This window comes from Marmota flaviventris, chromosome 3 (genome assembly GCF_047511675.1).
Source record: "Marmota flaviventris isolate mMarFla1 chromosome 3, mMarFla1.hap1, whole genome shotgun sequence".
Classification (NCBI taxonomy): domain Eukaryota; kingdom Metazoa; phylum Chordata; class Mammalia; order Rodentia; family Sciuridae; genus Marmota; species Marmota flaviventris.
In genome coordinates, this window is record NC_092500.1 from 25,771,979 (window position 1) to 26,348,694 (window position 576,716).

At 40.9% G+C, this 576,716-nt stretch overlaps 2 protein-coding genes and 2 pseudogenes across 8 annotated transcripts; 3 read left to right on the plus strand and 1 right to left on the minus strand.

Annotated features, from left to right (window-relative positions):
- Nucleotides 1–4,981: 4,981 nt before the first annotated feature.
- LOC114096028 (glyceraldehyde-3-phosphate dehydrogenase-like) lies at nt 4,982–5,949 on the plus strand (annotated as a pseudogene).
- Nucleotides 5,950–82,920: 76,971 nt separating this feature from the next.
- On the plus strand, nt 82,921–206,290 carry Cep83 (centrosomal protein 83). 7 transcript variants are annotated; one of them, XM_027953312.3, is made up of 16 exons: nt 82,921–83,378; nt 131,587–131,857; nt 132,215–132,365; nt 137,326–137,418; nt 139,534–139,665; nt 155,285–155,536; nt 157,533–157,664; nt 168,916–169,030; nt 170,416–170,560; nt 170,674–170,823; nt 181,338–181,413; nt 183,893–184,050; nt 185,930–186,059; nt 201,769–201,872; nt 204,456–204,645; nt 205,626–206,290. In XM_027953312.3, exons 2-16 carry the CDS (start codon nt 131,688–131,690, stop codon nt 205,728–205,730), a joined length of 2,103 nt encoding a protein of 700 aa, XP_027809113.1. In that variant the 5' UTR covers nt 82,921–83,378; nt 131,587–131,687; the 3' UTR covers nt 205,731–206,290. The 7 variants fall into 7 exon arrangements, with proteins under 7 accessions (XP_027809113.1, XP_071465742.1, XP_071465744.1 ...); XM_071609639.1 differs by lacking the exon at nt 82,921–83,378 and adding an exon at nt 118,508–118,526; XM_071609638.1 differs by lacking the exon at nt 82,921–83,378 and adding an exon at nt 120,753–120,813.
- LOC114088787 (U6 spliceosomal RNA) lies at nt 161,917–162,016 on the plus strand (annotated as a pseudogene).
- A 536-nt stretch (nt 206,291–206,826) lies between the features above and the next one.
- Plxnc1 (plexin C1) lies at nt 206,827–351,850 on the minus strand. Its single transcript, XM_027953425.2, has 31 exons — nt 350,789–351,850; nt 332,034–332,174; nt 320,940–321,074; nt 316,757–316,857; nt 296,087–296,201; nt 287,815–287,962; nt 283,720–283,807; nt 281,518–281,620; nt 281,277–281,372; nt 271,547–271,686; nt 268,500–268,679; nt 265,851–265,938; nt 262,291–262,494; nt 261,987–262,172; nt 259,596–259,698; nt 256,760–256,861; nt 256,355–256,458; nt 252,773–252,811; nt 252,390–252,514; nt 251,649–251,847; nt 247,156–247,302; nt 233,586–233,763; nt 230,667–230,770; nt 219,065–219,119; nt 216,657–216,688; nt 216,453–216,560; nt 215,088–215,251; nt 213,141–213,288; nt 210,635–210,775; nt 210,471–210,545; nt 206,827–209,304 (listed from the first exon to the last, which is right to left on the minus strand). Exons 1-31 carry the CDS (start codon nt 351,848–351,850, stop codon nt 209,200–209,202), a joined length of 4,716 nt encoding a protein of 1,571 aa, XP_027809226.2. The 3' UTR covers nt 206,827–209,199.
- Nucleotides 351,851–576,716: the final 224,866 nt, after the last annotated feature.

Here is a 576,716-nt window from a genome sequence, read left to right on the forward strand (position 1 = left end):
ATGTTGATTTCATTTTTAGTTCTTTGAGCAACTGATGTACAGTTTTCCACAGTGCGTGTACCACTTTGTATTCCCATCAGTAGTGCAGAAGTTTCCAATTGATCCACGTCCCTGCCAACCCTTGCTGTCTTTTATGGGTCTTTTTCTTTTTTTAGAAGTCACCATCAGAGTGGGTGTGAAGTAGCCAGCAGTTTTTAAAAAATCTTTAATTCCTTGCCAGTGTTTACAAGTCAGACTTTATGTCTTCTTCTTCTTTTAATCTAGATTTCTAGTTCTTTAAAAAAACAAAACAAAACTGGAGAACTGGGCTGGGGTTATGGCTCAGTGGTAGAGCGCTCACCTCACATGTGGGAGGCGCTGGATTCGATCCCCAGCACCACATAAAAATAAATAAAGGTATTGTGTCCACCTACAACTGAAAAAAAATATTAAAAAAAAATAAAACTGGACAACTCTGGCAGGTCCAGGTCTGTACTCACCTCTGGTGGACAGCTGGCTGGAGCTGAGTAGCAGCTGCCCCTTGGCACAAGGGAGGCCCTGCTCCTTCCAGCCCACCTTGTCACCTCTCTGCACGGAAGGTGAAAACGTGAAAGCAGGCAGGGGACCTGAGAGGGAGCGCGGTGTGGTACTTGTATTGAGTGTGCAAACACTTGTCCTTGCCCCTCCGCGCTTTGCTTCCCGGCCCTGCCCGCATCTGGTCTGGTGATCCCCGCTGAACGGTGGTGACTCCTAGCCATCAGGTACACGGAGACAACAGGTGAGCTGGGCCAGTCAGAGGCAGCTTGAGAAAGGGGGTAGAATTTCACTTCTGCTCTGAAAGAGGATGTCTTCGTCCCCTAGGGCTGCCCTAATCAATGCCACAGACCAGGGCAACAGAAGCCCACTGTCTCCCAGTTCTGGAGGCTCTAAGTCTGAGACCAAGGCCTGTGCAGAGCTGGTGTCCTCTGAGGCCTCTCTGCTTGTACATGGTCTTCCCTCTATTGCAGTCTATTGCCTATTTTTTTTTTTTTTTAACAAGGACACGAGTCACATTGGACTAGGGACACCCCTTATGGCCTCATTTTATCCTAAATACCTCTTGAAAGACCCTCTCTCCAAAGGTAGTCCCATTCTGAGGTACTGGAGGTTGGGATTTCAACCCAGGAATGCTGGGAAGACACAATTCAGCCCACAGCAGATGGACGTGACAAGGGAGGAGAGAGAAGGACGGGGGCTTGTGTTTTGTCATCTGCTAGCCCCTGTGTGAGATTCCTATTACTGTCATAACAAACTGTTACCACATGCCAATTTAAACAACACAAGTTCATTTTCATCCAGTTCTGGATGTTCTAAAATCACATGCTGCAGGGCTGCAATCCCCGAGGCTGGAGGGAGGAGCCCTCTTTTTTTTTTTTTTTTTCTGCTTCTAGCTTCTAGAGGCTCCCGACATGACTCTTGACCTGCTTCCATCACTATGTCCCCTTCTCTGTCTCTGACTCTCCTGCCTCTTTTCTATGACGATCCTTGTGATTACACTGGACTTCCTAGATAATCCAGAATGATTTTCCCATCTCTTTAACCTAATCACATTTGCCAAGTGCCCTGCCCTGTGAGGCAGCATAGTCCCAGATGCATGATTGGAACATGGTGTCTCTGAGGGAGCAGGCAGTTCTACCTACAGCAGTGCCCTGTCCTTCCTCCCTACTGCACTGTGGAAGAACTAGTGGGAGTCATCTGTCAGAGCACCTCACTAGAATGCTTCCTGTGATCCAAGCCAGATCTGTCCTTTGAGGGGTTTCTTTGTAAGTGGAAAAGCAGTGAATTCTGAGTCTGGAGCTGGTGAAGGTCAAGCCTCCTCTAAGGTCAATGTTGTGGTCTGTGCTTGGTGGAGATGGACGCAGAGGTGTGGAGGAGAGGAGAGTTCTGGAAGTGTTCCTGCTGCTGCTTCCAGCTGTTCCCAAGGCCAGCAGTTTGGGAATCAGTATATCCTTTGCTTGTTTCCATCCCTAGAAATCAAAATTGTCCTGACCCACAGAGCTGTTTTGAGTGGGGGCTAGACCTCAGGGAATGTGGAGACAGCAGGAGCAGGAAAGAGTTATCTTGAAGCAGGTGAGCACTCTCCAATCTGAGAGCCTCCCAGGCCCTGGGTGGGCGTCATGTTCATGCAGTTAGGTACAATTTTTAGAAGATACATTAACCCCAGTGAGTAAGACCACATCGATCTCCATTTCAACCTCTGTTAAATTGCTGGCCTCCCCCCTCAACAGGGGACCCAGGCATTTTTGAAAACCAGCTAAAGGGAAATTGAGTTGACTTGTTTAACTTGTATTAAATGGAGAATGTTTATAGGGTTTCTGTTGTTTCATTAGATGGCTGGTTGGCTGGGTGTAGAAATGGCTTTTAGAAATACTCCTTCTGCATGGGCCTACCCAGCCTATGGCATGAAGGTGCAGGGCTGGAGGGTCTTCAGGATATGAAATGTCCCGCAGTGCCCACCCCCAGAAATGTGAGAACAGAGGCGAGTCCAAGGCTGGACTGTTAAAAAAAAAAAAAAAAAAAAAAAAAAAGTTCTCCCAATCATCAGACATGTAAGATTGTAAAATGAGTGATTGATTGGAGTCTTGATTTGTGGTCAAAAACTAAAGTTCTCTCCTGTCAGGAAGAAATTGGGCAAAATTGAATATATCTGAATTCCTGTGGAAACTGATGACAAACCTGTAGGATTAAAGCAAGCAGTGAGTTCAGGCTATGTGTGAAGTTGCAGGCCAAGGGCTGAGGTTGTGGCTCAGTGGTTGAGCGCTCACCTAGCATGGGCGTGGCCCTGGGTTCGATCCTCAGCACTACATAGAAATAAATTAATTAATTAAAAATATTGTATCCAACTACAACTAAAAAAAAAAAAAAGAAATTGCCAAGCTTCCTAAGGTATAGGCCTATGTCTTAGCAAAACATCACCATAACAGGTTGTGAAGCTAAAGTAACTTTTCTACTCTATCAACCCTGCTAGAAAATAGCCTGAAGTCTCTATTTCCTCTGTAGATAATGGTATTTCAAACTTATCATCCCATGAAAAAAACAATCAAAGAGGATGCCCCCAAACAGGAAGGAAAAAGCATCATAGAAGTGCATCAGGCAGTTGAGTTACTTGTCTCTCTGTCTGTTATTTTCCAGCTTTGAAGACTTTGTAACTTGTTATAATATGTTTTCTCATTCTGTTAATTTTTGTTATTTACTTTTGTGTTTATAAATTTATATTCACATTTTTTAAAAGAGTGCCCCATCATGCAGGCCCCATTACCTGGAACTACTCCCAATGTGTAGGCCACATTAAAGAGGTGGGGATGGCCAGCCTCCCTGAACAGCCTGCCCGAGAACTGAGGGTCATGGAAGATAGGTCGAGAGGGAGACAGGTGAGGGATACTGGTGGCCGGGGATGGGGAAGGCCAGATGTGGGGCAGGAGGGCTCATCAGGGTTGACAGTAGATATGCAATGGTTCCTGTCAAGGAAAGTGACATGAGGATATGAAAGAGGGGTGCTCTTCCCATGTGACAGATGTTTTCCTGCAGCTTCAGCCTTCTGTACCTGTAATGAATGGGGAGATGATGAAAGACTAAAGCAGGTGGTACATTCCAGAATCCTGAAAAAGAGTCAGAAATGTGTCACTCCCTGAAACTGCGATTTATCAGTGCCAACATAAATGAATGAGGGTGATCAGAGCTTGGGTGCTTCCCAAATCTCATGAGGGTCTTCAGGAAATAAGGGAAACCTCCATTCATCACGAGTGGAGAGTGTATCCTGAAACCCCATCGGGGAAGCACAAGTTCAAATGTAACTAATAAAAGATGCACTTTCCAAGAACACTGCTCAGTGGATAATGACGTATGACAAAGTGTTTAAAAAGCAAATTAAAAAGTGACAGTCTCAAACACACTCATACACAGATGAATAAATTAGACTAAAAAAGCCATAAGGCAGAAGACACATAATGGTTTTTATCTAAAGACAAATGACACCTAAGGGGAAATATTTGCAACTCGCATCACAGCCAAAAAGTAATTTTCCTAATACATCAGAGTTCCTATAAATTGATTTTTTTTTATAAAAACACTAACCATCTAATAGAAAAAGAGGCAATTCAGAAGAAAGGAAATACAAATGCCTCTTAGATGGAAAGATATTAAACCTTATTCACAATAAGAAAATGAAAAAATAAAATTACGCTGCAATTTCACTTTCAACTATCAGACTGGCAAAGATAAAAGAGAGTTCGGCAAAGACGTGAGGAATCAAGCTCTCTCCTGAATTGTTGGTGGGAACAATAATTCTGTGGGTGCAATTTCTGTGGGGAGCAATTTGGTAATAGCTGTACAGACTGCAAGAGAATATAGCCTGGACTCTTGCAATTTGACTTCTAGGAACTTAATTACATGGCCGCATATGTATGATATGACATATATAAAAGATTATTTGTGGGCTAGGGATTTAGTGAGTTAGAAGAATGACTGCCTAGCAGGCAGGAAGCTATGGGTTTGATCCCCAGCAGCACACACACACAAAATATGTATACATATAAATATGTATATGTGTGTGTACACATACATACATACATATTATTTACAACATATTTCATAACAAAAATGAGAGGATGTCTACCTAGAAAAAATAAATAAATTATATGCATATGTTGGAATATTACTCAGCTGTAGAAAAGAATGAGGAAACTCTATTTTAACTAAACTAAAATGATCTTCAAGATATAAAAGTAAGGCTCTCAGGGCTGGGAATATAGCTCAGTTGGTAGATTGTGTGCCCTGCATGCACAAAGCCCTGGGTTCAATCCCCAGCACCACAAACAAACAAAAAACACCACCATCAACAACAACAACAACAAACAAAAGTGAGGCTCTCTGCTCCTCCATGTTCAACAGACAGCCACATCTTCTTGCTGTGCAGGGCAGGGCCAGCCACATCCCTGACACATAATAATGAAGGCTGGAGTGAATGGAGGCTGCTTTCAACCCTAGCAAAGTGAATATTGTCTCCATCAATGACCCGTATACTGACTTCAACTACCTGGTCTACATGTCCCAGTGATTCCATCCATGGAAAGTTCAATGGCACCCTCAAGGCAGAGAATGGGAAAGTTGTCATCAATGGAAAGTTCATCTCCATCTTCTAGGAGCAAGATCCCGCCAACAGCCAATGATCTGGTGATGCTGGTGCTGAATACGCTGTAGCATCCACTGGCATCTTCACTATCATTGAGAAGGCTAGGACTCATTTGAAGAATGGCACCAAAATGGTCATCATCTCTGCCCCTTCTGCTGGTGTCCCTCATGTTTGTGATGGGTGTGAACCATGAGAAGTATGGCCACCCCCTCAAGATCATCAGCAATGCCTTCTGCACCATCAACTGCTTAGCCCCCCCAGCATCCAAGAGGTCATCCATGACAACTTTGGCATTGTGGAAGGACTCATGACCACCGACCTTGCCATCACTGCCACTCAGAAGACCATGGGTGGCCTCTTTGGGAAACAGTGGCATGATGGTCGTGGGGCTGGCCAGACATCATCCCTGCTTCCACTGACACTGCCAAGGCTGTGCACAAGGTCGTCCCTGAACTGAATGGGGAGCTCCCTGGCATGGCTTACTGTGTGCCCACCCCAACACGTCAGTTGTGGATCTGACCTGTCGCCTGGAAAAAGCTGCCAATCATGGTGACATCAAGAAGGTGGTGAAGCAGGCATTGGAGGGCCCCCTAAGGTCTCTTGGGCTACATGGAGGTTGTCTCCTGTGACTCTTCCATGCTGGGGCTGGCATTGCCCTCAATGACCACTTTGTCAAGCTCATTCCCTGGTATGACAATGAATTTGGCTACAGCAACAAGGTGGCAGATCTCATGGTCCACATGGTCTCCAAGGAATCAGAGCCCCTGGACCACCACCCCAGCAAGAACACAGAGGAATAGCGAGGTCTTCAGCTGCTGGGGAGGCCCTGCTCCTAACTCAGTCCCTCAACATACCAAGAATCTCCCTCCCAATTTCCATCCCAGACCCCTGAAGAAGGGGAGGGGCTTAGGGAGCCCTACTGTCATGTACCATCACTAAAGTCCACTGCACCCAGTATACACACACACACACACACACACACACGAGACAGACTTGGTAACACACACCTGCAACCCCAGCAACTTGGAAGGCTGAGACAGGAGGATTGCCAATTCAAAGCCAGCCTCAGCAACTTAGCAAGACCTTGTCTCAAAATAAAAAATGAAAAGGGCTGGGAATATAGCTTAGTGGTAGAGCACCCCTGGGTTCAGTCCCCAATACAGCAGGAAAAAGAAAAAAAGAAGAAGAAAGCTATAGAGGAAATATAAAGTACTCCACTATTGCTGCTTTAAAAAGAACAATTGGGAGGAGTGTAGCGGTGTGTATGGCTCAGATAAGCAAAACGTATCCACAGGGTCCACCAGAAACACGCTGCACCAGTTGCTTCCTGAGTAAGGCTCTGGGTACCTGGGGCCTGAGGCTGTAAGCAGTAAATGTTCAGCAAATGTTTACTGAGGGCTGGTTTTGTGACAGGCCCAATGGCAGGGGCAGGGGATGCAGGAGTTAATAAAACAGACAAGGTCCTACCTGCATGAAGCTTGTGTCTTAGTCAAGAAAATAGGCAATAAATAGATAAAACGTATGCGTGGACAAGTGATTGTCAAACAGATGGACAGAGTGGGGGAAGGAAGCAAGAAAGAAAGCGGCTAGGTATTTAAAGAAATTTAAAAACAGCAAATAGAGAGAATAAATGTGGGGGAGGGTCTTGTTTTAGCCAGGGTGATGGTCAGGGTAGACTCAAGTCATCCAGATATCTGAGGTAGGAGCACCCAGGGTCCAGTGCAAAGGCCTAATATTTTTTTGTTTTGTTTTGTTTTGAGAAAGAGCGATGGTTTTGTTTTGAGGTGACTGTGGTTCAAGCACAGAGAGAAAAGGGGACAGTGATAGGCATGGAATTATGTTCCTGCATCAAACCCTTCCAGGAGCAGCCCCACCTGCCTGGGCCTGCAGGGGTGGCACCAACCCTTCAGGGATTTCCTCAGAAGACCTGGTTCCTTTTCCAACATGAGGTGTTTGGCCACAACAGGAAAACACCAACCTCCTAACTATAGAGGGTAAATAGGTTGGCACAGTCCGTATTCTGGGGCAATACCTATATTTTTAGCTAATGCTGTATTAACTTCTTTGTGAAATAACCTTCTGAAACAAAGGTAGCTCTTTGATGACGCCGGCTTCACATTCCAAACATAGTGTTTGTCCCCACAAGCCTAAAAGCAGTTCTCTATTCCAGAGACCCTCAATATCTTAGAAGGAAACAGATACAAACTCTTATCCCAATACAGGCTCTTCCTGAGCCTTGTGGGTTCCAGAAGCAGCCGCAGATGAAGCAGCCCTCTGCCATGCTCTTCCGATAGATGGCTGCGTCCCCCGGGACCTCGGTTTCCATGGGGTTGCTATTTCTCTGGATGACATGTGCTGTGTAAACTCTCCAGTCACAACTGGGTCCTGGCTCTTTAAGACAACAAATCCCCAGGGGAAGAGGGTTGAGTCTTGCTTAATTGGACAGTTGGTTGTATCCAGAGAGAAGTGTTTGCAGAGCACATCAAAAGCCAGCCCAGGGACCCACATGTTTGCTCAGTATCCACACAGCAAACAACAAGAGCCTCTCTTGAATGGAGGGGTCAGAAAGGATTTTCCTCAAATCTAGTGAACCTCTGGGGTGATGGCTTATTCAAATGCCAGGGTGGGATGGGGTGCAAGGCCTCCCTTGTCTGGGATGGACACCCGGAGTCTCTTATTTTCATTTTGCTTTCTAGCAACAGAACCAACCCTGGGGAATGGAGGGGGACCTGGACTTGTTTGGAAGTCTGTCTGGAACCAGTGCAGAAGGCCAGCTGTAGGGAGCTGTAGGGAGCGGGGTGAGGGAGGAGGAGGAGGAGGCCCACTAGCTGTGCTGAAAACCAGACCCAGAGCTTTTATGCACATGATTAGTGATGAGCCAGTTGCCTGGCAACAGCAGCCCCTTCCCCCTTCTATCCATACCCCTCAGGCTGCATGTAATGTTTGTGACATTTTTCTTTTCATAGCAGAGACAGGGAGTCACCCCCTTCATTAGGTAAAGACGGTGCCCACTCCCCAGCCCCCCTTACTAGCTTATTGATCAGACTCCTGGTTAGAAATTGTCTCCCCAAAGCATTTAATTATTAATTGCACATTGGACTGATTGCTGTACCAAGAGAATCTACGGATGAGAGTTCATAGAAGTGAAGTGCTTAGCCCAAGACCTGGCACACAGGAAGTGCTGTGAGAATAATTAACGGTATCCCTTCCTTTAGGGAGATTGGATTATAGTGAGACCTATGCCAGGCAGATTTTACTCTTCAAAGAGTATCGCTGTTTTCTCTTCAACTCTCCATCCAAATGCTACAGCAGGAAGAGTTCCCCTCCCCCATGCCTGTAAATCTTTGTTTACATATAGTGAACCCAAGGCCCAGCAAAGTGAAGTGACTTTGTCAACGTCCCATAGCTCTTGACACCAAAACTAGACTGAATCCAAACCTCCTGGTGCTCAATCCCTTTCCACTACACCTCAGAATGTAGTGTGCATGAGAATCCTACCAGGAATCCATCAAAAATGAAGGTTTATGATCCCCCCACCCCTCACCATGCCCCTCACCATTGGTTTCCTAGGGCTGCTGTAACAAATTACCCCAAACTTAGTACCTTATACTAGCAAGTTTATTATCTACAGGGTTAGAGGTCCCAAGTCCTAAAATGGATCTTAAGAACTAAAAGCAAGGTGTTGGTGGCTCGAGTTCCCATGAATGCCAGAGGGGAGGATCTGTTCCTTGCCATTCCCAACTTCTCCAGGCCACCTTCCCCCTGGCTCATGGCCCATCCCTCCAATCTCTACCTCCACCACCACGTCTCTGCCTCTCTTTCCTCCCTTGTAAGGACCCCGGGTCCATTGGACTCACTTGGAGAATCTGGGACAATTTCCCCATCTCAAGAGCCTTTAACTCTGATTTAGGCAGCTGGGTGGAGCCCAGGAACCTGCATCCTGGTATCCTTCCCTCCCTCTGTCAAGCAGACAACCTCTGGACCAGCTAGGAAGCACTGCTGTACCCGTGGGCCACCAGCTTTTTCTTTACAAGACAATGAGGGGACTGACCGGCAGGGAAGGCCATTGCTTCCATTTATTAAGATGCTCAAGGATAGGAAGGTGCTTTTATAGTCCCAGGTTCCACAGCCAAAGTTGGAATGTAAACCCAGGTCCCTGTCTCCACACCTACTGTCTGAGGTCCTCTATTCGACAGCATGCTGTCGCGGAGCCTGCTCCCCTCCTCCTGCAGACAGGAAAACCAGGGCCCAGGATCTGTCAAGTGACCACCCACGGTGCTACTTCCAGGCTCACTCAAGAGACCCCAGAGAGATCATGCATTTCCTTCCCTTTCCCACATGGAGATCTCATCCCTGCCAAGCCGCTGAAAAGCACTTTTCCATGCAGAGTCAGACTGCAGTGCCAGCCTGACTTCAGACACATGGGCCAAAACGATAGCAGAACCCTTTGGTGGGTTGTTCTCAGGGAGCAGAATGACGGAAGACAGGGGCTGGAAGAGATGGGGCGTGGGGGTGACAGGCCCTTTCTGTTCATGTCCCGTGAGGAAAATTTTAAAAACAAAGGAGCCGCTCCATTGCTGGTGCAAAAGTGTGTGACTGAGCACTAGGGGGCAGAGCGTGTCCAGGAATGGGAGTGCAAATGCCACTTGCCTTGGGTTTTAAGGGAGATTTTACCAGCTTCCAGTGTGAAGGGTCATTGCCTTTAGTACAACCTTAGTCAATAGGTTTCTAATTGGGCTATTAATCTAGAAATAAGTGTGACACAGGAACCCCAGAGGGTGGCATGAGAGCGGATGTAACGTGACTAATGAGCACCCCACGAAGGCTTTTTGAAAGGGTCAGCTTTTATCATCTTTGTCCTCCTTTCGTGTGAATTGATGCCCCACCACTACTTGACAGTTTGTCACAGGCAGTGGCTTAACCATTGAGAAACATCAAACAACATTTTAAAGGTTCTCCAGGACATGGTGGGAGCACCAGAAAATGAACAATAGATCTATTTTGTATTTTGTTGCAAATTAATGTGAGTGTACACCCATCAGCCAGTTCAGACTTAGCCTCATTCCCCCTTGGGTACTGTCCCACCTCCTGAGCCGAATGATCAGCAAATGGATCTTGATCATCACAGGCAATGCATGATCCTTTGCTTGGGAATTAACCCCAATAACAGTTGATTCTACCATATGCAAGACAATGACATTTGGACAGATATGAATTCAGCAGTGGCCTACGGATACTCTCCTGTTCAGAATGTCATAAATGAGAATTCCTCAGCCACCAGACACTGGACTTTTCTTTTACAATCTCATTTGATCGTTGTAACAACCTTATAAGATTGATACTATTATTACCCATATGTTGAGGATACTTTAACAATGAGGAGCGAAGAAAGTTGTCCGAGATTACCTAGTGTGGAAATGGCTCACCCAGGCCTCAGACTTAGCCATATGACACCAAAGCCTAGGTACTCTGCTCCTGTCTTCCTGGAATCCTGAGCAAGCTTATCCCAATTGGGAAAACCTGGGCCATGGTTTCTGGCCATTTACCTTTGAATCTGAATGTGGTGCTGATTTGGTGGGTGGTCTTAGAAAAGGGACTCCATTTCTCCATTGGATCTTAAGATCTTACAGTGAGGTAAATGCTTCATAATTCAACAAGTCAAAATAAATGTAATACAACCTTGATGTTAGAGGCATTTGGGCCTAAAGAATCCAGGCTAGTGTATGGAGTCAGGCAGTCACCATCTCTGAGATCTGCAGGGACCTGTCACTGGGGTCAGAAGGAAGTTTCTGTAAGATAGAGATGTAACAGGGTGGTGTGAGGAATTGAGTGGGATTAGTCTCTCAAGCTCTGGGTTGCTAAAAGGTACAGGACGTATCCTCCTTCTCACAGGATGAGTTTGGGGACTGCAGACTTGTCAGAAGAGTCATCTGTTGGGCAAAGGGAGGTATGCGTTGGTGACATGCTACCCAAGGCCATCTGCCGGGAAGCACCTGGAAGAGGAATCCATGTTTCCCAAGGAACCAAGGGAGCTGCCAGGTACTGATGCCAGGGCAGGTCCTATGGCCACTTTGTTAGCCATGGAGGCCCACAGTCTGGCCACAAGCAATCACAAAAGGCCATATTTGACTTTCTCTTTCCTCTTCTTTCCCCAAAGTCAGAGGAGGTGGGCAGGGGGAGGTCAGGATAGGAAAGAAGGAGAGAGTAGGCCATGTCTCCATTCTTACACTCCAAATCTTCTAAAGCCTCTAGTCTAGTCTGGAGGAAGGGAAAAGATTCACACTCAATATAGATTAAAATTTTAAATTGAAGAAAGCCCAATAGAGAGAAATCATTTTAATAACTAAAATGATGAAACCTATAGAATCAGAATGGGGTATATAAAGCTAATGGAGCCCACTCACCAGTGAGAAAGGGAGGTTCCGCAGAGTATAATTGGTAGATTTTATTGGAGGAAAAAAGCACACACCCGTATTTCATCTTTATCCCCCAGAGAACTGACAATCTTCACTAAACCTGTTACTCAAAGAAAAATCAATAAATATTAGATATTCTGCCACAGGTGAAAGACTGCAGCTTGCTGTTTTGTACCACAGTTAGCTCCTCCACATGAGGAATGACTACCTGGCCCTCTAGGACTTTGGTCTGGTAGGTGTGTCGTAGATACCTCAGATAATGGTGGAGAAAGCCCAGAGTGTCTCTTCTTGTCAAGCTTGTATCTTCAACTCTTTCTGGGACTCTCTGGAGTCGCAGATCCATCTAAGTCAGGATGCATCTTCTTAAACACTTTCCTTCTACGTAGAGCCTTCTGCCTTCTAAGAGGTCTAAATTGATCCCCCACCACCAACTGCATCCCTCCTTTGAACCTGAGCTGGAGCCCTGGGCTTCAGAGGGTTATATAGTATGAACTTAAATGACAGACATAATGGTGGTGATCTCACCTCAACCCTCACCATTCCTCCCCTTGACTATTGCTTGGGGCAGCGCAAGAACCCAAGACACATTGGTGTAACAAAGCCAATATTTTAATCCACTCTGTGATCAAGATAGTATCACCAATCCACAGGAAGAGGGGGAAATATTCCATAAATAGAGCTTGAATAATCAGCTAACTAGATGTGGAGAAACAACCAATTAAATTCTCATTTATGCCAGGACATTGAACGCAATGCACCAAACTATAGCACCTTGGTGTCCTGCGTATTTTAAGCTGAAGGAAACTGAATCAGCAACAGTGCAGAAGCAGGAGTGTGTGACACTCCGCCCGCCCCTTCTCCCCTGGAGCAGGCCATAAAACCTAGGAATGTCACTCACTGACCTCCTCCCTCCCTTCACCTTCGAAGACCTTTAAGTGACAGATGTCCTGCCCACACCTGCAAGGGGAGCAATGTCACACAAAGAGGCCAAGAAGAATCTGAACAAACACTAGATTCCTTCTCAGTTTATTGCCATTTGATCCTACACTCTTGTCTTCCCATCACACTTCTGCATAATTTTCCACAAAAAATACACAGATTTCCCCATTTCCTTGGGGCTTCATTTATGAAGGCTCCCATTTCATATAAAACCTGTTTTTGTTAATCTACCTTTTGTTATAGGGATCTCAGCCACAAATCTGGTGACAATTGATGCTACGTTTTCTCTCCTACACTTAACATCCATCATTTTCAGGTGGATGAAAAAGCAAAAGGTCATAGAGGAAAGAATGACAATGTAGAAGAAAACTTAGATGAATATCGATCAGACTTTGGGATTGGGGAAGAACTTTTTTTAAGTATAAAAATAATACATAAGTAACATTAAATGATAAATTTAAATATACAAACATTTTAAATGTATAAAAAATGTAAATATAATCAAAAGGTATGGTAGTAACAGGACCCATTAATCCCCATTGCACCAGTGGACAGGAAGCTAAAAGCCATCATCTGAGTGACGCCATCATCTGAATGACTCCATCCTAGATCAACGGTTCCTGAGCCGTGCTACCAACTGAAACAGATAGATGAGTGACCCAGCTAAGGTCAGCCATGCCTGGCCCAGGTTATCAGATACATATGTTACCCATAGACTTGTAAGTAACAGTAAAAAAAAAAATCATTTAGAACACTGTTCTAAGGTGATTTGCTATACATAATTAGATAATCTATACTGATACAGTTTGGATTTGGAATGTCCCTCAAAGCCTGTGTGGGAAAGGCTCTGTCACTAGCTCAGTACTATTGGGAGGTGGTAGAAAACTTCAAGAGGTAGAGCCTAGTGGGGGGTTTTCCGGTTGTAGAGGGTGTGCCTATGAAGGGAATATTGGGACCCCAGCCTCTTCCTCTTCCTCTCTTTTGCTCCTAGCCATAGGATGAACAAAATTCCTCTGCCCTGTGCTCCCCCCATGATGAGTGCTGCTGCCCCACAGGCCCACAGCATCGGGGCCAATCATGGAGTGAAACCTCGAGGACTGGATGCCAAAAGAAACTTTTCCTCTTCATAAAGTTTATTTCCTCAGTTATTTGTTAGAGTCATAAAAACATAACCAACATGAATAGAAGAGGGAAATGACAAATGAGAACAAACATGGGCAAGAACTGTGAGAGATGAAAATTAAAAAATTAATATGGAATGAGGTCTTATAAATCAATAAGAAAAACACCATCTGCCACAAGAGAAATGAGTAAAGGAGGTAAGCAGATAAGTTAAGAAAGGAAGACAAATGGCAAATAAACTAATGAAAAAGCATTAAGCCTCACAAAAATAGAAGTGTGATCTAAACATTAAACTATCCTTAGATATTTCTACTTATTAAACAACAGCTTCAAAATGTTCAATAATGAGGAGGTGGTGGGCACTGTTACCCAAGGATGAGCTTGGAACTAACATGCCACTTCTGGAAAGTAGTTTAGCAGGACTTAGAAAATGTGTTAGGATCAAGCGCGGTTGGTGTGAAATATTGCATTATTCTTCCTCATCCCTCAGTGCTCCTTGAATTTGTGCTGTTGGCATGATTTTGAATATACTCCATTAGAAGAGGAGTATATTTTCTTCTTATCCCTGTTGTACTTGGCATTGTGGCTGTGCTTGGCCAATGGAATGTTAACAAGTGTGTGCTGCATGCAGAGGTTTAAGCCTCCTCTGGCTTTGGGGATGTTCTGTTTCATTTCTTCTTTCACCATAAGCAGAGCTTCTTCTGTGTGATCCTGCCCCTGAAACCCCAGCTCCAGAATGAATACATAGATTTGGGAAGATGGAAATGGAGAAGCAAAATAGTGATTGGGACTCGCCTAATTTCCCACACAAAAAAATAGTCATAACAAGTAAATATCAAAACCAAAAATCCAGGGACATTTCCAACAAACCAGGTGAGCCAGTATCCCTGTGAACCCTGAAATACAAGTCACTGAAGATAGACCCTAGACAGCCACACCCACCTGCATGGTTTCAGCGTCTGGGCAGGAGAGGGCAGAGGAAAGCAACGGGGTATTTAACAAACCTGGGAACAGGGAAGCCTCAAATGTCCAACAGGCACTCACTGGAAGGCCCAGAAGCTGAAATTGTCTACTCCAGTTAGCAGGTGAGTGCAGGGGCAGGGAGCCTGCAGGAAGGTCTCAGTAGCCTGACACACTGAGTCCCATAGACTCTCATGGGAACCCTGCTAGGTCAGGGCCCTTCCCTGAGGATGCCACCAGGAGTAAAATTAAAACTGGCAGAATAGATTTCACAGAGACAGAGGAAAGAAGATCCAGATAACAGCAGATGAGGTGAGTGTAACCAGGAAATCCTACAAAAAGGAGCTGCTGTTATATTTTGCACTACATGAAACACAACAGAATAGGTACCCATGAAGTTCTAAAATATTACCTGAATAAATACTCATAAATAAGTTTAAGAAAACTAAATTCATATAAAAATGAGCAATAAAAAAATATCAAGGCTACAGTGCTTTTCTAGCATGTGCAAGTCACTGAAGTGTGACAGTACTGGAAAGCTGGGGGAGAATTAAGGTTAAATCTCAAAGTTAAGAACAATAAGAATAAGAAACAGAGGCTGGGGTTGTAGCTCAGTGGTAGAGCACTTGCCTAGCATATGTGAGGCACTAGGTTTGATTCTCAGCACTGCATATAAATAAGTGAATATATAAAGGAACATCAACAACTAAAAAAATTTAAAAAAAGAAGAAACAGAATAATATTACTATAGATAATGAAAGCAGGCCAGAAAGGTTTGCTTTAAAGAAAAAGAAAATCATAATGTTCTATTAAAAACTGCACTAAAAAGAAAAATTTTCAAAACATGAAAGAATATTTTTTTTAAAAGAGAATTAGAAAAGCTCATAAGTGGCAGAACTCAAAAAGGAAAAAAGAAATAAAATAAATGAAAACTGTAATGAACTTGGTGAATAAAAGCACAGTAGATAATGTCTTAAGAGAAATAGAAGTGAAAATAGAAAAAAATATTTAAATCAAAAAGAAAGTAAGCTAGGTGCAGTGGCCACTTGTCATTCCAGTGAATCCCAAGGCTGAGGTAGGAGGACCACAAGTTCACAGCCAGCCTGGGCAACTTAATGGGACACTGCCTCAAAACAAAAAATAAAAAGGGCTGAGGATGAAGCTCAGTGGTAGAGCACCCTGGATTTTAAACCCCAGTATAAAAAAAGAAAGAAAAGAAAAAATTAAGGGGGAAATAAAGGAAGGGTACCCAGGGAAGAAGACTGAGTAAATTATGTTATTTGCATATACAAATATGGCACAACGAATCCCCCATTGTGTATAATTATAATTCATAAATAAGAAATTAAATTTCTAGGTGTGGTGGCAGACATCTTAATCCCAGAAACTGGGAAGGCTGAGGCAGGAGGATTGCAAGTTTGAGACCAGTCTCAGCAAATTAAGATGATCCTCAGCAACTTAGCAAGACTCTTTCTGAATTTTTTTTTAAAAAAGGGGTACTGAGGACTGGGGAGGTAGCTCAGTGGCAGAGGACAGAGATAAAGATTTATACAACTATTAAATAAGTACAGGCAAAGAAGATCCAACATATGAACAACAGAAGTTTCTGAATAAGAAAACCAAAGGGCAGGGTGCAGTGGCACACACCTCTAATATCTCAGCAATTTGGGAGGCTGAGGCAGAGAATCTCAAGTTCAAGGCCAGCCTCAGCAACTTGGCAAGACCCTGTCCCCCGCCACATCCAAAAAAAAAAGGAAGAGAGAGAGAGAAAGTAAAAAAAAGAACTAAACCAAGAGGAATGAATAAATTCTATAATTCAATAAGAACCTTTGAAAGAAAATAGATTTTAAAGTACAAATGGAAAGAGCTCACTATGCATATCAGACTATTAAACCTGAGTTATCAACACCAGACACATTCTGGTAAAATTTCTGGACTTTAAAGAAAAAAAAAAGATTCTTTAGACATCAAGGCATAAACAACATATGGCTTATAAGGAAAGGAAGAGTCCCATTAGACTTTTTGATTATAATACTTCAGGTCAGAAGAAAATAGAATAGCATATTTAGGATACTCAAGGAGCAAGAAAATGTAACATTCAAGTATAAAAGACTTGGGCAGACAGTTGTGGACATGTGAGAACTTAGGGAATACTGTCCCTATAAGTACTTACTGAGCAATCTATTAGTGAGCAAGTCTCAGACAACCAACATAAGTAGAGAGTCTCTAGCATAAGGACTGACAGGGAGCATTAAATAGTTACTTGCAGAAAAAAAAAACTTAGAATAAAAAGGAAGAGAATATGTATGCAATGATTATATGACTAGACAGTGTAGACATAGTACAACTTAAAAATGAGGCAAAATAAGGATGAGAGGCAAGATTTTTAAAAAGTGTTTTCAGTTATTATGGTTGTTGGTGGTTATTCTCTATATTATTTTGAAACTTCTCTGTGTATAATGTAACAAGCATAGGATATTCTATCCTCTCTTGTGTTTTGACAATCAGAACCAGAATTCTTGATGTGAAAAAAAGGATATACAGTTAATATAAAAAAGAAATTTAGGAAAACCTCTGTGAACCTGAATTTGAATTGGAAATATTACTGTGAATTCATAAAGTGTTTTATCTTCAAAAATATATTTCCTAATTCTGCCTATTGAAAAAGCGCAGGAATATTGGTCCCTTTACCCACTAGCATAGAGCACCTCTGGAGCCCAGATGGTGATAATGAAATGCCACTTCTTACTAAAAGAAAAACAGGGCCTTTGGAGAAAGGGCTGATTCCAAATCTGTGTCCAAAAGAGTACAAAATTATCCTAGAACATTTTGTCATACCAGATAGCAAGAAAATGACTCAGAATTCAACTTTAAGAGGTTAGTAATGGTTAAAGATAAGACAATTATAATTTCAAAACAAAAGACTGCAATAGATTATAACACTTCAGTTATATCAATTAATTCGTAATAATAAAAAAATTGGTCTTTTTTGAAGAATAATAATGAATTGATTTATTACCATTGTGCAATTCAATTGAATTAATGGCTCTAGGCCTTGAGAATTAATGACTACTAACATGGTGAAAACCAGATATGACCTATAGAGACTGAGGCTAAGGCTACTCAGTCCTCTAGATCCAGCTGCCCAATTTGCAGGAAATACTGAGGACAATGCAACATGTCAAGTTATACCATGAGTATGCAATCAGCAAGATCCAAATTGTGGGAAATTCTATAGGTCTGAAAAGCCCAAGTTCTTTTTTTTTTGAGACGGGGCCTCACTATGTTGCCGAAGTTGGTCGCAAACTGTGGGGCTCAAGTGATTCTCCTGCCTCAGCCTTCCAAATGCTGGCACAGCAGGTGTGCATTACCTTGCCCAACTACAAGGCCCAAGTTCTTAAACAGATAAATTGTAAGGAAAGAAAGATATAGCAAGAAAAAAAATGTAGATTTAAACTATACATCAAACATTCTAAAAGACCAAATAAACCACAAGGTCTGTGGATGTGGGCATGAATGAATAAGCCATAAACAAATGCAAGGAAGTGATTTCTGTTTTGGGAAGAATGATGATTACTTCTGGAAGAAGTGGAGAGCTGTGATCGAGACAGGGCACGTGGGAGACATCTGTGTTGCTGGCAATGTTCTATTTCTTAAACTGGATAGTAGTTGTAAAAATGTTTATCTTGTAATTCACTAAGATATGCATTTGTTCTGTATTTTTTATATATTTTATTTTAAAAGGACAAGTTAAAACAAAAAAAGAAAACCACTCAGTGCAGATCTGAGCCCAGTCATGGGCAAGTCCAGCTAAACTCAACTTAGATCAGCCAGTCTTTCATTGATGCAAGATGTATATATTGAAAATAAGCCTAATTGTTTTACCTCTGCACAATGAGGTAGTTTGTTACACATCACTGTTGTGCCATTTGCTACCTGATACAGTTGATGATGTATCAGCTATTTCAAACCTCTTCTCCTTTCACTGTTGAATCTAGAGAAGCCAGATATTTGTTTTACTAGCCTCCCAGTTAATGATGGCTATGTGACCTAGGAGTAAGCCCTCAGGGAAATCCTGCTGAGGGTTATGGGAAAGACTTTCTTTCCAAATCAAAAGATAGTATACAGAGAGGTTCTCTCACTATCTGGCTTCATATATCCTGCTTCTCGGAATTTTGCTTGTGTGATAATGTGATGCTTGGAGCCATTTGCCACCATGAAGCAATAAGCACAAGAATGAAAACTCAACATCCTGAGGATATGGAGCAAAAAAATTGAAGAGTTGGATTTCGTTTTTGTGTATGTGTGTGGTACTAGGATTGAACCTGGGGATGCTTTACCATTAAGCTACATCCCCAGACCTTTTTATTTTTTGTTTTGAGACAGGGTCTCACTAAGCTGCTGAGGCTGGCCCCAAATTTTTGATCTCTTGCCTCAGCCTCCCTAGTTTCTGGGTTTATAGGCATGCACCACCACTCCCAACTAGAGTCTGATTTCTTGATTATTTCATCAAATCTCTACCGTCTTTCAGAATTGGGTTATCAAGTCAATTAATATACCATCTATTAATTAACTTTTCTATTACTTGTAACTGACTTTCTATTACTTCCTAACTTAGCTTTTAAAATGTTTATAAGTCTTTAGCCCAGCAAGTATTCTCTGTTCCTTCAATTTAACATAAGAAAATGATCCAAGATAGAATCAAAGAATATTTAATGAGGCATTTTCTAAAAAGAGAAAAATAGAAGACAATCTAAAATTTCAATACAAAAGAACAATTAAATAAGATATCAATAAGATGATAAATTATGCAACCATTGACATATTTGAGCACAATGTTTAAGATTATGGGAAATTTATTCTGTATAATTTTTTAAAAAGTAATATCAAAACTACGGGTGATATCAGAGAAGATAGCAGAGTAAGGACTTCCAAAAATCTTCTCCCAACAACAAAAAAAAAAAAACAATGAGAAAACTAGCAAATTTGTCAGAGTCAACCTGAGAATGTTAATTCAAGAGAAAATGATGGAGCTGGGCATGGGGTGCATGCCTGTAATCACACAGCTTCACAGGAGGCTGAAGCAGGAGGATCACAAGTTCGAGCCTCAGCAACTTAGCAAGGTGCTAGGCAACTTAGTAAGAACCTGTCTCAAAATAAAAAATAAAAATAATGTATCTCAGAGATAAAGCACCTCTGAGTCCAACTCCCAGTACAAGAGAGAGAGAGAGAAAGTGAGCGGGGAAGAGAAAGTGAGGAGGGAGAGAAAGAGAGAGAGAGAGAGAGAGAGAGAGAGATGGATTTCAGTAAAAGATGGTGAGATTTGTGGCATTTCTATTGCCCTATTCTCAGTTCTGCCTTAGACTTGAAAAATCAACATTCCACACTCATATTGTAAATCAGGATCCTGGCAGCCACCAGAGGGGACAGAACAATATTGTGACTCCTTCAAAAGCCCTGCTCCCGGGGAAATGCCATAATGTCACCTGTCTGGTGGTTCCTTGGAAGATCCCACTCATGGGATCTGTCTTTATTTGACTTGGCCCAGGGGTCACTCGATATGAACAGCTTTTCCCCAGGGGCCATTTGTCAAAAATAATCAGAGGCAATTGTTTAATATCACTGTTGCCTTAGGTGGCAGCTAATATCTGTAGAAATAAGAGGTGAACAAAAAAGCTTAAAATGAAAAGCTAGGGAGTGAGATGCCCATAGGGTCTTTAAAAAGCTCCAAAATAATTTTGGGAATCTTGAAAGCAGTGTGCACACATAGAGCTATGCACATGACCAGGGCTGTGTTCATGCTGAGGGAAACCACCGCAGGCTCCCTTGGGGGCTTTGTGCAAGCAGGAGGTGAAGGCTTAGGCAGAGTGAGTGGAAAGCCTATGTGGACAGCATGCCCCAACACACGGAGCCCCGCAGTGAGGACAGGTACACTGATTGGCTCCAGGCATCTAAAGAAACCTCTGACCATTAGTGTAATTGGCCAACCACTAAGCTTCAGCTGCCACATACAACAAAAAAATATAGACTTTACAGAATTAGTTCAGAAAAGTCACTACACACAATGACAGTCACAAGCAGCAATCAGAGGAAAGAGGAAAGTCTGATTTCTAGAGTTATCTCATTCACTTCAAATGTCTGGTTTTAGACTGGGGCTGTAGCTTAGTGGTAGAGCACTTGCCTCACATACGTGAAGACCTGGGTTTGAATCTCAGCACCACATATAAATAAATAAATAAAAATCCATTAATAACTAAAAACATGTTTTAAAAAGTAATAAAATGTCTGATTTTCAACAGCAACAACAAAAAATGAGATAGCAGAACAAAAATAAGTAATTACAGTACTCCTAGGTATATACTTAAGAGAAATGCAAACCTACACAAAAAACATGTACACAAATATTCATTGCAACATTATTTATAGTAGCTAAAAAGTAGGAAAAAAAAGTTTTCAACCACTTGAATGGATAATGAAATGTGTTCTATTCTAACAATAGAATGTTATCCAGCCATAAAAGAGGATGCAGTATAGACAATATAGATGAACTTTGAAAACTGGGCTAAGTCAAAGAAGCCAGACCCCCAAAATGCCATAGATTGTGTAATTCCAAATGAGGATGCTGATCCATATGGGGATGGAGGGAGCATGGGAGGAATGGAAGAACTTTAGATAGGGCAAAAGGGAGGGAGGAGAAGGGAGGGGGTGGGGCGTAGGAAAGACAGTGGAATGAGATGGACATCATTACCCCAAGTGCATGTATGAAGACACGAATGGTGTGACTCTAATTTGTGTACAACCAGAGACATGAAAACTTGTGCTCTATATGTGTACTATGAATTGAAATGCATTCTGCTGTCATATATACCAAATTGGTATAAACGAATAAATTTTTTTAAAAAAGAAAATGTCCAGAATTAGACAAATCCAGCAGTGGTTTCTGGGGCTCTGAGGAGAGAAGAGGAGGAGGAGCAGTTGTGGATGGTATGGGATTTGTGCAGATTGATGACAATATTCTGGGATTAGTAGTGATGGTTGCCCAACTTTGTGCATATACTTAAGACCACTCAATTTTATACTTTTTGAAAAGGGTGAATGTTTTGGTACATGGATAATTAATTTAAAAAACTGTGAGAAGTATGATCCCAACTTTGTTTAAAGTTCTGTATTCAATATAAACCTCATGCAAGTTCTCAAAATCTCCTGACTGCCTTCTTTCTCTCTGTTGACTGGTGCAGCACCCTGAGCCACCTCTTTAGCTCCAGACTCTGTTGAACTGTCTCTAAGACATTGGGTTTGGTTTCCTGTAAGGCCACTGAGAGGCTGTGTGATAGAACTTGAAAGTTGAAGGTTCGTTCCATGTGGGTGGACTTTGATGAGTTGCAAACGAAAGACCGGAAAGAATTAGGCAATACTTCCCTATATTTCCCCAATTTTCTTTGACAACTCTGATGGGCAGTTGAACTTTGCCTGCTTCCCCTAAAAGGTCATACTTGCCAAGTGCAGAGTGACCTCTTATGTCTCTTTGATCTAGCTCAGTGGTAAAGCACTTCTGGGTTTAATCCCCAATACCAAAAAAAAAAAACCCAAAAAACTAAAACCAAAGGAAACTTCCTAATATCAATAGTGGTAACTGCAGAGTGGAATAGTCTTAATTTTCTTCTTTATTTGTTGGTGTTGTACAAGTTTTTGATAATTAACATGTTTTTCACAGTTACAAAAATAAGACAAAAAAAAAAAAATCCAAGCAACTGGGTTCAGCACGCCTCCTCCAAGAAAATTATATTATATTTACTTATCCAGAAATTAGTCACCTAATAGTCTCTTAGTTTACTGTTTTGCAGCCCTTGCTGAGAATAGGTAAAAGCCATCCATTTATTCATTCAACAAATACTTTGTAAGTGTCTACCATATATGCCAGGTACTTTCTAGGAAGCTGAGATCTATCAGTAGGCCAGACAACATGTTCTCAGTTCTCTTTTTTCTTTATTTCTGCCTTTCTTCCTTCACCAGGGATTAATTTCTAATGGGGAAAGTCAAACAACATTTTTCAGTTTGTAATAAGTGCTTTAAAGAATAAAGCTGGGCAGCCCAATGTAGTAGTGCAGGCTGTAATCCAAGCAACTCCAGAAGCTAAGGCAGAAGGATTGCGAGTTCAAGGCCAGCCTGGGCAACTTAGAGACTCTCTCAAAAGTGAAAAATAAAAAAGGGCTGAGGATGTAGCTTGGTGGTAAAGCACCCCAGGTTCACTCTCCAGTACTGGGCAGGCAATATGGGGAGGGCAGATAATAAATTTGGGAAGAGGGATGTGAACAATGGACGAGGTCTACGGGGTACCATTTTAGACTTTTCAGAATTGAGTCCGAACCACAGCTCTAACAGTGACAGTTGACTGGAGACTAAACCAAGTAAAGGAGCTAACCGTGCAGGCTTCTGGGGGTTGGGTGGGAATATTTCAGACAGAAAGAATAACAAATAACATATCTGAGCAGGAGGGTCCATGGTGTGTTTGAGGAATAGGGAGGTCAGTATGGCTGGCACAGAGTGGTAGGAGAGGAAGCCAGAGAGGGGGCAGGGGCCCAAGGATTTAGGGCCTTATAAACCTTGGTAAGGACTTTAGATTTGACCCTGAGATGAGAAACCATTAGAAGTTTTTGTTGGTTTTAAAATTTTGGTAAATACATATAACACAAAAGTTATCATGTTAGTCTTTTTAAGTGTGCAGCTCAGTGGCGTCAGGTACATTTAGAACACCAGTGTCCTGCTCCAGAACTTTTTCATCATCCCAAACCAAAACTCTGACCTCACTGAACAGTAACTCCCTCTCTCTCCCAGTACCACCATTCCACTTTCTGTTTCTGTGAATTTGATTCTTCCAGGTACCTTGTTTAAGGGGGATCATGCAGTGTTTATCTTTTCACGCCTGGCTTATTTCACTTAGTGTTCAAAATTAATGTCTTTGAGGATCATCCGTGTTGTAACATGTGTTGGAATTTCAATGGGCGAATGATATGACTTTACTTAACATTTCAGAAGGACACCTCAGGCTGCTTGGTGGGGAGAGCCTACAGGTGACAAAGGAGAAAGTAAAAAGATCAATGAAAAGGCTGTTGTCATAGTCCAGATGAGAAATGATGGTGGGCTAGATGAGCGTGGTAGTCGTGGAAATGATGGACCTTTCAGAATTGAGATATATTTCTAAGGCAGAGATGACCAAATTCATGGATGGATTGGATGTGAGTTCTGAGAAAGAGTGCAGCCGGGATTATTCAAGGAGTTTAGACAAAAACTGTGTTTTAGGCAGCTGTTTCACTGCTGTGGCCAAAAAGACCCAACAAGAACAAAAGGGAGGAAAAGTTTATTTTGACTCATAGTTTCAGAGGTCTCAGTATCTTAGTCTATAAATAGCTAGCTCCATTCCTGGGGGCTCATGTGAGGCAGAACATCATGGTGGAAGGGTGTGGTGGAGGAAAGCAGGTCAAGGCATGGCCACCAAGAAGCAGAGAGAGAGAGAGAGAGAGAGAGAGAGAGAGAGAGAGAGAGAGAGCTCTCCTTACCATGACAAAATATAAACTTCCAAGGCACACCCCAGTGACCCAATTTCTCCAGCCACATCCTACCTGCCTTCAGTTACCACTCAGTTAGTCCCTATCAGGGGGACTGGGTTAAGGCTCTCCTAACCCAATCATTTCTCCTCTAAACCTTCTTACATTGTCTCACTCATGAGCTTTCTGAGGGCACCTCATATTGAAACCATAACAAACTGGTAGAATGAAATAGTAACTTGTAGAAATGGCCAAGAATATAGATAAAGTAGAAGGTGGTAATTGATGCAGGAGGGTTGAAAACTCAGTTCTGAACTGTCAAGCTTGGATTGATTGTTAGTCATCCAAGTGGAGAAAAACAGTAGCCATACTGGGAGTGGTGGTACACACCTGTAATCCCAGTGGCTCAGGAGGCTGAGGCAGGAGGATCGTGAGTTTAAAGCCAGCCTCTGCAAAAAATCAAGGCACTAAGGAACTCAGTGAGACCCTGTCTCTAAATAAAATACAAAATAGGGCTGGGGGTGTGGATCAGTGGTCTAGTGCCCCTGAGTTCAATCCGTAGTACCCACCCACCCCCAAAAAAACCAGTTACTGGATATATGAATCTAGAATTCAAGCAAGAAGAAAGAAATTAGGGCTTAAGATACAAAGTTGGATATCATAAAAATATAAGAAATATTGCAAGCTCTGGATCTTCCTAAGATTCCCCCAAGACCTGAGTGCAAATGGGGATAAGAGGCTTGAGGATGAAAGTCAAGGGCATGTTGATGCTCACAGGCCAGGAAGATGAAGAAAACCCAACAAAGGAGATTGAGGAGAAAGGACCAGTCCACCAAGAGCAGAAACATGAAAGAGGTGGTGTCCTCGAGGTCTAGGGAAGAGAACAATTCAGGAGGAGAGATCCGCAAAGGAAGGTAAGGATTAGAAGTGTTCACGAGAATCACAATATGGCAGTGTCCTGGGACCTTGTAAAGGGTGATTTCTCATTGCTCTTCCACCTCCCTTGGGGTGGGGGTCATTTCTGGGAACTTTTCTTCATTCTTCTGCAGGAGCTTTGGAGAGCCCTGAAGAGAGTGAGAAATGTCCTAAATCTGGTGAGCACTACTTCTAAGAGTCCTCCCAACCCCTTCCTACTCTGAGCCAGACATGCCCTTGCTGCTGAGGTCCCTGGCTATGTCAAACCTTCATGTCATTTAGCTTCTCCTTAGGCTCTTCTTCTCTCCAATGTTTTCAGGGATTGTCCCTGTGGCCCCCATCCTGCTGCTTAGGGTTTCTCTTTTCTCCTTGTCAAGTTTGACTCTACAAAGACTCTCCATTTATCATGCTCCCTCTCTGTCTTCTTGACCACACTATTTGCATCTATTAATGTTTCTTCCTGTCTTTCCTGCTGACAACATCTCTTTTCATCATTTAAATTGTAGCTTTACATTCATCTCCATTTCCTGCCACCCACTGCCAAACTGGGAGATGTCTATTAGTCATTCCGTAGAAATTCAGAGTGTCAGCTATGCAGAGCAGTGTCATCAGTGCTGCACAGAATACCCATAATTATGACATGGGCTTTGTCTTCCAATTCCACCAAGGTAATTTGAGAAAGAAAAACCTAAACATGTAAAATGAGTAGTAATAGAACTAGACAATAAATCATATTTTCCAAAAAAAAAAAACCCTGCCATCAAGTCGTATTGATGCCAAATGGGAGGCAGGGAAGATGGCATTTGAGCTGGGACATTGAAAGATGAAAAGGGATTGAAATAGTAGAAAGCAAAGGGTAGGCAATCCAGAAGGAAAACACAGAGAAGCCTAGAGGACAAAGATGCCAGGCAAGGTAGGCTTGCTCCAGCCTGTGGGGTGTGGAGCACCAAGTGCAGGGAATTCAGCTGCAGAGGCTCAGTGGTTTTTGAAAAATGTAAAAGCAGTGTTGGGAAGAAGAACTTGCAAGCTTTGGTTGGTATGAGGAATTAGGAGACGGGGACACCAGTGCGACAGCCCAGCTCTGACAAGAGGAGAGCCTGGCCTCTGAGCTGGTGCAGAACCAGAACACCTCTCCCTGAGAGCTCCGGCAGAGCAGTTCTCATTGCCCTAGGTTTGGTCAGGAGCCCATCCCTGAACGGATCTCCATGGCAATGGACATGCGCTGATTTGATTGGCTGGACCCGCCCAAGCCTGCTCTGAAAGATGAAAGGGGGTGGACCCAAAGGAAAAATCAAGACAGTGTCACCAGGAGGGAGAACAGATGCTGGAACAGATGTTCCCTCCTCCAGTCCAGTCCTCCTCGCCACCTTCCACTCACTCTTTCACCTTCCACCCACCTCTCCATGCAAACTGGGCTCACCTCCTAGTTTACAAAACCAAAAGACTTTTTCAGGCCTTATATAATCTGACTTCTCTAGTCATTTGACACGGTTCTACCCTTTAAATATCAGCACTTTCTAAGGTTCAGGTTTCAATATGATCTGTTGTCACTCTCTGCATTTTCTCCTTCCCTGCCTCTCTCAAGAGCCTCGATGTGAGCTGGGGCTGGGGCTCAGTGGTAGAGCGCTTGCCTCACACAGGTGAGGCACTGGGTTCGATCTTCAGCACCACATAAAATAAATAAACAAAATAAAGATATTGTGTCCATGTATAACTAAAACATTTAAAAAAAAAAGAACCTAGTTGCTTTCTTCTCCCATCTATCATGGACATACCTCCATTGTTCCATGTTTTATACTATATTTTGATTATCTGTGCATCAGGGACCATTATGTATCTTTGTATGTGCTTTGGCTCCTGGCACTTGGTGTAGGAGTAGGCTTAATGACTAGATTCAAATGGAATATGCTAGCAACAAGGGTGAATGACGAGACAAAGAAGTTCTGGCTTCAAGTGCAGCCTATGGGAACAGAAAGAGGGAGATCAGTTTTGGAGTAAAGAGAGTGAATTTGGCTTCAGCTGTGTTGTGCCAGGGATGGTGAGGACACCAGACAGAAATGTCCAGTGGAGACAACTGAAGACATTGTGCTAGGAGAAGTCCACTGCACTATACATCACGAGAGCACAAACTTTGACTGTCTTATCTGAGCTTCTGGTACCTGCCACTAAGTAGATGCTCAGATGTTTGTTGAATTATTGAAGGACAGAGAATGACAGATAGAAAGGGTTAAAAGCAAGGCGAGGGCTAGCACTGTGGAGCACACTTTAATCCCAGCTATTTTAGAGGCTGAGGCAGAAGGATCACAAGTCCAAGGCCAACCTGGGCAACTTAGCAAGACACTCAAAAATAAAAGATAAAAAGGACTGAGGATGTGGCTCAGTGGTAAAGCACCCCTGGGTTCAGTCCCCAGTACCAAAAAAAAAAAGAAAAGAAAAAAATATTCCATTGCTTGGCATTAGGCAACCTGCCCCTCCGTGGGCTCCAAGAGAGGCTGAAGAGGCAAACATGGCGTTTTCAGACTCTTAAGGGAAGGTTCTGGGTGCTAAAGGTTTCTCTTTGCTTCACAGAGAGAAGTGAACTTTTAAATGAGGAAGACACTGTATAGAGTTTTTAAAAATACAGACTGACTTTGGAGACATTCTTTCAGGTTCAAAGACCTCATCCCTATTATTTCTTCTCATACGTTAAACAATATGTAAACGACCTGGGAGAAAACCCCTCTCCTCTCCAGACCCTACTGGTCCCATCCTCCTCATCAGCAGCATCGGGGTCTTAGTTCGAATGCTTCAAGCAACACTGTGTTATATGTTCTCCTCTGGGTCAGGGAGAAGGTGGAATTTAAATAACTCCAGTTCAGAGCAGCAGCGCACCATGGGAGATTTGCCAGGTAGGTCAGGCCTGTCTGTTGCCTTAAAAAGGCTTGAAGTCACAGACCTGACATGAAGCTGTAGGAAGCAGAAAGTGACTGGCTTTCTCTCCTCAAAACTGCATCAAGTCAAGTATCATAATAGAAAGTTCACCTTCCTAGTCCTCATCCCAGGCGGCCATTGGGCTGCGAGTCCTGTTCCTTGGAAAACACATTGCTGCTGTGCAAGATGGAGAAAGGTAAGGAGCCCATGATTAAAAAAAAAAAAAAAATTGTAGTTGTAGATGGACACAATACCTTTATTTTATTTATTTTTATGTGGTTTCCGGGATTGAACCCTGTGTCTCATGCACGCTAGGCAAGCGCTCTACCCCTGAGCCACAATCCCAGCCCAGGAGCCCATGATTTCTTAATGCTATATTTATGAACTGAAGAAGTCTGTGATTTTAGTTAGAAAAGGGAAAAGTGCAAGCAGTGGAAGTGACAGGGAAAGCTGCTGGCCTGGCCACGGGTATACAAAAAAGGAAAATGCAAATTAAAACCACAAGGAGATGGCACCTCACACCTGTCAGAATGGCTTCCGTAGAGAAAAAAGATAAGTGATGGTGAGGAGGTGGAGAAAAAGGACCTTTATGCTCGCTTGGTGGAAACATAAATGAGTATAGCCATCATGGAAAGCAGTATGGAGGTTTCTCAAAAAATATAAAGGTAGGCCAGGCATGGTGGCACATTCCTGTAATCCCAGCAGCTGGGGAGGCTAAGGCAGGAGGATCATGAGTTCAAAGCCAGCCTCAGCAATGGCAAGGAACTAAGCAACTCGGTTAGACCCTGTCTCTAAATAAAATACAAAATAGGGCTGAGGATGTGGCTCAGTGGTGGAGTGCCCCTGAGTTCAATCCCTGGTACCAAAAAAAAAAAAAAAAAAAAAAAGTTAAAGATAGAACTTCCATATAATTCATCAATCCCACCAATGAGTATATAGACAGGGAAAATCAAGTCAATATGCTGAAGTGACATCTGCACCCTGTTCATCTGTTCATCGCAGCATTATTCACAATAGTCAAAATATGGAATTAACCTAAGTGTCCATCAGTGGATGAAGAAAATGTGTTATATACACAATAGAGGACTATTTAGCCTTTAAACAGAATGAAATTCTGTCATCTGCTACAACATGGATGGGCCTGGAGGACATCATGTGGAGTGAAAAAAGCAGAGAGACAAATACCACATGATCTCACTTATGTGTGAGTCTAAAAAAGTCAAACTCACAGAAGCAGAGAATAGAACAGGGCCTGGGCTTGGGGGATTGGGAGATGTTGGTGAAAGGATCAAAATAAAACAAAAACCACTGGTAGGGCCAAGACTATGGAGAAGCTACATGAAGACACTACAGGAAAAGGACTTTGACAGACAGGGAAGGGAGAGGCCACGGCCACCAGGTCAGGACTAGGTTGCAATGTGAGGACCACCAGGAAACATTTGCAAAACCCAGACTTCTTATAAAAACAGTTTTGGAGCACAGACTTTGTGCCAGGTGTGTACTGAGCTCTTGACACGTATTATCTCACGTGCCTGGTGGATCCGGGAGCTGAAGCACAGGGAGTGAGTGACTTGCTGGGTCTCTTGGTCATGGAAAGGGGAAGCCAGGGCTATAGAAGGGCCATCTGACTTGGGCAGCAGCCTTGAACTAGTCTGCTAGTGACTCATCACCCAACCATCACCTATCACGAGGGCCAGCTGGCACTTCTGTAGAGAGGTGTCTCCTGGTCCCTTTGTCCCTCTGCTTACTGCATCAAAGGCCAGGAAGGAACCCAGCACCTCCTCCTTCCACACCAGGCAGTGAGCAAGCGCTTTCCCCGTGGCCTGTCCCCGTGGTTGCTCACCCTGGGATTTATGCCTTACTCACATCAAAGACTATTTGAGGCAGAAGTGTTTCATTCCACTCTTGCCTCAACCATGTGAGACTGGCTTTACAAAAGAGGAAACGGAACGTCTGTAACTTGCCTGGGCTCTTACAGCTCAACAGCAGACCCTAATATGGACATCTAGCTAACTGACTCCCAAGTCTCAGCTCTTTCTTCTATGTCACACTTCTTTTCAGTGACAACTTGGGGATCCTTGAGACGATGTTAACCTGCTACTTTCTGTCCAGCTTTCTACATCTGTGCAGGCATCTGATGGATTGGAGTCCCAGTTTCATTTGTGAAGGGGGAGGGGAAGAAATCCTGTTTTGCCTGTTTTTATCTGTGTCACTAGCAGGTTCTCAAAAAGGAGCCGCTGGAAATTTGGGGATAAAGAGAAAAGGAAATTTGCTAACAGATTTCTTTCTTTCTTTCTTTTTCATTTTTAGTTGCAGATGGACACAATAACTTTATTTTATTTATTTATTTTTTTTTAAAGAGAGAGAGAGAGAGAGAGAATTTTTTTTTTTTTTAATATTTATTTTTTAGTTTTCGGCGGACACAACATCTTTGTTTGTATGTGGTGCTGAGGATTGAACCCGGGCTGCACGCATGCCAGGAGAGCGTGCTACCGCTTGAGCCACATCCCCAGCCCACAATAACTTTATTTTGCTTATTTTTTTATTTTTATGTGGTGCAGAGGATCAAACCCAGTGCCTCACACGTGCTAGGCAAGCCCTCTATCTCTGAGCCACAACCCCAGCCCACAGATTGCTTTTTTAAAAAAATATTTATTTATTTATTTAGTTGTAGTTGGACACAATACCTTTTTAAATTTATTTTTATGTGGTACTGAGAGTTGAACCAAGGGCCTCACACATGCTAGGCAAGTGCTCTACCACTGAGCCACCACCCCAGCCCACAGATTGCTTTTTTAAAACCAAGGTGTAGCATATATACAGCAAAGAACATGGAGTGTGCTAACTGCATGATCAGTTTCTACCTGTAGGTACATCTGGTAGCGCTCACCCACATGGAGGTAATGAACACTTCCTGCCTCACGTGCCGTCCCAGTCAACACCCAGTCCACGCTCCTTCCCCAGAGGTAACCGCTATTCTGAATTTTGGGGGGAGACTGTTGGTACTGGGCTTGAACCCAGGGCCTCATGCTTCTAGGCAAATGCTCTACCACAAAGCTACATCCCTAGCCCCACTATTCTGATTTTTATCACTATCAGTTTGTTTTGCCTATTCTTGAATTTCATATAAATAACAATGCCAATTAATACCCTTTTTGCTCATTAGTTTTAAAGTTGAATATACAAAAATCAAACAAGGCAAATAGCTACATTCTCCTCTTCCTCCACAACCCAGCCTCCGGTCCTTGTGGTTAACAGCAGTGACACTGGGTGCGCAGCCTTCTGGTCTCTTTCCTAATGTTTGGCACACTATCAGGAAGAGCGTTTTGCTTTTAGATCCAACTTCTGGCTTTCTTGCCTTTTTTCTAGAGGGAGAGATTTGTCAGCTAATTGTGTTGCCATGTATGTATCCATGTGTCAATGAGTTATTATGGGTTGGATGTGAGGCATCCCCCAAAAGCTCCTGTGTTAATGCAAAAATATTCAGAGGTAAAATGATTAGATTATGAGCGGTTTACCCTAATTGGAATGAACTGACTGGGTGGTACCTATAGGCAGGTTTGACTCTGCTGGAGGGAGTTAGCTCATTGGGGTGTGCCTGTGGAATTATATCTTGTCTTCCCAGCTCCTCTTTCTTTACGTTCTGGCTACCATGAGATGAGCAGCTTCTCTTTGCCACACCCTTTCACCATGATATCCTCCTTCATCTCAGGCTCAGAGCAATAAAGGAGTCAACCACGGACGGAACCTCTGAAACCATGAGCCCAGATAAAATTTCCCTCCTCTAAGTGTTCTTTTTTTTTTTTTTTGGTACTGTGGTGGGGGAGATTTACCACTGAGTCACATCCCCAGTCCTTTATTTTTTTATTTTTATTATTATTATTTTTTTTACTTTTGAGACTCTCACTAAGTTGCTGAGGGCCTCACTATGTTGTTGAGGCTGGCCTTGAACTTGTGATCCTCCTGTCTCAGCCTCCTGTGTTGTTGAGATTACATGTGTAAGCCACTGTCCTGGCTCTCTAAATTGCTCTTGTCAGGTATTTTGGTCACAGCGATTACAAAGCTAACAAACAGGAAATCATTAAAAGCCTCCCTTGGAAAGGGAGAAGGCTGAACTGTTCTGGAATAAAAGGGGGAGTTATTCTAGGGAGGTAGAGGGCACAATAGTTCTTGGTCTACATAGCAATCCCTCATTCTTGACCCCCTTTTTGAAGAGGAGAGCTCTTTTTTTTTATTGGTTGTTCAAAACATTACAAAGCTCATGACATATCATCTTCCATACATTTGATTCAAGTGGGTTATGAACTCCCATTTTTTACCCCAAATACAAGTTGCAGAATCACATCGGTTACACATCCACATTTTTACATAATACCGTATTAATGACTATTGTATTCTGCTACCTTTCCTATCCCCTACTATCCCCCCTCCCCTTCCCTCTCATCTTCCCTCTCTACCCCATCTGCTGTTGTTTAATTCTCTCCCTTGTTTTTTTTTCCCCTTTCCCCTCACAAACTCTTATATGTAATTTTGTGTAACAATGAGGGTCTCCTTCCATTTCCATAGTTTCCCTTCTCTCTCCCTTTCTCTCCCCCCACTCGTCTCTGTTTAATGTTAATCTTTTCCTCATGCTCTTCTTCCCTGTTCTGATCTTAGTTGCTCTCTTTATATCAAAGAAGACATTTGGCATTTGTTTTTTAAGGATTGGCTAGCTTCACTTAGCATAATCTGCTCTAATGCCATCCATTTCCCTGCAAAATCCATGATTTTGTCATTTTTAGTGCTGTGTAATACTTCATTGTGTATAAATGCCACAGTTTTTTAATCCATTCATCTATTGAAGGGCATCTAGGTTGATTCCAAAATCTAGCTATTGTGAATTGTGCTGCTATGATCATTGATGTGGCAGTATCCCTATAGTATGCTCTTTTAAGGTCCTCAGGGAATAGACCGAGAAGGGCGATAGCTGAGTCAAATGGTGGTTCCATTCCCAGCTTTCCCAGGAATCTCCATACTGCTTTCCATATTGGCCGCACCAATTTGCAGTTCCACCAGCAGTGTACAAGTGTACCCTTTTCCCCACATCCTCGCCAGCACTTATTGTTGCTTGACTTCATAATGGCTGCCAATCTTACTGGAGTGAGATGGTATCTTAGGGTGGTTTTGATTTGCATTTCTCTGACTGCTAGAGATGGTGAGCATTTTTTCATGTACTTATTGATTGATTGTATGTCCTCCTCTGAGAAGTGTCTGTTCAGGTCCTTGGCCCATTTGTTGATAGGGTTGTTTGTTATCTTATTGTTTAATTTTTTGAGTTCTTTGTATATTCTGGATATTAGGGCTCTATCTGAAGTGTGAGGAGTAAAAATTTGTTCCCAGGATGTAGGTTCCCTGTTTAAGGAGGAGAGCTCTTACTGGAAACATCAGCCTAGCCAGACACTATTTTCTGGCCAGTACCTAGTACCTGGGAAGGCCATGCTCCTGTCCAGGGGCGAGGAGCTGGGGGTCGAGTGTCCTTTTTACTCTTTTCCCACCTGCTGGCTGGACACAGAGGCCACAGGTCCTGGAGATCCCAGAGCAGGGCAGAGCAGGGGTGGAAGGCTCCAGTAACCCTGTGGAAGGTGGCAGGTTGGTGCACCCTGGTGAGACTGTGACAAAGGTCAGGAACGAGCATTTATTACATTAAGCCACTAACATCCGAGGGTTGAGGTCATACTACTATCCTAAAACACACTTGAAGAAATAAACTCCCAATGACCAGGTGAGACACACTCATGTGCTCCAGGAGGTGTGGGGTATGCACGTGGGAAGATTCCAGGGTTCAGAGGTGAGTACTTGGGGCTCTGGGCCAGATAGGAGTGAGGATGTAGCATCGGAGCCAAACACCTTTTACCTACTTCTGGTGATTACAGATCCAGTGCAAGGGGCGGGGGGACTGCTGGGACCACCTCCTGGTCCTGTAGCCAGCATGTGTCTCCGCAGACACCAGCTGTCCTATAGATAGGCCTCAGCCATCTGGTGCCGGAGATGGTGACACTGAGTCCCCGGTTGACTCCATTTTCACCATGTCTCGTTGTGAGGAGGCAGGGAATTCAGAGAACTTTAATTCAAAGGGCTCCTGTCATTTCAACTGGAGCCGCCTGCCCAGGTGGAACATGAGCTGAGCGCAGAGTCATTTCAGAGAATGGCTCTGCCTTAGCTTTGTGGCTACTACAAAAGCTGGGGGCTTCACCTCACCTCATTTTGAACATAAATTACTCCCAGCTTACTCCCCTGTGGTAGTCATTGCCCTAAAATGGTAGGACTCTGACTCCCAGGCACTCAAAAGCATTAGGGGGACCACTGGAGATTCAGTTGTCTCCCCTTAGCCAGGTTTTGTTTCCATGGTTTCAGTTGCCTATTGTCAACTGTGACCCCAAAACATTAATCTGTTCTGACTCTTTCAAGAGAGAGACTACATTCATGCGACTTTCATTACAATATATCATTTAACTATGATATTTTATTATTATTAATCTCTTATAGTTTATAAATTAAACTTGATCATAGGCACATGTGTATATAAAAACGCATCGTACACGCAGGGCTGGGGCTGAGGTTTCAGGCATCCACTGGGGGTCTTGGAATGTATGCACCCTGAGATTGGCAGGTATTGTACTTGGGGTGACTTTTGGTAAACACAGGCAGCATTTCTGTTGGATATATACCCAAGAGTAGAGTTGCTGTGTTCACTTCAGCTATCATCAAAGAATTTTCCAGATTGGCTGTATGGATTTACCATCCCACCAGCGTTTGAGAGTTCCAGATGCACCACGTCCTCTCTGGCACTTGGTGTTGCTGGATGTTTCATTTTGTTTATTTTAGCCATTGTAGTGGGTGGGCAGTAAAATCCTCCTGCTTTTAATGTGCATATCCTTACTGAGTAATGATGGTAAAGCTGTTTCGTGAGTTTGTTAGTCATTTGGATATCCCCAGCCCTGACTATCATCCACTTCTTAGTTCAATTCAGTTCAGTTCAATTCGACAGTCTCACAAAGCCCCCACCATATGGTGGACCCTGTGCTGGGGCCATGAGGAATGCAAGAGTGAACAAAATGTAGTTCATCATGTACACACACAGCAGCACACACACCAAGAAATGGGTCCCCGGGTATCAACTTGGAAAGATGGTGTGAAATGTTTGTAGAAAACATGAATGCACACACACATATACGTACACATATAATCTCGAATATACGTAAACATTTTTCAGAAGGAAAAACAGAAACTACAATGGCTACTTGTAGCGAAAGAAAACTAAAGAATGGGAGATTGTGGGGTAGGGAGAAAGAGCCTTTCATTGTTCACCATTTTATGCTGACATGCGAGCAATGAAAACAGTTTTTGGTGGGGTATTGGGGATTGAACCCTAGGGCACTTTACCACTGAGCTTTACCCCCAGACATTTTATTTTTATTTTTTGAGACAGGGTCTTGCTAAATTGCTGAGGCTGGCCTCAAACTTGCAATCCTCCTACCTCAGCCTACAGAATTGCTGGAATTACTGCATGTTCCACTGTGCCCAGTGCAATGTAAAACTTTTTAACTAAACTCAAATCTTTTAACCTTTTAAAATCACTGTACAGAAATGTTTAAGAACACAGCTGGGTGTGGTGACGCACACCTGTAATCCCAGTGGCTTGGGAGGCTGAGAGAGGAGGATCACAAGTTCAAAGCTAGCCTCAGCAAAAGCGAGGCACTAAGCAACTCAGTGAGACTCTGTCCCTAAATGAAATACAAAATAGGGCTGGGGAGGTGGCTCCGTGGTCAAGTGCCCCTGAGTTCACTCCCCAGTCCAAAAAAAAAACATGTTTAAGAAAGAAACTTAATATTGCTTCCAGCTACAATATGGTTTTATAGTCCAGTTGGGAGGGATTGTGTGGGGAGTATGGACACAGACTAGAAAATAAGTAATCGCACTACAGTGTGATAACTCCTGTGAAGGGGAGAGTGTGGGATGCGTTGGGAGAGCACACACGGGCTACTTAACTGGTATTTTATTGAAGCGGTGGATTGTTTTGCAATTTCTCAGAAGAGTTCATGTCTAAGCTGAGCCTAAAGGGCCAGTGGGACTTAGTCTGGGAAAGGAAGTGGGACAGGGAAGGATGCTCTTGATGAGGCCACTGAATAGGTCTGAAGCCCGGGAGGTCCATGGGCTCACACCTGAGCAGCTCATGTCGAGGGACAGGGTTATCTGTGGGAGTGGGGAGTGGGGAGCAGCAACAGTAAGCCAGGGCCAGATTTGAAAGGTCTGTAGACTTTGAATGCCTAAGGCTTAAAGAGCGTATTAGCCAGGGTTCTCCAGAGAAACAGAACCAATTCCATATGCATGCAAATGCATCTATATATATCTCTATATCTGAGATTTGTTATGGAAATTGGCTCTCATGGTTATGGAGGCCAAGAAATTCCATGATCTGCTGCTATAAGCCTGTAATGTAACTCCCGTGGGAGCCCAAAGGCTGCGGAGTAGGAGTTGGGGGTGTATATGTAGCTGGTGAAAGTCTAAGAATCGGAATGCCTAAAACCAGGACCTCTGATGTCCCAGGGCAGTCAAAGACAGATGTGCTGGCTCAGGAAAAGAGTGGATTTGCCCTTTCTCCATCATTCTGTTATTCTAGTCCATCACCAATCATATTGGTGAGGATGATCTTTTATTTTTTATTTTTTGGTGGTATTTGAGATTAAACCAAAGGAGATCTATCACTGGGCAGCATCCCCAGCCCTTTTTTTTTTAATTTTTTGAGATAGAGGGTCTCACTAAGTTGCCAAGGCTGGCCTCAAACTTGTAATCCTCCTACCCCAGCCTCTTGAGAGGCCAAGATTACAGTTGTGTGCCACTGCACAGGGTGTGGGTATTCTTTACTCAGTCTACCAGTTCAAATGCTAATCTGTTCTGGACACATCCTCACAGAACATCCAGAAATAATCTTTTCCCACCTATTTGTCCATCCTTTAGCCTAGTTGAGTTGACACATCAAATTGATCATCACAGGGAACGAGTCTAGGGCATTTAAAGAGAATGACAAAAACAGATTTGCATCTTAGTAAGATCACTTAGGTGCAGAAAGTATAGATGTTAGGGGGCCGGGGTTGTAGCTCAGTGGTGGAGTGCTTGCCTAGCATGTGTGAGGCCCTGGGTTTGATTCCCAGCACCGCATAAAAATAAACAAATAAAATAAAGGTACTCAAAAAAAATAGATGTTAGGCTCACAGGCTGCAGGGGACCATAGGGAGTGTGGCTGCCTAGAAAAGGACCTGAACTTTGAAGTCAAAAGCACTTAACCAGCTTCTGTAAATGAGAGAAAATAATACCTTCCTTACAGAATTCCTGGGAAAGTAAAATGAGAAAATGCTTCTAGGGTCAGGAGTGGTGACACACACTTGTAATCCCATAGCTATTCAGGAGGCTGAGGCAGGAGGATTGTGAGTCAGCAACTTAGCAAGGCCTGAAAGCAACCTGTCTCAAAATAAAAAACTCAAAAGGGCTGGGGATGTTGCTCAGAGAGAGAAGAACCCTAGGTTTAATCCCCCCTGCAAAAAAGTTTATAGGCCATTACCACAGTGCCCAATACAGAACAAAACCTTCAATAAGTATGAGATATTATTATGATATCATCCCGAGTCTGCCCACTTCTCGCCATCTCTACTTCTGTGTTTCTAACCCCAGTCACATCTTCTTCCACCTGGAAGCATTAAAGTGGCCTCCTAATAGGTTTGTTGTCCTTGTCCCTATCTTTCTGTTCTTTACACAGCAGCCAGAGTGATTCTTTCAAATGTGATTCAATCATAGACAAAGGCGTCATTGTCCCAGCATGTGAAGAATTACAAAAAGATTGACAACCTAGCGGAAAACTGGGCAAAGAAGATAAATAGACAATTCACAGAAAAGAAATACTAACACCTCTGAAGTGTGTGGCTAATTGTGGAACCTCATTCATGGTAAAGGACATGCAAATTAAGGCCAATTTTTTCACCTATCATATTGGCAAAGACCAAAGAGGTTGATAAGACCCTCTTTGATAATTGCAAATAACATATTGCTAGTGGGATGGTAACTTGTTATAACCTTGGGGAAGGCAATCTGGAAACACCTATCAAAATACAAAAGAACAGTCTTTTTTGCTATTTCATTTAGTATCTTTTTTAAAAATTTGTGACTTTATTTTCAAAAATAAAAAAATCATTTAATGTTATATCAATGAATACAATTATGTTTATCAATTAATGCAGAATTCTCTCTGATTTTACCTAAAAAAAAAAAAATAAGCAAAACGGAAGGTATTTTTTATTTGTTCTTTTAGATATACATGACATGACAGTAGAATGTATTTTGACATATTATACATACATGGAGTATAACTTATTCTAATTAGGATCCCATTCTTGTGTTTGAATATGAGGTGGAGTTAAACGGGTCATGTATTCATATATACACATGGGAAAGTATCTTTTTTATTTTACTTTTTTCTTTGCAGTGCTGAGGATTGAACCCAGGGCTTTATGCATGTTGGGCAAGCTCTTTACCACCGAGTCACATCACCACCCCTATCATTTAATTCCTATGAATGTAACCTATAGCTAAATGTTACTTGTACAAAATATCTGTAAAAAAAATGATTAACTTCAGCAGTGTTTGCAACAGCAGAATATGACTGATCCTCAGCTACCTCTTTGACCTCGTTTCTTGTCACTCTTTTGCCTTGATCACTGAATTCAAGACACTCTGATGGCCTTCCTGTATCTCAAGTGACAAACATTGCCCCTGCCTGAAGGCTACTGTAATTTCTTAGAAAAAACCATGTCTGAAATGCTGTTCCTTCCTCCTAGAATGCTGTTCTTCACACAGTCCGTGATTCAGTCCTTCTCCTCAGCTCTCTGTTCAAATGTCATTTCTGCTGGCTGTGGTAACATATGCCTGTAAGCACCTCCAAGCCCCAAGGCTGAAGTAGGAAGATTGCAAGCAAGTTTAAGGCCAGCTTTGGCAACTCAGCAAGATCCTATGTCAAAATTTAAAAGTCATTTTAAAAAAGGACTGGAGCTATAGCTCAGTGGTAGAGTGCCCCTGAGTTCAACCCCCAGAAAACACACACACACACACACACACACACACACACATCACTTCCTCAAGGAGGCCCCTGCTTCCTCATTTAAGTAGCAGCTTCCCATCACTGTCTATTCCATTATATTGCTCTATCAGTTAGCTTTTGCTATGTAACAGGTTGTATCAAAACCCACAGCTTAAAACAACGAATATTTATTTATTTAACGTTCTAGCCTGGGTTGGCTTGGCTTGGCTGTAGCTGGATAGCATAGATGACCTTATTCTTGAGTGTGGGATGTTAATTGAAACATCGGAAATGGCTGGGACAGCTGGGGACTTGTTCATATGATGGCAGAAGGGCTCTCAGAAACAAAAGAAAGCAAGTCCCATATGTAAGCAATTTTCAGCTCCTACTTATGCCACATTGCTAATTTCACATTGGTTAAAGCATGTCATGAAGTTGAGCCTGAGTCATGTAGGAGGGAAAAACCCAAGGGTGTGAATAGCAAGGCATGATTGGGGTCTGTTCCTGCAACCTCAGACCTCAGGTTCTCTGTGGCACTTATCACTGTGAGACACTGGACCCTGCATTTGCTTGTCTATGAACCGTATTCTTCTACAACAATAGAGAATATTTTATTTACTACCTAAAGAATGTTTTATTTACCTTTTATTTTATCTGTGGGATGTTTTATTTATCATTTATTTCTTTAGCACCTGAAGAAGTGCTTGGCATATACTGGGCACTCAATACCTATTGAATGAATGAATTAATTAATAGGAGTCAGTAAAAGGGCTGTTGCAATAAAAGGGGGAGGGGAGCAAAAGAGGATTGTGGCTGAACTAAGGCAATGAAGGTGCAGATGGACGAAGCGGCCACAGTTGCTGGATCAGGGTGGTATTAAGAGGGAGCATGAGCCAGGTGTGGTGGCACATGCCTGGAGTCCCAGCAACTCACGAGGCCGAGGCCAGCCTCAGCAACTTAGCAAGGCCCCGTCTCAAAATAAAAAATAAAAAGGGCTGGGGATGTGACTCAATGGTTAAGTGATCCTGGCTTCAAGCCCCCGTACCAAAAAAAGAAGAAGAAGTAAAACAAGATTTAGTAATTGACTGAATGGGAGATATAAGGGAGAGATTAAAGTAATACCACATTTCTTACTTGGCCAATTATTTATTGATTACCTTTAAATGCAAGCAACACAACTTTCACTCAAAATGTCTAGGCAAATAGGAAATCTACTGGAAAGACACTGGAGTAGCTTAGATACTTGAAGGGTCGGCCATACAAACCAAATTGGCAAAAGGGAGAGAATGGAACTGGAGCCTAGTAAAACTGGATCTAGTCTAAAATGTGGCAGTGACCACAATTCTCTTCACCATATGTCTTTTTGAGCATTGACTCTGTTTTCTAATTTTTTTCCCCAGCTTTGTAACCAGGGCCAGCCCCTAAGTTTCAAATTGTAGGGAGAACGCTTTTTACTACCTTTAGTTAAAAGGAAATTTTGTGGTATAACCCTTACCTACCCATTCCTCCATCAGCCAACTGATGAAGAGGACAGAGGGGCCCTGGGGTGACAATGCCTCATCCTCCACCCTGGCTGAATGGTCCTGGCCCAGGGCTCTAATCAGCTGTGGGACACATGGACTTGAACTGATCCGAACTTGCACCAGCGTCAAGAACCAGCCAACATTCTTCTTTAATTTTAGCTATACAGATAATCAAGAAATTGTATAGTTCACTTATTTCTCATTACTTTGCATTTCCTTGTGTTTCCACTGAGCCAACTTCCTGGGAGGTGGATCCATCACTTCTAAATTCCATTGGTAACTTTTATCTTTAGTACATCTGTGGTGCCATGTCTTAGGTGTCTCAGTGGCCATCCAGCAATCACAAATTCATCAAATCAACCCTTGGCCTCTCACCTTTCCTGTTCTTAGACCACAATGAGTCAGGGTCATTCTAGCAAAGTCTGACACCAACTCCAAAGTTCAGGGACCCTCAAGACTGCTCTCAGGCCCAATAATTACTTGAAAGCTTTACACTAATGGTTTTAGATATTACAATGAAGGATACAAATTACAATTAACTAAGTCTCAGGAGGCTGAGGTCAGCTGGGCAACTTAGTGAAGTCTTGTCTCAAAAAAAAAGGATTAGGGATGTAGCTTAATGGTAGTGTGCTCCTGGATTCAATCCCCAGTACTTCAGATAGGTAGGTAGGTAGGTAGGTAGGTAGATAGATAAACACATAAGTAAATACTAAGGTAAGAGGTATGCGGAGCAGAGTTCTAAGCCTAAACTTTCAGTTATGTTTTCCCAGTGCAGTTGTGGATGCCCTAACTCCTCCCAGAAATAATGTATGATGATACACATGAGGTGTTGCCAATCAGAAGTGTTTGGTATCTGGAGATTTTATGGGGACTTGATCACATAAACATTATCTGTAAAAAAGAAAACAATTCCTTTATACAGGCAAAACAAATAATAAAGTAAATCAAAAGCAAGATTAGCCTACACTCAATTACTAAGTGATAAGAATGATTGATATATCAGTGTGTGTTCTTATAGACATTTTTCGTTGCTATTTATATACATAATAGGTTAGGAATTTCATAAATAAAATCCTATTCCTATTAACTGGTTTTGGGACACGTAGTGTTTTTAAATTGCTTTAATTAAAGATTGACTAGATACAAAATATTTATGAAGTAAACCAAAAACAAACCAACAAACAAAACCCACACATTTACAACCAAACACCTCTTACTTTACCAAGTTTATGAAAACACTCCCCTATGAGGCCTCTCTTTGGCTCTGTCCTTCTCAGGAAGTAAGCACTGTCCTCACTTTCTCTATCTTACCTTTCTTTTAGTTTTATCGCATGTATTTGTTTCCCCAAACAATATATGAATTAGTTCTGCCTGTTTTTGAATCTCATACTGAGAAACTGATGTGACTCCATTTTTAAAAATAAATAATAGCAGCTTCTACCTCAAGGCCTGTCCTAAGGAAGGGGGTGTGACCCTTGTCCTTGGAAAAACCCACATAGCCTTTCTAGGCACATACCCACTCTGCTGAGTTGTTTGTCTGTAAATAACAGGAGAGATCTGGGGCGCCAGATATCCCTGACTCAGTCAGGCTAGGTGAGGACCCATAGCAACCCCCCCTAGCAACCTCCAATCAGCATGAGACAGTGAAAATACCTGGGATGCCAGATGACCCCCCAGTAGTTTATGGTGGTTGATAACACGTACACCCCTCGTGGCCTAAACCAATCAGTTCAAAGGAACCCCCCCCCCTTATACTAACCAATCACCCCTACCCAACTTGTTTCCGCCAGTGAATGTGCTAATGAATGTTAAGAGTTGTTGTTTGATTTTCCCAGGGTATGGAATGATTTGCTGTGTGATGTTGTGACGCATAGAGTATCCCCCCAAAACCTATAAAATCTCACTGAACAAAGGACCGGGACTCCTCCCTGGGACCGCTGCATCGGGAACAGTTGTGAGTCCAGGCTCGAGCTTGCAATACAGACTCTTGTGTGCTTGCATCGGATTTGGCTCCTGGAGGTCTACTGGGGTCCCACGAATCTGGCATAACAATACAAATGGAATTGTATGAAAGGAAAAAACCTTTCTTCTCTGTGCTCCTAAGTTCAATGGCTGAACCTGTGAATCAGGCTGATAAAAGACATAGTAAGAGAAAAACAAAGTTCTGGTCACAGACTTCACACAGGAGTTTCATTAAGCAATGAGACTTGAGGATGAGTCTAGATGACTGAGACTTATATACCATCTTATGCTAAACAAAGGAAGAGTGGTTTGGGCTTCTGGGAGGGGGAGACAATTTAAGGGAAAGTGAAGAAAGGAAATGTATGGTGATAAGGGTTCTCTTATTGTGAAGATAAGAGTCAGTGATAAAACTTGTAGCTCACTTACTGGTAAGGAGACACCTTTTTCAAACAGTGAATTTCCTTTATAAATGAATATTTGCTTTATAAAAGGGGAATTTTATACTGAATTTAGGTGGTGAAGGGGAGATAAGAGCTTGACCTATGCCTGCTGTTTCTCAATTGCTTTTAGCTCAAAATAATACATATGCTAAAGAAGCACTTTTGGGGGTGACATATTCTGGATGACTTCCAGTCATACTCTGTAGATCATTCTGCAACCCGTTTTTTTTTCCTCACAACATGACATTTCTGAGATTTTTACCAATTTTGACCCCAAACTGGGTCCTTTTTCCCTCTTGGAATTATGCGACCAATAAATGAGACCAAGTTTCTCTTGAGCAGTGAAAAAAGGTTTATACCTGGCCAAGAATAAGAGAAGCATAAAATGGTCTTGGAAATCAACTTCTCAACCTGTGGAGTTTGGGGAAGTAATAGACTTAGGAGAAATGAAATGAGGGGAGACGTGGGTAATAAAGGGGAGAACTATTCACGTCTTGTCCGGGCTGAGATTTTCTGGGAATTTGTGCGCCATCTCTTTTCACTCCTTTTATGGTTCTTTCTTGTCGTTGCCATGGCAACTGTCAACTGTCATGGTACAAGGGGTGTGTCATTCAGCATGCAGATGAGATCATAATGAAGTCAGAGGTTTTCTGGCACTCACTCGGGCTGCCATCTTAGATATCAATGGTTTTGGCTAGGCCACCGAAAGAGGGACTCCTAGCCTTCAGATATTCAGTCTTCAAAGATAAACAAGGTTAGGTTGGGGTCAAAAGTCAAGGAGGTCACTGTAGGCAGTACACTGAGTAACACGATCATCCACGTCTATGTGTGTAGCTAGAATTCATTCATTTTCACCGCTGGGTTTGTTGTATTGTCAATGGATAATTGGGGCTATTTCTGCTTTCTTGGTCTTAAAAACAATGTGGATATAAACACATGTGTAAGGATTTCTCTTGAATATATGCCCAGGAATAGAACTGTTAGGTCATGAGACATGCATATCCTCAGCCCTATCAGATAATGCCAATTTCTTTTCCCCAAAGTGGTTGTGCCAGCTTACATTCTTATTAACAGTTTCTATGTGTTCCGGTGGCTTTACATTCCCATTGACACTTAACATTTTGTTTGTGTATTATGTAATACCATGCTGTTCAAGTAAAATTTTAATCTTGTGCTAGGTTTTGCCAAATCGGTCCTCAAAAAGATTTTACCAACTTATACTCCTGCTTAAGGTATAGGAACATCCGTTTCTTTGCACCCTAGTCAATATTAAAAATTTTTATGTTTAAATATTTGCCAACCTTAATTTTAATATTTTCCAAATGACTAACCAAAGAGTGATCTAATTTTAATTTCTATTCTTTGCTTACTAGAGAAATTATATAGCTTTAATGTTTTTGGTGTCTATATTTCTTCTTACATAAAATGTTGTTTATATAAAATTGTGGTGTTTGTAGATTCAAGGCCAGAGGCGTAAAAGTAGCAGAGCATTGAGTAATGAAAACTTTTTATACAGAGTAGAGAGGAATGGATCTATGTAGAAGAAAAGATGAAATGAACTCTGAAGATTTCATTATTTCAATTTTACTAAGGCTCTTTCACTCCAATAATTGAAAGACCAGTGCAGATATAATATTAGATTTTGACAGAGTATCAAATTAAATTGTTTTCTTTGTATGAAACTTAGAAATCATACAGTACAGAATTAGAAAGATGTTTAAAAATAGCATTTACATGATTGGATTTAATATGAGTGCATCTACAAATAACCACACTGGATGGGTCCATTGTCTCTAGTCAGTATCTTTATTTTTTCTTTTATTTTATGTCTTATAATGAAAAAAACTAAAACGGCAGGAAGATAAATCATCTTTGCAAGGTCACAGCAAATCAATATGAAGGTCAAGAGTAAAAATTAATTTTCAGCCTGTCATTATGGCCCAAACTCTCCAAACCCCCTGCAATTTTTTTTTTTACTTATTAGGAATTTAAGTGTTTCAAAGATGAAAGCCTTCAGCTGAAGAATTGTTAGTTAAAATACAAAACAAAAACATTAGCATTTCGAGTTTCTAGGGTGTTGAAAGCTAAGTGTTTTAATGCTAAAATCCTTGACATTTAAAAGGTTCAGGAGCCAAGACTACTGAAAGCCAACTAACATGCAAATTACAACAATTTATTTCTCTCAGACCTTGGCATGCTTCTTTTGGGTGCCAGAAGTAGAGTGAGATATTTGAGATTCAAGCCCTTGGAAACTTTTATAATTTGGAAGTATATTCCTTGTGGGAAAATATCCCTGCAATGTTTTTCCGTCCCCTGGGAACTGACTGAACTTCACAGCCAACTTGGGGGTCAATGTGGAGCAATCAACTGTGAGAAACAGCTATTAATTTGCTCAGGTTAGCTTTTGCGCTCCAGCGTCAGGTTTGGGTCATCCTGTGTCCTTCTTCCTAAGTTACTTTAGGTACAATTTTATTGCCAATAACTGAAGATTTGAGGTTGAGAGGCAATGGGTTTTTATGTTTGTCAATTCAAACCTCAAAGTTCACATTTTAGAACAGCAACATTCTTTGCTTGAAATGAACTACTTAATTTCCAGCACCTTGGAATGGTAGGGAAGGATTTGATGGAGAATATGTTGAGTTCTTCTTTCAAGGAATTTAGTCCTCACTGTTGAGGTAGTGAAAGCTGAGCCTTACAGTTCTTTTTTTATCTTCCACCCCCAAAGTTGAAAGAACCTGTGGGAGAAAGATGTTGGTGTTGATTGTGAACATTTCCCATTCCGTTTTCACAGTGTATCTCCTTCACCCCCATCCTAAACCAGGATTTGGGGGGTTCGGGCATCATTCTAGAATTAGAACAAAATAACAAAGCTGGAAACCATTTCAAAAAACTAAAAATCATGTAAGAGAAGAAATTTTTTTTTTCACTCATTGCTTGGCTTGTGACTGAGCACCCCCCAAAAAAACCCAGACAGATTAACAAGAGAGATGCATAAAATGTATTCGATATAAGTCCCCCCCACCTCCCGGTGCTGGAGATCGAACCCATGGTCTCACACATGCTTGGCAAGCACTCTAAGGTACACCCACCCCTAGCCCTTCAATATAAGTTTTATGTGACTCAGCTGTCCTCAGAAATCAAAACCCAAAGGAACAGGGACACTGTGGTTTGTTTTGTTTTGTACTGGGGGGTTGAACCCAGGGGTGCTCTACTGCTGAAATATATATCTCCAGTCCTTTTAATTTTTAGACAGGGTCCCACTAATTTGCCCAGGCTGGCCAGGTGCTCGTGATCCCCCTTCCTCAGCCTCCTAGATCACTGGGATTACAGGTGTGGGCCGCAGCTGACTAATGCCTGTGTATTTTTATGTGCAGGAATGATGTAGAATGGCCACTGTGGAGGAAAACAGCTGGACTAAAGGATATGATCTAATGGGGAAAATTTAGCAAGTCCTGTTCAGATTCTTCTGTGTCCCTGGGTCTCCAGAGAAGGACATTTCTTTACTCTGGGGATCAGGCGGGCATCTCTGGAATGAAGGTTTTATGGCCTGCTTTCAGAGAGAAGATGTAGAGGAAGGTGAGAGTAGCCTTCCTACTTTTGCTGTTTTCTCAAATGTAAAGGTGCCATATTTTGGGAATAGAGTTAACTTTCTTCCATCACGAAGGATGGAGTTAAAAAGAAGTATTGGAGTTGGGTGCAGTGGTGCATGCCTGTAAATCCCAGCAGCTCGGGAGGCTGAGGCAGGAGGATCACTAGTTCAAAGCCAGCCTCAGGAAAAGCTAAGCAACTCAGTGAGACCCTGTACAAAATAGGGCTGGTGGAGTTGCTCAGTGGTTGAGTGCCCCTGAGTTCAATCCCTAGTACCAACCCCAAAATGGTAAGATAGACTGAGAGCCTCAACCAGTGGCAACTCTAGGTAAGGCAACCTCTAAAGTAGATGATATTGAGCTGAATCAGCTAGGAAGATGAGCTGAGGAGAGTTTGAGAAATTTGATACCATTCTTACTGCAAAATCCAAATGCAAACAAAACATCCTGGTGTGTTTGACAGAAAGAAAGAATATGGTGGCTTAAGCAGAATGATGGAAGGGAACAATTGTAGCAGCCCAGAGCAGGAAGCAGGAAGTAGATCATGCAAAGCCTTCTAGGTGATAGAAGTTCAAATTGTATCCTAAGAGTGATGGGGAGTCATTGGAGTCTTTAAGTCTAGCATGATCTGACTTAACCTTTCAAAAAACTCACTCTGGCTACACTTTGGAGGGTAGAAAAGGGGCTTGGTTAGAAAGTCACTGGTGTTATGGGTCCAGGAAAAGGTGATAGCCCTTTCATGGATAAATCTAACATGGCTTGTTTAAACATTAGCAATAGGGGGTGAAGGAAGGGAGAAATCACATGATTCTTCAGGATTTGGGCTTGACCATTTGGGTTAGACAGTGCTGACATTTACTGAGACAGGGAAGATGGAAGGATAGAACCGTTTTAGCTTTATTACCATTGAAATACGTATTAAAAATTTAAGTATCAAGCAAGCATTCATGTACAGGCATCTGGAGTGCATGTGAGGTGTTTGGGCAGGAGCTATACATTTGAGAATTATCAGCACAGGGAAGGTATTTAAAGCCCTAGGAAAGGAAGACATCATCTGGAAGGAGAAGACTGCAAGGGCTAGGCATTTACAGATCAGGCAAAACCAACACTGCCAGCAGTGTTTGGTCAGTAATGCAAGAGGAAATCCAGAAAAGCAGAGAATGTTTTAAGAAGTGCTCAGTTGTATTGAAGGCTGAGAGGATGAGCACTTACTGTGTGACTGAATGAATTACTTCGTCTATACTCAATTTCTTCATCTGTAAAATTCATACAAAAATAGTACCACACTTATATAGTGTTGTTGTGAGTATTAAAAAACATAATGTATGTGGTGTTTTATGTGCCTCGCATGTATAAGTGATAAATGGCAGCTATTATTAGTCTATTGCTGTTGAGTTCTGAAATATATAAGGGGAAATATAAATATGTCAGGGGAGAAAGTATACACATTTACAGGAAAAGTTCTGAATAACAGATATCCAATTTTATCACATCCTGCAAATCATTCTTTAATGTTCCTTTTAGTCTTTGTGTCTTTTTAGTTCTTCTGGAGTCAGGTCTTAAGATATGAGAATTCCTTCCTCTCTGGATAGTCAAAAGTTGCTATGACAACTGGCTGGAAATGAAAGTCCTCTGCTTTATTTATTTATCTGAGGGTGATGGTGCTACAGGAAAAGGGAAATGCGACTGCCACAAATGTTGCCTCACAGAGGGGCCGTGTTCTTTCCCATCCTGTCAGTGTCCTTTATTTATATATAATATACCTTCTTTTTCCACAAAATATTTGAAGTTATTAACACACATAGAAGTTGAGGCAGCTAAAAGAAAAAAAATCAGGTGATTAAGTACTATTTGAAAAAGTAATATGTATCAAGAAAAGCATAACCCAACAGAATTATTAACATTGTGCAATAAATTTAACTTCTGAGTATTTTAGAACAAGAAAAACACGAAAACATGATGGTTTAAAGATTTCTTAAAAGCCAGTATGAGATTACTGGCAGTTTCATTAGGAGAGAGAAACTTTTGAACTGTTTGCACAATGGGGATACATTCTGAAAAATTCATCCTAAAGCAATTTTGTTGTACGAACATCAAGAGTATGTTTATGCAAACCTAGATGCTTTTGCTTTCTATATACCTAGGCTACCTGGGAGTGCCATTGAGTTTGCAGCCGGTCCTTAACAAAGGACATATATGCATATATATTATGCACCACATGCATACCACTTTACAGTTTACAGAGCATTGCTTTACAGAAGGACTGAAGGTGATATTTATCTTTTTTTTTTTGCCTCAATCATGTGAACCCAGACAGAGAACTTGAATCACAATTTTTTTTTTCTTTTGATACTAGGAATTGAACCCAGGGACACTCTAGCACTGAGTTCTAGCCCCAGTCCTTTTGAGGCAAGGTTTAACCAAGTTGCCCAGGCTGGCCTTGAACTTGTGATCCTCCTGCCTCAGCTTCCTGAGTCACTAGGATTACAATCATGGGCTACTGTGCCCAGCATATACTTTTTTTGTTTTGTTTTGGTTTTTTTGGTACAAAGGATTGAGCCCAGGGTGTTTTACCACTGAGCTACTTCCTTAGTCCTTTTTATTTTTAATTTTGTGACAGTGTCTTGTTAAATTGCTGAGGCTGGCCTTGAATTTGTGATCCTCAGCTTCCTGAGTTGCTGAGATTACAGGCGTGTGTCACTGTACCCAGCTTTTTTTTTTCTCAAATACAGAAAATATTTTTTTATTGATAGTCACAACATATATACATATCATTAATCTTTTTAAAAAACATTTTTTAGATGTCAACGAACATTTATTTATTTATTTATTTATGGTGCTGAGAATTGAACCTAGTGCCTCACACATGCTAGGCAAGTGCTGTACCACTGAGCCACAATCCCAGCCCCATACCATTAATTTTTCATTTCCAAAATCCTGCTATTTTTAATACACCAAAAGGCAACTTCCTTAATCACAATTTTTGCAGAATCTTATCAAATATAACATTAAAAATGTTTTGTATTATATGGTTTAATTCAACTGGATTCTCATAACTAATTCTGTGCTCAGACTGTTATGACACATTGTTTTGGTCAAAGAATATGAAGAAAACCTGGCCCCACAGATGTGTAAATGGAAAAGGTGGGTATTTTTAATGGCCTTTTCAGATAACTGTGCATGTTCTTCTTTGTGCTATACCAGTAGTAGAAGTTTTAAAAACTTTGTTGCAATGTGGAATATGAAACCATAAACCATATCATATTCTATTACATTAAAATCAATTTGTATAACTTTACCTTTGAATGGCTCCTCATCCATGCATGACTATGTAACATTTTGCTGTGTTCTTTTGGAAAATACTGGCTCACAGAGTTCTGCAGATACCCCAACTACTGTCACATTTCATTGTATTACATCAAAAAATTGCATTCATGGGTTGGGGATGTAACTTAATGGTACAGCACTTGCCTAGCATGTATGAGGCTCTGGATTTGATCCTAGGCACAGCAATCAGTAAACAAACACATTCATGCATATCACTGCCAATCTTACCACAAAAGTCTTTAAATATTCATTTGTATCCAGCTCATGGTAGTGGGTACAAGTTTTCCAAATTTTTATTTTCTGTCACTGGGAACAAATATTTTCAAAGGTGTGTGTGTGTGTGTGTGTGTGTGTGTCTAGAACTGGGGATTGAATTCAGGGGCACTCTACCAATGATCTATATCACTCCCTCCCTTTTTTTCTTTTTTTTTAAACTTTGTGACAGGGTCTCACTAAATTGCTGGGACTGACCTTGCAACTCTCCAGAGTAGCTGGAATCGCATTCATGTGTCACTGTGCCTGGTCTGGTGTTTTTTTTTGTTTGTTTGTTTGTTTGTTTGTTTTTTGTTTTTGAAATGACTGGATGACTTTTTTTAAAGATTTTTTTAAATTTTATTTTAATTAGGTATTTTTGACAGCAGAATGCATTTTGATTCATTGTACACAATTACAGCACAACTTTTTATTTCTCTGGTTGTACACAATGTAATGTTGCACCATATGTGCAGTCCTACATGTACCTAGGGTAATAATGTCCATCTCATTCCACCATCTTTTGTGCCCCCATACCCCCTTACCTTCTCTCCCTCCCCTTTGCCCAATTAAAGTTCCTCCATTTTTCCTATGCCCCCCTCCCCATTATGAACCAGCATCCACTTATCAGAGAGAACATTTGGCCTTTGGTTTTTTTGGGATTGGCTTGACTTTTTGAGGAAATACCTCCCAAATGCCCCAAACCAAATAACCACTGTCTTGTCAGTACTCTTTCAAATAAAAATGATGTTCTATAAAGAAAACGATTAGTTTAACTACACAAAAGCTTTTCCTTGAGACACCATTGTATTAAGAATATACACCAGAAGTGCTTTATATTCTCAAGGAGTGTCTCCAGATCAGCAGCATTAGTATAGCAGGGAACTTGTTAACAATGTAAACTCTCCTGTCCCACTCAGACCCACTGACTCAGAAGCCATGACTCAGGTGAGGGGAGGCAGTATTCTGTGTCTGACCTCTAGATAATTCTTTTAAATCTGAGAACTGCTGTTTCTGAGTTAAAGCAGTGATTCTCGGTCTTGGTTACAGAATCACCTGGAGAGATTAAACTCCCCAATACTTAATTACTCTTCATCAATTAAGTCAGAATCTCTGAGTGGGACCCAGGCATCAGTAATTTTTAAAGTTCTTCTGATGATTCCAAAGTGTAGCCATTGCCTTAGGCCATTTTCTTAAACAATTCTCTGTTCTGTTCATGTCTGGTACAGGATAGTTGGGTATTGAAAATGGGGCTATCTGACAAATTCCTGCAGTGCTAATAACCACTGCTTTGAGGTGGATAAACATCAATTGTGTTTTCAGAACCATTTTTCCATACTGAGTAGTCAGGAAATTCTAAGTGGTAAACTAGGAGAACACCAAATACTTCTGATTAGTCATGCCCGCTCCCCCACCCCTGGTTTTTTAGCAAAATGATATTGGCAGGTCCAGTAAGGTCCCTGCTTTGATTATCAGTGAAGCTTCCTCTTCAGCCACCAGAGCTTGCTGTTCTCCACGGCCTTCATTTTTTCATAGACTGTCTCCAGTTAGCAGTTTTCACCCTTCACATTTTATAATAATATTTTTATTACCCTATTACTACCCTCAAATGCAATACATATATAATGCAACCTATTTACATATATCAGTTTAAAAATCAATATGTAGCTAGTCATAGTGGTGCATGCCTGTAATCCCAGCTATTCAGGAGACTGAAGCAGAAGGAATGCAAGTTCCAGGCCAGCCTCACCAACTTAGTGAGACCCCATCTCAAAATAAAAAGGACTAAGGATGTCTCAATGGTAAAACACACTGGGTGCAACCCTCAATACCAAATAAAAAAAAAATCAATGTAGTCCTCTTCCTATTATAAAGAATAGAAGAATGAGATTATAATAATATATATGGCAAAATGTAGATGCTTGAGAACACCAGACAATGAAGTTGTTAGAGGTTAGCATATGAATTTTATTAAAAATTTATTATGAAAAAATTCAAACATATACTAGAGATAATAATAAAATGGACTACATGGTTTCCTCAGTGCCCAGGTTCAATAATTATCAATTATTAATACCAGTATTTTTCACTTGTACCAATACTTCTTAAAAGGTGGCATCAGTGTCACCTTGGAAGATTATTAGAAATATAATCCGTTAGCTGTATCCCCGACATGGGATCAGAATCTCTGAGTTAGAACCCAAGTACCTGTTTTTGTTTTTTTCTCTTTACAATGCTAGGGATTAAACCCAGGGTGCTCTACCACTAAACTACATCACCAGTTCTTTTAAATTTTTATTTTGACAGGGTATGTTAATCAGTTTTGCATCTCTATGATCAAAATACCTGACCAGAACAACTTAGAAGAAAAAGTTTATTTGAGGCCCATGGGTTCAGAGGACACAATTCTTAGATGACGGACTCCATTGCTCTGTGCCAAAGATGAGGCAGAACATCATAGTGAAAGGGCCCAGAGAGAAAAGCTGCTCAACTAATGGTGGGATCAGGAATAAGAGGGAGAGGGATGGAGGAGCCATGTCCCTAGTGACCCACCTCCTCCAGCCCCCTGCCTATAGTACTTACTTAGTCAGGCCGTTCAAACAAGGGTGGATTGATTAGGTTACAGTTCTCATAATCTCTGAAATATTCCTGCATTAACACAGGAGTTGGGGGGACATCTCATATTCCAAACCATAACACAGGATCTCCCTAAATTACTCAGGCTGGCCTTGAATTTGCAATCATTCTGCCTCAGCTTCCTGAGTCTCTGAGATTATAGGTATGTGCCACCACACCCAGCTAGGAATCTATTTTAATAATCTCTCCAGCTGATTTGCTGAAGTCTAAGAGCCACTTTGTATGTACATGTGTATATTTACACACACATACATGTAACATCTCTACCTTTTCAGATTTTTTTAAAGCTAGTCCCAGACAGCACCCATATAATTTAAAAAATTATCACATATTATGTCACCTAAGGAAAACTGAATTATATAATTCTTTAATATCATCACATATCCAGAGTTAAAATTGTCTCAAATTTTCATAATTTTTTTCAGTGCTGATGGTTGAACCCAGGGCCTTGTATATTGCTAGGGGAGTGCTCTACACTGAGCTATATCCCCAGTCCTCTTTTTAAGACAGAGTCTCACTAAATTCCTGAGTTTGGCAATCCTATAACTTCAGCTTCCCAAGTAGCTGGGTTTATAGGTGTATGTCACCATTTGTTATCATTTATACATATATATGTATTGATTAACTGAGTTATTTATTAGTTTCACACATTCAGGATTTTGCTAATTGTGCCCCTGTGTGTCATTTTGTCATATTCCTCTTTTCTCTATATTTATTGTAATTTGGTTCTTAGTTCTACAGCCTTGATCTATCAGGTTTGATTTTGGCAGGGGCAGGAATAGTTCATAGCTAGAACTACTTCTTTCCCATTTCATCCCAGTTAGGTGTCTGGCTCTTTTGTTTTCTGCTGTTAAGGTTGATTAATGGGTACAAGTGTTGGTAGCATGATCATCCTGGATTGAAGTTTCCCAGTCAGTCTTTGTGCCATGTATACATTGCAATAATCCTAATCTTTCCCAAAGGACATAGGGCACTTACCTAGGCAAGACATTTATTCTGGGGGAAAGGAAATACCTACTCACTTCAAGGAGCTTTTAGACTTAGGGTCTGAATCAACTGTGATAACTAGAGAACCCAAACCTCCTCATGGTCTTGCTGTAGAGTTGGGGATTGCAGGATCAGGTAACAGGCACAGCGAAAGTCTGTTTTACAGTGAATTCACTGAGTCTGCAGATCCACTTGTTGATCACTTCCCTGGTCGCTGAGTAAATAATTACAGAGACATCCTTGGTAGTTGAAGTATTGTGAAGTACTCAGGCTGTTGGATAAGAGCTATCACAGTAAGAAAGTCTGACTGTAAGCCCTTGAAATTGTCTCCTATCCCAGTAAAGATAGAAAATAAAAAATATAGTGTTACAAGGGAGATGGTGATAAGTAGTATCACTCTAGGTCCTACAAAGTGAATGCAGGTTGCCACAGCAAGTTTAACCAAGTAGTCCCAATTGAAGCTGTGCTGGACATGCTACCATGCTATGAAAGATTTAAATTTTTTTTTAGTTGGTAGATGAACACAATACCTTTACTTATTTTTTTAAAAAATAGTTTTTAGTTGTTGATGGACCTTTTACTTATTTTTTAAAAAAATATTTTTTAGTTATTGATGGACCTTTATTTTATTTATTTGTGATGCCTCATGCATACTAGGCAAGCACTCTATTATTGAGCCACAACCCCAGCCGCACTATTAAAGATTAATCAGGCTTCTGAAACACGTTTTGTGGACACTGATGTGGTAAATACATTCCTTTTTATTTCAATCAGAAATGAGAATAAGAAGTTTACATTCATGTGGAAAAGAATATTTATTTTCAGTTTTGTCCAAGGACTATGTTAACTTCTTCAATCTCTTTGCAATAAAGTCTGAGAGACCTGGATTGTCTGGACATCCTACAGAACAGCACTGTGATATATCAGTAATGTGCTGATGGGGCAGAATGAGAAAGGGCAGCTTGTATGGCAGAGGCCTTGGTAAGACACATAGATCCAGAAGGTATAAGGTAAAATCTGGAAAGATCCAAGAATCTGACACTTCTGTAAAGTTTTAGTGGTCTAGTAGTCAGTGGCATGTGAAGACAACCTCTCTTTTGTAAAAGACAAACTTTTGCATATTGCATCTCCTACTATAATGAAGCAAGATGTCTAATGGGCCTCTTTGGGCTCTGGAAGCAACAAATTCCACACGTGGGAATATTCCTCTAGCTCATATCCTGGGAGACATGGAGGGATGTATGCTCCAAGTGCAACCAGGAGCAGCAAAGGGCACTGCAGCAGTCAGTGTGGAGTTTACAGCAAGTCTCAATGGGAGATCAGAATATAGGACTCTGGAGTCTAGGAGAAAGGCCACGCCATCTGCAGCACAGGGTTTTACTCCTTTCAAGAAACAGATCCTCATACGGTATTAGACCCTCATAGAGACAGAAAGCTTGACTGTGGGTTAAAGGTTATCATGTGTCTAAAAGTGTCCATCATGAGCTCAGTCATAAAGTTCATGGGCCCAGCATAATACAGAAATGATGCATTCAAAATCAAACACCAGAAGGACAAGAGGGTTTGAGTAAGCTGCATGAATTAACTAGTAGCACAGACCCCTCTATATTTCTCATGATGGTGGCATCTGCACCCCTTCCTCAGGCTGCACATGCCATAGGAGGAGAAGAAAAAAGGTCAAACTTGATTATTAATGGATTGGTTTGGTATATGAGTGGAAAGTATACATTAAGGGGTCACCCTGAAAGGCAGCTTAGAGGAAAAATCTTCCTCATAGGCAACTTTATGTGGAAGGAGAAGTGACTTGGTACTGAGAATCTGTACAGATTCCTTGGCAATGTTAGTGGCCTGGCCGGCTAGTCAGGATCCTGAAGGAAAAGATGAAGGTTAGAGAAAAAGAGGTCTGAATACAGGCATGTGGATGTACATAAGAGAGTGAGCACAAAGGGTGAAGATTTTTGTTATCTCATGCTTATTCTGACCATAAAGAACCATCACTAATGAAAGAGAAACTGAAAAAATCAAATAGATAAAAGAATTCTACCAGTTAATGTTAGCCAAGCTTTGTCATGGCCCATTCCAAAATGGCACATAAATGGAATGGCCATGTTTGCAGAGATGGAGGCAACACATGAATAAAACAGCATGAGTTCCCACTGACCAAGGCCAATCTTATAGCTACTTCTGCCTTTCAAAGTCTAATTTGCTAGCAGCAGAGACCGACATTGCATCCCTGATATGGCTTTAATACTTGAGAGATAAATTAGCCACTTGATGTTAATTCAGTAACATGGATTCCCGATTCCCGAAGTGGCTTGTGGTTCAATCTCATAGGGATACTTATTCTGGGTATGACTTTTTGTCTGAAGGGCCTCAGCCCATACCATTATCCAGGGGCTTAAAGAAGGACTCAGACATAGGCATGGGATCCAATTCAACATAGCATCCAAACAGGTGAGCCACTTCATAGTAAAGGTAGTAGTGTGAGCTCATGATCAAGGGATCTATTGGGTGTGCTTTCCAGAGCAGCCAGCCTGATAGATCACTGGGAAGCCTACTGAAGGTGCCTCTGAATATTTTGCCAACAGTGAAGTGTCATCCTTTAGGATGCAGCATACACAATAAATCAGAGATCTAGGTATGGTCCTGGACTGGGACCAAAAGCAGGGGAAGCAGAAGTGGTCCCCACTTAACATCACTCCTACTGACTCATTAGGGCATGTATTCTTACAACTCTATTCCTATTCTTACAACTCTGGGCTTTGAAGGTTTAGAAGTCCTAGCTTCCAAAGCGGATGCTTTTTTTTTTTTTTTTTTTTTTTTTTTGCTAAGGGTCTCATTGAACTATAAGCTATAGCTATTTGAGCACTTTGGACTTTTCATGTCCAGGTACCAGCAGGCAAGAAGAGGAGTTCCCATCTTGGCAGGGTAACTGATCAATAAGGAGTAAAAGGACTGCTTTCACACAATGGGTGAGGAAAAATGTATGTGAACTTGAGAGCCTTTTGATACTTAATTGTAACTATGGAAGGACATGTACAGCAATCCCAGAGTGAGATGCATGTCATTTCTAATAAATATACTTTCTAATCAGGAAATTAAGGATTTGGGTTACACCCAGGTAAACTACTAAGACCTGTGGCAAAGATAGCTGAAGGAGAGTAGAATTTGAAGTGGGCAATGGAGGGAGAGGGGGATAAGTAGTAGTTGCAGTCCTGAGACCAACTGAGTGACAAGGGCTATAATTTGTCCCAATAATCACCTTCTTCTAGTTGTATCTCAAGAAGAGAGGTTCAGAGGAATTATAGAGGAGCTGTTCCTATTCAAGAAAGAACCTGCTGCAAAGACCAGAAAAGAAACATAGGATTGAAAAACGATGAAAAAGTATAGATGCAAATATTTTAAGGTAACAGAAATATCAGGAAATGATACTTATGAAGAAGATGAAGCAGATGACGAAGATGAAGGAAATAAAAAGGAATCCTTTGACAAAATGTCTCCAACAGCAATTTAAAATGGCATTGGTTCACATCCAAAAAAATTAAGATGCAAAATAAAAATAATGCTATGAAAATGCCTCAAAGCTGGCCTATTGAGAAACAGCTACTGGCTAAGTAAATTAATTAGTTAGTGAAGCATTTGTTAATGGTGATGAGAAGATTTTCCAAGAGAAAAGTGTGAAAAACTCTGCCTATAACTCAGGCAAGGGGTTCCAGACCATCTACTAAAAAATATGGTTAGCTGTGATGTTAAAACTGTGAACATGAATTAAACTGATAATGAAGTGGGACCTTAAAAATCTGAACAAGACACCAATAGGGGTGGTAAGAGCACTGATACTGTAGGCCAGGTTGAGACACTTCTGTACATTCTAATGTTCTCCTTCCTGAAAACCATAAGCAAAGTATACCCAAAGTTTACAAAAGCTATTGAAGTCAAAAGAAAAAAAAACTGTTTCAACTCGATAAAAAATGTGAATACTTCTGCAGCCTGGGAACTGCAGCTCATCTTGTTTTCCATGCTGGATTTCAACTCCCAGCTTCATCTCCCAAAACTTATTTCTGTATCCAACTTTTAACCTGTTAAAAAAAAAAAAAAAGAAAAAGGAAAAGATAAAAAGGGAAAAAATCAAAATAGCCACCTTGTCAAATCTCAGATATTCTTGTTTATATTATCTTGTTCTCCTGCTTTACAAGCAAAGGTTTCTCTGAATACAGTGTCATTTTTTAATTTTGTTTACTTATTTTATGTGATGCTGAGGATCGAACCCAGGGTGTCACACATGCGAGGCAAGCACTCTACCACTGAGCCACACCCCAGCCCTATAGTGTCATTTTTGAGAGAGATATGAACGAAGGGAGAGCAGAGTGTGTGGGGAGACTGGGAATGGAAGAGACCACCCCAACTGCTGTGACCATAGTTAGCTGACAGTCTTTCAGTGCCATGCTTAGTGGGATTCACCATAGCATTTACCCTACAGCTGTACCCTCCCGGAACCACTCTCCACCAATGGCTAAACACAGCAGTAGTTACTGGAGCAGACAGACTATGCCTGTCTAAATTGGGACCCTCTCAAAATGGTCAGTCTTTTTTCCGAGGCTCTTTATCAGTTTGGCCAAGACTTACTCAAAGCTGTACTATATATAGCCTAAGACTCTTCCAATCTAATTTTCTTCCTCTTCTCATGACGTGGGTGTCTACATCATAGTCTGAAGACTCTCCCTACCTACTGATTCTTCTCCCCTCTAAAAAAATTGTCCCCCAATCAATATTTTGCATACATAATTCTGCCTTTGCATACATTGTCTGAGCTTCTTTCAGTATTAGGATCTGACTAAAGTCCTGTGTATTGCAGGATGTCTGCCATTCCTGGAATCTTCCATAAATATTGGTACTACTGGTCCCCAACCTTGAGGCAAATAATGACATCTCCAAAGATTTCTAAAATGCTTCTATTAAGAATCATTCACTTGGGGCTGGGGCTGGGGCTCATCAGTAGAGTGCTCGCCTAGCATGTGCGAGGTGCTGGGTTCAATCCTTAGCACCACATAAAAATAAATAAATAAAAATAAAGATTAAAAAAAGAAAAGAATCATTCACTTAAAGCATAATCATCAAGATCACAAAATTTAGAGTTGGAAGAGATCGTACAGATCAAAAGATGCTAAGAGCCAAGTATATGATGCATGGCATTTTTGGTTGAAAGGTGACACCAGCTAGCCATTGAGATGATATGATTATGTTAAGATTTGCATTCATATGGATATTGGACTCCTGCTGTTCACCTAGGCCGGCTACGGGACTCCTGGAGAGTTCCCATTGGTTGGGGAAGTACAGTAGGAGGGAGTTCCGGAGGAGGAGCTCTCTCTGCGGTTCCGAGAGGAGGCCGCGTGGGTGGAGAAAATCTTCCCGGGCGCGTACCGGACATTGGCGGCAGTTTAAAAAAATAATAAAGTTTGTTCCTGCTTGAGTGGCTCGTGATTTTGTGCCCAGCCAGACTGCGGCAACTGGTGTCCCGCACGGGGAATGGCTGAAGCTTGGAGGTGAGTAAAATTGCTCGCCCCTGAGGGAAGGCAACAAAATGGGTGACCATTTCAAAAAACAATGTGTTCTCGTTTTGATTTATCTTGTTTTTGTTTCAAGCTGCCTATCCCTAGAATTTTCTCAGGCAAACTGGGAAAAATGGTTGGCTCAAGGTTTGAAGTTGTTCGGCCCTGAGAAAGAGAAAATTGATACAACTATTCTTTGTTCGGTTTTTGTTTCATTCTGTTTCGGTTTTGTTTTATGCTATCTTATTGGGTTGCGTTACCTTTATAGTAGATTAGAAACTAGTAAAAAACAAACCGAAAGACTGTTAAGTAAATTGTTAGAGGTCCAGACTATGGTAGAAAACATGTTAGGTCAAGCGAAAGAGAAGGTCTCTCAAGCTAGTCAGACAGAGGAAGATTTGAAGAAAGAAAGCTTAGAGGAAAAACAACCATCAGGCGGGGAATTACAACAGGAGGCTGCTACTAACCCCGTTCTATCACCAGAGGGCGTAATTCAACCAACAGCTCCATCTACAGCTGAGCGGCCCTCAACTCCCATAGTTGATGGACGGAATCCTGAGGCAGGACCCCAAAGATTAGCATGCCCTGTACTTGAGCAGGCAGGAGGGCAACGAATTCACCGTGCTTTAGATTTCAAAACAGTGAAGCAATTAAAGGAGGCTGTAACAACCTACGGGCCACAAGCACCCTTCACTGTGAGCATGGTCGAATCCATTACCAACTTAGACATGACGCCAGCAGATTGGGCTAACATGTATCGATCTGTGCTAAATGGAGGACAATATTTGTTACGGAAGGTTGCCAATGAGGAATTTTGCATGGAAACAGCTAGGCGAAATGCAGCAGCCGGTTACTCTCAAAGAAATCTAGATATGTTATTAGGAAAAGGACCTTATGAGGGTCAACGGCAACAAATTGAATATGATCCTGGCGTATATGCACAAATTGCTGTAGATGCAATTAAGGCATGGAAAACTTTACAGGGGCATGGAGATTTACAAGGACAATTATCTAAGGTAATACAAGGAGCTAATGAACCTTACGCTGAATTTGTAGATAGGCTTATTCAGACAGCATCTAGAGTATTTGGAGATACAGAACAGGCAATGCCATTTATAAAACAACTGGCTTATGACCAAGCAAATCGTTGCTGCAGAGAGGTCATCAGACCATGGAAACATGAAGATTTAAACACATATATTAAATTATGTAGAGACATTAATGAACAAGGGCAAGTCTTAGCAGCAGTACAACAGGCTTTAGATGCCAGGCCAAAAACATGCTATAATTGTGATCAAACAGGACATTTTAAAAGGAGTTGCCCCATAGGAGGAGGGTTTAACAAGGCTAGGTATCAAAGGAATAGAATACCGGGTATTTGCCCACGATGCCGTAGAGGGAAACATTGGGCTAATGAATGCCGTTCTCAAACCACCATAGAAGGTATTCCGTTATCAAAAAACAGACAAGGACCAAGTGTTTACCCACGATATCGTGGAGAAAGACATCAGGCTCCATTGCCAAAAAACGGACTGGAGGGCCCAATGCTCCGGGGCCCAAAACCACAAATATACGGGGCAGTGGAGGAACCCAGCAACACCATCAAGGTAGTGCCCAGGACGCATTATCCATTAAATCCCTCATCAGACAAACTAGAGGGAGCGCAGGGTTGGACATCTGCGCCTCTGCCAGAGCAGTACTAACTCCAGAGATGGGAGTTCAAATCATTCCCACAGGAGTAAAAGGACCTCTTCCCCAAGGAACAGTAGGCTTATTATTGGGACGCAGTTCTTCAACACTAAAAGGACTTATGATAAGTCCTGGGGTAATTGATCCCGATTATGAAGGTGAAATAAAAATTATAGCTAGTTCTCCAAGAGGTATATCAGTAATTTCACCAGGAGATAGAATAGCACAGTTATTAATAATACCCAGCCTACATGATAAATTTTCCAGTCGTACTGTAGAAAGAGGTTCCAGGGGATTAGGCTCCACAGGTGTAGATTGGGCTATGCTGTCTTTAAATCTAGATTCTCGCCCAATGCTAAAACTAAATATTCAAGGACATGACTTTAATGGGCTACTTGATACAGGTGCAGACCTTAGCATCATATCTCATCAAGAATGGCCGAAACATTGGCCATTACAACAAGCCACTCAAACGCTTCGAGGCCTAGGAGTGGCAACTAATCCCCATAGAAGTGCAATGGTATTAGATTGGAAGGATCCTGAAGGATGTGAAGGAACTATACAGCCCTATGTATTGGATCATCTTCCTATAAATTTATGGGGACGAGATGTCCTAGATCAATTAGGTTTGACATTAACAAATAACATCAATCCTAATGTGCCCACTACTAGGGCTAGACAAGGCTTTAGGAAAGAAGAAAGATTAAGAGAACAAGAACAAGGTATGACAGCACCAATTCAAATAGATCAAAAAACAAATAGACATGGATTGGGTTTTCAGAAAGGGCCACTGAGACAATCAAAATTACTTGGAAATCAGAAAGACCAGTGTGGGTTCCTCAGTGGCCCCTGACTAAAGAAAAGATACAAATAGCCCATGACCTGGTCAAACAACAATTAGCGGAGGTTCATATACAACCTTCCGTATCTCCCCATAATACTCCCATTTTTGTCATTAAAAAGAAATCTGGTAAATGGAGATTATTACAAGATTTAAGAGCCATTAATAATGAGATGGTTATTATGGGACCTGCTCAATCAGGGATTCCCCAATTGTCTGCTTTACCAAAAACCTGGTATGTTTTAGCTATAGATATTAAAGATTGTTTTTTTTTCAATTCCAATTCATCCCGAGGATAGTCCACATTTTGCATTTACTATCCCTGCACTAAATCATGAAGGTCCTGATCAGAGATATGAATAGAAAGTACTCCCTCAAGGGATGGCTAATAGTCCAACTATGTGTCAAATTTATGTTAACAAAGCAATCCAGCCACTTAGAAATCAAAATCCTGAACTACAAATATTTCACTATATGGATGATGTGTTATTGGCACATAAAGATAAAAACACATTGCTAGAATGTTATGCCACACTTACAAATTTATTAAAAAATTATAATCTAGAGATAGCAATAGATAAAGTACAATTAAATCTTCCAATTAATTATTTAGGGGTTTTATTATCCTCAACCATGATCCATCCACCCAAAATTCAAATACGAGTAGATCAACTCAAATCACTTAATGACTTTCAAAAGTTATTAGGAGACATAAATTGGATAAGGCCTTATCTAGGCATACCAACAGGAGAGTTGGGACCTTTATTTGATATTCTAAAAGGTCCATCAGATCCAAATTCACCCCGCATGTTGACATACCTAACCATATTTGGCAGATGGACGTCACACACTTGCCAGAATTTGGAAAATTAAAATATTTACATTTTACAGTTGATACTTCTTCCGGATTTCTGATGGGCTCCCTTCATGCCGGAGAAAAAAACTAAAGATGTTATAGCTCATTGCTTACAAAATTTTGCCACTGTGGGCGTTCCAAAACAGTTAAAAACCGATAATGGTCCTGGTTATACGTCCACCTCTTTTAAACAATTTTGCTCATCATTTGGCATTACTCACATAACAGGAATTCCATACAATCCACAAGGACAAGGCATAGTTGAAAGAGCTCATCAAACTATTAAAACGTACTTATTAAAACAAAAGGAGGGAATTGGAAAGGGGTATATATCCCCCAAAGATAAACTTAAAATAACCCTTTTTACTCTAAACTTTTTAAATTTGGATTCATCAGGGCTTAGTGCTGCGGAAAGACATTTGTATCCAAAAAATGTACATAAGCCTAAGGTACTTTGGAAAGATATTCTAACAGGACAATGGAAAGGTCCTGACCCAGTGATAGTCTGGAGTCGGGGCTCTGTTTGTGTTTTTCCACAGGAAGAACAGCAGCCGATTTGGATTCCAGAGAGACTAACTAAAACAATTTCTACAGACCAAAAGGAAGATGATTCGACTCAAATCCATAACAGCTGATATCCAGATCTCCAGCTTGGCTATTCTTACATCTGCGACAGTGATTAACCAGGTTGTTTTTTTCAATATCTATTTTATTATTGCTTTTTCCCACATCATAAAGTTCTATTTTATTTTTGAGCTCATACAGACCTAGGTTAACGTTTTTTCTGATCAGTTTTATTTTTTGACTGTGGAGTTTTTGAACATTGCAATGGAGATTTCACCTAGGTAAAGCTACAAGGCCTTTACTATTGTCTTATGTGTTATATGTTACGTGTGCACACTTCTGTTTTGTGTTGTATGTCTGTATGTGCGTATGTCCATATATCACATATGAGGAGCGCTCATGCACATGGATCCAAAAAAATTTTTTTTTTTATTATTCACGTGATTTTAATAGTTTAATTTAATTTGGGTAAACAGCTGTTGAGGATTGTTTTAATATATGAACAAATAGAAGGTTAACAGATCTGTTTGTTTACTTTCACCTTTCCTTTTCATTATATTTAATAATTCTGTTCAGGATAATGTAAATTGTTCTAAATATTGTTTTCTTAGTACCTGTTGAAATGTTACATTTTTTTTTTTAGCATCATTGTCAAAATTCCTATTTTCATCCCAGTGCCGGTGAAGACAAAGATAAAACCAAACTACAACTTCTTCGAGAGTTATCACAACAAACCGTGTAAACTGATACATCAATGATTTATAACTCAACAAGTAATGCTCAATCAATGAGTCGATTTATTTTGGAAGGATATGGACATATTGATAGATTCCTCTGCTTTGAACTGCTTACAGAACTTGCCTGGACTATGTATCACTTGTATGCTTTGTGATCTATTTGTTGATGCAGCGAATTATGGTAGTGCTAGCGTATCTTTGCTGATGTGTCACCAGTGATGCAATTTTTCCTAGGAGCCGTTAATTGACTTGGTGTCATGACATTTCTGTATCCTCCTCCCTTCTACTAGTGATGGTCTAATTTTGGGGGCCAATAGAGGTGAGGTAAAAAACCTCACCCCCCCACCGGCACCAAGGCCAAATTTGGGGGCCAACAGAGGTGAGGCAAAAAACCTCACCCCCCCCCCACTGGTACATAGGCCTATCCACAAGTATGGCTATATGCTGGACCGGTAGTCAGTGACGGGTATGATCCAATTGCAGTGGTATCAACCTAAGACAGGAGGCTGACGCCTAAAAGTCAGTTTTCCGATGACGGGTAAGAACCATATGTTGAATTGGACAAACCTAACAGGCACGGTCCCTAGCCAGATTGCTTGTTACTTAAACAGAAGGGGGGAGATGCTAAGAGCCAAGTATATGATGCATGGCATTTTTGGTCGAAAGGTGACGCCAGCTAGCCATTGAGATGATATGATTATGTTAAGATTTGCATTCATATGGATATTGGACTCCTGCTGTTCACCTAGGCCGGCTACGGGACTCCTGGAGAGTTCCCATTGGTTGGGGAAGTACAATAGGAGGGAGTTCCGAGAGGAGGCCGCGTGGGTGGAGAAAATCTTCCCGGGCGCGTACCGGACATTGGCGGCAGTTTCAAAAAATAATAAAGTTTGTTCCTGCTTGAGTGGCTCGTGATTTTGTGCCCAGCCAGACTGCGGCAAAAAAATGTTCAGAAAAAGTTTAATGACTTCCTTCATTTCTCTCTTCTCTTTCTTCCAGCCCTTCACTTTCTACTCATCCTCTAATCTTTGCTGGGTATGGTGGAGCATGCTTATGATCCCAGCTACTTAGAAGGATGAGGCAAGAGGATCACAAGTTTAAGGTCAGTCTGGGCCACTTAGCATGACCCTGTCTTAAAATTTAAAAAGGGCTGGGAATGTAGCTCAGTGGCAGAGCACCCCTGAATTCATTACCTGGTATCAAACATAAAACAAACAAAAAGTAAAAAAACAACAAAAATATAATTCTTGCACCTCAACTGAAATTAATACAATTTGAACAGGTTATGAACATCAAAGAGATTGTACAGCCTCAGGATTTGGAGAAAAATTTAGGATCACCTTCTGAAAGTGAAACTAGAAAAAAAATCAGCCTAAAGTAGATAAAATTAGCCCCTGCATAAACAACCTACCCTTTTAATTGGCTCTGAACATAGTTTTTTGATTAGTTTGCTTTCCAAATTTTCCATCATGTCATGAAGATACATTCTCAGGAAGACCCTTCTCTGAAAGTGGAGGTCCTGTAGACTAAGCAGTAGTAAGTAACATTATCTAAGAAAGAACGAAAAATTTTAGTTGTTAGTGTAGCAGTGATCATTTTCACTTTTAATTAAACAAATATTCATTTACTACATGTGTTGTCTGCCTACTATGTGCCAAGCATTTTAAGCAGCAGCACAGGGCAAACTATGTTAAGTGGGACATGATCTTTTCTAAGAACTTATTGTCTGGAGCATGCAGTTTAAGGGAGAGATATTATCCCAAAAGGGATAAAAACTGGCTTTGGTGGTGGTAGAGGAACCCCTTAGATATTTCAATGGCTAGTGGCCCTCCAAAGAGCCACAGAGGAACAGATATACAGTCTATCTGTAGTTTAAGATTTCATGGGCATGTGACAGGGGATATAATTAGGAAAAATATCTAAAATGGCTCCTGAGGGGGTCAATTATGAAAATTGTCAAGTTGAGAAATTTGGTCTAGAGGAGAAAAAAATGAAAGAGAACAGGAGGGAAAAGTGGAATGATGAAAGAAAAATGGGAAAAGAGGAGTGAAAGATGAGAAGGTATGTTAAATTTCAAGAGCCATATCCATGACATATAAATTCTTTTCCTTGACGTTCTGAAACACAAGTTTATTCCTCTTATATTATTTCTAGCTATGATAACAAAGTATTAAATCTGAAAAGCAATACTGGATTGCCTGCTCTTTATTAAAATAATTCTTATATCCTAGCCAGGCACAGTGGCTCATGACTGTAAACCTAGTCACTCCTGAAGCTGAGGTGGGATGATGGCAAGTTCAAGGCCAGCCTGGGCACCTTAGCAAAATCCCTATATTAAAATAAAAAATAAAAAGGGCTGGGGATGTAGAGTGCCACTAGGTCAATCTTCAGTACTAAATAACCAACCAACCAATATATATCCTAAAACAAAAACATTGTTTCTTGCTCAAATACTCCAAATGTCCTCACTTTTTGTTATATATAAAATTTAAACTTTAAAAAATATTTTTAGTTGTAGATGGACACCTCTATTTTATTTATTTATTTTTATGTGGTTCTGAGGATTGAACCCAGTGAGGCAAGTGCTCTACCACTGAGCCACAACCCCAGCCCCCAAATTTAAACTTTTAAAACAATGTCCTTATTGAATTTCTCAATACCTCATTTTTCCACTTACCTGCAATGTGAATTTTGTTAGACTGACAATATGGAATACTTAACTTTTGGGTTTCTAAAAATATTTATTTTTAAGTTTTAGGTGGACACAATATCTTTATTTTACATTTATGTGGTGCTGAGGATTGAACCCAGTGCCTCATGCATGCTAGGCGATCACTCTACCACTGAGCCACAACCCTAGCCCCTTGGGGGTTTTTTTTGGTACCAGGGATTGAACTCAGGGGCACTTGACCACTCCATGTCCCCAACCCTATTTTGTATTTTATTTAGAGACAGGGTCTCACTGAGTTGCTTAGCATCTTGCTTTTGCTGAGGCTGGCTTTGAACTTGGGATGCTCATGCCTCAGCCTTCTGAGCCTCCGGGATTATATGCCTGTGCCACCGCGCCCAGTGATGTCATAGTAGACCAACTCATTGATTATTGTTTGAGCACTTTTTAAGCTTTTCTGCAGTTCACATTTATTCCTTAGGATAATATAAGGTTGTTCCTCCATATCCATAGGACTTCCCTATGGGTACCACAATCTGTGGAGGTTCAAGTCCCTTGTACAAAATGGTGTAGTATGTACATAAGACCTATGCATATCCTTTAAAATCATACACACTTTATTACTATAGTTTGGATCTTAAATGCCTACCTCTAAGATCTATGTGTTAAAGGTTTGCTCCCCAGCATGGTGCTTTTGGGAGGTGATGGATACTTTAAGGAGTGAGCCTAGTAGGTCATCTTTAGGTCATTGGGAGGAGGATTCCTTTGAAGGGAATAGTGTAACCCCAGCCCCTTCTTCTTCCCAACTATACGATGAGCAGTTTTGCTTCACCATGCACTCCCCTCCACAATGTATTGCCTACCACAGGCCCAAAAGTAACAGGGCCAACTGATCATGGGCAAAAATCTCCAAAACTGGGAGCCAAAATAAACCTTTTCTTTTTATGAGTTAAGACTATCTCAGGTATCTGTTTATGGTGACAGAAAGCTGAGCAAAACATTTATAATAACTAATACAATGTAAATATTGTTATATTATCCTATTTAAGCAATGACAAGATGCTTGTATATGTTTTTACAGACACAATATTTTTCTGAATATCGTCCTTTTCCCAGTTGGTTGAATTCATGGATATGAAACCCCAAGAGATAGAAACCATGGATATGGAAAGCAGACTGTACTTCTTTTTGCCGAATCTGTACATACCAAACAACTTTCTGATAACTAGTCAGATTTCTTGGTATGTTGATATCAGGAAGGGAGTGACTTTGCTAGCAATCATTAGTATTTCAGTGAATGGAAAGGTATAATTTCTACCAGTGCTTTTAAATATATATTTTACTGTGGTATAATTAATACAGAATGAAATACACATTATCTTAAATGTTCGTTTGATGAGTTTTGACAACTGTATTATACTGTATAACCACCACTTGAAACAATATACAGAACCTTTCCATCATTAAGATCCCTTGGACTTATCTTGCTGTCTCTTGTAATCACTTAAGTTTCTAACACTTAAGTTTCTAACACCTTAGTATTGTCTTAGATTTCATATAAATAAAATTGTATAGTATGTACTCTGTTGTGCCCAGCTTCTTGTTTATCAAAATATTTGTGAAATTTATCCATGTTGTCAGGTATATTGGCAGTTTGCTGCTTTTTATTGCTGAGTTGTTTTCCATTGTATGAAATATATAATAAGTTTTACATTTTATCTGTTTCTGTTCATGTGTATTTAGGTTATAACATTTTTGGTTATTATGAATAAGGTTGCTCTAAACATTCTGTGTATGAGTTGTGTGCAAGTGTGTACCTGTATTTTCACTTCTCTTGGTTAACTGAGATTTAATGAATCATGAATAGGGAAATGAATGTTCAGCTATAAAAAAAAATTGCCAAGCAGTTTTATAAAGTATTTTACACTTACATGAGTAACTTACAAGTTTTAGCTGCTTAACATCTTCACTTGTATTTGGATTATAAAACTTTTTGATTTTAGCTCCTTGGAATGTATGGAATGGAATATATTGTGGCTTGAACTTGCATTCCTTTGATGATTCAAACTATCAAGCAAGCCCCCCTATTGTTTTATTGTATTAAATTATGTGTATACATAATACAAAATTATTATTATGGGGAATCCAGGATGTGCTACCACTCCACTTAACACATCTCCAGTCCTTTTTATTTTTTATTTTGAGATATGGTCTCATTAACTAGCCAAAGCTTGAACTTGTGATCCTCCTGCCTTAGCTTCCTGAGTCTCTGGGATTACAGGCATGTGCCACCAAGGCCCGTAATTTTGTATTATTTATACACATAATATAAAATTTATCTCAACCATTTTTGGGTGTATAGTTCAGGGGTATTAAATACATTCATAATGTTGTGCTGTCATCACCATCATCCATCTCCAGGATTCTTTTCATCCTATAAAGCTTAACTCTGTTAAGGAATAACTCCCCATTTCCCCTTTTCCCCAGTCTCTGGCAACTACCATTCTTCTGTCTCTGTGGTTTTGACTACTCTAGGTAGCTCACGTAAGTGGGATCATACAGGATTTGTCATTTTATGACTGGATTTATTTTATGTAAAATAGTGTCCTCAAGTTCCATCTGTGTCAAAATTTCCTTCCTTTGTAAGGCTGAATAGTACTCTATTGAATGTAGATAGCACATTTTGCTTCTTCATTCATGCAAGGTTAATAGACAATGGACTGCTTCCATGGTTTAGGAATTTTGAATAATGCTGCTATGAATATAGGTGTACAAAAATTTGAGACCATACTTTCAATTATTTGGGGTATATACCCGCAATTGGAATTGGTAGATTATATGGTAATTTTATTTTTAGTTTTTTGAGAAGCTACCATACTGTTTTCTTTGGTGGTTGTATCATTTTACATTCTCACCAACAATGTATAAGGATTTCAATTTCTCCACATCCTCACCAACATTTATTATTTTTAATGCCATTCTAATGACTTTGAGGTAGTATCTTACTGTAGTTTTGATTGCATTTCCCTATATTAGTGACACTGAGCATATGTTCAGGTGCTTATTAGCCATTTGTATGTCTTCTTTGGAGAAAAGCCTATTAAACTTTTTTCAGTCTTATTATATTGGTTTCTTGTTGTTGAGTTTCAGTTCTCTAATTTTTCTGGATATTAATTCCTTATCAGTAATGTGATCTGCAAATACTTTTTCTAATTCTGTGGGTTATCTTTTTCTCTATTGATGGCATCTTTTCTAAAAATATTTTTCTCTTGGTTGTTGATAGATCTTTAATTTATTTATATGTGGTGCTAAGAATCGAACCCAGTGCCTCACACATGCAAGGCAAGTGCGCTACCACTGAGCCACAGTCCCAGCCCAATGAAGGTATCTTTTGATGCACAAAATTTATTTATTTGAGGTACTGGGGAACCAAGGGCTTGTGCTAGCACTCCACACATCCCCAGCTCTTTTTTATTTTCAGATAACTAGTTGAAGCTTGAATTGTGATCCTCCTGCTTCAGCTTCCTGAGTCTCTGGGATTACAGGCATGTGCCACCATGCTCAGCTGATGCACAAAATTTGCTGGGTACAGAGCTACACACCTGCAATCTGATTAACTTGGGAGGTTGAGACAGAAAGATCGAAATTTGGAGGCCAATCTGGGTGAGTCAGCAAGATCCTGGCTCAAAATTAAAGAGCTGGGAGTATACCTCAGTGGACAATGTTTACCTAGAACGTGCAAGGCCCTGGGTTCAATCCCCAATACTACCTAAATAAATATTTCTATTTTTTCTTTTGTTGCCTATGCCTTTGATGTAATAATCAAGAGATAACTGCTAAATCCAATGCCATGAAGTCTTTGTCCTATGTTTTCTTCTAAGAGCTTTATCTCTTAGTTCTTTGATCTATTTTGAGTTAAATTTTATACAAGATGTTAGGTAAGGGCCAAATTTTTCTTATGTATATGCAGATCCAGTTTTTCTAGCACTATTTGTTTAAAAGACTGTTCTTTCTCCATTGAATGGTTTTGGCATCTTATCAAAAATCATTTGGCCACCTATGGGAGGGTATATTTCTAGATATCTAGTCCATTGGTTTATATATCCATTGGTCTATATATAGCTTCATATAAACTTTGAAATTAGGATATATGAGTCTTCCAGCTTTGTTCTTTTTCAATATTCTTTCCTTGAAATTTCATATGGATTTTAGGATGAGTTTTCTATTTCTGCAGAAAATACTGGGATTTTAATAGGAATTGCACTAAATCTGTAGATTGCTTTGGACAGTATTGACATCTTAATAATATGTCTTCCAATCCATGAACATGGGATGTGCTTCCATTTACAGATGGTGCTCACTTTATAAAGGGATTATTTCCTGATAAACCCACTATAAATTGAGCCAGGCAGAGTGGCACATGCTTATAATCCCAGCCATTTGGGAAGCTTATGCAGGAGGATCACAAATTCAAGGACTATCTCCATCAACTAAATGAGATTCTGTCTCAAAATGTAGAATTGAAAAAGGGCTGGGGATTTAGCACAATTGAAAAAGGGCTGGGGATTTAGCACAGTGGGAAAGTGTCCTTGGGTTCAATCTCCAGAACTGCAAAACAAAAACCAACACATCAAAAAACAAAACAAGGGGCTGGGGATGTGGCTCAAGTGGTGGCGCGCTTGCCTAGCATGTGTGAGGCACTGGGTTCGATTCTCAGCACCACATAAAAATAAAATAAAGATATTGTGTCCACCTAAAACTAAAAAATAAATATTAAAAAAACCAAAAATAAACAAGAAAACCAAAACAAAGTATCCATTGTAAGTTGAAAAGTAACATAACACATCACTCCTAATCTTTACATCATCTAGCCTTAAATGTTTGAAGACCTCTTAAATTAGCCTACAATTGGAAAAAATTATCCAACACAAAGTCTATTTTTTAATGCTGAATTCATTGACTGGGTTGAATATCTCATGTAAGTTATTGAATGCTGTACTAAAAATGAAAAACAGAATTGTTGTATGGGTAATCATCACTAACATACACAGCTGAAAGTACACCAGCATTTGGTGTTTAAAGCATTGAACTAAAATTAATTGTTGGATGATGGGATTGCTACAGTGACAGGGTCATCAGTTTCTTCCTATGATGAGGCTTAAAAATAGGTGGTATTAGGCATTGGGGCATTGACTCTTGGTTATAGTGTAGCAGGCAGTGTTTTCTTTAGAAAGATATCAAGTTTTGACTGCAAAGTTTGTTTCTTCTTTTCATAAATATATTTCTCTATAGAAAAAATGGGCATTCTGAATTGGTCTGTCAGCTCTTAGATGAATCTCTTGAAACTGACATTCGTTTCTTTTAACATCTGTACTACACTAAGGATATCAGAAAATGCCTCAGTTTTGGCCTCATGTTTCTTTGCTATTAACTTTCTTGATGTTTCAGATATAACTTCTTTCTCTGCCTTAACTTTTAAATTTTTTTTTCTTTCTCCAGTTTAGTCAGCTCCTCATTGCAAATTTCTTCAATGTCAATGTCAACAAACTCTTCTATCATCTTCCAATGTTGAATTCTAGCTGTTTCCCAAGCACTAATATCTACTATTTCATCAACAGCAAAATCTTTGTTAAAACCTATAGATGTTCATGACTTCAAACCTTTCTTCCAAATGCCATTCATGCACTGCTATGACTTATTCCAAGCTGTAGCAATGTTTTGGATAGCATTTAGAATGTTAAAAACCTTTCCAAAATTCTTGGAGCATTGAGCCAGATTCAGTCACTTCACGGCCTGTGAAAACATTTGGTATAAATAGTATGCTTTGAACACAGCTATTGTGCCTTGGTCCACTGGCTGAATGAGTTCAGCTGTGTTCTGCAAATACACACCCTCTGAATCAGGATGCATATCACCAAAGTACTTTGGATGCCCTTGAGCACTGTGTAAAATTGGAAGAATCTTGAATATAGGATGTTGTTTTTCCTATAATATTCACTTGCCTATTAATATAACAGTTCAAAAAACAGTCTTCAAACAATGCTGATGTCATCCAGATTTTCTTGTTGTGGTGATAATAAATGGGAAGTGGTAAACTAGAAAAAGTACTAATTTGAACCCTGTAAAAATCTCACCCCAAAGCAGCATTATATGATCTTTTACTCTTGATCAACGTACGTACATTCTAGCATAAACAATCAGAGCAAGCTTGTTTCATTGACATTAATGATTTGTACTTCTTTTTTGTTGTGGTACTGGAAATTGAACTTAGAGGGTGAGCTACATAACCAGCACTTTTTATTTTTTGAGACAGGCTCTAATCTGCCCAGGCTGGCCTCAAACTTGCTATCTCTCCTGCTTCACTCATAGTAGCTGGTATTACAAGCATGCACTATTGTACTCTGCTCTGGCAGATACATCTTATCCACAATTATCCTATGTAGCACTTCCTTAAAAGCTTTGGTGCCTTCAGCACTGGCAGTTGCTATCTGAAGATCTTCACATTATGAGAATTATGACACCTTTTGAAGAGCTGGAATCATTCATAACTTGCTACAAACATTTTCATGTATGTAGGATCATTGGCACAGACTTTCAGTGTATCAAAATAACTTTTTGCCTTAGTTTCAATCATCAGTAGGGTAAGTGGTATGCACTTTTGTATCTGGTCTTACATCCACATCATAAGTAATATTTTCATTTCTTGAATAGACCCAGCTCTCTTTTCTTTATGATTGAATTTAACCCATGCTGATGATTTTACTGCATCACTCGTTTGCTTCTTATCCTTTAAGATGGCTAAGACTGTCAGTTGCAAAAGTCAATTCATGTGTGATGGCCATGACTAGCTTACTGCCTTAATGCTGGGCAGCTATCTTGATTTTCATCTCAAGTGTTATTGCCTTCCTTTTCTTACCATAAGGAGACACAGAAGAGCATTTTGCAGACATGATGGTATGCAAAAACACAAAATTAAAAAAATTCTGGCAACACAGTATATTATGGAGTATGTTATTTACCATCACAATTTCATGACCTATTGGGCTGTGGCTTGCTGCTGCTGCCCAACATCATGAAATATGCCCCATATATTGCTTGCCCAGGAAAAGATTAAAATTTAATTTCTACTAAATGTGTATCATTTAAATGTCATTGTAGCCATAAGATCATGAACTTTCATAAGGTTGGGGACTGCCTGTATTAATGTTTAATTTTTTTGACAATATTTCATAGTTTGCATTCTACCAGTCTTTCACTTAGTTGGTTAAATCCCAAGTGGTTTTTTTGGATGGACTGAATAAATTTTTTTTAAATATTTGTTTTTATGCCATTGTAAACAGATTTTTTTCAATGCTGCAAATCAAATCCAAAGTTTTGTATGCTGGGCAAGTGCTCTATCATTAAGTTACATCTCCAGCCCACAGTAATTGGTTTGGAATTTTCTTTTCATAATGTTGTTAGTGTATAGAAATGCAAGTTTTTTTTATAGACTTTGTAACCTTCCCCTTTGCTGGATTCACTTAGTTCTAACAGCTTTGTGGAATCATGTCATTTGCAAAGAGATATGAATATTTTTTAATGTCTATGATCCATTTATGTATATTTCAAAATGGAGTTTTCATTTTTTATTTGTTCTAATTAGTTATACATAACAGCAGAATGCACTTTGATTTATTGTACACAAATGGTGCACAACTTTTCACTCCTCTGGTTGTACATGATGTAGAGTCACACCAGTCATGCAATCATATATATACCTAGAGATCTTTCCTGCCCCCATGTCTCCTCCCCTCCCTCCCCCCCAATTCAAAGTTCCTCCATTCTTCCCTTCCCTTGCTCTCCCCCCATTATGGATCAGCATCCACAATTCAGAGAAAACATTTGGTGTTTGTTTTTTTGATTGGCTTATTTTACTTAGCATGATATTCTACAACTTCATCCATTTACCTACAAATGCCATAATAAAATGCCATTTTCTTCTATTTTAATGCTGAGTAATATTCCCTTGTGTATATATACCCCAGTTTCTTTATCCATTCATCTATTGAAGGGCATTTAGGTTGGTTCCACAGTTCAGTTATTGTTAACTGAGCTGCTGTAAACATTGATGTGGCTGCATCACTGTAGTATGCTGTTTTTAAGTCCTCTGGGTATAGACCCAGGAGTGGGATAGATGGGTGAAATGGGGGCTCCATTCCAAATTTTTTAAGGAATCTCCTTACAGCTTTTCAGAGTGGTTGCATCAATTTGCAGACCCACCAATAATGTATGAGTGTACCTTTTCCCCCACATCCTCGCCAATACTTATTGTGGCTTGTATTCTTGATAATTGGCATTCTGACTGGAGTGAGATGAAAGATTAGTTTTGATTTGCATTTCTCTAATTACTAGAGATGTTGAACATTTCTTTCATATATTTGTTGATCAGTTGTATATCTTCTTCTGAGAAGTGTCTGTTCAGTTCCTTAGCCCATTTATTGATTGGGTTTTTTGTTTTTATCATGTTAAGTTTTTTGAGTTCTTGTATATCCTGGAGATTAGTGCTCTATCTGATATGTATGTGGTATAAGATTTTCTCTCATCTCTAGGCTCTCTCTTTACCTCATTATTTCTTTTGCTGAAAAGAAGCTTTTTGGTTTGAATCCATCCCGTTTATTGATTCTTGATTTTATTTCTTGCACTTGTTAAGGAAGAAGTCAAGTCCTAATCCTACATGATGAAGATTTGGGCCTACTTTTACTGCTATTAGGCACAGGGTCTCTGGTCCAATTCCCAGGTCCTTGATCCATTTTGAGTTTTGTGCATGGTGAGACATAAGGGTTTAATTTCATTTTGCTGCATATTGATTTCCAGTTTTCCCAGCACCATTTTCTCCAATATATATTTTTGGTGTCTTTGTCTAGTAAGAAATAACTGGCTTAGTCTGTGTCCTCTATTCTGTACCTTTGGTCTACATGTCTATTTTGGTGTCAATACCATACTGTTTGTTACGATAGCTCAGTATAATTTACAATCTGGTATTGTGATGTCTCCTGCTTTTCTTGCTAAGGATTGCTTTGGCTATTCTGGCTCTTATTTTTCCAAGTGAATTTCATGATTGCTTTTTCTATTTCTACACAGAATGTCTTTGGGATTTTATTTGGAGTTGCATTAAATCTGTATAGTGCTTTTGGTAGTATGGCCATTTTGACAATATTAATTCTTCCTATCCAAGAACATGGGAGATCCTTCCATTTTCTAAGGTCTTCTTCAATTTCTTTCTTTAGTGGGTAGAGGTCTTTCACCTCTTTACTTAAATTGATTCCCAAGTATTTTTATTATTTTTGAGGCTATTGTGAATGGGATAGTTTTTATGATTTCTCTTTCAGAGGATTCATCATTGCTGCATAGAAGTGCATTTTATTTATGTATATTGAATTTTTTTTTTTTTTTGGTACTGGCGATTGAACTCAGGAACACTCACCCACTGAGCCACATCCCCAGCCCTGTTTTTATTTTATTTTTTTAAATTTAGAGATAGGTTCTCACTGAGTTGCTTAGCACCTCGCTATTACTGAGGCTAGCTTTGAACTCAACGATCCTCCTGTTCTCAGCCTCTCGAGCCACTGGGATTACAGGTGTGTGCCACGGAGACTGGGTGTATTGATTTTATATACTGCTATTTTGCTGAATTTATTAATTCTAGTTTTCTGGTGGAATTTTTTTTGGATGGTCTAAATACAGAATCCTGTCATAGGCAAATAGTGATAAGTTTGAGTTCTTTTTCCTAGTTGTATCCCTTTAATTTCTTTCACCTATTTAATTGCTCTGGCTAGAGTTTCAAGGTCTATGTTGAATAGAAGTTATGAGAGAGGGCATAACTTTCATATTCCAGTTTTTAGAGGGACTGCTTTTAATTTTTCTCCATTTAAAATGATGTTGGCCTTGGGCTTAGCATAGATAGCTTTTATAATGTTGAGGTATGTTCCTATTATCCCTAGTTTTCTAGTGTTTTGAACATGAAAGGGTGCTGTATTTTTCAAATGCTTCATATTTCTGTTATTAACTTAAATGAGTTAAATACTAACAACAATTTTCATTATTCTCTTGGAGTTCTTCGTATATTCTGAATAGAAGTCCTCTGACAGATAAAAGTGTGGAGAATATTTCTGTCTGTGGTAATTTTTGAAGTGCAGAAACTTTGATTTTGATGAAGTCCTGTCAATGTTTTCTTTAATGGTTAAGTGTCTTTTGTCCAAGAAATATTTTCCTACTCCAAGGTTATGATGATACTCTGTTTTTTTCTAGAAGTTTTATAGATCTGGGATTTATGTTAGGTCTTGGAGCCATCTTGAATTCTTTTCTGTGTATGGAGGAAAAGGGATTGAAGCTCTTTTCTCCTTTTTAAAGTAGATATCTGGTTGTTTCAGAAATATTTGTTAATTTTTTTTCTTATTGAATTGCTTTACTGCCTTAATAAAAAAGTGACTGTCTAGGTATGGATCTGTTTCTAGGCTGTATTTTGTTCCATTTACTTATTAGTCTAACCTTATACAAATAACATTTTTGATTACTGAAACTTCATAAGTCTTGAAAAAAGGTAGTATATGTTTTCCAACTTTGTTCTTTTTCTTAGAAATTATTTGGGCTATTTCAGATCCTTAAGGTTTTTACATACTTTAGCATTGTGTATGTCTTCAAAAAATTTTGCTAGCTTCTTGTTTCTTTTTTAATAGTAACTAGGTTGAATCTATAAATTTATTTAGGAAGAACAGACAGCCTAATGATACTGAGTTTTTCCATCCTTAAGTATAACATATTTGTCCATTTATCTGTCTTAGCTGTTTTATGGTTGTTAATGCAGAGGTTTTGCACATTTTAAAATTTTGTTCCTAGGTTTCTGATGATTTTGGATGTCATAAAGAGTTGTTTACGATCTCACTTTCCTATTTTTTGTTGCTAGTATATAGAATTGATTTTGCTAATATCGAGCCTGTGTCCTACAACTTGCTAAGTCAACTTACTTGTTTTAGTAGCTTTTTTATATATTCCATTGACTTTTAGATGTACACAATCATTCTGTATATAGTTTTACTTCTTCCAAATTTTTTGAGATAGTTTCCATAAAATTTACTTTTTTAAAAATATTTTTTGGTTAGACACAATACTTTTATTTTGTTTATTTATTTTTACGTGGTGTTGACGATTGAACTCAGGGCCTCGTGCATGCTAGGTGAGTGCTCCACTGCTGAGCCACAACCCAAGCCCAAAATTTACTCTTAAAAGTATATAATTCAGTGACTTTTAGTATATTCACAATATTGTGCAATCATCACTATATAATTCCAGAATATTTCTATCACTCTAAATATAAACCCACTTATTAGCAGTCACTCCTATTTCCCCAGTCCCCAGCCCCTGAAAATCACCAGTCAACTTTCTTTGCCTTTGGATTTACTTATATTGGGTATTTCAAACAAATGCAATCATATGACTTTTACTTAGCATATAATGTTGTAGCATGGAGCAGTACTTCATTCCTTTTAATGGCTGAATACTATTCCATGATATGGATATGCCACATTTTATTTATTCATTGGTTAGTTGATAGGCCTTTGTGCTGTTTCTACTGATTATCACAAATAATGCTATGAACATATATATAAATTTTTGAGTGAACATGTTTTTAAGTTCACAAGGATATATATCAAGGAATGAATTTTTGGGTCATATGGCAATGCTGTTTAATCTCTTAAAGAACTGCAAAACTATTCTCATAGATGTTGCATCATTCTACATTCCCACCACCAGGATATGAGGATTCCAATTTCTTCACATCCTTACTAATACTTGTTATTGTCTCTTTGATTATAGACAACATAGTAAAGTGATACCAATCCCCCCTCCCCTCAAGTACCTTCTGCATGCTAGGCAAGCACTCTATCACAAAGTCACATTCTCAAAATAATTTTGAGATGGGGGTCTAGTTAGGCTGCCAAGGCTGTCCTTGAACTTGTGATCCTCCTGTCATAGCCTACTGATTTGCTGGGATCACAGACATACACCAATGTGCCTGACCTTGTGATTCAAAACCTAAGGACTTAGTGATGTTGAGTATATCTTCATGTGTCATTTATATATCTACTTTGTGGTGATATATATGGGATCAATGGTGTGCACCTAGTGTTCTTCGAAGTACAGAATTTTTTTAGACCAGGAGTTGAATCCAGGGGTGCTTAATCACTGAGCCACATCCCCCTTTTTTGAGACAGGGTCTCGCTAAGTTTCTTAGGGCCTCACCAAGTTCCTGAGGCTGTCTGAACTTGTGATCCTCCTGCCTCAGTCTCCCTCCTGAGTCACTGGACTTATAGGCATGTGCTACTGTGCCCAGCTGAAACACAAAATTTTTAAATTTTGATCAAGTGCAACTTATTTTTTCTCTTTGGTGGTTTTTGCTTTTAGGATCACATCTAAGAAACTCTCGAGTAATTCAAGTCATGAAAATTTATGGTTATGTTTTTTTTCCTATGAGTTTTATAGTTTTGGCTTTTGTTTGAATCTTTGATTCTTAAAAATATTTGTAAATGGTGTGAAGCAGGGTTCGAACTTCTTTCTTTTCCTTTTGGATATCCAGTTTCCCCAGCACCATTTGTTGAAGACTATACTTTCCCCTGTTGAACTGGCTCAGAACTTTTTGTTCAAAGTCACTGACCATACACAGAAAATTTAATTCCTGTATTCTCAATTATATTTCATTGACTTATGCTTCTGTCTTTATGCCAGTATAGTACCATCAGTCATGATAGCTTTGTAGCAAATTTTGAAATCAGAAAGTGTTAAATCTTTCCAAACTTTTTCTTATTTTACTGCATAGATGAGGGCCCTCCAATATCCTTAGAAGTGGTGAGAGCAGGTTTTTTTTTTTTTTTTTTTTTTTAAGACATGCTCTTGCGATGTTGCCTAGGCTTGTCTCCAACCCATGGGCTCAAGTGATCCTCCTACCTCAGCCTTGTGTTGAGACTAAGGGTATACACCCCATACCTGGCTCAGAAGTATTTAATGTTGTTCCTGATCTCAGGAGAAAGGATTTGCTATTTCACCATTAAGTTTTTCAAAGATTTTCATTATCTGATACAGAAAGTTTCCTTCCGTTCCTGGCTTGCAAAGATTTTTTAATGTTAATGGATTTTGAATTTTGTCAAATGCTTTTTCTGCATTTGAGACCATCATTTTGTTTACTCTCTGATTAATGTGGTAAATCAAGTTGATTTTTTCAATGTTAAAGTTCACTCTCCTTGGTCAGAATTCCTTTGATGTTGTAAGGTTCAGTTTGTGAATATTTTAAGAATTTAAAAATCTATGTTCATGAGGGTCATTGGTCTGTAATTCTCTTGTAAAATGTTGTCAAATCTTGGTATTAGGATTATACTGGTCTCATGTGAGTTAAGGGGTTTCTTACTGTTCTGCTTTCTGAAACAGTATAGGATTGGTACTCTGTATTACTTAAATGTCTGGGGGGAAAATGGCGAGGCTGATTGTGTTGGTGCATGCCTATAATCTCAGTGAATAGGAAAGCTGAGATAAGAGGGTGGGAAGTTTAAGGCCAGCCTCAGCAATTTAGGGATGACCTAAGCAACTTAGTGAGGCCCTGACTCAAAAAATAAAAACGGCTAGGAATGTAGCTCATTGGGTAAGTGTCCCTGGGTCAATCCCTACTACCAAAAAAAAAAAAAAAAAAAAAAAAAAAAAAAAAAAAAGTGAAGACTCAGATTCCCACATTACCTACCTGCAGTAAGTTGACTCTCCTTTCTCTGGCACATCTTTTTGTAAAAATGATAAATTATTATTTAATAAACTCTTCAAACAGGGTAGAAAAGTCCAAAGATAAAAACTTGCATTTTTGACTGACATCCTTTCAGACTGCTGCCTCAGGTACCACTAGGAATTTAACAACAAATGAGTGCCCTACCACTAGCTACGTCCCCAGCTTTTTTATTGTGAGATACAGATTTGCCCAGGTTGGCCTTAGACAACTTGTGATCCTCCTAATTGTCCAAGTTGCTGGGATTACAGTATGCATGCATCATAATTTTCTTAATTAGCACCCTAATGATGTTATTTATATTGCCCTTAGAGACATTTATTATTAAAAAAAGGTAGCAAAAATATCTCTGTGAATCTCTTCTTTTTCTTGGTGTAACTGCCTTATGAAATAAGACTTCTGGGGCAAAGGCTAATGCATGTCAGTTTCGGTAAATAAGGTTGTAGCAATTTCATCTGTACATCAATAGTGTAGGATGGGAACTGTATTCCTACATATCAATACTGATAGGCTAAAAAAAAAAAAAAAATCTGTTTAGGGGCTGGGGATGTAGCTCATTGGCAGAACACTTGCATAGCCTGCATAAGGCCCTGAGTTTGATCTTCAGGATGGAGAAAAAAAATGTTTGGAAGTTGGACATCTTTGATGACTGGATTTTTTTTTTTTTTTTTTTTGGCTTAAGAATGTCCTATTGCTATCTCTTGCCAATTTTTAAATTAGGGTTTTAAGTCTTTTTTTTTTTTTTTTTTTTCCTGGTACTCAGGATTAAACTCAGGGGTGTTCTATAACAGAGCTACACTGCCAGCAGGACACCCCTACCACCTTTTTAAATTTTGAGACAGAGTCTCCCTAAGTTGCAAAGCTGGCCTCTGTGTTCCTCTAGCCTCAGCCTCCTGATTCACTGAGATTGGGAGTGTGAACACTGTACCTGGCTTTAAGTTTTAATTGATTTTCTACGAGCTCTTTCTGTTTTTCTTCTTTTTGGAAATGACAATTTATTTTCCCTTGGTTCACTGTTTTCAAATTTATAGATTACAATCTTCGTGTATTTAAATTTATTTTTTCAATTTTATAATTCCTAGTTTTTATTTCATACTTGGAGAAGGCCTAACCTCAAGATTACAAAAACATTCACCTTGATTTGCTTGTTTTTACAGTATTCTTTAAATCTTTGATTCATTAAGTATTTATTCTGGTGTAAGAAATTAGATACATGTAAAGGTTCTCTTCAATGCCTACTGTTTCTTGATTTCTTTTCTCACTGGCCCATGATTTGTAATGTATAGTTTACTGGTTACTACTAAGAGTTATGGAGTTGTCTGATTCCAACATTTATAACTAATGGTTTTGATAATTGTATTTATCTTAAGAGTTGGGACTAAGAAATAACATAATATGAAAAAGCACTCCAGCTCTTGATACATAAGTGCTCAGCACAATACATATACACCAATTTACTTCTGAATCCTCCTGTTCATGGATGTATCTTCCGTATCTCATTTATATAATCCATCCTTTTAACACTGTCATTTCTCATGGCCACTTTTTCTCGTTTCAACAAAAATATCACTTTTCAGTTGCCTTTCTAATCACAACTAGAACCTGAATATATTAATCTTGCAGGTAATAATTAGCTGTGCTTCACAAAGTAGTGAGAACCAAAATCCAAACTCTAAGGTACTGAACACGTGGGAAAGAAAGGGTGCTTATTTCTTTCCCTGTTTTGAAAGGATGGAAGAAGCCTGTCTTATTTCAGCCCTTGGGTTACAAACAGTATTCTCAAACGGTGGTACCCTTTCAACTTCCAAGCCTACTTTACAGCCTGAAGGTAAGTAGATCACCCTAGGGCAACTACTCTGAGATTCGAGGCAGGAGGTGAGGGGTCGGGGAGGATTCCCTCCTGGGTCTTTGGTCCTGACCTGAGAGTTCCCTCGAGGCCCGCTGGGCCCACTCCCAGCTCGAGGGTGATGCCCCACGGCAGACGTCGTGGGCAGACGACTTCTTGAGCTCGCAAACGTGCACGCAGGCAGGACAGCAGGCGGGCTTGGCGGGCAGAGTAGCGGCAGGACTCCCATCCCTGCCCTCAGGAAGCCCAGAAAGAGCGGGCAGAGTAACGAAAGGCGCGCGCGGAGGAACCACCCCAAAGACGCCGCAACGGGCGGACCCAGGGGGCCCGGCTTCCCGCTCCAACGTCGCGCGTCACTCTGGCTCCTTGAAACAAGAGCCCCGGCGCTTGGCTTGCCCTTCCCTTGGGCTCCGGAGAATTTCTGTGGCCACCCCAGCCCCACTATGACCGCCGTTCCCGCCGCAGACACCTCGGCTCCCGGGGCGGTTGGTCCGCCTCCTCCCTCTAACCGCTCCGGCCGTGGCTGGCGCGCGCGGCGTCGGTGACGTCCACGTAGGGGCGGGACTTCCGGCTTAGCCCGCCGCGGGGTCTCGGGACCGGGTCGGCCCCTTGGTGCTGGGGGAGCGTCGGGCGTCCGGCCCAGGCGGCGAGTTGGCCGCACCTCGGCGCTGGGTCTGGCCCGGCACCTTGAGGGACCCTGTCCGCCGAGGAGGAGCGGGGGCTCTTTGCGGCCGCCCTCTCCGGTCTCGTGGCTCTACCGGGAGACCTCATATTTCCCCAGGGTCTCAAGCTTGAGACTCCTCGGTCCTCCTGCACCTTTTTTTGCTGCCTGCGGCGTGAGCGGCCGCTGAGACTCGCCAGACGTGGCGGGCGGGGCGGACACCCCTGCTGTAGGACTCTGTCCCTCAGCCTCAATGCCTCCGCGAACAAAGTTGAGTGGGTGTGGGTGGTTGGAGCTGTGGAGGTGTCCTCCGGGGGCGAGTGCGGCCAGAACACCCGTCACGGTTAAGTTTCCTGCGCGCACGTTGCAAGGACCGTGTGAGAGTATGGTACGTAAAGTCTCTTTCTAGGGACCGTGTCTCATTCATATTTTGGAATACTCTCCCCGCCCCCCGCCAGATTGCCCTTCATCTCCCTCCCTTTGTGTTACTTGGTTATAAAGTAATTGGACCACGTGTTAGAAAAGCGAGACGTGTTCTGTAGCCAATTAAGTGCACACACAATTATGGAGCTCTTTGATGCACTCCGTCATGGTCTGGCATCTTCAGTATAATTTGTGATGAAAAAGCTATGGTACCATTTTTCTTGGCTTTGAAGACAAGGATGTCTGCGAATGCTATTGGGGTAATGTCCAACATGTTAGTGTATTTTGGGCTCCAATGGATACTTTGATAAATCTTTAGTGTCCAAGTTTTGACAGAATAAATGGACACTTTGCTCTTAAAAACATCCATTGATAAATACTTTAAAAGCTTTTGGTCATATTACTTGTAAGGATTAAGCTGTTTCAAATAATTTCAAAGAAGTCTAGGATAAGGAGAAACTTGTTTTGAATTTTTCATATATGATACATTCATAATTTGTTCAGACTGTGAGTGAGTACACAGTACTTTAGGTCTAAAACTGAGTTGCTTCTGTTACCAAGCAACAAAATTGTAAACAAATCTAATATTCAACTAGGACATATTAAATGTTTCTTTCCTGCAATTATGTGGGTTCATAATTATTTAAATTCATGGGTTTAGCCTACGTAGTTATGGTTAATAACTGACTTTTTGTATTCAGGTTTGATTTGAAACATTTTGTTTAGAATCATTGAAATGTTTTAAATTTCAGTGTTGCACAGGAGTCTTCTGAAAGTTGAAAGTGATTTTTATTTGCTTTTTGTTTATCATAGATTATTATGATGGATAGTCCTGTTATTTTGAGTATTTTCTAGTTGAGGTGTGCTGACTATATTTAGGACTATTTTCAAATAACAGCATGGTAGCAATTTAGAGTAACCTACAGCATTTGGGTGATTTAAATATTGATTATTTACAAGTACTTTTTAAGTCTTGATCTAGCATGTAACCTCACTCTCCACTCATTGAACCCCTAATTATATAATTTATATGACAAACTAAGTTCTCAGCAGGTTTTTTTTTTTTTTTTTTTTGGTACCAGGGATTGAACCCAGGGGTACTTAACCATTGAGCCACGTCCCCAGCCCTTTTTTATATTTTATTTAGAGACAGGGTCTTGGTAAATTGCTTAGAGCCTCATTGATTTCCTGTGGCAGCTTTGAATTCAGATCCTTCTGCCTCAGCCTCTTGACCTTCTGGGAGGATGCCTGCCTAACCAAGTTTTCAGAACTTTTAAAATGATCCTTTCAATGCAGTAGCCTTTCAAGTAAATATGTGAGGAGATTTGAGATTGGGACAAATGACCTCTTTGAAACTGAATTGTTACTAATGGGGAGTAGGAACTTCCAAGTGTACTTAATACCCTTGGTATTGCTAAAATCTATAGACTTCATTTTAGTGTCCTCCCTACCTCCCTTATGCTGATGTTGAAATAATATTCAGAAGTTAGGCAAGACAAAGAAGAAAAAAATCAAGAATAATTCATGTTGTGTAATAAAGTTATTAGTAATTAGAAATCAGAATTATGGAACTATGTCATTAGAAAGGTCTAATTCAAGAAGCTTAGAAGAATTAATTCTTCTTTTTTATACTGGACATTGAACCCCAGGCGCTTAACTGCTGAGCCATGTCCCCGGCCCTTTAAATTTTTTGTTTTGAGATGGGATCTTACTAAATTGTTTAGGGCCTTGCTAAGTTTTTGAGGCTGGTCTTGAACTTGTGATCTTCCTGAGCCACTGGGATTATAGATGTATGCCACCGGGCTGGGCCAGAAGAATGATTGTTAACAGATTAGTGAATTGTCAAAAATTTGCTCCTCAGACACTGTCTCTTTGCATAAAGTAAATTAATTTGGTTTTAATGTTGTTATATGTAATGTATTAGGCTTAGTAAGTAATTTTCTTACCTTGTTTAACCTGTGTGTACTTCTAGAGAATGTGTATATATGTATCCATGTAAAAAGGTTTTACTAATTGAAATTCTTACTTGAATTCTTAATTTTCTCACCTGTCATTCCAAGCTTATATTCTTGATTTCTTTCTTTCTTTCTTAAAATCTTAATTTCTATACGGTTCAATTCCATTATGACCTCTAAAATCTTATATTTTTTGGGTGGGGAGGGTTTACCACTGAGCAACATCCCTAGACTGTTTTTATATTTTAAGACAGGACCTTGCTAAGTTATTAAGGATGTCCTCAAACTTGTAATCCTTCTGCCTCAGCATCCTGAGTTTCTGAGTATGCTACCTGCCTGGCTGTAATACACATTTGTGAGTCATGCTTATTTGATACTTTGTTACATTACTTTGTCTTGCCTTCCTAACTAGATTCTGAGCTATTTAAGGGCAAAACACCAAATTTCAGTAAGCTATATCCTTAGTTTCTTCCAAATAGAGACTGCTAAATAAATGTTTCCCAAAGATGATGAATATGTATTTCTATGCTTACCCCATTCTATAGCATAGGGGAAGTAAGAACATTGTTTAGAGAGGGTAGTAACTAACTTATGAAAAACAACAGTAAGCTATAAGAAAGGGGATTAAAAAGTGGGGGTTTATTGAAATCAAAGGGAAAGGCTCTGTTCCTAGAAAGTGTGCATATTTGAGAATTTCCCATGATAGTACCAGCAGGAGGGATTCCCTCAGGCATACTGGCACTTCTCCCATGTGGGTTATCGAATTTGATCAGTTTCCTTATTCTTCTTTAATTTGGTTTTTCCTTCAGCTTTCCTCTCGTACCCGCCTTCCATCCTCTTTCCCCATTTCCCTATTTTATTCCTTTCCATCCTACTTTTTTTTTTTTTTGAAGGGGGGATACTTGGGATTGAACCCAGTGGTGCTTAACAAATGAGCCACATCCCCAGACCCCTTCCCCGCTTTTTAAATTTTTTTTTTTTTTAAGAGACCCTTGCTAAGTTGCTGAGGCTGAATTTGAACTCAGAATCCTCCTGCCTCATCCTCCTGAGCTGCTGTCCATCCTACTTTTTGACCTGGTCAAGACTAAACATTTGTTAGTGCTTTCATCTGGCCCTCATAAATTAGCAGTTCTCTGAAATATATCTATATCTATCTCCATCTATCCATCCTCCATCAGTACTGCCCTCTGGTTCATGAAAAAAATAACTGTCAAGACCAGTAATATTTCTTGTAAGTTTGAGCTGTAATTCAGTATGAAAGAAATTAAAGTCCAGAATGTCCAGTTATTTGCTTTCTGTATATTGTGACTTCAAAGTGCTTTTGGATTAAATTCAAGGTTAGGAGGAACCTAAACCTGCTTTTTTCATTTTGGAAAGAACTTGTCATCCTTAAAGTAGGTCTTTGAAATTTCCAGGTAATTTGTATAATCTTGCCATAAATCTGTATCTGATGCTTATAACAAAGAGTTACTTCGGTTGCAAATATAAAAAATTGAAATTGAGTCTTAATATTTTAAAATCTTGGTTTGATTCAGTTTTTTTTTTTTTTTTTTGAGTTTGCCAGTCTAGTTTCTGAGTTGTTGCCCAGTAACACAATTGCAGTATACATAGCAACCATTGGAAACAGTGGCTCTGGGACTATGGGGCTTTTCCTTATGTTGTTGCAGTGCTTATCTCTAGTGTTCTTATTTAATCTTGTTACCTGAATCACATTTTGGTTTAAGCAGGTATTTTAGAGATTTTTAAAAAGCATAAAATATATGTTCTTAACTTTTATGGAATGTTGACAAGTGATAACTTTTTTTAAAAATTATTTTTTAGTTGTAGTTGGACACAATATCTTTATTTTTAATGTGGTGCTGAGGATTGAATCCAGGGCCTCGCACGTGCTCTACCGCTGAGCCACTACTCCAGCCCCGACAAATGATAAATTTTTGCACATTGTTTTTCACAAAGAAATGTGTGATAAATATGTATTGAATTGAATTATAGTGTATGTGAAGGACATGTGAAAAGACTATATCAACTAAAAATTATTCTATTCTGGGCAGAAAAACTATTAAGTAAAAATTAACATCACACTTCTCTACAACTGATATAGCCAGCTGGAATGGATGAAATTGAAATGAACTTTTTTGTATTACTTCTGGAACTTCTGGGAAAGCTATATCAGTAAGCATAATTGAATAGGCACTGGGATTTTGTGGGAAGAGAGTTGTGATTCAGGAGATGAAGCCTTGACTGGATGAGTCACTTAACCTTTCTTGGCCTATTTTTCCTATTTGAAAAAATAAAGACTTATTTAAGAAATTGTACGCTTCCAATTATTTTAGTGCTTATTATGTATCTTGCACTGTGCTGGGCACTGGGGGGATTGAGAGTAAGACTTAATGCTGTTTCAAATGCCTTCTCCACTGGGAGAAATGGATAAAGTAACTTGTAATAGAATGTGATAAATGTTCTGAGGATAACTGAGAATATATTCTGGGTTAAGTAGGAAGGATACTTGACCTAGAATTGCAGCTGAGGAATGTTAATTAGAATTAGTACATATAATTTGAGCATATTTAGAGAAGTATTCAACCTGACCTGACGAGAATTAGGGAAAACTAGGGAGAGAAAATGTGTTGGAATTGGAGAGACAGAATCAGGAGTTATCAGCAACAGTCATAATTGAGATCCTAGATGTAGATGACATTCCTAGGGATAGTGTGTAAAATCAGAAAAAAGTGAGTATCAAGTTGTAATGGGTAGATGGAGAAAGAGTAAGGAGGAAAACCAAGGTCAGGTCTTGGAAGCCAAGAGAAGTATGCATATTTCATTTAGTTTATTGATTGAAATTGTTCAAGAAACTTTGTGTAGCACTATCAGTGTAAGCATATCCATAGAAAAGTCTTCTACAGAGATCTGAACTTGAAAATAGATTAAGTCTTTGATTAGCGGTATAAAGGGAAAGAGTATGTACTTTGGAACTTGAATTTTGAAGTCAAAGACTAGAATTTTGGCTATGTAGTTTACTAGCTATTTGACTTTTCAGATAGGATAATTAGTTTTTTGGTCATCATTGTCTTCATGTGTAAAATGACAGAAAACCTTTCTGCAGAGTCATATAGATTCAAAAAAGGTAAGTAGAAATGATTGACTCAGTTATAGTGGGCTGTTTACTGATTTTTCACCCAGTTCACTGTTATAGTTTTCCTGAACTACACACCCTTCTCTTCTTCCCCTTCTCTACCCCTGATCATATTACTTTATCCTTTAAGATCTACTGCCTTTTGTTTGATACCTTCTTACATGAATGATATCGCAAGTTTCCTATAATGGAATGAATGTTGTTCTTGTATCCCTCAGAATTCTCAACTTTTTTTTTTTTTCCGCAGTGCTAGGGATTGAATCTGGGGCCTTACTCATGACAGGGGAATGCTCTGCCACTGAGTTACACTCCTAGTCACCCTTCCTCCACTTTTTAAAAAGATTTGAGGCAGATTCTTGCTCAGGCTGGCCTCAGTCTTGTGATTCTGCTGGCCTCCTGAACAGCTGGTATTATAGGTGTGTCACTTTGTCTTGTTAAAAAAAAAAAAAAAAACAGATACAAAACAACAAAAAAAACCCTTGTAAACTAAGGTTGATAATGATGTTTCCTCTTTTGTTCTTGAGTTTGATATTTTTATCTTTTATTTTCCTGATCAACCTCACTAAGGGTTAATTTTGATGACCTTTCAAAAAACCAACTTTTTCTTTTTTCCCCCTATTTTTGTGTTTTCTAATTCATTGATTTTTACTTTATTAATGATATTTTTCTTTCTGCTTGCTTTGAGTTACTGTGCTCTTTTTTCTCTAGTTTCTATATGGAAGCTTATATTATTGACATGAAACCTTTCATATTATACAGTTGTTTAAAACTATAAATTTTCTTCTGAAACTTGGTTTAGTTGCATTTTGCATATTTTGATTTGTTATGTTTTGTACTCATTCGATTCACACTATTTTATTTTTTGCTTAAATTTATTTATTTTCTGTTTCTTTTTAAATTTCAAGTAGGTATATACGATAGCAGAATGTATTTTGATTCATTGTACATAATTGCAGCACAATTTATATTTCTTTTTTTAAACTATATTTTAAAAACTTTCTTGTGATTTTTTTTCTTTGATCCAATAATTATTTAGAAGCTCATTGTTGAATTTACTAGTAATTGAGGTGTTACTAGATTTCTTTCTGTTGAAGACCACTATTTTATGATTTCAAACTCTTGTATTTACTAAACTTATTTTGAGGTCTGGAATATAGTTTGTCCTGGAGACTGTTTTATGTGTGTTTGAAAAGGTGTGTATTTTGCAGTTTCTGAGGGGCATGTTCTGTCATTTATATCATGTTGATTGATGAGGTCAATGGAGTCCTATATTGCAGATTTTCTGTCTTCTCCCGTCATTTATTGTAGACTTCAACTATTTTTGTTGAATTGTCTGTATCTCTTGTTTCATGAATTTTGGGGTTCTGTTGTTAGATTCATAAAAACACATACAACTCTATCTTTCTGATGTAGTGATCTATTTTTCATTATGAAATGTCCTTCTTTGTCTTAAGTAATATTTCTGGTCTTCCATTCTGTTTTCTCATTTTGGTATATGCACTCTAGCTTCCTGTTACTGTTTGGTGTGTGTGTGTATGTGTGTGTGTTTGTGTGTTTCCCTTATTGTGTTTCTTTTAACCTATTTACATCTTTGAATTATAGATGTCTCTCATAGACAGCACATAGTTGGGTTTTGTTTTTCTGATCCAATGTAACATTCTCTGTCTTTTGAATGTGGTGGTTAGTTCATTCACATTTGATGTCATTGTTGATATTGTGGACTTAACATCTGTCATTTTCTATTTCTCATTTTTCCCCTGTGCCTCTTTTTTTTTTTCTTTCTCCCAATACAAGGACAAGGAACTTTATATGAAATAGTTAATAAATCAGCAGGCAAGTTTCCTGGGGCAAGTGACTTTCTGAAGAAAAGGAGAAAAGAATTCCTCTATTTCACACAAAACAAAGATAAATTTCAGGAGAATTAAGAACCATACATGATAATTTGCCGCAGTCTGGCTTGGCACAATTCACGAGCCACTTGTCAAGCAGAAACAAACTTTATTTTTAGAACACACACGCCACACCACAGGAGCTCTTCAGGAATTCCCTCAGAGCCCAACTGCCACCATCGGCTTCCCCCACTCCTCCCGCTCTTGAGGCCAATTGGCTGGGTTGCGTGGGCGGAGCCCAAAGAGTCCCCCAATGAGCAGCTCTGCGGTCTGAAAGGGCAGGGAAACAGCCCAATGAGCATCATCGCAGAGGAGCCAATCAGCTGGAAGTTTGCTGGGGCCGCTTCGGCTGTGGCTCTCAAAATCTCCCCCTCTCTGTTTAATTAAACAACTAGCATGTGGCTTAGGGACCGTGCCTGCCTTAGGTTGTCCAATACTACATATGGTTCTTACCCGTCATCCGATGGGCTGACCTCAAGGCGTCAGCCTCCTGTCTTAGGTTGGTACCATTGCAATTGGATCTTACCCGTCATTGACTACCGCCCAGCATACAGCCACACCTGTGGATAGGCCTTTGTACTAGTGGGGAGGTGAGGTTCTTTGCCTCACCTCTGTTGGCCCCCAAATTTTAGCTGAACGACCATCACAAGCAGAAGGGAGGAGGATACACCAAGCCAATTGACAGCTCCTTTTGGAAAAATTGTACCACCGATGACACCATCAGCAAAAATACCCTGGCACTACCACAAGTCGCTGCACCAACAGATAGTTCCCAGTGCATACAAGTGATACATAGTCGAGGCAAGTTCTGCAAGCAGTTCAGTGATAGCTATTGCAGAAGCTGTAGTTTGGTTTTATCTTTGTCTTCACTGGCACTGGGATGAAGATAGGAATTCTGGCAATAATGGCTAAAGAAAAAATTATGTAACATTCCAGCAGGCACTAAAAGAAAACAATTTTCTGAACAATTTACATTATCCTGAACAGAATTATTAAATATAATGAAAAAGAAAGGTGAAAGTAAACAAACAGATCTGTTAACCTCCTTTTTTGTTCACATATTAAAACAATCCTCAACAGCTGTTTACCCAATTTAAATTAAACCATTTAAATCATGTGAATAAGAAAAAAAAAATATTTGGATCCATTTTTTTCATGAGCACTCGTCATATATGATATATGGACATATGCACATACAAACATACAACACAAAACACAAGTGTGTACATGTAATATAATACATACAACACATAACATAATAGTAAAGGCCTTGTAACTTTTTACAGGTGAAATCTCCATTGCAATGTTTAAAAACTCCATAGTCAAAAAATAGAACTGATCAGCAAAACATTAATCTAGGTCTGTATGAGCTCAAAAATCAAAATAGAACTTCATGATGTGGGAAAGGGCAATCATTAATAAATAAATAAATAAATAAATAAATAATAAATGAATAAATAAAGCATCCTGGTTCCATTAGCCTCCAGGTGTGGGAGAACCACTGTCGCAGATGTAAGGATAGCCAAACTGGAGTTCTGGATATCAGCTGTTATGGATTTGAGCCAAATCATCTTCTTTTTGGTCTATAGAAATCGCTTTAGTTAGTCTCTCTGGAATCCAAATCGGCTGCTGTTCTCCCTGTGGAAACACACAAACAGACCTCCGACTCCAGACAATCACTGGGTCAGGACCTTTCCATTGTTCTGTTAGAATATCCTTCCAAAGTACCTTGGGCTTATGTACGTTTTTTGGACACATATGCCTTTCCACAGCACTAAGCCCTGATGAATCCAAATTTAAAAAGTTTAGAGTAAAAAGGGTTATTTTAAGTTTATCTTTGGGGGATATATACCCCTTCCCAATTCCCTCTTTTTGCTTTAATAAGTACATTTTAATAGTTTGATGAGCTCTTTCAACTATGCCTTGTCCCTGTGGATTGTATGGGATTCCTGTTATATGAGTAATGCCAAATGATGAGCAAAATTGTTTAAAAGAGGTAGAAATATAGCCAGGACCATTATCTGTTTTTAACTGTTTTGGAACGCCTACAGTGGCAAAATTTTGTAAGCAATGAGCTATAATATCTTTAATTTCTTTCTTTCTCTTGCCTAATTGCTCTGGCTAGAGTTTCAAGGACTTTTGTTGAATACTAGTGGTGAAAGTGGGCATATTTGTCTTGTTCCTGTTCTTAAAGGAAATGCTTTAATTTTTTTCTCCATTCAGAATGATGTTGGCCTTGGTTTTTGCATATATAGCCTTTAAAATGTTATTCCTTCTATTTCTAGTGTTTTAAAGATGAATGGATGCTGTACTTTGTCCAATGCTTTCTCTGCACCTGATCATGTGATCATGTGATTCTTGTCTAAGAAAAGTATATTTATGTGGTGAATTGCATTTATTTCCGTATGTTGAACCAGCTTTTCATTCCTGGGGTAAAACCTACTTGATATGTTGCACTATCTTTTTAATGTGCTTTTGTATGCGTTTGCCAATATCTCATTAAAAATTTTTGTGTCTATATTCATCAAGGATATAGGTCTAAAGTTTCCTTTCCTTGATGTGTCTTTGTGTGGTTTTGATATCAAGTTGATACTGGTTTTGTAGAATTGAGTTTGACAAATTTCCCCCCTTTTCTATTTCAAGGAATAATTTGAGGAGGATTGGTATTAGTTAGTTCTCCTTAATGGTCTGGTAGAACTAGACTGAGAATTTGTCTGGTCCTGGGCTTTTCTTTGTTGGAAGGCTTTTGATGGCTGTTTTAATTTCATTACTTAAAATTTAAATTTTCTGTGTTCTCGTGGCTCAATTTGGGTAGATTATGTGTGTCTAGGAATTTGTTCATATCCTCAGGATTTTCTAGCTTATTGGAGTATACATTTTCAAAACAGTTTCTGATGATCATCTGGATTTCAGGATCTGTGGCAGTATTTCCTATTTCATCTCAGATTTTGATAATTTGAGTTTTTTCCCTCTTTTGGTTAGCTTGGCTAAAGGTTTATCAATTTCGTTTATTCCTTCAAAAAACCAACCTTGTTTTGTTGATCTTTTGTATTTTTTTTAATCTCAATATTTGTCTCTGATTTTAATTATTTCCTGACTTCTGCTAGTTTTGGTGTTAGTTGGTTCTTTTTTTTTTTTTTCCCCTAGTGTCTTAAGATATGATGTTAGATTGTTTATTTGGTATCTTTCTATTTTTTTAATGTATGGGCTCAATGCTATGAACTTTCTTCTTAGAACTGCCTTCATACTGTCCCAGAAATTTTGATATTTTGTATAATTTTTCTCATTTACTTCTAAGTATTTTTTTTTATTTCTCCCCTGATTTCTTCTGCTACCCATTCATTATTCAAAAGCGTATTATTTAATCTCCAGGTGTTAACATGGTTTCTATTTTTTTATCTTAACTTTGATTGCTAATTTTATTCTGTTATGATCTGATAGAATGCAAGATATTATCTCTTTCTTGGTATTTGCTTTGTGACCTAAAATATGATCATATTTTAGAAAATGTTCCGTGTTGCTGAGAAGAAATTGAATTCAGTCATTGCTGGATGAAATATTCTATAGATGTCTGTTAGGTCCATATTATTAATTGTATTTTAGTTCTGTGCAATCTTAGTTTTTGTTTGGATGATCTATCCAGTGCTGAGAGAAGTTTGCTAAAGTCATCCAGTATTATTGTGGTCTATTTGGTTCTTAATATCAAGAAGGGTTGGTTTTTTTTTTTGATGTGAGTAGATGCTCCATTGTTTGGGACATAAATATTTATGATCATTATATCTTGTTGATGGATGATTCCCTTAAGCAATATGAAATGACCTTCTTTGTCTTTACTGATTAATTTTGACTTGAAGTCCACCTTGTAATAGTAACCCCTGCTTGTTTATGAAATCCATGTGAATGATGTATATTTTTTCCCATCCTTTTAGTCTGTGGATGTCTTTGCCTGTGAAGTGTGTCTCTTGTAGACAGCAGATTGTTGGGTCTTGTTTTTTAATTCAATCTGCCAACCTATGTCTTTTGAATAGAGTTTAGACCGTTTATATTCAGTGTTGTTATTGATAGATGATTTTTTTAAAAAAAATATTTATTTATTTATTTTTTTCGGCAGACACAACATCTTTGTTAGTATGTGGTGCTGAGGGTCGAACCCGGGCTGCACGCATTCTAGGCGAGCGCACTACCGCTTGAGCCACATCCCCAGCCCTTGATAGATGATTTTTGTTTCCTGACATTTTGATTTATTTCTAGTGTTTAAATTGGACTTGATTCTCCAATTTTGATTCTGTGCTCCAAGTATTCTAGTATAATTTTTTTCCTATGCAGGTTTTCATTTTTCATAAAATATTTTATGAGTACGTTTTGTAGTGCAGGGTTTCTAGTAATGAATTCTTTTAGCTTTTGTTTATCATGGAAGGTTTTTATTTCATCTTCAATTCTGAAGCTTAATTTTGCTAGGTATAGTTTTCTTAGTTGGCATCCATTTTCTTTCAGAACTTGGCATATATTATTTCAAGCCCTCCTAGCTTTTAGGGTCTGGGTTGAGAAATCAGTTGAAATTGGATTGGGTTACCTTTAAATGTGACTAGTTGTTTTACTCTTGTAGCTCTTAAAATTCTATTGTTATTCAGTGTGTTAGGCATTTTCATCATAATGTGTTTTGGAATAATCTATTGTGATTTTGTGTATTTGGAGTTCTGTATATCTCTTGTTTTGAATTTTCATTTCATTTAAGGTTTGGAAAATTTTCGGATATTTCATTGAATAGCTGTACATTCATATAGTTTTTTACTTCAGAGCCTTCCTCTATCCCAATGTATCTTAAATTTGGCTTTTTAATGTTGTATCAGATTTCTTGAATATTCTGTTCATGGTCTCTTGATATCTTTTCTTTACAGTCCACTTTATTTTCAAGATTATATACTTTGTATTTGACACCTGAAAACCAGTTTTCAAAGTGGTCTAATCTATTGATGCTTTCCCTTGAACATTAAATTTGTTTATTGATTCCTTCATTTTGAGGATTTTTGTTTGGTTCTTTTTCTGAATTTCTGTTTCTGTTGAAGTGATCTTTCATATCCTGTATTTTCTCTCTGATTTCACTCTTTACGTTTAAGTATGAACTTTCTTAAGTCCTTTACTAACATTTCCTCTTCTCTGGTGTCAGGGAAGTCTGGGGATGTAGCTCAAAGGCAGAGAGTCTCTGGGTTTAATCCCCACTTACCTCGCTTGTATCTCCTCTGTGCGTGTGTATAGCTCTGTTGGATGTGTGGGTGGCTTGTGCTTGATCTATCTCTGGTGCCCATTCTTACAGTTTGTTCAACCTGGGCTGATGAACAGTTTATCATACCCCGAAGTAGCCTTTACTTCAAACTTTGTAAAATTTCCAGCTCTTCTATCAATTTGTTGCTTGCTCCACAGAGACCTGTGATTTCAGGCTAAACGAACCACTATCCCTTTCTGTTCACATGCCATGAAGCTCTCCACTTTAAGTCATAATGCACTGAAATGGTTTTTTGGCTATTTTTGAGGAGAGGACTTGTTGACCTAACTCTGTCATGCTGGAAGTAGGAGTTCCCTTCTTTGGTTTATGTTAGAATTTTTCTCCCTTGGAGGAAGATATTTATACTTGTTTTTTATTACTCTTAATCTTTTGCATAGTGTTAGGTATTTATTTGTCACTCCAAGGGTCCTTATTGAGTTAGATTTCCTGATTTTCCTCAAGCATCAAATTAAAAGGGCTTTGTATTTTCTAGAATTTTATATAAATGCAGTCATATAACTTTGTACTGCTTTTTGTCTGGAGTCTTTTACTCTGCATAGTTATTTGGACATTTATTCATGTGCATTCTTTTTATTGCTGAGTAATATGGCATTGTGTAGATGTACCACACTTTGTTTATCCATTCATCTCTTGATGGACTTGTATTTGTGTTGCAAAAAAAAAAAAAAGCTGTTATGAACATTTGTTCATATGATAGATCTATGTAGATATATGCTTTCATTTCTCATGAGCAAGTACCTATAGATACAATAGCCTGATTTTATGGTAAATCGATGGGTAATTTTTAAGAAACTATAACAGTGATTTCCAAAATGATTGTACCATTTTATATTCCAATCAATAGTGTATAAATATTTCAGTTCTGCATTCTAGACAATACTTGGTATGATTATACCAAGTTTATCCATTCTAATAGGCGTATAGTGATATCTTAAGGCATTTATATATTTGTTGAGGTTGTAGTGCTGGTGATCAAACCTTGGGCTTTGCCCTTGTTATAGTTCAGTTTCTACCACTCAGTGTGGTTTTAATTTGCATTTCTCTAATGGTATTTAACATCTTTTCAAGGGTTTATTTAATTGTCTTTGGTGAATATTTCAATTTTTTTGCCCGTTTTTTAAATATTGGATTTTTTAATATTTATTTTTTAGTTGTAGTTGGACACAATACCTTTATTTCACTTATTTATTTTTATGTGGTGCTGAGGATTGAACCCAGGGTCTCGCATGTGCGAGGCAAGCACTCTCCCACTGAGCCACAACCCCAGCCCTAAAAATTGGGGTTTTTAAACAATCTCTTCCTTACCTCCTTCTTTTCCCTCTTCACCTCACCCTCCCTCTCCTTCGCCTGCTGGGAGAAATTAATATAACAATATTGAGTTTTATGATCCACAAATATGGTTGTTCTTGCTTGATCAGTAGCCTCTTTTTCCCCAATGAAAAAAGACCTTACAGACAAGGAACTAACCCTAGCCCTAATCCTAATCTGGCATTTAGGACATACTGAATGGTATGGTTTGGATACATGATGTGTTCCCCAAATATCTCATACATGAGATAATGCAGGGAAGCTTAGAAGTGAAATGAGTAGATTATGAGACATGTAATCTAATCAGTGGATCAGTCAATTTGAATGGTTTAACTGGGTGGTAACTGTACAGGTACTAACAGTGTAGTAACTATGGCTAGCGGAAGTAGCACACTGCAAAACACACTGCAAGTATGTTTTTGGGCATTATATTTTCCTCTGATCTCTTGTACCCTTCTTTCTTATTGCCCTAAAACTGAACAGCTTTCCTCCACCAAGCCTTTCTGCTGGGTTGTTCTGCTTAACCTTGGGTGCAGAGCAATGGAGTTGACTGTCCATAGCCTGAACCTCTGAAACTGTGAGCCCAAAATAAACTTTTCCTCCTCTAAGTTGTTTTGTCAAGTATTTTGGTCAGAGTGACAAAAATGGTGATTAACATGCAATAAGTTGAATAATGAAGAATATCCCTAAGCATAATTGTGTATATCTCTGATTAATTTCTTAGGATTAATTCCTAAGAATATGGAATTGCTAGGTCAAAGGATATGTTCATTTTAGAAGTCTGGTTATCAGGCTGACCCCCAGAATTTATTTTTTGAGGTAGTAGTTTCTTGATGGCTAGCTATCATAAAGCATATATGGTTAGTTGTGAAGCAGTGTTCCAGGTGACATTATTCCCCAAACTGTCTATGGAATTGCATTATAAACCTATAACAAACCTATAGAAAAGTTTTATATCACAGTAATTTCATGGATCACTTTTTTTTTTCCTCACAAACAGGGTTGACTGTATTGGGAGATAGATGACCAAAAAAAGTAGATTATTGTTTTTCCTTTGAAGGAGTCATAGTTTCATTGGAAAGATAGGTTGTGTAGTTAAAAAGCTACTAGAGGACAAAATTGAAGATGTGAGAGAAATAGAATGTCTGAGAAAAGCAGGAGGAGGGCAGAAAACTATGTAGCACAAAGGAAAACCTATTCTTTATATTCACTTTCATAATGTCTGAAATTCTGAAAATAGTTTCATGATTCTTCAGCTTATAGGGTTTTTGGTTTGACTTAGATCTTCATCTTTGGGTTAATTGAAAAGATGTAAGAAAATAATTCGGTTTGTCATAACTGTGTGGACAAAGTTGTAAAGGCAAGAATCAACTTGTAGGGCTGGGGATGTGGCTCAAGCGGTAGCGTGCTTGCCTGGCATGCGTGCCGCCCAGGTTCAATCCTCAGCACCACATACAAACAAAGATGTTGTGTCCGCCGAAAACTAAAAAATAAATATTAAAAAATTCTCTCTCTCTCTCTCTCAAAAAAAAAAAAAAAAAGAATCAACTTGTATTAGAGAACTGTAAAGTAAACTGAATTGACTTTAACAAAGAGGTCCACATGGGACAATAAAATGACTTGTTTTCATTTGTATAGAGAACTGTTTAATGCAGAATGTGAATTTTGTGGAGAAATTTAGATTTGATCAGGAAGCAATAGAAAAGGTTATATTAGTAGTTAAAATGGTGATAACAATAAGAGAAAGATTGCCTTGTGAATATTTGTAGGCCATGGAGGAAAGGGCAAAGACTAAAAAATCTGGGACACTATTGTAGGAAGCTTCTATTAAAGCCTTTATTAAAATTAAATGTAAAATATTTGAGTTTTGACACTAGAGCTTGATGGTTTTAGACATGGAAAAGAATGGTTTAAATCAACAGATAAAGAATCAGCAGAATTAATAATCTGTTACAAATGGGAGTTGGGAATGAGTTATGTACTAAGAAACAAGAGAAAAATAGTGGTAATTAACTTTTTTTTAAAGTATTTTTCTAGTTGTAGGTAGACACACAATATCTTTATTTATTTTTATATGGTGCTGAGGATCGAACCCAATGCCTCGTACATGCAAGGCAAGTGCTCTACCACTGAGCCCTAGCCCCAGCCCCAGCCCTGGTAATTAACTTTTTTTAAGGAAGCAGGTAGAAAATCTTTTGTTTCAGGCTAGGGGTGTATCTCAGTGGTAGAGTGCTTGCCTAGCACATGTGAGGCACTGGGTTTGATCCTCAGCACCACATTGAAGTAAATAAATAAAATAAACATTGGGGCTGGGGCTAGGGCTCAGTGGTAGAGCGCTTGCCTCATGTGTGAGGCACTAGGTTCCATCCTCAACACCACATAAAAATAATAAATGTGTATGTGTGTGTGTGTGTATGTGTGTGTATAAATTCTTATTAAGTAAACATTGGGTCCATCTACAAGAAAAAATGAAAAATTTAAAAGAAAATTTTTTGTTTTAATTTAATGAGCTTAATGTGTTCATGTAAGGGAGAAAAAGTATTCTTTTCCTCATCCATTTTTTTTTTGGGGGGGGGGCGTTTACCAGGGATTGAACTCAGGGGCATTCGACCATTGAGCCATATGCACAGCCTTATTTTGTATTTTATTTAGAGACAAGGTCTCACTGAGTTCCTTAGCTCCTCGCTTTTGCTGAGACTGGCTTTGAACTTGCCATCTTTCTGCTTTAGCCTTCTGAGCCACCACACCTGACTCCCCATAATTTATTGGTTCATAGTTGAACCCATGAAAGATAGATTATCAAGAGAAAAGCATACAAATTTATTTTAATGAAAGTTTTACATGACTTGGAAACCTTTAGAAATGAGGATCCAAGAAACAGGGAAGCCCATTTAATCTTATACAGTCATGCAGAGGTACCACTGGGGGGAAAAGGGTATGAACTGAAACTGGTGCCACTTCGAAAGGCCTGTTTGCTCAGATTTTTCTTGGTGTCTCTGTCATACTTTTCTCCAGATATAGAAAGGACCCCTCTGGAATGAGGGCCATTAAAGGAAGGTCAGATAAATCTTTTTAGGGGAGACTGCTTCTGGGGATAATGGTGGTAAAGGACAGAAGAGCTTGCTTATATATAGGGTAGGGTGTCATTAAACCCCATTATTGAGCTTTTGTTGAAGGACTTGTGAGTAGAACTTGAGTTATGAGCTAAGAGAGAGGTTTGTAATTAGGGTGTAAATTTGTGTGCCACTCAGATAGAAGTAGTAAATAAAGCTTTGAGAGGGGCAATTTGACTTTTCTACAGAGATGCATCAATGGACCAGAGACTTCTTAGGATAAGTACGAGAAAGGGAACAAGTAAGGGAGAGTGAAAAGGAACAGAAGGGAGACTGAAAAGGAACAGAGAAATGGGAAGTGATTGTGATATTGTTGATGCTAATACAAAAATTGAATCATTAATTTTTCTTTTTTTTTCTAGTATTTATATAGTTTAGTAAACACAGTAAATCCTTGATGAAATTATTCATTTGGCAAGAAAGAAGTAATGACATTGTTACTTTATTTTCATAGTTTATAAACCATGAGTCAGTATTCTCATGTGATAGAATTTCTGATGTTAATAAATTTTGCACTGGATTATAAAAATTATTTTGCATCATTTAAAAAAAGCTTACTTTATTAATTTTGGTTCAAGTTGAGGGAATGTAGTATATTTTATATTCACTGTTCATAAGCTACTTTTGATTACCTAAGATTGTGACTTTTTTTTTGGCACTAGGGATTGAACTCCAGGGCACTTAACCACTGTGCTATATCCCCAGCCCTTTTAATTAAAAAAAAATTTTGAGACAGGGTTGCTGAGTTGCTTATTAGGGCCTAGTAAGTTGCTAAGGCTGGCTTTGAACTTTCAATCCTCCTGCCTCAGCCTTCTGAGTCGCTGGGATTACAGGTGTGCTCCATAGCTCCTAGCAGTTGTAACATTTTTTGAGGTTTGATTTTTTGAGGTTAAATTCTCCAAATGGATTGTTGTACCTTGTCGTACCACCTCCTTACTGTGTTCTGGTCTTTTCTATTTTCTAAACTAGTTTTCTTGTATCTCTGTTGTAAGCATATTTTCCAAGATAATTTATATAATTTGAAAACTCTTACCACAAGGTGTCATTGTAACCTATAAAAAGAATTTCCATGTAAACATGTGCAACTCAATTGTACAATTTTTACATTTCCTTGTGTTTTAAAATGTCTTTTTCTGTTTCATATTTGTTTTTTATTTTTTAGTTATCTCTTAAGATATAGCGTGTGCTTTGTTAAAGGAAAAAAATAAAAGTAGCTCATGTTCTTGAATTCTCATATTTTTGCACAAACATATGCTTTCCACCCACAAATTTCTTGAGAGTATGTTGCTATAGAGATGATTTGTTTGAAGGAAAGAATGAGGAGGAGTAGCAGCAGGTGGACATTTAAGGAACAAACTCCTTATTTTATGTCTTTGTTCCTGACAGAACCAGCTTTAGTTTATCCCTCTGCTTATGAAGTCTCTATGGAAGAAAAGTGGATATTCTAAGTCTTTTACTGTGATGGCATTTACACTTTATTAAGATGTATTTGCAAAGTTGCTGTGTTTTGATTTTTCATTCTTTTTTTTTTATTTTTTGTAGTTGTAGATGGACGGAATGACTTTATTTTATTTATTTTTATGTGGTGCTAAGGATCAAACCCAGTGTCTCACACATGCTAGGCAAGTGCTCTACCAATGAGCTACAACCCCAGCCCTGATTTTTCATTCTTATGGAAGATCAGTGCTTGAAGTAATTGTAATCTTTGAAACATTTCTTCCACTTTAACTGGATTCCATTTTTGTGTTTTGTGGTTTTTTGGTCTTGATTTCCTGGTTGGCCTTTTAACTAGTAACATTAAGATAGTTTTTGGTGGGGAGAAGGGTATCAATATTTATTAACTCTTGCCTCCAAATACAAGACTATTCCTTCTAGACTGCCTGTTGTGCTACTGGCTTAATTCAGGCCCTTATCATTACTTTTCTGGATGTTTGATCTCCTTTTCTCCTCTTGGATAACGTTGTTATTTTTCTGAGTACAAATGTAATCCCACCGTGTATTGTCCTCCTTTCATCCAAGTCTTAAAATCTTTCATTGGCTTCCTAATACCAAAGAACTAACTCTAGTCTTCTGTACATGGCCTTCAAGGCCCTTTGGCTCTCCAGGCTCCCCCTTAGTGGTGGTCTTCCTTACCATCTCAATGCTTTTGTACTTGATGATTCTTCCTTGCATCTCCTTCTTGGCTTTAGCTTTATCTTTGTGAAGTTTTCCCTGAAAACAACTTCTATACAATCAGGACTTTCTTTTCTCTTCCCCTATACTACTTGTAAATATATTATAGCATCTTTACTTTAAAACTTTCTGAATTTATTTTTTTGAAAGTGTAACGAGAAATGTTAAAAAAATTTTAACAATCTAAAAGTGATTTAATTGTATATTTTCTCTTATCCTTGTTCAGTCAGCAGTTGGTGTTTAACATTTGTATTCATAATGAAATACCTGAGATAATTATAATGAGAAAAAGTTTACTGTGTCACAGTTTTGGAGGTTCTAGTCCAAGATATAGGCAGACCTATATCTATCACTGCTGGGTATGCCAGATGATGATAATGGGAAGCTTGTGCTTACCTCATGGCTGGGAAGCAAGAGAGAGAGGAGGAACTGGACCTCACAATCCCTATAGTTGGCATGCCCCCAGTTACTTAAGGACTCCCACAAGGCCCCTCTTCCTGTAGGTTCACGGAACCTCCCAGTAGTGCTATGCCTTGGAGAACAAGCCTTTAACACATGGATCTGTGGGGGACATTCAGCATCTAAACTGTAGCAACATATATTTTCCACTGACCACTGTGAACTCTGTGTGGACAAAAATTTTCTTTTATGTATATCTGTATCCCTATGCCCAGAAGTGTGTCTGATATAATAGGCACAGCCTGTGCTGTGAATATGTGCAGACCTTTCATTGCTGAGGAGAAGTCCGCTTGACTTGATGGTACGTGTATTTCTTTATATCCCTCAAAATCATCTTATTGTAATTAGACCACTCAGTAGTATGGTTGAATGTCAATAAATACCTATTGTTTAATTTTTGCTTTTTAAAAATGTCAAATGATTTTAAAATTAACCTGTCTGGAGGATGAGTTTTTAATATCTCATTTCTGACTGTGAGAAATTTTACAATTTCTTTCTGACAGTTTCTAAAAGATGAAAAGGAGAATGCTTGTGTAAACTGTTGAAAAATAATTTTTTCTTATAAAGTTTTGAGACCAAGGTATATATCTTATGGAAATGAAATTAAATCAGAATTTATTTAAAAATCATTTTCAGGATGTGTTGTTGGGTCCATAGACAGTCTTTTGTGTATTAGGAGCCATATGGTAGGTAGCCTTTTCTATTTCAGGAGAAAGATGTGACTGTGAGCAAAACAGACTGCAGCTCACACAAAGGTACTAAGTGCTCATAAGTCTCCATGTTATATGAAATAGAGTCTGTACTAAGAAATGTTAAAATGAATTTGAAGTATGGTGTGGGCAAAAATCATCTTTGCTTTCATTGTTCATAATTTATTACAGCTGAGCATTTGAGATTGACTGGTTACTGTATCCTACTTTATAGAATTCTTTTATGGAAATTAAGCTGGGCAGAGGCAAACTGTAAGATTATAAGAATAGAATAACATTTTAATTCAGAATGCTTTGTGGTTGATTGCTAACCACTCTAACACATATCTTCTTCCTTTCTTCTTTCCTTGCCTTCTCTTGTTTTTTTTTTCTTTTTTTCTTTCCCCCTGAATCACAATTATGGGCCCTGGCACCTTACCAGGGCTTTGAAGGGTCTGCTCCCAGCTGCACTTCAGGTTTTGGCAGGGTGTCAAGATGTGACTATTTCTTGTAGGTAAGACATCCAGGGATGGCCATCCAAAAGCCTGTTGGATGTCTATTGTGGGATTCTCTGGATTTTGAAGAAATTAATTTCTAATATCTTGTTTGTAAGTAAAATAAATGCCTGAGGTAGGCTATCTCTAGATGTCTAATATTGTTTTTAAAGAACAACATTCACTGTAGGGGCATGTAGTATTTAAAACATTGTTTTGAAATGTTCAAAGGCATAGCATGTGCTTTTTAATGAAACGTGTTTTGGAAGCTTTCCATGAGCATCAACAGCTGTGCCTTTTGAATATTTTGAATTACCATACTTTTGGGCAAACATTCTACCAATAATATCTTAAGAAATTCTGCCTGAGAAGAAGAAAAAGTCATATATAGGTCTGTAGAGTTCTGACCAGTCAAAAGAAGTGGTAGGAGGGACATGTGGGTATAATTATGTGATTATAATAGTTACAAAGAAAGGAAGAGGAAGTGCTAATCTTTTTTTTTTTTTTTTTTTTTTGGTGGGTACCGGGGATTGAACTCAGGGGCACTTGACCACTGAGCCACATCCCCAGCCCTGTTTTGTATTTTATTTAGAGATAGGGTCTCACTAAGTTGCTTTGCACCTCGCCATTGCTGAGGCTGGCTTTGAACTCAAGATCTTCCTGTCTCAGCCTCCTAAACCGCTGTGATTACAGGCATGCACCACCACGCCCTGCTGTGCTAATCTTTTTAAAGCTGCCTTTCAGATACTAGCCCAATAAGTGCTCAGTGATTGAGGCTGACCAAGATGTTTAATTTCTTTTTACTGTTTATGGTTTGAATTATGAATTGAACTTTTAAAAATTAGCATTATGCCTATTTGTGTGATAAACTCTGCACAGTAGGAATTGTTTCTTTTGTGTATTTTGAGTGTCTAAGACATGTCTTAGATGCCTTGTAACTGATAGCTAGCTATATATTAACTAGTTGAAATTAGAGAAGACTGACTATGTGGCACTTTAAATTGTGGTACAAATTTTGAATTTGGGCAAAATTTTTTATGAATAAATAGAAGAGAAAGCTAGTAATCTAAGGTTTGTATAAAAAATACTGTGCTTAAAAAAAACAAAATTTTAATCTCTCAGTTTTAGACATTGGACATTTGAAATCAAGTTGTTGGCAGGGACATATTTATTCCAACTGCTCTAGGGAAGAATCTTTTTGTTGCTTTTTCCAGCTTCTTGTAACTCCAGGCATTTCTTGTTTCATGACTGCCTTCTCTTTTTCAATCTCAAAATGGCCCCTCCTTCTCTCTCCCTTGGTTACTTCTGTTTACATTTATGGCCCACCCCTATTATCTAGGGAAAGCTCAGCCTCTTATGTTTGGGAAGTGACGTGTTTTTTTTTTGGCGGGGGGGGGGGGGGGGCTAACATTTGGCTCCCTACAGTCTGGAAGCCTTGGCTTCTAAATAAAGATGAGCAAAATGAATTGATGTTAATATGGCCTTAGAATGGTGATCATTTTATTTGTTCTGTTGATATTTTTGAGCTCAGTACATGCTTGTAGTTGTTTCAGGTGTTGGGATTATAAAGATGAGTAGATATATGTTGATATGGAGGGAGTTGTACTAAATGTATTACATATATAAAATGTAAGAAGATGAAAATTGGACTCCAAGGCACATGCCTGTAATTCCAGTGCCTCAGGAAGCTGAGGCAGGAGGATCAAAAGTTCAAAGGTAGTCTCAACAATTTCAAGGCCTAAGCAACTTGGCAAGACCCTGTCTCAAAATAAATAATAATTTTTAAAAAAGAAGATGGCTGGGGATGTGGTTCAGTGATTAAACACCTCTGGGTTCAATCCCTGGTACTTAAAAAAAAAAAAAAAAAGAAAGAAAGAAAGAAAATTATATATGTTTGAGTGAATCTGTCCTTCATGGAGGAATGGAGGAAGCAAGGCATTATTGAATAGTGAATTTTTTTTTTTTTTGAGGTAGAGCCTTGCAATATGGCCTAGGCTGGTCTCGAACTCCTGGACTCAAGTGATTCTCCTGCCTCAGCTAGCTAGCAGTGGTTAGTGCAGTGAGAAATTTTAAACTCTTTCGTCCTAATATATAAATAGCTTTCTTCCATTTTACAATTCACAAACTAAATACTCTTTACTGTGATAGTTCTTAATGCAAAGATCCTTTCTAGATTAAGAGCTGTGATTGACTATTCAATATGCAAAGATGTATTTAGGGAATATGCAGATTAAAATTATGAGGTCTGGGGTTATGGCTCAGCGGTAGAGTGCCTGTCTAGCATGCCTGTAGCACTGGGTTCAATCCTCAGCACCACATAGAAATAAATAAATAAATAAATAAATAAATAAATAAATAAATAAAATAAAGGTGTCCATCTACAACTAAAAACAAACAAAAACAAACCTACAATGAGATACAATTATATACCTCTTGAAATGGTTAAAAATCAGATTTGCAGCACCAATTGTTGGCAAAAATGTGAATCAAGGGCTGGGATTGTAGCTCAGTGGTGGAGTGCTTGGCTAGCATGTAATGAGGCACTGGATTCAATCTTAGCACCACATAAAATAATTAAAAGTATTTTGGCCATCTACAACTAAAATATTTAAAAAATGTGAATCAACTATAACTCATATTTTGTTGGTTAGAATGGAAACTGGTACAGGCATTTTGGAAAAATAATTGTCAACTTTTTTAGTATAAATTTAAACATATACCATGACCTGAAATTCCACATTTACTTATTCACTACTCCTCCCAAACTGAAAACATTTCCACAGAATCTCTTGTACAAGAATGTTCAGGGGCTGCAGGATTGTGGCTCAGCGGTAGAGTGCTCATCTAGCATGTGTGAGGCCCTGGGTTCAATCCTTAGCACCACATAAAAATAAATAAGTAAAATAAAGATGATATTTAAAAAAAGAATGTTCATAATGTCTGAATTGATTAGAAATAACTAACTATCCATGAGCAGGAAAATAGATTAAAAAGAGTAGTATATTTCTGCAGTAATACACAAAAACTAATAGAGAACAAAGGGGAACTTTCTAAGGTGATGAAATGTTTTTTATCTTGATGAAATTGAGGCTTTCTTGGGTTCTTCGTTAGTGAACTCAAGGAATTGTATAGTTAAAATCTGTGCATTTCATTTTATGCAGATTTTACCTTAGAAGGGACTGGAAACAAATGAACTGAAGAGAACTGATAGGATAAATGACTTTTTTTCTTAATGTCACTATAAATCCATTTAATGTCTGAAACTGTGAAAGCCATACAACCATGAGAAAAGCTAAGATAAACGAGATTTGTTGGAAGAATAATGAAAAAGACCAGAGACCTTGATGATGACCCCAATTTTTAAATCACTATGTCTCCTCAGTCCTGATTTTTCTTGGAATTATAATACACGTACAGAAAAGTACACAAAAATGATACACTTGGGCTAGGGTTGTGGCCCAGTGGTAGAACGCTCGCCTCGCACATGTGAGACCCTGGATTCGATCCTCAGCACCACACACAAAAAAATAAAAATAAACAAAATGATACACTTGAGTAATTTATAAAGCAAATTACAAAGCATACTTCCATGGGGGGGGGGGGGAACAACAAAAGTCAAGAAGTAGAACATTGGCAGCCTTTCTCAGGCAATAATTTCCTGCTATTAATGAAAATCACTTTATGAGGCAGAGGTACCTTGGTTCTTGTCGTCTTCATAGTAAGATTTCAATTGGGAGACACAGATCAAATAGAGTAAACAGGCACAAAAAGTTTATTTAACAGAAGTTTGTGAAAGTACACCCTAGAAAACATGGAGTGGGCTGTATCTTCTGTGTTGTGGGGTTTTATGTCCTATTTGTGAACTTCCCACACTGTGAATTTTTCATTTGGTTTGGTTTACAGCCATTTCCTGCCTAATTTAGTGCACTTGTGCCAATTTTGCCATGTTGGAAAATTTACTAGCATGGATTATACTCAGTTTTTTCTTATTGACAGGGAACTGTCAAGAAGTTGATCCCTGGACTGTATATCAGCCTGCCAGGTAGCACCTAGGTGTAAAGCCTGAATTTCCTACTCATAGCAGTTTTGCAGTCTAAACATACTTAAGCTGTACCCCTAATACTGGAATTTTACCCCTTTTTAATTTTATATGTTTGGAGTAATTTAGTATTCTTTTATGTTTGGGGTTCTTTCAGTTCAATGTGTTTGATGGTCTATATAGAGAATATCTGCAGCTTATTTTCACTGTGACATAGTCCAGTTCTATCATACCACTGTTTCTTCAAGTGTTGATGAACATGTTTCTAGGTTCCACTTGAAAGAAGTGGAATGAACAGTACCATACAAATCTTTTGGTGTACTTGTAGTTTAGTTGGGTATATTCTAAGGAGAGGAATTGCTGAGTCATAATACATGCATTTCTTTAACTGGGTAGATAATGCTAGTTTTTTCCAAAGTAGATATGCTAATTTACAATCTGTTGCTTCTTATCTTCTCCAAACTTTCTATTATCAATCTTTGTTTTTCTCATCATAATTTTTATTTTCTAAAGCGTTCCTCCACATTAGTAAGTGAAAAGGCAGTAGAAAAAAATGGAGCAAAAGGCTCAAATAGACATTTTGCAAAGGAGGATATCTAAGTGGCCAGTAAACAAAGAGAAAGTGTTCAAGCTCATTATTTATCAGGGAATTGCCTTTCAGTCTTTTGAGTATACTCTTTTCTCTCTCAGTATATTTACCTAATCTGGATATTTCATAACTGGAATTATACTCTGATGACAGGAATTTTATTTAGCTCTAAAGGTTCGTGAGCATCAGTTCCTTTTTTCCTTTTTGCAGTCCTGGGGATTGAATCCAGAGAGCATCATCACACATGCTAGGTAAATGCTCTAACCCTGAACTATATTCCCCACTTATCCCTATCCTTTATAAAATTTTGAGATAGCTTTTTTTTTTTTTTTTTTTTTAGTTTCAGCTAAATCTTTTATTTTTTTTATTATTAGTTGTTCAAAACATTACAAAGTTCTTGACATATCATATTTCATACATTTGATTCAAGCGGATTATGAACTCCCATTTTTACCCTATATACATATTGCAGATTCACATCGGTTACACATCCAATTTTTAACTACTGCCATACTAGTGTATGTTGTATTCTGCTGCCTTTCCTATCCTCTACTATCCCCCCTCCCCTCCCCTTCCCTCCCCTCCCCTCCCCTCCCATCTTCTCTCCCTACCCCATCTACTGTAATTCATTTCTCTCTCTTGTTTTTTTTCCCCTTTCCCCTCACTTCCTCTTATATGTAATTTTGTATAACAATGAGGGTTTCCTTCCTTTACCATGCAATTTCCCTTCTCTCTCTCTCTTTCCCTCCCCCCTCTCATCCCTGTTTAATGGTGATCTTCTTCTCATGCTCTTCCTCTCTATTCTGTTCTTAGTTGCTCTCCTTATATCAAAGAAGACATTTGGCATTTATTTTTAAGGGATTGGCTAGCTTCACTTAGCATAATCTGCTCTAGTGCCATCCATTTCCCTGCAAATTCCATGATTTTGTCATCTTTTAGTGCAGAGTAATACTCCATTGTGTATAAATGCCACATTTTTTTTTTTTTTATCCATTCATCTATTGAAGGGCATCTAGGTTGGTTCCACAGTCTAGCTATTGTGAATTGTGCTGCTATGAACATTGTTGTAGCAGTGACCCTATAGTACGCTCTTTTAAGGTCTTTAGGGAATAGTCCAAGAAGGGGAATAGCTGGGTCAAATGGTGGTTCCATTCCCAGGTTTCCCAGGAATCTCCATACTGCTTTCCAAATTGGCCACACCAATTTGCAGTCCCACCAGCAATGTACAAGTGTACCCTTTTCCCCACATCCTCGCCAGCACTTGTTGTTGTTTGACTTCATAATGGCTGGCAATCTTACTAGAGTGAGATGGTATCTTAGGGTGGTTTTGATTTGCATTTCTCTGACTGCTAGAGATGGTGAGCATTTTTTCATGTACTTGTTGATTGATTGTATGTCCTCCTCTGAGAAGTGTTTGTTCAGGTCCTTGGCCCATTTGTTGATTGGGTTATTTGTTATCTTATTGTTTAATTTTTTGAGTTCTTTGTATACTCTGGATATTAGGGCTCTATCTGAAGTGTGAGGAGTAAAAATTTGTTCCCAAGATGTAGGCTCCCTATTTACCTCTCTTATTGTTTCTCTTGCTGAGAAAAAACTTTTTAGTTTAAGTAAGTCCCATTTGTTGATTCTTGTTATTAACTCTTGTGCTATGGGTGTCCTATTAATAAATTTGGAGCCCGACCCCACAATATGTAGATCAGAGCCAATTTTTTCTTCTATCAGACGCAGAGTCTCTGATTTGATATCAAGCTCCTTGATCCATTTTGAGTTAACTTTTGTGCATGGCGAGAGAAGGGGATTCAGTTTCATTTTGTTGCATATGGATTTCCAGTTTTCCCAGCACCATTTGTTGAAGATGCTATCCTTCCTCCATTGCATGCTTTTAGCCCCTTTATCAAATATAAGATAGTTGTAACTTTGTGGATTAGTCTCTGTGTCCTCTATTCTGTACCATTGGTCCACCCGCCTGTTTTGGTACCAGTACCATGCTGTTTTTGTTACTATTGCTCTGTAGTATAATTTGAAATCTGGTATCGCTATACCGCCTGATTCACACTTCCTGCTTAGAGTTGCTTTTGCTATTCTGGGTCTTTTATTTTTCCATATGAATTTCATGATTGCTTTCTCTATTTCTACAAGAAATGTCGTTGGGATTTTGATTGGCATTGCATTGAACCTATAGAGAACTTTTGGTAATATCGCCATTTTGATGATGTTAGTTCTGCCTATCCATGAACAGGGTATATTTTTCCATCTTCTAAGATCTTCTTCTATTTCTCTCTTTAGGGTTCTGTAGTTTTCATTGTATAAATTTTTCACCTCTTTTGTTAGGTTGATTCCCAAGTATTTTATTTTATTTTTTTGAGGATATTGTGAATGGGGTGTTTTTCCTCATTTCCATTTCAGAAGTTTTGTCGCTGATATACAAGAATGCCTTTGATTTATTCGTGTTGATTTTATATCCTGCCACTTTTCCGAATTCATTTATTAGCTCTAGTAGTTTCTTTGTAGACCCTTTTGGGTCTACTAGTTATAAGATCATGTCATCCGCAAATATTGATAATTTAAGTTTTTCTTTTCCTATTTTTATGCCTTTAATTTCTTTCATCTGTCTAATTGCTCTGGCCAGTGTTTCGAGGACTATATTGAATAGAAGTGGTGATAGAGGGCATCCCTGTCTTGTTCCAGATTTTAGAGGGAATGCCTTCAATTTTTCTCCATTCAGAATGATGCTAGCCTGAGGCTTAGCATAGATAGCTTTTACAATGTTGAGGTAAGTTCCTGTTATCCCTAGTTTTTCTAGTGTTTTGAACATAAAGGGATGCTGTACTTAGTCGAATGCTTTTTCTGCGTCTATCGAGATGATCATATGGTTCTTATCTTTAAGTCTATTGATGTGGTGAATAACATTTATTGATTTTTGTATATTGATCCATCCTTGCATCCCAGGGATGAATCCTACTTGATCATGGTGCACAATTTTTTTGATGTGTTTTTGTATCCAATTCGCCAGAATTTTATTGAGGATTTTTGCATCTAGGTTCATTAGAGATATTGGTCTGTAATTTTCTTTCTTTGAGGTGTCTTTGTCTGGTTTCGGAATCAGGGTGATGTTAGCCTCATAGAATGAATTTGGAAGAGCTCCCTTTTTTTCTATTTCCTGAAATAACTTGAAAAGTATTGGTATTAATTCTTCTTTAAAGGTTTTGTAAAACTCCGCTGTATACCCATCCGGTCCTGGGCTTTTCTTGGTTGGTAGTCCTTTGATTGCTTCTTCTATTTCATCCATTGATATTGGTCTGTTCAAATTGTGTGTATCCTCCTGATTCAGTCTGGGCAAATACTATGACTTAAGAAATTTATCAATGTCTTCACTATCTTCTATTTTATTGGAATATAGGGTTTCAAAATAATTTCTAATTGTCTTCTGTATTTCTGTAGCATCTGTTGTGATATTTCCTTTTTCATCCTGTATGTTAGTAATTTGAGTTCTCTCTCTTCTTCTCTTCGTTAGCATGGCTAAGGGTCTGTTGATCTTATTTATTTTTTCAAAGAACCAACTTTTAGTTTTGTCAATTTTTTCAATAGTTTCTTTTGTTTCAATTTCGTTGATTTCCGCTCTGATTTTAATTATTTCTTGCCTTCTCCTATATTTGCTGTTGTTTTGTTCTTCCTTTTCTAGGGCTTTGAGATGAAGTGTGAGCTCATTTATTTGTTGGTTTTTTCGTTTTTTGAGGAATGACCTCCAGGCAATGAATTTCCCTCTTAAAACTGCTTTCATTGTGTCCCATAGATTCCGATATGTTGTGTCTGTATTTTCATTTGTCTCTAAGAATTTTTTGATTTCCTCCTTTATGTCTTCTGTAACCCATTGATCATTCAGTAATATATTGTTCACTTTCCATGAGATGTATGATTTTTCCTTCATTCTTTTATCGTTGATTTCCAGTTTCATTCCATTATGATCAGATAAAATGCATGGTATTATCTCCACCCGTTTTTATTTACTGAGGGTTGCCCTATGGCATAATATATGGTGTATTTTTGAGAAGGATCCATGTGCTACTGACAAAAAAGTATATCCACTTGATGATGGTTGATATATTCTATATATGTCAGTTAAGTCTAGGTTATTGATTGTGATATTGAGTTCTATAGTTTCTTTATTCAACTTTTGTTTGGAGGATCTGTCCAATGGTGAGAGAGGAGTGTTGAAATCACCCATAATTATTGTGTTGTGATCTATTTGATTCTTGAACTTGAGGAGAGTTTGTTTTATGAACGTCGCAGCACCATTATTTGGTGCATAAATATTGATAATTGTTATGTCTTGTTGGTGAATGGTTCCTTTTAACAGTATATAATGTCCTTCCTTATCCCTTTTGATTAACTTAGTCTTGAAGTCGATTTTATTCGATATGAGGATGGCCACCCCTGCTTGCTTACGACGACTGTGTGCATTGTATGTTTTTTTCCCAACCTTTCACCTTCAGCCTGTGTATGTCTTTTCCAATCAAATTTGTCTCCTGGAGGCAGCATATTGTTGGATTTGTTTTTTTAATCCATGTTACCAGCCTATGTCGCTTTATTGGTGAGTTTAAGCCATTTACGTTTAGAGTTACTATTGATATATGATTTGTACTTCCAGCCATGTTTGATTATTTATCTTTTTTTTTTTTTTAATTTGGTTTGTTTCTCCATGATTAGCTTTCCCCCTGCTCTCTGGCTTACTGAGGTACTTCCCACTGTTGGTTTTGGTTATTGTTTTTCATTTCTTCCTCGTGTAGTGTTTTGTTCAAGATGCTTTGCAATGCTGGTTTTCTGGCTGCAAATTCTTTTAACTTTTGTTTATCATGAAAGATTTTTATTTCGTTGTTGTACCTGAAGCGTAATTTTGCTGGATACAAAATCCTTGGTTGGCATCCATTGTCTTTCAGAGTTTGAAATACGTTGTTCCAGGATCTTCTCGCTTTCAGCGTCTGTGATGAAAAATCCGTTGTTAACCTTATGGGTTTACCCCTGAATGTAATCTGCCTCCTTTCTCTTGTAGCTTTTAATATTTTCTCTTTGTTCTGTATATTGGATATCTTCATAACAATGTGTCTTGGCATTGGTCTACTGTGATTTTGTATATTCGGTGTCCTGTATGCATCTACAATTTGTACATCCATTTCCTTTTTTATGTCTGGAAAGTTTTCTATAATTATTTCATTCAACAGGTTGTTCATTCCATTGGTTTGAACCTCTATACCTTCCTCTATCCTGATGACTCTTAAGTTTAGTTTTTTTATGTTATCCCATATCTCTTGGATGTTTTTCTCATGATTTTTTTACCAGCCTTCCTGAGTTGGCTAGACTCTTTTCAAGATGATATATTTTGTCTTCATTATCTGATGTTCTGGCTTCTACTTGCTCCACTCTGTTAGTGATACTCTCATTTGAGTTTTTAATTTGGTTTATAGTTTCCTCCATTTCTAAAATTATTGTTTGATTTTTTTTATAATCTCTATCTCCTGATAAAGATGCTTATTTGCTTCTTTTATTTGCTTGTGCATTTCATTTTTCAATGAGTTCTTTCATTGTTTGAATTTGCTGTCTCATATCCTCTTTAAGATTCCATTCTATCTGTCTAAGGTATTCCTTGCATTCTTTATTTGACCATTTTTCTGATGCCTCTAGGTCCTCCTGTATATTTAGGCTGTCCTGCATTGTTTGTACTCCTTTTCTTCCTTGCTTTTTCATGCTGCTTATGTTACTTCTTGCTCTGTATGACTGCTGAGTTACTGTTTACTCCTATAAATTTATTTAGTTTTGTGTGTCTCTGCGGTCTCTCTTTTGTGATGGGAGACTATGAGTAGAGATGATGGGTTTTGTTGCACTTTAGTGTAGATTCATTCGTTTCCTAAACTGTGTACGGATTCTGATGGCATATAGCGGTCTGCGGTTTGGTCTTGGGACTTATATTTAGGTCGAATGATGTGATGGTATTGAGGTTGGTATCTCTTGGCAACCTTGGAAGGTTGCTCTACTGATGAGGGATATTAACAGAAGAATGGTCTGGAGTATTTGGGGGAAGTTAAGGTCTTGGTAACACTATATAACGTCTCAGAACATTGACCTATACATATTTCGTAAATTACACATAAACAGCGTAGTATTGCTTGGGAGGAAAGGTATTAGAAGGGAAGGGAAGAAGTCACTAAAGAGAATGAGAGTAAACAGATAGAATTGAAGGAAAGGGGAATAAGGAATCTGAAAAGAAATGAAAAGACAAAAGAAAAAAATAGAAAATAAAAAAAGAAAGAATTAAAAAAAATTAAAAAAAAGTGAAAATAAAAAATAAAAAATACAAAAAATATTTTAAAAAATTAAAAAAGAAAAAAAAATTAAAATTAAAAAAAAAATTTTTAAATGCAGTCTTAGAGTTCGATTAACTTCTCTTCCAGTAGGTGGAGCTGTGCCCACTGGGCCAAGCTTCTCCTCTCAGTGCGCGGGAACCAATCACTGTGCAGCAGCTCCTCCTCCCCGACTGGGCGGGTCTCCACTCCTGAGTGCCTTGTGCCATTTCTTGTGTCTAGTCACCTCGCCACTGGCCCCGTTCATAGGTGACGGCTCACCACAATACTGGTTACGCGCCAGGTCTGCTGCTCACGGGAGCCCTTTTTTCTTGAACGACTGGGCACACACTCCCTGCTTGCCAATCCCTCAGCCCCTAAGGTTGTGGAGCTTGGGGCTGATAGCCCTCAGCGTATTTTGCTTGCCCTCTGGTAGCCACGCCCCCGGGAGCTGGTGCAAGAGACCTCAGTTGTCTGCGCTGGTGGGAGCGGTTGGGGGGGGGTGTCCCGCGCCGCGGGTCCCACGCCACTCCTGAATCCCTCGGTCTGACTATCACGCTCTCAGGAGAGCTGGGAGGGGCCCTTGAGGTTTCCCCGCTGTGTGTGTGTGTGGGGGGGGCTAGGGGGTTACACTCCTGTCGCCGTTGGTTTCAGTGAAGTTATCTCCTCCTCTGCATTCTGATGACATCAGTTCTCTGCCATGTTGGTATCCCATGCTAATGGCAGCATTTCGTTCCCTTTGCTGGGTGACCAAAGCAACGGGTGGTTCCTGACCGGCCCTCCCAAGCCCGGTCTCAATCCTGTTGCCACTGCCTATGAAGGCTCAGTTGGTATTTACCTCCACAGGATTCGGCAGGACCAGGACCGACAAGCAGTTTTCGCGGGTTTGTTTAGCACTGCGCCAGAGCAGTTTGTCTGTGAGACGCAGGCGAATGGGACCCTGAATTCGGCCGCTACGGGCTCGGTGTGTGTTCTGAGAGGAGCAGGCTATTCGCCCCAGATCCACGTTAGCTCAGCAATGCCTAGTGATCTTGAGCAAACAGCATTTAGACGATTTAAGACTCCCTATGCCCGCGTAGCTGGAGAGGTCGGAGACTTGATACCTCCGTGCCCGCTGCCATGTTCGAGATAGCCTTCTTGTAATCCTCTTGTTTCAGCCTCCTGAGCCACTAGGTTTACAGGTGTACGCCACCATGTCTCTCTTTTTTCATTGAATTAAAAATGTTTATTCACAGTATGATTTGTGGTTTTCTGTTGAAACCTGCAAGTGTGGGGTATTGTGTTATAAAATGGTTGAACCTAATTAAGCTTTCTGTTTTAATGGAGGTTTTCACCCTGCTCTGGCAGGGGAAAAGGAGAAATCCTACCTCATTATTATCAGATGGGATAGAAGTCCAGGTTTCCCAACTGGCCTCTGTTGACACCTAAGTTGGGGGGTGTTTTCATCATTTTTCTGGGTAACTTGGAGCTCTGGTTGCCTATTGTGATCTCCCTCCACTCATGCCCTGATGAAGGTAGACTTATTGTCACTGAGATAATGGTGCCTGTCTTAACTTTCCACTTCTGTGGCCGAACTTGTGCAGGTTGAGAGGTAGGTGCTCTTTCTTACTTCTAGTGGGGGCGAAAGTTCAGGTTTCTGGTGTGTCCTTTGCTGACATTGCAGGTACATGGCACTTCATAGTGCTCAATGAACATGAAAGTTCTCACTGTCTACTTGGTCCTCTGTACACTTCCCTCCAGATTATTGGGATACTTTGTTGTAGCCCGGCAGGGGTCAAGGCCTGGCCTCCTTACTTGGTCTTTGCTTCTGCCAATAGGGGTAGAGCTGTGTAGTTTTCTTTTCTTTTTCTGTAGTACTGGATAGAGTAGAATGTAGTTGTCTAAATTTTTTTTCTATCTTGCTACAAGGCTTCCCCTTCCTTGTACCTTTAACCATAGAGCAAAGTTTATTGTTTTTTTCCTGAAAACCAGCTTCTTTAGCTCCAAGTTGAGATACGTGGGAAACGAAGTTATGGATCTGAGCACTGTGTTTATTCTTACACCGTGAGGTTTTTAGCTGGACTGCCTGTCCATTTGATAATCTTCTTATGTAAATATATAACCTAGGACTTTGGGTTGTATTATTGGGTGAAATAGGGAAATACACAAATAACTACTCTATTTTCCTAGAAGGTGAAGTCTTTAAGTTTTAATATGTAGTATCAATTTTCATTTAGTTGTGGATATTTTCTACTTTCTCTTGGGACCTTTTCTTCAATTCACATTTAGAAATGTATTGTTTACTTTGTAAAGATACATAGCTTTTTAGTTATCTTTATGTATTGAGTTTTGGTTTAGTTGCATTGTAGTTAGTGAACACATTCTGTACAATTGGTTTTTTTAAACACTTATTTTTTATTTATTCATTTTTATGTGGTGCTGAGAATTGAACCCCGGGCCTCGCATGTGCTAGGCAAGCGCTCTACCACTGAACTACAACCCCAGCCCCCACATTCTGTACAATTCTGATCTTTTAACAGTTATTGAAGATTTTAAGATCCAGCTTGTGTTCCTTATTTATAGTGTTGTATATATGCTTCTGAGGAATATATATTGTATAGTTATTTGGTACAGTTTCTTATATGTCATTTAGTCAGGATGGTTAATTTCATTGTTTAAATTGTATGTGTACTTACTGTTTTATCTTATTTGCTTTTTATATTAGCTACCAAGAGTAGTGGCTAGATTCTCACCCTATACTTGTGAATTTATTGTAGTTCAAACAATGTATATAGTTAGTGGCTGTACTAAGTGTATGTAAATTTAAAATTATCAGTTCTTTCTGGTGCATTAAACCTTTATTATTAAAACGACTTTTGTCACCTTTAGTAGTGTTTTTTTTTTTTTTTGCCTTAAAATCTTTTATCTGATGCTAATATAGCTCTACCATCTGTCTTTTGATTAGTGTTTATGGTATATTTTTCCTTGAACCCTTCCTTACCCCTTATGTCTTAAGTATAAAAAACTCCTATAAAAGAGTACATATTGGGGCTGGGGTTATGGCTCAGCGGTAGCACACTTGCCTGGCATGTGTGAGGCACTGGGTTCGATTCTTAGTACCACATATAAATAAGGTAAAATTCTATCAACAACTAAAAAAAAATTTAAAAAAGAGTATATATTATCAAGCTTTGTTTTTTCCTTTAAATTTATCTTTTATTTGAGGTATTTATTCTGTGTATATTAATGCAATTACTGATGTTTGTTTAAATCTACTGTATTACTGTGTCTTATTTTCCTGTTGTTTTAAGTTCCTTCTTGTTATGGTTTAGATATAAGTTGTATCCCAAAAGCTCAATTCAAGAAAGTTCAGAGGTGAAATGATTGGGTTATGAGAGCCTTAACCTAATCAGTGCATTAATACACTGTTAGGGATTACCTGGGCAGTAACTGTAGGCATGTAGGATGTGGCTGGAGGAGATAGGTCACTGGGTTGTGGCTTTTGGGTATATATTTTATTTTGTCCCTGGTGAGCAGAATCCTTTCTCTGCTTCCTGATTGTTAGGTCCTGAGCTGCTTTCCTTTGCCACATCTTTCTGCCATGATGTTTTGCATCACCTCTGTCTGACCCAGAGCAATGGAGCCAGTTGTCTGTGGACTGAGACCTCTGAAACTGTGAGCCCCAGATACACTTTACCTCTTATAAAATTGTTATTGTCAGGTATTTTGGTCACAGCAGTGAAAAAGCTGACTAAAATTATATTTCTTCCTTCTTGTTTTAGATCATTGGTTCTCAACAGACGGTGGGGATGATAGGTCACTTATGGTAACATGTGGAGACATTTTGACTTTCACAACAACTAGGGAGAGTGGTGTTACAGGCATCTTGTTGTTGAATATCTTAGGATGCACAAGACAGCCCTACAGCAAAGAATTATATTCTTTAAAATGCCAATTGTGCTGAGATTGAGAAACCTGCCTTGATTAATTCTATTTTTCTCTAACCTTTAGCATGTTTAATGGTTATCCTAGAGAAGGATTTGGCAGATGTTTATTATTAAGAATAAAAAGATAGTAAATATTTTAGACACTAGATCATCTGTAGTTCCTGTCATGTACTCTTTTTTCCCTTCTTTCTAACGCTCCCTTTTAATAGACTTATTATTTTTTAAAGCAGTTTTAGCTTCACAATAAAATTGAATGGAAAGTACAAATAATTCCTGTATAACCTGTCTCTACATATGCACAGCTTCCCCTGATATCAGTATTCTACACTAGAGTATTACATTGGTTATAGTTTGAATCTGGAATGTCCCCTAAAAACTTTTGTGTGGAAGGTTTGGTCTCCAGTTACTCTCTTTCCCTTTCTCCCTCCCTTATTTTTAAACCACCCCCACCCCCGCTTTTCTGGCTGCCATGGGGTAAGCAGCTTTTTTCTGCCATGCACTTCTGACATGATGTCCTGCCTTACCACAAGCCCAGAAACAATGGAGCTAAGTGACCATGGACTGAAACTGTGAGCCAAAAAAAACTTTTTTCCTTTTAGATTCATTTTTCTTGAGTTTATTGTCACAACAATGGAATGCTAACAAACACAATTGGTTATAATTGGTAGGATTAGATTGACATATTATTATTGACCAAAGTTCATAATTTACATTAGGGTTCACTTTTGGTGTCATGTGTGCTGTGGGTTTCAACAATCGTGTTTAGGCATGTATCTGCCATTATGTCATACAGTATAGTTTCACTACCCTAAAAATCCTTTGTGCTCCACCAATTTATCCTTCCCTTCCTCCCTTTCTCTCTTATAACTTCTGATTTTTAAAAATTGTTTCTGTAATTTTCTTTTTTTTAGAATATCATATAGTTCGACTCTTACTATATCTAGCTTTTCAGGCTGGCTTTCTTACTTAGTAATATGCATTTAAAGTTCCTCCATGTCTATTCATGAATCTATAGTTTATTCCTTTTTAGTGCTGAATATTTTATTGCATGGATTCACCATAGTTTATCAATTCACCTATAGAGGGACAAAAACTTCCCAGTTTTTGCAATTAGACTGAATATTTTATTGCATGGATGTACCATAGTTTTTCAATTCACCTATAGAGGGACAAAAACTTCCCAGTTTTTGCAGTTAGAATTAAAGTTGTTATAAAATTGTATGCAGGTTTTCATGTGTATATATGTTTTCAGTTCATATCAGTTCATTCAGCCTAAATTCCTAGGAACATGATTGCTAGGTCTTGTAATATGAGAGTGTTTAATTTTGTAAGAAACTGCCAAACTGTCTTCCAAAGTGACTGTTACCATTTTACATTTTCAATAGTAATGAACAAATTCCTCTTGCTCTGCATCTTTTTTTTTTTTTAATAATGTTTTTTAGTTGTAGATGGATTTTTAGGTAGTGCCAGGGATCAAACCCAGTGCCTCATGCATGCTAGGCAAGCACTCTACTAATGAGCCACAACCCTGGCCCCTTGCTCCACATCTTCATCAACATTTGGTGTTGCCAGTGTTTTCAATTTTTCCCATTCTAAGAGCTTTGTCTGTGGTGTTAGTTTACAATTCTCTAATGACATATAATGTTGAGCGTCTTTTCAAACTATGATTATTTACCACCTGCATTTGTTCTTTGGTGAAGTTTTGGTTCAGGTCTTGCCCATTTTAAAATTTTGAAAAAAATTCATTTATTATTATTATTTTTTTTTTTTATTTTTTTAAATTTTTTATTGTTGGCTGTTCAAAACATTACATAGTACTTGATATATCATATTTCACAATATTATTTTTTATTTCTTACGTTTTCTAGGGATTGAATCCAGGGGCACTCTGCCGCTGAGCTACATTCCCATCCCTTTTTATTTTTTATTCTGTGACAGAGTCTTGCTAAGTTGCTGAGACTGACTTTGAATTTACAATCCTCCTGCCTTAGCCTCCCAAGTTACTGGGATTACAGGTGCGTTCCACCAAACCTGGTGAGTTTTAAATTTTCTTCAGTGTTGAATTTTACGAATTCTTTGTTTATTTTGGATAATAGTCCTTTATCAGATGCATCTTTTGCAAATAATTTCTCCTAGTCTGTGGCTTGTCTTATTTTTTTGGTTGTATCTTTCACAGAGCAAAAGTTTTTCACGTTCGTGGATCATGTGAATCTGTTTCTGGATTCTCACCTGTTCCTTTGATCTATATGGGATGAACTGACATCTTAATAATATTGAGTCTTCCTATCCATGAACATGGAATATCTCCATTTATTTACTTCTGATTTCTTTCATCAGAATTTTATATGTGTGTGTGTGTGTGTCTAAATGGTTTGTTTTTAATTTCAAATTCTGTTGTTCATTGTTGATATATAGGAAAGTGATTGATTGACTTCAGTATATTAACCTTGAATACCGCAGTTGTGCTGTAATGCTTATTAGTTGCAGGAGTTTTCTTCTTTTGTCTTTTTCTTCACTTATTTATTTTTGTCATTTTTCTTCAGATTTTCTATATGGAAGATGATGTCATCTGTGAAAAATACACTCACATTTCATTCTTCCTCATCTCTGTGCTTTTTATTGCTTATTGCATTAGCTAGGACTTCCAGAATGATGTAGAAAAGCAGTAATGAGGGAGGATATCCTTACCTTATTTCTGATATTAGTGGGGAAGCTTTGATTGTCTCACTTGTTAAATGATAGCTGTAGGTTTTTTTGTAATTGTTATTTATCATGTTGAGAAAGTTCTCCTCTATTCCTACTTTTCTGATGATTTTTATTACATGTGGATATTGGATTTTGTCACATACTTTTTGTGTGTTTGATATGATCACATGAGTTAATCTGTTGATGTAATGGATTGCATTAATTGATTTTTAAATGTGGAACTGACTTTGCATACCTGGGATAAATCCTGCTTAGTTGTGGTGAATAATTTTTTTTATACATTATTGGGTTTGGTTTGCTACTATTTTGTTAAGAATTTTTTGTGTTTGTTTTCATGAGTGATACTGGTCTATAGATTTCTTGTACCTTTTCCTGATTTTGGTGTTAGGGTCATACTGCTGTTGTAGAATGAGTTCAGAAGCATCCCCTTTTCTATATTCTGAAAAGGATAATGGAGTTGGTATAATTCCTTCCAAAATCTTTGGTAAATTTATTGGCAAGCCCATCTGGGCTTGGTGCTTTCTGTTTTAAATGGTTATTAATTATTGACTCAGTTTCTTTAACATATATAGACTTAGTTTGTCTATTTTTTCTTCTGTAAGTTTTTGCATATTGTCTTTCAAATAAATGGTCCATTTTATTTAATTACTAAATTTGTAGTCATGGAATTATTCATTGTATTTCTTTCTTTTTTTTTTTTAAGAGATTTTTGGGGGCCCTGGGTGGAATGTTATGGTTTGAATTATGTGATGTCTCCCTAAAGTTCATGTGTAAGTTGATGCAAGAATGTTCAGAGGTTAGGTGATTAGGTTATGAGAGCTCTAACCTAATTCATGAGGTTAGGTTGCTCATGGATTAACCGGGTAGGTAACTGTAGGCAGGTAGGGTGTGACTGGAAGAAGTAGGTCAGTGTGCCTTTTAGGTTTTATATTTTGTCCCTGGTGCCTAGAGCTGTCTCTGCTGCCTGCCTGCCTTGTCCTGAGCAGCTTTCCTTCACCACACCCTTATGTCATGGTGTTCTGCCTTACCTTTGCCCAGGAGCTATGGAATCATCCTACCATTGATTGAACCTCTAAAACCATGAGCCAAAATAAAGCCTTCCTCCTTTTAAGAAAACCAAACCAAACAAAAATTATGGGATTTCTAGTGATGTCTCCTCTAATTTCTAACATTAATAATTTGTGTTCTTTCCTTTTTTCTTAGCCAAGCTAGAATTCTATCTTTTTGAAGAATCAGCTCCAGGTTTCATTGGTTTTTTTTTTTTTCTCTGTTGACTTCCTTTTCTCAGTTTATAATATAATTTTCATCATTTTTCTTTTGTATTTGACGTTAATATGCTTTTCTTCTGTTCTTAGACTTTGCTTTTCTTTTTCTAGCTTCCTAAGAGACTTAGATGATTAATTTTGATTATTTTATTCAAAACTTAAATTCCTCTCTTAAACGCTGTTTTCACTGCATCCCACAAATTTGATAAGTTGTGTATTCATTTAGTTAAAATACTCTAAAATATCTCTTGTAATTTTTTCTTTGACCTGTGTGTTTTTTAGAAGCATATTGCTTAATCTCCAATTATTTTCAGATTTCCAGGTATCTTTTTGTTGTTGATGGTTAGTATAATTCCATTGTGTTCTTAGAATCAAAACTGTATGATTACCATTTTTAAAAAATTGTGTTTTATGGCCTAGAATGTGTTCTGTTTTAGTGAATGTTCCATGTATGCTTGAGAAGAATATATCTTCCATTGTTGTTGGAGAAATAGTCTGTAAATGTCCATTTTATTAAGTTGGATGGTGGTATTGTTTAGTTTCACTGAGTAATTGCAGATATTTTGCCTAATGAATTTGTCCATTTCTTTTTTTTTTTTTTAAAGATAGTGTTTTTAATTTTGTTTTTTTAGTTGTAGATGGACATAATATCAAACCCAGTGCTCCACCTCTGAGCCACAACCCTAGCCCCAAATTTGTTCATTTCTAACTGGTATTGTTGAAGTATAAAACTATTAATAGTGGATTAATCTATTCATCCTTGCAGCTCTGTCAGTTTTTGCCTCGTGATGCTATGTTGTTAGGCAGTATTTCTCTTATCCCTAAGACTTTCCTTGCTCTGAAGTATTTTCTGTTCAAAAAAAAAAAATTTTTTTTTTTTTTTTTTTAAGTACTGGAGATTGAACCCAGGGTCTTATCCATGCTAGGCAAGTGCTCTACCACTGAATCTCCAGCCCTTTATATATATATATATATATATATATATATATATATATATATATATATATATAGAAAGGGTTTGGCTAAATTACCTAGGTTGGCCTTGAATTTTGATCCTTCTGCCTTAGCCTCTTGAGTGACTGGGATTATAGACATGTGTCATTGCACTCAGCTCAAAATTGTCTAAATTGGCTTGTGTTGCTATAAGAAAAATATTATATAGACTGGGTGGCTTATACACAAGAGAGATTTATTTCTCATTGTTCTGAAGGCTGGGAAGTCTAAGATTAAGATTTTGGCAAACCTTGATGGTGAGTGTCTGGTGAATGCCTATCTACTGGTTCATAAGTAGTTATCTTTTTTTATTGTCTTCTCATACATCAGGAGGGCCAGGGGAACTTTCTTAGGACTCTTTCATAAGGGCAATAATCCTGTAATGAAGTTTCAGTCCCCATGACTTAATCACCCCCACATAGACCTCACCTTCTAATAGTGTTATTTTGATGCTAAGCCTTCAGCATATAAACTTGGGAGGTATATAGGTGATGAGCCCATTGCTTTCTTCCTTTCCTTTTTCTTCCCCTTTCTTCCATTTCTTTCCCTTCACCCAGGGGCTTACACATGCTAGGCAAGGATTCCTCAGTCCTTTATAAAATTTTATTTTGGTACAGGGTCTTGCTGAGTTGCCTAGGCTGGCCTCAAACTCAGGATCCTCCTGCTTCAACTTCCTGAGTATCTGGAATTACAGAAATGCACAACCAAGTCTGACTGCTGCTGATATATCTTTGTCTATTTAGTTTTAGTACATGTGTGTCTTTATATTTAAAGTGGGTTTCCTGTAGACAGCATGTACTTAGTTGGGTCCTATTATCATTATTATTACTACTTTGTTTTTCTTAGTGTGTTACAGTTTTACATGATTGTGGGGTTCACTTTGACATTCACGAATGTATATAAGATAATTTGCTCCATTTCAATCCCCAGTACTGCACTTGACCCCCATTCCTCTAATTTATTGTTATTCCTATTTATTTAGTTTTTAAATTAGTAAATAAAAGTGGAATTAATTTTGATATAGTCATACAGGCACATAGAATAATTTGGTCAGTTTTATTCTACAGTTGCAGTTAGTTTCTCCCCTTTGCCATCCTTCTTTGCTTCCCACAACCTCCTTCCTCCACTCCAGTTTTCCTGTATATTTTCATGAGATTTGTGCCCCCTTTAAAAAAAATCCTAATTTCTCTCTAGCTTTTACACATGAGAAAACATTCTACACTTGACTTTCTGAGTCTGTCTTATTTCACTTAGCGTGATGTTCTCCACTTGAATCCATTTATCAGAAAATGACATAATTTCATTCTTCATGATTGAGTAAAATTGCACCACCTTTTCTTTATCCATTCATCTATTCACAAGCATCTAGGCTGGTTCTATAACTTGGCTTTTATGAATAGCTATAAACATTGGTATGCACGTATTACTATAGCGTGCCGATATTAGTTCTTTTGGATAAATACTAAGGAGTGGGATAGCTAGGTCTTGTGTTTGCTCCACTCTGCAATCTCTTTCTTTAATTTAGTATATTGAGACCATTGACATTTAAAGCAATTATTGACATAGCTGAATTAATGTTGCCACATTTGCCACCGTTTTCAGTTGGTTGTCCTTATACTTTGTTAGTGTTTTTCTTCTATTTCATGCCTATACATATATGCTGTGTGTGTGTGTTTATAGGCTTATACACACACACAACACACACATACAACCATGATACAAAAGAAAGGAGGAATAAGGATTATTTTGTTAAGGTACTTATGTAGTATAGTAAGTGACAACAATGATAAAAGGCATAAGAGGGAAGAATTCAAATTATTTTGTTGGTAAGGTCCTTATGTTATATACTTTCATAAGTTGTAGTTAGAAGGGAAGTGTTCTGTAAGTTGTATGATTAGATCTTAGTCTTTTGGGGAACCTTTGCTCCTTGACTGTGAACTTTATTAGTGACTTTCAATTTGCACATACTCTCCCTTAAGTGAGAGAGGCTAATAAGAAGGTGCTAGATTTGAGAATTTCTGCTTCTGCAGGTTACTTAGGTTCTGTTTAAACCCCAGCAGATCAGGCTGTAGTTAAACAGTATCTCTTGAGGGAAGAAATAATGTTAAGATCAGAATGTTCTAAAGATTTCAAATAGTTGTATTTCCCTTCCCTTTTCTATGAGGAGGCTTTTCTCTGTTATTCATTGTGAGAACCTGGTTAGCTTCAGGAAATAAAATTTAAAAAAGTGTGGGAGCACATGTAACTGGCTACCTGTGTAGTTTTTTAACTCTTGAGAATTGACTACAGTGACCTTTCAGCATTTGGTCAGTTATAGTTTAGGTTTTCCTACCCCTGCCTGGGAAGATTTTAGCTTGTGTGTTTCTGCCTTAATATGTTGTTGTGATTTTCTATATTAGCCTGTCAGTCTCTCCAGTTTTGGAGGTATTAGTTTGTCTTGTGACCTCATCTCTTTTTGGATCTAAGAGAGTTGTTGCCAGGCACAGTGGCACATGCCTATAAACCCAGAGGTAGGGGAGGCTTAGGCAGGAGGACTGCAAGTTCAAAGCCAGCCTCAGCAACTTAGGCCCTAAAGCAACCTAGTGAGGCCCTGTCTCAAAATAATAACTATAAAAAAAGGGCTGGGGATGTGGCTCAGTGATAAAGTGCTTCTAGGTTTAATTCCTGATCCCAAAATTAAACAAATTAATAAAAACAGATGAGTTGTTGATTTTTCAGTTTGCTCAGTTTTCTTTTTGTTTGGATGGGGTGGCAATCTTTAAGCCTCCTCTTACATGCAGACTGAAACTAGAAATTGGAGAATTTTTTTTTTTTTTTTAAATCAAGAATGGGTGATATGGGGGCTGGAGTTGTGGCTCAGTGGTAGAGCACTCACCTAGCATGTGTGAAGCCCTAGGTTCTATCCTTAGCACCACATGAAAAATAAAGGTACTATGTCCATCTATAACAGGAAGGAAGGAAGGGAGGAAGGGAGGGGTGATATGCCCTTTCCTCTGACTGGCAGCATGGAGACTATACAATGCCTAGAGGTGCTGTAAAAGATGTAAGTTTGTGGGAGTTTTTCAGAGCTCTAGCAGCCTTCCTTAAAAGGTCCAGGAAGTTGAAAATCTCTGAAAGGGTGGATGTGGTCAAGCAAGCCAAGCATAAAGAGCTTGTACCCTTTGGTGAGAACTTGTTCTGCTTGTGAACTGCTTTCATGGTGGAGCACCTGTATCCCCACGGGGATGCTGGAGCTGGTTCTCATGACTAAGATCTGTAAGAGATATCAGAGAAATGGTATCATGCCCAACTTCGTCAGCAAAGTCTCTGAGAGTGCAGCTGGCTAGGTCCTCCAAGCTCTTGGGAGACTGAAAATGGTAGAAAAAGACCAAGATGGGGGTTGCAGACTGACACTCCAGAAACAGATCTGCACAAAATCACCAGATAGGTGACAGCTACCAACAAGAATCATTAGAACAAATGATGTTGGATTTTTTTAAAAAGCAATCTGAGGCCTAGTCTAATATCTTTCTTCGTAATTGCCCTTACTCCTAAGAGGCAGGTCTTAAAGTTTCTAGCCCAAACAAATGGTGTTTACCAGGGCTTTCCCACTCACTGCTGTTTCTCGGTGTTTGTTTGAATTTGAAGGCTGTCAGAAGTTATTCAGTTTCCTATTTACCTGCTTTGGATCTGGCAGGTGCCTCCAAATACCAAACCAGTTTCATTTTTTTGTATCTTCATTCTTTCCTGGCCCATCTCAGTAAATATTTACTCTTGTTTTCCAGTACCTGCAAGCAGATGTGTAAAATATATATTCAGCTTTTCTTATTGTCCTGAGTGGGAGACTTAAATCAAATTGTCTAATCCTCTGTTGTTAGAAGATTTTCTCTAGATTTTTTGGTATGAGAGAGAGTACATTTTTCATAGTATTCAAGATAATTGAGTTAAATTTTTTGTGTTGTCTGCTGAAAACCTCCTTATAATTAGTATAGAAAATAGTTATTTCTTTGTAACCCTGAATATAGAATGGCTGAACTACTTTTCAAAGCCAGAAAAAGAATTTTCTTTGAGACCGTTTTATCTGACACTAGATATCTATTTGGAGGACTAATGTGAATATTTCCCAAGATTACCATTGAGTAATTGATGAATACCCAAACTGGAGAACTGAAAATGTTGTATGTAGTTTTTTGTACATAATATTTAACAGGTTCAGAATTAATTCTGACTTAGGTAAGATTTGCACAAATATGCGAATAGTTTTCTGTAATTCTTAAGTGTCCATAGAAGACAAAATTTGGAAACAGTCTGTTGGCAAATATAGCCCAGGGCCTCATACCTTTTGAATCAGAAAGTTCTTTCTATGTACCTGTTATATTTAAAGCTATTCATATTTAGTCATCCTAGAAATAGAGAACAGTTAATGACTATAGCCCATGTTTGGTCTATTGTTATAGTGTAGTGTTCACAACCCCCAAAAAATATGCTTAAACAAAAGTATGATGTGAATATTTGTTCTGGGGTAGTAAATGGGCCCTTTTACCTGGATATTTTTGGCAGATGGTAGCAAATGAGACTGAAGGTAGATTGGGGCTAATTGTGTAGGACCCTAATAGGTTAGAATGTTTTGACTTTTTCTCAGGAGCTTTTGAGTGAGAGTGAGAAGGTGGATACGAATTTTTTGTATATTAACTTAGTAATACTTTGTCATTTAGTCTGGAGAAGCAAAATATACTGAAAGCAGGGATTACAAAAAGTTCTTAATAGTCAGTAGTGATGGTGTACACTTGTGATCCCAGCTGTTCTGGAGGCTGAGGCAGGAGGATCGCAAATTCAAGGCCAGCCTGGGCAAGACCCTGTCTCAAAATGAAATTTTAAAAAGGACAGTGGTAAATGCTTGCTTAGTTTGTGAGAGGCCCTGGGTTCAATCCCCAATACTGTAAAACAAACAAAAGCTCTAGTAAGGTAAGAAAAGTCTGATTTTTTTATAGTAAAAAGGAATGACAAGAAAGGGGTGCACTTTACATTTTAAAGTTGAGTATTGATGTTTATACATAAAAACTTAAGAGAGTAAAGCAGAGAAGGTTCTCAGGTTGTAAGTATGGATTAAAGGTAGCATAATATGGGTATCAATACCAGAAGCTGGTAAGTCAGAGGTTGAAGGTAGATTGAAAACAAGAATGATGAATTTGAGTAATAAGAGTTGTTAATTTTATAACATTATGTAAGGGACTATTCAATAAACATGAGATTATTTTGGAAATGTGTTGATTTGATCATCTGAGCAATTTTTTATGATTATTAAAATGTAAATTTTAATAATCATATTATTAAAAGATATGGGCACATATCTTTTAATAATAAAGATAGTGGGCACAATATCTTTATTTCATTCATTTATTTTATGTGGTGCCTGGGATTGAACCCAGTGTCCACACATGTGAGGCAAGTGCTTCATCACTAAGCCACAATCCTGGCCTCTTCATCACTAAGCCACAATGCTGGCCCCTTAAAATGTATATTTAATAATAAAAAGCTATATGTTGTATTGTGAGTAGGGAGTACTACAATATTGCTTCAGAATTTGCTGCTATTGTTGGTGCATATTATTATTATTATTATTATTTTAAAGTATTTTTTAGTTGTAGATAGACACCTTTATTTTATTTATTTATTTTTATGTGTTGTTGAGGATTGAACCCAGTGTCTCACATGTGCTAGGCAAGCACTTTACCACTGAACCACAACCCCAGTCCTATTTGGCTCTTTTGTGTATATGTAAACATATCTGTGTGTATTATTCATATTATTTTCTTTGTTATGCAGTGAGGAAGATCTAACTTATCATTTTTAGTTTGTAATTCAGATAGATTACTTTATCCATGGATATTCTGATTTTTCATTTTTTAAAAATTAAAAATAACATTGTAAAAGAGTATTGTGTATTATCTTTGGTACTTTGTTCAACTATTTTTATAGAATAAATCCCTAGAATTAGGCAAGAGGAAGGAAGCAGATTTATCATTTTAATACCAGTAACTTTCTAGAAAGATTAGTATTGAGTCTTGTGTACATGTGTGCAAATTAATAATGTGATTTTTTATTTTTAGACATGTGTTTGAGTGGGGGACCTTCAAGTAATGTGTGATAGTATATTCCCCTTTGGTGGTCATTAAAATTAATGTACAGGAAGGCCATGGAATTTTAGGCATTGTTTCTACATACTTTTGGCATGGAAAATATAACCCATATTTTAGTTCATTGGGAAACTATAACCCAATACCATTGGCTGGTGGTTTTAAGAGTAGAAATTTATTTCTTACAGTTCCAAAGACTATGAAGTCCCAAAGATCAGGGTGCCAGCAGATTTGGTGTCTAATGAGGCCTCACTTCTTGGTTTGCAGATAGCTGTCATAAGTCCTCAAATGGTGGAGATAGCAAGCTGTAGTTCCGTTTTTCTTTTCTTTTTCTTGTTACTGGGATTTGAACCTAGGGATGCTTTACCACTGAGCTATATCCCCAGCCCTTTTTATTTATTTATTTTTTTGAGACAGGGTCTTGCTAAATTGTGAAGGGTAGCCTCAAACTTGGGATCCTCCTGTCTCAGCCCCTCAAGCCTCTGAGATCACAGGGGCTGTGTCACCAGCCTGGCTCTAGTTTTTCTCTTTTCTTATTAGAACACTACCCATCATAAGGCTCTACCCTCAAGACCTTATGTAAACCTAATTACTTCCCAAAGAACCCTAGCTTCTAATATTGTCACATTGGAGATTAGGGCTTTAACATTTGAATCTGTGTAGGACAAGATATACAGTCTAAGGCAAGGACTATATATATATATTTAATAGGAACTAGAATTAGAGATGAGGTTAGTAATTAAGGGATATGCTATCAGGAAAATATATATTTCCATGTCTATATAATATTTTATATATATATATATATATATATATATATATATATATATATATATATGAAATGAATGATTAATGATGTTGATTATAGAACTACACTTTTCTTAGTTATTTATAATAAGAACACTTTTTCATCATTTTTAAGTCTAATGTAGTAAACACATGGTTACTATCATAAAGAAGCTGGGACACGCTCAGTGGTGGAGAACTTGCCTAGCATGCTTGAAGCTCAGGTTTCAATCCCCAGCACTGAAAAAGAAAAACAGAAAACCTTCATACTACTGGGTCAGTGCTTTTGGGGGTAGGTGAAGTGATTTAATTTCCTCCTCTTAGCACAGTACATAACACCTAGGAACTGATTAATATTTATGTGTTGATTGATTTCTGATCTGAATCCGCAGCCTGAATGCAGTTTGTGTTGTGTCAAAGAGCCTTTATAGCATTAAACACAGATATTGTCACTTGTAGACAGAGTCTTTGATTCTCCCCAGTCACTTAGCAAGTTCCAGATAGTTTTCCCTCTGACTTAGGAATATGCATTTTGTGCTAGTATCCACCCTTGAAGTTTAGCCCAATGGTTTCAGGAAACATGACTCTGGTTTGTGAATTTAGGAGTACCTAAACTGGAAAAGTCCATAGTTCTGATATAGTTAGGTTACTGCTAGAAGATCAGACTCTCAAAGTTGAAGACACAAGGTAAATTACTTAAATTTAGAGATGGGTATTATAGATAGCCAAAGAATCTTTGTGTGGAAGTAAAGAAAACATGATTACACTTTATTCTTGTACTTTATTTTGTGAACAATTGAAAAATTTGAAAACTGGGTTTTGTTATAAAAACGATAAGGAAAATAATAAATGACAAAAGAAAAGTAAAACCAAATGAAGTTCAAATTCACTGATCACTAACCAAAGTTATTTCTCTGTGCAGGTATAATTTGGTTTCCTGAGATTCTGTCTTAGCAAGAAAGAAGTGGGAAATACTCTTCAAAAAAGAACTAAAATCACAGTAAAGCCACAATTTATTATTATATGGTTGTCAGCTTATTTACCAATATGGACACTTTTCCCAACATTTTTCCAACTGGTGGAGACACTGGACTAAATTCTGAATCTGAGTTCCAAAAAATGTTAATTGATGAAAGGTTACGATGTGACCATCATAAAACTAATTATCAGACTCTCAAAGTTGAACACACAAGGTAAATTACTTAAATTTAGAGGTGGGTATCATGAGATTGTTAAAAAAGTTATTGGCTAAATGTTTGCTCTGGAACTGTAGTATAATTTTATTATTTTGCAGTGTATTCATTCAACACTTTCAATGTAGTAAAATTTTACTTTAAAATTACTTTGTTCAAAGCAATGATATTAAGTGGGTTGGGTTTATAAAATCTTATTTTCAAAATAGCAAGACATAGAATTACCCAGGTGGCTAAATATCTTTTTCCCTCTGATTATAAAGTTGCGTTCGGATACTACAGTGTTAATAAAGTAATGCAGTTAGAGAACAAAGGACATACTTAAAATTGAATTTTTTTAATGTTTTTTTAAATCAGATTGCAGGGTGAGTACATAAAATCACAAAATGAACTCAAGCGCTTGTTAAATGAAAAGGAAACAAACCAGGAAAAATTCCAGCTACTGCTTGAAGAGCTAAAAGGGGAATTAGTAGAGAAAACTAAAGATTTAGAAGAAATAAAACTGCAGGTAAGAAAATATATTTGAGTTTGTATAAAACTAGTCAGATAGGGGAAGTAAGTAGTTTTGATAAATGTGTTAAATTGCATCTTTTTCATTTTTATTTTTGGCAGTACTGGGAGGTCAAACCTAGGGACTTGTACATGCTAGGGAAGTATGCTCTACCAATGAGCTCTGCATCTCCAGCTCTGTCTCTTTATCTTTAGTGATTTTTTTCTTTGCTATATTTCCAGCTGCTATAATTTAATCTTCTTTTATATTCTATTATGTGTTCTAGAATATTAGCTATCATGAAAGGGAAACCATGAAACAAACTTATGTAAATTAGTACTATATTACCTACTCTGAAATATTTCAACATTCAGAATAATTAGGGAAAAGGCCAGTTTGAGTTGATTAAAATTCAGAATTAAAGAATTTCTTTCAAAAGATGTTACTAGTTTTTGTGTGTTTATTACAACTGAAACTAAAGTAAAAATGATTGATGGTTATTTTTTATCATTTTGTTACTGGGGATTGAAACCCCCAGAGGTGCTTACCCGTTGAGCCACATCCCCAGCCCTTTTTATTTATTTTTTATTTTGAGACAGAGTCTTTCTAAATTGCTGAGAGCCTCGCTAAGGTGCTGAAGTTGGTTTTGAGCTTGTAGCCCTCCTGCCTCATCCTCCCGAGGTTGCTGGGATTATAGATGTGCACTATTGAGCCTTATTTGATAGTTATTTTTAAGGAGTTTCTTAAAAGAGATTGTAAAAACAATATGTATGCACAATTTATGTGCACATTGTAATGGGTTTTTGAAGTAAAAGACAATTGATACAAAAATACTAAACTACTGTTTCTTGGGTATTTTTTACACTGGTCATTTTTCATGTGCCTCCAAACTAAAAAAAGGCTTAGTAGTCAAGCTTACCAGTCAAGCTTAGTAGCTTTTTTGTTTTTTAATATTTATTTTTTTAAGTGTAGATGGATACAACACAATGTTTTTTTTTTTATGTGGTTCTGAGAATCGAACCCGGGGCCCGCCCGTGCCAGGGGAGCACTCTACCTCTGAGCCACAATCCCAACCCAAGCTTAGTAGTTTTAAATTAATCAAATATGAATGAATGATATTTTCCTGTATCTCTTTACTTTCTGAATAGCATCAGCAAACAATGGTATGAATAATAAGATTATTAATACCAAAGTCATAAGTTCATAGAGTAAGAAGGTAATTTTTTAAGTTATCTAATCTGGCATGTCATCCAGCATAGATTTCCTTGACAGCAGCCTTAGCAGTTTATCATTCAGAATCTTCAAGTCTTCTGCTGTTGGGAATACCACTAAGGTTTGGTTTGGGGAAGGAGAATGCTTGGGCTGGAATCTACACCATGATCAGCTTCATTTCTAGATATATTTGGAACATTTAAACAAAGTAAAAACCTCAGAGATGTGAGTGAAAGGGGGCAATGTAAATATAAGCCAGTAGAATCAGTGAATTAATTTGTTTTATGAATATTCAGAGGCTCAATTTAGCTATTTGCTTTAAGGGATGCTTGCAATTTGTGCAAATTATAAGTGAAGAAAACTTCAACAGTAAGATCATTAAGAAATATTTCAGTGAAAATTTATGAAAGGTGATTATCTTAAAAATAATCATGTATTATCTAATTGCAAAAAATGCCTTGTCCAAGATTTAATGTTGTCACTGACTTTTATAGAAAATAAATTGAAAAGAAATTTATTTAAAGAGCATTTCTGCATAGTGAATGGGAATAATCATACCAAGCTCATAGGATAATTGTAAAGATCCAATAAGAGATTGCATAGAAGGTTGCCACTACTGTGCTTTGATGTAGTTAGTGATCAATATGTGTTAGCTATTATTGTTACAGGCTGAATATTTCTTTTCTGCAATGCGTGGAACCAAAAGTATTTCAGATTTTGGAGTTTTAAAATTTTTTCAGTTATTTGCATTGACTTCACTGGATGAGCATTCCTAGTCTGTAAATCTGAAATCCCAAATCCGGAATTCTTTGAACATCTTGGAGCATTTCAGATTTTACATTTTTGAATTAGGAATACTTAACTAGTATGTTGTTATTGTGTGCTAAAGGCAAAATCTTTTTCTAACACGAGAAATCATTGATATGTATTTGTTTAAAACTAAAAAAAGTTACCATAAATGTATATGTTGTTTTTGTGCCAGGCCATCAAAAATGTATAACCCATGTTTTCCTATTTTGTTTTGGTTACTAAGATGCTCATATCAAAATTTATTACTTAGTTTCACTACTTAATATATTAAGAATTTTTGGCACAGTATTTGCCCTCTTAAATGAAAAAATACTTTGAAAACATTTTTTGTTACTATTTGGCCACTTTATGTTACTATTACTGCAGGTGTTGGAGTATTAAAGATTTGTTTATGTAGGTAATGATACCTAGGTTATAAGACAAGTAGTTGCAATGCTTCTTTGAAAGTCTTAAATATGGGAGAGTTTCTCCTAAAATAAAATGGAGAAAATCCTATAATGTCTTTGGTTTGTGTATGTTTGGGTCTGGGCAAAGAAGAGATTTTTATTATGTGCTTAATTTTAATGATTCTAGGAATATATAAAAAAATCTTAGAGATTCTTTATTAGAGACCTCAAGGATCAGAAGACTTCTAAACCTTTGTTTGCTATTAGGTGATCTAGGCCAGTGCTGCACATCACTGTAAAATTTAAAGCACTGTTTCCAAGAGGTATCTATGACATAATTAAACATGTTTAAGGAGCTATATGGGTATTGCATAGCTGCATCGCTGCACAGGGTAGCGAGCACAGGTCAGCTAACTTTCTGCTTACTTTGCCCTGTGCCTTCTACAAATTGTCAGCAAAGTTTGCAGGAGATCATTTGCCTCCACAGGACAAACCCCTTCTTACTGTTTGTTTTATATTTGTTCCATGTATTCTTTGTTTCCCTTTTCATGTTTTATTTAATCTTTTTTTGTTGCTTATGACTCTACTCTCTTTGCTGGCTTATTGGCATCAGCTGTTTGTGTTGCTTTAAATATTGCATTAGCCTTAACATATACCATCTTTTACTTTAGGATTTATAAAATATAATTTATCTCTGCCAATCCCAACCATAAACCCCATACTAGATTATTATTTTTGTTTAAAATGCCATTATCTTTAAAACAGTTTTAAATAATAATAAAAATCATATATTTACCCATGTAGTTGTGGATTTCAGTGCTTTTCATTTCTTCATATATCCATATTTCCATCTAGTACTTTAAAAAATTTTTTTCCTGTGTTTTAAGGACTTTAACATTTCTTACAGCAGTGTGGCTCTGCTGGTGAGAATATTTTTCAGCTTTTTATTTTTATGTTTTTACATCAGAAAAGGGTTTTGTGTGTGTGTGTGTGTGTGTGTGTGTATGTGTGTGTGTGTGTTTGCATGCGTGCGCACGCTGAGAATTGAACTCAGGGATATATAACCACTGAACCACATTCCCAGCCCTTTTTTGTATAATATTTAGAGACAGGATCTCACTGAGTTGCTTAGCACCTTGTTGCTGAGGCTGGCTTTGAACTCACGATCCTCCTACTTCAGCCTCTCAAGCTGGGATTACAGGTGTGCACCACTGCACCTGGCTGAAAAAGTTTGTTTTATAAATTTTCACTGAATATTATATTCTAAGTTAACAGATTTTTTCCCTCCAGTATCTTAAAGATGTTACTCTATTGTCCTCTCATTATGTTGTTTCACTGTTCTTTAGTTTGGTTTGTACCTAAGCTTTGGCTTCCTTCTTCCTTTGGTGCATCATTCTTTCTATCCAAAATATCTTTTTTCTTTGTCTTTACCTGTTGGGTAAAGCTTCCATTGCCTACTTTATTTGTATGTATGAGGTATTTTTCATTTCAGAATTTGATTACTTAGGGAAAAAAAATGAGCTTCAGGTGGGTCTTTGTGATCTTTAGAAAGTTATTTAGATTTTAGGGTGCCTCATTGAAGCTACATAGTGGGATTGTTGTGGGGCTTAAATAAATTAATGCAGGTAAGATGCTTAGAGTAGTGTGGTATGTACATTATAGTACATTGCACAATGCTTTTGGTTTAGTGGACTTTAATAGTAAAATGTAATATTTTAAGTAAAATGTATGGAATATTGATAATTAAATAAAGTAAATTGAGCATTTTCATTTTCATAGAAATTTACATAACTCCAGGCTAGATTTTTTTTTTTTTTGGTGGTTCTGGGGATTGACCCCATGGCCTCATGCATGTTAGGCAAGTGCTCTCACACTGAGCTACGACATCCCCAGTCCTAGATTAATTTTATAACCAGTATTTGGGCATTCATGAAGTAATAATTGAGTGATTTCTATGTAGTAGGCATTGGTGGGAAGTGTCTGCAAATACAGTGAGGAATAGACAAACTGTGTTTGCTTATATGAACTTTATATAAATATTTAATCATTCATCGAAATATGAGTTTTATAAGAGTATGAGAGAGGAGAGCCTAAATTAGTTTTGCTGGTCAGAAAAAAAATTAGCTGTTTCTGACTGAAAGTAAGTCTGAAGAATTCTCTTGGTATAATAAAGTTTTATACCTTTATTAAGTTTATATATGTTAATTATTAATAGCTATTATAATTCAATTATTATAATAATTTATTAAATTATGCCATAAGCCTTTGTATCCAAACCAAGCCTTAGTTGCCAACATGGTTGTTCTTAATAATTACAGTATTAATCAGTGATTGTCTTTACCTCATATTAATGAAATTTTTGACATCTGGGAGAACCTTAAATTGAGATTCTAAAAGTATTTTTTTCAAATAATGGTTCTATTTATGCAGTGATTGTGGTAAAATAGCTGCATTTTGAAAATATCTATGAATTGAATTCCATTGCCATAATTAGAAGGAGAGACTTGAAATTTGGAGAATTCTTTCAGTATTTGTAATTTCATATTTGTAATTCTCTCTCTACATATTAGGTTTTAACACCACAAAAATTGGAATTGTTAAGAGCCCAAATACAACAGGAATTAGAAACTCCAATGAGAGAACGTTTACGGAATCTGGATGAAGTAAGTAATTATGTAGATGAACTATTCATTTATCTTCATGTGATTATGAAAGTTGATGAAAAGCATCCTTCCTTTACTCAAAATCTCTTCAGTGGCTCCCCTTTAAAGAGTCCATATTGTGGCCTCTAAGGCTTCACAGGATTGCAGTGCATTATTTCTCTGGCCTCGTTTCCTCCATCCTAATTGGCCTCTTGATGTTTCTTTGGCACTCTAAAAGTGGTGAAGTTCAAGAGCCATTGCTGTAGCATTATTTCTGCTTTGAATATTCATCCTCCAGATTTATCTTGGCTAACTTCTTCATCTCTTGCAAGTCTCTGTTTAAAATGTTACTTTTGTCACTGAGGCCTACTTGACTTCCCCCTCATCTTTCCCCATTTAATATTGCAATCTGCTTTCCCCATCACTACTTAAATCTTTGGATCCCCCTTACCTTGCTGTATTTTTAATCTTTTCTCAAGTACCTTCTACCTTCTAACATGCTAACTGATTTATTTATTGTGCTTATTTTCTGTTAGCACCTTTAGAATGGAAGTTGCACAAGAGGAAGAACTTCTGTATTTATTTTGTTCATTATTTCAAGTTCCTAGAATAGTTCGTGACATACAGTATATAGGTGCTCAATTAGTTTTTTTCCCCAATGAAGGAATGCATTTCATGCACTTAAGAAAGGAAAATATTTGTTAGTTGTCCTTCAGGTTGAGACCGGTCTCCTTTTATAAAGTATTGGTATGATGTGATTAAATGTTTAATAAAAGGAAGAGGAAAAGACTACAGATATTAAGTAGATTTGGTACTGTGCTAGACATTTTGTACTATACCTTTTTAAACAAATATATTTAGGCCTTATATGTACAAATGATCATTGTCCCCTTTCAAGTGTACCCCTTTGGGAGATTATAGTCTAGTGATATACCATTACATGGAATGGTCATGGAATCCTCTTTTATAATGGTTTATTGGCTTGATACTATGATCTTTTGAATATATTGCTAGTGGCAGTATTCTGGTTTGAGAATAGACTTAATTTTTGGAAATGAAATCACTCAAACTTAAGGTAGTTGATAAAGTAAAAAGAGGTTTTTAAAATCAAAACAAATTATCTCTAATATTATGAAACCCATTTTCTTGGCTTGTCAACTGGCTTAGGAACCTTTCAACTAAAGATGTACAGTGATAAAAACAAAAACAAAAAATTTACAGCAAGGCTGATTGATATTTCGAGAGATATTTTCCCTCATTACCTAGTTTCTTAATACTTCTTGAAATAATGTCTCTTGCATCTTTCTGCTATTTTGCCTGTTTCTTGTTAAGTTTTTATTTTTTTGTTTCTTTTTTAATTTATAAATGACAGCGGAATGCATTACAATTCTTATTACACATCTAGAGCACAATTTTTCATACCTCTGGTTGTATTCACAGTATATTCACACCAATTCATGCTTTCATACATGTACTTTGGATAATAATGACCATCACATTCCACCATCATTTCTAATCCCATTCCCCTTCCCTTCCCCTCCAACCCCTCTGCCCTATCTAGAGTTCCAGCTGTTATAGGTGGTTAGGAAGCAGGATTGGAGCCCCCTGGGGAATTGTATGTGTTTCTGGTGAGTGGGAGACAGTCCTACAAATATCCTTCAGGGTGGTGCAGTGAGTAGAGCTATCATTCTAATATTTGTTTGCACCTTAAGGTACTCTACTAAATATTCTGTTCTTTTATCTACTTTGAGTTCATCTTGCCTAAATTTTAGAGGAGTATCTTATACTTTAAAAAATCTAGCTATATTTTGAAAGGTGTGTTGCATTCTTAAACATTATTTATTAAGCCCAGAGGTCACACCTTTTTCATGCTGTACATTTTTTATTATAATGAGGATCAGTGAAGAAACAACATTAATTAAATGATAATTGTTTTCATTGGTACCTTCTCAGTAATTCTGTCTGTAGGATGCTTAGGAGGACTTTTCTAAGTTTCATTTGTATTCCTATTAATTTCGTTTTTTTACTTTCAGAATGGCTACCGATATACTATGTAGTTTTATTTCTAAAAGTGATTTTTTGGACTGAGTACAAATTTCACTTTTAAATTTGTTATAAATTGCAATCTTATTTTAGGAAGTGGAGAAGTATAGAGCTGAATATAATAAGCTTCGCTATGAACATACATTTCTCAAGTCAGAATTTGAACACCAGAAAGAAGAATTTGCACGCATTTCAGAAGAGGAAAAAATAAAATATGAATCAGAGGTAAGTAATTGATTATACTAGTTTATTCAAAATTTCTCTAGTCAATAAAATTTTATGATTACGTATTTTTGTATATCTCGAATTAGAGTTGATTGCATGATTATGTTTTAATAATTAATGATGAAGTATTTGTAATGGTTTTCATTTACTCTCTAACAACACTTTTCTTGTGAATGTTCTGTTTTGGCTGTTTGATTTTTAAAATTTCTTTGCTCTTTAATTTTTCTCTGCCAATTGAGATAAACACTTTGGGGATTTCCATACTATATAGTCTCTTGTCTCTCATAGCCATGGACATAAATTTCTAGTTTATGTGATAAATATAGATTATGTGATTCCTTGTTTAGCAGTGTCCCCTCTACTTCTTGAACCAAACTACTGCCTGGGGAGCTCTAGCTGTCAGTCATAGCACCTTGTTTCCATTGATATAAACAAAGAGATTTTACCTTCATGTATGCCCACCACCTGCAGAAAGTATACTTTCTTCTTTCTGACATCTGCAGCTGCAAAATTTTCTCTCTGCTACCTACAGCATGCACTCCTATTCCATCTTCATTTCTTTTGCCAGCTTTTCTACTCATTTTCAGGTTTGTCTCCTAGTTTTACTAAAAATGGGGATTCTGTTTTTCATTCCTCATGTTACTTTCAGATGCTTTTTCAAGAGGGAAGGAGAGAAATACCAATTTTCTTCTGCACATTCATAAAAAGAACTTGTTGGGCTGGGGTTGTGGCTTAGTGGTAGAGCACTTGCCTAGCAAGTGTGAGGCACTGGGTTTGATTCTCAGCACCACATTAAAAAAATAAATAAATAAAAGCAAATAACTTGTTGTCTGTAGGTAGGTTATACATTTCTTTGTAGAAACATTTGTATTTTATATTTTTATATTAATTTTATTTGGAATTAAAAGTTAAAATATTATTCCTTCTTTTACCAATTATTATTTATAATGTTCTAGGCATCTAATAAAAACTAACTTAAATAAATAAATAAATATATGTGTATACATATGTGTGTGTGTGTGTGTATAATGTTGTAGATAGACACAATACCTCTATTTTGTTTACTTATTTTTATGTGGTACTGAGGATCCAAGCCAGTGCCTCATATGTACTAGGCAATAATAAAAACTAAAACTGTGCCTTTGTAATTAGGCTGACTTATTCTTTTTTTTTTTTTGTTATTGTTCTTTTTAGTTATACATGAAAATAGAATGTATTTTGACATATCTTACATACTTCCCATTCTTGTGGCTGTATATGACATGGAGTTACACTGGTGGTGTATTCATATATGAACATAGGAAAGTTATGTCCAATTCATTCTACTGTCTTTCCCATTCTTGTTTCTTTTCCCATCCTTCCCCTCCATTCCTCGCTGTTCAGTCCAGTCTAGTGAACCACCCTGCCCCAGCCTATTTTGGGTCAGCATCTGCATATCATAGGGTCCTTTGGGTTTTTGGGGATTGACTTATTTAATTTAGCAGATAGTCTCAAGTTCCAGCCATTTACCAGCAAATACCATAATTTCATTTTTCTTTATGATTGAATAATATTCCATTATGTACATGAATCACATTTTCTTTATCCATTCATCTGTTGAAGGGCACCTAAGTTGGTTCCATAGCTTAGCTATTGTGAATTGAGCTACTATGAACACTGATGTGGCTGCATCACTATAGTATGCTGATTTTAAATCCTTTGGATATATGCTGAGGAGTTGGATAACTGGATCAAATGGTGGTTCCATTCCAAGTTTTCGGAGAAATCTCCATACTTATTTGCAGAGTGGTTGCACCAATTTGCAGTCCCACCAGCAATGCATGAGTGTACCTTTCCCCCTATATTCTCACCAACATTTATTGTTACTTGTATTCTTGATAACTGCCATTCTGACTAGAATGAGATGAAATCTCAGTGTAATTTTAATTAGCATTTCTCTAATTTCTAGGGATGTTGAACAGTTTTTCATATATTTGTTGACCATTCTTATTTCTTCTCTGAAGTGTCTAGTACCCTTACCCATGTATTGATTGGGTTACTTGTTTTTTGGTGTTTTTAGTTCTTTATATATGCTGGAGATTAGTGCTCTGACGTGTAGGTGGCAAATATTTTTTCCATTCGATAGGGTCTCTCTTCATGTTCTTGATTGTTTGTTGTGAAGAAGCTTTTTTAGTTTGATAAAATCTCATTTCTTTATTTATTTAGTTTTTAAATTTATTTTTTAGTTGTAGGTGGACACAATACCTTTTTATTTTTTATTTATGTGGTGCTGAGGATGGAACCCAGAGCCTCACGCATGCAAGACAGTGCTCTGTAGCTGAGCCCCAGCCCCAGCTCCTTATTTTATTTTAATACATATGGATTTCCAGTTTTCCCAGCACCATTTGTTGAAGAGGCTATCTTTTCTCCAATGTATGTTTATGGTGCCTTTGTCAAGTATTAGATAACTTTATTTATGTGGGTTTGTCTCTGTGTCTTCTATTCTGTCTTCATACCTGTTTTGATGCCAATACCGTGCCCTCTTTGTTACTACAGCTCTATAATATAATTTAAGGTCTGGTATTGTGATGCCTCCTGCTTCACTTTTCTCGGTGAGGATTGTTTTGGCTATTCTGGGCCTCTTATTTTTCTAAATGAATTTTATGCCTGCTTTTTCTATTTTTATAAGAATAGGCTGACTTATTCTTACCAGTGAGCAAACTGTTACATGATTATTCTATATTAGAAGCTATCTGAACTGTGAATCATTTGAGTCCATCAGCATGATAGTACCAGAATACTATAAATATTTATATTTTTTGTGTTAAAAAATTCTTTACAACTTTATGTGCTTTATTATGCATTTATTATATTGCTTCTATCATAAGAGTCAGTGAGATGGAGTAGAGCTGTCTTTTTTTCATCCATTTAAAATATATTTTTAAAAAATATATGTGTATATTTTAGTGGGAGATAGACAAAATACCTCTATTTTATTTACTTATTTTTATGTGGTGCTGAAGATCCAAGCCAGTGCCTCACATGTACTAGGTGAGCACTATACCGCTGAGTCACAACCCTAGTCCCTTTTCATCCATTTTATCTTATGATTTACTTATTTATTTATTCATTCATTTATTCTAATTAGGTATATATGATAGCAGAATGCATTTTGACTCATTGTACACAATTGCGGCACAACTTTTCATTTCTCTGGTTGTATACAATGTAAACATTGCACCATATGTGCAGTCCTACATGTACTTATTCTACCATCGTCCCTTCCCTATTCCCCCTCCCTTTGTCCAATCAAAGTTCCTCCATTTTCCAATGAGCTCCCTCTTTGCCCCCATTATGGATCAGCATCGACTTATCAGAGAGAATATTTGGCCTTTGGTTTTTGGGATTGGCTTACTTGGCATAGCATGATATTCTTCAACTCCATCCATTTTACCTGTAAATGCCATAATTTTTTTCTCTTTTAATGCTGAGTAATATTCCATTGAAGAGGCACGACTTAAATGAATTGTCCAAATTCTCACACAAAGTTAGCAGTTAGGTTAATGATAGAACTCGAAAATCCCAACTTAGGTATCTCAACCCCAAACCTAGAGTTTTTAACTTTGAAATGAACCATGATTTGAAGGTTCACTCTGATCAAAAGCCTGCCAACAATTGCAATTTTTTTAAGTGCTCTGTTGACTTACAGTATCTGTAATTATAAAGGTTTTGAATTTGTTAGTATTGTTGACTTAATGGAACTCCATATAAAATTTTTCTTGTGGAAAATAAAAATGATAAAGATTTCTTGCCTAAAATGAAGATTTAGCATATTAAGAGTGACTGTTGAAGTTCCATACTATGATCCTTTATTTAGACTTTGTATTTAAACAAATTAAATGATGAATCTGGTAATGTTTATTTGTATTTTCCAGTATCTCAGTTTTGTTGTTTCTTTTTAAAAAATAAAACTTATATCAGAAATCTAATGACAAATCTATTTTTCACCCATTAAATACGAAATGATTTTCAGAGTTTAACATTTTATTGAAAAAAAAATTTTAATTATTATTTTTATTTTTGAGGAATGCTGGGAGTTAAACCTCTCGACTATTAAAAAATTTTAAGGGTGAGTGGTGTCATTAACTTTTATAATTGGTGTATCTTCTGATAATAATCTGAAGATAAACTGCTAGCTAAGAAGTCATAATTAGTAGAATGTATAAAAGTAAGACTTTCTGATAAACTGGGTTTTTTTCCCTCTTCTACTTGCCAGTTGATTATTAAGGAACAATATTATTAAGTAAATACTTGGGGATTTACTTTCATTTTATCACTTATCTTTATACTCTAGTTTCTATACACAAACACAGAAAAAGCTGGTGAGGTACTTGTGTATATGTCATGAAGCCCCAAATGTAATTTCAAAGATAGTTTATAGTAATAGCAAATATAGTTTCAAAGTAGAATCTACTCTTGTCACCTTCCCATTTTACAATTTAAACTAGTGTTAAATATACAAATTCATGTAATAAAGTGCAAACATACCTTGTTTTATTACACTTTGCTTTATTACATTTCACAATTCTTACTTTTTTTTATTGATTGAAGGATTTTGGCAGCTTTATATTGAGCAAATCTGTAGGCACCATTTTTCCAAAAGCATGTCCTCACTTCATTATTTTGTGTCAGATTTTGGTAATTCTCACAGTATTTCCAACTTTGTTATTATCTGTTATGGTGATCTGGGACAAGTGATCTTTGCTGTACTGTGGGTAATTGTTTTGGAATGCTGTGAACTTGTCCCACAAATGTGTATTCTGACTGTGCCACAGACTGGCTGTTCCCCTGTATCTCTCTCTCTCCTTGGGTTTTCCTGTACCTTGAGACATAACAATTATAAAATTAGACTAATTAATAACCTCACAGTGTCCTCTTGGTATTCAAGTGAAAGAAAGAGTCACATATCTTTCACTTGAAACAAAATCTAGAAAATTTTTTTAAATTAAATTTTCTGATTCTGGGGACTGAGCCCAGGGCTGCTTTATCACTGAGCTAATTCCCCAGCCCATCCCCCTACCTCTCATTAAATTGCTGAGTGTCTTGCTAAGTTGTTGAGGCTGGCCTCAAATTTGTGATTCTCCTACTTCAACCTCTTGTGATTACAGATGTGTACAACCACACCAGGCAATTAACTGAATATTTTAAGCCCACTGTTGAGACATACTGCTCAGAAAAAAGGATTTCTTTCCAAAAATGACTGCTCATTGACAATGCACTTTGTTACCCAAGAGCTCTGATTGTATATATACAACAAAATTAATGTTGTTTTCGTCCCTGCTAACACAGTATTCATTCTGGAGCTCAAGGACCAAGAAGTAACTTAGTTTCAGCTTTCAAGTCTTAAATTATTTAAAAGATAAAATTCTAGCCAGATGTGGTGGTGTAAGCCTATAATCCCAGCAAATCTGGAAGCTGAGGTGAGAGGTTCTCAAGTTTGAGACCATCCTTGGCAACTTGAGATCCTTTCTCAAAATAAAAAGATAGACTGGGATCTAGTGCCCCTGGGTTCAATCCCTTGTACCACATAAATATAGAAAAAGATTTCCTGTAAGTAGTGAGTGATTTTTTCTGGTGGATCTGGGCAGAGTAAATTTAAAACCTTCTGGGGAAAGGATTCACCATTTCAGTGCATTAATAACATCAGTGATTCATGGGAGGTCATCAGAATATCATTAACAAGTGTTTGGGAAACCTTGAGAAGCTCATGACTTAAGTGGATGAAGCAACTGTAGATGTGATGGAATCAGCAAGAGAACTAGGATTAAAAGTAGAGCCTGAAGGTGTGATTGAGTTTTTTTTTGTAGTCTCATGATGAAGTTTTAATCAGTGAGGAATTACTTATGATGGATGAGCAAAGAAAGTGATTTCTTGAAATGGAATCTACTCCTGGTGATGATCCTGTGAACAATGTTGAAATGACAAGAATTGACAATATTATATAAACTTAAGAAAGCAACAGCAAGGTTTGAGAGGATTGATTTCAGTGAAAGGAGTTTTTCTGTGTGTAAAGTGTGGCCAATTTCATTATTGTCTCATTTTAACAAATGGCCACAGCCCTCAACATTTAGTTACTGTCACCTTACTGGTCAGCACCTATCATCAAGGCAAGACCCTACCAGCAAAACAATTATGACTTAATGAAGGCTCAGATGATTGTTAGCATTTTTAGCAATAAGGTTTTTTTCCCCATTAAGATATATACGTTGTTTTTTTAAAAAGATATAATGCTAGTATACATGTTATAGACCATAGTGTAGTGGGAACATAACTTGTGCAACCTCTGGGAAACCAGGATATTCATGTGACTTGCTTTATTGGGATGATTTACTTTGGTGGTCTAGAACTCAGCCCATCTTAAGGTTTGCCTCTAATGGATTTTCTTGTATAAATCAAGGGCTCATACAATACTTGTGTATTGTATGTGTATTATTGTATAAAAATAACTGAATAGTCTTTAGTGTGTTGGTTGTTATCAGAATTCTTTAGAAGTTTTTAAGTTTTTTTTTGAGAGGGACTCCAGGAATTGGCTTGTCCCTTTTCTAAGTTAAAAAAATATGAAATAATACATGAAAAGATGCATTTGGCTGTAAGAACATATTAAGTCTGAGACTTCATACATTGAAATGCTAAAGTTGCATGGATGATTGTTATTCAAAAGTAAAACTACTGTGTTTTCATTATGTTATTAGGATTCTAATTTTATAGTATTCTGAAAGTAGTAATGAAGAATAAGCAATACAGTTGGCCTAGGTGATTGTATTGGTAGACTGAGTGTAAGATCAAGAGTAGTAATTCAGTGAGGGAAGTATTAAAAACTCAGGGCAGAGAGGCAAGGAGCATTAAATCATTTGAAAAGCCAGCAAAGTGACAATATATAGCAACAAATTGCTGACATTCTTTTATCATGCTATTTAAATTGAGTTCTTCCTTGACAAAGGAAGTTCTGTGTATGTATGTAAAATGTCAGGTGAGAAGCCAACATTCCTGTAGCAAAAAGAAATATGTTCCTGAATATGGGAGTGCTTTATTTTCTTCTTCTTACAGCATGGTTGCACAGAATTGATAATGTGCTTCTGGTTCTGGTCTTTATCCTCACATACACCAGTAGACATTATAAAATCTCTCAAAATAATTTCTTTCCTCATAGGTTCTGAAGTTCTAATTGGTAGTCCTGCCTTAGTACCAGATGGTTCCTTTGTCTAAAATATTCCAAGTTCTCTGACTTCTTAAGATTACTCTGAATCACATCAAACTTGACAGAAGTCTTCCAAATTAAAATGAAATTGCCCCCAAAGTGGGAATTCTTTGGGATTGATTTTGGCAGCCTTTTAGAAGGCCTTTGTGAAATTTTACTTATTAAAGACTTTTGGTCTAGCATGAAGTTTAGAATGTTTCAAAGCCCAAACTTTTTACATGTAAAATTTTCAAATGTTTAAAATGTTCATTTATTGTGACCGTGGGAACAGATGACTTCCATTTGCATCAGTGTTCTCATCTGTAAATGGTATCAGTATCTATCTCATAGAGTTGTGAAGATTTTATAAATTAAAATGAAAAAAGTACTTAGATAAGTATCTAGCACACAGTAGATACTCTTAAGGAGTTCGAGGGCATTTCTTATTACAGTGTGTGCCCTCCCCATCATCGTCTTGCTTCTAGCATTCAGATTGCTTGATTTTCAGGTTCTCTTTCCCTGAATTTTAAAAAAAAATATATTTTTTACTAGTTGTTGTATTCATCTTTCTTTTACTACTTCCATTCTTAACAGTAAGTCTCATGGCCTGAGTAAGGCATTTGTTTTGTTATCCTTACTCTCTATTGTTCAGTCAGGATAGAATTCTTTTAAAGACATTGAATATCACACAATGATATTTAATGTTTCTAAAACTATCCTGGGGGCATGTGTAGGGTTTTTTTTTTGTTGTTGTTTTTTGTTTTGTTTTGTTTTTTGGTATTTGGAATTAAACAAAGGTTCTTTACTGCTGAGCCCCGGCCCAAGTCTTCTTTATTTTTTATTTTGAGGACAGGTCTTACAAAGTTGCTTAGGGCCTCGATAGGTTGCTGAGGCTGGCCTTGAATGTGTGATCCTTCTGCCTCAGCCTTTTAAATTGCTGGGATTACAGGTGTGTGCCAGGTGTGTGCCACTGTGCATGGCTACACGTATGTAGTTTTAAGAACTGCTTTCCCCCATGACTATGTTTCTCTTACTAGGAGAAACATTTTAATAGAAGGGAAGGAGATGTTGACTTCTCAAATGAAATTAAAATATAACTTTGATGGCTGGGTTGTGGCTCAGCAGTGGAGCGCTTGGCTAGCCCTGGGTTCGATCCTCAGCACCACATAAAAATAAATAAATAACTAAAAAAAAATATATATATATATATATATATATATATCTTTGAACATGTAATTTAAATGAGGACTTCTTAGTATAAATAAATAATAATTTTTTAAAGATATAAGGATGTGGTGGCACACATCTCTAATCCCAGTGATTCAGGAGGCTGCAGCAAGATGATCTCAAAATCAAGAAGGCTAGCTTAGCAGTTGAGCAAAAGCCTATCTAAAAATAAAAATTTGAATGAACTGAGGATGTAGCCCAGTGTGGAGTCCCTCTGTGTTCAATTCCTGGTACTGCCAGGAAAAAGAAAAAATATCAACAACAAAAAAACAACTCCACCATTAATTTAGAAAAAAATCAATTATAGCACATAAAAGGAAAAAGGGAAACAACATAATGAATCATTTTATTGGTTTTTTTAAGGAATATAAAAAGTTAATGTAGTGATTTTAAAAACTGAGATTTGAGAACTTGAAATTTCATGTGCAAAAGGTTTGCCATAATGCCTGACTCAGTTAATGCTATTACTTCCTTTAGTGCCTGACAGTATTAATCATCGTACTAATTAATATACTCCATTGAATTCTGTCAATTAGATAATTGTTGTTCCCACTTTTATAAAGAGGGAATACAGAAGCACTAAGAAATTGGTCCAGAGTCACAATAGCTAGGGTGACAGAACCAGTATTTAAATCTAGATAGTCTGGGGATTTCTATTTGTGGTCCTGATGGCATAATGTAGACTGGATTTACTTTAAGTATCTAATTAAAAGTGGAAAGCAATGTAAGAAACAATGGTTTTTCAGACATTGGAAAATAGGCAGCACAGGGCAGTAATCTCCAAGAGAAAGAAAACAAATGAGGTAAACTTTAGTTGACCTGGCTTATGTTCTAGAAGGACTTTACAGCCATTGTGTTGAGGGAAAAACCCAAATTGAGTCCCATGGTCTTTGAATTGAAGAGTTGGAGTTCAGTATTCAAGAGGCCAAGGCAAACAGATTTTGAAGGGGAGAATATTGGGAGAAATCTGAAATTCTGCAGATAGTAACTCTTGAGACTTAAGTTGAGTACTGATTAGTGTGCATGTGTGTGAGAAAACTACAGAGGCCAGAGAATTGAAAACAGTGTAGAAGGAACAAGCCCTCAATTTCTTATGGTACTGGGTAAAATGTGTGTTTCCATCAGCCAGTGTAAAGACACTCTAATGCATGGCACATTGTATAAGCTGTAGACATAAGGCTATTCTGCTTCTGCCTAATAGGTATACATGCAAGATTTGAAAGAATCAAAATGTTTCTAAGTATCTTGTTGGGCATGGTGGTACATATCTATAATCCCAGCTACTTGGGAGGTCCAGGCAGGAAGATAGCAAGTTCCAGGCCAGCCTGGTCAAATTAATGAGACTGTGTCTCAAAATAAAAAGGATGGGATGTAGTTCAGAAGTAGAGCATTTGCCTAGTATGTTTGAGGCCCCAGGTTCAATTCCCAGTCCCACCAGAAAAATTAAAAGTTTCTAAGTAGCTTAACTATATCCCCAAACAAAGATCGAAAAGTCTATCAAGGAAAACAAAGAGCCCAGCACTGACAGAAACAAACACAAAAATCACTGGGCAACTAGTAATTAGGTTCCCTGGTGAATTGTGCCAGACATTTAAGATAGAATTTATGCCAGTTCTCTATAATGTCTTCTAGAAAATAGTGCCAGAAGGAATATCTTCTAATTCATTCTGTTGAGGTCAGCATTATCCTATTATCAAAAGGGATTCCCACCTGTTTAATAACAAGGGCTCCCACTGTCTGTCACGATGTCTCTGGAGATCATTTGGGCAGCCTGGGTTTCCTCCCTCAACTAGCGTAATGTCTAAGAAAAGTTGTCTGAACAGAAAGAAAATGATTAAAGAAGGAACCTCAAAATGTTAGAATGAAAAGACACGGTAAAAAAGCTATGGGTATATGTAATAGACTTCAGCCTGCCTCATGGGTTTTCTAAATTTTGTTTTAATGGTTGAATTAAAAATTACAACACAGTCTCATGTGGTTCTATGGGGAAGAAATATTTAACACAAGTTTCACTGAGAGAGCAAAGTAAAAGAAGTAAAGTAAACTAAAATAAGTTATGTATGTATATGTAATATAATACCTAGAGCAACTTCTAAGGAAGCTATTAAGGAGATACATTCAAAACAGATAAATTAAATGGTATCCTGAAAAATGTTTAACCAGGAAGATAGGGAAAAGAAAACAGAAACTGTAGAGAAGAAATAGAAAATATGACAACATTTTGTTGTGATAAATGTAAATGGCTTAAAAACACAAATTTAGAGTAGCTTAAAAAAATGACCCAACTCTATGTAGTCTACAGAAAGCTCCAAATATAGCAATATAGGTAGTCTGTAAGTAGATCTAGAAAAAGATATGATGTAACTACCAATTAACAGGAGGCAGGAATTAGTATGTTAATATCAGAGTATTATATTCAGAACAAAGAAAATATATTTGTCATTATATATTGTAAGCCAGTGAGGGCAAAGGGAGGTAAAATTTCTGCATATCACTCAAACTAATAAAGTGAACCCAATTTTATATGGATTCCTTCATTTCCACAGTGTAATTATATATAATGACAAATAGGTCTGTCCAACTAGAAGTCAGAATATATACCAAACAGTTGCACGATATGTGAAACAAAAATTAAAAACTAAAAAGAGACAAGTCTACGTTATAATTGATAACTTTACAGCCATCACAACAATTTATAGGAAATTAGAAATAAGGGAGAATGTAGAAAAAAATAACATTATCAACCAACAGAATCAAATTAACATTTATAGAACATTCCACCCAACAAGAGCATCCAAGTGTATTCTTTTAAAATGCCCACTGAATGTAAGATAGTATTCTCAGCTATCAAATAAACCTCAACAAACTTATAAGACTTGAAATTATACAGTGAGTTTTCTGACCACAATGCAAAGTAGAAATGAATAATGGAAAACTAATAGGGAAGTCTTTAAACACTTAGAAATGAAGTGACATATTCAAATGATTTGTGAAAGAAAAAGGAAATTTTAATGCAGCACATTTTGTGACATTACATTTCAAAAACCATATTGACTGAAAATGAAAGTGTAACATATAAAATTTTGGGGGACAAGACAAAGCAATATGAGAGGAAAATTAATAGCACTAAATGACTGAATTAGGAAAAGGGATATAGCAAGTCAATAATCTGATCTCCCACTTCAAGAATCTGTAAGAAGTTTATCAAAAATAAAACCAAAGCAAACTGAAGGAAGGAAATAATAAAAATAAGAACAGAAATCAATAAAAGTGAAAACAAACAAAAAAGAATCAAAAGCTGGTTCTTTAAAAAGATTAATAAAATAGAAAAACCTCTAGGAAGACTGCCCCCCCAAAAAGGCAAGATACAAATTATCCCTGTCAAGAATGAAACATAGTATCGTTCACGATCTTGCAGACATTAAAAGGAATAAGATAATCCTACAAATGATTTTACTGATATAAATTTGATAATGTAGATGAATTGGTACCCAGTAAGAAGTAATTTGAAAAAGGCCTATAACTGGTTTAAGGTAATTAAATTTATGTGCGTGTGTGTGTGATTATTTATTTATTTATTTTGGGTGCTGGGAAATCTAAGCCAGGGCCTTATGCATGCTAAGGGTGGGCTTTTCTAATGAGGTATACCTCCAGTTCCTTTGAATTTATAATTTTAAAAATTCCCAGAGGTCTGGGAATATAGCTGAGTGGTAGAGCACTTTCCTAGCATGGGCAAGTCCCTGGTTCAATCCCCAGTACTACAAAAGTAAACTAACAGACCCAGAAAGAATGATTTCGTTGGATAATTCTGCTAAGTGTTTAAAGAAAAACTAAAACTGGGGATGGGGCTGTAGCTCAGTGGTAAAGTGCTTGCCTTGCATGTGTGAGGCATGGGTTTGATCCTCAGCACCACGTGAAAATAAATAAACATACTGTTTCTTCATCTACAACTAAATAAATATTTAAAAAAAGAAAAGAAAGAAAAACCAAAACCAATTCTACACAATGTTTTCTAGAAAACAGAAGAAGACAGATGTTACCACTGGAGGAAACTAAGTGAAGGGTACACGGGATCACTAATACCTTCAGTATTTCCTTACATGTGAACCTATTGTTTATCTGAATAGAAAAGGTTGAATTAAAAGAGTAACAGAGGTGAGAAGATATTTTGTGTAGAACAAATATAAGAATGTTAACATTTTCATTTTGAAAATAGTAAAAGCCAGAAGAAAGTATATCAATATGCATTTATTATATTTTAAATACTGAAAGATAAAGAATGCTAGGCAGTTTGATTCCAGAGCCTGTATGTTTATCCATTTCTCTGTGCTACATCATAAGGGTAATAAAAACAAAGATGCGGCAATTAGATGCACTACTGTTCTCTCTGTATGCCTCAGGGCAGTAGAGTGATGCTACCAACCTATGAAAAGGAAACTAACCACTCTTTTTAGTCTCTCTCTGATTGCTTCTGATCGCTTCCTATCCATTTCCTGTACTTAAACAACTTTTGGAAAAGTAAAATTGGTTGATACATTGTCTTATCTGTCAAGCAAGTTGTTACAAGTAAAGGAATGTAGGCAACTGCAACATAGGCAGATTTGGATAAATATCATAGAAGAGAAATTCAGAGAAAGCCTTTTGGAAATTTAGAGAAAGATTTGAGAGCACAACAAATAGATGACATCAAGGAAAATGACATGAATCTGATTAAGAGTGGAAGCAAAGGAAAGAGGTGAGGATGTGTCCAAGATCTGTAGTGAGATGATGACACAGATTGGTGTCATGGCAGTGATTTAATAGAATAGGTTCTGCCAGTGCAGAGGTTTTGTGTTTGCTTTTCTGCTAGGTTGTATCCTTATTAGCTAAAACAGTGTCTGGTACATACTAAGACTCAGTAAATATTTATCATGTGAATGAATAAGTAAATACAGCAGTTAGAAGGCAGTGATCACCAGTTTTGGTTAAGAGTGATTTGATAGTGAATTCCATTTTGGGAATTATAAATGTGGAATCTAATCACAACTCTGCCATTATCTAGCTGTCTTCTAGTCTTACTGCTGCACCAGTCACTTCAGCTATGACACTCAAAACTTGTGGAGAAAACAATATAGGATGTGTGCTGGTTGAGAACTTTAACTTTGTGATCCTATTTCTAAAATAAGGGCTACAAGAAAAATTAGTGTTACTATTGATTTTATTGTAGAGTGCTTAATTTTGTGGTTGATCAGTTAAGGGGCACCATTGCCTGAATCTAGGTTATATTTAATTCCTATTCTAAATGAGCTGACATACCTCTAATAATAGCATATACTGTATTTGGAGCTGGGTTTGTAGCTCAAAGATAGAGAGCATTCACCGATGTGCATAAGGCCCTGGGTTCATCCTCCAGCATAGCCAAACAAAACAAAAAACCCCTTGTGTTTGAGTTACCCCATGCAAAAGCTAAATAGCATTTTAAAGATCATCCAGCCCAAGCCCTTCATTTAAACTGAGAACAGAATAAAAATATGACTTGCATAGTCACACAGCTATCTGAAGAAAAAAATGGAGGAAAAAAGTAGTCAAGGACCAAACCCTGAGGGTAATGGTTACATGTTGACATGTTTTCAATAATTATAAAGTGGTATTATTTATGATTTTGAATTTAAAGCATGGGAAGAAAAATAAGAGAGAAACACTAATGAGTTGGTTTTTGAGGGGTTAGCTCTGAATGCTACAGGTACTAGGTAAAATTTTATTTTCTGGGAAAACCAAACAAAACATCTGCCTACTGGATATAGCTCTACCTTTATTTTCCCTCAACATCTTTTAATTCAGCATGTCCCAAATCAAACTTGCAGTCACTACAAGGTAAAACTAAAAAGGATCTTAAGAGTTGTCTGTAGTTGTCTTAAGAGTTGTCATTTTGCAGATGAAGATCCAGTCCTTGGGATGGAGATCTCTTACTTCTTAGACACATTGATAACTCTGTAAGCAACCAATTAGTTGTCTCGGACCATTTTTGCCTAGATCCTAGAGTATTCCTTTAGTGTCCTTTTGGCTTAGAGTGAGCCTTCACAGTTCATCCTGGCTAATAGCCTCTGGTCTTGTTTTGTTTTGTTTTGGTGGTGCTGAGGATTGAACCCATGGCCTTGTGCATGCAAGGCAAGCACTTTGTCAACTGAGCTAAATCCCTGGTCCTCTAGACTTGTTTAGAGCAGCAGATTACATTTTTTTTTTTTTAAAACAGCTGAGTTCTCTGCTCATGTTGAATCATATGAGGCAACCCAGTATATGAAAAGAGTAGTTGATACGGCTGGGGTTGTAGCTCAGTAGTAGAGTATTTGCCTACCATGTATAGGATCTAGGTTAGATCCTCAGTGCTGCAAAAACAAACAAAACCCCTGATGGTTAACAACAGAGATTTGATGGTGATTGAGATGTAGATAGTTGGAGAGATCACGAAATGGAAAGAATGTGTTCTATCCTGATTGCTTGGTCCTTGATCTCCAGAGATGAGGAGGCTCTAAAATGTCAGACATTAAGAAGCCACTTAAAATCCACTGATTTGTAGACCCAAGGGGTCTAGCAATTGTTGAGTGACAAGATCACTATTATGTCTGCTCTACAAGTTCTTATGTGACTTTAATTCATATCCTGGAGTAACAGAATTAAGAAGTAAGCCATCATTACAACTAGGATTTAAATAAACTCTCAACTATTATTTTAAAACTTTCATTGATCACATTTGTATTTATTTATACAGAAAGCAGCTTTTGTGTGAATTAATTGTACTAATATTGACATAACCTAAGAATTACTGTCTTGAACCTTAGGAATAGTCAGTACACAAACCCCTATCATGTGACTTTTAAAACACTTGACATGTTTTCAATAATTATAAAGTAGTATTATTTATAATTTTGAATTTTAGTCAGCAACTGATTAAGCCCTATACTAGCATCCTGGGAGGAAAGAGGAAAAATAGGACAAAGTCCTTGCCCTCAAATTTGAGTCATGCTGAGTACAGAATGAAGAACGTGACATTTTAGGTTTTTTTTCTTTTAACTTCATTTCTCCACCTGAGTTTCACATTGTGCAGTTTTTAATTTTAATTTACTGCCTTATAAAGCATGTTCATGACTGAAAATTCAATAATTTAAGCTTGTATGCTTTCTTTCAAATTATTATTAGATTGCAAGACTGGAGAAAGATAAAGAAGAACTACATAACCAGCTGTTTAGCGTTGATCTTACAAGAGACACCAAACGAATGGAGCAACTTGTACGAGAAAAGGTCCATTTGTCTCAGAAATTAAAAGGTTTAGAGACTGAAGTAGCAGAATTAAGGGCTGAAAAAGAGAATTCTGGTGCTCAGATAGAAAATGTCCAAAGAATACAGGTGCGACAGTTGGCTGAGATGCAGGCTACAGTTAGGTCTCTGGAGGTAAGGTTTTAATTGCTTCCCGGTAGAGTATGGCATAGTTTTTAAAAGTGCAGTTGACAAGCCTTTGAGTTTTACAGCATAAATGTGTGCTCACCAGTCTAATGCTGACGCATTTGTGGAATCCCAAGAGTATGTGTTCTTTCTGTAAAGAATAAAGCTATTGATTCATAAGCAATAGCTGTGCTGCCACATTTACAAAGGGATATTTATTCTTGGGGAGTATAACACCTATTTGAAATGACATAACTCTTATAATGCCACAGAATAGAATATGCAAAGTCTCCCCAAATTTATTCAACTTTCTCAAGGCTAAAATCATCTCAAACCAGAAAGAAAAATTTCTTTTGAGTTTATAAATTCCTTACCCTGGAATTTGAAATCTTAAGATCATAATTCTTATTCGAGCAGAATACCATACTTGCATATCTTAAGACAGCTCTGGCCAGAGTAATAAAATTTAACTTGTCTACTAATATATATAAGCCTTTACTAAATTATTTCTTAGTTCATTAGAGAAAGAAGTGTTGGCAGTCATTTGGTACTTTTGGAGGTATTACCTTATGAAAACTCTTGGTTTCCATCATATTCAGACACTCTTACTTCTCCTAGTATTAGATGTCGGAAGTGTAGCAAAGATATAATTTAACATTTTGATATAACTTGTACAGTCCCAGTGTTCCTCCCCTTTGGAATAGTTGTGAAATGATTTGGGTTGGAGGGAAATTATCAGATACCTAGTTTGCAGTTAAAAATCCAATATCTAAATCGAAAATGGTGATTCCCCTGACCCCACCCTCTCCCCCCAACAGCCAGCAAGCTGTTACAAGGAGTACATTGTTATATTTAGAAGTCACTTTTGGTTTTTGGATAAAGCCTCTGTCAGTATTTGCTGGTCTCCTGAATTAAGGCTATCAGTATTATTGGACTTAGACATGAGGCAGTTCAGAGTGAAATTATTTATGTTGCCATTCTTCTTCTTTAACATATTTACACAGTGACAGAATTAAGTAGGACAATTGCATTTGAATGTAGTAGATGGTCCCAGTATGAATCTTTTCATCAAGGTCATCAATGAAATGAGTATTTTCAGAGCAAGTTGAATGATGACAAAAGATGGATTCTTTGGTGACATTTTCAGAAGAACCTGTGTTTAATTTTATTTGTCAGGTGAAATGAAAATGAGCACATGATAAACATTTCTTACTTCAGCTTTCTTGGCTGTCATTGTAACCAGAACGTATAATTTTGTATTTGAAGAAAACTTTTTTCTGAATTATTTGTTGACCACAATCTTTATCATATTTAGCACACCTATGAAATGAGATGTTTTAAGACCAACGCTTACCCTTTAAATACCAAACATTTTTATTTTTTTGAACAGAAATAATTTTAAAACCTTTTAGTTTTCCTTCCCTAATAAGAGAGAACTTTAAGTATTTAACAAGAAGAATTTTGCCAACTTATAAACTTCAAGAATTATGTGATGAGGTCAAGAACTTTTTTGCTCATGCCTCAAAAGTTTCAGATTAGCTGAGGATTTTACTACTTGTCCCTTCTTCTCTTTAAAAAAAAAAAAAAAAACTGTTGATTTTGAATTTTGAATTTTCACATCTTACTGCTGTCAGTGAGCTTTTTCTTCTACCTTTTAATATGCTTTTTTCATAACCACTTTGGTCTTGAACCCCCGCCCCCAAATGTTTGTAAATTATGTTAGCTTTCAGAGTAAATGGGTATCAAATGAGTGCCATAAGTACTTTCTCTCCTGAAGGAAGTTTATACCTTTTTATACTTTATATTTTTGTTGCTTATTTCCTGAAGCAAAACCTTTTATTTCACTTCTACCAATCTGAGAAAACTCTTGTTACTTTGGAACATGTTACAGTTGAGGTTTTGAACAATTTTTTGTATGATTATACATGAATTGTAAATAATGATTATCTCATTTTGATATGCTAAACATTGTGGACAATTTTAAAATATTTTGTTTTAATGAAAGGCTGAAAAACAGTCAGCTAAGCTACAGGCTGAACGTTTGGAAAAAGAGCTACAATCAAGCAATGAACAAAATACTTTTTTAACCAGTAAATTGCATAAAGCTGACCGAGAAATAAATACATTGACCAGTAAGGTAAGTTGGCTTTTGTTTTTGTTTCACTCTTTAGAATGTCTGAGACTATATAATGATTTAGAGTTTCCTTGTTTGTTTGTTTGCTTTTTTCTATATTGGGGGTTGAACTTAGGGCCCCATGCATGCCAGGCAAATGTTCTACCACTGAGCTTTATCCTCCCATCCCTTATTTATTTATTTATTTTTTTAAATTTTGAGACAGGGTCTTGCTAAGTTGCTCATGGTGGCCTTGAATTTGTGATTCTCCTTCTTCAACCTCTCAGTTTTAACTGGGCTTACAGTGTGTACCACTGAGCCTGCTAGAAATTTTGTTTGTAATAATTTTGTTTGTTCTCTGTTAATGTATTAAATAATGTCAATAATGTATGTAAATAATGTTTTTTCTCTATATTTTAATCTTTTTTTCATCATACCATTGACCTAAGATGTAAGTCATCTTATGCTTCTATTTCATTAAGCTTTTTGCTGCACAATTACAAAGAAATTTTGTGTTTAGATGTTTATATGTTGAAACGATTTTTATCCTGTCATTCTACCTTCATACAGAATCTGACCAGTTCTTAAACCTCTACTGTGATTACTCTAGTCCAAACCATGAATTGCCCTATGCTCAGTTTTTATGCTAGCTTCCTAATTGCTGTCTTGCTACCCATGCAGATCTTTGTGTGATCTGGCTCCTGCACTCTTTTTCCACAGCCATCAGCATCCATTTTCTTCCCTGTTTACTTTACTTCTGCCTCACTGGCCTTCATGCTGTTCTTTGAAGATGCTCACTTCTACTCAGGGCCCTCATGCTTATGTGCCTGACATAGTCTCACCTCACATATCTACATACTTTCTTCTTCTTCTTTTTCAGAAGTCACTTGAGAATCTTTTCTCATATTTACTTTGTAAAACAAATGTATCTTCCGTCCCGCCCCCCCCCCACTTATTCTCTCATCTTCCTAACTTGCTTTATTTTTTATTCATAGTTCTTAATACCATATGACATATTTACTGTTTTTAAAATCTCTTCTGCTACTTTCTCTCTGAAACTTGAGTATTTTTCTTTAAAATGGAGTACCTACCATAAAAAAGTTGTGGCAAAAATTAAATGAAATATTATGAATAAAACACTTAGCCTAAGATCTAGCAAATAGTCTCTGAATTATTAATGGTTATTATTAGCTGTTGGTTTATTTCTAAGAACTTGGAAATAAGATTGGTTTCTCAGTCAGTGAAATCATTGTATTTTCCGTAAGGACAGAGTTACATAAAGTCACCTTAAAAAACAAAATAGCTTTATCAACTAAAAGGCACGCTGTGTAGCCTGATAAACATGTATAAATTTAAAGGAATAATGTTTTCATTATAAATTGGCCAACGAATCTCTTGAGTAGATTCAAGGGAGGTGTATGTAACTGAAATAAAGAGTTTTAGTCAGCTGATTTTAAGTATTCTGGTCCCATTGAAAAGATTAAGAAGAATTAACAGTCTGTTTTAACCTGTGGCCATGAAATAGTACATTCATCTCGATCTTTTTGTTCTTATCACCAAGCAACCTTTTGGCTGTTACTTGACTTCCCATATTATTTTGTCTACTGAGAATGTCTTAGTTCTTCAGACTTGAGTATTCTAGTTGCTATTATACTTTCTTATAAACTGGCATTCTCGTTTTATATATTACTCTTTATGTGCTTTATTAATGTAAGTCTAACTTAAGCAGTTTTGGGATTTCTTTGTTTTGTTTTTTAAAAATGTGCTGACAGATTTCGATTTCTGTGCCTGAAGGGCTAAAATTGTAATTTTAGATGGATTGGATGCCACCCTTGGGAGATAATCTACACAGTTTTTCCCATGATAAACATATACACTTCTTCACTTGCAGATTATGTGTCTAATGACTGACTCTTCTACTTTTTGGTGAATCTCTGTACAGTTTACAAAGTAGTTTTATAGCCAGTATTTCATTTAAATTATTAGATTATAGCTGACACTACAAAAAACAAGTGAAAATTGTGCAAATAAGATTTTTACTTGTCTAAATATTTTAATTTCAAGTATAGTCTTCTAGATTATAGTTTGAAATTTACTATCATTTTGGAGCAGATAATAAAGTTCAGTGGAAAAGTTCATGGGCTTTGAATCAAATGAAATGTGATTTTGAATCCTGACTCATGTACTTTATATACTAACTTTCCAATTTGCTTAACTTTTTTAAAAAACATTTATTTTTTTAGTTTTTTAGGTGGACACTAAATCTTTATTTTATTTTTATGTGGTGCTGAAGATCGATCCCAATGCTTCATGAATGTTAAATGAAAACTCTACCACTGAGCCACAAGCCCAGCCCCTCCAGTTTGCTTAACTTTTAAATGGGATAATAACTGTTTCTTACTGGATTATTGTGAAAATTAAAGATAATATTCAATGCAATAAATAGTACATGGTGATAAACATGTTACTATCAATGATTGTGTATTAGTGATATCCTTAAATAAGAAAATACCGTGAAGAATATAGAATTCTGAGCCCATGGGCTAGTTCTGTTCCTCTGTCAATAACTTTGTGTAACTTTAGGCAAGTTACTTGGTATCATTTGGGATCCAATTTCCTCATAGGTGAAATGAAGCATTATTTCTGCTGATCCTTAAGAATCCTTCTAGCTTATTGTGATTGTGTAGATCCTACTAGAAAATAAATTTGATTTCTTTCTGGTTAACTATAAGTGGACTTCATACATTCAGCAGATATATCCTGAATGCCTACAATAATAGAGTACATACAAAAATAGGGGTAACACACAGAGAAGTAAATTTAGATTATTTGGATTTGTCTCAAGTTTTCTTTCAATTTCTATATAAATTATTTTCAATTTTGTAAAATAATATTGAGTATCCAGTATTTGCTACATATCATTCTGGACCTAAGGAGCCAGACTGGACTGCGGGAATCACCAGAACTATATGTGTAGCAACAGGATGTTAGATATGCTGGACTTCTACTGTAGCTTCTAACTCTTTTGGGTCACTTTTCTTGCAGCACGTTTTACCTGAGCTTGCTGGCTCACCTGTGTGCTGACCCTGGTTGTCTTCTCTTTTCTGTATATATACCCTCCTCTATAGCTCTTTCATTATAGAGTTAAGAGCATAGATGATTGCTCCTTCTTTGTTGAAGGAAGAACAGCAGTTTTAGTATAGTATTATTTATTTTGCTGTGCTTGTTTATTAACACATATTGCTAAGAGTTGCCTGTCTTTAAAAGTACATTTGCATTATTTTGCATATAAATGGAGTTTTAAATACATCCTTCAAATTTAGACAAAGTAAGTTTCCTTTGAAATTTTATGTAAAACGATTTCATGGAAGAATAAATTTTAAAATAATATTTCAAACATGACTATCACAGTTTTCTTTGCAACTTGAAATTTTCATCAACATTTTGCACTTGTAGCAAATGGTTGTTTGCAATGCAAAAGAACACCTGGGGTGTGTTTGTCAAAGTTATTCAAATTTGTAAATGTTAGGTTTTAAAACAGAATTATGTCAGTGTCTTAGATTAAAAGGTGTTAACATACATGGCCTGAAAATGATGACCTTAAAGATATTTCACATTCAGTGAAGTAAATGCATCTAGTTATCTCATTAGGTTTTTGATCTTGGAACTTCAATAAGATAGTTTTAAGGGAACCATCCTATGGTCATGCTTATTAGCCAAGTTAACTCAAACCTATTGCTTGATATCCTGTCCAATGTTCTTTCAGTTTCAATAAGTTTAGTTGAGAATGTTTTCTTATTTCAGCAAATCTCAGGGTGAAATGAATAAGAAATAGGTGTTTATTTCATAATTCTTCCTGAAGCTACCATGAAATGAACTAACGCTCTATGAAATAAGATGGCTCTAATTTTCCACCTCATATTAAAGGTAGCTTTTATGTGGTTTATAATGAACTGCTGTGTCATTCTTAACCTTTTACAGTTAGTATATAATAGCAAGTTATAATCACATTTGTCACAGTGATTGTATATTCATGGTAATTGTATTTTTTTAAATTTTTAAGCATTTATAACTTAAATTGTCCATGAAAATTATAATATAGTAAGACCCAATCACAGTGTCTTTAAATATTAGAATAAATATAATTAACTGCTTTCATGTAATTATGAGACTTGCTTTTAATAGAAAAGAGCTTCAAATCTGAGATTTAAAAATGTAAAACTGATATCAGCATAGGTAGCCATTTTACCTTCACTTAAAAGTGGTCAATGTGTGTGCTCACTTATCCGTGCATGTACTAAAATTGGAATGCTGCAGAGATTATCATGGCCCCTGCACAAGGAGGACACACAAATTCTAAAGTGTTCCATATTTTAAAGATGTAACAATGAACTTAGAAAATACAGGAAGTGAAAGATATTTCAATATAGAGATTCTGAAAAAGAACCAAACAAATTTTGAAAATTAAAGAATTGATAACTTCAGTGGAAAGCATCACCAATAGATTAAATGGCTTTGAAAACAGATTTTCAGGCCTTAGAGACAAAATATATTATCTTGAAAATAAAAAAAGATGTTGCTGGGCATGGTGGGTCACGCCTGTAGTTCCAGTAGCTCGGGAGGTTGAGACAGGAGGATCAAGAGTTAAAAGCCAGATTTAGCAACTTAGTGAGGTGCTGAGCAACTCAGTGAGACTCTGTCTCTAAATAAAATATATAAAAGGGCTGGGGATGTGGCTCAGTGGTTGTGTGCCTCTGCGTTCAATCCCCCTTACTAAAAAAAAGAAAAAAAAGAAAGAAAAAGTTAAGAGACTATGACCAGAATATTCAAGAAATCTGGAGTAATGTTCAGAGACCAAATCTAAGAATCATTGATGTAGACAAAGACACTGAAGTGCAAACTAAAGGAATGCACAACCTATTCAATGAAATAATATTGGAGAAATTTCCAGACCTTAGTAACGAGATGGAAATTCAAATATAAGAGACATTTAGGACCCCAAATAAGCAAGACCAAAAAAGATCCTAAGAAACATTATAATTAAAATTCCTGTTACAGAATAAGAATTTTTAAAGCCACAAGAGAAAATCAGCAGGTCACATTATTAGTAAGCCAAATAAGATTTCAGTCAATTTCTCAGCCCAGATCCTAAAAGCCAGGACAACTTGGAATAGTATATATGAAGTCATAAAAGAAAACAGGTGTCAATAAAGATTACCATATCCAGCAAAACTGTCCTTCAGAATCGAAGTGAAATAAAAACCTTCCAGGACAAGCAGAATCCAAAAGAATTTATAATCACTAAAGCTTCACTATACAACAAACTCAATGAACTATTTGATGAAGAATAAATGAGGAATAAAAACGAGAGTGAGCATAGGGATGAATCTCATTAGAATAGTCAAAGGAGAATCAAGTCTGAATTAAGCATTAAAAATAAAATGGCAGGAAATAAAAATCTTCTCTGTAATAATACTGAATGTAAATGGTCTAAATTCTCCTATCAAAAGACATACCTTGGCAAAATGGATTAAAAAAAGAAGACCCGACAATATATTGTTTACAAGAGATTCAACTTAACATGCAAAGACATCCATTGGCAGAAGGGAGAGGATGGAAAAGGATAGACCATGAAATTGGAGACCAAAAGCCAACTGAATTAGCTACTCTCATATAAGACAAAGTAGATTTTAAGCCAGTATTAATCAGAAGAGACAAAAGAAGGGCACTGTATGCTGGTTAATGGAATCATCCAACAATAAGATAAAATGGTTGTAAATATTTGGGCCCCAAACATCAATGGACCTACATACATAAAACAAACTGTTCTCGATATAAAGAATCAAATAGACTGCAATACAATAATGCTGGGTGATTTTACCACACTTCTCTTACCATTAGTTAGATCATCCATACAAAAACTAAGACTCTTCAGAATTAAAAAATACCATTATTCAAATAGACCAAACAGACATCTATAGAATATTTCACCCACTTCTCAGCAGCATGTGGAACTTTCTCTAAAATAGATCATATTTAGTAAATACAAAAAAAAGAGATAATGCCTTGATTTCTATCAGATTATAATAGAATGAAATTAGAAATCAGTAAGAAAAAACATCATTTTAATACCAGAAGATTACATAATATACTTTAAAAAAATGTTTTTAGTTGTAGATGGACACAATAACTTTTTAAAATTTATTTATTTTTATGTGATGCTAAGGATCGAACCCAGTGCCTCATACATGCTACGCAAGTGTTCTACTGTTGAGCTACAACCTTAGCCCACATGATACATTTTGAAGGAATAATGGATCATAGAAAGAAATCAGGAGAAATAAAAAAATTCTTAGAAACAAATTGTTTTGGGGCTGGCGTCTTCCGAGAAACTGAGGCAATTCAAAGACCCTCTTTCAAGCCCAGATTTCTTGCAGCCAAGTCAGATTTCAGACATGTCACTCAGAGTAACAGGAATGAATTTATTGAAGGGATAGGAAAAGGGAAAGGGTATACTCTCAAGGGAGAGTGTGGGTCCTCTCAGAAAGGAGAGGGACAATGTATCTTTCCTGCACTCTGGTTTTATTGGAGATCCCAAAGATTCCTGCCCAGGTCCACATCTTGACTTTTTACTGACAACAGGGTGACATCAGACTTCAAAGTCCCCACTGCCATGGCAACTCTGTCACCTTGGCCCATGCTGACTGATTCTAATTGGAATCTTAATCATTTTTACAGGTTTTATGGTTAGGAAGAATTATCCTTATCTTTTGGGATCTGGTCTGTGAAAAGGATTACAAATATCTTTCCCTTCAAAGTAACTTGGGTTTCTCTTATCAGCGTTATTTCCTGCCTGCATGTCCTTGCAGATTACAGGTAGTTTGCTGAGGAACCTGACCTGTCCTGTCTGCTTAGGCCAGGCAGGCTGAGATACATTGCTTTTAAGCAAAGAAAGTTTGTGGGGGTCCGCATAGTGGGTCCATTTTATAGAATTATTCTCTTAACCTTGTGTTCCCAACAGCCTCATCTGTCTATCCTCTAACAAAATGAGAATAGAGATGCAATGTATCAAAATCTCTGGGACAGTAGGTAAGAAGTTTTAAGTGGAAAGTTTATAGTCTTTAGTTTCTACATTTAAAAAATAGATTTTATTCTCTATTTATTGATGAGTAATATTCCATTGTATATGTATACCACATTTTCTTTATCCATTCATCTACTGAAGGGCATCTAGGTTGGTTCCACAGTTTAGCTATTGTGAATTGTGCTGCTATAAACATTGATGTGTCTGTGTCCCTGTATTACGCTGTTTTTAAGTCATTTGGGTATAGACTGGGGAGAGGGATAGCTGGGTCAAATGGGGGTTCCATTCCCAGCTTTCCAAGGAACTCCCATACTGCTTACCATACTGGCTGCAACAATTTGCAGTCCTACCAGCAAGGTATGAGTATGTCTCTTCCCTCACATCCTCACCAACATTTATTATTGTTTTTGTTCTTAATAGCTGCCATTCTGGCTGGAGTGAGATGAAATCTTAAGAGTAGTTTTGATTTGCATTTCTCTAATTGCTAGAGATGTTGAACATTTTTTCATATATTTGTTGATTGATTGTATATCATTTTCTGAGAGGTGTCTGTTAAGTGGATGGAGTTGGAGAATATAATGCTTAGTGAAGTTAGCCAATCTCCAAAAACCAAATGCCAAATGTTTTCTCTGATGTAAGGAGGCTGATTCATAATGGAATTGGGAGGGGGAGTATGGGAGGATTATACGAACTCTAGATAGGGAAAAGGGTTGAAAGGGGAAGGGGACATGGGGGTAAAAAAGATGGTTGAATGAGATGGATATCATTACATGTATGAAGACACGAATGATGTGAATACTTTGTATACAACAGAGATATGAAAAATTGTGCTCAGTATGTGTAATAGGAATGTGTAATGCATTCTGCTGTCATATATAACAAAGTAGAAAAAAAATAGAACCAGAAAAAAAAAAAGAACCATTTAATAATCTGATGTTATACCCAAGGCCCTAGAACAATAAACTATTTCCAAAGAACAATAAACTATTTCCAAAATCAATAGAAGAGAAGAAATAAGATCAAAGTTGAAATTATTGAAATTGATGTAACCAAGAGTTGGTTCTTCAAAAAGATAAACAAAATTGATAGATAAACCCTTAGCCAAACTAACCAAAAGAGAGAAGACCCAAATCAGAAAAATTACAGTTGAAATAGGAGATATTACCACATTTCTGAAAGAAATCCAGAGGGTCATTAGTTTATTTTGAAAATGTATACTCCAGTAAGCTGAAAAATCAAGAAGATATTGAAAAATTACCAGACACATATGATCTACCCAAAATGAATCATGATGATAATAGAAAATTTTGCAACTACTATAAAATGTCGGCTCAACACTCTCACATATTGGTGCAGGCACTGACTTCCTTAACAAGACCGACCCCTACAGTACGAGAAGTAAAACTGAGAATCAAAAGTGGGCCAGTATCAAATTAAAAAGCTTCTGTACCACAGAGGAAATGAGCCCACAGAATGGGAGATCTTTGCCAGCTGCTCCTCCATCAAGGGATTAATGTCCAGAATATATAAAGAATTTTAAAAACTTAATACCACAAAACCAAATAATCCAGTTAATAATGGACAAAATAAACAGATACTTCTCAAAGAAATAAAATGGCCAACAAATACATGAAAAATATTCAACATCACTAGTAATCAGAGAAATGCAAATCAAACCTACACCAAGATTTTATCTCCAGTCAAAATTGCAATCATCAAGAATACAAATTATAATAAATACTGGTGAAGATGTGGGGAGAATAGGTACATTCATGAACATTGTTGTATAAATTCATACAACCACTCCAGAAAGCAGTGTGGAGATGCCTCAAAAAATAGGAATAGAACCCCTATATGACCCATCTATCCCATTCATCAGTATATATCCAAAGAACTAAAATCAGCATGCTATAGAGATATAGGTACATCATTTGTTTATAGCAGTGTATCTCAGAATAGTCAAGTTAAGGAACCAACCCAGGTGCCCATCAACACATGCTGGTAAATGAATGGAAATGGAGAATATGCTAAATAAAATGAGTGAGATTCAGAAATTTCATCATCAAATGTTTTCTCTCATATGCAGAAGCTAGACCAAAATAAGGTGGGGAGGTGGGTGGAAGTGAGGAATCTTATGAAAATAGGAGAGAGTTCACTGGAGCAGAGGAAGGGGATTGAAGGGAAGTGGGGAGGGATAGACGATGAAAGGAATTGTAGAATGAAATTGGCCAAATTATGCTATGCATATGTATGAATATACCATAGTTTTATGTGTGTCTATAAAACACTAATTTAAAAAAACTGAATTAATGGAAGGAATGCCAGTAGAGAAAGGGAACAGGGGGATGGATGGAGGAGGGGAGAAAAATGGGAAGTACTGGAAACCTAAGTGAAGCAAAGTATATTCCACATTTGTATTATGTATAGCTATAATGCACTAATAAAAAATGCATACAAGATAATTTGAAAGGCTCTATTATTGTGATTAGTGGTATGAAGGCAGTATGATACTTGGTTTTTATTTATTTTCTTCAGGTATGGATTTTGCGTGAAACCTATCCCTTTTAGTATTTTCAGGACCTTTCATAGATGGAATTCCTTCCAATAAAGACACTTCTGTTTCTTATCCTTTTCTTTTTGGCTCTAGAGCCTCTTCCAGATTTGTATCTAATTCCCAACTTTTTATTGTAGGGTTTTATTGCATTCATAAGTAAATTGTCCTTGACCTTCCTTTTCTTACCATCTCACATTTTATATATTTGACTTTTATGTATTTGTAGTTTTCTACTTTGATCTCACAGTTTACTTATTAGTATAATAATATTGATTTATCTAAATTTTATATCTGTGTTAAATTCTAACACCACTATTCCTAATTTTAGAAATGCCTTAAAAGGTAGAGGCTACAGAAACTGTTAATAGTGCAGATGATTGGAAAGAGAAATATTATTGTTGTACTCCAGCTTCTAAAATAGTGCCTGACACATAAACAGTTGTTCAGTAAAAATTTGTTGAATGAATGAATGAATGAATGTTTGTGAAGATTAATTATTTAGAAAGTGTCAACAATTATTCATATTGAGCTGAGGCTTTAAAATATTTAGATTTTGGGAGTCTGGAGCTCTAGTCCCTGGGGATAAAATAAAGATAGAACACTTGCCTAGCACACATGAGGCCCTGGGTTTTATACGCAGTACCACAAATAAGAAATAACTAAAAAGAAAGAAAATTTTGATAATATAGGATTATAGTAGATGTGTATGATTTATACTGGTTTCTGCCCACTATTTAGTCACCGAATTCAAATGTTTTTTTGCCCCTTTTATCAGTTTCTTGCCTCTTGTTTACGTTCAGTTTTTTAATCTAAGACATTTGCAATTAGAGTTTACCATTCTAAAACAAAGTTACTTATGCTGCTTTCAGTAGCCAACAGAATAAACAGCCCTTTTGTATGACATATGAAGTTTATTCGCTGTCACTCACAAAAAACCTGCCTCCCTCTGCTCTGTATGTCACATCTTGTTTTTAGAGTAGATTACTTGGTGTCATACCTATTTCACAGTTTATATTTTATTCCTTCCACCTGGAAGGCCTTATTTCTCCTTAATGTTTTTTTTTTTTTTTTTTAAATATTCAGTTTTTAGTTGTAGTTGGACACAATACCTTTATTTTATTTATTTATATGTGGTGCTGTGGATCGAACCCAGGGCCTTGCATGTGCTAGGCGAATGCTCCACCACTGAGCCACAACCCCAGCCCCTCCTTAATGCTTTTTTAAAAAAACATTTTTTTAGTAGTAGTTTTATTTACATGCAGTGCTGAGAATGGAACCCAGTGCCTCACATGCTTAAGCAAGCGCTCTACCATTGAGCCACAACCCCAGTCCTCCAATACTTTTTAAAAGGAAGTTTGATGTATGTGGTTAAACTTTTTAAGGCACATGTCCTGATTTATGTCCAGGTGACCCCACCCAGATACTTTTAAAGAAATGCTCACTTTCAGTAGGAAAAACAGTGTTCTTGTCTCCTCATTACAAATAGTATTCAGGTATGGAATACCTTTCTTCCTGGATGGTACTTGCACTCTATATTAATCTGCTGCCAATTTTTTTTTCATTTACACTTGCTTTTTGGTGAGTACTAAATGGGAATAAAATGACCAATAATAACTTCAATTTCTAATTATCAACAGGTAAAAGAACTTAAACATTCAAACAAACTAGAAATAACAGACATCAAACTGGAGGCAGCAAGAGCTAAAAGTGAGCTAGAAAGAGAAAAGAATAAGATTCAAAGTGAATTGGATGGTAATATATGATTCCCCATGCTTTTTACTAGTTTTTCAGACATGAACTCAAATTGTTAATATAGATAAACCTTAATGATTATTTCTAGATTCTCAGATTAATTGGATTTCAACCTTTAAAAGATATGGAATGTTATTGCATGTATGTTGACTGTTCATTCTTTGACCTGACTTTAAAAAAAAAAATCGATCATGTGTTGGTATAAGTTATTTGATTAATGTATAAACTAAATAAAACTTTGAAAATGGGATTCTATCTTTCCTGGGTTTATAATTTTAAATCTATTTTGTCATATTATTTTCCGAGGGCATTATAAGTCTAAGACCATAAGGAAGAAAGTTCTAATCCTGGATTTTTAATTTTTTATTTTTTCTAAACACTAGGTCAGTTATTGAAGCCTAGTTCAATGTAGTCTTGTTCTTATGGTCCATTCTAATATTCACATGACTCATCAGGATTTCTCAGAATTTGTATGGCTTCTAATTTTTTTTTCTTTTTCTTTTTTAGTTGTAAATGGACACAATACCTTTATTTATTTATTTTTATGTGGTGCTGAGAATTGAACCCAGTGCCTCACACGTGCTAGGCAAGCACTCTACCACTGAGTTACAACCCCAGCCGTGGCTTCTAATCTTAGATTTTTCAAATAAGCTGCCCTTGGGGTGTAACTGTGCTTGAGTTGGTCTGTAATTTCAGATGGAGGTTAGATTGAATGCCTATTCTCATTATTAGTTTCTATGTAATTTTGACTTGTGATTTTCCTCATTTAAACTAAATTTTCTTAAAAATTTAGATTTGGGGATTCTGGTTTTACTTTGAATTAGATATGAATTTGCTTCAGTTATTCCATGTATAAATATTGTCTGTTCATCAAGAGGAAGATTTGAAATTCATTGGACAAACTTGAAACTTTCCTTGTTTTTTATATTTCTGCTAGACTCTAGCAATTTTGCTGTAATCTTAGGTTTGAAGGACTTTGTGACTTTTATTTGCTCTGTTTTCAGCCATTTTGTTATGATGCTGTCTTAGGGTTAGTTTACAGAAGTCCTTCAGAGGTGAAGTAACCAAGTGTCTCTGTATATCACACAGGTTGATGATATTTCTAGGTTTAAAAATTCAAGTGAATAAATGTTTATTTACCCTTTTGAAAGTTTTTTTTTTGTATGTATGCATGTGTTAAATGAAGTAATGGCAGAGAATTAACTCTGAGTTTTAGTCTGTTTCATTCTTATTTTTAGAAAGTGTATCAGTGGCTTAAGGATCTTTGAGAATGTATATCCAGAGAGACTTTCTAATTCTTTTACTCACTTATGAAGGCTGTTAATTGTGATTTTTCATCATCGAAATATTAACTATAGTATATTTTTCTCTTTGAAAAATAATAGGATTACAGTCAGACAATGAAATCCTCAAATCAGCTGTTGAATATCACAAAGTGCTATTAGTAGAAAAGGATCGTGAATTAATACGTAAAGTACAAGCTGCCAAGGAAGAAGGTTATCAAAAACTCGTAGTATTACAAGGTGAAAAGTAAGTGCTTAATTACCTTAGTTTGTATTAAATCTTCTTGCACATGGAAACATTTTACTGTAGCATCATCTTTATTGTAGTTCTTGTAACATAATTATCATCTGTTGTTTTAGGCTAGAACTTGAGAACAGATTAGCAGATTTGGAGAAAATGAAATTGGAACATGATGTCTGGAGGCAATCTGAAAAGGATCAGTGTGAAGAGAAATTGCGGGCATCACAGATGGCAGAAGAATCGGCCAGAAGGGAACTTCAGAGTATCAGGTTATGTATACATGTATATTTTTAATTTTTAATTTTGAAATAGTTTCAGAGATAACAAAATGAGGTAAAAATGGCCCAGAGATTTCCCATGCACACTTCACCTTGATTCCCCAAGTATTAACATCTTATATAACCATGATACAGGGGTCAAAACAAATTAACAATATAATCCAGAAATCAAATGTTAGTATTATCAAAAATGTTGGCTTTATTTAAATTTTACCAGTTGTTTCTTTGTGTCTTTTATCTGGTTCAGAATCAATTCCACACATTGCCTTTATGTAATTTCCTTTAATCTGGAACACATTAACACTTTAGTAGAGTGCTTGTTAGTATTTTACACATTGTCTCTCAATTTGGGTTTGTAATACACTTTTAATTTTTTTTAGTTGTAGATGGACAGAATAACTTTATCTATCTATCTATCTATTTATTTTTATGTGGTGCTGAGGATTGAACTCAGTGCCTCACATGTGTGAGGCAAGCACTCTACTACTGAGCTATACCCCCAACCCCTTGTAATACATTGTTTATGAATAAATTCAGGTTATGTATTTTAAATCAAAATTGCACCAAAGTCATGTATCCTCAGTGCACGTATAAGGAAGTTTTTGATTTGTCTTCTTTACTGATTATGTTCACCTTGACCATGTAGTTATCATAGTGTCTGTCAGATTTTTCTTCGATATAATTAGTGTTTTTCCCCTCTGTAATATATAATCATAAGATTTCTTATATAATTTTTTGAGACTATTTAAATATTCTCATTGTACTTTCTCATCAAACATTATTTTATTAATTTTAGCATCCTAACATTACTTTAATATCTGCTAAAGAAGTTACAAATATGAAGAGAGAAAGTCTAGAATAAACTCCATGGTGTTGGGGCAGAATTGGAAATATCAATGTAAATTCATGATTATTAATATATATACATATAGAAAAATAAAGAAATGGATGTAATGTGACTTGGGCATACATATATAAATCTCATCAGTTCACTGAAAGGGCCTAGAAGCAAAGTTTCTCTAGTACCAACAAGCACTCTTATTAGATTAGCTGAGATTTCATTTTCCTATGCCAGCCTCCAATATAAAAATAGCCTTAGAGAAATGGCTAGTAATAGGGCTAGAGAAAAGAAAGTAAAAGGGAAACCTAGAATATCCTGTGATATCAGACAATAAGGAGAACCTCAAAAGATGAGATTATATCAAAAGGACATAGAATTCAACTTGAAAAAGTCTCCAATTGCCAATTATGTAACCCATAGAAGAAAATAAGAATCTATTAGTCCATACTAGTATAGATATAATATTTAGAGGAGAAGGGAGAAGCTCTTCCTTTCAAATTCCAACTAATAAATGTAGAAAGAATGATGAAAATAGGAAAATCACAATTTAGCAGATACTAAAGTAATGTTTTCTTTATGGTATAATATATCAAGACCACAACTAGGATAAGACAAAATGAATAGCCCAGGATGTAAAATTTAAGGAGTCATTCACTTCCGTGTTCCAGTGTTACACTTATAGGATCCAGGTAACAAGGACTTATATTTTCCACTTGGACCTTCCAGTGTCTGGTGGGTTATTAAAAGCAGGATAAAAAACTTGACACTTCTGCCTCCATTTTGCATTTATCTGTTTTGCTCTGAGTCACCTTGGATTCCAGGAACAACATGTCTAATACATAAACATCTTGTATGAGTATAAACTATCCCTTGGGGCAATAGCAGCTTTCTTATCTGTTATGAGCAGGGTCCCCTTTTCTGAGTCCTGAGATAACGATTAACCACAGTTTGATGAAGATTGTTTGACTGTTCCTATATCTGGACCCCCTTGTCTGTATAATTGGAAGCTTATGTCAGTAACACCGTAGACAGAGGTAAGGAAGTAGGTCTCCTTGTCTTCCTGGTATAGCTATAATGATTAAAGCTCCTTTCTTGCACTTGCCATTGCTCTTTCAGTGTGGTTTTTGGTGCAAGTGGCTGGATCTCATTTGCTGGTATTACTAGAGTCAGGCCTCTGGTACAGGATTCTGTTAACAGTGTCAGAGTATCTCAAATTTCATACTCTTGAGCATTTCACTTGCCTTGATCATATACTATAGTCTTATTGCTATAGTATATGATCAATTTTTATGAGTGTTACATAGCATATGGAAAGAAAGAGTATAGTAGGTTATGTTACATCCTGACAGATAAGTTGAAAATGTCTTTAATATACCTAATAACAGGGCTGGGGTTGTGGCTTAATAGTAGAGTGCTCACCTAGCACACGTGAGGCACTGGGTTTGATCTTCAGCACCACATCAAAATTAAAGGAAGATATTATGTCCACCTACAACTAAAAAATAAATATCTAAAAATATATATACCTAATAACCATACACTGCAAAGTATTAGTTTGTTTACCCTTGTGATCCCATGGCAAACTAGGACCTATAGCTTGCTGCCCCTGAGCAAACATTGTGAGAAAGTATCTTTCATTATATATTGCTAGGCTGGGAAAAGATCAAAATTCAAAATTTAAAGTACAGGTTCTACAGATTGCATATAGCTTTCACACCATTGTGAAATTGAAAAATTCTAAGTTCAAATCATTTTAATAACAGGAACCAACTGTTATTATTTCCATTTGCTTGGTATAACTTTGTCCTCTGTTTCTAAATTTTCTGAATCATTTTGTTTTTTAAATATGTATTTTCTATATAGCATATAGTCTGGTCTTGCTTTGTGAGCCAAATGGGAGATTTTTTTTTTTTATTTTAATGGGTGAGTTAAGACCATTTATATGCAGTGAACACTTGCTGGGATTTGATATCCCTTACAACCCCCTGCATTTTTACTTATATAGTTGTTTTGAAATTTGGGCATTTTCTGTCTTCCATTTATGCTAAGGGGTGGTTCTGTATGACTTTATTTGTTTTCCTATCTTTTCTGAATTATTTTTGTAAAATAAATGGATAATAGAGCTAGAGCATCTGTCCTTATTTTTAGTACCTTCTCTTTATCTTTTAATTCTAAAATCTTAATGACTTTGCTAATTATATAAATTAGAGTAACTGTCATGAGCCATCCATGGGCTGTATATGGACTGTGTTGTGCATAGTAGCCTCAAAAGGGGATAAGTCTGGAATTGGGAACTTCCCGTGACACCCGCCACAGGGATTGACCACCTGATGCAAGTGAACTTCCCTCTCAAGCTCGGCCAAAGATCCCACCCAGTACTTGAGTGTGACCTGAGAAGATGACAATCAACCTGCTGACTAGTAGACATCAAGCATGACTCTGCCCTTGAAACCTTATTCCTGCCTTTCCTGTACCCCCCTTAAATAAACCACCAGAGCCATATTTTCTTTGTTTAGTTACAGAGACCATATGGATTAGATCTATCAGAGGCTTCACATTTGTAAATATATTTCTGAATATTTGTGTTTTATTATTCACTAATTATTTGAGACTTAAGTTTTAAGGTGGCTTCCATTCTCCCTGGCAGGAAGAACTCCCCAATGAGACGCTGGCCATTGTCCCTATTAAGTGATTTTTAAAAATCATACTTATTAAGTTGTTGGTTATATTTTGAGGCAAATTTCTTGATCCACATTACTTAAGAAAGAACCGCTTCAGGCAGTGGTGTATCTATTACTTATGTTGGGTTTAATGCGAATCGTTGTTGGCTTCCATTCTAGAATCATAAATCTGTAATGGATTTGAGAGTTAATCTTGCCTACCCCTTCACTTTTAGGTAGGTATATTATTTAACTATTCAGGACAGATCGTTTTTAAATTTCCACCCTCCCCAAGAACCCCACTCTAATATTTTACCTCATCATGGTTGCACAATTTGGCCATTTAGAATCATTTCTGTTTCTTCTGCTTTGCATTTCTGTTGCTATAGTGATATAATGTTCAGCATTTTGTCATTGCTTGAAAACAATAGTGGACTTTATTCTTTTGTTTTTTTGGCTTTTAAAAATGTAGCTGGGTGTGGTAGTGAACAAGTATAATCCTAACCTCTTGAGAAACTGACATAGGAGAATTGCAAGTTTGATGCCAACTGGAAAATTTAGGGAGACAGTTTAAAATAAACAAAGGCCTGGAGATATATAGCTAAGTGACAAGGTGCTTGCCTAACGTGCGAGACCTTGGGTTCGATCCCCAGTATTGCCCCTTGGCCAAAATATATGTATATGTAAAACAGCTTTCATTCCTTAACTTTTCTTTAATATGGTATTTTCTGTTAGTCACTTTGATAATTTATCTTTGATTCCTTTTCATTTTCTACAGATCATTTATACATATAATATGTAAATGATCCCCAACATAAGGACATAGTAACCAATATAAAATCTAGCAGTAGTAATTTACAAGATTTGCCTGAGTTTAAAAATTAAAAAATTCTACAATCATGGTGTTTCTTCCATAGTAGTTCTGATTTGATTATTTATAAATCATTCATTAAAATAATCATAATAGCTGGGCATGGTGGTGCACACCTGTAATCCCAGCAATTTGGAGGGGGAGGCAGGAGGATTGCAGGTTTAAGGGTAGCCTCAGAAATTTAGCAAGACCTCATCTACTTAGCAAGACCCTGTCTAAAAATAAAAAGGACTGGGGGTGTGGCTCAGTGGAAAAGCACACCTGGGTTCAATTTCTAGTGCCAAAGTATTAATCATAATTGTATCACTTGGAGTCTGATTGGTCAGAGACTGTGAACCAAAGATCTTGCTAAGGAAATGAAAAGTATAAATAATATGAAGCAGGAGTATCCTTTTACTCATAATTAACGATATCTATGATAAGTAGATATTCTAAAGCAATGATTAACATATTAGTTATATACTAGTCTTTTGTTTACCTAAGTGGTTTCTTCACCATTAGCCTATTATAATAATTTATTATAAAAATAATAAATTTATTTTTACAAAAATATTTTGTATTTCATAAGGATGCTTCACTGTACTTTTTTTTCATTTTGTGAAGTTTGTAAATTTACCTATAAAATAACAATGCAAAAATTATAACAATTTAAATATTAACAAAGTATGAAGTCAAATTTTGGTAATGGTAGCAATCCTACTCCAACTAATGTAAGCAAATAAAGGGACTTTATTGGCTGACATAGATTGTAGAAAGGACAGGAATTGTGCTGTTCTTTTGGACACTTGGATCTGGAACTCAAATGTGACCAGAGTGCCTTCTTCCCTTCTTCTTCCTTCTCCTCCTTTCTTCTATTTGTCTCTGATGTGTGCTTTTTTCCTACTATTTCCTTGTGAGGCTAAGCCAGTATATTGAGACCAAAGAACACATTATTACTTGCTTTGTTAGCTTTGCTTCGTTGTGACCAAAATACCCGACAGAAACAACTTAGAGGATGGTAATTTTATTTTGGTTCATGGTTGTAGTCCATGGTCCAACTCCACTGGATGTGAGGAAAAAGATCATGGCTGAAAGGCATAGTGGAGGAAAGCTGCTCAGTTCATGGCAGCTGGAAAGGGGAGAGAGATAACATCTAAGAGGCCTGGGAGAAGATAAACCTACTTGGACCTACTTCCTCTAATTAGGACCCACTTCCTCTAACTAGGACCCACTTCCCAATAGTACATCCAGCTATCAGTGATACTTGATGGATAGTGGATCTTGAGGACTCTGACCTAATCAGCAGTCTCCATCCCATTTGACACTTGTTGTATTGGGGACCATGCTTCCAATACAGGAGTCTTGGAGGGCATTCCAGACCCAAACCATAACACTTAATCAACTCAAGTAACCTATCACTGTGACAAAGGGAATCAGGCACCCTGGCTCAGCCAGATTATATGCCTGTTTGTGGTGGTGGGGAGGAGGCAGTAGGTGATTTGCAGTTTGATATCAGAAGTAGAGAGGAGGTGTTTAGGGGAAATAATAGCAATAATCATCCAAGGGAAAGAGAACTTGATCATTTAAGAAATCCTGTAGAAAATGCCTCTTAATTTACCTTTTGTATGACTTAAAGCCAGCACACACTATTTCATTTGAGGCATTCTAATTTTTCTTAAGAATCTTTTAAACATTTTTATTTCATCAGTTTGAATTTTTTTTCTGCCTATAGTGGATATTTATTTGCCCCCTTTCTTTTAAAAAAAATCATTTAATATGTCCTCCTATTTCTACACTATCTTGATGAGGATTTTGTTGTATGTCATTTAAATAGGGAGCAGGAGACTTACAGTTGGCCATCTAGACAAGTTTTCTCCTAAAATTTGAACTATAAAATAAGTGATAGAAGTAGCTATGTGATAGCATATGAAGGACCAGGTGATTCTTGTTTCACATATGTGCCAGTGATTCCTATCCATTACTGTATTCTGCTTATGGTACTCTTGTTTTGTTTTGATTCAGTGGGCTCCTGTTTTTCTAAGACAGTCTCTTTTTTTTTTTTTTTTTTGGAAATAATAGCCAGTTTCCAGCGCTTACAAGCAGGAAACTTATTTTCAGAAGATTGTTAGAAGAAGGCAACTGCCATTCTTAAGAGACTTGATCTAGGAATCTGTGACAATAGATTATTACAAATATGACTTCTCTCCCTTGCCATATTGTGTTGTTTCCCCTTGATAAGGGAGACTAGCATCAAATAAAGGCAAGATGTTACACTAGAGCCTTCACTGCTCAATAGGATATTGGGAGCTGCCCTGGATGCAGACGCCTATTTAAGCCCTGATGCACCAGGTTCTGAACAATTATTGTCCTCAGTCTGGCATGGTAGTGCCAGGTTGTAGTAACTTGGGTGTTACCCCAGCTCGGATAACAAGGCATGGCTCCAGGAGTAAGAGTCACCTGCTGGGGTTGAGATACTCTCACCTGTTCCTTTGTAATCCTACCCCTTTGCCTTTTTGGGGATAGAATGTTCCATGGAACCTCCCCTTGTGTGTCCCCCATATAAGAATAAAGAATTCCAGTGGCTAGCTCTCTTTCCATGGACCCTTAAGGTTGGAGAGCTGTCTCGGATTTTGAAAAGGTACTTCTGTTTGTTTACGCGCTTTCTTTGTCGTTTTCTTAAGTTATTGGAATAGTCAGATTTTTGTGAACCCAGCATTAGGTCGTCAGCTAGGATAGATGGTGATAATAGGGTATCGCTAGGCACATATAATTATTTAAATTTAAGTTAATTAAAATTTTAAGAGATTAAAAATTAACTTCCTTAGTCATGCTAGCTACATTTAAAAGGTACTATAGAAATACGTAGTTAGTGTCATATTGAAAAGTGCAGATTATAGAACATTTCCACCATTGCAGAAAGCTTTATCAGACAGCATTGTTGGACTGTTAAGGGTAGGGATTCTATCTTTGTTATTTACCAATGAATCTATAACACTTAAAACTGGGCTCAGCATTCATAGGCTCTCATTAAATATCTGTTGAATGGTGAAAAAGCACTATCAGCTGCATGCCAGGATTATCACAGTTGACTATACTTTGAAGGAGCTTGAAATAGTTCCATCCTATTCCAAAGTTTCTAGGTAAAATCTCCCATAGATTTATTCTCTTTTAATTTGGCCCTCCATTCTACCTCCTATTTCTTTTCCATAATTATTTTTAAAGTACAGTGTACATACCTTATCATTTCTTACTCCCCAAACTACTCATCCTTTATTTTCTGATTTCTCCCCACCACTTCCTCAGTAGAAGCTCTCCTTTAATAGCAGCCTCTGTTGTAGCCTTCAGAATCCTTATTGTGCTATCAAGAAATGTTTTGTGATTCAACTTTTTTTTTTTTTTAATGAAACCTCACTGAATCTGATTTTCTCCTAATGGCATGTATCCCAGAATCCCTTTTAAGTAGAAATTATTTTTCTTCATGCAACAAAGAACTACAAGGGTCATCAGCATTTATAAACCTTACTCTTGCTTTCAGATGATTATTTGACTAACCATGGTTAAAATGTTTTTCTTTTGATATTTGTTGCTTCTCGGTTGTCCCTGTCTTTTTTCTTTGCCGTTTACTGATCTACTGGATATTCCTCAATAATCTCTGAGGTCTTTGCTATCTGTCTCAACTTTTCTCTATTTTTCTATCTTGCCATCTTTCTTAGTGTCTGCACATTTGTTTTGTTGGGCTATTCAACCCTTAGACTTACAGTTTATCATAGCTTCATGCTAGCATTCTTTAAGTTTACTCTATTTTATGTTTGTTTATCTACTAGAACCATTTACTTCAAAGGCATAAATATCTTTCTCTTTCCCAGTTCATTCTCACTGAAGATACTGAAACAGGTAGTCCTCATGCTTTTTTTTTTTTTTTCCATTCAGTTTATTAATCTGGCTCTCTTGCCTCCTTTTAGTTTAGAAACTGCAGCTCAATTGTGTTCCCATTTGTATATAAGCAAAGGCTATTAGATATGAATTCTTTCACCTTCTTGCTACCTTAGAATTTCAATATCTTTATCTCTTTTTATTCTCACTTCCCTTTCCATTATACTAAAAATATTCTTTCCCCTTTACTTCCAAGTGAGCCATTTCATTAATCCATTTCCATTGTTTTCTTTGAGGTCTTGCTCCATCATTTACTCCTCTTCATCTTTATTTTATCTTTAATTTCTCCATTTGAAGACTGTTACTTTGCTTTCAAGGACTGGTTATAATTGCATCTCTTTTAAACAGCCCTAACTGATCCCTTACCTGAGTTTTATTTCTTGTTGATTGACCAGCTATATCCAAATTCTTGACCTGGACTCAACAGTCTTCTGTCTTCATCATGATTTTGTAGAAAATAACTCTTATAAACTCAGTAACCTTAAAGCACCTTGTTAATAACATTCAGGAATATTTAATGAGGAAATGCCCCCAAAGTTTGAGAACAATAGCATAGCTAGAATTATGAAATAAGAAGGTTATTGGTACTGACAAAGGAACAAGAGGGGCTGCGGATGTGGCTCAATCGGTAGCGCGCTCGCCTGGCATGCATGCGGCCCAGGTTCGATCCTCAGCACCACATACAAACAAAGATGTTGTGTCCGCCGAAAATTAAAAAATAAATATTAAAAAAAAATTCTCTCTCTCTCTCTCTCTCTCTTAAAAAAAAGGAACAAGAGGAAGAGCAGGACTAACCATCTCTTTAGACTCGTTTTGGGCATTTATATGTAAATATATCAAAAGTAGTTGGTCATATTTTCAAGATTCTTTCATGTTCTATCTGTCTTACTAATTCAGGATTTGAGTTGATTCATGTAGTCTTTCAGCAGATATTGAAATCATACTGTATTCAATGCATAGCCCTAGGCTTTTTTCTTTTTTCTTTTTTTTTGTATCAGGAATTGAATCCAGGGGTGCTTAACCACTGAGCCGCATCCCAAGCCCTTCTTATTAATTAATTAATTAATTTATTTATTTATTTTTAAATTTTGAGACAGAGTCTCATTAAGTTTTCTTAGGTCCTCACCCTCCAGAGCCACTAGGTAGTGCCCAGCTACCAGTAGACTCTAAAGGGTGTTATGGTCCCAATTCTGATTGGGCAGATCAGATGTGCTGCTAAAGTTAAGTTATAAATGACTACGGCCAAATGAATTATATTTGAAAGGAATTTTTAAAAGGAGAAGGTTGAGGGGCCCAGCCTACCAAACCTAATTAGCATAAAGTTTTCTCTACAACATTGGTCATTTGGTCACCAGAAGGTTATGATTGAGCATGTATCATTTGCTTAGAAGAGAATGCAGTATTGGTCCTCTTCAAATGTCCATTTGTTTTGGATAAAAAACTCATTAGATATTTTATAGAATTCAGTATGGTGATCTTCATTAGATAATTTTCTTTTAAATCTGTTAGCCCTGGAATAAAGTAGCAGTGTTTCTGATAGCATTGATAAATTATAGAACTTTTAAGTTGTATGGATCTGAGGTAGCTTTTCCTAAACTGAACTACTTTTTTCTGATGACTTGACAACACATTCTACACTTTTCCACTGAAGGCCAGTTGTTCAGGCTGTTCTCTATGTTTATTAAAATCTTACTAATCAGATTTTGTCTCCCTGTAGTATTCCCTGGTACCTTTGGACAAACTTGATATCTCATCCTTACTATACTCATAGTTTTCCACTGCAAAAGAAGTAATCTGTGTTTAAATTTTAGTAATATGTAAACACTGCCTAGCTGCCTGGAATCTATGATTGAATCTATTACTTTTGTTTTTTATTTTTTATTTTTTGGTATCAGGGATTGAATCCAGGGGTGCTTAACCACTGAGCTACATCCCCATCCTTTTTTAAATATATATATTTTAATTAGGGACAGGGTCTCGCTGAATTGCTCAGGGCCTCAATAAATTGCTGAGGCTGGCTTTGAACTCAGGAGCCTCTTGCCTCAGCCTCTTAGCTGCTGGGATTATAGGTGTGTGCTACCTCCCTGGCTTTGGATCTACCACTTTGCATAACACAACACCTGGTATCAAACAGGCATTCGATATAATTTATTGTCTAATTCAGTGAAATAATAAACTGTATGTGGATGTGTAATGTCTTTTGATGGGTTGTGGTTTTTAGGTTAAAACTTCAACAACAAATTGTGAATATTGAAAATGCAGAGAAAGAAAAAAGTGAAAATTCTGATCTGAAACAGGTATGATTTGTAGTAAACATTTTGCTTTTATTTATTGATTTATTTTGTTATGGTACTAGAAATTAAATCCAAGGGTGCTCTTACCACTGAGTTACATCCCTAATTCTTTTTATTTTTTATTTTGAGACAAGGCATCACTAATTTGTTGAGGGTCTCACTAAGTTGCTGAGACTTCCCTCAAATTTGTAGTTCTCCTGCAAGTCTCTGGGATTACAGGAGTGTGCCCCACCCCTACTCCATGCCTTGCTTGCTTTTTTTTTTTTTTTTAGGTGCTTCTTTAAGTTGTTGTTTTGCATAATTATTGGAATTTTGCATATCACATTTATGATAATCTAATTAGCACAGTCCACAATATTGATGTTGATGTGTAAAGATAAAGTGTTTCAGCTTCTCTGTTGTAATTGAATAAGCTTATTTTCTGACTGCTGGGTTTTTTTTATATATTTGCATGCTGTAGCTCATAACAATTCTTTTAAAAATCAGGAAGACATTATTTTGATATCTGGAATTTTAAAAATTGCTTAGAAAGATTATTCATTTTTAAGTTAATTGAATAATTGGTTTGTAACTTTGTATTTAATCCATAAAGTACTTCTTGCTATTTCCCTATGAAATATAAGTCGTATTTATATGGAAAGAAATGTGTATTTTAATTAAATGTATTTGGGTTCAGGAAAAAGATTATATATGGTTGGGCAAAACATGGGAGAGTATTCTCTTCCAAATTCCATTTTATTTTTTGTTAAAAAAAAAACTTTTTCCTACTGATTATGAAATAGTGAGTATTCTACTTTTAAGGTTTATCTTGCCTATTAGCTGGTACTGCTTTGCATGTGCAGTTACAGCTTCTGAGCCTCAACTTGGAGGGCATAACGTTTGATTCTCCAAGAGAGAAGTTATGTAGTATCCTTGGCATTGGGGTTTCTGTCATCCTACAATATATGGAGGTATTAAGTTCTTTGAAGTTTGCTTATTTATGTAACTATGACATAGATGTAATGTTTGCCACTCCTGTTAAAAAAGTAAAAACTTCCACATGAAGGTATTCATTCCAGAATATAATCTGAGACATACCATTTTACTTTATTCTGCTAACAAATTGCTCTATGGACATACATAATCCTATCTTACTTGACTTTGCTGCCATTGGAAAGTAATAGGATTGTTACCCATTTAATTTATTGCATAAAAAGAATCTTATTTCTTTTAACTCTTAAATCTCAGGATGGGTTCTTTTGATCCCTGTCTCTTGATTATTTGCTCTAAAGTATCTCAGAGAATGGCTAAGAGAGGTAAATCGGAAAAAAAAGAAAAATGAGAATTTCTTTATTTTATTGGCAAAATGGCATGTGGATAGATATGACTATCCCAAGTGAAAACTATTAAATATAACTTAGAAGCAGTTTGAGTTTTTCTAGCCTGTTCGTTATGTCATTATCCACTTTTCTTGAGGAAAAATATTCCCAGGTGAAGGTAAATTAGGATGGAATAAAGGCCTTGGGTGACATTATGTGATTTGAAATGTGGCTCTAGAGGCCAAGGAATCCCTAACCATTCATTAGATTTCTCAGATCTTCCTTCTGCTTAACACTGGGCATGTAGAATAATTGGAAATCATTTTAAAACAAGGTGAGAACAACCCTTCCTATGTTTACTCAACAATTCTTGACTGCTCAGAGAGCAAGCCTCCTACAAGGGTAGTATGTGGGAAGGGGGAACAACTAGTTTCCCAGTTGACTTGTTTTTTTTTTTGTTTGTTTGTTTGTTTTGTGGGGCTGGGGATGTGGCTCAAGCGGTAGCGCGCTCGCCTGGCATGCGTGCGGCCCGGGTTCGATCCTCAGCACCACATACAAACAAAGATGTTGTGTCCGCCGAAAACTAAAAAATAAATATTAAAAAAAAAAATTCTCTCTCTCTCTCTCCCTCCCTCCCTCCCTCTCTCACTCTATCTTTAAAAAAAAATTGTTTTGTTTTTTAAATTTTTATTTTTAGGTATAGATGGACACAACACAATGCCTTTAATGCCTTTATTTTTATGTGGTGCTGAGGATTGAACCCAGATCCAGCCCCTGCTAGGCGAGCGCTCTACTGCTGAGCCACAATCCCAGCCCAGTTGACTTGTTTTTAAAGTTGGTTCTTTTCCTAGAAGGCTAGGGAAAAACTAGAGTCAAAGGAGACTTTACATTCTCTTTTTTCCTTGTTCTTCTTGCTAACCCTTCTTCCCACTTGTGCTTTGTTTATTGTGGGAACAAAATGAGGAACTCAGTGACTAGGGAATATATGGTTAGTGGTAGTCTCTAATTATAGTAAGAAATTATCCTAACTGCTGCTATTTATTATTTCATTTAAGGGGCATCTTTGACTGCATACCAGCTGGGTGGGACATTTGTGATGGTGAAATGCTTAGTATCCTCCACTTTTCAGACCTTACTGCATTTGCTTAGTGGCCATATGTTTCACTTTTTTGTTTTCTTTTAAGCAAATCAGTAGCTTGCAGATCCAGGTGACCTCACTGGCACAGTCAGAGAATGACTTGCTGAATTCAAACCAAATGCTGAAGGAAATGGTGGAGAGATTAAAACAAGAATGCCGAAATTTAAGAAGCCAAGCTGAAAAAGTGCAAGTAGAAGTTGAAAAGTAGAGTTTGCTCTTTTTTTTTTTTTTTTTTTTAATGTACAAACTATTTTTTTTCTTTTTGGCATATAATACGTAGTTATTTCAGTGATAATTAATTCCAATGTTGAATGTGTTTGTATTTAGTTATAAGTACCTTTTGGTAGTGTACATTTGTCTTAGGTAACATACTCTGTAAATTGAGCTTTATAGATTTTTTAATTATTTAGAAGAAAATTTTAAAATCCTTCCTGAGCACAGTATTCTGAAAACTCTTGAAAGAAATGATCCTCTTATTTTTTGAGCAAACCAAAACAGTTAAATAACCAAAGAACAGATGAGTTGATTGTGGGGTTGTTATTTTTGTGTGTTCTCAAAACTTCTTAGTATTAGAACTAGTTTTGGATTTTCCCTCTGAAAAGCTAATTTATTTGTTTATATTTTTTGACCTTGAAATTTGTTAATAGTAGTGTAGTAGACAGGGGAAAATTATTTTGGTTGTATTCAAGACTTTATGTTCTTTGGAACATTTTAATATGTGGTAGAATAGACCTGGGGAATGTGACTCAGTGGTAGCGCACATACCCAGCATGCACAAATCCCTAGGTTTGATCCCCATGAAAGTAATGAGTGAGTAGGTGGGTCGGTAGGATAAAATATTATAGTACTTTGTATTTGCTTTGTCTTTATAACAAAAACATGTTATTATAGATGTTTATTTCTATCTATAAAACATTATTTTTTTTCAGATTTGTTCTTCTAAAGTCAGTCTTACCAAGTAAAGCTTCTATTTTCCTTCAGTTTTTCTGTTCTTTCATATTTTAAGGCTCATCCAAGGTTTCATATATCAGGTTGAATTTCAGGAAAAGGAAGTAAGAAAGGTGCATGTCCATATGTGTTATAACATTCCTGAGGGTCTATTTTTCTTTTATTTAAAAAAAAAAAAATAGAAATTGGTGTCTTGAAATTCTCAAGTGTTTGTAATGAGCTTAAGAACCCTAATGACAAGCATAACTAGCAAATTTAAGTAATTTATTGTTGTTTTCTGGGTGTTATTCATAGGACAGTTGTAGAAGAAAATAACTGGACTACAGATGAATAGAGTATAATTTTAGTCCTGACTAGCATACTTAAAATCTGTATGACCTTAGACAAGTAATCTTACTTATCATGGTTTATTATTTCTTATTTGTATTACTTATAAAAGGATATTAAAAATCATATAAAGGATAAAGAATAGCTTTAGGAGTACAAATTTTAATTATGTTACCTTAAACTGTCATTGGTTTGAATTTTACTGTATCCAGAAAACACACCACACAAAGACTTGATTCCAGGCTGATTTTTTTGGTACTGGGGATTGAACTTCGGGACACTCAACTACTGAGCCACATCCCCAGCCGATTTTGTATTTTATTAGAGACAGGGTCTCATTGAGTTGCTTAGTGCCTTACTATTGCTGAGGCTGGCTTTGAACCCAGGATCCTCCTGTCTCAGCTTCCCAACCTGCTGGGATTACAGGCGTGTGCCAGTGTGACCAGCTCTAGGCTGATTTTTACAAGCTTCATTAGGTCCATTTTTTATTACTTGGTGGTCTTTGTAGTTTAGACCTGGTTATCAGGCATTTGTCCTGCCATTAATTAGATATGAGTTCTTACATCAGTTAATCACCTACTGTAAACCTAGTTCCTCATATATAAAAAAGACATGACAAGTACTTAATTAGAAGTACAGTGACTGATTTGTAAGAAATGCTCTGTGATGTTAATGTTAGCAAATGTGTGACCAAATAGTAGTGCCTGTAGTTAGAAAAGTAGGGATATAATCAGGCAGGTAATACCTATTTAACCTTAAGCATTTATATTAACTTCCATGTTTTTGCATACATTTATTTTTCTGACAGGACATTGGAAGAAAAACAAATACTGTGGTTGGAAGAAAAGCATAAGCTTCATGCACGTATCACAGACAGAGAAGAAAAGTATAATCAAGCTAAAGAGAAACTACAGCGTGCTGCCATTGCTCAGAAGAAGGCAGGTGGTTCTTATTAAAATGATTTCTATAGAGTAAAACAACTATTTTAGAGTAAAATGTAAAATTAAAGCTGAGATTTTAGTGACATGTTTAATTTGATATTTAAATATTACATTTCACTGTCAACCTTGCAGAGGTAAAATGGGAAAATCTAAACCATCCAGCAGGTTTACTTGTGAATTTTGTTTGAGCTGACAGGTATTTTCCCACAGAGATGGTATTTTTTTAAATCAGTAAAACCTTCCAGGCCAATCCATACAAGTCTTAATTCAACTCATTCTCCTTTAAAGTTATAATGTGATTAGGCTTGTTTCACCTATGCCTAACTAATATCTATAATACTGCTTCTGTGGTTAAAAGCCTTTTTTGTTTCCAACTCAAAAATTAGGGGCAAGTATCTTCATGCCCTAGTTGTAGGGCCTAGGACTCTTCATAATTTCTAAAACAGCTACACTGTTTCCACTTTGATCCTTTTAAAAATTTTACCTCTGCAGGCATACTTTTCTCTAGAAACTAAAAGGCTTTCTTTTTTGGAAATAGTCTAGGGTATCCTGAAAATCATGTAGCCAGGTATTTTCATATAAGTCAGTGGTTTATATCGTTTTTCTACTTCAGTAAACCCAAGGAATGTAGCAGTTTCCATCAGTAACAGTGACTCATTGGCAGTGATTTAGCAGTTGTTTTTAACAGAGTCTGGCTGTGAGGAGGGACAGGGTAGTGGATGTACATGTGTGTGTTTAATGTTTCCACTTAATAAGTTCTCTTTTTAGAAATGTTGGTTATGAGGAGGAGAATAACTGAGATGAGAGAAAGATAATCCTAGGTGTACTAGTATCATAATAGCTGTGTTTTTTGGAAAAGTTAATTGTTCAGATTTGAATAAGAGGAAATAACTAGATCATTATATTCCGATTTGGAAGTCCAGGACACTGTTCCTAGCAATCATTTTGTTATTGGGGTAAATGTCAAATGTGATTGACAGTTGGAGTGATAAATGAGTAGTCACTACTTCACTGTCCCAGCTACTGATATTTTCTCCTTCCATAATGCTAAAAGTAGTAAAACATTGAGATTAGAAAAACATTTTTTATTTTACAAGAATCCCAATGTTTTGTATCCTTTATGCCACTTTTATTGCCTTTTGTCCATGTAAGTACTGAAAAGCATGTGGGTGTTAGGATTTCAATACTTTTTTTAATGACTTGTGACAGTCTCAGAAATTCTACTTACACTTCCTTGCACTGTGAAACCTAGGCACATCTGAAGCTAAATTTCAGCCAGAAAATTCTAGAAGTAATAGGAGCTGGTTTTCCCCCTACACACACAGATAAACTTTCATGTTGAAGTTTTAGGGATAAGTGTCTTAGAAATCAAATGCTAATTATTGTGGTTTAGTTTGATTAACTTCTTTTGGAGCAAAAGTGATATCCAGTGTTAAAAGAGATCAGACACTGATCAGATTAAGGAAATTTACTAGGATTGCCATGGGGCACTGGGATACATTTGAAATTCGTGATTGTTCATTAAAGGTGAGACTAGTCAGCACAGTTCTGTGTGTGCCACTTAAGTTTAGCTTCATGGGTGCAGGCATGTAGCATGAACTGCATTTTGCCCAGGTCAAAGTTTTTCATGCAAGTTTGAGGAAGAATTAGATTCAGATCAAGGTAATAAGGATGTCTACAAAAACAAATTTATTATAATGGTAAAGTTTTAAGGTAGTCATTGGCTCTTTCAGTCAATATATGTTGAGTTTTTGTTTTTATTGTATTTGAGCTTAATTCCTGGCAGATAGTAAGTGATTAGTAAATAGTTTGCTTTTATAATGGAGATTGAAAAGATTACTAACAGTAGTCTAGGAACCTGGCTTTTGGAAGTTCATCTCCAGATTTGTCTCAGGAGGCAAATTTCAGAGTCTATACTATAAGTTGATAATATGATGCCATATTAATCTTACACCAATGCTTTTTAGTCACCATTCCTCAGCATTTGGGTAAATTCACATCCGTATATTTTTACAGAATAATAAAGCCCAGTCCTGGTCTTAGCTTCTCTAGAATGGCTTCTGTCATGGTTTTATACTTAAAGACTAGAATTTCTTACAGAAATCCCTATCTTTGTATATTACCTATAGTTACTATAGGGCCTGATTAAATTTACCTGTTTGATGTGTATATTCAATGTATATATACTTGATTAAGATTTGATGGCAAGTAAAATTATTTATTCGACTACAGTTTAAATAATCAACTGAAGAAATACAATTAGATTTAAGATTGTGTATTTATGTGATCATACAGTAATGAGATTATAAGCATTTCTACCTTTAAAATATCTGCTATTGGGCTGGGGTTGTGGCTTGGTGGTAGAGTGCTTGTCTAGCATGTGTGAGGCACTGGGTTCAGTTCTCAGCACCACATATAAATAAATAAATAAATAAAATAAAGGTCCATCAACATCTTTAAAAAAACTTTTTAAAAACCCCTGCTATTTATAGTAACAAAAATGGCCTGGTATTGGCACAAAAATAGGCATGTAGACCAATGGTACAGAATAGAGGACACAGAGACAAACCCATATAAATACGATATGTCATACTAGACAAAGGTGCCAAAAACATTCACTAGAGAAAAGATAGCCTAAAGTGATGCTGGAAAAACTGGAAATCCATATGTATTAAACTGAAATTAAACCTCTATCTCTCACCTTGCACAAAAATCAACTCAAAGTGGATCAAAGACTTAGGCACTAGAACAGAGACCCTGTGCCTAATAGAAGAAAAATAGGCCCAAATCTTCACCATGTTGGCCTAGGATCTGACTGTTTTAACAAGACTACTAAGCTCAAGAAGTAAAATCAAGAATCAGTAAATGGGATGGATTCAAATTAAAAAGCTTTTTCTCAGCAAAAGAAACAATCAATAATGTGAGGAGACAGCCTACAAATTGGGAGAAAATTTTTACCACATCCACCTCCAATAAAGCATTAATCTCTAGGATATAAAAAGAACTCCAAAAACTTTACACCAAAAAATTAATAATAATAACCAATAATTAATAATCATATTATTAATTATTGGTTATTATTAATAATTAATAACCAATTAATCAATAAATGGGCTAAAGAATTGAACAGACACTTCACAGAAGAAGAAATATAATTGATCAACAAATATATGAAAAAATATTGAACATCTCTAGCAATTAGAGAAATGCAAATCAAAACTATGCTAAAATTTCATCTTATTCCTGTCAGAATGTCAATCATCAAGAAGACAGGCAACAATAAATGTTGATGAGGATGTGGTGAAAAAGGTACACTAACACATTGCTGGTGGGACTGCAAATTGGTGCAACCACTATGGAAAGCAGTATGGAGATACCTCAGAAAATTGGGAATGGAACCACAATTTGACTCAGCTATCTCGCTCTCGGTTTATATCCCAAGGACTTAAAATCAGCATACTATAGTAATGAAGCTCTGTCAATGTTTATAGCAGCTCAATTCACAATAGCTAGACTATGGAACCAACCAACCTAGGTGTTCTTCAATAGATGAATGGATAAAGAAAATGTGGTGTATATATTCAATGGAATATTACTCAGCTTTAAAGAAGAATGAAATTATTTATGCCAGTAAATGAATGGAGTTAGAGAATATCATGCTAAGTGAAATAAGCCAATCTCAAAAAACCAAAGGCTGAATGTTTTCTCTAACATGCGGATGCTAATTCACAATTAGGCAGGGGGAACTAGGGAAGAATAGCATTACTTTAGATTAGGTAGAGGGGAGAGAAGGGGATGTGGGGATAGGAAAGATAGCAGAATGAAACAGGCATTTTTACTTTACATATATATGTGACTGCCTGACCAATATGATTATACATGTACACTCAGAAAAGTGAGAAATTATATCTCACTGTGAATGACATTTCAAAGTACATAAATGCATTCTGCTGTCATGTATAGCTAATTAAAACAAATTTTAAAATCTGCTATTTAACTAAAATACCTAAGAAAAGCATATGCTTTTGTAAATGACAGACTAGGAAATATGTAGATCAGCTTTCTCCATGTGCTGTGGTTTGAATATTTGTGAACCCCGCCCCACCATCCCTATTCATCTGATGAAATTCTAACCCTCAAGTTGATGGTAATAGGAGGTATGGATCTTTAGGGGTGGTTAGATCAACAAAGACAAGGACAGAGCCCTAATGAGTGTATGTAACACTGTCTTGCCCTTTTACCATGTGAGGACTGAGTGAGAAGGCACCATGTTGTGATGAATCACCTTGATCTTGGATTTCCCAACCTTTGGAACTTGGAGAAATCAACTTCTATTATTTATAAACTACCTAAGTTCTAAGGCATTTTGTTATAGCAGCTCAAATGAACCCCATGACAATAAGGAGAATTTGAGAGAGTATTTTAAAAAATATCTCCATGAAGGTCTCAGAGAGCTAACAAGTCCATGAAAGATTAGGAGGCCAAGATCCCTAGCAGTAAGGGACCTAGAGAAGTGAGCATGGCATTTGTAGTTGCTTTTCCTTTAGGGTAAATTGTCAGTTCCAGAAGAGACAACTAGAAGCTGAGCAAAGCTTTGACAACTTCATAGGGCTTGGGAAACAAAAATTGGAATTCAGAAACAGCCACAAAGCAGAGATCAGGTAAATCCACTTGTGTTTTGGGTTAGAATCCTGAAAGAATTTGTCATTGGACTAAGGGTGATCTGAAAATAACTGGGTCCTTGCAATTACTAAAGCAAAGCTTCAGATAATCTCATTCCTTATAATTAGATTATTTATTAATAGTTTATACTGCTAACAGCCTGCCTGCCCAAAACAAATGAGTCTACTTTAAGGGAAAATAACATTGTAGGTTTGAAAAATTATTTCCTCAATTTTTTAAATGTATAATTCCCAGCTCTACAAAAAATAAGCAGACATACCTAGAACAGCCAAAATCCAAAACATTGACTATATCAAATACTGGTAACGATATAGAACATAAGGAACTCTGATTCTGGTGGGAATGCAAACTGGTACTGCCACATTAGAAGACATTTGATAGTTGTTTGTAAAGTTACCATATGATCTAGCAATCCATTCCAAGGTATTTACTCAAATGAATTGAAAAGCTAAGTCCACACACAAAAAAAACTACACACAAATATTTAGAACAGCTTTATGTTGGTACTTGGAAAAAACCAATATATCCTTTAGCAAATGGATGGATAAAACTGTGGTATATCCAAATAAGGTGACATTATTCACCAGTAAAAAGAAATGAATCAGCCAGGTGTGGTGGCACATGCCTGTAAATCCCAACAACTCAGGAAACTGATGCAGGAAGATCACAAGTTCAAAGCCAGCCTCAGCAAAAAGCGAGGTGCTAAGCAACTCAGTGAGACCCTGTTTCCTAAATAAAATTAAAAATAGGGCTGGGGATGTGGCTCAGTGGTTGAGTGCCCCTTAGTTCAATGCCTAGTACCAAAAAGAAAAAAAGAATCAACCACACAAAGACATGGAAGAAACTTAAATGTATTGCTAAATAAAGAAACTAGTCTAAAAAAACTACATACTGCATTTTCAACTATGACATTCTGGATATGACAAAACTATGGAGATAACAGAAAAGTCAGTGCTTACAGGGGATCAGTGGTGGAGGAGAGGACGAATAGACAGAGCCCTGGAATTTTTAAGGCTGTGTGATACTATAATGATGGAAATATGAAATTGTACAAAATCCATAGACCTGTACAACAGAAAGAATGAACCCTAATGCAAAGTATAGTGTATCAGTATTGGTTCATCAGTTTAACAAATGTACAACAATTCAAGATGTTAATAGTGGAAATTGGATGGGGAAGAAAATATATGGAAGTTCTCTACTTTGTTTATTTTTTCTGTAACCTAAAACTGCTCTAAGAAATGGTCTGCTAATTAGAAACAACAGTAACAAAACAGGCATGTGAGGAAATAACATCAAAAACCAAAAGAATAACCAATATAAATGGACCCCTACTGGGAATACAGGTAATGGAGTGTTTAGATGCAGACTTTAACCATGTAGCACTTGCTCAGAAATAACAGCTTGAGAATTATATCAGAAAACTGGGAAACAGCGGGCACAGTGGTTCATGTCTATAATCCCAGTGACTTGGGAGGCCGAGACAGGAAGATCACAAGTTCAAGGCCAGCCTCAGCAACTTGGTGAGACCCTTTCTCAAAAAAAAAAGGGGGAGGGGCTGGAATGTGGCTTAGTGGTAAAGTGCCCCTGAGTTAGATCCCTAGTGCCAAAACAGAAAGAAAGAAAACAGGAGAACATTTAATAAAGGCAAGTTTAGAACTAAAAAAACACAATAATGGAATTATTAGTTCTGTGGATAGATTTAGATTTAACATAGTCATCATTAGCATCTTCAAAATACAAGCAGAAAATCAGTGAAAGAAACACCAAATGTGGGAAAGTGAAAATTCAAGGGCTGGTTTTTGAAAAAATCGATGAAACTGATAAAGCCTTAACAAAACTGGTTCTCATCAAACAACCCATGAGATAGATTAGATAGATAAATACAACTGAAGATCATTAATGAAAGGGGGGATACTGCTACATATGTTATAAATATTAAAATCAAAAGCATATTATAAAATAATTATACTAATTAATTATGCAGTTTAGATGAATACAGTCATTGAAGAACATTGTAATAAACCTAATATGAGAAGATTAGAAAATCCAAGGGGTCTTATATCTGTGAAAGAGGTAGAACCCTTAATTAAAAATCTTCTACTAATAAAATACCTCATTTGGCTTTATTGATAAATTCTTCCAAATATTTAAGGAAGAAATAATACCAATCTTAACAAGAATTTTCCCAGAAAATAGAAAAGTAGGAAAAACATCCCCATGTATTTTATGAGGTTGAGACCTGATACAATCATAAGAAAACTTATAAACATAGATGTAAAAATTTAAACATTAGAAAATTGAATCCTGTTATACATTTAAATTATGATAAATCATGAACCTCTAGAGTTTGTCTCAGAGATAAAACTGGCTTAACATGTAAGATCAGAGTAATTCAAGACTAACAAAAAGAAAGAGAACTATTGTGACCATCTTAATATATATACGGAAAAGTAATTTCACAAAATTAATGTATAAAAAAATTTATCAAATTAAGAATAGAAAGGAATTCTCACTCTGATAAATGGTGTCTATAAAAATCGTGCTGCTGATTAATATTGACCAAATATTGAATGCTTTCCTCCATTCACCCAAGTTCAGGAACAAGACAAGTTAGGTCTGTTATCACCATTTTGTTCACTGTTTTGTTGGAGGTCCTACTTAGTGTAATGAAGCAAGGGTGGGGGAAAAATGATATAATGATTATATAGGAGGAACTAAAATTGTTATTCACAAATAACATGATTGTATATGCATAAAAGGTAAATCTATCAATAAAGTATTAAAATAGGAATTTTTAAAATTGTTGGATACAAGATCAAGTAACATCAGTTATCTTTATATACTTAACAGAAAATAATATTTAGGTGGGATACAGTAGCACACACATGTAATCCCAGCACCTTGGTAGGCTGAGGCAGAAGCATTGCAAGTTTGAAGCCAGTCTCAGCAATGTTAACAAGATCCTGTTTCAAAATTAAAAAGTACTGGAGATGTAGCTCAGTGGTAAAGCATCTGGTTTCAATCCTCAGTATCAAAAAAATAAAATTAAATTAACATTTAGGGGCTGGGATTGTGGCTCAGCAGGAGAGCACCCACCTACTGTGTGAGGCCCTGGGTTTCATCCTCAGTGCTGCATAAAAAATAGATAAATATAATAAAGGTATTGGGCAAATCAGCACCTCTGCAGATCTGCAGAACTCCAGACTACTCTCCGCTCCCACGTAGGTCACCTGACTGTGTTCTAGCCACAGCACAAGGACATCCCAGCTCCCCCCACCTCACCAGACACCCCAATGCTGGAAACAGACCAACTCCATCTTGGAAAACCTTTCTTGCCATTTGTTGGTGGGAAGGGCTATCATCGGGGATCTACGATTGAACAGGTACCTGGTTTCCAACTCCCCTGCCCCTCAGCTTCGATAAGTTGGCACAGTGACTGTACAGCACAAAAACTGCTCTCCGTTGAACAGGAACGCAGTGTGACCAGGGCGCTGCCCACCTTGGTGCAAGCCAAGAGGTCCTGCAGTTGAGACCTGATAAGCAAGGGTCTAAAAACATGGAGCAACTCAGACCAAGATTAGGGAAGCCCCAGGCAGGAGAGGAGGATGATACTGGGGGCTCAAGTCTTCTCACACTGGTTACTTACACCACCCTGAGAGCAGAGACTCAAGCTTAGAATAGACAACTCCACCTACTGGAAGAGAGGAGAAAGAAATGGAATTCTAAGAGGTTTTTTTTTTTTTTTTCCCCCTTCCTTTTTATCCTTTTTCTTTCTCCTGTACCCTTCTGTCCTCTGGCCCTCACAACCCCAACATATGTGAAACTAAGGACTTTGCATGAAATAGAACTTTGAGAAATGAGTCTAATATAGAGGAATTACATAAGCCTCCCCGTTTTTTCACTCTTTTTTTTTCTCTTTTCTTTTTTTCTTCCTCCCTTTTTTCCTCTTTCAACCTCCCAATTTTATTATTTTTACTTCTTATAATTTTCTAAATACATATATGTGTTTGTTTTTATGTACTCTACTGTCCTGCCACATACTTGTCTACCCTAAATTACCTCCTGTCTATTCCCCTGATACTAACCCTCTTCATTAGAGTTCTCCTCCAAATTTCCTAAGTTATATTAACCCCATGCCCTCACATCTTTCCCCCTTACCATAGCATCCTACGCCCAGCCCCCAGTTCTCTGTCTGCCACCAGAAACTGTACATCTTTTATGTACAGATAAATATAATAAAGGTATTGGGCAAATACCTTTTTCATACAGAGTATGAAACCTCTGATATATTTTAAATAGTAATTGAATCCAACATTTCTGGACATTGAGACTAACTATAAATGTCTTAATAACAATAATTTGTTCATAGGTGATGTATCGTTGAAATTGGGATCTGTAAACATTGTCCTTCTCCACAAAGGAGGGATCTTGGAACCATACAAGAGCACTAAAAATCTATAGAGTAAAAACAATAACACACCAGTTCCACAAGTTGCTGGAAAGAAACAAACCAAGCAACATGAAAGGACAAGGGAAGAAAGTACCACAAACAATTCAAGACAATACATCATTAGAAGAATTAACAGTTACAGTAGAAAAGAGGACAGAGAAAGATTTCAGAATATACATGACTAAAATGTTTTGGAATCTCAAAGAAGACATTAGAGAACAAATACAGGCAGTGAAAGATCACTTTGACGATGAACTACATAAACAAATCCAAGAAGCAAAAGGTCACCTCTACAGGGAGATAGAGGTTATACAAAAAAACCAAATAGAAATCCTTGAAATGAAAGAAATAATAAACCAAATTAAAAACTCAAATGAGAGCATCACCAGCAAAGTAGACAACTTAGAAGATAGGACATCAGACAACAAAGACAAATCATATCACTTGAAAACAACATAGACAGCACAGCAAACATGAGCAGAAAACATGAGTAGAACATTCAAGAAATATGGGGCAGCATAAAAAGACCAAATTTAAGAGCTATTGGGATAGAGGAAGGCCTAGAGGTCCAAACCAAAGGAATGAGCCATCTGTTCAATGAAATAATATCAGAAAACTTTCCATATATGAAGAATGAAACAGAAATCCAAATCCAAGAAGCCTACAGGATGCCAAATGTGCAAAATAACAGCAGATCCATACCAAGACACATAATAATGTAAATGCCCAAAATACAGAATAAGGAGAGAATTTTAACAGCCAAAAGAGAAAGGAATCAGATTGCTTATAGGGGTAAACCAATTGGGATAACATTAGATTTTTTCAACACAGACCTTGAAAGCTAGAAGATCCTGGAACAACATATTTCAAACTCTGAAAGATAATGGGTTCCAGCCAAAAATCTTGTATCCAGCAAAACTAAGCTTCAGATTTGAAGATGAAATAAAACCTTTCCATGATAAATAAAAGTTAAAAGAATTTACAGCTAGAAAACCAGCACTACAAAACATCCTTGGCAAAATATTTTATGAAGAGGAAATGAAAAACCAACAGAGGGAGGTAGTACACTAAAAGAAAAGCTAATCAAAGAGGAAAACCAAGTCAAATTAAATAACAAAAATAAACAAATATGGCTGGAAATACAAACCATATCTCAATAGTAACCTTAAATGTTAATAGCTTAAACTCACCAATCAAAAGACATAGGCTAGCAAATTTGATTTTAAAAAAAGATCCAATAATATCCTGCCTACAGGAGACTCATTTGATAGGAAAAGATATAGACAGACTGAAAGTGAGAGGTTGGGAAAAATCATACCACTCACATGTACTGCGGAAGCAATTAGGGGTTTCCATACTCTCATCAAATAAAATAGACTTCAAGCCAAAATTAATCAAAAGGGATAAAGATGGACATTACATACTGCTCAAGGGAACCATACACCAACAAGACATCACAATCATAAATATATATGCCCCAAACAATGGTGCAACTATGTACATCAGACAAATTCTTCTCAAGTTCAAGAGTCAGATTGACCACAACACAATAATCCTGAGTGACTTTAATACACCTCTCTCACCACTGGACAACTCTTCCAAACAAAAGTTGAATAAAGGAACTATAGAGCTCAATAACACAATTAATAACTTAGACTTAACTGACGTATATAGAATATATCAACTGGCATCAAGCGGACACATTTTCTTCTCAGCAGCACATGGATCCTTCTCAAAAATAGACAATAGACTATGTCACAGGGCAACTCTTAGCAAATATAAAGGAGTAGGGATACTACCATGCATTTTATCAGATCATAATGGAATGAAATTGGAAATCAACGACAAAATAAAGAGTAAAATATCTGTATTACATGGAGGCTGAACAATATGCTACTGAATGAACAATGGGTTACAGAAGACATCAAGGAGGAGATTAAAAAATTATTAGAGGTAAATGAGAACACAGATAGAACATAACGAAATCTCTGGGACACTATGAAATCAGTACTAAGGAAAATTCATTGCATGGAGTTCATTCCTTAAAAGAAGAAAAAGTCAACAAATTAAAAGAACAAAAGAAAAAGAAGAACAAATCAGCAGAAAAAGCAATAGAAGGAAAAAAAAAGCAATAGAAGGCAAGAAATAATTAAAATCAGAGCTGAAATCAATGAAATCAAAACAATTGAAAAAATTGACCAAACTAAAAGTTTGTTCTTTGAAAAAATAAATAAAATTGACAGACCCTTAGCCATGCTAATGAAGAGAAGGAGAGAGAGAGAACTCAAATTACCAAGCATAGGTAATGAAAAAGGCAATATCACAACAGACACTACAGAAATACAGAAGATAATTAGAAATTATTTTGAAATCTTATACTTTAATAAAATAGAAGACAGTGAAGGCATCGATAAATTCCTTAAGTCATTTGATCAGCCCAGATTGAGTCAGGAAGATATACACAACTTAAACAGACCAATATCAAGTTAGGAAATAGAAGAAGCCATCAAAAGACTACCAACCAAGAAAACCCCAGGTCTGGATGGATACACAGCTGAGTTCTACAGAACTAAAACTAAAAGCAGAACTAATACCAATACTCCTTAAATTATTTCATTAAATAGAAAAAGAGGGAACACTTCCAAACTCATTCTATGAGGTTAATATCACCCTGATTCTAAAACCAGACAAAGGCACTTCAAAGAAAGAAAACTATAGACCAATATCTCTAATGAACATACATGCAAAAATTCTCAATAAAATTCTGGCAAATCGAATACAAAAACATATCAAAAAGATTGTGCACCATGATCAAGTATGGTTCATCCCAGTGATGCAAGGTTGGTTCAGCATACGGAAATCAATAAATGTAATTCATCACATCAGTAGACTTAAAGATAAGAATCATATGATCATCTCAATAGACACAAAAAAGCATTCAACAAAGTACAGCATCCCTTTATGTTCAAAACACTAGAAAAACTAGGGATAACAGGAATATATCTCAACATTGTAAAAGGGTATCTACACAAAGCCTCAGGCCAACATCATTCTAAATGGAGAAAAATTGAAGGCATTCCCTCTAAAATCTGGAACAAGACAGGGATGCCCCCTTTCACCACTTCTACTCAACATAGTTCTTGAAACACTGGCCAGAGCAATTAGACTGATGAAAGAAATTAAAGGGATAAGTATAGGAAAAGAAGAATTAAAACTAGCACTATTTGCTGACAATATGATTCTATACCTAGAAGACCCAAAAAACTCCACCAGAAAACTTCTAAAACTAGTAAATGAATTCAGCAAAGTAGGATATAAAATGAACACCCATAAGTCAAAGTCATTTCTATATGTCAGTGACAGATCCTCTGAGAAGGAAATGAGGAAAACTACCCCATTCACAATATCCTCAAAAAAAAAAAAAAAAAAGATACTTGGGAATCAGCAAAAGAGGTAAAAGATCTATACAATGAAAACTACAGAACCCTAAAGAGAGAAATCAAAGAAGACCTTAGAAGATGGAACGATCTACCTTGCTCATGGATAGGCAGAATTAATATTGTCAAAATGGCCATACTACCAAAAGCACTATACAGGTTTAATGCAATTCTGATCAAAATCCCAATGGCATTCCTCATAGAAATAGAAAAAGCAATCATGAAATTCATCTGGAAAAATCAGAAACCCAGAATAGCTAAAGCAATTCTAAGCAGGAAGAGTGAACAAGGTGGTATCGCTATACCAGACTTTAAACTATACTACAGAGCAATAGTAACAAAAACAGCATGGTATTGGCACCAAAACAGGCTAGTAGACCAATGCTAACTGAAGTTAGGCAATCCCAAAAAAACAAATGCCAATTGTTTTCTCTGATGTAAGGAAGGTGACTCATAGGTACAGAATAGAGGACACAGAGACTAACCCACAAAATTACAATTATCTTATATTAGACAAAGGTGCCAAAAACATGCACTTGAGAAAAGATAGCATCTTCAACAAATGGTGCTGGGAAAACTGGAAATCTGTATGCAACAAAATGAAATTAAACCCCTATCTCTCACCATGCAGAAAACTTAACTCAAAATGGATCAAGGACCTAGGAATTAAGCCAGATTTCTGCATCTAATAGAAGAAAATGTAGGCCCTACTTTTCATCATGTGGGATGAGGCCCCAACTTCCTTAATAAGACTCCTATAGCGCAAGAATTAAAATCAAGAATCAATAAATGCAATGGATTCAAACTAAAAAGTTTTTTCTCAGCAAAAGAAACAATCTGTGAGGTGAGCAGAGAGCTTACATCCTGGGAGCAAATTTTTACCACTCACGCATCACATAGAGCACTAATCTTTAGGGTATATAAAGAACTCAAAAAGCTAAACACCGAAAAAACAAATAACCCAATCAACAAATGGGCCAAGGATCTGAACAGACACTTCTCAGAAGAGGATATACAATCAATCAACAAATATATGAAAAAATGCTCATCATCTCTAGCAATCAGAGACATGCAAATCAAAACTACTCTAAGATATCATCTCACTCCAGTCAGAATGGCAGCTATTATGAAGACAAACAACAAGTGTTGGCAAGGATGTGGGTAAAAAGGTACAGTCATACATTGCTGGTGGGACTGCAAATTGGAGCAGGCAATTTGGAAAGCAGTATGGAGATTCCTTGGAAGTCTGGGAATGGAACCCCACCATTTGACCCAGCTATTCCTCTCCCTGGTCTATACCCAAAGGACTTAAAAACAGCATATTACAGGGACATAGCCACATCAGTGTTTATAGCAGCAGCACAATTCACAATAGCTAAACTGTGGAGCCAACCTAGATGTCCTTTAGTGGATGAATGGATTAAAAAATGTGGCATATATACACAATGGAATTTTACTCAGCACTAAGAAAGAACAAAATCATCCATTTGCAGATAAATGGATGGTGTTGGAGAAGATAATGCTAACTGAAGTTAGGCAATCCCCCAAAAACAAATGCCAAATGTTTTCTCTGATGTAAGGAAGGTGACTCATAGGTGGGGTAGTGAGGGGGAGAACATGAGAGGATTAGATTAATTCTAGATAGGGAAGAGGGGTGGGAGAGAAAGGGAGGGGCCAGGGGATTAGCAAGGATGGTGGAATGTGATGGACATCATTATACAAAGTACATGTATGAAGACTTGAATTGGGTGTCAACATACTTTATATACAAACAGAGATACGAAAAATTGTGGTATATATGTGTATTAAGAATTGTAATTCAAAAAGAAAGTACATGTATAAAAGCATAAATTGGCGTGAACATACTTTATGTACAGAGATACGAAAAACTGTACTCTATACGTGTAATAAGAATTGTAATTCATTCCACTGTTGTCGTGTATTAAAAAAAATAATAAAATCAATTTAAAAAAGGAATGAGAACTTTGACCTCTAAAAGAAAATAAATAAAATAATTCATGAAATTAAATATATAAATAAAGATGTTGTGTTCAATATAATAATTTTTAAAAATTTAAATGCTATTCACAATAAGAAAAAAAATACCTATAACCAAATACCTAAGAATAAATATAATGAAACATGGATGTATCCAACTTATGTATTTAAAAAATACGGATATTGCTTAGAAAAATTAATGAGTGCTTAAAAGAGAAAACTATACCATGTTCATGATTTTATCTATATATTGTATCTATAAATTAAATGAATCCTAGCCAAAATCCCAGCAAGTCTCTGTAGAAATTAGGAAGTAGATTCTAAAGTTTACATTAGAATATGAAGGAGAATAACCAAGGTAATCTTAAAGGACAATAAGTCTAGAGGACTTGCTTTCAGTACTTTGATCAAGTATTAATTAACACCTACTAACTGCAGCAATTCAGACAATGTGGTATTGGCATAAGTGTAGATAAGTAGACAAATGGAACAGAATAGATTCTAGAAATAGACAAGTGAATGGACACACGATGTGCTACCATTATATATTGAAATTTTATAATGTTTGCTTTTAGAAACTTCACTTTGTATATTGTAAAGTTAATTTTTTCTTTTAAATAATTATTTGGAATGGCAGACTTTTAAACTGAGATGGCATTCATATTCTATCTTGGCTTTTTCTAATCCTTTAATTTTGGTAGTAATTTATCAGTTACAAACATGCGTTTAATTTTCAGTTTTGTTTCGGTTCTTTTAAACAAGTCTTCTGGGACAATATAGAGCAATGAACATTCTTTTGCAGAAGATGGGCAGCCTCACTAGAAAAATTTGACTCTTTTTTCTCCTTAGATTTTTTATTTGCAGCAATTTAGTTATTGATACCAATTTTCTGATTTGGTATTCATAATAATTCTATAATTTGTCACTTTGAGGATATGCGGTAGCATTGTGGTTTATTATCTTTGCAATTTTCAGTAAGAGCTATATGCACTAATTTTTGTTCCTAGTGTTCACTAAAACATTCATCTCTACATTTAAAAGAAAAAAATTGGAATGTAAAATATTCACTATATAGTTTTCTTCAATAGTAAATTATGTAATAACATACTTATTAATCTGTTTTCCTCTTTTCTAGAGAAAATCTCTTCATGAAAACAAATTGAGGAGATTGCAAGAGAAAGTAGAAGTCTTGGAGGCAAAGAAAGAAGAATTAGAAACAGAAAATCAGGTGTTAAATAGGTAATATGTGTGTGTATATATATACATATATACACACACCATGTAGTTATTTTGATGTCATAGAACTTTGTTTCTGAGAACATACTGTGTTTTCTTTTAAAATATATATTTAAAAAGATATGTAAAACTATTTGATATCCATGAATGCATTACCTTTTATTTTTCTTTTGGACTGACTTTTCCTTTAAACCAGAAAGTTTCAGTGCCAGGTGTTTGAATTATGGTTAAGATTGACATAAAAGGTTAGTCACTGGCTTTGGTATAGTAACTGGCTTTGATATCTAGGAGTGGTGTGAATTCTCAGGAATTCTAGGAGTATGTGAATATCTAGGAGTGTGTGAATTCTGCTAAGCTAACAAAACAATTGTGGCTATTGTATAGGTCTGAAAATCATGGCCATGGCTTTGAATCAAAGGTCAGTTTTTGGTTTCCTAGGGTGGAGAAATATTACTGGGCTATTGCTTCTGATTTTGTAGACACATCCAAGCATAGCTAATAATCAGCATCCTTAGCATTTTTTGGACAGATAAGATTTACTTTACTGGATTGGCATTAGTGGTATTATATTGATTTGGTATTGTATTTAATTCAAGATAATAAAAAAATATTCTGAATTCAGCTAAGTAGTGGTAGCTTTCAGTACTTTAATCAAGTATTAGATTTTTTGTAATGGAAATTGCCTGTAATATCATGCAGTGATGTTTTGTGATATGTGCTGGTGTTCTTTGTTGTAATTTTTAACATAAGGTGAACAACACCACAGTTGGTGATTACTCAAGGTTTCCAGATTGTGGAATTCATGCCAACTTTGTAATACTTTGTTTCAAAGTAGGAAGCCACTAAATTCAACTTCCTACCTCCTTCACAACCATTAATATTGAAGTATTATCAGTTTAAGATTGGACAGCTGTGGTTCAGATCATCTATTCTTTTTGGTACTAGTATTATTTTTTGGTACTAGTGATTGGACCCAAGGTTGTTTTACCTCTGATCTATATCCCCAACCCTTTTTGAAATTTGAGGCAGGGCTTCACTAAGTTTCTGAGACTGGCCTTGAACTTGTGATCTTCCTACTTCAGCCTCCCGAGTTGCTGGGGTAATAGGCATGTGCCACCGTGACTGGCTGATTCAGGACTTGGAGTGGTTTTGAAGCTTTATTTGATTGAACTGGTGTGATTCATAAGGAGTGTCATGTCCAAAAAGATGATAATAATCTGTGGAGACCTAAAAAGTTAGATTTTTTTCCCTCTTATCATTTTTTTTTTTAAGTTAGGTTGCTTCACCTTTATAATTACTATAGAAGATAGGGAAAAGCAGTGTTTTGCCTTGTCTCACTCATGTAGTCAACATAACACTCTTGACACCAGGTGTATGGAGGTTTTTCCCTTATACTAGTCATTTAACTCTCCAATGGACATCAGTTGGATGGCCTATAATTCAATTCTGACATTATCACGTTGAATCCCCACTGGTTGACAGGTTGACTGTTTCCACTGCAGATGCCAATTACAAATCCCAGGCTGTGACCTATGCTTCTGATGGACAAGCTATAGATCGATATTCCCATGACCCTATTCTTGGGTTTCATTAATTTGCTAGAGCAGTTCCCAGACCTTAGAAATGCTTTACTTACACTTACCATTTATTATAAAGGATTTTACAAAGGATACAGATGAACAACCAGAAGGAAGAGTATGGGGGAGAGGCATAAGCTTTCATGCCCTGTGTAGGTGCACCAGCCTCTAAGGCACCTCCATGTTCAGCAACCCAGAAGTTCTCCAAACTCTTGCTATTTTGGGTTATTTTATGGCAGCTTCATTATGTGGACATGATTATTTACATTATTAGTCATTGATAATTAATTCAACCTTTAGCTTCTTTCTCTTTCCTGTGGTAAAGGTGAGTTGGAGCTTCAATTTCCAACTCTTGAACTAAGTCTTAATCTTTCTCATTTCCTGCTTTCATTCTGAAGCATTCTAGGATCCCCAGCCACCAATCATCTCATTATCATAAAAAAGATGCTGTTTTCAGTTCAAGATTCCAAGGGTTTTTAAGGAGCAATGTGCCAAGAGGACTCAGGGATAAACACTAAACACACACACACACACATATTTTATATTTTTATATTTGTGTGTATATCTGTTAATAATATACCTACATTTTAAAAATTAGGTTGAACTATATGTAATTATTTATATTTGGCCATATTTCACCTAAAAGATGCCAATTTCATAAATTTATCCCTCCTATACTATGAGGTATTTTTGTGGTTTAAAGAATTTCCTTTTTAGTCTCATTATTGATCAGTAGCAGGGGATTGAGGAGACTGTGGAAATGAAGGTAAAAAAAGTCTCAGAATGTTTTAAATCTTTGATTAATTGGCAAATAAAATCTTAAAATTAGTGCTAGTAAATATATATAATTAAGATGTCATGTTTATATTTCTAGGTAAGTAGATGTTTATATATTATATACAGATAAATCATAGTTTAGAAATTCTTCTGTTCCAGTTTATATTATGAATTATACTATTTTTCAATAATGTATAACTATTAAAAAACACTTTCTTTTGTTCTATTTAAGACAAAATGTTCCATTTGAAGAATATACAAGGCTTCAAAAAAGACTAAAAGATATACAGAGACGACATAATGAATTTCGAAGTCTAATTTTGGTTCCTAACATGCCTCCAACAGCATCTGTCAATCCTGTTAGCATGCAGTCATCAGCCATGGTTCCAGGCATGGAACTGTCCTTTCCTCCACATATGCAGGTATGAACATTTATTTTAGGAGAAGAGAAAGTCAAACATGTCTATAATGTGTAAACAGAGATAAAACTTATTCACAAAAAATGGCATATCCATTTAAGGCCACTGTTAACTTTTCTTCTTTCATTTATCATAGAAGTGTGCTGAAAAGTAGACTTGAATGTGTTCCATCCCTTTAAAATGATGGTGTTGGGAGTAAAATCTCCTATTGAGCAATAGATAGGAGACTTGATAAATGAGTCTTTGGGCTAGAGTTTGTAGCTCGTTCATTCACTACTACTGAGCATTTACTAATGCAGTGCACTCTGCATCTTCTATACATTTTAACATTAATGAAAAAAACTTTGAGGCAGGTATTATTATTCTCAAATCACAGGTGAAGTACCTGAGTCATAGAAGTGGAATGACTTGCCTAAGGTCATAGCTTAATAAAAAAGTTAAGTTTTAAACCTAAATCCTGTGATTCCAAAACCTGGGCTACTTCTGCTATGTCAGGCCCCTGAGATATTGAAGGAATCAAATTGATTAGCTGGTTTTCAGAAGATGGACATTTAATAAGTAATTATGTTTTATATTGTAAGCATGGAAGATTTTAGCCACTGAACTGAATCTCAGACCAAGTGCTTTGTTTATAATAAACAGCTGTTAAAACCAGTCTCATTTGAAAGTTGCCATGTAAATATTCCTGGCCTTGTCTTAGTGTTTCTAATTTCCTCCCTAGTGAATTTTACACCTAGCAAAGAATAGGCTGTGGGTTTTGCTTAAGGGTAGAGCCTGAGGCAGGAGAGAAGCAGTAGTTAATATACTGTTTCACCCATAGTAGTCTGTTTTTAGACTGCTAAAGTGGACATCATTTCCCTGCCAGGTTGTTGCGGGCCTATATAAGAAAGGCAGGCAAGGCTACTGTCCAGCAGGGACTTTTTTTATTTTAATTTTTTTTCCTGACAGTTTCTTTCACTGTGCTTTCCTACATCATTTTTAAGGAGGAACAGCATCAAAGGGAACTCTCGCTACTTCGCAAAAGACTGGAAGAACTAGAAACAACACAAAGAAAACAACTAGAAGAACTAGGATCTCCTGGGGAATGATGTTCTTGGATAAAAGGCAGATCAAAAGGGGTGAAATAAAGAGACTCAATAAAGCATGCAGTTTTAATGTACATGGCATTGATATACTTTATTACTGTTTGCCAAAATACTTAAATGTGCCTCTAGAAAAGGTATCAGCTACATGCTGCATTGCATGATATTCAGATTTTCCGATTATACTGATGACTAATAAAGCATTAAAAGAAAGTTTCAGAGATATTTTACAATATATAATATCTGAATATAAAAATAAATAATAAATAGGGAATCAAGTTTTAAAATTTTCACTTCTAAATTTTTTTGGCATTTTGCCTGAAATGTACCCATCTTGAATTCTTTTTTTTCATCTCTGAGGTGCTTGACAATAAGAACGTCAGTAAACTGCTTTACTAATATACAAGAGTTATAGTTTTTGGAAAAAAGATGACAATTTAAAGGTACATTTTAAAAATCTTTAAAGGTATCTAAATACATATGTTTATTTCAAAAGGCTACCTTTTCTAAAAGCTGTGTACACATAATTTATTAAAGAGCTTAATAAATATTTTTCTACCTAAGTATATTGTTTTGTGTTTGTGTTTAATTTTTTGATCTTAGAGTGTATGTTTAGCAGTTTAGAAGACTTCACTGATTTTGGCTTTGTTGAGTTGGAATCAGTAGATAATTAAATCCTGTGGCTGTTTAAAAAGGCTGTTGATCACATAACTTGAACCCAGTGGGATCTCTCTAGAAGTATTATTATTTAACTTTGTTTCCCATTATTTTGGATCAAATCAAATAATTATGTTTTATTTGTGTGTCCCTAAGTATGTCATTATTTACCTTGTTTTTCACCATGCATCCTTTGGAAGCTTTCTTATGTAACATCTTTTCAAGGAATTCTTCTGGAGTAAATTCATGTCAACAAGGCAAAGCTCAACTCTGCCAAACTAAATGGAGAATTCATTATCCAGAAGTCTTCACAGTCAAAAATCTATGATGATAGTGGAGGATAGGAATGTAATTGAGCAACCCTTAGCATCATTTAGCAAGAAATTTAAGTTTGCTTGTAACTAGAAAATTTAGGAGGAAAAAAAAAAGCCAAAACAGTCCATAATTACATCAAAATGTTTATTTTTGGATATAGACATTTAAAACATTCATCTCCAAGAACAGCTTCAATCAGGTATACAATAAGAAATAGACTTTAAATCCTAATATGGAAAAGATAACAGAATTAATTTTTTAAATGCTGCTGTAGACACTAGTGTTAGAAAAAAAAAGTTTATAAATGAATTGTTTTGCACCAAAAAATATGCAAAGAAACTTAAAAATATTGTTTGCCATTTGTTTCTCTAGTTGCTGTTTAATGTAGACCCAGTGACTGATTGTCTTCAGCACACATCTGATTTGGCCATTTACTGCATTTGGCTAATGTGATCCAAAATGTGATCTAGATAGTGCTCTTCACTGGTGGATTGACAAACACGCTACATACATTAGTGAATCTTCACACCACCTCAGTGAGGTAGGTTAGAAATATTATACAGAAATCGAGGCACAAAGAGGTAAGTGACTTGCCCAAAGTTTCTAACAGCACAGTACCTGGAAGAGGAGGTAACTCTCCACACAGGACTCATGTGCCAGAGCTGGACAGGAACATCCTCGTGTAGCATTTAGTAAGTACTTAGATAAATAAAGCTGTCGCTGATCCTTTGAGTTTTCTGTACCCTGGAGAAGGGAAGTCTTTTGGGCAACTCTCCTACCCTTGGCTCTCAACTCTTACAGTTCTCTTATGAATGCCTTCACCTCTTTGAAGACTGTAGCAGCTTTGGATGGGGACCAGACCTCTCACCTTTAGACCTACAAGTAATCTATTTGGTAGTATTTTTGAGATGTGTCCATTGGACAGACAGTGGTCAAAAGTGATAGGATTGGGAATGTGTGTATCAGGGCAGTAACTGCTTATTTCTCTTAACTGTTTGATGAGGTGTCACCTCTCACAGTTTACCAGATATTAAGGAGCAAATATGAGTTGCGTTTTCCTAATGAATTTACGTTTCAATCCTGATGTTCCATACAGTGTTGGTAAATGGGTTTAAGGAATGTGGGATCAGTGGTTTATTTGCTACTTGAAAAAATTTCTATCCTAGATTAGGGATTTGGAGCACCAAGGGTAAAAGGTGCCTGCCACAAGGAAAGCTTGAGAGTTGCCAATTAACACTTTTTTTTTTTCTGATTTAATAGAAGGAAAACACAGTGGTATTAAAATTGGTCATGAGCAGCAAAAATTCAGGAATAAAAAACTCAGCAATAAAAAGACTACAATATAACTGGAAAGGGAATTGTTTAAAAAGAAAGGCATGAATAAAATGGGTATTTTAAATTCTTTCTCCTGTAAGGAATACTTTCAAAAAGTACATAGTAAGACTAAGATACCAAGTTGTATACTAATATTTTTCAGGCCTTGGGCCTCAAATATATATATTTATATATAATACTCCAGTGTGAACAACAGTTTGATGAAATGCAAAATGTATCTTTTTTTTTTAATCACACACAAGTATTTATAACCACAGGGTTCACCAGAAATCTAAAGCAAGGAGACACTAGTATAGAAATGTAGGATTAGAGGAGTGACTTACACTTCCACAGATAGTTCTGATCAAGGTTTTTCAACAGAAATAAACAACTTTTTCATTTATATAATACCCAACATGTCCACTATCAAATACATTTAGTATGAAAAGATAAAAAAGGAACATACATTAGGACACAGTGGGTAAAATGCTGTTGCATTTCAGTAAAGCCCACTCACTCTCCTTGCTTTAGAGCTCCTTGATGCAATGGAGGTGAGTTCGGTGGAGTGCAGTTGGTGACCGCTGAAAAACACGAGCCCTTTCAACAATGCTGCAACACTGTTAGTTTTTGGTTTAAACACACACACACACTCACAAATGCTAAGTGTACACACTACCAAATTCTGCGGTCAGCTTTTCCAAGAACTACTAGGGAAAGTTTCAATGCTGCAAATCCTCGAGGTTGCCCTAACACCCCCACCTTGTTTCCAAATGACTCATTTCACATTTTGTTTTGAGTATCCCTTTTCTGCAGAGGTGCAGTGTAGTCACAAGTGCTACATAGCTGTAGTTTTCCAACAAAACCACTTAGATAACATTGTGCTTAAGTGGAGACTGTAATTACAATACTGACACTTGCTTACTGGCCCTGTATTCTCTGTAAACAAGGAGGCTGTTTGCAACAACCACTTCGACTCTATTTACAGAAGGGTTCCCACGGTATACACACAGGCACAGTGGTTGATATGCTTTCTAAAAGCTGTGCATGTGCCTTGGTCTCTTGAAAAGACAGTGCTGAAAGTGGAACCCATGTGCAAACTTAAAAATTAACGACACAGAGTAGCTCAAGCAGCCATTTTGCTCCCAAGTCGTCTGAAGAACTTTGCCAGGTTAAGCCAAGCCCAGAGTGCTTACATCCACTTGCATTTCTTCTTTTCATCAAATAAGACTTTTACATGCAAGAGTTGTTTCTGAGCTTCTTCCAGCCCTCGTTCTCTTTCTAGTTTATTTAGAATCTGTTGACAATTAGAACAGTTATTTTAGATATTATGGTTTTAGCATTACAATTCTTTTTTTTTTTGTTTTTGCATTCCTGATGCTGTGAGTGGGTAAAATCTGTATGAAACAGATGCCAACATTTTCTTCGATCATTTACATACTCACTTTGCAAGTTGTTTTGCTAAGTCATTATCACAGGATCAACAACACTTTGGCTTAAAATAGAAGCCCACAAGAAAATACCAACTATTTGCTTACAAATATGGGGCCAGACTTCCCAGGCCCTACTTTATGCATTATATCACAGCCATTCCAAGCACAGCAAGCATTCCTGGGCAGCCAACATGCAGGCAAGTATTTCTTCTTAAATGCAGCAGGCAGGGGCATCCTAGTCTGAGAGGAAAACTTCCCTCCCGTACCTCCCCTCCTGGGCAGCCTAGTCCCTCCTCTCCCTCCCCTCCCCAGTGCGTCCCTTCTCACCCCTAACCCCTGGAATAAGAGGGATGCTTATCATGTTTAAGGAACTCATTGCCTCTACCCTACCTTAGCGCTTCACTTGATCTTCAAGTAGCAAATGGAATTGGTGAGCTATTCTCACCAGTGACATGGATAGCCTGTCCCAGCATGACTGAGTGGGGGGGAATCAGGGAAGGGGGAATTAACATTTATTTGGAAACAACGCATCCAGATTAAGGAGAACTAATCATAAAGGAGAATGGTAGTTCATTACTAATGGTTGTAAAAAGCCTGAATTAAAACATTTGTTATTGAAATAGTTGCTTAAGTTAGAAATATGTCATAATTTCCTACAACTATTGAATATAGAATCTAGACGATTTAACAGGCTTAGCTTTCGTTTTTAGCAGACTACAATCAAGCTTAAGCTGGCCCCATTTACAGGGCCACAAATTACTCATTAAAGTTAGCTTGAGTCAGTGTGGCTGTAGGCCCCATGAACTCAAATGTAAATTCAGGCTGGTCCAAATGTGGGCAGCGTGATCTATCAGAGGGGCAGCCGTGTGCAGGGTCTGGCTTGGTGCCAGGATCCCCCATCTCAGGCAGGCTTCCTGGCCTCCCTTTCTGGCTGTTTGGGATGCCAGAACTGTCCTGAGACCCACAGAATGCTATAACCAAATCCTTGTGGCTGATTCATAGCTTTAAAAGATGTTAAATAAAATCTTACCTCATCAAAATATTTTACGATGTATTTGTAGATTTCTGTCAAGGCCACTTCTTCATTAAATTCATTTTCGTGTTTCTAAAACAAAGAAAGTCTTGTTGAGAGACTCTGAAATGAGTTTTTTAAAAAGGAACCAAATACAAGCCTATTTCTGTTTCTAATGCTACCTTAGATTCCTGAGTTAAGAATTCTTCCATTTCTAAAGGTGACAATGGAGGCAAATCCCTGATTGCTTTGTAATAAGATTTTACTTCCTCTTTGTAGGTCGGGATATCCTTGGCATAGAGCAGTTTATTAGTTGGTGCTTCCTGAAAAAAAAAAAAGAATTCACCACCGAAAGAGTAAAAAAACATGGGGAACTTGTAAAAACGGTACAGTGTAGCTGCACCCCAACCACCAACCAGTATTACACCTAACAAGGCTTCATGCAGGAGGCCTCACTAAATGTTGACTGAGTGACTGACTGCCATCTAGATAGTTCTGGTGAGTCACTGTTATTTTCAGGCGTATTAAATGCTAATATATTCTGCCTTCCTCTCATAAAAGAACTAAAATTATTATTTTTGCATGATTTTGAGTTACTGTAACAATGGAACTTATTTCAATCATAGTTCATTACTAATGGTCGTAAAAAGCCTGAATTAAAAACATTTGCTCTCATCCTCACCCACCAGTGAATTTTGGCATTTATAAAAGACTTGATTGTAGGTCTGATTGAGCCCTTTATATAACTCTAAAACTGGAAAGTAATTGGTGGTGGCAGATTTTCCAGCTTGTCCCTCATTTCATTAGGTTATAAAGATCTTCCAATTCCCTCAAGGAAGTGCATGGTTATTGGTATTAGTGGCCCTGATGACTGATTTTGCAAAGGTTCCTGGGCAGTTTGAATGGTTGTATGTAATTATAATGGTGAGAATATTTAAAAATGAGATAAGTGAAGATTTTAAGGAGTCATGATTTTTCACAAAATGTAAAATTCTACTCAGGGAAGATAGGTGAGTTAAATGATAGGGGTTATGTCCCAAAGATTTTTATAAAGTCCAATGGTTAAATCAATGGTTGGATGAATCATTGTGAAAGATGCATTGACTGAGATATTTCTGAGGTGTTCTTATCAAGTTTAAGTGGAATGATCAAACCGCAATGATCATTCATTAATTCAGTGACTATTTAGGCAGGCACTGAAAGTGTAGAGATGACCTGACTTTGAGAAGCTTACAATCTAGTTGAGAGAACAAATTTACAGTGAGTAATTTATCAGTAATTAGCACACTGTAAAGAACATTTACTATAAACAAGCATTTAAGTGTCTTTTAGGGTGCTGCCTGCTAAGTTGAACTTTATTAGTGGAATAAAGAGGCACAGAGGAACATGCCTCAGGAAAGGTTCACTGATCAGAGTCTTCTACGATTTCTGGCACACATCAGGAAATCATTTTTGTGAATGAATGAATGAGTAGGATTTTACCAGACAGAGGGGTTGTGAGACAGGAAAGACTTGAGCAAAGAAGGGTGGAAACAAGTTCCTAGTATGTGTGGAAAAGTTAAAACATGGAGCATGCCAGAAAATGAGGCCAGAAAAGACGCCTGAAGCCAAGCAGGAAGGGCCATGCAGCACTGTGAAGACTTCCCCTGGTAAGTCATGGAAACATTTTCAATTTCCTAAGCAGGATGCTGGCAAGTTCAGATTTATATTTTACAAAGATAACATGAGACAGTGGAACAAGGTTGTTTAGAGAGGCGGGGTGGACAGCAAGGGCATTGAACACTCATCAGGAGGCAGTTATCCCAGTGGAGAGGGGATGAAGGGGCAGGTGCTGTAGAGAAGAGAGTGGACAGGGTGGAAGGAGGAAGAGTCAAAGATGATACAGAGGATTGCTCCTCGAGAGATCAGGCAACTCAACAGTGAAAACAGGGTCTTTTTGCAGAAAGAGTGGTGACAAAATTGAAATTATGACGAGGGATCTGAGATACCCGTGAAACATCAATCACCGTTCATTCCAGGTACTCTGAAAATCCTACCAAAGAGCCACTTCTCACCGTTCAAAGATTTTCTGAAATCCATTAGATACAGATATTGCTTGGCTTAATATATTTTGGAGTGCTCGGAAAGGACTAAAACATCTCTTTCAAAGTTTGCTCTGTTTTTTTTTTTTTTAAATCTTTGCTTTCTTCGGCCTTTTGATCAACAAAGAAAGCCATAGGAAAGCAATATTCATGCTTTGATTATAAACTGACAAACTAATATTGTTAGAAATCTTGGGTAAATTTTTCTTCCCCATAAGCCATTTGTTATATTAGAATAGACTTCTGAAAAATATACTCAGATGTAATTAACTTGAGCAAATATTAATAGTTTCATACTCTGGATTAGTAGTTTATCAGTGCCCATCAAGTGTTTTTCTAGGAGACAAAGTATTTGCTTGATGGTAAAGTTTTTCAGAGGCACAATTCTATAATAAAATGGGGCTAATTATTTTGGTTTTCACTTTAGAAACAATTAGATCAAAAGTAAATGTGATAAATTTTAAAGAAAAGCAAATTTATAATGACCAAGATTGACTTTTCTTTTCAGCTGGTATAATTTAGATCCACTACTTATTACTTGAATGTTTACAAAACAGAGTGCTTCCAACTTGGGAGCATGTTCAAGAAACCGGAAGCTGGGCCTTACCTTCCCTAGTTGCTGCTCCGTGAGAGAAAAGGCATCCATGAATGCCTGAGCAATCACTGACAAACAACCATCTATGTGTGGTGTCTTCTTAATGTCAAAGACAAACTGAGGGTTCTTCAGGATGTTTACCCAGAAGCGAAGAGGAAGGCTGTTCAAAGAGAGAATAATCTCTTCTCAAATACGGCCATTCATGGGAGGCCAGTGTTCTCTTTATCAATTTATAAACTGGTGTTTACATCCTTAATGAAGTACACAAATCTGCTTAGACACACAAGGCAGTGTCACTCAGAACAAGAAAGGGTTAAGCCGACTGCTACTGAAAGGCAGACCAGAGGAGTCTGAAAGTGGTCAGGGACTGGACAAGATTTTTCTCCATATAATTCTTGATTATATTAGATGATAGTCACCAGTAAAAACCTCTCACTCAGATCTCCTGGACCTGACATCCTCTCTGTGACACTCTGGTCTAAGCCACCACCGACTCTCACCTGGATTATTTGCTTATCACCTCGTGTACTGCAGTGGACATACTTGACTTGCTGTCTGCACCTTTTCAGAATGTAAGCTCTGGGAGGACATGGGTTGGTTGTCTCTTTTGTTCATAACTGTCCTCCATCACCCAATAGTGTTTGGCACATTGTTAGTATCAAAGTAAGTAGGTGAATATGAACTTGGGGATCATTTCAGAGTCCTTCCATGATCTCCATTTCAACGATGGCCTTGCTTACTACCTCCACGGCGCATGGCTGCTGGTGCAGTCATAGCTTTCCTAACCTGGTTGCTTCCCTGCTCAGAGGCCACAATATTCACTATGCAATGGTGACCTGCAGGACCTATGCTGGGTGTGGGAGGAATGAGACCTGGGAGCAAGAAGCTAGGACACAGGAATGGAATGAGCCAGAGGAGAGCTGGAACAGACCTGGATTAATGAAAAAAGATTGAACCTACAACTCTGGGACTTTTACAACTGTTTAAAATGACTCGGCTGACGGTGCTCAGAGGGGCTTGAGCTTGTATGGGAAGTTCTATCACTTAACTCTGAGTCTTATTTAATTCTAGCACACAGTATTTCTAATAGAGGTAATGAGCCGTGTTTCTTCTCTGAGAAGACACTAGAATATATCTGGATGCCCTATCTTTTCTTCAGTTAAAATACAAACAACAACAACAATAACAAAAAACAATGTGAACCTTTGTTATTTCATTTAACAGATACACCTTCAGCACCTCCTCTGTGGGGAGAGATGGGTTGCTGCCAGGCTTAGGGCAAGGAGCGAAAAGACCTCCTTCAGCCCTAAATGGAATGCACATTACAATCAATAACTAATTCTCATGTTATCTGAGTACTGCATTTGACAAAAGCATGAATTTCTATACACTGATAGCCTGAAATTTGCCAAGTAATTGATTATTTTAGGAACCAGTAAAAGTTTCCTCTAATGGAAAAACAGTATGGTAAAACCACAACATATTAATTTTTCATCCTTTGCTGGTCTAACATTCTAAACAGCCTCTTTCATGCATTAAAGATAACTTTATTTTATCCTAAAGAACAGGATTCCTGGCATAGAAACAGTTTCATGCATTGTTTAAAAATAGAAAATAGCAGCCAGGTGTGGTGACACATGCCTATAATCTCCGTGGCTTGGGAGGTTGAGGCAGGAGGTTTGAGGCTAGCCTCAGCAATTTAGCAAGATCCTAATCAACTTAGTTAGACTCTGACTCAAAATAAAAAGGGCTGGGGGTGGCTGCATAGGTAAATGCCCCTCGGTGCAATCCCTCATCCCCCACAAAAAGAAGCAAGAAACTACTTTGATGCCATAGCTTACCAAGCCCAAAGATTCTGATAAGAGATAAATAAATCCTTCTGTAACTATCTCTGCCCTCCTTTTAGTTAATATTCTGTCCTAGATTCTTGGAAATGTCAATAATCACCTACATTCCCACCTGTTTGTTTTCCAAATATGTACGACATCAGGATCTGTGATTTTTTTATTTTCAGCCTGGGCATCCAAGAAGTCAAAAAAGTATTTTATAGCAAATGGGGCTCTGCTGTTGGGTAAACTCCAAATGCTTCTGAAAAGTTTTTCAAGCACAGAATGAATTGCCACCTGAAAGAGAGCGTGAGGTTTGGGAAATTAAAAAATATGGTAGTGGTCTTGAAAACATTAGAAAACCAAATCTAGGTTCAGGGAAAATGATGTGCCAACCAGAGAAAAACAAGCTGAGAAGGAAAATGTAAAACTGTCAAATGAGGCCAACACTCACAGTTTGGGACAAAGGTCCTGGGAGTCTTTGCCCAGGTTTAGATTTGGCTGGTAAGCCTCTTGCTCTTAGCAACATTGTTTAGTCAACAGAGAGGAGATGGTGGCAATCTCTAGGAGTGGAAGGGCTGTCAGCTGTAGGGCTGTATACATAAACCAAGAAGCCACGGAGGCTTTGCTTTTATTAATTATGTTTAGCCTGGAAAACTCAAGCAATGTTGCTCTGTTTCCAGATTTTTTCCTGCTGCCTGTATTTTCATCATAGGGTTTATTGTGTACTTTCCAAAGCATTTGAGTATATTATAGAAAAGCAAATAGGCTGCGCTCTCTGGGGAAGCTGAGAAAATCAAGAGGCTCAGGCTGTCCTCTGCCCACTAAACAAATCTCCTAAACTCTAAGCAGATTCCCTGCCATCCATAATCTGAAGCAAGCATGCCCAGCAAGTCACTAGGGCCAGGTGTAGATAGTAGCATTTATATTGCTAGTCAATCCAGGGAGAAAAAAAGAAAAATCACCACCGACTTGTGTTAATGTCACTAAGAGCCTGATGAAGTAAAATTTGCTCCTGATCTGGTATTCTGGTGGCTTCCCCATGTGACACTTATATGTGAACAGAATTTCTAATTTTAAAATGAAAAAACCTGGTAAGATTTTACCAGGTTTATAGCCACTGACACCCTCCCTCCTTCATTTTATTTGCAATTCGAAGAAGGAAGTTTATTGCTTATCTCTAATAACAAGTAAACAAAAAGGAATAATTATGCTGTCAACCTAAAAAATAACAATAGTGAAATGGTGGGTAAGGAACTGGGAACAATATTAAAATCCCTGATTGAAGACTTACAGTAGAAATTTGTAAAGTGCTGTTATCCTTGCAGTTTATAAAAAGAAGAAGGAGATGGGAAATATTTACAATTTAAACTTTCATTTTGCTTTGCTAGAAGGCACAAGGGATTTGTAACATTTTCACACTTCAGTGGAAATTAAGTCAAACACATCATACACCCCCAAGGTAGCCGTAAAAGCTCTCCCAGAACAGTAAGTGTACCTTGGTCGACAGCAGCTTTGTCAGATACATTTCTTTTACTTTGAACTTGTGTTTCCCTCGATGTCTCTTTCCTTGCACATCTTGGAATGCTTCTGAATCTGGTAAAATCTAGAGGGAAGACGGAGTAGAAGTGTTACCTGAAGAGACCATTTGTGCCACAGAAGACCTGTGATTCAGCAATGAGCAGAGAAAGCCTGAACTCACCAAATGGCAGTGGTCATCCGAGTACTCCACATCTGAGTGCCAGAGAGAGGGAGAGAAAATAATTCATTAAGAAAAACAAACAAATAAACACCCCAGGCCTAGTTAGCCTTCTCAAGATAAGCCCCACATGTGCTGGAAACCAAGAGCTCCTCCTTGTTGCCTTTCCCATGCTGCACCTTAAGATCTTAAGAACAGTGTAAATGCAGGATGAGTGGGGACTAGAGCAGAAAGCAGGTTCCCTGTCCCTGGAAATGTGGAAACAGGCTGAGTGTCCATTTGCTGGGACAGGGCAGGAGGGGCTCAAGCCTTGTTATATTTCATTTAACAAATATACCTGCAGCACCTCCTCTGTGGGGAGAGAGGGGTTGCTGCAAGGCTTAGGGCAAGGAGCAAGAGGACCTCCTTCAGCCCTAAATGGAATGCACATTACAATCCATGAGAGTCATGAAACTACTAATTGCACAATTAATTACAATGGTGGTAAGGATTATATGAGAACTATAAGCCAAGGAAGTAACTAACAAGGCACCCATCTAAGTCTGGGAGTTTTCTTTAAGGAAGGGATGTTGAAGCTGAACTCAAGAGTTAGCCAAGTAAGTGGCCAAGACCCCAGGATGGAAACGAGTGTGCTCCTCCTAGGACCTGAAAGAAGGGCAAGGAGGTGGCAAGGCAAGAGTGGCATAGAGCAAGGACATTCTCCAGGGAAATCAAAATTGTGGTCAGAAAAGATAAAGGGAAGGGAAGATGGGTATTAAGGCATTGGATTTTTTTTTTCCTTTTTCTTTTTTTGTCTTGAAGATGAGAGAGACCAGGACATCTGAAATGCTGATGGGGAAAAAAAGCAGTGATGGCGAGGGAAAGCAGTCAATTAAAAAGCAACCACTGGATCACTGACTAGAGAAGAGCCCAGTGATGCAGGAATGCTCAGAAGGCTGAAGAAGATGGAGAGTTGTGACCATCAAACTGGCCTTGGGAGGGGGAGGAAGGAGCAGCAGTGGGCAGGTGCAGTAGGTAGGCAGGTTTGGTGCTGGATGTTGAGTTCTCGTTTCAGTTTTCTCTGTGCAGGATGAAATCATCTGCCGACAGTCGGGAATGCTATGTGGTCAGGGCTCTGAGGCAAGGTTGATTTTGGGGACAGAGCTCTAGGGAAACTCAGTGGTGGTAGGCCGTGTGGAGACTGGTCAAGCTTACTACCATGTGTGTAAGTGACCCCAGCAGCTGTTGAGTGAGTTTCTTTTACAACTGTACGCTGTAGGCTCAGAAAAGGCTAAATCTGGGTTCACCAAAGCTGGGACTTTGACAGAGGGGCTTCTGACAGAGCAGAGGGGCAGGGCCTTGGAGTTTTAGCAGAATAGTAATCAAAGTGATGGCTTTCAGTGGGATTGGATAGGGAGGAAGCAGAGACTGACTATCTGGAGTCCCAGAAAGAGATCCAGACCTAAGATTGTACTATTCAATCCCCAGATGACAGGCTCTTCAGATGACCCAGTCTTTGAGGCTTAAAAAAACCAGCTTTCCCCCTTTTCACAACTTAAGGACACCCTCCTCTTTATGCCACAGTGACAGCCACTCTCCAAACAGCACCACTGTAGCTTAATAAAGTAGTGGAGGGTGGGAGTCTCTCAAGGAGTATCCTGAAAGCTACCAAATATTCATCAGGAGCCCTGCAGCACTGACTGGTTGCTGGAAACTACTAGTTTCAGAAAACTAAAAGTCTGAAGTCCCTCCTTCCAGCAGTATGGGTGAGAAGGTGCCTGCTAGGGAGAGGTCCAGAACCCTCTGAGGGCTGAGGACAGGCCTTCTTTGCTCAGGTTAACTGCTCTGGAGGCAAACCCAAAACAGGACCTAGGGACTTTCTCAAGGTATTACCACAGTATTTTTCTGCTCTGAGGATGTCAGAAGAGGACTTTGGACATTGGCCTGTTGACCTTTCCCTAAAAGCTCCCTCTTGAGTTTCTACTTTCCTGAGAAGTTTGCAAGGTGCTATCACACTGGATTCTCCTACTGGACTATCTTGTTTGTTCAGCTCTTGCTGGGCTGGGGGTTATCTGCAAGTTTTCCTCTCAGTTTGCCAAGAGGACCTCATTGCTATCTCTCATCCTACTGTGCTGTTGGAAAAGACCTATAAGGGCTGAGATTCTACCCTGAGTTTAGAGCCATTAAGAGGCAGCAACTTCCTTTATACTGGGCTGTCTGGGCCAACCACAGTTTACAGTTTCCTTTCCTGCTTCTTGCAGGGCCCTTATTCTTAGGACTAGAAATAGATCGAAATGGCTTTTCTCAGCTTTCAGAGAATTATGTAGCAACAACTCTATCTCAGCTTTGTGACAATATGTCTGAGAGAGGCAGAAACCAATACTTTATAAAGCTGGGTGAGAACAAAAGGTTAACAATATTATATTGGTTACCTGAAGTAAAATTTGCTATCTTCTTAAAGACTTTTATAGTGGATCCATTTGATATCTGAAAGCAAAGATAAAAAATATATGAGTTTTCAAAATTTAATGTATTTCTCAACTTCACTCAGGAATTAGATGGCTGGATGGTTCTTACATTCCCTCACTTATTAAATCAAATATTTATCAAGAACTGCTATGTCCTGGGCACTGTGCTCGGGCTGGGGCTATCTAGAATGACAAGGCACTGTCTCTGCCCTCAAGGAACTCATGGTCCTTTGGAGGCGACAGACAGATAGTGAGGTAAGGAAAGTGCCCAGAAGGTGGAGGCCAGGACGCTGTGGCACAAATGGCCACTCCCCAACTTCTCAGAGGTCAAGGGGCCTGGGTCAGTTTTGTTTTTTGAGGCTCCTACTTGTTATGGGTTGAAATATTTGTGTCTCTTCCAAATTCTTCTAAATCCTAACATGATGGTATTAGGAGGTGGGCCTTTGGGGAGGTGATAAAGTCATGTGGGTGGACCCTCAGGAGTGGAAGTAGTGCCCTTATAAGAAGAAACACCAGAGATTGCTCTCTGCTCTATTATGTGAGGATACAGTGAGAAAGAGAGTCCTCTGTGAACCAGGAAGAGGGCTTTCACCAGACTCTGGACCCACTAGTATCCTGATTGTGGACTTCAAGGTACCAGAATTGTGAGAAATAAATGTTCGTTGTTTAAGCTATCCAGTGGATGGTATTCTGCTAGAGCAGCCTGAACTAAGACAACTAGTATATTAAGAAATGAAGAAATACCAAAACAGGTTCTCAAAAACTGGCATATAAAGCTGGGTGTCTACTCTACGACAGAGCAGTTTCACATGTAGGTCTATATTTCAACAAACTAAGTAAATATTCTGATAGTAAACTATTTGTAACTGCCCCATATTGGAAATAACCTGAATACCCATCAACATTAGGATGAATAAATAAGTTGGAGTATTTTCTTGATTATAAAACAATGAAAAGGAGCTAACTACTGCTACATGTCACATGGGCAGATTTTACAACCATAATGTTGAGCAAAATAAGTCTGACAGGAAAGAAAGCATACTGTACAGTTCCATTATATAAAGCTAAAAAGCAACTCAGTCAAACTATGATATTAGATACTGGAGAAGAAAGTGGGGCTAGTGATCAGGAAGGGACAGGAGAGGGTTTCTGTTTCTTGACCTGGGTGCTAACTACAGGATGTACTCATTTAGTGAGAATTCATTCAGCAGAACCAATGACTTGATCTTTTTGGTAGGTTGTAGTGTTTTTTTTTTTTTAAGGATAAAAGTTATAAGAATTGCACATACTTTTTAACGAAAACTTGGCAAGTCTAACACAGGAGAGTGCTTATCATTGACTGCTAGGTATGTAGTTAATTGAATGTTCATCTAAGAACTCTACCTGAGTGACCACCACCCATATCCTGGCAGGAGCATTTCAAAGTCTTGAGAACGGCATCCATCACCTCTTCCCAGGCAACAACCACCCACCCTCATCCAGACGTCGTCATTTCTCCAACTTCCATCACATTGACGAGTTCTGCCTATTCTGTGCTTCATAGAAGGGGAATCATACAAAATGGACACTAGCATTGGGCTTCTGAGGGTAAACGTAAGGTCTGTGATGTTAAGCCACATTGTTGTGTCTGCCAGTAGTCCATCCTTTTTTATTCCTGTGTTCATTGCACAAATATGCTACAAAAAATTGCCAAACAATAAAGCATACATGCTGTGATGTGGCTGAACTTCAAAACACGCGAAGTGAAAGAAGCCAAGTCTCAAAGGACCACATGTTGTATGATCTCATATACATGAAATGCTCAGAATAGGCAATTTACACCCACAGCAAGTAGACTACTCACTGCCTAAAGCAGGGAGGGGAGGAAATATCAGAACGGCAGCTATTATGAAGACAACAATAAGTGTTGGCAAGGATGTAAGGAAAAAGGCACACTCATTCACTGCTGGTGGTACTGCAAACTGGTAGCCCATATGGAAAGCAGTATGGAGATTTTTTTGGAAATTGGGAATGGAACCACCATTTGACCCAGCTATCCCTCTCCCCAGTCTATACCCAAACGACTTAAAAACAGCGTAATACAGGGACACAGACACATCAATGTTTATAGCAGCACAATTCACAATAGCTACACTGTGGAACCAACCTAGATGCCCTTCAGTAGATGAATGGATAAAAAAGAAATGTGGCATATATACACAATTGAATAAAAAGAGAATAAAATCATGGCATTTGCAGGAAAATGGATGGAGTTAGAGAAGATATTGCTAAGTAAAGTTAGCCAATTTCAAATAACCAAATGCAAATGTTTTCTTTGATATAAGGAGGCTGATTCATAGTGGGATAGGGAGAAGGAGCATCAGAGGAATAGACGAACTCTAGATAGGGCAGAGGGGTTGGAGGGGAAGGGAAGGGGTGTGGGGTTAGAAATGATGGTGGAATGTGATGATCATTATTATCCAAAGTACATGTATGAAGACATGAATTAGTGTGAATATACTTTGTATACAACCAGAGAAATGAAAAAATGTGCTCTATACTTTTTCTTAAAGTTATAGGTGGACACAGTATCTTTATTTTATTTTATGTAGTGCTGAGGATTGAACCCAGTGTCTCACGCATGCTAGGTAAGCGCTCTACCTCTGAGCCACAATCCCAGCCCCTGTGCTCTATATTGTAATAAGAATTGTAATGCATTCTGCTGTCATACATAATTAAAAAATTAGTTAGTTAATTTAAAAAAATGACTATACTTAAATGAGACCAGAAGAATTCGAACTATACCATATTTACTTTAATAGAACCATCTTTGATGTAAAAATTTTATATCTGGACTGGGGATGTGGCTCAAGCAGTAGCTTGCTCGCCTGGCATGTGTGCGGCCCGGGTTCGATCCTCAGCACCACATACAAACAAAGATGTTGTGTCCAACGAAAACTGAAAAATAAATATTAAAAAATTCTCTCTCTCTCACACTCACTCTCTCTTTAAAAAAATTTTATATCTAACACAAGAATTTATTTCTGAAATAATCTAAAGGACTTTATTATAAAAACTATTTCATTTAAAACATGTTCCTGTCACATGGGCTCCAAGAATGGATTCTAAGAATGTTTATTCTCTCTTTAAAAAGAAAAATTATTGAATTACCTCTAAACTAAAGCCCTTTACTAATAAACACTACTGTTAAAAAGTTCTTATAGCTGTTGGGCATGATGGCACATGCCTATAATCTCAGCAGCTTGGGAGGCTGAGACAGGAGGATCACATGTTTGAGACCAGTCTCGGCAACTTAGCAAGGTCCTAGGTGAGAACTTGTTTCAAAACAAAAAATAAAAAGGGCTGGGATGTAGCACAGTGGTAAAGCACCCCAGGATTCAATCCCCAGTACAAAAAGAAAACAATTCTCACAGCTATATAATATGATATCATTACTTAAACTTCAAGGAAATAGAGAAAAAATGGCTAACATCCCTTTATGTTATTAAATACTAGTTATTGGGTTGCCTTCCAGTGTCTTTTTCACATTAAATAGTTATGTTTAAAAAAAAAAGAGCAAATGCTAATGAAAACAGGGCTTCCTCTCGGGCTGATGACAATGTTCTAAAAGTAGATGGTGTCACTTTGCACGACTCTGTAAATTTATCTAGAGCCACTGGATTCTACACTATGAACAGGTGGGCTTTAAGGTATATAAATTATAACTTAGTAGACCTGTTAAGAAATTGCCACAGATTTTAAATGTATACATTGGTAAATACTTTGACCTTACTATCATGCTCATGCTGTGCCTAGGTAAAGCCTGTTTTGGAGATGAAGTCAAACGTCCTCACCTGAAACCTTCTGGGACTATGAAGCCCAGGGCCAAGTGGCCCTCTAGTGCCCTGATGGGTCCTGGGAAACAGCCAGGTATAGAAGTGACCTTCAGGGATGGAGAGACGAATGCTAAGATCCTAAGGGCAAATTTGGCTCCTTGTTTAAGTTGTTTTGAGGGAGGGGCTGGTCCCCAATAGTATAAGATGAAGTGGATGAAGAGGAGGTGGGTCAGGGAATACAGCTCCCCACCTTGGTTCTGGGATCATGGCAGGGAAGCTTATGTCCTTTCTGAACATTATCAGCCAAGCGATGTGTCCTTCCACTGAAGCTCCAAGGCTGTTCTAAACTCTAATGCCTGGCCTTCCCCAGTTTTGGGGGGAAAAGAAAAACAAGAAGCTGGTCATTTCTCTTCTAGCCTGCTGCACATTGGTTATCAAAAAGTACAAGCCTCCCTCACAAGCTCCTAAGGATTAAACCTAATCTCCTTCAGGTCACACCCACGGAGAGAGGAGCAGAGAAAGAGCCAGCTCTTTAGGGGGCCCAAAACAGCTGTCCAGCCAGCTGTGTCCAGCCAGCCCCTGAGTGATGCTAGAAGTCTCCAACTGCTGGCGTTCGAGACATCTCGAGGGAGGAGGGCTGGCTGGGTGAGCAGGCTCTTCAAAGTGTCACCAGTGGGGAATCCGAAGTCTTGGTGAGCTCTCTGACTCTGCTATTATTACCAAACATCCTCTCCTTTCCCTTGAGCCATTCCTTGTCCCCTGGCTGATTTTTCAGTTCTCCTCCATATTTGATGCAATTCAGGTCAATGCCGTGTGCAGGCCCCCCTCAGACATCCTCACACACGGTGCTTAAGGGGCTGTTTGAACATAGTTACAAAATTCCTCCCCACGAGGAGCTGGCTATGCTCTGTTTCTAAGCCAATAAATATCTTTTTATAAAAGGAATCCGGTGATTCATTCTGGGTAATTGTCAAAGAATGAATCCCGAACGGATCCTGTTGAGTGTTGAGCCAATACTCGGCTACTGTCAGACGCTTTGTTTTGCCAAAAGCGAGCCCCCTCACTCTATAATCACAAACGCCAGGGACGGGCCTCCCATCAGCAGCGCTGCCAGAAGTTCAACTGTCCTTTCAAGAGCTGGCAACGTCTTGCTGCTGGCACTGTGCTCAGGCATTAAGATAGTGTAGACACAGCTTGTACCAAGGAAATTTTACTCTGAAATTATCTTCCAAGAGCCAGTGTAAAAGCATTTTATTAGTGGATGAGTTGTGTGTGTGTGAGAGCGAATTTCGTTCACAGCTGCTCTGGGGCTGGAACGTTTCCACCCCATGTGACGCTTTAACTCTATTATAAGAACAGAAAAATCATTTACAGATGTTTGTGGGGGGCGAAAGGTTTCCGCTTCCTATTTTGCACAAGTCAGCTGTTGCTGAGTTAAGGACAGAAGTGCTTTTTGAAAAGTGCTTCAGAATCGGAAGGGTTAAAATTGTGATGCTGTTTGTTCGGTCCTAGGAGCTCCACATGCTTCCTTAAGGGTGACTCATTTAATCGTCCCATCCTCCTGTGAGGCAGGGAGCATTCTCTAGGCTCCTACTTTTAGAGGATGAAAACCAAATTAAATCAGGGAAAGATTGTTGTCGCTTGATGGATCTGCAGCAGGATTGCTTCTCCCACCCAGAGCAGAATGGGTGCCCTCGGTAATTTCAAGTTAAATTCTTCCCAGTTTCACAGTCTTCCAGGATTCACAGTGACTACAAGGCTACCCTCTGATGATGCCAGCCTGAGGCAGGACACAGCAGACATGACTGTAGATACCCCTCGTCGGAATTAGAAGTCAGGACCACACAGGGAAGAAAAGGATCCTGTAAATAATTTAAAGTCACTCCTAAAATGTGCACGAGCATGAGATTTTTTTTTTTTTAAATTGTTTGTGAAAGATGAGGTTTCAGAGAAGCAGAGTTAGAAGTTGAGGACCTACACTTTTTTTTTTGAGAGAGAGAGAGAAAGAAAGAGACTTTTTTAATATTTATTTTTTAGTTTTCGGTGGACACAACATCTTTATTTTACTTTTATGTGGTGCTGAGGATCGAACCCAGCGCCCCGTGCATGCCAGGCGAGCGCACTACTACTTGAGCCACATCCCCACCCAATGAGATTTCTTGATGTCAAGGGTTATCTGTAGGGCCTAAGTTGGAGATTATCCCATAAAAACAGATTTTCTAGAAATATAAGGTTGCACTTATATTTAACCTTATAAAACTGTCATTTCTATGGACCAAGACACTCAGCTATTGGCAATTTCATATGGTTCAGCCTAAGAGAAATAATGGAATTATAACTGTGGGTTTTATGGAAAATGATGAATATGATCTGAATATTATGATAATTTTTCCTATTGGAAGAAAAAAAATGCTAAAGACACAAAAATCAATATAAATTACCTTGTGGGAGCCCTTACTGGTCTCTTTCATTACTGAAGCCACCTTTCTGTCAAAATGGTATTATCTGAAAACAGAATTCCATTCCACGAGCATTGTCACAGCAGCCACCTGCCAACATTGTTCTCTCCCCGTCAATACTGTCCCCCTCACTGATGCTCCAAGGCTGGAGGCAGATGAAAAGGGAGTGTTTTTTTTCTTGGGGCCAGAGGGACCTTGCACAGTCCTTCAGCACATTTGAAAGGGGTTGTTGGAAGATTCTCCACAGACACATCCACTCACACAGAGAGAACAGAGCTCCAAGGGATTCTTGAAACTAGAGGAAAGACCCAGAGAGCTCCTGCTTCTCCATTGTTGACTTGAAATTAACCCTGGGCCCAGGAGCAAACTCCCTTCGGGGTCTGTGAGAGAGAACCCTCAGTTCTTCCTTCCTCAGGGAGTTGGGCCTCCAAGTGTGTGTGAAATTGGGAACTGAAGTGCTCTGGGTATGTTGGTGGGGTTGGTACTGCTGGCCTCCCTCGGATGAAGGTGACTGCCATCTTCAAGGACAGCTAGTCACAAGGGATGTTAAAGTGGGATCAGAAACAAGGAAGCATTTTATAACCCACAGCCATGAGATTCATCATAAGATCTTAAGAGAAGTTGCCCTTTGAGTTTAATGTCAGAGGATATAACTACCAGGGTATCTATGTCATTCATCAGGCCCAGCTCTCTATCCAGGCTGCTTAGAGGTTGGGAACAGGAGGCTTGGCTCTGGGTAAGTTTATTCCTCTGGCCCCGAGGAGAGCCACAGTTTCTACAGTGATTCATTTTTCATCTGCATTCAGCCTTGGGGCATCAGTGAGAGGAGCTGTGTGACCTTGGCCAAGTTTCTTCACTTCTCTGGGCTTCTGAGTGGGAATAATGGCGTATTCATCTCACGGGGCACAAAAGAGGATGAGAGGAGTTGCTGTTGGTAAAAGCCTTTAGAACCATGCCCAGCATGGCAGCAGTGTGGCCTGTGCTCTCCATGTAAACAAGCACCTCAAGGCATTCATGCTGCGAAAGACCTGCAGAAGTGGCTCATCCTTTCATTTTAGGATCACAGATGACACCCGACCAAAAGGACCTCTAACCTTCCCTAAGCGACACTTTGGGACATTCCTAGGAGCTTTAAATATCTTTTGAATGGCAGGAGTGGCCTTGGCAGTGACCCTTTCTGCATTGCCAACACTTGGGGTGAGCAACAGTCTTCAACCACACAAGATTCATCATCTTTTCTGCCTCCCCAAACCTTGCATTATCAGAAAAAGAGGTGCAATCTGTAGAGGAAACTTCCTGCCCCCCAAAATACCTTCCCTGCACCCTTGATACCACCCCCCGGCAGAGTGTGGGTGCAATGACACAGCACAGCAAGAGTCACACAGGGCTCAGGGGAGAGGAAAGAAGCCTGGACTGCAGAGAAATTGGTCACCTGGGCCAGCAGCCCGTGCCACTGATCCCACCTGCTCCAGAACAGCGTGGTCCCCTTCACAGTCAAGCCCACAGAGCTGAAGCCGGTTACAGAGGCACTTAAGGAAAAGCTTAATTATAGGGAGAAAGCCGCCTCCGCCTTAATGTGTTTGGAAAGACACCAGCTCACTTAACCCCTTGTCTGTCCGAGACTGAAGGAGACTGGAGCAGAAATCACTCTCCCCTGTGTTCATCTGATGGAAAACAGGGGAGGGCGGGGGACAAACAGCTCCAACCTAAAAGAACAGGGTGGTTGTGAACACTGATGAAGCCAGTGTGTGTCCACGGTGCTGGGCACTGGCAGCCACTGCTGTCATCATGCAATGCCAGAATTGGCTTGTGTGCCATCCTGTAGGTATCTGGGGGCTGCATCTGGTCCACGGAGATGCTATATTTTTGCAGATCCCTCAGATCCCTCTAGAAACCTGTTCTTCAAATATACAAAGAGCCAGTCATCCTGGGGAGACCTGCTCCACTCTATTCTCCCCAAGGGCAGAACAAGGCAAGAAGAACAGGGCTCCAGCTCCAACAGCAGGGACTTTGTTTAGATAGGAGGAGGAACTGGCCGTCAGTAAAGATTAACTTTAAAACCGAACTAATTTGGACTAATTGGAGGGAGGTGAGTCTGAATCACTTAAAACTCTGAATTAGACCCTATTTTTAAATGAAATATAGTTTTTTGCTTTCAAGCACTTACAGTGACTCAAACTAGGGCGCTTTAGTAAATGAATAAGAGTGATAATTAGCATCTTGTCTCTTTGGAGGGAAAAGCGAGTGCTGGAGGAGAAATTTTTTCTTTCATGAAAGGGCAGAAGCAAACTTCAGCCCAGCCCTGTCGAATTATTCCCAATTTTGAATCTGCAGAGGCACTACAACATCAAGCACAGGTCGAGGCAGCTGAGGGTGGCAGAGGCTTTGCTTAGACCAGTCTTTAGAACACAGGGCTTTGGAAATGGCCCAGGCTCAGAGAGCACAGCTGATGACCTCCCCAGTTTCCTTCAAGCTCTCTGCATCTATTTGCCTTATGGCTCAGCTTTTTAAACATAAGGAGAAGCCTTTAAGCCCTCATGTCCTAGTCTCTTGTCATTTATTACCACCATGCAGTGACGCTGGGCTATGAGGCCAATAAATCATTGGGACGGGAAGTGACTACTGGCCGGATTAATTTCATTATCATCCTTAAGCAGATAGGTGTCTAGCACAGCCGATGTCTCTGTGAAGAGGGATGCTCCATCTCCCCTGACAGGCCCTCCCTGTGCCTCTCGGACAGCTGTGGTACCTCTGTTTTCCCCGCTGGAGTGACCTATCCTGCCTTTCCCTACTAAAGACACCGAGTGGCCACCTCTCTGAGAGGCCCACTCTGTGTTGCACAGGTGCACGGAGTGGGGAGGCTTAGCTGAGCAAGGCAGGCATTCTAGCCAGGAGTATCAAAGGGAGGTACTGGTGGCTCCACCCCTTCCTGATGTCTAGAAAAGCTTGCCACCCAGACACAGGGAGAGGAGGAGATGGCCTGCAGGTCTGGAACTCAGAGCTTCACAGCGGTGCCATAATAAGCCCCTCCCTGGCCACTTTCACCCAGCAGGGCAGTGCCTCCCACTTGACCCTCCCTCTGCCCACCGATGCCTGTATTCCTGAGTCCAGCCAGGCATACTATTAGATAGCTGCATGGGAGCTGGGCAAGGTGGCCCATGTCTTTAATCCCAGTAACTTGGGAGGCTGAGGCAGGAGGATTGCAAGTTTGAGGTCAGCCTGGACAATTTAGTAAGATCCCATTTCAAAATAAAAACATAAATAGCTCTGGGCACACAGCTCAGTGATAGAGTGCTTGCCTACAGTGTTTGAAGTCCCACATTCAATGCCTAGTTCTAAAAAGATAGATAAATATATAAAGCTTTCTGGGGAGTCTTACAAAACCCCAAAGCTAACGACTGCTCTTGGAAAGATGACTCCAAGGCCAGGAAGCCCAGGCTGCAGAGGACTGAGCTTGGGAGCAGGCTGTGACTCCGCAGCTTCCTCTGTGAGGTCTTCTCCAGCAAAGCCAGGGGGGCAGTACTGGCTCAGGTGTCACCATGGCAACCATTTCTAAACTGAGTCTGAGACCTGCTCAGCCATAGAGCCCAAGGATGGGTGTTCTCTCTTCCTGGCTGCTGTCCAGAAACCTTGGCTCTAGAATAGTCTCAGCTTCTGGCTGGCTGAGGGCAGAGCAAAGGCCTGCCTAGCGTGGGCCCATCTCCCTGGGATTTCTGAGCCGTGAAACACAGCTCTAAGCTATCTGTGGAAAAGCACCTGCTACTCCTGAGTGTCAACCTCGACCCCTCCCTGACTTCATCTCCCTCCCAGGTGGCTTGTAGCATCCACCTCCTGAGCCCCTCAGAATCCATTCCCCAGGGCGTCTCCACAGCACTGCATTACTGTGGACAGCCCCATCCCTTATCTGAAATTCTGCCACAGCTTCCAGCGGGGCTCCCTATTTCCAGCTTTGCAGCTCTTCTGTGCATACCCCATGCCCACCACAATCACTTTCTGAAACACAAGTCTCCCCTGCTAAAGGCCCTCTCCTGCGATCTGCTGTCCTTGGGTAAAATGCAAACTCCTAAGAGGCTGAACAGGCCTGAAGGATCTGCATTTCCCCTTCTCAGCACCCCCCTCCGACTTCTCTGGCCTTTCTCTGGAGAAGCAGTTAATGGCTAAATAACAGGCCTGAGCCTCAGTGTACCCATCTATAAGCAATGGGACCGACCCCATAGGACTGCCGTAAGATGGAATGAGCCGAAATAAAGGTTAATGCTGAAGTCAGCACCTGGTCCAGAATAAGCATTCCCTAAGCCCCGATATTATCAGCTCTTACTGCCACCCAGAACCCTCCTACCATTTCGACCAGTCCAAAGTTGTCTCTTGAATACACACGCGGTCTCTTGTCTGATGGATGTGCTGGCACCCTATCTCAGTGTGGACCTGGTCTTCGCACCTCTCCTGTGCATTCCCAGCTCTTAGCACATAACAGACACTCAACAAAGACGTGGCTAATGCTGCTGAACAAATCCCAGTATCCAGTGTGTTCAGGAACTTTTCCTGCCTCCTTGCCATGCACAGGCTTCTCTGGCACTCACGTCTTGGGAGAGTCACGTACTCCCTCAGCCTTCACCCAGCAGAACGGTCAAGGGCTAAAGGAAGTACCACTGCATATTGCAAACACACAGAAAGTTGATAACTTCTTTAGAATAAGGGCCAGACACAAAAGGATTCAAGGTCTGCTGTGAACACCATGGAGTGAGGTGAGGTCTGGGGCTTTCACAGGCTCTGTTGGCATCAATACACTTGGCATGTGGCCGTCACGTGTGTGTGACAGCTATCCTCTGGCTTTCCTAGGAACACACTTTGCAAGGCCAGACCATCTCATCAGGCCAGAACTTCCCATCTAAACTGCAGGACGGTGTGATCAGGCAGACCTCCAAGTGTACCACGAGGGACAGCAGCAATTCCTGGGCTCCTCTGAATGAGCAACCAAGGAAAACTTCTGTCCCAGAAACCAGCAATCTGCCAACTATTCCAGAAAGTAAGTGGGAGTCCTGGTTTTTTTTTTTTTTTTTTTTAAAGATTGATGTGATTTTTTTTTAATACCTTTATTTTATTTACTTATTTTTATGTGGTGCTGAGGATCGAACCCAGCGTCTCGCACATGCTAGGCGAGTGCTCTACTGCTGAGCCACAGCCTCAGCCCCTTCTTTTTTTTTTTTTTTGAAGAATTTACCTGGTACTGGAGGTCATCCAATTCAGCTGAGTTAAGAAGAAGTAAATGTCGAGGTCAAGTCTCATTCTTACCTCATAGTGGCCGATGGTATTCAGCTTGGTTATTCCATCTTCAAGAATCACAGAGGAACTGTCAATATCCAGAAGTTCTTTTTGTCGTGTGCCTACTTGAAGCTCTGAAAAAGGAAAGGGGGAGTCATTTTGTTCCATTTTAAAATCATGATGAAAAATTTAAATGTGGTGCTGGGGTTGTGGCTCAGTGGTAGAGCACTTGCCCTGCGTGCATGAGGCACTGGGTTGGATCCACAGCACCACATAAAAATAAACATATAAAATACAGGTATTATGTCCATCTACAACTAAAAAGAATTAATAAAAAAAATTTAAATGCTCTCTTGCTATTTTCACACGTATATTTCAAAAATAAAATTTGAATGAAGTGGTAAAGCTTTGAAGATGTGGAGACACATCAGCCAGACTGGCAGCCTGAGCTTTGTTTTGTTTCTGGTTTGTGTTCAGGGCTCTGACATTTCAGTCTGCTTCTCCCTGAAGCTTTCACGCTGAGGCTAAGCCTGGAAGTAAAGCCACTGAAGACACAACCAGGCATCCTCCAAGGGTCTAAGTGCTTCAGAAAATTTCCAATATTCACACACATATGAACACATTTTCACCAACAAAGGTGCAATATGAACTCTCTGCAGGTTCTTGCAGGGGAGGTGCTGTGCAGCCACCAGCAAAACAGGGTGCAAACTCCCCGAAGGGTGACCAGCTTGTGCCTGGAGGTCAGAATGTGGCCACTAATGTGGTGGTGTTGTTTTTTTTAAATTTCCTGAACCTGCAGTGTTTTATGAATTATTATGTTAACATCAATTTAATTTCCACATTTAAATATTAGGAAATTAAACAAAAAAATGTGGACTCCTGATTTCTCCTTTTAAAAATCAGGGACTGCTAGGCATGGTGGCACATGCCTATAATCCCAGGGCAGAAAGATCTCAAGTTCAAGGACAGCAACCTAATGAGAGACTCTCAGCAACTTAGTGAGACTCTGTTTCAAAATTAAAAAAAAAAAGAAGAAGAAGAAGAACTGGGGAGACAATTCAGTGGTAAGCAACTCTGGGTTAAATCCCCAGTCCCCCCCACCAAAAACAAAAACAAACAACAACAACAAAAAAAAAAACTGGTGCTCAGGAGGAGCCAACAGCTCCTATTGTCCAGGGGCTGCTGGAACTGAAGGGACACTGAAGGGATAGAGAAAAGGGATTGAGGGAGAGAGCTACATGACATCTGGAGGTGCAACTGAGTGATACAACTTGCCTGGCTCATGTGAGGCCCTGGGTTTAATCTCCAGCACTGAAGAAAAAATTAATTTTTTTAAAAAATCAGGTAATCATCAGGTAACACTGACCCTGCAGCCTGCATGGCAATCCTTGGCTGAAGCCAAGTGGCTCTCTCTTAGAAGGCAAGTCCTTTCCCAAGTCAGACCCCACTATTTCCTACTGCGCTGGGTGTGACATTCCTATTTACATACTTCCTGCCCCTTTGGGCATCTCTCTCTGAGCCTCTACTGAAAGAGGTCTGCGCATCCCAGAAAGGATTGGGTTTCAGTACAATTTATGGCTGATTTCTAAGGCTTTGCCTCAGTTTGCTGAGACTATCCTTGGAGGTAGTTTGGAAGAACAGCAGGGATGCAGAAGTGCGACATGGCCTCTAGGCTGTGTCCCCGCTTATCAGCATACAATGTAATGCCACCAGCTTGTTTTTGCCCCTGCCTTCCTACTTTAGGAGGTAAGGGGATGCCTGGTTGAAAAAAAACCCAGGAAAAGTGGGAAGACGCCACCGTCACTACCACGGGGCTCATTAGTGGCAGTCCTGAGGCTGTTTTCCCTGTGGTTGTTGGGCTGGGTGTGCCCATGTCCTAAGTGGTCAGAGCCATACATTTGCAAGACACATATTCAAGGTGAGGGAGCTGATGGTCTGATTAGGCCATGGTTTCCTGGCTGAGGCTCCCCTTTTACCCAGTCTGTAAGCAAGTAAGTTGAAACTATCTTTGAGCTGCCCAGCAGTCTATCCAATGGAAGGAAAAAGAAAAGCAGTAGAGAAAGGTGGCCCAACACCCTGTTTTCTTTGAAGCAGGTTGAGCAGTCACTGCACATTTGCAGGGTCTCCCAGAGACTTCCCAGACCCCGCCTCAAGGCTCTTCTCTAGCAGGTTTGATTGGAGGGGGAAGATTTTAATTGCCTGCTTAGTTGAGGCCTACAACTGCATGTGGAGGGGAGATGAACCTTGTTACGCTGTCTGTCACTGCACGATTTTGCTGCTTTCCTGTCCCATTATCTGCTCTACAACCCCCCAGCGATCTCCCAGGAGGCCTGCACAAAGCTCAACTCTTAAAATGTTGATGAACATTTGAGGGGAGTGGAGCCCTGTTAGCCTGCTCACGCATATGCTCTCCTTTGCAGTATACCAGAGAGCCCGCAAATGAATTCATAGCAGATGCTGCTGTGGGTTGGGGGAGGATGGAGAAGATACTTAATGCAGCCTGCGATTAGCACAGAGAGGAAGATGACCTTTCCGGCATGCTGGAGTTAACACTCAGCGGCTGAGACACCCGCTAATGACATGCTCGGTATCACAACAAACAAATCAAATGCCAATGTGAAATGCAACACACACGGAGGGCACGGGGTTTACACCTCTTTGTACTTCCTGATGCAAGGTGGTTCCATTTGGTCTCAGGGTCAGCAATCTCATGAATCTGATTTACAAACACAATATTTAAAAAAACAGCATCCCAGAAGGATTCTGCTGGCTAGGCAGAGTCACAATGCTGGTGAGAGAATGAAGTAGTCCCCTGGCCCCCCAGACATGCCCTCTGGGGACAAACTGGCCACGTAAGCTTTGCCAAACAGAAGCTACAGGGCAGGAAGAGAGCAAAGGCAAGGCGGGCACTCATCAGGGGATCAGGACGGAGTTCCCACAGCGCCTTACCAAGACCAATCTCGTTGAGCTGGAGTCCATAAGGAGAGCCGTTTTTGCTCAAGAACGCTTGGAAAATCTTTTCTTTGGCTTGGCCTATGGTATCGCAGTCAAGGACGTTGACTGAAATATTCCGACAGACATCTGCACTCTCGTTTTCTGGGATTTTTTCAAAGACGACATTTAATGCCTGCAAGAATACAAACAGGTTTCCAAGTCTATTAGATAATTGCGATCTGAAAGGCATTCATAAAAGACACAAGCTTCAGCGAGCCCTACTAATACCTCTGACAGCACATTAGCAAACACCGTAGCGCATTATACTACTTTAATCTTTTCTCCATAATCCATTCTTTTCAGGGATAATGGAAAGGAAAACAGAAAGTTAAAACTCTCATTATAGAGCAAGCATTGAATAAATAGATCTGGGAGGAAAAAATACATACACATAAATATTCCAAAAATGGCGATTTCTAATTTCATCCTCAAAAAAAAAAAAATTGGAAAGTTCCCACAGTAAATGAGGGCAGACTGGTGATTATCTTTTTTATTAACAAGAACCACAGAGTCCCACAAGTAAAGTTCCGGGTGACAGGAAAGGTTACGAGGTCCCCGTATTGATCACACCAAAGAGGTCAATTCTTAATATGCATCATTAATTATGGTAGCATTCATCTCCCCTCCACTTCAACACCTTCAGTCAGACGTGTCTGAGCCCTCATTAAAATACTGAGATTCCCCACCCTGTACTATTATTCCTGCATTAATTACATTTCAGTGCCATTACTTTGTCATTTAATTCTCCCAGTGCAGCGAAACCTCAAAATCAGACTAATGGGGGAAGGAAGGCTTGTGTGTGGGAACAGAATGGAGGGCTGTCTCACAAGGCATCTGAAAGCAAGTTCAAGTTGACTTTGGTGAACGGGATCCAGGGGAGGGCCGGGAGCTGCGTCAGTAGCGTGACACAGTTTAGGTTCCCGGGCACCTTGGTGATCATGGAGACAGAGGGTACAAAATGCACAATTATTTCATGGATTTGGGCCTGGGTTAATGAAGGACTATAAAATGATCCAATAATGGGAATGGGAAGAAATTACGGGGCATGAGGATCTTTGGGATCACCTCAACTTTGAATAATAGTACCTGCCCCTTGAGTGCTGTTAGGAGATTAAGTGAGATGATGCACTCTGGAGTTGCTGGGAAGGAGGACACTGGCAGCAGTGACTTATCAAGTCGATGCCATGGTCTGCTGTCCTTGTCACAGTGTGCCCTCATCGGGAAACAGAGGCTCCCTCCACACTGACCAGCAGGACTCAAACTACATGCTCAGCGTCTCTGTCACGGTGAGGAGGAAGGTGCCAGCCATTTATCCCTGACTTCAGTTCCCGCCCACCCCTCACCAGCTGGGTAACCCTCTGTAGTTCGGCTTCTCAGCTGAAAAGTGGGAATAACTGTGACCGACTCCTGAGGGTTCTGTGACAGTGAACCCACCAAGCCCCATAGCATTTAAAACCATAACTGGTGACGGGTGACTGGCACTGGGAGATGCGACGTGCAGACCACCCATGTGGACAGGAGGCCTGTCACTTGGCTCCTCTGCCCCTCAGGATGGGGGCAGGGCACAATAGCTCTGAGGCCACCAATTCCATCACGGAGGCCTCTTCCCTTGTGACAGATTCACCTCCAGAAGGTGCCACCTCTACGTCCAATCTCCTTGTGGGATAGGATTTCAACACAGGAACAACTGAAGAGCAGACGTGCCCCTGAGAACCACCAGCATGGCAGAGGCCTCACGTCCCCATCAGTGGTCCTTAAGTCACATCTCCCAGGTGCTAAGCCAATTCTCAGGGGCTTACAAGGATGAAGAGGGAGAAGGCAAATCCTCCAGATATCAGGCTCTCACCAGTCACGGGATTTGACACTGCTTGACCTTGGACTTCTCAGCCTCCAGAAAGGTGAAAAGCACATTTCTGATGTTTATGAGCCACCCTGTTTGTGACTTAAAAACCTGTCCCTACCATCCTGTTTATAATTACCCAAGAGGAAACCTGGGTCCAGTTCTGGCCCAGGGACTAAGGCTCAGTGTGAGTGGACCCTGAACTCAGTCTGGGCTATGCAGGGCTCCACACTTGGGCAGAGGGGCTCTGGCCGGCTCTCAGAGAACATAGTTTCTGGGTCAGTCATAGACCAGCAAAGGGTTCACTACTTCTCAGTTCACAAACAAACAAAACTCTAGACGAGGAGAAGCTGGGCAGGGGGAACACTACTGGGCAGACTGTCCAGAAGGATCTAATGAGGTGAAGCCTCACACCCACATCCTGTCCCTCATCTTCCTTTTTTTTTTTAACAATATTTATTGTGGCCAAAACCTCTGCCAAATACATTTCAAGACATACACTTTCATTTTCCTTTCTTTCTTTATTCTTTTGGTGCTGGGAGCAAACCCAGAGCCTTGAGCATGCTAAGCTTGCCTTCCATCTCTGAGCTACACCCCAGGGCAGACCTCTTTGAATCCTCCCAGCGACCTAGCAAGGATCCCTCATTTGAGAGTGAGAATAGCGAGGCCCAGAAGGACTAAGTAACTTGCTCCAGGAAACCCAGTAAGTGACAGAGCCAGGAAGCAAGCCTGATGTGCCTAACTATAGAGTTGGTGCCACCATCCTACCCTGGGCTAAGGTGTTGACTCTTCTTGCACCCTGGCCCTTGCTCCTCCGGGGCCCAGCAACTGCCTGGGAACCCTCCCGTCTGAGACCTGGCTGTGGGCAGCGTGCTGGGCTGGAGTCCCACACACATGGCTGCAGAATGCACATAAGCACCAGGCCTGAGGCTACGTCCACACCCGACCTGGCATCTCCATCGGGGGTATCCCAGGGTGGCAGTGAGCGCTCGTCCACAGGGGCTTCCAAGATAGAGATGAATGGAAGCACCTTTTAATCAGAGCCCTACGATCCCGGCTCAGGTAATAGTTTTATAGGTATTTGTGAAATAACAATCTGTTACTACCTAACGGGCTCTATTGTCTTTAACAAAAACACCTCTTTATAGGCAATAAATGTTCTTAAAAAATAACCATGAGGGGAAAAAAATTCCTAACTGAATGTAAAATAATGTAAATCTCCCACTGCCTCCACAGCTAGATGGGTGGAAAAGAGGTAAAATGGCATTTTAGAGAGTCCACAGGGAATTCTGAGAGCAAAGCCAGACACAAATTGATTTGTATTCATTTTTATGCTGCTGACACTTAGTGCTCAAACAGCAGTTTCCTAAAATGTGCATTTAGGGGCTCTCAGGTCGCCGAGCCTCTTGACGCCTCCACCTGCAGCTGGGAAAACCCACTCTGGGCCTTCCTTCGCTGGCAGGAGGAGGTGGCCTTCAGCCTCTGGGCCCCTAGGGAGCACTTCCCAGTGGGAGCGCCTCCTCCAGCTCCTCCCCCATCAAACCCACTGGCCTAGAACCTTCTCCCAGTCCCTGGTGTCAGGTTTGCAGGCCCTTGAGACCTTAACGCACACTTGGCGTTTGCTCTGGGACCATTCACGATAGGTTTGGGAGGCAGCTAGGAGAGAATACTCAGCCACCAGGCACCTCCAGCAGCTGAGTAAGTCGGGCAGGGTGGGAGGGCTGGCCGAGCACCTACCTCCACAGCCCACAGCCCGTTCTCTGCTCCCTCCCAGCCCCTGGAGTGTAGGCAAGCCACTAACTTCTCTAGTCTTAAAATTCTCATCATTCTTATCTGGAAGGAGTGATAGGATCAATAAATAATGACAGTGGTGAATGTGATCATTACACACCTGTGATCCCAGCAACTCGGGAGGCTGAGGCTGGAGGATCACAAGTTCAAAGCCAGCCTCAGCAACTTAGTGAGGCCCTAAGCAATTGAGCAAGAACCTATCTCAAAATAAAATATAAAAAGAGGGCTGCGGAGCTGGGGTTGTGGCTCAGTGGCAGAGTGCTCACCTCACACATGCGAGACCCTGGGTTTGATCCTCAGCACCACATAAAAATAAATAAATAAAATAAAGGTGCTGTGTCCAACTACAACTAAAAAATAAATATTAAAAAAAGAGAGAGGGCTGGGGAGCTGGGGTTGTGGCTCACTGGTAGAGCATTTGCCTAGCATGTGTGAGGCACTGGGTTTAATCCTCAGCACCACATAAAAATAAATTAATTAAACAAAGATATTGTGTCCATCTACAACTAGAATTTAAAAAAAAAATTTTTTTTTAATTTTTTAAATAAAAAGGGCTGGGGTTGTGGCTCAATGGTTAAGCACCCCCAGGGTTCAGTCCATAGTACCAAAAAAAATAATAATTAATAATAATACTGATAGTGGTGACACAAACGAAGGAGTGCTTGGTGTGTGCTGAGCACTGTTTAAGACAGGGAGTGTGTGTACGTTAGTATGTATTAATTAACCTCAGGACAATCTTGAGGTGGACTCAGCTATTATTCTCATTTTGCAGGCGACAGACCCATGCACAGAGAGGTTAAATAAATTGCACAAGGTCCCCCAGCAAGAGAACCAGGCACTGGAGCTCCGTGTTCTTAAATAAACACCTGGTGATTCTGCCTTTCAAAATACGAGAAGGTTTTATGAAAGTAAGTGTGGTGCAAATCAATAGGGTGGTGACTCATTTTTAATACCCATCAAGGGCTTAAGTGCTCTAAAATGTACACTGGCCTTTTCCCCAGGAAGGTGCCACTCTGTTGAGAGAAGCTGCTCTGGGTCTCCCTACTTCCTCTGCATGAAAGTATCAGCAAAGCTGAGGTGACACAAAGGTTGACTGTCAACCAACAGGCATCGCTCCTCCTCTGCTAATAAAAGCCAGGTATCCACAGCTGGGGCCCCAGCTAGACCAGGAAGCCATAGTGTCAACTCCCTTTTCTCCTCCACCAGCAGCTGGTCATGTGTCCAAGCTCCTCAGCCAACAACAGGTAAAAGGAAAAGTTTTCTACTCAAACAAAAGGGATGAGTAGTGCTCAGGGCTATGGCAGCCATCTTGTGAGCAGGAGGGCAGGCTCAAGAGGAAGGGCAGTGGCCCAGAGCATTGATGTGATGCATGAGGCAGCATGTGGACTGGCCTTAAGCAGCAGACTGTCTGAGCGCAGCCCCGCATCCTTACTATTTCAGGCGTCATTTGACCTATTTTCTCTCACAGCTGAATGTACCCAAACCAACAGCACTCACTTTGTCCATGCTGAGGTTGACAAATTCATTCACACACACCTACTTATTTTGCACCTATTGTGTGCAGGGCATGACAGCAGGAAGCTGAGTCTGGCACTCTTCCTGCCTGGTGAGTCCTAACAGATGAGAACTGTGAGGTGGACACAACCAATCCTGCCAGGGAGACCGTGGTAGGGATGGACAGGGTGTTTCAGGGGTTCTGATGAGACAGGGCAAAGGACAGGTAGCTGATTATCAAAGGAAAGGAAATGGGTAGATAGCACGTCCCCATCAACCAGTTGCTAACACCTGGGGTGGGGGAGAATTACACTTTCCAACCCAAGCAATCACCCCTTGGGGCTACAAAGGAAACCCAAAATCTATATAAAGGGGCAGGACACACCCACTCCCACGGGTACCAGCTAAAAGGGCCCATCCTCTCTGGAGAAATCTCTCTCTCTCTCTCTCTCTCCCCCCTTCTGTCTCTTAAATCAAATTCACTTTCTACCCTTGCCTTGGTTCTGCTGGGTGTTTAATCTTCAACACTGGGGAACAAGGACACCAGCCTGTTTTTCCAAGATTGGTATCATGGAGAGCTATCACCTCCAGCTTGGAGCAGGTATTCCAAGGGACAGAACTTGGGAAGGCTGCATGGAAGAGTGATTGGGATTGGGTCTTCAGAACCTCTCCAGAAGGAGGTGTCTGGACACGGAGACACCTGGCTATCAGATTCAGTCTCTAACTTGGGCTACCAGGTCAGGAAGCCTAGAGAAAGAATCCCACTCCTTTGGGGTGGAAGAGAGGGCCAGGCTTGCTGTCCCCAAACCACCACCTGCCATCTGAGGGAGAAGTCCTATAGAGGCAAAAATAAGGGCGAAGGAGAGAATGCTGCTCCGAATTTCTAGTAATGATAGCCGACACTTGTTGAACACTCATCACACACTGGGAACGAATCTGCTGACTTCTTGTACCTCACAACTTTATGAAGTGGGTAATATTATTAGCTCATTTAACAGATGGAGAAACTGAGACACAGTGAGGTCTAGAAACTTGATCAAGATCATAGAGCTGGTGGGGGCACAAGGAAGACATGTCCAGACTCTCAGCTGCAAAGATGGAAGGCCAATCAAGGTGCCCACCTTCCCTGGGCAGCAGAACCCTGCCAGAGGTTCTCAGTCAGTGCTACCAGAGGAGACAGGCTGGACACCTGGGAGAGGAGGCTGGACCCCCTGTGGTTCAGGTGACACCCATGGACAATTTTGCAGAATTTATGATCGTTTTCCTGTCTCTGCTGCTGTCTGTGGCCATGTGACCAAGTCCTGGCCAATGACAATACGTGGATGTGTTATGTGGCAGCTCTTGGGAAACTTCCCTAAAAGACAGCTGGTGACCGTCTGTCCCCTTTTCTCAGCTGTGCTTAGGTCCTGCTGTGGAAATGTGGAAGGAGGCTGGGAAGCAGGTGCCTTGGACCACGAGGCAAACTGGTTCACAGAAGTGGGTGGGGCCATGAAGTTATCCAGAAGGGAACCACCACCGAGGACTGCCACCCGCAACCACACGTGAGAGAAACCAGCTTCCCTGTGGCTCAAGCCTCAGGCCGCTCACTCTCGGCTCTGTGCAGCTGGACTGCACCCAGTGAGGGACCAGGCCAGGCACCCAGGAGTTATTAGAAGGGCAAGGCCATCTGGGAAGTGCTCGGCCAGGGACACTGGAAGGGCACGTCCCAAACCAGCCTCTTCTGGGTACCTGTTCAGGGTGATCATTCTTCTTGCTTGTCCACATCTGTCCAGCCAGCCACGATCTGCCACTGGTTGTAAATGCCCAGCCACGGGAGTTACACGTAACATTTTAAATAACATAGACACAGGCATTTAAGAAATGTTTTCCACCACGGTGGAGCAGGCTAATCAATTCCCAGCATCACCCGTCATCAATAACTAACCAACCAAAAGGAAAGCGGAAGGGACACTTCTGCTTGGTGTACCTTACAGGTGACAAGAAAAACAGGCTGGGTGGCTGAACATGTTCTATATATTCTTTTCTGATCTCATAACAGCTATACAGGGTGGGGTTTCATCATTGATTGTTTACTGATGAGAAAACCAACAGAGAGAAACGTAGGTGGTTTCCCCAAGGTCACACAGACATGTGGCCTGTGCCAGATTCAGACCCAGGACTGCAATATGCCAAGCCCCACCCACCTCTTTGGCCCCAGCCCCTGGGCACTTGGACCTATGACCACATGCCTATCTCGTGAGTGGTCTCCCCCCATGGTCCCTAATACCTCCCAGCAGTTCTGGGTATTGAGGAAACAGAGAAAATAAGGCTGCAGGAGCCCAGAGGCTGAATCTGAGGTGGAGTGACATTTTCCTGGGGGGAGAATGACCCGGTTGCTTTACTGGTTCTTCTACCTCATTCTTGGTGAGGAAGGGCGGGGAAGCCGATGTGTATTTGCCAGAATGCCTTATAATACCCAGAAAGTAATTGTCAAAGAATTTATTACAAACCAGCAACTTCATCGTAAAAGGTCTTAGAGCAATAATTGCTTTCATTAAATAAAACCTATAAAATATATTTCTAATTTCATTCCAGGGCCAAATGAAAGTCAAGAGAAAAAGGTCTGATTCTTATACCAAACTCAGAAAAGTCTCTTAAGATTTTCCAAGCTGGCATCAGTGGCCCTGGGACATCCTGGCTATCAACCCCTTAAAAACTGGGTCTACCCAACCCCCTTCCTTACTCAACACTCCTTCTCCTCTCCCCACCAAAGACAGACAGGCCACAACTCCCTGGATCCAATATTCTGCTCCCCTGACATCATAAGTGGGCATGGGGGTGAAAGGGGGCCCTTTTCCATGTCAAAGAAACAAGTTAGAGAAAAACTCCTCACATTTAAGTTTCTCTTACTAATTTTTCTGTTATTTGCAAGCATTATGTACATCCTAGAATGAAGCAGAACTGATTTAGCTAAAAATAATTGATTTTGATATTTTCTGTTTTTTCTTTGCAGAGAGCTCCATAAGTTTCATTTCCATTGCTGTGTCCCCAGAAGGAAGGCAAAGAGACCAAGGCCTTTGGGATGGGTGGGATGGAGGATTCTACTTTTTATTATGTCAAGTCCTAGATTAAGGGCCTATGCACTTTCTGCAAAGGGCCAGATAGTTAATATTTAAAGCTTAGAGGCTCATGTGGTCTCTGTTGCAACTACTCAACTCTGTCACTGTAGCAGGAGAGCAGTCATAGATAATAAGGAAATGAATGGGCATGACTGTGTTCCAATAAAACTTTATTTAATAATCAGGAGACCACATTTGGCCCCAGGCTGTTGTTTGCTGATTCCTGCTATAGATAACAGTATCTTCCAAGGGAAGACTGACTTATATGCCTAAAAGACAAATCTAGAAAATGCTTTTTACCTCCATCATCATTTGTGATAAAAGTTACCATTCTCTGAATCGTATAAATATAAACAAAGATTCTAATAATGAAATAATAGAATCACAATGGAGCCACAGAGAAGAAAATTAAATACTTTTGTACTTAGATAACTAAATTATTTTCTAATTCCAAGATTACAGATGTGAGAAGAAAGAATATGGAGAGGAAAGCCATTTAAAGCACCCATTTAAAGTTAATTTTTCATTTTCCACGGCTTGCCATCAACTAGGGAATGACTTACCTAACATGATTATAAAAAATGGTTTCACTCTTTGATCAGGAAGCTCAGAACACTAACTATGAAGTTAGTAATGGTTTCAGTATTATTGCAAGTCATAATGGAAATGATATGCAGTATGGTAGAAAGAAAAAGAAAAAAAAATCTCAAGAATTGTTAATTAACTTCACTGTTTCTCCACAAATGCTAGGAGTATTAAAAACAAGATTTCTGAAGTGCAAACATCAGGATTTAATGAACAATGGGATGTAATTGAAGTAACAGAGAATGACTTAATCGGGACAGTGGGTTGTTTAATTACGGGGATAATGGATCTTCTGCAAGGACAATCTAAATGGAACAGAAGGAGCTGGAGTGAAGAAGCCCATAGATGACACTCCTGCTTGAGGTGGCCAGAGCTGTTATATATGAAATATTTCATTAAACATGATTGTCCCAAAATGGTAACCGCTGGGGAAAAAGACAGGATTGGTGTGGGCCAGCATAAACTTTCAATAAATCATAATGGAGGCACTAAGATTTGTGCAGGTGGGTACCTGTGCTTTCTCAAGAATTTCTAATAACCTTTTTTTTTTAAGAATTTTTTAAATAACTTTATTTATTTATGTGGTGCTGAGGATCGAACCCAGTGAATGCCTTACCCATGCTAGGCAAGTGCTCTGTCACTGAGCCCCAGCCCCAAGAATTTCTAATAATCTTAAAGACGTTCTTATAGATATGAGAATGAGTGCAATAATATGTTTGTCAGAACCCTGTTTCCCAGGGTGCCAAGATGCTATCTCTCCGGTACAGCAGACTGGCAAGCTCATTTCCTGGGTTTAAGAGTTCAAAAAACCATTGCTCGCTTAACTTTGATTACAAGTCAACCTCCTCTTGCTAATTCAGCACGCCTGCTACGAGTTATTGGTTTTTCTCATCTCCTCTTGAAAGTGAAGCAAATGTCCTTTCTCCCATGTGGGTACATGTTCCTGGAACTGAGATCCTCAAGCTTTTGCTAGCTCCTCCAGAGTTGCATGTGATCTGTAATGAAATCATGCTCGACACAGGGCAGGGGAGGAAGGGCCTGAGAGGCACCATGACAAAATCTAGTGGGGCTATAATTTTGCAGTGGGAGAAAAACAGCAGAGCAACAGGACTTGTTCCTATTCTCCTTGTCTGAACCTAAATTCCTGGATATTAAAGGAAGACTAGGGTCCTGTGTGCAGACAAGCCTTCCCCAGCTGCTAGCCCTGGGAGCAAGCTGATCTTAGGGTGGTTGGCCTCACTGGGCTTGCCTGGGGCACCCGGATAGCCAGTAGCTCTTGGTATAAGAGGAACAGTAGCTTTACGGCTTTTGGCTCCGACTGAGGAAAGACAGGAGTTTTCCACCCAGGACGTAAGGAACAAAGCATGACTTTCCAGGGCACATTTGTTAGTATAATGATTTCACGTATAAGAAGTTGGCAGGATGGCTTTATGTTCTAGAAAACACCCCACACCTCAGGGAGAACACATCCTAATCTTAGAGGTGTGAAACCTAACTTTTAGGTTGTTATACGAGATGCTGTGTTTCTGAGCATGTAGTCGAATGGGGGTTCGGGGCTTGTTCTCAAAAGTGTCCCTGCTATGGCACCAGGCTCTGTCATTTCAAGTTGCTCATATAGCTGTTCTCCATTTTTTCTCTGACTTTCCTTTCCTTGAAAGAATCTCTCTCTCTCTCTCTCTCTCTCTCTCTCTCTCTCTCTCTCTCTCACACACACACACACACACACACACACACAATGAGTTTGTTCACCACACCTTGTTTTCAATTACATAAACCACCTCTGGCAAATTTAGCAAAGCAAGACTTTAAAACCATTGGGTGTATAGCTTGGGAGGGGGGGAGAAGTGAAGTGGGAAATGGAAGGGGAGGGAGGAAGGAAGAAAATTAGAAATATGATGGTTCAGGCTGGGGGAACTTGCCTGAAAGGAAATGAAAAACCTTAAATTTTTTATATTGACCTTCTGCTAACGTTTTGTCACAAGAGCTTAGATGGGATCATGTGCCCTCTCTTGGGCTTCTAGTATAATCACCCACCATGAAAGAGACATTGGGACAGGTCCAATAAAAGAGATTTAAAAACCATTCTTACAGGAAAGGCCCCTAGAAACAAGTGGCCCGCCCTCTTTTCCAGTCTCAACTAACCACCCGTATATCTGAATTTGAAGAGGAAGCAATGTAGATTTAATTTTCCATTCACCTTTTCCCCTGGGGCTGTGAGAGGGAAAAAAAAAAAGAAAGAAAAAATTTTTTTAAGAGTCAACATGAATTTCTTCAACATCAAGTAACGTTTTGATGAGTTGAGTGCTAACAAATCAGAAACACATGGTCTTAATTGACTGTGAAATAAATAATATTTCAAAATGAAAGGCAGAAGAAGCATTCAGATGTGAAGCATTAAAAAGGACTCAAACCTCAAAAGTTGCTTCAGGCATCTGACTTCTTCCCCCAGTACCCCCCTTCCTTCCCTCTTCTTCCTGTCAAGTTTCAATGTTTTCATGAAAGTGAAATACTGCTGGGTTCCCCCACCTCCATTCACATGTAAACAGTTCTCTTTGGGGACCCTCTTGGTCTGTTTTCTGTTGTTATAACAAATGTCAGCCTCACCAGAGGCTGGGTGGTTTATGAAGGAAAGACGCTAAAGTAGCTCACAGTTTTGGATGTCCAAGAGCATAGTGCCAGCATCTACCGGCTTCTGGTGAGGGTCAAGGGCTGCTCACCAAGAGGGAGAAGAAAGCAGCCCAGAAAGCCACCCATGATAATGACCCACTCCCACGGGACTACCTCCACCCCACTCATGGCCTACTTAGCTCTGAAGGCCCTGGCAGCTAGCAGTACCCTTATGCTTCAATTTCAATGTGAGTTTGGTGGCAACAAACCATATCCAAGCTATCACAGACAACTAAGGGCTTCTGAAAACGTTTCAAAGTAAAAGCATGAGCATCTTCTAGGTTAGGACAAAGAGCCTGGGTTTGCAGACAAAACCAGGATCAACAAGAGTCCTCAGGCCCTGATACAAAGCTAGTCTTTTGTTCTCCACACTGGTCACATGTCAGAATTATCTGAAGATATTAAAAATATATCCATTCCTGGGCCCAATCTCCAATCCTGATGGAAGGTCCAGGCACTTCTAGATTTAATCTGTGTTTCTGACATGTTGAATGAGACCTGGATTAAGATGAATAAAGTTCTACAGAGCACTTATATGTCTGGTGATATTCTAAGTGCCTTATACAACGAGACTCTCTTAATCCCCATAATGGCCCCATGTGATAGGCAGGTGCCATGACTGTTATGTTTGTCTTGCACATGGGGAGACTGAGGCACAAAGAGGTTTGAGACTTGCCCAGTGTCACATAGGTAGCCAGTGGCAGGATTCAAACCCGCCTGCTTCTTAACCTCTATAACACTAGTTCTCAACGCAACATTGCAACATCAGGTAGCTCATTAGAAATGCAGGTTCCCGGGCCACATTCTAGACCCACTGAAGCAGAGACTCTGGGGTGATAACCAGCTCTAATAAGCTCTCTCGGTGAGCATGATGCATGGTAAAGTTTGAGAACCCCTGCATTCTCTCTCAGATGCAGATTGTGGACTTCTAGCTCTGCATCCCACCTCTCAGATGGCAGTGGAGCAGGGTGCCATCTTTAATGGAGGAATAAGCTACATCTGGTGCAATGGAACTAGCTGATCTATGGACTCCTTGCCCACCAGAGCACATAACCATCGCCCAGTTCTTAACAGTGTGGTGCCTTCTCCAATTAGGGAGTGAATTCTTCCAGGATGACAGCACAGGATTCCATCCAGAGTGAAGCCACAGGAGCCTCAGCTCCTTAGCGAGCAATGCCCAAACCCCAACGTAATCTTTTCCTCCCTTTCCACTAAAGGAGATGGTAAAGAAGCCAAGTCTCCATAAAGCCAAAGATCAAACCAAAACACAGCAATCTCGTTCCCAAGACAACATTAACAGAAAAGCTTAAAAATTCTTAAGTCATTGTGCAGATAGTTCCCTCACGGGGCTCCCTCTCTGAAATTCTTGAATGTGACCCCGCTTGGTCTCTCTCCTATAGGAAGGATAGCAGGTGGGTGGAGTGGGAATGGGTTAAAAGGAAGTTCTCTGAAGGGTAAAACCCTCGGCAGCCAGGCAGTCATCCTCCTGCAGTGATTTACAGCGTCCCTCTAAAAATATCTATGAGATCACAGTACATTAAGTGCATGACACCAAACATTTGTAACTAATCCATGAAAATAAAGTAAGGGCGTCATGTTGCATGGGGAACGCAGTGGAATTTGTCTTGTGTTATCGTTCTAAAATAAGACGGCCTCAATTTGGTTGAAATATATCTTCACACATTGTCTTCCCAGAGCAGAGCCATTTGAGAAATTCTGATTGCAATTATAAGTGCTGAATAGGGAGTACTTTGCATTTCCTTTGATGATGCTGAAAGCTATAAGCAATCCTGATATTAAAATCTTTGGAAATTGATGAGTACCCCAGGCATCATTACAATGCTTTCTCACCCAATCCGAGTAATTAGAATCTATTATGTGAACACGTGTTAATATTTTATCAACTACTGCTTTGAATTAACTAAACGTATGAGGCTGCCTGTCATAAAGGGTGTCAGTTCATTTTAAGTGACCCACCCCCCTTCCACCCCCACCCTGTTTCCCAGCCAGGACTTCTGAGTCTGGATACAGTGCTTTATGGCAAACATACCACAGTACTGAATTCGGGAACTTGCCACAGCAGCCAGTCTTCATTAAGGGTGTACAGCGCTTTGCAAGTGATTACGTCTACCGGACCCTTGTTGATTTTCTGGTTCAGAGTCGTCACCAGCAAATAGAATGGTTCTCCAACAGTCTCCTTGGAAAAGATGCAAAAGCAACAGTTAGTTTTCCGCGGAAGCCACTGTACTTTCCAAAGAATTAAAGTTTCAATTTATGGCAATACGACAAGAGACAGGAGGCAGTGTTTTCTAACAATCAACATGAAACTCCCAAGAAAATACATATTGCTTCACTTGGGATTGAGAGCAAAACCCAGGAAACCGCCTCCTCTCCTTCCCCGGTGCATATGCGCGTTTGCGCATGCATGCATCCATTTGCACCAGCACACCCCTGTAATTCTGTTTCCTTGAGTTTAAGTGCATACATGGTAGACCATGCTCACCTGTGGGTTACTGCCAAGGAACAGTCAGTAGACGCTGAGATTAACCTGTGTTTACATTTTTATTTAACTGCTTTTAGCAAACCAAAAATAAATGACATTTTAAAAAATGCACAATAATTAGCCTTGGTAATAAGGATGAATATATGAACATTAATACATTTGCCAAGGAGGGTTTTTTATGATTTTTTTTTTTTTTTTTTTTTTTGTGTGTGTGAACAGCTTTTCACGAGGGCACTGACTTCAGTTAAACTGTCTGCAGCCTTGTCTCTTCCCAATGTGCCAGGCCTGTCCCTGGCTGTCCCAGGACACCTCCTCACAATCCCATCCAGGCACCTATGCTTGTACTGAGCCACAGAGGTAGTCTGGGTTATTCCTTTCCCTGGACCACAAGCCAATTCATTTCCTCTAAGACTTTGCCCAAACGCTCAGCCCTGTCCTGATGGTTTCTGATTCCAAACTTCTGCCACATGCTCTTTTTCCTGGATGGGGAGCTGCCTCCTCCAGGCTGTTACTAAAATACCTCAAACAGGTAGCTACTCTCTGTTGGGAAGGACTCTGAGCAGCTCATGCCAGAGGCAGTGTGTTCTGCTTCCACAGCATCCTCCCAAGGCATGTAGCCCTAGGTCAGCTAGAGAGTGTTTGCTAAATAATAAACCTTCTATGATCCACTGATAGTCAGCTGATACATGGGGGAGGAAGAACGCTGACAGGGCCAGGAAGTCAAAGTGCCTTAGAGAAGATAAAAAGCAGCCACGTGGCTATGGCTGGAAGCACCAGTTTACAAAAGTCAAGTTTTAGAGCCATCATGCCCAGTTTTCAAACGATCCCACTGACTTTCACATGCTTTCTCTTGAACAGGTAAATTACCTATGAGCTCTTTTAAGTCTCCTGGGGACACCCCACCCATCCTATCCCTTCCTTTATCCTTAACTGCAAGCACATTTGCCCTTCCCAGCCCTGGGGCTTCCTCTTGCCCCTTCTGCCACTGTCCTCCTCCCATGTCCCACCCTCCACTGGGCTCCCTTCACCCCCTCTGTCTCCCCTACTGAAACAACCTTGAGTTGCTTCTTCAGTGCAGGGAAGAGATGGAATGTTTCCAAGGCGGGGAGGCCAGTGGGACCGAATATGATCTCTAACGCTCATGAGAAACTTCCTTTATTTGGTGGTTCACAAATTCACTGTTTTCTGCTCTTTCTCCCCACCCCCTTGGGTAATGTCCTGACCACAAACCCAGAGCCAAACTTCTCTCTTCCTCCAGAGCAGATCAGAGATGGGGCTGAGCACCTCTGTGCAGGGGAAAAGGCATGCCCATAGAGACTGGATGGGGCGGGGGGGGGGGGGGGGCCGGGTCTCCTGGACTGTGTGAAGGGACAGCTACTGACTCCAGGGTCCTCTGGTCAGGATTCTTCAGACTAACCACACTGAGTTAGTGACATCTGGGATTACGCTGCTGCCCACATTCAAGGTTCTAAACCTGGCTAGTCATCACCAGAATCCCTTGGGGCACTAGTAGAAATTCAGATGCCTGGGCCCTCTGGGCCCCTCATTAGTAGTCTGGGTTATTCCTTTCCCTGGACCACAAGCCAATTCATTTCCTCTAAGACTTTGCCCAAACACTCAGCTCCTCTCCTTTCTGGAGAGGAGGCACAGGCATCCATAGTTTTCAAACCTTTCCAGGGGTAGGGTGGGGGATTCTGATGCGTGGTCAGTTTAGGGAACCAGAGGGCCATGAGGCTTCTTTCTCACCACAGAACACAAGGTCTAGGTGAATCACACCTGCTGGGGACTGACTCCCCTCCCACAGGGGCTAGGCTTAGGTACTCCAGCAGAACAGGGCTGACCCTCTTCTCAGCACACAGTGGGGTGGCTAAGAGGTCTAGCTTCTGATGCTGTTCCACACCAACAGCAGGACCCGGAGAGAGTGCCACCTCTTCTGTGTGCCTCATTTGTCCCAAATGCAACATGATCAGAGGGGCACTTGCCTCACAGGACTGTGAGGGGATTACATGAGAAAAAGTGAGAAAAGCTCTATGATGCTTGGCACGCTAATAAATGGCAGCCACCAATTGTTTTCCCCACCAGTCCTTAGCGTTTTGGAGGAGGAAATTACCTAGCACTGGTGGAGCTAGTGCTGCCCACTAGACATCTGTGGAGCCGGGTGGGATGCCCAGGGCCATCAATGGCCCACAGTCCCCTGGCACCTGGTTGAGATGGCTCCGCAGCCCCCCCGCCCCCCCAAGGAATTATTCCACTGAAAGCGAAAGTATCAAGTATCACCGACTGGCTGGATGCCACTTCCTCTGGGGAGCTGAGCCTCCCACTCAACACCCAAGTGCTCCCCGCACACTCTTGAATCAGCACCGAGAAATCCTGACCCAGAATGCTTTGCTCAAAGGGGCCGCTTGGGCTGGAAGCCCAGATTTTCTGAATACCTCACCCCTTTCAAGCCCCAAAGCAGCCTTTGAGAGCGCAGAGTAAGCATCACAAGATCCCAGAAGACAGCGCTGGAGGGGAATTTAGGGAATTTAAAACCAATGACCACACCCCTCTTGGGGTGCAGAGAAAAGGGATGCCCGGATGGAAAGAGCTGGTCCAGTGGCACCCCGCTAGCCTCTCTGCTTCTAACAAGACCCCAAGTCCACTGCTTTCTGCTCCTTCAGGGGTTCTCAAATATGGGCACACAGGATTACCCTGAGGAGCTTATGAAAAGCAGGGATTACTGGGCCAGCCCATGAGCCCTGGGTTTAGCAGGACTGTGGGGGGCAGGAGATGCCCTCTGAAGACCAAGACCAGGGAACTGGGCGAGAGGCTCCCAGCCTCTGATCAGCAGCAGTTTTGGCTGAAATGAGAATAGTGGGAAGCAAAAAATATTCACACCCAAAATAACCACTTGACACCTCCCCAAAGCATATGATGATTTATACCAAGTAAACAGAAAAGAAGGCAGATTTCATTAATCTTAATAAACGGGCATTGCCTCAGGAGAAGAAGGAGTCGGTAAAAAAAATTTTTAAAAAATTGTGCATCTACTCTAAGATTGCATTAAACATTAAACTAAGCACAGTCTATTTAAAGTGCTGCTTTTGGATCTAAACTTAAGTAGCACTGTTAAAACCTGTGGCATAGCAGTGTATCTTATTCAGAGTTTAATTAGATTTTGAAACTAGCTGCAAATACACAATTATGCAGTTTTTCTAGAACCTGGATGACTGGTAAAATTAAAGAAGGATAAGAACCTTCTGTACTGGGGTCCTCAGAGGGCCAAAGAAAGATTGAGTTCAAGGCATACCTTTATTTTCATATTAATATTTTATAATAATAATGGCCAGCATTTATGGAATGCTTGCTCAGTACTAAGGGATTGCATACATCTTCTCATCTGTGCTTCAAAACAGTCCCAAAATAGTCATCTTTTCTCCAATTCTACTGGCTACACAACAAATAAGTGGTAAAGTCTAGATTCAGATCAAGCCCACCAGCCCACTGTACTAACCATGGAATCTATGGAAAGTTTGCTTGTGAAAAGATTTTCAGATTCAATTAAATTGCAACCACGTTCAGTCAATCACTCCAAGACAGTGAACTCTAGAGGGAGGAGGCTCTTTGGGGACTTCTTTAACCTGGAATGGCTGGTAAGAATCGACTGTCATTAGCTCATGGTGTATTGGTAGGTAATGGTACTTCTAAAATGCTTCAGAGGATCTGAAGACAGTGTTTTTGTCAATGCCTGAATTATTTCCTCTTCCCAGTACATTATCTTAAATGGGCAGGCGGGGCCCTGGGTGTTAAAGCTGGGAAGGTGAGCTCACTTGGATAATCTTACCTGAGAAAATCCTAAATGAATCACAATTGCACAGGCCAGTTACAGAGAAAGTGATTTTTTTCCCCCTCTGTCTGCTCCCAGTAAGGACCAGGATTGAATGTGGTTAAACGCTGACACTATGGTGCATTCAGGACTTTCTCAGGCAAAGACATCAGTATCTACTAAAAATAACTGCCTATTGTCTTACCTCTGACACTGCTGAGGATACGGCACTTACCCGAAGAAAACCAGAAAGGCAGACGGACATCCAATTTGTGAGAAGTTTTTCAACCACCGACTCTGTGCGCCTTAGCATGAGTTTGGGCTGCATGTTACTGGACTGTTCCATCAAGTCCCTGGTCAGCACCTCCAGGATGCTGGTCAGGTAGACCAGCTTGGTTTGCAGAGCAATGGTTAAGAAGGAGGCAAACAGACACCTGTTTAAAAACAGAGCCTCCATTAACCACCAGTTGCTAGCTTGGGTGGACACTCATAGTGGCTTCCAAGGATGCTTACTGGGCAAGGGGGTGCTTCTTCTCGGGCGCTTTAGTGTTTTCATATGTAGTTTCTGACCACTACTATCTTTCTGTCATAAAACCAACTTTAGGACATTTTCTGTGTTTTTAGCCCTTAAACTAGAGTGGTATCAAGAAGTGAATCCTTTCCCAAATGTTTAGTTTTTTTTTTTTTTTTAATTAAAAATAATACTTCTGCTTTTCTGATTGAGAATTTGTTTTCTCAGTGTAGGGGTTTTTCAGGGTTTGGGAGGGGGTTGTTGTGTGCATGTGTGTCTTCAAAATAAAATCTGTGTTGGGTTGGTGTGATGGCACTGCAGACACCCTGGCTGCTAAGGGCTCCCACAGAAGGCCTCTGGAAGAGTGTATCCAGGTTCAGAAGTGGTTTGGAAGTGAAATAAGGGGCTCAGGTTTTATCATCTCTGCTTAAGGGGCTTTCAAAATAGAAAAGAATTGACTAATACCTGTCCTTTACTGAGAAGTTCTTCTGCTTTTCTAGTGTATGGATGACAGTCACCAGGAAACTTTTATTACAGATCAGGGCATCCAAAGCTGTGAGACTTTCATTCTTGTCATTGGCATCTCTATTCTGGAAAAAAAAAAAAAAACAAAGAAAAAAAAACACCAAAGAATATAATATAATATAATAATATACTCGAACGTTTAAAGTTAGAAAGTAGATTCCACAATGGGTTTTCCAAGACAATGAATTATTTAATATTGAATTCATGATCCAAAAAACCCACAATAAAAATTCAAAGCAATAATAATGGAGATGATAATGTTGATGATAACACTATGAAAGTCAGGCAGTCACTGGGCTAAAAATGAAAACTTAGAGACTTACATGCATATCTTCGGTGAAGATGTGTGTGAAGCCACCTGACTGAGAGGAAGGAGACACTTTTATTATTCATAACATCCAAAGGAAATGAATAGTGTATTTTTGTTATAATACCCAAGTCCGTTTTAATAAAGTAGAGACGCTATTTGCTAATCTGAAGAGCCCCCGGGCATATGCTTGCTACATAACCTCTAATACATAATAAATAATTATTATTCAGCTCTCAAGAAACACCAAAGAATCTGAAAGCCTCTACGAAGAGTAACAGTCATTGCATGTGAGTCCCATTTTTTGGTGGATGAAAGTATCATCTTGCATTTTGAAAGAATGGACTCGAAAGTTAAAGAAGTGGTGTTTGAAGAAGATTATGCAAATGTCAGACCACTCCTCAAGCATTTACCTTCCAAGGATACACACTAAATTATGCCGGTAAATTTTCACAGGTCTAAGCTAAGTAGCATCTACTGTCTGGGTACACACTGTCACTGGGAAGGGGGTAGGAGGGGTGTTAAAAGTGTAGCTACTGGAGCCAAACTACCTGGTTTTATCTCATACAGGTCGCATGACTTTGGACAAGTTACTTAACCTCTCTGCACTTGAGTTTCCTCATATGTAAAATGGGGACGATCATGGCTCCCACCTTGCTGGCTTAGCGTGGAAATGAAATGATCGAGTTCCTGCAATCCATGTCAGCTAGTGACATGTCCTCTGAAATCCCGAATTTGGCAAACTAGGTGATGATGCTGTTATCCCACTGGTTTTGAAAAATATTTTTATGTACTATGCTACAGAGCTCCTAAACATAAACTTTTGAGTTTTTAAAAATGTATCATAAATCTTAGTGCAATTAATAATTAAAATTTAAAAGCATGCTGAGTATCACTTTAAATGAATCAACTTAATGGAACATAAACTCAAACATTCAGTTTTCTTTTTCTTCTCTCTCCCACTCCCTGTGGTCATACTTTCCTCAGAAAAAAAGGGGGGAGGAAAAAGCAAGAAGCAATACCAAAAACTAAACCATAACAACAACAACAAAAAAAAGAACCTATCCTGGATTTCATTTTCTAGTCTCTACTGTTTTCCTGTTGAATCAATTTCACATAAATGGGCAGTTTAAACAGGTTGACTCTTTAAAAAAATTTTTTTTTATTTAGTGTTTGGTACCAGGGATTAAACCCAGGAGCATTAACCACTGAGCCACATCCCCAGCCCTTTTTATTTTGATTTAAGAGACAAGGTCTCACTAAGTTGCTAAGGGCCTTGCTAAGTTGCTGTGGCTGACTTTAAACTCTCTCTCGATCCTCCTGCCTCAGCCTCCCAAGCTGCTAGGATTATTGGCGTGGGCCACTATGCTCGGCTAATCAGGTTGACTCCTGACCTTAGATAGGGAAATGCCACCCTGGCTGGCTGCATTCTAGGCCTTCCTCCTTCCATTGGGATTCCCCTTTTTCCAGGAGGGTAGAGCTTCTGCATACCCTCATTTCTTCCCCTATTTTTGGCAAATCAAAGAAGAGTTGCTATGAGAAGCAAGGCAATCAAAGCCAAAAACAACAGGCAGGGCAAAGAACCAGGGGGCAGGTGAGCTGTGGCTGCCTGGGCACCTGTTTCCCTTGCGTTCTGCCTACTGCTGTCTGTAGGTGTCAATCAGTCAAGTCCTTCCAACACCCAAGCTCCAGGCCTAGGGGATTTGGCTCCTGATCAATCAGCAAAGCGCCTAATTAATATGAGGACTTATCTGCAGCCTGGGGTGCATTTCAAGTGGCGTTATCCTAATATAATGTTTCCCTGTTCTCTCTCTCCTTTCTTAATTATTATAAATTCAATTTTGACTCAGGTTTTCTTGATACGGTTGTGACAAATTAATGCTTGTTTCTCCCATGTCCTCTCTTTTAATGATCCTTCTGACTTCAATTTTTATGGTTTTTCCCAGGTGCCTTTCAAGATTACACATAATTTGGAGTTAAATCAGTTGGCCCTTTTCAACTATTTCTCGTCTCCGAAGTAATGCAGCACTGTTGCTGGGATTTTTTCTTTTCTTTTTTGAGACACTCAGCTTGTAACAGTGTTCCTTTACCCTGGTCACTCCGTCTTGCTCTTGATTACTGAATTTAGAAGATAGGAAGATTTCTTTTTTTGGGCCACAGATTATTCTATTTAGCACTCAAGGGCAATCATTAACTGTAAAAGGCCACACAGTACTCCTGTTGATGGTCGAAATCTCTGTTATTTTATTGCTATTAAATTCTTAATGGGGATCTCAGATTGCTGGGAAATCGGACTCAAGTTGCAACCTTTGCTGAGGCCCTGCGAAGTCATCTATCTGATTCAGGGACTTGAACTCCCCTGCCTGAGCAGAGTACTGCCATAGAAATGGATGAGGCAGCAAATGGCAAATCTTGGTGCCCAGTCATCTTGGAGGATAAGTTAAAAAAAAAAATACAAGTACAAAAAGTTGAAATCTTATTTATAGCCTTCTTGATTTACAGTACTAAGGGTTGGCTCCAAAAACATGTGGGTGTTTTATGGAGGTATCCCAACCTCCAGACACAGCATCGCACATCATGGTGTCCACTTCTAGAATTATGGAGAAGCTGGAAACTGCTTACTGCATGTGTCTGGGTTTCTGAACTCTAGGCTTCTAGCCAAATGTAGCTGACAAACTTCTGGTAAGGTGATACAAACTCTCCTTTGACCTGGAGAGATTTCTGGCTTTGCTTAGAAGTCTAGACTGAAACATGAGTGCTGACAGGTTCCAGAGGTTGGGTCTCTGTGGTTGGGTCACCAGTTCCGGACCAGAAAATAAAAGCAAGATGGCGGAACTGGGGCATCCAGACGTGGAGGTGATGATACAGAGGATGAGTGAGGACCTCGCCAAAGTCTTGGGAGGGTAAATGAAGAAGGCTGAGTGAGTGGGTGAGGAAATGGAGGTGTCTGAACAGAGGTGAGACCCAAAACCCAAAAGGCTAAGTAGACTACTCTTCTGAGTTCTACAACAATTAATCATTTCGTGTTGCTGTTTCTACTAAACAAGGATAATACAAATGGGTCAGCTGAAGAAAAACTGCCCAAGAAAAGCATAAACATTGCTAAAATGCCTGTTATCCACAACCCAAACTCCATCCACGTCTGCTTTTCTTTCTTTTGGCTGAGCGTACTCCTCACTTCCAATTGAGAAGTAATAGTGAATAATCTAGTAGCTGCAATGTAAGTCAAGCAGATAAACACAACAAATTGGCCAGCCCACAATTTATTGATTTCTAAATGAATTAGCTCACTTCCCTGCTACCAATTCAGTGCTAAACTGGTAGTAAAATAAAGCAAAAAAAAAAAAAAAAAAAAAATCATCCCTTTGAACTTCCAGCCCTACTAGGTTTTTGTTCCTGGACAAAGACTAATCACCAGTGACCCATCACTGCTTTTGACCCTGATCAATGCAATTAATAATTATCTGCCTTCCTGCTCTGCTCCAACTTAAGCCTAGATTTTTGAACCAAGTGTATTATCTACAGCTGCCTTGGAAAAGCAAACACCTTCATTATTATTCAAGACTCAACCTTAGGAATATGATCAATGCTTCTTTACCTCAGGGAAGAAAGTTCTCAGAGCAAAATGTTTGTAGTCAAGGAAGGGAACAGTTCCAAAACTATCAACCACATCCAATTTATCCATCTGCAGCTCAGCAAAGCCTGCAAAACAGAATCCCAAGAGTAATATTTTAACTCCACAAACAATGGATAAGATCTTCTGCTGTTTTGTCTAACACAGAGTATGACCTTGGTTTTCATTAAAGAAGAAACAATAGATAATTACTTGGTTGGCTGCAGAGAAGAGCTAAAATAAAACACAAAGCCAGGCCCAGGCCCTGCTGTTCTCTGGTCTTCTATTACACAAACAGTTCTCACTACTGCGGCCATCGCCGTGTAAGGGTGAAAATTAAAATACGAGTAAAATAGGCTTGTTTTTCTACAAATAAAATTTTGGACTCACCATCGCGGATCTCCTTCCGGAGTTCGCTTTCCAGAAGCTCCAGCTGTTGACTTTGTTTGCGACTTAGTTCCTTTGATTTCTGCCTGGTCACCCCTACGGCCGCTGGGGAGACAGAGGTGCTGCATCAGGCAGACGTGCAGACGTGTACATTTAAAAGAACAAAACCGAAAAGGAGGAAAAGAATCAGGGGTGGAGAGATGGAGAGAGGAAAACTAGAAAAGAGCATTTAAGAGCTGGATGATATAAGGAAGATTTCCCAGGGAGAGGTCACTGTCAAGAGGAAGATGCTACAGAAAGAAAAAAAAAATCCACTCATTTTAAAAGTGAAAACTAAATCAAATAACCTTCGCTTGTAACCAAAGATCCCAGCTGGCTGAAAAGTAATGAAACAGGCCACGTTTCCCTACAGCCACAGGCCACTGATATTGTTCCATTCTTTTTTCAATGTTTCTAAACATCCCTGGAGAAATAACAGTTGTGAGGCAAATGCAGAAAGAAACCACAGATCCTCCGTTGGCTACATAAGCCAAACTTGCATTGCTCTAATGGGGTGACATAATGGGGAAGCCATAGGACCCCCCCCCCCAAATCTAAACATTGCTTCTTTCTCTGCCCCATCTTGCTTCTGACCCTGCTGTGGAGGAAGTAAGCAGAATGGATTCAGTGCTTTGGTTCAGGTCCCTGCTCTGTCATTTGCTAACTGTGTGACCTTGGATAAGTTCCTTAGGATCTCTGTGTCTGGTTGCTTTATCTGTAAGAGTGCCGCCTTATAGTGATGGATAAGATCCTGTTGACAGGATCATAAGAAATAACTCACCGAAAAACATTTAGAACTGAATCTTTAAGGAGAATGAGTACTCAACAAACTGTCAACTCTCATTATTGTTCTAGAAAAAGTTTCTCCTCATTTAACAGAAATTACAAAATAAAAGGGCTCTGCTACCTATAGGTATAAATGGTACCGGAAGGGACTGCAGCACAGAGGTCGCAGCCCTAACCAAGACATGCACTGTGCGTCTCCAAGATAGGGCTGAGTATGTAGGGACCCTCAAACTTACTGGGCCACAGAACCCCTTTCCAGGACTGTGGCTTGGTTCCTCAGGCTGCACTTTGAGCAACACTGACTCAGGCATGCAAAGGGCGTTAGCGGGCCACATCCATAGGTCATAGAACCTTTCATGGCAAAACCTATGGGTTCTGAGATGGCAGGCCTGGGCAGGGTGCGTTTAGTGTGTCTGCTTGTGACAGAATGGAGGGACTGAAAGTATACTTACTCAAACTGCTGGTGACAACGTGCTCTCTGGAATGTGGAAGAGGGGATGAGCACTGTGAAGGGCTTTGCAGACACAAACAGAGCAATGTGCCACAGTGAGCCTACTTCACCTTAAAGAACAGAAACAACGTCTACAAATGGAGCACAGGGAGTAGGATGGAGAGCCACACAGAGCTCAGAGAATCACTGAGCTGACGTGACTCTCCGCTGAGGCTAGTATGTGTATGAGGTTGCTTAAGAACAGAGGAATCTCAAAGCAGAGGCCAGCATTTGGACTTTACAAGTGACCTTCTTAGCTGAAGCTAACACAGCCAAGACTTTATGAAAATATCAAGCCCAATTTGAGATTCTAGGTAGATGACGGAGCTGGGCAACTTGGGGAGAACATAAAAGATACCTGAATTAATCAACAGGACAAAAGGGGATCTCTGAAAAGTAAATGCATTCCATTAGGCCTATTAATCAAACACACCCCTCTCTCCTTCACTGGACTGGGAACTATTCAAGGCAAAGGACAAGGCTGTAACTCATCTCTCCAGCCAGAGATTTGCACAGTTAGCAGCAACATAACAGAGACTCAGTAGAAAACAAGGTGAATGGATGCAGAGATGAATGAATGAACAAATGAACAAGGGAGGTAGGGAGTAGATACCAGGAAAACTTCAGCAACTGCCTCTACTAGCCTACAATATTAGAAAGGCAATGCTTGTGTTGCATCGACAAATAGGAAGTACTCCATCAGTAGGTGAGAAGACCTCTTCTAAAAAGGAATGAAAAGCATCTCAGAACCAGAGGTCACAAACTCAATGGCAACAGGGAGCAGGTCCACGGGTGGGGTGAGTGATCTCTGGGGAGATGACAAGACTGTGGTAAAACCAGGGAGCTCGTGTCCTCTCTCCAGGGGGCGCCCCTACAAAGCTCTAGTGAACTCCTGCCAGAAACCTACGGGCTCCAGTGATTCAGCTCTTTCAAACTTCCAAGAAAAAACTTTAAATAATTTAAAAATATTGTCAACTTCTTTCAAGTTTTAAAAGATTCTGTGTAGCCCAACAAAACACACCCTGGGCCCAATTCAGCCAGGGGACTGTCACCACGGGAGCCCTGTGTTCACAGGAACCTTGGAACATTGCAAAAGATGATGGAGCACACTTGGCAAAGTCTAGCTCTGTCAGGAAAAGCAGGGCTGGGTAGGGGTAGTCTTTGGTAGAGGGAGAAGGCAGGACGAGGTGACCAAATCCTGGGAATCCATAGTCCCTGAAAATGCTGAAGGAATAACGTAGATGGACATTTTCCCATCAGAAGTCAAAGGACGGCAGAAGCAAAGTGGATCATATGTCTTAAATACCAAGACACCATCTTTTATTAATGAAGCATCCTTAAAAATATATATATCTTTCCAAAGCCCTCTATGTGCGCCTATCAATCCCATCCCCAAATTTTGATTTGGGTTTTCACCCGTTAACACTTAATTGAAGCAAACAGATCCTAAAAGCTGGAAGTCTGCCTGCCTGACGAGAAGCCCCGGGGAATAATCTCTCTGACAAAATTAAACAGGACACTTACCAAAAATGACAATCACCAGCAAGACGGGGAGCACAATCAGAAAATACCAAGTGGAAGGGACAGACTCCTGCTCCACATAAAGCTCCAAGTTTCCCAGTCTGACCTATTGGGACAGAGAGTGTCGTTAGGGCCCAAGGGACTTGAGCATCATACCTGTGTACGTCATTTGTCCCCCAAGTTGTGTCCCCCGAGATACAAAAAGAAGCAGTGAGTGAGGTAGGATTCTGAGTTCAAATCCCACCCCGGGGAGAGATTAGCGAAGTGTCCTTGGGCAAATCAAGAACATCTACTGTGCCTCCGTTTCCTGATGCGTCAGCTGAGGTGTGAAGACTAGACCTGTGGCCTTCAAACTCTGGCCCTCGTTGCCCTGAGAGCCATAAATTGCAGGAGTGGCCCAATAAAGAGGCAGAAGCCCCCCTGCCTTTTATTCTATGAAGGCAACTGGACTTCATTCTTTCTACGCCTCTGCTCCTTGGTGGGTTGATTTTGAATAAGGCATCTTATGGTGAAAACCAGTTTGACGATGCCGACCGGACCGTCCCTGAGAGCTTTCTCCAGCTTTAGCTATTTTGTGGGTGGGGTGGGGAGAGGGTAATGAAAATTTCATAAAACTTGAAAAGGGAAAAACTGTTCTCTATCCTTCTTTCTCTGTAGGTGTGCACAGACGCATTAAGACACAGTTCCATGCTTAGAACCGTGGTTGCTCCTGTGGAGACACCGAGCAAAGAGGAGGGGTGGATTCTGGACCAGCCAGCCCAGGTTCTCCCTCCCAGCCCAACTAGCTGCAGGATCTTGAGTTAGTTACCAACTAGTCCTCAGTCTCCTCATCTCTGAAATGGGATGCTCTGCTGGGCTGTTGGGGGCTAAATGCACTCTACCCTTTTAGTACATTGGCTCATGGTACCCCTGCTCAAAACTCAAAGCCGCTTTCCAGAGCTCCAAAGCCAAGCCCTTGCCATGGCCCACAAGGTCCTAAAGATCTCCCGCTCTCCCTGTTAACGCTCTAACCTCCTGAGAGAGCTCCCCCTTGCTCCCTCCACTCCAACCACACTGATGCTCAAATACACTGCAGGCTGCGGCCTCCGGCCCTTTGCAGCTGTAGTGGCCTCTGCCCAGGACACACCAGCTCAGCTCACTGAGGGCTAGCTCTCTCTCCTCCCCCGGGGGCTCTTGCTCAGATGTCACCTTTCAGGTAAATGCTGCCTTCTTCTGTCCACCACTGGACACTCCCCGCCTCCGCTTCAATTCCCCTTACTTCATCTTCCTCCCTAATGTTTGCCCCCACCCACCACATTTCTAACTTTTTCTCTGAGCTATGTGTCTCTTTACGTAAGTGCCATAAGGACAGGTTTGAGGTTTTTGCTACTATGTCCCCATCACAGTGTAGACACTCGGACTGTGTTGTGAATGGGGAGGAACATTAGCATCACTCCTTCCAGCCACCATGAAGGTGGGAAGGCCTGTGTCCAGCTGGTGTCTATTTATAGTTATTGTTACCCACTTAACCAGATGAATGAAGGGAAGCACAGGGAAGTCAAATGACTTACCTATGGACACACAGCTCTTAACTGATGCAGCTGGGATGTTTTTGCCTTCCAATCTCATATGTTCATTTTCTTGTCCTGTATCCAATTATTTATGACTATAGATCATAAAGATATTTTTTTTTTGGCAGTGCTGGGGATGGAACTGGAATTCGGAGCCTTGCACATGCTAAGCAAGTGCTCTCCCATGGAGATGACATCCCCATTTCCATAAAGCATTTTTTTCATATAGACTTTGCAGACCCTCAAATGTGGCATATGTTAGAAAGGGTGACTTCTAATATGTTTCCCTTCTCAGAGGTCCCACATCTTAATTGTGGGACACAAATACACACTGAAGTGATAGATCCCAAATATCTGTGAAAAGAAGGATCCCAGGAAGCATGACTTCATGGGGAAGGAAGTGGCTTGTGACCCATAGGTTACCAGGTCTCCCTCAGACTCTGATGTTACTCTGGGTGTGCAGAAAAGGCCCTTGTTTGGGGTTATTGCTCAGACATGTCACCTCCACATTTGGGAAAAGAATGACAGCTCATTTGTCAGTGGGTCTGGAGATTCTGCTCGCAGATGCTATGGTCTAAATGTATGGCTAGAACAAAAGCTATCAAGACTCATTAGTATTATACACAATGGTGTGTTCAATGCTTTGACATTCAAACAGGAAAACTGGTGGATTGTGCCAGCTATTTTGGAAAAATTATGCTTGGGCTTGTGGTACCAGCTTTGTTTGTTCTATTTAAAGTGACGATCTAAAGATTCATGAAAGATTCCATTCTGGCCCCCAGGTTAGCCACTGAGCTACCAAAACTCAGGTAAAGATAGCAGGTGGCACTGTCAGGTGACTCACACGGACTTTCTTGGAAGAAGTGGCGATGCTGTTGGCGTTCCTGATGTTTTGAATTTTGCAAAGGATGGTGGTGAGATCTTGGTTTCTGGTAATATTTTCAAAACTGCAATTTAATTGCTTATTTTCCCCATGGAAGAGTGTAATTTCAATGTCTTTCTTGGAAATGTTGAAGTTGTCGTTTTCTTTCTGTGAAAAAAAAAAAAACAAAGATGAAGAAATTAGGACACACGTGGAAAGTCGCAGCACAGCACACCTATACAGCCTGGGCGTGGGAGCATCCCATCCGGAGAGCAGAGAAACATACTTGAATTTTTACTTCCAGTTCTGTGTCAATCTCAGATTCGACTCGATACCCTGTAAATCTGGGGTCCTCGAGATACTGCAAGGTTCCACAGTCCAAGTAGGTGTCTTGTACTCTCAGCTTCACAGCAACATTCGTACGCGCTTTTGAACTCTTTAAGCTGGGGGCCAGAAACATGCAGAAAGTCGCCATACAATGTTCAGAGACCTGGGAGAGAAGCAAAGAGCAACTTAATAACCTAAGGTCCCCAGCTCTGGTCTCTAAGAGCTAAGTGACCCAGGCAACCAAACTTCTTGCAACTTCTGTTTTCCTGTCTGTCTAATGGGGGTAGCAACACCATGTACCTCAGAGGATAAAGTGAATCCTAAATTAAATCAAATGAGATAAGGTCTCATTCAATTAAAGGAGGGGTACATTGGAAAAGATTACACACACACAAAAATGCTTAGGATGCCGTCTTGCACATGGTTAGCACTCAACACATTATTATTTTTTTAAAGATATAGATAGATAGATGGATATAGAATATAGACATATTTAGTTGTAGTTGTACACAATACCTTTATTTTATTTGTTTATTTTTTTGTGGTGCTGAGGATCAAACCTAGCACCTCGCAAGTGCTAGGCGAGTGCCCTACTGCTGAACCACAACCCAGCCTCTCAACACATTATTACTAAACCTGTGATAATGAAAGCTGTCAGAAGGTTATGCAATGGCAAGATAGGCTCTGTAGAGGCTGATGCAGTCTCCAGAAAGGGGAAGACGTTGGCCCAAAGGGCTTAACTGTCTTTTGAAGGAGTCCAGCTAAGTCCCCAGAAATTTCTGGAAGAACAGAGCACAGAGCACAGCCCCTGGCTAGAGCCAGCTCCTGATCTGATTGCGGTGGGCTGAGTCACTCTTTGTTGGGGAGCCTCCTCCAGATCATTAGCAGAAGTCGGTAACCACAAGGAGGAGGAGAAGGCTGCTTGCAGGAGAGACGGAGGACGGGAGAAAATAAAAGTCAAAAAAGAAAAAAAGGACCCCAATAAGTGAAGAAGGAACAACTGGAAACTATGCAGAAAAAATGGGGCCCGATGGACAGGTTGATTGAAAACAGCAGCAACGACATAAATACATTGTCATTTTTGGGTGTTCAGAGAGGAAGGGGAAGCTGATAAATGTTTAAAGAACAACTGAGGCTCAGGAAAAGAAAGCTCTCAGGGTGGGGAAACTAGCTGCCTCTTGGCTTTCGCTGATGCTGAAGCGTGAAGGGCAGGACGAGGTACATTTGAGGCTGGCATTTGGACAAGAAACCTCCCTCCCACCTTACAGTTTATGGAATGACCCCGTCTCACTTTTCTATCACCTTTGTGTGATAAGATGAAACCACTGAACCCACCTCCTCAGCAGGCTTGGCCCCAAGCAGGTTGGCTTTTTACTGCCTTCTGGAAAGTTCTCCAACCACGGGGTCACCCAGCCTCGCTGTTCTAAAGACCCCACATGTTCATACCAGTGACCAACTCCAACAGTGCTCTTTTTCAAGCCATTTCTCAGTCACCTTCCTGGCTAACCTATTTTCTTTCCCAACTTCGAGTGGAGCTGTTCTTCCAGACTCTATCCGAGGAGCTCCTTCCTCCATCCTGGGTGCTCTTGCTCCCATGCTGTTGTCCCCACCCTGCTTCAATGCTAAGGGAAGCTGGGCCTCTCTCGTGTCACCATGGCCAGCCCACTGACCCATCCCACGGATGACAGCCAGCGGAGAGCCCAGCCAGAGCTGCTCACGTTTCAGACGCAGGGGGATCCCGCAGGAGCATCTCCGTCAGTCTCCCACCCTTTTTTCAGTTCCTGCCTCTCTGTCCTCTGCACCATTGCCAAATAGTGACTTCAGTGTACTCAAGTCACTTGCTGCTCCAGGACCTTCAAAAGCTCTCCATGGCCGCAAAATTAATGGCAGGGTTTTCAGTGTGACACTTTCTTGCATGAACTCAATATGGTTTCCCAGCCATCCTCCTTGCTCATCCCTGACCCATCCACTGGATTCCAGCTAAACAGGCCTGAGCCACAGTCCCATCCAGAGCAGGTGAGGATCTTTGTACCAAGAATTGAACCCAGGAGTGCTTAACCACTGAGCCACATCCCCATCCTTTTTATGTTCTATTTTGAGACAAGGTCTCACTAAGTTGCTTAGGGTCTCGCTAAGTTGCTGAGGCAGGCCTTGAACTTGTGATCCTCCTGCCTCAAGTTGCTGAGATTACAGGCCCAGCTCTGCAGCAGTCTTAATTCCATCCGTATGTAATTTTTCTTTCAATGAGACACATAGTGTCTTCTTGGACTATATAGGGTCTCTGAGATGGAAGGGAATTGAGCACCTAGCACTCATTATCACCTTGTGATGACGACAACTTTCAATCCCAGCATAGATTTGCCATGTCCCTCCATGAAAGCAGTATGTTTGTCTCATCTTTTGTTTATGCACCCTGAAAAACATTTTGCCTACAGTGGGTGATCAATAAATTGTGCCTGATTTGGGAACAGCATTTGGAAAGGAGAGCATCCACTAGCATGCTTAGACCATGCCTCTGGTTAGACAGTCAGTCAAGCAACTGGAAGTGTTTGTATCACGGACACATGACCCATGTGTGAGGCTTGGAACTGGCTCTGAAGCATGTCTAGACGTGCTTAGGATGAATCAGGAGGCCCTGTAGCTAGGCCTGAGCCACACTGGGCCCAAGTAGAGACAAAGTCTGTCATCACCCTAAGCGGTCAGATGGGGCCCAGAGAGGCTGTTCCCCTTATATCTCTCATCAAAGAGAGAAAAGGGGAAGAGAGAAGGGGAAGAACATTGAGGAAGCGCTTAGAAATACAATTGAAGTCCCCAACCTGTATCTAAAGTCCCTTATTTCCTTCCTTGTTCTTGACCTCGGCAGCCTCCATCTAGAGATTCTGAGAGAACCCTGATGCTCTGATGGGAGAACTGAGCAGTGGGTGGGGACCCAACCTGCCCTACAGTTTCCACCGTGAGAGCAGAGCGAAGGGTCCAGAGGAGACCAGGGCAGGAGAAGAAGCATGTGACAGGATTCCTGGGACCTTAGCAAGTCTCCCGCCTCTTTGAACTTCAGCTCTCTGTGCAAGGGGAACACCTCCACCTACCCTGCCCAGAAATGCCATCCTTCACATCACACCTCAACCATGCACAGAACATTTTCACACTTATTCATAAGCATTGTCTCATTAAAGTGACTTGCCACAAATCACACAAGCAGCAAACGGCAGGCCTTGTCATACCAAGTTCATTTCCCGAAATGCTTAACTATTAGTGTGAGGTCTTGTTATTTCTGGTATAGCTCAGATAGCATGTATCATGCAATAGGAAAAAAAATTTTCTAAAAATAGGTAAATTTTAAAAGTTTATAGAACCAAAGACACAGAAATAAAGAATACTCCTCAACAAAGCTTAGAGTCATGAAAACAAACTCATTATTGGAAATACTGAATAGTTATTCACTTGGACTAAAAAGTTTAAAAAAAAAAAAGAAAATAAGAAAAGAAAATAACTATTGTGACAAAGCAGTAGAAGACTTACATTTATGTTTCCTTTTAGTTCATGTGAAATGATTAAGTTGTCAATGACATCAAAATTTCTGCCCACAATCGTTATATTTTGACCACCACTGGAAGGAAAGAAGCAACAGGTTGTTGGCATGGATGAACAAAACTGTTGATTGAGTCACATTTAATAATAAACTCAGTAATGTCAGGGAGAAAATTATTTAAATTTTTTAAAAAATTTTGAGACAGGGTCTCACTAAGTGGCTGAGGCTGGCCTTGAACTTGTGACTCCCCTGCCTCAACCTCCCAAATTACTAGGATTTCAGGCATGTGCCCCAGGGCCCAGCTTAGAAAAGTAATTTAATTTCAAATGCAAAACAACTTTAAGAGTCTTTGAGTTTATTAGCGACAAATTCATGGTTTTAAAGACACATTAAAAAAAATCCAGGTCAGATGCTATTTTAATTCTAGGAAAATGCCCAAATTTCTTAATAGAATTTGAATTTGTTGTGCCATTTCACCATGTATAATCAGATCATCAGCTGTACCTTGAAAAGGTTTCAACTGAAGAGAATTTTGTTTGATTGCTATTTAATCTATATGAAGACTCTTCAATCTGACAATTTTCAAAATCAAACTCCCAACCTACCAATTATATTTTATTTAGGGAAACAGGGAATACTTAGGATAAGGTAAAATTATAAACAACATTAAAAAGTATAAATTCCAATATTTGGGAAACCATATAAATAACCATATAAGGGGAGGCTATATTTATCTCGGCAAAACCAAGCCCAACTGACCTCATGTATTCTCGGTGCATCATTAGATATAAACCAAGTGGTCACTGGGCGTGAAATAAACAGCTGGCGTCCCCATTCTCATGGGTCACCAGACACTCATTCTAGGGGACAGGAGCCTGTGTATGTCAGGTCCAACAGCCGGCTGAAGCCCTGATGATGAGACCAGGGGGTGGACAACAGCAGGCCAAGTTGTGTAGGGCAGAGAGGAGACACTGGGCCCCAAGCCCTCCAGCTGCAAGGGGGCAGGGCTGAGCTGGCCTCCTGCCAACCTATCATGATTACTAGAACACCAATCCCAGCATCGTCATCTGCTGATGGCCAGACTGCAGAGCCCCATTTTTGCTCAAAGCACAAAGACTCAGAGCAACCAAGACACACAGGCTAAGAACGTCACAGGTGATGGGACAGTGAGAAACCCCCCTACTCATTGCAAAGCAGAGTACTGTGGAGGCTTGGTACAACATCCTTGGCCACACTACCTGGTAGTCAGGCCATGTTGCTGGAACTCTCTCCGTGCCTTGGTTCACGCTCTACCAAAGGGATGACCCATAAAGGTCTCTCAGGCTTGTGGTGAGGACTAACCAGGTTGGTAGGTGGGATTCACCAAGCACATGCAAGTGCCACTTGCACATCTGCTTCTATACACAGGACGGAAGCAGTCTCAGAGCTGGGGAGTCCCATGCAACAGCCTTGGCTTTGAAGCTTTAATGTCCTTATACCACTGAAGTGGGCCAAATTGTGCCCTTGTCCTAAACCCCAGTACCTCAGATGTGACTATATTTGGAGATTACTGGGAAGGACCCTAATCCAATTTGCCTAATGAAGAGGAGATTAGGACTCAGACACAGAGGGAAAAGCGTGGTGAAGGCCCAGGGAAAAGCCACCAGGGAGACGCCTCAGAAGAGCCAAGCCTGCCAGCACCTCCACCTCAGAAGTCCAGCTCAAGAACTGGAAGGAAATGGATTTCTCTTCTGGTTTGTTTTTTTGGTTTTTGCAGTACTGGGTATTAAACCAAGGGCCTCATGCACTTGCTAGTCAAGTGCTCAACTGAGCTACATCTCCAGCCCTATGGAAATAGATTTCTGTTGTGTAAGCCATCCCCAGTCTGCCATACTTTGTATGGCAGCCTCACAAACTAATACAGCCACCTCTCACTTAATCTTAAATAAGAACATCAGAGGTGAATTTTTTCCCTTTCTTTTCCTTTCTCCCAAAGCTTAGTGAGCCCCTAGTTTCATCTAGAGAATACTTTGAAAATTAGCTTCACGCTGTGTCAGATGAAGAAAGTCTCTTTAAAGTTATATTCCAAAATCTGAATGTGAATTTAAATTCAGCTAGGGAGAGAATTTTTTCCCCCTCCTTAATATATTGGATTCATCTGGAAGAATTTATTTTGGAATTTCCATCTCTCACTTAGTGAGTATCTTTGAAAGGTACATACTGCTTTTCCTTTCCAGAGCAATAGCTCCCAATTTTCACTCAAAGCATTCAAAACAGCTGACTCTAACAGTTATAAAATGAAAGATGTAGGAAAGGAACATTTTATCATGAGCAGGAGTGACACATCACAAAGAAGGTCACTTATCGGTAGCAGAAACCTAGCCTAAGAATAGTTGCTGTGGTTCAACAAACATTTGAGCTGTGAGTTTCCTGGCAGCCATGGCTAAGAGCACAACAGGATGTGCTTAAAGCACTCATGTGACAGTGGGAACAACCTGATTGCCAGGTACACAAGTTTCTAGGAGTAAATCCTAGAAGGAACTCTGTGAGAGGAAAAAAGATGTGGCTACTCTTTCTGAATATATTTGCATGACATCCATGATCTCTATGCATATGACCCATAAGCAGAAGGAGACGAACATCATGAATCTAGACTATACCTCATCCAGGTGGTAGCAGGAAATATGAAGGAACAGTGAGGCAGGGCAATGTAGGATAGAGCTCCCACAGGAGAGCAGTTCCCACCATCAAACTGGATACACACATCCTTCATCTCTTTTCGGCTCGATGGGAGAGAGAATTTCATATGGGTGTCATTTAGCACATGGCTAACCTGTATCCTAGAAAGGGGCAGAAAAGAACTCTTACATGACACAGACACTGACCACAGCTGATAGCCCAAGGTGACAGCATATGAATTGCGCTTGAACTACAACACCGTACCAATCATCAGAACAGCTGCAGACAACTAGTGATTCATCAAAGGCCGCTTGCCCAGTTGGGGTATGATCTGGGGTTCTGGGGCTAGGTTCCTCTTTTGTGTATGCGTGTGTGTGTGTGTGTTCATTTTTGTCTTTTTATTTGTATTTCGCTTAGAAGTGGAGAAGGAAGGGGAAGTAACTATTGCCCTCCAAAAGCCCCAATAGAAAGTGGAACATGCGATGGGTATTGCATTATCTTAAGAAACCATGGTTAACTTTGTGGAGTATGGTATCAACATTACTCTTGTCTGTTAGAGATAGAGACCCAGTATCTATGAGCGAGGGGATATGGTGTCTGGGATGTGCTTTTAAGAAACTCCAGCTGCTACACTCACCCACCTCCCCCAGGAGAAAGTAGATGAGATAGATGAATGGAAACTGGAAAAATGTTGATAATTTTTGAAACTTTGTAAAGAGGTTCATTACACCCCTTTCTCTTGTAATCTTGTACATGTCTGAACATTTTCATAATAAAAAAGTTTTTCAAAAAATGAAAACAAAAGAAGCCCCAGTCAAGCACTGGGAGGGCAAAACCCAACACCAGACAGAGGGAATCAGCAGAGAGCCTAAACTGAGCCCAGGAGTTTCAAGGTCACTCTGCATCAGGGCTAAGCTACCCCCTTGGTAGCCTCTGGACTGGGAATTGGCTGGGACTGTTCTGGGTGCTTTTGACATCCAGCAGGAGCTGTCCTTGATGCCCTTCAGGAGTCAAAGCAAAGCCTTCTACAACATTCCCTCTGTAACCTCAGCCTCCTACGATGACCATCTAGAACACACTTTAAGACTGATCTGTGTCTGAATAATGCTTAGTTGAACTAAGTAATAGGAGAGTCTATTAATTACTACTTAAAGGATGCATGTTTATTAACTTCAACACTATTAATAAACCTTCTGAGAAAGCAAATTGAAAAACACCATTTAAGTCAGTTGGTACTTACCCTACCTCAAACATTCTATACATAGCAAAGCTCTAGGAAATTCACTGTCAAATGGCCGATCATTAAAATCCAAACTTGTTTATCAATTTTGGAAGTAGAGAGGTGGAAATGTAGGTCATTCCACTGCTACCCTGATATTTTTCTCTTCAAAATAACTGCACATTTAAAAAAATACTATATTAAAGGAGTTTGGGATTAGCATGGGCTCAGGTATAGGATTAACTGGGTATTATGTCGGCTGCTCATGAACTTGGGTTCGCCACACAGATGTGGTTACTGAAATGCTACACACAGAAAGGTCTCTTAGTCATTTAATTTAATAACTGCAGTAATTCAAGACACACTCAGAATGGAAATGAGAGCATAAAGAATCAGAAACGGGTAATACTCTGAAAACGACTTATTTTCCAGTGAAGCTGATTGCCTTTCAGTGAACACACAGGTGTCTAACTTCACAGATTTCACTCTACAAAATGAAAGATTTTCATGGCAAGGTATTTAGCCGGGATAAATGGCACGAGAACACCCAGGTTGCATAGATACGGCCTCTAATGTGTGCTTGATCGCTCAGGTACAGCGCACAAGCCGCCGATGAGCAGCTCTTCTGGTCAGGATCGTAGATATTCCAGATTGACTGCTACGAGGGGAAGGGGGCGGCAGTGATGTGCAGCAAATGAATTAAAACAGAAAATGCAGTAAATAAGCATGGCAGATTAGAATGCTGTACAAATCTGTTTTAGCAGTTAGAAACCAAAACATCATGCTCCAGCAGATTGTCTTGACTGTATTTCCATGACGAAAAAAACCCAGTATTATACTTCATGTAGATGGCAACATCTTTTGCTCCAAATTAGCCCAAACTTACAAAAACTAACAAGCAGAAAACTCAAATTATCTGTTATGTTATTATTATTATATTTCTCTTTTTTTCCCCTCCTGGTGTGTGGGGGTAACAATTTGATCAAGGACATCAGTGAGCAACTGAACTTTTTTCTCAAAATTTCACTGATAGGATGAGTTAGGGGGAAAGAAGTCCTAGAAATCATGACATTCAAGTGACACACTAATCAGATATTTATGTTTGGGTGTTTTGTTCTTTTTTTAAATCACTAATGTATGTATTAGTGATTTAATTGTATGAAGTTAAAATCAAACCAGAAAATAGAAAGAGGTTATAAACAATGACATGTCCATACAAAATGAATTTGAAATTTTCTTTCTTTGAACCTTGGGGAACATTCTGGAAGAGGTGCTTCATAAAATTCTGTCCAATTCCAAGGTAGGCAGCTAATTTTTCAAGTGCATCATTTTAATAACAATATTTGCTAAACTTTATACTTGTTTTTTTCTTTTTCTTTAAAAATTTGTTTTTAATTGTAGATGGACATGATACCTTTCCTTTATTTATTTATTTTTATGTGGTGCTGAGGATCGAACCTAGTATCTCGCATGTGCTAGGCAAGTGCTCTACCACTCAGCTAGCTACAACTCCAGCCCCCATACTTGATTTTCTTAATGAAAATTAATTGGGGCTCCAAATAGGCAATATCTTGAAATAATTATATACGGAAATTTTGAGGGGAGGTGACATGGGACACATTTTTTCACAATGAACTTCAAACTTACTGTTAAAATTATTTTACTTATTGGAATTATGTCGAATGCGAGGACTAATTGGCTCACGGTAGTGTATGGAATTGACTATAGAAAGGTTCCAATCACACTGATTCTCTTGCACTGGTTTTAGCTTTATATTACCAAGGATCAATTACTAGTATTTCAACTCACACATCCTTATCACAAGTGCTGGTTCCTTTCAGGATCATGGTGATATTTGATGCCCGGGTAAAGTTGGCTCCTGTAACGATCACGTTACTTTTCCCCAATGTCGATATTTTCTGTGGCTCGATGGCCTTAATGTAGAAGACCTATTGGAAATAAAAGATGAAAACATAAGATCAAAGCGAAGAAATGGCATCGTTCCAAAAAAATCTGTTGATGTGCTGCAGTTCGAAAAAAAATCACTGGGAAATTACAACATTTTGCAAACACAAGCAGACAGTGTTTAATGAAATCAATGAATTCAAGGAAGAGCGCTGCAGATTCGTGTCTCTCAACATGCGACAGCATGAGGTCAAACCAATTAGTCTTTGTCTCACAAGACAGTTGAAAATACAGTTGAAGAGTCTGACATTCTGTCTGAAGAGAGATATCATTCGAGTTTAGGAAATGCTCGCTGCCTCATGGCCTCTGGAGGCTCCAATGTAGGCAAAATGCAGGAAAAGAAAAGGAGTTCATTGACTGGAGGCCAACAACAGACTAGTCACTACACTGAAATAAATGTCGTTCCAGATAAATTTAACTCCCTGGAAAGTAGTTTGCATTTTTTTTGTTTGTTTGTTTGTTTCAGTTATGTTACTTGAATCAAGAAACATACCACAGGCGGGAGGAAAAAAAACAAGAAATTCACCAGTTCAGCCCCCTACTACACCTACTACCAATGATGCGTACACCCTGGTGGCCATTTCTTCTCTAGGATTTGCAGATACGACCATCTCTTCCCATGCTAACCAGTTACAGGCTTTATCAAGCCTACAATCAAGGATGTGTCTGTCCCCTGGAGTCTCTCATGTAGGCATGGGCCCTGTTACTCCTCCACTTTCAATGTCTAATCAAAATCTCCTAAAAAAAAAACACCCAAAAAACAAAAAACAAAGCCCTTTATCTGATGGCAAGAATCATTTTTCCTTTTCAAGACCAAACAATGTCTTTTACTTTTCTCCTACAAATGCTAATGTCCTTCATTTTGGTCATTTTGTTGGTCTTGTGTAGACCATAGCTAGCAGGTGTGTGTTCTTCAACAGTATGGAGACCAAGAAAGGACATAAGATTCTAAAATTCTGGTCAATATAAGGGACAGCAGATCTCAGCATGAGTGGACTTCATACTCATACTCTTCTTATTTGAAAATGACCCTCTGGTCCAGAGATGCAAAACCATGTGACATGTGGCTGATGGCTTGTAAGTGCTGAGAACGTCCACTTAGGTGATAAAGTTCATCAGGAAGATACTGGAATCACAGGGAGAGCTTGCATGATGTCCAACACCTGATTCTTGAGGCAACTGAGAGAATCTGCTCTGCTGCTCTGTGTGTCTAATATTCATGGGGCTGGCCTTGCCAGCTGCCAGGGTGGCCCATCCTGCTGAAATGGACCTTCTCTCCTTCTGCTTATCTGGAAATGCAGGTGCTCTATGGTAGAGCGGTCACCATCTCTCATGATCACTATGGATTGGCTTTGCAGATTGAGGTAAATTCATCATTAATGTCATCACTGCAATGATGTACCGTGACAGGGAATTGATTTCGGTGGCAGAATTTATCTTAATCACTTTGTAAAGGACTTTAGCCCATATTTATTGAATCACTACGGGTCTGAAAGGGTCACTTTAATTATTCTGTTATACTTGACTGCATTTTATGGGAGAAATTATCTGCTAGAGTGGTACTTGGGATGGGGGGATTAGCAATGATTTCAAGATAAATCCCTTGCAAATGTCAAGTGTGTGTTGTATAGCAAAGGGCTTACTCTGTACTCTTACGTGGTGACAGCTAAGTGAACAAGTATTTATTGAGCACCTATAGGGTCCTTAGGACAGCATGAGATCTGGCAGGGGGTGACATGATGTATATTTGTACTAGATTGGGAGCCAGCAAATGACAGCCTATAAGCAAACTCCTGTTTGCTACCTGTTTTTGTATGGTCCATGGAAAAATGTCAGAAGGAGAAGGATATTTCATGACCTATGAAAACACATGAAATTCAAATTTCATTGTCCATAAATACCTGTCTAGGTATTGTCTCTGGCTGTTTTCACATTACAGCAGCAGGACTGAGTGGCTTCAACAGAGACTACACAGCCTGAAAGACTGAAGTATTTAATCTCTGGTTCATTGTAGAAAAAAATTTTGCTCTTGAGGAGTCCACTGTCTTCTTAGGAAAGCAAGACATATATTTTTTTTTAAATGTAAACTTCCCTGCAGATGACATTTACATCCAAGTTCACTATGATTCTCAGGTTGCTTTTCTTTCTACTGGCCCTCTCTGCTTCCTCTGTTTATACCAAGGATGTCTGCAGAAGCACAAATTGCAAACATGCCAAGTACCTGCTACTTCTCTCCTCTCTGTAGAGGAGAAGGATGGCCTTATATCTAATGAACAAAAAAGGATTTTTTAAAAAGGGAGTTATATTTTGTTCCTTAAATGGCTCTACAAACAGCATCATAAGACCTGCCACGTTGTCTCATTAACTTTTTATTTCCCCTTGAGTAGAGACAGCCTTGCTACTTCAAAAGGATTTCATTTTAAAGCCTTATTGTTTGGAGAAGTTTCCACTGGCCATGAAGGATAAAATCCAGCCCTGGCCTATCTTGTGAAAGCAGATGCTTGCAGTCTGCTTTCAAAGAGGGTCAGATTAGCTGTCCTTTGCTGTGACAACTTCTCCTAATCTTAATAAGTGGCCTAGAGAGCTACCAAGAAAAACCACCTAAATAAATGTATAGGTTTACATGAAAATGTAATAACGATAATGAAAAGATAGAGCAGTTATATGGCTGTACTACTTGGCTATAACAATCAGAAAAAGAACATTTTCTAAATTTGGTGATAAAGATTTTTTTTTTTAAATCCAGGAAAGACAAAAACAAAAACAAACAAACAACAACAAAGAATGATCTCCCTACGAATGTTTCAGACATTTGATATTTGGATCTGTTTTTTTTTTTTTTTATCAAGAGTTAATTCACAGCCTCATGTGGAGGAGCCATCTCCAGAAGGGGTTAATTTAAAAGCACAACTGAGCTGGATACAAAGGGAATTTCTCCAGCTCTCCAGTGAGCTCCCTCCCTCACCCCACTCCAAAGATTTCCATAGATCAAGTCAAAATCCCATTGCTCGGCATGTCACAGCCCAATGCAGTCTTGTAATTAACCTCAGAATAGTTCACTTCCTGTCAGTTACGTTTTAAAGACTTAAGAGTTATTTTTAAATGGCAACACAACTGTAAATTATTTAATAAAATACTATGAGCTCTGGTCTCTCATGAGTTGAAATCCCTCCCTGTTTTATGTAAGAACGCACACTGGAAACTGGTTAATTAGGTGATACGAAGAATACCCAATTATTTTTATTTTTTTTTTCAAAAACCAAGTCATTATAAGATATTGGAAATAGCACAACCACTAGGAAACAGTTATCTTTGAAAAGGTCTAAGAGGATTACTCCTGACAGTAAGAGTACCTTTTGTGAAGTCTGACGTCAACACAATTCAAATTACCGTGACATTAATGGAGAAAATACCGCTATGATTGAAAAGAATATTAGAAAGAGGTGCATTAGGAAGGCTCGGTTTATTAAGACCAAATTGTACTCTATTAATCTGTTAAAAGAAAAAAAAACTGAATATAGCAAAGCTCTCTATAGGCCTGGACCTGAATCAACACTTGGTAAAACGTCTCTCAGATTTTCACTCATGAAATTAGTTCAAACAGGACAGGATAAAAAGTCACATGGATTTAAAACCAGCTGGAAATCTGAAACCAAAGGACATAAGAGAGATGAAAGATGGCATAACTAATTAAAAGAAAGTGTCCTGTAGGGCCCTATAGGGGTGAGTATTTGGTTCAGAATTATTTAACATCTTTATTAATAACTGAGAAGAGGACAATTTATATAAAAATATATAAATTGAGCAGAGTGGTGGTCAGCATTGGAGATGGTAAAGTATAAAAGGAGATGGGAAATTGAAAGGAAATAGCAAAATACACTTCCACCAAAGAAATAATGGAGAGTTCAATGTAACAAAAAATGGGATGGGCTCCTCCCTCTCGCCCCCAGGCAAATGCCCCTTCCCAGGAGCTCTTGATACTTGCCCCAGGGAACTTGAGGTGTAACTTCCAGTTGGTCCTGGGAACGGTCAATAATTAGCAATAGGGTGGGGGGGGGCGGGGAATGACAGCGATGGACATGGAAACTTCCAGAGAGACAGTGACAGATGTGTGCTCTGTGTTGAGAGAGCAAGACTCGCTTCTCTGACCTGGGAACTCAAAGGCAAAGCTGACATGGCCCACAGTATGGCTGCCCAGGCCACTCCCTGAATTACTCCTGGCCATTGACCCTTCTGAGTATGGCTACTCAGAACAGTCCTGGGTGGTCAGAACTCCAGGGCCAGCCAGGGCAATTCTTTCCCTGATTCCAACTTACACTAGCCACTCAAATCTACCCTTCTGCCAAGATGCCACAGGAACGTGAGATTCTTGCTGCTCCATGCTCCTTCTTTCCCTATCTTGGAGAAGATGCCTGGCTTTTCCTGGGTCTGACTCCTTCCCCCCAAGCCACACCCCAGTCTACCTGTCTTCTCCTGCGTCTTGGATGCTAATAAGCTACCCTCAGCCTGGACCTCAGGTGGAGGTCTTGGTCCTACTCCATATCTGTGGCCCAGATGGGCAGGTTTTGACAGACTAAGGCCTAGAGAAACCGATATTAGATACCTCCCTCCAAGATGCATTATAAACTACTACGTGGTTTAACATTTATTTCTAGTCAACATAGGTCACATAATATAGGCCAATGACTAAACTGTGAACCCTTGAGTCAAATGGCCTGGATTCAAATCTCTTATCTACCATTTGCAACTTATTTTTATAAATCAAAATTTCCCTGTGCATAAAATGAGGAAAATACGTCCGTTGTGAAGCTTAAATAAAGAGACACTCTGAGCTCAGAAGGCACAGGGTTCAACAAAAGTCAGTCCATTCTGGTATTCTTTCTATTAACTTCTTCTGTTGTGCATTTTCAACTTGTTCATGAAAAGGAATATCACTTCCTCCAGAAGTGTACAATGTAAGCTCCATTGTACACACATTTTGACTATCTGTCTGCTTGGCACACAACAGTTGCTCAACAAACACACTGTTGAATGATTGATTAAATGAAGAATTGGGAGTGAATCCTACAGCACCTAGCACAGTGCTAGGTCCACAGAAGTTATTCAAAAAGGCGTATGCTGAATTTAATTTCACTTCTCAAGATAAATGAAAAAAAAATCCATTTGGATTATCTATGAGAAATTAAAATGCACATTTCAAAGTGATGGAGGAAGAGAAGAGGAGGTACAGGAAGAGAAAGAAAGAAGAACAATTTGAATCTAAATTCCTCGAGGGCAGGAGACGTGGTTTATGTCTGCCACGGAGTGATAAGCATATTGTGCAGAATAACAAACATTAGAATGACGTTGTATCATAGATTGTCACAACCTTTCCTTGAAAGCAGGAAAGGATGGGCAGCCGAACTGCCCTCAGCAGGTGAGAGCAACAGATACAAGACGGTTAGGAAATAGAGAAGTGGTGGGGGAGGGCTACAGGTTTTACCTATTAAATAGGAAACAAAAAAACAAGAGGCGGGGCTGGTTTTTGTAGCTAAAAGCACTCCTGATCCTGGGCCAGGATCTTTTCTGAATGTAGGCCACTCCGCATACAGCTCATGTTTCTGGATCAGGGCATGGGGGTGCACCTTAGGGTCACAGGAGTGTAAGGTCAACTGGTCCAGCCAACTGAACCAGAAAACCTACCTCCCAAGGACCACATCCTTGAATGAGCAAACTCTTAATTAAAAACAAAAAGAAAATGTCTCGATAGCATTCCTTTGCCACTGAAGCATAAAGTCAAAACTCCTGAGGGCCAGCCATGTAAGGTGCTATATGTGTAGGCTCCAGGGTCATTTCAACTTTGTGGGCTACACTCTCATTTCCCATATCCTCTATTTCAGCTAAACTAAATTACTGAGGGTTTTTTGGTAATGAGTGGTCTGGAATTTTCTGGCCTCCTATTGCACTTCTGCTTAAGCTGGTTTCTCTGGTAAGAATACCTGCTCTTCTGTCTCCATGTGTCTGGATGCTTCTCGTCTCTCAATGGTCAGCTGAAATGCCATCTCCATCAATCAATCTATCCATCAATCAAAGGCTTAACCAACCGCACTGATTGTGTTTAACTGTCAGGCACTGGGCAGGAGGGACTAAGACACAGCCCCGGGCACAGCAAGGCTTTCTGGGTTTAACTCAGTTCAGGTACTACCCCCATATTAACATTTTTTTCTCTCTTATTGTTGCATAGATACTCATGGATAAGATTCTTGAGATTGACAGCCAGAGAGGTGCCTGAATCATTAGTATCTTCCATGTGTGTATCCATGGAGCTCAGTATAACAGCATCTAATAGATGCTCGGTAAGTACCTGCAGTAACAATCACCCATGCTCTGGTCGTGAAGCCTAGGGCAGTGTCCGTATGCTTCCCAGTGCCTGGCACACAGGAAGCACACACTACACATGTGATGTGGGCGGGGGTGTAAAAGGAATGCTCTCCGTGGCTTCTCTGCTGGGAAGAGTTGCAAGGGATGGGGTGCTCCATTCAAGACTGGCATGTGGACCCCAAGTGGGAATCATGATGCTACACATTCAGCATGAAAATGTGTTTCCCAGAGCATAAAATATCCCTCCTTTGACAAGCCACACTCCACTCCCTATCAACCCAAATTGAGATTCTGCTCTGAGTCATGTATTTAAAGAAAACATTTTGGTATCAACGAAATATCTTTTTCCAAACTTAGAAGGGTAATCCATAGAGAAACATCGAAGGCAGATCCAGACTATCGCTGATTTTCAGTATTCTCTCTTAGTGACCCCACTTCTTTTAACCATACAGTGTAAAAGTTGAGGTGGTGCAGGAAGGCAGGACACAAGAAGCCAAGATGCAGTGACCACATTGTATTTTTCTTTTCGTGTTGCTTGGGGATTGAACCCAGGGCCTTGAGCATGCGAAGCAAGCACTCTACCAACTGAGCTATATTCCCAGCCCCCACACTGTTTTTTTCTTACGATAAGTTTTATGGAATATTACTCTGCACTAAAAAATGACAAAATCATGGAATTTGCAGGGAAATGGATGGCACTAGAGCAGATTATGCTAAGTGAAGCTAGCCATCCCTAAAAAACAAATGCCAAATGTCATCTTTGATATAAGGAGAGCAACTAAGAACAGAATAGGGAGGAAGAGCATGAGAAGAAGATCACCATTAAACAGGGACGAGAGGGGGGAGGGAAAGACAGAGAGAAGGGAAATTGCATGGTAAAGGAAGGAGACCCTCATTGTTATACAAAATTACATATAAGAGGAAGTGAGGGGAAAGGGGAAAAAAACAAGAGAGAGAAATGAATTACAGTAGATGAGGTAGAGAGAGAAGATGGGAGGGGAGGGGAGGGGAGGGAGGATAGTAGAGGATAGGAAAGGCAGCAGAATACAACATACACTAGTATGGCAGTATGTAAAAAAAGTGGATGTGTAACCGATGTGAATCTGCAACATATATACGGGGTAAAAATGGGAGTTCATAATCTGCTTGAATCAAATGTATGAAATATGATATGTCAAGAGCTTTGTAATGTTTTGAACAACTAATAATAAAAAAAATTAAAAAAAAAGCTATTGCTTGAACCATTACTCAATAATACAAAGAAATGAATTATTGATACATAAAAGAACTTGGATGAATTTCCACAGAATTATACTACCCCATTAGTAGGTGCCATTTTTGTTTTTTATGTACCGGCTGAAAATAAATTTAATTTTTTAAAAAGTCAAGTGCTGAGGAGGTAGTTTGGTGGTAGAGTGCTTGGCTAGTGTGGTTCCATCCCCAGTCAATCTCCCAGTGGGTACATCTAGATGATCCCATTAAATAATATTCTTCAAATGACAAAAATTATTCAGCCACCTAAAAAATTATCAAGGATATTATGTTAAGTGAAATAAGTCATACAAAAAGAAAAATACTAGCTGGGTGTGGTGGTGCATGCCTATAATCCCAGGGCCTTAGGAGGCTGAAGCAGGAGGATTACAAGTTCAAAGCCAGAATCAGCAACTTAGCGAGGCCATAAGCTACTTAGTGAGACCCTGTCTCAAAATAAAGTATATATATAAAAAAAGAGCTGGGGATGTTGCTCAGTGTTTAAGGGCCCCTGGGTTCAATCCATGGTAACCAAAGAAAAAGACAAATGCTGCCTGATTCTACTCATACGAGGAATTCACAGTAGTTGAATTTATAAAAAGAAAATGGAAAGTTGGATACTAGAGGCCTGGGTACAAGGGATCCTGGTACAAGGCCTGGTGCTTGGTAATAAGTATAGAGTTTTGCAAGATGGGAAGTGTTCTAGAGACTGGTTGCATATGCTGTGAGTGTACTTAACACTGCTGAATTGCACACTTTAAAAACAGTAAAGATGATGAATTTTATGTTATGTGTATTTTGCCGAAATTAAAAACAACCATGGTAAAATCTGATTTAAAACAAAAAAGCCACTATCTGATTGATTCAACTCCCTGTCACTATGTCTTAGTTTTACAAACCAATGGGAAGAGAAAAGTAGCCCATGACTTAATTAAACCTCAAAGACCTTTAGAGTGCAGACACTGGCACACCACGCTTTTCTAAGGCTTTAATTAACTGTAGGCTCCATTTTGATTCACGTTCCCTCTGCCTGTTACTTAATTCAACTAAAGTTACTATCAACTTTTCAGTAATGATTAAAAATGTGCTACTTATTTATATTGGCACTTGACCTTAAGTAGCTGCAAATGGATAAGTCAAAGCCACAGATTAGTCATGAAATAGAAACTGAGCCTTTCTTGTTTTTCTAATGCTGTTATTTTTCATTAGTCTGCTCCCGCCAGACTCCAAGGTTAATGAGAGCAGAACTTGTACTCTTTTGTTTGTTTGTTTGTTTTTACCACATATAGATGCTCCATGATCTGTGGACAGAGGGAAGCCTGAAGGGGGCCATGCCCTAAGCAGAGCCACGTATGTTCTGCCCAGAAATATTCACATGGTCACATCCCCTCTTAAAACATGACAGGCACATTGAGCTTGCTGACTAACTGCAAAGAAAGCAAGAGGAATTTCCAAGGAAATTTCATGAAAAATATCAACACTTTTGAAAGGGGAGGGAAATACATGGTCTATGACAAGTCTGTTTTGGTACCATCAACTATTGGTTTGGGCACCTCTGCAAACTGAAAAACAAAAACAACTTAGTTTGTGTACTTTGCACAGACCTATCCACACACAGGATGCCCAGAAAGGCCATCCTAAGGATTACTTCAAATGGAGGTCCCCTCAGGCTGTGTGCTATCAAGTGAGCCACAGAGTCACCTTTAAAATTTTACTTCTATTGGAACAACATCATTTTTCATAATTACAGAGTTTTAATTTCTTTTATGTGATTGTTCAGCCTTTGATGTATTGAGCCAATTAACTGAAACTTGGTTAAAAACTAAAGGGGGAAAAAAGGGAATTTTGGTAGTAAGTAAAATGGAACTTTAAAAAAAAATTTTTAAGGAACCCAAAGTAGTAGGAGTTGTCCTTGTCATCAAAAGGGAATTTTTCCATTATCAACACCAAAATAGAGTCTGACCTGTAAACCCTGGTTGGTTCTGTTGCTCTTATTCTCCTTGAATCTTCCTCCTCCAGGGTTCTTGGGTGGTTTCTCAATGGCAACTGGACAGAGTTCCTGAAATGGAGAAGAAAATCCCTTCAATGTCTTGAGTGGGTGGGAGATTCAAAGTGTGAAACAAACACAAAAACCAGAGTGGGACTAGGTGGATACAAACAGGTATTTTTAGTTAAACCTTGTAATATCAAAAATGTCACTTTACCTGGTTGCTCTGATAATCAGAAGGGTCACAAGCTGTGAAGGGGTGGATACACCTTCTCGCACTGTTACACCAAGCACAGCCAGTTCCAATACATTTGGAGCATCTGGCAACATGGAAAACCAACTTAATTCCTAGATTTTTAGGAAAAGGTTCACATCCTAAAATTTCTCTCTGTGATGTAGTGTGCAAACATTTAAAAGAATTAAAAAAAAATTGTTGGAATGACTGGGGTGAATAGGAGGAGAGAGGACAGTCCTTTGAGGCTAGGCATAGAGTAGGACTTTGTGCCCTGCTCTGGGAGGCCTTCAGGGTTGACAGGCATCATCATACCTGCAGAAATGTTGCCATGGAAACCTGAAGTTGGGGTCACCTGCTGGTCCATAAATAATAGGAACCACTGAATCTGTTTCTGAATCCATTTCTGCTATTTGTCTACACTCAGGTGAGTCCCCCTGGAGATGGGCCTCTCCCTGCTATCACCTCCCCCAGATCAGCCAACCTTCATTCCCTCAGGCAGCCAAGCTGCCAACTGCCCAGAAGATGTAAGACACAAAGAGTTACCTGGCAGGCAGAGGGACTAGGGTGCTGGTGTTTGTTTTATAATCAAATTAAGGAAGAATTGTGTCTTCTAATCAAATAATCTATCATGCATGAAAAACCCCTGCAGGACTTGAAAAGCAAACATTAGAATAATCAGAGTTACAGAAGAAATGATTAAAAAAAAAAAAATGGGACTCCTTTGGAAATGTGGCCAAGGAAGGCCAGAGGAAGCGTCGGCAGGAGACAGCAAGGGTGCCTATTGCAGGGCGCAGGGACTCAGACTGTATTTTATATGCTTTCTAAAGGAAGATTCTGACCTAGAGAAACTGCAGTTTCCCTGTGGGGAGAAAGCCCAGGCTCCCCTTGGTGTTCAGCTGTCTCTTTAGTGAGCCGGGAGCAGGTCTGTGATTTGTCTGCTTCTCTGACCCTGCAGGCAGGATTACCTTACAAGTGCTTTCCTGGCAGGAAGCAGTTACCTGCAGGAAGGGCTCTCACCTCTGATGGGAGGATCTAGTGTGAGGTCTGGTCCTCGGTGACCAAGTTGTGGGACCTGGGCCAGTTGCTGCCTTTCATCTGCTCTCTAAACCTGCACATCGGGGAGCTACAGTATTTTTAAACTCTTTGAGCCATAAAATTCTATTTAATTCTCCCCCCATTCTCCTATTTTCTGGACTTCTGAGGCTTATCAGAATTTGTATTTTTTCTTCCCTAAATTAATGCTATTTCTTAGAAATCACAGATCCTGGCCTATGTCATCTCCTTTCATAGTGCCTCCTCAGTAAAAGATAAGGTCTAAAGCAGCCTTCCAAGTCGGTTTTAAGTATGGAATCATCTTCAGCAAAGAAATAATGGTTCCTGGGCCAGGTAGAAAGGAGTTCATATTTGGTACTCAGAGAGTTAGTTGTCAATCATCCTGCACAGCCAGCTATAGACTCACACTGATAACATGGCTTCCACTGTTCCCTTAGGGACCTCCAGCCTGACTTCCAGCTAGAGGGACAGGACTCTGAGAAGCATATTTCCTCTATGTCTTCTTTGCTTTAGAAGCTAGGTATAAGGTGTGGCCCTAATTCAAGGGGTTTCTAGCTAAAAGGGGCCGAGAGTGGTTTCTAGCTAAAAGGGGCCGAGAGTGATAAAAAGAGGGCAGAAGATTGGGAGTGTAGCTCAGGGGTACAGTGCAAGGTGCAGGGTTCCAGGTGGCACCTGGAAAAGAAAAGAAGAGAAAGAAAAGAAAAAGAAAGGGAAAGAAAAGAATAGAAGAGGGTAGAATGAATATGTTCTTTGGGCAAAAGAGACTTCACTGTGTGTCCTTGACAGGCCTTCCTGTTCTGCCTAAATTCCCAGAAACGTCCTGATCAGGAGAGGACCTAGCAGTGCCCTCTGTACTTCCTTCAAGTGTCCCCTGGGCCTAGGAAATAACATTTCCCTGTTGATAAGAGTGCTTAGCCCGTGTTCTCTCCTCGGCTGCCCCAATTTCCTTGTTAGGGCTTGAATGAGTGAGCCGACCCATTAGCTCAGTGGCTCTCCCAGCTCCCGTTAGGCCATGCTCCAAAAGGCACTTTGGGAAGTTCTACTCCACAGAAGAGTTCTTTAGGAAATTGTGGAGTAAAGCAAATAAATTAAAACCATGAGAGAATATTTACATTTCAAATAAAATCTTACTCTCTTAATGATGAGCAGTTGGTTAAGTTGAATCGCTTTGATAAAATCCAAGAAGGGAAGGAGAATGTCACGTTGACCATTAAGACATCTGGAGCAAAGGGAGGGAAAAGTCATTTACCATGGATTCCTGCCACAGTCAAGCAGAAGCTGTAAATGCCAAAAAAAAAAAAAAAAAAAAAAAAAAATTCCCTTCTCCGCCGAGAGGCCACGGGTGTGCCAGCTGTTCACCAACATTGCAATCAGTATGTGCTCCGTCCCCAGGGGCCGTTCACGTCAGGCAGCCACAGAGCACAGCACCAGGCTCCAAACAGACGAACCCAACTCTAGCTTCAAGCCCCCCATGGATAATCACTAGGAAAAAGCCATTTTACAGCCCATTTACATCTCAAACTCTCCCTGGGATCACTATCTCAGCTTGTAATTGGCCAAGGCATAAGAATAAAACAAGTCACCGAGCAAGAAGTGCCTAGAATATGAAAAGCAGCACATTAGAGAGGAAATCCTGCACCTTTGGAAAAATCCACACTTGACAAATATTTACCTAACAAATTTGAGAGTGTGGTTTCTAGGGGTGGGAAACCATGATCTTCTTAGAGTCAACTGTCACCAAATCTATGATGAAAGTTTTCTTACTTGCTTTTAAAAACTTATCCATGGGTTTGAAAACCCCTAAAGAATAAAATCAATAGGATAAAAATTGCTAAGTCAGCGTTAGAGAAGTGTATTGTTTCCCGTATCTCTTTAAACATCGATATTCTACCCAAGGTCCTGATTCCCAGTCCCAGCTGTCTATTAGAATCAATTGAGAAAATTTTTTAATGAAAATATAGATTTCAGGGCCATGCTACAAGATATTCTGATTTTGCAGGTCTGGTGTGGTCTAGGAATCTTTGGGTTGCAGTGCTCCCCAGTAAGGATTGTATAAGCTGCAGCCCAGAGTAGCACCTGGGCTCGTCCAGGGGCCAGTGAAGATAAGGAAGTATTAATACTTTTTTCCTTATATGAATGATTGAAGACTAGGAGATGGTACTTGTTAAATTAAAGTCTTAGAAAAATGAGAAGTTGGCCTGACTTTGTTGGCAGCCCTAATTTTCTCATTGAAATTTTATCAGTGTGTGGTTCCCAAAGTCTAAGAACTCTTATTTTCAGGTGCTTCTCTACAGCAGTAAGATTTGCTCTGATAGCCAGAACTGCACATAACATTCTGCTCACATAAAGTGGGCTTATGTGAAATGATAATCTTCTGTTCTAGAGACAAGGAGGTTTGGAGGGCTGGCCTGACCTCTCAGCAGGAGCCTCTGAACAGACACTTGATGCATGTTAGTGGAATGAGCACATGAACACTGAGCACTGAGGGACTCCCAGACCAAACACATTTCCAAGGAATTGACAGGTGTCCAGTGACGATGGCTGCAGGATCTCTACTTTGCTGAGCATCAACTACACATAAAACATTGTAAATATCCCAAGGAAATGCATATTCATTATCTCTGAAAGCATTTACAGTTAAAATTCTGGAAGAAGTAAAATACATTAGGTGAAAAAACCCAGCAATAACAACACAGACTAGGAAATACCATGATAATGGTTCGCGTTCCATATAGTACCTGGGTACCCAGATGCCTGCGGAGGACCAAGGGGATTCTGGAGGTGGGACGGTCATAGCAGAATCTGACAAGGCTGTTAGGGAGAGGAGACTTTCCCACAGTGTTTCAAAGTGGGAGGGAAATAGGAATTAGTGAAAAGAATGAGGCCACAGAGGCTCAAAGTGGCCATGGACCAAGTTTTGGCAATCACTTCTGGCTGACTGAGTACAAGAGGTGGGAAATGAATTTATTTGCCTGTGCAAAATTATGAAAGACCTTGAGCTGATGTGGCGACCCATGCCTGTAATCCCAGCTACCCAGAAGGCTAAAGCAGGAGAATTCCAAGTTTAAGGTCAGCCTGGGAAATTTAGAGAGACCTTGTCTCAAAAAAAAAAAAAAAAGGTATGAAGATGTAGTTGAGTGGTACAGCACCCCTGGGTTCAATCCCCAGTACTGATTAAAAAAAAAAAAAAATCAGGAAAGGGCAAAGAAGCTGATGAAGGCTCTAAAAGGGACTGAGCCCCATAAGTCAATCTCAGTACTTGAGAAGCATCTTTTATGGGTAAGCAAGACCTGCATTTTAGTGACCAAAATTAACCAGTAGTTATCGTGAAGGCTACATAGGGTGGACAAAGTGGGAAACTGGGCTCATTTTTCCAAGCAATTCAGACCCAAATAGCCATTCTGAGACCAGAGGGTAAGAGGCATTTTTAAGCTCAGGTCTCTGGCCTGGTGCATTAAACTTCCTTTTGAGGGGTGAAGGATCAATCAGGTGCCAAGGTCAAATGTGGATGTGTCCTTGAAGTTCAGGTATTGGAACCTGATACCTAGAGATAATATCATGAGTGGGGTGGGGGGAGCTTTGGGAAGTGATTAAATCATGAGGGCTCTCCCTCCTGAATGGGATTAGTGTTCTCATAAAAGAGGTTTGAGGCAGCTCCCTTGCCCCTTCTGCCACATGAGAACTCAGCAAGGAGGCATCATGCACGAAGCCGAGAATGAGCCCTCACTAGGTACAGAATTTGCAGGTGTCTTGATCTTGGACTCTCCAGCCTCCAGAACTGTAAGCAATAAACTTCTATTATCTATAAAAGACACAGTCTCAGGTATTTTGTTATAGCAGCCTGAATGGAAGTAAGATGTTGGGTAACTCCAGCTCTTGCCCCACAACTCGCTCAGTTCATGTTATGATCAGCACCCACTCTAGGAGGCCTCCACCATGAACCTACCTCTACTTCCAGCCTGTCTCATCTGAAGAGACTCTGAATCCTGCACCGAGCCTCCTGACATTCTCTGGAATTTATCCACTTCTCTCCATCTGCATCGTCCCTACGACGGCTCTCACACTCTGTCTCACCTGGACTGCGGCAGTATTTTCCTGCTGGCTGATCTTTTGGAACTCAGGCCTTCCGTCTGTCCCTCCTCCGGTCCATTCCCCACCTCTGGCCATCCATTCATTCATTCAACAAAAATTTATTGATTGATTGTAAATGGCTAATTTGTACTAGACATTGTTCTAAGCACAGCAGTGAAGATGTCCTCTCGAGGTCTCTATGCCCACAGGGGTTCCATTCCAGCAGGACAGATAGATGATGTACAACTGAACCTTTCTGCAACATAAATCTGACTGTGCCAGCCTTCAGTTCAGATCTTTCTGTCTCCTCACAGCTCCCAGGATAGAGTCCAAAGATCAGAAGATCCTCCACGGTCCCTTGGCTGCCTTCTTTGGTATTATTTTCCACCTGAACCTACCCCACTTGCCCTACCCATGTGGAAACCTTTTTTGGTTCTTCAAACACAGCTTTTGCTCTCCTTATGGGTATTATACCAGTTAGTCTCTGCCTGGAACACTCTTCCCACTGGTCTTCCTGGCTCAACTCTGTTCATCTTCCAGTCTTATTTATCACTTCTTCCAGGAAGCCTTCCAGACCACACATCCCCAGCCCCAAGTCCAGTTTGGTGCCCTTTCCCTATGCCTCCCATGGGACTCCAGGTTCCCTGCAATTATATACAGCATTGTAATTAACTGCTTATTCATCCCCGACCAATGGGTTACAAACGCCATGAGATAGATCCAGCTGGGTGTCCCTAGGACTTAGCACAATGCCTCACACACAGGCAGATGCTAAAAAAAAAAATGCTTCCTGTATGAATGAATGAATGAGAATAAATGAACTTAAACTGATAGAACATTGGCTGCCATGTTTTCTCATCTTACCGAGGACATTCCCTGCTTTTCAGATCTGAATTATCTGAGCCATTTGGGTAGAGCCAGCCCAGTGGTGTCTGGCTGTGCTACACTCTCCAGTCATCTGATAGGGGGTCCTAGAACAACCCAGTGAGGTGCAGACCCAGGTGGGAGCCAGTGGGGGGGAGAGAGTGAGCAACAGTGAAGGAGCTATTCAGATTCCGTCCTTTACCTTGCAATCTGAATTCCTCAGGCAATCTGAATTCAGGAGGTTCCCTTGCTTTGGTGACTTCATAACAAAACCCAGTAGAGTCCACATACCTCTGTAGATGGGTCTGGTGGGGATGTTACAGGTGCAGGTCCTGTTTAACTGACTTTTCCCCTGGCAGAGCACCCTGCTGGTATCCACGTTCCTCACCGTACAATCTGAGTTTTTTGGAGAGAAGCTGCCCACCATAGTCACTGTGGTCTGCGTGGGTAAGAAAATACAGGAAACAAGTGACCACTTTTGATCATCATCAACCATCTTAGAGTTTGATGTTACTCAACCTTTGAACCACCATAGGAAGGAGGGTGACTCAAGAGAGCTGTTAGGAAAGAGCTGTTTCATTGGTACCCTGTTGGCTCTTTTGTGAATCACATATTCCCATTCTTAACTATAGTTCCACTGTGTGTGTGTGTGTATTTTTCTTATCAATTCTGAAAAGCTCTCCACGTAGTTGTAGATATTCATCCTTATCTGTCAAATTTCTGATACATCTTTTCTCCTAATCTACTGGCTGCCTTGTAATTTTTTGTTTGTGGAATCTTTCGCCCTTGCATTATGTATCTTTATATAATCAGATGCCGGGTTTCTTGTCTTAGCCTACAAAACGCTGCCCAAACTCTAGCCTATAGAGAAGTATAAAATAGCTCCATTTTCTTTATTGTTTTCTTTTTTAAACTTATATCGTTAATCCATCTGGAATTTATGTCTATATATAATGCGAGATAAGAGTCCAATTTTATTATTATCCAGATGGTTAATCAGCTCTGTCATAACCATTTACTAAAAAAAAAAAAAAAAATCCAACAACTCCTTTTCCCACTGAACTGAAATACCACTTTTGCTATATATTATATTACCATATATTTGGGATTTACTTCTAAACTCTGCTCAGTTCTAAAAACCTTTTCATCTACTTCTATTCCAATGTCAATCAACTTTTTACTACTGTGGCTTTAAATATATTTAACATCTGATAAGGTGATTCTCTACTTATTTATATTTATTTTCATAGGATTTCCTAGACATATGAGCTTTAAAGTAATTTTATCCAAAGAGGGTGGGGAGACTGAGTATAACTGAAATTACACTAAATGAACTAAATATATACATTCATTTAAGAAAAATGTGTATCTTTATGTTATTAAGTATTCCTACTGAAACACACAACTTTATTTTTATTTCTTTTTGACCCAGGGTTTATTTAAGAGGGTGCGCTTTGAGCTCCCACCTTTTTACTGCTTACTGTGAATGCTATAATAGTTAAAGAAGGGAGCCTGTGAAATCCACTTTTAAGATGAGTTAAGGTTTGGTCTGTGGTCAGACTATGCTATGAGATCTAAAGGGAGGGAGTGTTTTGTGTGTGTGTACGTGTGTATACAGGCCCACGTGTGTGCACCCATGCATGTGTGAACGTGTGCACTGGGGACACAGAAAGAAAATCTTGAAAATTCAAAGTCATAAAGCAAATTCTCCCAAATGAATTATCTAAAAGAAAAGGATGACCAATTCTGTTTAGAAGGAAAATTAAAGGGACACCAACAGTGGATATGTTTGGCATCAGGTGCATAAAGAGCACCTGGTTGGAAACTGGGAAGGTGGGAGGGGAGGAAGAGGTGACCCTGCAACCCAGGATGAAGAGTAATGCTTTGCAAACCTGGAAGGGGTTTACCTTTTGTTATATTTTTGACCTCTGCCTGGACTCCCTGCATAACCACCAGAGCCTCTGTGTGGTCCTCTAACAAACTTGCTAAATCTATGCTAGTTTCTGGAGCTCACTCCCATCTTTCCATTTGCAAAAAAATCCTGGTTTGGGGTCATAGAGTCATGCTGGAAGAGAGCAACTCCTTTCAGTTCAACTTTACCAGGACTGAAGTTAAACCAATTCTAGGGAACTTAAGCATAGGAACAAACTCCAAAGCACTCCACTAGCTCATCGTCAACAGGTGTTTGAACTCCCATTCATCTGACTTCTTCAAACCCACAACATTTATATCTGCATCCCACATCTCGGCTCATGACCACATATGATTCTGTATACATACAGATCTTAAATTGATTCCTTGCTTAAATATTAGAACAAGTGTATCATATCCTATTTTACCAACTCTTTGAATTTTTCAAAATTTACTTCCATTTCCAACATACATCGTTTTTTATATAACTGAAATCATTCTACTTTGTTAAATATTTACATTAATATTTATAAAAACTTATCAAGATCCTACTATGTGCCAGCTGCTGCACAAGGTACTGAACATATTGGTGAGCCTAATAGCTATAGTCCTTGCCCTCAAAGAACCTATGGACTAGTTAAATGTGGTCATTCCACAAGAGTGGGAATGGAAGCCTGGACATTCCCTTAGAGTAGAACTGAAGGGCCACATGGTACCAGGAGATCATCAAGAGATGACAGAATCCTGGGCAAGGGGGGTGCAGTGGAAATGGAAAGAACTGGACAGATTCTGGGAACTTTTAAGAGGGAGCATGGGAAAGACTAGAGTAGGGATGTGGATCAGGAAGATCAAATGGATGAATGGAGGTACCAGGGGGACCATATACTGGGTTGGGACAGATATGTTCTTTGAGTGGAAGATTGAGATTTCAATCTTAGAGGCCTTCAATTCAAGATATTTATGTGATCCTCAAGAGGATGTGTCAAGTTGGATATGAATGAGCCAAGGAGCCATCTGGGTTGGAGACAAAGGAGATATGAACATAGATGATATATAAGGCCATAGAGTGGATAAGATTGTCTATAGAGAGGAAGAGCCATAACTGGACTTTGCACAGGTCCCTGATTTAGAGTCAAGGAGAGAAGGAGCCAGAAATGGAGGCTGAGGCTATTTCTTGAAATAAGCTGGAAAAAGAGGGAGTGAGGACACAATGGGTCAGATGGGATGCAGAGATGGTTGGAGCGTCAGCTGGCTTCATCCATGAAGCCAAGGAACTCTTTGCTCCTAAATTCTACCAGGTTGATAAAGCACCTTCTTTTACTTCACTATTCTCCTTATTGTGAACAGTTTGGTTTTCTCCAAGTTTCTAATTCTATAAATGTTATTGAAATAGCATTTTCATGCTTAGGATTTTTCTTCTTTCAAGTTAATTCTTCAGGATTCTACACCTGGAATTAGTGCTTCAAACAGAATGAATATATTTATGACTTTTGAAGCGCACTGCTGCCAAATTGCTTTCCAAAAAGGTTGTGCTAATTGGCATCACCAACAGTGGGTGTTAGCATAACTTATTATTGCTTTAATTTGTATTTATTTTATAACTAGTGAGGTTGAACATATTTCCATATTTGTATCTACTTCTCTGAATCTCTCCTCTTGTGACAATATACGTTTTCCCCCACTTACTTTTTGGTGTATTGATGTTTTTCTTAATTTTTCCTAGCTTTATTATCTTGCAATTAATATTTTTTTCGGTGGCAAATATTTTCCTGAAATGTGTGCTTCAGTTAACTCAGTTTTCTTTATATAGATTTTGTTAAAAAGGAATCAAGTTTATGAGTATTTTTCTTTTGTTATTAAGTACTAGATTGCTTCAGAGCTAAGAAAATTATCATACTTTCAAATTATCTGATGTTCAGTTCCTTTTTTTGTTAGTTCTTCTATGAGTTATCTTTTTATAAATTCCTTAATCAGCCTACAATTTATTTTTTTATATTTAATGTAACATATGAATTAAATTATGCTTCCAGAGTAAAAGCAATTATTTCGACACTTTCTATAAAGTAATTCTCTTTTTCTATATTTTTATTGGTGCATTATAGTTGTATATAGTGGTGGAATGTGTTGTTACATACTCATACATGCACACAATATAACAATATAATCTGGCCAATATCATTTCCCAGGATTTCCCTTTTCCTCCCCTCTGGTCCCTTTCCTCTACTTCTATAAAATAATTATTTTGCCTTCTCTTGTTTTACAATATCTGATCTTTAAAATTCTTACATTTATTTATGAGCTACATTCTATACCACTATTTTTAAATCAGAACATGGATTGTTCTGACTTTAAATAATATACTACATATAATATATCATGCAATATGTATGCACAACATATATGTTTACAATCTCATAGGGAATGGTCTCAACTAAATAAGCTTCTTTTTCCAAAATGTATTTCCAAAATGAATATCTTTATTATATTCTTGATCAGTTCATATTATTCCAGATGAATATTATGTTAATTTTAAGAAAATGCCTACTCATATTTCACTAGGATTCTGAAATATTGAAAATAATATCAGAAAAAATGACATTTTATGATATTGCTCCACTAGAAAAGAGAATGTTTATGAATATATTCAAGACATTTTTCATATGTTCCAAAAAAATGTTTTACTTATGATAATTTATTTATTTATTTACTTACTTATTTAGGCTACCGGGGAATGAACTCAGGGGCACTCAACCATTGAGCTACATTTCCAGCCCTATTTTGTATTTTATTTAGAGACAGGATCTCACTGAGTTGCTTAGTGCCTCGCTGTTGCTGAGGTTGGCTTTAAACTTGAGATCCTCCTGCCTCAGCCACCTGAGCACTGGGATTATAGGCATGCACTACTGTGCCCAGCATGATTATATTTTAAATGGATAAGTTTCCATAATGATGGATTATAAATAGCCTCAATAGACAATGTTCTGCTATCTAATTACTATTATAAAGAATGGCTTAAGATTCTGCAAAACACTATTTTTGATAGCTGTCCCCAATATGTATCTCCTAGCAAAAATAATTTTAAAATAAAGGATATGTACAATGCTCTTTAAATTTATGCCTGAATATTCTATTGTTTTCATGAGTGGGACTTTTTATTAATTGAAGTTAAAAGTTTGTTTTACCCCCTAGTATGGTTTTGATATTTGAGTATTTATTAAACAGTTGGCACCTCATTTAAATTTTATTCATTTGAATAATTTTTAAAATTTACATATTTAGGTTTTGAAGGTATCAAGCACTTAAGATTAGCAAATACTATTTTTCTATATTGCATTGCAGTAATTATTTCTCTTATTTGTTTCTTGTAATATGATTGAACAGAACTTTTAAAGCAATGTTGGTAGTATTGGTAATGATGGAATTTTTTGTTTCAGTTCAGATTAGTAAAAGAGTATTTCTAGTGTCTCTCCTTTACCAACCATGTTGTTTTGTGAGAAATACTTTTATTGCATCTTTTTTTATATCTTTATTAGTACAAATCATTTTTATTGAATTTTAACATCTCTTTACAAAATGCAGACATAACTGCTGAAATGGATCATGTCATACATACCTTTTTGCATTTGTGTGGGTGAGGTTTTCATTTGTTTTCTTTTTTTACGTGTCTCTGCCTTCCCTCCCTACCACATCAGTCATTCTACCAGGGGAGCCTGGGCTATAACGGTGTAGGAATTCTTTCATACTTTTCTATATGTGCAAACAATCATATAGAGACATGTATAAACACATATAGGGACTTTTTTAGATCAATATCAGATCATGCTATGCAAACCTGTCTGCATCTTGCTGTTTTTACTCAACAAAACCTCAGAGAAAATCCCTCCTACACTAACCGAAATTGCTCTGAATATTTCTTTTTAATGTGGATTCCATGGTGAGGATGAGGATATACTATTTTCTAGTTGCTTTATGCAAAGAAACAAAGCTTCTTGTGAACAGAGGTTTTGCATTATATGAAGATTTTTCTGTACCTACAAAGGTGCTAGAATGTCCTCCTGGTATATCATGAGCAGTTAGTAAATTCTCTGAATTGAGCTCATAGATGGAAGCAGGGTCCACCTCAGACTGCCATCTCGGTAGGTCATAGAATTTGTATTATTTAAACAAAGAGCTGAGACTTTCAGGTAAGTCACTAATGGCCATAAGGGCAGAAAATATCTTGCAATAATGTGATCAAGAGATGGAATCATGGGCTGCGGATATAGCTCAGGTGGTAGAGTGCTTGCCTCACACGCACAAAACCCTGAGTTCAATCCCCAGCAGCACATACACACACACAAAAACCAAACCAAACCAACCCAACAAAAAACAACAGAGAGAGAGAGAGAGAGAGAGAGAGAGAGAGAGAGAGAGAGAGAGAGAATCTGATGCCTTTTCAACCTTATTAAAAGAATCAGTCCAGAGCTGGGGTGCAGTTCATAGTGTGGTGCTTCCCTGGCATGTGTGAGGCTCTGGGTTTAATCCCCAGCACCAGGGATTAGTTTCCATAACGATGAAAGTTGCTATGCTGGTTTAAAAAAAAAAACTTTACTCAAATTACTAAATTCTTCTCTTCTTCACCTGCAGAGTAGTGGTGAGCTGGTGAGGGGAAGTGCTTTGGGGGAAGATGATGAGGATCAGGAAAGAAAGCTCTAGTGGTTGTTTGGGTGCTAAGTGTTTTTTTGAAACATCCCAGGCTAGATATAAATGGTTAGTTTATACCAGGGAACCACAGATAGGTAAGCAAATTACATAAACAGCACTGACCGACTACTTCTTCCCACTACACTGGACTGAAGTGTTGCCCTTAACGTTTTTTTAATGACAAAAGAAAAAATTCTTGCAAACTCTTAATCACTTATCAGAGGCCTGAGTATATTCCAGGATCATATTTTTTTCTACCATTCTCTGTTAGCACCAAAGTTAGCTGTTTTTCAGATTAATAAGAGAAATAAAATTTGACTATACCTACATGAGAATACCTAAGAGTGTGTGTGTGTGTGTGTGTGTGTGTGTGTGTGTGTGCGCGCGCGCGCGCGTGCATGCATTTTGATTCCATGGAATGAACCTAGGGGCACTTTACTACTGAGCTACATCCCCAGTCCTTTTTATTTTTTATTTTTGAGACAGAGTCTCACTAAGTTGCTTAGGATCTTGCTAAGTTGCTTGAGGCTTGTTTTGAACTTGCAATCCTCCTACCTCAGCCTCCCAAGTTGCTGGGATTACAGGCGTGCACCACTGCATCTGGTTACCAGAGCATCTTTTATACTAAATTTATTTATCTTTGACTCGGGGCAGGGAGAGCTCATAGGAAGGCCCTGGCCCAAGACAACAGAAAGTGACAACAACCAAATAACTTTAAATCCATGAGTTCTGATCAGTTATGACTTGAAAGCTTGATTCTTTTATTATTTATCACTCATTAAATGTTCTGGCTCCCCTTGATTAAATGTTAAATCATCTTAAGTGGTATGGTTCTTGCTATTTGAAATGGCAAAGTGTAAGGGAAAAGGGAAAGTGGCCCATTTCCTTGTTAATGTGACATTCAAATAAAACACATCGGTGCAACAGACAGGTCAACTGGCTGCTGATGGGGACTCTGGACAATTATTCATAACACAAGAGCCATAATTAGGGAGAAAATGTCTCCTTGCAGCACCACTGAGATTGCTGGGGAGGAATTCCATTCTCCCACAGGGCAGGGCTGGTATGTGCATCAGAAAATGCTTGAATATGCTCATCGCTTTTTTTCTTGCATCCCAGGACGGGAGCCCTGGCTTTCCAAGGGACCTTGCTTGCAACAGTCCCTGCCCATATTGGTTCTCTCTCCATCTCTATGACATTGCTTGAGGCCATGTTGATAGGAGAGTTGCTAGGAGAAGCCTGGACACATTAGGATGAGGAACCGCAGAGCAAAGCTAAATTCTACAGTGCAGCCACTTGTAAGGAATCTTGTGGACCATAAGTCTGAACTTAATTTCTCTATGCTTTAAAGTTGAGATGTAATTCTACTACATTGAAAATCCATCTTTATGCAGGGCTTGGTGGTGCACAGCTGTGACCCCAGAGACTGGAAGACTGAGGCAGGAAGATCTCAAGTTCAAGGTTAGCCTGGGCAACGTATTGAGACTCTGTCTTAAAATAAAAAAAGAAAGGACAAGTGGTGCATGCCTATAATCCCAGTGACTCTGGAGGCTGAGGCAGGAGGATTGCGAGTTCAAAGCCAGCCTCAACAATTCAGTGAGCACTTAGCAATTCAACAAGAACTGCCCAGTGGTTAAGTGCCCCTAGGTTCAATTCCCTACATCTCTTCCCCTCACCTCCCAATAAAGAAGTCTATCTTTTCTTTACATTCAGTTACAGAAGGTCATCTTTATGTAGCTCCTCAAGATGACACGCTCCATGTGAGCAGGACCATGAAGTGACCTGGTTACTTCTATACTCCTAGCACCTTGCAGAGTGGTGGCATCTGGCAGACACTAAGAATTCACAGATAAAATGAATGGACTCATATTTCATTAATAGATATTTTAAGCTCAGAAGGAAGTTAGCATCTCTTATGCAAAATGAGGCAATACTATAGAAGTAAAGAAATTAAAATCTTTCCTCTTACCTTATCTCTGCTGCTTCGAATTATCTGAATTTTAGGACATTTTTTAGCTCCATAGGAAACATCCAGCCAGTTTTCTGACTGCCCTGAATTGACACAATCTTCTTGAAAAGTACACCTAAAACAAACAAAAAAGACACATCAAGACAGCACCCCCATACATGCATTAGTTACAACTTTCTCATACTTGGCTTCAGTACAAAATGCTTTGTACAGTGGATTATTGATTTAAGCGAGAATAGGAACATGATGCTAAAATCATGAAAAGCAACAAGAAAACAGTGTTTTTCCCCCCCATCATGTCTAGGAGTAGAGAACAAATGTCGACAACACGTTGAACTTAGACTCCTGAGCCATCTCTCAAGTTGACATTGCCAAATACATCCAAAGCACATCCATTCTCAGATTCTGAAATAAAGAGTTCCTTTTTAGAAATACCTATCAAAGAGAAGCCCGAGAAAGGGTTTGCACATTGTATAAATTTTAGCTTTGCAGTTCATTCCCAGAATGTCTCCCTATTCAACTTATTGGGCAATTTGTGCTGTGTTTAGGAAAAAAAAACAACAATAAAGCTACTATTTTGTGCTTTGTAGGATGATAATTAAATAAAAATATTTCAAGGGCAGAGTCTGCCCAAGAATTTGATAAGACATTGCACAACCATCTGCTACATAACATTTGTTTAGACAGATACCAAGTTATCTTAAAAGATATGGGTGAAACATTTTTCAGGGCCACTTTTCCAGGTCAACCTCAGACGATGACCCAAAGAAGTCTCAAGTGAGGCCACGGCCAACTACTTTGATACACAGATGCTCAGAAGCTGAGAAGGGAGATCACTCGCTTGCCTGGTGTGTAGGTCACTGTAGGTCACACTAGCTTGGGGAAAATCTCTATCTCACCAGATGGGCCACCAACCCAGCAATGAGAATGAACAGCGAATGCCATCTTGTCTTCAAGTGGCAGAGATATTCCACTGAAAAGTATCAAATAAACAATAACACATTTCTGATGTGTAATCCACCTCAAGGTCAAAGGTTAAAATGAAGAGCTGGTGAACCAAGGACAGGGAGTTTTGTTCTTTTCTGAACCACTGAGCTACACTTTCAGTCTCTTTTCTTCTTACATTTTTTGAGACAGAGTCTTACTAAGTTGCTTAGGGCCTCGCTAAATTGCTGAGGCTGGCCTTGAACTTGCAATCTTCCTGCCTCAGCTTCCCAAATCGCTGGAATTATAGGTGTGGGCCACCAAACCCAGCTGGAAGTTTTCAAAGAAACTAACACATGAGTGGTGAGACCAAAAAGCAACCAAAGGATGACTATATTCATTTCTGGGAAATTCTTGAGTGGATCTGAAGGGAATGAGGCTCAGATGGGCCAAAGAGTGTATCTGACTTCAAAATAATTTTATTTCTTCTTCTTCCTCTTCTCTCTCTCTGATTCTTAAAAATTTAGGCTTCGTTGCTTCAGGTTTGAGCTCTGAGCTAATTTGAATATGGCAAAAATAGAACAGGAAGTCAGTGAGTTTCACTAAACATCACACTTGAGCACAGTAGGTTAGAATGTCGTCTTCTGACATTTTGGGGAACCCCACTCCCAGGAGCACATCTGTGTCCCAATTCCCCCTACCTCTGGGTTGGTTCCTACTCCAACATCATTACCAAAAGGGATTTTCATTAGCAGTTCTCCAAAGCCATAAATTTATCTGACCCTTGATGGCTTGCTCGTCCGTCACGGACATTAAGTTCAAATTAAACCGTCTCTCAATGTCAGGGAGAGTTTGCAGCACAGGAACGAGGTACTGCTGCATTGAAACAGAATGACGAGGCGGCTTCCTTATTTGTGTCTAAAAGAGATCATGACTATCAAAAAACTCCCTGCCTCTCATGGGCACTCTGGTTTGTAGATGGCTCTTCCTCTACCTCTAAGGAAGAAAAAACAACAACCAAAAAAAAAAGACAAAAAACCCCCTAAAGCTAATTCTAGAGAGAATGGAGTGCAAATATTTTTTTGTAGGCTCTTAATGCTGCCTGGGAGTCAAGGCCTAAGGCTGCCAAAAAAACAAGTGTAAAATATTTCATACAAATAGTGCTGCGATTTGCCAATTTGTAGGCAGGAAACTGTAGTGCCACTGAGTTATCACTCCGTTTTCTGAACTCCTATAGCAATTCTGGTCGGAACCACACGTTTTGGTATTTAATCATATGCTGCCTCGAATTACAACTTAACTATTTCATATGTCTATGTCATCTCTTCCAAAGTAGGGCACTTAGCTCCCCAAAGGAAGGGTGAAAACCTTTTCTATTTCCTCATCAGATCCCTCAGGGTCTGGCAGCATGATATGCAAATACTAGAGTTTCAATAAATATTTTTGAATGAGTGGAGGAAATATGAAATCTCTATAGGTCCTTTCAATTGGTGATTCTTTTTTTTTATGTCTAGAGTTTTGATTTATATCTGACTCCCCTTTATGGTAAAAGGAGTATGTTTAACATCAGCTAAAAGTTTGAATCTGAGAATCAGATTATTTTTAAATATTTTTTTAGTTGTCAATGGACCTTCATTTATGTATATATGGTGCTGAGAGTCAAATCCAGTGCCTTACCCATACTAGGCAAGAACACTATCACTGAGCTACAACCCCAGCCCTGGTTTATTTTATTTTAATATTTATTTTCTAGTTGTAGTTGGACATAATACCTTTATTTTATTTATTTATTTTTATGTGGTGCTGAGAATGCAACCCAGGGCCTCCTCGCATGTGCTAGGCAAGTGCTCTACCGCTAAGCCACAACCCAAGCCCTATTTTTTTTTTAATATAAAGATAAAGGGGAAGGCTGGGATTGCAGTTCAATGGTAGAGCACTTGCCTTGCACATGTGAGGGCATGGGTTCGATCCTCAGCATCACATAAAAATAAAAAGAATAAAGGTATTGTGTCCATCTACAACTGAAAAACAACCTATTAAAAAAATAAAGGGAAAAGAATAGATAATGAACCTTTCATATCCAATTTTGTAAAACAAAATCTAACCATGCTAAGTACCTAAATATAAATTCCTTATTTACATAAAAAAGGATGCCTCTGAGATTTCTAAATGCCCATTCCTTGCCTCTTACCAGTTTGAAAAAATTAAAAATTGAAAAGCAAAGCAAACCATGACACCAAGAATGTATAACCAGATGGTCAACCAACAACAGCATCTTATTACTCCTCAAACACTGCAGATTGTAAAGTCTTCACGACAGCACGTTCCCCACACGTTCACATTTCTTGAGGAGGGAGAGCAGATCTTATAGCTCCCACGTTTTAGTAAACAAGCCCCCAAGTACTTTGAAATAATTCCTTTCGAAAGCTATCACTCTCAGTCCCGCATATCCACAAATGCAATGGTCAGGCACATAAACTCTGAAGCCACTGCCCAAAGACAATTAAATTCTCATTGTCAGACATGACTCTTGGTGAGGCTGAGCCCTCGGTGAGGCACTCTCAGATGGGCTGATTTCTCCACTGGCTTCCTTTCAATTTCTTTAGGCCCTGGATAGGACGGAAATTGGATTCGGAGTAGCATGGGTAGGTTTTGGGAAAAAAATGGTGGAGATATATTTGTTTTCTTTGCTTATGCTATTACTTTTGCCCTAACCTCTCCTGAGGATCTGTCTTTTTATGCTTTGTGTTGCTATAACAGAATACCTGAGATGGTGTAATTTATAAAGAATAGAGATTTATTTCTTGCAGTTCTGGAGGCTGGGAAGTTCAAGGTCAAGACTCCTAGATCTGGTAATAGCCTTCTTGCTCTATCACCCCATGGCAGAATATGGGAGGGTGAGAGAGAGTGAGGGCAAGAGATTGAAATCATAGCCTCAAGTCCTTTACTTTTGTAAGTGACATTGATCCATTCATCAAGGTACCAACTCCCAATATTGTTGCACTGGGGTTTCAGTTTCCACATGCTTTCGTGGGAGCACATTCTAACTAGAATGTTCTACATCTAGCCTCCCCAATCTACAACCTTCTCACATGCAAAAGACATTCATTCCATGCCAATAACCCCTAATTCTTAACTCATTCCAGCACCAATTTAAAAGTCTTAAGTCCAGAGTCTCATCTAAATCAAATATGGGTGAGACCCAAGGAATAATTCATCTTAAGGCAGACTCCTCTCCAGCCATGAGCCTGTGAAATTAAATAAGTTACATGCCTCTAAAAGATTCCAAAACAGCGATGAGACAGGCTTAAGACAGACATGACAACTAGGCTTTTTTGAATCTGCTCTTCCAAATATTTCCAGCCTCTACCCATGACCCAGTTCCAAAGCCATTCCCATGTGTTCAGACATTTGTTACGGACAACAGCCCTCCAGGGGTGCTCCACCACTGAGCTACACCCCCAGTCCTTTTGATTTTATATTTTGAGACATAGTCTTGCTAAATTGCTGAGGCGGGCCTCAAACTCATTATCCTCCTGCCTCAGCCTCCGGAGTACGTGGGATTACAGGCATGTCCCACCACATCTGGCTGTCTTAGTTCATTCTGTGCTTTTACAACAGAATTCCAGGTAACACTGGGTAATTTGTACAAAACAGAGATTTCTTTCTTATAGTTCTGGAGCTTGGGAAGTCCAAAGTTGAGGGGGGCTGCAGCTGGCAAGGACCTTCTTACTGCATCATCCCATGGTGGAAGGTGGAAGGGCAAGAGAGGGAAGGGTGAAGATCAAACTCCAGCCTCAGTCCCATCGTGAGGGGGGAGTCGTCATACCTAGTGCCTCCCATGAGGCCCCACCCCCAACACAGTTGCACTGGAGTTTAAGTTTCCAACACACATTTTGTGGGATATATTTAAGTCATAGCAGGATCTCTCCAAAAGCCCTAGGATTCCACTGGATATTTTATTTTTCTAGTTCCTATTTCTGGCTAGATCTCATGCTGACATGATAAGAGTCAATAAGTAGACATGAGCCCATTTCCAAACTAAAAAAGAGAACCTGCCTAAATGCAAAGAAAAGATCACCCGAAGAAATGCCAAACAAACAAAACTTAATTTAGAAACAAAAAAGCTTTCACCTGGTAAAAAAATACTTCATGGGGAAATAAGCGCATGAAACTATTTAAGCAGGGCTGTCCCTACAACTAGTTGGCTATAAAATCTGCTGTGGAGATCAATTTATTCAAAATAATGATAGTTTGATATTATCACTCAACTATAAAAGGACATGAATCTTCCCCTCCCCCATTCCTAACTCAGAAAAAAAGCATGTTCCAAACACATACAGGTCCCAGATGATGGTCATGGAGGTTCCAGGCCCTTGTTTCTATGTTTGCTGTGTGAAAATCAGAGAGTATTTTCATACAGTGAATTTGTCTCCTGTGTACGTGGAAATCTGTGACTCGTAATATCCCTAACTACCCCACCAAACAATGGCACCGAGGGAATTTTTCTCTATAACTGGCACTGTCCTGACTATTTACAATTAGTTCTCAAATAACATAAGAACAGAGGCTCAGAGACATACTGTAACATGCCCAGGTCACTCAACTGTCACACTGCACAAGTTTGACTTCAGAACCACATACTTGGCCACCGGGCTGCCTGGCTTCCTATGAACCCTGACCACCATTTAATCAAATTAGAGATAATCAGAGTTCCCACTGGCTTCCTGTAACTGGAGGGTGGGGCTTGGCTAGGAAGAGATAGGGATGGAGGGGCCACAGGACCAGAGAATAGAGAAGGGGAGACAAACCTCCAGGAATGAAGAGGGTGGCAAGGATCTGGGAGGGAAACCCAGAGGCAAGGATTCTAAGAGGCTTTAAATTTCCATCCATCACTGGTAACACAAAACATCCAGCTAGAGGTTAAAATTCCAGGCAGCCCCAGACTTATAAATCCATTGTGCTCCAAAAAAGAGATTGCTGGTAAACCATCTGTTTACAATATGGAATATATTTTCCCCCATAGAAATAATGTTATAAACAGTGATTAGGTTTCCAGGTTAGGCCACAAAACCTATTTATCCATAATGTAGCTTCAATACTATATATTTGCAATAAAAGAATAGCAGAAAACAACGAGTTTGCAGTCATCTGCATTATATAGCAGTTTTTCCTCTTCTTTACTTATTTGTGTTTCTGCTCAGCTGGTAGTCTGGGAACGGTGCCCAGCTGGATCGACTTTTAAATTTATTATTACTGTATTGTATTTATACGGCATTTCTATTTTTTAATGGGCATGGCTTAAATTATTAATTGTTTTCATGCCAACAAAAAAGGACAGGGAGACCCACCTTGGAAAGGGGCTGAAGCTCCAGGCAGGTGAAATGCCCATGAGCTGGGCTTGGGGGACCTTGAGAATCTGACTCTATTAGGCTAGAATCTCTCAGTAAAAATTTACCACTTACTCAACCTTGAAATAGAAACTCTGAACTCAGAAATGTAACTTCTACTTCCTGCCACTAGAATTCCATCAGCATCCTCTAATCCAATTGTTCACCAGGAGCAGACGGTCCCTGAAGGAATCTGATAACTAAACATCAGGTAATTGGCTTGAATGTGGGGGTGAGTGTGACCTGTTCCGAAGATTCTTCACCGATATAACATCAGAAAACTTTTAATGAGAAAACCATCCAGCTTCTCCCTCTTGCAGGGAATGGGGTCCACGCTGGTGGATGGTTTCGCTACGAGAGCATTCCAAGGTCTTTTGCTAAGTGATTTGAAACAGATGTCTGCATCTTTAGGAAAGGGAGGAATCAGGTGGCCTCTAAAATTGGGGGACTTCTCATTACAATTGCCAATCTACGAGATGAAGAAACCAAATTCCACAGAATGAAAGAGAACAGGAAGTCACTGTGACAAACTAAACTCTGAATTAAAGGTCCCCAGAATCAGGAAAGGGGAATGCCAAAATACAAGACCAAAATAACTTGCTAGGAGAGCTGAAAAATTGGATCTTCATCGCTGGAACCGTAAGTCAGTCTACATGATACAATTATGCTAATAACAAAGACAATTTAAGAGATTTTTTTTTAAAGCAGAAACATCTAACACTCCACGCAATGTCTTTTCACATGATTTTATTCATTTATTCTTCACAACAAACCTATGAAGTAGCTACTGTAATTGTCCCTGCTTTACAGATAGGGGAAACTGAGGCATAGGAAGATCCATATTGCTCTCCTGAGGTCACAGAGTTAGTAAAGGGAAAAGTTGAGAAAAAAACCCAGGCATTGCAGTTTCCAAGTCCATGTTCTTATCTACCCCATATTGCCTCTTGCAATAAATAACATCGTCTGAGTCCTTCAGCCTTAGTATGTTTTGTACCGCTATGACAGAATGCCACAAACTGGGTAATCTACAAAGAACAATTTTATTTCTTACAGTTCTAGAGATGTGGGTCCACACCTGTCAAAACCCTTCTTGCTGTATTATCCCATGGTGGAAGGTGGAAGGGCAAGAGACAGCACACTTGTGCAAGAGAGCAAGAACTTGAACTCTCAGTCTCAAGCCTTTGACCACTGACATCCATTCACTTGGGAAGGTGGAGCCCTTCTGACCTAAGCACCTCCCCTTAGGCTCCACCCACAACACTATTGTGCTGGGAATGGAGTTGCCAGCACATTGTTTTTGGGCCATGCAAAACTGCAAAAAATTAAATAAGTTTCTCTGCTGCAGGTCTCCTGGGAGGCTTAACTATGCCCTGTGATTTTGCAAAGCAAGAATGAGGCACCATCTTCAAACTCTTATGGAGGGTTGTTTTGAGGAAGTAAAATTTCTAGTCATACACATTAGGAAACACTGCCCAATTTTGTTTAATGAGCATCAGTCCATGTGACAGGACAAGTTTGAAAACTTGGTGCTTTTTTTTTTTTTGGCTAATTGAGTTGGGTAACTCTCATACCCAACTGATCATGGCTTGTTAATTCTAAGCATCTATCCTCTGCATTCCATCTCATCCATTACCTCCCTGGGCTCCACAGGAGTCACCCAAGGCCTCTCATCTTCCAGCCTCCAGTGCCTCTAATCAGTCTCCACTCCCACCATATAATCCTCAAGCACACAGCTAATCATATCACCCCATGCTTAGCAATCTCCAGTGGCACCCTTGGCTTGCACCAAACCCCTTACCTATGAGACTTTCACGCCTCAGAGTCACAACAAACCTATGAAGTAGCTACTAAACCTTCCTCTGTTTACCCCAGTATGCTCTGGCCCCTGCCTTCCTTTGCAAACTCACCTCTGGGAAATAGTGGACTGATGAGTCTGCCTCGTTGCCTAGATAGAAAACCCCTAAACACACGGATCTCTGATATCTACACACTACCAGGCAGAGAGCAGGCATTTGATAAACACTGCAGTGCAAACATGTCAGACCTTCCAAGCATGTGACGCTCCCACTGCCTGGAATTCCCGAGGGCTGCAATACTTGTGTGAAACCACATTCCTTGTTCAAGGGCCAGTTCAGTGTCACCTCCCTTGTCATATCTTCCCAGTCTCCAGGCATGCTCCCAAGTAGACACAGCACATTCATTAGAAGACTGCCTGTGTCTCTGACTGGCCTCCAACCCCTCCCAAGGAGAGGCCTTACATTTTTCACCTTGGCATGCCCCTGCCAAGGTTCAGCACCTCACCTGGCATTTACCCAACAAATATTTACTGTGTGCCCACCTGATGCCAAACACTACACTAGGCACCAGGGACACGTGATATGTATAAGCCAGTTAAGGTCTCTTTCCTCAAGAGTTTACAATTACATTCTAGGGAAGCACACAGACAAAACCCAAATAAGCTGACTATCACTTTAATTTCAAATTGAGGTAAGTCTTCTACAGAAACCAAAAAATGTAGTAGGAAGGAACCTAATTTAGACAGATTGGTCAAGAAACATTGCATTTCAGCTCAGAGGTCAAGGGTGAAACCCATGTAGTCACAGCAAGAGGGGTGAGAAGAGCATTCCAAACAGAAGGAACAGCATGTGCAAAGCCTCTGAGCTCATGTACACACAGTGTCTTCAAGGAACCGATGAAACAGATCAGCCCGGATAGAACCTAGTGAAGGCAGGAGAGATTGGTCCCACCACTTACAAGCTGGTGACCTTGAATAAGCCAAGTGTCCTCTCAGTGTCTCAGGTCCTTCATCTGCAGAAATGCAAATAATAGTCTCCACCTTCTGGAGTTATTATAACGAGTCAGTAAATGCTACTAGTCGTTATTGTAATAAGGGCAAGTGAAACAGAGAATTTAAAGTAACAATTTGGAAGACATAAGCCCAACAATACAGAATGGTAACGACAAGAAAGGGACTTGAGTGGTAAGGTTGGCCAGATGCCCATCTGTCTTTTCTGTGCACAAGGCAGACACAGCTCAAGGATTCTTGGGAGACTCTTAATCACAGTGCTCCTTCCTCCCAGGACTAAGGAGTTCTTTGGGGTCTCCTCGTGGGCCAAACAGCAGCACTCAGGGCACTCATTTGTTGCCTGGCTGCTTCCCACATCTAACCTCTGAGCGTCTCCAGGGCAGAACTGCATTCATCTTTGTTTCCCCCAGAGCCTAGTACAGGGCCTGGCCCACGACTGGTATTCAACAAAGGTTAGCTGAATTGGATTAAGAACTAAATTTTAAAGTGACTAAATTCCTGTCCATGTCTCCACGATACTGGCAGAAGTTGTTTCATTGATTTGTGTTCACTGGGTTGGCCTGTTAACTGGTGTGGTAGAAAAACCAGCCTTTGTCTTGAAACTTGGAGCTATTTAGCAAACATAGACTGAAACACTCACACAAAAGGGATTTGTGGCCTTCGCCCCATGTGGTTCTTTAGTGGGTGATGAGTATACTAAAACTTGGCATTTTTTTGTTTCCAAATGCAGACCATGAACAGAAGAACTTAGAGGAGGCATTTAGGAAAAACAGGCAGCATGGAAATAAATATGGGAAAATAAAGCCTCTTGAATCAGGAAAGTCTGGGTTCCCAGCCATTTTCCCATATGCTCCCTGCGTCCCTGGGGGCACGCTCCTCAGGCTTTGTGGGCCTTGGTCTCCCTAGCATGGAACAGGGAACAGTGACATCACAACCCCCTCCTCCTCAATGCAGTATCGAATCCCCCCTTGGCCTTTCAGAAATGGTGTACACTCCACGCAGCAGAATCCAAACATCCAAACATGACAAAATGTTACAAAAGCAAAAACCGAGACCCACAGGTAGACTCCCAAAATGCAGACCTGAACATTGTGCTCAACATGGAGGAGCTGCTGGGAACAGGGTAAACACTAGATCACAGGACGAGTGGAAACCTCTGAGAAATTTTTTAAAAAACCAATCAATATATACTTATGAAAGTGCCTACTGTCTGAGATAAGGTCATTTCAAAAAAAAATCTATTCCATTAAAACATGAATTTACTAACCGGGGTATTCTTAACAGTGCTTGTTGGAAGTCAGAGAGCATCAATTAAAGAGATGGTGCAGATATGGACTGGGGTTTGGATGCTCAGGTCTGAGGACCTCCGTTGCCAGTTCTACCAAAGAACAACAGCAAAAGAGCCAAACTGGCTTTGGAACAAGGTGAGCGTTCTCCCAGTGTCAGACATTCCCTTTGGATGCCTACTTTGCAATAAGTAGGATACATCCCAGCCCCTCTAATGGTTAATGAAGACCTGGGGGGACCTAGGTTGACCCCAGTGCTAGAAGTTCCCCCAAACTCCTTGCAGCATTCACAGTAACCCAGATGCATGGGTTCAGCCTGTGCCAGGGTAATTCAGTAGTGCCCCAAGGCCGGAATAGCATGCTCCTCTTTGCTCCCCACTGCTTCCACCCCACAGACAGTTGTCCTAGTTGCTTCTACACAATTAGTTGGCACAATGGGGTCCTCATACAAGAAGGAGGGGCTGTCCCCAAATCCCATTATTATTATTACCGCTGTCATTAGAGCTGCACTGGACCATAAAGAAGTGTCACTGCACAGACTTCAAGGCTGAGATCTGCACAAGGACGCATCCCAGACTGGAGAGAAAGGAGGAACAGAGGTACACGGAGGATGACCTTCTGTCCCCAACTACCCTCCTGGCCACTCAGCTGAATATTGCTGCCACCTTTCAAGTGGAAGAGCTCCACAGTGGAAGGAATGTGCTCCTTCAGGTCTTGGCTCAGATGTCCCCTTCCCCATCAGGCCTCCCTGAGCCCTCTGTGTAAAATCGTTGCCCACCCGGCTCCAGCCAGTGCTGCCTGTTCTCTTTCTTGGCTCTCTTGCCTTCATTAGCACCGACTGTCATCTGATATGTTCTTTATTGATTTTTGCAGTGCCCATCGTCCCAAATAAATGCCCACTCAGGATCTCAGAATGTCACCTTATTTGGAAACAGGGTCTTTTGTAGATATAATTAGTAAAGGACCTCAAGACGACTTTGGGCGCACAATGACGGCCGCCTTTCTAAGAAAGGAGAGAAAGATCTGGACCTTCACAGGGGATAAGGTCATGAGACCAAGGCAGAGATGGAGTCATCCTGCTATGGCCGAGCCACAGGAAGCTGGGAGAGGTGAGGACAGATCCTCCCCTGGACCCTCCTTGGTCCTGTGGACACTCTGATTTCAGACTTCTGACCTCCAGAACTGTGAGAGATAACTTTGTATTGTTTCAAGCCACCAACTCCGTGACAACTTGTTTTGGCAACCCCAGGGAGCCAGAACACCGGATAAGAATGACCACAGTGAATTTTGGTCTGTGTTGTTCACTGTGGGTGCTCAGAATCTTGTGTGCAGGACACGATCTGACCCCATCCTAGGTGCTCAATAAAATCTGTTAAATGAATGTATAGATGCTTAAAGCTCCAAGGAATAGAGGCCTCTGCAACCCAAGGAGGCCCTGAATTCCACTTTTTTAGGTCCATCACTAATCATGAAAGGTCATTTGGGCCTTTTGCTCCAGGCTCTCTCGTCTCCTCCATCTGCCATGAAGGATGATGTCTTTCTTGCTGCTTCTTCCCTTTCTTACACTGGGAATTGGAGCTGGGCCCAGACTTGAATCCTAGTTCCACTACTTGTTTAACCTCTGGTAGGTGAATAATGACCCCCCAAAGACGTCCCCATCCTAATCCCTGCGCCCTGGGGCCATGCTACCTTATGTGGGAAAGGCATTTGGCAATTGACAGTGGGAATTTGGGGTCATCTCTGTGGCCCAAAATCACAAGGAGCCTTATAAGAGGAGGAAGGAGAGTGAGTCAGAGAAGATGTGAGGGCGGATGGTCCAGGCCAGGAGGGATCTGCAGATGCCTGGAAGATGCAGGAAGCGCCTCAGAGCCAAGGAGTGCAGCTGGCTCCTATAAACTGGAAAAGGCAAGGACACGGGTTCTCTCCACAGCCTCCAGAAGAAACACAGTCTTTGGCTTTAGTCCAGTGAAGTCCCTTTCAGACTTGTGACCTCTAGAAGTTCAAGGCAAGAGCTTCACACCATTGAAGTCACCAAGTAGGTAGTGATCCATTACAGCAGCAGAAGGGAACCAAGCACAGCCTGAGCCTGTTTACCACCTGCAAAGCCCGATGGCAACGGTGCTGGCTTCAGGGGTACCAGGAGTACCAGGGGTACCAGGGTACTGTGCTCAAGGCAGGCCCTCGGTGTTGGGGGCACTGCAACTGCCCTCTGAAGCATGATGGGCTACCTGCCAGCCTTTTTTATGGAGGACCCCCCAGCAGTCCTCTCTGTGGCCCACAGCCCACCTTTCACAATGGCAGAACAGACTCACTAGGGCTTCAGAAGAACAAAACCGGCCGGGCACGGTGGCACACGCCTGTGATCCCAATGGCTCCAGAGCCTGAGGCAGGAGGATCACGAGTTCAAAGCCAGCCTCAGCAAAAGCAAGGCACTAAGCAACTCAGTGAGACTCTGTCTCTAAATAAAATACAAAATAGGGCTGAGGATGTGGCTCAGAGTGCCCCTGAGTTGAGTTCCGTCCCTTGTACCAAAACCAAACCAAAACAAACAAACAAAAAACCCCACAAGCACCGTGCACCATGGAGAGTCAAATTTTAGGGCAACGGCAGCCCTGGTGGGGAGGGTCCACTCACAGCTAGTGATTGGCTCTGAGGGGCTCCAGGAGGGAGAATCTCTTAGAGACCTCAAGACAGGAGGGCAAGGCCAGGGGCTGGAATGTATCCACAGCAACCATCAACACGGGGAAACACCCAGATCTCCATTTCCTCTCCCCTGTGTAAATCCCTCTGCCACCCTGGACCCTTCAGCAAGTCTGACGGGCAGATGATCGTCCAGTCTGTGGGGAGGCCAGTTGAGGAATGATCCCTTTCACAGTTTCACACGTGCAACAGCCCAGCAGTAGCTGATGACCTCAAAAAAGTTACCAGGGGCTGCCTGGGTCCTCCCACTATCACCATGGAAGAAACAGGTAGTAGAATGGGGGGGGGGGTGCGGTAATGTCAATTGATACCAGTAATCAAGGGGGGCATCCAGATACCTCATAATTAGCCTGCCCAGAGGCTTTTTCTCCACCTTGTGCAGGGGTGAGGCATTGAGAGATGGGACAATAAAGGCAAGAGTGGCCACAGGGCCCATTTTCTGAAGAGGATCCATCCTTGAACCCACTGTGTGACTAAAACCAAAGTAAGCTGAACCCTATGGTGGCGTTGGGAGATGGGGAGATGCATGAAATTTGGAGAATTGGCCTCCAGTAGAAGACTCAGGAAGAGATGTGAGATAAACCCAATCTTTTACAAAGTTCAGTGGAGGGAAGCAATCCCTCAAGGATGGGGCTCCAGTTTATCTTCTGCATTGCCACCCAAGATAATATTTTGAAGACACAATTTTTTTTTAAAGATACAGCCCTTTGCCCAACACCCACTAACAAGTTCCAGCACAGACTAATAAAGTCTAAACTCGGGGGCCCCTCACATCCTGGTCCCACCCAGCAGCCTCATCTCCTTCCTTCCTTCCTTCTAGAACCTGTGTCCTGGGGACAAAATCCAACCCGCCACTCCCTAAACAGACCTCTTGCTGGGCTGGTTCTTCTGTCTGAAGGGCCTTCATGGAAGCATGCCCTCTTCTCTTGGTGAAAGTCTATTCAGGCTTCAAGGCCCAATGTTTAAGGCCACCTCCTCTCTGAAGTCTTTCCCAACCTTGGGGACAACTAATGGACCTCCTGTGGCTTCCCTCATAGATAATGTCACTTTTAGTGCTGACTGAGAAGCAGGCACTGTGGCTGAGACTTCAAGCACACTATCTGATTTCGCCCTCTCAGCAGCCCTCTGGGGCAGATGCTATCACGATCCCTCCTTCATAGATGAGGAGATTCAGCACAGAGAAGATAGGAGGCTTGCAGGTTGCCCCGAGGCCGGACTCCACTCTGAGGACAGGCTCTCTTCAAGTTCTACTTGCTCTGCTGTACGGCTCCTGTTGCCAGTGTGGAAATTTGTGCCCCGTGTGTTGTGCATCCCAAATGGGCTACTCTTCCTACTTCCTACTTGGTAAGTGACATCTCTGTCCCTGTGGTCACACAAGCCAGACACCTGCACTCCTTCCCCTGTGAGCTCCACACTCAGGTCTCTGACACCTCTCAGAAGCCCCTCCCCACCAACCTTGGGTGCCCATCCTTTAGACTGTAACCTAGGGCCTCATCCAGTGCTTGGGACTCAGGAAGAATCGGGTGTGTGGTTGGGTATCACTTTATTTTCTTTGTGAGGTCTTGGATCAAGGAAGAGAGAATACATCTTCCAGAAAAACTGTGGCCACCTTGGCATTTTATTTTTCATTTTATGGCCCTGTTTTCAGAGTGTCAGACTCAAGGGGGAATTTAGTTAATCTCCGAGTCCCGTCAGCGCTGTCTTCCAAATAGCTCCTGAATCTACCCACTTCTTCCCACCACCACACTATCACCCTGAGTCGACCCCCGGACTCCTCCTGGTCTACACCCAGATGCTAACTGATCTGCGGTGCCTGGTGACATCCAAGACCATTCTGTACCCCAGGTTCTAAGACACGGCCCATCTGTTCACTCTTCTAAAGTGATCCCTGCAGAGGCTCCCCGTGGTCCTTCCAACAAAATGCACAAGACCCTTCCTCACCTCCCCGACTTACCAGCCCCCTCATCTCCCAACACTCCTGTTCTGTGTGCTCATCCACGCTGAGCTCCGGGGCAGGCTCTCTCGGTGCTCCTGGCCTTCATCCAGACTTTCCCAGCTAGCTGCCCTGCCCTCTCATTACCTAGCTTCGGTGTCCCTTCCTTGGGGGAGCCCTCCCTGACCTTTCAAACTTAGATGTTCTTTATGCACCCCCATGAAATCCTAGGCTTCCTATTATACCAGCCCTTATTATACTGTTTCATTCATCTCTTTTACTTGCTGATAGATTGGATTATGGTTCCCAATTCTTCAATCCCTCCTGTATCAAGATTACACATCCATCCTGCCCTTTGCCGGTCATTTTGCAACATATCCTGCTAGGGGAGGTCCAGTGTATTTCCCTACTCCACTGATATTGGACTTGGCTACGGGGGTTGCTTTAGCCGTGGAATATCAGTAAACATGCTGTGAGCAGAAGCTGTGAGTGGGTTAGATACTTTATCTTGGTGTCTTGTGCTTCTGCTGTCTGATTCTGTGGTCAGAATTAGAGACATACAAGGCAGACCTGAATGCTATCTTCATCTTGACAGAGACCCCATGTTCCTCCCCACAGCTGACAGGTAGACCCATGAGCAAGAAAAAGAAATGTAAATAAATTCATTCTTATAAGCCACTAAGAATTTGGGGAGTTGTTTGTTACATGGCATTACTGAAGCAGAAACCTGACTGATACACTTATCTATATCCTGCACTAGATTACAAGCTCTATATAGAGAAGAAAGAACTGTATTTCCAGCTTTGAGCACAGGATTTAGCACATTGTAGTTGCTTAATAAATGTTCGTGATTGGATATATGATTAAGTGAACAATCAGGCCATTGACAGGTCTGTCTCTCCAGCTAGAATTGAATTCCTTAAAGCCAAGAATGGCATCCGATTTCTCTCAACAGTACCTAGCTATCTCACTTCCCACATTGGGCTCTTGGTAAGTATTCAACAAATATTTGTTGAAATTAAATAAATTGAATTTTGTGGGCTGGCTTGGGAATCAATTCTTAATTTATGACATTGTTTCTATGGGAAAATGCACTCTGCGTGCCAAACAAACTTGCAAATGAACTTTTGGAACCTCACCCGATCATTGGTTCAGGATTGCCAGTTTTGTGGAAATCCATAACTGAACACATGTGCTATGCTTTGCAATATGGGAGAAACTGAGAAACTGCTTCCAAACCCAAGATATTCAGCCTGCAAAAATTCACTTTCCACCCACACGCACAAATTCAGCACAGGTTGGATTTGAGGTTCCAACAATAAAATACTAGACTTTTTAGAGCTCATTGTTTACCTAATTGCTTTTTATCTTGCTTATACTGGGTGCCTATTCTTAACACTGGATCAAAAGGAAGTTAAGATGGTTTTCTAGCCCCCCCATCCACTTTCTAGACATGTATACAAGAAAGTTCAACCTTCTCAACAGAGAAAATAAATTATTTTTCTAAATAAATCTGTGACATTTAAAATAAACACAGCTCTACAGTTATAAGAAAACATCCCCCTTTAGAATTCCTAAGTTTGAATGGTACTGGGAGCTTAATATGAGTCACAGATCTGAGGCTTAGTTTCATTTCATCTTGGGCCAGAACCAAGTGATCTGACGTGGCTGTGAAGGGCCACCATCACTCCATGATTTCAGAATAGTTTCTAATACTTAAGGCACAGGGCTCAAACTGCCATTGGCTCAATCGACCAATCACTCAATCTACTTCACTCATTTAACATGTTTTGTGAGCACATTATGCTACATTATACATTATGCTACATTATATACACAATGTATTATGTATACATATACATTATATACATATACATAATGTAGCATAAAGGGAGAGGCAGAGAAATACCTTTCAACAAAGGGAGAGGTAGAGAAATAGGGCCAGTCGGGTGAGGTGGTGCACATCTGTAATCCTAGCAATTCGGGAGGCTGATGCAGGAGGATCGCAAGTTCAAGGCCAGCCTGGACAACTTAGTGAGACCCTGTCCCAAAATAAGAAAATTAAAAGGGCTAGGGATGTCGCTCAGCACCCTTGGTTTAAATCCCCAGTACCACAATAAACAAAAAGACAAATAAATAAATGAGAAAGAGAGAGAAAGAAAGAAAAGAAGATCACAGTGATGGGCCATGGGAAAAAATAAAAGCAATGTATGTAAAGGGAGGCTACTTAAGATTGGGTAGTCAGGGGAAGACAGATGTGTGTTCTAGGATCAGGTAGTCAAAAAAGAGCCAGCCATGGCAAAACCTGGAGGAAGAACATTCTAGAATGAGGAAACAGGAAGTCCAAAGGTTCTGGGGCAGGAACATGCTTGGCATATTTGTAGTTCCAAAAGCAAGTCAATGTGGCCAGGGTAGAGTGACAGAAGGAGGGAGTGGCAGGAGAGGTCAGAGAAGCAATGAAAGACCAGATCACATGAAGCCTTGTCTGAAGTGAGGGAGCTGAACTGAGCCCGAAAATGCAAAGCCAGGGGTGGTTATTAAGCTGGGGAGTGACACTTGGGTTTTAAAAGAGCTGCTCTTCTTGGAGAGAACTGGGACAGGGCAGGGGCAGCAGGAAGCAGTCTTTTCCAGAAGCTGCAACTCCAGAACAGCCCACATGCTTCAACTTCTTCTCTGACGTCTCCTTTCACCTTTGGATCTTACTCAAAAGCAGCTCTCCCCTGAGGACCCAGCTTCCCTATCCCCTCGGGGGCTGGCTGCTTCCTCTCCCTTGTGGAGGGTGTCCCACTTGAGTCTCACTGCCTATTCTCTCTTTCTAGCCCACCCCCAGCCTCAAAGCCCTGCCAGCAGACTCCACCCCACACCACTCCTTGTGGTTCCCATCCACAGACCACCCCCTCCGGGGCCACTTCCCTCATTCCTTGACTACTTAGCTCTTGGCTCTCTTCAATACTGTTCCCACCCTCCTTCCAATGACTGCAATTTTCCCAGAGGGGACTGATCCATAGAACACTTAGTGGTGACCCTTTCAGATCCTTGACCCCTCTCTGCCAATGATCTCATCTTTAACCCTACTTCGGTGACACAGCCTTCTTCTAGATCTTGTCATTACCAATGACTGCATCCCACCATGACCTCAACCTTGAGCCCCCCACTGTCTAGCCCCTACTTTATTTCTAGTTCTTCAACCACAGTCTCCAATGCCTCTCACTTCCTTTGGCCCCAGTGCATCCATCTCCCCTCCTCAGCATCAGGGTCAATATCCATCTCAACATCAGCATCCATGCGTTACATGTTCCCTCATATGTTGGCCCCATGCCTCTGGCTCCACTTCAAAGGCAAGACCACTAATGAATGTCAAGGGGGCTCTAATGCTGCCAAGCAACCATGCTATATTTCCCTACTCTGTTCTCTGCCCCATTTTCTGTTTCACTCCCTTTTCCTCTTTCCTCAAACCTCCAGAGCCTCATCCCCCACTTTGCCGTCACTGGTCTAAAGTCACTGAAGATGACATAAGCAATGTGAAGACAATGCACTTGCTTCTGCGCATTCCTGTACCTAGGCTCAGCGCCTCACCTCCCCTCCCATCACCAAGGATGAACTGTCCATGGTGCTGTCTGAGGCTGACCTCCCTGCAGCACCCGAGGTCATATGACCTCCCTCCTGCAACATTCTACTGGAATTACCCCAACAGTGCAAAAATGTACTCTTAGTTCATGTATCTTTAAAACTCTCCGAATTCCACAATCTCCTCTAGCTTCTCCATTTTTTTTTTCCTGGTACCTGTCCCACTAAAGTTCCTCTAAGGAGTTGTCCCTGCTCTCGGCCTTCTTTTCTTCCCATTTTCTTTCATAGCTTTAGTATCTCCCCAAACACAGACTTTTGTCACAGTCACCAACCATCACCTGGTACGTACAATAGGCCAATTCTCCCGGGGACCTCTTGGCAGGGTCTGGCACAGTAGATGGCTCCCTCCTCCTTCTCCTGGGCTTGCAGAGACCACTCCTTTCCATTTCTCCTGTTCTCTTTCTGTCTGCTCCCTCCTCATTTCCTTTTCTGTTTCCCTTCTTTTACCCAATCCCTAAACATTGCCGAACCTCCATGCTCAGTTCTCGAACTTCTCTCCCCAATCTACACTCCCTTGCGGGTCTGCTCTTCAGGCATCTGTAACCACCATTTTTCATACCACCAACTACCAAATTCCTGTCACCAGCTTGGACACCCCCATCAGCCCCAGACCTGAGTTTGTCCAACAAATAGTCACTATCTTACATGTGGTTTTTTAATCCCCACCACCATCACCAGCATCACCGAATTATCTGCTGCATGGAGCTCTACAGATACAGAAAGGCCCCCTAAATGGAATGGATCTAAAAGATTATGGCAAGACTGCTTCAGTCTTGTGTGGAATGATAAAATGCTGGCCATGATCCGTTAATTTCTTAAACTCTAGTCTTGGGCAAACGACGAGAAGAAAAGGTTCCTACCCAATTACAATTATTCATGAGAATTTTCCTGGGCTGCTTCTTTTGTCTGCCAGTGACTCTTGACAGAAACAGCCCGGTAAAGGAGCTATAGCAAAAGGGGAGGGCGGTCACTTGTCTGGTGGCTGCTTGGATTGTGACTTCCTCCATGAACTCTTAATTAATTCCATCCCCATATTTTTAGTTTCTTCCCTGAACCGCTAGCTTACATGATCTTCCCCTCTCTCCCTTCATTTCTCTTGGCTTCCTCCTCCATCATCTCCCCAATTTGCTTCCTGGGCCTCTTCTCTCTCCCCAGCTGCCCCCTTGTTCAGCCCTCAGCATCTCTCCACCTGCTTGACTCTTTCTTATCCCTTTTCACCTTTCAAAACGGAAAGCACCAAACTGACAGACACTGTTATACGTTTTATTCCCCCCCCCTTTCCTGCATGAGCTGCAGCTAAGGCTCTCTCCCTCTTGCTTCTATAGCAAGCGCGGAGTACTGGGTTGCCATGGCAACAGCGGATCCAACCAGGCTGGTCCCAGGGACGCTAAGAACTGCCATGGCGAGGAAGCCGCTCCAAGTCGCCCCTGAGCCTAGATGGGTCGTGTACATCGTAATTCAAGACCAGGCTGGGCAGATTCTGCCTGGAGACTAAGATTGTACATCAGGCCCACGGCTGTATGGTGCACGAGGAGACAACGCCATCAATAATAAAGCTTCCACGGGATGCACAGAATACATGACATGATGAGGATTCATTTGAAAATTTTCAAACATCCCTATTCTTTTATCTTCTCCAAGGGAGAACCTTTTGCCTCTCTCTCTCTCCCCCTCCCTCCCTCTCGAGTCTCGGGGAACTCTCTAGAAAGTAAGAGCTGATCTGCCTGCTCTGGCTTCTCCCTCATGATGCTGCACACCCTCTCCCTCTTCCCTCCCCCCCTTCCAATTCAGTGGCCGGGAGTGGCCCAGGGCAAATGGCTTGGTAGCACTGACATGGCTGAAAGCATCTTCTGGGATTAATGAGGGTTGCACCATGAAATTTCAGTTCTGGAAGAGATCTGTCCCCCCAGGTTACTGGAACGGATGGTTAAAGTAGGGCAACAAGTGTCCTGCTGAATAACACTCTTGAAAAGGCACCTTAGGGAGAAAGAATTCAGGAAATACCTTTGTAGCAAATGGCACCAACCGCAGTGGGGGTCTGCTGCTGTTAAGCACTCTGAACAGGATTTATGTTTACTGCAGTTTGCAACACGAATTCTCCTCACCTAAAAATAAAGATGACAGTGGTTCAGGTGGAATTATAAGCAACACCAAAAAAAAAAAGAAAAGAAACCCCAACCCTATAACACCTTATCTGATGAAAGCTACAAGAGTATATTTATCAACTTGAACTCTGAATGTCTCCACAGTGGTATCAGGCGACAGGTCTCAAGTTCTAGGATAGGATGCAGTTGTGTAAAAATCACCTGGGGAGCTTTTGAAAGTATGTACGGTGAGCCCTCTGCATCTGCAGATTCCTCATCCACGATTCTCAGATTGGAAATATATGGGAAAAAAAAATGTGTCTGAATGGGGCGTGGTGGCACGTGCCTGTAATCCCAGCAGCCCTAAGCAACTTAGAAACTGTCTCAAAACAAACAAAAAAATGTTTAAAAAGGGCTGGGGATGTGACTCAGTGGTTAAGCACCCCCAGGTTCAATCTCCAGTTCCACCTTTTCCCCCAAAATGTGTCTGTATGTGTTCAGTACAATTTTTCTCATAATTATTCACTAAATAATACAGTATAATATCTATTTGCATAAGATTGACATTATATTAGGCATTGTAAGCAATCTAAAGATGATAAAGTATATGGAAGAATGTGCGCAGGTTATATGCAAGTTCTATACAACAGACTTGAGTAGTCGTGAATTTTGGTATCCCAGACAGTTCCTGGAACAAATCCCTGGAAGACACGGAGGGATGACTAATTCCCAGACTTCCCTGCCACTGAGATTCTCACCCGTCTGAGGATGGAGCCTAGAAATTTGTGTTGAGCTCTTCCAAGTGAACCTGGCCTGTGTCTGGGTTCCTGAAGGGCTAATGATGATTTCCACAGGAATAACGGAATCAGATCACCTGGTTTTCATTCAGGAACAGTCAGTGTGTGATTGATGGCATTTTGGAAATAAGCATTTGGGAACAGCAACTGGCTCTGCCCCAGAGGATCAGCATGATGATGGATATGGAAATGTGGAGGTCAAGATCAGGCCTCCCTCCTCCCTGACACAGATAGCTCCATCACTGCAGCTCCCACCCTCTCCACTGGAGGTGGAAATAAAAGAAAGAGGGAAGTATTCAAAGTACTTCTCTGCCCCTAAAGCTGTGTCTCCTGTTGTCAGGACACAGGTGCCCTCAGAGTGGCCTATACTGGGCAGACCTAGGCAGCTGAGATACCTTGTCAGAGTCTCAGAGCACCTGAACGTCCCATGGCACATTTTTGAAGTCAAATACTACAGTAAGTAGTAAGGAAACTTGTGGAGCTCATTTTTCTGGGAGGCTGTCCATGCTGAACTTATAAGTAACTACCCAAGATTAGAGAAATGAAGAGTTCTAGAAGGGGTTCACAAGGGAAACGGAATATCCTGAGGAGGCTCTCTCAGTAGCAGGGTGACTTCTTGGAGGACAGCTACACCCTTCCATTTCCTGGTGCCCACCCGGCTGACAGATGCAGCCCTCCGTGTCTGAGCCAGAATGAACCAGAATACAGATATTTCCTTGTCGCTCACAAACATCTTTTAATTCTGAGGGGCTCTACTAAGTGTCATGTAACTGCCTCCAACCTTGCTTCCTCATCTGTAAAATGGTGATGGTACAACCTACTTTGTGAGGTTACCACAGACACTGTCTGGTGATACTAAATAAAATGCATCATAAATATTGGCTATGGATATTATGTAAAAAAGGATTCTATTGACAAATTCGAAATCATAGACTAAAAAGTTAAATAGGTTTCCTTAGCACAGGCTTCTGAGATCCTTAACTACGCTGAGCACCATGGGGGTACAGGAGAGTGAGTGACAGCCGATCACAGGACCACTTCCGCTCAGAACATTCAGTGGAATATGAACCTCCTGAATGTTCTTTGAGAACGACCACTCAGTGCATTTAAGTACACAAATAAAGCTCTATGTAAAAGACAGTACACTGTAAATATTGTATTGTACCTGCTCTCTAACTTAGCAACACTCTATTAGTGACTACTCCACATCAATGCATGTATCTCCACTGGATTGTGTTTAATGGACATATATTATACCACTTTATGGATTTACCATGGCTTATTGATTTAGCTGTATTCCTGAAAGTCTAGAAAAGGACATTGCTTGGGTTCTGTCTCTCTAGGGGTTACATTTGCTCAACCGGAGTCAATCATTAAGACCTCGAGCAGTAACCCTAAATGAAGAACATTGGAATCATCAGTTTGGATGCACAGATGAAAACTCGCCAGGACTTAAGACTTGAAGTGACCAGAATCTAGAACTCTTTACCTTCCAGAAAGTGAGGCCCTGTCAACTACTGGTGGCATCTAGAAACTACTGGTTTCCATCTAGAATCCTGAGTCCTGGGGTTCTGTTACTGTCCATGAGGGTGGCAGTGGGGATTTATGAGTCATCTGCAATATTTCAAAAAGCTAAATGGAAAAACACACACGGACTAAGCCAGAACTCTGATGTCTTTGCTTCGGGGGTTGGAATTTTATCAGCTCTGTGTGGTGGCACAGCGAGTTCTCTGGCTGGCAGTTTTGAGATGCCCTGGATAAATAAAGCCCAGGAATGGAAATGGTTACTTAATATACACAGTTTGTTGAATAGACAAAAATCTTTCAGATATGGGATCCCCAGGAAGAAGCATAGAAAGAGGTGTTTGAATGGTGGGTGGCACAAGCTGCCACAGAAGACTGTAGTGAAGAACTGGTTTGCAATGTGGTTAGTTGCATTTATGAATACACCCAATGGAACTGGCTTTGGAGTTTGAAATGTGGCTGTCTCCATGTGGCCATTTTGACAACATGACTTTCCATGTGCAAAGAACAATAGGTCATTTTGGGGGCTAGGATGTGGCTCAAGCGGTAGCGTGCTCGCCTGGCATGCGTGCGGCCCGGGTTCGATCCTCAGCACCACATACAAAGATGTTGTGTCCGCCGATAACTAAAAAATAAATATTAAAATTCTCTCTCTCTCTCTCCCTCTCACTCTCTCTTTAAAAAAAAAAAAAACAATAGGTCATTTTGAAGAATACCAGAAACTATTGAAGTGTTGGTGCACCTACTGTGACTTCAAAAGGTATGTGTAGACCTCTATCTCCCTAAAATGATTGAAAGAAAACAAAATGGAAAATGGGGGTGTGTTGAGTTCATCAGCTATAACCATTAGGCAATTATTTAAGTCTCCTTGATCTTCTCTGTACTTTTCAAAAGGCCATAGGTTGAAAAGATCATGTCAGAACCACAGACTTGGAATTTGACCTCCTTTATCATGGGCTTTAGGAACAAGGCAGAGTTTGAATTCTAGCCCCATAAAAGACTAACATATAAACATATCCTTGAGCTAATTATTTAACCCCTCCAAGTTTTAGATTCTTCATATACAGAATAATGGAATTAAAAATCTCGTTCAATTACAAACACACTTCATTAGCACTCTTTATTCTATTTTGGGTGTGTACACAACTCTAAGCATCTAGAGAGAGACAGTACAAAGAACAGTGTCTAGCACAGACTCAATAGGGATGTAATAAAAATTAGTTTCCTCTCCCCTTCCCTGGGTGAAAGGATTCTGTAAAGATGCAGAAAATGTTTAAAAGGTATTATTTTTATTTTAGTGAGCACAAGCAAGAAAAACTAACACAGCCAGATAAATTAAGGGAAGGAGGGTGAGTGCCATATATTTCCTGGTTCATGAATGTGTATGAGACTGTGGCCTGATATTAACCCCATACTCCAAAGCCAGTCCCATTGGGTATATTCATAAATGCATCTAACCGTTCAGTGCCCACACAATAAATGTGTAAATTCAGTTACCTTGCTGATTATGCGCCCATTTGCAAGCATACCCTCCTCTGAAAAACTTGGCACTGGAAATATAGCCAATAATAAAATTGTCTAAATAGGTAATATTTCTTGCTTACTTACTGACAGTCGGTAAGGTTTTTAATTCCAAGCCTGTGAACCACGGCGGGTCCTCTCGAAGCCTGCAGCAGTGTTTAAACTCAATAGTTGAAAGTAAAAGCTATGCCACTAGATAATGACATCAATTAAATAATTTTTATTCAGAAGTCAGAAGCAATAACTTGTATTTCGGCCTACCTCTTTTCCGGCTGTTAGGTAGATGTAGATGTTCTTCCTGGGATCCGGAACGAGTTTATAGAAAACAGGTGTCTCTTCTTTAATTTCATAGATAACCTCCGGACAATTTGAAGTCAAATTCTCACCAAGAATAACCTTTTTTTTTTTTTGTAAAAAAAAAAAAGAAAAAGAAAAAGACAATTTCTATTAGGCATTTGGAAGATTAGGGTGTAAAACCTATAGCTTAATTCTCAAACCACAGTCTTCTTACCCACTATGCATGCTGGGTAAGGTACTACCTTCCTGCATCATCCCCAGTGGTCTTGGTCTTCAGTAAAGCTGGCAGTAACAAGAACAGCATATCTACAACGTCACCCCAAACTAACAAACGAAAAAAGTCACTCTTCAATGTCAGATCAGCATTCTCACATGTGGAAACTTGTCCACAATTTCTGAGCACATGGACCTATCATAAGCCATGTGTGACAGTTTCATAAATATTGTGCCAAGAGTAAGCTTGAAACTAAAGGCAGCAGCTCCTTAATATATGTTTGCATGGGTAGCTGATTTTCCTACATGATGCTACCCAGTCATGCATTTTAAAGTAACACAGATAACTTAGCAGGTATAGATGAGTAGATGTGTTTACATACAAAACATAAACAAGTGTGAGTCAGCATTCAGTGGCTACAAAGTTGGACACCTGAGCTTCACTCATCTTTAGTCCACAAACATCTAGTGAACACCCATCGTGTAAAAAGCACGTTCCAGGGTGTTTGGAAAATGGCAGCTAATGAAATGGGGCAGGGGGAGTCATCCTGCCTTCAGAACTTACCTTCACATGTGTGTGTGTGAGCACGCATGTGTGTAAGGGAGTGGCAGCAGACAATTAACAATGAAAGAGTAAACTATAAGCATACAGAAGGTGGGAATGGACTAGGTTACAATGAAGTGGGGAAAGGAGCTCAGGGTAGGTCTTATGGAAAAGGTGACATTTCATGATAAACTTGCAAGAGGTAAAGGAGAGGGTCATTCCGTTGTCTAGATCAAACATGTTTTTAAAAGAGGCCCCGCCAGTGCAAAGGCCCTAAATGGAAGGAGGCCGGGGTGGCTTGAGTGGAATGAGGTGGAGAGGAGTGAGTGGTGAGTAGTGAGGTCAAGGGGTGGATACTATGGAGTCTTGTAGGTCTATGTAAAGATTTTGCCTTTTGCTCTAGGTGGGAGGGAGGAAGCCATAGTAGGGCTTTAATCAGAGGCGCAACATGGTGAGAAGTCAGGGTCTGAAACGTGCGTCAGAAGACCAATTGGAAGAGCATTATCATAATCCCAGAGAAATATAGCGGTAGTTTGGTTTTGGGTTTACATCCTGGTTTTACCCTGTAAGTATCTGTGCTACTTTGAACTAGTAACTTACTTAACATCCCTGGGCCTCAATCTCCTTGTTTCTAATGGGACTGATGATGCCTTCCTTACTATTAGTATTCTCGTCAGCTTTTTCGCTGCTGTGACTAAAAGAACCCAACCAGCAGGACAGTAGAGGAGGAAGTTTATTTGGGGGCTCATGGTGAGGCAGCAGGCTCCATTCCTTGGGGTTCAAGGTGAGGCAGAACATCATGGCAGAGTGTGGCAGAGGGAAGAAGTTCATATGATGATCAGAAAGCAGAGAGAGAGAGAGACTCTTTCCAGATACAAAATATATACCCCATAGCCAAGTCCCCAGTGAACTACTTCCTCCAGCCACACCCTACCTGCCTCAAGCTACCACTCAGTTAATCCTACCCGGGATTAATACACTGGTTAGGTTAAGGATATAACACAATCACTTCTCCTCCAAACCTTGCACTGTCTCACACCTGAGCTTTTTGGGGACACCTCTTTTATTATAAAAGAGATTTTATAAGAGTCAAATAAGAAGGATGAAAGATGCTTAGTACATCATCAATACTCAATAGATGATAATTTGTTACCAGATTGCAGGCTCCTCTTGGGTAGGGACCATGTCTTAATCATCTATCCCTTCACTTGATACATACTGTGAAAAATGAAAGTATCATCATTCTGCCAGACAGAACACATCTGGATATATTATATATATTTACACTTCTACCACTGTGGGTACATGGCTTGGGAAAAAAAAATGGCACCTGAGATTGTTTACAGAGAAAGTTACTTTTAATGACAAAGCTACATCTATGGATCAATGCAATACCTATAGGTAAATATCTTGATGGCAACTAGGTATCTGCTGTATAGTTGCAGACTTCTTATCAGCTGGGCATGTGAAACATCTCCCTGTACTTGTTTCTGAGACTGGATTTGTCCTGTGATCAGTAATTTCATTCGATCATGTGCTTAGGTCAAGCCAGTGCGACTAATCCAATGGACCGCTCACCAAATTCAGTAGCAGCTCTGCAAGAGTCAATGTACCAAATATATTAAATATGACTTTAAAAAAATCTCTTCCTTAAACAGATACAGTTATGTCCCAAGGCAAGTAGGAAAGGTCTGTGCTTCATTTTTAAATGACTCTATAGTTGCATGATTTAATACACTAGCCACTAAGCACATATGGCTATCTAAATTAAATTAAAAATTCAACTGCTGAGTCACACTAGCCATATTCCAAGTGCTCACTAGCCACATCTGAATGGAACCATGGGGTGGACAGGCACCCACCAAGGTGTAGGCTTGCCAGGACTTGCCATCTCTGATTCATAAATCGAATACTCTGCTTGCATTCCAACAGCTAATTTGGTTCTGGAAAGTAGTTATTTAGAAGAGGAAAACTAGGAAGTCCTTTTTTTTTTTTTTAATAAAGAAAAGATTGGTAGAATTATTCCCAAGTAAGGCTTAAAAGAGGCTGCTGCCCTGGTACCTTCAGATTCATTCCATCAAAAGCATCATTCAACAGCATAATCTATGCTCCATTCTTGCCAATAAAGGGGAAATGGAGTCCAATCAAACCTCTAGGTCTCACTCCCACTTAGCACTAGGGATAGAATGAGTTGAAGAACAAGCTAAATGACACCATGAGGAAGCAGAAAGCCAAACTCACAGCGCAAGATTGGTAGGATACAGAACCTGTTTTTTTAGCAATAAAACTAAGGGAGGAAGCTGCTTTGCTAAGAAACCTGGACCACCAAATATGGCTCAGACATCAATTTGAATAAAAGAATTTAAAATACATTTTTGAGTCAATTGTGAAAATTTGTTTATATGAACTGGATGACAGATAATCCTAAGGAATTACCAATAATTTTGTCAATTGTAAGAATGGCATTATGATTACAGTTATCTAAGAAAGTGACCATAATTTTTTAGAGATGTGTGATGAAATACAGTGAGATAAAATAAATGACAAGAGTCTGGCATTTGCTTTAAAATAAGAAAGAAAATTTAAAAAATAATACAAAACAGCACCACTTGTCCATTTTCAGTGGATTAGGAGCACTGAGGGTTTTTTTTTTTGGGGGGGGGTCATTTAATTTACTCTTTTAGCATGGTTAATATAGACGGGGGTGGTTGATTTTTTTTTAACTTGATACCTTGGAGATGAGGCACCAGCATGCTTCTAGAACCCTGAATTAGAGCAGGGAAGCATTTCTTTCTCACTTTGGTTTTTAAGTTACCCACCAGTTTCCTGAACAAACTATTTGGCAAGACCTGCACTGAAGCCTGTCCTGCTAAGTACAGAAGCAGTACACTGTCACACGTGGTATAAGTGGGACCCTTCTGGAAGGCAATCTGGCATTGTGTGTCAAAATTATAAAGCACGTTGCCTTGGACCCTGCAGCCCCTCATATATGCGAAATCTCATATGTTCATTGCAGAATCATGTGTTAGAAACAAGACTGAAACTATCTAAATGTCCAGCAACTGGGAATTGGCTAAATAAACTGTACTATAAACAGTGGACTACCATTCAGCTGTCAAAATAATTAGAAGGTTCTTTATGTAAAATATATTATGTTTAACATATTAGATATGCATATATGTAAATACAAATAGATATATACACACATATATTGTATGTGTGTTTAACACGTTTCATAAAAGAGGGGGAGGGGAAAGAATCTCTTCTCCTTTTTGCTTGTAGACATCACCTCTCCCTGAAAAGGTACCCATGAAACTACCATCACTGGTCACCTTGGAAGTTAGGAGCGAGTGACTTTCACTGTATACTTTCTGTTGCGTTTGACTTTTGAACAATGTCAATGTCTTACCTTAAGAAATAAAAACATAAAATTTCAATTAAAAAAAAACGTTTGAGGGAGAGTGGGTCAAATTGCTTTTCTTCTTGCTAGATTATGCTAAGAATGAGCTTCATCACTCTGGGGACAGGACAAGAGGAAATTTTCATCTTCGTCCCAAGGGTCTAAAAGGTGCTAACAGGAAAGGTGTGGGCCGTGCTGCCAGGGACAGGTCAGGCTTCTGTTAGCATCATCTCCCACCCAGCCCGGCCCAGCCCAGCCCAGCCCAGGGCACCAATGGAACACTTGGACTTTCTAACTGTTAAGATTCACGAGCACATCAACAGAGAGAAGGAGGCCAAGACTGTTGAACAAGGGAGACATTCCTCCGTTAGCCTGGTTTAGCCACGGGCTTGGAAAAAGGATGATCAGTAAAGTGGTACAGGCAGGAACCGTGAGTCACAGGAACCTAAAATGGGTTGAATTTTGCATAAGAGAAAGCTCATCCAATCCACACAGACTCCCCAGGCACGATGTGGATTTTTATTTATTGCTTGCAGCACACGACCTTAATATAGATCTAATCTGAAGTCACTCTGAGCCTCCTCCATATATATTCTTACATCCTCCTTCGTCCTTCAAACATCACCTCCTCTGAGAAGCTTTCCCTGATCGCCTCTCTACTGTGCCCTGTTGTCACTCTCTAGCCCTCACGCTGTATCTTCTGAGCATTGATCTCTATCTGAAATGACCTTTATCACTAGATAATTAATTGACTTGTTTTCCATCTTTTTCTCCCCCCCACCCAGGAGAGTGGGGGCCTTGTCTATTTTGCTCACCTTTGTACCCTCTGTACCCAGGACAGTGCCTGGCATGGAAAAGATGCCCAATAAATATTTATTCAATGAGAAGCTAGTCTATTAGCATTCAAGATTTTATAAGGCTTTTCACATTCTTTCAGCCAAAGCCTGCGTAGAAAACAAATTTTCCCCAATGGAGAATTTCAGTTCATGTCAACATATTGTTTCTGTTGACATCTTCCTGAAGCCTCATGGTAGGCTATTAACTAGCCCTGGGATTTTTGTTGCATACAAAAATCTCCCAAGGATGCTGCTGAAATTAAATGGAAACTTCCACACCAGGCAGTGGCAGGACAGCTCAGCACCACTCATGGGAAGGTGAGGAAGACGAGCACGGAGAAAAATTAAACAAAAGACTGCTTCTTTCTTCCTTTAGGATTTCCATGAGATGAGAATGCCTTGGGTGTTTGGAAACCTAAAACATTTTAGGCCAAATTTCTTCTCCTGTGCCTCATTTTGTGAAGCTAACAGTCGAAGGGCAAACAAACCCATTCTCTCATTTAATTATTTATTTATTTTACCATACAATAAATTTCTAAGAAATGCTGGGAAGGAGATCTAAACCCACAGCAGGCACACCCACGCACGCTCACGCACACGCACACACACACACTCACACATGTGCACGCACCGGAAAAAGCAAGCTGATTATCTAATAATGTTCAATGTGTCTTCGTTGTTTAGGAATAATAACGATAAAATATAAAGATTAAAGCAAAATCCTTTTTTGTCTCCAATCTACTTATTTCAACCTAAGTAGTAAAGTAAGAGAAGCACACAGCCTGAACCCCAAGTTATAGGTTTGTGGGCTACCTGGGAGAAACTTGTTGCACTTTGGAGCGCCCCTGCTCCAAATGGAGTGGGGGTGAAATTGAAATAAGCTTCATAGGGCATTCTAAACAGCCAGCCATCATCTCCCCTCTTGGCCACCCCCACTTCCGGTTCCAGGTCCTGGCCTGGTTCCCCCAAGGTCTCTTTTTCCTTATGTTTACATTTTGTGGGAGTATAAACAGAGCTTTTCCTTACAAAACATTCTATTTTTGTATTTTCTATTATTTGAAAACTTTAATAACTAGAGTCAAGGTAGATTCTTCAGGTATTTCATAGTTTGGCTTTGGGAAGAACTTTCTTGGAACTGGTTAAATTTTTTTTCTATTGGTTCTTTTCAGTCATCCGTGACAGTAGAGTCCATTTTGATATAATCATACAAGCATGGACTATATCTTCTTCTAATTAGGACTCCAGTCTTGTGGATGTAGGAACTGGTTAAATTTTACTCCATGGTTTGGAAAAATAAAATCCACTTGTGGAAGCTGAGTTTTGAGGACCACACAGGTAGCCAGTCCTGACAGTACATACCCCTCTGCTAGATATGGTAATATGGCAGGACATAACTTCCTGCAGCCTAGACCCTATCTCAATAGCAAGGACACTAGGGACACAACAGTCTCTTTTCTCTGGGGCCAATCAAAAATCAACTTGAACACAGAAGTCCTAGCTGTCCTCAAAACAAGCCCACTGGGGAAAGCGGAGGTCCTAATGGGAGACCAGAGCCTCCCAGGAGCCACTTGAAGCCCTGAGGGTTAGTACTCAGCTGCCAGAAGGCTGTCCCCAAATAAAACTAAAACCACAGAGCCATGGCCCGGCTTCTCAGGAAACCTCAAACACCTGCATCTTGGGATTAGTCCAGATACCCCAGAATTAGAAAAAAAAATGTTTAAAAGCAGTTCTAGAAACTCCACCAAGCTCTACAGACTACATTTTAACTGTTAAAGCAGTTGAGTTGGGGGAATACTAGCTTGAACTGTGGACAGACTGTGTCAGTTCAATTCACCTTGAGCAAACTACCAACCTCCCTAAGTCTTAGTTTTTCCATTTAAAAACTGGGACTGGTCACAGTACTGACTCGCAAGGAGAACCAAGTTAACCCATGTAGAGGCTGGTTGTAATGCCTGGCACAGAGTAAAAGCTCAAAAACATTAGGTATTATTATTCCTCACTGGCCGCCTGCTTATCTTTTATGCTTACAAGAAAGGTTAATGGGCATGAATAAAGTTACAAATTTCCGATTTCATGCATATTCCCTTATTACTTATTTTACCACCTGGAAAAGCTCAACGTATTCCATTCTGCCCTTGAGATAAGGACAATATTCTCTATGCAACAGAATCCAGCCCAAAGGAATCCAAACCACACAACAGGCAGTAACCCCAACCTGGAGAAAGATAGCTATGTGTTTCTAGAATGGAGTACCCTGAATTCCCAAAGACTGTGTATTCCCAAAGGCTGAGTCCAGACTGGCCATACGTTTCAGCTGATTTCACCAGAGAAGCTGACAACTGAAAGAATTATTGCATGCAACCATCTTCAGACAGGAAGTAAAATGGGGAAGTGTCGAGGGAGCTGGTAGTGGGGGTAGCGATGGACCTAACTGGCCTGGTGACCCTGAGGTTCACCTGCTGATATAGGGGGCAGGACCCTTAAGTTCTAAATTCCTTCAATTTCTCTAAAACCTTATAAAGGGATTTAGGAAGCAAGGCAGGAGAGCAGTGAAGGCATTAGCATACCATGAAGTCTTTAGCTTTTCCATGGATCCTCACTAACATCTTACCTTTGCAGGTGGTGCCATCTCCCTTGGAAAAATGCTCGTCTTTAAAGACACTTCAAAAGTGCTCCAGCATCTCAGCTGAAGTTCAAAATGATGTTTCCACATAATAGAACATGATACAGCTATTTAAAAATACTGTTTACAAAGGGTTTGCAGTAGCATTTTAATATAAGCTTCTTCCCTCATTAACTGAAGAAAAGAAGGATGCAAAATTGGATAGAGTCTGACCTCAACTATGTAAAAAAAGAACCCAAAATGCTGACAGCGGTTGCCTCTACATGACGCAATTAAGGATAATTTTTTCTTTGCCTTCCTCTCATCCCCTGCTACTCTGCAACTTTCTACGTGAGTATACAGTACTTTCGTAGGAGGAAAAATTATTTAAATAACGTGAGGTTTAAAATGGCACCGAATTTTTATATTAAAACTCCATGAGGTTTGCAGAGATTGAAGATTTGGGTTTTTATTGGTGGTGGCTGGTGCTGCTGCTTCCTGCCTCTCCTCCAGCCAGGCATATACCACAGTGCCTGGCGTAAGTCCGACTGCCATTGACTCTTGATCACTCCGAAACTGATGAGTCAGGCTGTGGGTGATCCAAGCCCTCTTTCTTCTCCTCCTCCCACTGTCTGTGCTGGGCTGCGTTTTGTTTTCTACCGCTCATTAGTACCTCCACGCTCTGGCTTGGAAGCCAAGCTTGTGTCTATCAATGCTCGTCTTTTCTAACAGTTCTGGTGACAAGTCTGGCAAGGGAGAAGCGCACAGCTTCTGAATGAAGGGATTTGGGGATTATCTGTGGCTTTCAAATCATCTGCACAATCCCAGGCCTTTGGGTCTCTGGGTAATTTCAGGAGTTGCATCCAAGAATCTGCACATAGGATACAGGAGGGAGTCTTAGGAATTACGGGGCTGTCCTAGGGATCCTGAAGGGCCAAGCCAGCTCAAATTCGTCACTGGCAACCTCCTCCTGAGGGGCAGAAGAAGAGGGAATCGTCCTGAGAGAAACTCTCTTGGGGGGATGTGTTAATTCCCAAGAAGGAGCCCCGCCAGTGAGGAGGTCCCTCCGTCACATGGTCTGCCTTCTAGTCTGGCTGGGATTCCTCTCTGAGCCTCTAGGAACCCTGACTCACCCCAGGAGCATCGGGATCCATGTCCACATGCTTCCTAGTTGTCCCCAGACCCTTCAAAGAGATATGGCCAGAGCTTTGGGCAGAGATTGCAAAGTCTGTGTAGCATAGGGGATATCAGTGCAGTCTCTGAAGTCAATACAGCTTCAAATCTCCACTCTGCCTCATGTGACCTGGGCCAATCACCAAATGTCTCTGGGCCTTGATTCCTTCATCTGTAAAATGGGAATATCTGACCTACCTCCTAGGGTAGGTCTGGAGCAGACTGAATTGTCAGTAGATGTGGAGTGACCTGACCTATTGGAAGTGCTGTGTAAATATCAGTCCCCAAAACAAACAAGAGCCAACCTGCCCTTGTTATCTGAACCCTTGAAACAAGGCTACAAATGTGGCCAGGCAGATCCCAAGGCCACTGAGACTTCCTTCGCCAGCTTAACGCTGCAGTTCAGTCCCACACTCTGGTGGCACGACACGACTAAAGAGTGGCCAGCTGCACATGGCCAGAGGGGTGAACAGACAGGACAGGAGAAACCAGGCCGTCCCACGGGGGAACTATTTATAGCCCAGTGTTCCTTCACCTCCACTTCACCATGTAACAGTTCGGCTGGCTCAGCTTGGGGGAAACTCTGTTCTTGTCAAAACACGCGTCAGAAATATCCCAAATCTGAAGACATAATTGGTGAGGAGGCCCAGGAAGGATTGATGGAAACTTCTTCTGCCAGGCTAATGGGCCCAATCTGCCTGACCAGGTGAGTGTCCAGACATCAGGGACAAGGGCAGGATGACTGATTGGTATTCACCTTTCCCCAGGAAACAAAGCCAACCCAACGGCAAAGATGATCAATGTATATTTTAAAAGAATGTGTATACAAACAAACTCCCTCCCATATGTTACTGGGTCTCCTCCAAAGGAAACAGATTAAATCAAATGCCTACCAGGCACTCGGCACTGTCTCAGGCTGTGGGAATCCATGGCCCTTTCTCAGGAAGCTTAAATGCAAGTTGGGAAGGCAAGATAAACATGAGAGGAAAGGTTGGGTATCAAAGCAAGATATACGTAATGAGCCAGAAGAAGAGTGGTGCCTATCATGGGTCTTTCAGGAGAGGAGAGAAAACTCACTCCAAGCTTAGACATCATCAAAGAGAAGGAGATGGGGTTTGAACCCTACCAAAACAGAAATATAGAAATAGAGGAACAGAAAGAAAGCATTCCAGGCTGGGGGTAGTATGATCAAAAGTGTGGCAACAGGACTACATGAATCACATTTGGAGAACAGCAAATAAACAAGTTTGGCTAGAGCAGGGGATACATGTGCAGAAGACAGAGAGACTGCCAAAAAAAAAAAAAAAGAATGGGTTTTTCTAGGGTGTCTAGTATAATCTTATTTTACAGATGAGGAAATGGAGGCTCAGCAGGGTTAAATGATTCACATAAAGTCACACAGCTAGTTAACAGTGGGAAATGTGCTGGGAAAACAGATCTGTCAGTATTCAATTAAGAATCTGAGCTGAGAGTCAGCTGATTGACTGCAGAGAGGCCAAGGAAGTATCATCACTCTAGAGTGACCAAAACAGCACAGTTTCCAACCATGAATGCTGTTGGAGGCCGTGGGAGGTGCTCAATAAGGGCTTGCTGATGACATTGATAAGTGATCACTGGATAATTTCAGAGAAGTCCTCCAGTATCTCTGATTTGATCCTCTCCTCAAAATCTCGTCTTGACTGGGGTGTATCAGTGGGAAAAAAAAAATAGTCCTGTCACATGAAAGTCAAGGGGAGTCTCAAAGAATTTCAGCTCTCTAACCTCTCTGCAGAGCATGGTACAAAGGGCAGAAAACAAACCCCCTCTGTGGGTGGCGAGTGGGCTGGAAGGAACACCTGTTTTTTTCTTCTTTCAAGCCCTGTAATCTCTCTTCTCTTTGAAGTTGTGAGAAATCAGGTGCTTTGTTCATTTCCAATGTAAAGGAGACGGGACTGAAAGGTTAAATGTCTCAGGAAGGTGACTCAGGGATGGGGACCGGGCAGAACCCAGTCACCTCACCCAGCAGCACAGGAGTAAGGAAGAGAAACTGGCTGGTTCTTGTAGTTCAAGGTGGCTGGTGCTTCATTACATGCTGGGGGGCAGGAAGGAAGGGGTCACGATATGCACATTTCCAGAATTTCCCCCAGGCCATTTCTAGGGTTCTCCAGGGGTTGACCAAACAACTGGTTGATATGGTCTCAAGTTCTAACTCAGGAGCATAAATAAGAAATACAAAATGCAAACAACAACCACCCCGCAAAAATGGATTGCTATTAAAATCAGACATTTCAAGGAGGCACAGAAAACCAACCTTCAGTAACTGGCCATCTCCAGTCCCCAAGAATAAAATAGTCCTGTTCATTACCACGGTGCCATAAACAGAGGTCAGGTCGGAATGGATCAAGGTGGATGATGCAATTGGCTGAACTCTTTCAGGTTTATCCCCTTCTTTCTGAACACATATACAAACGCACAAAGAGAGAGAGAAAAAAAAATAATTTCTTTTAATAGTAATACTTCTCATTATACAAACAAAATGTCATGCATGACCTCTTAGGAAGGACCCCACTCTGGACTCCAAATACATTTTCCCCAACAAGATCCCCAAGTGCAGACGTCATCCCCTTTATAGGTGAAATCACCATGCTTGCCCAACCCACAGAAAGCGATTTGTTTACTATGTATTAACATGTATTGATCGCCAGCAGCGAGCTAGCCATCCATTTAACACTCGCCCAGCTGATGTATGAAGCCGAGTTCTACTTTATTGCCAAAAGAGAGCCCACTGCTAAATCGGGAGGGAGACCATCCTACACTTGGCTGTTTGCAGTAGCCTGCCGCAATTCATTTTAGCAAGGCATTGGCTTCCGTGACGTTAAACACAAACATTTCCCAAGATGCGACTCAGAGGATCCTATTGGGTGGGATGGCAGAGAGGAGGGATTTTGGATGGACAAGAAAAGTGCTCTGGGAAGCCCAAAGACAAGGTAACCAATTCAGAGGGCAAAGAGGCCAAGATGCCACCGTGGACGATGGGCGAGACACAACCACAGGGCTTAAGAGGAACCCCAGTAATAGGGCTGGACCCGGAGCTGATGCTTTTAAAGAGGAAACGAAAAAGCCAAACTCCTAACCCGAAAGCATTTAAATTGTCTGAGGCTTTGAGCGCATGTAATCATATGCTTGCTCCTGATCATTAAATAAAGCCCCTCTTTAAACCCAGAGCAGAGAGAGTGCCGACCAAAATGTCTTTTTCCTTTTTGTTTAAAAGGAATGAAGTGCCTCATGCTGCTTCCTGCCTTCAACGACAGGAAACTGAGTTTGTTACACAAATCTCTGGAAGATAGGGAGCTAGAAAGAGCCAGTGCCGTCTGTAGCTACTGAACACAGTGTGATAGCACACTTTATCTGCCAGAGCTGGGTTCCCAACTGCACGAAGGTTTTCAAAGGCACATTTCTGTTTCAGCCAATGAAGAACCTGCAAACTTGAGCTAAGCAGACCAGCAACTCCTGAAATGGCCCTGTTTGGGGAGCAGGGAGGTAGGTGGGCAGGGGTAGACTAAGTCTTATTAACTTCATTATATTATTGCCGACAGTGTTTATGTCTTTCAATTTATGTCTTATTAAATATTCATTATTTTTAAACCCACCAAGTTTCATTACCATCTAAACTAAATGGATTCATGGACTAAATTGATTTCTGAAGCCTTTTAAGTGCTGTCGTTATTTCTTTGTTGAAGTTGCGCTGTGAGGAATAGATAAGCTAGCCGGGATCTCTCCAATGCCCTGATCACTTTTCAAGGAAAAGATGTCATAACCTTAGAGAAAGTGGCTTATTTGCATAAAATATTCTATAGCGAATTCAGTTTAAGAAGATTTTTGGAAAAGCCCATTAGAGATTTTTTTTCTCTTCCTGTTAACAGATAGCACTTTTTCAAGCTGCAGGAAAGATGAGGAACTGTCCTGTTAAAATTGAAGTGAAGGGAAAAAAAAAATCTCTGTGGGTCTAAGGATTGGAACAATAGGTCACTGTTTAGATAAGGAAGCCTCGTGACTATGAGCAGAAGAAGAAAAATCAGATGACCTTTACATTAAAAAAAATAAAACCACATCACACATCTTGCTTTAAAAGAAAACCAGAATTGTTCAAATGTAAGATCCGCTGACCACCGCTATTATTTTTATTAAATATTTGAGTATCGCACAGAGGCTAACTCAGTGAATTGGACTTCTAGAATGTCTGGGTTTCCAGAATGTTCCACTGTCTTTGACTGGAGCACTCCATTCCCTGTCATCTCATAACACAGAGAGTAGAGCCTGTGGCTTCTGGATTGTTCACAAGGACCAAATGGGACACTGTACTCAAGTGTTTGTACTCTGGTATACAGTAGATGCTTCATAACATACCTACTCTAGTTAGCAAGAATAATGATGTCATGGGTGGCCTTTGCTAAGGTGGCATGGGCATCCTGTTTGTGAAAGGCTGGCTTCAAATGACAGAGGCATCTCAAAAACTGATGGGGGACAAGGAAAAAAAAATGGCTCCAAATTGCCATCACCCCTGTTCTATTGTCCTTCCCTGACTTCTGACTGGTTCTCAGCAATTGTATTTTTTCAAATTAAGTCCTAGATCAATAGCATAGGTATGGAGTACAACCATTAAATCCATGTTCCCAAACTTGAGAGGCTAATGATATAGAAAACCTCCCGGGAATCGTTTGCATTTGAGTGTGGTTCATATTTATGGGTGATGGGCAATGACCTAACCCTGTTGGGAGTTGTTTTTCTCAACTGTCTGATAAGGCTAATGGGCCTGATTGGTAGGGTACTTATGAAAAAGAGGAAATAAATGATAGTAGTCAAAATACTATCAATAAGACCAACTAACATGTATCAATACTTTCTTGGTGCCACCCCTTGCATTGTGTTTTATCATCTTACCCAGTAGGGGCAGTATATGTAGTGTGCCAGATGGCCTGGGTTTGAATCCTGGCTCTGTTCCTTTCTAGATAAGTAATTCATGCTCATTAGTTAACCTCTCTGTCACTCAGTTTCCTCCTTTATACAATAGGAGTGATGATAATAGCATCCATTTGTTTTGCGCACCAAAGGAGTAAAGTTCAGAAGGGTGTCTGGCACATGGCAACACACAATCCATACTTGCTATCATTTCCTTATTTAAAAAACACAAACACCGTGGCCGTTATTCCCACCTTCATTGCTGAAAGAACCCTAATTTTGTTTAGACAGTAATAAACCTAAGCATGTCAGAAATCAAGCCAAATAGCAACTCCATTTTCTATTGTCAGATACTTGCTTTCCTACCCCACAGAGCTAAGTGTGGCCAGTTCTGGTGTCCTAGTTCTGGGCTATGAGGTGTAAGATGTCCACAGGAGGGACTTTTGGGAATAGCTACTTTCTCCATAGGAGAAGGCTGTTGAGGAGAGCCTAAGTGCCATCTTATCTCACTTCCTCCCCTGGAATACAGTAGCTCCAGGCAATCATGTGCAGATTGGCGGCAGCCATTTTGCTTCCATGAAATTCAAGATGGCAGATGAAATTAACAGGCTAAGCCTGGTGAAGGGGAAAGACAAGAGACCCTAGGTTCTTGAGGACACCACTGTGCCACAGACCTCCAACCTTTAAACTTTTTGTAAGTTAACAACAGGTACCATGGTTTAAACCACTGATGACTGTGTTTTCTGTTACCTGGAACCAAAAGCAAGAGTCACTATCTAAGAAATGAGAATCATGACTTGTTGGACCAGACACTAGGCCAGCCTGGAGGACCATAGCCATGGTCAGGATTTTGTAGCCAATTATAAGAGAGCCTGGAAGGAAATAGGAAAGAGGAGGCTTGGGCCTCATGAAAACCCAAGGGACTGCTCTGGCTGAATGGAAATGGATTCTTTTGTGTTGGAAACACACAGAAATGGACAGGTCCCTGTGAATGGAGAAAGGAGCCCTCTGAATGGCTTTCTTATGCTCATTTCAGCAAATGAAAACAAAAGAGAGACAGGCTTCAGAGAAGCCTTCTCACAAAAATGAAGTTAATACCTAGGGAGCCACACAGAAAAAGGGGGGAAATAGTGCAGCCGGCCCCCTGTGTCCAGAAATTATTCTTACTCTTTTTTTTTTTCCAGCCTATTTTCTATCTTGCCCTTCTCTCCCCTTAGGGCATAATGGCTAATGTTGCTCTCAGCCTATTCTGTCTAGTTTATTATGTGTAATTTATTTCTGAATCCCAGCCTCTGCTTGTTCGTCTGTGTGTAACAAGGTTAATGCCGTGTAATGATGCTTTTGCCAGTTCTGCCTTTCATGACAAAATCCAATCTTGATTTAGCTCTAAACCTTGTCTCCCCTTTGGGCTTTCTTGGTTCCCTCAGAGTTGTCATTCTGCCTCTTGCCTTCCTGCCATGTCTAACCATAAAGGCACGCCCACACTTAGCCCGCTCTGAGGGAAAACTTTTCTCAGCTAGAGGAAAAGAACTATCTTGTCTCTAGTGATGTTTGGGCTGAAGGAGTGGAGCTCTGGGTCACCAAGACTACACACCAAGGAGTGTGCTGGTGCACATGTGTGCACACACACCTGTGTGTACTCACATGTGTGCATGCATGTACCTGTGTACACACATGTGTGCCTTGTGTGCATGCCCACATGTGTGCACACGCATCTGTGCATGTGTGCATGCATGTGTATATATTGTGTATGCATATGTGAAGGTATGCATGCGTATGCACATGTATACTTGTGTGCACACGTGAGCATGCGTGTAAGTGTGCATGTGTGTATGTGTGCATACATATGTATGTGTGTACTTGTGTGCATGCGTGTTCGTGTAAGTGTGTGTGCATGTGTGTACATATGCGTGAGTGCCTTGTGTGTTGTATGTGTGCACGTGTACATGTGTACGTATGTGCATATGCACATGTGTATATATACAGGGAGCAGTGATTGTGTCATGAGGACAGCTTGACCTTCCTGCAGCTCCTTTGCACTATTTTCCATTGACAATAACACTCTCCTGTTGTGCACTGCACAACTCTAGAGGGCACCAGTTGCATACTCAATGTTTACTCAAACATTGAGCAACGCTGCGGCCCTGCTCCATCGTGTGACAGATGGACAGACTCGGGAGGTGCAGGTCAGGTGTTCACAGCCACACTGCTGCTCTTGTGGCAACGCCCAGAGAAAATGTGCAAAACGCAGGGCCTCTGTGTCAGGAGCCCAGCGAGAGGCAGGCATTTTACCTCCCGAGGTATTAAAAGGACTGGTGTATGTTGGTTTTTCCTTATAAGGACAAGGGCAAATACCAACTGGGTTCTTATTAATTTCTTACACATTGATAAAATGCTTCTCTTGGGCAGTTAATTCTGCTCTGTTCCCATGGGACGCACATGTTTTTTAAGCGGTTTCTCCATTGTTTGCTATTCCTGACTCACACAGGGGTCCACCTGCAGTTAGGAAAACCCTGACAAAGCCCTGCACCCAAGTTCTGGCCCCTGCTCTGGCTCTTATAGGAGGCCATCAATATGGGCCAGTGAAGTCCCCAAATGAACCTCAGTGACCACATCTGTAAAACGGATGTGGTAATATCACATGCCCTGCCTGTCCACATTATTTCGAGGCTCCAGTGAAATCCTGTGTGTGAAAATAATTAGCAAATGACCTTCCTCAATCCAGGGAAACCGAATGAACAATTATTCACCCAAGTTAGCGACTTGATTAGCCATTAAGACTCCTTTCTCTATTCTTCTGGAGCACACAACATTGATCGGGTTCTGACTAAGTTTATGGCATCTCTCTGCTCCTCTGTGGGATGAATTTACATGGGGGGACTCAAAGGATCAAAAGAAAACATTCAAAGTTTGCAGGAGGAACGAGGCAAGGACAGCAGTTCAGGGACACCCTGGGCAGCCCTACCAGGCAGCAGAGTGCTGCAGGTTGCGTTTCTCACCCTCCCACCTGCTCCTGCACCCCCTCCTCCTCCCCAGGGCTCCAGTGACCTCCCGCCTGCCAGTCCCACGCACCCTTGAAGTAACCATCCAGGATTTGTATCCTTCCTCCTCCTTGCTTCACACCCCACATCTAAATCTCCCTCCCCTCCCTACAGTTAATTTCAATTAAAAGACAACTTGAGAGGCTGCGGTTATGGCTCAGCGGTAGTGCCAGGCGCTAGGTTTGATCCTCAGCACCACATAAAAATAATAAATAAATAAATAAAATAAAGGTATTGTGAAGCAGGACCCTGTCCACAAAATGCCAATAGGGCCCCCAGCATTTTGGCTACCCAAAGCCCCTCCCCGACCTTTCCAAATAGCCATGTCATGGTGCCCTGGTGAGAACCACTGGGAACCATGACATGGCTTCTGTGTTGCTGAAAAATAGTTGTCCAGACTCATCTCCCCACCAGCGCTGCTCCTCTCTGGTCTTCCTCACCCACTTCTCTCTTCCATCACTCCCCCTGTCCAGTATGTGAAAAACCTTGGACAAATTTCCCAGCAATCTCAGGGGCTCTACCCAGCCCACGCCTCCATCACCCCCCTGATGATCTACAGCAGAGTCTCCTGGCCTCTCCCTCACAGCTACCATCTATTCACCATCCAGTAGCAGGGTGATCTTTTAAAACAGAAAATCACTCATGTGGCTCCCTTGCCGGGACTTCTTCCCTGTCTTCCCAGCACACTTTGAATTAAACGTATATTCCTCCCCAGGCCCTACCCAGCTGCTCCCCCACCACTTCTTCAAACTCATTCTTTGCCACTCTTCTCCTCCTTCATCTGTTTCGGGTCCCATGGTGGCTTTCTTTCAGGAACACGTGTCTTCAACATATTACCGAGTTTCTGCTTCAGGGCCTTTAAACCTCCTCCTCCCATCCCGCCTCCCCTTCACTCCCTCACGGGCTGTTTTTCCCCCCAACCTTTCAGATTTCAAGTTAATCTTCCCCTACTTGTGGATGTCGAGCATAGCTCTCCCCGTCCCTACGCCGGTTGCTTATTCTGAGCCATTGCACTCCACTTATTTCCTTCAAAATACTTATTATATTTACAGTTTTAAATTTTTAATTTAGTGTCTATTTTCCAATGGACTGTAAGGTCTACAAGAGTATCTTACTCTACACTCTGAATGTGGCATTCACCAGCATCTGGCATGCAGTAGGTTGTCAATAAATGTTTATTGAATGAATAAAAAAATACATGGATCAATGTTTGAATACTTTCAGTCAATATCTCTTCAGACAATAGGGGATGTTGCTAAGTAGAGCCTAATCATTATAGAATTCTTTAATTGAGCCAAGATTTGTCCCTTGTAAACACTGGGCCTTGGATCTGCCTTGGGGAGCAATAGAGAGCTGCCCCACACCTGTTACCATGTATCCTGGCCTTTTCTATATTTTCTTTTTTAAGAAGTTGTGATTTTTTAAAAAAAGTATTCTTTAGTTGTCATTGGGCCTTTATTTCATTTATTGATATGTGGTGCTGAGAATCAAACCCAGTGCCTCACACATGCTAGGCAAGCGCTCTACCACTGAGCCAAACCCCAGCCCCTTCTCTATATTTTCTATAGTTCATCTATAGTTCATCAACAGCTGGTAAGAGTTTCTGCATCTGTCTCCTTCTCTGTCCATAGACAGTCTACAGACACAGTAGACTTAAAAATGTGGGTCTAAGGAGTAAACAAAGCACTTGACATGTGCTCTGACCAAAGCAAAGAATAACAGGACTATTCTTTCCCATGATTAGAATAATAATTGTATGAACATGGCCTAGCATTGTTTTAACTCCTTAAAATAAAAATTGCTGATGATAGCATGGAAGAGTAGGAAAAAAAGCAAGAGATTTAGAATACACAATACGTGGGTTCAAGCTCCCGCTCCATCAGACAGTCACGCAGTCTCTCGGAGTTTTCTCTGTCTGTCTGTCCATCTGTCCATCCATCCATTATTCATGGAGCACTTGCTGTTGGCCAAGTGCTTGATCTATAAAATACCATGGGAATAAACCCTCTCTTGTCAGAATGAGCCAAGTGGGCTCTGAAACAAAACAAGACACTTTGCATTGCACGTCCTGGTTTCTGAACACTTGATAGCCGGGAGGAATGGTCAGGGCAGGGGCGCCATCATTTACACCGTTTAGGGGCAGAATTCAGGGACTCCATGAAACAGGATGAAAAAAAAAAAAACAATTGGGGGCCTTGGTTGTGGCTCAGTGGTATGGTGCTTGCCTAGCATGTGTGAGGCATTGGGTTCGATTCTCAGCACTGGATATAAAATTAAAAAAAAGTTAAAGGTCCATGGACAACTTAAAAAAAATATTTTCAAGGAAATCTTTATTTTAGCAAGCTCTAACTGAAATGTAGCATCTCCTTTAATTCTGGATTCAGGCCACAGAAGTATTAACTAAACCTGTGACTTTGTCACCAAAAGAAATCAGATATTTTCATATCGCTTTCTAGTTGCTGTAGATATCTCAAAATATCTTTCAAGTTCATCTCTACTTTGAAATTAGGATAGTTACTGCGGCTAGATCTTGCTGGTGCATGTGTTAAGACACATTAACTATATCTCAGATTTTCAAAAAGAATTATGTATCTGCATATGAATATAATTGGTTTACGTTGCAATCATTTAAAAAAATTTTTTTTTATGCATTGAAAACATTCTGAAAAAGGCTCGATGGGCCTCCTCAGAGTTAGGAAGAGAAGCACCCGAAGCCCAAGAGTCTGATGCTAGATGACACCCACTGACCCACTGTTACCAGCTGCTCTGGGTGACCCCCTCCTCTTGCCTCAGAGAAGCAAGGGTCAGCACTTGGAGTCCAATTTTTAAAAGGGGTCACCGATGGAGAAAGGAGCCTAAGGAGGACGCTAAGGAGCAATGATCAGGAACAGCTGGTGTGTTAGATAAGTGCTTCTTCAGCCCGGCTGGGGGAGGAGGAGGAGGACAGGAATCCCTCCTCACTGGTAGGGAAGCCACCAGGAAATCTCCTCCCTTGCCTGGCTTCTACTCTTCCTATAAACACAGCTCCAGGGCTGGAGCCTCCTGGAAGCGCTCACCTCACAGTTCTGTAATCACTGCCTTTTGCAGTAGATGATGAGCACTTTCTTCCCAGTTCTGTGATCATTTGCTCCTCAGCATGTGTGTTAGGCTATGGATGCCTGGAAGATGAGCTGACCTAGCCACTCCCCTTGCTGTGGTCTGAATGGGACCCCAAAAATCCATGTGTTGGAAATGTAACGTTAATGGCATCTGATGGCAGGAACTTCGGGAGGTAATTAGGTTTAGACGAGTTTGTGAGGGTAGGGCCCCCACCATGGCCTTACTGCACGCTTGCTCCGTAACTCCCCGTGTCATGCGCTCTGCCCTGCTGTGGGTACAGCAGGAAAGCCCTTGCCAGGTGCCAAGCAGATGCCGCACCATGCTCTTGGACTACCTGCCTCGAGAACCAACAGCCAAATTAGCATGCATTCTTTATAAATTACCTGGTTTCAGGTTTTTCTTTTTTCCCCCATAGCAACAGAGACCACACTAAGATAGCACTCAAGGTACATATAACTCAAATGGAGCTGTGTGCGCCCCCAACAGAGCCTGATACACTCCAGGCTTTAGGGAGCAGATACCCCCCGCCCAACGTGCCCATGTCCATGGCCAACTTCTGACTTAGAAGTTCTTCCTGGGCGTCCCAAAGGCACCAATCAACAATTACACTCCCCCCCTTTTTTTTTTTGCTTATTCTTTTTTTTCATTATTAGTTGTTCAAAACCTTACAAAGCTCTTAACATATCATATTTCATACATTTGATTCAAGCAGATTATGAACTCCCATTTTTACCCCATATACATATTGCAGATTCATATCGGTTCCACATCCACTGTTTTACATATTGCCAAACTAGTGTCTGTTGTATTCTGCTGCCCTTCCTATTCTCTACTATCCCCCCTCCCCTCCCCTCCCCTCTCCTCCCAACTTCTCTCTCTACCCCATCTACTGTAATTCATTTCTCTCTCTTGTTTTTTTCCCCTTTCCCCTCACTTCCTCTTATATGTAATTTTGTATAACAATGAGGGTCTCCTTCCTTTACCATGCAATTTCCCTTCTCTCTTTCCCTACCCCCTCTCGACCCTGTTTTAATGTGTCACCAACACTTCTCAACACTGTCTTAAAAAGCGATTTCACTTCTTCCCTCCTCTCCACCGACACGGTCACTCCTGGGTCAGGTGTTCGATATCCCCCCATTGGATTATGGCAAATACACAGAACCCATCTGTGTCCCTCTGTACTAGGACTCTGTCACCACTCTTGACCAAAGTGACATTATTTCTTGCCTGGACTACGGCAAAGAGCCTTCTGCGGGCTCCCCTGCTTCCTCTGCAGCCCATCTCTCATCCATTCCCCACAGGGCAGCCATTACTTAGGAACTCAAATCCAATCATTTCGCTTCCCTTCAAAGGCTCTCCTATGCTTTGAGAATAAAATCTAATCTTCTTCCCATAGCCTAAGGGGCCTGCAGGACCCTGCTACCATTTCCTTCTCCTGGGCCGTCCCCTAGTTCTTTCCATTTACTTTCTCCCTGTCCCCAACCACGTGGACCTTTTGCTCTTCAGACTGACCAAGTTGTCCCTGGAACCTGTCCTTGGTCACTCCAGCTCTCCAAGGGGAAGCCTGCCACTGTCCATTCTCATCTTCCTGGAGTCCACTTGACGTCCTTAGAGAGCACTGTCCCCAACACCCCACCTCAAATAGCTCTTTTATCACCTGTTTAGTGACATGCCTCAAGTTTCCTTCTTTGTAAAACATTAGTAACATGTTTCCCCACTTGGAAAGTGATGATGAGAATTAAGTGAGTTAGAATTGGGAAAGTATATAGTATGTAAATATATATCTAGTATATAATAAATTTCAGCTCTCATTATATGAATATCTATTTATTTGCTACATGCATATTGTTTGCCCTATTTCCTGCTGATATAAATATTTCCACACTCTGCTGGCCACAGAATAGAAACTTGAGAAATTATTTGTTTCATCCAATGACTGTCCTTCAAATCAGCTGCTTTGCCTCTAGTCTCATCTCATCCACTTCTGAGTTTTCTTTCTAGAACACTCTCCGATTGTGTACACTAATGACCCTGCCGTTATCCTCCAGTGGCTACAGCTAGGGTTTTCACATCCTGCTCAGCAGAAGTTCCTTTGAGATGCCTTGGGGACAGGCATGAGCGGAAGTGGGCCAAGCTGTAGGTCTGGGAACCTTTCAATGACCTGCTTCACTAAGAGCCCCCAGCATTTGTAACAGACTCACCCAGGACAACAGGTTATTAATGATTTGTTATTCTTTTGTACCAATGGAGCTTTTGTTACCATCCTCTGAGGTGCTGGGTATTAAACCTAGGAGCACTTTAGCACTAAGCTACATCCCCAACCTTTTTACTTTATTTTGAGATGAGGTCTCATTCAGTTGCCCAAGGCTGGCTTTGAACTTGTGATTCTCCCACTTTAGCCTCCAGAGTAGCTGGGATGACAGGCATATGCCAGGTATTTATTTTCAAGGCAAGGTTTGGAAAGTCAGAAGGTGACTGACCATTGGGATCAAATCTAACCACCTTGGCCCGTCTCATTAAGCCTGTTGCCATCTGGACCTGCATGCTCATTTGTGGATGCTCCTCAGCCAGGGGGAGCAGCCTGTGGCTCATAAGCTTATTCAACATCCCGTTTGTGTGCGCGCCGGGCCCGCTCTCCAGACTCCCTTCTCTGCCTTCTCCACTTAGCTTCAAGACACAGCTCAAGCGTCACTTCTCTGGAGCCTCCCAGGTCCTGCCAGGGAGAGGGTGACACCCCTTCTGGAAGTTTCCAGGGCATCTTTCTGTTAAATGTCTCCTACTGTATCCGACCCTGTGTGAAGGTTTGTTTTCTTCTCGCTCTTTCCACGATAGCAGGAGTCAGCAAATCACCACCTGTGGGCCAAATCTGGCCTGCTGCCTGATTTCGGAATGGCCCATGTGCTAAGAATAGTGTTTAGATTTTTAAATGGTTGGGGAAAAAAGAGAAAAAAGAATAATTCATGACAAGTGAAACTTATAAGGAATTCAGGTTTTGGTGTCCATAAAGTTTTATTGGAACACAGCCCTGCAGGTTCATTGATGGATCCTCTATGACTGTATTCACAGCACCACAAGGGAGCTCAGAAATTGTGACAAAGGTCATATAAGGTTCATAAAGACTAAAATATTGATGATTAAACTCTTCATAGGAAAGTTTGCTGACGCCTGCATTGGCTAGAGCCTTGAGAAAGAAATAGGATCAAATTCCCCCAATAACTTCTCTGAGAAAAATGCTACATGTAACTATCACATAAACAGTCAAACCTATATGAACACCAACTATAGGATCTGTGAATGTAGGTCACAGTTTTATTTATTTTTGTGACCATATAAAAATTAGCACTTCATCAAAATAGAACAATATCACTAGAAAAGCTATGAGAGCATTTAATAAAAAACCAACCAACCGTCAGTTGTGGTGGCGCACACCTGTAATCCCAATGGCTCAGTAGGCTGAGGCAGGAGGATGGTGACTTCAAAGCCAGCCTCAGCAAAAGCGAAGGGCTAAGCAACTCAGTGAGATCCTGTCTCTAAATAAAATGTAAGAAAGGGCTGGGGATGAGGCTCAGTGGTTTAGTGCCCCTGAGTTCAATCCCCAGTACCCAAAACAAAACAAAAAAACCAACCAACCAACCAACCAACCTACTATTACTGTGCTCCTGTTCCAATGAACAGACTATGATATATACAAATTGTCCCCAAGGTGACTCTGTGATTTCTCATCTTCCTCATCTAGAAGCCAACACGTTTGAGAAAGAAGTGGTCACCAAGAAACTTTAAGGCAGGCAGAGATGATGCCTCAGTATTGTGGTCAAAATGTTGGTCATGGTCTGGCTCTTCCATCACAGTGCTTGCTGGGGACCCTCATGTGTTTGTCCCCATTCTTCTGATTAGATTAGAGGTTGGTACCTGTCTCAAGAGCAGCAAATACCTACTCTGAACAAGGGTTCATCATCTGGTGTGAAAAGCTAAGCTGAACCCAATTCTCTCTCTTTCCTAATAATTTGCACTAAGTCATACAGAAAGCCGTTGCCAGTAGTAGCCAAAGCAAAAGGAGAAAGTCTGTCTATTAAGATGCAGACTGGGGACAAAGGCAGGCTGAGCCACATGCAGGTGGAGGCAGACTCTTAAGGAAGCAGGGGAGCCACTTGGAGCAGGACAGAGAGAAGTGCTCGTGCTGAGTCATGTTAAGGTGAAGCCTTGGAATGGGCATCAATCATTTCCTGATGCTGGGTTCCCTGGAGCTGCCTTGAATTCAGAAGCACCCTCCAGCTCCATATCAAGGAGCCCCATTCATTACTATTACTAATTGTGATAGTCAGTGCCTATGATAGCATTTACTATGGGCCAAGTGTGGCTAATTCTTCATGTATTAATTTATACATCCAGACAATAACCCAAGAAGCAAATAGGATCCTACTTACAGGTCAAACTGAGGCACAGAAAGGTTAAATAATTTTCCCAGGGCTACACAGTTGGTAAGCGCTGGTCCCAGCTGACCTGGCTCTAGAGACTGTGCATGTGACCATTACACAGGACTGCTCCTTTTCCTAGATTATCATGTAATTCCACATTTCTGTCCATGAAATCCTTTATCTTCTTGTTTGAGCTTATTCAAGTAGAACTTCACAACCTACTGTACCTGGGTAGGCTAGCAACTGATATCAGGGTTGATGCTATGAAGAAAAGACCCCAGAGGAAATGTTTAGAGTGTGGAATTGGTTTGGGTGCACAACAGAGAAGAAGATTCTAGAAATTCCTACCCATGCTGGAATAAAATGCAAGTAAACTGTTGTTATGCAAGAATGAAAAAGATGATTAAACTCTGACTTATAGATTTTTGAGACTCAGATTATAAACTCACGAATAGTAAGGCTTTAGAAGGCTTTCTATCTGTTGCCATTGAGTAACTGGGAGGGAATAAGGAATACAGGGGTCATGAAATGAGTAGGGTTCCTTTTATGGCCCTAAATAAAATGCAATGGGGAAAAAAAAAACAGGATAAGTTCCCCATCCCAGGGGGATCCCATTCTCATTTGGAATACAAGGAAAATGGTTTTCTCTTACCACAGTGGTTCTCCAATCTGAGCACGAATTCAAATCTTGTTAAACCACTGAGAGAATCTTGTTCAAACTTTTTGTTTAAACAGTTGTTAAAGCTCCCTACCCCCAGAGTCTCTAGTTAAGTAAGTCGGATGTAGGGCACAAGAATTGACATCTCCAGCAAATTCCTAGATGATATCCATGATGCTGGTCCAGAGACCACACTTTAAGAACCTCTACCCTATAGCATAAAGCCCTTTCCTCTCATATTTGAGAGGCACAATTGTGCCCATTATTAACCACTGAAAACCCAGTTACCCTGGGTTTCTGTGGTCAGAGCTGACTTCCAGATTAGCAACACCAGCAGCCTAGCTGTTCCAATGAGCAGGGATATAAGAGCCAGAATCCCAGAGGATGCCATATTCCCTAGGACTAGGGAAGAAAAGGACTTTGGAGCATCAGAAATTAAGAAAAAAGACAATGGTTGAGGGTTAAGGAAATGAAAGGTGGCCAGGCTCAGGAAGGTATTGCTGCTAACTATAGAAAACCTCTCTTTCTCTAAGATCCTTCATTTATACATTCAACAGATATTTCTTAAGCCCTGACTACATGCCAGACACTATGTATGGGGTTCAATAGAGAAGACCCTCTGAGGTCATTTATACTGAGTGCAAAGAACACCAACACTGACTAGAAGGTGACGGATGGGAAAGTACAAACCCTCCCAGAGCCAGAACTTCAGGTGGTCACAGCTGCAAACAGTGACCTTGGCAGTGGTCTATGTGTACATCCACAAACAGCTGGTCTTATCATAGCCGTTACAGGGGCCTCACCTGCTCCCTGCAGGGTAGACCAACACTCAAACTCAGTCTCTGAGGACAGACAGCCCATGGCAGTGGTTAAAAGCTCAGGTCCTAGAACTAGACCCCCCCAGGTTCCAAATCCTCTGCTGTTTACCAGCTACAGAACCTAACCAAGCTCTCTGGGTCTCAATTTTCTCATCCATAATCATCATAATAGCTACACTCCTTGCCTCATACGGTGACTGAAAATCAACAGAAAATAAGGCATGTAAATTGCTCTGCACAAAACCTGGCCATAATAACCATTCAGTGCGTTGTAGCTATGATTGCTTTTTCCCTCTTTCTAAGTGGGTGCTGTGGTCGCAGTTGTCCTTTTTGAATCTATCCCTGCATATCAGATGTGTGTGTGTGTGTGTGTGTGTGTGTGTGAAGGTAAAAACTCCCCATCTAGTCTACAGACGGCAAATGGCTCAACAGAATCATAACAGAAGCAGAAGAGGAGTCAACATCGTGGGAAGTTTGTGGATTTTGAGGCCCACAGGTCACGAGGCTGGGTGGAACCGAGATACCACTTCTACACACGGCAGTTGGATGTGTCTGGGGCTGCATGTGAATGCTCTGTGGTTGTATGCATGATACTCAAATGATATCAGCCTTTAGAATGATGTGTGTGGAAGAAGGGGGGACACTCCCACCAGCAAGGGTTGGAATGAACTAGAGGAGTCAGTCCTGAGGACCAAACTACAAGAAAACAGATCACCCTCAGTGTCTACAGAGAGGTAGCTACCATGTTTAAACCACAAGCATCCTCAGGGCCAACAGAGCAGCAACAGTCAGAATAGCTTGGAACAATCTATCTTCCCAAACTTGAATACAAACACTTCTCTGAGGGTCGCATTGGTGTAGTCATCAGGAGTATTTGTCTCTACAGGGTCTGTAGGAATCACCTGACTTGGCACATTTGGGGACTGCGGTGAACCTGCTGTAGTTGTAAAAGTGCATTCAAAGTTGGTGGCAAGATAGAATAAGAAACGTCCATGTGTGCAAGCCTCTAACTTGTTGCACAAGCACCTTGGAAATTAATCCTTAGCAGTAAAGGTTAAAGGGGAGACGCAACCAACAGGAGGACAGGAAATAAGAAGAGAACCAAGTCAGGCTTGGTGGCGCACTCCTGTAATCCCAGCAACTTCAGCAACTCGGGAGGCTGAGGCAGGAACAATGTAAGCCTCAGCAACTTAGTGAGGCCCTAGGCAACTCAGCCAGACTGTGTCTCAAAATAAAAAAATTAAAAGAGTGTGAGATATTTCTCAGCAGTAAAGTGCCCCATACTCCTCCACCCAAAAAAGAAGAGAACCAATCAAGAGATAGGAAAACAACCCATTCAGTTCTGTCCCTATCCACGTTTGAATGAAGATGGAAAATATAGGTGCAGCTAGGAGGAGAGGCAGAGGCAAGCAAACCCAGCTGCTGTGCCTTGCTGCCTGTGGATTACTGGTAAAATGACTGTGTTTGCTCTAAAGGAATCACTGTTGGAATCTATGGAGGCTCCCTCTAGAGTGTTTCAGGTCTGACTCCTGCTTTTTTTGTTTGTTTGTTTTGTCACCTATAATTCAGCATGTCTCTCAAAAACACATTCAAGTCCTGAAAATAAAATGCAGAACAAATGTAACCAAATGACATCATTCTTCTGAGTGACATCTGAGGGCACATGGATCCCATGACCCCATTAAACAGGGTTGTAACCTACTATTGTCCCTTCAGGGGCAAAACTGGAGGCACCCAGCACAGAGCATTGCTTCTGCTAGCAGGTATCAAACAAATATTTGTTGAATTAAGTATCTTATCTGCCTAGTTAATAGGTTAGAAGACTATCAGCCCTTTTATCAAAACTACCACCTTTATTTTCATTCAAACTCCTCTTAAAATTCAATTCCATTAAGGCTTTTTAAATGCATACTAGCAGCAAGGAATTTACTTAAATGAAAAAAGAAAAAAAAAAAAAAAGCAAAACTCGAAGCTCCCACCTGTGCAGCCATGACATGCTATTGTTCCAACCAGAGTATATTATTTAACTTGGATGACAAGCTCAGGGGGTAGAGACCCCATCTTTCAGAATACACAGCTCTGAGCTCACTGGGAGTTCTCGATAAATAACAGCAGTGAGAAATGCAGTGAAGGGACCTGTTTTCATTATTTATTTTTCCCATTCCAGATTTTTGGCAGCATATGTTTATCCCTTGCTTGATTTCCAAGGGGCAACTCTCTCTCAGGAGCTCCCCTGAAGATGGATAAGCAGCTCTGCGATTTTCCCTGCCCCTCCCCATTCCCATCCCAGCACAAGTAGAAACACAGGATGGAGCCAAAATGTGGATTCTGAGTGCATTCGGGATGCTGCTGGGTTTGGAAGGAAACCGAGTCCTCCAGGACCCAATAGGTAGATGCAGTCAAGAGAAATGTTTTGGTTCCACATGTCGACACAGCTGTCAGATGGCAAAGCTTGGACTTCCACCATTATTACCTGCTGTGGGCCTCTGAGTCGTCTTGTCATTAACCCCAGAGACTAAGTATACCTAAAGCTTGACACAAAGTAATATTTGGGGGTGGGGTGGGGTACTTTCAAGACTTTTGACAGAGAAATGAAGGCAAGGATTTTGCCAAACTTGAACCATTTGAGTATAAAGGTGTATAAAGAGAGCTATTAAATATTAAATGATAACATGTATAGCAAGACTAAGTCATTTAGGGAGCAATGTGTGCTATTTATATGTTTTTAAAAACTATTCCTATGATGAAGATGTTATGTGCCTGTCCCAGCTGACAGGCAGAAAGGAAGAAACAAGTGAGCGATCTAAGGAGTCTTCCTTCCTGGACACTGGGGCTAATATTTGATAAGATGTGCATTTGCAGAGAATCGGGTGGGTGGGGGTGTCCTTCTAGACACATATTAACACACCTTAGGGCCACTGCTCCCCTGTGCCCTGTTGGTAACAACAATTGCACCCGCACAACACATTTTCCAAGTGGAGACTTCTCTCTGACTCATTTTATACCCATACAATGGCAACACCTGTAGCCGTTAATTTCTGCTCTTTGATTTCTGTCCAGTTATAAAGGAGGCTCTCAGCAGGCTCCCCTCTCAGGAGCCATATGTGGAGTCGATGTGCCAGCAGCCTTGGAAGGGAAACGGCCTCCGGAGAAGTGCACAATGGCTCCATAATCCCCATCCACTGGACCCTCTTGAACTGCTGCTTTATTATCCAGTCAAAGAACTGCCAATCTCAAGATTCAAGCCGTGGCCGCCCTGGGAGCCCTGGGGAAACCTGCCTCGTTTGCCTGCTTCAGGCACAGCCCAGGGGTGGTGCCAATGAGCCCCGCAATGTAGTCCAGCAATCGGGAGCCCAGGGACTGCCCGTAGCACCCCAACACTTTCCCTTGCTCTCCCCTCCAGGGTGAGGCTTTTTACCCACAAAGCCACCTCCTGCCTCCCCAGTGTCTCCCGCAGCTGGAGACCACAGCAACCCTCAACCCAGCCACAGCCCCGCCCCCTTGCGCAGGGTCGTGCTGGGGGTGCTGTGAGCGGCTTTCTCAGGCTCGCATTTATTTACCCGGGTTGAACAGGCTCCCAACTCTTCAGACCTCATCGTCTGGGTTGCGGAAGGGGGCTGAGTGGGGGCACAAAGGCTGGGGTGTGGCAGCGAGCCCTTTAGGTTCAATGGCTTCTCTGCTGAGGGCACTGTTTGGTAACTGTATTGACCAAGAGAGTCAAACCCACATGCCTGCTGCGACTGCACAGCAGAGATGAGTCTGGGGAAGCAATTAGGGAAAGGGGGCTGCGTGGGGGAGACTCGGGCTCAAACAAGCGTCCACAATTGAGAGAAGGATAGCAGTGGGATGCAGTTAGTAGAGTTTGGAGCCCAACTCCAATCCTGCCCACCCCCTTTGTACACTCTCCCTCTGGGGACCCCAGGCTGTGCCTTAGAGTAGCCTGAGGTCTCAGGGAGTGTGCTCCTAAGACCTGATAAATGTCACCCGGATCTTTCCCTCCCCCGCTTTCCCGCGGTGCCTCGGCGGTGGCTCCCCGGCTGCATCGCTCCCAGCCTGGCCCCGGGAGCAGGACTTACGCAGTTGGGAAGGATCAACTCGAAGTCCCAGCTGCAGCTCTTGGCGCGCGCCTGGATCTCACTCATCCTGAAGAGGCAGAGCGCTGTGGTGGCGGGGGAGCGCCTCTCCTGGCCCTCTCCTGTGGCCGCGCTGAACACGCCCGCCCAGACGTCCAGGGCCTCCACCAGACTAGAGGAGAGGAGCAGCCGGCGGCCGTCGGGGTGCCCGTGGCCGCAGTCCAGGGCCGCCTGGCCCTGGAACAGCACCTCGGAGCTCTGCGCGATGCGCGCCATGCTGGGCCAGCCGGTGGCGGCGCCGCTCGTGTAGTTGTAGGGGTAGTAGGGGAAGTAGACGCTACCGTTCCAGAGAAAGGCATCCACGAAGTGCAGACTGCCCGCCCCCTCGCGCAGCTTGAGGCGGCCCATTTCCTCGGTGGCCAGGCTGCGCCCCTCGGTGTTCTTGAGCGCAATGGCTGTGGCGCGATCGGATGCTGCGGGGTTGCAGCGGTTGGCTGTCTCCGGCTCCGGCAGCACATAGGTGGCGGCCACCGCCAGGTACCAGCGGTTGCTGCTGTTTGCGCGATACACCACGCCGGCCGTCGAGCCCTGCGGGTGACAGGACACCACCTCGGTGCCGTTGCGCAGAGAGCTGCGGCTCAGGTTGCCCAGGGGCCTCACCTCGCAGGCGCCCCTGTCGAAGGTCCAGCCGGTGAGCAGCAGCCCTCCGGGGTCGGACTCCCCCTCGCGGTAGGGCAGCAGCAGCTTGCTGAAGCTGCTCCCGGGCCGGGGCCGCTCGGGGGGCGCCAACGAGACGGGCTCCGTGCAGTTGCCCGCTTGGTCCCGGTACAGGCGCGAGAGCCTGCGCTCCAGGCTGTAGTCCAGCTGGTCCAGGCAGCTGCCGCTCGCCACGAACACGCCGTCCTTCCGGCTCACCGCGATGGCTCCGATGGCTTGCTCCGACCGCCACACGGACTCCTCCGCGCCCCGGGCGGGCGCCGCCAGCACCAGCAGATAGGCGAGCAGGGGCAGCGGCGCTGCAGGGCGCAGGGGGCGCGGCGGCGCCTTCCTCCGGGAGACCTCCATGGGGCTGGGGGGGCCGCCCCCGGGCAGGGCGCGCGGCGGCGACCGCGGCTCAGGCGCGCGGCGACGGAGACGCGGGCGGCGGCGGTGGCGGCTCCTGCGCGCGCTCGGGCTCCCGCGGCCGCCCCATCCCCGTGGCTCGCCCGGAAAGGAGAGCGGGGAGGACGGCGCGCGGCGGGCTCGCTCCGGCAGCCTGTGCAGCGGCGGCGGCGGCGGCGGCAAGCCCTGCGCGCTCCGGCAACGCTTCCTCCTCGCCCTCCTTCTCCGGAGTTCCTCTGTGCAGCGCTGGCGCTCGCGGGGAGGCGCGGAGGGGAAGGGAGGGGACGGGCGGAGGGGAGCGAGGCGGGCGGGGAGGGCTGGAGAGGTTGGGTGCGCTTGTGCGTTTCACTTTCCCATTGTGAAAGTGGGATGCAACTGGCCCCCTTCCTCATCCTCTTCCCCTCCGCCCTCCGCCTCCTGCCCGCCCGCCCGCCCTCCCTCCACGCCCATCTCCCCTCCCCTCTTGATTCGGTGAGATAGGGAGGAGGGAGGTCTCGTAATTTGGGTTACTGTGTAGGTGGCCTCTTTCATCTATTCATAACAAAGCTGAGCCGCCCTGCCGCTGCCGCCGCGGCCGCCACCATCGCCCCTTGGCTCGCCCGGGGCTCCCAGGGCGCGCTAACCGCGCACGGAGCGGGCTCCCGCGCTCGTCCGCCTGCGGGGCTGCTCCAACGCCCGGGTTTTGTTTACGAGAGCAGCTGGGGGGATACGCCAGGCGCGGGGAGCAGGGAACCGGGACCTAGGGTCGAAGGGGTTGCGGCGGAGGCCCAGGGCTCGGACTAAGGGGAGGCTGCGAGGGCGGCTGACAGGTGTGGAACCGCGGGAGCGAGGCCCCGGGGAGGCGCGCGGCAGACACGGTCAAGCCAGTAGCTGGAGGGAACAAGGCGCCCCTGTGACAGGGGGTGGGTTTCCCCAGGGTCAGGGGAATGAGGTAGAGGGGGAAAGCAGGCGCCACACACTCTTTTTCTGGACAATCCCTGGGGCCAGGGCCTGAGCTCCCATATTTGAAAAGGTTCTCAAATCTCCCTTGGCAACGGAGTCCCAGGCTTTCAAACCTAGCACTTAGAAAGTTCTGCTCACTATCTAACCCTAATGATCACGACTAACATTTATTGAGCACTTATTGCGTGCTGGGCGCTGTTCTAAATGCACCATGTGGATTAAGACTCATTTAATATAACAACCGTATTAATTAGTGACTGTTATTGTTCCTACTTAGCAATGGAGGCGATTGATCATGGAGAGATTATGGAACTTGTCAGGCTCCTACTGCTAGTGAACATCAGAATCGAGATTTGAATCCATATCTAGTTCCAGATCCTCTAACACAAGCCTTGCTAGTCAAGTGCCACCTGTGGCCAATACAATAACCCTCCGACATCATTCTTTGCGGTGAGACTGGAAAGTTCCTCAAATCAAATGCAACAACGGATGTCATCCTACCCAGCCAACCGTCTAATTTTAGAGCCAGTTACTCTTGTGTCCCTAGAGGCTCTCCCTCTGACCCTGAAGTCTGGCCACCTCACCCAGGGAGCTACTATCAGCTGCGTTGCCCCCAAGCCACCAGCAATTTATGGAAAACAGCAAATCATTGTGCACAGGGAAGTAGGTTCATGATTTCTCAGAGGTCTTCCCAGAGGGTGCCCAAATACCCCCCAGCATCCTGAGGCAGCTGCCCTTACAGTCCGGCAGGTGGGGAAAGGGTTAGGAATTCTGTGGGTCCTCAGGACACCATCCGTGTTCCTTCCCAGGCTTTTCCCGTGGTCAGGGGCTCCAGGGAGAGCAACTGATTTTTGTTGCCTTTTATTCCTGCCCTCCAAGTCCCTGAGCTCTTCAAGGACTCTTTGAGAGGGAGGGAGAGGTCAGGAAGGGGAAAGGTTTCCTCAGAGGCCGAGTCTTGCGCAAGGAGGAGCTGTTGAAGGTTTGCATTTCTAGGACAAATACCTCAAGTTCTCTCCACTGCTAGTGGGCAAGATGCTTGGGTTTTTGCCCTAGAGGCCCGTTGAGGGCTTATATTAGGGCTGGGGGTGTTGCTCAGTGGTAGAGCACTTTCCCAGCGTGCATCAGTCCGCCCATTCAATCCCCAGCACCCCACCCCCCAAAAGGAAAAGATCACTTCATCAGTGGCTCTCAAATGCTGAATTTAGAGTGGTCGTCTTTCTGCTCATGAGCCTCTCGTTTGAGTTAGTGATCTAAGGTCATGCTGTTGGGGATGGTGGTTGGAGTGCTGGTGGAGGAAGAAGGTTCCCAGGTTAATCCCAGGAGATCTTAGGCAAGGCAAACCAGATGGTTTACCTGCTCCAAAACAATCAGGCCGTACTCCCCCATTCCCCACCTGCCTGGGATGTCTGAAGAATTTTTGCACTGCTGAAAACACAAAAGTGGATCTAGAAAACCTCTGCCTCAGCTCACAGACCCCTGAGCAGCTTAGTAGGGGATTTGTGTGCTGGTCTTTTGACAGTTGTCCCTGTGAGTGATGAACACAATCGGTTTTCCTGTCTTCATGGATGGGCTGTGGCAGTGTTGTTATGTGCTGAGAAGCAGCGTTCAGTTCCATTCTGGAGATAGTTTTACTTCACTGGTAACCAAGTCATTTCTCTAAGTCCCGTGGAGTTGGTACAATCAGTCGCAGACCATCTCGGGAGCTATTTGGATTAGACATACGCTATGGTGCGGCATTTTGATCACTACTCAATTCATTGCTGCCTCATTTTGAAAAAGAAACAACATCTTAAAAATACTACCAGCAAGAAGTAAAAATGGCTTTGATGGCTACAGTTTCTCCTCATTCTAAGAGACCATAAGCCCCACTCTTGCAAGCAGCCTTCTTTTTCCTTCCGTTTAATTGTATGCAGACTCCTACAGTGAAAGAAAATCAGAATCCGTGCTTACTTTTTGGCATGAAAAATGTAGGCAACTAGGAAGCCTGGAAATGCATTCTTTGCTGATTCTTCCTCATTTTGCACAAACACGGTTGCCCCTTCCCAATTTTCTTGTGTACTAAAGCTCCACCTTCAGGACACAAGTTCACATTTGAAAAGTGTGGGAAATCTGATCGACTGAAATAAATATTTAGGCATGTGCGTTCTATATCTCTTTGATCACTTTCCCTTGGACACTGCCATCTGGCCCGAGGGTGCATGTCCCATCAGTGATGAAGCTTCCCTCTTCAACTGGCCGAGCTCGTCTTGTTGGGTGTCACATCACATCTCAGAACTCCTTGTAACACAACTGGCTGAAACCCAAACAAAAGAAGATGGTGCAGATTTATCCTCCAGACAGAGGCCTGCTACCACGGAAACAGGCCGTGCAGACTGATTCGAGCAGTTTTATTTGCAGCGTTCACTAGATAGGCAAGTCTTCATAATGAGAAAATATCAACTCCCCCAGGCACCAAAGGCAATCTAGGTTAACCAGGCCATCCACAATCACACTCATTTCTGCTGGACAGGACTTTATAGATTCAGTGGTTTCCTGCTGAGACTCGAGACATTAAGAACTATTCTGGAAGCAATTGGTCACAATCACAAGATGGTTATCATTGGTGGTTCACTTTTCTGTTGGACTTTTTTTTTTTTTTAATCTGGCCATAGTCCTTAGGGCTGATTGGGCTGGCAAAGATTAAAACAAACAAACAAACAAACAAACAAAAACGAAGAATTTAGTTCTGATGGTCAACAAATTCTGTCTATACCTTGTCTATGTAGGTGCCACCCCCCCACCCCGCCCCGCCAGAGTTTGGGAAATACTACCCAATGGGTTGAAGTGTATCCATGTCATCCTAGGATTTAAGACAGGCCTCTCCCCTCCTCAGCTTTGTTCATATCTATGTGGCTTTCCACATTCAGGACCTTATCAAAGCTGATGAACCCCTTTTGGTGACTAGACAGTAAAAAGCAATGAGCCAGCCTCCTCTGTAGTCTGCTGAGGAGTAGATAGTTGAAAGGAGATAAGAGGAAGCATTGTTTAAAAAGTTTGAATTGATGCTGAGAGACAAGTTGGACACAGTTCAGTCTACATGAGAAGTCATTCCAATGCAACATGGAGATGTGACTGCAGGGACTCTGTGCCTCATCCTCTGTCCACTCAACATGGCCCCAGATGGTTATGGTGTCCTCATGATGGGTGATAGTGCCCTGGTGTCTTTGGTTAAATTGAGGAAGAGTCAGTGGTGGTCCTTCAGTCGGTGGAACTGGGTTCACCCCTGACACTCCAGGTGTCATCTTCCCCTACATCATGACTTGGAGGTTCCTGGACATTCACCAGCAGAGTTTCAATTACAGATGAGAGAATGCAATGGGACATACCTGAGAACAACTTTTTTTTTTCTTCAATATGAGGGATTGAATCCAGGGGCTTGAACCCAGGATTGAACCCACTGAGCTACATCCCCAGTGATACAGGGTCTCAGTAAATCACCCTGGCTGGGCTCAGACTTGGATCCTCCTACCTCAGCTTCCTGAGTCACTGGGATTATAGGTGTGCGCCACCACACCCGGCCTGGAAACAATCTTTATTTGAGATCCAACCAACGACTTTCCTTAAACTCCATTATAGACTTCACTCAGGTCTAGGAATTGATGAGCTCTTATCTAGGGGAAGAATATGAAATATCAGATTTTCCAGAGACTTCAGAGTCTAGGACATTACCCCAGCCCTCAGAACCCCACTTCTCAGGTGGTATCCTCAGTGTCGTGAAATCTCTCTTGACATTTACTAAAACCATTGGTGGTTAAGAATCTGAGACCGCTCCTGCTTGACAATAAAACCTGGTAAGTCATCAGGTCTCAGTGTTTTCCAGATGGGTTGGACCCCACCCTGCAGGAAGTAGGCAAACTCATCAGTTAATTACTTCTTCAGCTTTGGGGAATCTCTGTAACTTTCAAAAGATTGAAAAAAATCAATCTTTTCTCTGATTTTGATGAGATTCAAGTCTGTCCCTGTTTGTATTTTTCTTGCTTGAAACAAAAAGCCAAAAGGGCATTAAAGATTAGGCAGAAAATGCTGATCCATCTTTCATACACCATCATTCCCATGTCTCTGCTCAGCCATCACATCTCTGAGACTCCCCATCAGCGTAATCCTAGGGCCTGAGTCCCCTGATAACTGGCAGCTTGGCACAAACCCATTCAAAGAGACGAGCTGCCAGAAAGCAGGATTTTATATTAATAATAACTCAAACTCTTCAAATGAATAGCAGAAGATAAGATTAACAGGCAGATAACTCCACAGTCACTTGTACTTCCGCTTCCTTGAGATTCTGGTGGGGAGATGTTGAGCTGACAATAAGGTAGCTGGACTTTTGCAGCAAGCAGCCTGCCCAGCTGATGTGGCTTCTTACTCTAATGCCCTTGCCCTGCCTAGAAAATATACCCACCAAGGTGGGGAGTTCTGAGAGTGGACAGTTGCTATTGGCCAGCTTGGCTTGCAGTGCCAGGGTGAGGGCAGCCCCTCTCAACACCCACCCTGGATTGGCACTGAGAACAAGCTGATCCAAACAGCATCTTTTGCACTCACTCAGCCCTGTGCACAGACTCCAAAGCCCACGAAAGAGTGAGCCATTGACCTCACTTTTCTGTTCTTTTTTTTTAAAGCACTTTATTGAGGTATGATGAACATACAAATGTATAGAACTTCCTGAGTTTGCAGATAAGTATACATCTATGAACCCATCAGCACAATCTGTTCATCTCCATTGCTACTTGATCCTTCCTACTTCTCCCTTCTCCTCCATCAGTGCTGGATAATCTCTGTTTCTCCCTATGGACCATCTTTCTACTCTTCCCATCCTGCTCAAGCCCCTTCCAGAAAGTGTGACATTGGTGGACATCACCCTTGCCTTTTCCACTCAACCAAGGGAGCCTCCGTAGGAGATCCAGGGGCTCGTAGCTAGGAAGACCTTCAGACATTTGTTGCCCTGGTCCTCTCCCTGCTGGTCTCTACACGGGCCATGGCGTGCCCCTCTCAAAGGCCACAGGTCCTGTGGGCAGTCCTCTTTCACAGCTACAGCTTTAGCCTCTTCTGGGTTTAACCACCGCTCCCTCCATCTGCTCCTCATGCCATGGCTTTCAGGGGCTCCTGTGGTGCTACTCTTTGTAGGTCTCCAGCCGCCACTCCTCAGCCGTGGTCCCCCTCACCGATCTGTCTATTTGTCACTTATTTCCTGCCAGAAGCATAACAAACCAACCCACTTCCAAGAAGTGACCCAAGATGACATTAACGACTGGACATTTTGTTCCTCCATCATGAAAGCCTACCAGACAAAACGGAACTCCTTGAATCCCAGAGGCTTGGTGCTTCCAGATCTGGTCATGGAAAAAGATCCACTTTTTATTCCATGTGGCTTCTCCTAAACTAAATTCAACCCATGGATATGAACTCATGGAAACCCTACTGGGTAGGATTATTTTTTTCCCCCAGTTAAAACATAAAACTAAAAGAACGTTAAAAGTGAATGTGAACTGCTGGGGGCACAGGGTGCAGAAGGTGGTGGGGCGGGGGCTGGTTATGATCTCTAAAATACTGCTGAATGTTTGAAGTATATTTTCAAACAAGATTCAAAACCGAACAGGCTGCTTTTTCCTTTTTAGACATTTCTCCTTAAGTCTGAGCTCCAGTGGTCCCTTCAATAAAGTCTAGAAATTCCATTTATATTCGTTATTACCAAAACAGGATTATGAAGAGTTTGCCATTACTTCCTCACCTCCGGACCTCACCCCTTCCCACCCCCCACTAATATTTAAAAGATAAATTGGATATTCTTGGTTCCTTCATTGCTCCTGGGATACTTATGTAGTAGAAATAGAAACCATCTTAAGTTCTAAAGATGTTACTTTTTTAGAGGGCACTTTAGTTTTTACCGCGCTATGACTTCTGCGCTTTAATCATCTGAACCGGCCCATTTGAAACACGACTCCCTTCATTTATTGGACATTTTTAATGGTGATTAAATATTTACGCTATCAAAGGCCTTTTTTCCCCCATCATGAAAGCTGCAAATTTGGAACATTCAGGAGCTTTAATTCTGGGGAAAAGCACACTTACATTCATAGTCAGATAGTCAGGGGTGTATTTCCTAGTCTTTTTGATGTGGCGGGGTGACAGGATGGGGACAGTTGGGATGATGGTGAAAGGACAGATGGGCTCTCTGAGGGGTGGGATGCTGGTGAACTGGATTTCTTGCAGTCAGTACTGGGGTCCAAGCTGGGCTGAGGCCAATGAGCAGGACTGGGTTGAAGGAAGGTGTCCTGTGGTTATCCTGCAGGACCTCTGGAGGCTCACCCACCTGGGACCTACAACTCACAGACCTGGGCTGCCACATGCTTCCTTCCCAAGTAGATGAGGTGTGCATCCCCAGCCCTCACGATCCCTTATGTGCCTACCTGCTTCTACCTCAGTGATGTAACCTTGGGAAGTGCAATGTCATGGCTAAGCTCTCGGGCTCCAGAGTGGGCCACAGTGAAGTGTTAAACTTGCCCAAGGATACCAGGCCAAGGGGAGCAAGAGGGACAAACCCAGCCTACCCTCTGCTCACCAACCCCTGCACCCTGGCATGGGGCTGACTGTGCCCAAAGGAAGACGTGCTTTTTTCTTTGTACCAAGACTCTACAGGTCAGCCGTGGCCCTAGTCAGACCAGGTTCCAGATGCTGTGCCATCACTTGGTAACTGGGGAGCCCTGGGTTTTCTGAGCCAGCATGTATCTCATGGGGTTTGCATGCATATTCAGTGAAATATTATGTGAAAATACTTGATAAATAATAACATTTTTATTACCATTATTTGATACCAGGACTCTAATGCTAAGTCACTATATTAGTTAGAACTTCCCTAACGAAGTACTGGATTTGATGGCATAAAGACAGAAGTTTATTTCCTCCCACTTCTGTAGGCTACAGGTCCAAGATCATGCTGTAGGCAGGGTTAGTTTCTTTTGAGGGCTCTCTCCTCTTTCCTCTGTATTTTCTCGTGATATCGTTTATCTTTTTAGGTACAGGTCTTTTCAGCTAAACTCTCAGCCTCTGAACAGGCTTTGTGTTATTAAGAATTAAGGTCTTGAGATCATTTGATTAAGGATAGAAGGATATTCAAAAACATTGGCGGGGACTGGGCACAGTGGTGCATGCTTATAATCCCAGCGGCTTAGAAGGCTGAGGCAGGAGGATCGTGAGTTCAAGGCCAGCCTCAGCAATTTAGCAAGGACTTAAGCAATTTAGCAAGATCCTGTCTCTAAATAAAACATAAAAAGGACTGGGGATGTGGTTCAGTGGTTAAGTGCCCCTGGGTTTAATCCCTAGTACCAAAAACAAATGAACAACAATAACAACAACAACGAAAAAAAAAAAAAACCAAAAAACAAAACATTGCTGGCTATTTATGAATGAGTAATATTTTTTTTTTCTTTTGTGGTACTGGGGATCAAACCCAGGGCCTTATGCATGTGAGGCAAGCACTCTACCAAGGGAGCTATGTCCCTAGCCCTGTTTGTGAGTGAGAGTGACCAAACTAAACACAAAACCGAGACCACAAAACCTGGTTGATGAAAACATGTTTTATCTACTTCCAGAGAAACCCAGAGTTGACGACTCAAAGGTCTATAGGAGGGGGTGCAGTTAGCATGAAGTCACAGGAAGGGGGGGCCTCAAAGAAAAAGGAGTTAAAAGTATGGTAATGTCCTTGAGGCCAACATTCACCTGATCATTTTGTCACTAAATAGACTGAGTAGAAGCAACAAAACAGTCCATGCGACAGGTTGGATAGAGGGCCCTCTGGCTGGTAGGGAAGGTTCCCTGACCCCAGCACACGAAGCCTGAGATTTGGGCCATCAATTGATCCCACTGGAACAGACTCCAGTCCCACAACTGTCCCAGCTACATACTTGTTCAGCACCTAAGACTTATTCCCCTCTCTTGCTTCTAACCATCACTGTTGTTGAAAACAAGAAACACGCATTAAGAGACTTCCATCTGTAGGGCTAAGAGCTAGGGATATGATCTCTACCATCTTCCAGTGGGGTGTTCACATTTCTTTAACCAAGCCAGCCCTTTCAGCCTCCATTTCCTAGTATTTGCTGTACTCTTCACCTAAAATATCCTTCTCTACTTTGCAAACTCTTACTTATCTGTCAAGGCAGAGTTCAGAAGCTCCTTTATCCTGGGAATCTTTCTTGAAATTGTACCTGAAGCTCCCTACTAGACTATAAGCTTGTGAAAAAAAATAGGAGCCAAGGGCTAGCTTATTTTTTCTGGCCCCAGAACATAACAGGGCCTAGTGTGTAGCAAGAGTCCGTCCCCTCATCCCACGGTGATGATGAGTGTCTCTTCTATTCTAGGATCTGTTCCAGCACCATATTCAACCTTAACTGTTGAATTTGTTGAACCGAATGGATTCTTCCACTTGGTTATGAATTCCTTCCTCTGAACCCGAGTGGTACTTGTAATTTGCATCGTACTATGCAATCGCTGTGTGTGTGGCTCTTCTACTTCACTGTAATTTCTCAGAGGTCAGGGATGGTGTCTTACTCAGTTTATCTCTATAATTCCATTTTTATGAGGAAACAAAGTTTTTTGTGCCTCAAACTTTGTGCTCACTTGCTTGCTTCTTTTGCCAATACTTCTTGAGACCCCACCCTATGCCAGGTGTGTCGAGGGCTGAGGGCTGAGCAATGAGCAATGATGGTCCTGTCCTTGTGCAGCTTATTGGCCTTCCTCCGAGTAGTACTCAGTAGACACTGGTCGAACTGCATGGGGAAGACTGGAAATGCCTCAGAGGCAGATGACATTCTTTAAGGTACCCATGGCTCCAAATGCAATGACTTGGCATGTGCACAATACATATTTATGATTTCATGAGTTGATTATCTTTGCAGAGAAGAGAATAGAAAGGGAAAAAAGCAACAGTCACACACACACACACACACACACATACAAAGTATTGACAATATGGAGGAAACAACATCTGAATGCAAGTCTGAGCATTGCATTTGGATTATTTGTTAATACAGCACCTTTCAAACTTTGTTTGAAAATGGCTTTGTGTTGAAAAAGGAAGAGTCTTATACTGTAATTATATTAGACAAGCTTATAATAATTATAATAATTATCAACTGAGTGCCAATAATACTTTAAGAACTCCGCTGAGCATAAAGATCACACTAGTGTCTAACAGGTATTTAAAATTAAGCTCTTTAAAATTGGAAGGGCACAGATTCAGAATTTTCTATTTTATAATGAGCAAAGATTCTGACAAATAATTATCTTCCTTTTCCTGGTAGAAACTTACGTTTATAATAAAAACTTTCGCCAAGATGGTTGGTGGGTCCCTTCTAAGTCCACTGAAAATTTTAGTGATTTATTTGCTTTGATATACCTTGAAGGATATTCTCTCACCTGTTTGAAAAATAGGACAACCTGCCAGGTCTCTGAGCCCTTACAGAGTGGAGGACATACATACCCAACAGACAAGCAAGTTTTCTTGTGTGCAGGTAGCCCAATCTTTGATGCACACTAGGACTCCCCCTAGTGGATGTAAAAGGTACTTGTGAGAAAAAGCATACTACCTGAAGGGAGTTGGTGGCTACCATGGTTTACAAGGCTTCATTCCTCCCTAGCATCTGTTCCTGAAAGTTGGAAGTATGTCACCAATTAATAAAGGTTTGATTAGCACTCCTTTTTTCTATCTGGCATCCATAGTAATTACAGTGTCTCCCTGCAGGCTTGCAAATGCAGCATGAAATTACAGTCAGCCTTAGAACACAGCAATAAAACGAACGCTCTTTAAAACAACACCACTCAATTTCCGTAAGACACTCCCCAAATCACATTCTCATCTGTAACTATTTTGTTCCAAATGGATGTGGTACTGTCATCCAAATCATGAAAAAGATTGGCTCTTTTTAGAGAATCTATTAATATCTATGTCAGTGGTGGTCAGCTACTGAAAAAAAAAATGTGCCTTTGTATATTGTCCAAATCAGATTTCTGGGTGTTAGTCTTTTGTCATGTCTTTTGACAGATTCCCATTACTTACCACATTTAGTGTCTGTGAGTTCATTCCACACACACTTGTTGCTCATAGGAGCAGTACTAGGTGCTAGATGGTGGGGGACAGAGGAAACGAAATGAATCAGACACACATCTTGGCTTCTGAAAAGCTGATAATTGATTCTGACATGTCAACTTTCTGTCTCCCTTCCTCCTCCTGTTTTCAAAAATGTTGATGTTTAGGCGACCATGGTAACTATGTTTCTCTGCCCAGAAAGCTTTACTGTCTCTATTCTTCTGCTAATAGAACCTGTACCCCTCCTCCCAACCAGATGTGGGCACATGACCTAGGTCTGGCCAATCCAAGTGCCCCACATCTGCTAACGGTGTTTGGCTTAAGTATAGGTCATGTGATCCAGCAAAGCCAATCAGGATGCTTTTTCCAGGGATTGTCATATGGGTGGTGTTACCAGGGTGGCTTATCTGGGGCTGCCAGTGACTGTTCTCTGCCTAGTAGAAAAGTTCTCTCTAAAGTAGGCAACAATGAGGCCAGTGCTTAACACAGAACCAAAAGAGACAGACAGACAGATACACTATACACACAGAGTCTAAGGCCACAGGGACTAAGTCCTAGTCCCAGTCTTTTGACTTGAGCCCCTCACTCTGTTTTTGACACCCTCTTATTGCTGCTGTATTCTCCCTGGCCAATGCCAACAATGCCCAGGGATTCCACCATTGATTGCCTGCTGATGTCTCTGAAGTCCTTCCAGCAGTGATGTCGGGACTGGATCTGTATGTCTAAATGTCTGCTGGTCATCTCTCTGGGACATTCCCATTCACTTCAAAGCAATGTTCTTCCACCCCTTCCCATGTGTTCCAGTCTCCTTGGATGACACTATAAGCCAGAAGGTTCAAACCACCCTGGACACTTCCCTTGCTCCTGATGTCTTATCACCAAGAAGCCCACAGATTTGTAGCTTGGGCTTGTTTTCTCACATCCCAGATCTCATTCTCACTCCCTAGTCCAGCCTCTCTTTATTTTATAACTAGGCTGTTTGAGGTGAGACTGGTAATTCTTGCCCCAAGGTTCACTGACCGTCTTCTCCAATCTAGGATTTGCGCTGACCTTTCATTCTCTTCTAAAATGGACACCAGATCAGATGATTTCCTGTTAAAAATCCTTCAATGATGTCCCATTGTTTCCCAACTTTCTTATGTTATGACTCCATCATGGTCCCACTCTGAATAATGACACTCTCCTGCACCCAGACGGAGCCACTAACTGTTGGAGGTGACCAGCCTGGGGGTCTCAGTCTGCCAAGCTGAGCCCCGCAGCCCCAGGGTGGAGAGGGCAGGGCAGTATTTCATCACACCAGATGGCACACTGGTTGGGAAGCTCTGGCTTAGCACACAGAGCTCACACTCCTTAGCTTGATATCTAACATCCCCGCTGGGCTACCTTTGCAACGTAGTGGTTTCCTTCTTTCATGTCTGCATGCAAATGAGCTCTGGGTTGAGCAAGTTGGAGAGTAGCTACATGGGGTCAGCAAACCCGAACCCTGAGGAATCTATTGGCATAGATTGATACCCCTGGGGACTCTGGCTACTTAGTTCTGTCCTAAGAAGGTCAATGATGGGTTTCTATGGAAAAATCACAAAGAAAACGAGATAAAGAGAGTTTGCTTTTTTATTGCTCAGACCTTCCTTAATAGAGCAGGGCAGTAGGAGCTGGAAGGTATACTTAACCAAAGGCATACAGGACATTTGCATTATCTTGGGATCTAGTGACAGAGAGAGGCACTGAGTCAGAGAGGACTTTCTCCCTGTCTTTACATCACAGGGGACATTCAGAGAAAGATAGGGGCTGCATTCTCAAAGATGTTTCCCTGGGAACATCCTAAACTGACTGGAGAGATTGAGGGAGGAAGGCGTGGGGTCTTAAAGTTATGCTTGGGGATAATCAACCAGTAAAACTCGGGGCTATCGATTGGTACCACCCCATTGGTTCTCACTAGAGGGAACTGTGAAAAATAGCTTAAGAAGCAACATGGGTCAATTATGATACATTTGGCAACAAGGAAATCTAAGCATTTATAGCATAGGCAAGTAGGGGTTAAGTTTCTTTCTTCCACAAGGAGGAGGCCAGTTGCTAGTGTTGGTTGCTATTCAGTGTTACTATCCAAGAGCCCTGCAGGCTCCGATTATCTTTCTGCTGTCGCAAGATAGCTGCCACAGCTGCAAACATCATATTACTTTTCGAGACAAGATGGGGAAGACTTTCTCCTACCAAGACTGTCTTTTCATGTCCAAAAGGAAAACTTGTGCAGACTACCCTTATATCTCATTGAAGAGAACATGGTCAGATGCCTCCATAGCAAATAAAGGGAAAAGGAATGACCGTTATTGGCTTATGACTGGCTCATGAGCCTAGGTCTGGGTGAGGAGCTTGATTTTCTTGGTATCAGTCCAGATGCCAAAGTAGGGTTTAGTTATCAGGGAAGGAAGGCAGGGAAGAAAGGATTAATGTGTGCATAAAGAGCTCTATGTACTGCTCCAACTCCCCCCCCCCCCCCCGCATTACTGGGGATTAAACTCAGGGGCACTCTACCACACTGACATATCCTTGACCTTTTCTATTTTGTGATAGGGCCTCACTAAGATGCTGAGGCTGGTCTCAAACTTGCAATCCTCCTGCCTCAGCCTCCCAAGTCACTGGGACAACAGGTGTGCACCACTGTACCCAGCTACTTCTCCAATTCTTAAAGATTTGTGGCTTTCTGATTCTAGAAGGTCTCTACCTCCCTCTTGCCATTGGCTGAGTTCTATCCATCCTTGGAATTCCCCTGTGGCATCTTCTCTGACCTGCATTCTCCAGAACCGGCCAACCCTTCCTTGGAGTCACCAGCATGTCTGGTCACATTCCTGTCTTTGCCCTCATTCTCTTCCATGGCTGTATTTATTTGGTATCCCTATGCCCTGGAATGCTTGGAAGGAAGTGGTTACATTATATTCATCTTTGTGTCTACTGTCAGGCAGGCTTGGCACATAGTAAGTGTTCAGTGTTTGTGGAAGAGATGTTACATAAACAAATCCAAGATAGAAAATGATCATGTTTGCTCCCGCATCTTTAAGCATGAAGGCCTCTAAATATGCCCGGTAGACAGCTATTCAGTCCAGCCACACCTGTTTACAGAGGATCCATTGTCTGCCAAGCACCAGGGGCAACAAAAGAGAAGGATAATATGGTTCCGTGGGATGAACGTTTGCACTGCGAAGATAACTAACAATACAAAATAGCATCTGATAAGTGTCTCATTAGAGTTCCAGGAGTGCAGTGACAGGGAGGAGACAGAAGACACAGGGACACGGATGGAATGGTAATTAAAAGCCACAGGTAGCCCAAATCTTAATTTAATCAACACGTTCAACCTCCGCCCATCGCCGACTTCTTCAGGGATAGAGGAAAAAAATGATCAGATTGGAATGTCATTTCCTCGGGTGCCCTGCCTATCTGTCAGTGCACCTGTGACCTAGTCGTAGAAGAGGGAAAACCAGGGAGAAAAAGGGACCTTGATAATTCATAGCTTAGTCAGCTCCCAAAGAGCTGAAAGCTGATGCCATCCTAACCAGCCATTTGAAGATCAAATGATTCCATATTTCACAACTGGACTGGGGTGGAGGTTCTTGTTCAGGTGTGTTATTGGAGAAGATGTAACTAAAACCAAGGGGAAGGCGCTGAAAGGCACTAAGTGGGTACAGTTTTAGGCCCTTCCGTGCATCCAGCTACGCGTTTGCCCTGGGATGATACTGAAAGTTTCCAAAACAATGGGGACACACCAAGGGCCTCCGGTGGGGGAACTTAACATGGGAAGGAGGGACTGTGACAGTCTGCAGCTATTTATGAACTCTCCACAGGATGTTTCAAAATGCATAAAATAGAATATATAAGATTGAAAAGGAAGACCACTAGGTTGGAGAGTAACTACAGAAGAGGTTTTTTGAAAATGACCACACTTCCTCAGTGACTCCTTCAGTATCTGTGATCTCTTCTGACAAAAAGTCACAGGTGTCGCTATTACCATTCCAGATTATTGCCTGCATTTCCCGTTGAAGGATATGTTCAATTTCAATTAATGGTAAGAGAAAATAAAGATGTGTTTTACCATCCAAGTTCACAGAGCCGGGTTGACAGCTGCTGTTCTGAGGTCCCTCTAGCACACGGCGACCAGGTTGAGAAGCAGGTCGGCCTGTGCTTCCTGGCCCTCAACGGGCCCAGGTCCAGGATATCCTGTCCCGCCTACTCAAGTATGTCACAGCTTACCTTCTGCTCCTTGAAAAAAATATCTTAGGAAACAGGTTCAACAACAGGAAGAGAGAAAGAGCCCCATCAGGCTGAGGGTCTGATAAGACCTTTCCTAGGTTCTTTCCCATGAACCCTCCGTGTCCTGCGCTTCTCTAATCTGGTCATACTGTGTCTTCTGCGTTAGAAGAGGCTGATCTTTGACATCCTCTTGGGGTGTTGCTGCCTCATAAGATGCAAATATTTCATAGAGAAGAAATGATTCAAGATGAGGAAATTCAAACTCCCCACCTGGGAAGCTGTCAGCTCATTGCCCGTAGTCGCTCTCTAGAAATAGACAAGAGACACAGTGAGGCTTTTCAGAAAGGAGAATTTTATTCCCATTAAAATCCAAATAAGAAACTCCTGTAAATTTTTATTTTAAAAACAAACAGATACAAAATTGTAATCATAAGTGACAGGGCCAGTTGCTCAGGGGGCGTGATCTATAGTTCCCCATCCTATTTACTGTAGTTCTTACCTAAGTGAGAAGTCGGGCGGGGGGGGGGGGGGGGGGTCCCCGCACTGTTGGGAAGGCAGATCAGTATTTTATTGTTGCAAGAACTGAGTTCCCTGTCAACTTAGAAATAAGCATGCCAGGCACTAATTCCCCTTCAACAATTATGGTACTGTATTCAGTGTGTCTTTAAAGATTAGCTTCCACACCTGGACATGTTTTTAAAAAAAGTATAAAATCTATTTGACAATAGAAAAAACATCTACATCTAAATGCTAAGTAATTAGAAATGTACCAGGTTATTTTTGGAAAAAAAATGTCTCAAATTAGATTCATAAGAGCAACAAATTCCAAAATATGGAGTTGTCACAGCTTCATATTAAAAGGCTTTTGACCGGTGACACTCATTTAGAAAACAAAAGAATAAAATTCAGAACACACCTTCTGGGTAGTTTTCCACTTGACTGTAAATCATATTTTTCTCAATCAGCATTTGCTTACTTGACTGTCAATCAAATTTTCCAAAATATATCCTTGTATTTCAATTCTTGGATGAGCATAGCACCTGTCCTGTTCTATGACATCTATTCCTGTGTTTTTTTTCTCTCTTGATTTGGAATTTCTGGAACAGGTCTTGGCATCTCCAGGGTCATGCTGGGCAATTACTAGGTTCTCAATAAACTAAATGAAATGGAATTCAAAGAAGTGTTGCTGGCTAGGGAAGATACAACAAATGACTTTTTTTTTCTATTAAAACTGATCAGCAGTGTTCAAAGTTTTTCACCAGTAATATGAAAAGTAAATTGAAAAGAAAAACAGGGCTGGGGTTGTGGCTCAGTGGTAGAGCGCTCGCCTCGCAAGTGAGAGACCCTGGATTCAATCCTCAGCAGCACATAAAAAAATAAAGATATTGTGTCCATGTATAACTAAAAAAAAATTTTAAAAATAAGGCTTTAAACTTTGTAAATTACATAGAAGAGTCTAGGAAAAAGGTCTAAATGGGCAATGGAAAGATGAGAAGTTAAGAAAATCAAGTCTTCCAGAAACCTGAAGATGCTCAAGGTGCTGTTGATGCATAAATCACAAAATTTAATATGATAGTGACCTTCAATGCATATTGACTTGTGCAGTTTCCTCATCTGTAAAATGGAGGCAAGAGCAGCCCCTCTGTCTTGGGTGGTTGTGGGAACTACATGCATGAGCCCTCTCGACACACTGAATGAAGCCCCTGGTGACAGCGGGAGTCAGTCACCGTGGATGTCACACAGGGTGCTCAGGGCTTCTCACGTAGCTAGTGTGAATAACAGAGGAAGCAGGGGGAAGGGGCAGGAGGTAGAAACTCCCATCCTAGAGTTTTCAGTTCACAGCCTTTGCATGTCTTTCTGCTGCAGGGGACAAGTGTCCCCAGCTCTTCCTGAGGCAGGCTTCCTCTCATCTCATAGGTCTCAGCTTCCACACCTTGCTCAGATGCACCTTCCCAACTCCCACAGAATGGCTTCCCATGTTCTTCCCTCTTTGGCACGGTACTCTTTACCCTTAGAGCATTTAATACTGTGCATACCACCATATGCAATTGTCTGCTCAGCTCAGGAGTATCTCCACCATGGGACTGTTCCCTCCAAAGAGGCAAGAATGGGTTGTGTTCGCTGATTAGCTTCAAGTCCTAGCAAAGTGTCCGGCACATACCACGTGCTCCGTGAACAAAAGGGTACCTCTTATCATCTATGGAATGAAGCAGTGTACAGAGGTTCCCGTTATAGACAAGGTTACTTCCAGCCAGCTTGGCAGCCACATGGTCCACAAGTCACTTGCCTTTCAAAAGCCCACCAGCATTTTGAAAAGTGGCCCTGTCCCCTCACACTGGACTCTAACTGTATGTCTCTGAAGATTCTTCTAGAATCCCAGGGTTTGTGTGTTTTACCTTCAGAGTCTTTTAAAACAGCCTTGTATCTCCACAGACTTCCTCTTTTTGATCAGGCTTACAAAGAAGGGGAGAGCAATGGAGGGGGGAAGTTACCCTGAGAACAGCTGGGGTGTGAAGAGAGGGGGAAAAGAGAAAGCTGAGAGTTCATCATGCTTCTACTAAGTCTTCTTTTTGAGACTTCCTGGGGAGGCAGGAAGTACATCCTTAGGTCTCAAAGTTTGGGGGGTAATCAATAGTACCCTAACATCCTCAGGGGGTTTGGACACTCAGGGTAAGATGAAGGAGTGGCCTGTGTGTTTAAAGTTCAAGGCCAGGGGTGGAGGACAAAGTAGTCCCAGAGCAGATCTCCTGGGGTTGGTTAGAAGGGGCACAAGCTGAGCTGAGGCAGGAGGACAAGGAGCAAGAGGAGGTCAAGTTCTGTTCTTTCAGAAAAAACTTGCATTTACAGTAGGTGGGTGTGTGGCAGCAGTCAGGTCCCAAGATGTTCCCAGCTGGGGCCTGCCTGCTGGTCAGCAGCTCCCTCCTACCCTGATGCATAAGCTCTCATGCTGAAAATTCACAAAAGTAGGGCAGGCGTCTCCTATCTTTCTATCTTATGGAACAGGAGACAGGCTGGTGGTGGGGGGGCTAGGAAACAGGCTGGGAGGGGGGCAGCGCGTGGGAAAAACTAGACAGCTTGCTTGACTTTTCTGTGATCGGCAGCAGAACACATGGAGCCAGCTCTGGAAGGGGAGAGGCTTCTGGGAAGGGCAAGCCTTGCTGTGGCTCACTCTGTCCTCACTCCGGCAGGAGGAGACTTTTCTCCAGGCCAGAAAGGACCAGGGAAGAGATGAGTGGGCAGGAACAACAACAAAAAAAAAACTGCCTGCAGCTAACCCAAATTGTACCTGTGTCTAAATTACAAAAGGACATGGCCACTCCTTCTTCAAGACACTTTGCTTGCACGTGTTGGAAAAGAATTGTTATAACTTTTTTGGGAGTAAGACACATTGCTGCTATCAGCCCAAACTGTCATCACAAATACTACAAATCAGTTGTTCAGATGTGGTGTCTTTGTGCAATGCTCAACTTGCACAACTGTATTGGGTGGCCCTTTCAGAAATCCAAAGTTGTAATGTGCTTTAATGGCATCCAACCTGTGGCCTATCAGCAAGATGAAGAAGTGATTTCTGGGGTCCCTTTCAGGCAGTGTCTTTATTCATAAAGAATTTCCACTGGAGCTCTTGGTGGGGATTGTGATTTTTCATAGTTTGGTCACTCAAATGCATGTTAATATTTGTGACCAGCTCCCCAGAGGCACCCATCCATCTCTTAGGACAATGCTCTGGGCAGTGTTTTTAAACATTTGGTTAAAATGTAGATGACTTAGCCCCAACCCAAATTGGCTGGGATAGGATTCTTATGTCTATTTGAGATAGTAATTTTGGAGGAACAAAAGTCTGAGATTGTCTAAAGGGAAGAAATTTGAATTTGCTTCATAACAAGCCTGAAATAGTTGTATCAGAGTCATCAAAAGCTTAACTTCCTCGCTCCAGTATCCTTATCAATCCTTTGCAAAAATCACGATACTTAATGCATTTATTTTTCTGCCGTGGCCAATTTGAGATGCACTGAATGGATGAAATGTAATTAACAGAAATGAAACAGATCTGTATGTCAGAGAGGCAAAACCATTAAGCTTCAAAAGAAAGACTTAGCAGCATCTTGGTGTATTTGTGTAACTCTAACTTGTAGATGACCAGTTCTCCTTAGCAGCCAAATTCTGAGCCTTTAACTAGCATGGGTATGTGTGTATGTGTGTGTGTGTGTGTGTGTGTGTTGCTTGAAATTAAATGTTCCTACATCACATGGCTTTGGGGACCTCCAGTTCCAGCTCTGAGATAACTGTATGTACTTCTACCTCCTGATCATGACTGGGGCCTTCTAAGCCCACAGACCTCGAACAGATCAGACTGAAATGAATATCTTAAAATTCCTGGGGGATCTGACCAGTTATTTTGGAAATAAATCTAGCTGCCTGCACGCAAGCTTCCATTTGTCCAGAATTACCTAGCTCCTGGAAGCTGCCCACACCATTACACTTGAGTTAAACTATTTTGAGCTCCACCCACACGCTACCCATTTTTAGCACGGTGGGACGGAGGCAAGCAGACCATGTGCACCCATGTGGAAATGTCACCCAGTGACTGAATCCTGCTCGCAGGTGGGGCCCTGCTGATGGTCACCGCTCCCTCCTGCTGTAAACACAACAGTTACTTTTCTAAATTCTTTCACAAAGGCTCTCAGGCTGAACGCTCTCAGAAGTTGGCGGGCATCTCGTCTCTCTCCCCTTTATGGAGAGGGAAGCAGGATGAGGGAGGCCAGAGTGTGGGGAAGTCAGGAACCAGAGGTGGGTGGGTCTCTTGATTCCTGGTCCAAGGTTCTGTGCGCCTCAACATCTTCCGCGTGGAATTCTCTGGGGGAGCTTTTAAAGGTTGCAGATGTCCAGACCCAACTGCAGCTTCTCAAAGGATGGAAACCAGAATATGTAAAGAAGTCCCAATGATTTGAGTCTCAAGGACCCTCAGCTTCATGGAGGACTCAGAAAAAAATAAGATGAGAGTGGATTCAATGGAGGCAGAAGGGAAGCCTGGCGGGTTCGATTCCTGGAGAGCACTGGAGGGCCACCTGCGCACCATAGAAGAGAGTACCTCTGTGTGTGCACAGCGCAGCGCGCTGTTGGGAGGGGATAGACGCAGTAAAGAGAGCTTTGGAAGGCAGATGCCACCTAAATTCACCAGACTCACTGCAGCTTCTACAACACCAGAGAGTGAAATGATACCCGGCATATTCAAAATGGCTCTTTGCAGGTCTGAAAGTCCAGAGCCTCATTTACATCATGGTCCATCTGTTGGGGTGATGGTGGCCCCTCTCTTCTGTCATTTTCCCTTTCTAATCAGGGCTGTTTCAAATACTCTATTGGTGAGGAGTCAGCAGTCAGGGCACCTGGTTTTTGTCCCAGCTCTGCCATTATCTGTGATGTGATTCTATTAGCTAAACCAAACTTTGGTTTTCTCCATCTTTGAAATGGGACTGTAATTCTTGCTCTGTTTGCTCTTCATGCAGGGCGCACTGTGTGGCTCTATCTATGCACACACACAAGTGGCGTATGGTGCCCTATTACCCTAACTAGGAATGGCACTATTGGACTCGTTACTTCCAAATGGCTTTTCTGAATTAGTTTCTGAGTTCCAAGTATCATTAAATACCTTCCCCCCCCCACCCCCCGCCCCCATGGTGTCCTAATCTTTTAACCATTCCTGCTGAAATAATGGTAGAGAAGCATCCCCTGCCCCTCCTCCCTAACCACCCAAACCAGCACACTCTGGAGAGTTAAGAAGGGAGAGTGAATCAGGGGACTCCGGCCAAGAGGAGAGATTGGGAGGAGGAGCCTGGGAGTAGATCAGTTTCAGAATGAGGAGAAGGTCTTGAGGGATAGGCAGAGAGGCCAGGCCTGTGCAGTCCAGCACCATTGGCCACCTGGAGCCACTTAAATTAGTTAAAATGAAATACAATGTACAATTCAGTTCCTGGTCACACCAGTCACATTTCAAATGCTCACTACCCACATAGTGCAAATGGCTGCCATATTGGTCAATGATGAAAGAGAACGTTGCTATCATTGTAGAAAGTTCTTCTGGACAGGCTGCTCTAGATCTTCTTAGGGAGGGACAGGGTGCTTTCCCATGACATATCCACATTTCAGCCAGAGGGCAGCCCTGTGACACCTGTGCACCTGCAGGCCAGATGAGCTAGGCTGCTTCACCAAGGACTCTCAGCTGCTGTCCATCACTGCCCACCCCCCACCGACTCAGCCCAGAGGGAGACTAGGAATCATCCTGGGAGTCACTCTCCAGGAAAAGCTTGAGTATGAAAGCTCAGAAAGAGACTTACAGCAGCAGATAGGCTGGTGATTTCCCCCAGGGACCCTTGAGTCAGCCAGGGTCAAATGGAAAACTGTTAAAATGAAGGGAGCTTTAAGTCCACGGGAGCTTGCTTTCTTGTCTTTGTCCTTGGGGACACTGGCTGACCTCGCCAGCTGCTGTCACGCCTGAATCTCTAAGGACTTGCTTATTCAGACTGGGTGGGAAGAGAAGCATCAGGGTCTCCAAGGTCAGAGGTGGGCAAGACCTTGGAGCCCATCAAGTCCTGCCCCTTCTTGGGAAGTGACTGGACCGAGTTGGTTATTTACTACACTTAGGTCTTTCTTGGAAGGTAGCATCGGCCAGTAGAGAGCTTCAGAGGGTGAGGGTTCTCCTTCCCCAAACCTCAGGTCCTTAGGAGCCAAGTTCTGCTACAGTTGCAGGTCTAGATTCATAGCGTAGCTATACAGGTGGACGCTAGCCTCTGCCCACCTGGACAGAAGGTCTCTAGGGGCAGGTTTCTGTGTCTCCACCGGCATCATGAATTAGAATCCTCTAAGCCAATGACCAGAAACTGTGGAACAACCAAGCATCAGGTGCTGTCCCCAGGGCATGGGTGTTAGGGAGGCTTGATTCTTATCATATTTATCCTGGGTTCGTCTGTGTGTGGCAGGGGTGGAGGGTGTGGGTCTCTGAACCATTTCAGCCAATCCACACATCCTGACTCTCTTTAATGAGACTCATTTTGTAACATGCAGCATGCTGATTAAGAAGTCATTAATTTCAAGAACAAAAAACAACGCTGATATTCAATTTGCAAATTAAGAAACCATTGGCCTTCTGTGGAGATACCCACAGCGGAAGGACTTGTTGCAGCCTCTGGGACTGGCCTCCTCCAGGAAGTACGTTCCTGGGGAGCCCTTGGCTGAGGCATCACATCACCCCTGTTTGGCTGAAATCCTTAAATGGAAGTTGCAGAACCACGGCATGTGTTAGGACGATGTAGATAGAGCAAACTCAAGAGGATTAAAATCACACAGAGATAGAACTGAACACATCCCGCCTCTTCTGAACCCTGGATTGGTTTCCTGGGTCTCCATCCCAGCCTGTGTGCCCTCTAACACGGTCGGTGGCAATTCACATCCCCTTGGGCATCTTTTCCTGAAAGCTTCCGCCAGCTTCCTCTGGCTTCTGCTCTCCTGATCTTAAGTTCAGGACCTTCCTCCTCACTCGGGTACCTTTCAAAATCTCAGTGGTCTCTGACTCTTTGAGAAATTGGTTTTTGTAGACTGAATGTGGAATACTTGATTCTTTGTTTTCTGTAAGACTCTATTTAAACAATTGTCTTTTTTTTTTTTTTGCCTAATTTAACTTCATTCTTACACTTAAATAATTGTCATATTGTGTTTGCTTAATTATATCTCAAATTCCATATCAAGTAGGGATAGGAAACTTTCTTCTTCTCCTTCTTCTTCCCAGTGCTGGGGATAGAAGCCAGAGCCCTGCACATGCTAAGCAAATGCTCTACTACTGCGTGACACCCCCAGCCTGGTAGGAAACTTCTTGAAAGGGAAGGACATTTTTTTTTCTTTCTCTTTTTTTCCTTTTTATATTCCCAGGGCTTAATGAAATGGCTGGCACTTATTTGCCAGCATTAAATGGTTGCTGAATAAAAGGAATGTGGTGCAGAGTTTTTTTTATACTCGTGGAGGTTCACAGAATAGAAGACTGGTTCTCACATAATAAGTCACATTTTTTAACAACTGCTGCTAAGTGCTTTATAAAATCACTCCATCTTTGAAATAGATACAACTATCCCCATTTTACAGATGAGGAAACTGAGGTGCAGGGACGTTAAATGACTTGCCAACATCACATAGCCAGGAAACGAGAGGACCAGGATTTGAAGTGAGACATTGTAGCTTCAAAATATGTTTCTGTTCCCTTGCACAGTGCTCTTCCTTATGATGTGGTAAGTGTGTGTGGGGGTGGGGGGATGGACTCTTTAGCCCTCCCTCACATTCTATACCAAAACAACCCATTAAGTGGTTTCAAATGATCTGCTGGTCAAATGGTTAAAAGGCAATAAATAGTTGACCTGAGAATTATCAGGGAGTTTGGGCCACCGTTCAGTCATAGAGGGCCATAGGAACCAGGGGGGTCAAGACAGGGGTCCCGCTCTTGTAGTCATTCCCTGGAGGCTTTTATGTGTTTGTGAATGTGTGTGTCTGGGTCGGGAGGGATTTCTGGGGAAGTAAGAAAAAAGAGGAGGCTGAGAAGAAGGGGAAGAGGAACTGCAAAGAGGAACCTTCCTTCTGCCCTCTGACTCCAGGGCAGGCCCAGTCCCAGCCCTGCATGAGTAGGGCCTTGTGCCTGGGCCCCGCGGTCACCCAGTTATTGCCATGCAGGTCCAGAACTAAGACTTTTAAAAGAGAACTAAGAAAGCTGCATTTTGGTGTGACATTTCCCGATCTTAACAACAAAACACCTGGCTCTTCTGCTGGAGGCAAAGTCTACTATCAGTTGGAGAACTCGGATCTAAGACTAGAATGCTCCAGGATTTAGAATGGTGAACATTTATTGATGATCTAGAATTAAATGCCAATTCATTTTCATCTAAGTTATTGCAAAGAACCAACTGAATTTTCTTGTTCTTTCCCGGGGGCCAAGTTGGATTTATTGCAGAATTTCTGCTTCTATCTTCCAAACATCATATATCCATATACCATTTCACTGTTATTTTTTTTAATCACATTTACATAGCATGCAGATCATGATTTACTTAGTCCTTTTCCCTTTACCAGTTCTCTGTGAACTCACTTTTTAAAGCTTGGGCTGCCATCGCCAATCATAAAATCATGGGCTAGTACCAGACACAGTTTTCTCAAAGTGCATTAAAATAAATAGATAACCAATTGAATTAATATCGCTCATTCCATCCTCCACTTAGACTCATTCCCTGGTAAATACACTTCTCATCAGCGGGAAGCACAGTCATTCTGAAAGGGACTCTTCCATCAAGGCTAAGATAGAAGAGCAGAAAGAGGCATGATTGTGCTGGGTTGGGAGGGAGGAGGAGCCACATTAGAGACAAATTCTATTCCACTTGATAAGAAATATGGGGATTTTATAGTTCAACTGCTAAAGACATGCTGAGGTTTTATTAAAGAGCTCTCCCACCCCCACTATTGGTTTAGAAAAATCTCTTCCTATCTCCCATATTTCATTTGCCTGTTATCTCCCTACTACTAAAAACAATTTGCATGAAAACAATCACTCTTTGCTCACAGGAGTCCTTGGCTCCTGCTGGTTTCTTGCTTGCTCAGGCTGATGCTTTGTCTGTGGTTTAATCATAACCCCCTGCTTAGGGTTCAGTTAGGAGCTAGCAAGCCAGGGGAGCCAGGCTTCAGACCATGGGGAGGTGGCGTTTCTCATCTGGAATCCTTGCGGGCCAATTCCCAGGGAAGAAACTCCTTGGAAATGTACCCAAGGGCCAGAAATGAAATAAAGCAGGCAGGGAGGTGAGGATTGGATTTTATAAAATAAATGGTACAAAGAGCTTTTCTCTCCAGGGTAATAGAAATTGGGAGTTTGGAGTAGCTGACAGGAAAGAGTCCTTGTTCTGAGCATCTTGCCTTGGGCAGAAATGACAAATGGACATTCACCAGGGTTTAGTCCTTAGCATTCTTAGTGGTGATATCAAGATGTGCTGGCTGGTGCTTACCCTGCCGACATTGGCAGGAGAGCATTTTTGAAATTATTTCCCAGGAGTGATGAGAGCTGTTCTTTTTCTACTTTGTTTTTTAAGCCATTTTTTTTTTAAGTTATAAAAGCACTTCTTCAGGACTGAGACCATATTTGTATTCTGCCTACCACTGCATTGCTAGCCTCGCATGTATTAAGTGTCTGCATATTAGTTCAATTAAATCAACTCATTTAAATTAAAAATTAAATCAATTCACACATTTGGGAGAAAATGACTTAGGTTGAAAAAGGAGATAAAAATCTCCAATAATGCCACCAACAAAGAGAGACTGTTGTTCATATTTTGGTGAAGTTGATTCTAGTCTTTTTCTTTGACTATTCGCTTTCCAGGTGAAAGTGAGACCGTGCCATATGATGATTTTCGTATTCTGCTTTTTAAAATTAATGTTATACCATGAAACATTTCCAAGACCATTAGTTTGAAGAAACTTCACTGTTGATTACCGCCTGACAGTCCAACATGTGTGTGTACTGTGGCTTACGTAACTAGCACCACACCTGGCATTCGGGATACTTCCAAGTTCTCATCTGAGACTCAGAACAATAAATACTCATCACATTCACGTTCTGCTTCTAGGCGGCAGGCTTTGCATCCGACACCAGGGCAGAGAGGGAGGTGAGCTCTAAGTTACTGCCCATAGCAAAGGGGCGATAGCCTGGGTGGGTAGAAGCCATCAGAGGTAAGAGGAGAGCCAGGACCCAGCAGCTCTTAGACTCCAAGGAAGAGGGGGGTGAAAGTAGGCAAGTGTCAAAGGTCACAGAGAAGCCCTGGGTCTATGACTGCAACTGTGCTCAGGCCCCAGGCCTTCTTCCAGGTCCTCTAGTGGGGTCCTGCCCCACCTTGCTGCAGAGACTTTGCAGATGCTGTTCCTGCTGCCTGGACCCCATCCTCTGATGTAAGGCTCCTCATCTTCCAGCTCCTTAGCTCAACCCTTACATCTCATTACTGACTTCCCCTTTATGATACGCTTTCAAAATTGCTGCTCTTCTTTGTAAACAAGTTGTATTTATTTCTCCAATCCTTGATTATTGCAAGGAAGTCTTGCATATAATTAAAAATACATTGAATGAATGAACGAAGGTGTGGGGCTGAAAAAGCTTTGCTTCTTTATAAAGATATGATAGCTGTAAACTATAGAAGAAAAAAGAATCAGGAGAGGGGTTTCAGCACATTTTCCCCTCTAATACTTCCCTGTCCCCAAGGAGAAGAATTTTTCTGGCTAGGTATCTGGGTACACAGGGCCAGGCCAGGAATGAAACTCGTGAACTTGGCATTATCAGGAGCTCCAGCGTGGCTCCTTGTCACAGGGCAACAATAGAAAAAGGATGGAAGGTGGTGAGTGCCTCTTGTTGTACCCTAGTTGCTTACTGTCACGGGAGAAGCAGGGCTAGGACATCTTCACATGTGGCAGGCAGCCAGAGGGAGTCGGGAGTGGAGGGAGACCTGTTAGAGCCACAGATGAAATGACTGTATGAGAATTCAGGGGCTTGTCTGGCAGTGATACCGTCAGCCATGGAAGAATCCATTTCTAATAGCTCCTTCTTATACATTATTCATGAAAGCAGGAAGACAGGGCCGATAACATCAGAATGATGCCGCTGTCCAGCAAATCTAATGACGGTAGCTTGAGGGCATTTTAACTCGCATGGAAAAAAAATTATATTTGCCAATTTGGGGTCCAGGAGGCTTCGAAAGCTAACTCGAACTTGAAGAGCAGGTGAGAGTTTCCTTGAGAAAAAGCTGTCCCCCCCATAACATCTGGATCTCTGTGGCTCTTCCCACCCTCTTGTTTCTCAGCATCTAATGGAGGAATTAATGCTGCTCTCTGGTTAAATAGCTCTAGGTTTTCAAATCCATCTCTATTTTCATACCTGCCAGTCAAGAGGCAGGAATAAGAAATAGGACTTTTGTGGATTTCGATATAAATTATTAGCTTCTAATCTCTTCAAGCCTAAGGGACAGTGCTTTTTTAAGAAGGGAGAGTATTCTGCTGCTACTGAAATCTGATGTTTTCCCTCCAGTTTCTGATTCATTACAACCGCAAGACTCATTCCATCCTAAACCGGCTTCCGATGTGCTGTCAAAAAGCCAGGAGGTCAATTTGTTAAAAGAAGCAAGAGAAAATCTTCAGGGGAGGCAATGCCAGTTATCCCAGGGGCAGCGGCCAGGAGACAGAGAAGACAGCTCACTCCAGTTCTTAATTTGCTACTTACTTTGCAATTCTTAATGTGTTATCGTCTGACTGTGTAGAATGTTCTGGTTTCTTAAATATTGGTTGATACATTCAACAACATTCATCCATCCATCCCTCAGTATGGAGGAGATATGACTTGGGCCTCTAATCCCAATGGCTCTGGAGGCTGAAGCAGGAGGATCATGAGTTCAAAGCCAGCCTCAGCAATGGTGAGGTACTGAGCAACTCAGTGAGACCTTGTCTCTAAATAAAATACAAGACAGGGCGGGGATGTGGCTCAGAGGTCAAGTGCCCCTGAGTTCAATTCCCACCAAAAAAAAAAAAAGTACCCCTAAGAGCAGGTGTGGTGGTGCATGCATATAATCCTAATGACTCAGGATACTGAGGCAGGAGGATTGCAAGTTCAAGGCCAGCCTTGGGCAACTTAGTGAGAATTTATCTCAAAAATAAACAAATAAATACATAAAAAGGGCTGGAGATAGTTCAGTGGTAGAGTGCCCCTGGGCTCAATCCCCAGTATCAGAAAAAAAAAAAAGAAAAGAAAAAGAAAAAAAGAGCATGAATTGAAGATTACAGTCCATAGACAAGAGAATAGGTCTGCCAGGGTGGAAGAAATCAATCTGAATAGCATGAGCAGAGACAAGGACAATTAACACAGTCCCTCATCCAACCTGTCCCCCCAACTGGGTGGTCAGATTTTTGAGGCCAACTAGGACAGCTGAGCAGTCCTGTAATTAACTAGGTCCATCATGGTCATGAGAAAAGGCCATGGAATTTCACAAACCATCCCCAGCATGAGATGAATACAGATGATGAAAAATAGACAGCACTTTGGAAGATGTTAAATTTTTTTTATTGTTTTAAAGTTGTATTTTTCCTTTCTTGTTTTTTTTTAATATGTGTTTTTTGTAGTTGTAGTTGGACACAATAACTTTATTTATTTATTTTTATGTGGATCAAACCCAGGGCCTTGCATGTGCAAGGCGAGCACTCTACCGCTGAGCCACAACCCCAGCCCTGCATTTTTCTTTTTAAAATAAATTTATTTATTTGTTTTAATTAGGTATTTAATTAGGTATAGACAGCAGAATGTATTTTGATTCATTGTACACAATTGCAGCACAACTTTTCATTTCTCTGGTTGTACACAATGTAGCGTCACACAATATGTGCAGTCATACACGTACCTAGGGTTATTATGTCCATCACATTCCGCCATCTTTCCTACCCCCAGGCCCCTCCCACTCCCTTCCCCACCTTTGCCCAATCAAAGTTCTTCCATTTTTCCCATGGCCCCCCATTATGGATCAGCATCCATTTATCATAGAGAACATTCAACCTTTGGTTTTTTGAGATTGGCTTATTTCGCTTAGCAAGATATTCTCCAACTCCATGTATTTATTTGCAAATGCCATAATTTTATTTTCTTTTAATGCTGAGTAATATTCCATTGTGTATATATACCACATTTTTTTTTTTATCCATTCTTCTATTGAAGGGCATCTAGGTTGCTTTCACAGTTTAGCTATTGTGAATTGAGCTGCTATAAATGTTCATGTTGCTATGTCGCTATAGTACACTGATTTTAAGTCCTTTGGGTATAGACGGAGGAGTGGGATAGCTGGGTCAAATGGTGGTTCCATTCCATGCTTTCTAAGGAATCTCTATATTGCTTTCCAAAGTGTTTGCATCAATTTGCAGTCCCACCAGCAATGTATGAGTGTGCCTTTTCCCTACATCCTCACCAACACTTAATGTTGTTTGTGTTCCTGATAATTGCCATATTTTAATTAAGCAGAAACAGAGGATAAAATGACAGTTTTTAGGCAGGAGGTTGAGATTAAGATGAATGCACATGAATTTCTCAGTATTTTCTAAGCACTTCCTACTTTGTCCCCAAGTACCTCAACACCTACTCTATGTCAGAGGGTTGTAAGAACGATAATGTGGGGCTGGGGTTGTGGCTTAGTAGTAGAGAACTTGCCTAGCATGTGTGAGGGTCTGGATTCATCTTCAGCACCACATAAAAATACATAAATGAAATAAAGTTATTATGTCCAAAAAAAAATTAATGATAATATGAAAGCCAAGCTTGTTTATACTCCATCTTAGAGATTTTAGTATTTTAACTACAAAACCATTTCTCCTTCTAGAAAAGAGGTTCACCAAGTTAAAAAGCCTAGGATTGCCAGGTACAGAGGTGAACACCTGTAATCCCAGCAACTCAGGAGACTGAGGCAGGAAGATCCCAAGTTCCAGACCAGCCAAGGCAATTTAGCAAGATGGTCAGCAACTTGTTGAGACCCTGTCTCAAAATAAAAAAAATAAAAAAATAAAAATGTCAGTGGCAGAGCATCCCTGGGTTTGACTCCCCCAGTACTGCAAAAGAAAAATAAAAACTTGTAAAACTAAAAAATGAACCAGCCCGTGGGACCTGCCTTTAGATTACAACCTCAGTGGACAGATGGACACATGTTTGAGTTATTGCCCAAAGCACGTGTTGGGAGAGGAAATGACAGGAGGATTGTCCTCAGATAATCAAGTTATTTAAATAATCATGTATTCTATTTTCATCTGTATTATATAAACATAACTAGACCTTCCAACCTGTAACTCCATGGACATTGCCAGTGAAACTGTTGAAGTTAATTCATTTATTTGTTTTTGATGTTTATTATATCTAGTGCTTTATATTAAGTGACATTGTTTTACTTCAGATGACATTTAGAGCTTATTTAAGTGACCTTCAGATTTGCAAGATGCTCTGGAAAGTATTGAGGGACTTGGAAGAGAAATTGCTTTCAGCATTTTTACTGAGTAGATTACATATCTCTCTCAAATTGAGACTTCAATCCATCAGGTGTTTCACCAAAATTTTGAAATACTAATTTGAAAGTTTTCTGAAGATATAATTTTTAGCTTTTTAAAATTTTATTGGTTTAGCTATACATGAAGTAGAATCCACTCTGATATAATTTATACAAGCATGGTATATATCGTATTCTAATTAGGACCCCAGTCTTGTGGATGTATATGATATTGAGATACACTGTGGTGCATTCATATATGTACATAGGAAAGTTACATCAGATTCATTCCTCTGTCTTTCCTTTTGCTAACCACCCTCCCTTCCCTTCATTCCCCTTTGTCTAATCCTCCAAACTTCTATTCTACCCCCCAACATTGTGGGTTAGCTTCCACATATCAGAAAAAAAAATTGGCCTTTTGGTTTTTTTAGAATTGGCTTATTTCACTAAGCATGATAGTCTCCAGATCCATCCATTTACTGGAAAATGTCATAAAGTCTTTCTTTATGGCTGAGTGATATTCCATTGTGTATATATACCACACTTTCTTTATCCATTCATCTGTTGAAGGGTACTGAGTTTGGCTCCATAGCTGAGCTATTATGAATTGAGCTGCTATAAACATGGATGTGGCTGTGTCCCTATAGTATGCTGATTTTAAGTCCTTTGGGTATAAACCAAGGATTGGGATAGCTGGGTCAAATGGTGGTTCCATTTTAAGTTTTCTCAGGAATCTCCACACTGCCTTCCATAGTGGTTGCTCCAATTTGCAGTCCCACCAACAATGTATGAGTGTACCCTTTCCCTACATCTTCATCAACATTTATTGTTATTTGTATTTTTGATAATTGCCACTTCTGGCTGGAGTGAGATGAAATCTCAATGTAGTTTTAATTTGCATTTCTCTAATTGCTAGAGATATTGAACATATTTTCATATATTTACTGACCATTCATATTTCTTCTTTTGAGAAGTGTCTGTTTAGTTTCTTTGCCTATTTATTGATAGGGTTATTATTATTATTATTATTATTATTATTATTTTGGTGTTAAGTTTTTTGAGTGCTTTGTATATTCTGGAAATTAATGCCCTATTTGAAGTGCAGGTGGCAAAGATTTTCTCCCATTCTGCAGGCTCTCTCATGAAGTTGATTTTAAGAAACTATTAATAATAGGCCAAGTGCTGTTGAGATGTGGCAAAATCATGAATTTAGTAAACAATAATAAAAATACTAGCCAGCACTTACAGAGTACTTTGAATGGGCCACATCTTTTTTGTACATTAGCATAATTTTTACAACTCCTGTGGGATGCCATTATCATTCCTATTTTGCCAACAAAGAACTGAGCCCAGAGAGTTTAAGTAACTTGCCTAAGGGCACACAGGTGCTGGATTTGAATCAGACCGATGGCTTCCTTCTGTGTGCATGCTTGAAGGTCCTAGGTTTGGGGTTACAGGGAGCCAAGGGCCAACCAGCAGTGAGAGGAACAAGTTCCAGAAGGTCCAAGGTGGAGGTGATGCTTGAAGCAGCTCTGAAAAGATGCGCAGGTGATTTCCAAATGGACAAAGGGCGAGGATGCTTCAGATGAAGGGGTAGAGGACACAGGGGCATGGTGTGATGTAATGGGAGCCGAGTGGTTAGGGGGACTGCAGGAAGGGAAGTTGCAGGTGGGATGGCCCAGGGAACTCTGCATAGGAAATCAAACAGGACCCATGTTACTAAAGGCCTGGGACCTGGCTGGGTTCATCCTACGGGACATGGATTAGGTTTCTACTCTGAAAAGATCCCTTGATGGCCATGTGGGGGGCTGGCCACTTGGGGGGAGGGGCTGGATGACAGGGAGAAGACTGGAAGGTGCCTTTCTTCTCTAACTTGCTCAGGAAGTAGAAACTTAATAGGTCAGAAGGGGCATTTGCCACCGTGGCCACCTCCACTGAGGGGAGCCATTTGTCTGGCACCTACCTCCCTATTCCTTCTCCCACACTGTGCAAAGCTCTGGCCTCCCTACCACAAGCTGCAGCCTCTCTGCTGAGTCCAGGGTCCCCGGAGCTGCACCTTGCTCCTCACCAGCTTTTCTTTCCTACTCTCCATGGGGGGCTGAGGCAGCCTGCCCAACCCCTGGGACAGTCTGAATGTGCCTCTGCAGATCAATCTCCCACAGCAAGGTCCCAGATCTGGCTGGGGGTGATGGCGGTGGTTGGGGGACCAGCGGGAGGGAGATGCAGGAAGCCAGAGTTCAGCCTGTCTCCTTACTGTATCATCCACCCATTAGTCACTAGTTCCTGGTCTGATTTTGTCCAGATCCTGGACTGGAAGCACACGACTGATTCATAAGAGTAGCCATTCATCTTCACTATGACCCCAGGAGCTGTGACTATCCCCATTTGTACAGGGGAAACAGGCTGGAAGAGCTTAAACAATTTGCTGGAGGTCACAGCAGGTGAAGGACAAACCCAGGATTCAAACAGATGTCTTCTCACATTAAAAAAAAAAAAGCAACCCAAACCATATTCTAGATAGTTAAGCTGGTCTTCTAAAGTCTCTAGTACCCTAGTATAATAACAGCTAGAAACTGCAAAGTGTAAAGACACATTCTCTCTGCATAGCTTTTGATGTGCAACTAAAGCCTTACAAATGAAATAATCGTGTGAATGATGAGATTATAATTATGGCAGAGGGGGTGGCTGCCTATTTGGATAGACTTAAACACTTTAAAGAACTCCCTGTTAACACTGGCCAATTTGTTTTTTCTCCCTTGGTTCTTCTTTGAATTTCAATGAATTTTTCATCAACTTATTAATTAGTACAAACCTTGGATTGCACTTTGTAATTAAGGTCTTATGTGTTTCTCCAGATCTTACCTTTGAGTTCAATGTTAATTTTTCAAAGAGAAAAATTAGGAATTTGACAACTGACTTCCTTCTTGGCAACAGAATATACATTCTGCCTGTCAAAAAAGATTGAGTGGCTGAGTTCCTAAGATAGGGAGTGATAGATTATTCATCATATGAAATTGCACACTCATTTGCCCAATATCATAATCAATTGCTGACAGCAGTTTTCCTGAAAACCTATTTGTGAAATGCACTTGGTAGTCGAGTCACTGAACATTTACTCAGATTTCTTGACTTGTCATTAGTCTTTGTAAGTTTCCTTTAGTCCAAGTCCTGATTTGCTTAACTTTTCTTTTCCCTTCCATTTTTTTTTTTTTGGTACTGGGGATTGAACCCAAGGGTACTTTGCCACTAAGCTATACCCACCTAGCCCTTTTTATTTATTTATTTACTTTGAGACAATCTTTTTAAGTTGCCCAGGCTGGCCTCAAACGTGTGATCCTCCTACCTCAGCCTCCTGAGTAGTTGGGATTACAGGCATGTGCCACCACACCCAGCTAGTTTGCTCAAACATCTGTTAATTTCAGAGTTACCAAAGAAATACAGTTATGTTGTATGAGTGCATTTTTCCATAGTAATATTAATAGTTCCTACCACATGCTCTTGGGAGCTATTTCTCTGTGCATCTCTCGTACTTTTGCACATCTTGTGAAAAGGGGCATGGACTACATGTGTCCTGGATTATCTTTTCAAAGATGTTTGTGAGCAAACAGCCTTAGAAGCATGATAGTGTTTCCTTTGGAAGAAAAGGTAGATATGTTCACTGCCCATTTAAAAAGATGTAGGTTCCCTAAGCTCAGGGTTCCCCTTCCGTGACATAGCTGCCTGTCTGGTGTGTACAGTATGTTTCTGCATCACTCTGGGGATTGAGCTCAGAGAACTGGCACAAGTACTGTTACCCTGGCTACTGTTGCTGCTGCAAGTGATGAAGCCTTTTGCCTCTGACCAGGTGTTATCCACCAGCACCTATGAAAGAGGGGCAGGCTGACTGGCAAGCAGGGTAAAAATCTCAGACCTTTCATGGTTTTGGGCATATGCGTGGCACTGTTAAAGATATCTAGATATCTGAATCTTTCTCCTCCTGTCCATCTGATGAGGCTGGTGTTAATATTATCCTCATCTTACAGACGAGGAAACTTGGCACAGAGACCGTATCCAAGTGGGTGCTGGAGCCAGGATTTGGAACAGGTATTGTGGTTTCTACTTCTCTGCTCATTTCCCCTCTCTCCTGAGCAGATGGCCCTCGGAGCCCACCTTAGCTGCTTTACCTCACTTTAAAAATGAGGTACTGCTTCTACATGTGTGTTTAATGCTGCTGCTTCCAAAGTTCCAGAATGCTCCTGTGCATCACCTCACCAACACTGTAGAGCAGAACTCCTGGGTGGCTGTCTCTGTGGTCCATGGGGGCTTTGGGTGCCTCTTCACTGGGACTGGTTCAGGCTGCGAGTGCGGACGAGGTATTCTTGTTCACTCTTATAGCTTCCACTGAGGGGACAGGGAGGAAAGGGGAGCTACCGTAGGTAGAGTGGCAGGTGGGGCCTTTGGAGGAGGTGCCATTTGAGCCAAGACCTTAGTGCATGATAGATTTGCTGAGTGCCAACTGTATGCAGTGTTACAGCTCTGGGGATAATGCAGTTAACAAAGGCAAGCATTCCACTGAGAGAGAGGCAACAGACAAACAGAGAAGTAAAACCTAGGGTGTGACCACAGTGGGCAATGCTAAGGGCAGGAGTGGGAGCCCTGGTCGTGGAGCAAGGGTGGAGATCAAGGAAGATCTCTTTAGGTGACACTTGAGCACCCTCTTCAGTGAAGATGACAAGGATAAGAGTGTTGACCTTGGAGGGAACACCAAGGGCAAAGCCTGATATCTTGGATGAGCTGCACCAGGACCAGTGGAGCTGGAGCAGAACTAGCAAGAGAGGGGTAAGATCAGGAAGGGTCTTACGTGACCTCCTTGTATTGTCAAGGATCTGGGCTCATCTTTCCATGTGAGATGGGATGTAATCAGAGGATTCTCAACAGAAAAATGCCATTATCTGACTTATAAATCATCATCATTATCATCATCATCATCATCATCACAGCTGCCATGTGTCAGGGCTGGCCCCTGTGGGCGCTCTCAGGGCGTGTTCTTAGGCGGGCGTGATTATTGTTCCCAGGGTACAGATGAGCCAACCGAGGCCGGGAATCATTGAGGTGCTTTCCCCAAAGTCATATGATTCCTCACCAGAGGATTCTTGTTCTTTAATCCCAGGTGGGCCTTCCATACTGTTTGGTGACCCTTTGGCCTGCTGGCCCTCAACGTTTCTAGGACTAGGTCCCCACAGAGATGAACCCCTGTCTTTATTCCTCCTTTCCCTTCTTGCCTCATGAGTCTTGCTTCCTGCTTTTGAACCTGTCTGCAGCCTTGGCTTCTGGCATCTGTGCTCGTCTTTCTCTGAGAGTCTCACCACTACCTTCCCTCGCCGTGCAGACCAGGTTCACAGGCACGTGGCCGCCTGCCCTGCACAGCCATGGTGTTGGCTTTGTGTCTAGGGGAAGGGCTGTGAACCTCTCTACCTCCTGCCTCACGTCTCCCCTATTCTCTACAGCCAAATCCCTGAAGAGTAACCCCCATTTCCTGTCTCCCACGTATTCCCAGGCTACCGTCTGGCCTGCTCCTCCTCAGACCCTGACGTGAGCCCTGCTGATGGCACCATGCACCTGCTGGTAGCTAAGTACTGGGATGTGCTCGACTGTCTCCATTTGGATTGCTCTAAGGCTGTGGACACTGCTGGCAGCTACCTCCTTGGTCCCCTTTCCATCTAAGACCCAGCCCACCTTTCTTTCTTCCTTCTTCTTCTTCTTTTATTTTTGGGTGGTGGTGGGGTACCAGAGATTGAACCCAGGGGCACTTAACCACTGAGCCACATCCCCAGTCCTTTTTATTTCTTATTTTGAGAGAAGGTCTCGCTAAGTTGCTTAGGGCCTTGCTAAGTGGCTGAGGCTGGCTTTGAACTTGCAATCCTCCTGCCTCAGCCTCCCGAGTCACTGGGATTACAGGTGTGTGCACCACGCCCCCCAGCCCAACCCACCTTTCTGATGACTCCTTTTCAGTAGTTAAGACTCCTACCCCAACACTGGCACATTTTAGGTTCTACTCTTCACATCATCCAATGACTTCACGTACTCATAGACATTTAAAATTGTATTTCCAGCCCCAACACATCTCCCGAAATTTAGCCTTTCTGCCTACATAGCTTTCCACCTGGATGCCCCACAGATCCCTGGACTCCTGTGTCAATGGACCTATCCCACTCGCCTCCCCCCAGTGATCCCAGCCCATGCTCTGCCCCCTGCCTCCACTCTTCCTGTCTGATTAGCTATTCTCTCCTGTAGATTCTACTGCCCCAAAGTTGGCCACACCTCTTCCCCGTTCTCCCTGCCAATGCCCTGCTTTATTCCATCAGCCACTTTTGACTAACTTCTGCAAGGACCCAGTTGTAGCTGGCTTCTCTCTTGCTTGCTGGTTCTCATAAAGATCATTTTAGAAGCTCCATGGAAGTGCAGAATCCCAGGCGGCCCCACCCCAGAGAGTCTGATTTGGGAAGCCCAAGGTTGGGGCCAGGTATCTGAATTTAGAAAAAAACTCCCCAGGTGATTCCAGTGCAGGTGACCCCAGAACACTCCGTCAAAAACCACATTACTTAGCCTTTCCTTATTCCAGTCCTGTCTCCACATGATGAATAACTGCAGCTATCACTACCTAATGGTTTTGAATGCTTTAATACACTCCAAGATCATGAACTTGCTATGTGCACATAGCCCACTATCACAGCTCTGCTAATACTTTCCCCTTTTACCCTTGAGAAAAACGAGGTACAGAGAGCTATTAACTAGCCCAAGGGCCAGTCTTTGACCTGGAGCCAAATTTTCGACCATGGGTTTTACCATCTCATTTGCTCCCACAGTCCAGCTGTCCTAAATGCCGAGGTCTCCGGATGCTCCTTGCTTCTTTCCTGGTTCCTCCCTCTTTCAAATGACTACCTGGATTAGCTTTCTGTGACTTAATAAATTATAAAGACAGTGGTTCCCATATATTGGTTCATAGTCTTGTAGATCAGAAGTCTGGGCAGGGCTTGATTGGTCTTCTGTTCATGGTCGCACAAAGCTAAACTGGAAGTGTCAGTGGGACTTTGTTCTCCCATGGAGCTCACTGGCTATTGGCAGAGTTCAGAATTCTTACAGCTGCAGGACTGAAGTCCTGTTTCTTTGCTGATGGTCAGGCAGAGGTCATTCCCTGCTTGTTAGAGGCTGCCTACATCCCTTGCCATATGGCCCCATTCATCTCTATAGCCAGCAAAGGAAAATCTTGCCTAGGATGAGTACTTTTCACTCTTCAAATTTTTGCCAGGAAAAGCCCACTCTTCTTTAAATGGTCACCTGATTAGGCAAGGCCCACGTAGAATAATCTCCAGATTGTAAAATCAACTGTTTGAGAAACCTTAATTACATCTGCCAATTCTCTTGAGAATAGCAACCTAAATTGGTTTGAGTAGCTAGGAGAAGGTGTGTGTATCTTGAGGGCTGAGAATTTCTTGGGGGTCATCTTGTTCTGTCTATTATACCATGTAAACTTCAAAACTCTGCTCAAAGGTGACTGCTTTTCTCCATGTTTCTGGGCAGAGTTAGGTCATTCCTTGTACCCACAGTATGGAGTACACACCCATTATAGTTGTCCAATGTGGTATAGTAGTATTTTCGGTCCATTGCGCTCCAGCCAGGCTGTGAGGTTCTGGAACACAGAAGCCTGGGACATCTTTGTGTCCCTAACACTTAATACATATTTGTTGCTTGAGAGTGAGTGATGTGCCCCAGCAGGCTCTCCAGACAAGAACACTTCCAACAGAGTTACATCCATCTCCTGAAAGGGCTGTTGACAGCTAACAGCACGTGCCTCCCTGGAAGTTTGGGGAAATGTCAGCTATACCCTGGGCCCCAAGTCTTCTAGCAGAGAGTCCCCCAAGCGCAGGCAGGTAACGCTCCTGAAAGCCCTGGTGAGTGCAGCATTGCCGTGATGGTGAGGCGGCGGGACCACTAGGTGTCACTCAAGATTCAATAAAGAGAACCAGGTCCTCAGAAGGCTGTTTGCGCCTTTCTTGGCCAGCGAGGAGGCTGGCTAGACTGTTCCCACCCACTGTTTTCAGGGGTTGACATTCCCACACCACCCTCTCTTCTGCAACTCTCCTCGCTGACACACTTTGGGTCTAAAATAGGACAACAGAGTCAGGGCCACTAGGGTTGGTGCCACCTGACTATCGATCGCCCTCTGCATCCCCTCACAGGAGTGGGGTGCTCTTGCAAGGCCAGGCACAGAGCCCTACTCCAGCCCTCAAGTGGATCCAAGCGTCACTCCCTACCTTCTGACAGTCCCGGAGTTGGGGAGTGGGTGGGTCCTGATTCTTAAAGGATGCTCTAGTTGGTTCTGGGGCCCCAGCATCAGTCCAGGATGGGTAGGGTGACAGGGTCAAAAGAGGGTTCTGAGGATAATCTCAAACAATATCTTTTCTTGGGACTTTAGGGATGGGGAAAATGATGGGGGTGGGGATGCTTCCGACTGCCCAGGACCAGGGAGATCAGCATCTGCAATTAACCACAGTCCCTTTCCTCATGTCAGGGGGATGTTCAGAGCTGAAGGAGAGGGGGGACAGAAAGTGCTTGTGAGGAACATCTCCTTGACAGGACTTCAAGTCGATTTTCCTGCATCTTTCCCTCTGGAAGAAAGGGATGTCTATCAGCGAGGTTCCCAACCAACTAGGGGACAGGCTGTGTGCAGACGCATTTCCCCTCACCCCCGGCAGAGGGCGCCCATCCCCTGCGCCAGCTCCCTGCTGGGCACGTAGTCTCCAGTTTAGCCCTGGGCCCTGCCCCAGGCAGGCTGGGCCTCCAGCCTGGAATGGGCAGCGGGAGCTGGGATAATTCCAAAGTCACTTCTGTCCGACCTTTAATACAATCTGAATGACCAGCTCCTTTACCCCAAGCTGATTTACTGCTCCTTTTTATTTTCTTAAATGAATATTAAAATTCATTTGCATTCCTAGAGCTCCTGGTAACAGAGAAGCTTCCCTGTTAGATGAGAAAGCAGCTAAAAATCGGGCTCAGGATGCAGAGTCCTCCCTGGGCTCCTCCACAAAGCGAATACTCTATCAGTATAATGATTTCCTTTAAAACTTGCAAAGCGGCTTTTCTATGTAAAGCTTGACGGCTTCTATTCATCTCTTTCCTGTTTGCATGAAAAGTTTCATTCATCCATTTATTTGTTCAACCCACATTTTTGGGGAGCTCTCTCTGTGTGTCAGGTATCTGGGTGAAAATGGCAGAATTGGTTCCTGATTTTGGTGGAGCTAATGGTCTAGTAGGGAAGACACATTGAATAAATGCTTTCAGGCCACATGAGTTGGTTAGGCCTGAGATGAGTGGTAAAAAGGAAAAGTGGAGATAAAGGATAAGCACTAGATAAAGTCCTCACCTGGATCTCAGGTGTGACTGCCCTCTGGAATCTTCTCTGTGGCCCTTTACACTCCTGGGCTGAGGGCCATTTGGCAAGGCATTAGCCATTTTGCATGATTGAAATTCACATTACCAATCTCTTCTGAGGCCTGATGCTAACAAAGTCAGAAAAGGACAAGAACAGCTCTGGGTGCCGCATCCTCTTCTTCTTCAGTGTTTACTGACCACCTAGTAATGGGGCTCGGTGTTCAGTGCTAAGTATGCAAACAGGACAGGAGACACAGAAAGAGCATCAAGCCAAAGGCCAAGGGTGGTACAAACTGATGGAGTGCAGTGTCTGAGATTTTATGAACCGCTAAAAATGAGACTTACTTAGGATTGGGTCCAGTTAATTGGAGATCTAGTATATCCGTGGATTAAATGAGATATAGAAGAGAAATTTGTCTCCACTATTACAGTCTGGAGTCCCACAGAATAAGAGGAAGGTGACACTGAGCCCTCTGTGCCCTTTCTTGAACTATTCCCAAAAGAAGAAACTGGAGACTCACATCATTTTTCCCTCTACACCTGCTGCCCGAGTATTCTTTGAAATTTATAATTCAGATCATTATCCTGCTTATCATCTTCCTGTGGCTTCCCATACTGGCCAGAGTCCCTCCCACAGCTTACAACGTCCTGCCTGCAGTGGCCACCTGTTCTCAGCTCAGAATATTCTGGCCACAACCTTCAGCCTGCTTTCTGCTCCTTGAACACACCATGCTTTTCCTAAATCAATACCATTTCTGCCTGCACCACCTCGGGGTAGCTCCTTCAATGGCTCTCTCATCTCCGCCCGAGGCCTCAGCTCATGTCACCTCCTCAGAGTGTCCCTCCCTCCTTATACACTGGTGGGGCTTATCCCTGCCTGAAGCGACCTTTCTTAATCTGTCTGTTTACTAGGCGTCAGTGTGTAGCTTCCTTGAATATTGGGACCTCCTCTGTCTCCCTCACTTCAGTAGCCCCCATGACCTGAAGGAAAGATCCCCGGAGCTTCTGTATAGATACATGAGAAATGACCTGAATAGAAAAGAAGGAGAAATTGATCTGGATTCTATCAAAGACAGGCTTGCTCACTGTTTGGGTTGGAGCTTCTCACTGACTAGCTAATCTAGGATGGCAGTAATGCTGGCATTTCCACACAGATAAGCCACGGTCAACCCTTGCAGCCTGCTCCAGCCCACACCTACCATCAACTGAGTCTGAGAAGAAGGCTTTTCCTAGCTGAGTGGGAGACTTGTTCTCTCACTTGCCTGCATCTGCTTCATTGCAAACGGATGCCCCAACGTGGGTCTTGGTTGGGAAATGTGGAGATGATCTCTGGGAACAAAAGGCATCTTTTTCAGGAGGCCAGCACAATCACTGCTCTGTGGGTGCTAGGTGGACATTTAGAGAACCACCTAATTAAGCTGGGTTTGACTTAGCTGTGGAGAGGTCTTCCTTTCTTGTTCCTTCTGGGCAGCATTCCTGTGTGATCACAGAAAACGTCCCAGGCTGCACAGGGAAGAGGGGCTGAAGGCTCTGTGGTGCTGAAAGAAATTAGTCTCCATCAGTGAAAAGACTTTAGGTTGCAGACTGTAAAAATTTAAAATGTCCAAGGAATATTGTATGTCCTTGTCTTTTAAAAATATATCTGAAACAACCCCAAATACCCACCATCAAATGCATGATTAGTCAAACTATGTTTTACACATGCAAGGGAATATTATCTAGCCTTAAAAAGGAATGAGGTTTGGATAGGTGCTACACTGTGAATGTTTTTTTGCAGATGTCAAGCTAAGCAAAACAGTTTGGACCAAAAGGACAAGATTCCACTTAATTGAGGTTCCTAAACAGTCATCTTCATGGAGATGGAAAGTGAACTCTGAACTCTAACAGAAAGAGGGGGAGGAGTGGGAAGTTATTGTATAATGGGCACAATATTTTAGATGGGGATGTTGCAGAAGCTCTGGACATGGTAGTGATGGTTGTTGCTCTAAATTCCTCATACAAGTGGAATCTTGTAGTGTTTGTCCTTTCGTGTCTGGCTTAGTTCTTTTAACACGTCTTCAAGGTTTATCTGCATTACAGCATGTGTCAGACTTTCCTTTCTTTTAAAGTCTGAGTAATAATCTATTGTGTTGTGGGATCAAAGGGATTTTCCCCTCTTCTCTCTCAAGGTTTGCTGGAATCAACTGAGAAAGATTAAATAGGAAGGCACACAGATTTATTTATGTACAAAAGAAGAATCACTAGTGTGGGGTCACCCCCAACCCAATATCATTCAGAAGCTAAAAGGGATATATATATATATATATCCATATCCCTTTTTCTAGATATAGAAGGGGAAAGAATGGGGAATGTAGATAATTGTGAGGGGCTGGAAATGATGAGTGGAGGGAAGGAATGATCACTGGAGATAGATTAGCTGGTAAAAAGATTTTCTTTGGAACTTGAATGAGCCCAGGGGACAATCTGCCCAGGTGTATTTACAATCCTCTGTCTTCTTTCCTGAGATAAATGATGGGGTTAGAGATTTGTAGTCTGATCTCAATGCAGATAACGCAAGTTCAGAGAATCTCTTCCTACATGGGAGTGGACAGAAGAAATAGAAACTTTTCCTTTAGGGCAAACACTCAGCATGCCACAAAATGCCCTAATTTTTGGACATCGTTCCCAATCATCAGTCCCAGTAGTTAAGTATATGCTGCATTTTGTTTATCCGTCCACATTGATGGGCACTTGGTTTGCTCCCACCTTTTGGCCATTGTGAATAATGCTGCTATGGATGAGTGTGTAAATATCTAGGTGTCTACTTTCAATTTGGGGGGGTCTATATCCAGAAGCGGAATTTCTGGATCAACTGGTAATTCTATTTTCAGTTTTTTGAAGGCCTCTTCCTGAATGCTGTTTTTCATAGTGGCTGCACCATTTAAAATTCCCACCAGCAGTGTTTAAGTGTTCCAATTTCTCTGTATCCTGACACCTGTTATTTTCGTTCTTCTTTTTTCTTTTTTTGGTACTAGTGATTGAACTCAGGGCACTTTACCACTGACCTATATCCCCAGTCCCTTCTATTTTTAATTTTGAGATAAAAATGGGTCTTGCTAAATTGCTGAAACTGGCCTTGAACTTGCAATCCTCCGACTTCAGCCTCCCAAATAGCTGGGATTCAGACATATGTCACTGTGCTCAACTATTTTCTGTTTTTTTTTTTTTTGTAATAGCTATTCTAATTTGGTGAGGTGGTATCTCATTGTCATTTGATTTGCATTTTTATAATATAGTGATGTTGAACATCTTTTCATGAGCTTATGGCCATTCATATCTCCTCTTTGAAGAAAAGTCTATTCCATTAAAATGGTGAATTTTATGTTATGTGCATTTTACCGCAATAAAAATCCCTAAATCTAGAAAAATGTTTCTTTTACTTGTCACCATTTTCCCGAAATTGTAGCTGAATTGGTTCCTAAATGTATGCTATAAACTTGTTTACTTGAGAGCATGAGTTGGCTTCACAGAAATCTCAGGAAAAGGTGTGTGTGTGTGCATGTGCAGTGTGAGTTTGGGAGGGATCTAGGTTATAACCATGTGTCTAAAATGAACAAGTAAAATAAAGATGTTAAAAACTGAGGTGGAGAAGAGGTCATCTAACTGCTTGCTTTTCTCTCTATTTCTTCTACTTGCAGATTTTGGAAAAAAATAGCAAATGTCCTATTTCAAAAAATCCAGCATCTAAGCTGGAAGTATACCTAATGCTTGTTTTGCACTTTTAACACTAAGTTTTGAGTGCAAAACTTGAAAGGTGAGCTTACCAGCATTTGTCTCTTATTTGATTGCCAAGTGAAATTTACTCATTCATTTCAGAGATATTTATGAGTATATGATGGGTCAGGCACTGGGGACAAAAAAAGAAAAAGAGTTAAACATAACCTCTCACATTCCTACAAGCAGGATTGGCTACAAATTTGTAGGGCTCAGTACAAAATGAAAATGCAGGGTCTATTAGGGAAGCATTTAAGAATTTATGAAGAATTATCAATGCAACAAGAGAGCATTAAGTCAAGCACAGGGTCCTTCTAAGTGTGGGAGTCGGGGACAGGGTCATTAGGCCACACAAAGGGTAGAATCAGTTTGTTGGCAGCCTTGGGAGAGGTGGGCCCTGAGTAATGGGACTCATAGAATTTATCCAAAGGCTGCTCATTGTCATGCTTATATGGCAGTTGCCCCTTATCTGCAGGGATATGATCCAAGACCCCAGTGAATGCATGAAACCACAAACAGTACCCATTCCTATATATCTACTTGTTTTTTCTTCTATACAAATATATGTATGATAAAGTATCATAAAAAGGAAACAGTTGATAGCTTATCTTTGACATTTCTAAATTGCTAACATCACTTGTCCTACACTTTGGGCCATTGTTAAGTAAAATAAGGATTACTTGAACATAAGTCCTGTGGTACTATGATAGTTGGTCTGATAACTGAGAGGGCAACTAAGTGGTTGATGGTGGGTAGCATATACACTATGGATACAGTGGACAAATGGATGATTCACATTCCCTGCAAGACAGAGTGAGATTTCTGATGCTCTCAGAATGGTATTCAACATATATTCATTAAAATAGTTCACATTTGATTCTGAAGTAAAATGTGGGTATGACAAGGATGATGACTTATTGTAGGAGAAGGATGACAATGGTTTTATCTATATGTTCTAGGCACTGAATTAGGTGTCAGTTTAACTCTCATAAGTAAACTTGTAAAATAGGGAGTTTTGTTTGTATTTTAGGGATGAGGATATGAGACTCATAGAGTGTTATGGTTTGATATGAGGTGTCCCCCAAAAGCTCCTGTGTTAATACAGTAATATTCAAAGGTGAAATGATAAGATTATGAGAGCTGTAACCTAGTCAGTCCATCCTAGCTTAAATGACTGGGTAGTAACTGTGGGGACATGGGGCATGGCTAGAGGAGGTGGGTCACTGGGGATGTCCAGTGGAAGGGTGCATCTTCCCTTGGGCCCTTCTCCTTCCCCTTCCGCCTGTCTGCTTCCTGACTCCCATGAACAGAGAAGCTCTCTCCAACAATGGAACTGGCCCACCACGGACTGAATCTCTGGAACTGTGAGCCCAAATAAACCTTTTCTACTCTAAGCTGTTTTGTCAGGTAGTTTGATCACAGTGAGGCAAAGCTGCCTGACACAGAGAGATTAAGGAACTTGCTGAAGATCACACAGGTAGTCAGGGACAGACTTGGGATTCAAACCAAATCCCAAAGCCCTTGAGATTTCTGCTAAGTTGCTAGACCCTATCTGGCCCCTGCTTCTTACAGACATCTCTGAATCCTAATATCTGACAAAAAGTAGAAACTGTTTTCAAAATTAATTAGCACAGGTTTTCTATCTTGATGTCATTCTGGGAGTGGGTATTATAATTTCTGAGTATAAAATATAAACTATCTGGAAAGATAACATTTCACTGTGCACAATGCTAGTGGTGCCTATTTTGATGCCAAATCAATTCCATGACAATTTACTGAGCAACTATTAAGTGTGAGGCACTATGCCAGGTGCTGCAGATTATACAAAATTAATAGAGAAACTGTCCTCAAAGAGAAGGGCAAGGGGGATCCAAGATGGCGGGCCAGAGGGAGGCAGCATTCTGTGTCACTCATGAACTAGGACTCACGTAGTGAGAATACTGCTTCTCTGTGAGCAATATTCCTGCTCCCATGCAGGAATCATGGCCACCATGCCTGTCCAGGGCTCCAGGCCTTAGCGTTAGAGTAGGTCTCCCAACTATTCTCCCACACAGTACTACTGGATACCATAGTAGGACCACTGGCATCAGCACCCACAAAGAACTTTTGGCCACCCACCCAAGCAGAAATTACGGACACTGCTCCCACACAGGACACCTGGCAGCTTCCCACAAGTACAAACTCTAGCTGTCACCCTCATGTAGACCCCCATCTACCAACGTGGGGCTCCCCCAGCCACCACCATCTTGGGACACTGCAGCACCGGAGATGGTCCCCTACGCGCAGTGGCCTGCCTGCACCTGGGAACCTCACACAGGTTCTGAAGTCATCCAACAGCCCCACACTGCATGCCACAGAGCTCGTCTCTGAACTCCGTGTCCAACGCCACAGCCTGGCTCCCCGCACCTGATCTGATACCCCATTGTTGAAAGCAGGTACCTCCATCTTGAGCCACCTTCATCACCATCTTCAGTGGGGGGCAACTCCCAGTTTGGAACTCTGGCTGGCCAGGTACCCAGTACAGGTACCCAGGTACTCCCCCGTCTCCTCAGTAGCTGCTACCTGGCACAGTGACACTCTGGTTACCTTCACCATCCTGAGGGTGGAGATACCAGCTAACAACAGATGACCCCATCTACTGAATGAGAAAGGAAGTAGGAAAGATACCCATCTCCAACCAAAACAATACCTGTTTCTTCATTTAAGATTCCCCCCCCTCTCCCTCTCTGTTCTTCTGCCTACACATCCCCAACATATGTGAAACCAAGTACTTTGCATGAATTAGGATTTTGAGGACTGGGACATCTGAATAGTATATTACAGCTGTGTTGTATATTCTTTTTTTTTCTTTTTCTTTTTTCCCACCAATTTCTACTATTTTAACACTTTTTTCTCTCTCCTAATATATATGTGTGTTTGTTTTATGTACTCTACTGTCTTCCCACGTACTTATCTACCCAAAATTACTTCCCCTCCCTTCTGCTACTAATCTCTTTAGATTTCTCTTTCACACTTCCTAAGATATAACAACTCTATACCCTCACCTCCGACCTCCTCAGCATATCATCCTACTACTCACCCCCCATTCTTTGTCCACCATCAGAAACTGTAAGCCCTTTTACAAACCTACTGAGTATATTGTAGATAATAATTGAATTCACCATTTCTGTACATTGTGTACAGAACCAAATTGTAAACATCTTAATAGCAAACATTTGTTTTTAAGGTGTATATTATTTATATTGGGATCTGTTAACATTGTCTTTCATCTCAGAGAAGAGGTATTGGATCCCTACAGGGGCACTATAAGCCTATAGGGTAAAAACAGTAATGCCTCGGATCCACAGTACTAGAAGGGAAGACACACAAGCAACATGAAAAGACAAGGGAATAAAGTGCCCCAAACAAATCAAGATACCACATTATTAGAACCCATGGCCAGCACAGCAGAAAAGTTCAAGATGAACATAATTAAAATATTCTGTGAATTAAAGTGTGATATAAGAGAGCAAATACAGGTAGCGGAAGATAATTTTGACAATGAGCTACATAAACAAATACAGGAAGCAAAAGATTACTTTAATAGGGAGAAAGAGTTTCTAAAAAAAAAAAAAACTAAACAGAAATCCTTGAAATGAAAGAAACAATAAACCAAACTAAAAGTTCAGTTGAAAGCCTCACCAATAAATTAGACCACTTGGAAGACAGGACATCAGACAATGAAGACAAAATATATAATCTTGAAAAGAATGTAGACCACACAGTGAAAATGGTAAGAAACCATGAGCAGAACATTCAAGAAATATGGGATAGCATGAAAAGACCAAATTTTAGAGTTATTGGGATAGAAGTAGACATAGAGTTCCAAACCAAAGGAATGAGCAATTTATTCAATGAAATAATATCAGAAAATTTCCCAAGCATGAAGAATGAATTGGGAAACCAAATTCAGGAGGCTTACAGGATGCCAAATGTACAAAATCACAACAGATCCACACCAAGGCACATTATAATGAAAATGCCTAGCATACAGAATAATGAGAGAATATTAAAAGCCACAAGAGAATAGAATCAGATTACATATAGGGGGAAACCAATTAGATTACGTGCAGATTTTTCAACCTAGACCCTGAAAGCTAGAAGATCCTGGAACAACAAATATCAAGCTCTGAAAGAAAATGGAGCAAATTTTTACCACTTACACATCAGATAGAGCACTAATCTCCAGGGTACATAAAGAAGTCAAAAGGCTAAACACCAAAAAGACAAATAACTCAATCAATAAATGGGCCAAGGAACTGAACACACTTCTCAGAAGGTGATATACAATCAATCAACAAATATATGAAAAAATGTTCAACATCTCTAGCACTTAGAGAAATGCAAATCAAAACTACTCAAAGATCTTATCTCATTCCAGCCAGAATGGCAGCTATTAAGAATACAAACAACAATAAATGTTGGCGAAGATGTGGGGGGAAGGTACACTCATATATTGCTGGTGGGACTTCAAATTGGTGCAGAATCCTTGGAAAACTGGGAATGGAACCACCATTTGACCCATCTATCCCACTCCTCGATTTACATACAAAGGACTTAAAAACAGCATACTACAGGGACACAGCCACATCAATGTTTATTGCAGCACAATTCACAATAGCTAAACTGTGGAACCAATCTAGATGCCCTTCAATAGATAAATGGATAAAGAAATTGTGGCATATATACACAATGGAATATTTCTAAGCAACAAAAGAGAATAAAATCATGGCATTTGCAGGTAAATGGATGGAGTTGGAAAATATAATACTAAGTGAAATTTTTCTATCCCAAAAAACCAAATGCCAAATGTTTTCTCTGATATAAGGAGGCTGATTCATAGTGGGGTTGGGAAGGGGAGCAAGGGAGGATTAGACGAACTCTAGATAGGGCAAAGGGGTGGGAGGGGAAGAGAGGGGGCATCGGGGTAGGAAAGACAGTGGAATGAGATGGATGTCATTACCCTAAGTACAGGTATGAAGACAGGAATGGTGTGAGTATACTTTGTATACAACTAGAGATATGAAAAATTGGGCTCTATATGTGTAATATGAACTGTAATGCATTCTGCTGTCATCTATAACAAATAAGAATTTTAAAAAAGAGTGGGCTGGAGTTATAGCTCAGTGGTAGAACACTTGCCTTGCAAATGAGGGGCATTGGGTTTAATACTAGTACCACATAAAAATAAATAAAGGTGTTGAGTCCATATACAACTAAAAAAAATTGAGAGAGAGAGAGAGAGAGAGAGAGAGAGAGAGAGAGAGAGAGAGAGAAGATAAGCACAGAGGACAGAAATCAGAACAAAAATGGTGTGTCCATATAGACACCCAAAGAAAGTGTATTTGCCTGGAAGGATTAGGGTAGACTTCCTGAGAAATTTACATGGAAGGATTAGGGTAGACTTCCTGAGAAATTTACAACTGGACTTAAATGCTGGCAGGATTCTGATATGAGAAGGGCTGGTGCCATCCATGAAGGAGCAAGGAGAGGTAGTATGGTGTGTGTTTATAGAAAGTTAAGTGCTAGAAAGCAGGCAAAGCTTAGAAATGTAAATCAGGTCCACTTCATGGAGGGCCCTGGTCTGGGTGTTATAGACTGGATCTTCAATGTTCTCCACTCATTCGTTGGGCAATGCAGGAATGTTGTACCCTCATCCGTGGATTAATTGCTTGTGAAATGATGATGAGAGTTGTACCCTCATCAGTAGATTAATCCATTCTACTGAGTGGACTACTTACTGGGTGATAACTATAGGCAGGTAGGGTGTGGCTGGAGGAGGTGGGTCACTGGGGACGTACCCTTGGACTCTATCTGTCCGTGGTTCCTTGCTTTCTCTCTACTTTCAGGATGCTATAAGGCGAGCAGCTTTCCTCCACCACACCCTTCCACCATGATGTTCCGCTTCCTCTCAGACCCAAAGCAATGGAGTCAGCTGACCACTGACTGAATCTCTGAAACTGTGAGCCCCAAATAAACTTTTCTTCCTCTAAGTGGTTCTTGTCAGGTAGTTTGGTCACAGTGATAAAGAACTGACTAATACACTGGGACACTTGTACTCAATTCCCAAGGAGAGACCCTGAAAGGTTTTAACCAGAGACAAATATGATTAAAACTGGGTGCTAGAGACTGAAGCTGGTAGTCATAGGAGGGATAGCTGGGGGTCGAGAGCTGAGAAGGAAGATCCAGGTAAAGGACAGTGATGGCTTGAACTTGGGTGGAATGAGAAAATGTTTTAGAGACCTTGAAAACATTTATTTTCCCTGCCAGGCACAATGGTACATGCATATAGTTTCCACTACTCAGGAGGCTGAGGCAGGAGAACTTCACTTCAAGTCCAGCCTCGGCAACTTAGTGAGACCCTGTCTCAAAATAAAAAGTGCTGGGGCTGAAGCTCAGTGGCAGAGTTCTCCTGGGTTTAACACTCAGTACCAAAGTAATTAAAACGATGATTGTGTGTGTGTGTGTGTGTGTGTGTGTGTGAAGTGCTAGCACATTGGAAAACACCACTTTGACCAGGAAATCATGGGGAGCCCAGAATGCTGTAATTTTGACCTTGCCTAATCTGCTAATACATTCTGAAGTCTGGGGACCATGTAGCTGTGTCTATAGCAAATGAAAGCAAAGTGAGCCATCTGCTACCTCCAAGAACAGAAAATGCAACATGTCTAGGGAATGTAATGCTTCAAAATATTAGCCTGTGCTTCAGGCTGTGCCATGCTCTCAGTACAGGGGATGCAGAGAAACACCCACTGGGCACCAGCTGGTGGACACGGACAGAAGAGATTTGAATTAGTAGGTGCTAACGGCTCCCAGCTATTCAGTCCAAAAGACAAAGCCAGTCAGGTTCTTGGTGCATGAAAGGAGACTCAGGGCAGCTGCGAGATAAAGCCAGTGTGGCTGAGGTCCAGATTGGCTTTTCTTCTTACCATTTCCACCCGGGCTTCTAAGCCACCTCTAGGTCTAGAGGATTCTTTCTCTTGCTCTTTTCCAGTCCAGTGGGGGGGGGGGGGACTTGTTTGCTCCCCCTCATAAGCCCTGTGGAAGAGGATTGTGAAGAAGAGTCTGGGAAGGACAGTTTGAGTCATGCTCTCCAGTCTTCCTTGGAAAAACGGACACAGTGAAGCTGCCCGGCTTAGCACTGGCCACCTGCCCCCATACTCTCCTCTCCACTCAGCCAGGTGCTTGTCTTGTGACCTCATGTGGCACAGCTGCGATTCATGCAGTAGTGAGAAGGGGCTTCTCTTAGCCTTGGATCCAAGCCAGGTCTTTGACCCAGCATTCTCAGCCATCATGTCATCTGTAGAAACCTTAATCTGTGTGCATAATTTCTCAATTGATTCAGACTCCAGATGGGAGGAGACATAAGATTCATCAACACCCTCAGATCCCCAGTGCTGTGGAGAAATCCACGACGCTAAATGCCAAGTGTAAGTGGCAGTAACACTTTCCTTGTTTGCCTTGAGTTGCTTTTAAAGAATGAGCTCAGAATTTGTCACCGAGAGCACGCCTGTTATTGCCCCCGACAAAGTTCTCCAGCAGAGCAGGAGTATAGCAGGTAGGAAGGACTGAGAGGTCTGAATGTCTGCAACGGGAAAGTCCTGATGGACTTGAGCCAGGTTCATTCTGCTCTGGAGGACACACTGGCCTCCTGTCTTGAGAAGGAGACAGCACTTTGGCCCCTAGGTAAGCCGTGGTCCAGCCCCTGTCTGTTCTTGTCTATTACACTGGGCCACCCATGACAGGGGCACTCGTGATCTGAGAAAACCCTTCCCCTTTCCTGAGGTGACATAGAGCATGTATAGAGTTTTATTTTTACCTGAGTGAATGAGCTGGCTGAAGGGCATGAATATGTCACCTTCCTGTGCAGAGATGTCTGGCAGAGTCAGAGCCCTTAGCTGTCATGGACGATGCATGAATCACAGAGTGCCAAGAGCTCACAGGGGAGTCTGAGGGGACCTCTAAGGATGGCATTTCCAATCTAGAGCCAAAACTGCTAAATCCTTCTATTTCTCCCTGTACAAAATTGCTGGTCCTTCCATGATGTGACAGTATAGGAGGAGGTGAGGAAATAAAGATTGGAAAAATATTGCAGTGAGGTGACCCAGATCATAGTTTAAAAGAAAAACAAAAATTAAAGCACTGACTAACTCAGCGACTCGGCACTTCCTAAATTAACCTTTTCAAAAACTCAGTTTTCCTTCTCTGTAAAACGGGAATAGTAATATCTATACCTCAATTGCTTTATATTTAGAATTAAATGAATAACACAGCCAAGTCCTTACTACAATGTCTAGCAAACAGAGCTCAGTAATTGTTCATTTTTATTATTGCTTCCATAAAAAATGCTTTATCCCTTTTCTTTGCTAATACCCATAACTAATAAGTCTAAGTGCTTATTATCGGTCAGGCACTATGCTGAGCCACAGCACTGCAGAAGTCCTATGTATCAGAGTTGAAGGAGGGGCTCTGGAACTGTGGTCTAACAGCTGCATTGCCTTTATGCAAACTATATGTTCATTTGGGGGTACTTTCCCAGGGAAGATGATAGATATTAAGAGTTCTGAGATTCTTCACAGCTAACATGTCAATCTTATGACAACCTTAAAGTGGAAATGTAGAGTTGTATGAGTTAGGTTAACATTAGCGGTTTTAACACATTCCCAAAGCTGGGTGCATTAATGGCACAGTTTATTTCTTGCTCACTTTAGTCTTTTCTGAGTCATCTTGGGTGGGGACCCAGGCTCCTTCTAACTCCTGCCTCTGCCCTCCTCTAGTCTCCACCACGACCCGCCCAGACGAGACAAACTGGGTTTAAACAGTCTGGCTGCAACATTAAGCTAAGAAGAAGGTGGCGAAAAATCACACAACACAGAAAGTAGTACCCAGAAAACAGGGCAGGATGGCTCTTTGACCTTAAGAGTCAAGCTTCCATGCAGGAAAGAGAGAGCGCTGGAAAGAGAGCTTGAACCCACATTTGGTTTATTTTATAACAGGGGACATCAAAGGCAGGGATAAGGTTTCAAGGGCGGAGACTTGCTTTGTGATGGCTGGTGGTCACCAGATTGATTGACATCTTGGCAGGACATACCCATCTCAGGTGTTGTGTGGGATCTTAGGCAGAGCTAGAGGGGGAGGTTCATGTGCATCAGGCGATCAATCCCTGAAGGGTTGCTACAGGGAGTTCACAATGCCAGCCAGACCTATCCCCTCATTTGGCTACTATGTGCTACATCCACACACACAGCCCATGGATGGCTCATGACACTCCAGGTCTTCAGAATCCTCTCCTCTGAGCTGTATGTTGGAGAAAAGGTGGTGGGGGAGTTACCACCCCATCTTGCAACAGAGGCATTGCTTTCACTCGTGTGCCACTGGTAAGTAAGTCCCATGGGCTGCAAGGACCTGAGACATACCCAGAGCATGGACAGGTGGTCAGCCACAAGAGCTCTTCCAGACAGTTGGAAAAAGCCAGGCTCAACTGATGTATTTAAGAGCAGAAGGAACAGGGTTGACAGTGAGCTTTGCATTCTTCATGATTAATCCAAACCACCTCTGCCACTGGTCACTAATTATGGGAGAAAGCGGAATAAGGCATTAGGAGAAAAGTGTTCCATGGACTTATCTGCTCTTGGATCCCACTTACGTCTGCCAGGTTTTCAGTTGAACCCCCAGGAGGCAGCAAAATGGAAGTGCAGAGCCCCATAGTCTGGTAAAGGAGTCTCGTCTGTGCATCTCTGTGTGGCAAGCCCATTTATGCTGACTCTGCCAGAGAGGTAAGGGGTTCCATTTTCAAGTGGCTGTAGGAAGTGGTCTGATGCTTCCTTTATGATGCTTTTGTGTTCCAGTGTTCAGCTCCCATAGAAGATGCGGGGATGTGCCTCCGGCTCCCCTTTTTAGGACTAGTGCATTCTTGCACAACTGCTAGGTGTTGGCCATTGTTGAATCTCAGCTGCATTCTTTCTGGATAATTGTCCCTGGACAGTAGGATCTTCTCCCTGAGAGATTCTTAGGAGCTTATGTTCCTCTTCCCCTCTCAGGGCTGGTCTGTATCAGAGACTGAAAGATACAGAGGGGTAAAGCTGATTGCCTGAGGGAAGACACTTCCTCAGTGCTGTCCATGCTTCAGAACTCCCCGTGGGACCAGGCTGATCTCACACTCTATCTTCTCTTCTTTTATCAACTTTCCTAACTTCCTTACATTCTTCTGAAATCTCTCCTGTGAGAATATCAATCTCACAGGTTCTATTCCTGGGAAATCAGCTCTGAGACAGTCCCCTACATATTTTTCTCCTACATGCCACCCTCTGTCCTTGGGGGACATAGGAAGTAGCTGATCACTCTTACAACTCTCTAAATTTGGACACGGGCCTGCTTCTTTCCCACCTTCTCCAACTGAACACCTGTACCTCCATTAATCACTGCTTATAATGTCAACAGTACTGCCCAGGACACAGGAGTCTAGAATTGAACTTACTCAGCAAGAATTGGGTAATGAAAGCATTCTCCTCTGGTGCATCTCTACTACAAGTGACCATAACAAAGACATATGTTTTATGATTTCAAAGTACTTTTCCACTTTATGTCATTTAGCTGTCATCACTTTGTGGGAGGAAACTTGAGTAAATACAACTGGAGTGGGTTTCTTCAGTTCACGAAGTAAAGCGAAAGGCATAACTAGTGTAGCAAAGACTACAAAGAGTGTTTCTGACCTCCAGGCTGGCTTGTGACCTTCATCCCTGCCATGATCTATGACCTTCTTGAAGGGATCATCTGTATCAGTAATGGACTGTATTTGGCTGACAGTAAGAGAGGCCCCAGATGGTGGTTTGAACACCCAAGATTTTATTCTTTCACAGCAAAAGAAGGTCAGGAAGGGAAATCCTGGGTTTGGTGGTTGCTTCTATCATCAGAGACTTTGACTTTTTTTCCCACTGTCTGGGCTGTGACCCTGTTTTCTTGGCCCAATATAGTTGCTGGAGCTCTGACCATTAAGGTGAGTTCCAGGCAGTGAGATGGAAGAAGGAAAGAAGAGATGACTGTTCCCTCCTTGTAAGGAGCCTTCTTAGAAGTCTCATTCAACATTCTGTGCCTATCTTTTGGCCAGACATGTGGCCACACTGAGGGGATAATAAAGTTTAAATTTCAGAGTCATTCATTTATTAGCAGTTCTTCCAAATGTTTATAGCTAATTTTGTGTATTTAATTTTGTGTTATTTTAAATCATCTTCAGGAACAATTTATTGAGCCATTACTATGTACAAATTACTCTCCTGAGTATAGAAAGTTGGCTAAAAGCAGGAATGGATGTAGATTAGAATCCCCAGGGGTTTGTGGCACAGTTCTAGGAAGTCGTATGCCTCTTTGGGCAGATGAGTCAAATTTCATCAGCCCTCTGCTCTCACCCTGATCCCTGGGGAGGAGACTTGGTATTGTCAAGAGGGTGTAGTGTGTATACAGAGGCAAAAATAAAAAAGGTGGGAATCACTGATCTAGGAGGGTATGTCATCTGTAGTTGGTACATTTTAGAAAATATGCACATTCCATTTATTTGTTTGTGGTTGTGTCATATTTATTTCTGAAAAGGAAAAAAAATCAGCACCTTTTCACCATAATCCAAAAAAGTATAAAATTTCCAAGTGAAAGTTCAGAAGAGAGAACCTAATTGAAAAAGAACCCTGTGGTTTAATACAAGACAGTGTTGAGATTCTTGGTCATCTCAGTTAAAAAGATGGTTACAGAGGTCCAACTCTGTGGCTGTTCAGTGGGAGAGATATGGCAGTTAGAAACAAGTGCTTTCCTTAACATGGAACTGATGGGATTTATGTGGCAGTTTTGTTTTAGGGGATTAAACCATAAAACACATGATGCATAATAATAGTTTTGCAGAAAGCATGGAGGTGGTTTTCCAATAGTTCTTTCTTTCTTTTTTTTGACATCAGGAAGCAGGGCTTTATTCTGCAATATGGAGGAAACATGCTTTGCCCACCTGTCTCAGACATAAATCATTACCACTCAGGAACTGACCAGCAATGCCCCTTGTGGACCTCTTGCAGGGTTCTAAAGACAAACCAGAGCCTGAAAATTCTTTCTTCCCCTAAACACACCCAGATCATTATTTACAGAATTCACTTTTATACTGGTAACAAAAATTATACTAAAAATTTATCACTAACTTTATTATATTTTTTCCTTCTTTTAAATTTCTTTGCTAAAGTGGCAGGATATAAAATCAACACGCATAAATCAAAGGCATTCCTGTATATCAGCGACAAATCCTCTGAAATGGAAATGAGGACAACCACTCCATTCACAATATCTTCAAAAAAAATAAAATACTTGGGAATCAACCTAACAAAAGAGGTGAAAGACTTATACAATGAAAACTACAGAACCCTAAAGAGAGAAATAGAAGAAGATCTTAGAAGATGGAAAAATATACCCTGTTCATGGATAGGCAGAACTAACATCATCAAAATGGCGATATTACCAAAAGTTCTCTATAGGTTTAATGCAATGCCAATCAAAATCCCAACGGCATTTCTTGTAGAAATAGAGAAAGCAATCATGAAATTCATATGGAAAAATAAAAGACCCAGAATAGCAAAAACAATGCTAAGCAGGAAGTGTGAATCAGGCGGTATAGCGATACCAGACTTCAAACTATACTACAGAGCAATAGTAACAAAAACAGCATGGTACTGGTACCAAAACAGGCGGGTGGACCAATGGTACAGAATAGAGGACACAGAAACCAATCCACAAAACTACAACTATCTTATATTTGATAAAGGGGCTAAAAGCATGCAATGGAGGAAGGATAGCATCTTCAACAAATGGTGCTGGGAAAACTGGAAATCCATATGCAACAAAATGAAACTGAATCCCTTTCTCTCGCCATGCACAAAAGTGAATTCAAAATGGATCAAGGAGCTTGATATCAAATCAGAGACACGCCGTCTGATAGAAGAAAAAGTTGGCTATGATCTACATACTGTGGGGTCGGGCTCCAAATTCCTCAATAGGACACCCATAGCACAAAAGTTAATAACTAGAATCAACAAATGGGACTTACTCAAACTAAAAAGTTTTTTCTCAGCAAAAGAAACAATAAGAGAGGTAAATAGAGAGCCTACATCCTGGGAACAAATCTTTACTCCTCACACTTCAGATAGAGCCCTAATATCCAGAGTATACAAAGAACTCAAAAAATTAGACAATAAGAGAACAAACAACCTAATCAACAAATGGGCCAAGGACCTGAACAGACACTTCTCAGAGGAGGACATACAATCAATCAACAAGTACATGAAAAAATGCTCACCATCTCTAGCAGTCAGAGAAATGCAAATCAAAACCACCCTAAGATACCATCTCACTCCAGTTAGATTGGCAGCCATTATGAAGTCAAAGAACAACAAGTGCTGGCGAGGATGTGGGGAAAAGGGTACACTTGTACATTGCTGGTGGGACTGCAAATTGGTGCAGCCAATTTGGAAAGCAGTATGGAGATTTCTTGGAAAGCTGGGAATGGAGCCACCATTTGACCCAGCTATTCCCCTTCTCGGTCTATTCCCTAAAGACCTGAAAAGAGCATGCTACAGGGACACTGCTACATCAATGTTCATAGCAGCACAATTCACAATAGCAAGACTGTGGAACCAACCTAGATGCCCTTCAATAGATGAATGGATAAAAAAAATGTGGCATTTATACACAATGGAGTATTACTCTGCATTAAAAAATGACAAAATCATAGAATTTACAGGGAAATGGATGGCATTAGAGCAGATTATGCTAAGTGAAGCTAGCCAATCCCTAAAAAACAAATGCCAACTGTCTTCTTTGATATAAGGAGAGTAACTAAGAACAGAGTAGGGTCGAAGAGCATGAGAAGAAGATTAACATTAAACAGGGATGAGAGGTGGGAGGTAAAGGGAGAGAGAAGGGAAATTGCATGGAAATGGAAGGAGACCCTCAGAGTTATACAAAAGTACATACAAGAGGAAGTGAGGGGAAAGGGAAAAATAATACAAGGGGGACAAATGAATGTCAGTAGAGGGGGCAGAGAGAGAAGAGGGGAGGGGAGGGGAGGGGAGGGGGGATAGTAGAGGATAGGAAAGGCAGCAGAACACAACAGACACTAGTATGGCAATATGTAAATCAATGGATGTGTAACTGATGTGATTCTGCAATCTGTATATGGGGTAAAAATGGGAGCTCATAACCCACTTGAATCAAAGTGTGAAATATGATATATCAAGAACTATGTAATGTTTTGAACAGCCAACAATAAAAAATAAATAAATAAATAAATAAATAAATTTCTTTGCTAAATATCTTCACTGTCCTGGTGACTTCTGCTTCCTATTTTCTTGGTGTACCTGTGTCCTTCTCCTTCTTTAGGTTTTTTGCACATCTCTTGGCACCTCGAATGACTCTCTGCTCAGACTTACTCTCCAGTCTAGGCTGCATATGCCTGGCTTTCTGGACCTCAGACACCTGAAGTCTGAATTTGCAGTTGCTCCTTTCTCTTCCTGGTTCCTCGTGGGGACTGCCACGATTTCTCCCTCACGCCCTCCTCTGCTGTGTGAGGCTGGGAAATCTGATTCCGTCTTCCAGATCTCAAGCCAGTCCTTATTATGGTTTGGATCTAGAACCTCCAGAGGCTTGTGTCCTTAAAGACGTGGTCCCCAATGCAGCAATGTCCAGGGCTGGGGCTTTGGGGAAATGATAGGATCCTGAGGGCTGTTACCTCTTACTGGATTAATAATTAGAATGGACTGCTGGGGGTTACCTGTACACAGGTGAGGCATGGTTGAAGGAAGCAGGTCACTGGGGGTGTGACCTTGGTGACTATGTCTTGTCTCTGGCTCCTCCCTCTCAGTCTTACTCCCTGCTTCCTGGCTGCTGTGAGCTAAGTACTTTTCCTTCACCATGCCCTTGCGCTGTGATGTTCTGCCTCAGCTTGGGCCCAGAGCAATGGAGCCAGCTGACCGTGGACTGAACCTCTAAAACTTTGAGCTAAATAAACCATTCTTTCTTTAAGTTATGTCAGATATTCTGGCCACAGCAAGGAAAAGCTGACTAACACAGTCTGGGAAGAGTCTAGAATCAAATTTTTAGATACCATATTTTTCTGGATTTAAGGCACCCGTGATAATAGTTACACCACCATTTTATGGATCAATAAAAAAGGGAAAACAGTGCCAAGTAAATTGAGACTTTCCGCAGACTGTGAGCTGCATTCTAATTTAAGGGATGTTAAAATGCAAAAAGCACATCTTAGTACCAGTGATATATGGTGACCATTCAATGAAGACATTTCAGAAAGGAGATAAAGCAGTACATTACGGAATGTAAGCTTTCTTCTGACATAAGAACACAGGGATAGAATTTAAAGAATGTTCATTTGAGATGTTGGCTAACTAGGAGGAAAGTTTTAGCATCATAGAAGGAAAAAAAATGTAGTTCTGTTAGTCTTTGCAGATGTCCTTCATTAGCTTAAGGTGAGATTGTATTAGTCAGGTGATACAGCACATAGATCTCATGAGGTAAATCAGGCAGGTGGATTTGCTTAGTTTTATATATATATGCATACATATATGAATTGGCTCACATAGGGTTAGGAAGGCAAAAATGATCTGGAAGCTGGGGGGCCAGGAAAGTTGGTGGTATAATTTAGTCCAAGGCAAAAGGCCTGAGAAGGGTGTGTTGGGAAGCACTGGACTGAGTCTCAAGGCCCAAGAACCAGGAATGCTGATGTCCAGGGGCAGGAGAAGATGGATTTCTTGGCTCAAGAGTGAATTCACTCTTCCTCCACCTTTGGTTCTATTCTATCCTTCAACCGATTGTATGATGTCCCATCACCTTGGTGAGGGTCATTTGCTTTACTCAGTCCACCAATTCGATGCTAATCTCTCCAGAAACCTTTTCACAGAAACACCCAGAATAATGTTGCACCAGCTATGTGGGCATTCCTTAGTCCTGTCAAGTTAACAGGTGAACTTAACCGCCACGGAGGTCATACTGGATCAGGTATCGAGCTGCTGACAACATGCTCGATAATAGCTCCTTATAACAGGGATCATCACATTTAAGTGCCTTGGGGAACCAGATGGTGAAAAAGTGAGTTGAACAGAGTGAGCATAATAGACTGTTGTCTTTAGAAGAGAGAGAGACACACAGAGAGACAGAAGCATAGGAAGAGGAGGGTGTGTGAAGATAGAGGCCAAGATTGGAAAGAGGCAGCAATAAACCAGGGAAATGACAAGGACTGTCAGAAGCTACAAGAAGATAGGAGGCCAGGAAGGATTCTCCCTGAGGGACTTCAAAGGTAACAAGACCTTGATGACATCTTGATTTCAGAATCTCAGCTCCTAGAACTGTGGGAGAATCAATTTTTATATCTTACGCCATCTGGGTTTGTCATATAGTTAACGAGCTGCTGGCGACAGTTTGGACAACTGTGGACCACACACACACACACACACACACAGTGGGTCTTATCAGATTGTCATAGAACTGAAAAGTTCCTATCTTCTGGTAATTTTTGCTGTACCTTTACTATGTTTAGATATGTTGAGATACCCAAGTGTCTACCATTGTGTTACGGCTGCCTGCAGTATTCAGCGTGGTAACATGCTGAACAGGTCTGTAGTCCAGGAGCAATAGGCTCTACCAGGTACGTAGCCTTGGTGTGGAGTCGGCTGTACCATCCAGGTTTGTGTACGTGCACTAGATAATGTCTGTATAACACAACAAAACTGCCTAATGATGCACTTCTCAGAACACATCCCACCATTAAAAAAACTCATGACTCTTCTTGGTTCCAATAGCCCCAGGAAACAAATACAGGGTTCAAAAGAGAACCTTCATGGTAATTAAGGTTTGGAAATAAGCTCTCTGAGAATCTAACTTTCAAAAACAAGAGAAAAACACTTCTTACTCTCATGTCCAAACATAAAGTGGTTTTCATAAAGCAAGGAAAGTAGCTGCTATTTTCTATGTCTACTCTAGAAAGAATGAGAAGGGGCTGCCTGGGGGCTTCCCTTTGGGGTTCTGACTCTGTTAGCTACTGGGCTTCAAGCAAGCATCGTCACCATCTAGTGCTTTAAGTCTTCTCAGCCGTTTCATGAGTGATTGGACCAGATGTAAGATGTCACCTAGCTCTAAAATGATACTATTCTTGGTTTATATATGGTAAGAGAAAAACTTGCTGGCCAGTATAGATTTCAGTGTTGGAAGAGATCATCCAATAATGTTATGGATTTTCTTGTAACTAGTTGTGAGCACTACTGATCTCATAGCTGCAGACGGGGAGCTGATAACCTGCTCGATAATAGCTCCTTAAAACAGGAATCGTCACATTTAACTGCCTTGGGGAACCAGATAGTAACACAAGTGTGTTGAACAGAGCAAGCGTAATAGTCTAGGTAATGGTGGCTGTGGCAGAGACTGGCTGTGACAAAATAGGGAGTGGTGGGGACTCTCTTTGAGCAAGAGAGTGCCTCGGCCCTTCAAGGAAGCCATTGTTGCTCAGCTCTTCCCAGGTGTTTCAAAAAGGAATGTGGGCCCAGGAGGCGAAATATTCTGATTTTTCAAGGGAAGCCAGGATTTTAATGTGAAGTCTTCCAATTTCTAAACATGTTAGCACCTGCTCTAAAATTTAAAATAATCCCTCTGGACAAACAAAACACGTCTATTGATTTGATGTGGTCCCTCAAGTTCCAATTTGCACATTTGGCATTGATGCCTTAGATCAATATTTACTAGTATTACTAAAGGGCTTAATGAAATACCTAGACATCTTAATATCTTTTGCTTGTTTATGTGAGAAAAAGAAAGTCTTAGAACACATCACATTATTTTTATCTTGTGGTTAAGGAACCCAAAAGCAGAAAGCAGAACTTAGGTTTTCTGTTCTACCTGGTATTCTTTTCCTCGTTTTTTTTTTTTTTTTTTTTTTTTTTTTTGTGGTGGTGGTAGTGGGGAGGTATATCAGGGATTGAATCTAGGGGTGCTAAACCACTGAGCCACACCCCTATCCCCATCCCTTTTCATTTTTTAAAATTTTGAGACAGGGTCTTGCTAAGTTGCCCAGGCTGGCCTTGAGCTTGGGATCCTCCTGTCTCAGCTTCCCAAGTCACTGGGATTATAGATGTGCACCACCAAGCCTGGCTCTGTCAGCTCTTCTGATATTCCCACTAATGAGAAGGTGCACAGCAAGTCTATTTGCACTGACATGTCTACGTGCATTGGATTCAGGTATTAGAAGCTGACAAAGGCATGAATATTATCTTAAGAGAAATGGTAGGCTGTATCTGAGTCTTGTTATGCACAGAAAAAGAAAATGGGAGATTTGGTGTCAGTTCAAGTTGTCTTATAATTGTAGGACACGGTTGAAATTTATAAGGCCCCAAAGAATACAGAAGTAGAAAAGGCAATATGGAATGGCAATTGGAAAACTACCAGAAAATCAAAAGGGAAAATATCAGAAAGGGATTCCGGAGGCGATTGTGTATGGTTATCATTCCTCACAGATGAGGGTATCTATTGTTTCATTCATTTGCTTAATAATGACTGTTTTAGCACTGCTGTATTCCAGGCAGTATGTAAGCAACAAAGAGATAATAATTAGCAAGACAGACATGATTGCTTTTCTTCCAGGGCTTCCTTTCTATAGGTGAGATAGATGAGTAAACTAACTATAAATACAGACTTAATGTCCGAACCTGAAAGATGAACTGGCCTCTAGCCCCTCACCTGCAAATGTTTGACCATCTGCCATCTTGTTTACCTTGTCATATTCTGTTTCTCAGTGGAAATACTAGCAGTGTGCATCTTACTCCTCTCCTTAGAATGTACACCTTCATTTGAGGAAGATGTGGTGCTAAGAATGGCATCTTAAAAATTAGCATAACCCGAGGGGAAGCAAGAAGACCTGGCTTCTTATCTTGTCTCTGCTACTTAATAGCTGCATGAACTTCTGAACCTTGGCTCCTTTTCTTTGACTCTAAGTCTATCGTTTATAACTGTTAGGATGAGCTCATATATATGACAGTGCATTATGACCTAGAGAGTCCCCTATAAATGGTAATATTATTATTACGAATTCCATGCTTCTAAAATATTTTGAAAGTATATGTTGGATGAAAAGAGTGAATCCTAATATAAACTATCAATGATGTTTAATAATAATATATCAACATCAGTTCATCAATTAAAAGAAATGGATCACATTCAGACATAAAAGATGTGAATAACAGAGGAAACTGTGTGAGTGGGTGAAGAAGAGGAGTCAATATAACTACTTTCTTCTCGTTTTTATTCTGTAAACTTAAAGTTACTTTAAAAAATACTCTTAATTTTAAAAAAAGGATTAAAAGGGTTTTCTAGTGTTACAATCTTAAATCTATAATCTGCAAAATAGTGTATTTTATTAAATAAATTGAACTTCTCTACTTTGTCAATCTGCTAAGAATAGCTTTCATTCCGACAGACCAGAAACGAGCTTTGGCCCCGCCCCCTGAGCCGTCATAAATCACCCATCAGTGGAGTTGGGATGGGCGTGGTTTCCTAACCTGACCAACCCAATGTCTCACCTTTTGTCACTTGACATGGAAACATCTGAATTTCACTGTAAACTCACTTGCCTAGTCAGGATGGCCAGTACTCGAGAATTTGTTTTTCTCCTGTCTAGTCCTGTTCCTGTCTTCAAAATATGCACAACACCATTTAAAACAGGGCAGTTTAATACTTCTTTCTCTCTCTCTCTCTCTCTTCTCCCACCCCCCCCCTTGAGAGTAGAGAAGTCTTGCTCTTCCAACACAGGGGAAGGTTGGTAAGAAGGGAGAGCTTGTTTTTAGTATTCCCCTTAGGATATTGGTTGCAATGGTTTTTCTTTTTTGAAATATTTTGATAGCATTTTCCCAATTCTTCCAACTATTGAGATGACCTAATAAAAAAGAGGTTACTGTGTAAGGCTGAGTCTCAGTTCTCTGAAATGAACTTTCTCCTGAATCCAGGCACAGGCAAAGAAAGTAAGATGGAACCATACTTGTTTCTGGGCTGGGGATTGAACCCAGGGCCTCACATATGCCAAACATGTGCTCTGCCATGAGCTCCACCCTCAGCCCCCAGGGCCTCTTTCTGACTCTTCAATCTCATACAGCTGGGTTAGTCAGCTTTTCAGCACTGTGACCAAGATATTCAACAAAGACAACTTGGGGAGGAACAGTTTATTTTGGCATGTGGTTTCAGAGGTTCTGTCCACGGTGGGCCACCTCTGTCATTCTGGGCCCAAGGTGAGGTAGAACATTATGGTGGAAGCGCTGCTCCACTCCTGGCAGCCAGGAAGCAGATAGAGGGAGACAGGGAAAGGACCACAGGGGCAGATGCACCCTTCCAGGGTTCAGTGACCCACTTTCTCCATTCACACCCCACCTGCCTACAGTTACCACCCAGTTATTCCATTCCAACTAGGAAGAACTGATTAGGTTACAGCCCTCACATCTAACCATTTCACCTCTGAATGTTCCTGCATCAGCATGGGAGATTTTGGGGGAAACCTCACATCTAAATCATAACAAGAGATAATTCTCAGTATTTGCAGTAGTTACGCTTGATGAAGTCACCGTGAACAATGAAAAACTGAATATTGAACCATTGCTCCAAGGAAAATCCAGTATTTTCCTGTGAGCTTCTAGTCCCAACATTTTCATCAACCAATCAACATATAACCCTGTTTTATGTGTTTCTACTTAAGGAAACCTTATTTAATATATATCTTTGATTCATTAAATTGAACTTGCAACCAACGTTACTATATCTTAAGTCTGAACAAAGCTTACCGAACACACACATTTTCTCTATAAGATACAACACAGCCTACTTGAGCTTAGGAACACTAGATAGCACTTCAGCACTATGCTTGGGGACAATTTTAAGCAGTGACTAACAAAAGCACAAAAATGCAAAACAAAAATGTGGCACTGGATATACTATACAAGGACCCTTGTTTACAGCATGAGAACTGAGATGAGGGCAGAACAAGGCTTTCTTCCACCTCAGCTGGGGGACACGTGCACTGGGAGACTCGAAATTTTCACCACCCTGAGCATGTCTCGAATGACTATGAATATTGATTTACAGGTGACAATTACATTTTAGAAAGGAAGGGCATTTGCAAATATGCAATCTGTGAACATTATGGACCAACTATACTTTTAATCCTTCGTTTCCCTCCATTAGCAACAGTTTAATATTCACAAGTCTTTATCATCAAGACCCTCATGATATTTACTCAGTTTCCCAAACTAGGGCAGTAAGTCAGATTAGAAATATTAAAGGTATGAGAAATTTAAGAAATAAAGACAAGATACAGAGATAAGTGAAAAGCAGGGGCATGTTGGAATGATCCAGCTCTGCTGGAGACTGGATCTAACAACAAAATGGAGCCTGCGTGCTTTATTTAAATGGGTATGAACACCAATGGGATTCAGAGTGAAGGACTTCCTAAGGAATACAGGAAGAAGATGGCAAAGACAATTTGGTTGGGACTTGGCAGGTCATGCCCACCTCCTCTCCTTCTGCATTTGAAGCTAGGGCTGTCTGAGCCAATGAGCCATCTCAGATCAGTGGACTTTCACCAAGAGTTTTCAGAAAAGTAACCTCCTGGTCTTGAGATGGCTCAAACAAACCCATAATTCATTTATGAGCCCTAATACATTATATTAAAAAACCAAACAAAAGATCTTCTTCCTCCAATTGCAGTCTTCTCTCTCTGGTTCTTCTCTCAAAGTTCTTGCAAGAGAAGGATCTACCTTGCTCTTCCTGCAAGACACCACACCACACTACGAATGGGAGACACCACATGACACAGATCACCGGAGAGGTTCCACTTTATTACAAAAGGCTGTGTGTTTATATAGATCTAAGAAGAGTTCGCAGGGCTGAGGTAGATAATGGGTCGCTCGTTTATTGGCAAGCTCTTCCATATGTCAGTTCCGGAGCCCAAGAAGTTAATTCTTATTGGGGCTAAGGCTTCCCACCAGCAGGATTTGAACATTGGCGCTGATGGGAACGTTTCGTGCCAGTGAAAGAAAAAAGAGGAGAAAGAGGGTCGTTAGGCGCCACGTTGGGGTTTTTCTCTGGGGTGATGCTGCCGTTATATGTTTTCCCAACATTCTTCCCTTTTTGTTTTCTTAGGAATTGGGGCGTCGTTGGTCAGATCTGGCTGCTTCCGGCTGTGCAGGGGCAGCGTAGGGCCTAGAAGGGGAAGTGTAGGAATGTTCGGGGGGGCAGGTCTGGGGATATCATGGCAACCAGAAATAAAACCCAGTGGCTATAGACAGCTACTTCCATAGGGATGAAGTCTATGAAAGTTCCCTGAAACCAGAAGTCGTCGATGGCATTGAACCAGTCCTGGATGGAGGAGATTGTTGGTATCAGCCACTGGTCCTGTAACAGAGACTCTAGGAAATACTGGAAGCGTTGCCTTGACATGGCATCACCAGCACCTGAAGAAGATCAGAGCGAACAAAAACAGGATGAAGATAAAAATTAAAGCAAATGTCAGTTTTTGGCAGAAGTTCCATGTTGGGGGACTGACAGAGAAGAGGCCAAGGGCCATGAGGAGGCTTAAAAGGACATAAAGGCTCAAGAATCCAGGATGGCAGATTAAGAGGTTCTCTGGGCTTGTTGTCTCCCACTGTCCGATGTCCGTTGCATTCCATCGTGCCTGGTAGTGAGCTTCAGCAATGAGTGAGCTGTTCTCTTGAAGATGTTGGGGGTTCATTGGTTATCAGAGCTGGTAGTACCTAAGCAGAAGCTGGTTGAAAGTTTGGTTAGAGATCTTCCGTAATTGGCCCTGTAGGAAGTGAAGCAGACAGGGCAGGAACAGACACATCAGGAAAAGGAGACATATGGGCCCTAAAAGAGGCAACAGCCATGATTGGCAGTGGGCTAAAAAGAAGGTGGCAAATGGGTTTTGGTTTGGTGGATTTTTCAAAGAGGTAGCCAAGTCGGTGAGCTTGACTACATTAGTTTCCACAAGGCCTGATTCATTGATGTAGTAACAGCATTCTTCCCTCAAGAAAAGACAGGTTCCACCTTTTTCGGCTGTGAGTAAGTCTATAGCTCATTGATTTTGAAGAGTAACTTGAGCCAAGGATGTGACCTGCCTTTGTAAAGATGCTAGAGATTCTGCCATAGAAGTGAGCACTTGTTCAAGTTTAGAATTTAAGTCCTGTACAGCCCATAAGGAGTGTCCTAGAGCTCCACCAGAAATTCCTGCTCCCGACGCAGATGCAGCCAGTGAGAGACCCACCAGTATTAGAAGGAAAGCAGCCCGCTTATTCCGCACTGGGGGAGACAAGAAGGCCTGCACTTCAGCTGGGGTATAGAGAGTCAGTTGCAGGACAAGTGTCACCAGTATACATGGGGTAGAGGTGTTGGTGAATAAGATAGTGATGAGAGAACCATTACACCAGAAGAATGAGTCAGATGGTGCATAGAGGGTGAAGTTAAAGGTGATGTTAAAGTGGCAAAACTTTGACTGGGAGACACTCAAGCCCAAGAGGCAGCGCCGGGGAATCACAGTATGGTTAGACTCCTCGGGCTCCCATAATGGAGTGTCGGGTGGAAGGGTTCTGAGAGAACGGCAGGCAGATGGAGTGGAGAAATTTGAGAGGTCAGAAGCCGAGAAGTTCAAGGGAACCGCTGCAAGCAAAGGTCGAGTCAGAGAGGCGCATAAGTAGCAATCAGTTGGTGTAATGGCAGGGAGGGTTAGATTTAAGAAGGTTACAGTTTCAGTAAGTAGTCGTAGCCATGAATGCTGTGGTGAACTCCCGACATTAGGCTCATATGGATCCTGTATGGAGTCTAACAACTGCTTTTCAGAATGCTTTATGTCTGTAGAGATTATAGCTACTGAGGGCTGGGAGGGTTGAAGCTCTTGGGAGATGGAGATGGAGCCACAGGGGGTGGGAGAGGATATGTCACAGTAGAAGGAAGCATTTACCCTAGAGGTCCAGCATGGATGGTTAGGGTCAGTGATAGCCAATTGATAGCCCCCCGAGATCAATCTGAAATTTCCAACGCAGGAATCCCCGATGCATGCACGTGGGTTATGAACGTTGCATGACCAGTAGGGGCACCCCCCATAGGTTTCGGGCCACCATTTGCAGTAATCCTCTGTCTGATCATATAAGAAGCAAAGGTAAGGCCTAGCAGCTGTTTTTAAAAGTTCAGAATTCTGGGAGGAGAGGGGAAGGAAGACAGATGCATTACATCCTATAGGGGCGCAATCAACCAAAGAAACTAGGCGAGTGTAACGAGTGCTGCCTTGGACATATGTCTCTCTGACTTTGAATCTCCAAGTATAAGAGGAGGACGATGATGTCCCCGGGAGAAGGGTGATGACTGTGAAAATACCAATTAGAAGAGTGGGAGTCATGGTGGAGTATGGGCGGTTACGCGAGACAGGTGAAGCTTTAGAGGATAGTTAGGATGTGGAGAACAGGAGTAAAGGGGAGGTCTAGGAGGTGACTCTTGAGGTTCCTCTGGGGTAGTCTTGTCATCAGCAGGTGGGGCAGCCTCCTGGTGATATGGCTTCAACAGGATTCCTCAGTTTGATCTGCTATGAAGCATAGCATTGTTGAACATAAGTGGGATGAGGTGGCCCAGTTGAATCCAGTAACATTAAGGGCCCGATTACAGCCAGTAAAAGGGCAATTGCCTTGACCCATAAACTGAGAGTGGGTGGTGTCATCCTGTTGCCTTGTCGCTTGGATGTAGAAGCTCCATCTGTGGGTTGGGATAGAAGCTTGAGAGAGATTAATGATTAGTAATAGGAGAGGGTTGGTGAGAAACTTTGAGCTTGGTGGGCCCCAGCATGGTGGAAATATGACTGTATGGGGTCCTATCCGGCGAGGTTTCAACGACTGAAAATGTAGCTCTCGAAGTAAGACTGCATCACCCGGTTAAAGAGGGTCCAATTTAGTTCCCGATTGTGCTGGAACAGATGCTGGTAACAGATGGTGCAGGAAGACACTGGTCTGCGTGTTCTTCTTATATAGAAGCATGAGATAGGGCAGGTAGGACACAAGGGGAGGAGGAGTGACAGGAAAGTTTTAGTTGATTAAGAAAGGCATCCATAGAACAGCTCAAAGGGGCTAAGGCCTGAGGGGGCTCTAGTGGTTGCCCGAATTTGGGTGAGGGCCAATGGCAAAAGATTGGTCCAGGACAGTCTGAGTTAAATAGCAAGTTTAGTGAGATGATCCTTGAGAATGCCATTAGGCCTCTCAACCTTACCCAAGGATTGGGGTCAGTGGGGGATGTGGGGCCTCCAAGTGCTATTAAGGCCTTTGGAAACTAGTTAAACAATCTGAGAAGTGAAGGCTGGACTGTTGTCTGACTGAATGGAGGCAGAAAGTTCAAACCTAGGAATGATCTGCTCATTGAGGATGGAGGCGACAGTGTCAGCAGTTCCGATGGTGTCAGCAGTTTTCCTGGAGGTAGGGAAGGCTTCTATCCAACTGTAAGATAGTGCTATCCCCAAATTACAAACAGTTAAATCCTGTGTCAAGGCCTGACCAAAGTGGTAGGGACTGTCCCTGAGGCCTTGGGGTAGGCCTATCCATGTCAGCTGTTGAAACCTAAAGAATGTAGGGTCTTCCCATGTGAAGGCAAAGAGGTAATAAGAGTCAGGATGCAGAGGCCCTGTAGAGAAATCAGCTTTAAGATCCAGGACAGTAAAGTGAATGGTCAAAGGGGGATATGAGAAAGAAAAGCATGAGGGTTGGAAACCACAGAGTGGATGGGAATAACTGCCTCATTAATTAGGTGGAGTTCCTGGACTAAGTGATAGGCTCCTGAGGGTTTGCGCACCAGAAATATAGGAGTATTACAGGGGGAGTCAGTAAGGATTAGGAGTCCCTGGGCCAGCAACCGGTCTATAATGGACTTAAATCCCTCCCTATGGGTTTTGGAGATAGGAAATTGGGAACACAATGAAGTTTAGTTTGGTGTTTCAGCTGGGTATGGACTGGCTTGTGGTGGGAGGCTATAACCATCATGGAGATGTCAGAGAGGGTAAGAATTAGAGGCAGAAGAAGATGGGTGGTGGTATTCTTGGGGTGTAATTGGAGGGTGGCTCCTAAATAACTGGAGAACATCTCTGCCTAGGAGAGGAACTGACAGGATGGAATGACCAGAAGAGTGAGTGAATGGGTGTCCCTCCAGGGCACAGGCCAGCTTTACAGTTCTGTTTGGGGAAAATGGTTTGTTATTAATCCCTATAACTGAGACCTGGGAAGAAAACAGAGGCCTAGAATGGGCAGGCAAGACAGAATAGGTAGCCCCCGTGTCCACAAGGAAGGTTATGGACGTACCCACTGCCTGGAGCATTACCCTAGGCTCGGAGAGGGCTGAGGGAGTCTTTTAATCTGGGCTTCTTCAGTCTTCTGCAAATCCCAAAAGTTCAGGAGAAGGGACTGCCTGACTGGTCATACCCCTGCGTAGAGGCGCTGAGGAAGGGCCAGCCAGGGTCAGTCAATCTTCCAATGTCCTGTCTGCTTACAGGTGGGGCATGGCCTGGAAGGAGGCCATGGGTTTGGGCATTGGCGAGCCCAGTGACCTTCGCATCCATATGTGAGGCAAGCCTCTGGTGGAGAGGAAGGCTGGTTCCCCTCTGAAACTTTTGCTGGAGATGTAGGCCTCAGGGCTGCTGTCAAGGCCTGAGTTTGGGGTGTTACCTTTTTCTACAATGGAGCCTGCTTTAAAGGCCATTTTTACCAGATCTCAGATAGGGGTCTGAGAGTCCTCCTCAGCTCATTTGAGCTTTTCTAATATCATGAGCAGATTGAGTAATGAAATGGGTTGCTAACACTGTAGCCCTGATGGGAGACTCAAGATCTAGCTTAGTGTATTTGGTTAGGGCCTCTGTAAGGCGGTTGAGAAATAAGGATGGATTTTCATCAGGGTTCTGGGTAATGTCCTTCAGTTTATCAAAGTTAACTACCTTATTAGAAACTGCTTGCATGCAGTCCCAGTTAGGTTCAGTTATGGGACGTGCACTCGGACTATCCCTTCAGCACCAGCTACTTCCCTGAGAGGACAAAGGAACTGTGAGTTATCTGATAAGAGGGATCAGTTGGACTGGGTGTGGGCACTGACAGGAGAAGAGAGGCGTGAGTAGGGGGAGGGAAAGGGCTTATCAGTAGAAGAGGTGAGCAGAGTGGGGCGGGGGAGGCTCGGAGGGATCCGGAGATCCCACCCATTGCAGCCAGGTGGGACCCATCCTGCCTGCCCGTTGGAACCGGGTGGCAAAGGGAGGCACTCGCGAGTTGGGGGCTCACGCAAAAGCTGCCATGGCGCAATGAAGGTGAAGGACGGTGGCTCACCCGCCGGCTGAGGTGGATCCCGAGGCCTCTCCAGGCCTCCAAGGGCGCACTACCGGCCTGTTTCGCCTGCCGTAACAGGAAGGTGGAGCACCAGTGCATGTGTCTGGTGGCCAGGCAGACTGGAAGTGCGCAGACAGGGCCATGGGTGGTGGTGGCGGCGGTGGACAGGAAGAAGAGGGAGGGGAGGGGGATATCTCCGCGGAGGAAGAGGAGGGGGAGTACGCAGACAGGACCGAGGGCAGTGGCTGCAGCAGGAAGAGGGAGGGGACACGGATGCGGTACCACTGGGAGGGAGAGCAGACATGAAGAGGGGAGGGAAGTGCGCAGAGGAAAGATCGGGAGCAGAGAGCAGAAGGCAGGACGGGGAGACCTGGGAACCTCTTTCTACCCTTTCAGGTGCTGGCAATAGTTAAAAAGGTCCCGGAGGAGATTTGGATCTAACGAGCTTTCTGGAGGCCAATGATTGTCATTATCTAGCGGATATGTGGGCCAATCTTGGGTACAGAATCTGATAAGAATTTTGGGCTTGAGATCCGGGGAAAGAGAGAGAGTAGCCAAATTCTTAAGGAGACACTTGAGTGGTGAGTTTTCAGGTATAGACGAGGAGGTACCTATAGTTAGTAGAAGAAGGGACAGCAAAGGGAGAAAAAGAATTAACCCGGGCCGTAGGAGCTTCCTGGAAGCATAGAGCAGATGGAGGATCACATGGGCGTCCCTGAAGTGACCAGTCCACTGCAAGTAGGCACAGAGGACACAGCTCAGTCGTCAATGATGAAGTGCAGTCTGTGTGACCCTGTAAGGTCGAGGCCACGGGCAACCTGACGTCAGGAAAATTTTTCCACCAGAACAAGAGAGAGTCAAGGAAGGAAGGGACAGAGCTTCAGCAGGACGCAGCTCCGGGCCGGAAGTTCACTCCGGGCTGAACACAGCTCCGGTGGGGCGCGGCTCCAGCGGGACGCAGCTCCCGCAGGACGCAGCTCTGATGGGATGCAGCTTCCGCGGAGGAGGAAGAGACCAGGGAGCCTCTCTCGTGTAAACCCAGAAGCCTCATGCCCCAAAGGGAAGCGGGTCGCCAGAGGGTCCACTGCGACCAGTGAAGGTCTTAGTGGGGTGCATTCCCTCCTCCCTACTGGGCGTCAGGAGCGTGCCGGATGATCACAGTCGCGTCCCCTGCTTCTAGCCCGAAGGGAGTTGGCGAGGTGGGGAGGGGGAACTTACCTAAACTCGATCAGTGGTGAGTGCAGGGAGCCAGCACCCCAAAAGACAGACAAGGGTGAAATGTGTCGTTGGTGATGGTGGTGGTAGAGCACACCGTCTCCTGGGTTTTCGGCACCACTGTAAGACACCACACCACACTACGAATGGGAGACACCACACGACACAGATCACTGGAGAGGTTCCACTTTATTACAAAAGGCTGTGTGTTTATATAGATCTAAGGAGAGTTGCAGGGCTGAGGTAGATAACGTTTCGCGCCAGTGAAAGAAAAAAGAGGAGAAAGAGGGTCGTTAGGTGCTCTGGGGTGCTGCTGCCGTTATATGTTTTCCCAACACTTCCCACCTGCCTATCTTCTGCTTCTTGCCCAGGCCCATCAGGCTCTTCCACCCCTTCACTCGCTCTTGCTGGAGTTGATGATGGCTTTCCTTCCTTATGCCAAGTCCTACTCCTTGTCTCCTTTGACCTCAGCCAGGTGTTCAGTACCATGGACCTCTCCTTCCATTGACACACTCTTCCTAGACACCTGGGACACCACACTCCCCTGGGCCTTCTCCTGGAGAGTTAACCTAAGTCTCCTTGTTGGACTGTCCATGCTTCCTCTGTCTGCCCCGAGATCTTTGGCCATCTTCTCTTTCTTCTCTTCTCTCTCCCTGGATGATCTTGTTTGCTCCCATTTTTTGAAGTAAACCAACCAAGGGCCAATGCCCCTCAGATCTCAAGTCTTCATCTTGCATCCAGACTTAGGTCTAACTGCTCACTACACATCAGCACTTGAAGGTCCCACAGCCTTCAATGTGACCACATCAATGCATGACAGATGAGCAAACCACCTGCCTCTCAAACTGCTGTTTCCTATATTTCCTGACTTAATGAATGGCACCACCATTTGCCTAAGCCAGAAACCTAGAAATGAGGGTTTCTTTCCCCCTTCCTTTTCTCCCACCCACCACAGTGTCTGCAGCTCTATTACCTTGATATCTTTCAGTCCCTGTGGCTGATCACTCCCACTGTTGCTACCTTGGTGCCATCGTCCATTATATTTCACTAGAATTACTCCAGTGGTTTCTCAGCCTTTCTGACCTTCATCTTGTCCCTCCCCAATTATTCCAAAAAGTGATTTTTCTGAAGTTCAAATCTTATTACAGAAGTGTCCTGCTTAAAGCCTTTCACCAGCTCCTCATTGTCCAGAAGCTAAAATCCGAGCTCTTTTCAAGGTATTTAAGTCACTCTGTTATGGGAATGACACCTAGACCTCCAGCCAAAACTCCCACCCCCTCCTTTCCAGGCCTGGCCCCATGGTCATGCTCATCTTGATTCTGTAGTTCCATGAAAATGCTGTTTACTGTTGATCTCCAGCCTTCAGAGAGCTGGTCCTCTCTAAACCTCTGCACATCCCTATCTCTTCACCTGGGAAAGAACTCAGCCAGTTGAGGTGTCAATGTCCTCCATGATGCCCCCTCTCACTGTGTACATATTCATCCTGCCCCACCCACCCTGACGGCAGGTCATAACTCACTGTCTTGTGATAGAAGTCTACCATGTCTTTTCCACCACTAGACTGGGCACTCCCAGTCTAGACAGAGAACAGATCTGGTTTATCTTTAGGTTCCCAGCTCCTAGAGGAGTGCTTGGTACATAATAGGCACTCAACATATATTGGCTGTGAGCAAGTGACTGTATCTGGCTCCTGTTTTGAACTACCTTCTCTTGCGGTTAAAACAATTCAAGGATATTCAAGATTATAATCTTCTAAGTGGATGGCTTTCTCACCTAGCCTCACATATCCCTCCCCCACAAAACAAACAAACAAAAAACCATGATTGGATTGTTACTAGCTAACTTATTGAGCACTTGATCTTGGTTCAGGCACTTTATTGTAACTTTTGCAGGCTTAAATCACTTAATTCTCATGACAACCCTTTATGCAGATGTTCCAGATGAGGAAGCTGAAGAACTGAGTAATTTGTTCAAGGTCATAAGTCTCATGAGTAATAGACAGCGCATTAATATTCAACCAAAACTAAATAGATAGAAACCCATGTTTTTTCTTGGGAGATCTTAAGAACTTGAAATTGCCCATAAGCTCAGAAATTGACCTTCTGGCTTGTATTTGAACTGTGATGAAATGCAGGGAAACTTGTATTTCTGAGCCCTTTAGCTATCTCAAAAACTCCCATTCTTTTTTAAAAAATTTCTCTGTGTGAGCTGGGGCTGTAGCTCAGTGGCCATGTGGGTGAAGCCTTGCATGTGTGAGGCACTGGGTTTGATCCTCAGAGCCACATAAAAAATAAACAAATAAATAAAGATATTGTGTCCATCTACAACTAAAAAAATTTTTTTTAAATTTATCTGTGTAAATTGTTACAATGAGATGCTGAGTTTCTGGGGAACAGACCCCAAAGTGCTGGGGATAGGATGAGATATTTAGAGCAGACAGGTGCAAATATCCCCCAAGTCCATCTGGCTAAGAATTCCTGCTGTTCTGCTCTCTTGCACTAGCCTCTGCCAATTTGCTTTCCATTCACCTCAGTCATTTGTCCTGCAGAGATGAATTTGGGCACAGCTAGAGGTCTCTCTTTTTTTCTTACAATGTAGTACATCTCCCCACTTTTTGCCCTACCTATTCTGACCCACAGATGCTATGCAGGGGAATCTAAGGTTCCCAGGAGATCCTCATCTATGAACTTATAGTAGGCCCCATTTATTGAGAAATTACTTTTGTCACAATAATTGCATATGGTTATTGCATTTAGTCCTCACAACTACCCTATTGAAGGAGGTATGCCTGGTATGCCTATCCCATTTTAGAGGCGAGGAAACCAACCCTCAGTCAAGTGAAATGCATTGTATTACGTCTGTATTAGCTTTTATTGGTGCTATAACAAATTCGTTACAGCAGCAATAAAAACTAATACAGACGTGGGGCTGGGGATGTGGCTCAAGCAGTAGCGTGCTCGCCTGGCATGCGTGCGGCCTGGGTTCGATCCTCAGCACCACATACAAACAAAGATGTTGTGTCTGCCGAAAACTAAAAAATAAATATTAGAAATTCTCTCTCTCTCTCTCTCTCACACTCTCTTAAAAAAAAAAAAAAAAGAGCTAATACAGACGTAATACAATGCATTTCACTTGCATTGTATTATATAACACAATACAAATTTATTCTTCTAAATCTGAGATCAAAATTCCAAAATCAGTCTTACTGGGATAACATCAAGGGGTTGGCAGGGCTATTCTTTCTAGAGCATCTAGGGGAGGATCTGCTTCTTTTGTATTTTTTAGCTTTTAGAGGCTACTGTGTTCCTTGGATCCTTTCCTCACACCATTTCCAACCTCTCCTTCCATCATCACAGCTCCTTCTATAACTGTCACTCCCTTATAAGGACCTTTGTGTTAGGATAATCTCCCCATCTCAGGATCTTTAACTATCCCATCTGCAAAAACCCCCTTTTTATGTAAAACCTTAAATAAATATTTAAGGTTCCAGGGATTAGGACATGAAGCTCATTGGGGGGTCATTGTTCTCTCTACCATATCACAAAGCACAACTGTAACATTCCACTATGATGCTTATATCCTTCAAAAGTGATTTTTCTTTAGTGAACACCTCCAGCCTTTCTCTCCACTAAATGCAAGCCCCAGGTTTGGGAGGGACTGCCATTTCTTCTGACTACAGAGAGAATTTTTAATACTGACTTCAAGTTTGAATCACCAGGGAAACTTCTAAAACCTGACTAAGCCAGGATCTACCTCGGATCAATTAAAATCAGAGTCTCTGTAGGTAGGGCTTGAACATGGCAGGTTAGACAGCTAACAGCTGTCCTTCACTATAAAAGTACCTGAGATAATAAGACAAAAGGTTTTTTTGGGCTCACAGCTTTTGAGGTTTCAGTCTCTGGTCATTTGGCCTTGTTGATTTTGCCTGTGTCATGACAGGACAGCATGGCAGGAGCATGTGGCAGAGGAAGCTGTTCACCTTGTAGCAACCAGGAAGCAAAGAGAGAAGAGAACAACATCCCACAATCCTCTTTGGGGGCCCCTGTCCAGTTACCTAACTTCCTTCCACTAGGCCACACCTCTTAAAGGTTCCACCACCTCCCAATAGGACAATAGGCTGGGTGGGGCCTAAGCATTTAATGCATGGCCATTTAAGGGCACTTATCTAAACCTGAACAGAGTGGATAAGGTGGCTATTATAAGCAGTTAGTTTTGAGACACACTATGTTAGAGAGAACTGGCTGTCAACCCCTTAGAACATGAAGCTATATGGGTCTAATAAGAAAAGATTAACTATAAAGACGAATGACAAGAAAATGAACTTTGAAAGTCATCTGTCCCTGAATTAGAAATCTTGCTTGTGTTACTTCTTAGTTGCATGACTTAGGGAAAATTCCTTGACTTCTTTGGACTAAGGTTTTGTGTGTGTGTGTATTTTTTCCCCCAGATAATAGCTCCCAAGGGTTGTGCAATAACAGACCATGAATGAAAAGTCCTTAGCTCTATGCTGATAGGTCCCCAACAGAGGGCAGTGCAGCCTTCTCTGCCACCCACCCCTACCCTTGAGAACAGAGGTTGCCCAGCCTCTCCTAATAATAGAATTCCCTTGGCTCTAATTTTCCAGCTCAGAGAAGATTGAATTTGCTTACTTCTTGGTTATGTCTGACTTCTGCTTCCTTCTCAAGTGTTTTTCCACATCTCCAATCCTGGTGTCTTTTCACACCTTTTGATGGTGCTCGGTTCAGCCAGCAGAGCTGATATTTTCAGCCGGCTTTCAGAAGGTCAGCATGTTATTGGAGTTTCTTGGTGGCTGCCAAGCAATCAAGCTATAAACCTGAAAAAAGTGAGTTTCCTCCCATAGAAGGAAATCGTTTATACTATGTGGCTGGAGATGGAGAGCTGAGAATTTTCCTTTGGACTGAGGATACGACAAGAAGTCTAAAACATGGATGTGGTGGAGAAATGTTTTTAGTGGAAAGAGTTCCCAGGGTTGGAAGGAACTGGCCAGGATCCTTCCCATTACCGATTGCCAGTGTTGATAGTGCTTGGGGCTTCTCTCTCTCCCCCACCCTTCGTTTCTTCTGATTCTTGAAGGCATTCGGAAGGGCAAAGTGATGGAGATGATTCAGCAATTGGAACAGAGTGCAGTTGGCTCAGCCGGCTCTGCCCCGACTGCTGGGCCAGGTTAATAGTGTTAATGGAAAGTGTTCCCATTGAACGAGGGAGCAGGGCTCTGGCAAGGTCACTTTCCATCAGGGATTGCCAAAGCTGATGTCATTGGGAACTTTCATTTTGCTTTCTCCCTCTTTTTGAGGTGCAGAATGATGGAATAATCCCACTGTCTTGTTTTGCCAAAGCTTGTTTCTCATCATGCATTCAGGTGTATCTTGTTTTTTCACTAAGTAGATGGTATTACCTAATTCTTTTTTTTTTTTTTTAAAGATTTCCATGTCCTGGTCCATGCTAATGAGTCAGCAGGCATTTAGTAGTCACCCCCTGTGGCTCCTCCACAGGCTAAGTAGTGAGGTGGACTAACCAAGGACATCTAGCCATGGTGCCCACCATGGGATTGAGTTGGGATGTAAAAGCCACATGAACAGAATAACAATGATGATTCTTAGAAGCTCTCAGAATAACAGGAGTCTCCTGAGGTCTTGGGTGGACTGGGAAGAGAGCATGGAGGAGGTGAACCATGAGGGGAGTTGGGTAGGAAGAGGAGGACATTCCAGATGAGGAGACAAGATGGGAGGGGCACGCAGGGAGTCCAGGGAAACAGTAAAAACAAAAATAATAACATAAACTGTCTGGGAATCCTGGCTCCTAGATATCAAGATAACCTTAGTACAGGCACATAGTCCAGCCCTTTCTTGAGGACTCTGTGTCTTCCACGTGAAGGGGTGTGACCCTCCCACAGTCACTCCAGGCTGAAGGTTTTGCAGGAAACATCTCTTCCAACTCAGGGACCAATAAAATGCCCAATGATAGGGCAGCCAAGTGCCATCTTTTTGTGCTGCGGGGCCTCCTTAGAATCCCCCTGCCTCCCTCTTCTGTCCACGTTCAACTGGTTCCAAATGGTCTCCAGAGCATCTGCGTGTGCACAAGTCTTGTCTCCTGAGTGGCTGGAGAAATGCCCATCTGAAAAGTCTGGGATTGGGTGACCAGCTGGTGGCCCTATTATCTGGGTTAAAGAGATTGCAGGCTGAAGGGTTAGGAACTCCCACTTCCCATCTGGATGTAGAAACATCTGAATCTTGCTGAGTCAATGTGCAAAATCAGAGCTTCCGGCCTGCTTTCAACCAAGACAGGCTGTCCTCTGGGCACGGGCCCAGCCTGATGAGATCAATATTGCAGGTGTGATTGCTGATTTGGCTCTAGTGTGTCCTGAGATTCGTGGCACTCAGTGACGTGCCTAGAAAAACCAATGCTGTGTGTTCTGAGGGCATAGAAAACCTATGGGAAGAACACTGGACGTTCATCTTTAGGAAAAACGACTCCACATTGCAGAAGGGATGCATGTACAAACTCACATTGTCTATTTAAATTCTGATAGCTGGCTTTACCGAACTATTTTTTTTTTTCATGGAATGCAATTTATCACTCGTAGGGAAGATTCAAATGTGACAGAAGAGGCAGATCCTTCATTTGTATTATAGATTTGTACCTATCTGAATGCCAAGAGTCTAGAGGCACTTAAATAATTATCCTTCATCCGTTTTTTATTTGATTAAATTTAGTTCCTGAATCAGTGGCCCCAAACTTTATTGTACTTAAGAATTTCTTGGTTGGGTAGGAGATTGGATTGAGATTAGGGAAGACTGCAGTGTTTTAAGCAATCCCAGGTGATCCTAAGGAAAGATGTTCACCAACCACACTCTGGGATACAGTGGAAGATGACTGGAATTATGGCTTGTGCATTTGAACTTAAGGAATATCTTAATTCATGACCTGTGACACCTTGTATGCACATTCTTTCTTTAGTTTTATCCTCGTGATAACTCTACAAGATCAGGTGCAGATGTTGTTATTCTTGTTTTATGTCCAAAGACTTGGTACTTCAGAGAGGTGGTGATTTGTTCTTCACAGCTAGTAGCTAGTCCAGTGTCCAGACTCCTAGTGCAGTGCTCTTTCTGGTAGGCCTTGCACACTTGTCCTCTCCTCCCTACCTCCTCATCTTTCTTTGATCTCATTCTCCCCTCACTTTCTCTGCTTCAGTCCACTGAAGTCCCAGACACATTTCTACCTCAGGGCCTTTTCACTTACTATAGCTGCTACCCAAGACACCCTCCCACTCACCCAACCCTTCATTCTCCATGTCTTTGTCCAAATATCTCCTTTTCAGAGAGGCCTTCTTAGATCACCCCCTTTAAAACTGCATCCCCTCCACCATCCCCCCATTTTATTTGTCTGTGTCTCACATATATGTCTGATATATGTATCTGTATGGTATAACTCTATAATCATATATATATATATATTTGTTTATATCCTACAAGGTTTTTAAAATCGTGGCAAAATACGTAAAATTTACCTTCTTAACCTTTTTAAGTGCATAGTCTGTAGTATAAAGTAGATTCACATATTGGACAACCATTACCACCATCCATCTCCAGAACTCGTCACTCCACAGAACTAAAACTCTGCACCATAGAACAATAACATCCCCCTCTCCAGCCTCTGGCAGCCACCGTTCTTCTTTCTGTGAATCTTCCTATCCATATAAGTGGAATCATACAGTATTTTTGTAATTGGCTCATTTGACTTCTCATGCTGTCCTTGAGGCTCACCGGGGCTGTAGCACGGGTCGGAATTTCTTTTCTTCTCGAGGCTGAATGTCGGGCCTGGCGATGTCTGCACATACCACATTTTTCTCATCTGTTCATGCACTGATGGACACTCCGGTTGCTTCTACCTCTTGGCTACTGTGAATGCGGCTGCTGCTGTAAACAAGGGTGTACCAGGGTTTCTTCAAGATCCTGCCTTCGGCTCTTTGGGGGATATTTCCAGACGTGGAATGCTGAGCATATGGTAACTCTATTTTTAGTTTTTGAGGAACTGCCTTGCTGATTTCTGCAGCAGTTGTACCATTGGACGATCCTACTAACAGTGCCCAAGGGTTCCAATTTCTCCACATCCTCGCTTATTTTGTTTTTTCTTTAAGCAGTCATTCTAACAAATGTGAGGTAATGTCTCATTGTGGTTTCAATTTGCATTTTGCTAATGATTCCTGATGTGGAGTGCCTTTTTTGTGTGCTTGGGGGCATTTGCATATCTCCTCTGGAGAATCGTCAAGTCCTTTTTCTATTATAAATTGGCTTGTTTGGTTGGTTGCATTGCTATGGTGGAGTTGCAGGAGTTATTCGTATATGCTGTATCAGGTCTAATTTTTAAAAGGTATTATTCATCTGTAGCTATTTCTCTTATAGAATGTCAACCGTTTAAATAGGAGATCTCTGCTTATATTGTTCTCTGCGGTATGCTATGGCTAGGCGCCTACTGATTGCCCACTCTATCGGTTGAATGAATGATGGAAGGAAGGTACTGAGATGCAGGAGGTGATTAAAAACAATGTGAAAGTGTCTTTATTCTTATTTTATGAGTTAAGTAGGCCAGTGCAACAAGAAAAGTATAGAAAAAGTGTACTGAAAAAACTTGGCTATGCTCAGTAAAAGTGAAGAAACACATACTCTACCACACAAGGCCACTCCTACATCTTATTAGAAATGCAGGCTTATAGCATCAGGCTCTATGATCAAACGGCTCACGGCAGGATTGTTTGCAATTGCCCCAACATGGAAATGGTCCAAATGTCTGTCAAGGGAAGACAGGACCAGTCCTGTGTCATGCCACAGCAGGTGAGCATGTCAAGGACCTGATATTAACAGAGGAGTAGGCGTAGAAAAATACAATTGCACAATCCCACTCATATGAAATTCAAAACCAGAAGACATTTAAATATGTTGTCTGAGCATGCATAATAAGGTAATAATCCTATTTTTAAAAAGAGTAAGGAAATGAATACCATGACATTGAGGACAAGGGTGACTGCTGGGTAGAGAGGCTGTGATGGCCAGGAAGGGGACACGAGGGTGTGCAGGGGCTTGGGGGCTTCGATGGGCTTCTTTCTTTCACTGTGGGCCCATGCTTGTGCATGTTTCTCTATGTTCCACAATTGAAAAATCAGAAAATAAAAAAGAATTGAATTTTCACTTCATAGGAAGCACACAACACAGCTGCCCCGTCAGCCAGGGATGTGGCTGAGTTTTGAAAGGTCCCAGAGGCAGAATGTGGCCAACTCAAGACTTGGGATCAAGAGAGCAGACGCATTTCGGGCACTGACAATGGAGGAAGCTGGTGCCAGAGCCTAGCGGTGCGGGGAGAGGACCTCAGAACAGCACAAGCTACAGGGCACAGCCCCTGAATCTGGCCTGCCCTCTCCTCCATTCTTGGGGTCTCCCCTGGCCCTCATCTCTCACAGACCCTCTTCCACAGAATGTCTGCTGGCCACTGCAGGCTTCACTATGGACATTTCTTTAAGTTCTGTGCTCAGGGATGAGCTAATGTCACCTCAGCTTGTGCTGTGGCATTAGTGACTGGCCAGATGGCCCCTGTCTCCTCCAAGGTAACACTCGTAGCATATAGGGGACCATGGCGACTTGGTATTGTGTGGCCAAAGAATAGCTCTCTCACATTCCTTTTCTCACAGAATCGACCATCCCACTCCCCCAGGCCACCCTGTGTAATTCTGTCTCACATAAAACCCTAACCTTAACATTAACATTTCAGAGGAAGAAATAGATGGTAGCAACAGTAGAACAGACCTAGGAAATCGCAATGCCAGCCACCAGTCATGGACCCAATGCTCCCAGGTGCCAGGTGCTGACATAAGAGCAGCCCAATCAGTGACCCTGTGATATAGGTGGTGGGGTTTTACAGGTGAGGAAGCTGAGGTTTATTACATTTAGTTAACTCATCCCTGATCTCACAGCTAGTAGTGGCAAAGGCAGGATTCACATCTCAGTGGTCTAAGGCTGGGCTCCCTGACTTCAGCCCCAGGGGCTAAATCTGTCCAGTTTTGTGCAGCCCTTGAGCTGGTGATAGTTTTTATAGGGGGTTGTAAAAAAAAATCCATAACAACAGTAACAACAGAGAACCTACCAGAAAGACTGCATGCAGACTGCACAGCCTGAACATGTTGACCATCTGGCCCGTTTCTAAGTACAATTTACCTGTTTCCTAGGGCCTTTAATCAGAGAGATAAGCCCACCCTGTAAATGTTAGTATTTCACTTTCTTTGACTCTTCTGACCTGTGGATCTCTTGTTTTAAATATTCCCAACAGATTCAAAGTTCCCTCTGATTCATTTGACAACACTCAAGTGTGTGGATACTGGACTTTCCCCAGAGAACCCCAGGGCAGCTTCCCTGCACTTGCTGAGGATGACGGATATGGAATCATCAGCAATTTTTCCTTCTGTTTTAATTGGCTTTCAGGGTTCATGGAAAATTTTTAGGTGCCAGAGCTTTCTGGAAGCCTAATCACTTAAGGAGAAAGTGGTTTGTAAAATTAGTCTTATGACTCGTTTGTCATATATATATTTTTTTTTGCCAAATAGGTAACAGGCAGGCATTTAGATCATGCCCTTCTGCTCCAGGATCATGTTTCTAGGGATGCCAACCAACCAGGCCCCAGAACTTTACTCTGAAGTCAAAGAGACGGGTCCCTAGGGGCACAGTTGTACTCTTTACTCGAAGGAGGGACACACAAGGACACATTCTTGGGCCTTGATCTGAGCAGCTGAGTATTCCTTTGGGAGCAGATTAGCATTACTGAAAAGTGACAAGATAAGTGACAGTAGAGAGGACAGATAGCACTCCCAGAGAACCAAGCTGGCTGGCTTCATACCACAGCAATCTGAGGCCACTGAGTGTGGGGGCCAATGTCCCCACACATCCCAAGGGTACTGAGGGACTGAATTTCACAAATAATTGATGCTTTTCATGAATGAGACGCATCCAGAAAAAGGATTCAAGTATAGTTTATATCCTCTGTGATAAAAAGCAGAGTGAAATAAAAATATACTTGTAGTTCTCAACTGAGGGCCAACTTAAAACTGGGAGCATTAGGACTTGATTATGCATTCCATCTAAACAGGAGAACTACTCAGGCACCTGGCTTTTCATAAGGGAATGTGAATTCTACCACTCTGCTGTATGGTGCACCACCCACGAAGCTACTTGAGTGGTCTTTTATTCAGTCCTGAGCCATGAGGGACTTAGTCTCCCCTTGGGATCAATCCCAGCATTCCCAGGTGTAGATTGCCCAAGGTGTGAGCTCTCTGCCCTCACTCTTCTAATGGGACAGCTCTTGGGAATTGGACATAACCCACTGGGAACTGGACAGCCCACTCCCTGCCTTATTTGGCAAAAGAACATTCCATGGAAAACCTTTGAAGTTCTCTCGTATAAATAAACCAAACGCAGGCTCTTGCGCTCTCTCTTTCCAGTGTGGAAGCTCGACTCCTAAGGTAGAGCCATCGTGCCCTTGCTTCTCTAAATTGCTTTCTATATTGTGTGGGGTTTTTTGCCACCTTCTTTTCTTAGTTTTATTTTGCAGCCAGCCTGCTTCACGCAGAGGAAAACCAAATTCCACTGCCTGTGCGGGTCGTGTGCAAGACCCCTGTGTAGTCTCTCTCTCTCTCTCTCTCTCTCTCACACACACACACACACACACACACACACACACACTCCTGTGATCCAAGAATGTCTTACAACATGACTGAGTGCTTACCATGAGCCAGGTATCATGAAGAGCTTCGCCTACCTTATATAATTTAATCTCATCACACACCTAAAAATAGGCATGATCACTATCCTCATTTTATACATAAAAACTGTCCTTGGTCACATAGCTCAGAAGTGGTGGATCCTGGATTGGAATCCAGATATCTGACTCCCTTAGCCCTTGAGCTACAGCTCCTTCTTGCAAGGAGCCCAGTTGGATGCAAATGAGATTGATGGAAAGAATGTAAGAGGCATGGTCTCTGTGTTTTCTCTTTTTTTTGGTACTGGGGATTGAACTCAGGGGCACTCGATCACTGAGCCACATCCCCAGTCCTATTTTGTATTTTATTTAGAGACAGGCTCTCTCTTTTGCTGAGGCTGGCTTTGAACTCGCAATCCTCCTGCCATAGCCTCCCAAGCTGCTGGGATTATAGGCATGTGCTCCCATGCCCAGCCATCTCTATGTATTCTGCTAGGTAGTCTATGTGCTATTCTTGGGGGGATGTTTGGCATTTATACACCTAACAAACTATCTGCACTAAATTATGTTTTAATGTTGTTGCCTGGATTTATGAGGCTGACTTGAAGAAACAAAAACTTCTGAATTCCTAGTGGAGATGTGGAAAATACTGAACAATGCAGCAGACATGTTGTCCTGTAGCTTGCCCCACATGAAAATTTCTGAATTTTGTCTGTGACACAGTCTTCTGTCTCTTGAAAAACTGCTATAAATCTGCCTCTGAGATATTGTTTTTATCTGCTTGCTGCCCAAAAATTTTAGTACAATTTTATGCTGAAGCATAGCAATTACAGTGACCTCCTTGGTCAGCACATTTACTTTCTTTGCTTAATCCTTCTTTATCTGTTTTTATGCTCATTTTATTAAAATCCTGCTTCTGGTATGTTACTTAAACCCCCAAGTTCTTTTCAACTAGAGTAAAAACAAACATTGTAGATATTTGGTGATTAATATCAATCCCATCTATGAAAGACCAAATTTTATGTGAGTAAAATACAATACAAAACACTCAACATTAAAATTACGGTGAGTTTAGCATAATCTTGTCCAATTAATCAAACAGCATCTTGGGACCTTTATGTTCTCCCAGGACATAATTATTAATACTGTCTATCAGGGTCCTATAGAGATAGAAATGCCAGTTAAAGATTTGCAGTCAATAATGATGATGATATAGGTCATGAAAATGATGAGCATTTGTACATTGATTCATTCAATAGAGATTAAAGAGTACCTTCTCTGTTCCACACGAAAGAAGCTCATGATCTGAGGGGACCGATTGTGTCCTTCCCAAGTTCGTTTGTCGGAGTCCTAAGCCCTATGACCTCAGAAGGTGACCTTCTCTGGCGACAGAGGGTTTATGGAGACAGTTAAGTAAAGATGAGTTCATTAGGGTGGGCTTGGATCCAATATGACTGGTGTCTTTCCACACAGGAAATTTGGATGTGGAGACACACACACAGAAGATAATATGAAGAAACACAAGAAGTTGGTCATGTCTAAAACCAGGAGTAAAGTCTGGGATAGTTCCTTCGCTCACAGCCTTCAAAGGAACCAACCCAACCCTCATCTTGATTTTGGACGTCCAGCTTCTAGGACTGGGAGAACATATATTTCTATTGTTGAAGCCACCGAAACTTTATCTAATGGCCCTAGCTGTTATACAGGCCAAGTCATACAGGGCGATACTGACAATAAGCAAATAGATAGAATTGCAGTGTTTTTTAAAGCATGGTGATAAATGGAGAAAAAGAGGGCAGGCTGAGCAGAAAAGGGCTGGTCAGGGGGTGTGGACATTTCACAGACCTGCCTACGACTCAAGCAGGCAGTGAGGAGAAAGGTGTTTGGGCAGGAGATGCCTTGAATGTCCCCGAGGTGGGAGCATGCCTGGTGTGTTCAAGGGGTGGCAAGAGGCCAGTAAGGTTGTGCAGGGAGAGCCAGGGCTGGAGGGACAGGTCAGGGGAGAGATGCAGGGGACCGGAGGATACAGGCCCATATACCCTGTTGAGGATCTTTGGTTTTTCTCGTAAATGAGCAGGGAGACTTCTGGCAGGAGACTAGCACAGGGCTTCAAGACCCTTCCCCAGATGCTGGGAGGCGAAAGGGGGCCCAGAAAGCAAGATGGGGTGTGGGAGGTGTGAGCAGTGCTGATGGACTGGAGGTGAGGGGGGAGAGAAGAGAACCGGCCAGGATGACCGCAGGGAAGAGTCTGGAAAAGGAATGGGCAGGCAAGGACTGGCTATGGGCACGAGCAGCAGGAAGGACAGGGTCGCTTCGTCTATTGAGGAAGGCTGTGGGGACAGGTGGGTCATGGAGGAGGGGTACAGGAGTCAGAAGCCTGATGCTGAACAAATTAAATTTGAGAAAACTCCTAGACACTCAGGTGGACATGTCAGACAGACAGTTGGACATAGGCATCTGCAGAGGGAGGGGCCGGTGATTCAGGGTAGGAACAGGGCAGTCCAGGGTCCCGGATCTGCCAGTCCCTCTGTCTTGCCCTGTCACTGGCAAGGATCCCTGTGGTCCTGAGATGGTCCTGCAGGAGCTCCTCTGCCTGCAGCAGGAATGGGGCTTTCTGTAGGTTCACAGCTGGAAGAGTCTGCGTCTAGATTCTACTTTAATCCAGGCCCTTCCCCTAACCAGCTAGTTGAACAGGCTGGTGAACTCTCCCGAAGCCATTTCCTCCCCTTCATGATGGAGTGACATCTGCTCTCACCTTACAGGAGTCATTTGTTCATTCAACAGATGTTTATTTACTAAGTGTGCCATTCATGGCAGATTTTATAGTGGGCACTTAAACGAAAGAATGAGGCTACAATCTAGTGGGAAAGACAGATGGACGGGTAAAATGATAAATGCATAAAACTGACCACTGTGGACGAGGCCGACAAAGCAGGTGGGCTTGTGGCATAGGGCGTAGGGCAGGATTCCAAGAGGGCTACTGAGATTTGCAGCCCCTAGGGTCACGTGTGTGAAATTCCCTGCCCTTGAAGGTGAGAAGGATCCATGACTGCGTTGGGACAGTCACTCTTGATTAAGTTCCATTATATGACTCCATCACATTCGACGGAAGAAGCAGACCGTCCTACTCACCTGGAATTAGCACGTGGCCATGCTGAGAGCTGCCTATGGAGAAGAACAGGTGGCAAGGGCCCCAAATGGCCTCTTGGAGCTGACAGTGGTCCTTGGCTGATAGCCAGCAAGGAAACAAGGACCTTTGTCATAGAACAGAAGGAAATGAGACCCTCCACACCTGAGGCAGTTTGGACGTGGATCCTTCCCCTGCTGAACCTCCAGATGAAGACAGGACTGGCTGAGACCTTGGTGACAGCCCCATGGGACCCTGAGCAGAAAGCCTAAGTAGCAGATCTCTGGCCACCCAGGCTGTGCAGGAAGAGGTCTGGGTTGTCCTGGGCTGCTAGGTTTGCAGTAACTGTTTGGCATCATGGAAAGTGGGGATGTGTAGGGTGGTAAAGAAGGCCTCTTGGAGGGGGTGACTTTCAACTAAGACCCACAGAGTGATGAGGAAGAGCATTTCAGAGGAAGGACGGGGAGCTGGGAAAGAAGCAATGAGTTCAAGGAACAGAAACATGTCTGGCTGAGCTGCAGCCCAGCAAGGGAGAGCAAGATAAAGCAGATATGCTTTAAACTCTTGCAAACCTCAGGTATCACTCTCTCACTCCAGTCTGAAGCCAGGCCTGTGAACATGGTATGGGACAAAACAGTATAGGAAAGGGACCCCCAGATAGAGTGGCTTCAGCAGGGTTGAAACTTCTCTTTCACTCATGGAGCAGAGGCAGGGGAGAGTTGGGAGGCTGGGATCAGAGGCTGGCAGGGCAGAGTTGCCATTTCCAACATGAGGCTCCCTCTCCCATTGCCGCGGCTTCCCAGCCTGTGGGAGGGGAAAGGTAGACTGCCAGGTTGGAACACTGATAGATGACCACAAAAAAACGAAACAAACGTGATGTAGAAGTTACACACAAGGCCTCCGTTTCCATCTGATTGGCCAGCCTTCAGTCACTGGCCACACACACACAGTCAAGGAGCCGGGGGTGGGGTGCCTGCAGCTAGCACTGGGGAGTCCTATTCTGAAGAAGTCCCTGTTAACCTAGAGAACTGGATTCATACCAGTGAGAAACAGAATAGCCTCTGGGGAACAATTAGCAGTCTCTGTCCCAACCTGACCTCGCTGAGTCGCAAACCTGGGCACATGTTTAGCCTCCCCTACCCAAGGCTCCAGGGTGGCAGGGGCGACATTTGGAGTGGCTTTTCCTTGTCTTCACCATCTTTCCAGTGAACCAGCAGCCAGGTAGTGGATGCCAACACCTGTCTCTCTGATTTCCAGCAAAACCCAGAAAAGTCTCCCTCACTTAGAATAACTGCAACCGTCAGTGTTTCTGCCATTTGGACCTCACCATGTATCCTTCCTGCCCCTGAGCTGCTGGGGACAGGCAGGTTGCTTGTTGGCATGTTCTGAAACTCTCCAGCACTCTGAACATCTGCCATATGCCAGGAGCATTTATTAATATTGCAGCTAATAATAGCGTCTGGCAGGGGTGGACCAGCACGAACACATTAAAAAAAGCCATTTCCCATTACTGTGTGTTCATTGTTCCCTGGAACAGGACGGACAGAGAGGGGTGCAGACTCTTCTTTTTCAATTCTTATTCAGGTTACTGATCTCTCTGCTAGAAGCCTTGCTTTGCTGGAACCGATAGAAACACGCAGAGGTACAGGCGGCGTAGTATTCTCCTGCTGCACTCAGGGAGGCCAGAATGGAGAACTCTGGTTTCTCTAAAAGATAACAGCCTCCAACTCTGTGGCCCAAGGTTGTTTTGAAACAGGATGGCCATAAGGGCTGAGGACAGGCTGAGTCTTGCCGGCCTTCTTGGTTGCAAAATGCAAAGAAGCAGAGACAGCAAAATGGCCAGCCTTTGAGACCTGGACGCCTGTCTCTTTCTTTTACTTAAAAAAATTTCCCTGGGCTGGGGTGGTGGCTCAGTGGTAGAGCACTTGCCTGGCATGTGGGAGGCACTGGGTTCAATCCTCAGCATCACATAAAAATAAATAAATAAAAATAAAGGTATTTGATTTATTTATTTATAATATTTTTTACAACTAAAAAAATATTTTAAAAAATTTCCCTGTCTAGAACAGTATAAATTGATATAAATGGCTAACCCCAGGTTTATGCCAAGACTAGGCAGAGAGTTTTCCATATCCCTGTTGAACCTCATGATGATTTAGTGCATAACAATGCTAGGGGTTACTGTTATCCGCATTTCATAGCTGAGGAAACGAGGGCTCCGAGAAATTAAGGTTGTGTGTTCAATGATGCACACTGGTGAGGGGTAGAGCCAGAATCGGAGCCTCGGTCTTTGCAACCCTGCAGTCTGCGCTGGTTAATGCCAATACCCTGTTGTCTGTGAAGATGGGCAGAGGGGAGCTTGCCATTTTTCGTTGCCCCTCTAATGACTAGGCCTATTGTGAAATGCCAAGGGCATCCCCATCTGGGGAACCTCCTTCTTTTCTCGTGGGGTGAGCCCACGTAGGCCTGCCCTGCTTCCACTCCCCCCCACAACCTCTGTCAACCCATGCCTCCCCTGCCTGCTCAGGTATTGGGTTCCACAAGTGACAGCACCCCCATTTCTTTCCCCCCAGCGCCCAGGCTGCAGTACAAGTTCAATTCAACCTTCGCTGGTTGGCCTAGGACCCTAGATACAGTGGATCGCACTTTGCGCTCTGAAGCAGGGGTTCACAAATGGATTGTTACGACTGGCTGAGATCTCCATGTGTCCCCCCAAATGCAAAAGTAGAAACTTAATGGCCAGCGTGATGGCAGTCAGAGGCTGGGTCTGTAGAAGATGGTCAAGTCATGAGGGCTCTGTCCGCTCACAAATGGGATGAGTTTCCTTCGAAAAGGGCTTGGAGGAACTTGCAAGATCTCTCTTTCCCTCTTGCCATCTACCTTGTGAGGATGCAGCTACAGGGCACCATCTTGGAAGCAGAAAACAGCCATCACCAGACATTGAATCCCTTGATGCTTTGATCTTGGACTTCCCAGGTTTCAGAGAGTAAAAAAATAAATTTCTTTCTTTATAAATTACTCAATTTCTGCTATTTTATCAGAGTAGCAGAAACAGACTGAGACAGGACCCTGTTCATGCACATTTGCTCCTATGGTCCTGACATAAAACACATGGTTTGCAAAAATGCAGCCTTGTGAAACTGTTGGGAGGATTGTGTGGTGGGTACAAAGGAGCCATGAGAATGTGGGGCACTGAAGAGCTTTGGCCTGGACTGAAGTGAGATTCTCTTTGGCTGAGCCCTTACTGTGAGCTGGGCACTGTGTTAGCCCTGTCTGCCTCCCTGATTTCATGTGGACCTCAAAGTCACTCTGTAGGCAGACTGTCTTATCAATATTTTACAAATAAGGAAACTGAGGCTGGGTAGACAACAGTTTCTTGAAGACTATTAGCTTATAAATGGGGTCTTCAGTCTCCACATCCAACATTCTTTCTTAAGTCTGCTTCTATTTTACAATCTTGAGGGGGAAATCTCTTGGACTTATCTTCATGTCTTTAAAATAAGAGTGGTTAGATGAGATCAGTATTTTTCTAATTTATGTTCCAAGAAATTCTGAGTCAGTTGGTCATAGCCACAGGCTTTTAGCCACTTAAACTTGGATTTGGGTCTCAACTTTTAAATCCATTTTAAGCATTCAGAAGATTTACTGAGCACCAATTATGTGTTGGGTGCTATTCTAACCAAAGGGGATAAATCAAGAATGAAGTCCCTGACCTCAGAAAGGCCCTGGCAAAGTTTGGAAGAGAGAGAGAAATGAGAAAATAAGATGCTTTCATTGATAAACACGGTGAAGGAAATAAACAGGGTGCTATTACAGAAAAGAAGGGAGGTACCTTAAAGAAGCTGGGGAAAACTTAAGACTTGAAGGAAAGGAGCTGGTAAAAAGGACTCCAGGCAGAGGAAACAGCAAGTGCAAAGATCCTGAGGCAGAACAGAGCTCCATACAGCCAGGAGGTAGAGATAAAATCTTTATCATTCAGGCATCACCCAGAGGAAAGGTAGACAGACAAAGGAAAGAGGAAACCAGATAGAACCTTTAAGGAACTGGGAGTGATAACATGAATAGTAATTTCTAATAAAAATTTACTAATAAAATTACCAACAATTTGCTAGTACTGTTCTATGCCTATAAATAAGGAGTTTGGAGACCATGCTTAAGGTCACTAATTTACCAAAACTCAAATTTTCTCATCTGTTAAATGATGGTAACAATAGGACCCATTTCACAGAGATCTGGGAAGATTAAAGGAGGTTAACTCCAAGTCTGGCTCAGAGAGGGCTCCTGGGGAGCGCTGACCACTCCTCTCTCCCAGCAGGCTCTAGGGCCCACCTCTGATTCAGCTAACGCTTTCCCAAGATGATTCTCGTCTTGTGCATTGGGTTTCATTGGAAGAAAGGGTTGGCGATGGACCACTGTTTAAAATATGGTCAGGCTTTAAATTCCTGGTCAGGCTTTCGAGGCTCTGTCCAAGTTTATCCTTTGAGACCCAAGTGTTTCTGTTCAGTAGCTCTCCTCCCCTGCCCCCAGTGGCCCCTTGTCTGGCACATTCAAGCCCCACTTTAGAGCTCAGGACTTAGGCTCCCAGGGCATCCAAAAAGCCATCAGGAGCGAAGGCGAAGCACTTCCTAGAAGAAGAGCGTGCAGTCCGAGAGGATGTGTGAATGTGTTCACAGTGAACTTCTCAGGGTCTCGGTGGGCATATTTTTTAAATTTCTTTTTTATTAGTTCTAATAAGTTGTACATGACAGCAGAAAGCTTTTCAACTCACTGTACACAAATGGAGCACAACTTTTCATTTCTCTGGTTGTACACGATGTAGAGTTGCACCACATATGCAGTCATACATGTACCTAGGGTGATGATATTTGTCTCATTCCACCATCTTTCTTACCCCCATGCCCTCTTCCCTCCTCTCCCTCCCCTTGGCCCAACCAAAGTTCCATTTTTTTCCCGTACCCCCCCCCCAATTATGGATCAGCATCTAGTTATCAGAGCGAACATTCAGCCTTTGTTTTTTTTTTGGGGGGGGGATTGGCTTACTTCAGTTAGCATGATATTCTCCAACTCCATCCATTTGTCTGCAAATGTCATGAATTTTATTCTCTTTTAATGCTGAGTAATATTCCATTGTGTATATATATACCACAATTCATTATCCACTCATCTATTGAAGGGTATCTAGGTTGGTTCCACAGTTTAGCTATTGTGAATTGTGCAGGTATAAACATTGAAGTAGCTGCATCAGTGTAGTGGGCTGTTTTTAATCCCTTGGGTATAAACTGAGGAGTAGGATAGCTGGGTCAAATGGTGGTTCCATCCCAAGTTCTATTCAACACAGTCCTTGAAACTCTAGCCAGAGCAATTAGACAGATGAAAGAAATTAAAGGGATAGGAATAGAACAAGAAGAACTCAAACTATCATTATTTGCTGATGACATGATTATATAAAAATTCCACCAGAAAACTTCTAGAATTAATAAATAAATTCAGCAAAGTAGCAGGATATAAAATCAATACCCATAAATCAAATGTATTTCTATACACCAGTGATGAATCCTCTGAAAGAGAAATTAGGAAAAGTATTTAATTCACAATAGCATTAAAAAAAAACCCCAAACTTGGGAATCAATTTAACAAAAGAGGTGAAAGACCTCTACAATGAAAACTATAGAACACTAAAGAAAGAAATAGAAGAAGACCTTAGAGGATGGAAAGATCTCCCATACTCTTGGGTAGTCAGAATTAATATTGTCAAAATGGCCATACTACCAAAAGTTCTATACAGATTCAATGCAATTTCAACTAAAATCCCAACATCATTCTTCATAGAAATAGAAAAAGCAATCATTGGAAAAATAAGAGACCCAGGATAGCCAAAGCAATCTTTAGCAAGAAGAGAGAAGTAGGAGGCATCATAATACCAGACCTTAAACTATACTACAAAGCTATTGTAACAAAAACAGCATAGTATTGGCACCAAAATAGACAAGTAGACCAATGGTACAGAATAGAAGCACAGAGACAAACCCACATAAATATAGGTATCTCATACTAGACAAAGGTGCCAAAAACATGCACTGGAGAAAAGATAGCATCTTCAACAAATGGTGCTGAGAAAACTGGAAATCCATATGCAGCAAAATGAAACTAAACCCCTATTTCTCACCCTGCACAAAACTCAACTCAAAGTGGATCAAGGTCCTAGGAATTAGACCAAAGACCCTGTTCTTAATAGAGGAAAAAGTAGGATTAGGCCCCGACTTCCTTAACAAGACTCCTAAAGCACAAGAAATAAAATCAAGAATCAATAAATGGGATGGATTCAAACTTAAAAAGCTTCTTCTCAGTGGGCATATGAAGTCCTAGAAGGTTGCCTGCTGTAGTCTCTCACAGGGAGCTGCTTTAGTACAAGGACTAGTGGAAGGCTATTTGTGGTAGACGCTGTTCATCGCCCACAAGTGGCCATTTGGCCACCCTCTCTTCAGGCCAGTAGAGTTCATGGTTTCACTCTCACAGCCTTCCTTAAAGCTCTGGCAATAGCTGTGTGACCCAATATTGGTCAAATAAACCCAAGGAGAACCCTGCTGGGAGCTACCTGGGAACCATAGAATCTATGGGAAAAGATAAGAAGAAATACTATATCTCCTTCTTAGCATCTTTAGCATGCTCTTGTCAAGACATGGTGTATGGAGCCTTGGCAGCCATCTTGCAATAAAGAGGAAGAGTGCCAAGAGATTCTTACAGAAGCCCTGGCATGGTTTAACCACTGATCCACCTCCTTCTGGACCACCGTTATGAGGAAAATAAATAACTGAAGTTCATTATTGCCAGCTATCCTGTTACATGCAATTGGAAGCTGCTTAATTAATATATCTCTGTTCTCTTCAATCCCCATCCTTCCCTTCAACTCTCCCCTTTGGTAAGGAACAAGAGACATCTTTCCATCTGTTCAGTGACATTCCCAGTTCCTTTTGTTTCTGAGGTGAGCTTAGGTTCAGTTTGTCCGGGATCCTTCTGGAACAGTTCTGGTTTATTCCTGTTATTCTAATGTATTTTAAAGAGTCCTCGAAAATGCTCTTGGATGAATGATCGATTATTTGGCTGCCCCCCCCCAACAGATTTTGCAGAGAGAAAAATCTCAAACGTAATATCACAGCTTTAAAATTCACAAAACAAGGGTAAATCTGGGACTTGTAGGCGGGCAGAAAAGGGAGCATACATAGGTCAAAGGAGGCTCCCTAGAGAAACGGAGAGCCCAAACTGCACCCACTTCCCAGATTTCCTGGCCATCCCCTGCTTCAGGAGCACACAAGCGCCTGCTCCCAGTGCCCCTGGGTGGCTGGAGCCCACCCCTTAGCCAAGAAGCCAGAGACCCTTCCCACTGTTTCCTTGTCTGATCCCGGCTAATTCCCTGTTCTTCTCAACTCTTTCTGGGATCCCCACGAGACTGGCAATGACAATGACATAATGCCACTCCCATCCATGCTGTTTCCGCCTTTTCCAGACCACAATAGCTTGAAGATGTGTGGTGCACCCCCCCCCACTCCCATCCCCCTCTCTTACCTCCCTCCTGTGCTAATAAAAACAAGTCACAGACAGGGCAGTCTATCCCTGAGCTACAACGCAAGCTCTTAAGTGCATAAATGAGTCTTGATGTGAATTACCCAGGCTCATTATCCGTGAGAAAAGCTGGCCACCCATAAGCCTATTAGAATAATAAGCCACATGCCTGGAGTCCCAATAACTGTCCCTGGGGGGTTGGATCCAGGATTAGAGTGGGCCCCTGAGCTCCCAGAGCAGCCCAGCAGCTGCAGGCCACCAGCCATGAAGGCAGCGCTCTAGCTTTTCTGCTGGGACCAGGGGTGGGGGGTTGGGGAGGTGGGGACAGGTGGTGGCAGGCTTCTCTCTTCCTGCTCTTCAGCCTGATTGCCAGGAATCAGGACTTGGGCAGCAGAAGACTCAGTTGAGGGGACGAAGTCATCGGGATACTTGGCTGGGATTGCAGAGAGATCTGGGCTGGGGTTGGAGAGAGATTGCTGCCCAGATTTCTTATCACTCATAACCTGGATTCGTGGGAAATTGATGAGGCCCTTGGAGGAAGCACTTCAATGCTCCAAGAGAAAAGCCTTTTAATCCATTCAACAATAATTCTATGAGGGCCTACTGTGTACTAGGCACTGAAGGAGGGTCAGAGCTGCAAGAATGAACAAAGCACCATCCTCCACTTACTCAGAGCTTCAGACAAGACAACCGGAAGTTCTAATAAAGTACTCATGTGACAGGTAAAAGAAATTATCCTGAATGATGATGGTGTGCATTTTAATGGGATTCTAAAGCGTTGCCTTATAGACCAGCTCAAGGGTCATCTGACACCCTTGATTTGGCCTACCGTCACTACTAGTTAGTGTCTAGACCCTGCAAACTTGGACCTTAACTTGTAGGAAACTGATAAGTTGCAAATGACTTTTGTCTGGCAGAGATGTAAATGATTTCTGTCTATTAGAAGGGCTGTAACTGATTATGGCTCAGTGGTAGAGCACTTGCCTAGCATATGTGAGGCACTGGGTTCAATCTTCAGCACCACATAAAAATAAATAAAATACATAAAAATGTATCCATCTACAACCTAAAATAATGATGATGATGATGATGATGATGATAATAATAATAATAATAATAATAATAATAATAATAATGAAAAGACAGCCCCAAGGACTGGGGTTTCATGTATCCAAGTCAAGGACCTGACTTCAGCATTCTTTCATTTACTATTTATCCTAAGTTTCTCATAGGTCTCTTTGATCCAGCCTTATTTTTCTATTGGCAAAGGTTCATGATACATTTGTATGAGAGTCATATCTTTAACTTTTTGGAATTTATCATCTGATATTACCTTAGAGGTTAAGTCCAAGTGCTGAAGGGTCAAAGACAAAAGTCATCAAATCTAGTCTTTTTTTTTTTTTTTCTTTTTTTGGACCAGGATTGAATCCAGGGGCACTTAATCATTGCGCCACATCCCCAGCGCCTCCCCAGCAACACCCTTTTTGACACAGGGTCTCACTAGGTGGCTTACAGTCTAAGTTGCTGAGGCTGGCTTTGAACCTGTGATCTTCCTGCCTCAGCCTCCTGAGCCTCTGGGATTCAAATCCAGTCTTGAGGGGTTAGGGAAGATTTCTCAGAGAGCTCATTCAAAGTCAGAGATGAAGGGCAAAGGAGTTTGCTGGAAAAAAGGAGGAAGCGGGTGGTGTGCTAGGTGAGGGGTTAATTTTTGCAAAATCCAGGGATGACAGACGGGAGACAGAGGTAAGCAGTGGCCAGATGGAGGATATCAGTGCTCTGCCAAGGAGCTTGATCTTTATGCAGAGATATCAGGGAATCACTGAGGGGTTTCTAAACAAAGCCTAGATGTGGTTGGACTCGGCTCCTGCATTCACCGCATCATAACCCAGGCGGGAATCTCTAGTCATCTATAGACTAACTACAGCCCTCTCAGGCTGCTTCTAAAATTCCTGTACAATCTGGGAACACTTCCGTTTGCTCTGTAGCTATGATTAAAAGACGTACTGGAGAGACTTATATCCCTTAGCCAGAATGCCCGATGAGGGATATTTACTATTTATAAGGTTTTCCTTTTCTATCCTGGGCAAAAGTAAAAATAGAAAAAGCAGATGTGGGAAAAAAAATAGCTGACATGTTTCAAAGTGGAAGTCTCAGCAGTGGGCAAGTCATCAGAGCTGAAGGAGGCGGCTCTGGGGACCAGCTATTAGATGGAATTGCTTCAGTCAGAAAGGTTACAGCTTCCTTTAAGTCTCCTCGGCCAGATGTTTCCATTTCAGAAATACATTGTAAAGCAATTTTGCATTTTTGGCGCAAGGGCGAGTTTATTTGGTCATGAAGCAGCTGGCAGGGACATTCCAGCCACCACAGCACTTTTGTTTCTCATTTCTCTTCATCTTCAGGAGAGCCCCTGAGGCAGAGAGGATGCATGTCCTCACACCCATCTCCCAGAGGGAGAAGCCAAGGTCTGGAATGGACCAGCCAAGAGCCCAGTCCTTACTGCAAATTAGCCAGAGGCTGGAAAGGAAGGAGTAGCCTTGTCTGACAGTTACCATGGATTTCACCTGGTACGTGTTTAATAAATGCAATCCAGGAATGCTTCTGTTCTTAATGTGTATCAACTGTGCAATTATACATTAAATGCTTGTTTCCTTTTTTATTAAAGCCACTAAATTGCACGTTGTACATTCCTTTAGGATAGTTTACAGTTGCTATATACCAAATAGCCAGAGAGTTAGTGATTTGAAACCAGTAATTTATTATTTCTCATGATTCTGAGGGCCAGGAATTTGGGCATAGCTCAGCTGGGTGGTTTTTCCATTCCACATGGTGTCAGCAAGGGGTCACTTAGTGCAATATGCCTGTGGTTGGGGTCAACAGTGTGATGGTTGATTTTATGTGTTAACTTGGCTGGACCATGATACCCAGACACTCAGCCACGTGTGATTCTGATGTTTCTGTGAGACTGTTTTTGGGTGAAATTGACACTTAAATCAATGAACTTTGAACCAAACCAATTACATGTCATAACTGAGTTGTCCTCAACCAACCAGTTGAAGATCTGAATAGAATAAAAGACTGACTTCCATCAGATGAGAAGAGATTCTCCAGTAGAAGGTTCTTGGAGTTCAACTATAAATTTGTTCTCTGGGTCTCCAGCCTGATGGCCGCCCTGCAGATTTTGGACTTATCAGCTTCCATAACTGCATACGCCAGTTCCTTAATTCAGTCTCTATTTCCGTTCTCCATCTTAAATACTTCTTGGTGGGCTTGGGAGCTCAGGATTAGTGCTTATCTGATTTTTTAAAAAATCAAAGCCCATGAAACTTTCTATGTGCTACATCAGGAATTGGGTTTTGTCAGGGTCCGGATGTCACTTGTAGGAACAGGCAGTTTGGATTCCTTGTTCTGTTCCTCCTGAGAGATGATTGTCGAATCCAGGGGATGGCAGAATGATCCCTGCCTTTGTAGCCCATTGGTTTTCCCTCTTGTACAGAGTTTAACTTATTCATTGACTTACCAGGAATCTACTGAAGGAGTCAGTCCTGAATCCAAATACAAGTTCTACCACTTGCCACCTGAGTAATCCTGCGTGAGTTAATTTTTTTTTCTGCCTCAGTTTTTTCATCTGTAAAATGTTGAGAACAACAGTCTCTACCTCATGGGATAGTGATGATTAAATGAGTTAATTTGGGTAAACTATGTCTGTTTAGCATAGGCCTTCACCAGAGCTTTATATAGCTCCTACCATGTATTGGGCTCAGGAAAATCATGGAAGGGGCCTAGGCAGCCATGTGATATGCTCCAGGGTTTCTTGAAGCCGACTACCTAGTAGGGGCCATAAGGTGATAACTCCATCACTACACTTGGGAACTATATTCAAACCTCAGAGAGCACAAGAAGCACCTGCATTGGCCATGGGGCTACTATAAATCAAAACCATAATGAGATGCCACTGCATACTCACTAGGATGGCCAGAATCGAAAGGCAGGTGTAACAAGGATGGGCGAGGACGTTGAGGAACCAGAACCCTGAGACGCTGTTAGTGGGAATGTAGATGGTACAGCCACTGTGGAAAACATCTACTAGTTCCTCAAAAAGTGAGACACAAGTTACAATATGACCCAGCAATTATACGCCTAGGTAGATAGCCAAGTTTACACAAAACTTGCACATGAATATTCATAGCTCAGCATTATTCATAATAGCCAACAAGGGGACTAACCCAAATGTATACCAATTAATGATTGGAAAAATAAAACTTGGCACAGCCTTACGGTGGAATGTTATCTGGACATAAAAGGAAATGCAATCCTGATACCTGCTAGTACAATATGAACGAAACTTGAAAAGTTAACGGAGTGATCAAAACCAGTTAGAAAGGACCTCATGTTGTCTGATTCTATTTATATGAAATGTCCCAAATAGGCAAATCTATAGGAACAGAAATAGATCCGTGATTGCCTAGAACTAGGGCAGAGGAGGGAGGAGAAATTCAAGGATGACAGCTAAGGGTATGGGGTTTCTTGTCAGATGATAACAATGTTCTAAAATGGATTGTGGTGACAGTTGCACAAACCTGTTAATATACTAAAAGCCACTGAATTGTTCAACTTAAATGGGTGGATCTTAATGGTAGATGACTTATATCTCAATCAAAAAAATTTTTTTTTTCAAAAAGAAGAAACTGGAGTGTTTGTTAAAAATACACATTTCCAGGAGCTGGGGTTGTGGCTCAGTGGTAGAGAGCTTGCCTAGCACGTGTGAGGTTCTGGGTTCGATCCTCAGCACCACATAAAAATAAATAAGTAAAATAAAGGTATTGTGTCCAACTACAACTAAAAAATAAATATTAAAAGAATACATATTTCCAGTGGGCTGGGATTGTAGCTCAGTGGTGAAGTACTTGCCTAGCATGTGTGAGGCACTGGGTTCTATTCTCAGCACCATGTATAAATAAGTAAAATAAAGGCCCATCAACATGTAAAAACATATTTTAAGAAAAAAAATACATATTTCCAGAACTTTCCTCCCAAGATTCTGATTCAAGTCCAAGTGGGGTTCTATAAAATGTTTTTATTTTCCAAACCTTCTGTTAGATTGGCAGTTGAGACACATGATTTAGCCAAGACAATTTCATGAGCGGCTTCCTGGATGAGGCAGTACTTGCATGGGACCCTGCAGGGTCAGATTAGTAGAGGGAGAAGGACGTTCCAGGAGTAGAGAACAGCAGGAATCCAGTCTGTGGGTCAGAGAGCCTGAGATGTGATGGCCATCAGCCTGGAGTCTCCTGGAGGGAAGGAACTGGGTGAAGCAGAAGGCCTGTCTGCTTTCTGAATGGTTCATTTCTTCTTTCTTAACCCTGTAAGTGGCTGCTCTGAAGGTATGTTTAGACGGTTCCATAAAAACTAATAAGCCAGGGCAGGAATATGTCAGGGAGAGGACTGAGGGGCTAATGGCAATTGAGGGGTGGCAATTGACAGGTTTAGCCAAGATAAGGCAGTCCCTTATCATACAGCTGAGCCCCGCAGTAGCTTTTGTGTTTGAAACTGGCATCATGTCAGTTAGAAATGGGCCAAAAGGCACCTATCAACAACCCATGGACTGTCTTAGTTTAATGCCCAAAGGGGGTCTTCAGAGCTGGCCCTTGCTGTAGAGGCCTCGCAGGTGGCTCACTCTTCATCTGACCTCAGAGTGAAGAAGGGAGAAGTGGCAGACCCTGGAACAGTCCCCTGGCTGGGGAGGGAGAGGGAGGGTGATGTGAAGATGGACACCTGTTAAGTAGGGGGGAACCGAGAGAAATTCAGCAAGGCCTAGCAGGAAGAGGGCTGGGAGAGTGGGACTCAGGAAGACTTCAAGAAGGAGAAGAAACACACGATCCAAGTCTAACTTAGATTAGAGTGGGGGTTAGAGTGCTTTCTCATCAGAGTAAAATGGGCCATTTTAAGATGAAAAGATGGATATTCTCCTCCCTAGTCACGGGTAGCCTGTGCTTCTTTGCTAACTAGGGGGACCAGCTCATCCTGACTGTCTGGTACTTACCTGGTTTTCAAATGGTAAGTTCCAAGTCCCACAAATCCTCTGGGTCCTGACAGCCTGTAAGCATAGGTCATCCTCTTGGTAGGGAAGGCATCCTGTCCTCAGTGCCTTTGATGTGGAACAGATGACCTGGGAGAACACAGCAGTCACTTCTTGGCTTTTGAGTTTGAAAATCTAAGCCCAGACATGGGGAAGGATGTGTGTAAAATTGTAAGACCAAGTGAGAACAAGGCTTCTCCCCTAGGGCAGATAACAGAAGCTGAGATGAGAGGGAGAAAGAAGCCAGATTAGGAAGATGTCTTAGACCAGTGCTATCTGATAGAATTTTCTGGGGTGACTGATTGTATTCTCTAGAATGGTAGCCACAGCCCACATGGCTCTTGAGCCCTTGAAATGTGGCCAGAATAATTCAATTAACATAATTTACTCATTTCAAATTTGAATATTGGAGAGCAGTCTTTGATACTAAGGCCCCACTCCCTATTTAGAATTCTGGGAGAAAGGGGTTGATTGACACTGAATGATGGAAACTCCAGATAACATCGGAGAACCAAGAGCCCTCCAAGCCAATGAGAGATGGAAGCAAAAGGTTTATTGGGAAATGAGTCAAGATAGGCAGATCCAAGGCAGCCTCAGAAGTTTCTGATGTTCCAGCATGAGCTGGGCATGTTTCTGTGTACTGTGGGATAATCCACCCTTGACACATGAGCCTGCAGGTCTGCAGATGCTTGGTGGGTGGGAGGAAGGGAGCGTACAGATGCAATGCACACAAACCATAGGACAAATGACAAAGTTTTCTCAGTGGACAAGGGACAGTATAGAGAGACAGATATCTACCCTCTCACCGCCACCTCCTTGGCTTCATATTTGCTCCAGAATCCTTGGGGAGGCTGAGAATTGACTGAGATTAAGTTCCTGACATCAGAAGGAATGGGAATTTAACACAGATGTGAAGTTCAGACACGGGAAGACTGTACTTTCAGGGATCATTACCATAGTATGTTATTAAAGAAGTTTCTCTGATCATGTAGAGTTCAGACACAGGAAAAGAAAGTCAAGTTTTTGAGTTTATGGGCTGATCCTCATAATTATTCTAACATTATGATATTACTGACATTTCCTCTTGCAATGATATTGTGCCAAGTACTTGACGAACATTGTCTAATAAAAGTTGACAACAATCTATGAAGGAAATAGTGTTATAATTTTGAGTCCACAATTGAGGCAATGGAAGTCCAAAGAATTCTTATAACTTTGCCATAGGTGCGCAGGCTAGCAAGTCTAGATTTCATTCTAAGTTTGCCTGATCTCCCCAAATACTCAAAATACTGGCTATTCCAGTTAGAATCTACAGCTCTGTCTACCTCAGATTTTTTTTTTTTTTTTTTTGGAAATAATGTCCCCCCGCCTCTAATTTTAAAGAGGATTTACCTCACTCCAAATACACGCTTTTAGTGGGCATTGCCAACATAGATACCTTTACCTCCCAGGCCACAGAGGTTGGCGGATGAGGAAGGAATAAGGATATATATTCAAGCCCCATTTCTTTTTTCCACTTGGGCACACAATGAGACCATATTTTCCAGTCTTCATTGCAGTTAAATGTGCCCTGAGTTTTGGCCAGTGGGATATGAGAAGATGTGATGCATGCCATTCATTAAGAAAAGAGAAGGTGGGAGGAGGAGGGGGAGGCGAAGGGGGAGGAGGGAGAAGAAGGCACGGGAAAGCAAAGACAAAAAATCAGATTTGCGCATTCTGTCTGGAATGGATGTGGACGTGATCCCTGACACAATCCTGGCTAAATGCAAATAGAACAGAGGAGACACCGTGTTTAAGCCAAAGAAACCGCAAGCCTTCTATTGTTGAAGTTGTAAAACAATTTTAGGCCTCTAAGCTTTCTTCAGGAGGAACCAAGCTCCCAAAGCTGTGGAGCTTCCCAGGAAAGCACCCTTGTTAGCATCTGGTTCAGCTGCAAAGAAGTACAGCCCACGAGGTGAGGCGGTTCCACAGAGACCAGCATTAGTCAAATCAAGGAACTTCAGAACTTCAGGGGTGGGGGTGGGGGTGGGGAGGGAGCTGGTTCTTCCATTACTCTCTGATTGAGTGGGAGTTTTAATTTTGAATGTCTTGTTCCTACTACTTGTCTTCTAGGTCACCAGTCACCACTTACCAGATCTCAGGCCAGACGGCAGAGCTGCACAGCACTCCTGAGACCCTAGATGTTGAGCTGGGTATAGTAACTGGGTGGTCTTGGGATAAGGATATGCAGAGTGAAGGACAAAGAGTGAAATGAATGTTTGGTGACCAGATGGGTAGACCAGCAGAGGCAGTGTAGTGGCACCCCCTGCTCCTAAGAAAATCTTAACTAAGCTTCTCCAGAAATCTTCTCCATGATTGATTTTAGGACTGTCAGCAAAAGAGTCTCTACAAAAAAAAGTTCAATGTAGGTTAAACTTCCTATTTTCCTGTTGCTCTATTTTACTTGACCACTGGCCTGGAAGAAATCAGCACTCCAGGTGCTGAACACCCCTTTGCTCGTTTCTTACAACATTTATCCAGTATGGTAGTTTGTAGAAGTGTGTTTGCAAATGCAAAATGTGATAATAAAAGACAGATCCAAGAAGTTACCAATTGGGCTCCATGGTTACAGCTGGCAGGAGGAGAAAAAAAAGGGAGAAGAAGCTCTCCCCTTCTTTAAAGGTTAATTTGCCCAAAACAGTGAAAGAAAAAGCTGCTTTTATGTGAACTTCTACAGACTGAACTTCTGAGCCCTTCCATTACATGCTGGGTATAAGGTTCTGAAACTACCTGAATTCGGGGTTCAGGGGATTGATTGATTGGAATGAAAGCTGCACCCTCTGGACCTGGCTGCAGCCACATAAAGCTGTTTCCGGTGCCTTGCCTGTCTGTCCCCTACAACAGCAGGGCTATGCAGGGAGAAATCCCAGGTTCCTTTTCTTCCTGGTCACACAGTGACTGTTTCTCTCAGTTTTCTTTATAATTTGGTGGCACCACATGACTGAGATCTGGAAAAAACCAAATCCAAAACAAAAGAGCCCCAATTATGTGGGTAGTCTAGAGAGGCAATGGAGAGGGCCCCAAAGATGGGGGAGCAGGCTTTTAAGTAGATGGGAGGCCAAGCTGGTAGACCTGGAAGGAGGATGGGTTCACTGTTCCTGTAGACTTTGGCCACCTCCTAGGGAGGAGTCATGGGTTTTCTAGATGGGGCTGTCCCTGTGAGGATTATGTGCGATACAAAGGAACCTGGCTGACTGTCACATGAAGGCCAGATTCAAGCCCACACTACCCTCACTTAACCTTGTGTCCTGGCACTAGGCGTCATCTACCTGGGACAGGGAACTTATGCCTGCACAAAGCATTCTCTTCACCAAGCCCAGTACCTTCAGGGCTTTGCCTGCTAGCAGGAAACACAGGTTTCCTCTTCTCCCATGAAGCACCTTTTTCTAATCTGCACAGAGCAACTGTACGCCTCCCTCTCTCTGCATGTCTATGACATCATCTGGAGCTGCCATCTCAAACTTTTGACCACACCCTGCAGTGACCTTTTTTTCACAGGTGGTAGGAATTGAGACTTTGGTTCCTCAAAAATCTCCTATTTGAAACAAAAAGTATAGCCTTACTTTCAAAGACTCCTAGAGTGACATTATCAACTTCTTCTCCAGCTTCTTCTTGCCATTTATGGTAGGCTAACAGGAAATCAGAGTTCTGACACGTCTTTGAATGTTCTGACAGCTCTCAGAACTACCAAGAACTGCTGAAAACATGTGCTCATCGTTGTTATGATCATTTTTCTTCTTGCTTCCTTGATTTGGTATTTCTAGTAAATCTCCTCATTAAAGCAATATTAAGCAAACTCATAAATATGTATATAGTCTTCCTAATTATCTGTTGATGGATATGGACTCTGATACATTTACATAATGAGTGTTTAAAACATGCAGATGCATTTTACAATTAGATCCAGGTGGGGGCTGGGCAAGGCAGAAAAGGGGAGGAAAAATGAGCTTACTTTTGACAACACCAAAGGCCCCATTTTAGAGAGAGCCAGAAGTTTGAGGGAACAGATTTGTACTGTTGAAGAGCTTAGTTCCCTCCCACAGAATTCAGATAATATTTGGGATATTGCCAAGTTAGGAGAGAGGCCAAGTGAAATGGAACTGCATCACTTTCCAAATGGTGACAGCAAAGGTAATAATTCAGAACAAAAGTAAGAAAGTAGTCAGAGCCTGCGAGCCAGCACTGGTGTGGGAAACATTACTATGTCCACCTGAATCTGACGTTCAGTAGTCCTTCACTCTGAGTGCATGCAAGGGGCACATGGGAGGGGTAACTCCCTTATGCTTAAAGTTATACATGCCCATGATGTGTGCTATGTGAACAGGGGTGAGGTTGGTCACTTAGGAGCAAATACATTCAAGAGCTGCTTTGCAATTTCCCAAAGTCCTTTCTATTGCTGCCAATCAGCCCAAGTCCTAGAGTGGGGATGCTATGGAACAGACATCATTGCCAATACACTCTGGATGTGTGACCTGAACTAGAAACAACATTTTTTTTAAAGCACTGAGATTTGGGGAGCTGTTTGTTATAACAACAGAACCATTCCCATCCTGACTGATAAAATTGGGACCAGGCCCTTGTAAAGCCAATCTAGGGAATCTAACAGCTCAATTCAGCAACAGATTTAGAAATGTAAAATAAACCCTTTCCCCCATTTTCCAAAGTGGGCCATTCCTCTTTGTTTCCCAATTCTTCTATTTAAAAGACAGCCTAGTCTTTCCTGTTTTACTGGGCTACCTGACCTTTCTTCCTAGCTTGAGTAGAGGCTCCTGAAGCCTGCTACAATGTGATGTTCAAAATAAGTCAATGCAGTTAAGTGCATTTGATCCATCTGAAGGGCTATTATGATAGTGAGTCGTGATTTGATAAATTCATTGTGTTAAAAAAAATTGAGCTCCCTCAGATGAGAATTACTACATAAATCCTTACTTGATAATAATGTCCTGACAGAGGAGAAAATTAGAAAGTAGTGATACCCAAAGAGTCCTAAATTAGAAATTTGTTTTCATTCTCAGAAACAACATAGGAGCTGGATGTGGTCTCATGACTCGAAAGTAGCAGCAGATCCCAGAGTTGAGAGAGCTATCTCTGTCCTTGCCACTTGAAGGGTATAAAGATGGAATATTTTTTTCTATGTCCCTATGCTTTTCTAAATGCTTTGTGCAACTCATTTATCCATCACAAATTCCAGTGAGGTACCCTCAATTTACACAGGAAGAAACTTAGGCACAGGTGGTCAAGGAACATATTTAAGCTTCTGGGTTTTGAGTTCAGGCAGCCTGGTTCCAAAGTTCATGCCAATAATAACACTGAAATTTTAGGTGCCTTGGGAGCTATGAAATGTGGACCGTATGAAGTATAGAAGATACTTCTGAGATATTCAGGTATTTTGTAATAGCAATGGAAACCTGATTAACATATTAGTCAAAGACAAAGGTACACACCCTCATGGAACTTGATGATCCTTGCATTGCTCTACTGAAAGGATATTGCATAATCCCTTTTCCTATTTCAAAATCTTTCACGATTTACCCTCTAATATTTTTTTTGTCCTTGTAGGTATTTTGCTGAGTAAGTCTTGAGTTGTTTTACCTCTGTGAGAAGAAATCGGGGGGTGAGGAGGAGATGGAATCCCCATCCCTATTGTCATCTGAGAAGGTCCTTTCTAAGCTATGGTCCTATTTAATAAACATTAAAAGAAGAAAAAAAAATCTCATGTTCTCCTATAATATCATTTGAGGTTTCAAACAAAATGTCTTCACCAACAACAAATCTGAACAATGGCCTGTCTCCGTCCATTTTCAGTTGCTATAGTAGAATACCTGAGACTGTATAATTTATAAAGGAAAGGGGCTTATTGGGTTCATAGTTCTAGAGGCTGCAGTCCAAGAGCATGGCTCTTGCATCTTCTGGCCTTCTGGGAGGGCCTCGTGCTGCTTCCACTCAAGGCAGAAAGCAGAAGTGATGTGGAAGAGAGAACAGGGGGGTCTAACTCCTACGGGTAACTAACCCATTTCCATGAGAAAAGCATTAATCCATTCAAGATGGCTTCTCTCCCAGGCCCTAGATATCCACCACCACTAGGCCCCTCCTCCCAAACTGCCACATGGAGAAATTCGGGTTCCACTGAATGAATTGCATACTCAAACCATGGCAGCCCCCCTCAATTCCAATATGCTCCTCTTGCCTATGTTATAAAGCATTGCTCTAGAAGGTAGACTTGGGAGGAAAAAATTAAGGACATGACAGCTGTTGCGAAATACCTGAAAGTGCTTATGGAAAAGAGAACAGTTTTCTTGGAGTCCCAGAGCATAACATTACACTCAAGAGGTGGAAACTACAGAGATACAGATTTGTTGCTCAACAAAAGAAATACAGTTTGCCCTAGTGCCCTTTCCACCAAAGGATTGGGTTGCCTTCTTGGATAACACCCTTCTCTTCTGCTTGAGTGACACGTGGCAGCTGTATGCCTTCTGTTAGGGATGCTCTTGGAGTCAATCCTGTCCTCAGACCCTTAAAGGGGCAAGATGGACCCTATCCTAGCACCCAAGCTTTAGAAAAATGCATAAGGATCATGGGAAAGCTTGTAAAACAACCAGGTACTTGCCATTCCACCATACTTCCAAAGACTCCAATTCAGTTATTTGTGTGGGATGTAGCCTTCTCAGGACCATGCCTTCCTTTGAAGGGCCCTGTGCAGACCCATCACTTCCTTATCAGGTGCAGTGCATACAGGCTAAGAGGCTATGTCCACCCAAAGCCTAGCCGGTTCCCTTTCTAGATTTTTCTAGATTTCTCAGAATTGCTTGGCCAGAAGTCTTGAGCTTGGGCGTCTCCTCTTGATTCAGACTCCTGGGGAGGCTCTATTGTTTGTTTTTAATTTAACCCAGAGATGCAGATGGGGACTGTGCTCTGGGTTGAATTGTAGCGTGTCTCCCCACCAAATAGAAGTTGAAATTCTCATCCCTGGGACCTGGAAATGACACCTTCTTTGGAAACAGTTTTGAAGATGGAATGAAGCAAAAATGAAGCCATTTGGGTCTTGTCCTAATCCAATATGACTGGTGTCCTTTTAAGAAGGGTGAAGTCTGGACACAGACACATACAAGGGAGAGTGCCCCCCTGGAAAGCACCACCTGTGACGGAAGGAGAGACTCCAGGACCCAGCTGCAGGCTAAGGAAGGCCCAGGACTGATGGCCTCCCCAGGAGCTGGAAGAGACAGGGAAGGATTCTGCCCTGCAGGTTTCAGGGCAGTAGGGTCCTGCCAACACCTTTATTTGGAGGGCTAGCCCCGAGAACTGTGGGATAATCCAGGAAGGCTGTTTATCAGCTGCTCAGGTTGCGGTGTTTTGTTAGAGAATGTCAATAAGGGACTCTTCCTCCACAGAGCAGCTTCTGAAAGGCGGAGCTGGTTGGCTGAAGAGTGATCCCCTTTATAAATGATAAGGGAGAGGGTGAGGAAGGGTTGTTTTGTTCCCTAGAAAGTGGTGGAAAAGAACAGAACGACTATAGGAAGTGAGCAAAAGCCATGACTGAGAGTGGGCCAGGAAGCCTGGATTTTCCTTGAAGTGGAAGAGAAAGGCAGATTAAAAGAAGATGAGAGTGTAATGAGAAAAGGGAAATCAGTTCCATGACACGAAGAAACAAATATCAGTGACTGATGCTGTACTGGAGGCTGACGTGTTGGTTAGGTTTCCTTAGTTTGTGGGACAATGTGTACACACACACACACACACACACACACACATACAGTACATGCCTACAACAGAAACCCTGTGCTTTCTCTTTGTTCTCTCTGGTTTCCTTTGTGGTCCCTGGTTTGCCATCACTCAGCATTTCTAAATACTTTTAGACACAAATCAAAGACCAGGCATTAAATGCGTAGCCGGAACTGTGCTTGTTGGGTTCTGCTATGAAGGAACAGTCTTCTCAAGAGTCTCTTCTTCTATGGGGAGTCTCACTGAATGGAGTGGTTAGGAGCATCGGCAATTAAATTCTGAATCAATAATTATCAATTTGCTTTGGTTTTGTCTATTTTCATTTTTTTAATTTCTTTTTTTTTTTTTTAGTTGTTGATGGATCTTTAGTGTTCCACCACTGAGCTACAACTCCAGCCCGTTTTGTCTATTTTCTAATAGCCCATAAGTCTTTCTTTCCCTGGTCCTGGACATGTAATTCACACTCAAGTTTTCAAGGGCTTTGATTCCGACTTCCTCCAAATCCAGAAAATTCCACTCCAGCTTCCTAAGATCCTAGATTCTTACAAAAGTCCATTGGTAGCTCAGGGGTCAGGATTGTTTACAAGGTAAGATGGTGCTGGCCACACAGCTTAGGCAATGGAGGGCTTAATGGTGAGGGATAAAAGAAGAAACAGAAGCCTGCAGTGTTCCCTTTCCCTCTTGTCTTTTCTATCTAAGTGGAATGACAAGTAGAGTGTGACCCTAAGTGGTTTTCATGGAAATGATTCTCTCCAGGACTTCACAGATCAAGTGGAGTAGAATTCATGGGGAACGTCCTCAAGGTGAACCATGGAATGGGCAGGGAAGATAGTGGTGGAGACAACTCGGAGGACCAACAAGAGCAGCTGAAACAGTGAAGGGACCAGAGGAGGCAAAGGAGCCTGGGGCCGAATCTCGGAGAGGATCCCTTTCTCCTTGACTTCTCACATCATCTCACAGTCCTCAAGAATTACTTTCCTATCCAACAAAGGCATTAAACCAGAGACCCTGCACCTACTAGAAGAAAAGTAAGCCCAAATCTCCATCATGTCAGTGTAGACACCAACTTCCTTAAGAAAACTCCTAAACCATAAGAAGTAAAATCAAGAGCCAATAAATGTAATGGTATCAAATTAAAAAGCTTCTTCACAGCAAAGGAAACAATCAAGAACCTGAAGAGAGAACCCACAGAGTGGGAAAAAGTCTTTGCCACCTGCTCCACAGATAGAGCATTAATCTCCAGGATATGTAAAGAACTCAAAAAATTTAACACCAAAAACAAACAAACAAGAAAAAAAAAAAGCCCAAAACCCAAATAACCCAGTCAATAAATGGGCAAAGGAATGGAACAAACACTTCACAGAAGAAATACAATCGGTCAACAAATATATGAAAATGTTTAATATCTCTAGCAATTAGAGAAATACAAATTAAAACTACACTGAGATTTCATCTCGCTCCAGTCAGAATGACAATTTCAAGAATACAGACAACAATAAATATATGTAAGGATGTGGGGGAAAAGGTACACTCATACATTGCTGGTGGGACTGAAAATTGGTAGAACCACTCTGGAAAGCAGTATGGAAATTTCTCAGAAAACTTGGAATGGAACCACCATTTGACCCAGTTATCCCACTTCTCTGCATACATCTAAAGGACTTAAAATCAGCATCCTGTGATACAGCCACATCAGTGTTTATAGCAGCTCAATTCACAATCCCTAAGCTATGAAGCCAGCCTAGGTGATCTTCAGCGGGTGAATAGATAAAGAAAATGTGGTACATATACACAGTGGAGTGTTACTCAGCCTTAAAGAAGAATGAAAGTATGGCATTTGCAGGTAAATGGATGGAGCTGGAGAATATTATGCTAAGTGAAATAAGCCAATCTCCAAAATCTAAAGGCCAAATGTTTTCTCTGATATACAAATGCTGATCCCAAATGGGGAGGGGTTGGGAAGAATGGAGGAACTTTGGATTGGGCAGAGGAGAGTGACGGGAGGAAGTGTGGGGGTGGGAAGGATGGTGGAATGAGATGGACATTATTACCCTATGTACATGTATGATTGCACGAATGATGTGACTCTGCGTTGTGTACAGCCAGAAAGATGAGAAGTTGTGCTCCATTTGCATACAATGAGTTGAAATGCATTCTACTTTGTCACATAAAACAATTAGAACAAAAAAGTAAGAAAGCAAAAATAATAATAAAAAAGAAGAATGAAATTATGGCATTTGCAGGGATGGAACTAAAGACTATTATGGTAAGTGAAATAAGCCAATCCCCAAAACCATGGCTGAATGTTCTCCCCGATATGAGGATGCTGACTTACAATAAAGGTGGTGGGTGGAGGGAAGAATGGAAGTTAATTGGATTAGACAAAAGAGAATAAAGGGAAGGGAGAGGAAATAGGATTAGGAAAACAGAATGAATCAGACATAATTTTCTTATGTTCATAAATGAATACACTACCAGTACAACTCCACATCATGTACAACCACAAAATGAGAAGTTATACTCCATGTATGTATATGTCAAAATACATTCTACTCTCATGTGTAACTAAAAAGAGAAAATTTTAGGGGCTGGGGTTGTAGTTCAGTGGTAGAGCACTTGCCTAGCATGCATGAAGCCCTGGGTTCCATCCTCAGGACCACATAAAAATAAATAAATAAATAATAAAGATGTTGTGTCCATCTACAACTAAAAAAAAAAAAAAAGAACAAATTTTAAAAATAAAAAAAAAAAATAAAAGAATTACATTCCTATGCAGAGCACCAACCTTTTAGGAAACACTTGGAATGCTTGCTCTCCAAGGAGGTGGGGGGAGGGGGATGGAAAGAGTTTCACAAGGACACTTAGTGGGAGGGTGAAACCTCTATTTCAGATCTCTTGTATGTGGAATGTCCTTGCCACCTGCTCCTCAGATAGAGCATTAATCTCCAGGATATATAAAGAACTAAAAAAAAAGACTGTCTACCAATGTTTAGGTTGGATCTAGTTGGGGGCTTGCAAAGTGCCAAAATATTAACGGCAGGTCAGGAGAGGGGAAATGGCTGGTCCTTCATCCCCATCTGTCTATGGTGACATCCACTAATATGCCCTCGTTCCTGGCCTCCCATTAAGAATCCACTCAGTTGAACTCCATTGCAGTCACCCCAGTCAAGTGGGCTCTAGCTCCCAGCAGAGACAGGTGCCAGGGAACTCTGCCGGCCTTGCCCTGCATTTGCTCCCTTGCTCTGGCCTAAAGTCAGGTGCAGTCCTCTTTCTATTCTCCAATTCCCCCAAACCCAATTGGGGTTTCTATGGTTCCTCTTCCGAGAACTGGGATGGGAACATTGAGTCAGGAAGCCAAACCTTTCCTTGGGGACAGATTCCTGGGTCTCACACTTTCCCTGCATCTCTCCTGGGCCCCAGTCCACAGAAACTTCATCTAGTCTCAGGTGGGAAACACTGACTGTGAGCGTTCACAGATCCTTCAAAAACTACAGGCCTAAAATGTACACATGGAGTCCTTCAGGGCTTTTGCCTAAATTCATAGAACACAGGAGCCAAGCTTTGATGATTTTGCTTTCCTGTTTCTGCCTCAACAATCCTTCCTGGAAGCAGTAACTAGAACAACCTACTGGGGTCCTGAATAGAAGGAAGGTTCTGGAGGTAATGGGAAGTCTGGACCAAAGATCATCGAATCACAACGTCATCCTAAGATGCTATAGAGTGCAGTCTTCCTGGAAGCAATGGGAAAGATAGTGATGGGTTTGCGATGGGCTGGAGTGGGGCAAGAACAGGCAGACAGGAGCCATAGAAGTGGTCCAGGCAAGAGACAATCAAGGCCCGACCTAAACCATGGGATTGGGGGGAGATAATGGACATTTAAGATGTAGTGACTGTTACCAAGAATGAGGGAATGGGTGGTATCCAGGAAGAGTCTCAAGTTTCTGGGTTAGGGGACTGGATGTGTAAGAGGTCAACAACCCAAACAAGGAATGCAGGATGGAGAACAGAGGTGCACTGTGCAAAAGAGAGGCTTTAACTCATGCAGGGAAAGAGCACCGGCGCTGTAGCCAGTGCGGGACTTACAAATGCGTAACAAATCACCAGAACAGGGACAGAAACAGAACTACACACAATTGTTACTTCACAGTTTCTGTGGGTTGGAATCTGGGCGTGGCTTAGATGGATCATCTGAAATATTTCAGAGTTTCTCATGAAGCTGCAATCAAGGTGGTGAACAGGGCTGGACCTTTCTCATCTGGAAAGGTCCAATGGGGATGGAGCAGCTTCTATGCTGATGGATATGGTTGTTAGTAGGATTCAGATCCTTTAGGGCTGTGGACTGAGGTTTTCCTTGGTTCCTGGACATGGAGCTTGACTCTTAGAAGGTAGCAAGAAATAGCCTGCCAGCAGAGTGGGGTTAGTATCTCTTGCAAGCAAACCCCAGAAGCAACATTCCATCACCTTTGCCGTGTGCTACTCACTATAAGAAAGTGATTAAGTCCAGGCCACACTCAAGGTGAGGGGATCACACAAAAACACGACTACCAGGATTATTGTAGGCCACTGTAGGGCTGGCGGCTACCATTCAGACTGATCTAGAATTGAATTCTCACTGGGCAGTAACTTTGAATAAGTGCTTGAACTACTCTAAACTTTTGTCCCCATCTATAAAACAGAGCTTTTCTACCTGTATAATTGAAGGACAAAAGGTTGAATAAGATGATGTCTGTAGCAAACCTCACCCATTCTCTGGCCCCTCTGCCATGTTGATTAACAACTTCCAAGAGGGTTCCTTCTCTGTTAGCCTGAGGCTCAGGGTGATGACTTTGACAATGAGGTGGTCTTACGCCCTGACACCCTCCCACCTACCCCCAAGTGACAGCCTGAATCTTTGCAATTCTAAGCCACTAAATTTTGGGAGTGGACATTACTGCTCCAAACCTTAGCCTATTTTGATCAACCCAATCTCCAAAATGAGTCCACATTCTATTGACTTCCTGTCAATTCCTTTACTTTAAAGGGTATACTGCATTTCAAGACCATCCTGCTGCTTTTCATACTGATTTCGTTTCCTAATACTGTCATTTGGGTGCCACAGAAATAAAACAGATTTCTTCCTGCATTACTGTTTGCCCAAAAGCCCAATTTGGGTTGTGGTAAGAAAGGAGATTTCAGATGAGGGCTGTCATTTCCCAGCCTTTGAGGGATCCTACTCCAGCAGGCTGAGTAATTTGTTAAAGACTAAAAGGTTGGGTAGGGGATGAAATGTCACTAGCAAGCAGAAAACATGCGCACATGGTTTCTTGTGTGTCTGGCAAGACTTTTAATTGTTTCTAAAGAAACCAGCCGACTGATGTTAACCATATGGAAATGTTAAAACATGGGCTAACAGAATAATACAGTTGGATCATGTTTCTTTAGTTGTCTGTAAAATGGCATGTAATTTGTAAACCAAAAATGGTGCTTAAAGCAACAATTACAGCAAGGTTCTTCATCTGAAATTCCTTTAAATTTTTTTTTTCCCAGAACCATTCCAAATGGATGGCATTCTTTAAAAGACTTCATCTTAATGGCATTCCTTAAAGGACTATTGCACTTGTAATTATTATGTTTTGTAACCCTAATCCTCTGCCTTGTTCTATTGACTATGCCCCACTCTCAAAGTCACGCTCACACACACTCTTTCCACATTCTGTCATTTTTTTCCTCCCTCTTCTAGTGCTCTCAGGATTCCTGCACAGTCACCATTTCGGTAGATGTGCCTCGTACCTGCTCTGCGTAGTAGGACTGCGATTCTGGTGTGCCCGTAGAAACTTTCCAGGAGGTATTCTCTCAACTCAGGTTTTATAAGGACAATTTAGGGATAAAGACAAACCCACAAAATGGAAGGAAATGTATGTAGCTCAGTAATGGTTAAGTGAAACACGCTATGTCGAATAGACAGAAGTAGTATGTGGCTTCAGACAAAGTGTGATTCTGGTACTAATTACCAATCCTTTCCTAAATGACAACCAGGAAGGATTCGATTCTCCCCAGGAGGACCTGCAAGGAAGTTTCAGTTGTGCTCTGGCTCTAGAAGCACTTCTTTTGTGGTCCTGGGTCTATTTCTCTGACTCTGGCTAGGCACTTGTGCATCCTGTCATGGCCAAGTACAAGGTCCTGCGAGTCCAGTAAGGCTGCTGAAGTAACCACAGAGGGCTTTCTGTCTCTGTGTCCCTGTCTCTTTGTCATGACTCAAAGTTTAGAGTTTAATGCAACACAGTCCTAAGGACTTTCGGTCACAAGGACGGAAACAGAAATTTTGTTTGGATCTTTTTATTCCTACTGTGTAAATCAGTGGGGATCCTGAAATTATGGCAATAGACTCTTTTCAAATAAAAATATACGCTACTTTAGAGCTTCTCCCACTTCACTGTACTTAAGAGTCACCAGGGGGTACTTGTTAAAAACAGATTTCCGATTTCTACCTCAGACGACGGAGTCAGAATGCCTGAGAGTGGTACTTAGAAATCTGCTTTTGCAGGCACCATAAACATACATTGGAGAAAAGATGGCCTCTTCCACAAATGATGCTGGGAGAACTGGAAATCCATATGTAACAAAATGAATTTAGACCCCTCTCTCTCTCTGCACAAAACTCATCTCAAAGTGGATCAAGGCCCATGACACCACAGACCTGCGCCTACTAGAGAAAAGGTATGCCCAAATCTTCATTATGATGGCTTGGGAACTGACTTCTTCAACAAGACTCCCAAGAATAAGAAGTAAAATAAAGAATTAATACATGCGATGGTATCAAATTAAAAAGCTTTTTCATAGCAAAGGAAACAATCAAGAATATGCAGAGAGAGCCAACGGAATGGAAGAAAATCTTTGCCAGCTACACCTTAGATAGTGCATTAATCTCCATGATATATAAATAACTTTAAAAAACTTAACACCCCCCCCCCAAAAAAAGCCAAATAACCCAGTCAATAAATGGGCAAAGGAATGGAATAGACACTTCACAGAAGAAATACAATCGGTCAACAAATATATGAAAATGTTTAGTACCTCTAGCAATTAGAGAAAGGCAAATTAAAACTATACTGAGATTTCATCTCACTCCAGTCAGAATGGCAATTATCAAAAATACAAGTAACAAAAAATGTTGCCAAGGATGCGGGGAAAAAAGATACACACATACATTGCTGGTGGGACTGCAAATTGGCGTAACTACTCTGGAAAACAGTATGGAGATTCTTCAGAAAACTTGGAATGGAACCAACATTTGACCCAGTTATCCCACTCCTCAGCATACATCCAAAGGACTTAAAATCAACATACTACAGTGATGCAGCCACATCAATATTTATAGCAGCACAATTCATAACACTTAAGCTATATAGCCAGCCTAGGTGCCCTTCAACAGATGAATGGCTAAAGAAAATGTGATATATATACATAATATATATACATAATATTATTCAGCCATAAAAAGAATGAAATTATAGAATTTACCAATATAGAATTTGATGGAGTTGGAGAATATCATGCTAAGTGAAACAAGCCAATCCTAAGAAACCAAAGGCTGAATTTTCTCTCTGATATGTAGATGCTGACTCACAATAGGGGAGGAGGGATGAGTGGAGGGTCACCAAATCGGACAGGGGAGAGTGTGGTGGGGGAAGGAAAGGGAGATGGGAATAGGAAAGACGGTAGAATGAATCAGACATTACTTTCCTATATTCATAAATGAATATATAACCAGTGCAACTCCACATCATGTACAACCACAAAAATGGGAAGTTACACTCCATGTATGTATGACATGTCAAAATACATTCTACTGTCATGTATAACTAAAAAGAACAAATAAAATAATAATAATAATAAAGAAATCTGCTTTTTAAAATGAACATTGGAGATGATCCTAAGGGGACTGGTCACCCAACCTCTCTATGAAAAGAGTGTTTATCAGATGCCCTCCCCAGTGATAAGGTGGCTTAAAAGAATTCTCCAACTTTGGTTAGGAAATTAATATTTCCTAGTCTGAATGATATTTGAAAGTCTCTTCTTCATTACTTGAAAGACTTCCTCTTAGGTGGTTTTCTTGTTCCATCTTTCAGATATAATTCACTAAGTTCTTGCAGTTCAATTAGGTTTAGTGTTCCCTCAGTCTAACAAATAGTAACAAGGCTTACATCTGTGATACTGGGGTATAGAGGGGCAACAAAATCCGTCACGTACCTTCCAACTGAACAGTAAGTGGAAGAGTCACATTGTTGAAGATATTTCTTCATATCCTCCTAAAGATATCCCAAATAAATGCTGCAAAAGATTGCAACCCTTCAAAAGCAGTAATAAAAATGCTTACTGGGTAGCATGAGTAAGCCCTATCATGTACAATATGGTAGTGATTTGAAATCTCTTTCATTCAACACACTTGCAGAAGTTTGAAATAAACATATTCAAGTACAAAGTGAGAATGAAAAAAAAAAAGGTAAAAATAAGAGAAATCCTTGGGTTCCCAAAACAAAGAAATTGAAATGTCAAGTTTGGAAGGTTTTTGCCAATTTCATAATCAAGGGACATGGCTTTAAAGGTTCTGTGAGAACAAAAGCAAGATCTTAGCCTGGCAGAAGGGAGGGGGCACTAAGAATGTTACATAGAACTGGGACCCTTAAAGGTACATACCTAGTGAAAAAGTGAGCTAGAAAACTTTTGTTTTATAAAAGAAAATGAGAAATAAATGTGTCAGTCTTGACCAAGGTTCTGAATGGATAAAACCAGCAAAATTTGTGATAATATGCCTCTTAGCATATGGGTTTGGCTTGTATAGTCCTGGAAATTCCAAAGCAAAAAAACGAATATAATGTGACCTCAGTTTTATAATACTCCAAAGCATTTATCAAAGGAGAAAAAAAAATCCTTCCTGAAGGGATAAACTTTCAATCCAAGTTTTGAGCATTTCCATAGATAAAGCTCAATTAAACTTGTGTACACCATGGGAAATGGCAACCTTATATAAGCAAGTTATTATTAGCAGAAAAAAAGTAGGGGAAGACAACCACACCTCTTTTCCATGAACCTCGGGTAATGGAATTATCAGATATAGAATGTAGAAATTAATTTTATTTAAAATAAGTAAAAGATAGAATTGAAAACACAAGAAAGCAAAGTGACACTATTTTTAAAAAGACTAGAAATGCTTAGAAATGGTATTTCTAGAATAGAAAAACAATGACTAAATATCAAACTTTCTTTTTTTTTTTTAACAATTCCCAATATGCTTTATTCTTTTAAAGTTTCCACTAAATAAAAAACCCTTAGGAACAAACCTTTAATACATGGACAATTATGAGGCAGTTATCCAAACCAGAGTACCTGTATTGTATTATTGATATCTTTTAAAACACTGATTTTTGCCCACTAAACTCAGTTAAAATTTACTGAGAATATACCAGGCTCAGGACACAGTTCTAAGTGACTTGATTATTAACCACATCATTTACCAAAAAAAAAAATTTTTTTAAAGAGAGAGAGAGAGACAGAGAGAGAATTTTTTAATATTTTATTTTTTTAGTTATCGGCAGACACAACATCTTTGTTTGTATGTGGTGCTGAGGATCGAACCCGGGCCACACGCATGCCAGGCGAGTGCGCTACCGCTTGAGCGACATCCCCAGCCCCTACCAAAAAATTTAATTGCATAAAAATATTATGGAAAATGTGTTAAGCCATGTGTTTGGCTGCACGCCAATAATTTTAGCAATGAAGGTATCTTATACTGCTGGATTGCAAGTTTAATGACAGGCTTGGTGACATAGTAATGTGTCATTGTGTCATTTCAATATATATAATGACAATGGTAAGGTGATGCTTACTACCATCTCCTATACTAAGGGAAAAAAACAAATAAATGAATAAAAATAATGTTTCCCAAATTTAAATAAATAAATAAATAAAATTTTATGTCCCAGTGTTAGAGCAAGGGTAAATGCATGAGAATAATAAAATATTAAAATAGAAAGTGAACCAATTTTAGATTTTTACTGAATCACAAATTGTTGCTAGTATTCTGAGATACCTAATTATTTGGTAAACATAACTTTTAAAATTTCCATTAAAGTATGATGCTCACATAAAAACATAAAGCATTTATGTAAAGGTTCAGAAATTATTCAAAAGTAAACATGTTTTGGATCAGCCTTGCTCAGGTCAGACTAAATCAGTTTTTCCATGTATGATCCCAAAAAGCAAAAAGGGTTTTTTTGTTTTGTTTTGTTTTGTTTGGGGGGGAACGGTATTTTTTAAAATTATTATACATAGATGGAATATAATTTTTCATTTTTCTGAGTATACATATTGTAGAATCACACTGGTCATATAGTCACATGCATACAGTAATAATGTCTGTTTTATTCTACTAACAAAGAGGTTCTTAATAGCATGGAAATGTTTAATTGCATAAATGTAAAATGTATATAAATAAAGTGAATATTATGCCAGTTACCCAGATTTAATAACTGCTTATTAATGCCATTTTTAATTTTTCTGTACTTCTACCCATTTCCCAACATAAGCTAGCCTCTTTCCTTGTATATTTATATTTTGGTGAGGTCATATGTACATTCTTGAATGTCATAGAAATAAATTATGCAGGTTAAATAAATAGAATGGTAGAAACTCTCTCTGCTTTTAAGCACAGAATATTTACATCATCCCCCCAACAAACCATTTTCTTTTACATGCAACATTTTTTCTTCCCAGAATGATGTTACTGTAATGGATTATAAAACTATAATTTTATTTTGCCTGACATCATGCAATATAATTTATTTATTTTTTATTTTATTTTTTTTAATATTTATTTTTTAGTTTTTGGCGGACACAACATCTTTGTTTTTATGTGGTGCTGAGGATCGAACCCGGGCAGCAGGCATGCCAGGCGAGCGCGCTACCGCTTGAGCCACATCCCCAGCCCCGAAATATAATTTAAATAGAGCTGCTGAACTATACAGTATCTGTGAGAGTCAATAAAAATATGTGCATCAATAATGTGTTCCTTTGTATTGATTACTGCTTTTGTATTTTATGATTGTACTACAAATTTTTCATTTCAACATTCAAGAAAATTCAAGTTATTTCTTATTTTGAACCATTAGGATTAGTGGAATCATCAATAATTTTAAACAAATAATTATTCCACTCAGCTTATTATTTCCTAGTATTTCAATGACACTATATTTTATTTATATTGGTTACTATGAAAATTATGATTTCCATCTTATTATTTTAATTTAATTGGAGTCATTATTATATGAGTTTACTAAATACAAAATAAAAACCTTACCATAGACTCTTTATTTTCTTGTACCCTTTGTGTAACTACTGTAAATATTTATGTACATATTGTACACCACAAAATACACTGTATAATTTTTATACAAAATAATCATAGATTATTATAAAACAAAGAGAACAAATATCAATCATAAAATTGTTAATTAATGTATGTTAGCCATGGTGGTACACACCTATATTTCCAGTGAGTTGGGAGGGTGAGGCAGGAGGACCTCAAGTAGAAATATTGCCTGTTACTTAGCAAGACTCTAAGTCAGTCAGCAAAACACTGTCTCTGTTAAATATATAAAAGGGACATAGGAGATCAGGATATGGCTTAGTTCTTAAGTGTACCTAGGTTCAATCAATGATACCAAAAAAAAAAAAAAGGATTTTAATATATTATAAAATGTAAGCAGTTTGGTAAAACTACTGAGAAATTATGAAATATTATTAGTGACATTTTGACTACAATATTAGTAGATATGTAGTTTTTGAAAATTTTTTTCCTATGTGCCACATATTTCTAAGTATAAATTTTTAATGTTATTGTTTATAGGCTGAGATACCATTTAAACAACAGGATATATTATTCTTTATACTGATTGTTTTATGTTCTACAAGATACTTTGCTCTCAGCTTTTCAAAATTTCAAAAAAGTGAATTTAAGAATGGTTTCAAAGTCACTGAACACCACACAATAAAGAGTATAGAGATCCTTTAATATCCTGGTGAAAACTCAAACACACGTTAAAGATGAAAAACGGTTCTATGTGGGTCTACTGAATTTAAGTATTCACTCTCAAATTTTATCTACACATAGATAGATACACTGTAGATATCATTCAGTCAGAAATTTACCACATTATACACATTAATCAGAAGCCCAAGTGAATATGTTTTGTTGACTTTTCCATTTCATCTAATTTTTCCTATTTTTACACTCTTCATTTTTGCTGACCTTGAAAATATCTTCTTTTTGAGCTCTCTGGAATTTAATAAATGAATCCAATAGATTTCCTGCTCTGTCAGGCTCATAGAATGGCTTTAGAAAAATATCTGAGAGCCAGGTGTGGTGGAAGAGGCCATTTCCTGGCTTTCAGTATGCTTAGTGTCTCCTATGTAGTTTTTTTCCAGCTCCTGTGTAGCACAGAAACCTGGTGCTCCAGATCTACCACAGGAAACATAGAAATGGATTCAAAGAATCTCAAACTTTCAATGGCTGGGTTAATAGCAGATTAGATACAACTGCAATGAGACTTAGTAATTTAGAGAACAGAACTGAAGAAATTAGAAGATGCCACAGAGAGAAAAAGAGAGGTAAGGCATGCATGAGAGCTAGGACTTTGTTGATGACTGTGTTTCTATCTTTCCCTCTTAGTTGACAGGTTAGAGTACCTGTCCTTTGAGCTCCATGGCTTATCAGAGGGAGACGGCGAAGAAAACAAATACTATGACAAGGACTATACTAAAATATGTATAAAGGACAAAGTGAAACATATAAATGGGGTAATATTGTTTTTCAGCTGAGTCCTGTGTAATGTCATTTCGTGTGGGAATGACCATTACATAGATCCCATCATATCTAAACCACAACAGTTGCCTGCTAACGGGTCCCCTGCAGGCCCTCTTCCAGTTGTTCTCCATATTTAGCTTTGAATCTTCTGGACCTTATTCCTGTTGTGGTTCTATGCAAATGAAGTTAAGTTTGCATGATAGCAAGACTCAAGGTGCTTGTGAGAATATCAAAGCTTTTATAGTTAAGTATTTTAGATATACAAAAACATTGAAAATTATACAATGAATGCACATGTACTCCATAAGTGCTTTCCCGATTCTTATTAGATTATATATGCTGAACTGCAGTAGCAGGAGTGCAATGGATATCTGTTGAATAAATGAATGCTTTTACCACCTTTTTCCATATCTAGGATGATGAAAATCTTGTCTTTGGCGGCTCCATGACAGCCTTTACCCAGTCATTGGTTTGGAGGGAGAGTAAGGCAGCACCCACATCCAACCTTATGAAAGTCCACTGCGTCTTTAGACCATCTAACAATGGGAAACCAAATTCTCCAGGAACTGAGACTCCCCTAGTTCTCAGTTGTTGTTTGTCATAGAGCCCTGTAACATCTACACACATGTATGCAAAACATGTATACACATGGTCCTTGTTCCCCCAAAGCTTCTGATTGGTATGTTCCACATTTTTTAAAAATTGTGATAAAATATACAGCACACAAAATTTATCATTTTAATCACTTCAAAAGCACAATTCAGTGGCTACATTTACACTCTTGTACCACCACTATCCCTCTTCAGAACCCATCTCCAGTTGACAGGTTAGAGTACCTGTCCTTAGAGCTCCACGGCTTATCAGAGGGAGACAGAGAAGGAAACAAATAATATGACAAGGACAAATTTTACAAATTAGTTTGGCCACAGTTAACAGCAATGGTCTTTTCCAGATAGAAGACCACATATTATCAACAACTTTTGTTGAGGCTTAGAATTGAATGCATGTTTGGATTTCTTGGAGACTGCTACAAATTTGTGGCATGGGAAAAGAGAATGTTGCAATAAAATAAACCTTAGAATTCTCCAATAAACCTTAGAATTCTTGGGGATAAAAATAATAGGAACCAATAGCTGGTGCCTAGTTTAAAACATTTTTGGGGCTCTGGGCTGCTTTCCCTTCTTGAGTGGGCACGGAGCCCCAGCATGCTGGTTCAATAAATCCCCCTTCTGCCAATTGCATGAGTGGTCACTTGGTGGTCTCTTTCTCCGACATTTCGCGGGATCCTTACATTTGGTGCGTTGGCCGGGAAAAGCGCATTACCGGACAAGGAGACCTCCAATGGACTCCTTTAGGGGGTATACGAGTCTGTAAGGTAGAAGCTTCAAAAGAACATTGTATCAAGCTGGTGTTCTAAAGTTGTATGGTAATTTTAGACTTAAAAGAAAAAAAACATGTTGGAGATTTGTTCATATCATTTGTGTTCTACAACTGGACTTGTTATCAATAAGATATGTACAGTTCCATGTTACTTTTCACACTGAGATACAATTTAAATGTATTTTTAAGTTAACGAGAGCCTAATCTGTGTGAAGGTTTTATTGCAAAACACAAAAGTACATTACTACTTTTCTACAAGAGGTTAAAAGCTTTCAGCCTTTAATTCATGTTTTAGGTGTGATATTATGTTGTGTTAGCTAATGTTCATGTAAACTTGAACAACAATTTATGTAAACTTTGTAAAATGATCAGCTTCAGAACTATAGTACTTGAGATTTATAAAGAGCCCTGCCTTACTTGAGATAAGGCTCTGTCCCATCTCACTACATGTGAAAGTGGCTATGAAAGAAGTAAGCCAGATTTCAGTACAGTTAAAGTTGTGTCCAAAAGTAGGTTTTTGCCAAGATTACTAGGATCTCAAATAGGAAATTATGATGTATAACCCTGCCAGAATTCAAGGTAGCTATTATATAAGCTAAATATGTTTTTACCCTAGTTAGTTTTGTTTTGTAGTTTGCTTATAGATGGTTTAAGGATTGCCTGTTAATGTTTTAAAGAGGTACTGCTTTAAGAACTCACAACCTGGGTCAACTTAAGATAAGGAGTTATCACCTACAGGATAGAGAGATAGACATTAAAGCCCAGTGCTCTTAATAGAAGGCTGTTAACTTATTTGCTGGATGTTTAAGATTAAGTTTTAAAATTAAAAATTTGGCTCTTGCCCTCTGAGTCAGTCTGAATCAGGAAATAGGGGACTTCTCCAAAGGGCCCTGCAACTCTAAGCCACATAACCTCCTGAGCAGGGAGATTAATGAGACCAGTGGAGGGCAGAAAGCCGATCAGTGCATTTGCTGTAAAGAGGAGGGTCATCAGAAAGGGGAGACATCCCTGATGCTTCCGAGGGAAGCCACATGGTCAAGCAAGGCCTGGACCCATCCTAAGGTAAATGACACTAGCAGAACTGAGAAGCTGCAATGAAGTTCCCCGAGGACTCCCAGGGAAACTCAGCTGACTGTTGACAATAGATAAGAACAAAAGTCAGTTTGACTTGCTTCATCTTAAACACTTAGCAAAGATAGTTAAAGCCAAAGCACAGCTGGTCCTAGACATTTTAAATGATAATAATAGTTAAATGTAACTTCCAAAAATAAGTAAACTAGAGGCTACAAAAGAGATTCTCAGACAGGAATGCCTGATAACTATTAAAAGGAACTGCCAGAGTAGTTTTTAGTTTAAAGCCCACAGATATTCCTAACCTACACAGGTAGGCTTGGTGTTTGCTAGTATGGTTATCCAGCCCTAAGTAGCAAAATTAAAGGTTTCTCTATTAGACATAGGTCATACTAGTAAAAAGGACATCTGTAAACCTAAATGTTAGTTGTTGTGTTTACATCCCTGACATTTCTGGCAAGGTGACAAATATCCTTAAAGATTTACATGCTTAGATAGAAGCCATGTCCTCAGCAACTTTGTCGTGGAAACAATATCTTAGCTTCTGGTTCTTGGTACTTCCTGGTGGAAAACATTGTTAGTCTCTGTCTTGGCCATTATACTCATTGGCATATTCCTGTGCTGTGACATTTATTCCTGCATCAATATGGTTCCAGTAAATTAATAAATTCTTGTTTCTCTTATAGACCGCCTATCACTCGAATGGCCCTCCAGCCTAATACTTCTCAATTGGACTTTTATCATGGACCACTCGATAGACCCGATATTTTTAAAGGGGGACTCCAAACTGCTTGCCCCACACCGTCCCTTTTCAGCTTGAAGAAGCCAGAAAGATTCTCTTCGCCCCCCCTTCCTTACAGCAGTAAGGAGTTCCCAAATTAGAGGGGGGAAATGAAGCCAGATTTTAAGTTAGGTAGTCAGTGTAGTTAGATAAATCGGGGTCTAATACCGAGTGGAATCTAAAATGGAGGCCATGCTGAAAATGATTCCAGGGAACGCAAAACAACTCATGAAATGTGAAACCCTTCAATAATCGTGATGCATTACTTTTAAGATTAAAAGTAGTCAGAAAAAGGAGTGGGGAATGTAAGGGTAAAAGAAATTGAAGTTAAAGCGTAAAAGTTAAAGGGTAAAAGACCGGGTGTTGTAAAAGTTTCTAAGCTGCAAGGTCTGAGTTAAATTTCTGTAGCTGTTAAGACAATGCTTAGAACCGCCCCGTAAACATTTCCCCTGATTGTCTGGTTGTTTAATAACTGAAGGGGTCTGTGTGGTTGCACGCAGGCCTTGCAGGGCCTGAACCAATCAGTTTGAATGTAACCCTCTCCTTAGGAATGACCTATCACTCCAGCCTGACCTGTTCCCGCCAATGAATGAACTAATCATGTTTAGGAGTTGTTGTTCAATTTTCCCGCGCCTCATGATGATTTGTTCTGATGTATACAAAGCCCTCCGCCCTCCCCAAAAAGTGTACTTAAGCAGTGCTCAGCCCCTGCTCGGGGCTCTGGGCTGCTTTCCCTTCTTGAGTGGGCACGGAGCCCCCGCATGCTGGTTCAATAAATCCCCCTTCTGCCAAAAAAAATAAATAAATAAAACATTTTGGGGAGTAAGACTCCATGTTGTTTGATGATCATATTAACCCTGCAAATAGTAATAAAAAAATGTAGTCAAACAAGAAGAATGATGGAGCTAGAAGAGAAATGTAAGGAATTACAGTTGAGTTTTAGAGTAAAAGGTGACAGGGCAGAACTGTAAAATTTTGAACACTCAGCGTAAGACAAGGTATCAGACTTGAAAAAGCAGTTGAGTATTGAGTGTCAAGGTTGAGAACTGCAGAAAATTTCAATGGTGAGAAAATGGAGGTTGAACTCCAGCCTTTCTTGCTCTGGGCCCTCTTCCAAGAAATAAGCTATTGATGTTCTCTTGCTCAGTGTGGCATCACATGTGACCATGCTGTCTGACCTCATACGGGAAGATGCCATCTGTCACTGTTTAAGGGCAGCTATCTAGTTTTTGGGACTCAGGGGAATGGTCAGAAAGTGTTTCTTTTAAAATGCACATGTTTTTCCTTTTTGCATTAATGACTCTTTGCATGCAAAAGAAATGTCATTGAAATTGATCAAAGTTGCAAAATAGTTATCCACATGGAATGAATGAAGAAGCATATTTCTGGAGATCACAATTTCTTTTACAATCACTTTTTTTTTTTCAAAATTTTCAGATTTTTTTTTCTATTTACCAAAGCTCTAGGAAGTGCAGTCCAGCTGTCACTAACATATTAGAACAGCAGTTGGCATGGTCTCTGAAGGTTTTAGTTTGGAAGCAGCAGAGGACTCTGTGTTATAGATATGTTGACTGTACAAATTAACACTCAAACTGGGGCACTTGGTGAGCATGAACAAAGACTGTTAATTATTACATGAGTTTCTCCTTATGGATAGTTTTGCTTTCTATAATTTCAGCTACCCAAAACAAATGTTAGTCTGAAAATATTAAATGGAACATTCTTAAAACAATCCATACGTTTTAAATTGCACTGTTCTGAGTAGCATGATGAAATTTCATGCTGTTAAACCCTGTCATGCCTGGGACATAAATAATCTTTTTGTCCAGTGTTTCCATGCTGTATATGCTATCTACTTGTTAGATATGTTGACTGTACAAATTTAAATTTGTAGCTGTCGTATCCACTGTCATGATATTGCAGTGCTTGTTTTCAAGTAACCCTTATTTTATTTAATAATTGTTCCAAAGTGCAAAAAGTATGAGGCAAAGGAGGCACCCGAGTATAAAACATGGATGAATATATTTGCTTTGGTAGTATGTATCAATACATATTATACACAGTATGTATAAGGTTCAGTACTCTCCACAGTCTCAGGCATCCATTTGGGGTCTTGGAACACATTCCTCATACGGGGTGAACTACTTACTATGTGTGGGGCCAATATCATAAGTTCAAACTATCCTCAGTAAACCATGATGTCTAAACATACAGGAAAAATATCTAGGCCTGTGCTCAAATTGAGCTTATATCTATTTAATGGCATGTGCAGTCAATATTGTAGGATTTGTCAATTAGACATCAAGTAAGAAATTCACATACATGATTGTCAATTAACATCACTACTCTACTCTCTCATCAAAGAGGAACCCTCCATCAGCATGCCCAGCTGCTGGATGCTCTGCAGCCAAGGAGGTTAGATGTGGTCATCCAGCTTCTGCAGGGGTCATATCTAAGACTACTCAAAACAAATAACCACAATTAAATGGAATCTGGCCACCCAACTTTTTGGAGGGTGAGTCTGGTTCACACAAGCACTGTAATATCATGATGGTTGATAAAACAGCTACAAAGTGACTAACAAGTGGGTAGTATATACAGCATGGAAACACTGGACAGAAAGATGATTTATGTCCCAGGTAGAGCTTAATAGCACAAGATTTCATCATGCTACTCAGAACAGTGCAATTTAAAACTTATGAAAATTAAGAATTTTCCATTTAATATTTCCAGACTAACATTCTAATGGTATTATAAATAACTGTATGTCATGGAGTAGGAGACTCACCCACAAATTCAAGAACCATAAATCTTCCAATGCTGAAGATCAACTGGTCTGCCAAACCACCTCAGATTTTCAAATGTTTAGAACCAGTGACTCATACCTGATATGTAGCATGTGAGACCAGAAAATTATTTCATATTGCCAGCACACATTGTCTGTCTGTGGTGCTATGCAGCACTCTGAAGATAAGCTTCCTGGGTTCAAATCCCTTCACTGCCTGCAATTACTACTTAACCTTTCTCTGCCTCAGTTTTCCTTATCTGTACAATTGGGTTAATACCTATCTGAGATAATGTACCTAAAGCATTTAGCACAGTGTGGGGCCCATAGTGTATTTGTAATGAAAATCCATGCTCATGATGAGGATGCTGAGCTGGTCATAGAGTTACAGAGATGAAGCAGTCATGGTTCCCATTCTCACTTGAGTCCAGACTGCAAGCAAACACTAGAAGTTGTAGATTTCATTAGCTACCCAAGCTCCTCAGATTGTTCCCCAGTAGGGAAGGAAAAGAACCCTTTCCCCTAAACCTCATAGGTTCTCTGTGGTGGTTTGGGGGAAGGGCGGTGGAGGGGGCGCTGCAAAATCTGTATGTCAAAAAACAGATTAACACGAGAAAAGCAGAGAAGTGTGTCTACACATGCAGGGTGCATATGCGTGGGAGAAATTTAGAAGAGTAACTCAAAGGGGCAGGGAATACATAGCATCCTAACAGAGCAACAAATCTGCAAAAAAAGTGACAAGACAAAAGGAAAAGGGCATAGGCTTTTAGGGTGGCAAACTGTGGGAAGGTCAATATATGGGGGAAACCAGTGATGAAAGAGAAGAGCTGTAGTCATGTCTACTATGTGGATTCCTCTGTGACCATCTCTGGGCTGACAAGAGTCTAGCAAGCGGAAGGACAAATAGTTGTTTGCTTTTTCTTATTTGCCTTCAGCTTAGAATAACCCGAGGTCAAAGTGGCATATTTTGGGGTGTCACACACTGACCCCCTTTAATCACCTCCCCCTTATTTATATTGAGTTTATTTTTTTTAACAAATTTTCAGATTTACAGAAAAACTGAGCAGCTAAATATAAAGAGTTGCCATGGTAGCTCCCATCCCACATATAATTCCCCCTGTTATTTACATTTTATATTAGTATGCTGCTTTTGTTAGCGTTAGTGAAACCATATTATTATTAACGGAAGTCTATAGTTTACTCAGATTTTCTTAGTTTTGATCTCATGTCCTGTTTCTGCCCTAGGATCCTGCCCAGGATACTACGGTACACCTGGTTATCACATCTCTTCAGGCATCTCTTGACTGCGACAGTTTCTCAGACTTTTCCTGTTTTTGATGACCTTGACAGTTGAGTACTTAGGTATATCATGGCGTGTCTCACTATTGGGAATTTTCTGATCTATTTCTCATAGTTAGACCAGAGTCATGGACTTAAGGGGTAGAACATCACAGAGGTAAAGTGCTGTTTTTATCACATGGTATCCAAGGCCCAAACTATTGACGTGACTTATGACTACTGGTGTTGATCCTGATCACCTGGCCCAGGTGGGCGTGGAGAGGTGTCTCCATTGTAAAGTTACTCTTTTGCTGTCCTCTTTCTATGCTGCACTTTTGGGAAGAAAGTCACTATAAATAGCCCACAGGTAAGACGTGGCTCCCTACCACTGCCTTCTTTACAGCACAAAGGACATTATCTTATATTTCTCTACATTGATAAAAGTTGATTAATGAGTAGCAGCTGGCAAAGCAGGAAGTCATCTCAGAAGAAGCCTGACTCATAGCTTAAGGACAAAAATGCCCACAGGGAGTTTGGCTGGGTTTCCCCCCAAGGGGTCCAAATAGTCAAGACCACAGGATTGAGGAAGGTGGGGATGTGGGTGGTGTTCAGAACTCCTCCTTATGATTTAAACTCCCTTGGTGAACTAAGGCCCATGCTAAGAGTTCAATTTAATTGGGATGCATTCACTTCTAAGGGAATTCTTTTATAAAGCTGTCAGTTTAATTGAGAAGGTTTAGGAAAAGAGAAGAACACTTTTAGACATTTTAAAAGAACTCATTTAGCTGCTTCCTAATTAATCAGTCTGCTTTCTTAGAGCAAACTGCTGTATAATTACCAGGGGGAAAATTACTCTTAAAGAGACACCCCGAAGTGTCTATAGGAAAATGCGATTTCCTCACTGGCATTTAGAAAAGCTTAATTTGCTTAACATGGAGCAACAACTTTACTTACAAAGCAATTTCCCACCATCAGCTTAGTAAGGGTTAATCCTATTTTAGGGCTAATTTTTTTTTTTTTTTATTGGAAGTGTTGATGCAGGAAGAGAAAAACGATCAAGACAGGCACAGAATTTAAAATCCTGATACACCTTCCAGACTAGTCCTTAGTATATAGAAAGACTCCTCTCCCCATTGTGAGCCCTGCACCCAGCATCACAGGTAGTTATCCTGGTGTATTTCTAGATAAAATCCCCCTCGCAATAAATGCCAAGTTTTATTTAACAAGCAAGCAAGTCAGCATCTGAAACAAGACTGCAGGCAGATCTTTAACTTCCAGGAATTCTGTTGGGGATTTAATGTTTCTATAGCAACAGTTATTGCACAAACTAAGTATGAAGAATGCTGCAGGGTTTGCTTCAGTAATGCTGCATTTCATCTCTGTACCATATATTACAGAGGGTCTCATTATTATGCATATATACAGCTGCTCCTCAACTTACAATGGGGGTTAAATCCTGATGAGCCCATTGCAAGTTGGAAATATCATTAAATTGAAAACTGTGCTTAATATATCTAACTGACTGAACATCATAGCTTAGCAACAGTGTATCGTCGTTGTTTACCCTTGTGAACGTGTGGCAAACGGGCAGCTGTGGCTCACTGCTGCTGCCCAGCATTCCCAGATAGTATCTTATTGCATATCAGTAGTTCTGGGAAAAATCAAATTCAAAATCTGAAGTATGGTCTCTGCAGAAGGTGGATTATTTTTTGCTCCCTTGTAAAGCAAAAGAATCTTAAGTTGAACCATTTAAAATGAGGGACATTCTGTAATAATATATGAATTATATACCTGTTATTGTATTTTCTACATTTTTCTAATCTGGAAATTTATGTCACAACAGAAACTCGTCTTGCAAGTGCTTTTGGAAAGACGATGTAAGGAAATGGCTACTCTCCGTTCAAAGCTGATGTTCAAGGCTAAAAATTTCTATGGAAGATTTTTTTTTCCCCTCTAAGAGTAACATTTCCATCAGAGAAAAATTGACTGAATTTGAAAGAAAAATGAGGACATCATTAAAACCATTAGGAAGGCTGCAAACAATATAGTAATTTTTTATCTAATGTTTCTCAGAGTGGCTTGAGTGTTCTTGATTATCTTGTCTTTGATGATGAATTCAGGTCTTTTCAGTCCATTTTAGTGGCTAAGATTGGTTTGCTTCAAAAAAAAAAAAAAGTTTTGAGATATGGAAAAAAAAGTCCTCCCCATCTACATGTTCTGAGATAGATTTTTGTAACTTTGAATATTAAGTTGCCTGTGGCTACATCTCTATAAAAATGAGTTTTCAGCAGGTGGAACTGAAAATTATTGTCTGGGAAGAATGATTTCCAGTGGGGTTAGAATTAGTACACATTTTACGTTTTTATTGCTTATAATATATATTCTTCACTTCCTATGAACTGAAATCACAATCTTTCCATTGTAATGACACAAATATCACACAGTAAGCAATAAAAAGTTTAAATTATTTTTACAGAGTAAAAAATCGGACCATTGCCCTGAGGATTCTCATTTATTAAAGCAAGGATAAAGAAACATAAGGTACAAAGTCTCGTCTGCATGTTTCTTTCCTTAGAAATTCTGTCTTGAAATGAACCTGCTCCTAAGCTGGTTATTTAAATTTTTTTCTTTGATATATTAGAGAAGGTTTAACCATCTTTCTCAAGTTACAAGTTATTCATTAGGCAAGTGAAATGTCTTAAGGTCAGGACAATTGTGTCTAAAACCTTATTCACAACTGAATGATTAAATTTGGCAAGAATTTCCAACCAGGGATCTGGAGGGTCAGAGGAAGCATGTGGTCTTTTTTTTTTTTTAAGTACTATATTTTGAAGCCAATCTCAAACAGCCTTAGAATTGCCCCTAATGATTTACAAAAAGACTACAGTTTATATGAGGCTTCATCAAAGAGGCAGGAGGGTGGCTTTGTCTAGAACATTCTAGATAACTCTATTCAATACCTGAGAATGTACTGTAGTATGATTTGGGGGAAATCGACAGGTGGCAGGAAATGGCCCTCAATCATGTCTAGAATCTGAAATACTACTCTTAGAGTATATGGAGAGTAGGATGCTATAAAGAAGTCAGCGTAACTTTGGAAACAGAGCTCAATATCATTTCCAAGGTCCACCAGTTACCAGAAGTAGGACTTTGGGCAACTTGGAGATAATAATGCTGTGGAATCTCTACCCTGGGTATATATCCAGTAGCCTCTAGTAGCTTCTCCCTTATTGCCATTCACCAGAGGCTGGATACCTGAGTTCTTGCTCTCTTATCTTCCTGGCAGAGAGGGGTAGTCAGGTGACCCAGTCAGGCCAATGAAGTATAAGTGGAAACCTGTTGAGGGCTTCTGGAAGAACATTGGCTTCTTCATAAAAGGACCAGGCTTAAAAGGGCAGCTTACTGGCATTACCTTTTTCCCTTTTTCCCTGTGAAAACTGGAGCTTCATTAGCCATCTTGCTTTCATGGTGAAATAAGCATAAGAATGAAAAGCCAATATACTAAAAATAGCAAAATAGAAAAAATAGAGTCTGGAGACTTTCATGGCATCATTGAGCTGGAAACACCAACTCTTAGACATTTTAACACAAGAGAGTGTGCTGTCTTTGTGGTTTAAGCCACCATCAATGGGATATTCAGATAGCTACTTGCATCTGAAAGCATTTCTTATGGACACAAATATGTCGTAATGATTAAATGGGTGGCAGGGGGTTGTGGCTCAGTGGTAGAACGCTTGCCTAACGCAGGTGAGGCACTGGGTTCGATTCTCAGCACCACATTAAAAAAAATGAATAAATAAAGAATAAAGACATTGTGTCTACCTACACACACACAAACACACACACACACACACACATATATATATATATATATATATATATATATATGTATGTATATGTATGTATATGTGTATATGTATGTATATGTATGTGTGTGTGTGTCTATATATATAGACACACACACACACACACACACACGAAATGGGTGGCAAACACCAGCACAAGACTTGTTTACAATAGACAGGGAATGAATGTTAGTTCTTTGATCTAAAAGTCCCCGCCAGCCACATCTTTTTCTTAATACAAGTAACAGTGGCTCACACTGTTACTCATGTAGTTAGCTGCTTTTCTCTTTAGGAGGGAATATTTTAGATAAATCAATCTCAAGGTTTTATGGGATATGTTGAGGGTAGGAAGGGTGGGGGCAAGAGGAGAAGGGAAAGTCTTGTACCTTTGAAATGATCTTCCCCGATCTTGATGGTTAAAACTGAAGCAGCTTCTCTGTCCTATGCAGGAAAGATGGTGGAATGAGATGGACATCATTATCCTAGGTACATGTATGACTGCACTTATGGTGTGATGCTACATTGTATACAACCAGAGAAATGTAAAGTTGTGCTACAATTGTGTACAATGAATCAAAATGCATTCTGCTGTCATATATACCTAATTAAAATTAATTAATTAATTTTAAAAAACCTGAAGCAGCAAGACCACAGATAGAGTAGACAGGATAAAGGTGAACTTTAGTTAGAAGGTAAAATAACCAGGATTGGGTGTTTGAATGAATATGGATTTGAGGGGCAGGAGGGGTGAAAGATGAATCCTAACTCTCTAGCCAGAGAAACTAACTGGATAGTGGTACAAATAATCAAGAAAAAAAATGTTTGTTGTTGATTTAAAGAAATGTTGACAAGGTTAAAGCTATCAAGCTGGTTATTACATGAGGCAAGGTAGATATCTAAGCCTTCAGCTTCTGGAGAATTTGGGCACCATGAACTTGAAGTGGAAGCTTAGGGCTGGGGATGTGGCTTGGTGGTTAAGAATTCCTGGGTTCACTCTCTGGTCCAACAACAAGAACATAAAAGGCAGCTTAAAGAATGGGAGTGGATGACATTGAGATTAGCAGCAAAGAGAAGCATATCTTTAGTGTATCTGAAGATAGAGTGTGGGGCAGTAATAAAATTTATATTCTAAACTGGAAAGCAATGACAATGAGTCTATGCCATAGAAAGATTGATAAAAATCTGCAGTTGTGATTTTCTTTGCCAAACTGTTTAAGTAGAAAAAAAAATTGCATAAAAGGTGGTATTTCTCCAGAGAAGTTAAGAAGTGAAAAAAGGAGTAAAAAATTTTAAGGAAATTTGCCACAGAAATATTAGGACAGATAAACTACTAGATTAAAGACATCAGAGCCAGGCACAGTGGTGTACAACTGTAATCCCAGCGACTCAGGAGACTCAGGTAAGACAATCACACAGTCTTAGCAACTTATCGGGATCCTAAGCAACTTAGTGAGAACCTGTCTCAAAATAAAATGTAAAAAGTGCTGGGGATGTGTATCCCTGGGTTTGGATGTGTATCCCCAGTATCCCTGGGTTCAATCCTTGATACCAAAAAAAAAAAAAAGTTAGATTAAAAGGCATCAGAATTAGATAGTTTAGATCTGAGTTCTAGTAATAAATATGTCAATAAACTAGTTCCAGTGAATTATTTAAATTCATAAAGAATAAGTTAAAAACTTCCATAATCTAAAAGCCAAATCTGAAATTGAACCAGAACAGAACAGTACTGACTAATTATTCTGCCGAATAGGAAGACAACTTTTTTAAAATATATTTTACTGAATAGGAATCATTGGGTTATACAGAGACTAGTCCACAGTTACTGAATGCAGTTATTCTAGAAATGAAAGGATAGCTAGCTATATGTAGGGAAAATTACAAATATTATATCAACAAATTAAAGGTAGAAAACCACTCCATCAAATCAGTAGATGCTGTGAAGAGTTTGCATAAATAAATATGTTAACTATTTCTAAAACACACATAAGTTAGGAATAGAAGAAAACGATTCGGTTCCTGCTAAAGATTATAAAAAATTGTCATTAGATGCTGGAAAAATGCTGGCCAATGTTATTTAATGGTGAAACTTCTCAAAATTATTTCTGGAGGCATCTCAGAAGACAGTAAATGTACCAAATGAGCTTGTGAACTTGTATAAAGAAGTTTGGAAACCAAGTGTTACTAGTAGTATCTTTCATTGCTATTGTCTCAGTTTGATAAGATTATTAAAAGAAGGAAATAAACTCAGAAAAGAATTGGCTAACTGATTTGCAAACGTGGTTGGGGAAATAATTGAGACATGTTTTGAGTCTCAAGGGCCAGTTAGGACAGCTTTGTGGCAAGAACCAAAGCAAGATGAGAGCCATCAGGTCTGCTGACGCTTCTGAACAGTTACAAAGGTACTCAGCAAATCTTTTCAGTTGGAAAACACTACTCAGGAAAAAGAACTATTTCATGACTTCCCTAAAGACATTGCTAATCTCAAGTTACTCTCAATAAAATTAGGAGCAAAATGAGCAACATTTTTGGGAAATCTGTACTGCTAAAGAGCTGTTAGCCAAGAGTGGCCAGAGATAACTCAAGACTGGACTCAACTTTTGGATCTTCAAACTGCTATACACAAAGAGCCAGAGGAGAAAGAGGTGCTGGGGCCCAAAGGAGGGCACATTCCCCAACGCCCTTTAAAAATACGACCAAGAGGGACAATGGAAATAGACATCTAAGAGAGATGAGCCTCTCAAATGAAGAGCAATGAACTGGAAGAAGCTACTTGCAGGGGAGTAGAGATGAGGACTAATCAAGAATTATCCTCTATGCAGCATTCGAAGTCCCTGCAGCATTTCCTCTGAGAAACTTCAGATTGGCTATGGGTTAGTGACTCTGATGTACCTTCAGTCACTCCTGCTTCTCAACATGAGTTATGAATAGAGGTTGTCCCATTCTGATACTCTGGGAGTGTCAAGGACACATTCTTTTCTATAGTTCATAGTCTAAGGAAAAAGGACTATTTCATGATCTTTCAAGATCAAGAAGAGCCACATCTGAAATGGAGATAGGGATTATCACAAAACTTTGAAAAGCCTTGTCACTCACAGTGGAATGGGACTTTTAGGGGTTTTTCTTGGGGAACAGGTGTCTCTATTTTGTGAATGAAAGGGTTTTTGATCCGGGGGTAGACTGTGATAGATTGTATTAGTGTTTCCAGTTATTCAATCTAGAACCAAACACATGGAACAGAACCACACATATTAGCAGCCAGCATGTAACGTGAAGAAAAAAATAAAATCGTGTGCATCAGGGCCCTGATGCTTTAGTGTTGTCACACAATTTCAGTAATCTAACAATATGGGATAGTACCTCTGTATTCTTTTTTCTTTCTGTTTGCATTTAATTTTTGTTTTTGTTGTAGTTCTTTTTAGATATACATGACAAAAGAGTATATTTTGACATATTTAGACAAACATGGAATATATCTATTCTTATCATTACAGCTGTTCCCATTAAAATAAAGAACAAGCTAGAAGGGCATGCTATCACCCTAACTAATTGGTATTGCTTAGATGTTCTAGTAAATACAATAAACACACAATACATAGCATAAATTTGAAAAGAAAGGTAAAACTTTTTGCTGGTAATATAATTTTATGTCCACATCACCAAGAAACCCTAATTTAAAAAAAGTAGAATAAAAGAATTTGACAATCTGGGCAGATACAAAACAAATATACAAAATAGTTATCTTTTTCTATGTGTACTTTGTACATCTAGAAACAGAGATGAGGAAAATATTCCATTCATAATAGCAACAAAATTCATAAAATGGAAGTAAATTACAGGACTGAGATTGTGGCTCAGTGGTAGAGTGCTTGCCTAGCATGTGTAAGGCACTGGGTTCAATCCTCATCACCACATAAAAATAAATACAATTATTTTTTAAAAAAGAAGTAAATTACACAAGAAAGGAAAAGGATCTATATAAAAAATAAAATCCTACTAGAGAGTAAAACGTGATCTGTACAAACATGGATCTGTACTATGTTCTTGAAAAGGAATATTCATTATAAAAAACCTTTCTGCCAGGAGCGATGCCTGTAATCCCAGTGACTTGGGAGGCTGAAGCAGGAGGATTGCAAATTTAAGACCAACATCAGCAACTTAGCAAGGTTCTAAGCAACTGAGTTAAAAAAAAAAAAATCTGTTCGTCTGACGATATTAAGCAAATGTAATACAACTCCAATAGAATCTCAATGATATATGTTTTGGGTATCAGGGATTGAACCCAGGGGCGCTTAACCATTAAGCCACATCTCCAGCCCTTTTTATGTTTTGAGACAGGGTTTCACTAAATTGTTTTGGGCCTCACTAAGTTGCTGAGGCTGGCTTTGAACTTGCAATCCTCTTGCCTCAGCCTCCTGAGCTGCTGGGATTACAGGTGTGTGCCACCATGCTCAGCTCAATAAATATGCAATGATATCTTTAACTGGATAAAATGCTCTTAAATTGATGGGAAAAGAGTAAGGGTATTCAAGCTACTTAAAAGCCAGAATAATAAAAGATTGTGATATTGGTACAAGACCACTATAAAATACAAAAAAATAAGAAGTTTGGAATTATATCTTAGTATATACAGGTATATTATAACACTTAATAAAAGTGGTATGTCATTATAAAATTTAATTGTCACTTCACAATTGGATATACTCCTGGAAGAAAATAAACTTGGACCTCTACATTAATTCCAAAAATAAATTCTTGATGGATTGAGGACTTGAGAGTAAAAATAAATAATAATCATTTTAGAATAAAATTAGGATATTGTCTCTACACCTAGAAATTGAGAAATCTTTTAAACTAAGTCCAGAATATACACATTTAATAACACACAATTTAAGGTATTCATCATAGCTGAAGGAGTGCCAAAAATAAAGTCACTAGGCAAACAAGTTGGGGAAAATATTTTAAATTCAAATAGATAAAAATTAGTATAATATAATAAAAGCTCTTCCACAATTTAATATGATAATCAACCCAATAGCAAAATGTGTTGGAGATGCGAATAGGCAATTGTTAGAAGAGCAAGTAAGATAAATGCCCAACCTTTCCCACTATGCAGAGAAATAGAAATTAAAATGATCAGGATGATACCCACAAGAGTGGGAAGACTAAAAGTATAATAGCACCTATTATTAGCAGAGATGGGAGTCAGGGCAAGGCCGTGCTCATACATCACTGGTGGAAATGTGAAAAAGAATTCATGGTCTCTATTAAATATTTACATGCACATACAATTCAACCCGGAATTGCACTCCTGGGATTTCAGAAATAAAAGTCCCAGTATATAAGTGTGTGTATATATATATTTTTTCAAGGCTGATCATTGCAACATTATTTTTAATAATAAAAAAACTGGTAGTGAATCAAAAGTCCATTAATAAAAGAATAGCTAGTGAATTATGATCATCCTTATAACCAAATATTATGCAAGAATTAAAAATTAATGATCTATACTACTTGACCTAGAGGAATTTTCATTATATATTGTTAAGATGCAGTGAATATCGGGACTGATTCCTTTAAAATGTGCCCTTAAATGTATACACACATGTATATTGTATATGCAAATACAATTACACTGATGTGTATGTAATGCATAGAAATGGTGCTTAGTTATTCTCCAAGGTGAATTTCAGGTGACTTTTACTTTTTATCTTAATATACTGATTTTTTTCCCTTGCAATGAACATGTTCAATCTGTATCAAAAATGTCTTAGTTCATTCAGACGGTTCTGAAAGAAAAGAAGAATTACCTACAGGAATGTTTTTGGGAGATCTATTTGGCCCTCCGTCCTTCTCCCTAGAATTTTCAGATTGTCTGGGAAATCAGCCTCATTTTAAGAGATGGAAACTGTTCCTTATCTTCATTTTCCCCATGTTGTTAAACTTGGGAAAGTTAGTGTCAACTTCTAATCATGGCTGCATGACATTAGGATTAATATTTTCCCAGATTTGTTCCCACTACCCCTCCCTTCCCACCATTTTCCGAGAATGTTAATGAACTGAGGTGTTCATTCTGTAGGGACTGTAGATGAGACACACAGACTTGTCACTTCAAAGTCACAGCCTGTTTTAACACATTTGATCTGATGAACCAGATCTGACTACAAATGACTTCTGGCCATTTCAAAAAGGATGAAGCTGGGAACCTCCAAGAAAGTTCCAGAAGATGTTCTATAAGCCCTAAAGGAACTTTAAAGTGAGGAGTTTCAGTGACACCTTTGAGGAATGGCTGCAGAGGAACTGATCTCCTCCCAGATCAGCTTTGGGGGACAGAGTCTTAGGTTGGGACTGGCTTGCTAATACATTTATTTCTCAATTTATTCAATAGTTTTCTACAAGTACAGTGAAAATTGAGTGCTTGTATAAAAATCAATTTCTCTCTCAAAAAAAAATTAAAAGAGATAGGTTCCAGAGACTTACAATTTTTATTTCAAATAGGGAGAATAAATAGTTAATAGCAAAAATAAATTAGTTAATAGAAAAAGTGATTTATGTACTAGTCCCAAAATAAGATACTGGATAATATGTCTAATTGAATGGAAAACAACATGAGTTTACAATAGTAGCTGTGTTTTAAATCTCCTTATTGTGGGACCTATTTTATGTGAAGTTTTTGCCATCCTTGATGCTACCAAAGTTTTGTATTTTCTTTAGTCTTGAGAGAATTTTAAATATCTTTCTTTAGCTATAGATGAACATAATGACTTTATTTTATTTATTTATTCTTATGTGGAGCCGATGATCAAACCCAGTCTCACATATGCTAGGCAACTACTGAGCTACAGCCCCAGCCCTTGAGAGAATTTTAGTGAATTATTGTGAATCTGCTTATGTCTGCATTTCATTCACCTTTTACAAGATAAGTTGATAACCCCCACTTCTACATACCAATAAGCTTTGATTTCTTTTTCTTCAGGGGCTTTTCTGTGATATTAAATAATGATTTCCACTCACTGTTTTACCTGGAAGATGAATAGTTTGGAAACACACATGCTCATGTGGCTTGAACAGTGCAGCCATTAGGAGGGAAGGTGGTGATGGCTGGTGCTGTGCCAGGCATCTTGCTGAAGAGTCACTTCATGCCATTTGCACTTGACGCCACTCTATATTGCCAGAGAAGGAGCCTCTTGAGATTTGGCAGTCAATGCAATCCTACGTTACTCTGAAATTTGCATGGAAACATTTTTACATAATGTTAATTTGATTCAGACTTAATACTTGACACTGGTCATTTTTAAGTGTGAACAAAGCTAGATGTATTCTTTCATGTTGCTTTATGTGGAGAGAGAATTCCTAGTTTAGAATTTACTCCTCCCCAACTTTTAAAATTTTATTTTGTTCTATATTTTTAAATAGACATATAATATTTGTGCATATTTATGAGGAATAATGTTAGTTTGATACATGTGTACAATGTGTAAGGATCAAATCAGAGTAATAAGCATTTCTACCTCCTCAATCATTTATTATTTCTCTGTGTTGGGAAGCCTCAGACTATTTTAGTTGTTTTGAAATATATCATAATTTGTCAAGGATTGCAGTTACCCTACTATGTTAGGGAATACCAGAACCAGTTCCTCCTATCTAATCTATTTTGGTCTTCTGTTGTCTAGCTATTCTCCTTCCTACTTCCCTTGTCCCCTTTCTAGTCTCTAGAGACCTCTATTCCACTTGTTTTCTATGAGATCAATTTCTGTTTCCACAAATGAATGAGAACATGTGACATTTTTCCACTTGGTCTTATTTAATGCGATATCCTCCAGTTCCATCCATATTGCCATAAATGACAGGATTTAGTTCTTTTTATGGCAGAATAATGTTCCATTGTGCATATTTACCACATTTTCTTTATTCATCCATCAATGGACACCTTGGAACAGTGCTGCAATAAACATAGGAATGCAAGTACCTCTTAGACATAATGACTTAATCCCCTTTAAGAGATTGCTGGATCATATGGTAGTTCTACTTTAGGTTTTTTTGTGTTTTTTTTTTAATGAACTCTAGTCTATTTTCCATAGTGACTGTGCAATTTACATTCCCACCAACAGTATATAGAAATTACCCTTTCTCTACCTCCTCTCCAAAAGCATTTATTTTTGTCTATTTAATAATAGCCATTCTAATTGGGATGAGATGATACCTCATTGAGGTTTTGATTGAATTTCCTTGATTGGTTATATAGAACATTTTTTTCCATAAGCTTATAGACCATTTGTATATCTCCTTTTGAGAAATGTCTATGCTAATTGTTTGTCTATTTTATTTTTTTTTCTTTTACTGAGTTGTCTGAGTTCCTATTATATTAGGAACACTGATCCTTTGTTGGATAGTTTGCAAGTACTTTCTCCCCTTCTGTTGGTTGCCTCTTCACTGTTTTCTTTGCTGTGCAGATGGGGCCTCGTTTGATAGAGCCCTATTTGTATACTTTTAACTTTGTTACTCATGCTTTTGGGTCTTATCTGAAAAATTCTGCCTATACCAATGTTTTCTTCCAGTAGTTGCATAGTTTGGTTCTTATGTTTAGGTCTTTCATCAATTCATCATGAATTAACTTCGTGTGATGAAGAGTAAGGAATCAAGTTTCATCCTTCTACAAATGTGTATTCAATTTTCCCAGTGCAATTTATGGAAGAGATTGTCCTTTTTCCAGTATAAGTTTTTCCTGTGTATGTTCGTGGTGTTTTTGTTGCAATCAGTTGGCTATATGAGTATGTGTTAATTTCTGGGTTGTCTATTATGTTCTATTGTTTTACATGTCAATTTTTAAGCCAGTACCAACCTATCTGTTTAGGTTACCATAGCTTTGGTGTCTTTTGGAGTCCAGATATTGTGATTCCTCCAGTTTTGTTCATTTTGCTCAGTACTGCTATTCTGGGTCTTAGGTGGTTCCATTTTTTGGTTTGTTTTTCTTTTGCAGTGCTGAGGATTGAACCTAGAACCTTGAGCATGACAGGCAAGTGCTTCACCATTAAGCTACATCACCAGACCTCCATATGAATTTTAAGATTGCCTTTTCTATTTCTGTTAAGTATTTCAAACTTGAAGAACATGGGAATGCAAGTACCTCTTTGACATAATGACTTAATCCCCTTTAAGAGAATTTTTCCAATCCATAAACACGGAGGTCTTTCAAATTTTTTGTGTGTCCTCTTCAATTTCTTTCATCAATATTTTATAGTTTTCATTGTTAAGAATTTTCACTTACTTGGTTAAATTCTTATTTCTTCATAACTATTGTGAATGATATTGCTTTCTTGATGCCTCTTTCAGCATGTTCATTATTGTATAAAATGGTACTTTAAAAAATTTTTTTATTCTAATTTGTTATATGTGACAGTAGAATGCATTACAATTCATATTACACATATAGAGCACAATTTTTCTTGTCTCTGGTTATACACAAAGTATATTCACACCATTCGCGTCTTCATACATGTATTTAAGATAATTATGTCCATCTCATTCCACCATCTTTTTTATCCCCATGCCTTCTCCCTTCCCTTCCTACTCCTTTGCCCTATCTAGAGTTCATCTAATCCTCCCATGCTCCCCCTCCCAACCCCACAATGAATCAGCCTTCTTATATCAGAGAAGACATTAGGCATAAAATGGTACTGCTTTTTGAATACTGATTTCATATCTTGAAATCTTACTGAATTAGTTTATAATTTTTTGGTAAAGTCTTGCAAGTGCACTAGCACTGAGTCCCAGCCCCAGCCCTGATCAAGTGCATTTGCTGTATCTATTGATATTATAAATTTTTTGTGCTCCATCATGTTAATATGATGTATTGCATTTATTGATTTACATACGTTTAATCATCCTTGCATTCCTGGATAAGTTCCACTTGATCATGGTATAGAATCATTTTGATGTGCTGTTGAATTATGTTTTCCAGGTTATTTTATTTTTTTTTTAGAATTTTCTTACATCTATGTTCAGCAGGGATTTTGGTTTTCTAGCTCTGTTTAATGGTGTTGTTTCTTTGTCTAGTTTTGGTATGAAGTTAATGCTGGCCCTGTAGAATAAGTTGGTCACAATTCCTTCCTTTGTAAATTTTTTGGAATAGTTCAAGAAGAATTGGAATTATATCTATAAGTGCTTTGTAGAATTCAGATGTGGCAACATCAGGCCCTGAACTTTTCTTTGATGGGATACTTAATTACTGGCCCAATCTCATTACTCATTATTAGTCTGCTTAGGTTGCTTATTTCTTCTTAACTCAATTTTGGTAGGTTGTACATGTCCAAGAACTTACACATTCCTTCTAGATTTCCAACTTGTTAGCACATATTTGTTCAGAGTCATTTCTTATGGTTCTTTATATTTATGTAGTATCAGTTGTAATATATATTTGCCACCTCTAGTTTTATGTTTGTTAGTCTAGCTAAAGGTTTTGAAAATCTTTTCAAAAAGCCAAGTTTTTGTTTGTTTAATCTTTTATTTTATTTTTTTAGTTTTGATTTATTTCTCCTTTGATCTTTATTATTTCTTTTCCTCCACTAATTCTGAATTTGGTTTGTTTTTGCTTTTCTAGGAACTTGAGGTACACTGATAGGCCGTTTACTTGAAATGTTTTCTTTGTTTGTGATGTATGCACTTTTTATAGTAAGTCTTTCTTCTTAGTATTACTTTCACTGTGTCCCACAGGTTTTAATGTTGTTTGTATATCCACTTATTGCAAGAAATCTTATTTTTCTCTTAATTTCAATGACTCATTGGTTCTTCCAAGAGTATGATGTTCGACTTCCATGTTGCTTTTAAATTTTTAATTGTTCTGGTTGACTTCTAGTTTCATTCTGTTGTGATATATGACAAAATTTTTATTTTTAAAAATTTATTGAGACTTGATTTGTGACCTAACATTTGGGTGATGTTCAATGTGCTGATAAAAATGTATATTCTACAACCGTTGGGTGAAATGTTCTGTAAATATCTGTTTATAGTAAAGTTCATTTACTCTATAGTGTATTCAATTCTGATGTATCTTTTTTTGATTTTTCTCTCTGGAATGCTCTATGGATGAATAAATTGTTGTATTTTACCTTTAGATCTAATAATATTTGGGTGATCTGGTATTGGCATACATATAAGATCACTGTTATAACTTCTTGCTGAATCAATCATTTTATCTCTATATAATGACCTTTGTTTCTTTATGATCTGTTTTCTGAGTGTAGACACTTCTGTTTGCTTTTCACTTTAATATCTTTTTTTCAACTTCATTTTTAGGTGACATGTATCTTTACTGGTAAACTGAGTTTCTTATAGGCAGCCTATAGGTCTTTTTATCAATTTGGCGAGTCTGTATCTTTTGATTAGAAAATGAAATCCATATATACTTGAGATCATTACTGATAGATAAGAACTTACTCCTGACATTTTGTTTTCTGTTTCTTTATGTCTGTTATTATTTATCTTTGTGGGTCATTGGTTTTCTGTAATGATACATTTTAATTCTTTGGTATTCTTCCTTTTTGTGTTTGTTTTTACCAGGGAGTTTTATTGTTTCATGTGTTTTATTCTTTCATATGTTTATTATCCTTTTGTTTCCAGATGTAGAACTCCCTTAACTACTTCTTGTAAGTCTAGCCTGGTGGTGATTAATTCTCTGTTTTTGCTCATCTGGACAAAAGACTTTATTTCTTTTTCACTTCTGAAGGATAGTATTACTGGATATAGTATTTTTTTTGACATTTTTTATTCTTTCAGGATTTTGAGTATATCTTCCCTCTCTCTTCTGGCTTATAAGAGTTCTGATGAAAAGGAAACAATCAAGAACACGAAGAGAGAGCCTACAGAATGGAAAAAACAAATCTTTGCCATCTGCACCTCAGATAGTACATTAATCTCCAGGATATATAAAGAACTCAAAAAACATCACCAAATAACCAAATCAATAAGTGGGCAAAAAAACTAAACAGACACTTCACAGAAGAAGAAATACAAATGGCCAACAAATATATGAAAAAGCATTCAACTTCTAGACATTAGAGAAATGCAAATTTAAATTACACTGAAATTCCATCTCACTCCAATCAGAATGGAAATTATCAAGAATACAAGTAACAATAAATGTTGATGAGGATGAGGGAGAAAATGTACACTCATACATTGTTGGTGGGACTGCAAATTGGTGGAACTACTCTGGAAAGCAGTATGGAGGTTCCTCAGAAAACTTGGATTGGAACCACAATTTGACTCAGTTATCCAACTTCTCAGTATATACCCAAAGGACATAAAATCAGCACATTACAGTGATACAGCCAATCAATGTTTATAGCAATTTAATTCACAATAGCTAAACTATGGTACTACCAACCTAGATGACTTGCAACAGATGAGTGGATTAAGAAAATGTGGTATATATACACAAGGGAATATTACTCAGCCATAAAGAAGAATAAAATTATGGCATTTGCCAGTAAATGGATGAAACTAGAAACTATCATGCTAAGTGAAATAAGCCAATCCCCCCAAACCAAAGGCTGTATATTCTCTCTGATATTTGGGTGCCGACACACAATAAGGGGGCCAGAAGTTCAGTGAAGAATAGAAGTGTAGTGGATTAGACAAAGGGGAATAAAGGGAAGGTAACGGGGATGGGAATAGGAAAGAGAATAGAATGAATAGGACATAACTTTCCTATGTTCATATGTGAATACATGACCAGTGTAATTCCACATCATGTACAACCAAAAGAATGGAAAGTTATATACATATATGTATGTCAAAGTATACTCTACTGTCATGTATATCCAAAAAGAACAAATAAAAATTAAATTTAAAAAATTAGTTCTGCTAAGAAATCTGCTTTTAATATCATATGAGAATTTCCCTGTATGTGATTTGATGCTTTCGCATGATGTTCTTAGAACTCACTCTTTGTCTTTGACTCTTGGAAATTTGACTATAATATACCTTTGAGAAGTTCCTTTTAGGGTGAGCCTACTTCTGATCCTTTGAGTTTCCTGGATATGGCTGTCAATATTTCTTTCAAGACTTGGGAAGTTTTCAGCTATTATTTTGTTCCATAGATTTTAAATATCTTTTTCCTTTACTTTGGAATCCTAATAATGAAAATATTTCTTTGTTAATGGTTTGTAGACTTTCTTCTTTCTTTTTAATCTTTCTCTGTAATTCCTTTCTGTTTTTGTCTGACTGGGTTATTTCAAAGTACCTGTCTTCAAGTTCATGAATTCTTCCTTCTATGTAGTCTATTCTGTTGTTGGAGCTCAAGTATATTGATTTCATCAACTGAATTATTCAGTTTCAAGATTACTATTTGTTTTATGATTACTATCTCTGTTTTCCCTTGAATTATTTTTCTTGTTTTGATAAATTGTTCATCTGTATTCTTTTGCATTTCCTTAGGATCATTGTTTTGGATTTCTTCTCAGGCATGTCATAGGCTTCCTGGATGTTGGGGTCTATTTCTGGAGAATGAGTGTGGATCTTTAAAACTGTAATTCCCATGCCCAACTTTTTTATGCTTCTTGTGTCCCTGTGTCTGAACATCTGGTGTAACAATGGCCTCTTCCAATTTTATAAAGTGACATTTATGGGGTCATTATTGTTTAGATGGATGTAGGATGTTGCTGGGTAGGTGCTTTGGCTTTGATTCTGAGTGAGTACAGAGGTATAATTTCTTCAGCTATAATCAAAATCAGTGGTGTCTGTGAGTGCCTCAGCGGTCTAGTCTGCAGGTATTTGTGATGGTAATAGTGTGACCTCATAGTGGACATGGGCTTTCAGAGAGGTATGATCACAGGCCATTCAAAGGTGGGTGGTAATAGTGGCAGTTGTAGCAATGGCGCCAATCATGAAAGAGCATGTCCTTGGATCCCACAAAAATGAAGCATCAGTGGTGGTATAGTCTCTGGCTGCCACAGCTCTGATGCTGGGGACACAAGCTGCAGAGGGGCTCACACTCAGGCTCTGTGCAGATGAGTGCTGGTGGCAGCAGTAGTAGCCCTGATTCTGAAGTGCTGGTCACACACAGGCGTGGCCTCAGGTCCTATAGCAATATCTGTAATGCTGGAGCTGTGAGCTATGGCTTGAAGACAGGCCATATGGGAAAATATGGGGCTTCTGATTGTGGAAGTCATCATGCCAATAGTTTTGGGGAATCTGGGAGTGGCAGTTGTGTGTTTACTGGCCCTTTGGGCAGGAGGGACTCTAGCAGTGGCTCTGATCTAAGAGGGCACTATGCTGTGGCAGTTTGGGTTGGGTATGTGTGTGCAATACGAGATCCTTCTCTGGAGAAAAGCAGGTGTGCACACATCAGACTGAGCTAAAAGCCTGTGAGGACTGTGGGACTCCCCCCGGGGTTAGGGCTGCCTGTCCACAGTGATGACGAGGGTGCTGACACTCTCCTATTTACCTTTTCCAGGAAATAGAGTCTCTTCCTGCCCCAGGGAGCACCCACACCGCAGTGCTCCTCGCTCCTCTCTAAGCTGCCATTCTTGTCACTGAGAGTTCCTATCACTGCTCTGCTGAGTTCCAGCATCCTTCCCCAGTTACTCCCCTCAAAATACAGACATCCCTTCCTTGCCTTGGCTCTTCTTTGTGGCAGAATCAAGTGTAGGGAACCTCTGTCCAGCTATTTTAGATCCTCTTCCTTACCCAACTCTTTTGTTGTTGTTTTGGTTTGGTTTGAGCCCAGGGGCACTTAACCACTGAGCCACATCCCCAGCCCTTTTTATGTTTTATTTTGTAACAGGGTCTCACTAAGTTGCTAGGACCTCACAAAGTTGCTGGCTTTGAACTCGTGATCCTCCAGCCTCATCCTTCTGAGTCACTGGGAGCACAGGTGTGTGCCACCCCACGCTGGGCTTCCCCCACAGAATTCTTGATTGAAATGAAATCTTCTTAGTCAGGACCCAAATAGGATTGAGGTGATATTACTACCAAGGAGTGTGAATGCTCCATTTCTTTGCCATTCTTTGTCATTTATATTTAAATAACACTTAGAAAAACACAAGAGTGTCCTCAGCTTCCTGAAATGTCAGGTGTTTTATATACAGGTATCAGGCTCTGGTGGTTAAAAAGTGCTGGCCCTTATCTTGGGAAGTTTGGGTTTAGGGTATGGCCACTGGAAGGGAGAGACAGGAATTGGGTCTAAGGCAAAGTGACTGTGCCAAGGAGAGGCAAAGTTAGCCCCAGGATGGGGGAGGTCTGAGGGGGTGTGTGTGCACAGAGGAAATGGTTTCCCCAAGGCAAAAACACACAGAAAAAGGGAGAATTTAACAAGAGCCTTAAGGTCTGTCAGAACTCCTGAGTGCTTCAGAAAGATACACTTGTGTGGAAGCAGGAGTCCTTGGTTGTTAATACAAAATACATTATGTTAACCTCATATCATGTGTTTAGTTTTTAGCCAATGCCTACTCTATATGCTTTAGTCCAGCAGCTTTCAAACTTTTGTACCGAGGTCCACAGAAAAACATTTTATGTCATAACCATGACACCCATCTCTATGCTCCCAGCTGAAATCCAAGTTCCACAAAACAATGTTCATTGTTATTACCTAAGATGCCCTTGGGTCCTTCCTTGCCTTGGCTTCCTTTCTTTTGCATTTCTTTAGATACTGGTAATTCACCCCACAGCTTGCTAAGGAATTGCAACCCACAGAGAGAAAACCTTGCTATAGTTCCAATCAGGCGTTCAGTCACTGGTGAAGCCCAACTCCTTCAACCTGCTGTGGCCCCCAGCTGCTGTGGTCACCCCTAGCACAGGCCTGAGATTCACTGCCACCTTCCCTACCTCTTCTTCCTTCTCCTTCCTCTAACTGCCACTACTTCCCAGCTCCTCCTCCCATTTCATTTGACTTATCTCTTAGTTTTGGGGAGATACAACAACAACAATAACAACAGTGCCCCAAGTATTGGAACATATATATCCTGGATCCAAGATTGTTTTAGGGACATACAGATGAACATATTCTTCTTTTGCTAATGATATTTTTCTTCTTTTTTCTATTTTTTTCCTCTTTGTAGCAAGTGATGCTGTTTTTCTCTTTGTAATAGTTAATCAGAGCTAAAATTTAATGAATACTTATCATATGTCAAGAACTATTTTAAGAACTTTACATGTATAAACTTGTTTCATCCCTATTTTAAACCTATGAAGTAGTTACTATTATCACCATTTTACAGATGAGAAAGCTGAGGCACAGGGAAATTACAAACTTGCTCAAGTTCACACAGGTAGTAAATGGAGGAACCAGGATGAAACCCAGGAAATCTCACATCTTACAAGAAAATCAACTCTAGAAACAGCTTGAATTCAAAACCTAGTTTAAGTTGGGTGTGGTAGTGCATGCCTGTAATCCCAGCAGCTTGGAAGGCTGAGGACAGGAGGATCATGAGTTCAAAGCCAGCCTCAGTAATGGAAAGGGGCTAAGCAACTCAGTGAGACCCTGTCTCTAAATACAATATAAAATAGGGCTGGGGTTGTGGCTCAGTGGTTGAGTGCCCTGGAGTTCAATCCCAGGTATCCTCCACCCCCCAAAAAAAGTCAAAACCCATCTTAACTGTTTGTTTTTTTTTTTTTTTTTTTTTTTTTGTGTGTGTGTGTGTGTGTGATGTGGGGACTGAACTCAGGGCATAACACATGCTAGGCAATTGCTTTACCACTTAACTACATCCCCAGCCCGATTGAATTGATTGGCACCCACGATTGAACTCAGGGCACTTGACCACTGAGCCACATCCTCGCCCTTTTTATATTTTATTTAGAGACAGGGTCTTGCTGAACTGCTTATGGCCTTGCTAAGTTGCTGAAGCTGGTTTTGAACTGGTAAGCCTCCTGCTTCAGCCTCCCAAGCAACTGGGATTATAGGCCTGCACCACCTCACCTGGCACCAGCCCTTTTTATTTTGAGTCAGGGTCTCATTAGGTTGCTAAGACTGACCTCAAACTTGTTATTGTCCTGCCTCAGCCTTCCATGTGACTGGGAGTGGGGGCATGTGCCACCCACCATGCCTGGCTAGTTCAACCACTTCCTAGGTGTGTGATCTAAGGAAAGTTAATTAATCTACTTGGGGCTCAGTTCCTATATCTCTCCCTCACTTTCCTCATTGAATCCAACACATCATCAATTTATATGCCACTAAGAAAACATTTTGAAGTATTCAGCCATGTTTTATATTCCTGATCAATTACAAGATCATCCTGATAACAGAGAATGTTAAAATAAGAAAATGAACATCTTAGAATCAACAAAATATATCACTGCTACCTCATATGGTTGCCAAAATATGCAAATGAATCAAGTGTTCATTATAGGGCTGGGCACCTGGAGTCCTTAATAAATCTTGGTTATTCTGGTTGTTAAAATGGCTGTACCTGTTTCACAGGTGAAGGAATTGAGGTGCAGCGATTTAATTCTCAGGTTGCTGTGGTACCAAATAGGTGGTGTTCAGATGTAGTTGAGGTCTTTGGCTCTCCCACTGGCCCAGGTGGGCTGAGGCCTGGCACGTGTCTGAACCCAGATCAATGTGCCTTTGTAGTGATGCACGCCTGTCATCCTAGCAGCTCGGGAGGTTGAGGCAGGAGGATTGCAAATTCAAATCAGCCTCAGCAATTTAGCAAGGTCCTAAGCATATTAGTGAGATTCCCTAAATAAAATATTTTAAAAATATATTAAAAAGGGCTGGGGATGTGGCTCAGTGGTTAAGTACCCCTGGGTTTAATTCCCAGTACAAAAAAAAAAAAACCTAGAAAGCCTGTTTACTCAGGATCCTGTAGATGGACACTGTCTTTCGAGTTACAAGAGAGTCCTGAAGGTCACAGAAATACACTGTGTGCCTTGCATTCCCAGGGGATTGTCTAGACTTTCTGACTCAAAGCAAATGACTAAATGCACACATGCCCATTCTACTTAATGACTTTACTTCCACTTTTCACAGACACTCAGATGTGGCCAGAAATAGCCCAAGCCCTGTAATCACTCACCGAGCTGAGATAAGTTAAGCGGGTAGTGTTTCTCCATAATTCCTTTTCCTGAGCACTTAACGTTGATGTGTCTCTCTCCCGCTTTTGCTCACAGAACAGATGTTTGAAAAATGTCATCTGACTGTGAAGAAGGAAAAAAACATCGCTAAAATGTGGATTTCCACTCCCACTCCCATAAGCTTTCAAGGCTACTACTGCTGATGCTGCCTTGTATGAATATTTCTCTATTAAACACACACACACACACACACACACCCCTACACACATGCACACATCTGTGTGCCCCCTACCCCCACTGTTCACAGGAACTCTGTCTTCACATACAGATTTTCTAACTTGTAATTTGAATATTTTTGCTCTGCAGCCACTGCTTTGCATGAATGATTTCATGTGTTCTTAATAAACACCAGAAGTAGCATTTGCATCTCAGGATGGCACTAGGTTCTTGGGGAGGCAATCCAGCAAGACCTAATTTAGCAATAGCTAAGACCACAGTGCCACAGACCCCTGCTTGATTTTTGGTGACCTTGGCGGGCCGCCTTGGAAGGAGCACTGTCCTTTGGGAAGTCAGGCACTGGATGTGGAAAGCACCAACTTCCACACAGAGGGACAAAGGCTTTGTCACACAGTGAGCACTAGGTCTTAGGTGATGACTTAATGCCTCCAATTCTCACAGTAGAACAAAGGTTAAATCTGACACTAATAACCTCAGCCTCCTCAGATCGTGATCTTCTTTTACCTACATGGGGACTGCTTCTGTTGTCAGAGAAGGGCTCCCTGCCACGAGGTTTCCTTTTCCCTTGACTTCCCTCTCCTTGAGGGAGGGCTGCAGAGCACTGGGTCTAAAGTTGCATTTTTACTAGATGAAAGATGTCTGGAGGTGGCTATGCAATGATATGTAACACCCCTGAATTACATACTTTAAAATGGTTAAGATGCTTAATTTTATGTGTATTTTGCCAGGATTAAAAAAAAAAAAATGGCAGGGGGAGGTATCTTTGTAGGGAGAGAGCACTGGGTGCAGCTGGGCTCATTGGCTCTCTCCTGCCTTTCCATCACATCATGGCCACATTTTGAGGGCACTTTGTCCTCTAGAGCAGGATGAGCACACAGAGGAGCTGGAGGTTGAGAGCCGTCTGCCTCTCCTTAGGAGTTCTGAGCTTCAGTGCTTTGAAGGGGGAAACCACGACCCTTGCTGGAAACCCTCTGGTTTCCCTCTGTGGCTGAGTCTTTCACAGTGGCTCTGTGGCAGCCAGCCATCTTTGCTGGTGACCCCACTGGTGTCCACAGGGCACTACCAGAAGACACACGCATTCCTTGACACTTCCCTCCAAACTGCTGCACAAGCCCTCCAACTTCCAGATCAAGTGCTTGTGCTTAGAGCCACAGGGCAAGGCTGGCTCCCACCTGGCCCCCTACTGACCTGAAACAAGGAGGGGGAGCCCTACTCCCCAACCTCAGGAATCATTAGGCTTCTTCATTTCTTGAAGGAGAGGCTCAATGCTTTCTCTAAGCCCCAAGGGTGGGGGGAAGAGCACTTAACTGCCTTACAGATTCAGAACTAACAGGGTCCCCAAGGGACAGCTCCACCTAAAGGTAATTTTATTCTCTCCCTACAAAGATACCTCCCCTTGCCATTTTTTTTTTAATCCTGACAAAATACACATAAAATTAAGCATCTTAACCATTTTAAAGTATGTAATTCAGGGGTGTTACATATTGTTGCATAGCCACCTCCAGACATCTTTCATCTAGTAAAAATGCAACTTTAGACCCATTAAACAACTCCCAATTTCCTCCTTGTCCCAGCTCCTGGCAACCACTACTGTTCTTTCTGGCTCCCTAGTTTTGACTACTCTAAGTAACTCATAAAAGTGAATTCTACAGTATTTATATCTTTGTGACTAGTTATTTCACACAGCATAATACTCTCAGGTATTTTAGCACATGTCAGCGTGTCCTTTTTTTTTTAAGGCTGAATAATATCCCGTCTTATGAATATACCACATTTTGCTTATTCATTATCTGTTAATGACCATGCGCCAAAGACACATTTTTCATGGAATTTTTTCCACCTTCAAAATTCTAAAGATTCAATACAAAACCCATTTCACATGCATTTTGTCATGATTGAACAATACATTGTTGAAACTTGAACTTTTTACTGAATGTATTATTGGTGTGTTTCCTTTTCCTTTTTCTTTTTACTGTATGATTTTCACAGACTATTTAGCACTCTACTGAGTCGTATCAGTCAGAATAGGCTAGGTGAAACTGCCGTAACAAATATTCCCAAACTGAGGTGACATGAAACAACAATTTTTAATTTCTTGGTCACTCTATGGAAAATTGTACACTTGTCCTTCAAGTTTCTGCCTGGAAGCCACATTGCATTTCCTTTCACATGTCCTTAGCCAAAGTTAGTCACAGGCTTAACATAAACTGGGAAGAACATGTAATCCTACCGTGTATACAGAACAAAATTGAAAATATTTGGTGGTAGCACTAATGATTATCATATGATTATATAATAAGCAATACCTTATTTTTGGACACATCTGTTTTTTTCCAAAGCTGGGAAAACTTCTTGAATATCTATTTCTTCAGGATGTCTAAATACCTCCAAAAATTTCAGGCGAATGACGTTAATGATGCTAACCACTCATGTTGAGTTTGTGCCAATTGGAAACCCCACCACAGGTAGAGATATGGATTTGAATCTTGTCATTTAGTGTATCTCATATCATAATAGACAATAAAAGAGTTAAAATATTCAAGAATGATTCTTTGATTGTCTACTTTTTTATTATCTGTTTTTTGATTCATTGTTAACAATGAATCTTCTGTATCTTTGTGTAGGAAGATTCCCAATATTATTGAGTCCAGGTAAATTTTACCAGTCTATTAATTATTTATCAGCTGTTATCCCTACTCCTAAATCCATGCAAGACTTTAGATGCCTCCATGTATGTGGCTTCAAGTGCTGCTTTTTAATCTTTTACAGGTGATCCCCCAAATTTGCTCATACACCCAGCTATGGGTGAATCCAGCTACAATTATCATACCCTTCAAAACACCCAAGACATTAAACTTATGTCAGAGCTAATGGGCTAACAGGCAATATTTAACCCAGAGGCTGACTAGTATCCAAGGCAAATCCAGAGACCAGAGAAGTAGGAACACAAAACATCTTAGCAAAGTCAAATCCAAGGAGCCTGTCCAGAGCCAACTGTTCGACTGGTCTCGTTGTGTACCTACTGACCACACAGACTTGGTTGGTGGATATTCCACAAAAGTCATCTCATGTCACAACTACAAGACAAATGGAAAAATGGCACTACTTTGCATATTATGTGAAAAATGCAGACTATTTTCAAACTATCTGTCCTCATTGAACACCCATCCAACTAAGCCATAACCAAGCCATGTGTGTGGTACAAGTGTACCTTCAACTAAATTTATTATATCTTTTACTGTTTAAGGCCACTTTACCCAAATGTTATTCCGTGGATATTTCTGTGTATGAGGGAAAACGGGGGAGATATAAAGTATCCATTTTGAAATCCAGTTGAGAAATGTTGGACAAAATGAAGATAGATCATTTATTGTGAGACTTCTCAGAGCCTTTAATAGGCTAATGTGATTGTACATCTTCAAAAGATAACTGATATTTCTCAGCATAAGTGACCACAGTACATCTTTTGGGGGATGACAAAACAAAATATCATTATTATGTTAATAAACGTTTGGCCTCTTTCCTGACCTGTACCCTCTATGAAAGCTTCTAACAAAGTTTATTTAGCATCTCTCCCTCAACTTGATATTCACCTTATGGTCTTTATTTATAAATACCCAACAAGTCAGAGGTATTTATAAGACCCCAGGTATCTGGAATGAGAAACTATCATCAGTCTCTCATATTTTTTTAAATTTAATTTTAAGGATTGACACAATACGAAGAAATTCGTGGGCTTTCTCAACTGAAATTTAAAGAAAAGAGGGAGAAAGAAGAAGGGAGAGGAAGATGAGAAGATCTTCCAAAGGTAAGGGGTGTCCAAGACGGTTTGGTGGGGAGTTTAGTTTAAGAATGGAGAAGAGAGATCTTGGGGAATCCGAGATTTGAGACAACATAGGAGAAGGATGAGGAAAAAGTTAAGAAATGACGCTGTGAATTATGAATTGGATCTCTCTTAAAATGGAGAAATACAAGAAGTAAAAGATAGTGATCACACTTGGTTATGGACTGTGTTTCTTTGAAAGCCCACTTTGTTGACACTGGCTGGGAGCCCTGGGATTTATTCAAGTTACAACAAAACACCACACCAGTATTCCACAAAATATCTTCAGAGAAACGTTAAATAATACTGTTTTTCAATTTACACAACTGGGAATAAAGATAAGGAATTGAGCAAAAATATTTATTGCTTTTGGCCCAAGGACATTTTAATATTTATAGAACAAAGAACAGAAACAATGAATTTTTCTTTTTAATTTTAAAGACCATCACAAAACTAAGGATAAACTTCTGAGTACAAGACAAGGTTACATTTTAAATATTGATTTCATAAAATAAGACATCGCAGCAATATTTGCTCATATAATTTTAATTGTTATCATGATAAAAACAAATTTGTCAGTTCAAATAAAATTTTTAATAATCTAACTTTGATTTTATATTAGGTCTAAGCCACCGATCTGATCATGGAGATGACTTGTATTAATAGCACCCCACCCTTGTCAGATTGTTAGAACTGAATGAACTAATAGGTGGGAGACAGAATAGCACCTTACTTTAGCTAAGATTTCATTTTTATTGCCAAGTTTCACGTACTTTTTTGTAATATCTCTGAAATTGGGATGGTATCTTGGTTCTCTGGGCTACTATAACAATATGCCATGGACTAGGTGCCAAAACACAACCAAAATGTTTGTCCTACTGTTGAGGGCTGAAATCAAGATGGCGCCTGGCACTTTGCCAGGAGGAGTGGTCTGTGAAGCAATGCCAGCGGGCCATTAAGATGATGAGGATTCCTTATTGGTTGACTGCTGTATCTAGTTTATGTTAATTGAGTCAAGCTGTGTGTAATTAGTTAAGTATATATACCTCTGCTGTCCGGCAGAGAAGCGGCTCCTTCTATCTCGGGTGCCCGCTACTTTGAGTTCTCGCTCAGTTCCTGCTGAGTTCACTCACAATAAAGTAGTTCCTGATTCAACCTTCAAGTTGCTTGTCACCTCTCGGTTATTTAACCCAGACGGACTACGGCATCCTACGTTTCTGGAGACTGGGAAATCTGAGATGAAGTCACCAGCAGATTTGGTGTTAGGACCTTCCCCCTTTTATATAGTCACCATCACATTGTTACCCCACATGGCAGAAAGGACATATGTGGTCTCTTTGGTAAAGGACCAATCTCATGAAGTCTGCCTTGGTGACCTGATCACCTTTTCCCAATTAATTTTGTATATTTTACTATATATTTTATATTTCACAAATGATTTTATTTCTATTTCCATATAGATAGTCAAACACATGAACCTTGTATATTATTTTTTTAAGTACCACCCCTTTATGCACTATGAGACCTATCAGGGCAGTAGATACTTGCGAATAAACAATATTCAATATTTGTGGTAATATAATACCCATTGATTATTGATTCTACCTTGGGAATGTTTGAAAAGGAGTAAAAATAAACAAAAAAATTAGAAGAGAGCTTCAAGGCAGGGAAAGTCAAGAACACACAGTATTTAGTAATAAGCCTTATAACATGCACAGTTTTCTTAACCAACATTCATGTAATAAACTTAAAGTGTTTACTAATAACTTCCATTATTCTGAAAATCTGTAGTAGAATCTTTTTTAAAAAACAGTTTTTTATAGTAGATAAACACAATATTTTTGTTTTATTTTATTTTTTAATGTGGTGCTAAGGATGGAACCCAGTGCCTCACGTGTGCTAGGCAAGTAATCTACCAACTGAGCTAGAACCCCTGTAGTAGAATCTTTAGGTATCTAATCTGTATCAAATAAAGTTCTTTGATTGTAAGTGGCAGAAACCAGCTCTTGATAATGTATGCAAAAGGAGAGATTTCTAGAAGGACAAAAACAGACTAAATAACAGACTTAGAGATCAAGCTCAGAGATGGCTAGAGAACCCAGCATGGGAACCAGGACAACGTTATGGATCTTTATGACATCAGGATCACCCAATTTTCTTTTCTGGGAGCTACTGTTGGACACACGTGATTGTTTTTTTGAATCTGATAGTTTTTCTGGTCAAGACTAAAAGGGCAGGGAAACAACCCATGAATGGTATAGGTCATGTGCCTCCTTCCTGCTGGAATGAGTGTAAGATATCTTGATTAAAGTCTTATCAGACTCTCTCCAAAGGGAGAGGTGCATTCTCCAAGAGGGACCCGGCACTATTAGCAAGGGAATATTGATTAGATGCCAGCCTGCCGAAACCCAAGAGATGCCTACTACCAGTTTGAAAGATAACAACCGGCAGTTGGCCATCCTAGCAGGCTAAATTTCACAACCAAAATGGAAGTCCATTGTGAAACACAAAAAGCCATAACCACACCTCATAATGCTTGTGTTCCAGAAGACATCCCCCGTCACAGCCTTGCAAAGACAGGAGGACTTGAGGGCAGCATGGATGGAGCAGGGATCCTCCAGCCCAGTCTACAATACTCACACTCCACACAGAACACCACCTGGAGAAACTACAGACTGCAAAGGGAGGCACTTTCCAAAGGCTCCACCAGATTTCCCTTTATCTTCCATCACTTACCCAGCCTTTGGAGCTGCATGACCATGCAGGTCAATTCATTAGGTCCTTTTCAAAATACTCCAATTTGTTTGAATGCACAAGATTAATTACAACTGGGGACTTGCCTTGCACATTAGATCATTTGCTGTGTGCATGCAAACGATCTTAACTGTTTCCAGGGTTGCGTGAGTCAACTTGCTTCCATGAACTTGGGCGAATGCTGGCTGGCCTGTTTCTATCACCTGGTCTCTTGGGGTTTTGTTCTGCTCCCAGGTGCTGTTTTCTTTTTCCTGACTCACCACCTTCGCTTCCTTTGCTTTTACAGTCCTACTGATTCCACAAACAATTTGCTAGTCAGAAGGTACATGTTCCTGCCATGTAAAAAAACAAACCAAAGGAGAGCTGCTGAGCTTGTCACCTGCTTTCTTGACAGGAGCAAGATGTTGTTTTTGCAGCTGTGGTAAGAGGCCTGTCCTTCAGACTTGGCAGGAGCAGAGCGGGAAGCAAGGTTTCATGTGGATCTAATCGGTCCCCAGGTGGTATTTTTCTTGTTTCCATCTGCCACTTTTTAAAGGGGTGCTTTATTATTAGTGCATATATTATGAGCTATCTTTTCCACTTTAGCTTAAATCCAATATTAAAGATGCCTATAAGGATCCCAGCAACTTAAAGGAAAGCTGGCAAGCCAATATTTTTGTATGAAACTGGGTATAGGCCGGGTGCGGAGGTGCACGCCTGGAATCCCTGCAGCTCTGGAGGCTTAGACAGGAGGATCACGAGCTCAAAACTAGTGTCAGCAAAAGTGAGGCTCTAAGCAACTCAGTGAGACCCTGTCTCTAAATAAAATACAAAATAGGACTGGGAATGTGGTTCAGTGGTCGAGTGCCCTTGAGTTCAATCCCCAGTACTAAAAACAAAAACAAAAACACCTGGGTATAAGACATTGAGGAAACAGAGGTTTTTTGTTGGTGTGGCATTTCAACATAGGATTAGGCTGTATTGGTTTATGTTTTGCTTATTTATGCATTAATGTACATTATATGTGTTGTTCCATTTTAATGGCTGATCCAGTAGCCAGTGGCAAGTCTGACCGCTCTGAGAAGCATTTCCACCACTTACCCCTATCTGTACTCTGCAACTCAACTTGCTTCCTATCCTTTAGGATCCCGAGTTCCGATTTTTCCATTTGTGACCTTGCCTTCCTTCTTGGACCTCCCACCAGGCACCGTAGTGTTCTGAGCCTTTGCTGCCTTCCTTGAAAGAGTTCCGATTTTCCTGCAGGACTTGCTTCCTCTATCATCAGCACCTTCCACACCCCACCCTTTGACCTGAGGATGCCAACAGTGTCTGCCTGGACTCTGAGCAGAACCCAGGCATTTAAGGGGAAAACAAAAACAGAATGAGGAAAACCCAGTCTCTATGAGGAATTAGGGTCTGCATATATTGGCCAGCAATATTTGTATCCCAAAATGTTCAGAGAACGACAAAGCCCAATTTTTGGTAATAATTTTATAGACTAGGGGTTACACACAAGATTTAACTGCCCGGCCAATTCCAACCAGTTGGTAGTAGGAAGGATTCTAAAACCACATCTGGGTTGAAGAGAAAAGAGTATTTGAGCCTTGAACAAGGCAGCCCACGTTTACCATCCCTGCTGTAACAAATGGCCCACCATTAAGAAATATTTAAGTTGAAGAGTTTTAAAAAACGAAGTCATTATTTTAAGGAGGTTAATTTGGCTCTTCATGGAAGGGATTAGAGGAGGACAGGATGCTTTCAGACAAACAAGTCAAAAGGCTGTTATAGGCTTGTTAAATGACCAAATGGCAAAGCACAGCTCCTGAGGTTGGAGGAGCAATGAGAGGGAATGGGGCTGAGCCCAGGTCAATGGGAGCCAGCTGGACTCGAGCAGGTCGCAGTGGCAGAAGCAGAGATTCCTTTTCCCTCCTGAGGAGGGATGGACAAGTCAGAACATTGGTCCCTCATCCCCAGGCCAATTCAGGGCGAAGGGAAACAGAAAACTATGCCCAATGCCACTTGGCAATGGAATCTCCTTTATCCTTTCCTTCAAAGCCACCAGCAGACTGAAGATGGTCAGTTCGGACCCCAGAAGAGGCTGATAAACCAAGGACTGGTGAGAGTCTATATTCAGATGGCAGTGAGTATGAAAACAGAAAGGGATAGAAAAAAGAAATGTTTTATGGCATTAAACAGAATTTATTAGAAGAATGGAGTAAGATTCTGTGAGTAACTATAAAAGACATAGGAAAAGTAGAAGAGGCTTCATAGTTTCGGATCTGGGAAGAGTCCTCAAGAGGGTTAGAGATGCAGGGGGGGGGGGTTGGAGTATGGCTGTTTTAGTGAATTTTTATTTATTTATTTATTTATTGTGTGTGTGTGTGTGTGTGTGTGTGTGTGTGTTAATGACCAAAAGTCCTGACAAAAACAATTAGAGGAGGAAAAGTTTATTCTGGCTCATGGTTTCAGAGGTCTCAGTCCCAAGATGGCCAATGCTATAGCTCCGGGCCTGAGGTGAGGTGGGACATCTGACAGAAGGGTGTGTGGAGGAAAGCATCTCAGGACATGACCACCAAGAAGCAGAGAATGCACTTCACTACCATGGAAAAATGTAACCCCAAAAGACACACTGCCAGTGATCTTCCTCCTCTACCACCTCCTACCTGCCTTGTTCCCACCCAGCTAATCCATACCAGTGGATCAATCCTCTGATAAGGTTATAACTCTGATAATCAAATAATTTCACCTCTGAACATTCTTGCATTCTTGCACATGAGCTTTTGGGGGACATATTATCTAAACTATAACAAAGGCAGAGACCACTAATTTTCCCTCAATATCTGTCTTCTCTTTTCCGCAGAACTAGAATTGCAGATATTTAGCGAAATATATTCCAGACCAGCATAAAGATTATATTTCCAAGCTTCTTTTTGTTGTTGTTTGGTGCTGGGGATTGAACCCCAGGTGGTTAACCACTGAGCCACATTCCCCAGCCCTTTTTTAAATTTATTTTTTCTATTTTGAGACAGGGCCTCAATAAGTTGCTAGGGCCTCACTAAATTGCTGGGGCTGGCTTTGAACTTGTGATGCTCCTGTCTCAGCCTCCTGTGTGGCTGGAATTATAGGAATGTGCCACCAGGCCTGGCCCAAGCCTCCCTTTTAGCTCAGTGCCTATTTGTATGACCTTGCTTGTAAGATAAGATGAAGGTGACAAATAGGCCCAGTACTCACACCCCATTAACAAAAATCTCGATGGCATGACAAGGAGAGAATTATACTGATCCATCTACACAACTGGAATCTTACATTCCATTCATGGTGGTTTGAAATAGGCATTAACAGTTGTCATTCATCCAGGAGGATAACAAGGGTAAATGGAAATAAGGAACAGATAAAGAATGGAAGATGTTCACCCTAAATAACCAAAGACTTGCGGGAAGGGTTGTGTTGTCCTCAAATGTCTCAAGAATCATGCATTTAGAATGTTATAGGTGATTTTTCCCAAGGTGGTAGCAGGTTTCCTAAGTGCTGGTTCTGGCAACATAGACCCATACCCTAGTGTCCTCCTAATGACGGGCCACTTTGGCATGGTGTTCTTGATTCTGGATTTGGGTCACTTACCCTTCGGTGTGAATACATCAATTAGACTCTGTGTAGAGGCAAGAGGCTGAGGCTTAGAGACCCCTTTCCCACCTCCCCGCTTCCTCTTATTCCCCTTTTCTCCCCTCCCAGGTATCATTCCGGCTCACCCACACCCATAATGAAACCTCGATTCCTTCCAATTATTTCAGCAACTTATTAAGGAGAAATGAAACTGTCTAAACTAATTAAGTGGTGGTTTGGTAAAGGGTATCAAAGCTCTAGGGTCTATACTTAGGATCAGGGAATCTGGAGGTACAGTCGCTCTTGCCAACTAACTGGGTGGTTTTGGTCAAAATATTTAGTTTTTCTGAGCTCCACTTACTTTAAATAAGGGTATTTAAAATTCCTTTCTGGTTTTAAAGTTCTATGATAAAATATCAGTTCAAGGGAATTCACATTTTTCAAGGGGGGAAAAAAACTCAAGATTATCCTACAAGACCCTCCAGCCACCCAAAGGTTGACACAGTCTCCTCAGCCATGGGCTGAGCTCTCCTGCTTTGCTCTTTTTTCCCCATTATTTGGGTTGTCATCTTCTTCCTTCCTGGAAGAAGAATGGCCGTCCTCCAAGTTCAATGTAGAGTTCTTCTCCTTTGAAGTCCAATAGCACTTGCTGTCTATATCTTTGCTTATTGGACAAGGCCTTGTCTTTTGGAGCAGGAAGTGATTTTTTTCTACTAAGTATTGGTCGATGAGTAACATGAAACACTCAATCTGTCGTGGCAGGATTTGAGCAACGTTACAGGCTAGTAGGAGTTATTTGAGAGACCAACATCTTCCTACATCTTCTTCAATCGTGTATAAGATTTTCCGTGGCAATCTGGGCATGGATATGGGAGTGCTTTGTGGCACTTCCAGAATGGTGTGAGAGCAACTAGGCTCTGTGTATCATAACAGCATTCATTCCACAAATAGTCACTGAGCACCAACTCAATGTCAGTCACCATGCCACTAAGTTCTTAACGTGAGTCACCTGATTTGATCTTTACAATAAACCTCTGATTTAGTTACCATTATTATTCTGCTTAAAGGTGAGAAAACAGGAGCTCAGAAGGGTTAAATAACTAGCCCAAGGTCGCCAACTTTATGAGTGGTGAAGCTAAGAGCCAAATCCAGGCTCTTCTGAGGCTAGAAATCAAATTCTGACACAGGACCCCAGACAACTCCTCCTAGTGGACACAGGCTTCCCCCTCTTGGAGCCTAGCAACCAGGAGGAGAGGCAGGCCAGCAAACAGGTCACCTGACCACAGCCAGATACTGTGAAGGCAGCATTAGGTGTCATAGAGCACAGAGCAGGACCAAGGGAAGGTTCCTGAGAAGTGCTATCTATGTGGCATTTCCCAGGATGAGCTGAGTAAGCCTGAAGAGGCAGGGTATTCTCCAGACAGAAGGCCCAGCAGAAACCAAGAAGCAGTGATAGAGGGGAGGTTGGCCTGTAGGTATAAATGCAAGTACTTTGGTATGCTTGCAGGACAGAGGACAGGCAGAGAAATGAGGGTGGGGATGTAGGCTGTGGTCATGGCATAAGGGGCTTTGTGTGCCAGTATAAGAGCAGTAGGTGCCATTGAAGGGTTTTAGGCAGGACAATGTTATAATCAGATTTGTGCATTAGAAGATAACTCAGATCTCTTTTTGATGGCTCACTTTTCTATAGAGAAAATGAATGTAGCAGCCCCCTTTCTTCCTAATGGAACCCCTAGCTTGTTCAGGGATCCCCTTTTCTGATGGCCATGTGCATTAGGAGAATCTGCGGGTGCAGAAGTAGGAGGGATTCTAGAAAGGTCTCCTGACAACTAAGTGAAGCAAGGAGAAGAGATGGCTTTTCCTACCTCTGAACACTGTGAAGATTGGATAGGACACCACGGACGGATATGGTTATTAGTCTATAGCCTGAGGATGAAGCTACCACTTGGGGGAGTTTGAAGCTAAGAGATGCAAAAGGAAGTGGAGCCAGAGCCTTGATGTTCCACCCTGGAGCAGGCCCTTACAAGGAACACATCATCCCGTTCAACAGTAAGCTAATTTTAGTACTTTTCTCACTACTAATAGCATCCTAACTAATATTTAAGATAAACAGAGTCAGGGCAACTGACCACGTGGCCACTCTCGTAGTTTGAGCAAATATGATGGTGAATTGCCCTGCAGTGGTCATGGGAATGAACAGAAGTGGGCATATACAGGAGATGGTCAGCATGGTGCTTGATGAAGACACAGGATAATGAGGGGGGGGGGGAGGGAGGGAGGGAAGGGTTGAGAAATTCACTCTGTCCTACTTTCTATGAAGATTCAGAGATATACTCTTATAAGAGTTGGTCTCTCTCCAGTGTGAAATATCAGGTCAGACTCAAAGAACTCTTTTGCTCACTCCAAGAAGGTTCTCCAGTTCAGGCTGTAACAACAGAGGAAAGAAAACACCCGGGAAGTGGTCAAAGTAGTCAGCAGCATCCCCTCCCCTGGTTGGCACTGGATTTCTCTTCTGTATTTGTGAGTAGTTGTGGCAGCATAATTCTGAATTTACTTTATTAGCTCATTGTGGACTGAGAAGACATCCTCCCTCCTACTGACCTTATGGGGTACTACCGCTGAATTCAATCCTGAGGAGAACACTGTTATATACCATCATATTAAATACCAAGGGCTTCTTCCCATCAGAGGTGGTTTGATTGTACACAGAGCTGAGCTGGGTCCTGCCTTATTTCAGGCAACCCCCCAGGGCTGGACCCTGTACCGAAGGCAGTCTTTGCTAGCTCTTTTCCACTCAACACTACCTTTGGTGGAGCCTGTGACTTTAACTTGCCAGGTTGGGACTCTCTTTTGGCACAGCAGCTATAGGCGAGCCTGGTGGGGAGGTGTGTTAATTAGGTTTTTGTCACCGTGACCAGACAACCCGACAATAACAACTAAAGAAGGCAATATTTATTTTGGCTTGCAACTTCAGAGGTTTCAGCCCATGGCCAGCTGGCTCCAAGGCAGAAACACCAAGGCAGAAGGTCATGGTGGAGGAATGCTTAGATCATGGCAGCCAGGAATCAGAGAGAGAGGGTTGGGGTGGAGGATGGGGACAAAATAAGCCCTTCCAGGGCACACCCTCAGTCACCTACTTCCTCCAAGGAGGTCTCACTTCCTGTAGTCTATTCAAACTAAACCATCCAATGAATTAATCCACTGATGAGGTTAGAGCCCTCACAATCCAATCATTTCCTAAAAGCCCCACTTCTAGACATTGCTGCATTGGGGACCAAGCTTCAACACAGGAGTTTTGGGGGGATATTTTGGATACAAACCTTTGGGAGCTGCCACACAGGATCTGAGCGCCCCCTAGCTTCGAGCGATGGAAATGTGGAGACTCTCTTTCCTCAATGGGAAGCAGGTGGATCCCCATCTCTGCTCAGCAGAGGAGCACAGCTTTGGGAGTGGGTGTTACCCAATGGGAGTGGCTGCCCCTTGTAACCTTACCCCTCTGCCTTAAATGGATGGAATGTTCTTTCGGACAGCCTCCCCCAGTAAAACTAGGGCTCCAGGCATGCTCTCCCTCTTTCCAATGGACCCCTAAGGTCGCAGAGCTGTCCCTGGATTTTGAAAAGGTACTTCTGTGTGCTTTCGTGCTTTCTTCACCTTTTTCTTAAGTTACTGAAGTAGTCAGATTTTGTGAACCCAGCATAGGTCACCAGCTCGGTTAGATGGCGATACCAAACCTTAATGAAAGGCTTGCTGTCACCACACAAAAGCTTGTTGTTGTCCCTTGGCTGAGGATGTCCTGCTTGCCTTTTAGACCCACCCTCTACCTTTCTTCTCCCAGTGCAGGACTCCTGAGGTTGACACACAGGCAGGTTCCAGTTGGGTTGGGCCAATGCCAGAACCAGCAGGAGATCAGGAGGAAGGAAGACAGCAAAGCAAGAGTGTTGAGTCCTTAGCTTCTGCAATTGGGTGCATCCCTTGTGCAAAGATTTCAGTATTCTTCTGTCATGTTTTGGATGTGAGGTATCCCCCAAAAGCTCATGTGTGAGACAATGCAAGAAGATTCAGAGGAGAGATGATTGGGTTATGAGAGCCTTAACCCAATTAATGACTTAATCCCCTGATAGGGATTAACTGAGTGGTAGCTGAAGGCGGGTAGGGCATGGCTGGAGGAGGTGGTATGCGGGGAAGTGGCTTTGGGGAATATATTTGTATCTCAGAGTGGAGTCTCTCTTTCTGCTTTCTGGTCATCATGTGAGCTACTTCTCTACACCACTCTCTTCTGCCTCCCCTTCCTTTACCGTAGCTATTTTTCTCTCCAACAGGTTGCATTAAAGTTCAGCCTCACCTCAAGCCCCAAGGAATGGAGCCAGCTTTCTATAAACTGAGACCTCTGAAACGGTGAGTCCCCAAATAAACTTCCTCCTCTACAATTGTTCGGGTCAGGTTTTTTAGTCACTGCAGTGAAAAAGCTGACTAAAACACTTCTATGTCTCTAGATTCAAGTAACAGCTTCCTCCCCTCAATCCTTAAGGCCTAGCATGGGGGAGCAGGCCTCCATATCACTAAGCAACTACATAATCTCCCTGTGATTTCTCTATATCTTGCTCATACTTTTGAAAATAATTCCTTTTTTAAAACTCAGAGTCTCCCAGCCTCAGTGCACTCTCTCCTTCCTCCTGGGATCCTGATGGTGCATGTTCTACATTGTGTTCAACTGGGGCACCTGAGAAGCAGATATCAAGACAGGACCAAGCATCAGGAACATGAGGAAAATCTAATCCAAGAAATAAGAAGAAAAGGAAGATTGGATGGAAATATTCTATACTTTCATGTAATCTAGAAGAATTTTGGTAAGACTGGTAGGGAATTTTCAGGACAAAGTCAGCCATCAGGGGAATCCCATGTCTCCCAGGATGGGCTGCCTTAGACATTCTTGCTGGGCTCAGTCACTGTCTGGAGCAGCTTTTCATTCCTCTGTACAAATCTGGTAATGGATTTAATAACGCACCTACCTCCCGATGGGTGGTAGCCTGTGAGGCACATTCTTATTATCACCACATTTATCCTAAGAACATTTTTGGCATCACTCCCAAACCTGTTGCCAAGACTGTTTTTTTATGGGCCTGGGGTATAGTTCAATGGTGGAACCCTTGCTTAGCATGCTCAAGGCCAAGGGTTTGATCCCCAGCACCCTAGCACTGCTCCTCCCCTTCCTTTGCCATAGCTATTTTTCTCTCCAACAGGGTTGCATTAAAGTTCTGAATGCATTGTGTCAATCAATGGCACTGTCACAATACCCCACCATGAAAAGTCTGGCTGACCAGAGGGGCTCATTTGTTTACCTTACAAATTAGCAACCCTCAGCAATTCAGATAATTAGTCTGGTGAGGTCAAACCTGATTTTGTCAGCACACCATGCAGTTCATCTCCCAGGTAGGCTCCTGTTAATCACGTTCAAGAAGCTAAGGCCAGGTGTGGTGGTGCACGCCTGTAATCCCAGCAGCTCAGAAGGCGAAGGCAAGAGGATCTCAAGTTCAAAGCCAGCCTCAGCAATTTATCGAGGTGCTAAGCACCTCAGTGAGACCCTGTCCCTAATAAAAAATACGAAATAGGGCTAGGGATGAGAGTTAATGGTCGAGTGCCCCGAGTTCAATCCTTGGCACCCAAAAATAGAATAAAAAAAAAAAAGGTTTTCATGAGAAAGCAGCTTTAGAAGGACAAGAGTATTTGAAGTCTCTAGGATCGATAAATTTTATCCCTGTGAAAGCTAGATAATAATCAGGAGATGGCTAGTTGGATGTGACTTCAAATCAGGGAGAATTAGATAAATCAAAAATTGACTGGCATCAAAGTATGTTATATGGTATATCATTAATTTTTCCAGATTTGTCACTAGGAGTGGTCTTACAGACAGGTCATTGAATACTCAGACACAAGAGCTATGACCCTCTAGATACATCTAGTAGTTAGGGATGGTATTACACACTCAAATTCAAATTGACATCTGCATCTGTGTCTTTTTTCTCTGTGTCCATGGTTGGCCATCATAACTAGTTACCTTTGCACTATAACTACCCAGTCTAAAGAGATCATCCTGTCTTTTTTCCATTGACCTTTCATATCTAATCCAATCTTATTCTTATTAATTTAGCTTGCAAAACAGAACTATTTTTTCCTTTTCCAGGTCTGAAGGTCTTTAGATATTTAAACAGTAGTCAATACTGTCAGCAAAGCTTCTTATCTTTTCAGGACCTTGAACAGGAAAGAGGAGCCTCACGGTATCCTCCTAGATCAGCTTGGTTTTCATCCCCCAGTAGGCACCCTTCAAATATATTTCCTTTCCCCATGGGGTCTCAGTGGTTCCTTTTCCAGATTTGTGACTGAGAAGAACAGAACAAGTGCCAGGGAACTGTGTCTGATTCCTCATCTGTTTGGAAGGGGAAAGGTAGTTGACCATATTCAGCTACCCAGTTAAGTAAATGTGCAAGCAAACTTCAGCCTTCAAGGCTGAACTTCACCCAGCCCTCCTGAGAAAGAAAAAATCCTTTCTCCTGATCGGGAAAAGGGTCCTGGCCATGATACCAGCCTCTCCCAAGGCACATGTAGATGTAGCAACACACATGTTGGTGGTTTTCCTCTGGTTATGCTGTCCTCCTTGGTCTTATCCCACATTTCTCTTCTAATGTCCTTAATACACTTCGTCAGTGTTAGTAATGTGCAACTAATTCTCTCATTCTGTTTTATAAAAAAAAGTAGAAAATGAGCCTTACCACCAAGTCCCACCATGACTTAGCCAGAGGGACATTTCTTAGCTCCTGGTCTCTGCTTCCTCAGACTCAAAACCAGAAGAGCCATAAAACTCATTTGTTTTTGGTCAAATGTGGGTAGAACAGGAATAAAAGTCCTGAAAGTTAGGAAAACCAATTTTCAGGCTATTTTTTTATCCTGGACTAACTCAGTCATCTTTAACACAATGCTTGATCCTTCTGGGATGTCCTTGCCTCCTCCTTTTAAAATGTTCATGTGATGACATCTGGCCCCCACTCACCTCTGAGAGCTCTCAAGAGGCATAATGTGATGACAGTTGAGAAAGTGCCACAGAAGATGGAGAAGATACAGAGTTCTGCCAGAGCCAATGACCGCTTGTGATGTAGGTGTTGTTTGTTTGTTTGTTTGTTAAGATAAACATTTCTGTAACTTGAAGAAATATTTGTGTGTTTAACCCAAGAAGGAGTGCCCCGTAGATCTCAGCAAAATGATCAAATCGGAAAATTCTCAGGATAAACTCCCTGGGTCACCTCTGGCTTCACATAGCACAGCAGTATCTTAAGGGCTTTGTGACTTTCTTCCTTTGGGTCAACAAGCCCCTAGCATCTCCTAAGAGGCTTAGGACTTGAGTGAGAATGCTTTGAGTCACAACCAAAAAGGGTGAGGAAAGGTTTATTAGCTAAGACTCTTTTGATATTCAGAGACAGAAACCTGAAGGATGTGGAAAATGATAACCCCCAAGACAGGGTGACAGGGAGGAGGTGGGAAGGAACAAGACAAAACATTGCTCCTTCCCCAGTGACGAGACAATCCCTGGGAAGGAGACACACATCAATCCTAAAATGTCAGCCCCTAGGAAGAGAATAAACATCGATCCTTTCCTCATAAATTCCCTCCCAATGACAGTAAAGCTACACATTAATCATACCCCAGTGACAATACATGACCCCTGGAGGACAAAATAAGCACTGGACACTGAGAACTGAACCCCTCATCTTTGCCCAGTAAAAATAGGTCTCAAATTTTCACAACCTCTTTCCTGAATGCCCAAACTGGCAAGTCATCTCTCAGTGTAACGTATAAAACCCCAAACCCCCTCTATAACCAGGGGGGGCATTTTCTACCCAGAAAGTGAGCCCCTCTGATGCCTGACTCCGCTGATGAATAAAAGTCAGACCTGATCCATGAAGTCTGCTCCCATCCCTGTTATCTATGTTTTCATTATGGTATCGAAACTGTTTGGGTTATTTTTGCTTACAAAACCCATTTGTAAATAACTCAGTCGGGCAACAGAAATCCTCCAGAAGGATTCTTATAACTGAGAAGGTATAAAGTGCAGTTCAGATGGAACAACTGACTTGGGGATATGACCTCTGCCAACAGGTTTCTCTCCGTCTCTCATCTGCCACTCCATACTTCATTCTCTTAAAAGGATATCCTTGAACACATGAGCCACACAGTCACATTCAGATGTTAGGCTTCATATCCTACATCATCACCTTCAAAATGAAATCAACTCTCTTAGTTTCAGTTTGAAAAGTGCAGGGAATGATACTGATTGATCTGGTTTGACTCAGAGGGCCATCATTGCACTGATCAACCATGCCCAGGTTGACCAATTACCATGATTGGCCAAACTGAGACAGAGCCCACCCTGACCTAATAGCTGGAGGTAGAGTGAGAGTCAGGGTCAATTGTCCAGAGGCAGGCAAGTGGACAACTCTATCATTTAGTGTCATCCCAGAAGATGAGGCATTCTTGAAAAGTGAGCAGCCAACCTAATTGTGGAGAGTGAAGGGGAGCCCTGGAAAAACCTCCATGTTTGGCCAATATGGTGTCTAGATGCTGAATCTGCCCAGCACTGCACTGGGCCATACTATGCTGGGGAAGAGGCAGGAAAACTCACAGGGGCTTGTTTGGTTCTTATAGATCTGTGGAGATTTGACTCTAGGATATTCATGCAAGGCAAGGAGAGGGGGAGGGGGGAGGGAGGGAGGGAGGGAAAGAGAGAGAGAGAGAGAGAGAGAGAGAGAGAGAGAGAGAGAGAGAGAGAGAGAGAGAGAGAGAGAGAAGGGAGGAATAAACAGAAACCTGCCCAGGTATTCTCCAAGGATTTGGGCTTTGTGGTGATATAGATGTAGCATCCCTTCTGCCTCCTGCCTCCCAAGCATCTCAAGTCATAGTTCAAACCACCAGCTTTGTATTAACTCATTTCCATGACAACAAATTGCTACTCTTTCTTTTTTGCCTGACTTTCACCACTTTCACCTGATATGAAAGGGGCTGTAAATATCAATATGTTTTCACACCAAAAGTAGGGACTTGTGCTAACAGAAAAGATGTGCCTCATTAACTTTAATCAAACACCATGGGAACAAAAACAAGTATGTACATGAATGGGTTGACTTTTTCCCCTCAGAGATCAAATTACATTTAATTCTTCCAAAAAGCAGTAAAGCAAAGGAAACTCATTTTAAAATACAATTAATCATAGGCCAGATTCTTTGGAATTATAATGGTTTTTCTTGTCATAGAGTATCTTTTGTAATGACCTTGTATTTCAGGTACAGACTACACCAGAGGATTTCCTAGAAAACATTAGACAACCCAGCCAATTAGGTGGAAAATTTCCATTTTTTGTCAAAATGAAAAATCTGGCTTTTATTACATGTAGAATATCTAGAAACATCAAAATAGTGTAAAAGAACTTCAACCCCCCCCCCCAAAAAAAAAACCCATAAAAACAAGGTACCTGATAGGCTATCAGTCCTGGGAGGGAATGAAAAATACACACACACACACACACACATTATATGAATACACATAGACAGATAGATACATATATATATTACTAGGCAATTTCTCAGTAACACATAGGGTTTTGGTGGCCATGAAATCTCTTCACTTATTTCAGAGTTTCAAAAATCAACCTCATTCTAAAATAACCGAGTCATAACTTTGAAACTGCCAGGAGTACTTGCTAGTGAGTTGAATGCTGGCCCCCAAAGATATGCCTGTGTCCACATTTCCAGAACCTGTGAGTATGACCTTAATTTGACCTTAATTTGAAGAACAGTCTTTGGAGATATCATTAAATTAAGAATCCTAGGGGCTGGGGTTGTGGCTCAGTGGTAGCGTGCTTGCGTAGCATGTATGAGGCACTGGGTTCAATCCTCAGCACCATATAAAAATAAAGACAAGAAATATATATTAAAAATATATATTTAAAAAAATTAAGAATCTTGAGATAAAATCATCCAGGTTATCTGTGTCTACCCTAAATCCAGTGAAAAATGTCCTTATAAAAAACACCTCACCAGGCGCGGTGGCACACACCAGTAATCCCAGTGATTTGGGAGGCAAGGCAAGAGAATGCAATCTGAGCTCATCTTGGGCAACTTAATAAGATCCTGTTTCAAAAATAAAAGGGTTGAGGGTGTAGCTCAGTGGTAGAGTACCCCTGGGTTAAATCCCCAGTACCACACAACACACACACACACACACACAGTGGGGGGGGGGGAATAAAAAAACACAATAAAAAAAATAGAAACACAGAAAAGGAATTGTTGATGTGACTACAGAGGCAGAGATTGGAGTGATGTAGCCAATAGTCAAGAAATGTTGGCAACAACTAGGAACTATAAGAAGCAAAGATCACATTCTCCTCCAGTGTCCCTGGAGGGAATATGGCCCTGCCAACATCTTGATTTTAGTCTTCTGGCCTCTAGAACTAAGAATATATAAATTTCCATTGTTTTAAGCCACAGTTTGTAGTTATTTGTTATGGTTTCCCCAGGAAACAGATAGCAACCCATCCGGATTATAAAGCCAGGAGACATAAAGAAGAATTATTCAAGAGATCCAGACCACTGACACAGGACTATGATGTGGCTGGCATCCAAACTCCACACATCCTGCAGGAATAGGCTTCATGTAAAGATTCTGACATAGTGTAACACACTCCCTCCCTGAGAATACACTCCAAGGAGAAGACCTTTCTTCAATACCTATCACATGCCACACACTCTGCCATGTGTTCCCTCTACATTATCTGTGTGAGACTGTGTCACCTATATTCACTGTCCCACATCTACCAGCGTTTCAGATAAAAACTGTTCCATCAAATGGAGCCCTGAAGTGAAGATAAGGAACACGCAATGAGCATACAGCCCAAGTGAAAATGAAACCAGAGCTTTAGGGATTGTTTATTACAGCAGCTCAACCTGTCCTGTCCTGACTGACAGACTCTCATATTGAGTTTCTTTCACTGACCTCATGAAGTAAATAAAAAACCTTTTAATTTTAGGGGAAAAAAAACCACTGAAACTCAGAGAAATTAATTACTTTATCTAAAGACAGACAACTACTAAAAGGTGGAACTAGAACTGAACATCTTGAACTTTTAAGTTGAGATGATATACAAAAATCATGTTTCAGAATATTAATCTACATAGAATGTGGAATACCTTAAAAGAGAGGAGGTGGACATGTAGGGGGTTATAAAGTAGGGAGATTTACAAGAGAACCAGGTATACTCCCCAGGCTGTCACCCAGAAACCTAAAGAGAGGGCAAGGCATAAGCTTGGCATAGTACCACATGCCTGAGGTCCCAGCTGCTCTGGGGGCTGAGATGGGAATTTGCTCGACACTGAGAGTCTTCGTCTACTATGGGCAAAGTAGTGAGACCCTGTCTCAAAAACAACAGCAACAACAAAGGGTGAGGCCTAGACTTGGGCCAGACTGAACTACAAAACAGGAAGAGAAGAATGAAAACAGATTCTGCCTAGGAAATTATCAGAAGGTTCTATAAGCAAACAGACCTGCTTAGAATCGTGCTTGTTAAGGGGGATAATCCCAGCACATCCCTCTTTGGAATGAAATGAAACAAGGCAGGTAAAGTGCTTACATGGGGCTGGCCCATGGAGGAGCCCGTTAATTTCTAGTTGCAGCAGTTATTCTTTCTAGATTTACCTCAGCCATGAGTTCTGGATCTTCGCTTTTGAGAATGAGTTCAGAATGCCAGTGGACCACTTGTCTAGAAATTGTTCACAATGTATTAGGAGACTTGAGCACCTTCACGGAGCAATACTTTATACAGGTGGTTTTAAAAAGTGAAAATCTTTTCAAAGATCTTTTTAAAACCATACCCATGTTTTTTGAAAGAGAGCAATTCTTTAGGGACTTCAAATCTTATCACCTTCATGGGGTGAAAGAGTGGGCAGGAAACAAAACAGAATCAAGACAGTTGCATGTTTTTCTTAGCACAGGAAGAAAGGAAGAAAAACACTTTGTGAAGCATTTTTACATATCCTCACCATCACACATTTAATCCTTACCCCAAATCTGGAAGAGTATGATGTTTCTTAACTCATATCTTTTTTTGTAAATTATGTAAGTGATAATCTATTTGTCAAGAGCCTAATATTATCAACAAAGCACAGCGGGCAATAAGGCATAGTCCCTTGAAGCCTTTTTTCTGGTGGGGCGAGATACCATCGAAAGTAGTAAACAGCATGTCATTTCAGCTTGGGATGCATTATCTGATGGGAAATGAATGATGTCACAATTGGGAAGAAGATGGTACAGATAGGAAAGTGGAGGAAGGCCTGGAGGGTGGAGTGGACATGATGGTGCAGAGAGCAGGGTGTGGCTGGGCGTTAGGGTGGTGACAGGAATGAGGGAGAAACTTCCTGAGGAGAGCTGACTCATTCAAAGGTCCTGAGGTGTGAAAGACTCATAAGGCTGGGGGTCTCCCAGCCTGAGGCCCAGAGCTGGTATTGTTGAAGATGGGGGAAAGGGCTGAGGAGGCTAAGAAGCACAGATCCCACAGGACCTTGGGAATCTGTACATAAAATAAAATTCTAAGTGAATACTAATTGAAGACGTTTGAGCAGGGAGCAATCTAGGACACTCCGGATGCTGTGGGGAGAACAGAGCCAGAGGGAAGTGGACAGGAGAGCAAGACAGGAGGCCTCTCAGATGAGAACTGTGGTCCTCCTGGGGACCTTAATGGTAGCTTGGAAACAGAAGGTGACAGGGGAGAAGGAGAGGAGAGGGTGAACTCCAATTGTTTGTAAGAAGCTGATGATGGCTAGACTGATGGAGAGGCTGAATGAAGGAGTTGAAAAATCAAGAATGGGGGGGATCCCTCAATTAGCAAGAAACATGTGGTATTTGCATCTGCATCCCAAGAGATGACTTGGTGGCCCAGGCCTATAAAAGGCCGTAATAAATGATGAACCTTGCTAGATTGGATGTGTTCCTATGAATCCTGGAGACATTTCTCAATCCTCACCCAACTTCTTGTCATGACAATTTCCTTTTGTTTGATTTATCCCACAAACAAGCACCTCAGGCATCATTTCTGGGTGTATTTAATGGCCACACTGTTCTCTGAACTGGACAGACTCTGCCTGGGGCATTAAATACCACACAGTCAGAGGGACTTCAATGAAACAGTGGCTGGAGAGAGGCCACTGAAAGATGAATAATTTGAATATTATGTTATATGGTAACTAACCCCAAATGTTTAAAGGGCTGTTGTGTAGTAGCCCTTAGGGTGAGCCTGTTTCTGACCAACCCTGGGCATTCAAGTCCTGCCACTCACAGGCTTAGCTCTGTGCATTCTCTACGCCAGTCAGGACCTGATCTGGCTCCTACTTCTAGTTGTAATCTAGGCCCATGAGCTCCCTGTAATTTTGAAGACAGGGTGTCCTCATATATCTCTCACTGTGAGAGGCAGACTGCTTACTTGACCTGATCCCTGAATTCCATCTGGGTGGCTGGGGTTCTAATCCCAGAGCTATTTTTTTTGCAAGAGTCTTGGCCAACATCTTGCCCACAATTTATGAGAGAACCCGAGACAGAACCACCCAGCAAAATTGCTCCAAAATTCCTGACTTGTGGAATCCATGAGATAATAAATGTTTGTTGTTTCAAGCCACTAAATATTAGAATCATTTGGGGATTTTTAAGTTTTGTTTTTTTTTTTTTTTTTTGGTGGTACTGGAGGTTGAACCCAGCGGTACTCTTCCACTGAGCTGTATCCTCGGCCCTTTTTATTTTGAAACTCACAGTCTCACTGAGTTGATTCGTTTGGCCTGGAACTTGGGATCCTCCTGCCTCAGCCACCCAAGTAGCTTGGATTACAGGTATGCACCAGTGTCCCCAGCTAGAGTAATTTGTTACACAGCAAAAATAACGGATACAGATTTTGGTACCCAGATATGGGATGGTGTAGAACAAGTAACTAATTGTTATTAATGTCCTGAAACATGGAAGTGAGCAGCAGTTCAAGGACTTTAAAGATTTTGAGGAAGTTTGGGGAGCCTGGAAATAATTGGAGAAGCCCTAGTATCCTTTAAATAGGTTGTGGTAAAGGATCAAAAAAATTAAGTTTATTGGACACTGAAGGAGGGGAATCTTTAGTATGTAATGGAAGAAAGCTTAGCAACACCATCACCTGCAGTAATGTGAAAAGTAGAAATTGCACCTCTTTAACTGAGTGATCTAGTTAAGGAGGTTTCTAGCAGGAGTGTGGAAGATGCCACCTGGTTTCTTTGCTATATAGTAAAATGTTACAGTAGAAGGAAAAAAAAAATAAAGGACTATTAAACACAAAGAAGCCAGTACTTGATGGTTTTAAAAATTCTCAGTCTCCCAAGATGGAAAAGATACTAAAAATTTTAAAATAGCTTCTAAGCAAAGATAAAATCCAGGACACTGTCAGGAAAGCTTGGTCTATAGGTAAAGCCAAAGGTATGACTCTAAAATCCTTTTCTAGGATTTCAGAAATATCAAACATGTATTTCATGTTCTGTTCTGTCAGGCAAAAGGTCTTTAAGGGTGGGTCTCCCAAATCCCATTAATCAAACAATAGGACTTCTAAGAAGTTAACTATCCAATCTCAGCAGAAGCCCAAGATAGAGGAGAGTCTATTTCCCCGTGATTTGTGAGCATGACATTCGTCAAGTGGAGTGAACCCCAATACACTAGCAATGTTTTAAGACAACTGTGATGACAGAAATATCACTTGGACTGAAAGGAACAGAGCCAGCCTAAAATGAGGTTTGGATCCCCAAACTTCTAAAAATATGAATCAGGCTGAAAAAAACTGTTCAGCTGCAGAAAGGGGCACTTTTATGGAAAAGCAGGGATGCCTATAAAGGTAAAATTAGGGCCTCAAAGAACAGAGCTAGAGTTATGGAGAATTATTCCCATATTATGAGTCCCAGTATGCTTCTAACGTTTCCCAAGTGTAATTTACGATTGTTACAGGCCTTTTTGGACACAAGTGTCTATTTTGGTTATCGTAAGCCTATCTTACCATGTGTGTTGGGTGTGTGGAGACCTTTTACTTTAGTCCACAGATCTCTGGATCAAGAACTGTACTAAAGGGACCTACCATCAAACAACCTCACAGACTCCTGAGTTAGATGATGATCCTATAAATTAAGCTGCTATATAATAGGAAGTCACTTTTGGGGAACCCAGAGAAAGGGGTACATATATTTTAAATGTGTACAAAATTTTAATCTGACAGTAAAGACAAGGTTTCTTGGAGATGAGTTAATTATATGAATGACTTAGTTGTAGAATGATGATTTAGTAATAGACTGTATTAGTGACAGTTCCCCATGCCCCTTTGCCTCCTTGGAATGACATGGAGCCAGGTAGAGCCCGTACATATAGAATATGGTGGTTAAAAAAAAAAAATTCAGATTTTTTTTTTTTTGGGTACATTTTAGCTTCCTGGGTACTAAAGAGGTAGAACCTAACACCCTTGTCCTTGAGTGTGGGCTGCACATAATGACTTGCTTCTAATAAACAGAACGAAGACACAATGGTATTTATTAGGAGACAGTGTGTATATGCTCATGTTTTGCATGGTCAGAACTTTCTGAGCAACAGAAATTGACATGCTATGAAGATAGAGAATCTCCTGCCCCCACGATTTGTTCTTCACATTCTAAAAGAGATTAAGCTCACTTTAATTGGTGAAACCATTTATTCCTATTCCAAGGATAATAAAAACCTTTTTTCATCTTCTCTGGAGCCAAATGATCACATTTCTAGGTAGAGTCCTTCATCTTTTTCCCCAAGAGAAGATTAGTTTATATTCCAGGTCCTCTCTCCCTTTCTCCGTGTCAGGTGGATTAGAATGTTCCTATAGAAGCTGTGAAGTCAATAATTTCTGAATTCTTCTCTAGCTCTAGAATAGACCCTCTTCTTTACATGTACGGGCTCTGCCTGGCTCTCACCATGTCATTCCAAGGGGGCAAAGGGGCATGGGGAACTGTCACTAAGATAGTCTATAACTAAATCATTCTGTAACTAAATCATTCATATAATTAAATCATCATCAAGAATCCTTGTGTTTACTGTCAAATTAAAGTGGACATAAAAAACTTATTAATAGATCCATGGATACAGGTGAGTAGTATATTCCTGTTTATCTGCACAAGGTACTAGGTTTGACCCCAGCACCACAGAACAAAAACAAAAGCATATATAAAACCTTCAACTTATTACTGAGTTCAGAGATTAGGTCATAAAAGGCACTGTGCCCTGTCTTCCCCCACCACTCACACCAGGTTAGCTGTCATGCTAAAGATGTACTGTGGTGGGGTCTTTAAGGTGACAAAGAACTGATTGCTCTGACCCATGGCTAGTGGGCAGTTGACACCTACTGCTATCAGTCATGTGAGGGAGCTAAGAAGTGGATCTGTACCCCAAGTCAAGCCTTCAGATGACTGTACTCCTGGTTGACATTTTGACTAAACCTTATGAGAAACCCGGACCCAGAACCACCCGTTAAATTGCTTCTGAATTTCTGGTCTACAGAAACTATGAGATAATAAATGTTTGTTTTTATAAGCTACAAAGTTTTGGAGTAATTTATTAAATAGCTAAAACAATTAGCCAGAGCTGGTTTCTGTTGCTTGTAACTAAGGAATCCTGACTAACACAGTATATAAGATACTTGATACAGAACCTGGCAAGTACTCAATACATGGCAGTAATTACTTTGATCTTATTAAGAAATTAAACCTACTTATTCTGTATCAGTGCAGGGGAGACCTAGAATTGATGGGAAGAAATTTTTGAGAAGTAGAATTCAATTCAATGAAAGAAAAAAAAATTAATGATTAGAACTGGAAACGAAGCAGTTTTCCTAGCCAATTAATGAGCTCTCCCTGCTTGGAAGGATTCCAGCAGAGGAGGGAATTGTGAATGCTGTAGGATAAATTCTTGCATTGAAAGTGAAAAACCTCTGAGTGCACACACACCCCCTCCCCAGCTTGGAGATTACGTCACTCTCCAATTCAACATGGCTTCAGGCTGCTTATTAAGTGCTATTGTATCCAACCTCTCCCATTTCTTGGGGCAACCAGCCCAAAGAATGACATCAGCTGAGAAGGTCATTGAGAGAAGGGAAATAAAACAGGAGGATCTGTGAGAAATAGAGCAGGGCAGCAAGCCAGAATCTAACTTCTACGTTAAATGAGAGGTTCTGAGATAGAAGGCTTCCATTAAGTAGCAACATACACAACAATCTTCAGGTAAAGAGAAGCAATGAAACTGACCATATAATAAATTAAGAAGAAATTTCCAGAGAAATTAGGAAGAAAAAAAATCCTTGAAACAGGCCAGAGTTTTGGCAAGACAATCCTTCCTGATGCACGGGAAGGGCAGCCAGGAATCTTACAATGGTACAGTCAGGCAAGGACTTAAGCATGAGCCAGAAGCTTGGCGGGTGCTACAGTCAAACATATCAGAATTCTACAGAGGTTAGACAAATGCAGATGGCAAGATTTCATGAGTGCAGCAATTACAGCTGGGAACAGGTCAACCCATATTTGGGGAGCCCCGAGAGCAAACTTGACTTCCTTTGGAAAATACAAAGGTGCTGACTGCCAGGAGAGCTCTATCAAAAATCAGAGGACTACAGCAAAGCAGAGCCAATAGCCAGACCTGGAGCATACCCGAATGCCAAGTTCAGTGTTCAGTTACCAGGATAGGAAGGGTCTAATATGTAATCCACAAAAAGAAAGAGAAGTCATTATTATGGGGACTTGAAGGATAGAACTCCAATGGAAATGGAGTGGGTTTAAAGGGCTGAGGTGTCTAACTAACCAACCTGGTCCGTGTTTGCCTTCCCTGAGCTCCCCCAGAGGGTGCTTTTTATCATTCTTTAGGAAGCCAAATCCTCTTTCAAGGAAAAGGTTTTGAGACTCTGGTTATGATTGTAGGATGGTGACAGTTGTAGCTAGAGTATTTAGGATTGATGTAATTTTTGGAGTGGCTTGATGTTGAAGACCTAGAAGGTTCTAAATGATGTCCTTGCAGCAAGACATCAGAAGCCTCAGGACCCATTGGTGGTTTTCCCAATGTCCTGTCCTGAGGCTGTGTGATGAAGCTGAGAAAACTTAAGGTGGCCAGTCAAGATCTGCCTAGCATGGACCCAGATCTCCAAGCTGGGGTGGAAGTCACATTTTTAGCCTTCTCTGATCATCTCTACTGATGACAACCTCACTGCTTACTTTGGGATGTAAGTTATTCAGATGATGAGAAGGGGCCAAACTGAAGGGGAAGTTATGAAAAGATATGTAAATATGGAGAAGAGGCTTAACTTACAAAATTGTTGTGAGTATTGACCCTTCTGAATTTGTGCTATCACATATCTTCTCTGACAGTCTCCATAGTCTATGTCACGAATCCACCTACTGACAAATTGTATATCTTGCATCTCTGCCATTATGGAGTCAATTCAATCTTCTAAGAGTTTGCTGGCCAGAATGTATCCATCCTCTGTCTCCTGCTAGGAAGACCATGAATCCCACAAGGGAAGGTCCTTAGTAGTATTAATAGAAAGATCCAGAACAAAAGAGACCAAAGACTCTCAGCACCCTCAAAAAAAAAAAAGCAATTTCAAAAAGAAGAAATTGTTCTATGTTTCAAGGAAGCACTTCCTTAAGTCCTGCAGGTTATGGAATCCCATGGGTTTAGGGTGGAATCCTATTTTTACATTCCTCATTATGAGACTCAAGCAAGTGGCATAACTTTGAATTTCAGTCACCTAACCTATAAAACAAGAAAATGTATTGCTTCTAAGGCTATAATGAGGATTAAATGAATTAAAAGTCAAGCACCTACCACAGTGCTTTGCAAACAGGAGATGCTTTTTAACCAAAAGCTATTATTGGGCAACTCATGCAAGATCATGAATAGGAAGGGATAACCCCTGCCATCTATCTCCTACAGCAGGAAGATAGGCACTGACTCATCCCTGCAGGTCCTATGGATTGCTGGGCTGAAGAGCAGATAGCAGCAATTTAAAAATGGATACTCAAAGAACATTTTCTCCCACTCTCCATTCTCTTTGCTTAAGGCTTTTTACAATGTCTGAATTCCTAGTATCCTGATAGAAAAAAAGTAAGTAAATAATATTCTGGCTTATAATTATGTGGAGAACAATAATTTGCTATTTCAAGGGCAATCCAATGATTGTGGATCTCTATATAGGAACTATTGCTAAAAGTCAGCTCTTTGCTATGGTAACCGTTTTGCAAAATAGATCAGCCAACAGTCCTAACTTTGATTTGCTGATATAAACTGAAGTTAATTTCATTCATTCAAGAAATATTGATGAGTACTTTTTTTTAAAGATGGACACAATATTTTTATTTACTTTACTTATTTATTTTTTACATGGTGCTGAGGATTGTACCAATACCTCACAAGTGAGAGGAAAGCGCTCTACCACTGAGCTATAACCCCAGCCCCTGATGAGTAGTCCTCCATTATGTGCAGGGGACACATTCCAAGGCCCCCCACCAAAATTGCCTGAAACCACATAGTACTGAATCCTGTATATGCTATGCTTTTTCTTATACACACATACATATGGTTTAATTTATCAATCAGTTTAATTTATAAGTCAGAGTAAAGATGAACAGCAATAATTAGTAATAAGATAGAATCATTACAATAATATTGTCTGATCCATACCCCTTTTGTGCCAGGACAATGGGATAGGTTGCAGACAGGTCTAAGAAAATGCCCAGAGGCAGCAGGGGAGACATGGTGTATTGGGGAATGCTTACAAGAGATCATAGATTGCTCCAAGAAGGATTCAGTGGTGACAAACTGACAGCATCTCTGACCTTCACAGTGCCTGCTCTTCCTCACAGGAGTTTTATCCAGAGGTGGCCAGCTAGGTGAATGACATGTATACTTTCCACAGTGCCCTCAGTTCTGCACCCATCCCCACTCACAGAGGGGTTTATACGTTAGGCTGCAGAAGCAGGGATGTCATCAGCATTAGCTTGCTTGTATGAGCAGCATCCCCAAGAGCGACTGTCCTGTTGCACATACAAGACAGCAGCTTTCTACGGATAACCCAGTGCCCAGCCAAAGTCTCAAGGAGACCTCTATTCAGAATTTGCAGCCTGTCTTAGGTGCCCTACCTTGAAAATTTCAAGGCATCTCAGCATCCCTGAAATCCAGTCTTTTATCATTTCTCTACCCAGGAAGCCACTACATTCTACGGACTCTCTTTTCCTGTGTCCTTATTTGCAATATGTCCCAGTTTGTTTGTTTGTTTTTTCCTCTTATATTGAATTTCTCTCAGGGATGACTGGGAAGATCACCTTGTCTATTTTCCTTCTTTCGAGGATTATACACATCTATGACCTGTTGCACACCACCTAGAAAACATTTCTTCCTATATTTTGTCCATAACTTGTAAGGAAGGCTGTCACGAGTCGTCCCTGGGCTGTGTGTGGACTATGTTACACATCATAGCCTAGTGAGGGGATAAGTCTGGCATTGGGAACCTCCCATGGCACCCCCACAGGGATTGACCTCCTGATAGAGGTGAATTTCCCCCTTCAAGCTCTGCCAAAGATCCCACACAGCACCTGAGATGGGTGGGATCAACCACCTGCTGTCACTTGTCAATCAACCTGCTGACTGCACGACATCAGAAAGCAAGACTCTGCCCTTGAAACCTTATCCCTTCCTTTGATGTACTCCCTTAAGTAAACCACCAGAGCCATCTTTTCTTTGTCTAGTTCTAGCACCCATGTGGACTACATCTATCAGGGGCTTCACTTCTGTAAATATATTTCTGGCTATTTGTGTTTTGTTATTCACTAATTATTAAGTTTTAGGGTGGCTTACATCCTCCTGGGCAAGAAGAAGTACCCCCCCCAATGAGACGCTGGCTGTCACCCCCATTAGAAGGCAAATCTGATAACCATTTTCCTATCATGGCTGGAATTGGAAGTTGTAGCTAGGAATTTTCCAAGTCCTTAAGGGAGGAGAAACCCAAATGGTTAGACTCCAACATTTCAACACTGGCAGGCCTTTGAGAACAACAATCAGCATACAAAGAAGATGCCTGAACCACTTTCGCATAAAAAGTCAAGAAAATAGCTGAATCTGTTTGAAAGAGTGGGAGAATGTTTGTTGATAGAAAATCCAGAGGAGGCAAAGCCTTTTTAAGCCCCTTCAGCCTACAGTGAGGCGTGACTACTGAACACCTGTGTTTCATCAGCATTGAGGGCTGGAGTTTGAAGTGAAATTTCAATTAATTAAAGAAAATAAAGCAGTGCAACCTTTCTTATATACAGAATATGGCAAGTACATTTAAAATCCTCTCTAGAGGATCTCTTAAAGGCAATTAGTCAGGTGAGATAGGTCCCCCCAACACTTTGATATGGCCATTTACCCTTAGGAGATACTTAGCTATAATCTTCATTAGAAAATTAAGGGAATTATCAAAACTATAGAAACCTAACCAAAGTGTTCCTGCAAACTCTTGAAAATCACACTAGCAGTGATTAAGAAGAGGGAACCTTGCTGGGTGTGGTGGCGCACGCCTGTAATCCCAGAAGCCTGAGAGGCTGAGGCAGGAGGATCATGAGTTCAGGGCCAGTCTCAGCAATTTAGTGAGACTCTGTCCCTAAATAAAATATAAAGATGGCTGGGGATGTGGCTCAGTATTAAAGCACCCCTGAGTTCAATACCTGGTACCAAAAGAGAGAGAGAGAGAGAGAGAGAGAGAAACTCCTGCCAATGACAAGGTATGAAACAAAAACCCTGAAGGAGTCACTCCTTCCCTAGTGCACCAGAGCAACGGAGAAGGTGAACTTGAGAATAACCTCCCTTCATAACATATGTTTATCCCTCTGCAACAGTTATCCTGCTGGTAACTGCAATAAACTACATTCTGGAAACGATTAGCTATGTATCCTTTTTATCATTTGTAAAAGGGAAATAATCTTCCTCATCTTTGAAGGAGGGAAAATGGTCTATTTGAAGGCATTCAGTCCTGATCACAAGTTATTGAGTTCCTGGAAGACAAAGAAATCCATGCTGGCTCAATTCAGCAGGAAAAGGATTGTATTTTTAAAAGAATTAAGCAGCTGAAGGGCTCTAAAGGCAGCCCAGAGATGAAGGATTGGAGGCTGACAGCCAGGAACAAAGCCCCCACCTGTGCTGCAGAGCTGCTTTGTGGAGTCATTGCAGCTGGGGACAGTTGCCACAGCTGGGCACCATCAGTGGAATCTGCTAAGGCCTGGACACACCTGGATATAAATGCTTCATCATGAGTTGCCTTCCAGGAAAAGCCTTTAGGCATCTTGCTAACAATTCTTATGATTTGGAACCCACTTTTCAAGAATGGGCATGAGCAGACGGTAAAACATCAGATCAAAGGATGTCACAAGCTCCAAATATCCTGAACAGAATATAACCCCACCCCAGACATGAGCTTCTTTCTTACCATTCAGCCAACAGGCAGCTTTTCCACTCTTCTCCCTATAAATTCTCCCACTACCAATGAATCAGAAAGAGATTTGAGCTTATAGCTCCTGGCTTCCTTGCTGGTCAGCCCTGCTATAAAGCTTTTTCTTATTACAAAAACCTGGTGCCATACTACTGGTTTTTATGCATGGGGGGCAGCGGGCTCTTGCTTGATGACATCAGCACTGCTCCAACATACAGCACATCTCTCCTTCATCCCTGCTGGAGGGACAAGCAGAGCTTGCCTCCCGCCATCCCCAGTGTAGAGGACTGTGTTAGTGGGCCTAGGCTGCTGCGAAAAATTTCCTGAGATAAACAACCTAAAAGGAGAAAATATTTACTTGGGCTCACAATTTCAGAGGTTTCAGTCCACGGTCACTTGGGCCTATGACTTTGGTTGCATGATTTAGCTGAACATCATGGTGGGCAGTGTGTGGTGGAGCAAAGCCGCTCACATCATGGCGGTCAGGAAGCAAAAGCCAGAGAAAGGAAGGGGCCTGGGTCCTAATATTGCCTTCAAGGGCACACCCCTCCACCCACACCCAACTCCTTCCAACTTGGCCCCACCTCTTAAAAATTTCACCACCTTCCAGCAGCACCATCAGCTGGGGAGAAAGCCTTCAACACATGGCCTGTGGGGGACATTTATGATCCAAACCATAGCAAAGAGAGAAAAAATAATTCCCCCCATCCCCTTCTGAGTTTTTAGTTGGTCCCTATAACAAAAGATAGACTAAGAAAAGAAAAACAAACAGAGGTTTAATAGCATGCCTATCTCACACGTAGATAGGAGACAGGGAACAACTCAAAGATTTTGAGTAAATCTCAAAGCAGTGGCTTTGAATTCTGGCTTAAATACCATGTTCCCTAAAACCAAGAAATAAAGGTATGGGGAAAGCCCAGTTTGGGGGAGGTGATCAGGAAAAGTGCCTTAAATAAGGGTACATCTTGTACAGATTTAAGTTGTTGCCTTCTCCGTTGATGTGAATTTCTAGGGACTGGGAACCATCCTTCTCCTCCCAGTAGAGGGAGGAGACACCCTTGCAAATGGAGATTTCCTTCATAGATGCAAATTTCTCCTATGGAAGGATCACTTCTCTTTCCAGAGCTTCTCTTGTGTCTGCTGTTTCATAGAATAATCAGCTCAAAATAATATTTATGCCAGAAAGGCATATTTGGAGTGGCATATTCTGGTCTCCTGTAGCCATAATTTGGGTTGATATATCCTGTTCTCCCACTCCAACTTCTAAAAAAATTCAAAACAGATGTGTCTGGTTGGTGGACCTAGTTCCCATAGCTGCATTTTTGCTACACAGTAGGCTGGGAAAGTGAGGTTCTGGCTTCCATACTAAAGAGAACTGCATTCACAAAGCAGAAAAGTCACCCCAATACAAGGACAAACAAAAGAATGAATAAATAAAGGAAGGAAGGAAAAATCTTATTGGATCGACTCCCTCATTTTACAAGTTTCAGGAAACAAAGGCACAAATAGTGGAAGCGACTTAGCCCAAATCTACTCTTTCTCTAGACAAGGCCCTTTTCAACTTGCAGGGACAAAGAACACCTTGGAAAGTCCTTTCTTCCATTTCCACAGAAGATGTCTCTAATTGCCCATGATATTCATTCTCCTGGAGCCCAGATTTGAATTCACAATCCTCCTCAGCTCAGCCCACTGAGAAGACACAGACACAATTGGTTCAAGTAATAAAAACTACTCTCCAACTCAGCACTGTATCAGTTGGATATTCCCTCAACAAATTCTTAAATGAATTAATGAATAGAATAAGGTCTATTATAACTAACACACTTGGAGTCCAGGAAGGATCTTTTAAGTAAGTTGTTAGATGATCTCTTTGAGAATTAATTATGATGCAGTTGTCTCTATTTCGTTTACTGGCACAAATTCATAGTTTGCTTACAACAGTTAATAAATACCATGCTTCAATTCATTGTTTTCCTGTCGCCAAAAGTAACCACCTTCCCATTCATTCTGGTGAAGATTTTCCTCTTTTTGCTATTTTCAAGTGTCAAAGTAGGTGGAATTAGAGTTTAGGAGTTGTTTTTTCCTGTCATGAGATGTGTTGGGGTGCAGAAAATGACACCATAATGAGTAGCACTTTGACATACTCAACTGGGGAAATAGTCTCAGATCTAAGGTCTCTCTGAACTTCTCCCTGATTTCTTTGGAAACTTCTTCCAAAAAAAAAAAGAAAAAAACAAACCCAAATGTCTTACCTCCTCCCTAGGAATCTCATCAAAAAATAACCAGGAAGATTAACCACTGGAAAAGAGAAGAGACAGTGGTGATGACTGTGCCCAGGCACATTTCTGTGGGAAGCTCTGAGAGAGTACCTGGGAGATTTTATCTGCATAAGACACCCTTTGTTCTCAGCGAAGTCCTGCCCTTCACCTTGTGTAACTTGTTGCCACCTCCCCAAGAGCTGAGAGAAAGTTTTCCCAGGAGCATTGTTTGCCCTTTGGGCCAATTTGTTTATCCTAAAAATCATTTGCTACCCTTTAAAATTTCCTATAGCCCCCCCCCCCTCCTCATTTCCCTGTCCCCTAGCAGGGGGTATTTAAGTTTCAATCATCCGACCTTTCCTTTAGTTCCATATTTTGTATGGGTCCTGTACCTCTGTATGTTAAATAAACCTGTATTCGTTTTCTCTTGTTAATACGTCTATTTTCAGTTAACCAACAAATCTGCAAAGGGCAGAGAGGAAGTTCCCCTGTCCCTACAGAAGCCCTACCTGCAATGAAGCTGCTGGACCTCCTGTTGTTTCCCTTTGGAAATGGGTTGATGGTGAACCAGCTCTCTGGATTCTACCGCTGCTGAAATCCTCTTGGGTTAAACTATACTCTACTCTACCAGTGAGCATCTAACCCAAAGATGGCATAGGACTGTGCTTTGGTTTGGATATGGCTTGAGGGTATCCCCTGATGATCTTGGTGTGTGGCAATGTTGGAAGGTGGTTGTTTTAGTCAGCTTTTTCACCACTGGGACTAAAAGATCTGACCAGAACAATCAGAGGAGGAACGATATATTAGGGGGCTCACGGTTCCAGAGGTCTCCGTCTATAGATAGTGGCTTCATCCCTCAGGGCTCCATGTGAGGCAGGAACAACATGGTGGCAGAGTGTGGCAGATGGAACCAGCTCACATGGTGATCAAGAAGCAGAGAAAGATTCCACTCTCCAGATTCAAAATATATACCCATAGCCACATCCCCAATGAACTACTTCCTCCAGCCACACCCCACCTGCCTCCAGTTACCACTCAGTTAATCTCTATCAGGGAATTGATTCACTGACTGGGTTAAGACTCTTACAACCCAATCATTTCTCCTTTAAACCTTCTTGCGTTGTCTCACATGTGAGCTTTTGGGGGACACCTCACATCTAAACCATAACATTCTGCCCCTGGCTCCCAAAAGCTCACACTCATCTGGCAGTGCAAAATATATTTAGTCCATTCCGAAGAGTCTCCATAGTTTCAACAGTTCTGAGCTTGGCCAAAGTTCAAGTCCAAAGTCTACTCTGAGGCTCATGGCAATCTTGCACTGTGAGCTCTTATAAAATTAAAAGCAATTTACAAATATCCAATATATAATGGCACAGAGAAAACATTTCCATTCACAAAATTAGGGGCATAGAAAGAAGGGATAGGGCCAAAGCAAGTCCAAAGTCCAGTTGGGAAAACAAGTCCTGTAGTTTCATGTCGAGTATCTGGGGCACATGTCATTGGATGTGCCCTCCAAAGGGCTTATGTAGCTCTGGCCCTGTGGCCTTGTTTGTTGCAGCCCAAGTGACATTCTGTTGGCTGGTCTCTGTCGATTCCTGCAGCTTTCCTAGGGTGATGTCCCACGTTACTGGCATTTATTAATCTCAGGTGTGTCCACTGCGGCTTCAGCTTCCTCCTCACATCTCCACACTTTGACTTCTCAGGGGGTGTCTGTGTTGTGGGAATCAGGCGAGAAGCCACAACAGCACTCAAAGAATGGGAAAAACCAAACTTTCTATTATGTGGGCATGTCTAGAGGAGATCAGTGCTCCAGATTCTGAGCACCCCTTATCAGTTTTTCATGACATATTTATAGGCTATCTAGTGTCAAAAATTTTCTAGTCTAAAACGATACATGGTCGTGTACAAGGTTTCAAAAAATGCTATGTTATTGTGTGTAAGAGTTTTCAGGTGGAAACAAAGTGTGTTTCAAAAGCAGAGTGTGGTAGGGAGACTGGCTGCTCTGGCAAGGCCTTCACTAGGAGCCTTCACAGGGGCGTTTATACTTCAAAGAAAAGTAGTTAGATCCCAGGGAAAGTCCTTTACAATCCAAAAGGTAGGAGTGAATGGTGCTAATTAGGTTCCCTGTAAAACTGCTGGCTGGAAAGGGGAGGGAAAGGGAAGTCTCCCTTTCCCAGGCACTAATTTTCATGGACAGTGTCCTTAGTTTATTTTGTATCTAGGCCTGGGTTAGTTACCCATTACACATGCAGGGACTCCGACCCTACTTCACTTTGCCTGGCCTCCCAGGCCTTCCTTGGAAATGTTGGTGAAGACTCCATGAACCGCTAACTCTAGCATCGTGCATTCCTGCAGACCCAGCACCATGTGGTTGACATGGTTGACACCAAGGTCTGCTGCTATCTAGAGTAGTAGCACAGTCCCCAGAGACCCTTGTCACAGCAGCCTCGGAGTGCCTGGGTGGTTGAGCATGTTGAAAAAACTTCTAGGACCCCTTGTGAAAGAAGGATCCCCATTGGTCTCTTCTCAAGAGAAGTTTTACCTTTACTTCCTTGATTTTGAGATGAGTGTGGTCTTGCCAACTCCTGAGATATCCTCAAGCTACCTTCCTCCTCCTCCTCCTCCTCCTTCTTCTTCTTCTTCTTCTTCTTCTCCTTCTTCTTCTTCTTCTTCTTCTTCTTCTTCTTCTTCTTCTTCTTCTTCTTCTTCTTCTTCTTCTTTGTTTAATATTTATTTTTTAGTTGTAGCTGACTCAAACATAAATTGGTACCAGGAGTAGTGTTGTTGCTGTTACTAACCTGACAATGTGGTTCAGAACCTATTGAAGCTTTTTGGAATTGGTGAGAGGAATTTTGAGATAAAAATAACTCCTTTATTTTATGAAAATACCTTTATTTATTTATTTGTATGTGGTGCCTAGGATGGAACTCAGAGCCTCCCATAAGCTAGGCAAGCACTCTACCCTGAGCCACTACCCAGCCCTCAAGCCACCATTCTTATGGTCTCTGGGCAAAGTCTTTAGCATTTCTTTAGTGGTGATAACGTCTTTAACAACAGCAACTTCCTTAGGCCCAGTTTTACTCCTACCTTTTAAGTCCAAGTTTTTGAAATCTTTCTGCTCTGCTTTCTGCTCCTGAGTGTCACAATGAATATGGCTAAAAGCTGTTACCAATATCCATGCCACCTCCCGAATGCTCTGCTGCCTAGAAATTTCTTCTACCAGGTTAAGAAGTCTATCACTTTTAAAATCAGCTTCACAGAAAGTCTCAGGACAGGGGCAAAATGCAGACAACTTCTCAGCCAGAATATAACAAGAATGGTCTTTACTCCAATTACTAATAGCATCCTCCTTTTCCTCTAAACCCTTTGAGCCCTGTCTTTACTGTCCACAGTCCTATTGGCATTCTGGTCTTCTGCACTCTCACCAGAATCGGCCATTAAGCTCCACTTACAACAACCTAAAGCATTTCCAGCTTGCACTGATAAGCATCTCAAAATTCCTCCCACTAAAAAAGCTCCAATGGGTTCTGAACCACATAGTCAGGTTTGTAACAGCAACAACCCTACTCCTGGTACCAATTTATGTTTTAGCTTTTTCACTACTGTGATTAAAAGATCTGACCAGAACAATCGTAGAGGAAGAACAATTTATTTGGGGGTTCACAATTCCACTGCTCTCTGTCAGTAGCTTCATCCCTCAGGGCTACTGTGAGGCAGGAATAACATGACAGAAGAGTGTGGCAGAGTGTAGCTGCTCACCTGATGATCAGAAAGCAAGAGAGAGAGAGAGAGAGACACTCCACTCTCCAGATACAAAATATATACCCATAGCCACACCCTGAAAGAACCCACTTCCTGTAGCTGCACTAACCTGCCTCCAGTTACCACTGTTACCACCATAACAGTGGTGGAACCTTTAAGAGGAGGAGATTAGTGCAATATAAATAGGTCATTAGAGATGCTGCCCTCAGAATAAATTAACATAGTTTGCATGGGACTCCAGTTAGCTCCCACAGTAGGTTGTTATAAAAGAGCAAGACCACCCCTCCCTTCCCTCTGGCTTCCTGTCCCACCTCATAGTTTCTTCTTTGGGCACATACTTCCACCATGATGCGTCTGCCATGGTGTGATGCAGTGAAAGAGGCCCCTACCAGAGGTCAAACAGATGTGGCCACCTGATCTTAGACTTTCAACCTGCAAAAATGTGAGCTAAATAAAATTCTTTCTTCATACATTACCCATCATTTGGTATTTTCTATAGTAAAGGAAAATGGATCAACACAGACTGGTTTCCTGCTTAGATAATCCAGTAAGTATAATGAAACTTGTATAAAGTGGTCTGAATTTTTTTTTAATTAAGTTTTGCTTTTGGATGTAAGCAACAGAAACTTCAACTCAAACTGGCTTAAGAAAAAAATAAGGAAGGACCTGGGCATTGTGGTGAACATCTGTAATCCCAGCTACTCAGGAAGCTGAGGAAGGAGGATCACAAATTTGAGCCCAATCTAGGCAACTTAGTGAGACTCTGCCTTGAAATAAAATAAGGACTGAGAGTACCCCTGATTTCAATCCCCAGTACTGAAAACAAAACAGAAAACCCAAAGGCTCAGCTTGGGCTGGATGTGTGTGGCAGTTCCTGAGGTGGAAGGCCACATTAACCCACGTGGTATTTTCCTCTCTGTTAGGAAAATAAGGAATTAAATTGTCTCATTGACAAAAATGTTGAGGGGTAAATCCAGCTTCAGGTTGTTCAAGGTATTCAAAAACATCATTTCTGTATTTCCAAATTCACACTCTCCTTGACTCGAATCTAGGGAAAGGGCACTTCCTGGCAGTTTCTAAGTAATGGCATTGCCTCCAGTTGGAGTGGCTCGGTTCATGTGAACATTTTAGAACTGATTACTATGGATTGGTTGAGTCAGTTCTCTGATTGGCCATGTCTAAATTACATGTCCCTGCATCTGAGGTTGGAACTAATGCTCTTACATCTAAACACAGTGGATTTCTACTATGAGGGCACATTCAAACACTTTCTAGCAGAGAAGAGGTGCCACACTCAAAGGAACAATTGAAGAGAGTTTAATGAAGGAACCACACTTGTGGTATGGGCAATATTAAGGAAACCAACAAGGAATGGAGAGTTTTCCAGGGCTAGGAAAATGAGATATCAGCTCTACCCCTAGGCTAAAGGTAAAAGAGAAGGGAGTTGTCACCAGAACTGGGTGGGTGGTATAGCCAAGGGCACAAGCCACCAGTCAGAGCTGTGATCATATATTAGAGGAACATAACCATTACTAAAGCAGTCCAGTAGGAAGTTTAGAAACTAAATTCTTCCACCCAACATCTAATCTCTTGCTAGTGCCTCTGGATCAGCTAAATCCAACCAGAAGCCGAAGGCCAAGGAGCCTGGATGACCCAGTCTACAGAGGTCAGCTTCTTGGAACAGAGAGCAGAATGGAAAAGGGCTCTAGATTGGATCTGAGAATGCAATGGAGAACAATTAGCACACTTTATTCCTCTAAACTAAGGGTTGGAAGACTATGGTCCAAGGACTAAATGTGGCCCACCACCTGTTTCTATAAATAGTTTTATTCGAATACATCTGAATGAGCAAACACTTGTTTACTTATTATCCCTGGCTGCTTTGCACTATAACAGCAAAGTTGCAACAGAAATCATGTGGCACACAAAATATAAAATATTTATTATCTGGCTCTTTATAAAAAAGGGTCACTCATCACTGGCCTAGGCCAACATAAACACCATGTCTGACAAATAGTGTTCAAACAAGTTTTTGCTGATTAAAAAAAAAAATGAATGATTGAAAGCATTGGTGACATTCACATTGTGAAAGAACTTGAACTTCAACCTATCAGATCCTGGGGATACAACCCTCCCAAGCCAACTCCCTTTATGCTGGAGTTCCCTACATGGGTTACTCCTTTCCTCTGTGGCTACCTTTACATTCAGTTTCCACTGTACCTCTTGATCTCTGCTGCAATCTTCCCCCATGGTTCAGCTGATAACAGTTATTTTCCTTGGCTGCTATGAGTATCATTATTGCCCCTGCCAAGGTCCAGGAATTTAGAAGAGGATGTGCTTCTAAAAAGATTACACTGTCTTTTAGACTTCCAAATGTGAGCCTGCTCTTTCTATTTTCAAATCCTTCATTGGAGATAACTTGAGACAAGAGTGGACATCACACAGCAGCATCAGGTGGCACATTAAAAACTTTCTTCCTTACCCCCAATAACTAGGGTACCAGTGTGGGATGCAGACAGCCAAATTCCTTCCTCCAAGGAGAAGTTTCTTGCCCACTCAGGTCACTCCTCATAGAACCTGGAGACACTCTGCTTTGTTCATGATGCCCGTCCAGGTGTCTCAGCTTCACATTCCCATTCCTTTGTGCATGAATCATTCATTTAACATAATATCTTCCAGGAAGCCACTAATTTTACCTCTAATAGATGGCTAGTAGTCATCTTTAATATACCATCATTTTTGAGATGGGAAGCAGATTGGCCCCTATTTTGTGCCCTGACTATGACCCTTGCTCTAGATTTTGCTTAAAGCTGCATTAAAATAGCCAGGCTCTGTTAGCAGCAGCACAAACACAGTATGACAACCAATTAACTTAAATCCAAAATAATCCAACACACTTAGCGATGTGAGTAGTCATCATTACTGCACTGTATGGTAACCAGGCATGGATGGTACACAAATACTCTAATTGCTGATTTTTATCCAACCCCAACAGGAGTCAGCAAGAAAAATAAGGGCAACAAGAAGAAGCTGAAAAATAAATGCTCTAAGTCACTTCAAAGATTTCTGATAGGGGGGACTGGGAGTGTAGCCCAGTTCCAGTGCCCGTGCTTGGCAGGCACAAGCCCTGAGTCTGATCCCCAGCACCAAAAAGTAAATAAAAATAGACTTCTGGCCAGGCATGGTGGCGCAGGCCTGTAATCCCAGCAGCTCTGGGTGTGTGTGGGGTGGGTGGCGGAGGGTGGGGGGATTGTGAGTTCAAAGCCAGCCTTAGCAATGGCAAGGCCCTAAGCAATTCAGTGAGATACAAAACAGAGCAGGGGATGTGGCTCAGCAGTCAAATGACTTCAATCTCCAGTACAAAAAAAAAAAAAGAAAAGACTTCTGATATTTAGAGATGGGGAGTTTCTGGAGAGAAGAGAACAATATAAGAAGGGAAGAAGTCAGAAGAGAGGCAGAGTAAGAAGGGAGACTGGGGCCCTGTCACCTATGTCTCCCAGGTTGCCCCTAGCCAAGAGCTGGTGAATTTACCATATTTGGAAGGGCAGGAAAGGAGGAACCAGTCTCCCCCAGGAGATTTCTCAGGACAGGGACAGACAGTGGACTGTGCAGAGGAACTAGTTTACATAAAATCCCACATGAGCACAGTTCCACTGATTACCCAACTACCTCAAAATCTTGTGATATGGAGAAAAGTCCCTGATTATTAGCAGGGGGCCTCTACTTGCTCATCTTCTCTAGAGGAAGAACCCTATTTCAATTCCTCTGCTGAAAGCAGTCAAATTCATGACCAGATTGTGAAAAGAGAAAGGGGCTTTACAAGTAGATTCCCCAGTTCACCAGTAAACGTGAGCACGCATGTGCACATGCATGCACGCACACACACATGCATGCATACACACACACACACACACACAAATACTTCCACTAGTCCTCTCTAGTAAATCTTCAAGGACACAAATCCACTCACGTCAATCTTCTACCTAAAAGCTTCCTGAGGTTTCTCCTTCTTCCTAGACAAACTCAACATGGCTCACAAGGCCCCATGTGATCCGCCTGCTGCTTCCCTCTCAGGCCTCACATCCCAGCCAGTCCTGCTTTCTGACAGCCACTCACTTCCTGTTGGGAACCATTCTCTCCCTTAGGGCCTTTAACGCTTGTTGCTCCCCAGCTGTACTTCATTGTTAACTTTGGCTTGTCCCCGGTTGTTTGTTCACTGAGGTCTTCCTGTATGGCTGGGCCAGGTGAAGGGTCCCTTTAGGTGTCTCTCACTCTGTATCCACATCCTTGGTGGTGACACTTGCTCGCTGCAGTTGAAGGTCGTTGCTTGCATGGCTGTCTTTCCAGCAGTCTACATGAGGGCAGGGACCTGGCCTGTATTCACCGGCCTCAGCATCCACAGCATTTGGCACACTTTTGGCAATATTATCTCCTTGATCCAATGCACAAGGCTCTCTAGAGAGGAAAAGAAAGATCACAAGCCACATTACTCACACCCACTCCTTTGCTTGGCACAAATGTCCGTTGATGGCTAGGTAGCTTGTTTTCTCAAGAGAGCATTTTTATGATAAATACATGGATTCCCAAGGCCTATTTTCTGATGTTTAAAGATAAGTCACACACCAAAGGATGGGAAGCGAAGGTTTCCTTTGATCTACTTGCTGCCTGCCTTGGAAAAATCTTTGATCTTTGCTATTCTTTGACAGATGAATCGGAGTCTGTATTAAGCAGTCACTAAACTGATCATAATTTTCTGTGCCCAGAATAATAAGCCAGCAGATGTCTGGAAAGGGAATTAGAGGAAATGAAAAATGATTTATAGGAATACAGTGGGGCCACGAGTTTCATGCCCCCAGAAAAATCATCTTTAAGAAATTAAAAATAATTACTTCCTACTTCAAAAAACTTAAAATGCTACCTACCTTCTAAAAAGTATACCTAAGAAACAGAGAAGCGGAACTTCTGTCTCATTGCTACTCATAAAATCTGTGTGAATCATTCCTTTTATTTTTCTATGACCGTCAAACTCTGCAGGCTCATAGGAACCATATTAAGTCTCCTGAATTCACTATCTCATCAATAAGAACGTCTTGCTTCAACTGTAATAGGCTCAATTCCTTAATAAAGTACTCTATCTATATTTGCCCATCTTTAGTTGCTATAACAAAATACCTTAGCCTGGGTACTTTTAAAGAAAAAAGATCCATTTAGCTCATTTTGTTTTGGAGGCTAAGATGGGGCAGCTCTCCCAGCTCAGCCTCTGGTTGGGGACCCCTTGGCTGAGTCACATCATGGCAGATGACATGACAGTGGGAGCTTGTGGGAGAGGAAGAGATCACATGGTAAGACAGGAAGTCATAGAGCAGGGAGGGGTTAGGCTGACCCTTCTATAACAACTCACTTGGGAGGGAACTGAGCACCCATGAGGACTACCTTAATTTCTGCTGAGGGCTGCACATCCTCATAGGCCCCACCCCTTAGAATTCGCACCACCTCAACACTGACACACTGAGAACCACACCTCCAACACAGGAACTCTTGAGCAACCCACGCAAACCATAGCATCACCTCAACTAGGTCTTCCATCAACATGTTGTTTTGTTTATTATAATGTATAGAATTCTAGAACTTTAACACTAGCATGACTCTAGGAGCAGTGTTCTCGGTATTAAGCCTAATTTTAGTTAACACATAAAACCAGTCTGGATTATAGCTGAGTCCTCCTATCATTCCAGCTCATGTGTCAGATGTAACATGGAGATATATAGATCACGTGACTTGGAACAAATAAGCTCTATGAAGTATGGGTTTGATGTTAAGCCAGGACTAATGAAAGGTTGTAGAGCTTCCAGAACATGGGAAACCTTTCACTCTGGGGTGTGAAAGAGAATAAGGTCAGGGAAGTAAATTATAGTTCCACTGAAAGAACTCATAAAATAACGAAATGGACCAAATGTGGATCCATAACAGCGGATGATTTTATAGTCGCTGGAAGATACTATAACACTGATGTCAGGAATGTATTTAATGATTGTTGACATTTCTAATGTTCTTTTGAATCTTTGGGACAGTTTTCAGTTGTGCCGCTCCACATTCTGTTATTTGAAAACGTGTTGCAAACACCAAGAATGAGAACTACCACCTTTGAAAGATCCTTAAGCTCTTACTACCCTATTTAAGCCTTAAGAAACTAAAGTTCTAGGAGAAGAGGGGATTTGGGGTTCAGAAGCACACCTTGTTTATAGTACATGAAGTTCAGGCCTCATGATATCTAGTCAAGTGTTTTTTCTACTGTACCTGATTTTCTCTTTAAATTTATAAACCTAGGTGACTACAGTAAAAAATGAGTAGGAAAAACATTTAAAACCACCTGAAAAAACAGAGAGGGATATGATCAGGTCCCTGTCTACATGGAGGATATGTCTCTGTTTGGCTCTTAACTTGTCTGGGGCCCTCTGGAGCCTCTCCTTTGACAGCAGTCAAACTAGTAAAGATTAAAGCTGTCTAAATGTTTGTGTTGAGAGCTGGACATTTTGTACTGATGAGAATGACTTCAGTGAGACTTGGGAGCAATGCATGACAGATCTTCATTAATAAGCGCGAGCAGGGAAGAGCATGGTATTTGGGAGATTGGGATTCAGTGGGACAGGAATAGGAAGGTTGAAGAAATTTACCCAGCTACGGTGCTGGCCCCTGAGGTGGATGGCAGAAAGCACATTTTACAGTGATCATTTCAACTTCAAGGTGTTCTTCCTGCAGGTGTGTGTACCTAAGGGGTCCAATTCAGCAGATCAACCGAGGCAGTGGAAATCCAGATGAAGAGAGGTATTAAAGGAGGTGGAAATTGTGGTGTGATTCCCAGTGATGATTTCATTCCCAGGAGACCCACAGCCTATGGTTGAGGAAGGGGAATAGTGTCCAGCCCTGCAGGCGGAAGCCAGGGTTCACCTGAGCAGTCTTGGGTTTTGAAAAGAGATCCAGTTTCAACCAGATTATTGGGAAGTGAATTGCGATTGTAAGACAGGACAACCAGCAATGGCCAGGGAGTGGGCAGTGTGACCCTGTGCCTCAGTGGGCATTTGGGGCACTGAGGATGTAATGGAGGTCTTGGTGGGATGTAAATGTCTGTTATATACAATACTTGGTTAAAAATTGTAATTAAAAGTTTAACAACGTCTATTTTGCAGTAAAGAATGAATGGATATTCACATGTCCAAAGCATAAAAATATTTTTTCCTAATTTCCCAGCCAAGATGTCTTTCATGTGCTAGCTCTGTATCCCTTAGTCTCATGGTTCCCCTTTCCCCTCTCCCAACCCCTATCATCCTCCTCAGCTAGCAAATAGGTTGTAGGCCCAGTGAGTGGCTTGTTGCCTCCAGTCTTTTTATGTTTTATGTTTATGTTTTCCCTTCTTCCTGAAATGCCCTTCCCTCCGTTCTGTGGTTCTGATGGTCGGATGGATCATCTTCTAATGTTTCAACCCCCCAACCCAAGCAGAGTGCACCCTTCCTGCCTTTATCCTACTATTCCACATCTCAAGTCATGTTTATGACTATGGTTCATCTTCAACCATCCTGCACCGGGTTGGTTGCACTGGTTGTAAAATTATTAAAACATTTCTGCACAGGTTGATAAACAGCTGCTGTCCCAAAACCTCCACGTGCCTTCTTCCTCCTGCATCCACTCTGCCTGGTTCCAGACCTCCCCAGGATCCACTAACTGAAGGATTAATGCTAGAGCAGCAGGACCTTCCACATCACTCTGGCCAAGATCTTCTGTTACTCTCTCCTAGTTTTAGGAATTCCCAAATCCGGACTGGAATACCCAGGTCTCTGATTTGTACTTGCCAATGAATTTTGGGTGAATCACTAGGTACCTCTGAGTCCTAGTTTCCTTACCTGTAAGATGGACAAGGACACCTACCTTACAGGGCTGCTAGTAAGATCACTGGGTATATAAGTTTTAGGTTTTAATAACGGGGTTGTAATAATTTTGAAGAAGACCTTGAGCTAAGCCAGGATGCTCAGAACATTCCAGATGAAGGAAGCAGTAATCGGAGCCACTTGGGCTAACAAGCATTGCTGTTGGCCAACCCTGTCACACCTAGCAGTCAAAGGTGAGGAGAGCAGTGCAGGGCTGATTCCCAAAGCCAAGCCAGTGCCCTGATTCGTGTCAGACTTCCTATCCGACTTATCTGAATCTTCCAGGGTGTGTGAGAAAGCCCAGTTTTCATTGCTTTTGTTTTCTCCACAAGGCTCTTGATTGGGCAAGTGAACTTGAAGGTTGCAAAGTCTTCTGAGAATCCAGATTTCTTGGAAGTTCTTAAGATCCCAGGCACTACTCCCTGGAAAATGTGAGGTTCTTGAGGGTTGTTAGAAGCATCAACTTTCTGTCAAAGTTAAACAACTAGAAAAATGTCCCTGGGAAGCGTCGTCAACACCTTCTTGATTGGCTGCCTTGGCACTGTATCAAGGCTGTGGTTCCTACTTTAGATCTTGGAGCGATACCAAGCCTTCCTCCCCTGGTCAGAGTCCCCTTCTGGAATGGGAGATAAGTAAGAACCTCCATCCTGAGTTTCCCAGTAGAGGAAAATAAAAGATGCCTAGTTTCAGGAATTGCACAAACCATATTTATATTGCCATAAGAAAGTGTTTTCCTTGTTATTGCTCTTGAGAGCTTTCTCTCCTCTTTCCTCTTTACCTCCATTACCACACAGAAGGTAAGAGATGAGTTAAGAAAACCTGGTTCTTCATGGATGGACACTTGTGTTCCAGGGCCAAAGAGGTCAAGATCTAGAAGTGGGAAGTGACTGTTTGCATCCAGATGGGCAGGAGCTTGGACGACAGGAGGTAGAAGGAATATCCCCATCTTGGAAAAGTCCTTTCTTCCTTCAGGCTATGATTAGAGCAGGTCTTGCTCCACTTTTCACACGCTCCAGGTGTGTGCACATTGTCACCTTCACTGTGTGCTCCCAGTCCCTCAGGGTAAAGCTGGGCCTGCAGTCCTATAAGCACAAATGGAGGGACTCTGTTCTACAGCTGTAGCTGGCATTCTTTCCTTTTCCCGATTTCCCTTTCTTCCCGTGGCCTTTCCATTCTTCAAATGAGGCTTCTGTCTGAGCAGTGAACTTGAATGGCAAAAGAGAGAAAACGGCAACCTCATCTTTTTCTTTCAAAAGTAGAGGAGCCCTGCTGGATGTAGTGGTGCATGCCTGCCACAGTCTGGCTGGGCACAAATGCCGCAGTCTGGCTGGGCACACAATCACGAGCCACCACACAGCTTGTAGATTCAAACAGCAACTCTTTATTCCCGAACTCACACCAGCCGTCTACAATCACGTTCTGGGGAAATCCACGTTCTCTGCCCAAATCCACGTTCTCTGCCCAAATCCACCTCCACTGGGCTTCTATCTCCAAAATATACTGTCTAAATCCCGTTCAGGCAGCAGGATACGCCCTATTCCCAGCAGGAATAATCTTAAACCTTAAACCTGGAACTTAAACTGGGAACGCCCTAAACACGATTATCTTAAAACCGGGAACACCCTAATCTGCCTTGGTCCTTGAGCAAGGTCACCTACATTCAATGTCGCTGCAACATGTCAGCAACATGGGGTACGCTGGCAAGGAAATTGTCATACCTACTTGGCTAATGGCTCCCAGCACATGCCTATAATCCCAATGACTCAGGAGGCTGAGGCAGGAGGATCTCAAGTTCAAAGCCAGCCTCGGGAACTCAGCAAGTCCCTAAACAGCTTAGTGAGACTCTGTTGCTAGAAAGGGCTGGGGATGTGACTAAGTGGTTAAATGCCCCTGGGTTCAATTAAATGCTGCTGGGTTCAATCCCACTACCCCCAAAAAATAAAAAATAAAATAAAATGGAGCCCTTAAGAGGGACAATAACAACAGTGACAACAAACATTCACAGCATGAATAAGAGACTTGAAAGACCCTTGAGAAAGAAGAAAACCTCTTCTAGATATTCTTCAGTTGCTGGTTGAAGGGGTAGAATAAGCGAGGAAATCAGGAGGACATGGATATTTTTAGAACCCCAGGAAAGGAGAGGTTACATTTTCTACCCAGCCTGAGCCTAAGGAGTAAGGCCAGTAAGAAGAAGAGATGTGTATGCGCAGGAAGCACCTCAGGTAACCAGGGAGCAGGTCCCAGGCCCCAGTGTGGCCTGGAGCAGCAGATGGACCTGTGTGTCTGGGAGTGGTGGGCAGTCAAAGGGCCCTGGACAGCACTGAGTTTCTTGTAGCTGAACTGGAGTCAAGAGGGGACACAGGCATGACAGAAAGAGAAGGATCCCTGGAGGGATCAGCAGTAAGAACATGGAAGTATGAGAAACCCGCTCACCTGTACAGATTGGGTACAACCAGCATTTTATCCCCCAAGAGCACAAGGTCCCTCCTAGGGTTTGTCATTGGCTGAGTACTGTCAATGGGCTGTCCAGTCTTCCTGAACTGTCTCCTAGTGGGTTGTTTAAGGAAATATACCTTCAGTTGTCCTCACCTCCCTTTATTCTCTTGTGGCAGGAAAGCCTTCTTGGGGTGAGTGCACTCTGACACATATGCAGCTCTTACTTCTTTACCTAAGTTACTATTTCTTAACAGAGATTTCTTTCTCTGTTGGTTAGGCCGACCCCTTCCCCCACCTCATTGTCAAGGGGCTGTTCAGATGTGTGGACTTTGGATCGGCCGCATCCACAGGTTCTGGTGCTATTGTGTAACTTTCCATTCTGCTCTGTTTCCCCTCTGGCTGCCTTTCTCACATCTCTATATTACATTTAAGGCTAAATATTGTATTCTGTTTCTCACAGGAGGGCTCAGAGCACCAGTCCAGCAGAGGACCAAAGCGATGAAGAGAGGACCAGATGGGAGGTGAGTGCCCAGCCGGGATCCTAGATGCTGTGGCACTGCCTCTAGCCCCAGGAATGAAGATGTGACCCTTCAGAGTGTTGAAGTGTGTGGGGGGGCGCTCTGTACTGAGTTCACCTTTCTACCCTCCAAGAAAATGGAGACTTATAATACAAATTAAATTACTTAAGTGAGTAGACTGATATTCTTATATCCTACTGAGAGTAGGATTTCACACTTGGAAAAAAATTAATGGATCCACTGGAAAACACTGAAAACATATATACCCAGCATTCATGGCAGTTACTTATGGGAGTGGAATTATTGGGATCTTTCTTCCTCTCTTCCTCCCTCCCTCTCTCTTCCTTTATTTTTCCTTGGTTCTATCTTGCTGTCTGATTTTCACGATGTACTGTTTTCTGCTTTTCCACGACAAACTTATTTTATTAGGAAAAAACTACACATTATTAAAATAAGGTAAATTTAAAATAACTTTCAGGGTTTATCTCATTCTATGAGGAGGGTAAAGGAGATTCTGTAGATTCTGAGGTTCCAGCAGTTTGCTCCTGGGCTTCTTGGTGGCGTTTTGGCATTCCATGCCCTGTGGAGTGGAACAAGTAAGAAACAGGCAACTCTCACCCTCAAGACGTTCAGTTTCCAAGAAGCAGTCACCAAGGTAAAACAGACTATGTTTTCAAAAACTGAGGACCCAGTTAAATGAGTGGAAATTGCTATGCAAAATATGAAGCGGCCCTAGAATGAAATGCCATTTGTTCTAAAGAGTATTATCACTGCGCCTGGGTGTTTACCAAAAGAAAACCACCATCTACAGATGGTTAAGTGACAATTTTATCCCATTTCCATACTCTTACTAAAGCAGTATTAGAAATGAATCCAATCAAGTGCTATTTTATTAGGAAGGGTGTCCTCACTTAAGTAGGGACAACCATTTGGGTCATCCCCAGATTTTGTTTTGTTTTGTTTGGAACCATGGATTGAATCCAGAGGTACTTAACCACTGTGCTACATTCCCATCCTTTTTATGTGTTTATTTTGAGACAGAGTCTTGCTAAGTTGCTTAGTGTCTCACTAAGTTGAGGCTGATTTTGAACTTGCCATCCTCCTGCCTCAGCCTTCCTAGTAGTTGGGATTACAGGTGGGCACCACCATGCCTGGCTTTAGATTTTTTTTTATTTCATTGCTATTTTATTTTTAAGGTTATTTTAGTGAGATATACATTTTAAATTTATTTTTTAATTTTAATTTGTTATATATGACAGCGGAATGCATGACAATTCATATTACACATATAGAATACAATTTTTCATGTTTCTGGTAGTACACAAATAGAGTCACACCATTTGTGTCTGCACACATGTACTTAGAGTAGTGATGTCCATCTCATTCCACTGTCTTTCCTACCACCTGGCTCCAGATTTTTAAAGATCAAATTCCAGCTGATATTTTGTGAGATGATTTAAACAACTTGGATATGATTTAAACATATATATTTACATATGTATATATATTTGGAAATATTTGTATTTCCAAATTATGTCTATTATATTTTAATATATACATACACACACTTACACACACACATATTTATGTGTACATGGCAATGAGTAATTTCTGAACATCATAAGATATCGTGCAACATGACAGCAGCTTAGGGAGGATATATTTGCAATTTTAAAGAATTAACCAGTTTTTCTTTCATTTATTCTGTTAAAATCCAAACTATTTCACAGCCGTAAATGTTGCAATTCACATTGTTGCCAGTCTCACCAATGAGAAAAAGGCACTTACAATGTTTCCTTTTAGGTCCTTCCTACACATGAAACTAAATTGACTAAATTCAGTTCATAACTCAATCAAATCTTTGGCTTTAACTAAACTTTAATTTTGTTCAAATTCTATTCCAGGGGCTAAAAGGGGTATCAAATAGCAATAAGTTATTTAAAAACAACAATAACAACACCATAGGCTCTCCAAGGGAGACAATACATAGAGTAGTTCAGGTCATCGATTTTGACTGCTGTAGATCCTGATCTTGGCTCTGCCACTAATTAGCTGATTCAGTTTGAGCAATTAAGCCATTCCCAACTTTATCATCTTAAACTGACAACAATAATGTCAGCATGATGTCATGATGAGTAAAATGAAAATGCATGTCAATACTCATCTAGCTACTGGCACACAAAAGCACTGCATGAATGTTAAATGTTATTGTCATTCTAGATTGGTTTCACAAAATGTTCTGACGAGGAAATCTGAAAATCTGATTCTGCAACAGAGTATCAGAATCTGGACTTTGCTTCTTGAATTGCAGTTGTCCCTGGCTTCTCACCAGTTCCCGTGATTTAATGAAATCTATGACTGTGCCAATTCTCAGAAGGCAGACAGCTAAGGTAAATTAAAGGGGGCATTATAGACAATAGCTCACTGTGAATCAGGAAGGGACATTATCTTTTAAGTCATTTATGAATCAGAACCCAGCCAAGGCATAAGCCTTCCAGGTAAAGGGATCGTCGCATGCAGCAAGTTTCCTTGGGTCTAGAGCACCAGCCACATCCTGTGCTGTTCCTTGGGGCCTGTCATCCCGTTTGGAGTCCAAGACACAAAGCCTGAGATCAGACGTGGAAAAGTGAGCCTTGGCACTGGCATGATTTTTTATATAATGGCCGACCTCACCCGATCCTGATTGCTGCAGCAACAACATGTGCCACTTTGGACATGTATTAAGCAGGTTGGTCTTCTCTGTCCCCCTTATTCAGAAAAGGATAATAATTTTCACATGGATAAAACCAGATACGACCAGTATTTTGAGGATCATCTCACCATTCCAGTAGTTCTTGTAGGAGGGCAGGTGAGAAGGTGTTTCTTTTTTACCTCTCAGAAGACCAGCCCTTAGGGTAAACAGGGAGAAACACAATTTCTTTATTGAGACCTCCACCTCTGAATGTTATAGATTAGCAGCTTCTTTGATTTCATAGGTATCTGTTTTAAAAGATCTTTTTTTTTTCTTTTTCATAAATTAGCAAGAATTGGTTTCAGGTGATAAGATAAAGTAGGATAAGTAAAATTCAATGATAGTTTTAAGTGACAGAAGTTGTGAACTAAAACTAGTGATGTAAGTTTGAGAAAGGTGAGGGAGTTACAGCAGGAAGTGAGCCAAGCTCACTCACCTTAACAGGAAGTCAATCTGTAAAGAACAAAGTTGATAAATTGTGAAACGCGGGTGTAGCAAATTATTCCTCAACATGGAGTCAACCACTACAAAATTCAAACCTTTAAAATTTAAAAGGAAAAAATAATTTCTGGGAAAAATAAATGGGGCGGGGGTCAGGCTAGGGAGAGGTAAGGCAGGAAACTATTTTTATTATAAATTCATCTCAACTTTTTAATTTTCCCTCCGTGTGGATATATTAATTGATAAGTTTCTTAATGTTGAGGGAAAACACTTTTAATGTTTAATTTTTAATGGTGGGAAAAAGACAGTTGGTCTGTCTAGAATGGAGATGGTTCATAATCTTGAAACTTTGTCAAATTGAAAAAAAAAAATCACCCTCTGGGAGCTGTTCTGGAAACTGGCACACTGCATGACATCTGTCTCACACTCCAAGGGAGGGCTTTAGAGTTTCTGGATCAATGAACAGAAGCTGCCTCCTCCAAGAACTCAAGGATCACCCCCAAGAGTGCCTGTGTTTCCTTGGCAGGTCTTTGACACACTTACAGTCGTTGGCATAGGGCTCAGAAAAATTGGCTTGACCTCTTCCCATCTCCTCACCCACCTTCACCCTGCTTTCCTGGAAAATGAGAAAGAATTCATTTATCTTTACTCTCAAGGGATAAAGAAAACCACTCCTTCAAATCCTTAATATCATGAGGTTTGTTTTGAATGTGAGTCATAGTTTTTATGGTTGTTTTGTGGCATTTTACTGATAAGACAAAGGGAGATCTTGATTCTGAAGGTGTGCAGATGGCACTTTTCCCAACTTGTATTAAGGAAATCAGAAACCACAAAATGGATTTACTTTTCTCTGCCAAGTGAGCTCTTTAGGTGACCTAAGCCAGGTATGGAGATTGTTAGGCAGGACAGACCCTGTGGGAGTAAGAGAGAAAGACAGAGAAAGAAAATTCCACAGTTCCCTGGCTAACATGGGCATCATTAGCATCCAGCTCAATCGCCACCTCACCCCGGTTCATAATGAGAGGCAAAACGGGGCTCCTTTCCCATGTTCCCTGCCATGCCTAATCCTAGGTATGAAAGATGGGGTGGTGGGTGTTCAGAAGAGATGAATGAAGGAATCCAAGACCTGAAGATGGGAGGGAGGAAATGGGATCAGTCATAACGTTCCAGACTGGGACAGACTAGGGTGAAGAATTACCCACACTTTAAAAGCAAGGGGCTCACCTCTCACTAGGATGTCCTGAGTCATATCTTAGGACTCCCAGATGGTCTCACATAGGGTTATGACCTGAGCCTTCATCTTCTACTCTGTTCTTCCATGGAGATTAATAAAATAAAGGTGATAATTGCCTCATGCAAAAGTGGTTGCCATTTCTGCATGTTGGGGAGAAAATGTTCTGTAAAATGGAAGTATCATGGCCATGATCACCACGCAGTGCCTCAGACAGTTTTAGCAAGTGCTGATACCAACGTATTGACCTTATAAAATCTATTCAGCATACCATTTGGGCATGTCATGGGAGAATCCAATCCCAATCTAATGAACCAATATCAGTCCATTGCCATAATCTTAAGTGCCCATAACACTATTTTAATAAATTACAGTGAATTCAAATTAACTTGAATTCAAATCAGAAATAATTTCTGTTTCGATTTTTCTCCAGTACTTAGCATCTGTGTGAGCTACAGGCACAGATCCAGATTTTGTGTGGCCTGTAGCTGATGTAATTTTTGGATCCTTTAAGAAAAAAAAAATACAAACATTTGAATTCAAAGTCAATGCAGAGCCTTTAAATAGGCTTGCTTACATGACAAGTTACAGCTTTATCAACGTCATGAAGATATGCCTCTAAGTACCTAGAAAGATACATGACCCTTTTTTTTTTTTTTTTTTTTTGGTATTGGGAATTGAACCCAGGGTGCTTTACCATGGAGCTACATACTCAACCTATTTTTTATTTATTTATTTTTTTATTTTGAAGCAGGTTCTCACTAAGTTGCTTTAGGGCCTTGCTAAATTGCTGAGACTGGCCTCAAACTTGTGATCCTCTTACCTTAGCCTCCCAAGTTGCTGGGATTAGATGTATACATCAGAGACTCCTGATTGATATACAACCATTCTGAATCAGTTTTGTCACCTACAAAGTCAAGAAAATAATTATTATTCTGTAAAAAAAAATAAAGATATATATATATATATATATATATATATATATATATATATATATATATAGTAACGTATTGAGTATCAGCATTCTAGAACTCATAAAATGAAAATTTGCTATTAATAGTCATCTGTATAGAGGCCAGATGTTAATTAAATTAAAACTCTTTCTGAATCCTACCTGATTAATTATGTATGTATGTGGACAGGAAAACTAGGTGATGATCAGCCAATAACACAAACTCCCAGAATTAACAATAAAACATTGCAACGGTTGGGCATGGTGGTGCACACCTGTAATCCCAGAGGCTTGGGAGGCTGAGGCAGGAGGATTGCAGGTTGGAAGCCAGCCTCAGCAATTTAGCAAGGCCTATACAACTTAGTGAGATCCTGTCTCAAAACAAAACATTATGTGTGTTCTGTTGTGGCTCAGTGGTTCAATCCCTGGGTTCAATCCCTGGTACCCCCCCCCCACCCAGCAAAAGTAAAACAAACAAACAAATACAAAACCCCAAAACATTGCAACAGAGGAGCAATGTTCAGAAGGAAACTTGGCAAAGACAAGAAAATTAATTTGAAAGATCAAAGTAGGTACAGGGAATGTCACAGATCTGAATGTCGACAAAGACTTGGATCCCTGTGCCACATCACCTTTTATGAAACAGTGTTTTAAGAAACAGCCTCATTTGTCCTTCATGGCACGTGGGGGAGGCAGGGTATTGGCCGAAGTCACCTTATATCATAGCCACTTCCCAGAACGGCAAAGAGCCAAGTCTGTGCCTTCGTCACTGTTATCACCATCACTGTCATTGTCACCACAGTCATCATCAGTAACACTCATGGAGCTCCTCCTAAATATCAGACCCAGTGCTTTACTGAAGTACGTCACATGTGTTTTCTAAGTTAATCTTTCAGGTACCATTATTTCCACTTGACCACTGGAGCAGAGTTTCAATTTTGCCAAGGATTTGCAATTAGCAAGTCTCAGCCCCTGTGGCAGTTTTGAACATTTTACTTACTATGTTAAAAGATTTGGAAACCCATAGAAGCTTTAGAACCCACAGAGAAGTTATTTAAGAGCCCTCTGGAACTACAGGCCACATCCTCTATTAAGGAGCATATTCTCAAAGATCAACTTGGATAACATCATGAAGACATCATGCAAGTGGACCAGGAGTTGTGGCACCCACCTGAAATCCCAGCAACTCAGGAGGAGGCTAAGGCTGGAGGATCACAAGTTCAAGGTCAGCTTCTGCAATTTAGGGAGATCCTGCCTCAAATAAAAAGTAAAAAGGGCTGGGGATATAGCTCAGTGGTAGAGCTGGGTTCAATCCTCAGTGTCAAAAAATAAAAATACAAACGACTGCAGATAAATTTGATAATGTCTGGGACTGTGTTTTATTTATCTCTGAATTGCCAATGTCTAGTACAATTTTTAGCCATGAGTTGTGAGATAAAGGAGGAAATGAATACTTTGGCCTTGAAGCAATGGAGGACAGAGCCAGTAAACAGAGGGGTCCTGACTCCTTGCCTGAGTTTTATTTCTATCAAAATGGCTACTCTACGGAGGGTTGGCAGCTGTAACAAAGAACCCAAAATACAATGGCTTAAACAAGATAGAAATTTATACCCTTACGAAAGAGTCCATACAGTCAATTCAAGAGAGAAGGAGTAACAGAAAGCAGTTCCTTTCTTTGTAAATATCTAATTAGGAAGCTTCAAATATCATTTCCATGCACATTCTACTAGCCACACTAGTCGCATGGCCACATCTGCCGCAAGGAAGCCTGGGACATGTAGTCTTAGCTGAGTGGCCAATAAACCCATCTAACATTTCTGCTACTGTAGAGGACAGGGCAATGGCTGTATTGACTACCAAGGGACAAGCTACTCTGTACAATAGGAAAATGACTCAACTTAGAAATAGGTGTATAAGCATTTCCCCACCTGCAAAATATGAAAATTATTATAACTACCCTGAGGCTCAGTTTTTTCAATCCTGAATAAGGACAATAATGGTATTAGCATTTATTGAGCATGTCCTACAATCTAGGAGTGGCTACAAAATACACTTTACACGCATGATTTAATTCAATCTTCCCAACGACTCTAAAAGGTTGTTATTGTTATTATTCTTTTCATGTTAGAAATGAGGAAACTGAGCCTTGGATAAGGTTTCACAGTGAGCATGTGAGTGACAGAGCCAAGCCTATGCATGGAACCCCCTTTCTCCATCTAGATGAAGATGGTTATGACGTCTGCATGGCAGGGTTGCGCACCCTGGAGCACACAGGAGGTCCTCTCCACTTTCCTCCAGGAATGCAGACTGTCTTGCTGGGGCCTCAGGCCTTCTTGCTTAAATTGAGTAAGGTACCTGGCTCAGGAATGAAAATTGTCCAGAAAGAGTTCCTGGTTGCCGGAGGGAGGATAGAGCAGAGAGGAGGTGGAATCCAGGTTTGAGACAGAAGAGGAAAAAGCAATAAATGGAAAAAAAAAATTACAGCTCTGCAGGCAATGGAATCTATTACTCAGAGATTAAAATGTCACAAGGAGTACACATCAGCTCTAGGCCTTGCAAAATGTTTTTTTCCATCATAATTACTCCTCTTCGCAGAGCACTACTTCCCATCCCCACCCTGGGAGGAGACTGCCCCACCTGGTGTCTTTCTAACTTTCTACGGACCTTGAAAGTTGCTTTTTCATTAATTTATAACTTTAACAAAGGACAATGCCAACAAGAATTTACAATATACCAGCTATTTGCGATTTGTTTACCCTTCAATAACCTTGGGAATGAATTCTCTTCATTTCACCCCACATAGCAGATGAGAAAAATGGAGGCACAGAGATGTTAGATGACTTTCCCAATCTCGTATGGCTGATAAGAGGAGAATCAAGGGCTGGGGATGTATCTTGGTGGTAGAGTGCTTGCCAAGCATGCAAAAGGCCCCAGGTTTAATCCCTAGCACTGAGAAAATTAAAAAATAGAAAATTGGAATTTGAACCCAGCTCATGTGTTCAGGAGGGTGTCCTTAATCACCACTCAACTTCTTCCTCATAGTCCAGTTCTGTTCATGGGACGGTGGAAAACAGTACAAGTTCTCCCAAAAAGAACCTAGTAGGTGTTCCTTTTTCTTTCACATTGAGATAAGACATAAATCAAATATCTGAAGAATGGAGTGTGGACCAAGGAATGTCAAGTCAAAAGCCCCATGGGGTTAGTTAACAAATTATCATGATTCATGTCCAACGGGATATTTATAAATATCAACTCTTAAAAATGATATTGAAGAATAATATTAAATAAGTAAGGTCATAAACAGTACGTATAGCATAATCTTCATTAATAAAAATAAATGTCTACACACACAAACACCCTTAAAAGATTATATATCACCCAGGCTCGGTGACACCTACCTGTAATCCCAGTAACTTGGGAGGTTAAGGCAAGAGGACCACAAGTTGGAGGCCAGCCTAGGCAATTAAGTAAGACACTGCCTCAAAATAAAAAATAAAAACGTCTGTGGAAATAGCTCTGTGGCAGAATACTAGCCTAGCATGTGGGAAGCCCGGGGTACAATCCCCAGTACTGACACATGCAAAAAAATAACAATAAGATTTTACATCAAATCTTAATGAGTCCTTCTACCTGAGTAGCAAGATTAGGGATTAAGTCCAATTTATTCATCTGATACCCAAACCCCCCTCCCCATTTCCATTTCCACTACGATCCCCACAGGAGTCTCCCGTCTATTAAAGTTAAAGAAAAACCTGAGGCTTCTGCCTAAGATCACCTAAATAGAAGCTCAAAGTGACCCTGGCCTCATTTCCAACCAAGAAAGACACTGCTTCCTTCCTTTTCTTTTTCTTTTTCTTTTTTTTAAATTTTGAAACAAGATTATACTTATAGAAAAGTGGGGAGACAGTACAATTATTTTTTTTCTTAAACTATCATATAGTAAGTTACAGATACAATGCCACAATCACTGTTTCAGTGGGTGATTCCCACAAACAAGGACAGTGTCCTGCCACAAGTCAGGCACCAAAACCAGGAAATCAGTATTGCTACACCACCTGTCCCCCTGCTCAGGTCCCATTGGAGTTACGCAGGTTGTCCCAGTAGTGCTTTTCCAGCCACAGGATCCAGTCTGGAATCGAGTTACAATCTGTTGGTTGTCTCTTTTCTTTGTCCTTCCTTCAGTCCGGAACTGTTTTGCAGTCTTTTGTCTTCCATGACCCTGACATTTTGAATATTTCAAAATTGAATATTGCAGACACTGTCTCAGCTGGGTTGTCTGTGTTTCCATGGAGTCAGGCTCTGCATCTTTGGCAGGAGAGGTGCCCACGGGGAGAAGGGGTCCTCTCACTACATCCTCTCAGGGGACACAGAGCTTGGCTTGTCCCATTAATGACAATGTTCACTTTGATCTCTTGCATAAGGAGGTGGCAGGCCTTTCCATTGTGAGATCCTCTCCCACCAAATAGAAAGGTTTATCTCTGAGGACAAATCGAGAAGAGGAACTGGACTCTCTCTGCCATACCCAGGACCCTGCCCCAGCTCAGGAGCTTGGCAGTAGAACAAGGGCCAGGGGGCATGATGACATGGTCGTCTTTAGAAACTCTTCATGTGAAAAGGCAGGCTCAGAAGGCACTATTCTCAGACCTTGGGCTTCTCAGATTTCAGGGATGAAAGGTCAGCAAATTTGATGTAGCAATGGGAAAGGCTGTTCAGATTTTTTTGTTGTTGCAGAAAAATTTGAGAAGCACTTTGGCCACCACAGAGGAAATGCTTTCTTCTTGTATGTGATAAAGACAGCAGGCCCACGAGAAATTGGGAAACAAGAAGAGAAAAAGTCACCAAAAAAAAAAAAAAAAATTATCAGGGAACTTGGCCTTGTATTTGGAAATCATGTTCTTCTCTCTTCTCAGTCATCATTATTGGCAAAGGCAGCAATCATTGTGTACCTGTTGAGATTCTAGCAGTGGGGCCAGGGAAGTTTTCATCTGGAGCTGCGGGCAAATGTTTTCACAGAAAGGCAAGGTTAAATAGGCCTTCCTTATCCCTGAGGCCTGCCTTTCCTTCCTCCATTCCCTCTTCTTTTCCAACTCCTCTCTTCATGCCCTGTCTTAGGCAGTTTTCCATTGCTATGACAAAATACCTGAAATAAACAAAAGAGTAAAATGTTTATTTTGGCTCTTGGTTTCAGAGGTTTAAGTTTGTGGTCACTTGGCTGCGTTGCTTGGGCCTGTGTTAGCACAATATACCATGGCAGAAGCACATGTTGGAGAAGGTTGTTCACCTCATGGGGACCGGGGAACAAAAAAGAGATGGGAAGGGACTGGAGCCCGATATTCCCCTTTAAGGGCACACCACCAGTAACCTAACTCCCTTCCACAGGGTTCCACCTCTAAAGAGTTCCACAGGCTGCCAAATGAGCCTTTAGCATGTGGGCTTTGGGGGCACACATAAGATCCAAACTGTAACAACTACAAAGCAATTAGCCAAGATTTCAGTGAGGCTGACCTTTATGGAGGGGAACCCCCTTAAGCTTTTTAGAAAATTCATTTTAAAAAATTTATAAAATATACATAACATACAATTTAACATTTTAAGCACTTTTTAAATGGCACTAGCATGGGTCATCCATGTTGTAACATGTGTCAAGAGTTTCTTTCTTTTTAAAGGCTGAATATTCCCTGAACTTTTAAAAGCAACATAACTGTATTAGACTGCTGGGACTACCATAACAAATACCACAATCTGGGTACCTTAAAAAATAGAAATGTCTTTTCTCACAGCTCCAGAGGCTACAAGTTCAAGATCAAGGTATCCGTAGGTTTGCCTTCTTCTGAGGCTTCTGTCCTTGGCTCACAGGTGGCGTCTTCTTGCTGTGACCTCACAGGGTCTTTCTGCATATACACTCCTGGTGTCCAAATTCCTCTCCTTATAAGAACCTTGGTCAGATTGGATTAGGGCCCAGCCACATGGTTTCATTTTAATTCAATCACCTCTTAAAAGGCCCTATCTTCAAATCTAGTCCTGTCCAGAGGTAGTGGGGGGCACGTCTTCAACATATAGGATGGGCCTGACATGAGCCACCCCATATGTAGTGACCTTCTTGAGAAATGGATCCTCAAGTGAATGTGAATCACCTTGGCCATCTTGTGGGGTGCTGGCTTAGGTTTGCATATGAAGTGCTCAGCACCTCGCTGGAGGATGGCAACCTCTCTACAGGATCAGGGCCCAGAAGCCCTTTGTTTCCTCAAATCATGGGGTGGGTTCTTCCAGCACACGGTGAGTGATCACTTAATGTCTGTTTCCTGTGTTCTTTCTGCCATCTTGGATTGAGTGGGCTGAGTGGATGGAGGAACGGGAGACTCAGGGTCACATCACTGTGGGAAAGGGAAAGATGGGGAGGCAAACAGGCTTCAACTGCTCACCTCTCCTATCCTAGACAATGGGGGTCACAGAGCTCTCCCATTTAAATGAAGAATAATCCTAACCATTACAACTGACTGAGTGTGCACCTGGCATTGAACTAGGCACTCAACATGTCTCATTTGATCTTCATGTGGATACTATTATTATCCCTACTTCTCTCATGAGAAAACCAAAGCCTGTAGAGTTTAGGTAACTTGCCAGATCATACAAATCACACCAGCATTCAGACCCAGAAGATCTGCATGGGGAGCCCAAGGGCTTCTCATGACAATTACATAAAAACTCCATGTGAAGTTGAATAGAGTCATAAAAGCACTTAAAAGTGGTCAGGGAAAGGATACTGACTACTTTAATTCAATATTTTCCAGTTCTTTGATGAAATTCATTAATTTAAATTTAAATTATTCTAAGAAAAGACTTTGAGTGCTGGGGCACTTCTCCCTTGGATAAAGCCACATAAAAAGTTGTCCTGTTTGTCCTATAGCAAGTATCAACTTGCTTCTTGGAACTCCATCAGTCTCCATTCATGGTAGATTTCCTAAATATTTGGTTTTTTAAAAAACATCTTCTTTCCTCCTTTTTTTCTGTCTCACCACTTTTGGAGAAGCTCACATACGTGAGCTTGTATCAACCTGTCCTTGGACTGGGTGTGTTGCAAGTACTGGGTCCCTCCAGTTCCAAGGACTGTGATGTCTTGGCTCTGAAGAATTCTGGGAAGAATCACAAAGGGCTGGGCTGTCTTGTTTGTTTTCCTGAGCTGTAGAATATTTTACTCACAAAGCAGTAAGGAAACCCTAACCTCACCACACCCACCCTTCCAAGCCAGTTTCAAAGTTGCTCCTCTAGGAACTAGTGAAGTCCCTACAAAGGATGGTTATAAAAATCCCTCCCTCTGTAAATCATCCAACGTTCCGGGACTTGGTGGAAAATTTTTTTAATAAATACTCTCTGACTTCTAAGCCCTAAGTCTTAGACAGATTTTGATCTCGTAAACAAATTTGTAGGAAATGTATGCTACTGGAAGTAATCAGGTATTTCCAATGCTTTCTCAACCACAATTCAATCTTAGCCTGTTAGCTTCCTGTAGCGCCCACTGGCATGGCCAACTCGCCATGTCTAGAGTGCTATGAAATCTACCAGCTACACAGCTCTTCTGAGTCTGGTGGATTTGCCACTTTGTATCAGGTGTCTCTGCTCTGCCACCCCAACTGCTATGCTGAGCCCAAGGCATCCAACATGGTGGCCCTTTCCTGAGGACCTAAGGAAACTGTCAGGTGGCCCAGCCTAAGGGGGAGGCCCTGTTAGAAAGCTTCACCTTGGGTGGTTAATATCCAGCTCAATCAACACGAATGCAGGACACAGCAAATAGAACCACAGAAACAGAGGCAGGAAGAGGGAGAAGGAGAAACAGAGGAGCTTGAGTAGGACAGGAAGAACTCTCGGGAGGCTGCCAGTGCCTCGCAGGGGGTCCTTTCTCCTGTTCAGGAGGGTATAAGCCACCTGAGAAGATAAGTCAGGGGATAAGGCTTCAGGGGTGGAGTCTTGCTTTGTGATGTCTTGCAGTCAGCAGGTTGATTGGCATCTTGACAGGTCACACCCATCTCTGAGAGGCTGTGTGGCTGCAGCAGGTCACCCATCTCCAGTTCTATGTGGGACCTGGGGCAGAGCTGGATAGGGCTCACAATGTATCTGGGTGGACTTGGCCAGAGGAAATTTCCACTGGAAGTTCCCAGATACCAGATCCTATCCACTGGCTGGGATGCTGGTGTAGTCCACACACAGCCCACAGATGGCTCTCCGCAAGGAACAATGGTTTCTCTTCTTCGGAAGAGAACAGATTCCAGTAACTGGAATTGCCGGGGTTTTCCTGGATAATTTTCCAGGTCTCCATCAGGCCTGAATAGGTACTGCTTCGATGATTTCCTTGGTTAACTCACTTCATATTTGTATATCTCTAGAACACTCTGCCTTCTGGAGTGTCCCTAGTATATCATTGTGTTTGGTATTTTATGCAACTGGAGAGATCCCAACACAATTTTCTAAAAATGAATTCATGTGTTGACTATGGGCTCACTTGCCAATTCTTTGATTTCTCTCAATTCCTTGTTAGGTCTATGGATCAGTTTTCCAGGTCTTATCCATTCTATCTCCACAATACAGCTTCAATCTATCAGGAGTCATCATATTCCTCTCACATACCACTACCTTCCCATCCTTCACCCTCAGCAGACATCACTAATCCATCACCTCACTCATCCTCACTCACCTGAACAAAGCTAGAAGCAGCAGTTAACTCTATTCTTTGAATGCTTATTAAGTAATTTGCATGTTTCATCTCATTTAATACTTGTAAAACTCTGTGAACACCAACAAGAAAAAAATTGAGCTCCAAAAACACCAATAAAAATTTCTGAAGTAAAACAAAAACAAAAAATGAACCTCTGTGAAGTATATATTATTGCTTTGTCCACTGTATAAGTGACAAAACTGAGGTTCAGAGAGAGGAGAGATAGACTCTGATTCCTGCCTTTCTCTAGCCTCCTCATCTCCCTCATGGCCTCCCACGGACAGATCCCACATGGAGCCCGTTGGCAGGGCGGCCACGGAAACGTAGCTCGCAGGGTCAGCCCCTTGTGGGGCAAAGCAAAGCAGTAGGGCAGGGATCAGAGGGAATGGGAAGAATCGTTTCCTGATTCTGCAGCCAAAATGAATCTGTCCTGGCTCTGAAAATCCATGGCACTTGATCCAGAAGTTTCCTTTTGCACTCCACACTTTTTGTCACACAGGTATATATATCAGGACTTGTCTGGAGTATGCCATTGCGAGTCTTTCCCTTGGCTCTCATTGGTTTTACAGGTCTGCGGAGTCAGATGCAGGGGACTCATTGTCATTTTCTGTCATCATACCTCGCCCCATGCTGGGCTCAAAAAATATTTGTTGAGTGATGAATGTCATGCATTCAATACCTGTGACTCTCCAGACTGGGGTGTGTGACAATGTGCCCGAGAGAATGCCAAGCCACAAGACAAACACTGTCTCTTTCCCAGAGCATCAATTTCACAGGAAGGTAAGTCGTTTTAAACACCATCTTTATATGAAAACAAAAACCAAAAAAAAAAAAAAAAAATGGAGTCAAACATAACATTTTTGTGACTTTCTTTTCAATAAGTTACTTCACAGAATGCTAGGCTCTTTATATATTCACTTTTTTCTTTGACTCTCTTTTTTTTTCCCATGGGTTGACGGAGCATTTATGTATGCCAGGCTCCGCTGTTGGCACTGGGAACAAAACTGTCAAGTGAGCAGACATGATCCTTCCTCTAGGGACCTTACAGTCTGGTGCAGAGGTCGAAAAACTTGTTCTAGAAAACACTAGATAGCACAGGCTTTAGGCTGGAAGAGCCAACCGTGGCTGGTCATGCTTCTCACCCCTGCCATTGTAACATGGACGCAGCCAGAACATTATGAAAATAATGAGCTTTGGTGTGTTTCAACAAAACCTGATTATAAAATAGGCAGAAAAAAGACAAGTAGATCGAATACACAGAAAACAAAGTAAAACAGTGGTTATGGGCGAGGTGGGAAGTGATGGGAAGGAGTAAGTCCACAGGTACAAAGTCACAGTCCTATAGGAGGAATGAATCCAAAGGTCTAATGCACGTCACGAGGACTCTAGCTAATACTGTGAGGTATACTGGAAATTTGCTAGGACTGTGAATTTTAGGTACTACACACACACACACACACACACACACACAAAAGGCAGATAACTATATGAGATGATGGATCCATTAATCTGCTGGCCTGCAGCAATTACCTCACTATGTAAATATATATCAAAAACATCATGTGGGACACCTTAAATAAATATAATCATAAAGAAAATCAGGCAACAGGCTGAGCATGGCCAATAGGCCACAGTTTGCTGACTCCACTAGGAGAAAAGAGGCATTAAGTAATTTAGGATGATGTGTTGTTATAACAAGAATAATAGGAGATGCCTCATGGCAAAGTTAGGCTACTTCCAAGAGCAGGACTGACGTCATGCGGGGTAACCTGTGGAGTCACGCAGGGACCAATCTCAGAAGGGACACCGTGCTTGGTTTAATGTTCTGCTATCCTTGTCTTGGAATTCTTTGTGTGTGTAGGGAGGGGCGGGCACAGGGGATTGAATTCAGGGGCACTCAACCATTGAGCCATATCCCCAGCCCTATTTGGCATTTTATTTAGAGACAGGGTCTTACTGAATTGCTTAGCACCTCCCTTTTGCTGAGGCTGGCTTTGAACTCATGATCCCCCTGCCTCAGCCTTCCGAGCAGCTTGGAATTCTTAATAAGTGTTTCTGAGAGATAGCAGGACCTTTAGGAAGAGGGACATTGTGGGAGGTCCTTCTCAACAACATGTGGTCCCTGTACCAGCTGCAGCAGCAGCCACTGGGGTCAGTTATGAGGTAACTGTATTTATGGATTTGTTTCTGTGTCCTATATTCTGTACCATTGGTCTACATGTCCATTTTGGTGACAATACCATGCTGTTTTTGTTATTATAGCTTTGTAGTATAGTTTAAGGTCTGGTATTGTGATGCTTCCTGCTTCACTATTCTTGCTAAAGATTGCTTTGGCTATCCTGGGTCTTTTATTTTTCCAAATGAATTTCATGATTGTTTTTTCTATTTCTATAGGAAATAGAAAAGGAATGACATGGGATTTTAATTGGAATTGCATTGAATCTGTATAGAACTTTAGGTAGTATGGTCATTCTGACAATAATAATTCTCTCTATCCAAGAGCATGGGAGATCTTTCTATCTCTTAAAGTCCTCTACAACTTCTTTCTTTAGTGTTCTGTAGTTTTCACTGTAGAGGTCTTTCACGTCTTTTGTTAGATTGATTCCCAAGTATTTTATTTTATTTTTGAAGCTATTGTGAATGTGGTAGTTTTCCTAATTTCTCTTTCAGAGGATTCATCACTGATGTATAGAAATGCGTTTAATTTATGGGTGTTGATTTTATGTCCTGCTACTATGCTGAATTCATTTATTAACTCTAGAAGTTTTCTGGTGGAATTTTTTGGGTCCTCTAAGTATAGAATCATGTTGTCAGCAAATAATGATAGTTTGAGTTCTTCTTGTTCTATTCCTATCCCTTTAATTTCTTCCATCTGTCAAATTGCTTTGGCTACAGTTTCAAGGACTATGTTGAATAGAAGTGGTGAAAGAGGGCATCCCTGTCTGTTCCTGTTTTTAAGGGAATGCTTCCAATTTTTCTCCATTTAGGATAATGTTGGCCTTGCATTTAGCATAGATTGCTTTTACAATGTTGAGGTATGTTCCTACTATCCCTAGTTTTTCTAGTGTTTGTTTCTAGGGTGCTGTATTTTGTCAAATGCTTTCTCTGCATCAATTGACATAATCATATTATTCTTATCTTTAAGTCTATTGATGTGATGGATTATGTTTATTGATTTCTGTATGTTGAGTCAACCTTGTATCCCTGGAATGAACCCCACTTGATCATGTGCACTATTTTTTAAAATTTATTCTACTTAGTTGTACATGACAGCAGAATGCATTTCAATTCATCATGCTGAAATGGAGTGCAACATTTCAATTCTCTGGTTGTACATGATATAGAGATATACCATTTGTGCAATCATACATACACCTAGGATAATGATGTACATCTCATTCCACCATCTTTCCTACCTTCATAACCCCTCCCCACCCTCCTCTTTGCCCAATCCAAAGTTCCTCCATTCTATCTATGCCCCACCCCATAGATCAGCATCCACTAATCAGAGAAAACATTGGCCTTTGGCTTTTGGAGATTGGATTACTTTGCTTAGCATAATATTCTCCAACTCCATCCATTTACCTGTAAATGCCATAATTTTATTCTCTTTTAATGCTGAGTAATATTATATTGTGTATATATACTACAGTTTCTTTATCCATTCATCTATTGAAGGGCATTTAGGTTGGTTCCACAATTTAGTTATTGTGAATTCAGCTGCTATAAACATTTGTGTGGCTATGCCATTATAGTATGCTGATTTTAAGTCCTTTAGGTATAGACCAAGGAGTGGGATAGCTGGATCAAATGCTGGTTCCATTCAAAGTTTTCTGAGGAAACTCCACACTGCTTTCCAAAGTGGTTGTACCAATTTTCAGTCCCAATGATGCACTACTTTTTAAATATGTTTTTGTGTGCAATTCTTTATTAAGAATTTTTACATCTTTGTTCATCAAGGATATTGGTCTGAAATTTTCTTTCTTTGTTGTGTCTCTATCTGGTTTTGGTGTCAGGGTGATACCTGCTTCATAGAATGATTTTGGAAGGGTTCCCTCCTTTTCTATTTCATGGAATGATTTGAGGAGTTTTGGTATTAATTCTTCTTTGTAGGTCTTGTAGAACTTGGCTGAGAATCTGTCTGGTCCTGGGCTTTTCTTGGTTGATAGGCTTTTGATGGTGTCTTCTATTTTATTGCTTGAAATTGATCTGCTTAAGTTTTATATGTCCTCCTGGTTTGGGTAGGTGGTATGCCTCTAGAAATTTGTTGGTGTTTTGAGGTTTTCTATTTTAGTGGAGTATAAATTTTCAAGATAGTTTCTAATTACGTTCTATATTTCGATAGGGTCTGTCATGATATTTCCTTTTTCATCATAAATTCTAGTGATTTGAGTTTTCTCTCTCCTTTTTGTTAGGGTGGCTAAGGGTTGGTCATTTTATTTAATTTTTCATCAAACCAGATTTTTGTTTTGTCAATTTTTTGAATTGTTTCTTTTGTTTCAATTTCATTGATTTCAGCCCTAATTTTGGTTATTTCCTGTCTTCTGCTTCTTTTGGTGTTGGTTTGTTCTTCTTTTTCTAGGACTTTGAGATATAATGCCAGGTCGGTTATTTATTGACTTTTTCTTCTTTTAATGAATGAGCTTATTGCAATGAACTTTCCTCTTAGTACTGCCTCCAGAATGTCCCAGAAATTTTTGATATGTTGTATAGAATTTTTATCTCCTCCCTGATGTCATCCATTATCCATGCGTCATTCAATAGCATATTATTTAATCTCCAGATGTTGAAGTAGCTTCTGTTTTCTATTTTATCATTGATTTCTAATTTCATTCCACTATGTCTGAAACAATGCAGGGTAGTATCTCTATTTTTTTGTAGTTGCTAAGACTTGCTTTGTGGCATAACATACGGTGTATTTTAGAGAAGGATCCATGTGCTGCTGAGAAGAAAATGTATTCACTTGTTGATAGATGGAATGTCCTATATATGTCTGTTAAGTCTAAATTATTTATTGTTTTGTTGAGTTCTATAACTTCTTTGTTTGGTTTTTGTTTGGAAGATCTATCAGTGGTGAGAGAAGTGTGTTAAAGTCACTCAGTATTACTGTGTTATGGTCTATTTGATTCTTGAAGTTGAGAAGGGTTTGTTTGATATATATAGATGCCCCATTGTTTGGGGCATAGATATTTATGATTGTTATGTCTTGTTGATGTAAGGTTCCCTTAAGAAGTGTGAAATGACCTTCTTTATCCCTTTTCAATAACTTTGGTTGGACATCCACTTTATCACCCCGCTTGTTTATGCAGACCATGTGAGTTATACGTTTTTTCCCATCCTTTCACCTTCAGTATGTGGATGTCTTTTCCTGTGAAATGAGTCTCTTGAAGGCAGCATATTGTGGGGTCTTTTTTTAAAAAATCGAATTTGCTAGTCTGTGCCTTTTAATTGATGAGTTTAGGCCATTGACATTCAGGATAATAATAATTCAATTATTATTGAGAAATGGTTTGTATTCCTGGTAATTTTTTTTTTTTTTTTTTTTTTTTTTTTTTAGTTTTTACTTTGACTTGGTTTCTCCTTTGATTAGGCTTTCTTTTAGTATAGTTCCTCCCTTTGCAGATTTTCATTGTTGTTTTTCATTTCCTCCTCATGGAATATTTTGCCAAGAATGTTCTGTAGTGCAGACTTTCTTGCTGTAAATTCTTTTAACTTTTGTTTACCATGGAAGGTTTTTATTTTGTCATCAAATCTGAAACTTAATTTTTCTAGATATGATTCTTGGTTGGCATCCATTTTATTTCAGAGCTGGGTATATGTTGTTCCAGGATCCCCTGGCTTTGAGGGTCTGGGTTGAAAAATCTGCTGAGATCCGAATTGGTCTTCCCTATATATAATCTGATTCCTCTCTCTTGCAGCCTTTAAAATTCTATCCTTACTCTGTAAGCTAGGTATTTTCATTATAATGTATCTTGGTGTAGCTCTGTTGTAATTTTGTACATCTGGTGTCCTATAAGTCTCTTGTATTTGATCTTCCAGTTCATTCTTCATATTTGGGAAATTTTGTGATATTATTTCATTAAAGAGATTGTGAATTTCTTTGGTTTGAATCTCTGTGCCTTCCTCTATCCTGACAAATCTTAGATTTGGTCTTTTGATGTTATCCCATAATTCTTGGATGTTCTGTTCATGGTTTCTGACCATCTTCACTGTGTGGTCAAATTTATTTTCAAGATTGTACATTTTGTCTTCATTGTCTGAGGTTCTGTCTTCCAGGTAATCTAGTCTGTTGATGATGCTTTCTATTTAGTTTTTTAAATTATTTTTAAAATTTGTTTTAGTTAGTTATACATAACAGTAGAATACATTTATGCACTTTGATATATCATGATTCCATTTCCCTGTTTTATTTTTCTCCGTTGCACATATTAACACCTAATATATTGATTTCTTATCTGTTGGGGTTAATTATCTATCCTCCCCATTGCCACTGGAATACTAATTCTACAAAAGAGTGGTTTTGTTCTGTTTCATGTGCTGACGTATCTCAGGGCCTAAAAAGTGCCTGGCAGAGAGGGAATGTTTGATAAATATTTGTTGAATAGACACAGAAATTAAGGAGACCTCAATTGTATCAGTATATGACTATAACTAATAATAATTAATAAATGATGACCATAAGACTGGGTTAATAAGTCATATGACTAGATTAATAGAGTTACTAGTAGTAACAACTGCTCCTGGGGATTGAACCCAGGAGCTCATCACCAGCTTCCCTGGTCACAGCCAACTGAGATGGAAGTGGAGGAGTGCATTCTAGGAAAACTCTACCACTGAGCCACACACCCAGCTCCCACTAGCATTTGTTCTTAACTTAAGCTGTCAGATGGATGTGCTTGAAGTAGAGACCATCAAGTCTCTAGGAAGGGGAAATCCACAAGTTTCCTCTACTTCCTCTTGCTGTGGTTGGGGCCATGTGACTGTTCTGGGCAATGGACTGTATAGAAGAGGTGTGTGTGAACAGAGGCCAAGGCAGTTAATAGGAGTGCCTCCTCCACTTCCATCTCAGTTGGCTGTGACCAGGGAAGCTGGTCATGAGCCACAAGGTGGAAACAGCCTGGATCCCCGAGTCACTGCATGGAGGACGTCTCTAGGCTTTCTGCAAGGGAGAAAGAAGCCTGTGTTGTGGTGAACATTGAGATTTCAAGACTTGTTACTGCACAAAAACTGTGAAATGAACACAAGACTGTAGAGAGAGGAGGCAGAATCTGCAGGTATGGGCCATGGCGTCAGTCTGTTGAGGTCTGAATCTCAGCTCTTCCATTTATTGACCTTGAACAAATGAATTAGCCCCTCTGGGCTTTCTTTCCCCTTCACTAAAGGACTCTCTGGTAGGGGGTTGCTGGATAGCAATCATGAGGAGCACGTGACAGAGCCAACTGCTCATCTAATGGCCAGAAGCCAAAAAGAAAAAGAGGAAGAGGCTGGGGCTGGGGCCCCCCATCTCCTTTGATGGCAAAACCCAAGCTCCACCCCTGAGGTCTCTCCTCTACCACATTCCAATAATGTCACAAACCCTTAACACAGGAGTTTTGGGGAGACTACAGGCAGCCCCTTCAGTTCCTCAGGACTCAGTGACGGCAGGCCTGGACTCCTCAGCCTTTGCTTCAGGAGGCCCAGCCCTCCCCTCTCCATCCCCAGAATCTGGTCAAGCCTTCTGCCTCTGGGTCAGGACACCCTGACCTCCATCTGTGATAAGAGAAAGGGCACCCAGCCTCGGCTGCACGCGCAAGCTGCAACGGCTCTTGCTCCTTAGGCATGTTGACCCTGAGGCAAAACAAGCTATGAAGGGTTCTCTGAATCCTCCTCCTCAACAACAAAAAGTTTCCTAGAAATATGGCAACCATAAATCTGCTTTTAGATCCAATTCTTTGAAAACCTACAAGTTCTAAATACCAGCAATGGCGGGGGTGGGGGGGCAGGAAAGGCGGGAGGGAGGTGGGTAGAAGGATCTTGCAGCTGGAGATAGCCTTAGATTTGGTTTCGCCCTGTGAAAAAGCAGAATGTCAGCAAATGGCGTTTGAGGAGAAAATTGGCTTTTATTGTCAATGAATGAATTGGGCACCATCCCTTCTGTAAAATAGGGAAGGCGCCCCAATAAACTGAGCAGAGGAGCAGGTATGCAGACAGGGAAAGCAAGGAAAATAGAATAAGGAGAAAGAACTACACTGGTCATGTAGTTACTTCCCCTAGAGAATTAAAACAGAGGACTTCGCTATCATGCTGGCTCCGATAGACGGGGGGGCCCCTTTCTGTTGGTTGCTGGGAATCATGGCCTGTTCCGAAGTCGAGTTTGGTCACATGGCGTTTAGCTTGAGTGACTCCATTTTGATTTGGTCTCATCTGTTGGGAGCCTGGCGTAAGAGCTCAGTCCAAAACAACAGCCTCCAGTGAACTTCACTTCACAGCCCTAATTCTGGGGTTCATATAGACCAGGCTATTGTGGCTCAGAGACTCATTCCTCCCTCATGGTCACCGTGGGTTTTACCAGACTGAACAAAGAGCAGAAGAAGATCTAAGAACAGTGGTTTCCCAACTCAGCAGCATTTCCCAGGGAGTGGTACCCGGTGAACCTGCCCTCATCTCTCCAGAGTGCTAGGTCCTTCAGAGCTGCTCCTGTTTGCAGCCTTCTCTTTTGTAATTCCTGCTTCTCTTTCACTGAAATCTTTGTTTCCTCTTTCTCCACGCCTATCTTCTTTTCTGCCCGGTCTTTCTCTTTCTCTCTTTCTTGCTACCAGTTTCCCCTCTCCCTCTCCCTCTCCCCCCTCTCTCACCTGGTGTTGTCTTCCCCAGGTGTTGATTGTGGGCTGATGTTCCCCGGTCATAATTTAACAACTAGGTCAATTTATCCCTTAAACAGAGTGGCCAGATTTAGCAAAGCACATGGTGTCTGGTTAATTTGGGTTTCAGATAAACAGTGAGTAATATTTGGGACAAACACCAAAAAAGATTATTTGTTGCTTACTTGGAATTTAAATTTAATTCCTTGTCTTATACAGCTGAACACTAACTAACTGCAGCTCAAGGTGGATCTCAAATAATGTGCATTCTGTGCTCTTAGAAATAAAGGAATATTCCAAATACGCTCTAGGATGAACTCTGTAACTCTCTTAATTTGAAAACATGATTAACCAACATTTTCTGAGCATCCTAGAGAACAAGTAATTTGGGGTCTGCCGGGACTTCAGGGAGCTTTTCCCTGAAGGCAGCTGGCTGAGCCCTGCCATCCCAGAGGTCAGAGAAGGCAGTAGCCCAGGGTGCAGACTCCAGGGTGGCCAGATTGCAGTGGAAAAGTCAGACCTCTGTGTCAGAAAAGGTTCATTCTGTGGGTGGCAGAGGGGAAGAGGATAAAGAATAAGATTGGTTTGTCATTATTACATCTTTGCCCCATATTTGCTATGTTCTCAGAATGACTGGAGGATGGGGGTGGGGTAGGAAATATCCCCCCTCTTCTGAGACTCTCTTGAGCCCTTCACTTTAGGAATGAACTTTGCAAAAGAGAAAGTGCCATATGTCTGTCTGCTGGTGTCTGAACTAACGCAGCCCTGTGTGAAGGTCACTGTTTTGGGAAGTCAGGAGGACCTGGGGCCTTCTGCAGGTGTGGAGCCCCAGGAGAAGAGCCTCTCAGCCCCACAGCACCCCAAGGCACTGACGCAGCCTGCAGTGAGCGGCGGCCTCTGCTCAGTCCTGTGGTCCAGGCCAGGCTTTCTGCTCTCCCGGCTGGAGGACAGCCATCCTTATTGAGTGTATTTCCAAGAAAGCAGTTGACAGGCTTGGCAGTGCTATTCCTGGAAATGTTCAATAGGCCATCCTCTGGCAGGGGCCGCTGCCGACGACGGATGGGTCTGAAGGGGGACCGTTTGCTCAGCACCATCTCACCCCAGCCCATTCCCAGGTGCCTTTGAGCGGCAGCCGTCCTCAAATACCACAGGCTGTCAGCTGGTGGGGGCTGCAGGCCTCTGTGGGACTCGCTTCCGCCCTGGCAGGGCAGCTGCCAGCAGGCTTGCTGCTAAACGAAGACAGGCACCCTGTGACTATAAATTATAAAACACAGCAGCTCCGGCTGATGCCCTGCATGTCCGCAGAAAACTCCGCAGGGGACACGTGGCCCTTGCCAGAGGGCATTCTAGACAGCAGCTTTAACTCTTGTGGCAGCCCTGGGGAGAGTCCAAGCCTGTCGCTGGCCTGGCAACGCCCAGAATTTGGAATGTCCCTCTGATGTTGAGCATGGTGAGAACCAGAGCTTCTCACCCTCAGCAGACTGTGGGTGGGATACCTCCTTGTTGGGGGTCACCTGTGCACTCTGGGACAGTTAGCCACATCCTTGGACTCCGCCCACTAAATGCCAGCAGCACCCCCAGCCCAGGTTGACAAATGAAAATGCCTCTGA

What these genes read in the sequence shown, in the direction of transcription:
- Plxnc1 (XM_027953425.2), bottom strand. Translation starts at nt 351,850, where the DNA reads ATGGAGGTCTCCCGGAGGAAGGCGCCGCCGCGCCCCCTGCGCCCTGCA. An exon ending in TGGTGCCATTTGCTACAAAG is followed by an intron (nt 296,202 to 316,756) that starts GTATTTCCTGAA and finishes TGTTTGTTTTAG; the next exon opens with GTGTACTTTTCAAGAAGATT. An exon ending in CAAAGCTGCTGTCGACCAAG is followed by an intron (nt 215,252 to 216,452) that starts GTACACTTACTG and finishes GCTCTCTTTCAG; the next exon opens with GTGGCAATTCATTCTGTGCT.
- Cep83 (XM_027953312.3), top strand. Translation starts at nt 131,688, where the DNA reads ATGGTTGTCAGCTTATTTACCAATATGGACACTTTTCCCAACATTTTT. An exon ending in GTAGTATTACAAGGTGAAAA is followed by an intron (nt 170,561 to 170,673) that starts GTAAGTGCTTAA and finishes CTGTTGTTTTAG; the next exon opens with GCTAGAACTTGAGAACAGAT. An exon ending in AGGGAACTTCAGAGTATCAG is followed by an intron (nt 170,824 to 181,337) that starts GTTATGTATACA and finishes TGTGGTTTTTAG; the next exon opens with GTTAAAACTTCAACAACAAA.